Source organism: Columba livia, chromosome 7, assembly GCF_036013475.1.
Source record: "Columba livia isolate bColLiv1 breed racing homer chromosome 7, bColLiv1.pat.W.v2, whole genome shotgun sequence".
Classification (NCBI taxonomy): domain Eukaryota; kingdom Metazoa; phylum Chordata; class Aves; order Columbiformes; family Columbidae; genus Columba; species Columba livia.
In genome coordinates, this window is record NC_088608.1 from 6,403,821 (window position 1) to 6,955,994 (window position 552,174).

At 40.9% G+C, this 552,174-nt stretch overlaps 3 protein-coding genes across 13 annotated transcripts; 1 reads left to right on the top strand and 2 right to left on the bottom strand.

Annotated features, from left to right (window-relative positions):
• Nucleotides 1-2,433: 2,433 nt before the first annotated feature.
• Nucleotides 2,434-28,503, bottom strand: LOC102087172 (carnosine N-methyltransferase 2). Of its 8 annotated transcripts, XR_010473966.1 has the most exons (13): nucleotides 28,356-28,480; nucleotides 26,734-27,013; nucleotides 24,348-24,409; nucleotides 22,774-22,912; nucleotides 21,080-21,132; nucleotides 18,102-18,209; nucleotides 17,855-17,985; nucleotides 16,935-17,028; nucleotides 15,640-15,972; nucleotides 13,655-13,753; nucleotides 13,209-13,376; nucleotides 9,909-10,004; nucleotides 2,434-8,286 (listed from the first exon to the last, which is right to left on the bottom strand). XR_010473966.1 is itself a non-coding variant. In XM_065070323.1 (12 exons), exons 1-11 carry the CDS (start codon nucleotides 28,393-28,395, stop codon nucleotides 13,228-13,230), a joined length of 1,488 nt encoding a protein of 495 aa, XP_064926395.1. In that variant the 5' UTR covers nucleotides 28,396-28,480; the 3' UTR covers nucleotides 2,434-10,062; nucleotides 13,209-13,227. The 8 variants fall into 8 exon arrangements, 5 of the variants coding, with proteins under 5 accessions (XP_064926395.1, XP_064926396.1, XP_064926394.1 ...); XR_010473964.1 differs by having other exon boundaries at nucleotides 9,909-13,376; XR_010473965.1 differs by having other exon boundaries at nucleotides 2,434-3,650; nucleotides 8,006-13,376.
• Nucleotides 28,504-47,575: 19,072 nt separating this feature from the next.
• On the bottom strand, nucleotides 47,576-365,777 carry THSD7B (thrombospondin type 1 domain containing 7B). 4 transcript variants are annotated; one of them, XM_065070332.1, is made up of 30 exons: nucleotides 365,628-365,777; nucleotides 313,954-314,035; nucleotides 311,780-311,953; nucleotides 256,832-257,627; nucleotides 247,653-247,904; nucleotides 240,399-240,568; nucleotides 231,269-231,295; nucleotides 228,008-228,163; nucleotides 226,213-226,410; nucleotides 195,997-196,188; nucleotides 192,314-192,548; nucleotides 189,883-189,998; nucleotides 182,966-183,098; nucleotides 181,165-181,268; nucleotides 148,003-148,197; nucleotides 143,595-143,858; nucleotides 126,849-127,027; nucleotides 81,281-81,414; nucleotides 80,392-80,545; nucleotides 71,432-71,573; nucleotides 70,093-70,208; nucleotides 69,119-69,236; nucleotides 62,899-63,044; nucleotides 57,667-57,826; nucleotides 57,157-57,330; nucleotides 56,972-57,067; nucleotides 55,819-55,901; nucleotides 54,056-54,248; nucleotides 50,458-50,545; nucleotides 47,576-48,743 (listed from the first exon to the last, which is right to left on the bottom strand). In XM_065070332.1, exons 3-30 carry the CDS (start codon nucleotides 311,916-311,918, stop codon nucleotides 48,662-48,664), a joined length of 4,842 nt encoding a protein of 1,613 aa, XP_064926404.1. In that variant the 5' UTR covers nucleotides 311,919-311,953; nucleotides 313,954-314,035; nucleotides 365,628-365,777; the 3' UTR covers nucleotides 47,576-48,661. The 4 variants fall into 4 exon arrangements, with proteins under 4 accessions (XP_064926404.1, XP_064926403.1, XP_064926405.1 ...); XM_065070331.1 differs by having other exon boundaries at nucleotides 365,599-365,761; XM_065070333.1 differs by lacking the exon at nucleotides 231,269-231,295 and having other exon boundaries at nucleotides 365,599-365,758.
• Nucleotides 365,778-521,494: 155,717 nt separating this feature from the next.
• Nucleotides 521,495-525,079, top strand: CXCR4 (C-X-C motif chemokine receptor 4). Its single transcript, XM_005508951.3, has 2 exons — nucleotides 521,495-521,746; nucleotides 523,479-525,079. The coding sequence occupies exons 1-2, from the start codon at nucleotides 521,708-521,710 to the stop codon at nucleotides 524,538-524,540; spliced, it is 1,101 nt and encodes a 366-aa protein (XP_005509008.1). The 5' UTR covers nucleotides 521,495-521,707; the 3' UTR covers nucleotides 524,541-525,079.
• Nucleotides 525,080-552,174: the final 27,095 nt, after the last annotated feature.

Genomic DNA, 552,174 nt, shown 5'->3' on the forward strand with positions numbered 1-552,174 from the left:
TACTCTAGATGGACACAGGTGTCCCATGTGTCTCATGGCAGCACACTGAGGACCTCTCAGCTGTCCTCTGGGCAACTTGAACAACCTATGACATGTGCAAGGCCACCTCGCAGCCTCCCTTGCCACCTCCATTGCCAAGTGCAGCTGGTGGCTTGGTCACTTGCCCCTCAAGGAGCTGCTGTACCTCGAAGGCATGAATCACGTTTCATCACAATAAAAGAACAACATCTAACAAAAAGCATCTCTGCGATGTTTTGCTGGTCCCTGCAGGTGGGACGTGCAGTTGCCCATCAGCAGGGCAATGCTGACCTCTGCTGCCTGAAACCAAAATTATGAAAAACCACCTGCAACAGCACCAGCTCTTGACAGAGCAGCTGTAACACCACCCAGGTGTAACATCATTTCCATATCACCTCACCCAGGTGAGCACAGGTTTGTAGAGTGGCAAGCCAGATCCTGAGGAGATGGTACAGAAGCCAACCTGGTTACGAGTCAGGGCCAAACCCTTTCCCAATAGAGATGCTGGGAGCTTGGTTGCCTCCCACGGCAGGAAGGGCCAGGGCTGGTGTCCCCATGCCTGGAAGCTGATGCCAACATGCCCACCCCATCCAGCAAGGTGGGTTCTATGAGAGCCCCAGTGAGCAGGCACACAGCTCAGCCGCTTCCACCAACTTCAAGTTTTCAGTCCTCACCTTGGAGGAGGAGAGAGGCAAAAAGGTTCAGGGGAGGTAAAACTGGAGAAACTGCATTACAAACCAACTGCGATCCCGCCGAGCTCTTCTGTGTCTGCCACACTCTGATCACAGCTGCAATGAGGGCTTTTTGCTAGAAAAACTCTTTGCATTCACACAGAAAACTTTCACATTGCTGCCTGCTGGTGTGCAGGTGACACAGAAGAAGACCATGGCACACATTGTTCCTGAGCAGGCAGCATGTAAAGGGAAAGCTGAAGTGCAAACACAACACCCTTGTGGAGGTTTTTGCTACCAGCTGTGTCTCTTGGTATCTGCATAAGGTGCTTTATTACTGCTGTTAATCTGCAGATGGGCAAACAGAGACACAGAGGAGTCAAGTGACCGACTCACAGAGGGAAAAGAAACAGTCAGGGTCAGCAAGTGTTTGACAACCCCACGGCATATGAACAAACCAAACAGCACTGCACCCCGAGCGAGTTCTGGCTGGAGGATCCACCACACAACCTTCTGCTGCTCCTAATCAGAGGGAGAATTATGTCTGTTTGTGGTCAAGGTGGTCTATCCTGGGACGTGTATTTCTTAGTCATTGTCACAACTGCTAATTTATCTCTGGTAATTAGTTTCTGTGCCTTGGAGCAGTGAAGCGCAAATAAGCATTTAACATTGATCTATTGCAGCACTTCCCTGGGTAAATAGATGGCTTTGGTGTTGGCTGATGCTGATGCATCAGTGTCTTTTATGATCAGTGGAATTACTCAGGCATCAGCTCAGCGAAAGCCAAAAAGCATGTCTAAGTTTTTAAAACCAAGCTTGGGAAACATGTCTTCTCTGACCTGCTCATGCTCTGGAGGACAACAGTAGCACCTCCCTCCTCCTGCTCCCGGGCACAAGCCCAAAGCGCTCCTGAGGGAAGATCGTATCAACCACAGAGAAGCTTGAAGACCAGGGCAGCAGAAATGTCCTCTGCTCTCTCAAACCTCATGATTCCTTAGTTACAGGTTTTACAGGCACTACACAACTTGCATGGCCAGCTCAGAGCCGTAGTCTGCCCTAATTAAAGAGTTTTAAAGCAATTATACATTATTATATTTGTTTACTTTTTAGATGCAAGAATGTGACATCACAGGTCTAAGAGGAAGGATCTGTAATGAACCTGTCAAGTCATTGAAGAGGCAGAAATGGAGAACAGGGTGTGATACACCATGGGGTCCTCGGGCACAGCACAGGTCATGTCAGATGAGCTCTTCTTTGGGAAGATTATTTACTTACTTAGGCTGGAAAAATGCCACTGTTCCAATCTCTCCTGTCTTTAAATAAAGTGCCACATGAGGCATAGTTATGTCAACAGGAGAGCCATCCGGAGATGACAAAGTGGGTGAGGAAATGGCTAAAAGCACGACACTGCGTGGTGTTTTAAAAGGTAACTGTGAGACCAGAGAAGATCTACTGCAGAATGTCCATGGACTAAACACAGATAGTAATTCCATTATAAGTCTTAGCAAATACAACAAAAACATGACGTTTTTTTATGAGAAAAAGCTCCAGCTATACCGTACCAACATCGATAGGGATGCCGTAAAAAAAGAAAAACCCAAACAGCTGATTTTGAAGACTTTGGTAACAGGATCCACCAACAATTCATTGCAGCAGCAGCAATGGAGCACCCGCTCTCACCCAAGCTCAATGGGGCTGTCAGGAAAATCAATGCAGGTGTGCTGTTCTACCCCAGCATACAGAACAGGTGCAGACATACAATGTCTGGCAAAAATTAGCAAGGAAAAGTGTTTTTATTGGAAGGAAACTATATTAAAATGTTCATCGAAAAGAATGTATGTAACAGTTGCTAACCTACACAGGACAGAGCAGAAATGCCAATCAAAAAAGCATAATCAAACATTAAGTAGGATGGACTATAAAATACCAATTAATCTAGAAATAAATTACAGACACTAAAATCTGTCACAGCATGTATAGTTTTCTGCTTATAATAATAATTGTGTTATTATTGTTTGGTAGGGAAGTGTTTCATTCTGTAGATACCAAATTATTTATTTGAAAGAGTTGCACGTTCATCTTTATAACTGTGAAATTAAAAACAGGTCATAAGGTCTTGCTTTGATTGAAAGACTCTTCCAGAACATGGAAAGAAGTATCAGTTCAGTGCCCATCACCTGGATACACTGGCCCTTCTGCAACCGTATTTAACGAAGTGCAATTTAAAAACTCTTCCTTCAGGGGCTGAGAAGCATTAGCTGCTTGCAGCGCTCAAAAACGATCCCAGTTCTTCATGTGAGGTATGAAACGAGGCTGCACAAATTCAAAGTGGCTAATTTTATCATGACCCCAAAAATGTGTAGCAGTTGGAAAGTAATTTCTCCCCAGCTATTAGCTCCATTGTCCTCATTAAATATCTTTTCTTCTTCTAGTTAGACTGGAGATGGAGAATACCTATTCATGATCTGAATCACTTTATAGCAGTGGACAAGTTGCAGTGGACAACATTTAAAATTCGGGTATTTCAGTTTATCAAGTTAAGTCCTAATTTTTCCGGCATGTTTTCTTTTTCCAAGGCTGTAAAAATGCTCACCGGCATCTGTGAAAACCGTATCACTAGTATGAGTTCCTAAAATAGAGATAGGAATTAGGAAGCTGATTTTGAGTACTCTCATTTGGAGATGGTCTCACACTTTTGGCAGCCTAGAACCAGTTCTAATTAAAGTTCAACAGCAGCTCCCAGTTTCATATAAAGAACTAACACAATATGAATATATGATTAAAACAAAAAATGCTTCTCATCAGTCCTTTTGACCTTTTTTCTCCTCCTGGGTTTGTTTCAGTCTGTCAACTTCTGCTTTGAGTATTTCGGACAATTTTTTTCCTCTGACACTTTCTTTCTTGGGATCTCCAAAGCACAGGAAAAAGCATTAAAAACCTGTTGCGGTTGGACTTCCAAGCCTGTGTTGTATAAAGAAAGTCACAATTAGACAAAACCAATTGAGGGCCTGGTGATTTGATGAATAAAACATGCTTCGATAAAGGAATCCGCCTAAGTGCGAAGTATCATTATAACATCGCTTGGGTGGAAAAAGGCCTCTTTTCTCAGCCAAAGTTTCTCAGAGCCAGAAGAGGATTTTGAGACTACTGTTACTGAAACAACCATCAAGGTATTCAGGAAAGTAGTTATCCACCTTAAAAATGCAGGTTATCAAATAAAACTCTGTTTCCAAGTATTTCAAACATGGAATTTTCTCAGCTGCAAATTCAAAGGGAAGCTGATGCCTGGGAGCTTTATTATCTTTCGAGGAGTTATTAAAGAATAGGAAACATCAAGAGAGCATGCTAGCGGATCGGGTTGAAAAGTACAAATCACATTTTTTATTCCTGAAAAGTCAAATATCAAAACAAATTCACTTCAGGCACATTCACGTCCATTTTCATCAGCTTTCTTGCATGACTTTTATTGGCACAAATGATCACAGGAAGCAAACTTCACACTGAAAGTGCTCTACCCACCTCCAAAGGGTAAGTTCATTAGGAAGGATTAATTGGGTGAAGGGATTATCTCATTTGTGAGATCTTTTTCATGTTAGCACTTAATAATGTTCACTCTATTCAAGCTAACTCAGGAGTGCAACTTTCCACTGTCATTCTGAATAGGCACAACACTACTGTCTCGTGTCAACTATTTTTATTTCCATTGTAATGAAACAAACGCCCTTTACTCAACGATCAAAAGAAGATAGATGCCACAGTAGAGGACAGAAAATGAGGTACCAGAGGTTCAAAGGACACATTATATCTGCAGATGTGACCTGCTTTTGCTCAGTGAACTTATCTAAGAGCATCTTGACTGAGACATGGAGGGTGGGCTCCAGCCTTGTGCAATGCTTTGTGCTGGAGCTCTGCAGCAGCTGAGACCAACTTCTGCCTTTAACAAAGAGCTTTATTCACTTTTTTGGGCATTGTGAAGGCCCTCCGCACATTCATCACTGAATAATAGCCTGCAGGAGAGATGCATTAAAACACATTTTTAATGAGCATCTAAAAGCATTGCCTCCCGTTGAAGTCATCTGGTACCATCTCTACTTAGGACTGAGAAGATTTAGAGCACTTGCGTTTGTTGTTAAAGGAACACAAGAAAATAAAGTTTCCAACTCTTTAGAAAAGGAAGGGTTGGAGGCTGGTGCTGTGTTCCTGCTTGTTGTACAACCAGTCCTATAAAATCAGAACTTGCTGAGGGTTGGGTCTTACCGTTTTTAAGAGGAAAGACCTTGCAAAGGGCTTGTTTTGTATTTGTATAAGCACTTCAAGCACAATGGTTATCCTGTCCACAATGGCACCACCAGCTTACATTTTGTAGATGTTGCAGTGTCCTTCTCTTTCAGGTAAGATTTAACTGACACACAAAATATTGCAGGAAGAACAGATCATAGTTTTAACAAACTCCAGAATTTCTATTGCTATTTAGCAGGCTGCGTTTTGTAAGTCTTTTAAGTTACGTGATTACAACAACAGAAACATATCCCTTTTAGGGTATTCTGGCTGTTCCTATTCTAAATCTTGGCTTTCTGTGTTTAAGAGCTTTCCCCAAATTCTCATTTCTCAAGCTTGGTTTCATTCTGACAGCAAAGTCTCTGGAATGCATGAAAACAAAAAGCATAAGACTGTCTTTACACTTCATCTTTTACCAGAAAAAAGACCCCACACAAATACTCCCAGAACTTTTAATCACATGGCAAAAAAAGCACAAGAAATAATGGTTGTCACTGAGGAAAAGAGCTTTTCCTTGTTGTCAGAGGCACCCCAAAAAATCAATTTGGGCAAGCCATAATCTCCAAACAGACTTTATTCTGACCAGAACTGTTTAGTGGAGAACCAACTAGAAATGGGGTTTATTCATAATTATTCAGCACTCCAACAACATTATAAAACACAGGTTTGGATACCACTTAGGAGCTAATTACTACACAGCAGATTCAGACTCAAGGGATCCCAACACTCTAGAGTCACGATTCAAAATGTGAATCTTCCCACTCATAACAAGTGAAGACTCCCAAGGGCACCCAGATGGCTTACCAGCTTGGTGAAGTGTTTCAGTCCCTGCGGAACATTCCAATCTAAGCAGGAAGGACACCCCACTGCACACCCACTGCACCACACACACCAGCTCAAAGGAGCTGCCAGCATCTGTATTTATACCCTCATTGAACCTGAGCTGTGGCCATTAATGGGGGTGGTCCAGAAACTTCTCTCAACTAAGGCTTTTCATTGGCAAAGAGCCCTGTCTGTCAACCAAGGGGCAGGTACATAACCATAGTGGTCCATCAGCTAGTGCTTTTTTGGGGGGAAGAGGGATGGGGGGAAGAGCAACTGCTGCACTTGTTCTGCAGGAGACTGATGTTAAGTGGTGTGGTTATAGGAACCTTTGCAGATGAAACAAAGGCAAAATGGTTGGGGCAAGTGGTAGTATTTTCACCCTGGCTGAGGAAGACAATTTCCTTTGCAAGGTGCCACCAGAAGACCACAATGTGTGGAAAAAGAAGCCTGAGGTCTGGTAAGTGGCTCTGAGGGCCCAGCTGGAGAGGAGGGATGGTGCAGGAGCTTCTTAGGAGAAGAGATAATGGTAAGCTGGTCCGTGGGACATTTGAGGACAATTTGTGTCCCTTGTACAAAGTAAGAGAATGTGTGCCCTGATCCTGCAGGGTTTGCTTTTGGAGATTTTAGAATCATAGAATAATTTCAGTTGGAAGAGACCCTCAGGATCATCGAGTCCAACCATAACCTAACTCTGGCACTAAACCATGTCCCTAAGAACCTTGTCTAAACACCTTTTAAACCCCTCCAGGAATGGTGACTCCACTGCTTCCCTGGGCAGCCTGTTCTGATGTCTGACAACCCTTTCCAGGAATAATTTTTTCCTAATATCCAATCTTCTTCTTCTAATATCGTATCTTCTTTCCATGCAGCATTTCAATATTTAAAGTGTTTCTCCTCAGGTACATGTTAGCTAGAGGGCACATTTCCATCAGCAGACAGGGCTGAGAGAGGCACAGGAACCTCGTGGTCAGAGGGATGACACTTGCAGCATGTAGAGGCAGCAGGTGAGGGCAAACCAAAGGTGCTTTGGGGCAACCTCAGGGCTTCAGTGCTGAAGTCCCAGGGTGCTGTTATGGGCAGGTTATTTCAGAAGGGCTACTGGGGGGATTGATGCAGAAAGCCCCATGTGTCCGCATCCCCTTGGCTCGTGGGAAGCCTTTCATTTCACTGACCCACAGCCAAAGGGGGCTGAAAGAAATGTTGTTGAAAAATAGGAAGCTATGCTGAAAGCAAACACGTAGAAAAGCTTTTGGGACAAAGAAAGACTTGCCCTGCCTCTTGGAGGGGTTCTCCTCCACCTTTGCACCCCCGTAGGGTCATGTGAGCCCCGATGGGAGTGCTGGGGACTTGCACAGGTGAGAGGTTTCTCGCTGGGTCAATGCACTGAGGACATTTCAGCTGAAGAAAGGCCGTTCCTTTCTGAAGTGCAAGCATGTGAGCAAAAGGAAAACCTTCAGTCTGTTCTGCATTCAGTATCAGTCCACACACACTGCAAGTGCTTGAAATGCAATTAATAATGTCAGACCCTTTTACACTTTTAGAGAAGTTATTTATTATTACTTTTGTATTGTCATGACACTTATCACCTCAATAATAAAGTGTCTCACTTACTGTAATGGATCTAGCCTCAATGACCTGCCTGCAAGGAAAGGAAGATTTTAAAGATGGAAAATCAGGGCGCAGCAAGATGAAGTGATTATGGTCACACTGGGGAGGCCTGTGGCAGAGCCCTGTGCAAACCTCAGCTCTCCTAGGAACAGGGACAGCCCTTAATTACAAAAATGAACTTCCTTTTGCATGTTTGAATTAAATGTTTCTCTGTTGAATATCCAAGTGAGAAGATTTTAACAGCAGGTACTCTCTGATATGATTTCCAGGCTGATTTTGGAAGCAGAAGATGACAGACGGTTTTGCAGTCAGGGTGCACACAAATGTTAAAGGCAGGTCCAGGAGCAGAGTGACACGGCAGGAGGCACAGCAGCCTGACAAACCCACAGTGAGGGGTTTTGGAGGCAGGGATCACTGGGGAAAAGGGAAAAGTCCTACCCAAACCCAGCCCACCAAAAAGCAGCATCCCGCACCACAATGCTGGTGCTCTGCCTGCAGAGCAACTTCCATCTAATCATAAAATTACGATACCTGCTGGAAAACCATCATTAGCAGCCACTGACAGCTGATGGACAACCCCCAGGTTCTGCTTTGCCAACTGTTACCTGTCAGCTGGAAACATGCTCCATGTCACCATGATGAGCTCATGTTTTTCTCCCCAGAGGACTGAAAGGTGGGATGGAAAAACTTTTCCTCCATCTCTTCCCCTTGCAATGTTAAGGAGCATCTCCTAGTGCCAGGCTCTCGTCCCCTGGGCTGTCAGCGCTGGGGCTGGTAAGGGCTGGTTCTCCTTCTTGCTGGTTCCTTTCCCTGCACTTACCACCTCATGACACCAAGGAGGTGGTGACTCTATGGAGAAGCCAGTGCCATCCAGTCCGTAGCAGCCCTGAAATGAAAAGCTGAGCTGTCATATTTGCAGGGGCCAGATGGTCCTCATGTTAGAGGAAATAAATAAATAAATAAAATTTAAAAACATAATTTTAAAAAAGAGATGTCTTACAACCAAGATTAAAAGCAACTTCGAAGAGGCGCTTGAAATGGATTTATTTGTTGCCATTATTTGCAAAATGTCTGGAAAGAAATTAAGCAAATGAATGGGGAAAGGCAAGGAGGAGATAGGATTAGCTGGATGCAGCCTTTGGTGCAGGAGGCCCCTGACCAACAGGTGACCAAAAGGCAGGAGAAGATGGGGGAAGGAAAACTGAAGTGTCACAGAAGAAAGTCTATTTTCTCTATTCCCTACTTCTTTCCCTCCCTCCCTAGGCAGGTCATGATTCTCGTCAAAGTGGAGTTTTTGTCTGAGCCTGAGTGAAATTTCATATATTCTCACGTTTTCCAGGGACCGTTGTGACACATAAATAAACAAGACTCCAGTACCAGTATAAATGCTAATTACGTTCAAAAGCAATTTGTTGCTGAGTGATAGAATTGGAAAATTTATTTAAATTCCCACCAGAACCAGAATGAATTTGGGGACCATAGTTGCTGGGAGTGCTGCTCCTCTACACACATAGGGACCCTAAACAGAGTTCACCCATACAGAGGAGAAAGCAAGATGTTTACCCTCCCATTTATACCTTTACCTGGCTTTGTATTATAGGTTATATTAATGTCATTAGTTTAAAATCTAAAAAGCATCAGAAATATTAATAAACATTAAGCAGTGGCTCAGGAATAATTTATACGAAGTGCAATGGAAGAACGCTCTGGCAGCGCTGGTTGTTTTATGGCATTTGTAATCGGGTGAGACGCTCCCAGTAAAACACCCAGACGAGTGCAGGTCATTTGTTTCGTGTCACCTTAGGCTCTGAAGCAAAAAATCTGCATTAATGTTTGGCAGAAATTGCGAGTGAGTCACAATTGAGGTTGGTCATGACCCCACGTCCCCCAGATTTTCCTTAATTTGGCTGCTTTGAGATAAGGTGATGGGGGGCTGCTCTGCTGGAGAAGGGAGCTGGGAAGGGTGAGAGCTTGCAGGCAAGATGTAAAAATTAAGCAGGCACAGGAAGGCCATCTAGGCTGAAATTTGTATTTCCTATCATTGTTATTTTGAAGCTCATAGAAAAACAAGTCCCAGCATGAGTGGGTAAGGTTGGGTGAATAATTTTTAGACTGAAGGTTATTCACAGTTGGATTGTTTGATTCTCCGGTGTTAATTACTTCTGCTTTGAGTCACAGGGATTTCTTTGCATCCCAAAATGGATAAAAAATATCTGAAACTGAAGAATAACCTGTAGTTTATAGTAAATAATGGAGAAGGTCTATAAGTTAAATGTATTAAATCTGTAGAACTTTTATCTTTATTTCCTCAAATACCATCCCGTTTTCCTAAATAACAAGTGACACGATCTGCACAAGCACGACAAATCAAAGTCAACATTTATCTATGTGAAAACATCTACAAATCAAGATCTCTTGGACTGTTTGTTCAATGCTGGAAGTATATTAGCTCTTCTTGCAGAGATAATAAAATCAAAACATTTACTCTCTGAATAATCATGTACGTACCTTATAAAGTAAAACCACTCTGAGTCAGGAAAGCATTGTAAAGCATTCACAAAAGCAAGGGGCTTGGTCTTGTCAATGGCACCACAGAGTTAAAACCTAAAGAAAACAGCCACTGAAGCAATGAGCTGTAATCTTCCTTAATCCATAATATCAGCTGTTGACAGATACATACAGAGTGATTAATAGGATGCTAAAAAATGTTAACAAAGCAATAGGGACTTAGAGACTGCTCCGAAAATTTCTAAATTCACCAGAGGTACCATCATTACAGCGTACGACAAAATGTATGTTTTCTCTAGAAACTTGCTGGCAGGCCTAATCAAAAGTGCCTTCAGACTATCGGGGAGGGACTGGTGGAAATGAAGCTCCTGTTCTGCTCTTCCCTGTTCCTTCTCAGCAATGAGAAGAAAAGCCCGGCTGGGATCCAGCCATCTCACGTGTTCTACAAAGGATCCTCTTCAGACCCGAGATCTTTCCAGCTGCAGCTTGTACCCTTCAAACATTTATCTCGGAGAGATTTATTTTTTAACAAGAAATTGAAGGAGAATGGAGGATGGACAACACATTTCCTGCATTTCGTAGCCCCAGCTCCCATGCCCGGCTGATCACATGAATATATTTGTATTAGAGGTATAAGCTGTCAGGTCAGTTTATTTACTTTCCTGGTTTAGAACTGATTGCAAGGAACATTTGCATCGATAAGGGTGCTCTTAGAGACAGCAAAGGACTTAGAACTGGTGGCAGAAAGAGTTCTTTATTTGCTTTGTGATTTCTGAAGGGCTGTGCATCTACCGTTCAGCATTTCCAGCAGAGCTGGGCTGGCTGATCAAGGGAGCAGAGGCGGGGGGATCTGTGTTATTAGGGGTGTCTTTCTGGACCCCAAGGCACTTATCCCCCAGCCCGAAGTTCGTGTGACTGTCCCTGGGTGAGAAGAAGCCCAGAGGCCCCAAGGTGACTGTCTGTCCCCAACCAGCCTGGAGCTACTCTGCTGGGACAAGACAAGGGCATTCATGGCCCTGCCAGCGTGTTTACTACTACAACCCCCCTGTGTCCATACCAAAATAAGGATATTTCCAGGTTCTTGCTGTCTGGTGTCACAGAAGCTTGGCACATGGCAGAGTGACCATGCACTGGGCCATCGATGCCTTTGGAAACCCAACCACAACTCTCACCATCTAGTAAGATTTAAGTTTCTGTTGATACTTAAGCACTGGAGTTGAGCAAATCCTAGGAACGATAGTTAATAACTAAGATTTTTTCAACTTTTTTTTAGATTTTTGTTCTCAGTCTGGAGGATCTGACCTTCAAAAATATATCGTACTTTCAAAGACATGGTGAAAAACACCTTCTTAGAGTTATGACCTGAGCCAGAAGGTTAATAATCCTATGTAGGTATTCTTAAGCTCCAGGAAGGTTAAGGTGATCCTACCACAAGTACACGGTGATACAACCAGCAACTGGAGGGAGATTTGCCTGGCCTTTGCTGCCTTCTCTGCTGGTTACAGAGATGGTTCATGTTTTGGGTCAGCAGGACTTACTCCATGAAAAGGCTCTGCATGTTGAACTCACAGCTACTCCTGTCCTTCCCATCGTAAAGGCATTTAGAAAGGTCATTCCCTCAAGAAACTTCAATTATGTGCCTAGCAAGGACCCTGACAATATTTCTGAGGAAGTAACTCTAAACCATGCATGGTTTCAGGGCAGCTGGAGGTCTGTTTTCTGGGCAGAAGCATGCCCTGGGTTTTCCTGGGATTTCCAAAGTACAGCCTTGTGGGAACTGCTCTGCTCGTGACCGTCAAAGATCTCACCACGCCTTTATTGGATGTATTTACTTATGAAGAATGCACGGGGTACCCAAAGATTTTCTACATCCCTGATAGAAGCCTCAATGGATTTCTAGGGGCAAATATTGAAGGGGAGAAAAAAAATTCAGCATCTGTCTTATTATGTTTTGCTCCCTGATTGAGGTTAGTTTTAATCTTCTCAATATACACTCCAGTATTTTAGTGAGCTTGTCTTTTAATGGGATTATTCAGAAATAAGCTATTAGATTTTCCAGTTCCTAGGCTACCTTCTTTCTCCTGGTTATGTTCATGGATGGAGAAGCCTTGACATTGTTTACGAAGGCAAATCATTCAGCCCCTGAAAGCAGGCCCAGTAAAAAGCAAATTATCCTTCCTTGATATGATACAGACCTGCTTTCTGTAACTCCTTTTGAGGAGGCTGTGATACACGATCAGAGCAATGCCACGCCGTGAAAACGGACATATTGCTAACTTGAAATCAGGATAAAACCTGCAGCTGCTTCATTTAAAAATAATGCAGTTTGGGGTTTCTAGGCTTTACTTCTGCTCCAGAATACAAGCAGCAGCTTCCTACATGGTTATCCATGTATCCACAGTGTTCACTTTGGGCTGGAACACAAGCTGTGGCCGTGCCGGAGCACACAGATCCCTCGGGAGCCGGGGATCTGCCATGGAGCAATTTGCTGAGCCGGGCTCATCCTGGACTGAGATCAGCAAGGTTAATTCAGCTGAAAGCTAAAGCAGAAGCAACCTCAGGCTCCTGACATCCCCTTCCTTATGTTTTTCTCCCCGAGTCGGCGGCTGTGGCTGGTTAATTGTCTGTAGACCTGTGCTTGGGAGATAACTAAGCTGCAGCACTTCAGCCAGTGAGTGGGGGGAAAATAAAATAAACAACCCAAGAGCAGATTTTCTGCAGCTCTTGTTGTCGCCCATGCTGTGCAATCCCGGCACCAGGAACGTGACTCTGGGGTAAGGAAAAACGTCCCCAAGAGCTGATATTGGCAAAAAAAAAGTGGAGCAGAGCTGGTGCATCATTCACCCGCTCTGCTGCTTGCCTCTGTTTCCGCAGCTCAGCATCTCAAGTGTTTTGGGAGGCAGATTTGATCCGCTGGCTGCTGCAGCCCTCTCGTGGCCACACAGACACAGATTCTGTGTGGAAGGAGAGTGTATTTTGAAAAGCACAACAAATAGTTATTAAATAGCATATTCATCCAAGAATAAAGATATAAATAAACAGAACAGACACTTAGGATAGTATTTGTTCCAGGTGTGCAAGCAGAGTCATTGTTAAATGACTTGCTTTTCAAGAATCAAAAGAAAAATTACAGATAAAGCATTAAGCTGTCACGTTTTTAATGGGGTGCTGTGTTTCATCTCCCTTGGCTGTCACTAAACCGTCTGCTTTGAAGTGCTCCTTTCTTTTGAGCATTTGCACATTGATTTACAATGATGTGGGTAAATTTTGTGCTCACAGGTTTGCTGAGTATCTGCTTACTGGAAACTTGTCTGTCTGCTCAGGAACTCCAAGGAGGGGTGGAAGCCGAAGTGCTGCTTGTGTTGAGGAAGATCTGGTGGAACCCATGTTGTTCCAAATTTCTATAAAGGTTCTTTGGAGCTTCCAACGCAAGTCTGGCTCTTGGTATATTTTGGTTTTCATTTTTATCTGTGAGAGCGAGACAGAGACATCACTAGCATGTAGAAATAAATCACAGCAATTACTAGTGGAAGGACAATGTTGATGGGAGCAGGGCTGAGAGCCTGTCCTACAGCCCAGCTGCACACTCCCTGCCCAGTGCTGTCAGCAACCACTAAAGGAACCACTTGCAGAATAAAAACAGAAAATGGATCAAAGAGAAAAGCTTGTGCACAGGTATGGAGTGCTCTGCAGGAGGCTGTCCAGTTTTGATTGATGTTTCTGAGACTGACAGCGATAGTACTTACAGACCAGAGTGCCAGCATCCTGCCAGAGGGATGATGTTACGCTATCGTTTTCCCATTGCTTTCCTCTTTTTTCCATTACAGTCGTTTCAGAGGAATCATCTGCAGGAGAAATGTCTGTATTTCAAAAAGTTATTTAAAAAACCCAAACCAAAGTAAATAATAATAATTAAAAAATAGTACACAAAAACTCCAAACAAACAAACGGGAACGACAACAACAAAGCACAAAGTGGAGCTGCCAAGGCTCCCTGAGCTGACATTCCCCTTTCAGACGGGAGCGCTGCTGCCTCTGGCAGTAGCCACATCCAGGCAGAAAATAGATGGTGATTGAGGTGGGGTAGGTTTGGTGGGATCAGCAGGACTCTGGGTGACAATGACATCTAATATTTTGCAAGCCAGTGTGCCAACCTGTGTGTTCATGATGCTGCAACAAGCCTTTTGATCAAGCCACCAAAGGCAGTGGCATCTGCGGCCCCTTCATGTGCATGGGGGCACAGGCTTTCCAGCTTAAGCATGGAAAAATCAGCTTGTAGAGATAGTCTCTGCCTCTGCAGGTATTTTCCATCTGAGCCAGTGCTTTCTGCCCTGAGAGCTGTTTGCAATGAGGCTGCTGGGACTGCAGAGCCCTCTGCCCCCATGTGCCCAGCCTGAGGTCTGCACAGCACCATGGTCCTCAATGCAGCACAAAATCCCACCGGTCTCCATCCAGGATCTGCCTTTGGAGGGCAACAGCCCTCTGAACGACTCAGGATCCTGTAGAAATAGTCTTAACTTACCTATATTAACATCTTAACCACACACAATATATTTAAGCAGCATAGGTGCTGTGGTGATGCTGCAGCACGAGGACGAGCTGCAGGTCACTCCCAGCTCTGCCACAGCCTCCGGTTCATCTTTCTCACTTACAAGAAACCTTTAATGCTTCCATGAAACAGAGAAAAAACTCTTTGTTCTTCATTTTCTGTAAGCCCACACATACAGAACAAGATGTGACTTTTTTTGGCTTAAAGTTGCTTTTATTTTATATGGAGAAAAAACAGTAGTAAGAAAGTAACAAAATTAATATCTGCCTGAAAGAGCATAGGGCAAGTATCATTCTGGTATCCAAAAAATTCTCCAAGCGAAAAGGCTGACTGACTTTTAAGATGTCTATATTGTGAGATGCTGAGACACTTGGGGCAGTAAATACCTACACTGACAAAACCACGTGAAATAGCCAAGCACAGAGCCACTTGCTCAGGTCTGGGTGCGGTGAGCCCATTACTTGGGTGCAAAGCAGTAGGGACACCTTGCTGGTTTTGTCCTGCTGCAGCTGGAAGTGTCGGGTCTGTACGCAGCCAGCAGGGGGGCTGCAGCCTCCTCCTGGCTCTAAAGCAGCATCTGGTCATATAGACACGTCTAAACATGAGGAGAAACTTCTTTACTTTGAGGTGCCGGAGCCTGGAACAGGCTGCCCAGAGAGGCTGTGGAGTCTCCTTCCCCGGAGACATTCAAACCCACCTGGACACCTTCCTGTGTGATCTGCTCTGCTGAACCTGCTTTAGCAGGTGGGTTGGACTGGATGGTCTTCAGAGGTCCCTTCCAACCCCAACCATTCTGTGATTCAGTATGTAAACATGCTGGTTCTATAGAAAAGTGGGAATCCTAGCGTCAAAAGCACAGACAGGATGTTAAAAAAGCAAGTCCATTTAGGCTTTTAGTGAGATGGAGCTCTTTAATTTCTGGAAAACGTTCTTCTAGGGTTGGACTAAACAGCCAAGGTGAAATCTTGGCCCTGATGACCTCAGTGAGACAAAGAGCTCATCCCAGGTGCCTCAGGCAGCTCCACCACCCCTGGCTGGGAATGGGAGGCTGCAGCCGAACCCCACTTTCTTGCTTTCATACCTGCAAATTGCCTCTTTCTACCCTACACCCTTCTGCGACCACATCGCCCCTAACTCAACTTCTACAGTTGGTCTGGGCTCTAGGATTCAACCACAATCATACTCAAGTTGTTGCTGAAGATGATCCTCCCATCCTTTCTGCTGCTGCACTCGGGCTGGCACAGAGCCTCGTGCAGCCGCCGCCGCAGAGCCGGGGGGGCCGTGCCCAGAAAGTCTTTTGTCCCCGTCAGGAAATCCATCATGAGGCCTCCAACCGGGTCACCCTCGATAAAGCACTCGGTGATATCCCAGCCCGACGGGAACTCATGAACGCGGTACACAACACCCAGTCTCTTCAGAACATCCGTGATGCCGTTGGAGGTGACGTAGTGGCCGCTGTCGGTGGGAGGCAAGCAGTGTCTGTACTTCTTCCATAAGCTGGCCCATCCGCTGCTGTCTGCCAGAGCAGGAGGGAAGGTTATTTTTGCAAAGCCAAGGCAGCCAAACACCAGGTAATGCAACTTATAAATGGCTGTGAAATGCTTCTTTACTGCTGGCCCAGACTTTGCCAGGAGCGATAGAAAAGCTTTCCCCTTACTTGAGACCACTTACAAATGTCTGCGCCTGGAGAGGGGTAAAACTGTCATGTTCCTCAGGTCTCCTTACAAAACTCTGCTGTTTAAAGAACACTCCAAGAAGATAGTGTCTGGCACTGGATTTGCTCAAAATGAAGAGCACACGCAGACCTATCAGTGCCCTGAGCCTGCACATGCATGCTACCTGTCAACCATCCATTTGACAGAATAAGTGCAGATATTTTTACACATTGAACCTCAATTTCAAGCACACAACATAGAACATATCCCTGTAAAATCCAGTCCCAGCGAAGGAGGGTAACAGCCTACCAGCAATGCTGAATATGATGAAGTGCACTTTATCCAATGCACCACAAGCTAGAGAAGTTCACATGGTGAACATGGAGAAGTGCACTTTACCCAATGCACCACGAGCTAGAGACTGATGAATGGGGAACAGTCCTGAAGATGAGTCCTCCCAGAGATGAGCATGTACAGTGCTGATTTCACCATGAGGGACTGATCCTTATTCATGTGCAGCCACACTTCTCTCTAGGCAGTAATTTCACATCAGGAGGTCTCTTTGAGGTATGAAGCAATTAATCTACTTCATAAACAGGGAAGCAAAAGCATGAAGGCTACAGCTGAATGGTCCCATCAGACACGGTGGTCCAAGAGGCCAAGTCCAAGACTTCATGCTCCCTATGAAATGCAGTTTTTGTTTGATTTAATCACTATAGAATAAATGCTGCTGTAATACTGAGATTAATATTTGTGGCTTGCATGCCTCAAAGCTCTTCAAAACACCAGCAATGAAGCAAGAAAAATAAAAGATCCCTCTTACCTGATAAAATTATTATCAGGAGTTTACCATGATGGTTGAGGCAGCTGTGGAAAAACTTGATAGTATTGTGAATATCTTCCACACGGTATAGCATCTAGAAGTGACCGAGTTAAACACAGTCATTATTCCTCCTCCACAGTGCAATGGCCCATCAAAGGCTTAAAGCCTTTATCTATGGAGTTGTTGTTTTAAATAACTTCCTAGGTGTTTCCCAGTCTGTCCTGGCTCATCACACACATTTTGGGATGCCCCACAGGACCAAGCATCACCAGCTCTCCCCAGCACCAACAGCCTGGGGTCACTAGGGCAAAGCAGGGCTCGTTTAAAAGGCTGCCCTTGGAACTCATAACTTAGTGCTTGACGGGCCACCAAACCCCTGGAACACTTTCCAGTTGTGAAATAAGCTCTTAGGAAACGAAAGCAAAATGAAATAAAAGAAAAAAATAAATAAAAGCCATCAAAGCAAGAGAATAATACATTTTTTTACAAAATATAATTGGCACATACAACATCAGTGTCACCAGGATCAGAGACACAGCAGCATAATTTCTGACCCAAAACCTGACTTAAGTGCTCATGCACTAACCTTTCCCTTCAGTATCATTTAAACTACTCTGATTAAGCCAAAAAATTAAAGTTGTTTTTTTTTTGCTGAAGCAAAGCAAAATTGTCAGTCTCTGAATGATGTGTGATGGTCTGAGACTCATCCTGTTTTATTACCCACCATACATAGTAAAACTAGTGAAAAACAGAGACCAAAACCAGGGTGGATAGGGAATGAGGTTTGGTGTTTGTGGACCTACCGCAGAAGTTATTGCTCATGGGAGAACTGTGCTCAGCTCTGGTCCCCCTGACTTCACACATACAACAGAACTGAAGGGAGTAGCTAATACTCCTATATTAAAACCATACTTCATTACCTGGATCATATGGATGAAGTCAAATTTCTTATGCGTGCCTTTCTCTTTAACCTGTTGTTCATACTCAGAGGAAGTGAGCTGGTGCCAAATAAAGGAGACATTCTGCAGGTCTGGAGCTTGGTTCACCAACTCTGTTTTAGACAGTGGAAGAAAAACGTTAATTTCACAGACCAGCAGACAAACTCATCACTCAAATCATGAGTACTCAGTCTGCCCCAGGCAGGTGGAGATGGCCTGGGCACCTCACCTTTGTAAGCTGCCACGTGCTGTGGGTTGGGCTCTATGATTTCGTTGTCAATAAGGACCCCCGGGTGTGCAGCCTGCAGTATCCTGATCATTTTCAAATCCTGTTCACCTGTTCAATAAACACAAATTCATTACCTTAAAAAGTGTGTAAAATGGGATTAAAATCCCCCAAGTAGCAGTGAGGCACTTTTTGCCTTGTGGCACCTAATCCGGTGACAGTCTTACCACCATATCTTGCTGCTCAAGCTAACATATATTTACAGATGAGAGTAAGAACATGGAAGAGATAATCAGTGGCACAGAAACCCACTGATGGCGATACTCTAGGTCACAATAATCAAAGTTCAATATTTGAAAAAACAGGAAGCATTAGTTTTTAACAAAAAGGCGAAGTTTCCATGGGGAGATGGAAGGAGCCAGCAGAGTTGTGCAACTTCAGCGTGGCACAGGGTGATCCTTGCCTCTGGCACTGCCCTGGGGAGGTGGTGGCTGCTCTGCTGCTGGTGGGACACAGCTCAGACACCCCAGGAGCTGCATGGCAAGAGGAAAGGCCCATTGATGTGCAGTACCCTGGGTCTTTGCTCTTTGGGGACCGGCCACACGGTCACAGCTCTGGGTATCTACTAACTAGTTGTTATCTTGGAGTTGCAAATAGATACTCATATTGGTGTGCAGGTGCCCTTCAGACTTAGCTATTTGTGCTCCTCTGTTGTTGTCTGAGCTCTGGAGAAGCAAGTGGCAGTCTGTCCTTCTGTCCAAGAAAATTCCTAGCCTCTTTCAAGGTGGTGTAGGCCCCCCTTGTTTTCTCTCAGAAAGTCCACAAGTGTACAAAGTCCATCTGGTTCATCTGGGACTATGGAAATAAACAGCAGAGGTGTCCACCTCGAGTAGACCTTTGCAAGAATCCTGTCTGTAGCTTATGGTGTGACCTAAAAATAGTCTTGTCCTTACAAATGTCACACACGGAGGGCTTGATACGAGATACTGCATCATCCCCCAGCCTTTCAGCTGATGTACCAGCTGTGAGAAAAGTCGTCATCTTTGGCAGGTGCTGCAGTAAATAGAATTCAAGGAGGGAAATATCAGCCATGCCAGCACTACAGGGATATCCAAGGAAGGACGGATCTTTTGAAATTGGAGAAAAATACCCAAGACCCCTGAGGAATGCAGTGGCAGCAGCGCAGGGTTGGCCAGAGGCGGAAGGAAAGAGGCTGCAGCTTCATCTGTTGAAAGGCGGGTGCATGGGTCAGTGTTGTTGACACTGGCATTTCAAGGAAGATCCCTATAGGAAGAAGCTGAATCACTTTAGGCAGCCTGGATGCCAGTTCGTATTTGCCTGGTGTGAGGAGCACCAGCAATCAGGTGCTGACGTGGGCAGAGCATCACTACCCCATGCCCTGGAGCCACTGGCAGCGGCAAATGGGTAAATCAACGTCAAATGGGAATTTTAAAAGGTGTGGGGTTTTTATTTTTTAAAATTAATTTGTTTGTGGGTTTTTTTGTTTGTTTTGGTTTGGAGTTTATTTTGGTTGGTTGGTTCATTTGGTTTGGATTTTTGTTGTTGCTTTGGGTTTATCTGTTTGGTTTTTAATTCCACCACTGTAAAATGCTGTAGTGCAGTCTCTGCAAGAGCAGGTAATAACGTTCTCAACCAGGGTGTCTGCAAAAGCCCAGTAAAACACAGGATCTTCTCTGTTCCACCTTGAAACCCCTCTGCAAATAGCATCCACTCTGGCACTAACTGGGAGGTTACAGCTGAGATAGTTAAACCAGCCACAGGATGTTTACACGGGATGGAGGTGAATGAGAAAATGTGATCTGGACCAGCCAGCAGTCTTTTAGGATGTGGAGTAGGTCACTAATCCCCATTAATATTTTTGTCAACTAAACTAATTCTGGGGGCTCTGTGAAATCAGAGTCCAAGCCTGCAAAGGTCAGGGATCAGATATAACCTTTTGCTCAGTGCCATCCCAGCTCACTCCCTGCCCGGACACAGCTCTTACAGCCCTGGGCAAGCTGAGGGGGTACGAGCCTGCAAGGGGCAGAAACCCAGGAAACACAGGAAATTTTAAGGTTTTTATTTTTCCATTAAAATATCTTCTGAAGAAGAAATGAGGAAAAATGAGAACAGTGCAAAAAGTTCATTTTTCCCTTGTGTTTTCCTGGAGACAGAATTTTGGTTTTATACTACTTGATGAAAAGGGAGTGTAATTGAGAACTGAATCATTTCCTCCTCCTTGCTTTCTCATGTGCTCCAACATATTCCCAGTTGGGGAAAGTAATACAAGACTATTTTTCTCTTACTCAGGAAAACAAGGAAAAAAAAGACAACTTTAATTTGAAAGTATTAACACTTAAAATTCAGCTGAAAATACTTTAAAAGCAAAAGCAAACTCTGACAAATCAAACTGCCTCTTCTTTACCTTTTATTTTCTCCCAGCTTCCCTAGGAGCAAAGTTGGATGTTTCACCTTTTTTTTTTTTTCTTTTAACACAAATGCATTTAGAACACGTTTAAAGTTATTATTTCTGAAAGATTGTTTCTCTTTCGGGGGAAATAACATTTGCATTTGTACCTTACTTATCTCTGGGTAAAAACAGTGGTAACAAAGAAACACGTCTTGAAAAAGCTGAGAAGGCCCCATTGTGCCCAGTTGGTTTTGCACCACCTCGAGCAAAGCATTGCCCAGCTTTGGCCTCTGGGATCCCAAAAAGCAAAGCAAAAAGAGAAATCTCTTCAGATGGGACATTGTAAGACAGGACTTCGGGTTGAACCAACCTCTCGGATGTCTCTCATTCTCTCCAATGAGGCTTGAAGATGCTCTCGTACCTAACTCAGAGCAGGACACCTTGCTTTGAGACATCTAAAGTCAGGTGGGAGTCATCAAGAGGCAGACGGCTGAGTAGTTATCCCCATTGCCCAAAATTTCAGTTTCGCTTTCTGTTCCCCATAGGGACCCCCAGCCCCCAGCACCCTCACCTGTGCCGCTTCCAACTCCCAGAACATTTATGGTTGATTTTCCATTGCCGAGACTGAAAAGATAAGTACAGGTCACTTAACCACACTACACAACTTCATGTTTTAATTCTAATATCTTAGATGCCACATTGGCCTGGAAATTTAACTGAGTTTGGACACATGAATTGGGATAGAAATTCGAGCATCCCTTTGGAGCCCAGCTAAAACCAGCTGCATGGTGGTAGCCAGCCCCATATTAGCAAGCTCATGTTTCAAAGTACAGTAGGCATCAGGGTATAGTGTTTCTCATCCTTTGCCAGAGAGTTTTCTTCAAGCTGTAGCTGGCACCGTGCAAAAAGAGCTTGGGGAACCCCAGGGTGAAGGATTCCCTTTGGGGGTCGCAGGGCTGTGTCTGAATGGGATGGGAACCGCTCCCCAGCCATGGATGCAGGGACAAGGTGAACAGGGAGAAAACTCTGCACCCTCAGGGACAAGTTTGGGTTTCCAATAATGGGTATAAGTGCCCAGCAAAATTAAAACCTCAGGCTAACCAGATGACTGGAAATCATCTCCAACATTCATCTTGGTTTGAAATTGGAAGGAAAGGTCAAAACCTTCAATAATTTTTACCTTAGAAAAATTACTTCTGAAAAGATTAGAAAAACCCCAGCCCAACCTTGTGGTTCCTAGCAGAATATTTAATAACAGCCTGGCTCAAAGATGAGGAGCCCGGGCTCAAGGCACCTCACTGTTCTGATGTGCTTTATGGCCTTATTTTGCTGTGGGGCATGGACTGTGCAGAGGGATTGAGTTTCCCATGCAAAACCTCAGGAGACACTGCAGCAATGATTCAACAAGAGGGGAGCAAGTAGTAAATCCTGAACAGCATGAGCTAGTCAAGGAGCCCTAGTCCTAATGAGGGTCAAGACCCTTAGACAGACCCACAAACAACCAATATTTTACACTGTTTAAAATCCAAGTAAGTAAATTTTTTATTTAGAATTTCCCAATACAAATTACGTTTAATTATTATTTCTATTGCTTATATATAAATATATGGTCTGAAGTTGCCTGCCTAAATTTTTTTCTCAGTGGATAATACAGTGTCTGTAACATACAAAAATTGCCCAAACTTGAAAGATCTTGTGGTTTGGATCTAGGTTGCTCTAAAACTTCTCTACAGTCACCCAGGCTTATTACAGCAATGCTTCCCAAAACTGATTATCATTTGGTACTTAAGCAATGCAAATCAACTTAGGATAGAAATAAGGAGGTCTTAGGGGATTGAGAAAACCAAGAATTAGTCACTGGGAGAGAATTAGAGATGTGTTTCTGTTTGGGCTGATGCGTCATGAAGTTCCAATAGCAGGGAGAGAGCACGAGAAAGCATTTGAAACAAAACCAGCCAAACAACAAGAAATACATTAATCCTCAGAAAATCAGCTAATGAAAAGAGATGGAAGTGAAAATCAGGTCTTGATTCTTTCCTTAACATAAGCTGCGAGGCAGCACAGTGTATTAATTGAAAGAGCATGTATTCTGGAGTCATTGAACAGGATATACTAAAGACCACCATTAAGGGACTTAAAATAGAAAAGCATTAAAAGTTCATTCATGCCCCAGAATATCCTTAAACGTGTTTGCTGACCCTCATGCACAGGTTGCCCTCCCAAGATAACAGATGGCTTTCCCACCTTGGTGGCAGTGGTCCTTACCTAGCCATGATTTTGGGCATTTCTTCCTTGTTGAACTGGTCCATGCACTGGTGCTCTGTTGAATGATCCAAAAATGACTTGAAGGCCTCTACATACTCCTCAGCTGTGAGACTTCTCATGGAAGGGATCACATATAGCTCTTGAGAAACAAATACAAGTTGTGTGTTAGCAGCCTCAAGGCAAATGAAGGATCAAAACACCTACCTCGTGGAAGAAACCCAACCCAACAGAAGCCAGAGATTCAGGAAGATGGTACAGAGGATGCATGGCCCAGGAGCCATCCATGGAAGTGGTCTCATGTGAACACTTTCCAACCAGTTCACACTCAGCGTTTGAAAATTATTCTTAGATGATCTTTGACACCAGCGTATTTGTTAAATGCCTTGTTACTGCAGGTCATTCTGAGGAAAATGTCTCCAAAATGCTTAGCCACATACAGGGTACTCAGTTTGCAGAAAGGGAGGTAAGTGGAGCGTTTTTCTGGAAGACTCAAGGCAAGAAGGAGAAGGGTTTCCCACAGCAGGTCCAAAGCTGGAGGGGTCATCACTCTCGCACACGTTGGATAGTGTAACTGCAATCCCCAGCTCTTGGCACACTTGCTATTGGGGCTGACGCAACACAAAAACTGCTACCTGCACCTGAAGCAAAAATAGTCAACCTTGTGCACCTCATTCCCAACTCTCGCCGGTGTGGGACGATGGTGTTCTGTTGAGGAGGTGAATTCCCCACCAGAAACTGCAGTTTTTGGCCAGGATGGCAGCTGTTAACAAAAGAGTCTCATCTGAACGGGCTCATGCTCGAATGTGGGTGTCTGAGACCAGGATTTCTTGCTCTGAACCAATGCCCTGGGCTACTCAAGGGGCTGGAAACAATTATTGCAAAAACTCACTCTCCTGCTGTCTAATGACAGTGCTCTGGCCAGGGCATAAGCTTGGGTCAGCTGCCCAGGTCTGAGGAGCAGCTTAAGAGTAAGACTTGAGGCTCATGAGAAGATGCCATTCAGCCGAGTACTGGCTCTGTTGGTCTATCTCAGGCAGAGAGCTGCAGTGCCAGCCCCAGTGTGTGAGATCAGCATTAGAAAGGGGGTATTCCATAGAAAAAAATTGCCTTTTCCTCCTTAAAGAAATGAGGGTGAAGGACAGAACTCAGCAGAACACCTTTATCCTCATTTTTGCCTTTTGAGGAGCTGCTTATTTATCATCTGCTTGTAGTTCCCACTAATAAGAAAATGTATGTGTCTCATACAGGACTGTGCAATCTTAAACTGGATGTCTGTACTGTTTCCAAAACCACATGTCATCGGCAGATGTGTTTCTACTACGTATGTATGGAGACCCTATGTCCATCCTGTTGGAGGTAAAGTTGTCAACATCTCTCCTCAACACTTTGAACTAGACCCTAACATAAACCTGAAATCACCTGAATTGCAGTCAGTTTAGCATCCTCTTTCTTTCTTTTCTTTTTTAAAAATAATCCCTAACTTCAAAAGAATTAAACCATGTTTGCAATAATAGCAAACTGAGTGGGCATTTGATTTTAATTGCCTTTTTAAAGAAAAATGTTCTCCCAAATACCTGAATTATCGTGTGGAGCTGTCAGAATCTCTGCTTCAAAGTTCATGCTGGGGAACCTATTCCTGTAAGGAAAGTATAGCACTTCAGTTATTTGAAGAACCTGTATGCTTTTTTTGAAGCTGCATTGAAAATGCAGAACAAGAGGAAGATGCTCCAGGACAAATTTTCCTCACCTGGTAAGGAATACTGTCTGTTCTCTTTACTAGAATAAAGAAAGTCAAAACTTCTTGGTTAGCTGATCACCCACAAGCATCAGCAGGGGACTGACCGCCTGCACCCATGCTTGACTGAGGTGCATTGTAGAAGCTTTTCCTCCCTCTGAAGAATCGTTAACCAGTCAATACAGCAGAAGCTATTAGACTAACTGATATTACACACTTTGTGAAAGCTTTCATCATTAATGGAGTTGAAGAAATAGCAGTGAAATTAGGAAAAGTCTATGGTGAGCTTCAGCATCTGAAGTGATCTCTTAGATCTACTTGGCCTAATGTTTCCGGGACCTTTTTGCCTTCCTTTTATTTTTTTTAACTTCAGTTCTTCCCAGCTGCAAATATAACATAGGGTAACTTGTAGAAGGCACAGGACTCAAAGAGCAAAAGTCAAAGAGGTGATTTGACCATAAATGTTTTCATTCAGTCCTAAGTTTTAATTCTTAGTTTAGGGGGTTTTGTGAAGAATTCCAGCAATGAAGTCGCATCTTCATTTTCCTTTGACAATGTGTCTCATCTATAAAATAGGGGTGAGGTTCCACTAGCAAAAGGAAGGTGTGAAATTAAGCTGGAGCAAGGACCTCACTTCTGCAAAGTGTTGGGATAAGGCTATCTGTGCAAGGGGAATAGTCATTTTCTGGGTAACCACGTTTCAGTATCGAGATGCTCAGCAAGACTCGGGGTGCTATTCCTGTATAATCTGGGCTTAGACATGCTACTGCTCCCAAAGCTTTGCCATTAGAAAATGCTTCATGACAAGCAGCCTGCAATAGCAGTAAGCAGCCCCTGAGCCCCCTCTGCCAGGGAGAAAACTCCTGCACAAATAAGAAATGAGCCAGAAGATGTAAAAGAAAAATGGGAGTCTTGTAGTAGCACTTTGAGATACAAACAGGTGATGACTGTGCTGACAGGTAGCAAGGAAGTGGCTACAAGTGCAAATAGCACACAGCTTTGGTTGATGAAGGCACGACAAGACTAAGGTGAGCCAGAAGTCTCAGAGATGCTGGGGCACTGCCAGAGTCCTGCAAGACCAGTTGATTCCACCTGAGTTCACAGCCAAAGTCATGTACCTGGCTCCCACAAGGTACATCAAACGTCTTGGTTCCACCGCCTTAACTTCAGCCCCCTACCAGAAAAGACCTCACAGAAATCCAGCTTGAACTCAGCCCACCTCCACAAGCTCCAGCTTGGCTACAGGCCAGTCCCTCCAATTTCCACTCAACCCTTTGACCTCTCCCATCTCTGCCTGTCAAACCAGAGGACTATTTTGTCCTCTCAGCTGGCTGAACTGAGCTAAATAGTTTTCAGGATAAATCTCCCACCAAAATTCCAAGGGGTAGCATGGCTTTCCCTGCACAGAGAGGAACATCTCTCAGGGTCCAGGGACATGAACTCCATTTCTGACCGGTCAAACGTTTCTAGCCATCCCTGGAGACTTGCCAGGTGACCTGGACAGACTGCAGCACAAGTATTCACCAGGATGGACGACGCCAAGTTAACTTTTCCACCAAGACGCTTGCCATTTCTCCCTAGGCAGGGTTTCTAATATTGATTAATGCTGTTGCTGGGATGGTGAATCTCTGGGAGCGAACGGACTGCCTCTAAAATCTCACCTAAAATCTAGCCTAGATCTAAAAATTGAGTGCAGTACTTTGGGCTGATGCTGCCCATCCCAAGACCCAATGCCCAACAGCAGGAGTGAAGCAGTGGGATGCAGGGAGTAGGATGCTCATGGGCACAGCTCATTCTGCTGCGGCTCCTGGTTAAGCCGGAGCTTGCCCTTAGCAAGGTTAAACCTTTCCCCTCCATGAGCTGAGCAGGTTGCGTTACAGACTGAAGGCTCAGAGCATGGAGAGAATTCACAGCATCACTCTAAGTGATGCAGCATCTTTAAGTTGAGAAAGTCACTAAATTCAAGATGTCTTTAGCAGCATAAATTGCAGAACAGCTTTATACCTCATAATTTCATTACACCTAAACTTAGGCTGCTGAGGGCCTAAAGGTCTCCTCACAAAGGCTGGTTTAGCCCCCATCCCTCCCAGGACATGGACACATCTGCTCTTTTGCCCACCTCACACACGTCCACCTGTGACACAGGGACAGCAGGGGCTGGCTCTGCCACCCAGCCAGTCAGTGGGGAAACACACACCCCCACTCCCTTCCAAAAATCCACATACCTCTTCATCTCTGGGGCCGGGTCCATGGTCAGGGTGGGTGCCGTGTCGGGGCACGGTGGCTGGGCAAGGGATTCGGGGTTCACCGGGCTCCTGGCCCCTATGTTAGCATGTCCACCGCGGCGCTGGCGGTGACCCGGCGTGCGGCTCTGCAGCTCTGCGGCACCTGTCGGGACAGGCAGCGTCACTGGGGTGAGGAGGGGAAACCCGAGACCTGCGGGGAAGGAGCGAGGGGTGCGAGGCCTGACGTCTGCGGGGCTGTCCTCATCGCACCAGAGCTGCGCTGTTTGCAGGGGGACAAAAGAGAAAAAGGGACAGATTGAGACTTCAAAAATCTTTAAAACCTAAGTGGAAGTGGCAGGGAGGTGTCAGCCAGCACCCGGCAGACCTGGGGCCATTTCCATCCGCTTTTTAATTTGCTTTGAATGCTGCCTCTCCTACGTGTTTGCTGCCCTGGGTGGTAGGAGATGCTTTCCCACATCCTTGCCATCATCCTCACTTTGTCCAGAGAGGAGGGACTCGCTGGCTGCCCAGAGACCCATAAAAGTGATTTTTCCATCTCTGATTCAGGGGGAAACGGGGCATAAGAGCAACACATGCCAGCGGGCACTGCAGACCTGTGGGCAGCCTGACACATCCCTGCCCCATAAAGGTGACAGGGGGTCGGGCAGCCGGAGTAGGGAGGCAGCGAGCCCAGCTTGCTCTTGCTCTGCTTGCCAAACCACAGCAAAGAAACCTTTTTGGGGGAGAGCTGGAGGTGGCTGAAAGTCACCCAGGGTGGGATGGCAAGGCTGGAGGTGCAGTGATCACCATGACAAATACAAAAAATCCTGGGGGCTCCCTGCACCTGGATTCAGCCTTTTCTCCTACTAACACCGACAAGACCGTGCTCCTTTTGACTAAAATCTAATATCATAATGGTAAAAAGGAAACGTTTTAGAGACTATATATTTCCAAGTGAGGTCTGGTGGTGGGAAGTACAGCATTAGAATCCTCTCCACTCACTTTCACTGAAGGCAATGGGCAGAACAGATTTAGCAGATGACAAATAAAACCTCCTCCCTTGCTGAGATCACCCCCCCAAAACATGACCTGCCTCACGTGGCTCTCAAGGCCAGGGATCACACTCCCAGGTGGGGATGCTTCACCATCAAGTGCCCTGTCTTTGTTTATATCAGACGTAGTTTCCAAATGGATTTAAGTTGTCCCCAATGCAAGGCAGGTCCGCAGCAGCATGTTAAGCTAGAAATGGTCACATCACTGCTCTTCACCAAAATATTCAAATCAAAGGTGAGGAAAGACCAGAATCTCTTTGCCAGCTCTAAAATGCAGATTTGGCTCCCAATGCTGCTTGACTACCCAGGCAGTGATTTTTACACCAGCCATTTCATTCCCTAAGTATTTCCATCAGAGGTGTCAGCCCCCAGACACCATCCGTGCAGGGGTGGATGGCAGCTGGCGCTCCTCAGCCAAGCCCCACATGCTGCAGCCACATCTCATGTCCCCCAGCCACATCCACCTCGTCCCAGCTAAGCCACACAGCCTGCTCTGCCCCAGGCACCCTCCACCCCCTGCCTGCCACTATCAGGGACGGACACCCCGTGAGTCCCAGCAGAAAATCCTACCTCCCCGGAGCAACGTGAGCTGTAGAGAAACCTCCAGCATCCAGGAGCTGCACAGCCCTTGGAGACCTTGTACATGCACTGGGGACTGACAGCCCTCCCCGGCCTCCCCCGTGTCCTCCCCCTGGCTCCCACAGCCCACGTAGGCACATGCCACAGCTGAGCCCTGGCATTAGCCTACAACAACAGCCTTTGTTCCCCCGGCGCGGGACACAACAGCACATTGTGGGCAGCTGCCTGTGCCCACAGGACTTGGCGGCATGGCGGCTTTGGAGGATGTACCCTCTGCACGCCGCGCTCTTGGGCGTCCGGGCAAGCTCGTGATTCAATCCACTCTAAACTGTGGGGTTTTTTGTGCAAACTGGGGTGTTTTGATCTCCGAGGTGAGATGCTGGATAAAGCTACAGCTCGGCAGCAGTGCGAGAAAAACAAAGTGACAGTGTTTTACCCACGTGCTGTGGTGATCGGTTTGGGGCTGATCCTGCAGAAATAGGTCATTTGCTTTCCCCAGGGTGAGTCTGTTGGAACTGGTATCACCCATGACACTGAACCCCTCCATACTCCATCTCCATCAGCCCACCAAGGCAAGCCTTGGATAGTCTGGCTACCTGGAAATCAAATTTCAATGACTTTTTCTTCTAAATAGTGGGCAGCTTTTAGACAGATTAATGTCAAGAAGGCCCTTGGCATTTTTACAGATTTCTGTATTATTTCTATATTATTATTCTATATTCTATATTATTTCTATATTATTATTCTATATAGATTTCTATATTATTTCATGGCATTACTAGTTCATTTTTGAGACCTTCCCAGTTTCACTTAGAACACCTGATTAAGGTCCATGTAACATAACTGTGATTTTATTGTGAGCAGAGCTCTTCTGCAGCAGTGTTTCCTTCTTAATGAAAGTGTTCTCATCAGGTTTTTCAGCTTCCTGGATAAATCTTCTAAGGTACAAACAGCAGCTTCTGTACTCTCCAAAGTGAAATAATTGGTGCAATCATGTTTTTTTGCATTGGGCAGGTTCTGGTAGACAGGAAAATAAACAGCAATTTTGTATGACCCATTTTCCTTATAGTTAAAGACAAGATTTCTCATTAAAGAAAGCAATTTTGGTTTGCATTAATCCTATTAAATATTTAACAGCTCCTGGGCAGCAGTAGATCTTGGGGTTTAAGCAACAGTATTTGGTTTTATATGTGTGTACAGATTTTTTTTTTTCTCTAGGAAAAAAGATTGTGACTTCTGACAAGTACTGAAAAAGACAACATTGGAGAAGCAGAACCCATCCCTCCATCCCTCCCTGGAGGCAACAGCACTCACTGCTGCTGGGCCCGGCCGTTCTGGCAATGTTTTGATTCAATCTCTCCAAAAAATGAAGCATCTGGGTCTGGAGATCGATCTATCTATCTATATCTATCTATCTATCTATATATACATATATGTATTTTTTTTTAACACAGCCCTTCCTGCCTTTTCATTAGAGCCTGGCTGCTGGTGCAGTTCTTCCAGACCTTTTCAAACCACCCTTTTCAAACTATTTGACTAGAGGTCATATCTCATGTAGCTGTAATTATAGAGCTAAGGCAAGGCAGAGGCCAACACGACCGCCTTCAGAAAAGGCTCTTTGATTCAAGGTGAAGACCAGATTTTGCTCTACAGACCACGCAGGCTTCAAAAAAAATATACCTCTGAGAGCAAAGACAGGTATGGTAAAGTGTGCCTTTCACCCATCAAGAGCTCACAGGTCTTCAGCTGGGAAAATAAACTCAGAATTTAAATGTATCCAGCTGTACCCATGCTGCTGAAGATGGTGTGTGCATGATGACACACATCCCACAGGTACAGTGGGCCAAAACCAGGCCACTTGCAAACACCACCACACCAAAATGTGGAGAATTGCCAACAAAAGGGTTTTTTATCCCTAGCTCAAAGTCAGCAATGCAAATGAAAAGGCTGTGAAGAAGTTTTTCTGGTTCAAGAGCACTGATAAAGGGGGCGCAGGAGTTTTCAGTCAAGAAACAAGGTGGCAAAAAGGGTCCCTCACAGGGCTGGGGTGGCTGAGGCGGGGGCACATCCAGAGGAGGTTGGTACTGTGGGAGCTTTGCTTTATGTTGAGGTCTCTCAGCAGTGCTGGTGTGCTAAATTGATGCTGGTGTGCTAAACTGATGCTCCCGTGCTTCAGTGGAGCTCACCAACCAGTGTGGAACTGGGGGCAAGTACGTCTGTGGGTGCAGGAGCTGAAGCTGCGCGGTTTGGATTAACCACATTGCAAAGGGATGCAAACTGCTGCCAGACCCCGACACCCATGGGTGCTGAGCTGCCATAGGGGCCATAAAGAGTTCAGAGAGCAGGTAACACAAAAGTAGCATTGAATTATTAATATTAAATTATGACATTTCAATTGCACCTGGAACAAAGGATAAGATTGAAATTCTGTTTGCTTACCTCCTCTTAAAGCAAGGCTGAGCTCAGCTGTCACGGCACCTGTGGACCTGCACCAACTCCGAAGGGAAGAGACCTGAACACCCCAAGCACCCAAAGTACCCCAAGAGAAGCCACTCTGCCAGGCAAAAATCTGTTAAAAAAACTGTAATATTCATTTTTATTCCATTGATGGAAATAAGATGACAAATTGCCCTTTTCTGGATAAACAGAATGAGCAAAGAGTAGGAAAGCGGGTACGAGTCCAAAGGAGGATGCTCACCTTTCACAGAAGCTTTGGCTGATCTTCTGTGAATCTTTCTGGTTTGTCATGCTCTTAAAAAGAATTGCTATGAAAGTTGGGTTAATATTTCTTTCCCATTTGCGGTAAGTTCTGCCATCTCTTAAACCTGGTATTAGTCCCAGGCAGCAAACATGCCCATCAGTCCCCTGGAGAGTGGCACTGTGTGCTGCAGGGACTTCAGCTACAAAGTGAGCATAGGAAGAAAACCGCTTTGAAAGCCTGTAAAATTATTAAGGAATATTTCTTAAAAATTTCTAAAAAATTGAATCTGAATAAATACATCCAATCAGGAGGTTTAACTCAGCCCAGCATTTCTGATGCAAGTTTAGCAATGTTCTTCTCTATCATTCAGTAGATTGCACTAACAGGTAGAGGAGAAAATGTCCAAACTACAGATTTATTTTACCCAAAGCCACTAGGTGGGGATGCAAGGACACTTTTCTGCTCTTTCTCTTACACTTGGATCCCCACTTAGCACACTTTATCTGGCCTTTCCTGCTAACATAGGCCGTTGTCTTTGCTTTTTCTTTTTGGGAGCTGACAGAGGTCATTTGAACACTTATCACTCGCTGACTTTCCATCCCGTACGAATCAGGCCTTAGGCGGCGGTTACGATGTGATTACTGCTTGCCGAATATTATTCTCTGCATCAAGACTCAGCACAGGGAAGAGTGAAGGACTTGGCTTTCAGTTTGCGGATTAGTCTTCTTTCATAGGCTGTGGAAAGGAAAAGTACTTTATATTGAACACAGTGGGGAAAAAAATGCATTCAGCAAACTGGTAATCTCTGAAAATGGCCATATTTTGGAATGGTTATTGTGGGAAAAACGCCAGGAGATTCTCCTCAGGCTCAGTAGTCAAATCTCTGGGCAATTTTTTTTCTTCTCCATTGAAATCCATATAAGAGAGATAAAATCAGAAAGGTTGGTTCGGAAAAGCTGTAGGCAGGATCAACCCTGCTCTCTAGGGCAGAACCACTCCATAGATGTATATCATGAGCACATATGGGCTGCAGGAATCTATGCAATGCATAAGCGATGCTGTGCGGGGTATGGAGTGAGGAGGGCTCCAGCTGTACAGTGATTTTTCAGCTCTGACCTGCATTCACCTTGGGCTTCTGCATTGAGCACCCACTCTCACTATTTATCTTAAATGTCAGGATATTTGTTGCTTTTATTAATTCTCAGCTCCTGGAATCAGGTGAATGTGAAAAAAAAAAGCTCCTAGCAAACTTCCAACAGTAAAATTCCAGCTTCTGCGATATGGTGGGGTACCTGAGATGCACTCCAGGGTTCAAAACACAGAAGATGCTTTGAAAGAGGTCCAAAAATGGGTTCAGTGAAAAGCAATTTCATGAAAGCTGTCAGCAGTTGGGTGGTAGGGGGGTGAGGGAGTCAGGGTGTCTGGGAGAAAAGATTTTGGTAAATACCCTGAAAGCAAAATAATCTTATATTGTAGCAACAAATTCAGAAAACTGGGAGAACCATTCAAATATTTCAGTGCTGAAATGCCTTTCATCATGGTTAACATATGGAGCTAATGCTATCAGATCACAGCAAACCATGTTTTCAGGATTGAGGGACAAAAGCCAGGGTGTGGTTTTGTGTCTTAAGTTACACCTCTATGAATTGCTAAATATAAATTGTTATGTTTCGTTTCAAATAAACAGAAGGGCCATTGCTTTTCCTGGGCCAGAGGGCAGAAGGGTTGCAGGGCTGGAGGGGCATTGGGACAGCTTTGGTGGCTGTTGCCCCACTCGCTCAGGCTGTGGACACCACCGGCCCCTGCTTTGGGCCTTCAGCTGCTGCCCTTGCTCCTGCCGAGGTGTTTCCAGCAGCTCAAGCACGTCCTGCAGACTCCTTCTGTTTTTCCTCTGTATTATTTTCCCCCCACTGCTTAGTAGTCTCCTCATGGTGACAACGAAATGTCTGTTTTCCAGGAAACCATTTGAGCTTTATGGATTAGCCACGGTAGGCACTCGCAGACCTCCATAAAGCACGTTGACACGCTCTCCGGTGTATTACTAACTCGACTGAAAAATTGATCAAAACTGATAAGAGTTACAGGGCCCTGAGTCCCTTTACAATCTGCTGTTGTGCTGCTCGGCTCTTACAGAGGCAGCAGAGTCAAACCCGGTGAAAACTCTTGCCTGGAAAATACCCCTTCATCCTGCCCTTGGCTTTGCCCAAAGCAGATGATGTGCAGGACGTGCCCCTCCGTCTGTTCCTCCAGGGACCAAGCTCGCCCTGGTATCTGCAGGAATCCCCAAAACACAGCAGGGAGTGTCTGCAGGGCCCTGCCTTCCCATGGGGCTGTGACACCGGTGGTGACACCCTCAGGGCTGGAACATCCTCGCTCCGATGTGGCCATGGCCTCGGGTGCCTCCTGCACCCTCACTGCAGCCGTGCGTTCCCCATCCCACCTCCTCCAGCAGCAGTTCTTAAGAAGGAATGCTTAAATTACAGGAAATTCGAACAAGCTCATTAAATGTGGACATGAGTTTGCTGGAGAAGATGGGACATCATGCAGCAGAGGAGCTGCTGGTCTACCGCAAGACCTCAGCAGAGTCTTTTTTCCTTCTCTGCCTCCCAAAAGCTCTTGCTTTTGCTCACAGACAGTCTCTTGGAGCAGCATCTGTGCTTTATTTCATCCCAAAACCTCCTAGTCCTTGGGAAGGCAACCAGGTGTCGAGCGTGTAGTCTCTCCCCAAGCATCCTCTAGTGTCCCAGCTCTACAGAAACACCTCCTGCTTCCGTTTATTATTTACAGCTTAATTTTTGCTGGAATCCCAAATGAGGACTGAATAGCAAAGCCAATACCTGATTCAAAGAGTTTCCAAGTGAGAGGTCAGGATATGAAGGATACTAAAATAATCAACAAGGCATCAGCAATGGATGAGATAATGAAAGAGATAAGACACTTGCTTCCAGTCCTAAACACACAACCAGAGCCAAAATGCTCTTTGCCACACATTAAGCTGTGCCCATTCTTGTATGAGAGTGCTTGCTGTCAAATCCAGTTCAATAAAGCTGATCAATAAACATCCACAGATGAATGCAGTGACATGATACGCACACAGGGGAAGAAGCGCTGCCATGGAAAGGCATCGCTCGCACAAGTCCCTTTGTGCTGCCTTCAAGTCACGCACCACCAGTGGAAAAAGGACAGTGATGGAGATGCTCGGCTTCTCAGCTCTTTGGAGTCATGATAAATCTTATAGCCTCCAACAGCATTATTTCAACATGGCTTTGAAATTATGTCAAAATATTATCATATGATTTAATTAGACAAAAAAAACCCAAACATACAAGAATGACTAGTTTCAGCACAGCAAGCAAAGAGAGTTAATTTTAAAATTTTATATGTGCATGTGGATAGATATACAGGATATTCAAGGAAAAAATTATTTTACTGCAAACATCAAGCACAGACAATCTTCTATTGCCTTGCAAAATGCTGGAAGTTTTCCAGTTTGTAAGCTGTATGCCATTGTAACACCTCAATGGTTTATTTTTACCTGAATATATACAAAACCAAAAGGATGTTCTAGGAGCTCTTTGCACCCCTGCTGTTCCCTGCCATTGCCATTGCCAGCTCTGAACAATTTCTGCTGGGCTCCTCACCGAGTCCTGTACCCCAGCCAGATCTAGCTGGGATCGACACCCCATAATGCAGCACAGAGCAGAGCCACCCCTGCAAACCCCGTGCCGCCCTTGTGGGGTGACCCTGGCCAAGAGAGGGGTGCAGGATCCAGCCCAGCACCCCTTGGAGGCAGCCTGAGGTGCCTGCATAGGTAAAAATGTGCAGCATGAACTCGGAGCAACACTAGGTACTTATATCTTTCCAGACAATGATGCTATTTAAGTCATCCTTACAGCAGCTCTAACTATTATTCTAGCTAAGTCCTACCTGGCCACCAAGGTGATGACAGGCCCTGATGGCCGTGGCTCCCTCCCTCTGTCCTTGCTCTCCCATGTGGCCACAAAAATCTCATTTCCTTCCCCTCCCATCAGATTTAACTACTTACCTCAGAAAGGGTCCTATTGCTGAGCTGGGAGGTGACCCACAGCTCCAGGTAGACGTGAGGAGTCACCAAAGGACCAGCACCAAACGTCTCGGTAAACTCAATGCAGCAAGACCATAACTTCTTCAAAGATCCCAGGGAAGAAAAGCAAACGAAGCAGCTCCAGCATAACTTGTACATTTCTTCTTGGTCTGGGGATGGTGCCATTGGGCTTGTCTTTGTATAGCCCATGTCCATGGGGCAGATCTTCTGTGTTCCCAGGTATAGTGGCCAGGTGTTTTAAAATGAAAGCCCTTGATCACTTTTACTCATGTATTGCCTAAGGAGTGTATTCTAAAAATAAATAACATTGCAGGGGCTGCTGAAGGTACCTCCTGCAGTTTAATGCTTTTCGAAGAGCACTGGAGGGAAGCGGTTCGGTCAGCTCTGGCACATTCCCATCTGCAGATTTAATGTAATTCCCGAGCTGTTAGCACACCTAACCCAGAGCCATGGTTTTCATCTTTTTTTCCTTCCTCTGCTTAAATAATATATATGTGAGTGAGCTTTTCTAAAGCAGTGAAGTTTTGATCCCAATTACTAGTATCAGCTGGAGTGAGAAAATTGAAATTCAGGATTTGTTACCAACACTTTAATTATTCAGTGTTATCAAGTTGTCACAAGGCCTTTAATTATTTTTCAGTTTATACCTAATTTCCCACACTATGATTGCTTTAGTGATGTTAAGGTAGATCTGCAACTGTAATAGAACACGTCCAAGTCCTTTATGATGCTGGGGACTGGAAATGACAATGTTAATAAAATTCCCTCATCTCCTGTGCCACCAGCCATCATCAAGATAGTGTTCATTTGCAGTTGGCATGCTATTTAACTATGCTCTTCTGGTACTTTTGGTACCAATAAACACTTAATAATATGTTCAAAATGAGTAAACAGGGTGTAACAGTGTCTGTGCCTCTGCATCTATTCAAAGACTGGGCACAAGACCACAAAATCTCAGTGCCAAATCCTCCCAGTGGTGGACTCTGCATTTCAGCAAATGGCATGACACTGGCAAAGTTATTTATATACAAGGTACCTCCAACCAAAACATCGGTAGTATTCCGGAGATGCACAGAGGTTTCTCAGGTGATTAACACCAATTATGCAGCTAGTTACCTTTGTTTACAGAGAACGTTTGTTTTCACACACCAGGCGATTTCAGCTCAGCATGCAAAGAATGAAACCCTGGTTACAATGATGGAGCTGGTGCAGAAATGCTCACAAACCTCACCAGAGGCAGCAAAGAGGCAATTTGCCAAGTTTCTTGCCAAATCCAGGGCAGGAAAAGGGTGGGATTATATTACCTGCAGGGTGTGATTATCATACCTGCTGCTGATCCCCATCACTGGAGGAGTGTGCACTCAATAACCCTGCATATTTGAGGGCAGATACACAAAAGCTATTATCTCCTTTCTTCCCCTAGAAGGCTGTTACCAGCCAGGAGGTACTTTGTCTCTGACCCACAGGTGATGTCTGATGGACAGACTGATGGCCAAATGTCACTTCGCACCCATCCCCACCTGCCCTTCACCCCAGCCAGGCCCACAGCTCTAGCTGATGCACCTGCCCAAGAGGACCATGGGCATCCCTGGGCTGTACACACAGGTCCCACCAACGTCATGCAAGTCAAACAGTTAATTGGTGCAATGATGTGGGCGAGCAAACAGGACCACAAGATGCACACACAGCAGGCCCTGCCACTCTTCCAGGTATCACCCAGGAGCAAAACCAGCCAGCAGCAGCTCACCAGGACACTGGGGTGAGGGTCACCATTTTCTTTATACACAATCTTAAACTCCTTTGGCATATCTCATTACTTTCTGTCTTGGAAGGTTACTTTGAATTATTTGGAAGACCCCCCAAGCCCTAAAGCCCTTCCCAGCTGCTCTGCAGACCCCTCTCCTGCCACCCCAGCCTCGCTGCTTCCAGCTATTAGAACCTGGAAATTTCATCCCACTTATTTCTTTGCAACAGGGAAAACAGGCAAAGCCCCCTCAGTAACCTATAGAAACCCGGTCCCATAAACATGAACAGCAAAATAAAGAACTTGTATGTGACCCTACCCTGTTTCAACAGCGTTTGAGCGCATTGCAAGAAGAGCCTTGAGCAGGTGAGCATCTCCAGACTGGGGTCTCCCAGTCACCACTGTAATTTGCTCTTTCAGCTGGTGTGTAGGTGTGTAAGGCTCACAGGTGCCTGTGCCGGCCACTGCTCAAACACAACCATTTGGCACCATTTTCTTTCAGACTAGCTCGTGACACTTCTTGCCCAGAATTAATTAGCAGACGTACGAAATAACCTTTCTAACCAGCACCTCCATTTCTAGCTTGCAGCACCTTTTGCAAACAAATTTTACATGTTTTCAGATTTCAATTCGCGTTAAATCATTAGTGCTGATCTTCCAGAGACGAGGAAGCAAAGGTTGCTAACACAGTACCCAAGTGCACAAGATCGTTGCGTATTTTATACTGTTCCTCTCTCTGCTAATTAACTTAATGCCACACACAGCTGGGAGTGTATTTGCATCCCCGAAAGGACCGTGGCACTCTGAAGATGTGCTTTTTCACGTGCCAATATGACAGCTTGACTCACAACTGGCTCCCCCCACAAAAAATACCCATGACACGCAGATGTGGATGATTAGTGCCTGAACCAGAACTAACTTCTCAGAAAATTGTACTTATTGCAGGACAAATTGAGTCTGCTATGGCAGAAGCCAGAATAATTGCTCAGGGGAGCACGGGGCTTATCCAGCAGTTAATTCATTATTTGTACCTGCTCGGAGCCAGGATAGAAACAGCAGGCAAGGTGGCAGCAAACAAGGTACAAACTCCAGTATCTCAGGATCAATTTGTTCAGATAAAGGCTTATTGCCATCACAGCAAGGTTGCAAAACACTTCTTCGAGTGCTTATGGGTGGGAAAATAAGAGGAGGGAGCTGTTTAACTACTGTCCTTAAGTTTCGTGATAAGCTGTACAGATGCAAACAAAATTAATGCTGCTTTTTGGACTTTTCCATGTACCCCAAAGCCAGAGTTCAGAGGTGAAACACATCTCGAGTTGAGAGGGCAGATGCCATCTTTTCAACAGCGCCAGGATAAGGCAACCAGCACCTACCAGAAGCAGCTGGCATTTTTTAATACCAAATATACACAATTTTTAAAAATATCAAATATACACTATTTTGGCTAATGTTCATATAGATCATAATACTCACATTAGCTCAATCTGATATATTATTGCTTAATACTTTTACAGAGTTCAGGTGTTCACTAATACGGAATAGTAAGACTACTGCCAATTCTCTCTTTCCCATGAAACGACATGCGGAACCGCTACGGTGGTGGCTGGGGAGCTTTCCTGCCTGATATAGGCACGACATCGTTTTTTGTTTCAATTGAAAGAATGTGTTAGTTAAAATAATCTCAGGTAGATTTATGCTATTTGTTCTGTGCCATTACACAGCCATTTTTGCTAAAGCAAGCGATAGTTAATCTGGTTGTCCCCCTTATATTTATAGATAGTGCAAATATAGTCATTTTTCTATTCCCTAAAAATAAATACTTCCCATGTGGAAAAGCAGTTACCATAATTTAAGCGTGCTTGACTCAGTAAGGGTACTTGGATTGCAACCTATTAGCCCAGCCATCTTTCCATCAGTTCCCAAATGGAACAGAAGCCAATGCAGTATGAATTCATGCAATACACTGGTTGTAGAAATACCCAGAGAGAAAAGAATAATAAATCCAGTCTGCACCACACTGCTCAAGTAACCCCATCACCTTCATTACCAGCTGCAGCACAGAAAGGCCACTACAGACTCCTGCCACTCCCTTGAAATGACACCATCATCTTCAGTCATTTAATAATTGTACCACCGCTTGGACTGGACCTGCATTTGTCTTTGGAAAAAGCGTAACCCAGGGAAGGAAAAGCAACTGGAGGGAGTTAGTACGTCTGGGAGGCGAGCAGCAAAATCTATCCATGAGCTAAATGAGGAAGCAAAGAGCTGAAAAACGAGTTGCATTTCCCTTCTGAGCCTGCAAACACTTCAAAAAATGTTCACAGTTACACACGCAAAATCTCCACGCTAATTATTGACTAGCAAAGTGTTGGAGGAAAAAAAGAGTTAGAGAAACCTGCCAGTGAAGACCCATATACGATCTCAGCCCATGCACAGCAGGCCCTGCAGAGACTGGGGAGACATGGCCAGACATGAAATGGGCATCAATAAGTGATGCCAATACCTGTGCTGAACTGACACCAGTTCTGCACTGCAGGCATGGATTAGCGCCTGGTTTTCAGTCCATGCCGTGCTGCTGAGCCTCCAGATGAATTTATTTTGCTCCACTGTAACCTTGAAGACAAAACTGTTGTGTTAAAAATGTTAAAAAAAAAAGAAGTAAGTTGTTGGTAGACCTTGTGAATGTGAACACCAGCACTCCAGCCAGCACTAATGTGATGTGCTGCCTCGTGAGCAAGACGGGTTCCTGTCCTTCACCCCCGGCATGGTGGGGAGCCGAACACACCCACGAGGAATGGGAAAGTCCTTTGTCTCAGTGGCGGCTCTGGGTGGGAAGAGTGATTGAACACATTACAGGTTAGGGAAGGCAACACTTCCAGGACCGTCCTCCAAACACAGGAATGAGAAAGGAATTGATTTTACCTTGCCCTAATACTCCTTTATAGTAAGAAGGTGCCTGTTTGTCATCTTGGTAGCAGAAGAAACAATCCCAGCCAGCCCCTTTGCTTTCTGTAAGTGCTAATTGATGGGGGGACGCGGGCAGCAGGACAGCTGAGCTCTCCTGCAGCGGGGGAACAGCGCAGGTGACAGTCTCCAGCTCTGCTGCGGCCACCTCACCACCCACCTCCCTCCAGCACCCACAGCCCACCCTGCTCGGATCCCCACAGAAAGGGCTGAAGTTTCCAGCACAGCCCTGCAAAGAACCCACCGGTTCCTCCTCAGCTCATCTGCAGCTTTCTCCTTCGCCAGTAAGGGCTGGTGGGCACCGGCATCACTGTGCATCGGCCTCTGGATCTCTCCGAGGTATTTCATGCTCCAGGGCAGCTCTCTTTACTGATGCTCAGACCTTATCATAGAATCACAGAACAGTTTGGGTTGAAGGGCCCTTCCCAGCTCCCCCAGTGCCCCCCCTGCCATGAGCAGGGACATCTTCACCAGCTCAGGCTGCTCAGAGCCCCGTCCAGCCTGGCCTGGGATGTCTCCAGGGACGGTTCATCCACCACCTCTCTGGCCAACCTGGGCCAGGCTCTCACCACCCTCAGTGTAAAAAATGTCTTGCTCATGCCCAGCCCAGGCTGTGTGCTTTGGGGAGCTGCTGGCACAGTAAGGCTCTGATCCTTGTTCCCCGCTGAGATCAAAACAGCAAAACTGCCAGTCGCAGTAAAAGCAGCACATCATCCTTATAAATTAACCCACATTTTTTCACCTTACGCCTGCTGGAAGAGCCGCCCTGCGCCAGCACCGCGCTGTTCATGGGGTGGCAGAGGAGCAGAAATTTTGCAGCTAAGATCAGCTTTCAGCTGGGGAGCAAATGAACTCCATAGGAAAGCAGGATGTGCTCTCTCCGCAGAAGAGATTTCACACCAGCGTCCAGGTCCATTCACAGAAATTGGTCGTTTGATGAAGTAATTTGGGAGCTGGGCCCCGCACCCACGGCCGGACAACGCTGACATTTCGGTTCTCTCCCGGCTGCGCTGCAATAAATGGAGCTGTCAGGTCAGAGTGCACCGTTTCATTTTCATTCAAGCACCTATTTAATATTCATTATGCTATAGGGGGACGTTTTTATGTCAGGAAAAACACAAGTGCTCTCCCGAAATGACTCAAGGGCAATAAAGAATAAATTGTCTTTAAACCTGTATAAGAATGCTGAACTCACAAACAAGGCATAAAATAACATGGAGCTGGAAAGTGCTTTTTCTTTATTAGGTTTATCAAAGTAAAGCTAGGCTGGCAAGCTTGTTCTATCAAGCAAATGGATGTGGTAAAAAAAGGAAATGAAAATTCTGATCCATATTCATTGTTTCAGTGTCACCAAGGGGAAAAAAAAAAAAAAAAAGCTTATTTTTTTTTCTTCAGAAAGCTAATTTGAAGTTTTACCAAAAAACAAAGTAAGCCAAGCTAATAAGGAAGCAAAAGAAAATCAAAGATAATTAATAGAAACAAAGCAAGCAGCAGAAGAGCCCAGACAAAGTGTCTAATATTAAACAAAATGCAGAACATGCTTGAGTGCACCAAGCAGCAGCTCCAGGCACCGACAGCATCTTAAGAGGGAGATTTCATTCCCAGAGCTCCCAGCACTGGCCCTGGCCCGCGGCCACCGGCCCCTCATCGGCAACGGGGCCGGTCTCCAAACACACAACAGATTTTTCTTTGCTGTTTGAATTAGGTTTTAACACAGTCCTGGCGGCAGTTCCTGAACAGTTGCGCCCATGGACCTGTCATGCTCGCAAAACAAAGCCAGACTATTTCCCAGGTTAAAAGGAGGCTCATGCAGAAGTCTAAGGGACTAAATGGGGGTGGGTGTCTCAATGCGCGTATGTGCACCTGTATATTTTGCATTCCTACAGCCTTGATAAATAAACATGATTTTCTCTGTAAGACAACAGGGCAAACAAGTTTCCAGCAAGTCCCGTATCCCATGGCAAGACCTGGGGAGGAGCTGTTGTTAGTTGTATGGGTTTTTTTCCTGGTCAAAGATGATCCATGTGGCATGTACAGGAGTGACAAAGGAACATGAGTTGGATCCCTTCGGCCTTTCTACAGCCCGCTGAGACGCACAGATTCACACTCCTTTCCCTTACATCTGCATTTGGTCCCATGGGCTCACCAGTACAGATATTTGTGGAAAAAGCTTGATGAGATTGGGAAATTATGCCAGCCCCTGCTCCTCTATTAATAGAAAACACAGAATTACTGAGAGCAGTTTATGTAAATATGCTCTTTCCTCAGAGGAGGACAGTGGCTTTATTGACAAATTGAGTGACATCTCACCTGGCATGAAGCAAATAAAATAGTAAATATTTCAAGTTACCGGTTTGCAGTAATAGAGACTGCATTTCAAAATAATTGCTGTGGATCAGCCATATCATACAAAGGAATAGAGTGGCAATGCAACCGCCATGTGACACATCTATATTACAGCTTTTCATCTCAATTTAGCCCCTAACAGGCTGCACCAGCTGATTGCATTAAATATATTAAGGGATATTTTCCACCAGTCTGTCCTGGAGAAGCAGCAATCTCAAGGTGGTTCCCATCAACAAGAAACCTGCCTGAATGTCATTGTTGCCACCACAGAGTGCAGCAGTTGGTCACTGGGCACAGCTGGTACAGATGTTTGTCTCTGATGCTCCTCTACCCATCAGACAGATGCCATGGCAATAGAAACCAGAGCTAGGACTAGGGCTGAGATAAAAACCCCCATTTTCTCTGCATCAGAACTGTCAGACACTGGAAGATGAAGTGGTTTGCCCAGTTTAAAAAGTGGTATAGGGCTGTTATATAAAACAAGAGATCGCTGTAAATTGCTCTGGCATGACCTGTCTCTGCTGTGACTTTTCCTGGCTGTCCCTCAGCCCGTCTGTCACTGGGAGAGGTGGCTCAGACACACTCTCTGGGGTTCAGAGAACATGGTTCTTATACCTCTCGAGACAACCAGTTCACCCATAGCAGCTGCAACAGTCACTGGCACTTCAGCGGGGCTACAACCTCCACAAGTTCCACGTAGTGTTATGTTGGAAGAAAAAAACCCCTCTGCCATAGAGAAACCTCTTCTCAAAAGTCCTGCTTCCCATTGCTTATCTGAGGACAAGGCTTTTGTTTCATCAGGGAAGACTTAAAAAATTCACTACAAATAGCTAAAACACTGATGCTGACTGCCGCTGTAGCCTTTCTGTATGTTTTTTTTCTCAAAGCATGGGAGATAATAGATTAAATCTCTGTTGCATTCTGTCATTGAAACCATCCTGTAAGACCATCCTCAGGTCTACCCCAGCTCCTCCACTTAAATAAATCTGGACACACTGGGTCTACCCAACGCACACAAGCCAAGAAGCTCAACTCTTCTGCTGCAGAAAAGCAGCCCCAGAGCATGTTTCTCATGGTACACTTGGATATTTCACGGCTCTGACCCATCAGCTCATGGGATGCTCTTCTCTGATCCAGCCACTGAGCTAAGTGACTAACAGTGTAGAAGACAAAACCAAAATGTGCAATTAAATCACTTAATTTGCCACATGAGGTGTTTCAGGATCGACAACTTGACAACTTTGTATTTGTGAAGGGCGCTGAAGGTGGAAAACTCTAAAGAAGCAACAGATAATAACCTAAAAATAGTCTGATAATCTCTAAGTGAAGTCAACAGGCAACACTTACTGACCCTGGATCAGATCCATCTCTCCAAACGCGGTTTTGCCTGGTGCCACCCCAGTGTCCGAGGACTGCCACGACCCACATGTTAATTCCTACCAAACATGAGTTTCAGAAGGCAGCTACCAAAGGCCAGTTGCAACGGAGAGGAAACATCACACCGTCCCTTGGCCTGATCCTGCTGCTGTGCAGTGCTGTGATTACCAGGCACCGGCAGCAGCCTGGAAACACCATTTCTGGGCTTCATCCATCTGCTCAGACACTTCTGCAGCAAAGCTACTCAAAGCTCACTCACACAGGGGCAGGAGCCAGCTTGCACCCCCTCCAAAAAGAAAAATTACAACTGCCATCTTCCTTATCTGCAAAATTAATGCCTGGCGCTCCACTTCATCTGCACACCATTGAAAGATTCTTCACTGTTATTATGTTTGAAGAGGTTTTTTTTTTCCAAGTGTCATATTGGCATGTAACAACCACAATATTCATAACACTCAGGTGAACTTTCATAAAGCATGGGAGAAAATTAACGTTCTTCCCTATCAGAGGAAATGGAATCTGGTTTTTCATTCCATCAAAACAACTCTTCACAGACAGGATAAATCCCATAAATTGCTTTAACCCATGTATCCATCTAGAGCCCATTCTCTACAGTATTGTAAAAAAACATGTAATCAAAGTAAATGAGCATAATTACCAACGAGTGCAAATATGGGGTTTCTGGATTCTTTTTCTCAGACATTTCATATGTGACCATTTTACCATATGTTTACACAGAAAAATAAGAAAAAGCTGTACTAGATTGGAAGATAAAAGGATATGCATTAAAATTCATGCAGAAAGCCTCCTGTAGCCACGATTACAACTATTCACTCAAATCTGGTCTTTTCTCCCCAAATGTAAATGTAACCAAACCACAAATAATAACCCATTTCAAGGGGCAGTGGGGTCCTGTGCTATCAGACTTCACTGCGAGAATCTCCAGATTTATCTCTGCCAGGTATGAACAAGAAACGACTGCGCACAATTCCATTTACTGAATGGCAGTTCAGGTGAATTCCTTGTTTTCCACACTTGTGTTTCTATAGTCCTCGCTATCCCGAGGGGTCAGACCAACATCTTTAAGGCACTGTATAGATTTCTCAACTGGTTAGAAGCCCTTCACACATCACCTCCCCATCCGCACAGCTGCGCGGGGCAGGGGGGAGATGCCATTCCCTGCAGAAACACCCAGACCAGGTGGAATTACAGGCGACTTACTTCATCTTCCACGTCTGACAGGAGCAGGAGGCATGACCCATCATAAGCCTTACGAGTTGGGTCATGTCACATCACAGCGGCTTAATGGCACGGCCGGCGGCACAAGTCATGTCAGCAGTTAATTGACAGGAACAGAGTCACCTGTCGGGTCGTGGCTCCGGGAATCGAGTAAAACATGCATATTGATGGCAAGTAATAGTCTGCGCATAGATACATCTTCATAAAGATAATATAAATCAAGCTCCTGTCCAGGACAGGCGCATGTCACAGCTGTAAGATGTGGAAGTTAATTCATTTAAATTACGTTTTGAACCAGACAGAACTGTAATCTGTCCCGAGGCACATTAATACATCAAGTATCCTGATCCATCTTTCAAAAGGTCCTGAGTTAGATGATTTTTTTTCCACATTACTACCGCCCAATTGAAAACAAATCTTGAAATGATATTTAAACTACATCTCTCCTTCCATTCATAAGTGCAAATTAAGTTGCATATTTAGAAAAAATAAGTCTTTCAAGAAACCAGCTATGCCACGTTAGCAGCAAATGACCTATCTCTAATGATAACTTCATACTTATCAGGACTAATCCAAACTGGAAATGCTCAACTGATTTCTTCCCAAGATATTTTCTTCATTTCCTGATGAAACTGGCCATGAATGTAAGCGCACTTAAGCAAAGAAAACTACGCAATTAGGCTTTTCTTCAACACATATGAATACAAGCACAAGCTAATTTACAAGTCTTCAGCTATGTAGTCTTGTAGGAATTTTTACACTACTCTGCTTCAAGAGCCAGGAAAACAAGTATTTGCTCTTGACTGCAGCACCCAAAGTTTGAGTGTTCAGTGATACCTGAGGGGAATTCAGCTGGGATCTAGCCCCACCAGCGTGGAAGCTCCACAAGACTTGAGGATATTTCTGCGGGAAAGATGTAGTTTCATTTTACATGCAAAAGCCCACATGTTCAAAGTGATATGATATCCACAGATGTGGTACCTGTGAATGAAGACATCCCATTTCTGAGCACAAAGAAAATGACTGTAGGAATGATGGATTTCTCAGTAACAGGTTTTTGTGGAGTCTCCCGGCAGTTGCTGCTATTTTGTTTGACTGTTTTGCGTTGGAGGGTGTTTGAATGGAGGAGAGAAAATACCACAGAAGACAGATCTCAGGAAAAAAAACAATTTGCACATTTTACATCTGTAATACCAAAGTAGGAAACACCTGGCAGTGGACACTCAAATCAATAGCGTTGAAACAAAAGACCACAGAACACAGACTCATCTGGTTCCCGTAATAACTACCAAGACAGATTACCAGGACACTTGGCGAACTCTCCACCCCCAGATGCTTTTCCTCACAATCACATACGTGTCTCAATGGGATGAGGGTATGGGAATCACCTTCCTGACCTGGACCGAGACCTCTTGCCTGTCTTTGGCAGGGGTCAGCTCCAGCTACTTCACCATTCAGTTTAGAAACCTCAAATAGGCAAGAACTGGGAGTAACCCCTCTTCCGTGTCATGACTCCCAGTCAATTTCACAGCTTAATTCGATCCGAAATTATCAAATGCATGCAATTACATCGTGACATCTGAATCACCGCACTGTCTGAGCTGGACCACGGGTGGACAGGGGTTTCACGTGCGTGCCAGCAGCCATGGCACGTGGCTGGCAGTGCTGTCTCCCACAGCAGCCCATGAGCCTTCCCCTCTGTTTTATTTCACAAGTTGCTGTAGCGTGAGTGGGGACATGGGCTGCATGAAGGCCACCAAACAGGAGCACAACCCCAGATCCTGAAGCTCCTCACCCCCTGGAATGATGTCCCGCATCTCCCGTGCTGGACATCACAGTTTGGACTGTAATTTCCCCTGATGTTGAAGGCAATGACCGCATTTGTTATTATTCCACCAACTTTCCCACTCCAATGCCTTTTTTGAACAGCGTGCTTGAGTTTATTCTTTCCTTATTCAGAGTGTACCATTCTCCTCATATTGTATCTTGCAGACAAAATATATTAAGACCTGGTAGTTTAATTTCTGATCGTTTATCCCCATGTAACCTTCGCTCTATACATGTGTAACCCTTACTCTATACGTGTTACTCAAAGGTTCAGTTAAAACAAGATTTAAGCCCGCAATGTTACTGCTTTTTATACCATAAACAGGTATGGCTCTAAGGCAGAAAGTGGGACCAGCCGAACATCTTCAGGGCCAGCAAGTAAGTGAGACAATTTCCCCTGACAAATCCACCAGCCTTTTCTTTTAATGCAAGAAGATGAAAGCGCATTTCTGACCTTGCTTTGATGACACGAAATTGTCTCAATTTGATGCTGTGGGAGAAATGCTGCATGGGTGGGATCCTGACCTGGGGAAGGAAACCCACCTGCAACACCATCGTCTTTGCAACGAAACCGTAACATTCAAATCACTTCATGAAGCTGTGAATAGCAACCCAGCAAGGCGAGCGCTGCCTCCTGCCCCAGTTCCACCCTCCTCTTGTGATGATCCGCACTGAAGCAAACGTGGATCGAGAAGGACTGCACAGGTGCTGGGCTGGTAACAATTCCTTATTTTCCTCTTCTTTCTAATAATTGGAATAAGCAGCACCACTGAGCTAAAAATAAAACTAAGCGTTCTCCAGGTCTGCAATTATTCTCTCAACTTGTACTTGTCTACAACATTTCTTTTGCTAATCACTACTGCACAAAACATGCCAGAATTGTTTGAAATCTGAGCCCCATCTCAGACACAGAAAAGACTAATAACGAATGTTGTTTACACACATTTAATTCAACACACCAGAAGCAATTTTTCTCTCTCTTTAGCATTTTGCTTATAAATACAAGTCAATACCACAAGATGGCACTTTCTTACTTGCGACACACACTATTATAAACACCCTCTTCCAATGTTCCCAGATGTTTACGACATGTAACTTTTCAGTGGTTCTGAAACATTAAAAAAAGCAAGACCTTCTACAAACTGCATTTGTGTTTGATGTATATTAAATGAGGTCAGGTAATTAAATTCAAAAAAAGAATTTATAAATATTTCAGATAAGAAAATTGAAATACAAAAGCAGAGTTTGTATTAATTAAACTGAATAACAATTTAAACTGGTCATAATGTATCTACATGGTTTAATTTAATTTAAAATACTTTTAAAACAATCAAATCCTCCAGCCACTCATCAAAACACCTATCTACTCAACTCTTTAAAAAATATTCTCAGTTAAGAAACCACCTATGCTTTTTCAAAACAATCCTTCTGTCCTGTAGGTGGAAATGAAGGAAAATCATATTCCAGACTAGAAAACAGGATAAGAAGGAAGAAACTTTAAAAAACCTGGTAACTTCAGACACTTAACTCATTCTTCCTTGCATTTCTCAAAATACATGATCCAGTTTTAAAGTCTTTGAACGAAACGTAAACACTAGAAAACTCATTGCTGAAATATGTGAAGAATAAAGAACGCTGCACTAATATAGTGCATAATGATGCTGTGTCAAATTTGTCATTTACAATAAATGTCACATTTTCCTCGGGATTGTCATGCCTTTTTTTCCTCTAATTCCTTTTGACGTTTGCAGATTCTTTTGTTGTTTTTTTTAATTCCCATTGCTCAACAGGAAGAGATGAACCTCCTGGTCTCTTCAGGAAAATTTCATAAGATCCAAGTCTTTAATCCCTTTTTTTTTTTGTTTAATAAAGAGGTGGCAAAATGTTAAGCTTGCAATACTTCTGCCTGGTATATAACACATCAGGAGATTCCTCAAAAAACTGAGAAGTCTGAGAGTTCCAAAAAATAAAGCAGTTAAGGCAGTCGATGTCTACATTTGGATTTCTTTTTTATGTTACATATCAATGTCTCCATCGTAGGCTAAGGTTAGAGGCTTCTGCTGTGGAGGAGTGCTTTGATGCTGCTTTGTTTTTTTGCTGCAAGAAAAAGAAAGATATTTCAGGGGACAGAATTATAAGCTGTAATAAGCTCAAAAACATCATCAAAAAAACCCAACGTCAACCAAAAAATCAGTTTGCAACCAGGTGACACTGCAGTACGGCAACTGATTCCAAGAGAAACCAGCCGGACCTGCTGGAGCGCTATGGCGTGTGTGGCAGGGACACACAGCCTGCCGGAACAGGCGGCCAACTGTGCCCTTCATCTGGAGAGGAAATAAAGCATATTTGTCTCCCGTGTCTTCTCACAGCTGACAATACAAGGAATTCACAGAAAAAATGAAATATGAACTGTCTAGGAGTGGGATATTCTCATTTTTTCTTTGGCATGGTATTGAAGCAACAATAATTATTATTGAGAAATACACTTCCTCAGCAGCCTTTGAGTGATGGAGAACTGTATGATGTTTAAAAAATCCTCCGTATGCTCCCCTGTGAAGCCACACAGAAACAGTCGCTACATGGTATGGAAAATAAGGAAGCTGAAACTCCTCAGCAGAATCCAAAGGCTGTTATTTAAGCTTTTAATTGGGGGACTGAGAGAGAATAAAGTGACTTTGGATGAAAGAGGGCAAAGATGCTGCCAGGCCACGGCTGTGGCTGTCTGACCCAACAGGGCTCGGGCAGCTGCAGCGCTAGCGGTGGGAAGGCCAGGCCAGCTCTGTGGTCCGCAGGGACAGCCTGGGCGTTGCAGGACACACAGACACCGGTCACTGCTCCCTTCGGATCCTCCCAGACGCATCGATGGCAGCGCTTTTCCAGGTAATCAAACCAGAGAGTGCGACACGAGCTCTGTCACACCAGCTCTACCATCCCACCTGCTCCGGAGGAGAGCAGACATCTCCCCACCAGTGACACTGGTGTAGACCGGGGCTCCGGTACACCCAGCACCCTGTTTTTAACAGTGGTAACAGCAGCTTTAGACACAGGACGTGTTTTCACTCGATGTATCAACTGCAAAAACCTATTTAGGGATTTCCTGAGCTGGAGCACATATCCAGAAAACCACAATTAACACCAAGAGACCCAATCTCCCATGAACTGTTACACCATCTCTGAATCCATTTATCTTCCTGGCATGCATAGTTCTCACCAGTGGAAACCTCACAAGGTAATAATGCACTGTGTGAAAAATAAAATCTTTTGTTTATTTTAAGCGATCATTTCATCAGATGCCTCCTACCACTTATATTGTGGGAAATAAAAATTCCCTAGTGCCCTTTTCTACTCCATTCATGATTTCATAGATATCTATTTTATTCCCATGTGAAACACAATTTTCCAACTGAACGCCCCTATTCTATTTATTCCCTCCTTGAGCAGAAGCCAGTTCTTCGATCCAATCATCCTCCTTGCCTTTTTTCAGCTTTTTTTTTTAAAGAATACAATAAAAAGCCCTTTCTAATCTCAGCAGTCTGAATAAATATAAGGGCCTATTGATAATAAAGAATAATTCTTTCCCTGCATGGCCACCACACTTCTTCATGATTATGCTGGATAGCATTTACAATCTGGAGAGTTTTAAACTACTCTGAGGTTGTGGCCAAATGAAGGCAGCTAAGTAAACCAAGCTCCATCCTTTCCTAAAGCCTTGAGGATTAAATCTCTGAAACACAGTGTTGTGATATATTTCACATTGTTTAAATAAAAGAAAGTAGCTTTTATTTAAGGACAAAGTACTTGCTATACTCACCACATCAGGTAGGATGTAAAAATCAGGCAAACTATGATGAGGAACCCGCCAGCTGATACTCCATATACCCACACCTTCAGTTTACCATCTGTTGGAAGACAAAGTAAAAATGGCAGAGTTAGAAAAGGAAAGAATAAAAATCTTCATTTTAAAATACACAAATACTTAAGAGATTAAGTAAGGAGAAAAAACACAAGCAAAATTATTAACAGTAGCATCATTGATGGGAAACAAAGCAAAGACTGGCTGGCAGTAAACCATATACCCCACATTTTTGATAGCAAAAGAAAAAAAAAAGATTTCTGTAAAATCAATCACTTTAAAGACAAAATCTTAACTTTGGTAAGAGTGTAGATTTTCCTCAATGAAAACTGAAAATGAACTCTTTGCTTTGGTTTTCCAAAGCACCGCTATTTCATAACCTCCCCCCGGCTCAGCTCCCACGGTTCATTACGGGCAGCTCAGGATTTTGGTGCAGCACAAGAAACAACAACCTGGGCTGGGGAAAGGGCCTGGGGAAAGGAGCAGGGGCAGGAGATAATTGCAGCACAGTTGCTCAGGAGCCCCCGTGCCTGCTCTGGCAAAGGCAGTTCAATGCGGAGCCAGCCAGAAAGGCACGTAACACCTGATGTGTTTAGCCCAGAGAAAAGAGGACTGAGGAGGGATGGGATTGTTCTCCGTAAATACTTGGGGTCAATTGAGGTAAACACCGGGAAGCAGGAGTGAACAAGCTACTTAGAGCTAAAAAATGCTTGAGCAACAAATGGGAATAAATTCGGCTTAGAATAAAACCAAGAATGTGCTTTGTAACAGTAAGAGGGATAAAGTTGTGCAAGAGCTTTTGAGCTGTGCCCCGGGAGCAGGAGAGTTTAGGACACAGCAAAGCTCTAGACAGGGCTGTTTGGGTGGCAATGCCAGGGGCTCACCCTGTCACCCTCGCAGGAACCCCTCTGTGCACACGTGAGCTTCAGAGTGTTGAAACATTTCCATCTGACAGAAAGCGACAAAACATGGAATTTGGATGTCTTTAAGTTTTGCATTAAAAATAATAATTTAAAAAATATCAATATTTCCGTTTCTTGCTCTGTTCTGGCTGTACAGCTTTCCTCGTGAGGAGCAGCAATAGTATATTTTCCATGTAGCAGTGGTCTGAGCTGATTCACATCACCAGAGCTGTTAATACCTGCTGGAGGCAGGCACACGAGCCCACGCCGTGCCCACAGACACGGTTTGACAGAAGCCATTTCAAGCTCAGTCATGCGAGTGGGGAGTTACTTCACGGGACAATCACCGAGCCTATTTTACATTCATGTTTGAATGACGATTTCTTTTCAAAGGGAGACATTTAATCAGATCCCATTCTTTCTATCTCTCATGTGAGAACAGCTCTGTTTGTCAGATTTGTGACTGTTTTTGTGACTCTCAACTGGAGATGGCTACGAAACATTTAGCAGTCCAGCAAAGGGACTGTCATAGCCACAGAAAGGCATCCCGCCTTGTCTGCTATGAAGGCAGCTAAGCTTTCCATCCCCAACATAAAGGCATTGGACCATGTCATCCTGCAATTTAAAGAACACTATTTAAATTGCCTCTCAACTTGAAAAAAGTTTCTGTATGTGAACTCTGGCCTCCCAAAGTGTGGTAAAGAAAGGAGAAACACAGCCTGATTCAAAATCACTTCTGTTCACTCCTGCAGAGCATTTGAAAGAATAAAACCCATCAGTCTCATTAAACTGTAATAAAATTTGTGTTCCAAACTGTAACCGGGAAGGGAAACCACAAATTACCTGGAGAAAGGCACATATACTTTTACTGACATATGTAAGTCCTTAGACATATACAAATGTCAAGGACTGTGGTATTGAAGGGTGGTAAATGTTGTCCATACACGCAGCCTTCACCACAGACCTGCTATCAAGAGCGTAACTAGTAGGTAACTGCAGTTTTCTGGCTCAGCAAGCAGTAATTATTGCAAACCCCCAGACTAGTAAGCCTGGGAGCCTGTTCTAGGGGAGTAATTACATATTTTGTCAAGAAGTCAGACAAAGGGGAGTGATTTGAAGAGCACCAGCTCGAGCTGGGGCCTGAAGGTCACGTTCAGACTGAAGAGTTACCTGCAGGATGCCATGGGGTTGGTGACACACTTAGCACACACAGGAACACGTTTATTCCTTTCCCATATATTGTTTCCATAACATTCCTGCCCTAAAATTAAATAACGTTATGTTCTGTAAAAGCTCCTTAGTCCCTGTTTCTGTCTCGGAGTCCCTGGGGGAGAACTGGCTCACAGATGCTGCACTGAGGTCAAGCCCACCAGAAGCTTGCAGGGCTGCAGCCTCGAAAACTGATTTAAAAAGAGAGGATTGCAGCATCCACCTACACCTCTCTCCCTTTTTCTAACCCTGTAAAGGTGCCAGCTGAAGAGATGACACCTAAGTAAGACAGTCTACAGAGGGCCATGGATGCTAACAAAAAGGCAATTAACCCCAAACCTGTGGCTCAAACTGCTGGTGAACTGCGTGGGCTTCTGGATGATGGGTTTGATCAAAAACCAGCCAAATTTCAAAGGCTTCGGGCCAAGCTCTATTAGCTTGGAGACTGTCAACGCAAAGGTTAACTACTGTATGCAAATCAAATATGGAAATGTAACATTCAAAGTGTGATCACATATATCAGACAGAATTATGGCTCCCTGAATCCCGTAACAGAACCTTTTGTTATATGTTTTCTAAAGTCTCGTGTTCATTACAAACTAATAGAAAACAAATGCAACGTTTAGGTAAGAGAAGAGGGGGAAGACTGCACTGCCATGATTTTAAAATATGGGGAGAACTACTGCATTTCAGTAAAACTTGATGTGCCTGACACCTTTGCCTTCCATTTTAAAGTCCTATTTGCATTTCAGAAATTTATTTGGAATAAATTAATCTTGCAAAATAACAGTCAAAACAGTCATCAGCTACCACAGCTACAGCACCAGTCCTGTGGACCAGTCTGGACTCATCCACTATGCTGTTCCAACTGGGAAGCACTTATGGTGTGGAAGTCAAAGATCCACTTGCGATGCTCTGCATGGGCACAGCAGCTTGCCTGCTTTTTGTGGTTTGGGGTTTTTTTTAAATGTCTTAACTACAACAGTTTAAACTCTACACTTTCTACCCTGTTGGGTTTTTCTTTTCATATACTTTTGAAATCTGGCCAGAAACAACCAATGTTTTCTGTAATGAAATCTTAAGTACTTTCTGCTCCGAATCTTCTGAAGCGCTAGTGATCAATATCTTTCCCGGCCCAAATATATTACTTCTAGAAACATCATCAGATAATAGTTCTGAGCACCACCTCCCCCCCAAATCACACATGAGTATACTTTTGCAAAATAATATTGCTTTGTTCCGCCTTTGCTATCTCTCAACATAAGAGCTTGTGATTAGTCTGCATAGGCACAATGGAATGAAAGACGGCACACGAGTTAGAAACTGGAAGGCTGCTCTGCAGCTCCCAGGCACAATCTCTGGTGTTATGATCTACAAAGCTTGTACCTTTCTTCTACAGAAACGTTGTAAAGACAATTTATTCCATTCATATTTAAGTTTTTCACCTGGATTAAAAGGTTGAATAGACCATCCTTTGAAAATGTCATGCATTTTTGAGTTGACAGGTTTATTTTTTCCAGCAATGGTCTTAACATCAGCTTTCTTATCTTCTAAACCTGGTACCTTCATGCAGTAATCCAGGAAACCATTTGATCTCATTATTTCTGTATATCCTCGCTCACAACCGCAGACTCCTCTCTAGGTGATAAAAGGGAATTCGGTATTAAATCAAACAGTATGCTCTCGCAGAACAGTGCAAAATGTAGGCAAACCATGAAAAAACTGCAAGGTATATCCTGCACATGTAAGTTCACCACCAAACCAAACAAACTAGGGACTGGTGCCTGCAAACCCATTTCAGCTCAAAAAGCCAACATATATTTGGGGAACTGGGTGAAAAAAAGAGTCAGTAATGACAGAGAAGCCCAACATGGCAACATTTTCATCTTAACAGGCATCTGTGGCTTGATCCAAACTCCTCTTGTCAATAACAGTTTTCCCACTGACCCTGTAGGGCATTGGAAGAGACGAACACGGAACAATCCCGCTTCAGACCCAAACCCTCCCCTCCTGCTTCCACTCCGGTATTGCATAGGGCTCTCTGAAATGAAGCTTTCTCTCTCACAACCAAACATCCACTGTCCTGGATCAGTTTAAGCAGTTTCTTCAGGTTTCTTAGAAGTCTGTGGTTTCCTAAACAGATACTTCATTTTCTGGATTTCTACTTTAAAACAGCTTTTTTAGATTGCTTTTTGTTGCTAATCATAATTACAATGCCTGTTTGAGGGTCTGATACCCTCAGTTACCATCCAAACAGGCAACTGATTTACAATCTCTGCGATAAGAATTTGACTTTTGACATTGATTTTGTTGCTACGACATCCCCCACTTGTTGACAGTGATCCTGAGCTTTTTTTGACAAAAGGTGAAGTCTTGAGAGTTTTTATAGCTAATAAATTCATGATTACCAATCATTTTTATGTTCCTGTAGGCTCTGAGCACTCTCACAACTGTCCTTTCATCCACACTCAGCTGCCCATGAGCTAATTTACAATGGTAATTCCTCAGCGGAAGCTGAGAGCTGTAGAGGCTATTTTCAAAGTATAAATATCTAAACCCCATCTGCTCCAGGCTGCTTTAAGCATTGTGGTTTCATACTCTATCACAGTACTGACATGGATAAGGCATTTTGGGAAGCTCTAGCTCTGGAGTTGGGTACTGCAGGAAGGGATATTTGTAACCTCTGGGTTCAGGTCTGCTCAGAGGCAAAGAAGTGGCAGTGGCTCCAGGATTCAGCATGTGTTGCAGATGCTCAACATGTCAGCAAAACAGCTCAGTTCCAGGTTTTGCTTCAGAAGGCAGTATGGGGATGGTGGGATCATGTGCTACAGCTTCCCCATGCTCACAGGGGCTTCCTGTGCCCATGGAGGAGGAGAAGACATACTCTTTTATCTCCGCTTTTACGGAAGTTTTAAACAGTCCATTTTCTAAGGACAGTACAATAGCACTCAATAAAAAGTAACCCAAGAGGTTCCCAAACCCCTCCACAGAACAAACCCAAACCTGTAACACCACATAAACACTCCGCCACTCGTTCATGCAGGTTTATGGTTTCCTTTCAGAGCGAAATTCCCACAACGTCCTCAAGGTGGTACCATGGACACACTAAACTGTTTTCTGGGTCCTGGAATTCGTTTAAGGCACGGAAGCTAATTGAACACATTTTGCAGTGTTAATCTCTCAACCATATTCTGCAGCGACCAGCTACCTGTGTGCAGTAGGAGAACGGTTTGCTGCACGGCGGGCTGCAGTGCCGAACTTGTGCGGGTTTCGTCCGAAGAGCACACCCTCCTGTAAGAGAAAATACTTGGTGCCTTCAAGGGCATGTTTTAAAATATTTTTTACTTGCATCGCCATAGTGTAAGAAACGCTTGCTTGCTTATTTTATATAGTTAAATACTAGTCTATTGAGCACATTAGCATAATATCTGTAGGCATTGCATTAATTAATTTAACTTAACAAGGCAGGGAATTATTATGATAGCCATCTTGTTAATGGAGAACAGAGATATACAGATTTAAGCAATTTGCCACAGGCCACATAGAAAGCTGGGGACAGAATCGGGAATTAGATGCAGATCTTCTGTGTCCTCATTAATGTCTTATCTACATAAGAAGACATAATCCACATAACGCCTTTGCCCATTCTCACTTGGGGAAGCTTGTGCTTCTATAGGAATAAAAACATGTTAACGAGTTCTTAACTACTCAGTAACCTTTGCACATACAACTTTTGTTATTATCTTATCTAGTCATTATAAATAGAACTAGATAAGGACATCTGCATTTTCATTTCTACTCTCTCCTCATTCGCCCTGTGCCTATTGAGAGAGATGCTATGAATGTGCAAGCCCTACTGCCTTTGCTTCAAAGTGCTGACCATGAATTTCCCTTTTCATCCTGTGCAGGCAGAATTTGTAGGTCACGGCAGCAGCAGGAACCTCACAGTTGGAGTGATTTGAGATTCCTGTGTGTTGTACAGAAGAAAAGGTACAGAAGCTGGGCTCTCTACCACACGTGTGATGTTCTCTTCTGTTCTCCACGGTCACAGGAAGGTTGCACTAACAGCTGTGCAAGCCAGCCCAGGAGGCCTTTTTAGTGCATGTACACTCATTTCTTCCCATGACGAACCCAACAGTAGGGGTAACTCGCCCCAATAGTCACACGTAATACATGTGTGATGCTGACCTGACAGCAAGGCTGGGGAGCTCCCATCTGTCTTTCCTACACACAAATCTGAACTGAAATCCTGGAAGAGCTAGGAAGGATTTCCACCTTCCCTCTGAGCAACTGATGCAGAAGAAGAAAAACCCAGATGAGACTTTTCATTCATAATCATGCATGGCAATTTGTGGACATACCTGTGACATTTATTCCATCCGAGCGCTGACACCACACAGTGCGTATGTTGTCTCGCCAAAGGCTTGTTTTCCACAGGTAGTCATAACACTTCCCTCCTGCAATATCAATACTCATTAGTCTTCACCTTGCAACAAAGCCAGAATAAACTCTTGAGTGGGAGGAAGCAGAGCTCTGGCCACACTACCTGAGCAAGGCCGTGTTTGCATCGCTTGTCCAGAGCAGCTCTCCTGGTTCTCGGGAGACTGAACGATAAAGACCCTGGATCGGGACTGATGCCCCGTTGTCTCGAAGCTCCTGCCATTGATGCAGGTGAGCTCGCAGGAGCTCCACTCTGACCACTCTGTCAGGTGGCAGTCACCTGCACGTTGAAAGAATAAATCACAGGCTTTTGAAAGGAATCAGCCCTAAAGGATGACAATCTAAGCATACAGCAGCTTTAATAGTGCAATATCCTCAGTTTACCACCAGTGGTATGTACCATTCAGACTTTCTGCTTTGTGGGGAATCTCGTTTTCTCAAAAAGCAGACAAAGTCTTTTTCAGGTGATCTACAAACAGCAGACTGAGCTTTTTCCCGATCTGCTGAAGTACAAATTCTTACTACAACGGCTGACAGTGCTGAGAGCTACAGATGCATCTCCATCCCAGACACCTATCACAAGCAGAAACGCACCGTGACTTTCCAAAGACATTACCTGGGCAAGGCACAGAGCACGGTAACTGCAGCACACTCTCTTTCAATGGCAGCTCACCACATAACGCATTTTCTACTGGTTTGGATGTAGCAGAAACAGATGCATCATGTACTACACACGTGAGGCTGCGGACTTGCAATCCTTCTCCACACTGTCCACCCTACAAAATAATAGAAAGGAAGAGAGACACACATTGCTGATGTTAGCAGATGACAGAACACAGTCGATTCCAGCTAAAAATACTTGAAAGATATAAATTCATCCTTTGGACTGCAATACTATCCACAGTTACGGGAACACAGGAGATCTTCTCTGTAAACATCTCACAAGCTCACAGGCAGGGGCAGAGCCACACACAAAAGCGTACTGTAACCAAATCTGTAGAAGAGTTGGGTACCATTTGGGTCAGTCCTTCATGTCTTTTACTAGAACCAGTGAATTTACTGATTCCTCATTAGTTCCCAGTTACATGAATACAGAAATGTTTGGTTTCTCTAAAGAAGCCAAGGGTAGAGCCCGTCCCTAAGGAACAGACACTTCCACTCACCTCCTTTGAGGACACAGCCCAACAGGACCACTTCCATGGGTTAAACGCTGCAACAGCAAAAATCCTCCAGCACACTCAGTTGGGCTGCAAGGGTTATTGTGCACAAGGGTGCTTGTGCAGTTTCTTAAAGGGTTGTTCTGCAACCCTTTATTGGTTCTGCAGTGGACAGAGGTCACCAACTTGTGTCACATACTCTACCGAAACATCATCCCAAGTCAGGCACTGCCTGTTAGCACTGAATCCCATGTGAATAAACAACAAGAGGCATCACCTGAGCCACCCCATGCTTGTAAGCCCAGTTCTGAAACAGCCATACACCAAACTACTTGCTGAAGAAGACTTCCTTTACCAAAAAATCAATATTGTTTGGCTAAAGCAAGAATCGAGGGCTCAGAATGCTCTAAGAGTTGAAACACTGAGGCTATCGAGGCTATTGTTTCTTGGAGGCTGGAATTGTTTCATTCTCATCTGCAAAACAGAGCTGCAATGATGTCTGAGGTGCACACCTGAAACCTGCGTGATGCTTTACGAATGTGCGCTTGAAGCCTGGTGGAAATGGCACTTTACAAAATTCAGGAAATAAAACTCAAGAAGAAGGCTGAAACATTGCTTTCATATAACCAAGGGAAGTGCCCCTTCGGATCACTTGGCAGTGGATTCTCTTAAAACAATGGACTTCATCCGCAGAACAGAACAGCCCCTACCGGGTGCATCCATTCCACGATGTGTTTGCTGCAGGAACGGCTCCTGCACACACCCAGAAGCTTTTTCATTCCCTCCATCCCTTCTGTTGCAGATGCATGATGAAATGGAATTAAAAGCATAACTAGCTGGATTTAGACCAGTTGCTAACCAAAAGTGTCTGAGAGAAGTATTAGTGCAGATTTAATATATGCAGCCAGATTTCAAATTTTTAACAGGGTGTTTCGCTTTAGCCAGTATGAAACTTACTGTTCTAAATTACTGTTTCACCGCTGAAACCTCTATTGTGGTGTGAGATTAATGGTGTGTGAATAACTCATGTGGCTGTCAACTGGGTTAGAGCTCTTAGAGATGGCTGGTGGAAACAGAAGACGATGTGGAGAAAATTCTCAGAGGAAATGGGCACTAATCAGACTGCGGTGTATTTCCAGCTCAAAGCAGCTCAAGGAACCACTAAAGAATACTGAAAGGACAAAAAGTTGTTTTTAAAAATATACTTCTTCTTGCATAAATGTTAGTATTTATACCTATGTCACTAGAGAAATATTTATATGAATACAGAGACATAAATCATAGGTGAAAACACTACATTTTTTGGTACAGCAGTCACCACTATAAAAGTCCACACATTTCAAAGCAATTTCTTAATTCTCCTCTCATGTAATATTGGAAATACATTCATATTTTCCAGTGTTTAAAATGAAAAATAAACAGGAACTGTGGACTTTCAAACAATTGCAAAGATAAAGGTTCACTTTTTAACAGTGCCTTCCCTTCGCATGTTTTCTTTGAAGACCAGCAGTGTTTTTTTACAACCAATTGAACACATTTCATACATAAAATGTCATCCTGTCATTTACGGAGTGCAATAGTTTTTGGTATATTTGGCAAGGTCATAAGCAATGCAGGAGCACCGCATTAACTTCCTTATCATCTTAAAAATTATTCATATCCCCAAAATTATACATTTGAAGATGTAATTAATAGGTGCAGAATCAGTGGAAGTTCGCTGCAGGAATGGCACACTGAGGATGCAGGGAATAGCTGCTAATCAGAGGAGAACTGACAAGGAGATGATCACATATTCAAAGCTCAGGGGATCAAATCTGTATTGTAAATGCTCTTCCCTGGAAGATGTGATCATCTGAGGTTTGCCCAGGACCAGAATTTGCCTCTCGAGTCACGAGCTCCCGGCAGAAATCACGCAGGGATTTGACTTCCAGAGGGGATTCCCTCCATTTGGCTGCAAAAATCTCTACTCTGACCCTCTAGAGGATTCAGAACCCACCATGGGTGCCCTAAACAGAGCCTGGAGGTCCAGGCCCATCCAGGAGCACCAGCACAGAGCCTCTCACCCCAACCCACCACTTGTAAAATAAGCAGCAGGTTTACACCAGGACTTTGTTTTGCCAGCCAGGAATGCTTTGAATTGACCAACATGCCAACAGTATCTGCACAAACCTTCTCTCACGTCACCCTCTGATATTTTCCACATATAACACACTAACGATACAAAAGAAAACAGTCCTAATGAGATGCTTTGCCCAGACGTGCTTTCAAAAGTCTTCCCCTTTCAGCTTTTACTGGGGTTTATGTGTTTTCACAATGATTTTAGGTAAAGAGCTGATTGGGCAAAGCTTTCAGGAGCTGATGAGCACTTAATCAGGTAAAGTTTTCTTTAATGAGGAAGTGTTGTGTGATCACATTTAAGGGAGTTATTTTAAAACACTTTACTAAGGATGGGTCCTTAGTCTTCTTAAGAACGTTAGGCAGCTAGCACCTGATAATATCTAGCTTCTTCACTTATATTCCTTTAATGGAAAAATTATGAACAGTGTCAGCCACTGTTAATTTTTATTATTAATTTTTTTTCTAATCAGGGTAAAACACTTCAACTCCAGTAGGAAAATGATTAATGTAATGAAACCCTTTAAGATGAGGTGTATTGACCATTTTCCAAGTTCTGCATCCCCACGTCTGCCGGAGGTGTGCCTGTGACATGTGTAATTACCTGGAGAGCAACGCACAGATTTCTGTACCGTGAAAATCAGCAGCACAGAACACGTAGTGGGCTTTATTCCTAAACATGCAGACACTTCTAATTATTCACATGAAGTCAATTTAGCATAACATAGTCCTTCTACAATTAAGAAATTCAGCCTCAGTTATCTCATAATACAAGGCAAAATATTTCAGCCTTATAATTAATTGTCCTGTTTATATTAATACAGGAAGACACTTCCACAAAATGCATTTTGGTCACACCATAGCATGCATTTACCTTATTTCACAAAGCATCCTGTAAAACAGGACTTCTCCAAGCTTTCTTTAGAAAGTAAGCTTAAGCTTCTTTTCCAGTAAAGCACAGGAATAAATCATCCTGTATTTACAAACTACATTTAATTCCTAAGCACCTCATTAAAGAGAAGCAACCACAAATAAAATGGCTCCTCTCCAAAACAAAGCAAAGGGTAGAGAAAGTACATCACAGTAATTTACAGAGAGAAGCGGGCTCTATCTCACTGAAAGCACGGGATGATATCTGGGCTAGGGAAGGCATGATTACTTGCTCTGAGCTGAAATTTAGCTGGGTGCTGGATGCACACACTTTTAATCTGCACGATGTGTTATTTATCTGGAGTTTCCAGGACATTAATTCAGCTTCCCTACTAATTCTTTTATCAGCTCTGTTAGCTCCTACTGTTGAAGGTCTCTTCCCCAATGTTTAACAGAATCTGCTTATGTTAGCTCCACAAAATACCAGCTGATGTTATCGTTTTGTTATGTTTATCTTACACGTAAATAAATATTTAGCACAGTACATACAAGGACTATATTCCTCATTGCTGGGAGTCGTTGTTCATTATAGACAATTTTTTTATGTTTCTCTGATCTTGGACTGTCCAAAGACTATCACATTCCAGATTTCCTTTGTGAAAACCTGGGGAAATTCTGGGTATTTATCCTGCCACGTGCAGCATTCACTACACATCCATCTACCTCAGCTAGAAACCGAGTACGTATTCAAGGCATTTGCAGCGCGGTAGAGGGCAGAGCAGAAAACACAAGGGATGTGGCTTCACGCACATCATTGGCTTCAGTTTCCTAGATGGTACAATGTGCAGAAGCAGCCACAGATGTGAGCACAGGTCCTGTGCCCTGGGAGCACACAGGGCACGTTTCCACCCAGCCACACTTCTCCCACCTGTATCTCTGCAAATCCGGCCTTGAGCAGCACGAGTGGCCTCCACTCCGCCTGAGAAAGCTCAGTGTGAGAGTCACCTCTGCGTAAGCTGGGTTACCGACTAATACGTTTTAATATTGGAAATAGGATCTAACAGATAAGGGAAGAAGAAGTATAGGAGGGGAGAAAAAACAATCAATTGAAGCCTGCAAGTCACTGGCAGGGAGAAAATGACGGCTCCGGTGCCAGCAAGGCAGAGGTGCTGAATGTGGGTACAGCACAACACAACTGAATCCAGCCATTCTTAGATCATTAGAAAGATAACCGGGCTAAGGAGAAAGTAGAAACCAGCACTTCACGCAGCAACTCACACTATTGTACCAGAGACCTTGTGGGGAAAGACCTGTTATACAGCACTTTAAATTTAAAAAAAAAAAAAGGAAAAAAAAAAAAAGTACTCTTGAAATCTAGTATGTCTGTTTTCCTGTTATTTTATATAATTAAATTATAGGTCACAACGACTTTTCCTACTCAAGCACATTTACTCTGTAAATCTCCTTTAACACCTCTATACACTCATGGCGCTTGCACCCGTATCGTTATAAATCACTGCCCATGCCTGGAAGATGAGGTGCAGAGGTTTACCACTCCTGAACCAGCCCTGCGTTCTACAGATCGTACCAGCACCTGCCACTGAGACACCTGTGAGCCGCGAACAATCGATCCTGCCATAAAATACTGATTTGTTTTGTTGATGACCCGGCGGCAGGGACCCCCGGGGAGGGCAGGGGGACTGTACCTGGATTGTGCAGGGGCTCCATGGGCCCAGCAGCCAGCTGTAGCAGGGCTTCACCGGGCAGCTGCGGTGCTGGCTGAGCTGCTGCGGGCAGGCTCTGCCCTCGCCCGCTGCCTGCAGGACCACCGAGCGCACACGCACCATCTGGCCTAGGCAAGGAAGAAAGAAAAGCAAAGTTCCTGGTTTATCCTTATTCCTAGTTCACTTTCCACCACTAAAACCAGGAAAAAAAACCCAAACCAAACAATTAATTGGGAAGACTATTTGTATAATACAGATGCAATTATTAATTCTAAGGGATACTCTGATAGTTTTATACACTGTTTTTAAACACAGTTTCCCAAATAGACTATTTGTTTATGCAGCACATTTAAAAACTTGACTAAACCCTGATTATTAAATATGACAAGAAAATCATTCCTATGGCAGCATTGTTTCTAATGTTACACATTCAATATGCTTCCAGAGATTTTTAACAAATGAAACTTTCTTTTTATTACCAATTATGTGCATCTAATTTGAAAACCGCAAACATTCTAGTGGCTATTACCATCTATAACCGTTTCTGCCATTTCCATTAAAATCCTATTTATTATTGGTGAAAACTTCTTCAGCTTCTTCAGAATGGAAAAAGCAATTATGTTTCTACTTTTGAAATAATAAAACTGAATATATTCATTAAAGTTACAGCAATTCCATTTCTGTCTCCTTTGCTGCCCGTTTACATCCAGGAATGTTTTCACTCAAAATGTTTCAATTAGAGTCCTGGCTCCAATTAAAAAGAAAAGTGGAAGAAAAATAAAGCCCTTATGCAACGGGATGCAGAAGATTGTGCTGGGGATAAAACTTCTGCCTTGACTTCCGATAGGTGTGGATTTGAGAGGCAGTACAAAGAAAAACAGAAGGTGTGGGTAATGAGGGCACACACATGTAACAGAAGAGATGCAAGAGGTAATTGCAAAGTCACTGGAAAGCGATAACGAGTTGCGGTGGGATCTCCCGTTTGTATCACGGTTGTTCAGCTGCAATGGTGAGCAGAGGGGAGTTGGGAGGATTGAACACAAGGTGGGGAGCCCACGATATCCAGCCAGATCCGTCTCCCAGCTATTTCTGCACCCACTTTTGAATTAACGGTACTGCAGCTGGGTTTAAGGTACATTTTTAATAACTGCCACCCTGGCTGTCTACAGAGCAGGGGTTCCAAAAACATTTTAGCAAGTGAAAAATAAAAGCAGACACACCTGAAAAAGCCACTGAGAGATACCTTGGCAAGCTCTATTACCTTTACAATGCTATTCCATTGCTCTGACCCATTGAACTCCATTTATAAACCCATTTAAACCAATTTTAAAACTTCTTCCTTTTCCAATTCTAATCCCCTGGACCTGGGGAGTTTGTAACAGAAGTGATGATAAAAGCTCTTAGCCACATGACTGTGCATTCAGCCATCACGGAATCAGATTCATTAGAAGGTGGAAAAGAAATCCTACTGGCTGAGAGGAAAGGAAAGGCAAGAAACTCCTGCGGTTCACCAGGAGTCAGAGAAAGGGAGGAGAAACCCCCAACCCACCGCCAGCAAACCCCACCGCAAACCCAACAATCCCTCTTTCTTCCTCTTTGGCAGTGGACCAAATCTCCCAGATTCTTCTTAATTCCAGCTACGGAAAAGGAGATCTCCTGAGCTGAAAAGATCTGATTTCATTAGGAGGGGCTTGAAAGTCTGAAGCATTCATCACACTATTTTAATTAAAGAAATAATTTCCTTTCATACACCCTGTTTAACACTTTTCTAGCAAAATGTAAATGGGAAGATCATTGAACAGAAAACGCGATTTGCCTTTTAAGAGGAATTAACAACCATTCTGAATTTATTTACACTTTATTTTCCTACAGTTGGTTACCCAAACCATTTAAACTCACTACATTCAAAATGGTCAGCTGGTGCTTGCCTCATTTAGCCTATCACCTTCTTTTTATTCTGTGAATAAATCATTGAAGAAATAAATGTTGTTGAAATCTGTCTTTGCACAATCACTGCAGTGAGTTTCTTAAAGCTCTGATTTTTTTCTTTCCCCATAAACATTATGCAGGTGCTTGGTTACCACTCAAGCAGCAGAAGACCTCCCTGTCTTTACTTTTTAAATACCTTATCTTTTGCTGCCTACGGAGAATAGAATCTCACTGCATCTGAAATTAATTTTCTTCCAATACAAACTCTGGAAAAGTCAAAGGAATCCTAATTGTTTCTTTAATTTCCCAATCAATTTGCCACATCTGCTTCCTCTGCTCTGCAGTGTTGAATGTTATAAAAATTAAGGCAGAAAGTGTGCTGAAAATGTAAAATGAGTATTTGTTCATATCCTCAAATTTGTCACTAGTTTTGAAAGGGAGAAAAAAAGAGACCAGTCTTGTTAATGCTGGTCACTTAAAATCCTGTTCTGCACCAGCAGCGAAAATTTCATCTCAGAAACACAGGATCATATTTTCAAATCAGAAGAATAAGATCATTTTACCCCTAAAAAAATCTCACCGTTCCTTGCATTTAATCCTCACGCAGTGATGTGTCACGGCTGAGACCAAGATGATTAAAATTCCTGCTAGAGTTCATCCCAGTCAAAATTACGGACACGTTGTAATCTGTTTGATGAGGGTGAGCAGAGCATATAAAACAAAGCGCTGTCAAACAACCGCAAAACTAGAGCAGGGATGAAGTTCCTTAAATACAGGTCAGGCTGGATCAAGTCACATGCAAACGGGACTGGTGATAGATGGGGCTTTTAATCTACTTTGCAGTGCCAGTCCCACCAGCGGGCACTGGGGCGTCCACGGCTGCGGGAGAGGTTCTGGTGGCTCTTCTTCTACTTGGAGGAGCAAGCGCAGAAAAGTCACGAAAGCTTGTTCTTCAGGAGGCAAAAGCAAAATTGCCTTCCCAAATTGGTGAAGAAGCAGTAAAAAAGTAACTGCCAAGTTTTTCAGAGGTCTGCACATCCCTGTCCCACGGGTCAGGCTGGTGTGGGCTGCACTTCTCTGCAACCTGCTACAGGCTCTTCTGGGCTCCGAGGACACTGGGGAGCCCAGGTAAAGTCCCCTAATTTATCGGATAAAGTCAGCGTTAAAAGTGACAAAGCTTGGGTTTAGGTGTTTTTATACTATTTATCACTCCTTTTAGACAACTTGGGAGAAATCATACGGGATTAGAAGATGTTTACATAGAACAAATCAGCTTCCTCGTGTATTCATTTGCCTTAACAAAGGAAACACAATTAGCTGGGGATTATCCGTACCAAACAACTTTCCAGTAACTTTGATTCAGGCTGTGGGAGCATCATCATTAATGCAGTCCTATACATCTTTTCATAGCAGTACAGCAAATGATATGAGGAACCCTAATATATAACCAACATCAGCCTAAAGCCTGAACAGCTGCTGCCCAGAACTACGGCTGCAACAGGCAAATATCAGTTACACATCTCCGTAGGCTGGAAAGAGAGATCTACTTCACTCATCATCATTTATAAAAATCAATATATCCGCCTCTGGCTGCTGTGTACCAGAACCATATTAGCTGTCAGCGCCACATACACAGCAGCAGCACTTCATGTTTAAATGCATTGTTCCATAAAATAAAACCTGAGCAAGAGAAAGGTACTATCTATTAAAATGTATCATAGCAAATCAAGTTACTGGAAGAGATGGACAGAATAAAAATGTTAGCAACAATGCTTGTGTTAAGAAACACATAAAAACGTAAATCTAGCAACACTAAATTTTGATCTGAATTATATTTATATTATGTTTCTCTTTGAAGTCGTTTATGGTACTTCAGCAGGGCCTTAACACACTCTCCAAGAAAAGCCAGAAAATTATTGTGAGCAGAGCCAGTAACAGTGTGCACAACTCATTTTCTGTGAGTTATTACTCACTTATTACTACTTACTTAGCTTTATCAAATAGCAGGCAATTACTTATTTGGCAAAGGGAAGCTGAATCAGTGTTTACTACAGGTGATTCCTACAGCTTGTTTATTGTCATCCTTCACTTTTCCATGTCTAATTTGAGGCTTCACCTTATTTTCACAAATACCTGTAAGAAACTCGTGATGATTTCAAAGGTATTGCAGCCTATGAACCTCTGGGTAGGAAACCCTCACTATATTCATCTGTGAAGCGCTACCTGGAGCTGAGGACATAAGTAATGTCTTCTCTGTTAATACTATCATTAAGTAGTATTTATAACCAAGTGGAACTCAGTGAAGAAGCTGACATGATGGTGTTTCTGCTGTTGGGACCACACAAAGGCTGTGGCTGCAGGACTGGTGCTGAGGTCCCTCCATCACAGATGTTTGTTATCAGTGTAGCTCCACGCTCGACGGCTGCTGCAGCAGAACTCGGATCAGGACTGGGGCTGCAGTAAAATAAACCATGCGCTGGGAATAACTTGGAGGCAAAGTACTTGCTTCATTGATGCTCCTGCTTTGGGGTGGGATTCAGAAGGATCTTGGGTCCCTGGAAAGCTGTTCCAATGACTGAGAAGGACTGAGCAAAACTTGGCTTCCTTATGATACAATTTTTAGGAGAGCTTTCCCAGCTGCTTAGCTGCCATAGGTTCACAACACAGTATCTCCAGTGCCTATGTCCTGAGCTGTACGAGCCAGCTCCCTAGTTAGGAGTATAATGGAATTATGACCTTCAAGGACCAGAAGGTGACCCGTAGACTGAGCTGAGCTTGGGCTTGACTTTGCGGTTCAAGGACCCTTAGTGAGGTTTGGCATCTACATGCAGGATGCTCCTAGAAGAGCTGAGCTCTGCTTCAGCGGGGCATGGGTGTTTCCAGTTTTCCTCTGCAAGAGCCCAGCTCTGATTTAGGACATGAAGTAACCGTTTGCTCCTTGCATGCTCTGGGAACCACCAGCTCTTCAGGATTTGCATGAGCACTTCAGGATCAGGAGCAGAATACGAGACGTACCTTTACTCCAGTACATCTTCCAAACTATGCAATATAAGAGCTCAGGAGGAAAAAACCTTCACGCATTATATAGGGTGAGCAGCTCCTTTAGCATGCTAAAAGCTTCATAAAGGCGTTACATCCTGCTTTGGCACACAGAGCTTTGTTTATTTTAGTAAGTGACTGAACACTCAAAAAAAATATTAAGTCCATTCAGCAACATGAGCATTAACACTCCAAAATGGGTTTTGAAGAAAAAATAAAATTTGGAATTAATAGCATTCCTAGTGTGTTGTTGTTAAAACACTGTCCATGAATTATTCATTTCTGTTAAGAAAGCATTACTTCACAAAAGGGCTAAAAGCTCAGCAAAGAAAGAACACCACTAATCCAAATATTAAGCTTTTTCTGTAATATGCTTTGATCTCTGAAATCCATCTGAAGGAATCACTTTATGGAAGTTAAGAGTTTTTTTCTTTTTGACCTTAAGTGAATTTGATTCAAATATACATTATGGCTCTCGAATCTTAAAGACCATTAGCTGTACATCTAATGCATATCAGAAGCCTGGGAAATAATGTCACGAACTTATTTTGAATAAAAGCTTCAATGCATTTCCTCATCTTAACACTCTTAAGGGTGTTTTAAATCACATAAAGTTAAAAAATGTCCTAATCCTTTCACTTTTTGCATGCTGGTGAGCATTAGTGGCTATACAAAACCTCGTTGAAGTTATTGGAATCATACAATTATTAAGGGATACGTGTATACAAGATGAAGACAGAGGCATATACTAAATGATGAAAAATAGTCTTTTTTTTCTTCAGTGGGATGTAATTATGTTGCTACAAGTAACTTTACAAGAAGATATGTATTTAGTTACTTAATTCTTTCTTAAGAATCCTGTAACTCTCCCCAGCTCTTTGCTAGCCCTACGTACTCCCCCTGTCTCAGGGGTTAATGTTTCCTCTGACGGAATCTGAATTAATTAATTAAATAATCCTCCAGCCATCTGTCTATTTGCTTCTTAAGTTTCATTTTTCACTTTGGAGTAGTTTGAAAACCACCTGCTTTGTTCAAAAACCCCCAGCACCTCATGAACTTGAGAGTGCCCTAAAAAATCACCTGTGAAGTGTTCGCTGCAGCTCGGGGTGACCCCTGAGTTCTGCATCCCTGCTCGGGGGCTGCGTGAACCCCCGTGGGGCTGGGGGTCCCGTCCTAGGTCTCATCTCTGCTGCACTGCTGAGGTTTGGGGGGCAGGGGGCAGGAGGGGACTCACCGCCGGCACCACACGTCTGGGAGCACTGCGACCACGCCGACCACGGCGAGAGCCGGCAGTCCACCGCGCACCCCACCACGCACTGGCTGCTCGTCTCCAGGGGCTGCTCCAGGCGAAGCTGCAAGGTGACAAGGAAACACAAGCGTCAGCATCCCCAGGGCCCCCATCACCTCCTGCTGCGGCCGGGCACCGAGGCACGAAACCAAAAACTAGCAGCGACTCCAGTGTTGGCAGCGACTCCAGCCAATGTTGGTGCTTACAGGGAGTTTTCCCGAGTGTGCAATTGGTGAAAGCAACTTCAGCATTCACAGAATCACAGACCGGCTGGGGTTGGAAGGGACCTCTGGAGATCATCCAGTCCAACCCACCTGCTAAAGCAGGTTCACCAGAGCAGATCACACAAGAAGGTGTCCAGGTGGGTTTGAATGTCTCCAGAGAAGGAGACTCCACAGCCTCTCTGGGCAGCCTGGTCCAGGCTCTGGCACCTCACAGTGAAGAAGTTTCTCCTCATATTCAGACAGAACCTCCTGTGCTTCAGTCTGTGCCCATTGCCCCTCATCCTGTCATTGGGCACCACTGAAAAGAGTCTGGTGTTGAAGCATTTAATGTCTAAGAGGCCTTCAGTGTTTGGGTGCTATTTGGAGAGGACAGTCCCAAACTTCTAGCAGTGTATCATCTCCCTGTGGCCAGCTTTGTTGAAGCCATGGTGCAGGGTCTACAGCTGTGTCCCATGCGTGCGACTCCAACCCCCAAACCTCCCATATGAGTTGAGGAGTGATAGCACCCACTAACACCTCGGGGATGCTTTTATTCCCCAAAGCGCCCAACTGCTGCGCTCCCAGCACCAAACTTCTCCAAACTTCTCCACCATTTATTGCCGATGTCTTGGTGCGGTTCAGAAAATATTTGCTTTCTAGAAACAAAACGAAGCCCCGGCAGTTTCCCCGCCCGTGCCCACGCGTGTCCATCCTCACCCGCTGGCAGAGCTGTGTGCTCACGGTGGCCCCGTCACTGCGCTGGCAGCTGAGGAGCCGTCGCCGCTCTCCGTGCCCGCAGGTGGCATTGGCACCCAGCTGGCACCCGCTCCAGCCTGCGGACACAAAGTGAAGGACGCAGGGCTGCGGGTCATGGCTGTCACTCTGCTCTCACATATTTTTAACCCAACGTGTGGGTTCCCCTCCCCTAACGCAGCACATCCCAAACCCAACAACAACCCATATATAACAAATTTGCTCTTAAAACCAAGCAAGTCTGGGAGGACAAACTCCCGACTTTGCACTCAGACATCCCTTGAACGAAACCAGTACCTCAGGGTGCACAGAAAACTGTTAAACGCTGATAAAGTGTATCAGTTAAACCCAATTGGCGCATTTACAAGAGTGAATTGTCTGAAGTAAAATTTCACTTTGATAAAGTAGCTGGGGATGTTTCTGAAGGGTAACTCTTGTTTAACTTATTTCTCGTCTCAAGGCAAAGCTTTCCATTATTTAAAACTAAGCTCTAATGCTTGTGAAATAAAAACAGTATTTCTAATAGAAGAAAATTAATATCTTATTACTTGTCTGAATTTATGATGGTCAGTATACAACTAAACTAAAATAAACCTTAAAATACCATTTAAAATCTCTCGCCTTTCTCATTTATCAAGGCTAGTTAAAACAAAAGTAATTTTTCCTTTTTTGTTTGTTTGTTTGCAATGGATCTAATTGGTTCTAATGTCCTAAATAATGCATTTTGTTCTCAATATCCTATGCCCACCCATATAACCCATATTTGCCTCCAAACCAGACTTCTTTTGGTATTACTGGCTTCACTGCGGTCACAAAGATGATACTCTTCTAACTGGAATTTTGTAATTAATTGTGTTGATAACCCAGGGAAAAAAAGAGAACCCATTTAACATGTTTTATTTCCAAAGTACCTGCAATGACAAAGTAAAAATTGTGCATTTGTCCACTAACCTGTGGGCAAAAAAAATGCCAGCCTGTAATTAACTTCAGTTGAAACCAGTGCTGTCTATACACAACTCTTTTAATATCAAGGCTTCAACCAACACTACAAGCAAACGTAACTAAAACCACAACTGGATAAAGCCTTTAAGGAGCTGAATCTTTAAATGCAAGGGTATTTGGAAAAGCACAATGCCAAATTATAGATCATATTCCCTATGTTATATATTAATTATATATATTAATTATTATTATCTATTGTCTATTATCTATTATATATAGTATCTATTATATATATTATATATATATATATAGATAGATATATTAGCCTCCTCCTAAGAGTATATTGGAAAGCTTGACTTACCTGTTAGATTGTACTGGTATTGGAAGCAATTTTGGTTAAGAATACATGGCTTCATTTGTGACTCTTCAGGGCAGGGCTTTGTACTGACAGAAGACCTTAGCACTTGGCGAGTTCGGGTTTGCATAATATTCGGATCGCACACCTACATACAAAAGTGATGGACAGCACAGGAGACCCTGGTAAATCGTACACGCATCAACTGCCTGGGTTGTTTCATGCACATCCACGGCCGTACCAAGGTAAGAAATAATCACACTTCTGTTCTAAAGATACTTAAAAGCGTATGAAGGAAGATAAACGTGATTCAAAGGTAAGAATCCAATATGACTAAAAGTCATATTTTGTCCACCCTGATATGGCTATTTTAGGAATTCCTATATTACTTATTTCCATAACTTTTTTGAAGGATCCTTGGTGACACAGGGATAAAAACTGTGCCATTTTACTGCGCTCTGCTTTCCACCTCATTCCAAAATGCTTAGTAAAATGTCATTGTACTAAATAATGGGACAGGATTTCTGGCACAATTAATGCGTTTTTAAGTAAAAACTGATGCTACAGCAAAGCTTTCATTTCTGGGAAGGATGCTTGTAATTGCGTATCAGTTATGATGCTGACAAGAAGATGGGATGAATGTATGTGATACAAATACTGATGTACGATTGCCTATAAACCAGGATCTGCCTGTTTCCATTTTCACATAAATAGGTCAGTTTTCATTTGTGTTTGCACAAAAATAGTTTGTTTTTAGCAGCCCTCCCATTCTCACTTAGCACTGTGCCATGGGCCTGTTTTCCTTCCCGTTTTGCTGCAGACGTTGCAATAGTGACCGAACACTTTCAGCCTTGCAAGAAACGTCCCCTTTACGCAAAGTATTTGCTCGCCCCCATGAACCCCCTCCTGCAGCCTCTTGCGTAGCCCTCCGCTTGGGATGTCACCTGGAGGTGCCACCTGGCTCTGCCTACACATTTCTGAAGTTTTTTCCCTTGGTTTACCCAATTTGGGGCTGGGTCATGGAGTACACGGTGCCCCAACCCTGGCTGTCACATCCACCTCTCGTGCCAAGGGGAGAGGAAGGAGTCGCAGCACCAAAGATTACGCGCCTGTGACACCGGGCAAGGCTGATCGGTGCTGGAGAGCACTAAGGATTGCTGCTTTGTCTCATTAAACAAAATCACAAAAAAGTCTAATAAGCTTATTCTGAAGCCAGGGTGACTAGGGGAATATGTAATAGCCACTTTGGCTGCAAGGCTGGGATAGAAAAGCAGCCCCAAGGGTTGGGGTGCTGATCCGCTGAGACCCAGCAGAGTTTTACCGCAATCCAGTACAGCAAGAACGGGCGAGTTCAAGTGGTCTCAGCAAGCCTAATGGAAATAAATCCTTATTAAAGATATTTAGAGACATTTACTGAACAAGATGACCTATTTAATTCCTAACAATCTGTCATTAGGACCAAAGATTGCTCAGGAACAGCAAAGAAAACAAAAAAGAGCAATGCATGTAGAAATACATTTTTATAAACGCTTGGGCATTTAAAACGTTATTTTTCTATAGAGCACTTTAATTAAAAAAACCCACACCAACAGTTTTAAACCACCAGCTTATTATAATGCAACAAACTGCCTGCAAACACTGAACCCTGCACGGGTGAAAGTATGGATAATTTCTGTATTGTGAATATTAAAGAGCAATGTCATGGCACTGCAGCATAAATCTAGATCTCAGGCTGCTGTAAACTGGATTAGTTGCACAGATGACAGCATAACTAAACAGAATAAATATCAGGGGAAATTAAAAAAAAGGCTGGCCCAGTCTTAAAATACTATGTCAGGGCCTATTTTCCTTACGCTTACACTATGTGAAGTAAATTCTATTATTTTCTTATTGCTGACACACACCTCATCAAATCAGTTTAAATGGTAATCTTATTCGAATATCCATGGTCATCTAAAATAACCAATTGTTCTTAATTATCTGAAAATTAAACCTATGCTAAGTGTTTACCAATACTTTACTGACTTTTCCACAACTTGTTCATCCTCGCAACTAACAACAATAACTTAAATGATGTGCCAATAAAACGAAACAAATTGAAGAGATCAAAGTAGGTATCTCAACAGCTACTCCTAATTAATGTTTCTCTGCATTACGTTACCAAAGGGAAAACAAATCAATGAATGCTGTGAAAGAAGTTAAGCCTGTGCCATCTCAGAAATACCTGCTTTTGCTCCCTTCAAAATAAGAACCTGCAGCCAGAAAATACGCATCATTTTAGATAAGTGACTTTTTAAAAATAACAGCAGCAAAGCAGTTTAACAGACTAGTTGAACGGCCATAACTCAAACAGGTCAAAGTCTATCTTGTGTTTGGCAGGACCCAAATGAACGAGGGGTTTAGCGCAGCTCTGAGGCCGGTGTTCTCACCGCGCTGATGAGCCGTGTTGTTCAGGAGCCAGGGCTGATGCGATAAGCTCCCCACTTCCACTAGTTTTGAACAATAAAGAATCTCTGTAGGAAAAGCGTTCATTTAATCAAGCCGAGTACACAGGAAACATGCAAAAATTCAAAGTCGGCAAACTGTAACTAATATCCTGTAATGTTATTTGTTGGATTTCTCTTTACGTCAATTGAGAAGTCAATTTAGTTTTATAATTGATTTTCTGGCCTCACTCTTTCAAGTTAACTATGTAAAAAATTAAGTCAAATACATATGGAACTGAATAAGCGGCAGGAGGGAATGACTTGCAAAGAAAAAGATGAAAGCTGGGACTTTCAAAGGAGCGAGATGGAGCTGAGTATCCAGCTACCCTGGAATCTCAATGGGCTTGGGTGCACAACTCCAGCAGGACCGCTTCAAAATCCCAGGCTGGAAAAAATATTTACAAAGTGGTAAAGGTTGAGGCTTGGCAGACTCAAAGTCATTAGGGGATGTGAACCGTGAAAGTTAAAGCAGAAGGGTTGTTTCCAGTGGGGAGATGCTGAGGGTATTAATAGGCAATAACAAAGAGCGTGTCAGCTGCACAGCAGGAGGAAGATATTATGTCACCATTGTCACCACTGCCACCACCGATGGTATGTATCTAGTACTGAATTTGGATCTTAAAAAATACTGAAAGAAAACCACTCACCATCCATGGCAAACTACATTTTTAGCAGGTAGGAGAGAAACAGCAGAAACCAGAAGGCGCCCTATGTACCTTCCAGGTTAGGTGCCAACTCAACTTGGCTCTGAAGTTTTACAGACTACATCGTTTGTTGGATTTAGCCCAGATTCCTCCTTGCTGACTGTAAGTGACAGCATGTGTAATTCAGGCATGTGCTTCCTCCAGTATCAGTGACAGGAGCAGAATTAATTTCTGGATGGAAATACTAATAGGTACCTAAGTCAGGTCACACATTGATAGCCTACAGCAACACGACCTCATACACAGACACAGTAAGTTTCTTTATGTAACTATATACTGTCCCAGTCTACTTCGTTGTATTAAATCTCACCATTTCCATTATCCTTTTCTATGAAGTGTGAAAAAGTTGAGCTGGAGCCAAGGATCTATAGGCTAGATTACATAAACCACTAGAAAAAACAAAACACTCTGAAGCAACAAGAGCTACATAAAACGTTAAGGTAGGAATGAATCGGAGATTTTCCCAAAGGACCATTTAGAAATTATAAAAGCCGTCATCTTGATTCTATGGAGGAACTCTTGGCACTATTGCCTACTGCACCTTTTAATATTTCTTTCAGCCAACCACATTTTCAACCGTGACCACTTGTCGCTATTCTAAGCTAATGTAAAAAGTGAGTGACACAAACATTCGCAAAGGATGTACCCAGCCTTTGCTCCAGGCAATAACTGAACGGAGAAAGCACGGAAAGTTTGTTCTGGACGAGAAGGATATTACATAAAAAAACCTGCAAGGTTATGAATGCCAAGTTGCAGAGTAAGAGCTGTTAACATATCACACATTAATATACACTATTAGACCTTCTTTGTGATGGATTTTAAAAGCCATCCATTGATCTAGGCATCCACATGCATCGTAATTGTACAGCACAAAGGTTGTAACCCATTAGAGAGCCCTTTAAGCTGTTTAATTTATCAAACAGCTTGTATAATGCATATTACACTATAAATAGCCAGCCACGTTATATTTAACTGGCTATTCACAAGGAAATGTACAATCTCAAAGTGAGGTTAATGCCTCGGCAGCAACAGGGTTTGACTATTTTTAACAGTGCAAGAAACTGTTATATTGTTCATGCGGATGTGGACGTTTTGTAATAATTTAGTACGCCATTTACAATAACGTGAGCAGTCTTTTGAAATGAAAATGCATTTGCATGCATTTTCCTGAGATGCATCTACATTCTGAAACCTTATCTGCATCCATATATAACCACTACTTTTGTAAAAATGATTGTTAATAAAGATGAATAAAAATAAAACGATGATTCTAAAAAATACAGCGGTTACTAACTTTTTGATAAAGACATATAAAATAAATCAAGTCCCGGCTATGCATAAGGAGCAGTATGCGTTCTTCCAAAAAGCCTTGGACCAGTGTAATTCTCCTGCTTGACCTCAATAAATTATCTCTTGGGCTAGAAATACAACTCTGTGAGAGCTTCATGCTGCAGCTCAGCCTCCATCCTGCAGGTCCTCTGCCAAACCTGGGTCTGAAAGTACCGGCTGTGATGAAGACACGAGTCCACGATTTCTCTTTCCACTTGGCATTTCCAAACCCTAATGACTCTGGCTCTCACCCATGATGAAAGTCACTACGAAACCTGAGAGCTGGCTCTATGGCCTGGTGACACTTTGGTGACACTTTTAATATTGCAAAATGACACTCCCCCCCTGCAGACTCAAGAGAATAATGACTCAATTGTCACAAGTCCTGAGCGCTGCGCATCGCTATTGATCCATGCAGAAAATGCTCGCTGGAACAGAGACAGCTGTTCTCACTCGCGAGACATGTAACCTCCTATAATTAACCAACTTCAGGCCTCTCAGAATTAGCTGCTAGAAACGCCAACAGCTGAGGCAAACAAGGAGGCCACTCGGATGGGTTATGGGGGCTGCAACAGCTATCACACAGCAGCCGAGAGCTAACCAAATTAATTTGAGGTAATTATTTTAGGGACTTGTAGCACAACTCGCATATTAACTCTTTTCAAGAACACTTTGATGAATTCAACTGAAGTCAATTAATTACATTTCCAAGTCAGATGAATACAAAGTTGAGACACTGCAGGTAGCGCGTGTTATTCGACCGCTGAATATGTAACAGAGATGATAGGATTTCAGTTTCCAGATTGTTAAGCTGGTTCTTTGAGCAATCAAGTGATGATGTCTGACTGAACATGCTATTGTAGCTGGAACGAATACGAAATCTCTGAAGCAAAACGCAAGTCAATCTAATTTGCTCACGATTTTTTTCCTGACTAGCAAGCTTCAAACTGCTATTTTAAATGGCTTTAAAGCCTCGATATTTTAGTTACATGGATGTTACTTAGTGACAAAGACAAAACTTTATAAGCCAAAAAACAGTCTTCAGTCAGAGGGAAAACCACTTTGAATTTACTTCTCACAATAGACAATGTGAGAATAATAGGGAAGCTTTAAATCAGTAATTATGAGTTTCTCCAATCCAGTAAAAAGCCAAGTTGGAGATACTTGACAAAGTATCCTCCAAGTATTAAATCTCAGACAGTTGCATTTCTGGGTCATGGCAAAGTGCCATTAAAAGAAATATTAAAATTTAGCTTTGTGTAACAGTGTTAAGTAGCACTATAATCGAGATGCAGAAAATGCAATTCAGCTGGAAAATACATCTAAAAGAATTGTAGGGGCATTTGGAATTACAAAAGACCACCCTAGAAGCACAACTATTTAAAAGCAAAAGGGAAATGCAGCCAAAAAAAGTAGAACAAAGTAGAAAAACTTTTTAGCAGAAAGAAGTATTGAAGAAAATACGTCCTATTGGCAAAGCAGTTGCCACCTTTACGAGTCATTGATCTCAACATGATTCAAGATGATTTGCTAACCTGAAAGTGGTAAATTCACATGGGAAGAGTATTGCTACAAGATAAAACCAAGTAATACCCCAGAAAGTATCTAGAGTACAATGGCATATTGACAAAAGGTAAACTGGATAATCTAAAAGGCCTTTTTATATTCACCTGATAAGAGTTAGTTATTCTGCTATCAGGATGAATTTATTATCAACACTATAAAACATGAGTAGAACACCAAAGCGACTGTAAAAGAATTCTCACCTGACCAAAATCTTAGCTAAATATCTCAAATCAAAGAGCTACTTAGGAAAAGATGAGGCTGAAATTGTGGTTGTTCATTTCCTATGAGCTAGAATTTGTGAAGTTTCATAAATCCTCTTTATCTCCAGCAAGCCAAACATGACCAGAGTTGCAGGAAGATTTCCCAGAATGCTCTTTGGCAGCTGCATCACAAGGGTGTTAAGACTAAAAGAGTGCCAAGTATTTTTCTATGAAACATAAATGTGCTTGGAAAAGAGCAGCCAGGATGTACAGTTTTGCTTTTTCATTTCAGTATGATGTAATCCTTCAAATCTTTTTGATTCCTTAGGGAAGAGAAAGGAGCCATACTTAGAAAACGCATTTTCGGTGAATATTCAAAAAGCACTTTATATATCCTCGAAACACGGGCATTTACTTCCAGTTTGACATGAATCAGAAATGAAGCACGACTACACCAGCTACTGAGCAAAATTCCCTCAAACACAATTAAACAGAGCAAGAGGTTCTACAGAGGCCAACTTACTGATGTGTTTTTTGGGCTGTGTGGGAAGACGTTTGATGCAGGCTGGAGGCACAACAGGTCTGACCAAAAGACTAAATGTGAGATTCAGCTCCAGAAGCAGACTCATATATTTGGGTGTCTATATATGGGGTCTCCATGGGTCCAGACCCAAGCACTCACTTGCACCCAGTGGAGCTATTCAACTGACCACAGGAAGGTCTTCCCTTACAAATGAAACAGGATCCTCCGTAGACTCCCATTGTAACTCCATTGACCGTGTCCACCACCTTGTGGCCACCCTCAGTGACCACCTTTCCTAGTGGTGACTCAGGAGACAGAGGGTTGCATTAATCACCCTGCTGCTGGCAATGCCTCACTCCTGGCCACCACGTTTCCCTTAATCCCTGCCCCATCACACTGGTACCCCTACATATACTAAAGATGTACCACCATTATGTACAGCCATTCTGCACCTACAGCAAGCCCAGAGCTCGTCTTGGAGATGCTAAGCATGTGCAGACTGGGAGGAACTGTGCTGTGTGGTCCTCTCTCAAAACCAAACACAAATAACCAGAGTAGCTATAAAAGTGAGACAGCGCTGCTGTAAATTCTTCAAAGGGAGGGTTTTATCTGTCCATAAAACCTCAAGCTGTTTATTGCCTCGTATCTGGACAGAACTATTTAAACACATGCTCCATCCACACACAGCGATCTCAGTTTCACAACAAAGCGTTGCAGAACAGCTTGTGGAAACATATTGTTCAGTTAATTGCATTGGCATACAGATGCCCTCGCATTTATGAATTAACATCCACCATGGCAAAAGGGTGTACAAGGAGGCACAGGGACTGTGGCACTCGGCCCTGCGACTGCCAAGAGCTCCGCTGCCTGATGGAGCAGAGCCCACAAGCTCCGGGCATCCCATTCCTGCTTCAATGGACTACAGAGGCTTCACCGTTGCCAAAAAGGCAAAAAACCCAGAGTGTCTTAAGGATATGAGGGTGCTTAAAGCTTCAAGCATTCCTGGGTGACCAGGTGTTTGCCACCAAGGCACCTGAAAAATAGATTACTGCATGCTAAAATGAAGAAAAGCGCTCTCTGAAACAAAGAAAGTCAATGGCAAAGGAACAGCCCAACCACAGTGGGACTTTGAACCGTATCCAAGCATGTGTATTGGTTGCAAGAGTGTTATACTTCATCAAAGCTGTGCTGCTCAGGAGAAGGTGAATGCAGGAAATGAAACACAAGATTTTATTTGACATGTTCTTACCGAGTATATTGATATGCTACACAAAATATTATGGAAGGAAATTACCTGTGTCAGCAGTAGTATAAATGCCTGTCCAATAACCACTCAGAGTTTTGATAATGGCCCTGTTAACACAGGGGCAACGAATATATGTTTGTCACTTAAATACATCATGCAAGTCTATTACAAAACCCCCAAGATTAAACCTGGCACCTACTTCAACACTGATCAGGGGGACACAATGGGTTTGAAATGACATGTTTTGAGGCCAGAGAGTTTTTGCAAGACAGAATTTGCAGCTTCTTTCCATCTTGCACACTTAGGAAAACACAGAGGCTTGAATCCTGGCATAATTCACAAAGTTTTGAGTATTTTGTGACATGCCAAATTATTCAGGCATCTTGCTGCTATGCCTTCTGTAGCTGTTGCCTGAAATCTTCCCTTGAGGTTTTGAGGAGGACAGAAATAGTGTCTGTTGAGAAGAGAGAGCTGCCATTCCCTCACATCTAAGGCCTGTCCAGAGGTGCCACCACCCCGGTTTACCAGCAGGTTATTATGGCAGTTGTGCATCACTCACAGGGCCCTACCCTGCAAATATTTCCTTGGACAGCAATTCCTTACTGCAGCTAGAATTCTGGTCCCTTCACCTGCTGTATTAGTGTGGGTCCTCTCCCGCAGACCAAGTGTAAAGATGGGTTGAAGCAACTGTCACAGTAATATCTATGCGTTTTACTAAGTTTCTATAGCTCAGTCTTTATAGAAATATAAATATCTCCAGATTCAACCATTCTGGCAGGACCCATTAAGCCTCATTTCCCTCAGAAAATAATTTACTTCGCTAGAAAGCAACTATCTCATGAAATGTTTGAAGGACAGAGAAGATGGATGCATGAGGAACGGTGCCGCGGGAACACAAGCAGCAGAGCCTACCTGCGGACACTTGCTCCACTGTCCCCAGTCAGACACCGCGCACTCACTGGGACAGTACAGGCTACACTTCTGCATTGCATCCGGGATTTCAGCCTGGCTACACAGAGCGCTGGGCACCGTCTCCCCTCCGTGCTCCTCTGCAGCACTCACACACCTACACAGAAAACAGAAATCTTCATCAGAGGGTCATCAGAATAGCACACAAGCGACGGATATCAACAGGTCTGCTCGACCTAAATAGGACACTATATGTAACACAATAGCTATATGCTGGTCAAAATGGGGAATTAACAAGGTTAATACAAATCAAAACCAGCTACATGCACGACGTGCTTCTGTTAGTCAAAGATTTCAATAATACTTTAAATAAACATTTCAAACTTCATACAGAGGGATTTTAACTTTGATCGGCTGACAGATGAACCAAGAGAGAATAACAACCAGCAAGAACAAACCTTTATGTTCCTGCTAGAAACATCCAAACATTTGGAAATAACTCAGCATCTCCACATGCCAGGGGAATGAATACTTGCTAATAATGAACACCACTCTGGCGTGTGTAGTGCCATTACTTGGGGAATATGTTAGAAAATCAGAATATGGAGGCTTTGCACCTCAGGGGGCTTTATGCATACCTGGCATTTAGGTTGAAGAATTCTAATTTAAACATCATTCCTTCTTCCTGAAAGACATCTTGATCATAACACAAGGCTGCATCTCCGGGATAATTTTCCTGTAAACCACTGCACATAAATGCATGTTTCTTTTCAACTGACATACACTGGACTCAGCAATGTACTCACTGTCAGATGGCCAGATATTGCAGATTTATGCAGGTATGTATCAGCTCTTTTTAATGTGGAGTACCTGTGCTTTTGTCTTCACGCACCTGACTTTCCTCGTTTGTATTCCTTCTCCACAGTGGAGGGAGTTTCGTTCGCTGTTGATTTTGCACGGAGACCACGGTTCTACTACCCAAGAATACTGATGGCACTCGCTGTAGCATGGGACTGCCTCGTGCACCTGCCAGGAGAAAGAATCACAACTGTTCACTTGAAACACCCAGGTTAGCGTCTCTGCCAAAGCCAGGAAAGAGCACACTGAAAATTATCCTGGCTTACTCTCCTTCTGCTAACGGGGTTGTAATAGCTTTAAGTTCATTTATTCATTATTGACTTGCCAAGGGATTTTTAAGTATATAATAAAGAGTAGTATGCATGAAGCATCTTAGAAAACAGGATAAATAACAGCTATTTTCTGTAGCCAGAAGAGGAACTCCGTAAACATTTCATTTGCTCAGACTGCTCTCCCTATAATCTATCACGCATCATTTATCAAGACCGTATGTACTGAATCCTTTCACGTTTCAGAAGATACAAACTTAAAACCAGCACTCATTTACTTCTGCTTCTAGCATATCCTTGTAAGTCATTTACCATAAAAGAATGAAATTTCATGTGTTCTATAAATATTATTTTATACACAAAAACTAGAAATGCTTTTTTCCCCTGCAAGTGACTTATATCTAACACATCTCCTAATCAAACATGACTGTGTATTCACCTGTACTATGGTATCTCTGTAGAGAGAAAAAATATAGCCAAAAGCTTGATAAACATTTTGAAAAGATGCTGGATATTCAGGTTGTTAGAAGTAGCACATTAAGATACAGTACACTTCAGCAGAGTTTTAATTTTAAACAAATTAATGCATCAACAGTTCTATTACAGTAATAAATAAAAGATATTTATTTTGAATTCTGTTTGTCTGCAAAAGCCGATTTGAAGATACAGTGTCCTCTGTTGTTTTGTATGAAGCACAATGCGCTGCCCTGGAAAAACACAGTGTACCTAAAATGTCTTCTTCCACACACCAAAATCTTCTTCGCCTTGCTGCTGTGGAGCCATCCAGTTCTCACTATTAAAATAACTGTAAATCAATAGCCTTCATCCAACTCTCCCCCACCCCCAAAAAAACCCACAACAAAAACAAGTAATTCAGCCACAGGTTTAATTATTTATAGCTTCATTTTAAAATAGAACATTATGACTGTGCAAGTTGTGGCCACAACAATAAAGAAAACTTATTTGCAACATTTTGGAGATGGGGGCCAGGGAACCTGGCAAAACAAAACTGGTGCCCCATCAGAAAATTACCTTCACACCGAACGAAAGGAAGATAACTTGCCAAAGAAACCCCCCCAGGAACAGCAGATGTCAGACACTAATTTTAACTGTGGGTCTTTATAAAAGCAGTACATAGGTTTAGGAGAGAGGAGAGAGTAAGATAGGCTAAGAAGTGCAAAACAGATGAAGAAGAAGGAAGAGAGAACCATATAAGCTGGGACGGATGGGGGCAAACGGCATGAACTGGTAAGAGCATCACATTTCATGCAGGTGAAGGGGAAAGGAGGAGGACAATGGGGGCAAAGGCAGTAGTAAGATTAGTATGATTTTTCCCACGTATTATTAAGCACAAATCCTTTTTTGCAGTCTGTGCACAAATAACATGAGAGAATGTGCAAAATTTATTAGGACTACTACGGCAGGGCTCAAACACACAGAGCAGTAACGTTTGGTACAACAACCTCCTTGTACAAGCGAGTGGGGTGCAGGAGGTGTGAGACATTTCCAGCTTTTGCTGGGCCTGCGCGAAGGTCTGTGAAAGATCGCAGTGCACTGCAGTCACTTGATATGGGCTAGTGATTTATGCATGTGGTGATATTTGGCCTAACTATATGATACATGGGTATCTACGTATTGTATAAAGTGCATACAGAGGGTAGGTTTCCTAGGTTGAGCAAGTGCCACCATAGAATGCTTTGGTTTGGAAGAGATCCTCAAGTCAAGTGCAACCATTAGAATTGTTAGAAGTGGTCCTAATTAGCTGTGCAGCCATGGTCACTAACATAAACTGGTGTGCACAAGAGCAAAGAGAGAAAGTCCCCGCTGAGCAGGACCTGTGCTCAGCACCAGCACGGAGGGAACCCACAGGTGAGGGGGACACGGCACGAACAGACCCAGTGTGAAGTCACTGTTGTGCCCTGGCCAGCCTGTCACCCAGAGAGACTACTGGCTCCTGCAGCCGTTTACCAGGGAGAATAACAATCCTTCTTTTGGCACTGTGAAGCCTTCAAACTCCCCGAAGACAGGCAGGAGATGGATGTTGAGACAGAGAGTATTTATTAGCTTCCTTGCTCCATGGGGGGAAGGAAGAACTACACTCTGCCTATGTTGTCTGACAAAACATATTGCTGTCTGCAGGAGACGATCGGCTGAAGAGGGAAATGTGTGCTTTAGGCATGATCAGAGTTTCTCTTGTTGCAGACAGGAGGCAAAACCAAGAGAAGGCAAAGCGCAAACTTTCCAAGAACTGGCTGCCAGCGTGCAGGGAACATGCAGCCTGGGGAGATGTATCAATAGGCAATGTTAAGGGAGGTGAAACTTACTAATAAGTTTATTAAGAGCTGGGTGGGTGCCTGTTCCTGCTCTTCGGACTTTTGGAGGGGAAAATGAGGCTGGGAGAGCCCAGGAGGTGACAGAGCGGGTGCTGCCTGTGCCCCTCCACAAGCACAGGGCCCCAGCACAAGCTGTGGCTTTAAGGATTTAATATTTGTTTCCCTGCTCTAATTAATAGCAATTCCTCAGGGTTAGAGGGTACATCTGTGTATCCCGCAGGTCACGACGTGAGCGCTGCCAGCCCTTCAGCGCTCATCTCATGCCAGCAGGCCCTGCTCCTCATCTGCGTGACACCATGAGCTTGGGCATCCCGGGCCGGTGTCTCAGTGACCCTCATCGCTCCGCATTAAACTCTGTTAAACCTCAGACCTCTCTGAACCCGCAAAGCCTCTAGCAGTAGAGGCCTAACATCAGGAACTTACAACTGTGTTTCGGTGGTCAAAACCTCCTGCTGCGTTTACCTGGTGTGGTTTCTGTTTAAGAAAACCATCGGGTTTGGGCAGGGCTGGGATGCCACGTAAAATAAAATCTACCTGAGGAAACGTGTGAGGACAAAACAGAGATACCATACACAGTGACACAAATACGTGTGATGTGAAGTGATACTTCAAATGTGCTCTTTCAAGAGCAGGCACGACTGCAATAATGAAGCCATTAACAGAGCATTCGTATATGCTGCCTCATCGTGTCAGGCCGGTACGAAAACACATGAAGCCCGATCAGCTCTCTGACAGACAGACAAACAGACAGACATCCCCTCTATGCTGGAGGAGGGAAGGCACACAACACTGGCCATACCCTAATACTTGGGCAATCTGCTGCTGACCCATCTGGTACTTCCCATTCAGTCAGGATTCCAGGTGACACCTGTCACCGAAACTCAAAAATATAATTGTTACAAATAACCCATTTTTTTCAGTTATTGTGCTGGCACCAGTGCATGTCCCCTCTGTGAACAACCTCGCTGCTCTGCCCTGCATCCGTGCCAAGCAATTCCGTCTCCAGTAGCACCTCTGAGACACCGGGAAGGTGTAAATAACCATTGGGAGGGACAGATGTCTTCAGAGCAAGTCACAACATGTATCGGGTAGACTCTGTTATGCTTTTAAATAGGAGTCTCAATGAGATGCAAGATTTCCACGGGTGAAGCTCTGTGGGCTGGCATTTCAGAAGCTGTGAAGATAATTTGTGACTCTCTGCATTTAAAAAACCTCGATGACGTGGCATGTGTGCCTTTCCTCCAGAGGATTATGTTCTCGTCCTGTTTCTCTCTCCTGGCTTGCCATCATTGGCTTTCAATCACTACCAATTCCTCGTTTTTTGTAGTAAAAAAGAAAAAGTTTTAAAGCCTTTTGCTCCTATCTTTTGCTAACAGCTGTGGTACTTAACAAGGTCAAACAGATGATGCTCTTGATCTTGCATTTTCAAAGGATTTTGGCTAAGCCTTAGCTGTTCTTTGATCCTGCCAACCAGGGGACCTGGGAGCACTTCTGACCTCCTGTGCCCTGAACTGACGCTGGGATGGGATGCGGTGTCTTCACTCTTCACCCAACCCAGGGACCCAAAGTGAAGGGAGACGGCTGGGATGTGCCCCCATGTATTCCTGGCTGCAACACAGAGTAGTCCACGCTTCTCAGTATTCTGGCCCACGTCGCATCTGCTACTTCTGCTGTAGATACAGAAGTCTCTTGTCCAGCTACACCACTTCTCTTCCCAAAGAAAACAGTTCCTTTGAAAATAATCTGCTTAATGCTCACTCTTCCCCAAACTTACACAAACCCACTATGACAATGCATTTACAGAAAACTTCTGATGGAGCCACCCAACGCCCATATAGGTATGTGCTATCACAATCCGTCTCCTGAAGGACAGAAACTAACTGAAGTCCATGCAATGGCCACCGGGATCTGGTGTTCTGCTGGAAGCTACAGGCACCTGACCCATGCAGAGCTCAGCGCCCAAGGGACCAGCCTGGCTCCATCCCTTAGCACCTCGCCTTTAACCCTTCCAAGAAATAAACACAAAATACATTTGGCATTTTAGGAAATTAACTGCTTTCCTCAGTTTTTATTCATATTCACATGCTGGGTTTAGGGCTCAAATGAGCCAAGGGGTGAAATGATACCTCAAATAGGAGTTTTGCTGCTGACTTTCATTATTACTGTTTGTATCGCTCTTTGTAGCAATGATTAATCTGGAATACATGGTCACCTCAATCCTTAATCAAGGTGATAGGCACAATTCTAAATAAATTAAAGGGAAGAAGGGCAAAAGCTACTTTTTAAGAGATAAACCGCTATAGCTTTGCCCTAATAAAATAAGCCAGCTCCGACTCACTCCAGTGCAAACTCTGAGTCCTTGATAAAGTATCTTGAAGTCAACTGTTACTTCAACAAGATAAATAAATGTTAATACATTTATTTTGTCTTTCAAAAGCTGAAACTTGCATTTTAATGAGAAGTCCAAATATCTAACCATCAGAGAGATTTGGTGTGATTTATAATGTTCTGTAACTTATTTACTTACATGTAGGTCAGGAATAATACTGACCTTGGAAAGGACATACAGGGATGACTGTGCTTGCTCAACTGATATGATTCATTAACAGAAATTCATACCTATATTTCAGGTAGCTCTTCTGATGAGCACCTGCAGAGTAAACTAGAACGAGGTTCAACGCTTCTGAACATCATAGTGACTTCATATTTCAGTGAACATCAAGATTTATTGTCCCTCAAGGTAAATATTGACTCTGGTCTTGCCTCAGTCAATATTTTAGCTTTCATGACAGTAAATCTTGGTGTTCACCTCAACTAAAGTCAATATCTGCTTATTATATTAGAACAACCAAACTGATCACTGTAGCAGTTGCCTGAGACCCCGAGGACAACCTCTGTGCTATTCATTTCTAATAAAAATGGGCTAAATTCATTGCTAATGTAAGTTCATTTCACAACGCTACCCTTATATCAAGGTTACATTAGACCTAATACATTGAAAGAGCCAGAACTGAAGAAATAACAACCTACTTTTAAACTACTAAGAGCACCGTGAATAACATTAAAGCTAGAAATGACCTTATGTAGGAAGCAGAGTTGATTTGCTCCGGTTTGCAAAGACACTTGCTGGTAAGGAAATTCAAGCATAGATATTAAAACCACTCCTACTGAGACTGGCCAGCAATTTGCTCACTTTTAATACTTTTTGCGTATGCACGTTTCTGTTCCCTGCACATCCAGGCTGCAAGAGGCAGCAGTGGGACAACAGCCAGCGCTTCTCTTGCAACACACAGATCCAGAGAGCTGCAAAGACATTCACCCATTGCGATCACCTGCAAATCCGACTGCTACGTTGACTCCATCTAGTCCATCCAAATCTCTTTTCTGGCCGTAAGGTGTCCATACATTAACTGAATAATTATTGCAATGCTCTAATACTGCCTTCATGTTCCATTTAATCCAAACCAGATAATTTCTAATAATGAGTTTCTTCTATTTAATTCTTTGAAACTGAACTCAAAATGGAGTGCTTACTTTGTTAATTACTTAAGTGCATGTTTGATTTGGCAGATCTAAGCACGCATTTAAAAGCTTTACCAAATTAACTGTATATCTGAAGGACAAGTACTCACACATTAATAAGCACTACATCACAGAAATGACCTCATTAAAATTTCAGCATTAAATATTTCTCTTTAAAATAAAATTGATTTTATTTCATGCTAGTTTATGTATTGATCCCAATCGCCAGAAATATGCTAACCGCTCCCAGTATTAAAACTGATTGTACAATTAATTTTTAAGCATTTTGGATTTTGCAAAGCAGCTGTTTCAGCGATGAATACTTGTCTTTAGGTATGTGGATGCCACCAAAATTAAAAAACAGTGTTCAAGAATAACATACAGCACAAAAGTTTGAATAGATCAGCATGCGGTAAGACTTCTGAATTCACTGAATTTCCTGAATTTTTTATGCTTCTAGCAGATACCTGCACAAATCTTCACGAAGCAAATTCAGCACTTCTAGTTTTCATTTATATCCAAATCAAAGGCGTTAGTATCTTTTACTTCCTTTGTGGTGTGGAAAAAAGGAAATCAATTAGAACTTCTATAAAGTTACGAAAAGCCTTCACCGGCATTGAACCAAGTTTCTAGAGAACCTAGACCTGCCTAAAACTTCCCAGGTAGCAAAAGGATGGGGATCAATTTTATTCTAAGTACAAAATATGCATTGAGAGTCAGGGCAATGATTACTGTAACACAGACAGAAAGACGTCCCGATTTCCATCCTCTGCCCTGTGGACAGTGCGGAAGCTCCTACAGAAACAGACCCTTCACCACCACCCTAAGGGACTGGCCACGGCGATAGTCTTGTGAAACACTGCCGAAAAATGATGCTCACCAAGCAGGAAACAATTACCAATCCTCTGAAGTTTCCCCAGCTCTTGATTATCTATTTATAGCCCGAGCGCTCAACTTTAATCCTAATTTACACATGAGAAAACTGAGGATGGAGAATTAAGTGATTTATTAGAGGCTGGCGAGGGAGCCCTCAGGGAGCAGGGGACTGAATCTGGAAATGTCCTATTTCTTGCACTAACTGGATGATATCTCAGCTTAAAATCAGATACTGAAAAATTCAGAGAGAGACCTTTCAGGATGAATCCATCAAAACAAAGCAGCAACGTAAAATTCTGTAAAGTGAGGAAAAGAGGAAAAATACAGAAAGTAGGAGAGTATGCTGCTGTAGAGACACCTGGATGCTCCACATGCTCTCCCCATGGCCTTTACATGCTTTACTGTATCTGTTCTTTCACTGGACTTTAAAAAACACTTGCAATAAATCCCTTATTTTATTCTAATGGATGATTAAATATGCAAAGACAGACAGCGCTGTATTTCAAATTCTTAAGTGCAATGAATAGAAAATGCCTTGTTTAAAAAGTTAATTGAAGCAAACTCTGCTGAACTCATCATTACAGCTCACATTTATAGAACTAACATGTTGCTCAGCAAGGTTTATTAATTCATATTTACTAGTAATAAGTGGTTTTATTTTCTGTAAGATTGGTTGTGGCATTAAAAACACCAAGTTGTAATATGGTAAAGCATGAGTGCCCTTCCTGGAGATTAAAATACAAAGTTGGCATCATTCAGCGTGAGAAAATAAGGGAGAATGTGCAGGTCCTACAGCCCTGAACCTGCCTCCCTGGTTTTACTGTCACTACAGCTTTTGAGGAATAGAACACAGTCCGGAGTACAAACCTGCAGTCATCACACAGATAGGGGGTATTTATTTCTACCTGAAATACTCAGGCAAGACAATTTAGTCTCAGAGTTACACAAAAATTTGAGATGTTAAAGTGTGAATGGGGGAATGTTCCTGTTGCTCTGCTTTTATTTTTTTAATTATGTTTCTTCACTATCAAGAAAATAATGAATCTAGATGAGATATTAAGAAACGCCATTTTATTATGTTGTCAAATATGGGGGGTCTAAAACAAGGCAGAAACTCGTTAGTGAGAATTTGAGTGTATTTTTGCTGATTCCAGAAGGTGTAGGTGCTGTAGCTTCTGCTGTCTCCCTGTCACAAAGCCAGGCAAGCATAGCAAATTTAAGGAGATCTAAATAAATCAATGTCCCATGTCTTTGAAACAGCACATTTTGCTGCAGCTGAAGGATAGTTTCAGGGGTAACAAACAAATGTGGCACCTCTCTGGATGTATCTGTTATGCAGTAATAATGTTGGATTCTGTTTTAGAGAGAGGAAGGGAAAAAAAGCTGATTGATGAAGAACAACATCGAAGCCCCTTTTTACTAAATGAGAACAATAAGATAAGATGAAGACAGATTGCAACACCAACCTGAGCCTTTGTAGATGTCCATGTTAGCAGGGCATGACAAGCAGAAAGGAAAGAAAATTATATATTCATTAGTTTAGCTGCTGTATGATAATATTGCAAAGAAAAAAAAAAAAAGGCAGAAAATCTGCTTAAAATAAAATTGTATTCAATTCTTCAATTTCCCCATCTTTTAGAAAAAAATAAAAATCCCTCAAGCAGAAATCAGGCATTTATTTGTGAGTGAATGAAAAGCACGACTATGCTGAAGAATAAAGCAGAGTTCATACAGCTTCATCCAGCAACCCGCTGGATCTCGTCAGTGTGTCTCACGATTAAAACCTTAATAGAATAATAAAATTTAAAAAAAAAAATCTATGAAGCTTAACCTGAAATCTGGTAAGAAACCCCACAATTATGGAATATCAATCACAACGGATATGAAAGGCTTTGAGACACTTAAATCTTAATTGGGTGGCAGTGCCTGCAGATGACACGTGGGTGACATGCCAGGCGGCACGCAGCCAGCTGGCCTTTATCAGGTGGGACCCAAACTCCATGAACACCATCGGTAACTCAAAGTAGATTTCATTATTAAAAAAAAAAAAAGGATAAACATTCAGTGGCATGGGCATACAGCACTTGTACATCCTATAGGGAAGGCCATGCGGGGGTGGCTGACACCCAGATCTCCAGGGTTCTGGTGCCAAGGCAGGAGCTGCGCTGGCTGGGTCCATCTCACATCATCCTCTGCCCCACACCAAATCACAGCGTTTTGGGAGGTCAAATACCTGCCCCGGTGGGATATTAGCCAGTGATTACTAGATCCGGAAGCCAAACCATCTGTCTCACGAAATGAAATAAATGCCAGTACTAAACACAGACAGTCCCAAAGAAGCACTTTCTTTGTAGGCATCTGTACAAAAGGCAATTTAAAGAAAAGACCATCACAGCTTACTGATAAGTTAAAAATGACGCCTCAGAGACAAAGTTTCAGCCCTAGTCCTTCTTTTAAGAGATTTTAAATCATTTCAAGGTCTAAAAACCTCAAATTGATACTCTATCAGTTTATTTTCATGACTTAAGCAAGAATGAATTAGCGTGGCAGAGCAGTCACACGTCTGTCCTTACAGACTATGATCTTGACTTCGCGATTTTTCCACATGAGATTTAAAACCAGTTAGCTGACAAGAACAATTTGACTGATGGCACGATAGACAAGAAATAGAAGAGATCGGGAAGTGCCAGGCTGTTGGAAGTTATGTTTTCTGAGAGACACTTCGATGAGACTACACCAAAGGCTTGAAGCAGAGAGAACTGCAAACTGCTCCTGGGGCTTCCCGCAGTTACAGCAATAAACAGCCAGGTTTAGCTTCCTGCAAAAGCAGGAATAAAAATGCAAACAGCTCGTAAACTGATTGTTTCATTAGGATGTGACTGTCAGTCTCCCCGCAGTCCGCTCAGCAGCAGGTCTGATTCCTCCTCAGCAGCATCTGGGCAGGCCAGGATGCTCGTAGGGAGAGCAGGACGGACGCTGATGGACGCGTGACAGATCCCAGAGCTTCGGAGCTCAGAAAGATCACCCACAGCCTGATTAGTAACTAGAGCTGGGAAAAGCTCCTTAGAAGAGCACGTTACTGCAGAAGCCCAGATATTTGACAGCCTGTTGCATCGCGTATTTGTGGTAGCTGTCTTACTGCCAAGACAGGCAGATGTTAGTACTGCGTTTAGACGTGGCATTAACTTGAGCAATTTTCTCCGTATAATTACAGGTAACGCAGTCCTCCGAGAAGTGCTGCTGAGAGGCCAGCCTTGTGACAAGCCAGCTGAATTCACAGATTTGAAGGCAGCTACACTCCTGAAATTGTTACAATATGACAGTTTTTGTTGGTATTTCTTATAGGCGGACCCAGGCAGAAAAGACTTAGGCACAGAACAGACAAGTTTTCTTCCCCAAATGCATCTGTTCAAGAAAACTATGCGCTGCAGAGAGAAACCGTGCTTCTACCTGCAACTGCTCCCCAGCAAGAACATCCATATTTAATCAACTAAAAGCTCCCTTGAGCCAAAAGTTAAATTCTACCCAACCTACTTCAAACATCGGAGTGCACATGAACTGTCCCCGAGCCAAAAGATAAGAGAGAAGCGCTTGTGAGCCACTGCCCTGCGGGGTGGCTGCTGCCTCAGTAGTTCTGGGTACCTTCTGCATTTCCATTCCTTTCTATCAGAGCAGGGAATATATATATATATTTCAGATTCCTGCATTTCTACCATTGGCCCCTATTTTGAGGTTAAATGCTTTACATGGAGCTGTACAAATCCATGTGAATCAATGGGAAGCCTTCCCCTGATTTGCACTCTTTGGTCATGCTGTAGCAAGCAAGGAATGTCTGAACATTTATAGGCATATCAGTAAAATTTAGGAAAAAAAGAAGTATTGATCATGGTGAATTTTTGCTGAAGTGCCTATTTATTTAAAATGTACGTCAGTAGCGCCTATATATATATACTGCTGGATAATAAACACAAATAGATATTTGTGGAATAAATCTGACAAGAAATGACCACATCACTCTACATAAACATTTGCCCATGTTCCACAAAATACGCATATAGCACGTATTTCTGTCTTCTACATGCCATTTTTTTAAGGAGTTTGCAAGTGTCTGACTACTGGGAGGCCACCGAAAAGCCGAACTCCCTCTTGGTTCACATACCAGTGGGTAACATACCCCCTAATTGCCAGCACCAGAGCGCCAAGAACTGCTCTGAAATGCTGTGGCGTTCAGGAAGGGGATGTCAGGGCACGGGTGATTCAGTAGTTCTCACACCTCTGCCATTCCCCGGAGCACCCGTCTTCATGCCTCCACGGTTCTGGAAATAATGGAGTGAAAAAGGCTGCTTCTCAAACCAGCAAGCAAAAGCAAAAAGTGGAAGGTAAGTGCATATGGAGACTACACAATGCAGCTGCGCTTTGCAGGGTGTCCTACACACAAACCACTCCACCTGAAACCTTTTAGAGAATTAAATAATGCAACAGAGCAAATAGCATGTGGTACAAATTAGAGGACTTAAAGCTCATGCAAATGGTCTGAAAGTGTTCACTCAGACAGCCCATAGCCAAGAGGAGAGGAAAACTAAAAGGCAGGGAGAAGAAACTGAAGCTGGATGGTAGATCCGAGGGGAACTGCAGAGTCAAAGAAATAAAAGAAGGGAAACACCGCTACTCACTGCAGGAACCACGCAGAGAAAGCCCAACACTAAAAATAGTCCATTTACAATAGGGGGAATAGTAGGAAATGAAAGATCCCCATCAGGGTGAAGGGAAATAAAGGTAAGACAAACTTTTTATGATGGGCACTGGCTCAGAAAGTCTGGCCAACAAGGACGGAAAACTGGAAGAGACGCTTGAAATAACTCCTGGGTCAGCTACATTATTTAGGAATGATGGAGAAGACTGCACAGCATCCTTCAGAAGATGCAATATGAGAGAGCTGGACAAGGAAAAGGGGAGTGTGAGAGGAAACAGAGAACTGCATAACAGCCAGATAAATCTTTAGTCCTGGAAAAATATTTTTCTACAGATGTTATATATAAGCAGCAGAAAATAACCAGGAGATGAGCAGCAGGCAGCATGGGTTTGTCAAGAACAAACTGTGTGAAATTATACTGATGTTCTTCGGTAACAGGATAACAGATGCTGTGGATAGGGATGAAAAGGCAGGTATTATGTTGACTTTAGTAAGCCTTTCACACTAGCTATGGAAATATGGTCTGGATGAACCTAATACTCTGTGAGTACAATGTTGAAACATCATACCCTGAATAGTTAATAGTGTAAAATGGGCAAGAAATCTCACTCATGGCTCTGCAGAGCTTTATGTCCTGTATCCAGTTGTATTCTTTGTTTTCGTTGATTTGGGGCTGACTGACTGAAAGTGATTCTTATCGATTCTGCGGATGCTGTCAAGGTGAGAGGGACGGTGAGGCAACGGGAGGACAGGAAAAGAATTCAAAATGGGCTTTATGAATTGGAAAAATGGACTTAAAAAATGGGTTGAAAGAGAAATACAGAACTACAGCAATGAGAGACCGACCAGTCAACAGTGCCAACACAAGACGGGAGACAACCAGCCCCTTAGTGGTACCACTGCCCTGAAATCGTACACAACTATAAAGAGAATGTGATTCTATGATGTCGTTAAAAGAAAAGACAAATGTAGAGTCTGTAAAACACCGAAGCACCACGTCAGCTATGACACAGCTTTGGTTCAGGGAACCACGTCCAGACGTGTGCACTCGACTTTAGGGGAAAGTTGAAGGATTTCAACCAACTGCGAGCCAACAGATGACAGTAGGATTAATAAGACTAGAATCAAACTGTCAGGGTGAGTGGTGCCATTTCCACTGTTGCATTACAGGTAAATATTTAAAACACTGGTATAATTAGTGACAATCTATACGATGGCAGGTCTGTCAATGGACCATGGTATCATTGTCAGATAAAATAGCAATACTGAGTCATAAAAAGAAATAACTCTACTGTATCATACCAAATGCAGAGCAGCAGAAAGACACCTGAGAGAGCTTTAAAGAGATCTTCCAGCAGCTTGAAACTACCTATCTGTAGCATCACTGAACTCCGTTATCTTGAATAAATCAGACTGCATTTTGGAAACCAAGGACTCTCTTCTACCTCATTCAGAAATAGGGCAGTGGAATTACTATTATATTAAATATTAACTGCACTGTTAAAACACTGCCTACAGTCCTAGTTCCTCATTGTAAAAGTAACACGGTTAATGACAGAGTGGTTAAAGGAAACCCAGAAATAGAATCAGAGGTCTGAAAAACTTGTCTTACAGTAACAAATGGAAGGAACTTACCTCTTAGTTTCTGGTGAGAGGTGGGAAAAAGAGGATCAATCAGTTTGGGAATGTAAATAGAGGATTTATTTTAGAAAAGCTATTTTTAAGCTAGCAGATAAAGATATACATTCCCAAGGCTGAGAGTTGAAGTTAGACAAATTCATATCCAAGTTACGAAAAAAGAGAACTTTCTAAGCATGAAGGAAATTAATTATTGTATCGGTTTATCACAGTATCACAGTATGTTTGGGATTGGAAGGGACCTCAAAAGATCATCTAGTCCAATCCCCCTGCTGGAGCAGGAACGCCTAGGTAAGGTCGCACAGGAACATGTCCAGGGTAAATTCTTCAGATGAAGTGCGTGCAAAGGCGGGGTGCCATTCTACAAACTGGCTCCCAGTCCACAGGTAGGCAGGGATTTGCCTGCAAAGTCCAGTACTTATGCCATACAAGAGGTCAAAACAGACCATCATCATCATCATCATCATCATCATCATCATCATCATCATCATCATGGTCTGTGTCTGGCTTTGGGAGCTCTGAATGAGGAACAGCACAGCAGACTTCTAAATCACGGACTAATCATGAAGTGAGTACCACATTTATTAACTCACACTACATACTTAAAATATAAACTGTATGTTGAAGATGAAGGGAAGCAGTGTGCCTGCATGGATTTTACATGCATTTTGAGAAGTTGTTAAAAAAACCCCAACAGTCTACATTATAGATCAGAAGCTCCCTGGAGTTCAGCCAGACCATGTATCATCCCATAAACAATAATCTCACACAGAAGACAGTATTTTCTCTACTGTATTAGCTCTAGCTACTAAGCTGCAACCAAGAGAGGGGCTGGAATTGAGTAGAGAATAACCTTTTTAGTTGGGTCATGACGTTGCCAGTAGCATGCAGGATGGAGGAGGAAAACAAAATAAGCAATTAATTAAATAAAGCAAACACTCTCTTGGCTGCATCTGTTCATCAATGACTTCTGCCATTTCTCAGCTGTAACTCTAGTGTGGGTAAAATAGACAGCATACTTGGAAATGCAAGTTGGATTCTCCTGCCTCTGGATAGAGGCTTCCAGGTCTTTAGTCTGCTTCTCAGCCAACTCCTCCTGCTGGGTTTTATTACTAAGACCCCTTGTCTAGCAATGCCTCGGTGTCCCTCCTGTGGATCAGCATGTGGTACCTGGCACACAGACAAGTATATGCATATACGCATGGACATCCATAAGAATAAATGTGGGTGGATTGACAGGGAAGTGAAAAGGAGAAAATAGAGGGAACAACTCTAACTGTATGTGTGCAAAGAAGGGCAAATATTCACTGTACAGAAATGCATTTCAGTGAAAACAAGAAAAAGAGGAGAAATCTGGTAACAAGGAACACTGGCAGTGACACAGAAAGGGGTAAAGGCAAGGAAAAGACAAAGGAAAATACTGGAGAAAGAGGCTCGATGTGTTTTACAAACACTTGACGAAGTGCAACACGGAGCAAACAGCAGCTGAGGCAGGACAGAGGCAACGCCAAAGTTACTTTGCAATGGGAAATACACGGAGTCCGGCTGAGCTCTGCCTCATCTCAACCCCTTTGTGGTTTGCCGAGTCCTGCAACAGCTTCTGTTTGAATGAATACTTGGAAAAGAAGCAACGTTTAAAAGGCTAATGCTTTTATACCTATCAACTGACAGTTTAGTATTGACATTAGTGCCATCATTTGCTCTACATACGAACAACTGACAACGCTCCTTTTATTTTCAGCTTATTTTACACCGTCACTTTTGGAAATCTTTCCTTTGCAGGCATTAAGAGTCAAGCTCTGTCTGCTTTGTATCAAAGCCTCTCCCACCGTGCAGCCGAACACCAGGGACACACATTTCTGTGGTGGCTTTTGTACACAGCGAATCCTCCTTGCCCGTGTATGCTGAACTGAGAAACAATCCACATTTCACTGCCTTTTCATTTAGAATGATGAATAACTTAGAGACGAACACTAGACAGCAAAGAAAGTAATTGCTCACTCAAAGTTGCATTTAAAAATACTTAAGCACGGCATTAAATTCCTCTCGGTGTTTATCATATAGATATCAGACAGTTTGCAACTAACATTTTTAATTGCCAAATGTTGACAGGGCTAGACTGTGAAGGACCCACATGCAGAACATTGTTTCAGATGGGTATAGAGAAATACACCCTGGGTAGAGATCACTGAAAAATCCACTGCATTTGGTATAAATGTTAGGGTTGTTGTGTTTTGTTTTGTTTTCCAGCTGCCTTCTGTTACCTTCTATTATATCAACTGAAATTATCAGAGAGAAAAAGTGCTAAACAAATTCCCTTTTGTGCACCATGGAGATGAAAAAAAAAAACAATCAACTGAGTAACACTGGTATTTGTACTTGTGTATATTTAGACATGGAAACATTTTTCTTAATAAAACCAACAGACATTACAATTTGGAGGAAAACAGAAGCCTGAGGTAATGTGTTTCCCTTTTAATTACGGCGCATGATGCTTCTCAAGGACAATGCCTGACTTTCTAACTCAGGCAAATGCTGGACACAAATTAAACCAAACCAGATTCATCACCAGCATAGAGTCATAGAATCATTTTGGCTGGAAAAGACATTTAAGATCATTGAGTCCAACCGTTAATCCTAACACTGCCAAGTCCACCTCTAAACCATGTCCCTAAGAACCTCATCTACGCAGCTTTTAAACACCTCCAGGGATGGTGGCCCAACCACTTCCCTGGGCAGTCTGTTCCAATGCTTGATGCTGACTAGCAAAACTCAGGATATCGAAAATAAAACAAAAACAAACCACAAAATTTATGCCTCTCTGTTCCTTCCTGGCTTCCCCATGTGTTGGATGGATGGCTCTGGAGCGGGATGGTTGTTAAACACAATGAACATGAGCGGGCAGATGGGTCTCCATGAGCGTCTCCAAGGCAAGGCTTCCCACACAAAGGGAAAAGGGATTTCCCTCCCTTCCTCACTCATCCAAAGAAAACGATTGTGGCTGCACCTGAACACTGCAGCGTGAAAACAAAGCAACTAAGGAAAAAGCCTTACTGCAAACTCGGCAGGAGCTGCACGGTTTTACACAACACACAAAAGACGTCAGACATGTCCCCACTGCTGGCACTTGAGATTTCCACCCAAAAATGGGAACGTGTACTCAGAAATGTCATCTGTCCGTCATGGAAAGCCATCAGAGTCCCCTGTTACTGCCACTGCAGCCCCCTGGACCAGGCACAAAAGCAGCAGCAATTGGAAGCTGTTGGCATGTACAAAAGAGCGTGAGGAATCAAGGTGTTCACATGGTCATCCTGAGAGAAAGGGGCCTCGATTCTCCTTCGTGCCCACTGGAAAAGATGCTTTATTGCTTTCCAAAAATTACGGTCTTCGAGTTTTTTGTGCTCCTGGCATAAACACAACTCATCACCAGTGGGGAGGACCAAGGCAGGGAAAATACTGGTAACTGACACTGGGGCAGAGAAAACACCAATAACTGACACTGTTTTAATGGCTGTGCTTTTAAGAGCTTCTGGGGATGAGGTTAGGTGCCACAGCAGCTAAAATACCCCTTTCCTTGGGGAAAAATTATGGGAGGCTTAAAGAAAATTAGGTTAAGTACTGAAGGGAGACCCCAGTGGTCTCCAGCACAGGTGTAATGGCAGCTCCAGAACACAGAGAACAAACCAGGATACAGTAAGATAAGCTTATCTTAGCTGGGCGCAGTAATACATGCAGTCAGATTTCTTTACACAATATCTGTTTATAACAACTGACATTTTGAATAATTCTAATGATAAGAACGCTTATTTTTGCTGGGAATCAGCCCCCTTGGACTGAATGCCTATAGAAGTCTACCTTTCTCGGTTTTCCTAAAGCAATGTGATACTAAACATTCAGACTTTGCCACGTTGTCTCTTTTGGATTGTTTTCTTTGCGAAATTCTATTTACATTTGCTCTGGGTCCAGCAGGAATAAATGTACCCCAGGATACGTTGCAGGCAAGCGACCTCGGCATAGCAGTACCCACGTGGCATGGCACTGAATGCAGCCGCTGTGCCAAGAGGCAGAGGGCTTCATCCATGCAACCCTATTTTATCTCTATAGATGCTGTTGCATTGCAGCCCAAACATGTCAACGTGTTCATGCAACTCTGCAGGACATCACGCTGCAAAGCACAGACAGAGCAACAGCAGACAGGAACAAGCACGTCTCCAGCGAGGCTGCATTCTCCATCCGTCTGGCACGGCAACGGAGAGGCGAGCGCTTGTCTGACACGGCAGAGATAACAGGGCTATTCCCACACACACTTTACATCATGCACATGGTTCTTCTCCATAGCCCTGCTCCATCAGCAGAATTACACACAGTAGTAATCCAAACCCGGGCCTCTGATAGCATGTAACGAACTTGAGAAACTCTTGAAAGAAGAATTAGCTTGCTCCCATTTCAATTGCTCTTTCTGTCTGAAAAGGGCATTGTTGTGTAGGTTGATTAGCTAGGAAGATTTTTCCTTATAGTCCTCCTCTATCTTCACTCTTAATTCCACCCCATTACCCTAGCTACACCCCTGGGCCCCATCCTGTATAACTGCCGTCTTTCTTTTATATTTATGCCCTTTATGTGTTCAGGAACTGTTATGAACCCCAATAGACACTGCTCAGCTCCAGAAGCCTTTTCACACCAGTACTTCACTCCTCCCACTGCTCTGGCAGCCAGATGATACGGCTGGTGTTAAATCCAGCACAAATTCCCATTCAGAAACAGCCTGGGCAACACACCCCACACACACACCCTTGAAGCCCCTAATGTAAAGGACATTCAGGTTTATCCAGCCTTTGACAGAAAATGGGAACATACCATTCAAACATCACATTACTTTCTCTCCCCTGGCTTCTCTGGCCATTGACTGTGCTCTTCTCACACATTAAAGGGGCCGGCAAGCTCTCTATCTATGTTTATTACACCATTCGGTTTTATATCAGCATTTTTAATTTGTTTACACTGAACTCCGCTGCCTTAGCAAAGAACCACTGAGCTGAGTCTTATAGGATTAAATTCAATATTTCCCTTAATTGCACTGCACTGGCTCCTATAGGATGCTCCATGTTGCTTTTATCTGCATTTTCTCACAAACTGGAATAATGTATCTCTATATTGCGTAACTGTTTTTAACCTTCTCCGAGATAGCCCTAAAAAGATTAGATTGGTCATTTTCTCTCAGGTTCCTGCAGATTATCACCCACAACATCACCACCCCTGTGTACGCGTCCCCTATCTCCCTCCAACACGTACCAGTTTTGAATGGTTCTGATTATACGATAGGGCCTGAAAAATCGCCAGGGTCTCCCTCTGTGTTTTCCTCTTTCTAAAAACTCACTCATTTTCTCATTCTTTACTTTACTCATTCCTTCTTCAATACACCGTTTGGGACAATAATCTGAAAACATCTATTGCAGTTGACGTTTGATATACATGGCTGTTTTTCCAGAATTGCTTGGTATATAACTGTCGAGATGCATCGCAGCACTGGATTTCAGAAACCTGGAGGCAAAGAAACAACCAGTGTTTCCTGGAAGTCAGAAGAAATACAAGAACTAGACTGTACTGCCTGAGCTAGCTCCCCTTAGGCTGCAGAACATTTCTCTGTAGAGGTTATGATTATTTAATATGTACATTAAGAAAAATGTGAGGCTAAAATGCAAGTGCCCCAAGGCACCTTGGAAACTTTAATCACACTTTCAGATGCAACCGAGCAGCAGAAATGTAAGTGTTAATGAGACTTCACCCTGAGGACACCTTTGTGCCCAAAACACTGTCACCCTGCCTGGGCTCTCGCTTTCTTGTCCACATCAGGAAGGTCGGCTGGCTCATGGGCATGTTATTTGTGATAAATCTTTACTCCTGCAGGAGAAGCAGGTCAATGAGCTGGCCTTCAGTTCAGCAGGAGGTGACTGCAGAGAGCAGACACCACGATGCCAGGCAGGGACATTACAGCTGTCCCAGGACACCAAGAGCCAGCGATGGAGCCGCCAAGACCAGCCGGGGGGATCCAGCACAGTGGCAGCAGAGCTGGCAGGTGTCAATCCACATCAGCAGGCAACGGCTGGCGCTGTGGCCAATTCAGCCCAGGATCCCTGGTGACCAAGGGTCTTCCTGAATTATTTATTTGGTTCAACAAGTGATCTTTTGGTTTTAGATTATCTGATTCCACTCAGCTACCTCCCAGAACATATAATTGTTTCTTTTCTTCATCTTTTGACCCTCTTGCCCAGTGAAACTTAACTTTCTCTCTTCTTTTTTGTTCAGCCATATGCTGAATCCTGGATGACTGACCTTTCTTAGAGGAATATATGGGTGTCCATTTTCCCAATAGCAACATCTATTAAATTCACAGCTTAGAATCACAAATACTAGAGATAAAACATTCCTGAATAACATCGATATAACTTTCCAACTAGCTCAATACAGTATTAGTTTCAATATAATAAAGTCTCATTTTTGAACAGTTATTTATAGGGCTTTCATCAGGTTACCTGGGATATCATTCCATTCTGCGTAGCTCTTTTCTCCTTAATATTCAGCCTAAACCACCTCTGAAATCAGAGCTGAAAAACCTCCTGGTTAATCTGATGTTTCAAGTGTCAGTACAATTTCCAGAAACGACAAGAATTACAGAGGTTGAAAGAATCGCTCCAACTCACACCTCAGCGTTCATGCATAATGAGTTTGAAGATATCCTTTGAGGACAAAAATTTTCAACCCCAAGTTACAATATATGCAGCTTTGAATTTGAGTGGCCACCCACGATTACCTGAGCTCCTGATGGAACAGGTGAAGAACCGGCCATCAGTAAGTTACTGAATGCTGCTCTCTTGTAGGCAATACTTTGCTCCAAGCCATGGTGCTACAGACACTTTATGAAAACCCTTTCTTATTCCGCACTGCAACCAGAGGTGGACACACCACCCGCGATGCATCCCCAGGAGAACAGAGCTAAAAGCTGAAGGGTGGTGGGTCAGTAAACCCTCTCTAGATAGTCACATACAGCACGTCATTATTATGTTCTGAGTGCTGTAGCTTCAGAGGCAGAAGAAAAGGGAGCAATTTCAAAACTGGCGCAGGGGCTAAAAAGCACTTTCATCTCAATTTTCACTGTGGGAACACTTATTATGGAATAGCCGGTAATTACCAACTCGTATAAGACATCATTTGTTTTGCAACTGCTAACTTGTCACCTTGAGTGGACTTCAGTCTGTGCAGCCCTCCAAGAGACACCCACCGTAAGCTCTGCTAATTGGTCAGGTGCAAGAATTGCTGTCAAAAAGGTGCTTGGTAGGCACTTTCTTAAAAAATCTATCAGAATGTCAGCTAGAAGTTTAGTCCTCAGAGACCAAAAAAGAAACGGGAAAAGCATTTATGAGTTTGACAGGATTTTACTGTAAAAGTTAAGGGACGTGATGGCTGCAGATCCAGTATAATTAGATTGGGGTCAGCCACCGGCAAGGCACCTGTCTGAGGTGTAGCATTGCGCTAATGGAAGACACTGATTTCCTAGACATTAGTCTGACATATTTTAACACAGAAGAAAATGGCCGAGCTATATTTGGATACCTCTATGAGGATTTTTCTATTTCCTACAGACTTTCTATGAAAAACTAATTCAGACATATTCAAACACTTACTACCGTTGCAAAGTTTTGTAAGTTGCCAATAACTAAGAGTGGTGTTGGGGTGTGCAAATTTTTCCACCATGAGTATCTCCCTATCAAAAATACATGAAAAAAAGAAGAAAAAAGGGGTTTTGGCCACAAACATGACCGAACGCTTTAATACAGTAATCCACACTTGAGGACACATCTTCATGGAAGAGCTCACTGCACTGCAAACAAGTACTAAATATGCATAAAAAGGTTCATACATTAATGCAAGAAATTGCATTACAGAGACAAAACCACCTCTGCAAGAGAAGGAACATGCAGTCAAATGTCTTTCCAAAATCAGTTTAATGCTAAGCTGCAATCTCACTTACCTAAAAATAATGAATCAGAAAGGGAAAACCCACCCAAAATTATGATTAAAGTGAACAGAAAAGAACATTTACCAGATGTTCAAGCTCTTCACCTACCCTTTATTCTTCTTGACACCTTCTTTCATTTTAAAAGTGTATTAATAAAATAATAGATCATAACAATAAAACAAATGGTATTAAAACCCTCTAATTTAGGTTTCTAGTTCAGGCGTGCTACAGGCATTCACCTCCTTCCATTGACTATGGAAGGATGTCGGCCTCCCAGCTTCAAAGATTAATGGGAGTATCTCAACAGTGTCTTTTCTGCCCCCCTCCCAAATTTCCTTTAACCTCCAACTTACCCTACACTAGAAGCTAAGCCATTCCTATTTCTTCTTCCTTTGTCATGCTCAGCACTCCAGCCCCATACTTTAGCTAGTCCTGTACATTACTGCTCTCAGCGATGAGTTCAGCGAGGTTACTTCTATCAACACTGGAAGACGCACAAAGAAAATCACACGGGAAACAAACTATTCAGCTATCTCACTTTTCTCCATTTCATTCTTACCTGAGCAACACATCAGGGAAAGTCAGAAGCTGCTACACAGCTTCACCACAGGTAATTACCCACTTGAATAAACAATATTGCTGCCTGCCCTTTCCATCCGCTCCTTGGTCTCTCCTACAGGAACACACAGCCAGCCCTATGCCAGTGGCAAATTAGATGCTTAGTTTTTGTTTAACTCTTATTTAACTAGACACGGCATCCCTGGATTCATCCTGAAAAAGCAGGAAATGACACACCAGGAAGCTGATGGGGGTCATCGATCATTCATATTCAGCTTTACAGTAAATGAAAGAGAAAGGGGAGCAGAAAGAGGGACTGGTAGCTGAAGAACCCCCTATATATTCAGGGGAAGGACCTGTATTACTTGTGGTGCGGCAACCCATGGACAAGATCAGCTAAACCATCAGAAAAAAAACAACAGTGAAATAAGGAATTGTTAACACTTTTGCAGAATTGGAAGAATCACAAGATCACAACAGCCTTTGCCAAGCAGGACACAGGCAGAGGCAAGCAAGGAACATATATAAGAGAATGTAATGAAAGGACCTGACCAAAACCAGGACTCGTGATTTGTCAGCATAACATCAGAAGAAATATCATCTTAAAATGGTATTTAAGAGAAGTTAAGGGAATGCTTTAGGGAACTAGAAGGGAAGTTTTGTCCATGCATGGAGGCAGGCTGGGACACTGGACGAGACGCAGGGGAAAGAGGCTGCACAGCCCCAGGGCGCATCCAGAGCGACAACCCGGCTTCCCATGGGAAGGAGGTGGAGACAAGAACAAGTTCAAGGAGCTGGTGTAGCCGAACTTGTGAGGCTGCGAGGGAGAGCTGTAATTTGTGTGAGAGGCCACCGTACATAAAAAATTCTCTTAGACAAATTGCCAAACCCTCGCAGCACTTTCTGTGATTCTGAAGGCAGAGAGGCCGTTCTGCACCTTACGGTGGTCCCGCACGGGAGCTGGGGGGATCCTGCTTTTCAAGGGAAGGTTTGAGTTCACGCTCCTTTGACTCCTGACAGGGTTTACAAAACCTCAGTGGAGTATTTTTTCCCTGATATGGAGAACAGAAAGCAAGAGAATTACAAGCTGGGCAAGATAAAAGCTAACTACTGCATGCAAGATACCACCTCTGAGGCAGGAGAGGGGAAATATATGCAAACATTTCTTGCTTCTGCCAAGGATCAGCCAAATTTCTAGTGCTGGAGCTTACTCTCATTTTTATTGGTGGCTTTTTTGTTGTTATTGTGTGGGATTTTTTTTTGTTTGGTTGGGGTTTTTTTTGTAATTCTATTAGAAAATCACTCCTGACTTCCAATATTGTGAGATATTTCAGAATCAGATCTAAAATATGGTAATGTCATGAGAATAACGATTACAAATCTTGGAGGTACTTTGTATGCTGCACAGGTACCTCCTGGATTACAGGCTTCCTGAATCTGAATTTGTTTTCTGATTTTGATGCTTTTACTTGTGTTCTCTGGTACATATTCTGCTATACTTTTCACTGCAATTACTGCAGTAACTCCTTTAACAATTTTTAGTCTTTCAGCTTTGATTTATTTATATGGAAGACTTATTTTTTAATTAAAGTTCTTAAAACTTGCTGCCAAGGACTTTGAAATTTAAGGATTTGATTTAAGCTACCAGAAAAAGGCATTCACGATCATGTTGGGATCCTGGTTTCTTCTTTTCAACACCAAAGCACAATTGTATCTCTGTAATAGCTATACTGAATATTAAAGGGAGCAATTATTACAGGGCATTTTAACTATCTGAACATTAAAAACCTAAAAGCACTAATCATAATTCCTTTGCCATATTAAAACATCACATGAGCAGAGTACTAAAGCAATAGTCATTAATCAGTATTTAAAATAAGACTGTTGCCAAATTATCTCTTAGGCTTAATTTCCTTGAGCAGTATCATCCCACAGAGAGAAGTCTGGAGTATAACCCGACATATTACTGTTCTTCAAGAGATTAGTTCACCATTGGCAATTGTTCACCTGCATTAGCTGGCCCCCGCAACACTGCAGAACTTCTCCTCCAGCTTACAGAGGCACAAATGTCAAATTAAATACCCATCTGCCTTCCGAGTCAGCCCAAGGCTGCTCTAGTAACGTAGGCAAAATTGAATGAGTTATTTTGTCCTAATTCTACAGGCTGCAAAATAGAATTTGGTGGCAGTGGCAGAGCCGGATCCAAGAGAGGGCCCGGGGGACTGACAGTAGCCAGTGGGAGTTTCGGGAGGCAAGGGTGGAAGGAGGAGAACGACTGTATTTTAGAGGCTACCAATTTTGGGCAGCTGGAGGGAGTTATGCATTCCTCCATGCACCTCCTACAGCTGCAGCTTTGCCCATCAGCCTCATGTTTTCACTTCCCTCCATACCAATGAATAACCTGGCAAGAAAACACTTAATAAAAAATTAGTAATCTAACCATTCTAATAAGAAAAGCTTCATTGAGACTTAGAGGGTGCAACGCTATGAGGGAGAGCATACGGCTGTGCCAGGTGGGGTCAAACCCTCTCAAGTTATGAACTAAGTGCCAGTAGCAAATTTTCCCACCTGCTGGTGATGACAAACTTCACCCTCCCCTCCTCCTCCCAGCTGGAAATGTTCCCTGCAGAGGTACCTCCATCTGCAGAGGCAGAAGCCATGTGTCCCTGCCTGCTGTGGCACACGGGGACATCAGCAGCAAACACAAGCTGCCACCCGAAATTGCCGTCCCAGGCTGGCCAGACAGGCAAGAGCACGTGTACTCCACAGCATCTTGGTGCAGGGCTCCTGCCAGAGCACATCGCTGCTGGTGTGTGTTTGTTAAAAGCCTGAGGTTCAGACAAGAACAAAAAAGCTGGTCTCTAATCCAAAGTTGTTACATACTATTTTATATATATCTGCTGCATCAAGGAATAATTATATGGAGAAGAGGAGTTAGCTGTCCCTTTCCTATGCCTTTCATAAGTTTGCTCTCTCCACTTATCCTCCTTTTTACGGGGCACAGGAGAGCTATCCCTCAGCTCGCCTGCTTTTCTTTCTTCCTATCTTGTCCGTGGCTAATTTTATCTCCCCCATGGCTTCAAGTTCCATTTTCAACTAGCACTTACACTGTCATATCTGAAGTGCTCATCTCCAGCCAACACATTATTTTAGCCCATCTCACTCCAGTTGTCCCCACCTCGCTCCGTCAATGACACCAGCGAGGAGCGCTCACATCTGAACTTGTGTTATACCTCTCTTTATGCAGCCCTCTGGAATACTTAACTGGAATTAATATGAAATATCATCCCCTTCCCCAGCTTTCAGTACTTTCTGAAGATCCGCTCCTGCTGTAAGCCGCACTTCTTCCTAAAATCAGCCAGACAGGACATCTATGTTGAATGGCTCTCCGTAATACTGGATGCTATTTATTGTACTTGTTCTTTCAAAAAATAACATTGCAAAAATAGCATCACCATCCCATTACGTCTACTGTCAACCAGCATGACCAAATAATCTCAGCACTACCACTCTTTTCACTGCTCTTTGATCCTTCCCCATTGTTTTGTGATTTATTATTTTCTACATTTGGTTCAATACTGATAGGCAACCACTTCTGAAGAAACCTGTCTTCTGTGTATATACAGCAACAACATCAGTGAAGGCATTATCATAAAACTGATAAGAAATAGTGCTAAGAGCTAGTTCCCCTACTTTAATCCATTTATCCTACTGTGCCTTCCAGTAGTCAAAATGAAGATGTGTCCATGGGACTCAGCAAAGAATCAAATTTACATACCAAAATAAGACATGAAATAGTTACAAGTGCAATTGCTTAAGGATAATTGAGCCTATTATCCCCTTCTGTGTTACAGTGATGGGTCTGGGCTATTGCTAATAGTTGATGCACAGAAAAAAAAATGCATTTTATGTGACAAACAGAAGAATGCTTCACTAATTTGGAAGAGTCACAAAGAATAAAAGGAATTACAAATTAAAAAGAAAAAGAGAATGCAGTTGTTCAGGGGATTTGGATACTTGTGATATCTGTACTGGGACCAAAACAATGCTTCTTTTAATAAAGCTGTCATCATCACATATCATATAAATGGCCACTTTTCAGCCCAAAGCACCGTACAAACAATGAACCCAATCTGGCAGTCATTACTTAGTCTTCACGCTCATTAGTTTTTTATCTAAAGAGTCGGATCTGATCAGATTTTCTCATCTCTTGTTTAGGTAAGGATCTGAATGCCTTTCAGCAGGGTATATATGTTAGCTTTGCAAAATAGTTTAACGTCTCTGTAATACTTAGTATATGCAGCATTACAATACACAGAACCTCTCTGGTAAATAATGCGCCTATTTGTCCAAAATTGGCTTTTACCTGGTCACTGACACTTAAAGGAGAAATAATTCCTATGAAACACCTTGAAGGTGAGGAATAAAAGCAGTGTAACAGTTAGGTAGAACATCTATAGTTTAGAAAGCACCTTCATAACCATGGTCTCTCCTATTTCAAACTTGTTACCCGATCTGGAGCAGTCACTCCGGGCACGTCATGGCTCTTGAGCAGTGCAGCCCTGTCTGGTTGTATCTCCGCGTGTCCCCACTGAAACCCATCCCACACCAAATGGCTGGGCTGTCTAACCAGAAGCTGGGGTAGAAAACCAGAGGTGAAATGAATATGCAGACAGGACACCACTCCAGCTGTGGATAATTTGCCATTTTAGTGTATTGGAGACAGACAGACAGGTGAGACAGAACCGAGACACTTCCACTGACGTCCATTTTTGCACTATTCTGTGGCCACATACTCTCAAACCAAATTGGGGGCTAAGTGGGGAAAAAAATGACAAAGATATTTTACAACAGGAAAAAAGAGAGCTTTTTCCTAAGTTTGCACCATTTATAAATGATGACCTTTTTGAAAACTGTTTGTGTGGGTCTTTGTCTTAATTATTTTTGAACTCACAGCTAGCATCTGCAAAGTGAACATTTTCAGAGAACAAACAGGACAAACTAAAGGCTGAAAGTTCTTCTTAAACTTTTCTATGCTGTTACAAATCTGTATATTTTTAATTTGCAAGCTATAAAACACATACAGTAATAGCACCGAGGCCATCAACTTGTACAGTTCCTTTTTCCATAGAACCTCTTAGAAAATTTTTCTCTTAATTAATTTTCTCTCTGACCTCCTGGCCAGCATCCCACATTCTTATTTATTTTTCATGTGAACAAACATTCAGAGATTTTATTTCATCACAAGGTGAAAAACATTCCTCATCAAACACCAATTACTAACATCATTAACTAACATCCTGCATTTCCCAGGATGATAAGTGCACCTGAATTCTTAAACTTATGATTAATTTAAGGCTAAAGAGTGGCGAGGTTGAACACTGTGTGTCAGTGAGTGAATGACCAAATCCTCGGCCAAAGGGTAACACCAAACAGCTAGAGGAGGAAGGGACCTTCAGCTTCTACGAAGCTGCCCATTCAGTGAAATCAAACTGAACTGCTCAACTGGTTTCTACACATTTGATCAGGATTTAAGTCATCTCAGTTTCCTATGTGTGGGTTTCCTTTGAACTGATTATTGGGAGTTCTTTCTGAATTTATGATTATTTTTTTTTAATGAGGGTATTTAGAACAATCAAAATAAGTAAGCACGCAGTGTACTTTCAACATAGCTTATGCCTTCATTTTTTTCTCTGATTTTTGTTTCTGTGCATATCCATGTTCACCCTAATACCCACACACATATTAAGTCAAAACTTGTATTGAAATATTGCTTTAGTTGTATTAGTGAAAAGTCTAAACTCCCCCAGCAAATTACAATTCATGCATCGGGAAATAAATACAAACATTTGCATTACCTGCTGAAAAGGAGCAGAGCACAGCTCTGGAAGGCTCTAAATAATGATGACACTTAGCTAGCTTAAGTTTCTTCTTACAGACACATAAATCAGGAGGGACTTACCTCAAGTCATGGAGATTCACCAGAGTGAGAGGTAAATGAGACTCAGTGAGGTGAATTAAATTATTGAAGAAGTTTATCTAAACCAAGCTGAATTATCTGGGGAGCAGACAGGAACACTGTGATGGTTCCATTGTGACGATGCTGGAGGGCAACACACTACAGAACTTCAGAGCTGGATTTCAATATAAAAGCAGCATTATTAGAGAGCTATTTTTTAATAAGACTTCTCATTTATGGGAGAACAAATGCTGCTAATAATAATACTAGAACCAGATATTCCCAAAAGCAGTCGGTGACAGGTTAATTCAGCCATTGAAACAAGAAGGCGATACTATTCGAGATTTCTTTTTGATATGTAAAAGGAATAAAAGAACTGGTTATAAAAATAAATTGGGAGTATCCAATTATATGCCAATTCTAAATTAAAGTATTAACTGACATTAGCAGAACCCTTAGAAAAGGCAAGCTGGCATTTTCAGTCACAGTTCTTGGCATCAAAAGGGCAACTTCTGCACAGCAAGGGAACCAGGCAGGAAAGTCACTGATCATAAGGTTGAAAGATCTGCTTGGTGATGGAGACTGGAGTTTTTCCAAGTCAGATGCCACCAATCACAGGGATTCATTTCCCAAGAAGAAACAAACTCGAAGGCAGTGTGCCAAGTCCTCCCTTGTCAAATAGACCAATAGATAGAGCATGTCCCCTGGGGATAACTGAGTTCACCTGGAGTTGAAGGAAGGACCAAAGCAAAGCTGCACCTTGGAGCTCAGGAATGGCCAAGGAGCAGAGTGGAGGACACAGGTACCAAAGCCCAGCCCAGGGAGCTGCTTTGGAAGATACTAAAACAAGCAATGAAAGATTTGTTGGCTACGTAAAGAGATAACCTGCAAACTGCAGCTACTGCACAGTGAGGCTGGAGTACAGATTAAAGACAGTAACAAAGTAACTCCAAATTACATACATACGTGCTTCAAATGTCATTGAAGTCAATGATGGTAACAGCTGGGATGAACGTGTATCTCAAGAAACCAAATGTGCGAAAATGAGGAATTAAGTAATTTCCACCCAGACTAGTGAAAGAACAGGCATAGGAAATTCCACATGGGGTAGCAAGCTTAAATAATCAATCAAGACTAGAACAATATCTTGATTTATAATAATAAATGTCATATCTATATTTAAAGAGGAAAAATAATTAGCAGAGGAACTAAAAGCCCTTTCCTCTAAGCTCAGCAGCAGCAGAACTTGAGAACAATTTTTAAGGAAAGAACAATCAAAGCTAGGGAAGCTAAGATAATTTGGGGAAATACCACATGGGTTTAACACGGGTAAGGCACAGAAAACTAATCTGACATCTTTTTTAGAGCAGACAATGCACTTTCTGGAGAAAGGAAATCAAAGAGACCTCAGCTGTCTGATTTTGGTAAAGCTCTACTGCCACGTCACCTGGGAAGTTATTAGTTAAATTGAAGAAGATGGGGGATTAGTACAGAAGTTTTGAATTGGCCTGAAACTGCTAGAGTTAGGACAGTAACAGCAATGTTAAATGGGGAATGTCAGGCTGGGGGGAAGTTATTAGTGTCACTGGTCTTAGAGCCAGTCGTCTTTAATATTTCACCAATTACACTGGCACACAAATAGCTACAGTCCGGTTAAAAATTCTGCTGAAGACCAGAAGCCAAATTACATCTTTATACAGAGAGAAGTGGAACGGTGTGGAGCAAGAACCATGTGGCATGTGGACCGAAGTACCAGAAAGAGGTGGCAGTTCAGCAGTACAGAGAGCAGATCACATATTTGGAGACTAAAAAGAAAAAAACAGCCTTGGGAAACTACAAGGGGGGGGAATCACAAGATGAAACACCATATGATGTGGCTGTGAAATAAAACAGAGGAAAATACAGTCCAGGATGGTATTATGTTAGAATTTCCCTACAAGATGGGATGCAATTACCAGCGTTTCACAAAGCCTTGCTAAGACCCTCTTTGGTGTAGTGTGTAAAAATGTGGGCGCTTAGTTTGCAAACTCAAACAGCAACAAATGCAGCAGAGAAACATCAGGGTGGCTGTGAGACTGAAGCCCCTGTCTTGTGAGGAGAGGCTAAAAGGGCTCGATATGTGTGGAAACAGAGAGCTGCGAGGAATGGGTCTCTTATCATTACAGATGTTTTCTCCCTATAAAGTCTGCAATGCAAGAAAATACCAGGGAGCACAGTTTTTAGTACTAATGGAAATTTCAGCAAAGACAAGACAAAGAAAAAAATACCCATCCACTCAGTCTGGGAATGATGAGGTTTGTAAACAGGAGAGCATGGGCCAGCCTTTCCACCGGGGTCATGCCGATCACCTGCCTGGTGCCAAGGCAGAGTTTAATATTGTTTTCAACTGGCCAATAAAGTTACCTGCAATTTCGGTGACTATGCTGGAGAAATTAATCCTATGTTCACTAAGAATACCACAAGTGTTTCACGGGTGAACCTGGAAGAAGGTGGCGTAATACCTGCTGCACCTCCCCATGGCTGATCACACATTCCTTTTCTTGCAAACCTTCAACTGGAGGAGGGAACCAAACAGAGAGTTATCTTGATGAAACCATGAATTAAAGGCAAATTAAATTCAAGACCACTGAAAAAGTGATCTTTGACTTGAAGGAGGTAATGAATTGGATTTTATCTTTAGCATTTATTAACCGGGTTTAGGTAGTTCTGAGATATCAAAGAAAAGAGAAATTGACTCAAGCAATGACTAATTTAATGCCATTAAGATAAATTATTGGTTTTTACAGATTGTTACAAAATGTAATTATAAATAAACAAGTAAACCAACCACAACAACCTTGTTCTTAGTAACTACCTCTAGATGTCAAATGCTTCTTTTATTCCAGTCAGTGCTGTTTGCAACACTGAGTGCCAACAGCTTTGGTTTAGGAAGCAGGCAAGGCTGGTGTGGAAGCATCAAAAAGTGTCCCATTTTGGTTTCCATAGGAGTTTTAACCAATTGAATTTAATGGAAATAGGAAGAAGCTTATTATTTAACTGAAGACTTCCCATTCAGTTTCCTCACAAGGATTTAAAAACTATTAAAATGACCAGCTACCAAAAGAGGAAAGACAGATTACTTTTAATAATTTAGTTACCCTTATACACATCAAATACAACAACAAAAGCCAGCAACAATTTAACATGGTAAAACTCAAAAGTGAAGGTCTTCCCTAACAAACATCTATTTACACACTGCAAGTTATACACCATACTTAAACATTTTTTCCCCTCTCACAGAACTTAATGGAGGGGCAGTACCATAAATGAAGCTACAACTTAAACTGATGGAACATGAAGTACAGACGTCTGACAATACTTTCACTTTACTTTAAATAAAATTACATTATCTCAGGTTATTCTGACCTTACCTGGTTCTGCTGTAATTCCTTCCTGGGACGCATATTCCTTTCCCTTGGATGCTTGCAATACAATCCAGAGAGCACTTTACATTCGTGTGACTTTGAGACATACTCCAAACTTCTGTATTTTTCCCTTTGCAGTACACAAAACCTTTTTTAAGTAACAAATGTTTCCTATTTTACCATTTAAAAGATGCTCCAATAGCGTGGCAAATGCTATTGGACACATTTCAGGGAAGCATGTGGAGGAGACTGATTGTTCCTTTCATTATTAACTCCATTGATAAACATCGGTTCAAGCCAACAAATTATCTTTTTGCTTTTAGAGTCAAACTTCATCTGTTACCCAGTCTGCAAATGAGATCAGAATCCAGCATAAATACACAAACTTCTGGTATACAAAACAACTGACGATTCTATAGGGAGACCACTTTGTAGGGCTTTATGTATGACTTGGATCAAAGTTCTCACCTTCACCGAACAGACAGAAAAGAAATGTTGTGTAAATTAATACTACTCTAAAAAAGCAGATCCAGTTCTACGTCTCTTAAAAGTTCACTGGAATTTGCCTTTATTTAATTCAATGATGAGAGTTAAGCCAGAGACTACAGAGATAACATTTGTTTAGAATAACACAGTAGTTAGAAAAACGCTAGCTAGAAGACAGGACATAAAATCGGTGTTTGCATCTGCTGTCACATAATATGCCTTGGATTTATGGGCATGTTCCAGAAGCAAAAAGCTGCCACAAACCCCTCCTGGTCAGGCAGTGCATGTTCTGGCCCTCACAAAGTGCCCATCACCAGCTCAGGCACAGACTATTTGCTGTGAATTACAGAGGGGAAAGAAGAAATAAGCCATGTAGAGCCTGGATCTGTACTCAGATTTCTCACAATTAAGTTTTAAGCGCAGGCTTTTGATAGGGGGTGTTGTGAGAAGAGTGACTGTCTGACGTTGTTTGGCACAGCCGGACATTAAGATGAAGTAACTCCCTGAGCATCATTAGGAACTGAAAGAGAAGAGTCCCATCCTTGGTTTTAAACACAGGGCCATCACAAAAATCAACACCTGTCAGGCCCTGATTATTCTCTAGCTCTGATTGCAAATGAATTTTCATCCCTTTGTATAGAAATCAGGTGTACGGAATCAGTGCTGGGAGAGCTCTGCCTGATAGGTTTGGATTTTTCTAAGCTGTAGTATAGAGACAAAAAGAAATCTGTTTAAAATTAACATTTTACTTCAAATAAAGCAAACATTTTCGTGTTATCTGAAAGACTTAAGAAACCATTTGTGTTGCTTCCCCTTGCTAAGCTCTCGGGTACCAGGGTACACTACACATTACTATCACAGGGTGGAAACACGGAAATGAATTTTTAAAAATATGTACTCTTCCTCTGGCTGGGATTAATTCCTGAGGTTAGCGTGCAGATACGACCCAAATACAACTTGTACTTTGAATCTCCTATGTGGTAAGAACTATGGTTAAGATGCTGCTGTTCGCATACAGCTCCTGAGAGGACACTTATTATGCAAAAATGAAGACATGAGAATGCTGATGAAAATCTGCGAGTCATTTATCAAACACTGACCTGAAATGAATATTAAGAAAACCCTCTTTTATATGCAAATGTTTAATCTGATTGAGTTTAATCATCACTTTTCTTTGTCAGGACTGATGAGTTGTGTACATACTGTGCAGTGTAAGATACAATCTTCCGTGTCTCTTTCTCAAAAAAACCCAGTTGTTTTGTCAATGGCTGCTCTGGGAACACACAGAATAGAAAATTAATCTCTTCTTATTATTTTACTCACCTGTGAGACTATCCATAAAGCCTATTTTGTCTGCCCACCTGCTGATCACTCGAGTAATATCTGGTTTACACGGGCCGAGTACTTTCATTCTCTCAACAAGACAAACTCAAAGTATAATTGATTTCTCCGATGGATTTTCTAATGAATATCTATTGCTACTCTAGTTGCTAAAGTACTCACTGATGTTTGTGTTCCAACAAATATAAATCTGTTTATTTACCATCCAACTTTACAACCAGCTACTAGCTGGGGAAAAGCAATGCGAAAGAAAAACTTCAATGCCCACGCATTTAGAAACTTTAGGCTCCAAACCGGGTGTGCTGCCTCGCAGCCCTCACTGTGACCACCCCAAGGAGCGAAATCCTCCGTCCTGTAGCATTAGCAAGATCTGAGCCTTATTAAAAAGCAACATGGTTATATTCTGTAAATCAAACTCTAACTAAACTGCGTGCTGAACCAAAGAAGAATTGAAAGCGGGTAAAAATTTAGCATGCAAACAATCAGAGAATAGAATCGTAGAATGGTTTGGGATTGAAGGGGCCTTAAAGATCGAGGGACACCTTCCACTAGATCAGGTCACCCAAAGCCCCGTCCAAGCGGCCTTGGACACTTCCAGGGCCGGGGCATCCACAGCTGCTCTGGGCAGCCTGTGCCAGGGCCTCAGCACCCTCACGATGAAGAATGCACCTTTTGATCCAGGTCTGGCTCCTAGTTACAGAGGAATAATTCCTTAATAACGGGATTAACAGCAGCAAAGATAGTACCACTTAGCTGTCAAAAGAAAGATTTACATATACAAATATATGTTCCAGATGGCCACTTGAGAGTATGCTGAATTTAAATGACGGCAACGGATTGGGTTTAAGAAATTTTGAAAACTTGCACACTCATAAAGGACCAGATTGTGGGACTCAGTGACCACTAAGCATTGCCACCAAACCCCAAACCAGCCGAGGTGCCCCAGGAAAGTCCGGCCACTGCAGCTGTGTTGCCTGAAAGCACAGACCGAGGAGCACACATCTCATCCACTGAGAACTGAGCGAAACCCCAAACTCCATGTATTAAATAGAGCTCTGTGTAACAGCATTAACAAATGCACTTTCATTATTTTCACCAGTGAAATACATATATAATAAGACATTATAAAAGTGGCCTACGACTTCATTACTTTTCAAAGTCTTGCTTAGAAGAGAGTGCTGAATTTTACTATTTTTCAACATTACTCTTTTTACTCAGACTCTTCAGAACAAGCTGGAAAATGTCCTTATGCCTGGTAGTTAATTAGAAAGTTCATGAACCACATAATGTCAGTTACTCAAAAAAAGGAAAATTCTCATTTTTTTCAGCAAAGTCATAATTTAAAGCTGAAAGTCATAATTTAAGACTGAATTATAAGAGCATAAAGGACACTTAAACATAACAGATGTTGGAATAAATAGTTTAATGTAGACCCACCAGCAGAGCTGACAGATATTCCTTGGTTTAACATTTCTAATTGCCAAAGTTCATACTAATTAATAATAATTGTCCAAGTCTCAAACTCCTGCAGAATAAAAGTCTTTCTTAATATCGAAAAGACAGTTACAGGTTTTATCCAACGTGGCATGGAACATCTTCTACATGATTTTATAGCAAACAATTTTAATAAAGTAAAAATGAATTTCATTATTTCTACTAATGACTCTGAAATAATATTTTAAAGAAAAGGGTTTAAAAAAAAATCCAGGAACCAATTTTTGCTTCAGAAACACTTAAGACAGTGACAATTACATACAAAGTTCTGTAAGAAATCCAAAACCTAATGAGTTAAGAGAAGCGGAGCATTTCGCATGGTTACACCTGCATCGAGCAGGGGTGGAATAGTAGAAGGACCCCTCTGATTTCAAACACATGACCAGACTCATTCATTAAAGGCTCTTCCCATCCATCCCACCACAAGCCACAAAAAACACAAATGAAATCACAGCACAGCTGAACTAACCAACAGAGGGCAGCTGACTCTCAGCTATACGAAATTCTTATTCAGGCCAAAAGCCACAGCAAAGAGCCCTCGCCAACAATGACTTGAAAACTGACATCACATCTTTTTACCTGGAATCTCAAATGCCAGGATTGAACAAAGCTTTGCTAGTGGAACCAACACATGTTTTCAAACAATAAAGATAAATTTGAGCAAGGAGATAAACCCAAAGTTCAAGTTGGACAAATGCTCTGAAACATGCAACTCAAAACTGGAAATTCTCAAGCCATCTCTGCTATTCCGAGACAAAAGCTGAATTTTGCACACTGTATTTATTCTTCAACAGAAAGTCATGTGGAGAAATATCTGGTTTTACAATTCATGCTGGTTATAGCCCCAATTAAGGAAAAACCACAACAGTAGCCTACTAACCAAAAAAAATAATCACCCAATGACCAAACTAAACCAAAACATTAAAACTGGTTGTTCTGTTGTTTCGATAACAGCATGTGGTTGAGTACTAGAGCAAAATTAATTCTCCATTAAAATGTAAATAACCATTTAAAGCCTGTTTTTTAAATTATTAAAGTGTAGCTAACATCTGTTTATTGTCAAACCACAAATGAGTCTCATCCCTCTTAAAATTAATCTGTAACTCTAACAAACACATAAACTATATTTGCCATCAAACTATAATCGATGCAGGGTAAACTTTATTGAGTGCACTAATATATAATTATCTTTGGTTCTGAGTTTGAACTCTGAAGTCGATCTGGAACACCTGAGACACCGTTGTGTGCAGCATCTGTCAGTGCATATGAGGGCCCACAAAACAAGCCCTTCATAAAATAATGCATGTTCCCTACTTAAGTTACAATATGAGAAACAGTTGACTCAAAAATAATACAAATTATAGACAGATTAAAAGCCCTCATAACTTTTAATTAGGCAATAAATCACAACAGACTACACAGGAGTGCTGATTTATGCACTCCTCAAGTGAGAAGCAGTAAATAAAACTAGACAGGACATAATACACATCTTATTGAAGAAGAAGAATCTACCCTTTGGCGTTTCATTCATACACAAAAATCCACTTGCCTTTAGTTTTTTCTACTGGTGGCTATAGCCTGTAACACATTTATAACACAAAGATGTGTCATGATCTATAGGCACCAACGTAGGATTAGCTGAATTCATGCAAACTTGTATTTGCAACTCTTTTCTTAGTGTCCAAGCTAAAACAGGGATGGCAGGGAGGGCCCCAGACAGCTCTGCAGTGGGGACGGCTGTAATTTCTCCTTTCTTTCCCCAAACCCACTTGCATGTGACTAGAATGAATTTCAACTTCTGGAAAGCAGCCCTTGCAAAGGACAGACCTCCCTGACATAGGAGTTATCTTTGACAAACGCTCAGAAAGCTGTAATTGGGCCTTGAAGCCAAAAATCTCCAAGTGGTTTATATTCCAGCTAGAAATCTGGTAACGCTGACGATCCTGACGCTGTCACCTAAAAAAGATGCAACACTCATGTGTTCAACTTGCAGTTCAAACGCACACATTTAGCTGATGGGAAGCCTGGTGTAATCCATCCAGAGGAAAGGATTCCAGAGGAGAGATCAAGAGGAATACAGAAGGTCATGTGCGCTTTTTTTTCTGCTGTTTTGGAGGAGGAAACCAATTATACAACATAAAAAGAAAATAAAATCCATTCCTGATTCCATCAATCACGTACAGTGCATAAAACAAAGCAAGTTGAATAAGAAACGTCTGCAGCAGAAAAAATATTAATACTTGTTAAGTATTATTCAATGCTAACTGCTGTAGACGGAACAACACAGTGATATTAAATACTTAAAAAAGGCAAGACCAGGGTTATTTCAAGGACCATCACACAAGAGGTGCCTGAGTGTCCCTGGGCTTTTCAGTAGCTCTGACGGAAGAATTCACATAGCATACATATATCTCTGTGTCCATTCTCCTGTTTGAACAGCAGCTTCATTTCCAATTATTCTCTCTTATTTAAAAAGGAAAGTCAGAAAGTAGGAATTTTCCACTATGAATGCTCAGGATACATCCACAGCATGCAGGTGAGTCAGACCACCTTTAGCAAACTCTGCTCCTCTAACCATAAAGACACCACATGAATGTGGTCAACTTTAAACTGCGGACACACAGAATCTGATATATATTTAGGAGAAAATTCAGTCCTTCTAAAAGACACTGCTGTCCACTCGGAAAATTTAAAAAGTGACCAAAATTTTATAACTCAACTGGAGCCACATCCTAGCAGAGCCAACGCAGAAGAGCTCAGTGTAAAGGTCTGGATAAGAGACAGAGATATTTGGATGGCCAAAGGATGTATGAGATATTCTGCCCTGTAAACTCATTTCTTTACTGCAGTTTTCTCAACATCAGACAGACTGCCATGATGCCCTTTCTTAAAGCTTGTTGGCAGAATAGCCTCACCCTGGTTTCTGACAGTAGTCGATGCTAAATCAGGCCAATGACGGGACCTTATTTACCAACTCAACCCAACCCAACTAAGTCCAACCCAACCTTTGCTCAGGTTGGATGTGATTCGCGTTGCACACACAAACATCCCAGATTGGAGAGATCTGCTCAATGCACCCCCGTTCAACATCTTACCAATATCTACTTGCATTCACACTTCAAAAAGGTTTTGGAGTTATTATGTGGCAGGCTCTGTAGAACTATAAATTACTGTCATTGACTTCATTGCTTGACTTAGAATCTGTTTCAAAAGAAATTTCCACATTGTAATCAACAAGATAATATTTTGGAAACCAATTTTGTACAGAAGGGAATTACAAGAGAGAGTAAAGAGAAAGAAAACATGTCAAAATCTGCTTTTAACTTGCCAAAAGCAAGAAAAGAGATACTTCTGTGTAATTCACTCTTTCTGAAGATTAAGTCACATGCGATAAAATGCATCATGCCAAATAGCTCTTTTTCACATCTTCTACCACATGAAAAGGTGAAGACGTACCAACATTTTTTATTCTGAATATTCCTGGGTTTGTTCCAATTAGAACAGAAGCTAGGTCCCTATTTTAAGTGTTATGCAGCATTTCCCCTTCCTTAAACACCGTGAACCCAAAACTTAGAACTAATTATGGTGTAGAACTATGCAGAAACAGAAAACTTTCTAAAAAGAGGGAAGAGGGGGAAAAACAACACCCAAGATTAAATCTGCTACCAAGGAATAACCAAGGCATCAATCCTTTGTGTTCTCCTGCTCCTAAGACAGAGACAAGCAAGAGTAAGTTCAGTCTCGGTGTTAGACGCTGTCACACTGATTTATGACACGTAGTGTGTGCTGGTCCTTCAACATGACATATTGTCCACGAGAGATTCAGCACAAACCAAACTTCTTTCCTTAAAATATATTGCCCAAATCAATTTAACCTCAGTTCCTTAGGTGAAATACTAATACTTTCTCCACTGGGCCACCCAACCTTCTACGGCTGTTTTTTCCATTTAATTCTATCTCCTCTGCAGAGAAATAAACAGGACAAAGCACTTTTGGTATAACTCCTGTTATTCACTATACTTTGCAGTGTGCTATCATATCAAACAATAAATACTTTCTTCAGCAACAAACACAGGAGCTCTGTATTTAGATCAGACGTAATTACGGATAAATTTTCAGTTCAAGAGATGTAAATGTTTCACTTGCTTTTAGTGTTAAAAGTCCTCCTTTGATACATATTTTATGAAGAACTCAGTAGGGACTGCATTAGGCAGAAAGATGCAGTTTAATCAATTAGCACGAGGCTGCTAATTTTTGTGGATTCAGAGTCATAGGGAGACTGGCATTGTATAATATTTAATTTCACAAAGTGCAGATGTACTCTCACAATTACAGAAAATAGCATTACACCATATATCAATATGTATTATTATTATATAGAAGTTTAAAGGAGCTATATAGGAAAAAAAGCCAAGTGAAAAAATACTTTTGGAGGAAGTTGTTAAAACTCTTCCATTTTTGCAAGGCTAAAGATTTTCATGGGTGGCAATTGTGGAAATATGTTTATATGACTCTTTATTCAAGTCATATAAACATATTTCCACAATTGCCACCCATGAAAAACACAGAAAAAAAAACAGAAAACCTGCAGGAGAAATGAAAATCAATTGTGGATTGAAGCTGAAGCTGCACACAAATATAAAATATGCTGGGAACCAGAGTAGGTGCTACCGGGTTTATTATCCTGAAGGACAAACGGGAAATGTTTGTGTTTTCCTTAGGAAGCAAAGCCAGACCCACATACGGGGCAGACTCTCCAGACACTCACTTTGGGAAAATGAGATAGGGCTCAGGGTACACAGATCCAGCTCATTTAATGAACTAAATTACTGTTTCATATCAAAACCACCAGTCACAGCAAGAAAAGTATAAGGAAACCAGGTGGGTTTTGCTATTTTTGACACTGAAAATTCTCCCGCATTAGTGTAGCAGGCATAAAAACTTGTCATTTTTTATGATACTGTAAAACTGCACTAGAATCAGAGGACAAATGCTTGCCTCGCTGTAATTCCTTACTTTAAGGCTGAGTGGGAGGAAATCAGACCTTCTGAAGGTAAAACCGAGATTAAGGATAGGATTTTTGTTTCTAGAAGTTAAGTTGCACATGAAGCAAACGAGCGTTGACAGACAGAGCCAGAGGAAAATATAGGTCAGCCGTCTGCTGGCATGCCAGAGAATGGGATCTTCCACAGCCGATGCTGCGGGGACAGCAGCACAGGACTGGGCTCAGGAATGAACTCCTGGCAGCTCAAATGTGCGAGAGGAACAGATTTTATGAGCACCTCAAAAAACTTCAGTGACTTTCCTGACAATTAGAAATCTATATTGCAAAAGAAGTGATTTAAGCGGGAGCTATATATAGCTAATACATAATTACTGATATTCTTGAAGACTAATTTCTGATACTGAAAGGTGGAGGTTACACACGCAACTCACCATCCAGCAATTGGATGTGAGCTAATTCAGTGATAACAATGAGCAATGTTGGGTTCAAGCTCAGCTTCTAACGCAGGAGCCAAACACTTTTGAAAATGCTTCATACCCATCCACATACACTCACACACAGAATCACAGAATGTCAGGGATTGGAAGGGACCTCGAAAGCTCATACAGTCCAGTCGCCCACTGGAGCAGGAACACCCAGATGAGGTTACACAGGAAGGTGTCCAGGCGGGTTTGAATGTCTGCAGAGAAGGAGACTCCACAACCTCCCTGGGCAGCCTGTTTCAGTGTCTGTCACCCTCACTGAGAAGAAGTTTCTTCTCAAATTTAAGTGGAACCTCTTGTGTTCCAGTTTGAACCCATTGCCCCTTGTCCCACCATTGGTTGTCACTGAGAAGAGCCTGGCTCCATCCTCCTGACACTCACCCTTTATATATCTGTAAACATGAATGAGGTCACCCCTCAGTCTCCTCTTCTCCAAGCTATGTATGTGTAAAAGACGTATTTATGCAAAAGAAGAGAACAACCGAGTATTGCACCGAAACGAAGCATGAAAATAAAATCTTTTCTAGCCAGACACACTCAAGAGAATAACTACTATTTTAACAACTCACAGTCAGAGAGGGAACAAAGAGAAATGAAAGAGGTTGCAAATACTTTGTGTCAGCAGGTAAGGAGAGGAGTATAACTCGAAGGAAAACAGGAGAAATACTGCAGCGTTATACATTGCTTATTCAGAAACTTTATTGTACGCAAAATGATTGCTCTGAGAGCAGTCACCTACCTAAATAAGAATTGACTTTGTTTCACTAGAGAGTCCTGTGATAAGCCACGCTCCCTTGCTCTTCCTTAGGCAGAGTTTCTCTGATACAATCTAAAGGAATTTTTGGATGGTGGAAACTTTAGCTTAGTAAATGTGAACCAAAAATTGCCTTCAGAAATGGCTACTGAATGTGGGCAAGTCCAACTTTACTCTGCAAACCTCTGTGTTGGTTTTCCTTTCATTGTTTGGGGGGGAATTTAAAGTGTGAAAAGCCCTGGAAACATCTCACCAAAAAGCTTTTCCAGAACAGACCTTTCGTAACATTCCAAATTAGGAAAGAAGAAAGATATCACACATACATACACACATGCCATCCTGTAGCCCAAGCCCAGCTTTGCCTTGCAAAGAGACTGTGGCTTCTACAATTAACAGCAGTCTCTGAGACCATCCAATCTTCTACATTCTAATAGTGAGTTTTTAAAGCCTATAATTTTCTAAGATTTTCACTTTTGAAAAGAAATTTAATGCATTTTTAGCTGACCAAAAAAATGTGTTGTGTCTTAAGCACAAGTAGGACTAAACCAGTCACCTTCTATGGAAAGGTTACCAGAAATTCATACATCTTCACACCCGCTTCTCAGAAATCTGATGTGTAAATGTTCCACTGTCCTCCGTTTCCCTCTCGTTAAACTTTCGTATGCAATTTCAGGAAAAGTAATTGTAATGTGCAAGGTGTCCGCATTTCTCATATTCTAGAGTGAACATTGGAAAATGTCATTAAGAATAAAATATTCATTTTAAAGAGAGCAGTAAGTTTAAATTCCAAATATATTACATGTTTTTTCTGCTATGCCTGCTTTTAGAAATGCTCCCAACCCTTTAGAAATGTTTGCTGAAATGCATACAGTATATATAAAGGGAATAAACTACTTGCTATGATATTTGTCCTTTAGCAGGACCGAGTAAGAGAGAGGGGGGGAGGAAAGAGAAGGAGGGAAAATCTTGACAAGAATATATATTAGAGCAATCAATAAAAAGATAATCCTTTGAATTCGTGAGTCTTTAAAATAAGATGCATTTTCTTGTAGTGATCCTGAAAAACCTATAAAAGAATATTCAAGCAATAAACACCCCATAACTCATATTTAACCTTTCATCATGTAGAACTACATATTAAATAGCTTAGCAACGGCATGCTGTGTAAGTGCATTCAAATAAGAGCAGAAATAGAAAAATGTAAATGCTACACCTCTTTTAACATGCATTGCACTGCCAAGAACATCTGCCAGCTGACCCCATAATCCAATCTGCTGCTCAGAAGCAATCATATCCTTAGATAAGAGCTGCACAGCTTCTCCATGCAATGCCCAATTTCTTTAAAAGATGGAGCAAAATGTAGTTAGCCAACTCTTCAACAATTTCCAAACACTTAGAGGTACAAGAAGAACGTAATTCAACACATTACATGGATCTGCATTAAAATACTGTCATCTCTTCCCCCAAATACTGTAATTCATCTTTTAATTTCACAGGACAATAACGCAGAGGAAATTTAAGACTGTATCAAATCAAGTGATTATATCAAAATACCAAGTGCTTACAGCACATGTAAACTGTTTTTCACTTCTATTAGAAAATAACAACCTGGAATAAAATCCAGAAGGGTTCAACCTAGTCCTTCGACTACAATGAGAAGAAGAAATACATAAAAGTTGATTTAATTCTCCTGAGTGTACTTCTCGTGTCTACTGCAAAAGGAGTGGACTCCTTGAGAAGCTCTACAGGCCTGGGGGGATGAAGACATCCAAAAGAATGGCTTCGAGATACTCCAGAAGAGCCAAAACCTCTGTGGAATTAAGAGCATAAAACCCAGAGACTATCATGGAATAACAGGATGTGTCATTATCTCTGTATAAAATCAAACTTCTGCTAAAAGGTTCTGTCCTAAATACAGAAGCAAGCTGCACTGTGCTGATTGAACTGACTCTAGGACGAAAGTCTTTTATGAAACAGTTTATGTGACTCAAATAATTACTCATATTCATCAAATAAATTGTTCTGATCATGAAAATTGCCCGTCTCTCCAAGGCAGTAGCTTTGCTAAAGTACCTGTATTGGCAGGGCCCCGCACATGGTGGGAATGGTAAGAGAGAATTGCTGAAATAGTGTTGCAAATAACATTCTCTGTAGCTAAATTTATGTCAAATAACTGAAAAGTATTGGAAAAAAAGACATAGGGGGTCTGCCAAAAAGCCTAGAAAACACCCTTCACAAGATGAGGTTGAAAAGATTATTTCGCTTAACGAGAAAAAGACCCAGACTGACTGAGGGCTTTAATTATAAGACACTGGAAAATGGAGGGTTCTCCATAGTAATTGATTAAGCAATAACAAGACACAAGCTCAGAAGCAATAATTAAAGAATAATAAAAGAAAATACTGGAGGATATAATAAAGGAAATCCACTGGCACCTAGAGGAGTTTTATTATTGCTTCTGCGTTATCTAATGTCTTTATCAACTGCATAAAACACAATATAACACAGTAGTCAGTGAAAGATAGAGCAAATCTCAGCACCGAGGTGATCTGGCTTCCTCATGTCTGATACCAAAGAAAAGCAAGTATTTTACTTCAGGTATTTAACCTAAATTATACAAAAATAATGAGCACATCAAATACTTACATACAAAGAATCTATAGGGCTTTTCTCTAGGATTTAAACACTGCGCAGACCAGAGGAAATAGAAGACGATTTGCCTTGCAGTGGATTCATGGTATGTGCCCAGCTCAGCTAAACCACAGCACGAGCAGCTAATTGAGTTTACCATCTGGGTGGGTGACTTGTGCAGGCTGCAAGGTGCCGAAGGACCTCGGTGGGTATAAATCTTTGCTGGAGGCCCAAGTCCAGTGGGTGTAAAGCAAAACCCTTTCCAAACTGTGCTAAAGGCTGAGAAGTGCTTGGGAGGCAATGAATACACACAAGCACAACATGTGTATATGAGTGCATATCTAACTGTGCATATATATATACATATAAATATATTTTACTGATTAGCACGACAATTTCTTTTTATCCTAAAAGGTCTGAAATATATAGGATCTGATCCAATCTTATAAATCTAAACTGGAAAAAGGCAATTCATTTGTGCGCCAAAACACCTAGAAATAGATTCTGTTTCTATCTTAAAAAAAAACCAAAACGGGGAAAGAAATAAAAATAAACAAAAACCAACCAGACCAAAAAAAAAAATACCCCAAAAAACAAAAAGTCCCAAACCTAAAGGAACAGACCTTAATCCCATTCTGAGGTGTCACTACTAGAGCCCACAATAGAAAGCCCTCTGATGAATTCAATGGGTTTTAGATCAAGATGTGTGGTTCCCGGTGAAGACGTAAAAAGCACCAACCACATTTCTATTAATCCCAGCCATGGCACTTTGCAAGCACCGATAAACGGTACAAAGACGTGATTTCCAAGTTTAAACAACTTCTTTCCTTTAATATCTTCTGAAAGGCTTTTGAAATTAGCAAAGCTAATGTGGGTGGGAATAGGCAACACTTTATAGCAATAACTTTACTTTTAATGGAAGTAGTCTGCTGTGTCTATGGGTAACAAGCCGCAGTATCTTTTCATTACAAAGGAACTTATTGTAACCATACGACTTATGATGGGATTACATTTTGCCTCCTCGGTGATCTGTCTGATCTATTAAGAAAAGCACTGAGGTATGGACAACATGCACTTTATTGCAGTTTTACACTTCCATAGCTCCTGCTGCTTCTGTTAGGCTACTGCCTATGAATTTAAAATAGTAATAAGGAAAAAGGAAAAAAAAGTATTTACCAAGTTTCCCACAGTAAAAAAAAAATAACCAACAACACAAACCCAAAAAAAACCTGTGAAGAAAATGAAGCAATGTCATAATCAGGTGTTAGAACGATGCTGCACCCCAGGACATGACTGCTGCAGCAGTGGTTGCACAGAAAAACAAAGGGATGCACCAGCTCTAGCACCTACAAGCCACTACACAAGCAAATATTTGTATGAATACTATTAAAGACCTGCTACGCATACTATGCAACATATTTTTATATATATATTCATAAAATATATATATATATTAAGCCCTTCAGCATGACTGCTTCTGTCCTATTAATTTTCATAATTGAATCTGAAATAAAGGACAGGCAAAACGTAATAGTACTTTATCAGCGTTAATTAGTGCTGAGAATTAATCAGCAAATGTAGGAAATCACTATTAGTTTTGCAGAAATGCATACAGCAGTAAAGAGCATTTATATACATGCTGATCTTTTTTAGAGAGCAGCAATATAGAGATTACTTTCCTCTGATGGGATACTTCAATATTGAATATACAGAGATTAATATTCAAGGGAACTTGTGTTGTGTTCAAGGGAAATGTTGCTAAAAATAGCAATATATATTTAATGAATGTTTTTGCAGCAACCATAGTCTCAGAGAATTAAAGACTTTTAAAACATCCATGACATCTGAGCTCACTCATGCTTATACACTATCCAGGTGGGATTATTTATCTAAGGCTCCCTGTGCTCTGGGAGATAAACATTTCTTTATATTAGAAATACGGTGTTTCAGGTCGCTGTTACATGAGCATCTCCCCCTCTATCCTCAAGGAATTCAAGGATTGCCTACAAAATCTGACACGAAGCATGGTCCCAGAGATAACTCCTATTTTTAATTTCTTCACCAGAACATTAGCTTTTCATCACAATCAAAAATACAGTAAGCACAGAGAAATTTCTGTTGGCTATTTAACGCTGCTCACCTGGTTCCTGAGATCCAGCTTGGGGCAGGGACGACCTCCATTGTAAGGCTTCTCCTTAAGCCACTTGGATCGGACTTTCACCCCCGGTCCACAAGAAGAGCTGCAAGGGGACCAACTGGACCAATCGCTTAATTCGCAATCAAACGGGCAAGGGACCGTGCAAGATTCTTCAATGTAACCTAAACCAAAAATTTAAGAAAGGTTTTAATCACCGCGCCTAATCAGTTCCGATCCTCTGATGTCTCACTGCAATCTGTGTAATCAACACAAAATGAGAACTTCTTAAAGAGAAGATATTTGGCAGACTGACAATGCTCTCCCAACGTGAGATTATGATACTATGTGTAAAGAACAGGAGTGAGTAAAGATAATTTCTACTTGGTTTAGTCCAATGACCACTTGGAAGGCTGTGACTAATCTGACTGATGTAAAGGACACACATGGACAAAACTATTTGTAGTGAAGCTGCTGGTCACCAAGAGGTGGTGACTATCTTCCCTATGAGAATCTGGCCATAATATTTTCTGGAGAACTAAATGTAAAGCTCAATTTTGCACTTCTTTAGCATTATGCCAGCCATCCCCAGAGCTGGCATGGGCAGGGAGCTGTGGGTTCCTTCCCAGCAGCCAGAACCCGAGGATGGTGGAGGCACCAGAGCTCGCACAAGGGACCTGTGGGCAGCCAGGGTGGGATTTACCAACTGGAGCAGTGTGGGACTTGCTTTTGGGAGAATCAGGTAAAACCTGCTTCCCCCTTCTGTCTGGTTGTTCTCTTTATACATCGTTCCAAATATTTTGCCTATTCTGGGTTTCATAAAGAGCATTTTGAAGCTTTGCTTTAACTTGGCTTGACATAAAAGTCCTCCCAAGATCATCACCTCTTAACATCAGAATACTAGACAAGTACAGGATCAACGTATTGCTGAATTAAAAGCCAAGAGGGTTTTCTCAGGGAAAAAACAACATTTCTACATACAGGCACAACCTCATAGCCAGTTTAGGAACTGGCATGTGGGAAGAGAGACTTTGCAGAGCCCAGCACTGGCTGTGGAGCTCCTGGGGTGCAGAAAGGCAGTGGAGAATGGCCAAAACCTCGGGGTCTCCAGGGCATTACTGGCACCGATCTCGGGCTGGCAGTGTGGAATAGCTCCTGCACCTTCCTGCTTACCCTGCTGCATTCATTCTCCTCCACTTCCTATTACCTGCTTGTCATGTTTGTATGTCCTATTTTAATTTAAACAAAAAAGAGATTTCGTATTAGACCATGAAAGTCAGTGGCTGCTAAGATCAGCCTTTATTCCCGGCAGCTTTGGCCCTCTGACAGCACTAGTAATGATGGTCATGGAAATAACTGAATTTCATCCCTACCGTATTTCTGATGTTTCTCATTTTTATGCCCTTTCCTTCTGTTTGGTTTTCATTGCACTACAATTCCTCTGTATTCCTTATGTACAGAATACCAAATTAGCTCATTTGATTGCACTTTTAAGAAGGGCTTACCCACTTTCTGTAAAGGTGACAGTCACTGCAGCAGAGGGGAAAAAGACCTCCAAAAAACTAGAAGCAGCTTCCCTGCAAAACCCCCAGACAACGGCCCCCAACAACCAGGAAACACCGAGGCTGAGGCACAGAGAATATTCTGCTCTGGGGCTGGATTTACTGGCTCGGTGGTGTCTGAACCTGCTGCTGACTCCAAACCAGGACCGTGTTACATCCTGAGCATTGAACCACAGCAGCAATACGCTGCCTCCCTCCCGGCCTTCATGCTGAAGTCAATATCAAGACAAGTGTCAGAATTATTTAGGAATCCCCCACTGGAAAATATCCACCTCCTAGGAGTACAAGAAATACTGATGATGTTGTTGTAAACAGTGCCTTAAAAAAACGCTAGAAAAGCCAGCAGTTCTCTCCTTCATCTCAGTGATCACCTATTTCTTCTTCTTCCTTCGTGATGCTGCTGTTCCCTCTTCCTCACAGCGGCCACCCCGAAGCCTGACAGCTGTGATCATTTCTCCCCAGCACCTCCTGCTGTAACTCTTCCCTACAGCCGCAGCCTGTCCCTATACATTGTGCTCTCCTCACTCTGCTACCTCTCATCTCTTATCTTACATTGCGTTGCCTTTTTATTTGCAGTTCCAGGGCCACTGGAATTATGTATCTTAAGTATTTCCTACCCAATCCATTACAGCGGTGTCCACATGTTTGAGATATTTCAACTTTGCATGTTTTGAATTCTCATCTGAGATTACACCCATGCACATGCTAATACAAATATTTTCAAAATAGCCTTGCTTTCCCACCCCCCCCAAATGAAACTCTCAAGCATCCCACTAATATTCTATTCCACCTGCTTAGGTTGCCACTCAAGCAATTCATAACACATTATGATAAGTAGAAGAAATTTTCTCGGGATAGATTTATGAGAAGCATTTCTCAGGCAGTTCTCCAAAGAGTTCTGTTCCACTACCATATGAAATATCATTTTTCCTTGGGCTGCGTGACAGCCTAGGTAATTAACTCTCAACAGAAACAAAGAAAGTGCTGTGTTTCAAAGTAGGATTAGACAGAGGGGTTATCAACGTATCAGTGAAGGCAAAACGGGCTATGCCTTTTGGCAGTTCAAGAACTACCTCTATAAGAAATATAAGACAAAAAAAGAAATATAAGGCAAAAAAATAAAAGGAATATAAGGAAGAGGAGGGAAAAGTTATAACAAACAAAACTAAATAAATCTATTATATTCAATCCTCAGGAAGTGCTGTGGGGATCCTCAGTGAACCACAGGATTTCTAAAGGCATCCCGGTGCCAAGAGGTGAGCTCATGACCTTCTGAGTTTCCTCACCCAGATTTCTAAACTACATTAAGTAGAAACAAATAATGGCCAGCTAATAGAGCATTAAATTATCATACTGCCCAGAGGAAGCCGATTCTCCATACTGAACAACGCTACAGAAGCAAAATGGGAACATAACTTTCTCTCAAGCTCTCCTCACAGCCTGTCATTATGTCTTCTATCAATCACTGGAGGTTAATCCTGTGCCAAGACACCCACGGATCACAGATTTCATTCAACAAAAGATTTCCTCCAAAAATCTTAATGTGATGTATCCCCTTTGCTCAGAGAATGCTTTTATGGCTATCTTTTTATGAGAAACTAGTAAATAATGTTGTGTTCAGCTCATCAACTGCCTATGAGAATAGGGTATTTGTTTTTCCGTCTTGCCATTGTCAGGGGGTTGAAAATACTTCAGTTTGGACACCCACAATAATCCTAAGTATTGGCATTCCTATGAAATTGATAGCATTGGCATGGTGCATAATACCAAACAAACAAAAAAAGAGGGAGATATGCTATTAAAATCAGCTACTAATAACGAATTCTACACTCAGTCTATTATCCAGAGAAATACATCTTACCATTAAAAAAAATGAATAAAGGAAACGACATAAACACATTTCCGAGTTATTGTCGCTCAGCTTAGGGACACTAACTCAAGTTTGAGTTTACACAGCTGGTTTTATGAGTGTCATCCTTAAATGTATCACTCAACCATCACATTCCCCATTTTTCCTTTCATCTGCAAAGCCTAGTACCAAAAATTCCTGGAGGTTCCTCAATGCTGAGTTTCCTTCTCCTCAGCCCTGCTCGGTCTGCTTTCCATATGTTCTTATAATAATTCTTGAAGCTTCTTTAACCTATCTTTTTTTTTTTTTAATTCCTCAAAAATCTTCAATACCACTAAACTAAAGCAGATTTAATTTAGAAACAACAGATGAGAGCCTCTGTCCTACCTGAACCAATAGCAGGCTCCTGTGTGCCACAGATTTCGCAGGAGGTAGCGACTGAAACACTGGTGCATGGGATATTTAAATAGGCACTTTGAAACATACTGCTGGGAATAGTTCTGAATTGGCAGGAAAAATTCAGCTGGATGATCAAATAAGCCTTTTCTATGTTAAATTGCTATTGTTTTACTACTGAGACACTGCCAACGTAATGGGATGAACAAATGCATTTACCTAGGCTGCACAGCTCATTTTACTATTATTTATTCATTAAGAACAATGTGCTTGTCGCTCTACAAGCCACAAATGGAGTCTCTTCTCTAAAGTGTCTGTAATATACAAAGCACCCACAATTTTATGGTTGGACTCAACAATCCTAAAGTTCTTTCCCAACCTAAATGATCTACGATTACATGGGATGCACTGGGAAGCCCAAGAGACGAAGAAATAGCAGGTAGATGAATAAAGTGAGGATGATGGTCTGGTGAGTGTTGGAGGTGAGGGCTCGAATACATGGTGTGGAAACTGTTATTCTTGTCTCATTTTTGCGGTGCGACTCGAAAGAGCCAAGGCAGTAGGAGGCAGCAGGATGATGGGCCGGTGGTGTCAGTAGCACAGAAGCACCAAGAGGCTGTGGATGGTACCGCGGTGTCACGGGGAGTTTTGCAGTAGCCCAATTTCTTTCCCACCCACACAAGATTCTGTACGTACCACACCAGGGACAGCCAGCGAGGGGCTGGAACGTCCTTCCGTGTCCCTCTCTATATTCACAAAATGATTGTGGAGGGAGAAGCAAGCGATTAGGAGGTTTACAAGCTAACATAAGACAATGGCATCCACCTGATTGTTGCACTTCCAAATGATAAATTTGCTGCGGGTGTAAGGTCTGTACACAGCGTTAAACAAAAGTGCCAAGAGAATTCCAAAAGGCTGACTTAAAAGCGATTTGAAAATAAACATTTCTCCAGCAGCTCTGGAAACAGATGCACTTCTAATTGAATTGGCTTTGAACTCATTTGTATCCTCTCTAACACATTTCATCATTTCAATTAACAAACTTCTAGCCATTCTACCCTTGTTAGTAAACCTTGAGGTGCTTCATAAAACTCAAGGTCATTCCTATGACAGGGACAATTCTGTGCATCACCACAACTGCCACTGGTAATAAGACCACTAATTTCCCTTGGAGTCTATAGGATAAAAGAGATCGCCCTTTAACAAACAAGGCAGCAGCAGAGTGGACAGCAATACAGAAGAAATGTTTCTAATTACACAGACCAAAGGTAGGGGGATAAAATGGATTCATTTTGCAATTAATATTTACATTCATTTGGTTACAGACTGTGAAATATGGAGAATAAACCAGTAAATCCATGTGGTGCGAAAAGTCTAATAGCGAAAGGCTTTATAAAGGAAACCTGGTGGATCATGGCACTCGGTGGGACAGATTCTGCTCAGCTGAAAGCTTTGGGATCTCCCACAAAACAAACCTCATGTTTTAACTCGGGTTAAAACCCAGTATTGAGCACAGACTGCAGTGGAGAAACCAGCTCCACCAGCTGATCACAGCTCCATGGTTGGGCTTTCCCAGCGTGTGGCGGATAAGGCTTGTGAGCTACAAGGGGAGCACATCATCCTAAGCAATCCAGGTCCAAACATTTAAATCCTGCTTCAACAGAGAACATTATTAACTGAAGGAAACAAAGCAGAATAAGTTTGGGAGTCTTAAAGTTGCTACTAACTTTAGTTGCACTGAAAAGAATATAATATTGCCATGGAACAAATGTTTAATATTTTTTCTTTTTTAATATGCAAGGATTTGAGATATTCTATGCATTATTAGTTTGCTAGCTGGGAAATTTAAGAGATAATCTAATGAATGTATTCAGTAAATGCACAACCAAAAAAACCCAGCAAAAATAACTTTCACATCAAATATTTTGCAAAGCTCAGATAATGGACCCTTAGCTAATTTATTCCCACTTGCTCTTCTCCACAAAGAGGCACATGCTCTCGTTATTTCGTATCAGACTGATTATAGATTCTAAATAGACCAGAGAGGACTTGTAAAAAACTCTGGTAAGTTTAGCTCAACATTATTGTTATTGAAATTCATTCAAAGGTTGGTTTTATTGCTCAATTTCACAGTCTCTATAAATCCTCATGAGGCAGTTGGGTTGATGCTGACTTTGCATCGTGATTCCTAATTTCCTTTGATTTTGCATTAGTTTTCTTCCTTAAAGAACTTGCAAGCTTACACTTCGAGTTACATACAAACCGCAATAGTTGATGTATTTAATCTTTTAACTAAATAAGGCAATCTCCATTAATTAGCACATTCCTTTTAACAGATTGCAGAACAAGCTGAGAACTCTCCCGGAGAAGAGAGACTCGTCTGCTGCCTTCTGAGTGCAAATAAATAGTGCAAATAAATAGGACCTCACAGTGCACATTCATCTCGCAGGGAACTTTCGATGCAGACAGGCAGAAATCCACTGCACAGATCGGTCTGGGCTCCAGAACCAGCTGTGGGAACAATTCCCCATCCTCCTGGGGCTGCTGCCCCGCAGCCGAGGGCTGAGCCGGCTGCTTGGGAGCCCTGACGTCTTATGAAAGTCCTTACTCAAATAAACACTCATCCACTGGGATGGAGAGCAGTTAGGGGAGTAGCTCAGCTGTGGTTTTCTATATACTTTGCCCATGACCCTGCCACTGGGAAAATCATCTGCTTTGTCCAAACAAACCTGAGTAGTTATTTTCTTCCTCTATCAGTGTCGTCATCTTCCATATATAAGGAAAGAAACTCATCCCACTGTACGTTTTTGAATTGTTTAGCATATACATGCACTTCAGGCTACTCAGCTCACAGTAAAAGTAGATTTTTAAAATAAACTTGAGATCTTGTTTATTTTTCATTATTATTATGAGACTTGTATAATAAAGCAAGGCTTTTTTTAAAGGGTGATCACATTTCTGCAATACATCATGAAGACAAAATTAAATTGTCCACAGACCGTCAAATTCCCCTATTTCTCCAACATCTGACTCCTCTCAGAGGCCCAATTGCACAGTATCTCTGAAAATAGATGTATATTGCAGAGTGCTCTGAAGATCAATATAGACTTGGGCTATTTGGACCAGGCGGGAAGCATCTTCCAGAGCCAAGGGTCCATCACTGGGAGAAATGTTGCCGGAAAATGTCATCAAAAATATCTGCCCCCATTAGTAAATCATATATAGCCTGAAGGTCAATGGCTTCGGGCTCTGCTGGAGCACACTAAGAAACTCAATTTCAGAGTGTGGGGCCCTCTGCGGAGAGCATCTTCCTGCCAGTTTCCAACCACAACATCAGGCACTGTCAACACAATATGTCACCTCATTTCAGCTGCCAAGCTGCCACCCCAAGACACAGACAAGCCTCATTTAGACAACTTCCCTCAGACAGCAACATGATGGTTTCCATTTTACAAAATGGGAAATGCTAATGCTAGTCCCTCGACTCCTGGTAATTAGCAAGCACTGTGCATAACTAAAAGAGGGGAGACTAAGTCTAGAGGTGGGGAATAAAATTTTGCCCCTGAGGGTGGTGAGAGCCTGGCCCAGGTTGGGCAGAGAGGTGGTGAATGCTCCATCCCTGGAGACATCCCAGGCCAGACTGGACGGGGCTCTGAGCACCCTGAGCTGGTGAAGATGTCCCTGCTCATGGCAGGGGGGCACTGGGGGAGCTGGGAAGGGCCCTTCAACCAAACTGTTCTATGATTCCATGATTATAATACTGCTCTTATTTCAGACAAAATAAACCACCAGATGACTCTGCAGAAGAAAGGAACACAAAGCAATTAGATCCACGTGCAATTAATATTATCTAGAAGGTTCACAACAACATGAAAAAAACCTTACTTTCTATTTTCTTTTTTTTTTTCCTTTAAATGAACATTCATAGTACTTTAATTTACAACCACAAGAGGTATGAAAGAGTGCCAGTGCCTCTGTTCACGAGCAGGTCACACAGGTACTGAAAAGCCAGGGAGAAGCTTCTGAGCCCACAGAGACCTCCACAGCCATCACAGGAGGCGAGTGACACGGTGACCCCTCAGATCAATACGTTCACATCAATACACTGCCTTAATTCCTCCTCATCTCATCGGCACTAAATGAGAAACCTAACTACAGGCTTTAATTATACCAATGCTGCTTTAAAGATGCCACTAACCATTACCAGCATTCGGAAGATCTGTGGGCGCTTTTCCAAACACGAGGGAGCTGCTGTGAGGTCCAGCCTGCTCAGATGGGGAGTTTCACTCCCGCTATTAGAGGTCACCTTGCTACAGAAGCAGGGATACAAAGGCATGTGACCTCCTTAAATAAAGCTTTATTATAAAAAACATCTGATGGCAACGGGATTTTAAGAAAGGGAACGGTCCTGATTTTCCACAGCCTAAGTACGGGGAGAACAGTAGAACTCATTTAGATGATGGAAAACCTTGAGATGGAAATAAGACATTTTGGTGACGTCAGCAGGCCCCAGCACAGAGGACTGATGTACTGAATTCCTGATAGACTTTTGTTTCAATTTTGCAGAGTGACTTTGAGCACTCCGGTTGTGTAGTTCAATCTCCTCCGCTGGAGGACTTCAATGAATTCAGACAGAAGCAGAAAGCGATGCAATCTTGTTGAATAATACGATTTTTAATGGTCACTCCTCCATGTTACCAAATACAAATGAGATCCAAGATTTCACAGAGGGAGCCTCTGTCTGTTGTGAGGGATATTAGAGGTTTTGCAAACCAAGCTCTCAGTGATTTAATTTACACCACCCCCATTTGCAAGCTTTGGAGGACAGAAAGATTTCAAAGTATATCTCAGACCCCGGAACAGACTAAGGTAGGATAAATTCTCATTTACTCATAATATCATTATGATAATCCTCAGAGCAGACCGAGCTGAAGTTTAATTTTACACCCGCACTTCCTAATTCAGGCTCATTTCCTCAAATCATTTCCCAATTGCTGTTGCAATGTTTTTATGTTGGTCTCCCAAACTCTTTGATCAAGCAGATTACACCAGGCACCTTAAAAGAAACCCACCATGTACCCATCTCCACTTACCACGCTAACTTTGTTGCTGTGTGCAGTGCCCCAGCAGACTCACTGCTGCTCTGGCAGCCAGCTCGTTCTATTCAGACATTGGCCTATGTGCAAAAAGTGGAATTCTTCTTTTTGTAGGACTCCTGCTCCATACAAGCAGAAATACATGATGTTGCATCTGAAGACCTCCAGAATATGTCAGACATGAAATACCTTAACACTCACAAAAATCCACTAAAACACCTACTATGTCCAGTTGCCACAGGGCTCCACACCAGCAGTAAAGATATGAAATTGTCACCTTCCACTTAAAAATGATTTGTCATCTATTTATTTGCCTGCTCATCGGAGTTGTATAAAAGGCAATCAGGTTAAAAAACATTGAAAAAACTCCATGTAAGATATGAGAGGAATCCTGTGCACTTCCACCAGTGCATGTCGCTTCCCTGTACAGGTACACATGTCTCAAAGGGATCATGAAGCTTCCCATGAGCAGAAAAGTGTTGATGTCTTAACACCAGAGTACATAACTCACGAAAAGGGATAGGCTACAATGGTATTTCTTCATAATCCCCATATAACATATTAAATGGAATGACACGCTGGGAGAGCAAATGTTAATTCTAAAGCTATCTTTGTACAGTAACATTTTATTAGAGCCTTGGCTTCATAACAGGGTGTATTTGTGACAAATGCATTATTAAGGCCAAAGAGATGGGCCACATTTCAAAGTGATGCTCTCACTGTGGCCCTCTGCAGAAATCAGGGCAGTAGATCGCCCGGCGCATTAACTTGCTATCAAAGCTCTCCTAAACCTCCAATAGACTATTTCCACACCAAGTTACTACTTCTGCACTAAAAATATTCCCAACTCCCATGGAAGAGCTTTAATCAACCTGTCAAAAACAGAGAAAAATTCACTGAGCCTAATAATAGAAACGAAGAAATGGACGGAAGCCAGAGTGGGCAGAGGTGGTGGGGCAAGTGGAGAATGACAGTGATCATCAAACACAAGAAAGTCTGCTTGAGGTTAGTAAAAAAACCATTCCTTCAGGTAGTGTGGTATTGCTGCCTCTTCACAAGGGTCATTTTACAGAACGCAGCAAAAAGCAGCCAAAAAAAATCTGGGCAAAAAGACACGCTACAGAGATTTATATTTAGAGCCTAGAAGTAACAACAGACATCGTTGACTGAATGCCGCATCTACAGAGGATGCTGCTCAAATAGCTAATCCTCCAAATATTTCCTCGTAAGATGAAGGCTTGCATTCTGTAAGAAGATAAAGATCTCGAAGAATGTGTATTTCTATATACTAATGCCTCAGGGGAAATCTTACCTTACTTTAAACAAGCTTCTTAGATAGCCAGTTTGACCCATTCAGAAATAACATTTTTTGATTGGTTTTTACCTTTGATTATGTTGCCAGAAAACAACACAGAGAACAGCAATGTCTGAACAGTTGTCTTCATTTGATAATTCTTTTAACATCCAGGAAGGAAGAACTGTGGCCAAATTTTCTTACAGTGAACAGATTTAGGAAAAAAAGGAAAGGAAAAGATAGGGAATAAATCAATGTTCTTTGAGAACCGTTACGAGAGCAATATGTAAAAATCCTGTAGTCAAACAAGAAATGGAGGGCAGCTCCTTGATGGGCTCTGTTCCTGTGCTTACAGCTCCCCTGGCAGCCACAGCTGTAATTAAGTGTCACTGCGCACATCTCCGAGGAGATTTGTGGAAATGCTGGAGAGGGGTCCACAGGAGAACCCAGCCGAGGTCTCAGGGCTGAATTTAAGAGCTATTTAGCCTTGAGATAGCAGAAAAATAGTCAAGGGTAACAGTGGCTTTGAAGAGTCCTGAAGAGGGAACACGCGGGTCGAACAGCCCCATCTGCAGCCGGCAACACCTTTTGGCCACCCGTGATCAAACTCAGCCTTAATTCCCATGCCAGGGGGTGGAATGGGTGGAAGGTGAATTTTTAGCTGAAATCTTTTCCTCAGGCAGTCTTTGAAAAGCTTTGTCCTGCCAAGTTAAACAGTCATTTTTCTGCAATACAAAGGCCACAGAGAGATATACCACAGAGACACATAGGGGAAACCACAGAAACGGGAGTATTGTAATATCTAATTAAACCCAAATGCCAAAAGAAGGGTAGGATGGCCTGAACGTGGGGTGCCAAGACCATCTACTGCTCCCACACTTTTAGGGAGGAGGAGCACCCCAAGGTTGTCATATGCGGGGTCTGGAGCTGGGATGACCACAACCTCAGCAGGGTTCCCGTCTCCCTTGAGAAAGACATGGGGCTGTGAAGAATGAGGCCTCCAGATATGAGGTCCCATCCATAAGATGTTTGTAGGACACTGTCTATGGAAGCACAGACACCAATTAAAGCAAAAAGTTGTTGGATTCTGGAATGAATGGCTTGTGCTAAAAAATGAAATTTCATTATACAATTTCATTTAGACTAAGAACGAAATTAAATAGTTAGGAATAGTTTCAAAAACAGAGGTGAAATTTCTGTTCAGAAAAGTTTTAATTTGTGAAGACTTTAAAAACAGAACCAGGGATTTCTGCAACAATTTCATTCTTCCAGATATGGAAAAATATATACCGCAGAATAGATGCACTTGCACAAATGAACAGGCATTTATTCAATATAGCTTTTCCACCCTTTCCCGCCCCCCCCCCCCCCCCCCAAAATTGCTACCTTGTAGGAAAGGTAGTTTTGCTATCAGTCCAGGACAGACTTGGGTCACATTTCTTTAACCTATTGAGCTCTGTTTATGGTTTTTTCAGCTACACAAATATCATCTGGGGGAACAATTATTAAAATTTAGTGACTGAAAGCTACCTGAAAATAGTTCATTTTCTCCTAAAATGACAGTGAGGGGTTTCACACACCGCAGCGGTTCAGAGCAGGTCCCTGTGTTAACTCACAGGTAGGTCACGCAGTGTCTATCAAGCTGGTGGCTGGGATTTTCACCTAAGGGCCCGTAGACCCCAGAGGCCTGCCCCAGGTAGAGATACAGCACTGCTCTGGGCTGACCTTCTAGAAAACCAAATTTCGTGAGACTTGATACTACGTGGTTTTCAGCAGGAGGAGTTGAAATTCCTGATCCACGACTGTTGCATAGTCTCCTAAACCTCTCAAAGTGGGGGACACTGCCCATCAGGACAGAAGAGGCGCTGTCACTGCTGCCACACGCTGCCCTGATGTGCCTCGGAGCAGGGAACAGCCTCCAGCAACCACAAACGCTATGAGTTGTCACATCACCAAGTTTTTTTAACTCCTCCTGGTGCATCTGTTTGCCGATCCCACCCATTTGGGCCTAAAGCTGACATTCTCAAGGAGTGACCTTGCCAGCAGCAATCCCACCAGCAGTGTTATACTGGTCTGACCGGGAGGAACAGAGCGACACCCCCGCATCAGAGACTGGGGAGCCCTCTGAGCAACCCCACTTCTCTTTGATTTGTCCACCCACAACTAAACCACGTACAACAAAACACTGCGCTGTTGAGAATAAGGAGGTTTATGAGCATCCCTACCATGCCCTTCATAAATTTAGAGATAATCAAAGCTTTTTAAGGTGACTGTAGGTTGAAACTACCCACTCTGTGATTTAAAGCCAGGATCTATTTGTCTGTTGTGTCTTTCTTCCAGGTTCCTGTTGTTGCGAGCACAGCACAATTTGAATAGTATAAGCACTCTTCATAAATTCTTGCTTTCCATAAATTGCCCGCCGGATCAAAAGCAGAACCCCCGTGCAAGAGCACAGAAATCTCCAGCCTTTGATTTGGAACAGATGAGGCACCCTATGTTCTTCTAAGATTAAAAAAAATCCAAAACCCTGTTGGCACAGCACACACACAAAAAAAAAAAGAGGCAAAGAAGCTACATGAAATAATACAAAACAAAGGAGGTGGAAATTCAAAAACAGCACGAGCAACTCAGATGACAGATTGAGAAATGGATGAACTGTAACTAAGAGGACAATTCCATGTCCAAAGAGGATGCTCCAAACATCAGCCACAGAACAGAGACCCTCTGGACTAGCAGTGAGCTGAATGCAATATAAGTCACTCTTTTGATGGGAAGACAAATTGAGGCAAATTATCAATTATATTTTTGTAATATAGTTAGTCACCTCTATCCATAATTGCTTTTCCAAATTAAGGTAAGGAAAGGAAGAGTGAACCAACTTGGGGAAAAAATAATTAGCTCAATCTGGGAACTGCAGGTCACTAATTTCTTGTGCTTATTGAACGGGCCATCAAAACGATGGTATCACTAAAACAAAGCAGTACACTATTCACAAAAGCTAGTCATATTAAAAAAAAAAAAAGCTACAGTATGGTTTTTTTGGACATCAGAGAAATGGTTTGGTTCAGAAATGGATACAATTCTGAGAAGTCCAAGATTTGTACTTTTGAGTCACAGAATCGCAGAATCCCAGAATGTCAGGGACTGGAAGGGACCTCGAAAGCTCATCCAGTCCAATCCCCCCATGGAGCAGGAACACCCAGATGAGGTTACACAGGAAGGTGTCCAGGCGGGTTGGAATGTCTGCACAGAAGGAGACTCCACAACCCCCCTGGGCAGCCTGGGCCTGGCTCTGTCACCCTCACTGAGTCTGTCATATCCAACGATCATGAGCTAACGCACAATTAAACTGCAGCGAGGATGGGTAAATTAGTCAAGGTGTGACGTGTGTGGCCACCACAGCTGACCCGAAGTGTTCGCACAAGCTCGAGCAGAGGTTCCTCCAGCCCAGGACTCAGGTCCTGACAGAAGCAGCTGTAGACCACCAGGGAAGCTACTAGTGCATCTCCCTGAAGTCAAAGCTGGAATACTTTTGTCTTAATCGGTTTTCAACCTTGGGATACTCTGTACATGATAACTACAGCAATGGTGAGAAAAAACCATTTCCTGTTGAGAAGGTACACTAAAAGGGTTATTACATTTGCAGGCTTAGGAGAGTTGGAGTCTAGACTGCTGACAAACACAGATGAACAGACTTCAATGGGTTTTTTTGTTTGGTTTCTCCCTGCCCAAGTTGCTAATGCAGAATTTCTCACGAAATTCAGTGTAAAATCAGGGTCTCAGATCCTGAACCCCTCTGAGCAGTGATTAATTTCTACATTAGGCTCGAGCTCACAGTACATTCACTTGATAACTACGATACAGTCACATAGCAAGTCCCATTGACACAGGTGAACTAAATCCCCCTGAAGTGGTGAGTTCAACAGCCAGGTTTCAGTCAGGGAAGGTGAAAATCGCTGCAAGGAGGCAAGAGCCCAAAGTTCGCTCCCTAGAAAAACTACAAACTGACATATTCTATACAATTTTTAATGTCTTACACCTTCTACTCAAGGCATTATCAAGTCTGGGAGAAACTGAAACCTACTCCAAGGCAAGTTTGCATCCTTACATCTGTCTTTCTATACTTCGTAAAAGCTCTTAAAAAGGACCCAGCAAAAAAACAAGGTCTGAATCTTATAACTTCTGACTTTCGTCCTGGTTCAAGGGAAAGGAAAAGCACTGTCCTGCAATGGGGAAAAAGCAGGGAACAAAGAGAAGCCAGAAGACCTGAAAGATAGAGAAGGGGAACATGCTTACCCTCCGCAGCTCATAAAGCAAGAACAATGGCCAGACATCACAGTGATTGGCTTTCAATATGTAAGGCAGTGGCTTAATTAGCCATAAATATGGTCAGCTAGCAAATGTTAAAAGGTCACTTGATACTGACTGTGAAAAAGACAAACTGATCTGCTTAAAAAAAATCTGCCATGAATAATCTCTCAGGGGTTAGCAATTCTGCATGCTTCTGTAATTTGCTCTTCTCTGTTATGGTTGAATAACATTCTGCTAATTATTAATTGGATAATGATTTGTTTCTATCACTAATTCAATAATGTGTTCAGAAGTGCATTTTGAAAGCTCCCAGCTCTAGAGACCATAAATATCAGGCTTATCTTCACTTAGCTGCTCTGGTTGGAAGGCAGGTCCCAAGTGATGGAAGTGGAGCCTATGGAGCTTTCTGCCCACTTTCGTGCACTCTGCACCCCAAGCCACCAATTTCTGGTTGGAGATTAATAATTCACCCATAGGGGAACTCTCATGGGGTACGCAGAAGGTGGTTACATCTCACCCCACTTTCACTCCCACTTCCACACCTAAGGGTCTACTGAGCACTCTGTAAACAGAGTTTAGGAGGAAAGGCAGACATCAGGGCTCTCCATTCAGCATTGACTGTGCCTCCAGCCTGTGACACGGGTCTGGTGCCAGGCCGTATTGCAATCATTTCTGCTCTGATAAAAAGTAGAAGACAAGAAAGCCAACATCAATCCCCTTGAGCTACCACTCCCTGCTACCTCCCTAAAAGAAGCTGGAGCATTAAAAATGCCGCATAAATATCACTGACACAAAACAGGCTTCAAGGTGATTCAGAAAAGCCCCACGCACAGATAACCTCCTCTTTTTAATAAGTGATAAAACCCCTGAGTTTTCCAAAAGAGCAAGTCATGGCACAGGCGAACCCACCTTTCAAAACCCAACAGCTCCCTTTTTACAGAAGAAAAAGGTAATATTGTGAGGGAAAGGTATAACGTTCCTCCTTCATGGGCCACAGAGGCATAATCAATTGGTACAACAGCACATTGTTGAAACACAAACCACGGCAAGCTGCTTTATGAATCCGTGCAGCCAGCTGGAACAGCCATCAACAGCTGTGAGAGGAATTCACTCCAGGACTGAATCACTTCATTACGGTGGGATTTTTTTCTCCTTTTATGACATGCGGTTCCGACTGCTGAGCCTTGTCCAGAAGACCCTCAACAGAGCAGCCCCGCTTCTTTCTCTGCTCCCTTATATACCCTGGAACATTAATGGTTCCCGCTGGATTACTCCATCTCCTCCTGAGACATCATTTCTCCCTCTCTCAGCATACAGCTCACCAGCAGTCTTCAAACATACTACATCACAATGTTTGGTGTCCTAAGCTTTTTGAGTGTAAGTCAGAAAGCATCAGTGGTTTGGAGGCAACATGGGTACAGAATTTGCCCCTAAGATAAGAGCTTTTTTTCCATAAATCTGTTTAGGGCAATAATTGCAATGAAATCCAAATTGTGGGAACTGGGAGAAAATATCCATAGGGAATGACATTTCCTGCTTGTTCTATTTCTACTTCTGCCCTGTTTCTGTTTGATACAGGCTACTTTAGGTTGTGTGAAGTCAAACTGCTGCTAGGACAGAACCACAGACCAGAGCCCCAGCAAACAGTGACATCGCAATATATGCTGTGTATCAATTTGAGCTTTAGACTGGCACAAAATCACAAGGAGGGGATCACTGGCTGCTGAAGTCATGTACTTGGCATGAGTGACAGCAGGTGACATCACAGGGTTTTTGTAATTAGGTATGATTATCTCAAGAAAATTCCTGACTCCTTCACTGAAAACAACCATACGAACTTGCAAATTTAGTGAAAAAAATTATAAACAAGTAGGAAATATCTTCAAACAAAATGCTAATTGAAATGCAGCTCCTCCTTCTTCTAAGCTTATACTTTTATGGGATTTTAAGACAAATAAATGCCTCCAGTATTCTGATGCCATAGCAAACTTTAGCACTCTTCTTCTTCATTTCCATTGTAGCAATGCCAGTAGACCCTCATACTGAGGAAAACCTTAGCATTAAGAGCAATAAGAAGATATTAGAAGTAGAGTGTTCAACACTCATGGCGACCTTGTGAAAACTGCTGCAGCAGTTAAACAGTTTCACACCTATGACAGGCTCCGAAATGAACAGTTCAGTGGATGACTGTGCTCAGGACCTGGACTATTTACACGCATCGTACACTTTTTAAAATCTCCTTACCCGAACTGCTGCAGCGAGATGGTTCCACGAGTCTGCCGGTCTTGTCGTAACAGGCAATAGCCCGCAGCCGTACGCCCTCGCCACACTCCTTGGCATCCCTGTGGGATCGCGTTCCCAGCTGCCCCTCGGATGTACCCCCTCCGATAATGCAGTCGGACCAGTTTCCATGGGGCTGGGAGGTGAACACCTCACAGGGGCACGGCTCTGTTTCAACTTGAGGATAAACTTCTGTGTTCTGGCATTTGTCTCGCTTTCTGCTTCGCCCTGTTCCAACCACAGAAATCTGTTCGTTAGCTTAACATCTGCTACTTTTGATAACAACACGTCATATTATTTATACTTGCATGAACTCAACACATTAGAACCAAGACAGTCTGAATGTTAATATCCAGGGATGTTTCCGAAGCATCTATTAGCTGCTGCCAGTGCTCTGGAGTGCAAGGACAAGGTATTTATCTCCAGGGGCAACCGGAGAACTTGGAAATACTGTTTTGATGGGTAGGGCAAGGAGCTAAACACAAACTCTTCGTCTAGTAACGATCTGCCCAGAAAATGCTTTGTAATTTTATATAATATCATATTTCTCTAATTATCTGATGAAAATAAATTGATTGTTTTGTCTCTATGTGCTCGCAATCAATGGTTGCCAGGACAACTTCCAGAGGACTATAAATTAGCCACAACTTCTTTGAGCTACTTTATAAATTAGTTAAAGATGCATTCTGCACACAAACCATACTTTGAAGGAAACAGAAAAGATAATCCTCACTAAATTATCAGGGCAGGAAAGTACTTCAATAGTTACATTTGGTTTAATGTTTTCTTTTGCTCTATTCCTTCAACAGGTTTTAAAAGAAGGCTCTTCACACATCTCTCAGCAGCTTCAGGAAGCAGAGGCACTCAAATAAAGCTGTAGCACAGCTCTCTGCAACTTCTAGGCAAAAGAAGAGGTTCCCGGTACAAGGATAATGTAAAGAAAAGAATTCATGCACGCTGCAACCCTGCGGCTGCTCCGGGGAACAAAGGTTTACAAAGGGAACAAAGGTAAACAGCCTCTAAAGATAAAATCAATTCTTTTCTTGGCATGGGTTAGCCAACGTGACGCGGAGCTATCTTTATGCAGGCTGAGCTCAGGAATGTCTTTGCATTTGGTATCTGCACAGAAGGGGAGAATTCATCTTCACTAGCAAACCGCATCTGTATCCCGTCCTCAAACATGTTTCTTAGGGATCTTGGCCGCACTAAAAATACTTCTCCAAAAAGTTTTGAAAGCTTTGATCCCAAGAGAAATGTTCTCTCTTTGGTATTGCACACAAATAAGATACTAAAAACATAAAATAAGTTATATATAACCCCACGACCCTTTTTCTGGAACCAAGAGTCACAAGCTGGCTGTCATCAACACCTGTTTGCATAGAAATGTGCACTTCCAAAGAGAAGGGCACTGATTGCAGACCCTTAATATCAGTGTCCCTCAAGCCCCAGCTCTGTCAAAACTGTATTTCCAGAGTTCTGGAGAATGCAAAGTTTGCCAGCACAAAGATAAAATAAACACAAAGAAATCAAACACTGCTGGCATCTGTATATTTATATATTTATAAGCAAATTCAAGCAAGGTATAAGAGGTACAACTCCGCACACTTCAAGGGAAGTATTTTAAAAGGCTTTAAATAGATGGGGAGCTCTCTAGTGGCATTTCCAGCATTTTATGTTTGACGAGCTGACAGAAGGCACAAACTCAGTGTATACGTACAGCTGTATGCTCTGCAGTGTATTAGTAAACATGGGAATTTGGGACTTGCCCGTGTTTTGCCATTATAACATGAAGCACATCAGGCACAGGTAAGGATGCTAATAGTCTCAGACTTTTACACCACCTTTTTCCACCTTGCCTTACCATCTGTTTTGGAGGAATGTTCCCCCTAATGAAGTTGCTATGAAAGTCCTAATTTGAGGGTAAAAGTGACATTCTTCCCATACTCTTCACAAAGACATAGTTTTAGAATTAGTGATGATGATATTTTTATCATCTTCACAGACTGCTTTGGAAATTACTATTAAAAACACCACTGCCAAACTTTTCAAGGACATAAATGCTTCAATTAAGTAGTATTTTCTTCTTTTTAAATTAGATTTCTTAACACTAACAAATACTATATACATTAAATATTATCAGGTAGTATATACTGTACATAAAAATTAAATGAAACATTGAAAATACACCTTCCTATAGAAAATGCTTTGTATCCATAGTACTGTGAATTAACTGACTGTATTAATTAACTGAAGACTCACCTAAAAACTGTGTTTTCATTATAATGACTTTGAATTTTGGTATGGTCTGCAATAAGTCTTTAGCTTTAGTAATGACTAATTTTATATGCAGAGCCTATGATTACTTACAAAGTGAAATGAATAATACTATTAGAAACTGAGTGGGAGGCAAGCAAACTTAGCAAACAATTAGCAGATTCCCACTAAATGACATTGTTAATGAACTCTTATAATGAAGCTGAAGCATTCACTGGAGCACAGACACACACGGTGATGAACAAGGCGGTACAATTCACGCACGCTTACAGAAAGGTGAAATAGAAACGGATAAAGGAGTTTTAACAGCATGAAGGACTTCCAAAACAGCACTTTCCTGAAATCTTTGGACTGAGTTCACATGGATGAGGTTTCTTCAAGACCTTCGTCAGGCTCCAATTTTGATGAAGTTTTATGCAAAGACAAGCCAACACTAATCTCATCGAATTCTCCTTTTGAACTGTGGTCAAACCAAACCCAATGTCTGATTTGGCCCTTCCCGCCCAGCACCACCTGGGACACCCCGACATGTTCAACATTTGCTTTTCAGGATGTCTTCACTGGGAACAGGCTGAGACCACGAGCTCCTTCCCAGCGGGAGGAAGGGAACCCAGTAAGGTCTCATGAGAGAGCCTGGTGACGTTTGGTCACAAACGCAGTGTGGGTGAGGAGCCAGGCCATCAACACCTGAATATCAGAAACCATTTTGGGCCACTTACTTGGACAGATCTATGTCAGATGTAGAATGGAGTAAGAAAGGGGATAGAGAAGACCATACTGTTTTGTAACTTGCATTGATGTTCATAAAGAAAATTCAGATTTAAAGCGACCTAGAAATAAGTATTCACTTATTTCTATAAGTATTCACTTATTATTATTCTTACATATTTTCTGTAAGATCAGGTACCTATTAATCTGATAGGCTTTAGAGGATTTCTACTATTGTAAACATACAGGCATTGATAGAGAGAACATTTTAGAATACTCTTTTTGGCAGAAACAACAGAGCACTGTATAATAATGATTTGTATGTAAAAGAGAAATCTTTATCCTTTAATGAGCCGTACTCATAAATGGCAGCTTGAAGCCATTATGTCTCTATATTGTAATTGGTAGTTACTAAAAACTTGGATCGCTCCAGCAGTAACAAACTGAATAACGAGACAGCCCTGCAGCCAGGTACAAGGGAGTCTAGAAAAAGGAGCAGTGGTCGCCGCCACATTTTGCTGCCATGCAGTTCCCAGCCATTATCACAGCAGATATTTTCACAGCAATGTTAGTATTTTACTCCATAGTAGAAGTCTTTGAGTTTTCACCTCTATTAACGGAGCAAACTCAAGCCAGCTAGAGCACAGCTCTCAAACACAAGAATATGAAAAGATGTGAGTGTTCAGGATAACAATAACAGTAAATTTCTTGTAAACCTTCTGAAAACAGTATAATTCTTTTTGATTTAATTTAGCCGTGTGTGTAGGGAGCGGGGGAAGACAACTTCTAACAAAAAAACGGCTCCAAACTATTCATGTTACAGAGTTCTAAAGCTTTTTCGGTCAGCATTCAAATAACATAATAACAAACCACAACAGCAAGTATGGGAGACTGCTCCATGAAATAGTTTGAACTAGATTGTTTAATGAACATATATAAAAGACCAAACAAAACTGTCTTAATGATACTGATTTTTCTTTATTCATGGTATTAATTTGCTCTGTTGAACTACTGGATGCTGGTGAGCACAAAACTCCCAGCTTTAAACTTCATCTGGATTTCAACAGCCTTGAATAGAAAAATGCACTGACTTTTACTCTGGTATATACATTTGCTGCACACTTCCCAGATTAATGGGTCACATAAACTTGCACAATGCATAGTCCCTGTTTTATTTGGTTTATGACTAAAAGTGGCTTTCCACCACCAAGTTTTTCTACACTATTCTCAAACCGAGCGTTAGGCAGGCAGTAATCAGTATCAGATCAAAAACCAATTAAGGACAATCACTATTCCGTCCGGATTTTCCCAAACCCTAAACATAAGTCCACCATCTGAGAGGCATTATTCACAAGTGTCACCATCGGATAAATAATATAAAAGATTATACCTGTGAGGGACCGTCTCCTGCTTCTAGTTGATTCACAGTCGAAGGAGCAGGCTGTAAATTTAGACCAGGGGGTAAAGGTGCAGTCATCTTTGCAGGGAACGTGGCACTCCTGTACGACGGACGGCATGGTTCCTGCCCACCGCATGCACTCACCCGCATCGGCAGCCTCCTCCTGCTCTGACACGCACGTAACAGCTGGAAAGCAAAGGCATAGAAATCTTTATCTTCTTATATATATTGTATTGTAGTCCATGCAGTCAGTACTTGTGTTCTGTGCGAGATTCGCTCTTCTGGGTTAATGGGATAAAGCTGATTTAGTTTTAAGTCATTATTCATGCATCACTCAAAGATGTGCTAGAAGCTTCACAAAACCATAAAGACACAAAACCACAAAGACATTTCTAAATGGTGATATAATTCAATATTCTCAAGGAGGCAGCCATTGTAAGGGTTTGGGGCAACAGTTTAACCAATGATACACTGTATGACCAAACAAGAAAATATATAATATTATGTGGCTATGCGCCATAAAACATATTTGATCGAGGCTAGGATTCCCAAGCTGCGATGCACACACTACCCATGGGACTGAAACTGCTCCAAAGCGGAAAAAAAAAACAAAAAAATATAAAAGAAAGCTTCCTTCTCTGAAACTGTCATATTTTCTGTATTTCAGATGAAGGAAACGACCGTCTGAGCAGCCTTCCCACGCAGCGTAGCAAAGCCCCGGCACGTACTGAGCTTCACCTTCATAGGCAGTAGCCCACATTCAGACATGATGCATTTCTCTGGTTCCCAAAGCATGACCGGGTCTAAGACCAGACCATGGCAATAGGAACCAGCAGGACCAGGGCCTGCCTGGGGCTGAGGTCTCTCAGTTTGGAGGCAGATGCCTTCATGGCCAGGCAAGAGTCAAACGGAGTTTCCAAGAGCACAGCCCAGGATTTAGATGCACTGATTTCACCCTCAGTTTGATTTTAGGTCAATGCCCTTTTCCTTCAACACCTCTGTCATTTTTGGGGCTGTAATGTTTAATTTTTCAGGGTGGATAATAGCGCTGTATAGCCATGATGGAGGACAAAAGTAATAATGTATAAATCTGAGTCACCAGAAGCCTATAATAAAACTTGCTAAAGTTTCAGTGAATTAATAATGAGTAATTATCACAAATAAAAATAGCCTGCACATCATGGAGACTTTCAATTCATTAATAACAATTATTTCTCACAAAATCTCCAAGATTATAGGCTATTTATAACCTATATTGTAGGTTACCCAAAGCAAAAATAGGTCATGACTTGATTAAAGTAATAAAGTCAGGGGCAGAGTTAGGAATTGAATTTGGCCCCAAGAGTTTAGTCATGACAGGCTCTCTGATTTCAGGCAAGTCCACACATTGTATCATAAAGCTGAAGAAGATGAAATGATTTAATCCAGATTTTGTTATTTAACATCCTGTGATATTATTTTATGGAGATTCGTAAATAATTCAGGTTTTTGAGGCAGCATATATTTTTCCTTCTTACCAGCACTTAATTTAACCAGGAGTGCATGAAGAGAAAAGGAAAAATAATTCTCTGTATTCTTACAGTTAAAGGATTGATTGGGGTGTAACTTTGCAATGAATACACATGGTTTTGGGGTTTTAACTACAGTACTGTATGAGAGCAAGGGATGGGTTGGCAACCACCTGGAAATAGAAAAGGAAATCTTATGAAAATGTAATTAGATTTCTAAGGAAAAAAAAAATCAGCATTTTAAAGAGTGTGCAAAAGGTGAGCAATTGTTAGAAGTCTCTTTAGACTCAAGTGACAGTAAATCAGCATATTAATAGCTATCTCTAAATTGCTGATCCTTGCCTTTCACTTTCAATCCCTGTGACCTTTCCTATCTCTCAGCTCTGGCAATCAGAGACTGGGAGACATTCGCCTCCTCAATTACGAGGGCACAAGGACCGAGGTCACCTCTCTGTACGGGAACACGGGGTAATTGCCCTCTTCAGGAAGGTTAAACGAGTAACAGAGTCTGCTGCCTGAGGGCTCTGTAGCCTCATCACCTTCAGCAAGGTCACCAAAGATTTGGCAATGCCAACGTGGCCACACGAAGTACGGCCAAGTGTGTGCAAACCATCATCTCAGCATCGCTACAACCACTGGTGTCTGCAGGGAAGAGAACAACATCCTACGCTGCCAGACCCACAAAGCAATATTTGCAATCGCATAATAAACCAGCATGCTGCAATGTTTACTGCTACCTGAGAGAAGACCACAGTTCATTCCTGACGTTCATTAATAGCAATGCAAGTCATGGAACTTCTAAACAAAGATGTTAAACCAGACGCTCCATACTGCAATGAGTTATTATCTAACGGTCCGATCTTCTGCACAAATGTCCTTAATTTTAAGCACACAAATGATTCACCGAGTTCACTGAGGCTATTTAGATGCTAAAAGTAATGGATATACAAGGACACAGAGATCAGAGCAAATATTTGACAGAGATCATGGAGCTTAAAGAAATTAGTGGCAATAGTAAACATAGGTAGAGGAAAGTTAAACCAAAGCAACAAATAATATAGGGGATTATGCATGTATATAAGCAAAGAGACATGGAGCTGAAAAGAAGAAAATACAGTGGATAGTCTAGTAAGAGATATAGGACCTAAAGAAGGAGAGGAAGATGATCTCCTATGAGGTGTTTAGGGACAGGCAGGTAGCTGAAGATATAGAATTGTTTCTCTTTCCTACTTCAGGAATTTTTTAAGTGCAGATCCCGGTAACTCCATCAGGTCATTCCCGACAGAACAACAAAGCCTCAGTGTCAGCAAGGAGAGAAGGCAGCAGCCAAGAGCAAGGAATCCAAAAAGCTTTTTCTGATGCCTAAAATGCTACCTAAAGAGCAAACATCCTGCTTGCTTCCCACTCTCCCAGACTTTTGCACTTACCAAGGCCAACAGTGTTATTAAAAAGCTGGTGGGCCCAGATGAGCATCTCCATGGTGACTCAACTGTCAGCTGCATCACTTTGCTGGGAGAGCGGGCACATATCGGTGTACACACACAAAATAAAACACCGGCCCTGAACATCTGGTACCCACACACACCAAAACCCCACACCTCCTCGGACGGTCCTGAGCAGGACGATGAACTTCAGTCATGTTAGGAGACAACTCATTTCCATTGAAGAGTCCACAAGCATCTTCCACGACGATGTCAATGCCTGACTTCTTCAGTTTGCGCTGAATTATCTTCAGGATCCTGAGCTTAATGGGCCTGATCTTCACAGCACGTCAGTCATAAGAAATGGCAGATTTCTGCTACATGCTTGAGGTGAATGCTAAAATAAATTAAATAGTAAACTGATTGTCCATTAGGGCATATTAATGGATTGAAAAGAGCCAGAAAGGAAGCATCAGAGCTGCCAGATCCACTCCTGTGGTTTGGCCAGGAACTAGTCACCCCATTTCTGCCTGCTGCAAACTGATTTCCCAGTTAAGTTAGCTTTAACTCAGAAGAGAAAAACATTTTCACATACAGGCACTTCTGCAAACAGAATGAGACAAATTTGTTTCCAGTGGACCTTCAGGAAATTTAGTGAAATTATTTATCCTCAGTGGTTTCAAACTACTGATTGGTTTGGCTCATGTGTGGTTTATGTTGCATAAAAATTATTTCCCTGTAATCCTTAGTTCTGTCACAACGGCTTTAAATAAACTCAGACCACAAAGCCATTTCTGCTATGTCAACATCTCCTCTCTTTTTGTTTTTTAAGTGGGATACCACCAGAGGGAAACGCAGAAATGCAGTCCATTTACAGCCATATGCACTGCGAAAAATACAAAATCACATAGTAATGATAAATCCCTCCCAGACATAATGTGTGATTTCTACCATCTCTGCAGCATTTAAAATGTCCACAAACATGAATAGAAACAGCTAATAACAGGACACTGCCAGAAAAAGGGCTTAAAATTATAATATTGATTCCCACGAAGAGGGGAAATGCAGGATTTCCTTTTGAACTCCTGCTATTCTTTCTTATTACCACCAAACTGGAATTAAATACTTGGGGCCAAGCTGCAGGATGACAATTTAATGCAGTTTTGTTGATACAAAAAAATGGCTAGCACAAAAGAAAAAAAAAAAGGTACACCTTCTATTGTAACGATAAAAACAAGATCATGAAATAAACTGAAAGGTTTAAAATCCTAAAGGAAAGTATCTTTTTTTCAGTGCAGGGCTGGAGTTGTTTAACAGTGTGGATACACCCATTAAGGTGTCCACAAAAGTCAGGGATTGATATGAGCAATTAAAATAGCCGCAGATGCAACCACTTTGCTTCAAGGCACGAGTCCAGTGTTCAATGTATGGCTTGGGTAGGAAATCTCCCTTTTTGCTGGTATGGGGTCCTGCCGGGATACTGCACAGGGACTGCTAACAGGATACTCCATAGGACTGTCTCTGTCTTCTGGGTTTATATTTGCGCCCATAAGAACAGGTTCGTATGCCATCCTCTCAGCATATGGCACACAGAAGCAGATGGAAGATATATTCCTTAACTACGTTTATCTTAAATTAAAAGTAAATAGCAGACACTTCTATAAACTTTTACACAGTCAAATTAAATGTCTGTCTGCTGTCAAATTGCGTCCTCAGATGACATTACATCGACAACGAAGCGGCACGTCAGCATCAAACTGTGCAAACTCAGGTGCTCTCGGTAGGAACGTGCCTGACTTTAGAGCACTATGGATGGTCCCAACAAAGGGACTGTATCGAGAAAGAAATACCACAGGCATAGCATTGCATCCAATAAGGAAAGATAACAGAACTACAGTTCCACTTAAGTAAAAATCCAATTATAGACAGTCTCTTCATTTACCAAAGTTATAATCAATTCTCCTTTAAAAATTCATTTCAATAGTTTCCAAAGGGTAAAAAGCTGAAGGGTGAGAATATCAACTACCAACAGTAAAATTATATTGTACCATGGCACTTCAATTTGGGAAACCTAAATTAGTGGCTTCAAAACTCTGGAATTAAATGTCATTAGAACATCTGAAAACAATGACTGATAATTCTAGGAGGGTACATTCAAGCCAAACATTAAAACTAAAGCTATACAGTAATGTAAATGAAATGGCTGGAGTTCGTACATGAACAACGGGATGACCTGTGAGGCTAGAAAAGATGTAGATACGATAATGTAATAATCTTCTCTGGCTTCAAATTCTAAGAATGTGTGAAAAATCAAAGCCAGCATGTAAAGTCAATGGAATTATTTCAATGTACCTGTTTACCTTCTCACTCTTCAGAAAAATTCTCATTTGGTGTTGCATAATTATTCTCACAACCCTTCAATGTAACAAGATAACAAATTATTTCTTACATGTATCACTAATGATAAAGGAAAACGGAGTTTAGGGATAACACATTAGGAAAAAAGTAAGAAAATAATTTTAAGGATCCAGACTTGCTGCCCATAAGCACCACCTCATAACTCACGATGACCTCATATATTTTCTATATTGATGCTCCGTCATACTTAGAACTAGTTTCTCCAAAATCCCAGGTGGAACACTTATGTTATTCTTGGTACGTTAACGTAACCCCTAATTATAGCAGACCAGAAGCAGACATAAGAGAAGACATAAGTCTTTGCTGAGACTCAGGTTTAATTCTAAGGCTCTGTTTCTGCAAGGACCAACGTATACGCTTAAGTTCACCACTGTGACCTCTCCCTTGGGTGCAGCAGCACTCCCTGCTATGGACTCACAGAAACAAACCATAGGATAATAATTAAAAATACGTCTGAGGAAAAGAACAAATGACTCCAGGAGGGACATCGCAGACACAAATCTAGGAAATATAACCAAGGAAGAGCTGGAACAACTAGTCCTGAGATTGCCGGTTTCCCTTTTTGTAATTATGAATGATATTGACAGTAGAGCTAAAGGGCTAACAAATGCCACCAGGAAACCGAGTGCTGAATAAACACAGACCCCAACAAATGTGGTCTGTAAACAAACAAGTGGAGGCTGAGATTGGGCTGGGAAGCAATAAAGATGGTAAATATCAACTGAAAAGATAAAGGAAAGCAACTGAAATTATTTGCATGAAAAGGGGTCAGGGAAAAAATGGATAGAAAAGCTGCATTCGGAGCATTAGCATGGAGGAGAGACTGCAACAGGAGGCAAAGGGAGAACTTTGCGATAGAACTAGAAGGGGAAAAAGAAAACATGCCGAACTCTGAAGATTCTTCTCAACTTAAAGGTCCAGGTTTCACCTGCTCTGTGGGTTAGTTTCTCTCTGCAGCCCTCCCACAATGAGATGTGTGGGGGGAAAACGACAGGTTAATCCAGGTACAGGAGCCTCAGGAGGAGTCTCAGCTGCAGCTCCTGGGGGCCAGCGTGGTGGGAAGTCATCTCCAGCACAGGCACAGCCGTGTCCCCACCGGGACAGCCATCCCCATGTGCTCGTGTCTGACCCAACCGCAGAGTTCCCCTGTGGCTACACATCATTGGTATCCACCAGACGGGAAGGGATCAAGGGGTTGGTACACGAGGTCTGTGTCCCAGAGGTCCATGTGTCTCCCACATCACTCACTCCTCATGGCTCAGAGTCTCTCAGCCAACACCACAGTGCAAGCACGAGAACGGATCAGTCTCATCAGCCTCTCTGAAAGGGATTAAATATGTACAGGGCTGCATATTAAAAGGAGAAAAAGAAATGCAGCTGGCTTCTCTCATTTAATGCCTTAAACTGGACTCCCCTCTGTTCCATCTTAAAATAAGAGTACAATTTTTCTTGGATAGTTATGGATCAATAATTTGGTTGGGAATATATGGCTTAGGTCATTGAAAGAATTGAGCTGTACATGTCAATTTTCGCAAACTGTGTGACTTCGTGGTTTAATTCTTCCTCAGCTGTGAACCAAGACTGCCCAGTGTTTAAAGAGAAGTGGGAGAGAAATAATATTGCTATAAAGCCCATTCCTCCTCCCACTCACACACTGAATCCAGAACATGGGAATGATACATTGCTATCCAGCACCATTTTCATTTTAATACAAGTGTTTCTTATTGCAAGTGGTTCGCACGCTGCCTAGCTAGAAAAACAAAATAATATGATTTTTTAATGTTTCAAATTTACTTTGGCCAGAGAATAACAGCAATCTGAGTGCTTCCACATTATGCAATCAGTCTAAGGAACCTTTCACAATTTTTCCCTTTTTTTCTAACTTTATTATAGGTTTTGAATTGCTTTTACTTTCATTTTCTATTAAAAAGAAAATCAATGGAAGTGCATTAGATGATTAATGACAGAAATTTTGCTTCTGCTGCTTTCAGAGAACATAACAAAACACAAAAATATGCTTCCTTTATTTCCTCTTTCTGTGGCCCACAATTACTAAAATTACTTGAGTTCAATCCATTTGTAGCACCCATCATCAAGTTATATTTAAGATGAATTGTTTATTGCACAACTTGAAAATAAAACTAAGACATCCTGTTATATATACACACATTGAGACCACAGTAAATAAAGTGAATCAAACATGCCAAATAACACGAGAGAGAGAAAATGGAAAACAAGCACAACATTTACATTATTTCTAGTAACTCAAGTTGAAAAATCTTCTAGCTGACTAGGGAAACATTGACTTTCTTTTGAAAGCTCTGCCTCAGTTATATATTCACTGGCCAGGGTTAGTGATAGCTGGGTGAACTTAAAATCTTATGCCACCTGTTCTATTCCAGCTAGGTCCAACTTTTGGTAGCACCCCGTGGTCATCTTTCACAACAGCAGGAGAGAGCTCAACGCTAAGCCAACCCACATGGCAAACCCAGCCTTAGGAACGGCCCAGAAGACAGCCCTGTAAACCTGCCCAGCCACATGCCCATTTCAGGCTGAATGTTTTTGGTGTTGGGTTGGATAAAATTATCCACTTTTATCCTCTTTCAGATAACTGGACATAAGAAAACATTGCATTATGTTGGTTTAGGAAAATGCATCTGAAACTCTTGTTCTGGAAGGCAGGTACTCTGCCATTTCCACTTCATCTCTCCCCTTACGGTGAAGAACAGACACTAAATCCAGAACATAACACTATCACACTGACATATTTACAGCTCCCCCAACATTATATTTAAAATATTATGGTCCAAGGTAAAACCCAAAGATTTTAATCTATCCTTCCCCCCTCAGCTCCCCACTCCCCAGCTCCACCCCAGCATTGGCTCTTCTTATTTTAGCATTCAAAACTCCTTGCTGCTCTTGGCCACTCAGGGATCAGCAACTAAACCCCTGTGGACACTTTTCAACTCATCCTGATGCCTCCCGCTCCCACCTGCCCAATCTCCCCCTCCTCAAGTTAATTCTGTTGTCAGTGTCCCCGTCCCACCCTCTGAGGGGTGCTCCAAGCCCCAAGTACGACAGCACAAATTACCCCGCTGTTGCATAGGTCTCCTCATTACAAAAAGGGGTTGTGTGGCAGCCTGTTGTCCACTGGAGTGGATTCATCCTATTTTGTCACTGCCTGGCCACAGAGCTAATGTTTAATGACTATCTGAAATTATCAGTTCCTCCCTGGCAGTACTGCCGGTATAGTGCTGTTTATACCACTGAACACAAGTGAAGACACGTGGATTTGGACTGATGTAAAATAAGATCAGAACAGGGCCTCCTCTATTTATTTTTAATTAACCACGCTTTTCCAGAATTCAGACAATCCTGGTGTTTTACAGGACACAGACTTGTCATCTTCAGCAAAGTTCAAAACCACAGTTCTGAAAGTACTAACATGGAAATTTAGAAACCTCCTCATCACTTTTAATACTCTACGCATAGAAACTGCTGTTAAATTTTTCTAAAGCACCAATGGCTTTTGCAGATATGGCCCTGCCTAAAACTTTCCACTCCAACTATCACTTTTCAACAGTAAAGAAATTATAAGAATACGAAATGCTTTGAGGTCTGAAGTCTGGCCACTCATCTCCAGCCTGAAACTGGTGAAACAACTAAGTCTGCTCTTACCGAAGCTAATAAAAATGCAAACTCAAATAATTAATCTGGTCTAAATTAACTGTCTTCCAGCCATCATCCAATATTGTCTACCTCACAAGACGAAATAAAGATCTTGTCCTTGGTATTGAAGGGTCAGCACAGTCCATCTACAGTACAGACCCTGGACTTAGACTGAAGGTGAGAGAGACAGAAAGAGATTGTGATAAATTTCCCATGCACGAGCTTGAGAAATCAAATGTTTGGGGCCTTTCGGGAGATTTGCCCAGTGGGAAACATAAGTACGCAGACTGGAATCCCAGTAAGAGCAAAGTCACACTCTGACGTGTGGGACTTCCATACATATATACATAATGTATAAATTATACACACAGAAAGGCTTTTTATACTTCTTCCTAAACATTGCTAGTGTGTGGGGAAGAAATGTTTTACAGAAACGCTACCTCAGGGCATCCTTTCTTAGAGCAGGGAAAAAAACCTCTCCAGAAGAGACTAACAGTTCAAGATACTGAAGGATATATTTCTATATAGTGTATATAAAAGACACTGGTTCCCATAAGAACTGGTATTCCCCCTGGGTCATGTTAAATGAACTTTTTGTGTGAACAAAGGCATCCCAATAGGTTTGCCTCTTAAGAATAATAAAAGCAATTACACTCATCTTTGCTTTTGTTTGTTGTTCAGACCATTCTCACTGCTAGTACATGCCTTTTTACTTTTTTTTTGAAGCTAACAGATCTAAAGGGACTATTTGTTTTCCTCTTCTAGTCTCTTAAAAACAAGGTAAAAGATCAGAGAGGATGTAAACGGAGATATCTTGCAGTATGTTATATTTTTCATATGATGATCTTCTCTTTCTTCCTTGAAGGTGGAAAAAAAGAAGAAACAACATTTCTTCTTTAGCTGCCTCTCCTCTTGTTAAATTTGCACTAAATCGTTATAATTGAGTGGGGATTATAGAGCAGATTGTATTCCTGCCGCATCAGTGGGAAAACTCACATTTATTTCAACAGGAAAAGAACAGAACCTATTACACTTCCTTTTTAATATCTATGAATGAAGCATTTGTTTGCAAGCATTTGTTTCAAAAGCAATTACACAAACCAAACGCTGATTGATCACTATAAGATCGTTCATGTATAACAGATACAATATTTGGACACAAAATTTCTCTGTTGTAATTTCTTTACCATTGGTTCAGATAATATAAATTATAGTTTGTTTAACCAAAAAACACCCCACAATCAAATGCAATAAAAACAAATTAATACAAGAGAAAGTAAATTGCATCAGAACTGGAAATACTTTCCACCCTGCTGGAAGATTATTAGTACTTTTAGCTATTCTTCACATGCTTCATTCTATAACCCCGGGGTAGAGCTGACTGGAACACTGTGCTACATTTTCTTATATTACAGTCTTTCCAGTACAAACTATTTTAATCTTGGTTATAATAAATCCCAGGGTTGATTCTCATCTTATTCCCTCTTTTCACCTATGAAGTTTTGTTCATCTTTGCTGGAGCTCCGAGCAGTTTCTCCCACAAAATTGCTCTGTGTGTGAATCTTTCTTGATACAGAAGGTTTCTGTCAACTGCCATCACAAGATCAGACAACATCATGCTAAAAGTGAGAGCACTTAAAGCTGGAGAGGGTCACCTTTGGAAAGTAACTTGCAATACAATTTTACAGAAATGGTTTATGTTTATTTTTTCTGACTTCTTAAAAAATGTTCTTTAAAAACAAACAAACAACAACCACAGACTCACTGACTGGTTGGGGTTGAAGGGACCTCTGGAGATCATCCAGTCCAACCCACCTGCTAAAGCAGGTTCACCAGAGCAGATCACACAGGAAGGTGTCCAGGCGGGTTTGAATGTCTCCAGAGAAGGAGACTCCACAGCCTCTCTGGGCAGCCTGTTCCAGGCTCTGGCACCTCATAGGAAAGAAGTTTCTCCTCATATTCAGACGGAACCTCCTCTGCTTCAGTCTGTGCCCGTTGCCCCTCATCCTGTCATTGGGCACCACTGACAGGAGTCTGGTCCATCCTCTTGACACCCACCTTTGAGATATTTATAAACATTGATGAGATCCCCCTCTCAGCTTCTCCAGGCTGAAGAGACCCAGCTCTCTCAGTTTCTCCTAATAAGAAAGAGCCCCTAATAAGAAAGGCGCCTCATTTCAAAGTGGTTGAGTCACAAGTACCTATTGTCAGCTTCTTACTCCTCCAAGAGCAGAAATGTCCTCCACACCCTTGAGAAGTTCTTGGTGTCCTGGCAGAGCATGAGGACCTATGGTCACCTCTGGAGAGGCAGGTCCACGCTAGCCATGGAGGGCAGCACCAAGGAGCACATCAAGGACTCAGACCTGAGGCTGCCTCAGGGACATAAGATCCAGAGGAACATCTGAACCTTTATCCCCTGGAGAGGGAACAAAGACTACGGCCAATTATACCCAGCAGTACCAATTCCCTTAAAACCACGTAAACATAATCAGAGGGACTTCCAAAGTGGTAATTACTTCTTCCATTTTCGAATAAGTTCTTTAGGAAATAAAATTCAATGCAAAACCAACTCAATACTTTGAAAACCCATCAAGATTCACACCACATTTCCTTTTCAGAAGGGAGAACCGATATCTGGAATTTTAAGTGTGTATTTCAAAGAAACGGTAAATAGCAGCTTTTTAATTCATCAGAAACCCAAAGGAAAAGGAACTTTCCATACAAATGTGCTGTATTTGAGAAACTAACTCTTGTTGTTGCTACAATGAAAGTATAAATACAGCACACCACGAATTCGTAGTAATCTGTTTCTGTGAGCAAGTTTGACATGGCACGGCCAAATAAATTAAGATTGTACGGCTACACAGAACCGAGAGATTCTCTAAAATATCACATTGGTATTTTGCCTTTTATAAATCATTCATCGCGTCAGACCTTTTTCTCAATTTCTCTTTAAACCTTTGTCTTGTCCTATTTGAAGACCCACGCTCCAGGGTTATATCTTATCAGTTAATTAACTTTTAGAATGGAAATATAGCAAAAATGACTACATAAACTTTTGCTCATATATATCAAAGCCAATGTCAACCAATGTGGTTCCTGTGTACCTAATCCGGGAGACCTATAATAAAATCTCATCTTCCATTCGAAGCCTGAGGCAAAAGTAGGTCTTGCAGGGGGGTTTAGTAGAGCAATAATGTTGCTCAATAATTTAAAGACTGGTCTAGCTACTAAACTTTGTGCCATGAGGTTCTGGCATTACAGTTTTAAACACTAAGATTTCATCCATGGTTTTCACTTACTCAGACTAATTCAAAACTCATTTTGGAAAAAAAAAAATAATTAAAAATATTAAGTTATTTCACCACCCCCTTCAAAAAAAAAAAACCCTTGAAAGTAACACTCCTCTTCAGTAGATCAAGGCAACACTAATGGGGACATATGGCGTATGTGTATGCAATATATCAGTCCTTCACTGTACATTAATGAACAATTTAACAACAACATACTAGAAGCAACAAAAAGCATCACTTTCATTCAGGGTCTGTAAGGTCACAGCCAATGAGGAACAAATTAAGCCACCAATTAAGCTGGAGAATTCGGATCAACAGACAAGGGAGGATCCTCAGAAGCAACTCTGGGTTTTATTTTTCTGGTTCTTCACCCAACATCCTGTCATTTCGGAAAAGCCACAAGTAGTCCTTGAAAGGAACTGCACTAAAGGAACCAAGGTCAAGTATGAATTTTAGTTTGTATTTATCTCTGAAAAATAGGATAGCAGTGTTTTTAGTAACAGACAGAGAAAAATCTATACACAGCAGCCAAGTGCAACACCAGTCATCCCTATTAAAAAGTTCAATAAAAAGTAATGTGTCCTGTAGCTGAAACACTCCACAAAGGATTTCGGTTGCTGAGTGTACCAATCTCATCAGATGACAAGTGAGCAGAACTTTAAGCCATGTCAGGAATTAAGGCAGAAAACTCGTACCGCAACCACAGCTCCTGCAGATGATGTTGTGAACAGCTCCCTGTCCCCACGGCCTGTGAAGGTCCTTCCAGGTCCCCTCAAGATGTGTGCACAGCACCAAAGGATGTAAAGGTGGATGTAAACTTAAGGAAATTCCCCTGAAGGTGATGCCAACCCCATTTGGGACTTTTTCTCCAGCTCCACTACACAGCCCACAGTCTCACCTATTTCTACTGAGGCCAGGTGACCTTCAGTTCATAGAAAAGGGCTCAGTGCTGGCTCTTCTTCAAACAATGGTCTAAACATCATTATAATCCTGCTATATTCAAATTTTTTTATACCCAATAAGGAACAGGGCAGATTATTTATTGCTAGGCATGAGAAGCAAGTCCTTGTTAGGTTTTGGGGGGGAGTGAGGGTTGAATCTTTTTGAGTCGATCAGGTGCACCACCAAGCCAAAGTTATTCTCTGCACAACTCTGCGTGTCACACAACTGTTCAATACAGTGTTAAAAACCAATGCTCATTTTCACAGGACTTTCACAGGTAGATGTTCTATAAAAAAAAGTACACACAAATCCCCATTCTTAACCAGCCATGTGCAAATTTTCTCAAAAATTAATCTCCTCCAGGAGCAAATGGTCTGCGATTCTCTTGGCAACACAGAAATACTAAGAAAGCCTTAATAATCTGCACTAAAAATGACAGAGTCACAGACTGGTTGGGGTTGAAGGGACCTCTGGAGATCATCCAGTCCAACCCACCTGCTAAAAGCAGGTTCACCAAAGCAGCTCACACAGGAAGGTGTCCAGGTGGATTTGAATGTCTCCAGAGAAGGAGACTCCACAGCCTCTCTGGGCAGCCTGTTCCAAGCTCTGGCACCTCAAAGTAAAGAAGTTTCTCCTCATATTCAGATGGAACCTCCTGTGCTTCAACCTGTGACTGCTGCCCCTCATCCTGTTGTTGGGCACCACTGACAGGAGTCTGGTCCATCCTCTTGACACCCACCTTTGAGATATTTATAAACATTGATGAGATCCCCTCTCAGCTTCTCTTCTCCAGGCTGAACAGACCCAGCGCTCTCAAGTCTCTCTTCATAAGAAAGGTGCTCCAGGCCTGTGATCATCTTCACAGCTCACTGTTGGACTCTCTCCAGTAATTCCTTGTCCTTCTGAAACTGGAAAGCCCAGAAATGGACACGCAACTCCAGATGTGGCCTCACCAGGGCACAGTAGAGGCAGAGGAACAACCTCCCTCAACCTGCTGGTCACACTCCTCCTAATGCACTCCAGGTACTGTTGGATTTCTTGGCCACAAGGGCACATTGCTGGCTCATGGTCAACCTCTTGTCAACCAGAACTCCCAAGTCCTTCTCTGCAGAGCTGCTTTCCAGCAGGTCCAACCCTGACCTGTACTGGTGCCTGGGGTTATTCCTCCCCAGGTGCGGGACACTACACTTGCCCTTGTTAAACTTAATCAGGTTCTTCCCTGCCCAGTCCTCCAGCCTGTCCAGGTCTCACTGAATGGCAGTGCAGCCTTCTGGTGCGTCAGCCCTTCCTCCCAGTTTGGGATCATCAGCAAACTTGCTGAGGGTGCACTCAGCCTCTTCATCCAGGTCATTGATGAATCAGTTGAACAGGACTAGACCTAACACTGACCGCTGGGGAACCCCACTAACCACAGGCGTGCAGCCAGACTCGGCACCATTGATCACAACCCTCTGAGCTCGGCCATCCAGCCAGTTCATGACCCATCGCACCGTGCATTTATCCAGCCCGCACCTCCTGAGCTTGTCTGTGAGGCAAGGTCAGGAAAATAAACTTCAAAGTCTGAAATATAAACTTTAGGAAGTACTGAATGATTTCTAGCAGCAGGTCAAAAGTCAAATAAAGATTTCTCTTCAGAAGCATGAAAATAATAACTATATTCTTCAACTGCATCATGGAAAATTACAAGCAGAACCTGAAGTTACTGGAAATATTAAGAGGTTACAAAGACTGTAAATTTTGGCAACACTCAATAAAACAATTAAAACCTCATATATTCTAAAGATTTTTTTAATATACTAGCAATATGATACACAAGAATATCAAACCAAAATTACTTCACAAATTGAAACGGATTTCTGGGAAATTTCTCTCATTACATTATACATTAGCTACAGTTTGTATAATCAAAAGCAAAGATGTATTCCAGCCTCCTTTAATTGAATGAAAGCAAATGGCATCAGTCTTCCACATTAAGACAGTCCCTTTCCCGACATTTGTCCTACAATAAAATTATAAATCTGGAGGAGAAAAAAAGGTGGCTTTCTGACTGAACTAAACCCTTCTTCCCCAGACCTCTCCAAGGAACAGACCCTGCAACAAACACAAGGTATTTGTGCTGCCTTTCAGAAAACTTGAAGATCATTTACTTGGTTATTTTACATAGACATCACACTTCTACCTAAATACACACAAACACAATCCATTCCTTGTAGGTTTATATACATATACATATATATCTGGTATAATGTACCGCCATTCTGGTGTGGTGTTTGTTTGTTTGGGGTTTTTTTGTTTGGTTAGTTGGGATTTTTTAAGTGCAGGGTTAAATCTGTATCGGTTTATTAAGAAACTTTCCCAAAGAAGTTTTACTATGAACAGTTTTTAAAAGTCAATAAAACTTCTAATCTTTTAGTTTCAATAAAATGCAAGAGAACACACTGTAGATTTAGATTACCATATCAGTACGTTTGATTTACTCACATTTTCAAAGCGAAGACAGGCAATTCCCATATATAACTTGATTCCAAAGCTGTGACCTTGACTTCTACCAAAAGTTCAACAGCAGGGATATTGGTTTGGAGGCAAGATGAAGGAAGAAAGGAGTTCTCACAGATAAGATAATGAACTGTCAAATGCATCTCATGAAATACTACTGTTTCAAATAGACGCTCTGATTTAATACGTGTTGACAGCCGATTCAAGAATTATGACTAGGTCATTATGTAGCACACTGACTACAAAGCTTGAATTGCTTATTTGTTTATCTCATAAAGCATTAGGTGCACGAAACAAAGACATCCCCACAGTCTTCCACACAGGGACCAAAAGTAACACTTTGAATAATACTAAATTAAATGCCACATATTGAAGGTGCATGATTAACAATGTACACACAATTGGAATTTGTCAAACGGTAAAGAAATAAGTATTGAAAAATAATATTGGTAATATTACTGATTACACCAAGATTTAAGAAAAAAAAGTTGTTCTCCACTTGTTGAAAATAATAAAGGAATGCACCAAATGGCGATTTTAACTATTAACTCACTATCCTAATTACTCATACAACTGTAAAAATACAGTGAAAGCTTTAAAAAACCACCCCAAATTACAAGATTATCTCCTGGTTGTGATGAGAATTGTGCAACCATCCAAACTATAAACACATATATTTTTTTTCTCTACTCAGTAAATGCAGCAAGATTTTTCTAATAATAAAAAGAAAAGATGAGCTGCCAACCTGATGTGTCTGCTATCAATAAATGAGAAGTCTTGATGGGACTACAAGGTTTTCCATTACAGTAAATATGCAAAAAAAGAGCTGAGATTTATATGATGTTTTCCATAGATTCTTGTATTCTACATTGTCCAATATATCAGGAGCCCATTTCATGCTGCTACATAAGATTATTCTAGAAAAAAGAAGTGTACGCTGGAGGTAGGGACACAGGTCGCTTTAAAGTTAAAAGACACAAGATTGCCAGTCCTCTCTCCAAAGAATGAGCAGAGATTGTGAAGAAGTGAGAAAATGCTTAACTCTTTAATGTTTCAAATTATTATCTACCTTTCTATCATGTATGTTTAAAACTACGTTTAACATACTTTCCATTATGATTACAAGGGGAATCTTCAGTAACAATCCCAAACAAACGTGTTATACGTAATCACCTTCCAAAAACGGAATTATCCTTTATCAACAAGAAATCTGCTACATCTACAAAAACACTGAATAAACAGCAAACAGTAGTCACCTCTTACCAATATTCTGTTCTTTTCAGAGTAACTTACATAAGGAAATAAAGAACCAGGATGGCTTCCCAATGTCCCTTGTCCCAGCGCTGCCAGAGGCGATGCCCAGGGATGCACCCACATCTCTCTCCCCATCTGTGACTGCTGCTCCATCATCTCTACATTATCCTTCAGCTAAGACAACTTAGGTTGCACAATGAAGCTATATTTAGTCAACAAAGCGTTAAAAACCAGACTTTACATAGTTATATCCATTTTTGAATAAATTCCTGTTGTAGCCTGTATTTAAGAGGTGAATTCATGTGATTGGAACAGTAACATAAAGGGGTACGGTTCTTCTGGAAGGACATGCAAATAAAGGTGATATGTTTTATTTCATCTACAAATTACAGACCTTTTCACTCTCTGGGTTAGTCTGTAGAGAACACTGACCTACTGTATGCCCAGCTGATGCTTAAAAGGGAAAGGAAGAGGGCTAAGCTAGAAAAAGGACCTCAAATGAGGTGAGCTTGTGGAAAAAGTCTGAGGACATCATCCACACCCCTTCACATCTGGTGCTACAGGAATGCAGAACAGCTCAGGAAATATAGCCAGTTCATAGGCTGTTTTGGTGAACTGGGTAAAATTTGGTGTGTCAGGGTGGGGACAGAGTAAACTCTACTCATCTAGACCCTAAGCCACGAGGAGGAACCAATGGAGAACGTCAGGGTGGAGGGCACACTGAAAGAGAATGACCATTTTAAAAGGCATTTAGATGAGGTTCTTAGGGACATGGTTTAGTGCCAGAGCTATGCTATGGTTGGACTTGATGATTCTGAGGGTTTCTTTCAACTGAAGTGATTCTGTGATTACATTACACAGCTGGAATGGGCAAGTGGACTTCCACATTCATATAAATGCGTTAAAGTGAGGTGTCCTGGAAAGCTGGTCTGGTAAAGAAAAATGAAGTTGCTGGTGAGAAAAAGACAAAGGCCAATGTGAAAGCTCTGCTGTGAGGGAACAGGCACAGCCATGGCAGGGATCAGCTGCCATACCAGGGACCAGCTGAGCTCGGTCAGAAGCTATTCACTGCCCTCAAACAAACAAACAAGTGCGAACTAGGTCAGGTTCCTGCGGATTAGCAGAAGATTGCAGCACAAGCATGGAAAAATCAGAATTAGCAATGGGCATTAAAGGTAACAAAAGATCCTTCTGCGAATGTGATAAAAACCAGACACTCTCAGCCCAGTGCACTGAAAACTGGCCCAAGTTTGCAGCACCGGGTCCCTGAGCGGATCAGCTGCAGTCCCAGGAGGGTGACAATTAGCAGCTAAAGAAAAAGGCAAGAATCTCAGGCCTCATGGTCCTCTTTGGGGAAACTGTTGCCACGGAGAAGCCAGCTATTTTGAAATTGTCTGTCCTAATGAATTCTGTCTCCAGCAAACTTATAGAAACTGATCTTGATGTGCCCAGAATGAGCATTTTTGAGACCTCATGGAGGAGATGCAACTTACCAGCAAACGCTCTGCCTATCCTCATAACGGCTCTATTTATTTTTATTATTTAAGATGGTGCTTATGGAAACACAGGCCCATCAGCTTATTTTTGATTTGCATAGAAATATTGGAACAAATAATTATCCAGCAGATAACAACTGCCACAGATAACAAAACAAAAAGTCGAAATGCATGATCTTCCTTTCTGTAATAGATTGACGGACTCTGGGAAAGAAAACAAAGAACAGTAGCCTCATTTTACAATAACTTGTTTCCTTGAGGACAGAAATCCTAAAAATGCTCAGCACCGTGAATCCAAAATGACATTCAAATGACTTTCTTAATAATTAAATTATATTGCATCAAAAAGCACATGCCTTTAGCAGTTTGATTCGTATGTGCACACTCTAACTATGAGTAACTGGGTAAGCAAAGATTAGCTGGAGCTGCCATAAAACATATAGTATGCTTAGCACTGAAGAGAACCTCTGAAATGGAATAGAGCCTTTTGCTTTATGATTCTCTCTGGACCTGATTCACCACTGGTTTATTACTGACTTCTGTTATTGTATCTGAATACAATTTGATTTTATGAGCTCTTAAATATTACCTTTATAAACATTTCATGGGATGTTGACTCTCTATCTGCAAATTGCTTATTTGCTTATTTTATCTGTTCATTGATGCCATTGCAATAGCTTATTTTTGCATTAACTTCTTTGTTGAGTCTAGTTTATCTTCTGAGAAAATCCTGGGATGGATTTTTTAATAAGAAACACTTAAAAAAATATATAACTGTAACTGGTAAAGACATTTTCCCTTACAGTGCTCTGTTTGCAGTATAATTCAATCAGGGAGTTCATGCCAGTCACTGTGAGATTTCAAGAAAAGTACTTTGTTTAGCATTTAATCAATATGATTTGAGCAACCCAGAAAAGATTTTTAAATACTAGGCTAAATTCTGTACACACTTCCTGCAACTTTAGCCGAGTTTCAGACTTTTGCTCAATAAACGCCCTCCACGCATCATTTCTTTTGCTTCCACCATTCTTAGTGTGCAAACTCAACACCAATAAAAACCTGTGGCTGACCTTCACCTATACAATGAATATTAACTTGTTCTCAAGTAATGCACGAAGAAAATTACTGCACTGGGAGAAAATACAACTGGATCATTAGGCTCCTCTGATCAACCTACTTCACAGGTTAGTGCTAATTGACAGCTGTATTTGTACATCCATCACTTCTACTGCAAACCTGAAAGCTCACATTCCACAAAGCACGTACTCAAATTTTACAGGACTAAAGCCTGAGAATTAAGTACATTTAACTTCTGGAAACACATCAGATGATTATTTCTCTCATAGTAAATATTTAATACTTGCAAAACCAAGTGCAAATTGATAATGTTTCATTATTATTAAGTTTGCCCCTTGGAAACACCAGCCCTCAGGGTCAAATGAAATTTCATAATCCTTCTAAAGTTCTTTCATGGTTACTTGCAATATTTACATTTACCTGTGAAACTGATCTCACTAGGAAAGAAAGACAGGCATCTTTCAAAGTCTGGAGATAAGACAATTTAAGCTGAGACATATTTTGCCCTGTTCTTCATCAAAGCACTTAAAATCGGAAAGTTTATGCTTTCATAACGGATTTGCAGAGTATTTACATTTAAATAAGCTTTAAAAAAGGCAAGATACATGATCTAAAAACAAAAATGAATAAAAAGCAGCCATTTTCCTATAAATACTACAATTAATCATTATGATGAACAGATAGAAAGCAATCCATCTTATCATACCATAGAGCTGATGTAGCTCTTCCTTTCATACACCACAGAAGTTAATTATTATGAGCAGATGTGCTTAGATTACATGAAAATTTATACTCCATGAAACTAGGCACTGAAGATACTTATTTATTTTAAAGCACAAATGTACTCCCCGTTTGTCTGGAGATTTGCTCACATGCAACTTCACCAGCAATGTCACCCGCGCAAAACCCATCCATCTCACAGGCAGGGACTTTTATGGGTTCTACTAACAAGTCATTTTATAGTAGTCCTGAAAAAGCACATGCTGGTCAAAGTAACTTGTCACAAACACTGTGTCTGATTTGCCCTACAAATTCCCCCATGTACTGCAAACAACATCTGTCATGGCCAGATCACATGCTCTGGGGGTTAGAATAAAACAGAGCAACTAAATCAGAATCACAGGATGGCTGGGGTTGAAGGGACCTCTGGAGATCATCCAGTCCAACCCACCTGCTAAAGCAGGTTCACCAGAGCAGATCACACAGGAAGGTGTCCAGGTGGGTTTGAATGTCTCCAGAGATGTGTGGGAATGGCAGGATGTGCGGTTCCAGCTAAACGGCCTTGGACAGGTTATTCAGAAGTATGTTTTTTGTGAGTGTAAGGAGTGATAGCACAGGCCGGTGAGAATGATACCTTGGGCTAGAAAACCACTGCCATATGTATGATGTGTGAATGTTGGGCCTGGGCATGTGAATGAGTGGGTCAGAACACAGCCCACAAGATATGCATGGGAACGCGACTGAAAACAGACACTAGTGTGGTGTGTTTGGAATAACAATTATTGAAAAAACATCCTGTCTAACCTCTTGGCCCAGGCCCGCATCTGGAAACCTATAAATTGAGAACTGTTAATAAAAGTCAGCTCAGGTCTGCCTGGCTCTGCTCTCGTCGCTAACAAGAACTTTGTGTCCGTGTATCTGCCTGCATCTGTATGCGTCGTTCCTCATCGCCGCAGAGGAGACTCCACAGCCTCTCTGGGCAGCCTGTTCCGGGCTCTGGCACCTCAAAGTAAAGAAGTTTCTCCTCATATTCAAATGGAACCTTCTGTGCTTCAGTCTGTGCCCGTTGCCCCTCATCCTGTCATTGGGCACCACTGACAGGAGTCTGGTCCATCCTCTCAACACCCACCCTTGAGCTCTCTGAGTCTTTCCTCAAGACTTCACACCTGCATGTAGCTCAGTTCTAACAAACCAATTTCCACTTGATTTTCTCCAATACCATTAATGACCTATCAGAAAGCAGTGTAGGGGAAAGGGACCTGGGGGTCCTGGGGGACAGCAGGATGACCATGAGCCAGCACTGGGCCCTTGTGGCCAGGAAGGCAAATGGTACCTGGGGTGGGTTAGAAGGGGGTGGTCAGTAGGTCAGAGAGGTTCTCCTGCCCCTCTACTCTGCCCTGGTGAGACCACACCTGGAATATTGTGTCCAGTTGTGGCCCCTCAGTTCCAGCAGGACAGGGAACTGCTGGAGAGAGTCCAGCACAGGGCAACAAAGATGCTGAAGGGAGTGGAGCATCTCCCGTGTGAGGAAAGGCTGAGGGAGCTGGGGTTATTTAGCTTGGAGAAGAGGAGGCTAAGGGGGGACCTTATTAATGTCCATAAATATATAAAAGATGAGTGCCATGAGGATGGAGCCAGGCTCTTCTCGGTGGCAAACAATGATAGGACAAGGGGTAATGGGACAAAGCTGGAACACAAGAGGTTCCACCTAAATTTGAGAAGAAACTTCTTCTCAGTGAGGGTGACAGACACTGGCCCAGGCTGCCCAGGGAGGTTGTGGAGTCTCCTTCTCTGCAGACATTCAAACCCGCCTGGACATGTTCCTGTGTGACCTCACCTAGGCGTTCATGCTCTGGCAGGGGGATTGGACTAGATGATCTTCTGAGGTCCCTTTCAATCCCAAACATACTGTGATACTGTGATCATTAAGATGCCCCTCCCAGAGCACAAGGGATGCAATAGGGCAGCAGCGAAGGCTGGTGGGCAGCAAGGGCAGAGGCTGTGGAAGCCCATGGATTCCTACCACACGGCGGTGGTGGGGAGTGCTGCCCTCTCCCACCACACATCCCCTGAGGACCTGCTGATCTACTTCAGCTTGAATTAAACAAATGCTGAAGTCAATGGCCCTCGATGAGCCTATCACATTTAAACAGGTCGGTTAGGTCCCCTCATACTGCGTACCTCTAGGTCAGGCGTTTCCTTTGCCCACACAAAGACCACGATAAAAACAAGATACAGAAAGTCAATATCCAAAAGACAGTAGAAAAGAGATAACTTGAAAAAATTTCACTCACCCTGAGGCACACACCAAATAAAACATAAACGATTGCAGAACTGAAACTACAGTGAACTGACAAGTAGGAACAATAGTACTGACCAGAAAAAGTGGTAAAAAGTAACATTACCCACAAGGCTTCACATCCAAGATCCAAATTTGACATTACAAAATATCCTACTTTGGGAAAACTCTGTCAAATATCAGAATATATTATTTGAAACTCTCCTTATTTCACAAAGCCAATATCAGCGATCCTTTAATAAATGATGCATGCACCAGGCAAAACCAGCGGCTGTCAGGAAAAAAATTGACTTTAGAAAAATCTTTGTTAGAAGGTGACATTTTTTTCATTTCTATCTATTGCCATCAAAGCACAGAGATGGCTTTTTCTTGTGTAGTAATTTTATTCCAGTGGAATTCCAATTTTTTGGATGAAGTTTCTCTTGATTTATTATAATATAAAGAAGACGGAATCTTCTCCTGAGTCTTTTGAGTAGCAAATCAATGACAATACTGCTAATGAAAAGGGAGAAGGGGTGTTTCCAACAGGAAAAATGCTCGGAAGTATTACTGCTGCAATCATCAGACCGGTTAGAAAGCAGCAAACACACTGCTCAGTACTTCTGAACATATTTAGAAATGGTGCCAACAGAAAAGAGCAGCACTGGACAGTAAAGCAAATGTAATATTGACCATTTCACAGTTACCTGATGTAGTCTCTCAAGTGCAAGCACTTCATAAGTATCCCCGTCACTTCCAGTTACTCTACTGTCACTTTACTGCACCCGTTTGAAAGAAAGATGCTGGGAATTTTGAAAGGTAGTGTGAGTCAAGGTTATTCATTTATTCTGAAATTGAAAACTCATGTCTAAAACCTCTACTGCAGAGATAAAGCTATTTGAGCAACATAAATATACAAATTCAGATTCAACGAACATGACATCAGGATTCCTCCTGCACCTTTGTGGTTTGTCACATTTAACAAATCTTGTGCCTGAAGCTTTCTGGTAAGCCACCCTGATGAGCTCTGCCATTTAGGATGCAAATATTCATGTTGAGTATTAGTACTTAATTATTCAAAGAAACCTGGTTCATAATTTCCAGCAAGAAGTTCTTTCTAACTAGCGCAGAATAAGGGAAAATTCAAACTGCAACATTTACCAAGCTCCTCTGGTGGAAATTCCCCAGGCAATCCAAACCTCAGCAGTCTGAACATGAACAATACCTGCTATAAATCAGACTCCGCATTCCTTTCAACATCTCCCTTTTACCTTTGCTGGGTGAGGGCTGGGAGTTGCGGTCCAAAAAACTGATGGAGTCCTTTAATATTTCATTGATTTAAGCAGGATCAGCATTTCAACCGGAACTGTCCATTTCTTCAGGTAGGTAAAATAAATATCAAACTAAGACCCTTTGGTACTACTGTACTGTAAGAACAAACGACTGGTATTTATCCTTTCAGTTAATGACTCTGGAATTTCTCATAATGTGGTATTCTGCTTAACTCTGATCATTATGGCCAAAGCAGAGGTTATTCTGGTAAAGAAAAACGTCTCCCGTGTTTTCCTGATAACTAATAGTATAAAAGCTTTTAAATAAACTTATTTTTAGTCCTGCTTCAAGGTTTCCTTCTTGCAGTGTCTATTTGAAGCAAAGTTCTCCTTAAGGCTATTTTCCAGAGAACCTGGATCTTATCCTGCTCAGCACAGATGAATTTTTAACGATTTTCCCTGTGAAGCACAGCAGCTTTGGCATGAATTGTCTTTGGATTTGTAAACAGCACAACCGTGGCAAGGAGGAAATTAAAATTTTATGAAAGCAAAAGTAGATCTAAATCAGTACTGAACGGGACTGCCTGCAACATGGGACATGAAAGCGTTATATAAAGTGGCAAACAAAAAAGGAGAGCAAACGGGCCTCAAATGTCTCAAGAACAAAGGATGATTCAATTAAATTGAAAATCATCGAGAAACTAAAATAGTTTGCTCACTGCAGGGTTAACCCATCAAACTAAAGGTATGGTAGACACAGACAGAGACCAAAAGATTGGAAGGAACATGAAAAAATCAGATATTTTTATAGCTAGTTACAGTGACAGTTACATGAGCTCATATAAAATATTAAGGATTATAAACCCTCATGTTTCAAGGTTCTAAGTCAACGAAACACAGAGTTTTAGGATTAAATGGCTCCTCTATTTCTGATAAGGAGCACAAGAGGCTGTGTGATCAGTTCTGCTTACAACCCATCCGTGGCCACAGAAAAGATTTCTTGTTATAGTTTATAACATCCTCTGCACAAACCATGAAGCATGACCACCCAGGCCTGCTGTTCACATAATAAACATTTCCCGAGATTTGTACAAAAAGCCTGAATCAACTGTTCATAACTGGGATTTAAAATCACAGGAAGCTGGTGCTAAAAACAAGTCATAATTGGAAGGGCCTGTCTCCAGTTTGAGGGAGAGATTGCTCTTCATTATGTCCCTCATTATGTCTTTCATCCTCTTGAGTAAGTCTCAGCACAGTTTGGTTCTTCTTGGACTTCTTTCATCTACTATACTCTGTTTAATGACAATCCATCATTTAAAAAAAGACCCCAAAAACGACTTTCACCAACGAGAGTAGCTTAGATCATACAGACTACACACTAGATGAAAGAAATCTTAGGAGGACCAAAGAGAGCTGAACTTAATCAGAGGGATGAAAGACAAAATGAAAATCTATCTACCCTTACATTTAAAAAGGAATTTCCTTCAGATAAGATGATCTCAACTCTCCCTCTGTACCTGTTAAATATGGTGCGAGTACCGTCAGATCACTTGGGACTTTTATGATTGAGATGCTCTAGCAACTCCTGTAAATTGTACACATTTGGATGGTGCTGTCTTTGACTTTGAGGTGATCAGGCCATTTCCTATTGATCTAAAACCTCCTTTCCCCACTTCTTCCCTCCTTCCTCCTAATCAAGGCAGAAATACATAGCCTGGAAAGCTTTGATGTCACTCTGCTTTACTTTTCATTATTTTGATCTTTTAACAATCCCTCTATTGGTACATGCTTGTAGTATACATTTTCAGTGTTTATGCCTTCTGGCTTCAAAAGACTTTTCTACTTGATCAAGGCTTTATTTTTCCCACAAAACAAATGCTGTGTGTAGTACTACGATGCTGATATTTGTTTTATTTATCAGATAGAAACAGTATTTAGTTAAGCTAGAAAACCTGTTTATTTCCTTATACAGGGTGGAATATACTGTCGTGTTTTTGAAGGAAATCAAATATATGGAATTTATCTGATGCAGTCTTCATCATCTTTATTTTACGGCAAGTGTACAGATTACCGAGTTGCCTTTGGACAAAATGTTGTGCTGTAGATTGCTGTCAGGACAAATTCTCTAAGAGTCCCTTCAATTTTTATGTTGCTGGCATAAGGCTACAGTGACAGAAGTGAGTTGGAGTCTCTCTTGCTGTTAGTTAGTGTCTATAAAGTAACGTCACGCCAATTCTCCTATCACCTATGAAACACTCTTACAGCAGCTATACCTGAGGTGGAAGCCGGGCCAGACCCGGTCTGAAATACAGTAGCACTGTTCGAAGCATCTTGTGATGCCTGCTGACATCTCCTGTGAAAAAAGGAGGGCAGCCCACCATCACTCTTTTCTGAACAACCTGTCACGGCACAATCGGTATCAATCTTTCTTCCCCTTGTCCTATCAACTAAGACCTAAGGAAAGAAAAATGGGTCTGTAGGAACACATTACCTGGAGATCAGCGGGATGTAATACAATATGAGGACGAATTTCCATTCCCCGAAACAGCACCCAGCAGCAGACTCCAGTACAGCCATGCGCATATTTACATAGACAACTCAGGTTTTAAGAAATAGGCCCAGGATTATTTCTATGCGAGCTGGTGATTTTATTTCTCATAAATTAAACGGCAGAAATCTCTCAGGCAGACATGAAGTGCTCAGAAAGATTGATCCATCACTTCTCACATAGCCTCCATCTATCCTTTCCCCTCTCCTCCTGCTCCCAGTCAATTGTAATGTTCCAAAACTGAAATAAATCCCATGGAAAGTCCATCTGGGAGAAGATATCTTCCTCATGCCACTAGAGCAGGAAAGGGTAAGAACGCAGCTTTCCCAAAAGGAGATGAGTTTTGTATTATTGTCTCCTCCTCCTTAATTTTTCTTTGTTTTCCCCTTTGTGAAATATTGTGACACATTTTTGCATGAAGCTAATCTACTAGCAAATCCAATCCACAATTAAACCCAGGCTTTGGGAAACAATTTAATGATCAAAGCCTATAGGTAAACTGCTGGAAATCAGATACAAACAATACAGACTCGGGTAATAAAACATCCATACTGTGATGATAAATCTCTCAAATCAAAAACTCCCGTGTGCAGATATACATAGCTCACCAAGACTGAAGATAAGTTTACTATGTAAAATCAGAGGTAAATTTCCATGAAGTTAAAGAAATTTTCATTTAGGAGCTTAGACTCCTAAATATTTCATTTGTTTCTGTAATAAATCTGGGTATTTTGAGACAAGATTCCTAATCTATTCTGAATTTGTAGGCAAACCAGGAATTGGAATTACAAGAAAGTTTTGACATTTTTGTTTGACCTTAATTGTTTGTAATGATTTACAGTGGCAGAAAGTATTATGGAACAAAAAAGGGAACATTACCTGTTAAAAATATATTTGAGGAAGCAAATTTCAGGAACTCAGAGATCAGAAGAAATATGTAAAATATATTATTTTACCATGCACGTTTTTTACAACAGTGTAATGCTGCTAACATGTAGTCCGTAACTCTTCATTCCAGGGTTACCTCTTCAATAACGCTGCCCATCTTTCCACATATGTGAGTGCTGCACATTTTTGTCTTTAACAAAAATTTCACGTTTCTGATTTCAGAGAACGCTTGAATCTATCTATATTGTGGTTTTGGCCCACCCTTCAAAGTACTCGCAATTACCTAGAGGTGTTACAGATGTACTCTCCAGTTCATTATACCCACTGTCAGTGAAAATACAGAAGACAGTTAAAAGCACGTGTGCCCCACGGGCAGCAATCTGAAACAGCCTTCCTGCTTGACAGCAGACAACCGAGAGCAGAGCTTTGAGGTTTTTTCAACAAGTTGCACAATCACCTCATTCTGCATTTCTCTAGGTCACACTTCCTTATTGCACATGGGAGAATGTCACGTTGGACTGGACTCGATGTCCTCCTAAAGTCAAGGGAATATTATCTGTGCTGCTTTCTGCTCACCTTATTGCCTAACCTCCCGCCCACTGCCTCGTCAAGGAAAGAAATCAGATTACCAAGAACAAATAATAGTAAATCAATTCTGGTTCGGTTGTTTCTTATCACCGTATTACTCTCCATGTGTTTATGAGCTAAAATTCACATTATCAGTGACAAGAAAATAACAACACAAATAACAGGTACTTTATGAATTTGCAATATGATGTAGAATGGTTACACGCGTAAAGTGTTGGCGAAGCCCCAGGCAGACATGGCTGATAACAGACTCAAGCTCTCCATCCTGGAAAGCCAAACCCCAGCACCTCAATTCTCATCCTAGACAGATTTTGCTTCGCAAACTTTATTTTCAAAGGTAACACAAACAAGACTCAGCTCCTGTCCTCACTCTGGTAATTATTTTTCCCTCACTTATTTGCTATCAATGCCACCAGCTGCCAGGCAAGTGCCTTCCAGACCATGATGCCGGCTGGGACCACCCAAGTTCAGCTCCCTGTGCTCCCATTTGTGTCCCTGCAACCACCCATTTTCCTAGACGAATATAATCAGAAAAAAACACTGACAAACCTAATGGACCCCCAGCATCACTCAGAATAAGGCTCAACGGTGCCAGTGTCCTACCAGGCAAAGTTAATCTTGGAGGGAGCTCCTGATGACAGGTAAGCTGCTATCGGCTGCACAGATTTATACATTGGACTGTGCTGCAGAGCATTGCTCATAAAACATCAACATTGAACTGAAGCAGTCCGTGCCTTCACCATGTTTACTCTCATAAATGTATTCATTGTAAACTTTAGGCTAGCACATTGCCTCTAGCCTGTAAATTATAACAAGATTCTAATACGTATGTCCTGAAATTGGTACTTCAGGGCAAAAGCATTCTGCAACTCAAATTACGACAAATGCATCTGTTAATTTAGCTAATCAGCAGTTATATTAACTACTTACAAAACAGAGGATAAGAACTGTTGCGTGACTATGTTATGAGCAAAAAAAAAAGGTAACGCTGATGCTTTTTTGATGGCATGGCTCATCATAAAAAGGTTACCATAAAATAATTCCAGCAGAAACAACAGTAATGTATATTGCAGTTGCTGTGTTATAGATTGATAATACACTAGATAACACAGCTAAAGGATGCCTGTTTGAAAAATTTGTGTAGATGCAATGTTAACAGATAATACCAAAATTCATCCTTTCATCTTCATACGTAAAATGTTAACTTAGTCATTAACTTATTGCAAATTGTTAGTAATCACAGCTCTGCCTATATTTTAGAAGAGACTTTACTGGAACTATCACTGCATTTAGACACACTCAGAAAGCCTAGGTAGCAGATCATTACAATTTTTGCTCCCATAACGATAAGTTTTTCATCTGCATCTCAGTCTAAAACCAATTTTGTCTGCAATACTCCTATAGCTTTCACAGAAGCTCCAGAGCAAAAGCCAGAAACCTGCAACGGAGGAGACAGGAATCTTAAACTCCTCAAGTCTGGCGCTGCCTGCCTTCTACTTTTTCAATGTCAATTCATACATCAACTTTTCAACTGAAACGGATTATATTTAACACCAACCATCTTCGCAAGGCCCTCGTGGTGTGAATTTACAACACAGTTGCAGAAGGAAAGGAATACATCATATGTGGTCTGATAGTAGAGCATACCAAAAGAAATATCCTACTGAGATGCTCAATGAGGATAGCGAGTATCGATCCACCCCATGACCGCAGGTGTGCCAAGGAGGATGCACTTCTTCAAAGCAGAGCAGTGGTTTCTCATTACTACATTGGTGGGTTTGTTGTTTTCCTGTACATAAACCAAGAAATTATTCTCTAAGAATATTTGATGATCTGTGTCACAGCATTTCTGTATTCTTGCAATGGGGAGCTACAGCTCTGAGATGGACTTGCTGGGGGGGAGATAGGGTCAAATCACAGTTACGAAGTGTCAGGAGCAGGAAAAATAAGATATGACACGTTCCATTGCTGCAGCTTCTCCTTGCTTTTGGAAAGTAACTACTTTTTTCATAACTATGTTGTCAGTGTATTTCCAAGACTAGTTTTTAAAGCAGAGTGTCATTACATCACCCTGGTCTTTAATACACATCTATTTACTTTATCAGTGGCTTTTGAAGCAGCCTTCAAAGACACTTGCTTAAAACAGGCTTTCCATCCACTAATTAAACCTTAACAATCCCTTGTAATGAGCAACACATTTTTTCCCCCAAAATGTAAATGTCTAAGGTGGCTGCTCATGTCAGCACTGAAGGGAGAGGTCATTTCTGAAGGATCCTCCATCACAAACATCAGAGAACAGTAAAGCCACTGAAGGGCATCCAAAGCAGAAGCAATTTTCTCACAGTCTTGACACCTTCTAGTAAATTAGTCACTTGTCGAGGAAAATGACAGCTATATAGCAATAGAAAAGCTTGTAAAGCTCTTCATTTACTGTTAGAAATGTTGTCTGTGTCACTGTCAAGCAACAGTAACATCCCCATCCTGTTTTACTCGAGTGTCCTATCTCAGAGGCTTTTTGCAAATCACATCTTAATGAAGTTTAAGTAAAAACCATATTTCTTAGGTCTAAATGCTACTTTTCTCTTACCTCCATGACTGTTTTCTAAGTCAGCCCACTAAAGCTGATATCCAAAATGAAAGGCTACTGTAATTAGTGTAATATCATTCCAGGATAAAGCCATGAAAACTGAAGTTTCAGGCAGCTGTCATATCTTTGGCTATTCTGCTTGTTATTCACATGCAAATTCTGATATCTACTGCACATCACATAGTACATTTACGTGCAATTTCAGTGAAAACACTCATGGAACAAGATCTGTAAGTGTCTCAGAATCAAATCTAGAGAAAGAATAAAGCTTGAAAGTAATTTCAGACCCAATTTTCCTCCCTCAACACAGTCATCATTCTTATAGGTACACACAAACATGTGCTTGCTTTCTTTAGAAATAATTTATATGAATTCAGTGTTCTTATATAATTGGCTAGATATGCCAGTCACTGAAAACTGAAGTCCTCTTATTTACGTGACAGTCAGGATATGGAGAGCAAAAGACAAAAAACACTAAAACCAGACGTTCTAAGGAAGACAAGACTGATTATCTTCAGTGGTAAAAGGGTAATTGCTGTTACATGTTAAAATAGAAATCAGGCAAATACATAATAAATACTCTTTGGAGAATAAGCACTTACTGGATAAAGACACTCACACATTACGCAAGCCAATCACTGTGTGGAGGGTGGTGATACCTCGAATGCAAACCCATTTGTAGGATGCCTGAACATTGTAGGAAAACATCAATCTATAACATCTGGTGTTCTTCCACTGATGGCACGGATTCCCCTGAAAAGATCCACGGACTCACAGAGTCATACAATACAACTTAGAACGGAAGGGATCTCCGAAGTTCCAATGCCTACTCTAAGTGGGATTGACCACAAGTTAGAAACTGCTCAAGACCTTATTCCATTGAGTTTTCAGTATCTCCAAGGAATCTACAGTCTGTCTGGGTGATCTGGGAACTTCCCTCACCACAGCCTATGACTGTTATCTTCTGTTATTTCACTGTGCACCTCTGAGAAGAGTGTGGCTCATCTTCTCTGTGAACCCCACTCCCATTAGACACTTCTCCAGGCTGAAGAAGCCCAAATTCTCAGCCCCACCTTACCTATTATCTCAAAAATATCTCCAAAGACCCCCCTCTATGGTGAAGAACGAGAGGAATTGTCGAGGTTTACAAGGTGAAGAGACCCCGCAAGGTCTTTGAACACACACACACCACCCTTGGCTGACCTGACAATACCCAGCACCTTTTCACACTTGCTGCTGCTGCTCTTGAAGAGCTCAAGTAGAGCAAAGTGAGGTATCAACAGCAGCTTTTTGAAAGCTTCCCTTACTAAACACTTCTATAGGTAAGACACAGACTCACTGAAAATCCAGCAGTGTGTTTTTCAGAAGTGACACGGTCAGGTAGCAGCTCAGTTTCAGCTGCCCTTTCCGTGCAGGTCACTCCACTTGTTCACTGGAAATACCTTGAAAATCATCTTCTATGGGTTTCATCTGAGAACTCATTTTCCTGAAACCCCTCTCATCCCCAATAATAGGTAGCAGACTGCTTCTATCAACTATATGTAATTAAGAAAACCAAAGCTGTTACAAAACCCACAGCTAATTACAAAAAGTGAACATGGCACTGAAACAGATTTTGCTTAAACACATCAGACTAACAGATTCCTTTTCCATGATTACTCCAGAACAGCACATACCCTATGTAATTGTTGGAGGACTCTCCACAGAGTAAAAATAAGCATTGTACTCTTCTATTATCCTTTGAATTCTGTCAGAGTAAGATTAATAGAAAGTTCATGCACCTACTGGAGCATAAAGATTACCATCCTTCCACACAGAGACTGAGGAATACATTTTAGGACATCTCAATTTACAGAATTCTCTTTGAAAACCTCGTGGAAAGGCTTGTGGTCAAAACCTAGTTAAAGATATTTATTCCTTTGAGCTTTAGTTTAAAAAACATTTCTTCTTTCAGACACAGCCCACATACTGTCAGGATTCTTCTTTCTTTTCCTTTGTTTCCAGGTTATATAAGAAATGCACTTCATCTTTAAAGAATAGTTTCTACCTTTGTGAAGGAATAAATTATTATGTCAAGTTCCTTCGGTTAACATACCTGTATAGTAATTCTTTTTTCAATAAAAATAACCTTTTGTTAAAGGTTTCATTAGATTTCCCAGGAGACTGGTAACAGCCAAATCTCCAGCCATCTACAGGAGCCACTACAGACGCTGATCACATACTCTAAACAGTGAAATTCGCTGTAATTTCAAGCGCTTAATCACGCCAAGGGCAGGAGCCCAAAGCTTTTACCCACACTGAATTTTGCCAATAGTCTTAGTGAAAATTTGGCTTCAGGCAAATTATTACTAAAATTTAAAATTCCATTTTTAGCAGCAAGAAAGGGTTCCTTCACAGAGGCCTATAGATAGATTCTTTTAAAGCCCACATGCTTCACCTTTAGGCAGAAGAGCAGGTTATTGTAAAGACACTTGAATACCAAGCATAAATCCCCTACTATACTCCAAGCATACTATCATGCTACTAGTACTTTAACCTCCAGCACAGGCACAAAACTGTACAGTGGGTCCACTTCTCAAACACTTTAGGTGCTTCAGTCACTTGATTTCCAAACTAGCTACTGTAAAAGAGTGAAGATCCTACTTAAATGCCACATTCCAACATCTTAAATATTCGGAGGCTGTATGGAGAAGGCTTACCCCTCGACTGCAGCCCCTGTCCACACGCCTCATTCTGTCCCGGCACACCCTGTCTCACCGAATCCGGCACCAGCACACAGTGAGCCCAGCGGTGGGTCCTCCACCTGCCAGAGAAAAGGTTAACAATTCAGTGGTTAAAACTGGAAAACAGTCCACAGAAGCAAAAACTTTAGTTACAAATTATGATTTGACAGCTGGTTGAACGTGAGCCAGCAGTGTACCTAGGTGGCCAAAAAGGTCACCAGCATCCTGGATGTATCAGGAATAGTGTGGCCAGCATGACTAGAGAAGTGATTGTGCCAGTGTACTCGGCACTGGTGACGCCCCTCCTTGAATCCTGTGTTCAGTTTTGGGCCCCTCATCTAAGGAGGACATTGAAATACTGGAAAGAGTGCAGAGGAGGCGACAAAGCTGGTGAGGGGCTGGAGCACAAGTGTGATGAGGAGCGGTTGAGGGAACTGGGGGGTTCAGCCTGGAGAACAGGAGCTGAGGGGAGACCTTATCACTGTCTACAAGCACCTGAAAGGAGGTTGGAGCATGGGAGGTGTTGGTCTCTTCTCCCAAGTAACAAGTGATAGGACAAGAAGAAATGGCCTCAAGTTGTGCCACGGGAGTTTTAGATTGGATATTAGGAAAAATTCTTCACAGAAAGGGTTGTCAGATGTTGGAACAGGCTGCCCAGGGCAGTGGTGGGGTCACCATCACTGGAGGGGTTTAAAAGGCATTTAGGCGAGGTTCTTAGGGACATAGTTTAGTGCTAGAGTTAGGTTATGATTGGACTTGACAATCCTGAGGGTCTCTTCCAACTGAAATTATTCTATTCTATTCTATTCTACTCTACTCTATTCTATTCTACTCTACTCTACTCTATTCTACTCTACTCTACTCTACTCTACTCTACTCTACTCTATTCTACTCTACTCTACTCTACTCTATTTTATATAATGTGGAGACTTAAGGAGAAATAGAGGGGAAAGGTTTTAATTATTCCTGAAATAAGCATTGTGAACTGAAATGCAGATGCAAGGTTCACCTTCTGGAAAGCCATACCACCCTCCAATGAAGTTTCCCTTTCTCATTTTTTGTAGGGCATGGTTCAAAGTCACCGAAAATACACAAGAAACATCTTCAGTGGGCTTTGAACAGGAGAACACAGCTTTCCATGGCACCATGTGGGACGGAGCCTGGCAGAGCCGAGCAGTGTGACTCCTGCTTTGGCATCACCACATCCTACAGAATGCACAGGCTGGAGATTTATATGCAAAGATATAATGCTTTTCTGTTTACTAATATTGTATAACAGATGGGTCACAGAATTTTAATGAAGAGCAGTGAGTAATCACCCTGCTGTACTATTTGTCTAATCAGAATTTTTTAAAGTGCATATTATTCACTGGAGTGAGAGCATCAGGGGAAAAGACAAGAGTTTCTGCAATAAGCATACAATTATGATGAAGGCAGTTGAGTGCTTGTGGTCCCAAAATAGCTTACATTGATTTTTAGAGACACTGAGCGGGGAGTTCCCAGTAATAGCTTCCTTAAACACATCGAACCCTGAGGTTACTATTTCTAGGAGCTGTGTCTACTGGTGTTTTTTAGGATAATGCCAGATCTACTGAAATTTCCAATTTGAACTCTACTTTTACACATTGTGCAAGGTACATTATTTCTTTATAACACTGCATTTTCCAATATTATGTTGTTTTCTGGTGAAAATTGTGTAGGATAATCACACAAGAGCCATTTCTGGACAAGTGGATACCCACTAGCAAGAGACTGATTCCAGGCTAACACTTTTTACCTATAAACTGGACAGATGGGAATATCTTCGCAGTCTCTTTCCTCATACAAGGTGTCTGGGCACGCCTGTCCCCCATTGGCAGCATCCTGAACGATAATCCTGTACCGGGACTGCTTAACTGCAGTAGCATTGCCTGTAAAATAAAGAAAAAATATCTGCATTCCATACACATACACATTCCATACCCTGAGTTACATGATCTAGCTGTCTTGGTTAAAAACATGCTTTGTCTTTCATTTATATTTTGAAATTATGAGCACTCTGGCACTACACAAAGAAGGGAAGGAATGGTATGTTGGATCGAAAGCTACCATTACTTGCTTTAAAATGACCAGTAGTTCAGCAGAACAGCACCTGGAAGGTTGATAAATCAAAGCCTAAGAGATGCATCAAAAAATGTCTGTTTAACAGAACATCAAGTCAGACAAGAAAATAAGTATAAGCAAATTCTCAAACACCTGAACAGGTGGACAAAAAAATAAAGGAAAAACAAACAAACCCAAAAAACAAACAAACAAAACCAACAACAACAAAACACAAAAAACCCAACCAAACTAACCAAAACAAAAAAGCCCCCACCAAACTGCCATAATGGAAACTTTTGTTTCTGAAGACACATTTTGATGGTCTCAGGCTGCTACCAGTAACCCACCTTAAGGGTCTAAAAATTACAGATGATAACCTGCTGACAGCAAAACCACTGCAACAAGAGAGGCTAACTCTCTACTTAACCCAAGTCAATGCAAGATCAATCTATCTAGAAACACGGGTCACGAAATCTACAGTACAGAATGCAGCATGAAAGACAAGGGTAAGATTTATCTATATATCTCTATAGCCAAAGCAAACACAATTCTTGGCCGGGTAAGTGGTAAGTACAAACTGAGAGCTGGTTTAACTGCTGTGTATGGCATTAGTACTTCGCCAAGTACTGTATTCACACTTCAGAAAGACATGACAGAAAATGGAAAAGGGATCTCAGCAGAACTCCATAAATGAATCCAGACCAGGCAAACATCTTTTAACAGTGGGCTTCAGCAAATCTGTCCAAGAGAGAAAAGCGGTGTGTAAATTTGCCCACTTACGAGTATTATTTTTCCAGCTCAAGATAAAGCTGCAGTATCAAGATTAAAGCGCATTAGAGTAGAAGGAAAAAATCAGGACAAGTCACACTGTCAACACAAAGTACAAGTACAGATCCAGTAAAAATGGTTGGCTCTAAAAATATCAACTTCTCTAAGCCTTCAGTTGTACATGTGCCACCACTGTGAGATCCCCACAAAGGAACTTTGGACCAGGCAGGAGGCTGCTCACCCCAGGTGTGACCCCGAGGCAGGACAGGGGTGTCCAGGGCGATCCCCCTTCTGCTCCCAGCTGAGGCAGCTCCACAGCTTCCCACTGTCTCCTTTCAGACACCTGATCCAGCTCCTGTAAAGCCTCACAGAGAGCCCTTTCTTACAATCTAGCCCACGTCATTGCTGCTGTAAATTAAACTAAACCTTTTTCAATCTTCTGTCCACTAGATATTTAAAAAAAAAAATCCCTATCATCTGGTGCATAACCTTTATGAAATTTCAAGTGCTTGTATCCATTCTAAGCCTTCCCCTTTCTAAACTAAGCAAACACAGTTCTTCATAGGTCCTGTTCCATTGCATCTTGCTGCCCATTTTCTTACAACGCTCTGCCCAAGGAATCCCAACCTGCATAGGACGGTAACACCTTTGGTCTTTTACACACAACGTGCCCGTGAGTTTGACAAGCCCAATATGAGTTTTGGCATTTCAAACTGCTGACTTCCATTCTGTTTGTAGTCCATTGTATCTTCAGAGGTTCCTGAGAGAGTACTGAGTTCTTTATATCCCATTCTGTCTTCATGCAATTGATTCTTTCTTCCTGAGTCACATTCGGAGTATTTTTTCAATTATTTCAATATCATTTAATATATTGCCCATTGTGTTCGCTGCCTCTTTCAGCTCTGCACCATCCACTAATGTTATTATTCAAGCATGCAAGCTGTTCAGACAAATAGCACATAGAACTGCAGCAAGGAGTTTTCTGTAGGGCTCCCTTTGTCTCATGTCCCTGTTTGATTGTGAATAATGGACATGTGTCACCCAACTGACTGGAAGCAGCATTGCAGAGAAGGATATGGGTGTCCTGATGGACAAGCTGACCACAAGGCAGCAATGTGCTCCTGCAGCAAAGAAGGGCCACAGCATCCTGGGCTGCATTAGGAAGAGCCTCACCAGCAGGTCCAGGGAGATAATCCTTTCCTCTGCTCAGCACTGGTGAGACAACTGGATGTCATGTCCAATTCTGGACTTCCCAGGAGAAGAAGGACACGGGCACACTGGAGTCAGTCCAGTGAACAGCCACAAAGACTATTCAGGGACTGGAGCATCACAGAATCACAGAATGTCAGGGACTGGAAGGGACCTCGAAAGCTCATCAAGTGCAATCCCCCCATGGAGCAGGAACACCCAGATGAGGTTACACAGGAAGGTGTCCAGGCGGGTTGGAATGTCTGCAGAGAAGGAGACTCCACAACCTCCCTGGGCAGCCTGGGCCAGGCTCTGGCACCCTCACTGAGAAGAACTTTCTTCTCAAATTTAAGTGGAACCTCTTGTGTTCCAGTTTGTACCCATTACCCCTTGTCCTATCACTGGTTGTCACCGAGAAGAGCCTGGCTCCATCCTCCTGACACTTATAAACATTAATGAGGTCACCTCTCAGTCTCCTCTTCTCCAAGCTCAAGAGCCCCAGCTCCCTCAGCCTTTCCTCATAAGGGAGATGCTCCACATCCTTAATCATCTTTGTGGCTCTAACATCTGACACACCAGGAAAGCTGCAACTCTTCAGTCAGGAGAGGAGAAGGCTCATGGCATCTTATCAATGTGCATCAATACCTGATGGTAGGCAGTAAAGGAGATGCACTGTTTTCACAGTGATATCCACTGTGTGATTTTTCAAGCAGTTGAGTACTCATTTAACAGTGATTTAATTCAAGTCACTGTTCCTCAGCTTCCTGATAAAAGTTTAATGTGTCAAAAATCTACCACTTCCCTTAATTAGAGTAGCTATGCTGTCAGAAAAAAGAGATTAAATTTATTGGGCGTGATTTGTTCACAATAAATCCATACTGGCCGGTGTATTAGAATCTGATTCTTGAAATATTTGTATCTTGAGTAATAACTTGTTCTTGTGTTTTTATACATAAAGAAGATAGGATAAGAAATGTACAATTTCCTTGACCATTCTTGGCGGGGAGGGATGGGGTGAGGGGCCGGGTGTTGGTTGGTTTGTTTTGGTATTAGAGAGTTTTAGCTAGTTCCTCAGGATTTAGCAATTCCTCACTCCAGAAGGCAGTTATTAGATGATCTGGCATTACTTTATTACTTCCTTCTCTATCCACACCCCTCACTGACATGGGAATAACTCATTTATGGAAATGTCTATTCCTCTCCTGGCTGAAGACAGGAAACAACAGCAGCAATTGTACAGTCCCCATGTTGTGTTTCCCTCATTTCTCAGTAAGTAATGAACATAACATTTCACTCAGTATCTCCTAACTTTTAATCCATTTATGTAGTTCTTCTTACCTAATATCCTCCTATAGCTTAATTTGCACTCTCAGTTTCTCGCTTCTAATTTTTGTGAAACAATTTGGCAATCAAAAAGAAGCAAGATTCTGAACAACTCTGATGATGAGAAAAGACCAAAAAAAGGCTTCTCTAGCTCTGTTTGGTATTTTCTCTTCATGGCCTGAAGCTTGAACGTGCAATCACATACAGACCTACACATGCCATGCTCCCCTGTGCTACTGGATTGCTATTAGAATAGTTTCAGGATAAAAAGTTCAGCAGGGCTTCAGCCCTTCGTGCAGTCTTGGTAGCTTCCAGGTCTTCTGTCTGCATAGAACACGTTCCCAGGAGGTGTAGCTACCAATTCCCTCAGTTTGTTGAAGTCTGCCTTTTTCTAAAATGTCTTGCTGATATTGCCATCCTTCACTTCTCCTAAGAATCGTGAACTCTATCACTTTGTGATGATTTTCATTCAAATTATCTACCACCATTAGAATCTTAGCCACTTCCTTCCTATTCATCAGTACCAAATCTAAACGAGCTTCCCACAGTAATTTTCTCCACCTCAAGAAACTAAATTATCCTCAACATTTATTGCACATTACTCAAACCCCATTTTCAAAATTGAATTTCCACATTGGCTTTTCTACAGCATTCCTTACAAATGTTAATGAACATAATTTTTAAATTGCTATAGCCTGATTTTCCAGAGTATTAGCATTATGTAGAACTTTCTCTTTAAAGCCAAACTTTGGCCGATTTCAAGCATGACTATTCTTGCCCCATCAAACTTCAGGATCTCAAGACCATCTTAAATTCTATGTCCTTGTCTTTAGAACTTAAACAATGTTTGAGACTTTCAGGGGTGCTTTATCTCAACTTCCAGTTGCACCTCCCTGTCCCACCAGCCTCCACTGTCCTCTCCATTTGCACAGAGTCATTGGACTCCTATCAAACCACTCTTCCCATTCCTCTATTGCTTTTGCATCTTTCCTTCCACTGCATTTGATATCCAGAGCTTCCTCGACACCCTGCCCAGGGCTTGGAAAGGTGCATCACCATCCTCAGGTGAGGGACGATATCCTCGTTCACCGCTGTAAGGTGTGGAATATCTGGTCCAGCTTTTACAGGAAACATGTGGCTTCATCCCCTTTACTCATGACCAGAAGGAACGGTAGAGTCTGGTCAACGCAGGCTCTGAACACACAAATAACAAGCACAGTCTCTCCAAAATTTTTGTCGCCAAAATCAGAGCTGTCTTCAGTATCTTTGTACAAACAAGAGCTTTTGAAGGGATAGGTCTTCAGCTTTGACCAGCTCTGCTTGGGTGTTCGTTTATGAGAGATGAAAGTGGCAGATCCTTGATAGAAACTGCCTGACACAAGGTAGAGGTCACTAGAATTTCTTATCATGACACGCCATGAATTTCATCAGCCACTTACTCCATCTTGTTTCAAATCTGATTTAAGGCATGGGGAAATAAATACGACAGTTACTACCTAATGTTTCATGTAAACTTGTTTAGAGACGTAAACAACAATGAAATTTCTAACCTTCTCACCAGACAACCAATGCCCAGAAGTGAAGAGGTACTTACAGGTACCATCCACTTTCAGGAGACAGATGAAAAATGTTCTTTATCGTCAGGTGTTTGGTTTTGGTTTTTTTTTACTCTCATCATTTTAAATCTATGCTGACAGAGCAGGGAGCACATCAGCCATGCTGAAAATAGGTACCTCCCAGGACACCTTCAGTACCAGGTATGGAGGTGACAGAGGAAAATCTAAATGCTGCTCATCCAAACCATTTCATAGCCTGAAACCTCCATATTGATTCTTTGATTCTTGTTTGTCTTCATCCTCAAAGACCCATTAAAACAGATATATTATAGGAGACTGCAGTAGACAGTTGTCACCTTTCAGTATCTAAAATGGCAGAGAATCAATAACGTGCAAAAACCTCCCTGTTCCTGCCTCACCAACAGGTGTTTGGGTTCAGTTGCACTTCTTTTGTGAATTATGTTGTCTGTCCATCTGTTCTTGCCCTGAGTTCACTGCTGTCTACACTTCTGAGGTATGAGATAATCCTTCACCAGAAGACAGCCTGTTGTCTGATGACATTTAAATGTAGGGAAAATGTCATCTTTTTTATTGTTAGATGGTAAAGTTGGGTGCGTTTTCTCAGATAAACTACAAAAAGCTTAACTGGTAAAGTTCTGTGTAAACCTGATTTAGTGACTGAATGTTTGCATAAGCTCTGATCTTATGCCAGTACACATTTAATTTTAAATCTGCCAGGCAATACCTGTTCCTGCTTGATCTGCTTAGTAATGCACCATCTGTATATTGTTTTCATTAAATACAACTTTTCTACAAAAAAACCCAAACCCCCAAACTACTCACATATGTACAGCGGTTTTGAAATTTCATTATCATGCTGAGGTTTTAATTGTGCAATGTAAATTAAAAAGAAAACCTTGCAATGCAGCCATATCAATAACAGATCTAGCAAAAAGCAAACTCCCTCATCTAAGAAGTTTTAATTTAGAATTATATTAAAATGATAACACTGCCAAGGAATTTAAATAATTAATTTCTTCTCATTTTAATTGTAGACTATTATTTAATAAACAAAGTAATTTACCAGGTAATTTATTCTCCTTCTTCATAGGCAGCTCATTTAAAGTCTAAAAATAAATTACTAATTAAAACAGGATTCACTGTTTTAGAAAGCAACTCATTTTCTTGTAAAATCTAACAAGGACTATGCCAGAGCATCCACTGAGAATCTTTGAAGGGCAAGGAAGCCACCAACAAAAATGAAATATTCTGATAACTGAGAAGGCTTTCATCTGAACAATTATGACACACACAAATTGTCACAAAAACCAACACTAGATCATTAGAAAGAAACTTTGCTAAACACCTAGTGTGCAAAAGCTACCCAACTAGATCAAAGAAATTATGGTCCTTGAAAAACCACAAAGCACAGGAGTTATTTGCACAACTCTTACATACATCTAGGTTGGTCAAAAGAAATGTCATATAATAGAGCAATTCCACATCCAGCCATATCACACTGGGGCCTTGGACTTTTGACTTTGAATGTAGAAGCCCAGAGGAATTTATTCCAGGTGAACAGACCTCACATCTCCAAATCTGCTCAGGAGGGTCCCATCTCCCTTAAAAACACCAGTCTCAACAAACTCCCAAATCCAAAACTCACTCAGATGAGTGCCTTAAAAATTATTAGACTGACACAAACTACAGCTTCCACATGTTTCTAGGCCAGTTCTCTACTTTTGCCCCAAATTTCGTCCTCCTCGTGAAGGCTCACCAGGCTGACACGTTGTTGGGCAGTGAGTCCACTCGCTGAAGGGCGTAACGATGCAATCCTTCTTGCAGGGCAGGAGACACGGCCTCGCCGTCTCAGGTCTGATGGACTCTGGACATCTATCAATCCAAACACAAAGATAAAATACAACAAAATGTAAAAGTATAACCAGAAATTCAAACTGTGGGGAAATATTTCACTCCTAAGACTCAAAGGTAAGACTGTTGCTCACAGTAAGCTTTATTTTTCTTCACCTTTGCACTCATGTAACCCAACTGCATTTAGTACACTTGGGGCAGTGTGAAAGGACTGATGTGATCACCAATCTTTGACTGAGGCCTCGATTGTTATCTGAAAAGTTGTACAACCTATTGTAGTAAAAAAAGCTCTGTGAATTTTAAAAATTTACTTTTAACTCCTAAATGAAAAAATACTCTAACAAAAGTTTCAGACGTAGATAGTAAATATATGAAAACCTGAAGGGTGGAAAAGGGACAATTTTCTGGGATCAAGCACATCTTGCATTTCAAGTGGGAGAGCACAAAGGGAATTACTCTTTTTTAATTTTTATTAATTTATAGTAGAAAGATCAGTCAAAAATACTGAGTAATATACACAACACAAAATTATTCCATTTGAAAGAGGAACATGCCACTAAACCCTACTAGTAAAGAAAAACAAATCTTAACGTCATTATTCTGTTACCAAGATAGAAATAAGACCCTTAGAGGTATAAATTAAAAGAAACTAAAGAGACCTGTCTTTTCATTAAGTATGATTTATCTTACAGGGCAGATTCCTGTTTGCTAACAGAAAACATTGAAATATTTTTGTGCAAAAATTTGAGTATCCGTGCCTTGTACCTTCTTCAGGTAGGGTGTAATTTTCCTTCATGAAATGAGGAAAAATGCAGAATACAAAAAAATACAGTATGCCAACATGCAAATGTTATTTATTTATGTAACATCTCTCATTTCTGAAGCCATATTAATGGGAGACTTTCACCACAGCAGTTCTAAACCCAACGTGAATTTGGGTCAGTTTTCATCACCTCCAACATATATATAAATATGTAATATATGAAGTATAAAATATAAAATAGCCACAGTTGGTGCCTTTGGCAGAAGGGCTTCCCTCCCCTCCAGCACCAGGCCGTTCCAGACCCGCCTGGGCAGTAACAAGGTATTAATAATATTTAATTCTGAAACACAAAGGTTTTATTCCTTCACTTAGAACCGCTCTCCTAAAGACTTCTAAGAGGTCTAAGTTGTTTATTCATAGTGTGATTATCACCATAAGAACAACACGCAGTGAAGCAACAAAAGAAACAATTTCAGTGAGAAGCTCTTTTAAGGACTCGGACTTTTTGATCCAGCCACTTCCATGACACGAAGATCACCATGGCACTGAAACTGCCGCATCAAAGCCAAGGAGAGACCCATTCTGAAGTCCTCAGTACATAAATCTCTTCTTTTGGCAGCATTTTTCCATCACTGAAACTCTGTTTTCCCTTCACATACTTCACTTAAGCATTTATTTACCCCCTTCAGCTCCATTTCCCTTTACACCATCTCAAAGTTGGAGCGGGCAAACAACTGTTTTAGACATTATATAGCTCTATAACAATATGGTTTATTAGGTAAAGTTGCAGCATATCAATGGATTCTAGATATAAATGAATGCTAGATTTCTTTCCTTTTATTTAATTTATCTCATTAACCTCAAGAATTTTAATTAACTTTACTGAAATCAACACAGTCTGCTTATATGAACAGGATTGTTTGGAGAGCTACAATAAGAAATGAAACTCAGTTGCAAGTCTCTAGACTCATTAACACTGCAAAAATAATTAACAATGTCTTGATTTTTTGATATTAGGGAAAACATCTGTGCTACATATTCTCCTCATTTAGGAAAGCAAAGCAAAACTCAGAATATTTGTGCTGCAGAATACATAATTCAGTCATTTTGGTGTGACATTACAGAAGCTATATAAATCAAGTGAATGCTATAGATCACATGTATGGTTCTGTCTAAATATAATGCAAACTCTATTTACTTTTTCTATTTTATTAGAGCATTATTAATAATGTACTGATGAACGTTACATTCAGATGTACTTTATATTTTCCTCACATCTGTCCTTCAGGAAAAATATCTGCAGAAAATTGTAAATTAGAAATACAGCAAAAAAATCTACACCACTAAAAACATGCATTTCCCTTGGATTTACAAAGAAAATTAAAAACGGGCTAGCTATTTATTTTTCTTACATGTTAGAACCCATTTCATAGTAGTGATGGAGTAGTAGCTGAGGAATTAGTCCTGAAATTAAATTATTTTCAGCGTTGCAGATTCCATACACCAGCTGGAAACACCTTCATATGTCATATATTGTAACTACAAATCATCACCGACAACCTTTATTTAATACCTTTTAGGTGTGACCTGCCCAGAACTGCCCTTCATGCACAAGACCTTCCTTGTCTGGACACCCACTCCACACGCGGCTTCTCCGCTCCAGCTCATGGTCGCGTTGAGCCCCGTTCCCATCGCGTCTCCAGAGCAGGAACCCCAGGGAGAAGCTTCCCAGAAGAAATGCACGCACGGGTGGTCATTACAAGCACGGTGCTCCTGCAGGGCTCGGTCAGGAGGACACGCTTTTCCACCTGGGAAGAGTCAAGACAACACCGTATTTTATCTTACAGCACATGACAAAAGGAAGATGTAGAAACATAAATAAAATCGTTACGTGTGCTTAATGTCTGGGGTCTCTTTCCCCGTTTTAAATAAATAAATAAATAAATAGATTAAGCTCGAATAAAGCTGCTGACCTTTACGGCTGCAATAACAACCTTCTAAAATATTGTTTCCCCATTAAACTAGCCTTGCATAAAATTGTATTCCAACTCATAATGGAAACAGAAACAGGCAAAGTATATTCCTGAGTTACCTTATTGATACTCCTACACCCAGCCAAGTTGATTCCATTTAAATGCCTGTATCGCTCAGCAAGCATGCAATTACGTTTAAAGACAAATTAAGCATTATTTTTATGTTCATTCTCCTTGCTAATTTCCCAAGGAGGAACACCTCTTTCTAATATCTGGACTGTATTCACATGTTGCCTTAAAGAGTTGACCTGTACAGGGTGCTGAACAGTCCTGATGTATCAAATCACACCCAGACCTGCAAACCAAGGGGGGAAAACTGGAAAGTCAGGATTTGAATATGAAGCCTTTACTTTTCTGAAGCAGCATCCGTCAAATTGGTGTCCAAAGATTCTGCTAAGCTACTGCACTTTGTCAACAACTTGCAATAAATCCACAAAGGACAGGACTTCGAACAGTCTCCCAGAAGCTTTAACACTCCAGCCAGAAGCCTGAATTTATCCCATAAAAGCAGCAGATGTTTGCAGCTCAAAAGCTCAGGAGTAATGCGGTGAAATTGTAACAGTAAGCACTGCCATTTTAGGAAGAAAAAAGTAAAAATGACTAAAATCAAAGCCTATCTCTTCCAGGAGGGAGAATCTAGCAACATGTGATGTGGCAAAACTGCTACAGGTTTTGAAAGAATTGAAGTGTTGGGGACAGATACCACAAGGTTCAGAGCATCTTTACGCCCCAGAGGACAAAGGCAAATTGCAACTTAAAGGGACGGCTACCGCCTCACAGGTCTGAGCCCCCCCAGATGAGGTAGGACACCAAACAGCCACAATCAACAACGCTGAGAAAAGAGAAAGAGGGATAGAAATTTCTTAGCCCACTGATTTGGATAATCATGTCACATTACCGTTTATCTTTTCATGAAAATGGACTGTTGCATGTAGTGTCCCATCTCAGACATGTTTAGAATGATGCTGGAGTAGAAAATATCCCAGGTAACTTTTAATACTTTCCTGAAGATTTCTACTTGGTAGGAAAAATGCAGACCAGTTATTGCTCTTGTGTGTTTGAGCACACGTGAAAAAAAACAACATAGCAAGCAAAAGGCAAAATGCCTGGTCGATCACAAAAATATAAAAATACCTAACTTTCCCAGTGAAAAAATAAGGTTTATTTTCAAGAATACCCATGGTAAGGTAGTTCTCCTAAATGAAGGAGCGTAATAACGAAGCAGTTTTAACTTAAGAACGTAAGAAATGCCACGTGGTCCATCCAAGCAGCCTATCTGCAGAACTGCAAGCAGGAGATGCAGTTTAGCAGAAGCACAAGAGCCTGGCCACTTTCTGAAGTTCGTTGACAAGTTTTGCCCAAGGAAAGCAGGACAACACACCACTGCCTAGTCTTTTTAGTCAGCATTTATGATTTTCACAGACCTGTTGCTTATCAGTTCCTCTAATCTGTGTTAAACAGAGACTCCCTGCCTCCACAATCTCCTCGTGGACCAAGCTTCAGAAGTTTGCTGTGTAAAGAAATCTCTTCTCAAGCCTAATTTAAACCAAGCCCTTTTAGTTTTATCAGGTTATTATATTCTGGCATCTGGTGAACAGCTTGGAGAAAAGGAGCCGAGGGTTTGAAGCGAAGTCAGCCCGTGGGATGGCATCCACAAGCCCTCAGACAGCAGAGACACAGCTGGGGTTGCCTCAGCTGATGAGGGACAGATGAAATGTCACTTGCAAAGGTACCAGAGCTCTGCAGAAGTTGGTGTCTCGGCTGTGAGCTGAGCATGGAAAAGTCAGAGAAAGCAGGTAATATAACATTGCCTTAGTATCGCAGTGATAATGGTATTAAATCCACTTCTAATCTCCAGAAATTCAAATCAATCACTATTTATCTGTACACAGATGTGCGACTCTGCAAAGCAAACCATTATACTCATCGCTAAAGATGCACAGAAAAAGTTGAGGCACTTGATTTTAATGGTTAATTATTTCTTCCTGAGAAACTTAAAGTATTCAGTTCAAAGCACAGCATTTTTAGTTTAGTGTGTTTCAAGCTGAGATGACTGAGCTTATGTACTTCCAGAATTCACTTCTTCAACATTTCACTGTCATAATTCCACATTTATCTGTTGTTTGCATTTTGCTACTTCCATGGAAAATATTAACCCAACTGTATTTTTCATTTTAATTCTTCTCTACCTCATAGACTTTTTTAGTAGTAGATATTGTCATTCAATCAACAATTATATAGCAGTTTTCCTCCTGCAGGATCCCAATTTTCTTTGCAAGTGCTTATAAGGATGTTTATTTGAATACAGACCACTCACATGAGTAAGAGTTTGCAAGATCAAGTCCCTACATTGCCCCAGAAACAGTGGGTGGCTTTAATGATAATTTACAAAATAGCACTAAACAGAGCTTGTCCTAGACTAGATTTGCATCTAAAAGTGGTTTGCTGCTGCATTAGCTGCACATAGCACTGACAATAGTGGATGGTTTTGTTGTGTCAACAAGGCTTCAGTCTATTAGACCTGTTCACATCTTATGAATTTTTATGCACTTGTGATACCTCTCAAATCCTGTGTGATAAACCAACATATAAATGAATTATCATATTTGTAACTGTAGTTATAAGACTGCACTCCTAATATGAAATAGTTTGTATAAATAATCGCACCACTGACGTTGATATGTACAAATACGGATACATTATGTGTCCATAAAGATCCAGAGGAAATTACATATATTCATCAAGAGCTAGTTACTTGTGACAACAGAAAAACAAGAAGGTCAATACACTCTAGGTCATTAATAAAATAAACAGGTCCTTTTCTATTTCCTCATTTTTCACAGCTCACTGTTCTTTTCTAAATCGGTACTAATATGTTCCTATATAAAGACACTCACATGATGAGTTTGTGTCATGCAGCAATTTCATTAGGATGTAGCTCTCTTCAAGTAAATTCACACACAGACTGGCCCTCAATACACAGTAACTCATAGACTGTAGTACATAATTTGGAACTGTGACAGAATTTCTCTGCCACATGCATTAACTCAAGCCCATAAAGATCTTTTAGTCACTAGGCATGAAGTACAGACAAATATTAAATATTAGTCCTTATTGTTATAGTATTAATATTAGCTCTGATCTAAACACAGTTTGGCTTAGGAATGCAAGTCAACTCATTAAACAAAGAACTAGTGATTAATCCAAAATGTTTACCACTCACCCTCGGCTGGAAGGGCCAAGATGGATCTCCTCCTGCTTTGACTGCCCTCAGCATTTTTACTGGAGCACGAATGGGAACACGGGGACCACGGGGACCAGTCGCTGATGACACAGTCCGTCGCACAAGGGATTTCACAAGCCACAACTTCAGGACGGGGAAGCTCAGAGCAGAGGTGATGTGCTACCTCCTCACCTGCAGCAAACAAAGCAAGACAGATGGGGAGGAAGGCTCAGCTTGGTTCAACATCCACAGTCTGTGTCAAACAGGCTCACCATATGTCCAATGTCCACCGGCTTGTGGAGGAACACACTCCAAAAGAGCACACGGTTCAGCTTCGGGCTTGAAAGTGTAATACTTGAACAGGTAACCCGAGTGTTTCTTCAGAAAAGCAAAAAAGAAAACTATGTGTTTGAAGTTTTTGTGTGTGACACCTTGGCGGCAGTCCACTTTATAAAGCAGGCAAGCATGAGTAATGAGATAATTCGGTAAACAGAAAGCTGTAAGATCAATTATCAACAGAATTGACGATAATTGCCACATATTTTCCAGCAATCTCCACGTACAGAAGCTATTTTCCACAACAAAAATTGTGCAGGTCCCCACAGAAGGCAGTTTGCTTTTGCCTGTAAGCTAGAGAAGTGCCCAATAGATGTTTTGGCCCTTCTCCTGCAGCCTCACCAGAATGAACCGCTATTATTTCTGACCCTGATTCTCATCTAGAAACCAGGAGATCCAAAACTGTTGGACCAACCCCATCCAAGGGAGAAATACTTTCTGTGGGAGATGAATCAAGAGACCTGGACCAAAACGTACCTCCTGATAAGAAGCATCTTCCAAAATCTCTTTCAACAAGAAGGTCATTGCAGACTGGTGGGGAAAAACCTACCAAGCAATAGAACTGCTGGCAGAAGGAGAAGCAAAACAAAGCACGTGACGGGTGTCATGTGGAGTCCAACACATGGAACTATTGTTTTTATAAAGCAAAATAAAACATAATTTTATTTTTATAATAAAAAAGGAAATGTCCAGTCATTTTAGTAATTACATAGAATTTATAAGGACACGATAAAAATTCATAAAACGTAAGTCTTTTAGTACCAAATTATACCTAATGTCTTACAAATATAAGCTAAGCAATGAACAGCATGACTGACTTTGTTACGCTGTTCTATTGTTTAGTGTTTCTGGACCCTCATGAATTTTCAGCCACATATCCAAAATTTCTGGAAGCTCAAATCTACCCGTTCATAAACAACAAAGCTCACACTGAACGTTACCTCCTCTTTTCCCCTTATAATAAGTTACAAAGCTCACTTTTGAGGTTTCTTTAATTATGAACCTAGAAAAAAACCATAATGACTATCCAGGCTCAATTATACCTAGGAAAAAACAATTATAACGGCAACAACTGGCTCTTTCACCTCATGCTACAGGAACAGGCTCCATGAGAAGGAGGCCCAGGCTGCAATTATAACGAGGAGGGTAGAAAACTGCACGGCTTTTGCAAGGCAACACATGTACGAGTGAGTAAATAAGAGAGGCTGCCGGGGAGAGCACATAAAGCTGTCAACAGCGCAGTGGTATCATCTGCAGCCGCATGCCTAAATGAAGACAGGCTCGTCGCCCTCCAGGCACAAATAAAACTTTCCAAGCATATTATGAGAAGTAACGGAGAATCTAGCAGGCAATCAGACTGCAAGTATGTTTAAAAATACTCTGTTTTCATATTCCCTTTCCCTCGCACGTGCCTAGGATCATTGAGGAAGGCTCAATGTGCACAATCTTTGCACTACTACTTGGAGTCTACTCGGTAAGAAAAGAGAGATCACCACCCTCCCTACAGACAGCCCCCATCCTTCAGTACTATGTTTGGCACCCCTGCGAACCAACCCTCATCCATCATTCGCTTCAACCAGCCCATTATGACCATTGCTGCTTTGAATGCTCATGTAATTCTGAGAACTATCTTTAAGAAAAAAAAAAAATAACAATGTAAACCCACCAAACAAATCTGTAAGCCTTATTCCAGCTGTCTTCCCAAGTCATTTTAGCGTCAAAATCCCTGCTAACATTTTGACAGCTTGTCTGAGCTGCGGCACATAACGTGAGGGCATCCTGGGCAGGTGTGATTGTAGGAGTCAATGGTATGGTAGCATCAAGAGATTATATGCTTTAGTGAAGGAGGGTAAAACATCTCTCCTCCTCTCCCATCACTGACACAGGGAAGCACACAAACAGTCAGTAACAGGCTTCTGAACAAAAAGGGATGAGTTGGGACACTGGCCCGCCAAGCATGTCCCCATGTCCCTTCCATCCATGCAAGAGGTTATCTTCATTATATATGGAATTTAAAGCACAGGAGTGCCATGAAGTTCACTGAATTTGGGGATTCAGCCCAATTCTTCCATCAATCAAATTGTGCTAGAGGTGTAAGCACCAGAGAAAACCCTACTGTTGAAAGACAGGAGAGCCTTTCCACTGATTTAATCTGACTTTACAAAGTCCAAGTCACTCCACCCAGAAGACAGGTCTCCTTTTCACAGAATCACAGAATGTCAGGGATTGGAAGGGACCTCGAAAGCTCATCCAGTCCAATCCCCCGCCGGAGCAGGAACACCCAGATGCGGTTACACAGGAAGGTGTCCAGGTGGGTTTGAATGTCTGCAGAGTAGGAGACTCCACAACCTCTCTGGGCAGCCTGGGCCAGGCTCTGTCACCCTCACTGAGAAGAAGTTTCTTCTCAAATTTAAGTGGAACCTCTTGGGTTCCAGTTTGAACCCACTGCCCCTTGTCCTACCATTGGTTATCACCGAGAAGAGCCTGGCTCCATCCTCCTGACACTCACCCTTTATGTATCTGTAAACATTAATGAGGTCACCCCTCAGTCACCTCCAAGCTCCAGAGCCCCAGCTCCCTCAGCCTTTCCTCACACGGGAGATGCTCCACTCCCTTCAGCATCTTTGTTGCCCTGCGCTGGACTCCCTCCAGCAGTTCCCTGTCCTGCTGGAACTGAGGGGCCACAGCTGGACACAATATTCCAGGTGTGGTCTCACCAGGGCAGAGTAGAGGGGCAGGAGAACCTCTCTGACCTACTGACCACCCCCCTTCTAATCCACCCCCGGTACCATTGGCCTTCCTGGCCACAAGGGCACAGTGCTGGCTCATGGTCATCCTGCTGTCCCCCTGGACCCCCAGGTCCCTTTCCCCAATGCTGCTCTCCAATAGGTCATTCCCCAACTTATACTGGAACCTGGGGTTGTTCCTACCCAGATGCAGGACTCTACACTTGCCCTTGTTATATTTCATTAAATTTTTCCCCACCCAACTCTCCAGCCTGTCCAGGTCTCTGGATGGCAGCACAGCCTCCCAGCTTGGTGCCAGCAGCAAACTTGCTGATAGTACACTCTATTCCCTCCACCCACAAGCCAGGTGCCACAGATTTTCAAGTGACCACCTTGTGTGGAAGGGAGGTAAAGGAGCAAAATGTTCTTCCACTTCTTCCCTCCATTATTTCTTTTCACACTGGATTTACAGCAGGTTACAGCAACAGTAATGCTGCAATTCATGGCTCCTCAGCAAAGAAAGGAAGCTTTTGAGTTTTGTTATAAAGAGTTTACCACCTGGTGCATGAAGGTACAATTCAACACTTTCTTTGATTTACTTTATAGCTCTAGTCGCTGTGTTCAGGTTTAATTACTGGCTTGTATTAGTGCAGAAGGGAAACGTTCTTCTGTACCAGCTGCCTGGCAGAGAATTCTCAGAAAACTACCATATATTACAAAGGGAGGTAATAATCTTTCATTTTCCACGAAAAACACTAGTACAAGATACATCTAAAGTGTGCTTTACGCATTGTCACAGATTTACAGGGAATATTAAATTCTCCAGAGCTTCCAAATTGTCCACCCAGTACCTTGAAGGTGTAATTCTCATCTCAGATGTTCTGAACAAACTTTCTAGATGAAGTTTTCTCCCTCTCTAAATAAGACTAACGCCTTTAAGTACCTAAATTACGCATCTGAATGCAATATGAATTTCTCTCCAAGTATGTGTATAGATGTCAAGACTCAGCATCTGAAATCAGCCCTGGAGAGCAGCAGGGTGGCGAAAGGCAACAGAAGGATGCCAGCCTTGGTGAAAGCCACTTTTCCTTCAGGAGAAACAGGGAAAAGGACAACACTGACCACGACAGCTACAACTGTGGTCCCCATTTGAACTTTCTTGATGAGAAACTGTGAAATTGCTCTGAAGTTCATTCTTGTGGTCACCAGGAATGAAACCCAGATGGCAGGGCAGGTACCCAGTCTCTCCTGGCCAGAGCAGCTCTCTCTTGACGGGAAACTGGGTCCTATTTGCAACTTGCTGTGACGCTGGAATAAACTGAGAGCATCGTTCATCAGTAAACTGAGCCATCCAAGGCAAAAGGACAGAAGACATTTTCAAAGAAAGAAGAAAAGCAAAAAAAAATGTCTTAGGTTTTGTGGAATCCTCTAGTTAGTTTGGACCAGATCCAGCCCATCTAATCCAACCTATCCCAGAGGTTACCACCGCTGTGTTGTGGCTCTCTTCAGACATGACTTGATCATTTCATCTCATCTCCTTTTCTCTTCCTTGACACTGTCCAGTTGCCCAGAATTAGTCTCAAGTTGTTACTGAGATGTAGGTGGACACCTGGTCAGGACGGTGATTGAGCAATTGAACAGTTTCATCCTAATGTTGAAGACACATGGTGAAAACTAAGCAGGGCTCAGATTGGGTTGAACCTTGGGAAATGCTTTGTATCCTTAGGGGAACCATAAACTACTGCTAATACAATCGTATATGGAAAGCACTAGCTGTAAAGCAGAACTTATACCTACATTTTACAAAGAGTTACACCTATTAAACATTTTATCAAATGTTTAAGGTTCCAAAGCTTTCAAAATTTTAGACTGTGTATTAGGGCAATATCCAAATGTTTAAAAACCATATTTAAAAGAAGAGGAGGCAAAATAGAGCAAGAGCGTAACCAGGTATGGTTGGTTTTAAGCCATCACCTGTGAGGCGCAACACACAAGGTTCAAGCTCTGATCTACAACAGGTATAAGAATCAAAGCAACATCTCCAGCACTCCAAGAGCCACAGAGTTCCCTCTCACATGCTCTTTGTTTCATGTTTTAAGCAGAGTTTTTGTTCCCAGCCTTACCGAATGTGTGCTTTCCTAACCAAAAAACAAAAGTTTCCGTTAAGAAAACTGTTAGTTTTCTAAACATTTCATTGCTAATATCCTGATCACCTCCAATGTCTTTTTTTAGCTGATTGCCTTGTACTTGTATAGTATAGTGACTGAAGATAAATACACAAAATATACTCAACAGATAATATTTTCAATATAGGAAAGATTGAATCCACTTTCTCCCAAAGTCAGGGTGTAACAATTACAGAAGGGAAGATGAGCGTGGCATTTTTGTAAATGTATTTGCTAATAAAGTTGATCCTTATCTAATGTACCAATCCCTAATTTGAATTCTTTAGCCACGTAGCAAAGAAGCTACATGGGTAGTACAATTCTGAGTGGAATTTTTGATTCAGCTTAAAAGCAAATTAAATTCTTCCCAAGAAGGGAAACAAAACAAAGGATGACATAGGACCTTACTTGAACTAACGAGCTTGTTTTTTCAGCAATTTAATATCTTCCTTGTCTTTTCCATCCTAGGAGATGCCAGTCCCACAGTCCTGAATAACATGGTGAGTGACTGAATCAACAAGAACATTTCATTCTGGATCAGTTCAATATGAAACTGCATCTATTTTAAATAAGACCTTGCAGCTCTGGTGCATTAGTGTCATTCTCTCCAGTGACACAGTTTAATGACTCCTGCCACAGACGTCGCCCCGGCTCACGAAAAAGGGAACGTCCCCTGGACAGGATACAACTAAAGCAGCAAAAATACAAATCTCATCAGCAGGAATCGAAAGATCAACCCAGTAAGAAACTGAGTATCCTCCTTTGGCCATTCATCACCATACCATCTTCAGTTTAATGTGAAGAATTCAGGTTTACACATGTGGAGCCTTGACCAACCTGCATGGTGGGGAAAGGCTCGAGACGAAGGAATTGCATTTCAGATGGTGCTGCACTGCTGCCTACAAGTTCAGAAAATGTATTTTTTTGCACAAGTGACTGCTGCAAAAATGCTGCATATTTAATGACAATTACCAGTTTGACATCAATATTTCTCCTTGTAGCATCTCAAATTATTCAGTGGGAATAATGAAGCTGTCATCTAAAATACTATACGTATCGTAAAATTTTATGTCCCACTTAAATCTCAGAAAAAGAATGACAATAAACTTTGATTAAATACTTGCCTGTAACAGAATAAGATGTCAACAGACAGCAGTAAATTCAGAAGAATTCGTATTGACTGTATGCCAGTTTGCTAAAGGCAAATACGCTCAGAGAAAGCTGTCTGCTGGCAATATCTCGGCCTAGGCATCCCATCAACCAGTGACAACGTTACATTTAAAAGCAATAACAATCAAACTACAACGATAGGAGAATTTTTTTTTAATCATTTCAAACGTGTTCATCCCATCACAACATCATGGGTGGTTTGTTTTTCCATAACGCACGACCAGCTTTAGCGATACCTTAAAGCATCCAGGGCTCGCCGTGCTCATCGTCACCAAGAGACCAATGTCACGCTTCACCAAAAGCTCCTGGTTGACTTTGCTTAACGCCAGTCAACAGGTAAGAACATCGGAGAAGAGCGGTGTCAGTTTGTCAAGGAAAGCAGTGGCGTATGGAATAAATTTAATTGCAGTGGTCCATCACTATTATCAGAGCCCCACAGCAGAGAGGAGGAATGCGGTAGCAATGAAGACGAATGGAGGTGAAGATCTATCACGTAAAAAAGATGAAGCGGCAAAGAAGAACAAGCCATTCACAGTGGAAAAGAGGAAATAAACACAAATACAACCAGGATCATTTGCACCAAACAAAAAAAAAAAGAAAGATATAATCATCAAGTGTTTCAGTCAAAAGATATCATTAAAATGCAACTATGAAAAGCAACGCATTGGATGAAGGAAAAAACATTTTCAATCACATAATACACAATGAAGCACAAAGACAATAACTCAGGAGAACCACAAAAAACGTGAGATGAAAAAGCATGAAAAACAGAGGGACTGAGCATAAATGTGAAAAAAAAACAGCGTGTCTGGAAATATGTTCTGAAATCACCACAAAATCAGCAGTCTTGCCCAAATCTCTGCATCACTGGCCGTTTTCCTGTCCCTTACCTTTGTCCAAGAGAACATGACAGAAGTTATTAGAAAAAGATGACGACAAGTATGGAAAAAGCGGTATTTGTTCTTCTTGCCTATACATCCTCTAGTGGACTTTGGACTGTTTACCCGTGACTGTTTTTCCATGTCTTTTTATATAGATGCACATTACGGAAGCTCCAAGAAGGTGAGCACAGGGCAGCAAGTCAGCGCGCAGCCCGGGATACCCCAACAGAGCATTATACAGCAGCTACCAGTCTAAGGTTAATACAAAAAATACAGATGCATGAGTTTCCCTACCTAAGAGATTAGCTTCGATGTATTTCCTATCCCATGCAGAAAGACAAGGAGTCATTTAAAGGAATTTGCTGCACATTCACCTGCTGGGCTTGGGCATAAAAGCAGAATTAATTCTACTTTGTGGCTTTTTGCACAATCCCTCCTGAATTAAGAGAAATTGCTCACGTGGCAGCTGAAAGTAAACATGGGTTCACTGTATTCCTGGAGAAGAGCACAGAAATTCAGGCTGCTGTTCCTAATAATTAACATAGCACAGCAATCTGAAAACATAAAGTCTAAGAACTAAACATAATCCATATTAGTGTTCCGGGGTTTTTTCCCCTCTCTCTTTGCACTATTTTATTTTTTCTCCATTATCCCTCCTCATTGTAAATGAGGGGATCTACACAGGTGGGTTGATCAAGACTGATTGCAATTAAGATTTATTGTTGAAATTGGTGCTGTAGTATAATTGAAACAGGTGTCCCTCTATTTTCTTCTCTGTACTGCTTTGTTCCAAATGCTAATCAACACAAAATATTGTAGAAACCAATTATACAACTAAGTCAAATGTATTAAAATATTATAAAATATACATCTTTCCAAAACTTTAAGAGAAAAAAATAATGAGTACCCTGTTTATTCTAATAGTGTATAGAGGCCATTTCAAGTCATACATCTGTGTAATGGGGCAGAACTACATTAATAATGTTCTCACACATTAAGTGACCCCAAAAGGAAAAGCTGTGTGTGCATGCATGGAAAAGTGTGATGCTTTTACACCTACTGGTTTGATTATTATGACTTTTGTTCTGACTACGCTACTCTTAAGAACGCCGTACCTGGCTGGCTTGCTCATGGCCATCAAAAGGCTATGAATGACTGTTAGCCAAGCGATACTCACGAAATAAGTTAGTGATTTGCCATATATTGGGAATAACAGACTCTTTTTCTCTTCTAGCCCCAGAAATCACTCCAAGAGTGAGTTTGTATTAACGTAAGACACTGAAAAACTGTAAACAATAGCGCAGCAGATGAGGTTTATCTAAGTTGGCAAAAGGCTTGCTTTCAGATACAGTGAATGCTAATGATAATAAATAATTGCAAATACCATCTGGAGTCTTTGAAAAATAACTTTCTCCAAGACTGCAATTGAATCTCTACAAAAAGAGGATCAATGCAAAAGAAAATGAAAACAGTAAATTAAAATTAGATTTATGCCAACTACTTAAAACTAAGTGCTCATTTAGAAGCAGTTAACACAAAAATGCGTTCTAGTTCAGATGCAGAGTCTGGCCTAATCCCATAAAGCAACTCTGAGACTTTCCACAGTCTATCAAGAAATGTTTAGAATTTGCAGGACTGAATACTAGGCTATCTTTATTTTTATTACTCCTACTAACAGTAGTAGTTTCTTTTCCAATTTTGTCTCTAATTGATCCACAAAACTCAGAACAGAGCGGTACTAAGACGTCCTATTCAATAGCTTTTAAAAGATTGCAATAAAGATGAAAAATCTCCCAGTACCACACATGATCATCAGCCGAGGGTCTAAATGAATGGCTGGAATCTGTTCTTCACAAAAGCAATACAAATTGCAAGCCATGATCTTCAGTTATTGAGTAAAACCTCTTAATGTACTGTCCTGGTTTTGTTAAAAACAAGTTTCTCTTTCAGTGAATTTTGCCTGTCAGCTAAAGCCTTCATATTAACTGCATTTTCCTGGAGAACTAGACACATGTTTTGGTAAACCTAGCAATGGAATGCAAACTTATTGATAAGCACGGATGGACATCTCGCGAGAGGGGCGACGAGAAACAAGTGACCAAGAAACTGACCAACTGTGTATAACATTCCATTCACGTGAATACTTCATATAAAAGTGGGAGATCACAAGGATCTCGCCCTTTTTCCCTTTTGCCTTTTCCCTTCTGCTTATGGCCGACATTAGGAGAGGACCTTGCTAGTCGTCCCTGCAAACTGAGGCCTAGTGAGAGACTGAATCCAGCTCTGATTGGCTGCAGAGTCTAATCCAGGACTTTGGGTGCTGGCTCTGCAGTTGCTGAGACTTTCAAGATTGGTTTTGTATATTTTGTATTATTTTCTCTATTCTTATTAGTAGCATTAGTAAAACATTCTCAATTTTTCCAACTCTCTTCTCTCTCTCCTTCTTTCCCTCCCGATCGCCTGTCCTGAGTGGGAAGGGGGGAGAGGGAGGGGCAAAAAGGGGGAAGTGAGGGGGGGAAGAGGGGGTTAACAATACATCTGCCAGGGTTTTATTGTCACCCCGCAATCTTAACCCTCGACATGTACACACCGATTTGGCCAAATATCAACTATGCATCGAAACTGCAGAAGACATTTTTCAGATGGGTTAAGTTACTTCTGGCTAATGTACCTTGACCTATGCTTGAACCATTTTTGCATAATAAAGTTGTGAATTTTAGAAAGGGTGTTTAATTTCCACTGTATTTTGCATAGATCATTTAGTACTTAAAATGGGGATAAATCAAATGTAGGAAACACAATATTAATAATATTTTCCGTGTGTTTCCACTTCGCCCAGGAGGTAGAAGTTTAATTACATCATTAATAACCATGCCTACATTTTCAGCTGCTAGTGCATCATTCCTCTAGTGCCATTTAAAGTGCATTTGGTCTCTAAACTGCTCCACCCTCTGGAACTGGTTCACTGATTATATTGTAACAGCAGCCTCAGCCTGCTCACAACTCAGTTGCAATGGCATCAACACAAGAATTTAAAGGCAGAAATTGCCCATTATGACCTAAAATGTAGAAGGTTTATTTAGAAAAGTTTCCTGCTATTTCTGTATCCAGAAAGTTTACACAGATTTAAAGCTGACGGTTGGTCTTTGGGTAAAAAAAAAAAACCCTGTTGTTCAGAATCCAAATTCTGGCACAACCTGAGCTAGATCGTTGTCATTAAACACGACTCCGAAAATAAGGTGCATGCACACCTACAGCTTCCACGTGTTTTTTCCAAATGGAGTGGTGAAGCTAAAACGTGACGACAGTATTAAAAAGACTAAGAAAGTTTATCGCCCATGCTCTGGTAATGTCCTCTGGGTACGCCCTGGGCTCACAGAAACACAAGAGAGGAAGATGACAGAGGACAAAGTAAGTGGAGAAAACACAGGATAAGGGATTATCTTCGATACCAAAATTTCATCAAGCCGGGGCTTTCTCGGAGATGCTGAAGATCATGTGCTGATCATGTGCAGTTCAGACAAATGTTGTTTGCGGGTTCAGAGGCAGCAGCAGCTGCCCCCCCACCCTCACCTCCTCCTGCCTTTCTCCAAAGCAGAAAAGAACATGATGTATGAATCGTAAAGGGCCCAGATAGACACCAACCGGTCATTCCCTACCAGTTTTTTCAGCTCCTGTTGGACAACTACTCTTTTAACTTTGCTACTATTTTAACTTGGCAAGTAGATTAAAGGAAAACACAGAATCAGAAAATGAAATCGAATGAACGTGTTCCCCCCCCCCCTCCTCCTGCCCCCTTTTTAAACACCCTGAAGTGTCAAGGCCGTCAGGAGGCATTTAGACACGCTTTTCAAATATAAGAACTGAAACAGAAAAACTGGAGAGTATCTGGATAAAATTTGGTTTTCTACCACTAAATTTCTTTGTGTGAAAAAAGCAATAACCTCTCCGCAACTTAGAAAATATTTCTGTTCTGATTATTCAGCTATTAAAATGGGAAAGTGTCATTTTATGACAATTGCTTTCGGCAGGAGATACTTTACACTTATATTCTCAAGGAATATGCACATAAGGAAGAACAATATTAAAACCTTCAGCGTTAATCTGTATTTTCAAAGCTAAGCACATTTTGACAAACTTTCTAATAGACACTGTTCAAAATTCATAACATATATGAGTGTGATTACATTACTTTAATTTATTTTTTCTCCTCTCATGCGCAGCAATAAAATTTTACCTTTGAACTTGTATTTATTGCAACTTTTACTCTACGGAGGGCATGCAGGCACAGAAATACAACAAAGCTCTGCTAATTCCATACATTATTGAAAACCTAACACTGCAAGTGGTGTCTTACTGTCTTCATGCATACTTAAAATTTCGATTCAAAACCCATTTCATTACAAGGGCTGGTTAAGCAATAGCACATGCTTATTTTAAGTTTGTGGATTAACGTAGCTAAATTATATTTTATACATTCAGAAAAAAAGTGGGTAATAGTAGTGTTTGTTTAGGTGTCGTAAGCAAGAGCTTGATAGATGCTAAATAATTGAGTGCTCCATCCCTCATATTCCTAAGCACTGTAAAATCATAGAGAAGGGAAGCGCTGGAGAATAACCTTTGCTTACCCACAGGCTAAACTGATTCCAGGTGGTAAAAATCCCATTGACTTCACAGGGAAGTGTACAGCTCTGCAGGAACAGCATCAAACTAAATGAAGCACAAACAGGTGAGAGCACAGAAGGAATTTAGATCATGAAGATCAGGGGCCATCACATAACACTAATGATAGACAAGGTTCTTAGGGATGTGGTTTAGTGCTAGAGTTAGGTTATGGTTGGACTCGATGATCCTGAGGGTCTCTTCCAACCGAAATGATTCTACGATTCTACAATACCTGGTCAATGAAAACATCATGACTGACAAACCAGACAAATTTTGGGCATCTCTGAACTTGGCCGATACAATACTAAATGATACAGCAATGTAAGTAAGGGAGCAGCTAATGCAATGAAATACATGACAAAGTGCAAAAGTTGACTGCAACTGCAAGTATAATATCGGCACAACCTCCCCTCTCTTCACAAAGGTCACTTCGCACATTAGCTCCAGCTTCATTGATCAGCAGCCGAGATAAGGGCCACTCACTCACACGCACCTCAGAGCCATCGGCAAAAGAGACAAGGGGATGACTTTCTGGGTACGATGTCCTCATCACACTCCTGGTAATTGTTCAGTCATAGATAAGGCACAAAAAGGGAAAAAGCAGCAGAACAGACTACTCTGCAAACGTAACAGAAACACTCTAACAACCTTTACATTTGGCACTGAGGCTTTAAAAATGATAGCTATTATTACTCCTGTAATTACATGGCTGGGACTCTGAAGAATTGCATTTGGCTTCCCTGGAAACAGGGCCACGTGATGTTTGATGGCTCCTAAAGCTGTACAAAGAGAACTCCCCATCACGGCCAGTTTGCAGAACACTCGCAGGACCAAACACTTCAACATTTTAAGACATGCTGCCAGATGTGGTCCAAACAGAGCTCCCAAACCCACCACAGGGTCCGTCACCCCGTCCTCCTGAAGGCAGATTGTGCCAGCTTGACTTCCACAGGCATCAATACCATCACACCTTTGAGTTTTGAAAACTCAAGAGCCAGGACCATTGTCAGCCCCTGACTTGGGCTTCTCTAGTCACCAGCCTCTGAGGTTCACCAACATCGTCATCCTTGCAGAGTGTTACTCTGTTCCCACTACATCCATGTCCATACACAGGACACCACTGAGGATCAAGCCTGACACTTTCATATCTAAAACCTCGTCAAATAAACTACAGTAAAAATCCTCTGCCTGCGAGTCAGCAGTGGTCAGGTTCAGCCTCCTGAGCCAGCTGCAAGAGAGAAATGCAAGGGAATAAATACACTGAGCCAATTAAGTTTTTTGACCACAAGTCACCACACCAGGCTGCAGAACACACAAGGGCTATATTTTAACTCCAGCATGCAGGCATAATGAAGTTGCCACACTAGAGGATTTCCCAGAGCTTAATAGGACAATCCCAAGCTCTCACAGGCTCAGTTGATCATATTCAGGCTACTCAGCTATTCTGTGCCAGGGCAGATGGGACAAGGCAAACAGCACGACTTCCCAGCCACAAGCAGCAAGGCAGGGAGCAGTTCCCTGTAGCAAACTATGAGGTTGTCTCCTACATTAAGGTGGTCTTCAGAGATCAGCTATCCCAGCTGCAGAACCAGAATTTAACACAACTCCTTCAGAAATCTCGTCTCAACCACATTTGGTATGCAGAGGAATACTCAATTGTTAAAAAGCAAGGGGAAATGTTTTTCTTTGAAACTTGGTAAGGAGAGCAAGATTGTTACCGGCTCTCAAGCACTTAGTTGAAATGTATTCTGCTACAGACCCTGAAGTCACCTCACTGGCAACATAACCTCCCAACATATTGAAAACCAGCAGGAAGTGTTGAATTAAAACATATATGCTAACAAGCACTCCTACAACCATGAATGTTTAATCTGGTTTTTCACTAGCTGACACTGCGCCCCATGGCTGCTACGTGGTTCTGAAGCCTTGAGACAGGTGAAGAACTAGACGGAAACAGCTGTAGAACAGTGAGCCACAGGAAAGCAGCGAGAGGGAAAAGTCTCTGGAGAAAGCCAGGAGCTGAACACGATCAGCAAAAGAGGTGAGGCTGATAACGTAACATCTGGACTGGGATGGAGCGGGGAGAGAAGGGAGCTAACGTGAGCACCAGGGAAGTCTGCTTCTAGATTCTGTAATCGCGATGCTACGTGTCTATGATGTGTAAAACTTCCCAGCAATATTTAACATGTTACCGCTTATGTGCTGTGTATACAAAGAGATGCAAACAAAATGAGTTTTCAGAGAGCGTGTAATACCGGCTGACTGCAGCGGGTAAGTTATCATGTACCAAACTGCTGGAAAAAGGAACTTTTACACACCTTTGGGGTCTTACCCATATATCTTAATGTTCTGGACCATGACAAATGATTGGATAACAACTCTTACTCCCCTTGTCATCATCCATCTTCTCAGGAGGCTTATTTCTTCAAATCCTGATGATGAACCTCTGTAGTCACCTATCTGAGCAGCGAAAATTTATTGCCTTTACTAGAAAATGAAATTCTCCTCCAGGAGAACTGCAGTGGACACAAAAGGGCAAATTTCCACCCTGGAGTATGTAGATGCATTTTCTTCCTCTTTAGTGAGAACTATATACATTTATCCCATGTCAGAATTTGGACCAAAGGTTATCTCCTGTGTTAATAAGAATGGCTAATTTCCAATTAAGTAAACTTACAGATCATAGAGATGACCTATTGAGGAAAAAAAAGAGGTCCCATAGCAATCCTGCTTTCAGTGCACATATTTAACAGGGCTGCCAAAGCAGAGTCTCCAAAATGCTCACTAATTACATTGGACTGCCTCCAGCCGCTGTCACTGGCAGAGAACAGGCAAAGTTTGCAAGGGACTGACCCACCAAGGGTTCAAAGATTGTATGATTATTTTGGGAAAGCCTTGAAGGACTCAAGAGAGAAGAGAACTGTGGAACAAAGTACTGCGAGGCTGATTTGGACAGAAAATATTGCCATAGTTTGTGGACTTCATGAGCAGCTGTATAAAAATACCCTGGCACAGCTGGGAACAGCCCCCAACCTGATGAAACGCAAATTGCAGACTAGAATTAACTCCATGGTATTCACATTGGACTTAAACACATGGTATCTCCAGCAGCTACTGGAACCTGTAGTAGAGACTAGAGTACAAACACAAGACAAGCTGTAGGGCAGAAGACTATAAACAGAGCTGAAAGAAAAGCGCCTTGGTTTTTTGTGTGTGTTCAACGGTGGTTGTGCCAAGTACAGGGAGAGCCCAAATTAACGCCAAAGGATGAGTGAGGGATCCAAACGTACATCCCTGAAGAAAACTGACTTCTTATTTTTTGCCTGAGAACCAGCTAATCTGTGCAAGTTGCCTGTGCCCCTGAGAAGAAACAGTACTAAGAACGGTCTTTCCAGACTTCGTATCAAGTTGCACAGTTTGCCATTAATTAGCTTGGAGTTAAAAAGCTCCATTCCAGTTCCACCGTACAGGAAGGGTTGAAAGAACTGCAGGTGCCCAGAGTGACACCATAAATATTGATCACGGTGCTTGTTCCACTTCATTAGCCACAAAGTGAGCAATGGTCCTCCAGGGAGAGGAGAAGGCAGATCCAATTTTAATCAAACAGCCGTACTAAAATGCAGACCTCATGGAATATTATTTTAATTACTGCTCTTTACTCTTGCCAATTGCAGTCTATATTAAAAAACACGTATGTGTCTGGACAGAGTCAAAGCCTCCAGCTGCCAGGAAGGTGTATCTCCATGACATGAAGCAGCTCTACACGACGATACCCAAGTGAGCTCTGCAACCAGAAAAGCAGTTTTCCAGCCCAGCACCTCACGCTGGGCTCGTTAGAACCACAGTTCATTAACCAGCCAAACCTTTGTGCTACCGCAGCTTTAGTTTCTGAGCCGCAATCCAGTCTCCGGTAATGAAGGGGCCGTATGGACTTATTAGCTTATTCAGACCCACCTACATAGTATAGTACATAAATCCTCAACCATTTAACCTTCAAAATATATGCCTGGGAATACTGCCTGTGAATATTTGAAAAGGATTACGGGAAATGTATTAGTTGTCACTGAAAATGAAAATATGGATTTCAATTGAAAGTCCATATAAGGGGCTGTTTTCCCCCCAAAATCCATTAGTCTAGTAGCCATGCTGAACAAAGGGAAAACTGTACCGTTAGCTCAGACGATGCAGGGCAAGCTGATATACTATTAAAGGCACATTTTTATCTACTGAAATAAAACATTTTACTTTTTTATTTTTCTACTTTAATCAGAATATAACCTCATTAAATGACAGTGTGTGAAAAGAACATATAAACTAGAAAGAAAATATAAAAACTTTCTGAATAAATTAATGTTTATTCCTTCTAGACTTTGATATTCTGGTCTTTACTACTTAAATGCAGTTTAAATGTATTACTTGCCACGGCCTTTACGTTAAACCCAGTAAGTCTGCAATTTGCGATAAAATTCCTTATCTCTCTCTTTCTGAACCTACGCAAAGATCCAAGGTTAATTTGCAGATAATATTACTTCATGAAATAATTATCTTAGCCTATATTACTTAAAATAGCTACATTCAAGAAAAGAATTTTTTAAAAAATGAAGCTGGCACAGCTGCAGGACGGAGGCTGCTCCCCCCACATTGGCAGCATCTTCCGTGGGGTGCAGGGTCTGGGTGCCCCAAACCCAGAGCAGCCACCCGCACGTCCTGCTGGCCCAGGGGTCAGGACCAGGATGCTCCATAGTGATGCGGGTACCCAGCGCACAGACGTCCCTGTGGTGGGGAGGGAACGGGACCCGGCTCTGTGCAACCTCACCCCCTAAGCCCCCTAACGCCAACAGCAAGGCTGCTGCCGTCACCTCCGCAACCCCAGCACTTGCTGAAAAATTACTCTCTCGAGCCATTCGTTCTCATCCTGCTAATTTTTCCAAACATCTTCCTATTAAACTATACAAATATATTCATTTAGTAAACATCCCATTAACCAGGTCAGCGTACAGTATTCACAACTTATTAGAGAGCAGCACCAAATCAGTCACAGAAGCAATTATGCAATTGTGGAGCAGACAACTCACTTTAATCTTAATATGGGGCTGGGGATGTACATGCCAATGTTCATTCCCATGACTCATTCATTTCCAAGGATTGTACGCCATTTGTTTCACCCACAGTCACACAGTGCTCTCATGTATTTTGATTTGTAAGCTTTGTGGACTGTCAGAAAGTATGAGATCAGTGCTTCACCCTTCACATTAAGGGACTCTGTTATTGAATTTAAGGATGTTCTGTCACCCTTTAGCTGGGCTAAATATTCCGATTCAAGACCTAAACAGGTGTTTATCTCACACAAGAAAAAAATAATAATCCTTCCAGCACTATTTAAAATGATGATTGTAGAGAAATCAGAACTAAGATTATGGGATGCTATAGTTACACCAGGGAAAAAAAAAATAAGGCGGGTGAAAAAGTGACTTTTAAAATAACAGCTGTATTTGAAGGCATTCATTTATTTGAGCATCTTGGGAAAACAGGCTGCCATATAATATTAAGAAACAAGAACAAGCTCTGTCAACCGCAAGCAGCACCACAGACATTTTGAAGAACTAAATAAATAATGTATTAGAACACCTAGCCCTACTCTGAATTAATACAGACTCTTATGATATAAATGAACAGCAGTAGTGGAACTATTTTCCTGGGATTCAAGTCATATATAGCATTAAAAGTAAAGGCCTTACTGATAGGCAAGAAACTGCTGTCTCTAGATCTCTGCAGGGAGAAATTTGGTAAATTTACAGTCTCAGACACATTCCAAGAGAGTTACCAAATGAGTCGGCTTTATTTGTCAACACCACAAAAGAGAACAAACCACCCTCTTGGCTCCAGTCTACTTTGCCACAGCACTAAGCACAGAACAAAGCACTGACTTTGTATGAAACTTGGGAAACGTGGTGAAATGGGGCGTGGGGGGGACACAACTATTGCTTTATTTAATGGAAACTTTGCATCTGGTAACAAAAAAAGAAACTTGAACTTAAGGAATCATCTTGGTTTCTACAATGTCTCACAAGCAGCCAAGACCCATCTCCCACCTGCTTCAAGCACTGATGGAGCCATTTCTACAGAACGGCCCAACAGCCGATCACTAAGTTCACGAGGACTTCCCAGTCCTGCTGGGTCATCGCATTTTCACTACAAAAAAAAGACTTGGTATTTTATATCTCACGCACATTGGCCAGTAACAAATGGAAACAACCCCCAGATCGGGGCAGACTCGAGTGCAATGCCACAGATGTGGAAAGGGAGCAGAAGTGGAGCTCACACTGCCTAGAGGTGACTTTGTCCATCCAGCAAAGCACCCTGGGTTCATCCAGTCCCAGCAAACAGCCCATTTGCTTGCTGGGGGCAGATGGATGTGTTGACTCATTCACCTTGTTTCTCCTTTTTTCTCTTTCTGGGCTTGGTAATTACTGGGCCAATGGCAGGGATTGTTGGTAGCAACACCATCATGCAACTGATGGCAAAATATAGACCACAGGTCCCAGAAAGGCACTGAACAAATTCAGGCTTACAGTCTAATTCGCACAGTCCAACAGGAATTTTTAAATAATGCATTTGTTTTAAGAACCATGACAAAAGGATATGTTAAAATAATACAGTATGGGAGGACTGCGCTTCAGAATTGGAAAATGCATCCCAACAATACTGGATGACTCAGTCTCTAAAAAAACTCCATCTCATATACACGTTCTCTTCAATAGCTTTGCTCTGACATTTGCAAACTGCCTAGAGATAAAAACAGAACAGGCTGTTTATTTGAAAAGGAACTATGAAATATCTTGTCCTGTTATTTGTTTAACTCTTCTAAACAAAGACAGTACCTAATTTGAGACAATTACAGATGTGCTTCACACAGACAGAAAGAAAAACACCGAACAATGGAATTTTAAATAGTTCTCAGTCTCCTGGAAGAGCTGATTTTTCTCGATTCACTAATTTACATTTACTCTGGCACTTCACAAAAGCGACCTTTTATTAAATAAGAGATTCAATTCACAGATAAACAAATGTGATAATGTAATCTACACTTAAAATAATAGCTTTGCTTCAAAGTTTTGGAGGAATTAGGAGTTCTCCCTTTTTGTGGCTGCCCTTAGCCTATTATTTCTTGTCACAGCTTCAGAGCTCAAGTCCCGTAAGTGAGATCCACTGAAACATGCCAGGATCTGCGTGAGGATGGAATCCCATCCCACAGAGAGCGCTGGATTCCCTGGGGAATCTGCCAGCATCAGCAGGACATTAAAGAGCATTTAGCAGCCGCATCCCGTGGCCGTTTTCCCCGCTCTGCAATTTCTCTACCGTTTCATCTCATGTTCTTCTCTTTCCATTACAACCACCTGACTAATCACAAATTGCTGCCTAATGAAGAGTCCTGGCATTACAATACTCAATTAGAATTAAGAGGAAGATTTACTTTTAAAAATGACAAACCAATGTGCTCCAGAGCAAATCTCAGTAGTGCAGCACTAGCCCCAAGTTTCCAAGTCCTGAATTCTTAATTAAAAGTTTGTTCAAAACTTCTTATTTTAAGGGGGGAAGCCTTCCCTTCCGGCATTCACAAACCTCAAAACAAGTGACTAAATTTGTTTTTAATCAGCTCTACTTCGTAACAGCTTAATAAAAATAAATTCAAAGAAAGTGCAACACACATCTTTCATTTCCACTCGGCAGCATTCAGAACTACTGTATATAGGTGGGTCTCACAACCGTTCCTGTCCAACACATAACATGCAGCACCAAAGGAATTCTAGCTACAGAAAAAGCCTCCTGCAGGGCCACCCAGCAGGAAAGGATTAAATTACACAAAAAACACTCCTCTTTTTTCCTCCGCTAAAAGGCTGTGGTCAGAGATCAATGTGAGAAGCTGCCTATTGAAGTTAGACTCAAATTATTCCCTTATATAAACCTGGGGAGGAACTACCTGCTGTCCCAGACCCTGGGGCAGCTCCTTCCCCCGGTGTGCGGAGCAGGGAGCACAGGAGAGCTCCTGCCTGCTCCCAGCCTTTGCTCCCCACCTCTCCTCTCCCCGCACCCCAAATCCTCTGCAGACCAAGGCAGGGAAGCCCCCGGCCCCACATGCTGCGAATTGCTAGATATTCACCGCCAGGTCTCAGCATCCTGTCCGCAGGATCGGGTTTAGTTTATTTCTTTTCACACCATCTGATGAAAATTAATTTCTAGATACTACCTGATACAGAACTTAATTGGCTTATTTTGAAACAGTTTTTTCTTCTACAAGTTATATCGTATGAGTTGGATTCCAGCCCACTAAACCTCACAGACTGCAATAAAATACAGCCAGTCATTTCCTTACCCTAATGATCTTCTGTTTAATTTGAAGCCTTTATAATGTTTTGTCTATTTCTCTTGGAAGAAAAGTCTTGGCTAAAACAATTTTGAACTGAGAATTGGGCAATTTTCTGTCTATTAAGAACCTGAAAAATACCAAATGCATTAAAAACTGTCTTCTGGCTTCTTTTAGCCTGCCATCCTAAGGAAATCAGGAGATGCCATTATGCTGTTTATCCATCTGCTGAACACCAGAAAATTTATTAATGAAAATGAAATTTGACAGAGGGGCTGGTCCCTTAAAGATTTAAATGCCTACTTGAACAACCAGCCAAGTGTTGGAGAAAATCAGAAACCATTGTCACCACCAAGGGGAAGTTGTCCCTCTGGACACGGGCTGGTCAAGCACCGGTGCCCAGAAGGGGGCAAAAAATGCTTCAAGTATGTATAACACGAAACTTTTCCCATTCACTCACTTTTTTATTTTAATTAAGTATTTTGTGAACATCTCTGCAAACCATCAGCCATCTCTGCAACATGACAAGTTCACAAGGGCTGCTTAAATGAAGGGCTCATGATCGCACAATCCGTGCTGGGCTTTCTTTCAGTTTACCTACAGGATCCTTCCGAAAAGTTGTGTGAACGGTGTCATATACACATGCTGGAATATCTGGTTGAATACAAATTACTTAAGGATGGTATTAATACAAAAAGGTTTGAATTCATGTATTTCAGGGGGATATTATGAGTAGGAAACTGAAGTCCAAGGAAGTTTTGAGGTCACAACTGTGTAAAGAGGCTCTAAAAGCATCATGTCAAATCATGACTGATGTGCATGGTATGAGTAGCCACTGGTTACCTTCAGAGAGCCCCTCTGAACACATCAAAACCAGCAAGGGTGGGACTAAAGCATAAAATGCCTTAGAGACTCTGCTTGGGATGAGGAAGACAAAAAGATGTCACGGAGCATCCCCATTTCTTTTATTCCTCAAGACCGTGTGCCCGGTGCTGTTTGAGAGACTTAACACAAACGTTACCAAATCATGTACAAGGAGTGAGGAAAATATCTAGGTATGTTAAACAATTCCTTTGCTAATAGAAAAGCAGTGAAATCGTTAACCACTTTTGGAACCCGTTTAATCCCAAAAAGCAGAATCCTTATGAACAAGATGAACCCTCACTATAACATCCTCCATCTGCTCCTCCTAGTAACTTCAGTCACCTTTGTGTCACAGATCCAGAATCCTGTCATTTTCAAATCGAACCTTTTAGCCTCCATCCTCTTCTATCCACATAAAGTAATTCTAGAACTTTTCATCTACTTACCTTTCAAACACACTTCAAGAAGGATCCTATTTTGCTCACATCTCCCCTTTGTTGAATCAGTGCTCCCTAAGAAATAAAATAACTCTCTAAAAAGAGTATGAAGTCACATGTATGTGAAGTTATGCTTAGTTTAAAGAAAACAGCCAAACAGGTATTTTATGCTGCATGCTCCATTTCACTGAGAAAACAGGAATTGCCATTGGCACTTCTAGGTATTCTTCTTGTTTCTTACTGAAACAGTCTGGGACTTTTGTCTATAATATATTGTGAGGGGCAAAACCAAATAAATCTATTTTAAGATTTCTTTTCCAGACTTAAAAAATTGATTAAAAATACTTTCGCAGTTATAAAATACAACACAGGAACCTTATTTCAGTCTCATTACTGAAACATTAGAAAGCATCATACTCAATAAAGAGTCCCTAGACATTAAAAACCAGTTTATAAATAGCTTAAAATCATACACTTGCACTAGCCACTATACAAGTATTAATCCTTCTGTACAGTTTCTTCAAAACTCTTGCACCAATGTAACAGGCTACAGGTCACACACACATACCATGCTCTTTAGGTAACCTTTACCACAAACTCAGATCAACTTATGTCAGACTTATTCTATAACACTTAAAACATAAAAGGGCAATACAGATCTTGCCATAAGTGTTGTTTATCGTTTTCTTAATGTTATAATACCCATTTCTGAAAGGGCTACCTTGAACCTTCATTCCAAATCTACAGGTGTTTCAAGCTCAGGTTCATTAAAAACAAAATCAGCGCCTGCTGCTCCATCTCGTTAGTGCAAGTGGGCACTGGATCTTTGAAAATCCATCTCTCTGCTCAAAGAGCCATAGGGAAGAAATGGCCTTTGCCCTCAGCGTTTTAACACTGCTCTGAAGTCTAGAAAAACATCTTTCAGAGACATTAGGTACCAAAAAGGAACACTAGATACTGAAAATAATCATGGTTTTGCATAGAAACTTACGTGAGGGCATTCTGCATCAACCACAATCTCACACTTAGCTCAGCTGGCACAGAAAACTGTTTTCACAGGTAGCTGTAATACCTTATATTGACAAGCATAGGGAGGATGAAAGCTGGCTACATCCCTCATCAACTCCACTGGTATCCCTGTGTGCCAACCACACAGAGCCAACACCTCCACTGGATACTGATTAGAGCTGCCTTCTGGATGACGGGCACAAATCACGGCAGCAGCTCTCGCAAAAGCACAGCCACACTTGAGATGGAAATCATGCAACGTATCTGCATTGAAAGATAAAGAAAATGAATCAAAGCACGTTCGAGTTTTTCCTCTGTATTCAAACCCACAACTTTCCAGCTTTCCAGCATTAGATATTTCAGCCTGTACTTTAGCACAATATGCCTGACTCTAAGACACAGATATTTATGCAAATGTAGCTACTACAAGAGTTGCTTATAGACTTTTGAGTTTCTATTCTCCTTGGTTTGTGGGCCATATGTTTGCTATGATCTTGAATGAATTAAAACTGTTAAAGCGTGACTAAGCAAAGAAAGCTCATACTTTTCAGCAACTAACCCTAACATTAACCTAAAGCTGATTTTCTATTTCTTCAATTTCAGTAGAGGATGCAATGACAATAAATTCTCTTGAATTCATGATGGTGTCTGTCCTCAGACTGTCACTGCACCACTCCCAGAGCAGCTCACAATCTGCATTTTGTCTTTCTAAATGTTTGCAGCAGGAAACATCAAATATTTGGCATGGTCCCAGCTGCTGTGAGGAGAGGTTTGATGGCAGCCAGTCTGCTCAAAGAGCACACCTATCTTTATGACTACAAAAAAAAGGATCTCAAATCTATTGAATGAACCACACACAATGCTTCAGTATTCCTGAAACGCTCATAATGCGCATCAGTCTTGCTACTACAGTGCAACATGCTTCCGCCAAGTGAGATGTACAGATCCTATCTCATTGCTAGAAGGTTCTGCATGCTGCGTTTTAGGATTTGTGTTCTAACAGTGAGGAAAACATACTGGTTTGGGATCAGCCGCTCCAATGACGGGGTACGGTGGGGTACGCTCATGCACTAAGAGGAGGAATGAGGAATGTGGTGCAGAAGCCTGAGCCCCACAACAGTAATCGAACCTCCAGGCTTAGAAGAGCTGGAACCTGTTTCATTTAATTGATTGTATCTGCAAGTGTGTCTAACAACTGGATAATTTTACTGTTCCCTACAAAACAGTTCCAAATCTTGCAGCTGTAAAGTTGTCTCACTTCCTGTCTGCATTTACACGAACAGTGCATAATGTATATGTATTAATCACAGCCTCATAAGGCAAAACTCCCGTTGCGAGTTCTGTCCTGCTGATGCTGACAGCACACAAATGTGACCACAGCAGTGTACAGGTCTGTCTTTTTGAACATCAATGATTTCACAGAAGCTGAGACAAAACAGTCCCTCATCCACTGACTGAGCTATTAACTTCTAGCTATTCCTCATTCTCTCATTTACTTTGTATACATAGAAGCGCACGCTCCACTTGCCCCTCTCAGCAAGCCCAAGCCCTCACAGGTACGCTCTGTGCACAGGAAAAAGCATCACTGAGAAAAACTGATTTTCATTACTCCTTGCATTAAGGTCAGATTAAAGATAGGTGCATGTTCATGCTAACTTGAAAACAAGTATTTTAATTTTACAAACAAAACTGCTTCTGTTTCTAAAAGTTGCAAAGAATTATCATCATCAAAGCTTACGCTATTCTCAAAGGAGAAACAAAATCTAGAAGTACCATTAGACGTGTGTTGTGGTTTAACCCATTTTCAGTCAAACCAGCACAACATGGTGTTGTGTCACCGGACACAACGCATCAATGGAGATTTAAGAGCTTATTCTGATGTGTCAAAAATAACTTAGTTAAAACTTACTTTCAATAAACTGAATGCAGTAAAACTTTTCTCCGAGAAATTAAACAGCCCCCGCAAATTCATTCTATATCATTAATCCATTACAAGATGAAAAATCAAAAATCGTCCCCCGGTAAAGACTTTGCCGAGATTTCTGTTAGAAAGGAACGTGTCAGAAAGCTGCTCGCTTCGTGGCCTCGAGCAGGAATAAATGCAGACATCCCCTCTCCTCACAGCCCCTTCCTCCCAGAGCTGCTGGGGACGCTCCTGCCGAGCGGAGCTCCCGCCACCAGCTGCATCTGCAGGCAACCACAGGACACGGCGTGATGGACCTGGAGCACCGTCAGGTACCGGAGCACACCCTTATTAATATTCTACCCCCAAAGAGTCTTCAGCTTCCCTAAGTGCAGAGTGTCACTGTCAAGCGCTGGCAGAACATAATATTGGATCTTAAAATAACACTGCTTTGATTACCTTACTTCCCTTTACTCTTCACTTGAATTCCAACAGGATTGCAGTGTCTGCTCTGTCAATAGAGCTGTGTGAATAATGGATTTCTGTTTGGGCACCGAACCAAAAAAAAAAAAAGGAAGGTAAAAAAATCTGTAACTGTTTTAAGTAGAATGAGGAGAGATTGCGAGAGGATTTAAGAAGAAAGTAATTTCAGGATAAGCCAAAATGTGTAATCTAAAGAGAATTAACTTCATTTTAGGCTTGATCTCGTTCATTTACCAAAAAAAGCAAACATTAAACATTTAAACTTAAGAAAAAAAAAGCTGAGAGAAAACATTTTGATTGTCTGAAATATCATCCTCTGGTTTCACAAATAAAACCGTCAATTGGAACAGAAATTTGGAAATAGAGGTATTTCACCCCACACTTATTAACGCTTAAAACCAAAATCCTTCTTGGCAAGCATCACATTGTAGATACTGACTGTCCAGAACCAGAGATGACACAGAAAACAGAACAAATCTGTTGTGCTGAAATGACTCTTACCAGTCCTGACAGAACTGCGGGGATAGTATAAAGGTGTTCTGCTAAAAAGCAAAAGAAGCAACAGGCCTAACAGTTTGGTGAACAGCCTTATTTTGTGGATTTCTTCTAGTCACCACCCCCTGCAATTATACCCTGTTCGTTTGATGGTTTGTGGGTTTTGTTTCTGTGGGGTTTGGGATTTAGATTTTTGCTGTTGTCTGTTTGTTTGGGGGGGTGGAACGTGTGGGCTTTTTTGATGTTAGTACCAGGAACTAAAAGGGAGAAGGAAAAAGAAAAGCATAGGTTTAATCATCTGGTGTAACGCTGCAGAAATGATGACAATGGATTTTTTTACCCGCATTTCTTAGTAAAACCAACTGACTCCAGCAAAATCCCATTACCTTTGCGTTAAACCTTGTTGCCAGTCTAATAATTTCTGATTAAAACAATGAAGCCCTTAGGTATCAATTATTTCATACCTTTGATTATTTAGACACTGATGTTCACTATCACAGAGAAATCATCTTTGTTACTAATAGTTCTTCCGGTAGGAATCAGAACAAGCAGAAGTAAATTAATAAATGATGACATGGGAATTACAACAAAATAGACTGATGGACTTGCGGGTATGATTCTGAATAATAACATTTTACAGTCTATTCAAGAGCATTGCTAAGAGGTGAGATTTAGTTTTTACAGTATTGTCAGAAACATTTATAAAAGGCCTGAAAAATGAATTGCTACTTCTATGAGTCATCCTTGTGATCTCATTAATTTGTTGTTGTAGTTCCTTTTACACATGTTCTCAGTGCAACCAGGTTGCACTCCCCATCATAACCGCTGCTCCGTTCACAAGCTATAATGTATGTAATTTCTAAAAGCCACAGTTCGGTTCAACATTTGTCTTGTTTCAATCTATTTTCCTATTATTTATACAGCCCAAAAGAGAGGTGGAAAATAATTTTTAAAAGGGCTCCCAAATTCCTCCATCAGACTGAACGCAACAACATTTATATGTTAATTCCAGCTGTCTGTCTTAGCATCTAAACCAAAGGACTGTGAAAGTACCTATGAAGACACACGAGCTCCTGTTTGGACAGAAATTCACGTACCGACCCCGAGCCACGTGCTGCTCTCTGAGGGGATCAGCAGTTTTCTGTAGCTACTACAACGTTCAGTTCCCTTTGTGTCACCATCCCCGAAGTGCCTGCACAAAGGCATAAGAGGCAGAGCACACAAAAGATGATTTAGGTCCTCGTACTCAAAAAATGAAATGCAATACATTTTGGTTCGTGTCCAATTACATATTAAAAATGCGCAAGTTTTGACCATGGCCGTAGTTTTGTACCTGCTGAGCAGCAACATTTAAGGAGAGCAAGTGAACTGGCGAATTACTTTCATCTGGTCAATGCACAGTAACGTTTGTCAGTTCTAAACAAGACTGCCCAAATTCAAATGTCAACTACTTGCAACTATCTGATCAAGGACAGATTACAAACAGGAGGTAATTCAATTCCTTGTTGAACAACCTAAAGTAACGACTCTGAGAAAAATCACAATTCTTGGGTTGTCTGTGGATATAAAAAAAAATATATATATACCTATATATATATTTCAACTAAATTATTTGATCTGAATTATAGATCCATGTACCCAATGATACAGTTACGTAATCCAATTTTCAGTATCGTCATCCATTTTCCTGGCCTCACAGAAAGCCCCAAAAATATCTGCTGTCCTTCACTAGCTAAATAAAAAACACTTTGCTGAAAAATCTTGTTTGGAAGAAGGATGCAAGATAGGCCTTTTCTCATTCTATGGATCACTTCATTGCATCTTTACACATTAATTTCAATTGATTTATTACACTTCTGTCGTCTGATGCTACAAATGAGGTACAGTGAAAGGATATGGACCAGACACCGAGAGTTTCTCGGAAGTATCATATACATGTTCAATAACTTATTAACAGAGATTAGAGATGCCGCTAAGTGGGAGCAAACAGCTAACAATGACGAAGTAATGAGATGATTGTGGTTTTCTCATTGCTCCTCATCTACACCAACTGCAGCAAATCACAAACTACAGATTCCAGTTACTCCATGAAAAAAATGCCTAAAGAGGCCCCTTCATTATGGACACCCTACATCAACTTATTTAAGAAACAAAAAGTCATTTCTCTACCTCTAGAATGAGTAGGAGTGCTACATCACTGAAATTCACACCAGCCCTTACAAAGAGATGTTACTTTGACATGGGAGTCTTCAAAGAAACCCTGCAAAACAGTTAGACCCAGGTCTGACTCAGGCCCAAGTTGTTCAAGCTCCAGCTCAGGCCAGTAGCAGTTTGTTACCTGGGTCAGTACCACAAAACCTTCTCAACAGAAAGGATGGCTTTCTAAATCACAAAGAAAAGACATTACAAGGGGTTCCAAAGGTGAGGTTTCAGTTGGAGAAAGAAGTCCTCTCTGCTATGGAAGACTGAGAAACATGGCCAGTTCCCTTCCTCTGCAGTCAGCGTAATTAAGGATTATACACAATCAACATACTCCATGCCCAAATGAACTGTTAAGATGATGATACATTGGATTTTTGTCCATAAGAATTATTTTTTTAACCCTTTAAGTGCTCAGTGGTAATACTGAGCAACAATGCCAGGCACGGATGATAGAATAACTGGACAAAAGAGTGGATCTTAGTATATGGAGCTGAATTCTGCAAGAGGTGCTTAAGTAAATGAAAAAAACAGCACATAATGCAACTACCCTAAATGCTTTCAGCAGGATAGCTACTTGCACGGGATTTTCAACTTCTATGTAATGTGAAGCATTAGCATACGCCTTGAGCTATTTTACCCGTAATTGATACGTCTCACAGTTTCACACGACTCCCTGCTGGTTTCTCACTACCAACTAACCAACTATTCCAGGTAAAACCATATGCATCTCTGTCACTTACTCCAGGTTTTATCCAAGCTAACAGACCACTTATTGCAATGGGAATCTATGTAAGAGAACATTACAAAGGAAAAAACGTTGACAACAAAGCAACTAGTATTACAGGATTGACAGAAGAAAATAGAATTTTTATTTTTATTTTTTTTCCAAGTTCTACTTTAAGGAAACCGCCGGTCCTGTCCTACTGGATCAAAAATTCAGACAAGCTTATAAGTAGTATTAGCCAGTGATTCTAACCTGCGTAGTGACCTGGATATTTGCTTGTGAAACCTTCTCAATTAGAACTGGACAAAGATCACATCTAGTGACATTTGTCTGAGGGTGTTCGGGTAGGAAAAAAATGTTCTGACTTTTTATTTTGTAATAGCACATGCATAGAGTAATCGAAATGAAAAGGCTACTGTGAGACTTCCAGTAACTTGTTGAACAATTAAGAGGAGACACTTCAAAGGTGTGGAGGCTTAAGGATCACAGCCACAGAGAACAGTTTGATCAGAGATCAGTGAGCATCTGCCATGTTAGATGCTTTCCTTCCGAGTCACAAATCGGCGCATGGAAATGAATGTTGGCAGAGCTTTAACAGTGTGAAGTCCACGGTGCTCCTCGGCAACACAAGTCTCCATCTGCAGATGTCCCTGCAGGACTGGACCTACAGCTATGAGAACACAGCGGAAGACTCAAGACAAAATTCAGAGGCAGTTCTTTCCACTCCACTGTATTCCAGCTATGTCATTTTGTAACAGTTGATGATTATTTTTTCCCCATTTTCACAAACTTACAAGAAGAACACATAAATTTTAAACGTATTTGAGGAGAATCTGTGCTCTTCAGACAGAGCAGCCACCACTTTATTCTGTCAGATTCTAATACCTCATGAATGACACACTATTTTTAACTACTTGCCAATTAACCCCTCTTGTTATCAACTTGAAATTGTTTCAGCACCATGGAAAAGAAGAATTCTCCGTTTCAGATATATTTCAGGCTCTAGAGTTCCACAATTCTGCCACTTTTGCGATGATAGCACAGTCTCACTGTGACTAAGGACTGCAAAACCATGCTCCATGTAATTGAATCTAAAGACCTGACAACAGTGACCTTATCAAGAAATGAAACTTTTGGCTGAGGTTCAAACCATGCACAAGCAATAAGCTCTTGCTGGTTGTTTGTAAACGTCATATAAAAATGTACTTATTCATTATTAACAACTTGTAAACCGAACACACTGCAGGTCTCAAACTGCTGCCTAATAAAGTATTACTTAGTGTGATCATTTCATTTACATCTAGTTCTTGTATTAACTTTGGCAGCACAACCGAGCATTCCTTCTCATGATGGTTATTGTAACGAGATAAGCATTTGGACCGCACACTGAAAACTGAGGAGAGAAGACACGCTAGGGGCCAGATTAATTTTCTGAATGCCCGTAGTGTTGCTGGCCTTGGTGACAGCCCTATTTCAGTACAAGTTGTGCAAAAAAGGGATTTTAGAGAGAACCAGGCCATTGGTATCCCACTTTGGTAGTGATAAGGCCAGCAGTGACAACACATGACCTGGACCGGTGAGAGATCTCTGAGGATAAAACAGAACAGAAGGCTCCAAGTGAAATCCCAAGCCATATCAGCACCAGGCTTTTGTGAGCACCACGGGCAACGCAAAAATCTGAAAGCTTCACAAAAATTCAGAAAGGAACAATCATAATTAATCACGGTTGCTTTGCAGCAGAATGTCATTTAAAAGAATGCCATGGGTCTTTTAAGACTGTACTGTTACGTACCTTTCTTGTTCTTGCATATGGCTTTCACGAGGCGGTTTCCAGGTCCACATTTTCCATGGTGAGTCACACATATTCCTTCTGAAAGGATCCACTCGTAACACAGCGGGTCTTCACAAGGAATAGATTCAATTAAATGAGGACAACCTGTCAGGGTGCCTACAGGATCTACGATCACTTGCCTGTGTCTCATTCTAAAGCCTGGAAAAAGAGAAACTGCATTAACTGGACAACAGCAAAAAGCATTTGTACAAATAATCTAATAGCAAGAGAACTATATAGGGCATCTGGAATGGGGAGATATGAAGACAAACATGAGCACAACACTTACAAACTGAATTGATTGGGATGGCACTCGGCTGGATGTGTCCACATTCCGGGCAAGCAAAATCCAACAGTGTGTAAAGAATTCCAACAAACCATATTTTTCCCATTTCTTTTTCCCTTTCATCAAAATTAGATAGAAATATACATGTCCAAATATAGAAATTTGCTATTGATGCATTTATTAATGCAACAACAAGATTAAGATAAAAAGAGAGAAACAGTTAAGGAACTGAAGATACAAAGGACATCTATATTCTGTCTGGGAATCCACTAATGAAAAGACTTGTTTTGAGATACAGCAGAGCAGTTTACTAAGAAATTAGTATTCTGCCTTATGAAGGTGTAAGGATCCCTGATACATAATGCATATCAGACCTCTTTGAAATGACATCCTATTAAATTGGAAGATTCAAATGTAAAGTGGAAGAAAAAGGTTACAGAAATAATGAAAGAATTGATTACATAATCTACCTCCTTCTGAATAAAACCAAAAGTCATGTTGCTGTATAAAATGCAGAACTAACACGCACGTATCTTTCGGCGTGTTTTGTTATGTAAATGACACAGAATTCTAAGAAAGCCAGGGAAAAATAAAATACATGTTGGTCTTTCCCACAACAGTCTCAGACAAGGGGCAAATATAGAGCATTAGTGGAGGCCACACAGAAATGACTTGGCCATGAAACAGAGAATGAAAAAGAAAACATTTTAGGGAATGTATCAGACCAAACCTCCACCATTCTCAAAACAGCAAAAAGAAATGATTCAACATTATATTTAACCATATATTTTTATTATTTCTTTTTAATTTGAAAAATTCCAACTGGCTCCAATCACTTCAAAAACTTGTGTTGTTTTCAGAGAAGTGCAACATCCCAGCGATAATATTCATTCCCCGACATGAACTCCAGCAATCGCCTTTTCAACTTCGAGCCTTAGCAAAGGCTCTGCAATGGATCTCAAAGTGTTGCAGCAACAAACATGTACAATAGTCAATTCAGATCCAGGGGGTTAAATTGTATTTGCACACTCTTCTTCCAGGAATTTAAACCAAACCCAGAACAAAGAAGACAATCTCTCAGGTGAGCCTAAACACCAAGAGGGCAGGAGGGATACAGCTCAGTCCTGACACCCTCCAACCTCACCCATTATTTGTCCCAAATCCAGGTGTGCAGCGGTACTGCCACGGGGATCAGGCTTTTTCCTTTTTGACAAGATCCATGTAGGATAAGATCTGAATCAGCCTTTCCTTCTCCCAAGAATAACTGCAAAAAGCCTTTAAAGGTCATATTCCACTCCGGTACGCACATCTAAGAGCCTCATCCTATGTTAGATTAATTTTTTTTTAAAAATACATTAAACTCCCAATGTCGAATTTGACACCACCGCTTTTGCAATCTTTTCATAATACTCCATTACCTGCTCGAGATCCCCCGATGCTGCAAAAGCGCTATATACAAATAGCCATTACCTCTTCTTCCGTGGGGGTCCTGGCAGTTCTCGGGGAGGCAGGGACCCCACACCGCCCAGGCAGACACCACGCACTGCGAAGGGCACGGCACGTTACACAGCTGGGAGGTGGAGGGAGCAGGACCCAGGCAAAGCTTCCCATCAACTGGTCTAGGAACTGAGAGGAAAAAAAAACGGGGGGGGGGGAAACAAAAGCAAGGCTGTAACTTTGCCCTGACCGATGCACAGAGCTCAGGAGTTTACTGCTGGCTTCAGATTTCCTGAACGCACCAAAATCCAGCGCTTTTTTAGAGTTTTATCTCCCAGAGCAAAAAGTTAATCCTCTGTTCAGCAAGCCACGTAAAGTATTATCTAAATGATTCATATTCAGCGGGCCAATTAAGAGTATGCTTAATGGTAAATGGGTGCTTTAATAATAAATTCAGTGCTGATTTTCTACAATGCTGGAGCCACAAACTGGAATCTAATCCCCTGCATTTATGGCCAAGAAGACCTCTTTATGCCATACCGAAGAGGAAGATGTATAAGAAGGAAATCCAAAAGACTCACGCTGCAATTTGGAGCCAGGAAGGGGCATGTCACAGAAGCCTGAGCACAGGAGAATTGCCCCATAGAATGGTTTGGGTTGAAGGGCCCTTCCCAGCTCCCCCAGTGCCCCCCCTGCCATGAGCAGGGACATCTTCACCAGCTCAGGTTGCTCAGAGCCCCGTCCAGCCTGGCCTGGGATGTCTCCAGGGATGGTTCATCTACCACCTCTCTGGCCAACCTGGGACAGGGCTCCTGTTCCACACCTGCTGCCACCTCTAGATGACAGATGCAGAGTCCAGACCTTTCAAATTTCATCTACTTTCACTAAAATTGAGCAGAGCTCTCGTTTTTTTCTCCAGAGACACATGCAGAAAGCACCTTTCCTGCCTGGGAGGCGAGACAGGTACTTGAGTTTGCTGTACCCGAGGCAGGCATGGATCTCCAAACTTCTTCTTCCAAGAGACCAGCCGAGCCCAAACCCTGCCAATTACCAGTTTAATTGATACCGACAATAAATTCAGAAAGCTGATTCCCTTTGTATTTTCATTTATCATAACAGATTTCTACTTTCAATTAATTTCTCTTGCCTTTCTATTCGGGGCAGAGGGAGAAAGGAAAAGAAGGGGAAAGACTCTTAAATCTGTCTTCTGAGTCATTATATGATATTGCATTTTAATTACATTATGGGCTGAATTTGGCTGTCTCTTTAGATAAATCAATATCAAAGCAGTCTTTCAAAAGGCAAAGGCCTGTTTGAGTTTACTCTGCCATGGTATTACCAAGAATTCATTAATTTTCATAGCTACTGAGTTTGCTTTATGCTCATTTTTATTTTTAATGTCTATTTTCCTTTGCTTCCATGCATGGAATCAACTTGAAAAGAATTTATAAAAATATGCCCAATATATGAGTAATCTTTTCTTTTTCTGATACTTCACCATTTTCTTTAAAATGAATCATTTGAAGAAAAGCACTTTTTCTTTTTAAGCAGAAGACTTCAGTGCTCAAAATCTCAGTAAATTTTGATTCGCGCATCCTGAAACTGAGACTTGAGACCAATATCAGCGCTTATGGTTCCAGCTCATCGGAATAACAGGATTAAACAACAGCTGTGATTTAATCCTAGCCTGAAAGATCATATGTTAGTAACAAAGACCACTCTGAGGCACCATAAGGCCTCTGACATGTTCACTTAGAGATTACAGCAGGGTGGAATAAATCCAGTTCACCTGAACGGTAAAATAAACAGACCTTTTCTAGAGACCTTGCAAGTGAAATGACAGAATGAGATAAATATTTGAGTTTTAAGGATAAGAGTATGTATTTTAGCCAGAAGGCTCATGCACGGCTTACCCTGCCTTTCAGCATCAAGCTTTGCAGAACTGTATCATTTCTGGAGATTTCACTTGAAGGAATGAAAGGAAATAAACTTGGGTCCATATGGTCAACTCGGGGAATAAAGTCCAGTCCTACTCCGCTCTAACTCAAGGCATCATCATTAGCAATGGCTCTTTCTTCCTCACTGATTTGTAGATTGTTTCGATATTGCAACTGACTCATTTAAATCTGGATCAATCTCAATAAAGCAGGTTGGTTCTCCTGCCTTGAAAACAAACCAGCTATGAGCAGTGGTGCCAAGTGTACTTTAAGCTCAGTTTGGATAAAAGAAAAACAAGAAAAATGTGTTACGAAGCGTTAAAGGAGCAGGGTTTTGTTGGTAGGCTGAGCTTACCAGCCATCCTGGACTCACAGAAGATTCCTTCCTACTCTGGAGGGAATCCCTGCCTTCCCCTCCCTGCCAACAACCTTCCTGCTCCTCTTCCTCCCTTGGGCTGATGCCCCAATTAATTCCAGCATTAGGAGCTTTTTTCCCCCAGGACCAAATTCCTACTTGTCTCTGGAACAAGACTGCTTGGTTACTCACTTTCTTAAGTAATCCTATATACTCTGGAAAATGTAGATCAGAAAATACACAGACCACTTTAATCAAATATCCCAATATATTCTAGGTCTGTGTCACTTTATACTCTCTCTATATTGACTACGGTCCTCCAGTGAAAGTCTTCAGGAATAAGACAAGAACAAAAAAAGGCAAGCTGCATTAATAAATGCATATGTAATAGCATCCCTTTCCATAACCAGGCAGGTATAAAGAGTCACAACTTCCAGCACGATCACCAGAGGGACTGGGTGGACCAGCAGGTTCCTCTATAAAAGAGTTTCATCCCTTCTTCAGACATTTGATTGACAGCTCTGATTTCCATCAGTTTTATTTAAAAGCTTGATGTGATTTTCTATTGCTATTCTTTCATACTCTAATAAATACCTCTCTTTTTTTTTTTTTTTCCCCATGAACAATAAGGTGGGTTTTTCCTGCAAATCTTTTAAATGCCAAAATTCTCACACACTTCAGCATCCAAAAAGGTGCAGAAAGCTTGGCTGGGGATGCCTTGTTCAGGAAAAAATCCTCACATTATGTCTGTGATAAACAAACACAGCTGCTAGGACCGTCTTTATGTACTGGACAGCCTTCCCGTTTTGCTCAATAATTGCCTTTGTAATAGCATTTGCCTACACTCATATAGAAAAAGTGCTTTTTGTGTAATTATTTTCCTTGGAAAAAAATGTTATCCACTTTTTGGGGGGAAAGGGAAAGGCAGACATTAGGGAAGAGTGAGGGGGGAGGCAATATCTCTGATTCAAGTAGCAGCTTATTTATTACACTTGTTCATACCTTTTAAAATCCTGTGTTCTTCCCAATCTATAGAACAAACGAGAAAAAGCAATCAAGTACTAATCTGAGAGCCTCTGAAACATTGCACATTTCTATAGCTGTTATATTGGATCTATCCTTTATAAATGCGACTACAGCTGTTCCCAGCACCAGTGTCTGCCGCAAGTTTGAATTTTACTATTTGCTGTTATTTTCAGATTATTGCTACCAGCAGGAGATAATAAATTGGGTTCTAAAGTATCTTGTTTCCTTATATATTTTGACTGAGGTAGTGATTTGGCGGAAGAGTGGAAGAGGAAATCGGCTCTGATATGATTATTTCCATAAGGCAATTTTAAGCCAATAAATGTATGACTGCAGTCATACAGACACATACTTGCAGGCAAACATACCAACACTATGTTAAAAAGCAATGATGACCAGACAGAGGGAGAAACGTATAGGATGGTATTTTGGTTGCAGCAATTCCTTTCAAATTTAGTTTTCCACTCCTCAGGAGGTAAATAACACCTTTTTTTCCTGGACCTTAACTTCACTTCCCTTTGACAATGAACATTTCTGATGTTAATACCTGAATAAGACATTTCTAAATATCACTAACAAATCTGGAATACACACAAAGAATATCAGGACTGCCTCTTATATACTGGTGCAGACACATTTTAGCTAATATATAATTCTCAAGGTGATAAATACAGTTGTTTACCATACATTTTGGCAAAACTAAGCCAAATTAATAATTGCCAAGGTAAAAGAAAGGGATGGTATATCTTTGTAAAAGTTCTTACTTTTGCCTTTGCCAGGACTTAAAAACCAAAGACACTTGGATCAATACTAAGGGAAATTACCTGAGAAAATCACAAAGGAATGAGTTGTGTTCTAAAAACACCTACATGTGTAAAACATAATACAGATAAACCAGCACAACATTTGTAAGTAATTTCTCTAACCTGAAGGACTTGTTTTTGTAGCAAAAACAAAAGACTAGACAAAGGAGAAGTGGTGAATGTAATTTTACCAGCCCGGAAATGGCACCGACCTTAGTCCAGTCCCTTTCTCCATTAAAAAGCTTCAAGCGCCCCATGCCTGGTGGAAAAGGTGTCTTTATGCTTCTAAGAAGAATCAATTAGCTTTGAAGCCACAAGGCACAAAGTTGGAGTCCTATTTTCAATTAAAATCTATTTAATAGACAAGAAACAAAGTATGAATAGAAGGCTAATCACAGCATGAAAGAGGGTTAATAGCGGACTGCCAAGAGCAACAATGGTTTAATGTATTCCAGGACAATAAAGAACCTCACAATTTTATTAAAGTGGCACAGGCTATTAGCACTTCATGGAATAGGAAGTTTTCCTGTGTCCATATCCTGTGCTGGGGAATTGGATCCTGATCCCAAGTGGGATGTTGTGTTGTTACACCACAGCAGAATTGGTAAAGATTATCGATAGAAACTGCAGACTAAGTTGGACTTAACGACCCTTCAAATCGAGATATTCTATGATCTGACAAACAGAGTGAGCACGGGTGTCCCACTGGCACACGACTGAGCAGACCAGAGGTGACAAGTCGTTAAGAGCGTCCAGGAAAAAACACAGAGGCAAGAGGGATGTTGGGACGCCAGCAAACGCAATGATGGGGGAATAAAAAGAGAGGATTCTCCAGCATGTTTGAACTTTGCTGGCTGTTGTCCAGAAAAGGCCAGCAGATGTTGGACATCACTGGGACAGACCACCAGAGAGGCTGAGAAAAGCCACAAGGAAAACAGGGAAGAAACCCCATAGGTGGCCACATCTGGAGTTCTGTGTCCAGTTCTGGGCTCCCCAGTTTAAGAAGGACAAGGGATTAATGGAGGCAGTCCAGCGGTGAGATACAAAGATGATGTGGGGCCTGGAGCACCTTTCTTATGAGAAGAGACTGAGAGCACTGGGTCTGTCCAGCCTGGAGAAGAGACGCTGAGAGGGGATCTCATCAATGTTTATAAATATCTTGAGGATGGGTGTCAAGAGGATGGACCAGACTCCTGTCAGTGGTGCCCAACGACAGGATGAGGGGCAACAGGCATAGACTGAAGCACAGGAGGTTCCATCTGAATATGAGGAGAAACTTCTTTCCTGTGAGGTGCCAGAGCCTGGAACAGGCTGCCCAAAGAGGCTGTGGAGTCTCCTTCTCTGGAGACATTCAAACCCGCCTGGACACCTTCCTGTGTGATCTGCTCTGGTGAACCTGCTTTAGCAGGTGGGTTGGACTGGATGATCTCCAGAGGTCCCTTCAACCCCAACTAGTCTGTGACTCTGTGATATACTTCACGGATGTCTCGTAAGAGGTTGAACTTTGCCTGTCGCTAAGTCTAGCATTCACTCAACAGAAGGTGCACCAAGAAGCAGAAATGAATGCCACACCACTGCAGGAATCCTGGTACCAAGAGAAAAGCACCACGATGGATGTGTCTGTGATACCGGGACGTGGCACAGGTGGCCCCAAGTGAAGCCAATGACACGCTAAACTTATCCCCTCATGGCATGGCCACGACAGTTCAGATCCTGAAAGCAGCAGGGCTGCTCCTTGCAGAGCTGGCCCAAGTTAACAAGCTCAATTTATCCCAAATGCCTCCTGTTCCAGGACCAGCCCAGCCACCACTGGCTTCGTTATCTCTCCCCAGTGTCCCAGTTTGTGGTGTAGCCTCATACATACAAATCCTTTTAGTTTTCATCTGACTCAACATAATTGTTTGAACACAATGCAGCTCCCCAATCCCATAACAACAGGACAACAGGACAAAATTACTCAGAGCAAACCGTCACTCTTTTGAATAAAATTAATTCAGTTCCACTGGCAGGAAATAATGACAAAAACACAAATGCAATTAAAATCTTAACTTTCAAAGATAAAACCTTGAACTAAATCCTAGCATCTCATGTGAACTGACTGGGCAGCATATTATTTACTGCATACCAAAGCCAGATATATAAACAAAATTATTTATAAAGGGATAAATATTTCATGTTCATATCAAATAGCTTGTTGACAAAAAGGGCATATTCTTTATAAGGCACCTTTTAGAAGGCACGCTTCCTTCACTGTCAAAGTCTTTTTATATATTATTCTCTTCATTTTACTTTAATTAGTTTCTAGACATGAGAGAACTTAATATTACACCTCTAAAAGATATTAGGGTAAATGTTTTTTTTTTCTCTAATGGATTCAAACTAAAATTTTTGAAGCAGACATTTACACACTATTGTCAAGCACCGCAACAATCTGAATAACATCATTTCCTCTCTTGCTTCTAAAGGGTTTCCCCCCGAAGAAGCCAGCTGTTACATATTTATTTTTCCATTATGTGAGTTGTATCTTGTAAATTCTGGCCAGCATTTGGTGAGCTTACAGATCAATAACTCAGCATCCAAGCAATATAAATCTGATGCAGACTTGCCTGAATATATTTTACATTTCAGAGGTGTATTTCTCATCTTTTCAATCCAGTTGGGTCATCCCAATGATAAATAACTAGTTTGGCATGACAGGGATCCTTAGGGGGGATTTCTTCCATCTGAGAACATGGTTTCTATGATTCCGGTCAACTGAGCCCCAGGCTGGATGCTCGTGTTGCTGGACCACGAGCCAGTCGAACAAAGCTTTTTTCACACCACTCCTGACCATCGGTTCTCTCCCCGTTATGGTCCTAGTCAAGTTTTCTCATTACTAATATATTCTAACCTATTCCTTTTCGATTTCATAAACCAGAACAGGACAACAGGATTTAAACATCAAAGTCCCTAAATTCTAATTTCCGTAGAGTAAATCAATCTTCTCATTCCTGCAGCTTCACCAGCATAAATTTGAAAAGAAAAAAACCAGCACGCGTTCAATATTGGGCTTGTACTCCACACAGGGTTCATATCCATTCCAACAGTGCATATCCCACACTAACTCCTACAGGCAGCTTATCTCCATCACCACAGTCTCTTCCCAATAAATACGCAGGATGGGAACAGCCACAAACAACAACAACCTGCACAACCACTTACTGTTGCTAAAGAGCGGGTGGCTCACAAGACCAAGGAGACGGTGGCACCTTCCAACAGGACTCTTCGTTGGTGCTTTTCTCTTCCTGCAAATACTTCCATAGTTTATTGAACAGCTGCCACATGTACCAATTTGAAACATTAATCCCCCAGAAGACACGTGCTGGAAGATCATGATTCAGACCAGAACAAAGAATTTGCAGGGGAAAAGATGTGGTACCCTCATTAGGAAGCAGAGAGTACAGAGCAAAGAAAGCAAACCTGCATATTTTAGAGCTAAAAAAGACAAAAGGGCAGAAAGAAAGGGATGAGAAAAAATAGAGAAGAACACAAGATATGAATTAAAGGAGTCCTCAAATTCATCTTGATGCAACTCCAAAGAGGCACTAATTTCTGGAAAATAAAATGCGGTGCCAAAACATCTCCCGTATGGGAATCAAGAACAGTCTGAAAAGTTCACTCATCAGATAAGAAAGGATTAGACATTTTTGTCTATCAGAAGTAAGGAGACAGCTCAACACTTTGTGGAAAACAAGAAAGGATAATGACCACAAAAATATCATTTTGAGACCCGTATAAATAGGACATAGATGAAGGCGTAGGGGAAAACTCTCACTTCAGACCATTTGGGGATTCTGTCAGTAAAGTGGCTTGTGAAACAAAAATACATAGGGGAATACACAGAGGGAGGGATCAGAAAAGAACCATTAGACCTGAAAAGATATTTGAGTATTTACTGAGTCTTGAATGGTAAACAGATTAACAGAGTTTTTGCTGCTACAGCTGGTGATACACAAGTTTATAAGAAGTCTGATGTAAGGTGAATCAGGTGGAATTGCATCCTGAAAATAAAGAAAAATGGGTACTGACTGGTGAACTACAGTGGATTAAGTAAGACAAAAAGTATGTTTACTAATAGGTGAGTGTTGAATATCTCTCAAAGGAAAGAGGGGTTTAAAAGTAATGAAGACTTCTGTAAGAAATTGTCTTGCAGGGTAACACTAAAAGGTCTCTAAGAATATCAAAGGTACAACTGTTTCACATACCTGCTACTGAAATACAGGATCAAATAAAAATAAACATATAGAGACAAATATGATGGAGACACTCGCTAAGGAAAAAAAGTAAACAAAACTTTAGAACCTTGTGCAGGTATGAGAATTTAATGGATTTTCAGAGGGAAAATAACCAAGATTAAGAAGATAGGAAACTGCAATGACTTGCTGGTGAGATGGTAATAAGAGATAGATTTTATTAGCTAAGTTTAACTATGCTGGATAAACAATAAAGAGTCAAGGAAGAACAGCATTTCACAAAGGTCTTTTCAGTCCTATAATTAAAACTTAAGCAGACAGGCTCCAAAAAACATTATAAGAAAACTCTGAAAGCGAGAGGTAAATTGGATCTCATTCAAACGAGTAAAAAAGAAAAAACGTCAAGATATATAAGGCACAAACTTTCCGGAAGAATGACAGGGCAGGCAGATCCCTAGTTAGAAAGCTACAGAAAATAGGGAGAGAACAGCAATTCCCAGTCACTGAGGACAGTAGGGAACTGGTTCAGAGAAGAGAGCAGAAGCTTCTGGAGAATTGTATAAAGGATGCCATCCCCATAATACACATAAAGAGTTACAGTCTCTAGATAAATCCGAAAGGCAAAAGTTAATTAGAAAACAAAAGGACACTCCCTGACCTTTAGGAGAGAAGGTAAAAAGGAAGAAGATTAAATGTAGAAACATCATTTATTAATTGTTTGAACATAAACACAGATACCATTCCTAGACTCTACAAGGAATTTAATTGCCATATTATTGGACTTATTAATTGTGACTGAGAGGACACTTGTACTGCCAAACAAGAAGAGAGATTTCATAAACTGATCATCACACAATGTTCTTCCATACTTTTACCAAATGTCTTTTTTCTTGGTACACTGGGGGTTGTTAGTGAGCAATGTTTGCTCAGATTAATTAAAATTTATTGTGGGAAAACACATTTCAAATAATATTTTATAAAATCAACAGTCACAAAAATCTTCTCTCAATCCAGAAAAACCCACTTCCAAGTGAGAAGAAAATACATGTGTCCCATGTTAGCAGTGTCTGGCTTTGAAAATAAATTGAGGATCTGCATTTCTGCTTTATTTAAGAGAGTTTCTAAATAAGTGAACAGATTTACAATAAAAAAGAGGTATGAAGACAGGTAACCACCACCATGTCTACAGTTTGTTCCAGACACGGGATGTCTGGAACAGGGATCAAGGAGCATTCAGAGATGAAGGGCAGAAAGGGCAGATGGGCACTAATAGCTCACTTGCACATTCTATGCTATTGTGCAAAATTTGTCTCCTCCTTAAAAGCAACATAATTTCAAACATGTAGATTTGCTGCTTCCATCTATGGATATCAAAAGAATAATGACAAACTTGAAGTATTAGATGACCACCTCTCTGTGAAAATTAAGCGTTATAAATTTAAATGTATTAAAATTCAATGAGACGCTTAAAGGAAAAACACAAGGATCTATTTAACGCTAATTATGTTAAAGTTCAGTCTAAATTAGTAAAAGCCTCACCACTGAGTAGAGATGTAGATTCCTAGGACAGAATAGCTTATGTTAAAAATAGCACAGTCTCTAAACTTGGGTGTCTATACAGTGGTTTGGCTACATATATAGAAGTACAGATACCTGAATGACACAACACTTTACACATTTACCAAATGTTCCCTGACAGCTTCATCTAGATGTAAGAGTATCAGAGTGCAAGAATATCACAAAGGACTTCAAGGATCAGAATACCACCTGCTTCCAAATACTCATCACCCATGTTAAAGGTATGAACTTCCTCCTTAAGGTCTAAAAAAAAAATATATATAACTTGGATCAAGACAGGGATTCTTAGCTAGGTCACCTCTTATGTGAAAAAGATATGAAATCTTACCTATGTGTTTTGGAAAGTAATACCTGAGTGAAAGTTTTCTGTTTCTTCAAGCTGGAACTTTAAAATCAAAATATAGAAAGATTTCAGCAGACTTAACCTTCTGAATAACTGATATATAGGGACTCAGGAAAACAGGGGCTCCCTTTCTAAATATACACATTTTAATAAAAGAAGAAATAGATGGGAAGACTGAGCAAATGAAAAATGGGAGAGATATCCTTGGGGGATAAAATAGATTTGAGCAATATGTGTAAATACATCACAGATGGTACCTGTCTCCAACTAGGATTCAACATATTTCATCCAAGAATGCTGCTGGAGGGACCACAGGACAAAATCTTCCTTCACGTATGTCATTGGGCCTAGGTCCAAATTCTCGTTGGAAGGAACCAGAAGAATAACAACTGTGATGGATGGTCATATCCTATTAGACTCGCTTATTTCATTCCTGAATGATCCCTTTAAAGACACTCGAGAGGTGAAGACAGAAAAACTACTGTACTTTTGATGGCAGCAATTAGGATTGCTTATACATAGAAGGATTAACTTCCCTACCTTCTCCCCATCGTCGAAAAAAATACCAGATGCCCTAGTGATGAATAAAAGTATTTTATCAGTTCAGATTGCCAGAAGTGAGGCCAGAAAAGATGTCATTCCTTATTTATTCAAAGAACAAAAATTGATGAGCTAGTAAATGAGACACACTGAATGTTACTGGATAAGGAGGGATAACAGGGAAATCTTTCCCTCTTTATATCTGCATGTGACTACATGGACATCTGTAGATGGAGTTCTCACTTTCTAAGGACAACTGCAAATCTGCATTACTGCCTGGGAACAGCACTAATAATTTATACCTTGCACAACTGCTCTAAACATTTGGGGTTTTAGTTGCCTATATGAAAATTCCTTCATTTAAAAAACTGCAGAGTTAGAAGCATGAAAACAAGGAAGAGGTATCCCAGTGCTTTCTTTTTGTTGAGGGAGGAAGGGCTTGTAATTTTTAAGAATTTTGAACAACAGAAAACCTGCAAGAGATCACACAGTGAATGTATAGCACCAATTCTGTTACAAATTCTGCTAGCATAAGGGTTTCGAATGCACTCCTCTAACCTTCTTGAGTAATTCGCAACACTGAAAAAGAATAAAGAAGTGTGAATGAAGTCAGCTACAGCTTGCTGCTCCCCAACTTGCTGTACAACGGCTGCATGGACCACAGAAGTGGTCAGAAGGATTAAGACTGTCCAGAAATACTACACACCTCCCATCAACAGCACTTTTCTTACTTCGAAAGTCATATGCATCACATATTTGTGCAGAACAACAGAGCGGGGGTTGTGTCGGGAGAGCAAGGTAGTGCCAGATGTTTGGGAGAGGTGAAGCAGAAACTATACATGGACTCAGTAAAAATTAAAAAGGGCCTAGTTTTCTGTAATCTCATAGTCTGTGTGGGATGCCAGGACACACCGGGTGTCCAGGAAACATTAGCTTTGCCTCTGTAAGTAAATAAATCTAAGATATGATATTGTGTTCTTATTATCTTACATCTCTGCTCAAAAACATATTCTGCAAGAGCACTACACAGAGTAAATAAAACAGCCTAAGATGAATTATTCATCATGTATCTGTATCTACTCATTATTCCTATAAAAGAAAAATAACTCACTTCCAGTCCAAAAACTGTCTGTCTGCTCATAAGTTGTGACAATATTATTTTTGCTTTCCCCTTCAAATCACAAGAAAGATTGTGTATCAATCTGCAGCAGAGGCTAGAGCCATATCAGGAATGGAGTGTGACATCTTTTTTATACTCTAAACCAGGACCAAAACCACAGATAAATGGATTCAGCTACCAAGGGGCTGGACTACCTTACATACGAAAGAAGAAAACTCAACTCCAAGCAAAATTTATCTCCTTTATCCCTTGAAATCCTGCCATACAAGCACACCTACAGAACTGACAGCAGTTCACCGCAGAAGCTTGTGGCTCCTGGCAGGTCCTCAGGGCCCTGAGGACCATGATCTCCTGCCCCTGCCATGCTAACACCTCCCTGTGTAAGCACGGCTACCATGAGGGCATTGCTAGCAAAGCCTACTGATGACTCCTACATTTCTTTTACGCAGATCTCCTTCGGCCAACCAATTCAGAAAGACCCTACACAAACCTTCCTTCAGCCGGTGCATCCCGAATTCTACGGTGATTTGGGCGCAGTAGACCTCCCGGATTTGAACACCACCTCCACAAAGGCCAACATGCGTGTGATGGCGAGGGTCCTGCTGGTCAAGGAGGAGAGACACCTGGCAAGCTTTCCATTCAGAAGTTCTCCAGGCAAACCTTTGGAAACAAAAGAGACCAGGTAAAGCAAGTTTTTGAAAAGACTATGAGTGAGAGAGTGGTACTTGATTAGATGACAAAATACAATTGGTTTCATCTTTATAGCATCGCTTCCCAGTTCAAAACAGGGAATATGTTCTGAAACGTTTTGAATGTTAAATTTACAAAGGTTAAGTATTTGTTATTTGTCTGGAGTACTTGTGTAAAATTTTTCACCCAGCACTAATCTCCGAAGCATTCCGAAACACTAAATCATCCTGACAAACCCTTTGTGCCGGGTGCAAAGAGGGAATGAAGATTAAGAGGTTCGATTAAGTGCAAAAACTAGTTTTCAAACATGTGGCTCAAACCACTAAACCGCCTCTCTCTGCCAAGAGCTGAACACCTCACTCTGAAATGCACTTAATAGCTAAAGCCCCACATACATCACCAGAGCTCCAAGCACTGGGCAGCTCTTCTCCAGGTGACAGCTTTATAAACGCCCAGGGTGCTACCGACTCCTACAAGGGACTGGCTGAAGTAACTGAGTTCTCTCATTTTGGTTTCCAGAAGCTGTGATACAAAGCAAGCTATAGATAAAAATATTTTCATTGTATATTCGCTTCACACCTACAGAGCATTAATGATTTTCAGGGAAGGATAACACAGATATGGGAATGCTGCACAGACAGTAGTCATTGGTATGAACCAGCTTAGATGCCGGGAAGTTCTTAAAACTATAGGGAAAATGGTACTGTGTATCAGCGCAAAGCAAATATTACTTGCCCATAATGTCTGAAAATGCAGAGCATGTTTCTAATTCAACAGTTTTCACAGGCATAATTCATTTTGATTCACAGGTCATAGTATCAGTGCAGTAAGTAAGAAATGGAAGTCTTACTCCAGCATCCCGAACACAAACCTTAGGCAACATTGCTTTTATAACCAATCTGTTCAAACTTCTGCTGCTTTATTCCTTTGCTCCTCTCAATTTCATAGTTTACTTTTTCCATACAATTTTGGTTAGTTTTGTGTAATGTAAACGATGTAAAGTAATTTCCTTCTTTTACCCTCAAGATAAACGCTCTCTCCTCTTAGGGCAGATTCACGGTTGTTAAAGCTACTTACGTTTGTTAACCTGCCGACTGATCACTGTCTGCTCAAAAGCAATGGGGCACCTCAGCAGAAAACACTTCCACATTGTAATTCTGCGTATTCTCCATAGCAAGTACCTGCTCCTGACTACAGCTGTGGCACAGAAATATGCATCTCAAAATTATATGGCAAATAAATACGTTACCTTGCCTGAGCACACATCAATGTCCTCTTAACTTCTTACATTGTAAATATGTGCATAAGAATGATTTCTAGCCACAAAGCACTTATGAATTTTGTAACGTGCTTGTGGGAAATGTTTGTGAGTACTGCCAATTACCTTTAATTTACGGGTACTTTTCAGGTGAGCTGTCGTGCTCTCTTAAATAATATACAGTATCATGTGCAAATGTGGATTCACTCACAGGGTTTATTACCAACAGAGAAAACAATAAAGAACACACCTTTCACATGACAAGCATGAAATACCTGTACTCACACAACATATAAAGCACAGCCATGAATTTTTTCTTCTAGTACTTCATTCTGGCAATTCCTAATTGCATTTCTTGGCCCTGCAGTGTTAAATGCAGCCTTGCTCTTATAATAAAGGCAATGAAAATTGCTCTTCATCAAACATCAGGTGAAGAGCATTCCTCCTCCTCACCACTTCAGGACATTGTGCTCTTCAGGTATACACTTTCAAAACTAGAAGCTTAAATATAGAACACACACACACCTTTCTGTAGCCACGGAAACAGTCGGTTTAGGGAAGTATTTCTTAAAAGAATAAACGGCTAAAGAAAAAGTCATCGTCAGTATCTGGCTTAGGTAGTCAGCCATGACCTCTGGATCCTAAAGAGTCATTTGCAGAGGTGTGAGAGCAGCTGCTTCTCCTATTCAGCGTGAGCTGTGGGAGTTAACACCTATGAAAACTGGGCTAGCGGTGATTAAAATTATGCAAAATAACTAAATCTGAGCTCAGAGATAATTAAATTTCATCAGTCCCTGAATCTTTAAAAAAAAAAAAATCACTTTAGATATGTAAAGTGGATACTGTGCTATGTGGCAGATCAGTCTTTAACGAGCAGCTCTCGGGTGCTCCGGCCAGCGTCTGTGAGCAGCTTAAAGCCATCAGCCCATTTTGCTCTTTCCCAGCTGGACGTGCTCTCAGCTGTCCAGAGTTTTCTGGTAACAAACCCTGACCCCTGAGCATTAGTTGTTTGAAAGTGCACATTTTCACAGCCATTAACAAGCCCGCTGCAGCAGGAGCGTATCCAAGGGATTGCTGTCCCACCGAGCGGGAAACCTCACGTGAGACCTTTCCAGTGGACGCCGTGACCGCCAGCAGCTTCGAGCCAGACTCTCTGCGGGGTTTTAAGCAGCGCGGCCGATACTGGGTATTAGTTTGCCCATCTATGGTCTACACTAAAGACAAGGAGAATTAGCATTACTTAAAGAAGAGAAACTAACTGTATAATCTCTACTTAAATTTAATCAGAAGCTTGTTAATAGCCATAGAGAGACAACTGGCTGGCAAACACCTGAGGGTTTTTTTGTTGCTTTGGCAGCCTCAAGCCAATATTTGCATTATTAACAATATCCACAGTGGTTGTACCACACAATTGTGATTTCTCCAACTGAATAAAGATGACCAAAGCCACTTTGGATGTTCTGTTGCTAGAGCAGACCATACCAGAGATTCACCGTACCAGCGTTAAAGGGGTCCATGCCACCCAGCCGCCTTGTTCTCTGTTCCCAAAAGGTAGTGAGTGTGATAATTCAGCAGTTGGAAGGAACATTATACGTTTGGATCAAAGTTCGTCAGCTCCAGTGTACTCTTAAGATACCTATGCCAAAACCTGCTGCTGACAACAATTTCAAATGCCAATAGATTTAACATCTCATTTTAACTCCTACAAATATCTAGTTAGATTGACACAAATTCAACATAATTACAGTCCTAGCTGTGACCCATGCTTATCTACAGACGTATTTCTATAGCTAAAAAAAATCTCAGCCTTCCCCTTTGGTTTCCTAATAGGTTTGTTACAGTTTTTGATAATAATGTTTGTGTAAGAGGAGGTCTAGTTACTTCCAAAGGCTGACAGACCCCATTGCCAATGGCTAGAGGGCTGGCTAGATCATGTCCCAAATGAGGACCTCCAGAATTCAGAGAGTTAAATCAGTCTGCTTAAGGAAACAGGCAAGCAAAAACTACTACTTTAGAAACATTAAAGTAAGCGCTTGGTGTATCCCAAGTGCAGTCACGGGAGAAGCGTCCACCATGGAGCTGCAGAACCAAAGCTTCGCCATGGATGGAGCTGAGGGGAGGCAATAAAGCTGCCCAGCAGTTCCAAGGCCATTGTTGTGTGCTCAAGATCAGTGAAGGTCAAAGGGCCGAAGAGTAGAGTTGCTACAACTCCCAAAGCGTCACTCCAGCCACCTACCAGCACGGCTCACTGAATTTCCTTTCAAGTCTCTTCTACTTCGCACTAATGCTTGATCTTTAATTGGGACACATAATGGGCCTCATTTACAAAGTGATACCATCACACCCGTATCTCAGCAGTAACCTCAAACCTTTTGAAAAAATCAGGTCTTAAAACTTTCTCATTTTCCATCATTTAACTTCTGAAAAGCTTTGAATTTCCAACAAAGCAAAGAGGGGTTTTTTCTTCTAAATCCCTGTCTTGTAACATAGCAACCACAACCAAAATGAAAGATTTAAAGACATAATCATAATTCTGGAAAATCTATCTATTCCCAGTGAACATGAAAGCTACACATCAAGGATAAAAATGATATAATACATTGTTTTAAAACTGATGACTCAGTGACAGCTATGCAGCAAATAAGCACTCAATATCTTTCCAATTTATAGTAACCTCTTGGTCTCTTTAGTCTATAGGACTTAGGCTCTTAGCGCTTACACGAGTTTTATACCTGTATATACCCACTGACTTTAACTGAACTAAACCAAATTTATATCACAATAAAGTAGAATCACCTCCTATGTATTTAAGCTTTTTAAGAGCTTAATCTAATCCCTTCAGAACAACCAACCAAAAGTAAAACAAAGCACAAAGCTCTGGAGTCCTACATGCAGTTAAACTGTTTTATTTTCTTGCATTTAAAATATTGATCAAAGAAGTTATTGTAAACTTCAGCCATAAAATTAAAAAGACTTCCCATTTAACAGAAAATTTGCACTAAATGCCATGTACCCATGATGGGACCTCCAACTTGTAGCCTCATAGTGGCTACACTGGACCCTTTTGAGGTTGATGCTATTTTTTCCCCCCCTCTGGATCCTTTTAGGAGGCTGGAATATAACTTCACCCATCTTGCCATGCTGCATAGAGCTCTGCAAGTGCTGCCTCTTGAGCTGCTGCTTTTGTGTGTCGGTGGATGCGCCTTCATTCAGTTATGGGGTGCTCGCTGTCCCTGCATTAAAAAACAACCTCTACGGAACCCTCTTCCTTCCTCTGCTCAGATACTTGCCCTCTTTCTGGTCTGTGTCCTCACCCGTTCTCTTTGCCCTGCCTGGAACATGCTTTGGAAAATTCTTGCCTGAAGAACAAAGCTAAAAGAAAGGCTACTTGTCTTAAATCAACAAAAAAAACAGCAAAGAGCATATTTCCAGGAACTGGGAAAGTAAAGAGGACTCTCATCTTAAAATATGCTAAGACTAATCTGATTAGGCAAACACAAGTCAGAACAAACCAACAGTTTGTGTTGAGACCTAACAAATGAAGGAGAGAGACGGTTATTGCTGATAGTGAAATCTCATTAAATTCATCATCTTCTTGTAAGGGGAAGAAAGAAAAGATAACTGTATGGTAAGCCTCAGAAAAGCCACAGATGAGGTAGCAAATATATAACGGGAAAAGGACATAATCTTTCTAGGTATTACACTGTAGAGAGAACAAACTCAAATAAGGAGAAGAGGAGCATCAAAGACTTCTTACATTGTTTCATAAAGATTAACACTACATTCCTCTATGGCTGAGAGCTACTGCTTTCCAGTCTGAGGTACATCCAGTATCTTGGTCATCAATTCCCAAACACCACCACCAAACCACCATCCTGTAAACGATAACACGGACTGATAACACCCTTCACTAGCTGCTGATGCTTAAATAACATACTTAACAATATTTGACTTCTGTACGTTAATACAAAATTCTGGTCCGCACAGCCTTACGCCCAGCAGACCCACAGCACATACTGCAACGCTACAGCTTTTCGCTCCTGCTCGCTTCTGCAGTATTGAATGGTCAAATCAAAATCTATTAACCAGGTGCTACTGTAAAATTCTCCTCAACACTGCATAGTGTGAGTAGGTCATAGCCCACCTCCTGCATTTTGAGTTATTACATCCCTAAAATAACTAAGTACTAGAGTTTTGGTGTTGGTTTTTTTTTGGTGGTTGGTTTGTTTTGATCTGGTGTGTTTGCATATTTTTTTTTTCCCAGTATTTTCAGTGGCTCTATTAGTCTGTAAATCTAATGTTATTTTTCTGTCTCAGTCTATTAGGCAGTTTATCCCAGCTCACACTGAAGGAGTGCAGGTATGGCAGAATGGGGAAAGTTAAGATTTCACAGGCTCATGAAACATGGCTATACACCATAAGGACAAGTTTCTTTCTATAGCAAGAGTGACACCTCCAGAAAATGATCAGTATTATGCAGGTTCTCACGTTGCAGGCTCTCCTGGCTCTACACCAAGCCCCTACAACCCTTTGCACTTTAATACAGCGCAATGTCAAAAAGTAGAAGTGAGAAACTAGGGACAGACACATGTCTGTTCTCTCTCTGATTAACCACCAGCCGGTCTAACCCCCGTCAGGTGTCACCTGCACCCACGCTCCCGTACAAAATCAGCGAGACAATGTGTTAATCTATTGTCTTTAAAATTGATGTGCATTTGGGCAGGAGCAAAAAATCACTCTGTAAGAGCGTTTTTGTAGGATGTAATCAAGCAATAGAATTTTTTTTATATCCTTTCTCTCTTCTGCTAGCAGGGTGCATAAAAATGATCAGCATTTGATTTTGAATGAACTCAGCGATACAGAGACACTTTTACAGGTTACGCCTTCCTAAGAAATGTATCTTGCAAAGACTTTATCAAAGGTTTTGGCAGTATCTGGCAAAGCCCCAGAAACTCATGACTTGAGCACTGAGCAGACCTCCTATTTAACAAACGTATTCACAGACTGGGAGATTTGTCTGCATGCATATAAAATTTTATCAATCTTGAAGCATTTTGCAGTCAATCTCAGAACATGTCACATGAAAAATTAAGCAGTATTTTCTTTTTCTTTGCCAAGCAAACTAGCAACCCCCTGCGCTAGCCTGGCCAAGCAGAACGGCGTGGATTTGAAGACCAGAAAGGCAAGATCCTGACCTTCCGTCAGAACAGTTTCCCATAAACCAAGTGAGCACTCAGGGACTGTAAAGTTTCCCACTTCAGGAAACACCTGTAGGGAAGCTGAGTCCAAGCAATCACCTCTGATCAGTTCCCATCTTCCTCAAGGAGGACTGGAATTTTTTTTATGGGGAGATGAAGTGGAATCACTAAATCTTATGTAAAAATTACAGTTTCTAAACCAATAAAAGCACAAGCATGGAGACCTGTCCAGTCTCTGTGCAGCTGAGGAAATTCTCCAAAATAGCAATCAGTACAAAAGCCCACCTGGAGGAAAAGAATATCTGCTCTTGATTTTTAAAATATAAACTGTAGCGGGTGTAATTTAAAATTATTTCAGTGTAATTATTGTAATAGCAATAACAATAATAGCAATTACAAGAATATTACTAACCATAAATAATACCACTAATCATAGTTAAGAATGATCAAATCAATGATCATTTAGATTCAGAGAGAAAGCATGACATGCAACCTGGTCCACACACAGGCACTGTGAGGAGAAGCTTGACTCTACACACCAGGCGTCAAACCGGGGCTTCTTCACATCGCAAAAGCAGGCTAAAAGCACCGGCTGTACCTGGGACAAGGCTGCAGCAGCTCCTTCCCTCCGGCACTGCACGCTTCCCTCTCCTCCAGCTCCGGGCACGGCTTCCCGGCCCCCACGGCCACGCTCCGCACGCCACGGCGCCGGCTCCGAAACCCTGGGGAGAGGTGTCCCCAGCCACAGGTCTGCGAGCAGGGGCTCCATGAGGACCACTCCGTCGTCTCGCAGTCTTCAGCGATGACACAGGACCTGAAGGTCAACGGCACGGGGTCTTGCACGCAGAGGCTGCAATAAGAATACAGGAAAACAGCTGAGCTGAGGAGGTCTTGCTTAAGAAACTTCTTTGTTTTCAAACCAAAGGCCCAAAATCACAGAATCACAGAATGTCAGGGATTGGAAGGGACCTCAAAAGCTCATCCAGTCCAATCCCCCCGCCGGAGCAGGAACACCCAGATGAGGCTACACAGGAAGGTGTCCAGGCAGGTCTTGAATGCCTCCAGAGTCAGAGACTCCACAACCTCCCTGGGCAGCCTGGGCCAGTGTCTGTCACCCTCGCTGAGAAGAAGTTTCTTCTCAGATTTAAGTGGAACCTTTTGTGGTCCAGTTTGAACCCATTAACCCTTGTCCTACCATTGTTTATCACCGAGAAGAGCCTGGCTCCATCCTCCTGACACTCATCCTTTATATATCTGTAAACGTTAATGAGGTCACCCTTCAGTCTCCTCCAGCTCCAGAGCCCCAGCTCCCTCAGCCTTTCCTCACACGGGAGATGCTCCACTCCCTTCAGCATCTTTGTTGCCCTGTGCTGGACTCTCTCCAGCAGTTCCCTGTCCTGCTGGAACTGAGGGGCCCAGAACTGGACACAATATTCCAGATGTGGTCTCACTGGGGCAGAGTGGAGGGGAAGGAGAACCTCTCTCAACCTACTGACCACCCCCCTTCTGATACACCCGAGGATGCCATTGGCCTTCCTGGCCACAAGGGCACAGTGCTGGCTCATGGTCACCGTAAGTCAGGGTCTAGCCTCAGACTAGAAGAAATCCACAGTCACTTGGGGTAAATCAGATCTGCATCAACACCAGCACAATGAAAGGAAGAGGAGCTGTAACGCAGTGCACGTAATGCATTTCCAGGGAATTTTGGGTGCAATCTTCCATGCCAAGCAGTTTGCAAATAATATACATCATTTATTTCAAGTCAAAGCAGATGGAAAAGGCTCCTGTGAAGTTAGAATTTTACAGTTTATCCAGGATGGAAAATAAAAGCCAAACCCAGGAGAAATGTTGCCACCGGGAACCATTCCCATTACCCCGTGCACAGGACTTGCTGCCCACCATCCATCCAGGTGTGAGCATGTCCTGCAGAGCAACTCGGCTCTTTGTAAAAATAAGTAGTCTCACAGTCATAAACAAATGCTGTCAAGCAAGATTCAGAGGGTTTCCAAACCTGACAAACCATCAAAGACTGTGGAATGCGGAGAAGAAACCTTCCTCATCTCTCAAAAACCCTGGAGAGCTGAGGTAGCAGCGCGGGAAAGGATATACCCTAAGGTACTGAGGCACCTACGAGCAGAGACATCACTGGAGCACCATAAAGGATGGGACGGGGCAAAGAAAAAAGGATGAAACCCATTAAAAAAAAAAGGGTCACCAGGAGAAAAGGAATGAAGAATTTCCATCTGGTGTCATACTGATTGTGCAAACTGGTCTCTGAAATTAAGACCATATATGAACTCAGTGTGAACCCTCCCTAAATTTGTCTTCTCCAGCCTCCAGTTGCTCATGGTCAGGCTTTTGCCAACTGTAAGGAGTAAATGCATGTAACACTTAAAAGGTGTGAAATCCAGAGCTGCTGCCAGGGAACCAGCCATTACCTCACCTGGTGTTACTTACAGAGCAGTTTGACTAACCTGACTTTCTCTAAATAAAATAGATCAGGGCAATCATTTCAGGATTGCAGGACAGTCTCATAGGGGGAGCAGAGAAGATAAAGAACACTTACTCACTTCTCCTCCAGTCTAGAAATTGGTCCTGTTTTCACAAAGGTCAATAGGAATATTCCCACTGATCAAGTTTGACTAGACCCTCAAGTACCAGCAAAATACAGCATTTAGTGGCTTAATTTTATACTTCAAACTAAAAAAAGTGTAACAACTTTTTGCCTTAGCTTCTTCACCTAGAAGAAAACTCAATCTCACAGGTGCCGTGACTATGAATGTACTGAATTTAACAGATTTATAAAGTAGAAACAGCTTGTGATATAGCCCCCTCGAAATAAAATTATTCTTGCTTAAAACTCAAAAAGATTTCTCATTCTCTATTATATGTCAAATGCAACTGATTGCAAAGCTGTGTCTGGTACAATGTATCAATAATACTGAACTAAAGTAATAATCATCATATCTGTACTTACTAGCCCCGGTATTGTGAGTCTTGTTTGGAACATTTGGTTAGGTCACATGAATGGTAACTTTATTTCCCTTTTAATACTTGTTCAACAGTTATCAGATGAGCCACCCTTGCCACAATATTAACAAGAATTGCTGATTTTTAGTAGATAAAATAGCAGCACATACAAATCACCATCCTAACTGATTGTGCAAGAACACTAGAGTTTGTCTAAGAATGCAGCACAGAGAGTAACCAATCTCACATGATGAAGAGTGAGCAAGACTTCAGACACCAGTACAAAAACCCATTTTTGGGTTTGCACCACTGCAAAGGAGGCTTAAGTCTGGCCTGATCTTTACCGAAATACCAAACAAAACAAAGCCTTTAAAAATCCGGTTTGGGGTCGTCTTTAAAATTAATATTGCTAGACCCAGTTCTCAGTGAGACAACACCTACCATAGCTCTCTTAATGGATTCAAAGCTATGCCAACACTCTGGCCACAACAGATATTGCTGCCCTCCAATCTCCCTTGTTATTTGCAGAAGCCTTTCAAGTATGCAAGGACGGAATAGCTGTTTCTTTCCCTGAAAATTTCTCCACTGTTCCTACTGCATAAGGCGAAAGAGATAACTTTGTTGACCTTAAGGTGAATGAGAAGCAGAGCTGGTAATTTCCACCCTTCTGCTCGCATAGATGTTTTTGAGGGAGAATTACATGCAGTCGCCTAACAGAAAGCAAACGTAATTAACTTGTACCTACTCATTCAGAGCATCAGAGTCGAATTAATTGTGACACTGAGCAACACAAAGACAAATGTAAAAACACGCTTTTGCATGAAATCCAGACAGAGTCTTTCATGTCGCAGATGTATTTAGGACAATCTAATACAGATAAAGCCCAGACATACAAGACACACACTGATCTGAGGCTGCAAACCAGACGTGCGTTTGAGCTGCTGCGGCTGCAAGTGAACCAGCAGGGAGAGGAAGGAGGTCTGGGGACGGGAGATACTACACAAACCCTGGTTTTAAACTGACTTTCCATGTATTCTCGCATCAGTTTAAATACTCCTCTTAGGAGTCAATCACATCACTTTGACTTAGCAGGGTATTTATGTGATTGATGCATTTTTCCTATGTTACATGCTTGGACTGACAGTGTAAAACTACAGGAATTGTTTCACAACCTATATTACGTTGCCTGCGGTATAAGATGGATCAGCTAGTTAGCTAGCAGACTCAAAAAAAAACCAATAACCCACACTAAACCAAAAGAAACCTACTCATGCCTCTTTTACTTACATAGTCCTAGAGCTACAAGCAGAAAAACAAGAAGTGGAAGAAAAGCTGCCCCATGTCCAGCTCCTACTGTGACAGAGTAACTTCAGGCTGCTGCCAATGGAGCAGAGCTGCTCTTCTCCATCGCCAGCCACACTCTCCACGATGAGATACAGGAATTGTGGAGCTCCAAGCTGAACCACATCACCTTTCTGTTCTGGATAAAAAGGAACTCACCAAAAAAGTAGTAAATTTTCCAACAGCTCAGTTACATCCATGCTACATGCTGTACAGTTACATAGCCATCACATCCACTGCCAGGAAACGAGTGGAAATACGTCTAATCGGCAAGAAAAAGGAGCAATACCATCAGGGAGAAGTGCATCATGAGAGCGGGTTGGGCACAGCACAGAAAAGATCCCTGATTTTCTTTTCCATTTCTCAGGGTTTAAAATAAAAGGTGGATGCATTTTCTTCTTAGAGGACAGGTAGTTATTGTTGAATCTCTTACGCTGAAAGAATCTCCAAAAGAATTTCAGACACATGACGAGGATTTCACCAAGCGTAGGCTGCTGGTACGGACGGCATCACCAGGAGGACACGGCACCGCTGCAGCAGCCTGAGAAGTGCCAAAGCTGCCCAGGGAACACATGCTCGAATCCACGCTGTGCAATGCAAGAAAATCCTGAAGCGAGATAAGCTACACCAGCAACAACACATTTTCACTTTTTCCCTTTTTCTAAAGTCGTCTCCTACACTGTTATCAATGACCCAACCTTACAGGCTGCTGGAATCAACACTACCTAGTAATATTAAAGTCTAATGATGGATACAGTCTTGCCATGTTTCTAACAGCATCCAAACACTTTTTCCCCTTCGGAAACTGGCAATCGGTGCTAACAGGCATATTTTCAAGGATTCATAACGGATTTTACAGCCCTCGAGGGCTGCCAGGGCTATTTTGGATACTGGCAATACCGTATATTCATCCTGTGCAGCGGAGGCTTCTTGGGCAGCAGGAACACCAGCCCCTTCTGCACCAGGATGGAGAGGAAGATGAGGAACATTTGCCTCCCATACAGCCGACCAAAGGGAGAGGGAGCTAGGAGTCCTATGAGCAAAATAAATACAGGGATTTAATGCCAAGGATGTCTACATTTTGGTGTCTCCAAAACTTAATGCACCAGATCTTCTCTTTCTAAAAGTGTTACTCTTATGGAAATCACTGTTCATCTGTATTTTCTATAAAAGTAAAATAAATGAGAGACAAAACTAAAAAAACCCACACACAAAAATAAAATCTCCTTCTTGTCCAACAGCTGAGGGATTTGTTTTCAAGCCTGAGCACCAAGGCTTGATTCCTGTATTCGCTGAACACACATCTCCTCTTCCAGATCACAGTCATAGCCATCAAATAGCATATTACAGCATAGCATTACTGCAAACTTCTATATTCATCCAGAAAACAGGAGAATGTCAACACTAGAAACTGCAAATAATTTTTTCTAAAAACATACAACAGCACAGTGGCCAAGTGCAATCCACTAGGAAACGGATAATGGAAATTCAAATTACAGAGGCAAACAGAAGAGCTGAATGCTGCTCTACCTCAGCCTTGATGGATGGGTTATCCCTTGACTGAGCTCGACCTGAATTTTCACTTACAAAGGGAAAGTAAACAGAAACCCAAATCCAACTCTATCGTATCATTGTTGTCATCTTACATGTAGAATGAAGAGTTTAAGAATTATGTACCTAAAAAGACTCCTAATCCAAATAATAATAGTAATTAAAAAACAAAGCCTGAAAGTGTTTGCTCCTGACTTTGAATTCTCAGTATACTTAGTAAGCACGCTCATCAGGTTAGAAAATCAGGTTAAATTTATTTAGGATTTCAGCACATAGCTATGGGCACTCATGCCACTAAACTACAATTTAATGTCTAACCTAAATAATTTTTGTCTAAAAAAAAAAGGAATACGAGTGCCTTTGTCTCACTATTCAATAGATTTTTAATAACTATAACACGACAGAAAAACAAAAGGAGAAGTTCTAGCAGACAGAGATCTGGCAACTTCTTCAGAGGTTTGTTTTTCTTTTTTATGTATAGAAATGCTTATGTTTGGATTTGTTACTGGATATGGATTTTAAGCAAAATCAAAACTTTTTCATGAAATAGAGTGAAATCTGAGTACTATCTGAAACTGAAACAGAATGACAAAAAAAATCCAGCTTTTTACAAGTCTTTAAAAGCTTCAAATCAGATCCATAAAATCATTCTATATTGATGCTATTCCTTCTATTATCACAAATATGATGAAGTTTCTACACCAAAATTGTTTCTGAGCAGAAAGGAAGCCGTCTCAAGGTCTATTGATGTTCTGCTGTACAATTGTCTTCAAGTGTTTTCAGAAAGGCCTGTCCCTCCCTTTCCTCTTCCTTTCTCCCTTTTCCTTTTACTTTGACAAATGTAGAACCTCAAAACCGAAAAATATTTCATCAAAAAGATTCCCCAGCTCCATCTCCCTGAGAGAACACGTCCAATCTTCCACATGCTTGAACTCCTCTCTAAGTAATTTCTGTTTACTATTTTCACCTTCAAATATCGCTGGCATTTTCGCTTGCACATTTAAGTCTGGTACAGACACACAGTTCCTCATAGGACCAATTATTTACATTAAAAAATATTTCCCTTATAATGCAAACAATTCTGCAGGGTCACTGTAAAACCAGAGGATCCTTTTGTCAGGGTTCCACAGCAGAACTCAAGCACCAGTGAAAAACTGGAAACAAATATCAGGCACATTTCCCGCTGCTTCTCCCCATTTCACAAGAGAAAGGACGCCCCACCTGCCATTCCCATCAATCGCAAACTCGTTAGTGTAGAGGCCAAAATGAACATCCTGCCAGTAATCCAGCATCTGTAAGAAGTGAATGCATTCAATCTTTTAGTCTTTACAAAACAGACTGCACCCAAGCGCACCAAAATCCAATTTTTGGCAAAAGATGGTGCCCAACATCCCCTCCCATCAGTGCAAGCAATGTCTGCTGCTCACCAGCTGCTCCACGGCCCTGAGATTATACACCAGTAAATTAAACAACTCTGGTAATAAATTAGGCGTCCTTGCCATCCCTTTATAAACGAGGAGGCAAGATGAGCACATGGTTCCTCTCCTCACACGGCCTTCAAGTGGCGGTGGCGGGAGAAGCGTGGCAGCAAGGCCCCACCATTGAAGCCCGTCTGGGGATATTCCTCTCTCTTGCCTCTTTTTTCCAGAAATTTAATTCGTATCTTACATCGGTACTTACTCCAAAATAAGAAACGTCAGCCAGGAAAATGAAAAAATCAGAAATAAGGCGCTACTTCCCAGTTTTACAGCAGAGGCCTGGCTGCCTGCCAAACCCAGCTACAGGGTTATGCAAATGCATTTACTCTTCTTTATCAGGAGACAAAATATCTTCAGTCTTGTAAAGCGACATCTGCAAGATCGGGTCAATTCTCCGTAAGAGTGGCAGCAAATACGTTGCACAACAGAATGGAAGGACATTACCGGGGGATGCTTAAAGGGAGTTGTTGTCAGGGGTGTTTGGTACCAGTGACGCTGCAGCCCTGGAATTAAACACAGGCTGGATTTTAGGCTGGGTTTTTAGGTTTGGATTTTGGGTTTCCCAATTAAAGCTGAATTGTTACAATTAATAACAAGGTTTAAAATAATGGAGAAAGTAACAGCATGTGGCTATTGGGACACTGTAAAATGACATGACCTTTTGTCCTCTATGCAATCAATGGGCTTTCCTCTTGCATTTGGAGTGAGAGTAAGGGATGGGTCAGCCTCGGGTCTTTGCAGTAAATCTGAGACACAGTCTCAGCAGAAAAAGTCTGCCAGGAGGTGGCTAATGGAGTCGTACAGTCTGAAAAATAGGGCTAGATCAGGGAAAAATAAAAAGGCACCAAAAACACAGAAAAGAGCAAGGAAAAAGACAGCTCGATCAGGGGTAGAGTTACTAAAACTAAAGCTCCTGGGATCCTCTGCATTGTCATCAAAAATTTCCATGTATAACTCACACAGTAGCACAAGCAAGAGAAAATATTTATAAAAACAATGGCTTCCACTCCCCCTTCTTACAGCGAATATAGCAGTGAATGAGAGAAATTTTAACAAAGTCAGGATCCCCGTCGCAGAGCCTCTGATAAGGAATGAGATACAAGAGGCAGAACAGCTAACAAGTGTTAGCAGACATAAACCTGCTGCTGGTCACACAGCAGCATAAATCACAAGTGACTCCATTAAAGTCAAGCAGCTACATGAGCATAAAATCTGTATGTTTAGAATCAGCATATATTTAGAGACAGCTAATAAAGTCAAGATGTTAGAAACTGCTGGAACAGTTCACAAAGCTTGACTTCTTTCCAACCACTAAAAAAAACCCCATACATTGTTAAAGGTGTAATAGGAGGGGGTAAGAAAAAGGCCAGAATGTATATTTTCACCTCAGTGTGTGTGCAAAACCACTGCAGATATAACCAGGGATAGAGAATTGGACATAAAATAACCCCTTCTCTCTGCCATTTGAGTCTGTGCAGGTGCCAGGAGCTATAGATTACCAAGAAACAAATTGATTTCTGCAGAATTCAGGAGCAGGATTTTTCAAGAACTTCTAATATCCTTGAAAAACAGAACACAAGAAGTTCTCCAGAAATCTTGACTTTCTTAGAGCTCAATCAGTTTCTCAGTCTTCTACAGCTCCTGGCACCTGCCCAAACCCAACTTGAAGTCAAATGGCACAGCCTAGATAGCTTAAATTTAAATGCGAGAAACTGAGATAACCTATCTTTCCACTATTTGCTGCACATTACCGTAACCTTCACATTTGAATTACAGCAAAATGATCTATACAGACTAAGAGAGATTGTTACATAAAACCCATGAGGACAAGAAAGAAAAGCAAGTCGCATATCTAGTATCAGCATCCAAGAGTTACACGCAGATGGGAAGGCTCCTCAATAAGCAAGAGGACAATCACTGAGCTATCATTCTAATAAATACCTCCTAGTAAATTCACAAAGCCCAGCTTTTCAGGCTTATTTTATTCAGTGTTGATTTGTAAGAATGAAGGAGTTTAAGCTGGTGCAATTTTAGCCTCTTCTGACAAATATATGCAGTACATGACTGAGAATGAAACCTCCCTCTCCCACAGCCAGGGCCCAGCACCAATGCAAAGTGATATATAATTCTATTCCCTCGATGTTTCCCCAAAACAACAACAACAAAAAATAGAAGAGAATTATTAAAAACATAAAATGAATTAAACAGTCACAAATCGTAGAAGTATGCAAAACATTCAGCATATGCTAGCTGTACAGGAAGGGAATTAAATCAAAACAAACAAACAAACAAACAAAAAAGACCATAAAGAAAACATATAAAAATTTGCATTTAAAACTCAAGAACGGGAGCGCATTTGCCGTGGTGCTGCCACACAGAGCGAGTGCTCCATCAAACAAACCCACTGGAGACGAAATAGAAGTCGAAGCACCCTTACCTCAGCGCTGCGTTTTTTCCATCGCTCCTTACACACCTGACCTGCCTGGTTTGGTACCCGATCTCCACCTCCCTGGGACGCTGGTGGGGTTTCTGGCCTTGAAGCCCAGATGTGCTTCGCTCTCCAGAGTCCGAACCCAAATCCGGCATAGTCCTCCCCGCCAAGTCGACGTCTTTAGGATGGGGCAGCCGGCATTCGCCCCAAGCGCCGACTCGGAGGCTGTAGGTGTGCTCCTCCTCCCCGAGAGGACACGGGACAGTGCCACAGGCTCTGGATTCAGTCAAATTCGGGCACGGGGCACCACCGTAGAGAGGAGGAGCGATGACCGCCCGCGTCCGGTGCTGCAAGCTCTTGGTGCAGCCCGCGCCGCACGGGGACCAGCTGGAGAACTCGGACACAACACAGTCCCGCGGGCAGGGCACCAGGCAGGCTTGCTCAGCAGGCGGCTGCGGCGTGAAATACTCACATATTTCGTTGGCGACGATGGTTCTGTTCAGTTTCTGGAGGCAGCGGACACTCCGGTGCTGCAGCCCGTGCTGCGCGGTGACACAGTCCCCGGCTGCCACCTCAGCACCAGCAGAGGGGACGAGCCCACACCTGTCCCATCCCGAAACCTCCCACTCGAACAGCTCCAGGTGCCAGTCACAGACTTTAAAGCACCTCCTCTGGCTCTCAGGTTTGTCCTTGTGGTCGCAGTTGGCGTGGTACGTTGTCCAGCCCTCGGCGTGGGTGCACCAGACGGCCCGACTCCGAACGCCCCCCGAGCCACAGTCACCTACGCACCGGCCCCAGTGACCTGCAAAAGAGAGGGTATTGAGAAACATCACATAATACCCCTGCCACCGATCTGTCCTGACTCCCAGTAGCATCCAAACCATACCATGTATTAGAAGTTAAATAACTACCAGCTGGTCCGTAAAATTGGTTAAAAGCTTCCTAAAGGCTGCAGGTCATTGCTCCTCCCAGTGTATTCCCATCACCACTCGGAGAAACTTGGGGGTAAAAAACAGTACTTTCCAATGCCCCACAAATTCTCAAATTAAAGGCAGGTCAGGCACATTTCTGTAGCAGTAAAATCCATCCCAAAGCCTGAGGAAATATGAATACTTAATTTAGCTTGTACAAATGAATATAAAAATGATCATAAAGGAACAATAATCTAGTAGGAAAAGAAAGTCAAGTTAGATAAGAGGAAAACAGTCTTAATAGAGTAATTAGTCCATGGAATAAACTGCACCGGGAAGCAGCTGAATCATCATCCACGGTGATAAAATGGTGAGGATAAATACTACGAAAATAAGAACATGTTCTTAATAGGTTCAAAATGGAGGAACCGCCTGGCTCTGACGGTGCATTTACAGCAAGAGAGGTCCCGCAGGTCTGAGAGCAGATCTCGACCGCCGAGAAGGAACCGCGCGTGCACCGACTTCTGAATTACCCTGGGGTGTCCATCCAGCAAGTCACTTCCATCTGCAGCATGTGGCACTATACAAGGTGGTAGAGCCAGTCACGCGGGAAGGGGAATTAAACCAAAATTAAATCCAGTTGTGTCATTTTTAGTTCTGGAGCACATAGATGTATATATGATATTGTATGAAAATGGACCAGACAGTCTCCAGAGGTCCCTTCCAACCCCAGCCATGCTGTGATAATCAGTCAAGGCAAAATAGAAAGATTTTTCTGTGACAGGATTAGTCCAGAAAAGTCCACCAAGACAAAAAAAATAATACGAGGGCTATAAAGTACAAAATTGCTTACAAACTGAAATGGAAAGGTAGAGAAAAACACTTGGGCTGAATCTTAACATATTAAAAGGATTCTGATGATCATGTCTCAAGAGGGTCTCATGTAGTTTCTAAGTTTAAAAACTTTCGATTACCTCGTAACAGAGCCATTTCATTCGATAAGAACATTGCATATATAATTCTCACTTGAAAATACACTGCAAATACCCAATCTTTTGTATTTTTCCAAGGCAGAGAATGAACTTATAATAAATAGGTCGATTTATATTAAGAAATGCTACTCCTGTCAAGTTTTTTAAATTGATTTTAAACCTACTGGAAAATGAAGAACAGCCCCATAATGGCTGCAATTATAATGCCAGGTATTTCATCCAGCTGATGGGAGTTTTGTTGGTAATCCCACTGGTCTTCCTTCATGCATAGAGGAGTTAATCCTCTGCAGCCAGGGCTTGACATTGCATAATAAAAATAAATAAATAAAAATGCCTGTTCTTTTTTAATTGATAATAAAAGAGGAGAAGTAAATAGGAATTGCATATAGCTGAGCATCTCCTCCACCACATCCTGCGCTCTTGCCATGTCCCTTCGGCGGGCACTTCTCCTCCCACATCCTCCAGGCCAGGGTTGCGACCCTGCCCATGGTCCAGGGTTTCCAGAGCCGCCAAGGGTGACACAGTTCCAGCTTCTGTCCAGCCTTTCAGGCTGTGTGAAAAATCTTTGTCCCTTTTTTGCCTCCATTTCAAACCAAAAGATACCAGCACCAAGTAAGGACTCAGCGGTGAGACGTGGATGGGGAAACGCAGCAACACACTGTACTGTGCTCTACAAGCTGCACTGCACTAACTATAGGCTCCCAACAGAATTCAGGCTGCTTAAAAACTGAATATTAAAAAAATGAATCTTTAAGTATGCTTTTAAACGTCAATTACATGAAGAGTTCATTGACAATTTCAATGTTCATCCTCGATACTTCACCTTCACTCAAAAGAATACCCGTATACAAATGCCAACAAGATTCAAAACCAGACACAGGATTATGAATATGCTGTCATCTTACTAAAACTAACAGTCAAAATTCAAACCTCGAGTACTAGGTGGCTTTTTATTGACACAGAACAGTAAGTAGCACAAAGACTAAGCACCACAACACAATTGTATCATGAGCTTATTTCAGTACTTATTCCTCTGACGCGGTTCAGCAAAGGAAGTTCAGTTTGTTGAGATGTGGAAGTTTCAGTACAGCAGAAGTTTGGTTTTCATTAGTTTGTTTTTAAAGCAAAAATTCAATAGTAATATTTTTCACAGAATCCCAGAATGTCAGGGATTGGAAGGGACCTCAAAAGCTCATCCAGTCCAAACCCCCACTGGAGCAGGAACACCCAGATGAGGTTACACAGGAAGGTGTCCAGGCGGGTTTGAATGTCTGCAGAGTAGGAGACTCCACAACCTCCCTGGGCAGCCTGGGCCAGGCTCTGCCACCCTCACTGAGAAGAAGTTTCTTCTCAAATTTAAGTGGAAACTCTTGTGTTCCAGTTTGAACCCATTACCCCTTGTCCTACCATTGGTTATCACCGAGAAGAGCCTGGCTCCATCCTCCTGACACTCACCCTTTATGTATCTGTAAACATTAATGAGGTCCCCCCTCAGTCTCCTCTTCTCCAGCTCCAGAGCCCCAGCTCCCTCAGCCTTTCCTCACACGGGAGATGCTCCACTCCCTTCAGCATCTTTGTTGCCCTGCGCTGGACTCCCTCCAGCAGTTCCCTGTCCTGCTGGAACTGAGGGGCCACAACTGGACACAATATTCCAGGTATGGTCTCACCAGGGCAGAGTAGAGGGGCAGGAGAACCTCTCTGACCTACTGACCACCCCCCTTCTAACCCACCCCAGGTACCATTGGCCTTCCTGGCCACAAGGGCCCAGTGCTGGCTCATGGTCATCCTGCGTCCCCAGGACCCCCAGGTCCTTTTCCCCTACGCTGCTCTCCAATAGGTCATTCCCCAACTTATACTGGAACCTGGGGCTGTTCCTACCCAGATGCAAGACTCTTTCCCTTCACTTCAGCATATAGCATAACAGTATTTTACTCATCAATGGGAGTTTGAAACACATTACACCAATTAAGGACTTACTATCTATTTCTTAGGATAGTAAATAGTATTAAGAATGCCATTAAAAAAACCCAAAGCACTTATAGCAGAGGAATGGCCAAATTCCACTCACCAAACCTACCACTGCTCTTGCACTGCTGCACAGAACTTGCCTTGTTAGTACTTTTTACACATTTCCAGGTGCTGCTCATGAACTACTCCAAATAATAGCTGCAGATTCACTAATCTCTACATAAACAGAATAGAGAGAGATACAGCAGAAGCCTTAGCAAGAAGTGGCCACTATTTAATGTCTGATGTGGATTTAGAATGAAAAATTAGCCAAAAAAGAGTAAGCAAGGACTCAGAAGTAATTACACTATCATTAGACACATCACAATTTGCAATTATTCTTTGGCACACATGCTAAAAATGTAGCCTGCTCTTGGCATACCAAGAAAAGAAGCATGAAAAACAAGGTTAAAAATCAGACGCAAATCCCATTACTATAGATTTTTTTTTCACTTCCTGATGCTCTCCTCAGGACGCGGCAGTAAACTTATCCACAATGTTTCACTGCCTAGTTAAATATCCCGTTTAGTAGCTTAAATGAGGAGAGGGATGTAAATACTTCCTAGTCAATAGGCTGCTTTGTAATTAGAATTTAATTATTTTTAGAAGAATCATGTTAAATTTACACTTTCCTTGAAATAAATCTGAGTCAATTAAAAGCAACATCTCACCACAATGTGAATAATAATATTAACTGCATTTTATTGAAAACCCCCTGGAATTCAGGCATCAAAAGCAGAACTTCAGAAAGATGCTTTACAACTCCCAATCTGCAATGGGAAGCCATTGGTAATTTAAAGCAGAAGACTAAACAAAATAAAATGTATTTCACAATGGTTTGTCTATAGACATTATACGTTGAAACAGCTGGGAGTTCCCGGCTGGATATTAGGAAAAACATTGTCACTATGAGGATAACCCTTGGGACAGCAGAATCTCATCCTTGGAGGTTTTCAAGATGTGACTGAACAAAGCTCTGGGTTCCCTGGTGTGAATGCAGCGCTGACCCTGCTCTGAGCAGGAGGTCAACCAGATGACCTCCCATGGTCTTTTCTGACCTGAAGGAGCATCTAAATGAAAGCAAGGCCTTGGCCACTGGGACTTATGACCATGCCATGAAACACCACCACTGAGATCTGCAAAGTACTAAGGAACCTGCAGTAGCACAAATAAACCCGTTAGTCAAGCAAAGCAAAGAGAAATTAAATCAAATCACTATTTCCAAAATAAGGAGTAGAGTAAAACTTGCTTGACTTGTGCTAAAATTGTGAGACGGTGGGATCTCTTTGTTCAAGGAAAACTGTAAATAAAGACATCTTATAGTCTCTTACAAGACATCTATAACACTGCAGATAAGAACGGCATTAAAGTAATTAGTAAATCAAGCCAATCTAAAAAAGAAAAACCACACGTTGTTCCATTTGCTGTTTTTATCAGATAGAAATTGTACCGTGCTACCATCCCATACAGCTGCTCCAATCCCATAAAAAGCATGCAATAACACTGCAATTGTAGTTTGATGTAGTGTGCCCTGATTTGCTCTTCCTGCCTGTAAGACCCACCTACAATTATGCAATAATTATTATATGTCTGAGAGGATACGGTGACATCTGCTCTTTGACACACAGGTCACACAAGCATAAGGCAAGCAGGCTATTCAGATAATAATTACATATTACAGATAAACCAAAACACCACTAAACAACAAACCTAAAATAGGAATCCCAGTAAGAGCTGCTTAATAAGTATGTTATTGCTTAATAAGGATTGCTACAACAATAATGCTCTGTTAATGTGACATTTAGCTTAATTGCAACCATTTCACCAGCTGAAAATTCATTCAACAATAAGCATCTTCCACAATTATTCTGTTCCTGTAACTGTGTATTAATTTGCAAACTTAGGACAAGATTAGCAATCAGTTAAATAGAGCATTGTGTTTGCAATTTACTTCAAACAGGTAATAGATACTGTCCAAGACAAATCAGATATATAAAAGAGTGAAAGAACACTGAATAGATGAATAGACAATCGCTGGAATGGCCCTCCACTTTTTCTTTAAGTACCAAATTTAGAGGCAATTGTTCTAGACTTTAACAATTTGTTTTTCAACAGAATGTACTTATTTTTAGGCAAAGATCCCAAAATATAACAGAGACGTATGACTTCATTAGCACCTGGCTGAGCAATAACTCCACTAGACATGACCATAACTCCAGAAGATCACGGCAGCGTCCACTTAATTGAATCCTTCTGCTCAAAGCGTCATATAACCACGCTGGATGTCACTCCAGCATCCTTCCCCCAGACCGAGCTGGTATGAAATGGAAAGCTGCAACCCACTGCATGACTTCTGAGATAACAACTGATTCAAACAACTCAGGACCTTAATCCCTAATGGCATTACAACAAATTAATTCTAACTATAATGCTGGTAAAAAATAAAATTCCACTGAAAAGGCATTCCCAGAATTAGTTATCAGCAACACTACCTATCATATGAGACATTTTTATGAGATTTATGTAATTCTTATGTAATTTTATGAGAACGATGTAATTTTTTATGAGATTTGGATGTATATTTATATATTTATTATGAACGAAATTGACAAAGATCATTTACACTACCACATATTCTCTCACCACTAAATCTCTTTTTCAGCACGATGCAAGGACATTCAATATAATGCCAAGATAAATATTTCTAATCATCCAGACAAATATCTTACTATGCTCATGAAAGTCGTATTATTTGAGTATCATGCTCTCTCCATGTCAATGTACTCAGTCACACCTTTTCTTGCAGATTAAACAGACTAAAATCTTTAGGACCAACTCTGTACAGAGTCTAGGATGTCAGAGCTGATACGTTTAGTTATTTATATCACAATGTAGTATTAGTTTAGCTGCTGTTAGTGTAACTGTCTGCTCCTCTGCTTTCTGGAAGATCCCTCCCTGCACCTACTGCCACTTCTCAGCCAAAATACAGCTTTTCTCCCTTGCCTGTACTTAGCCATCTCAATTATTTTGCTATTTATTATTAACCGCAATTCAGTAAATGACTTTCCACTATAATTTGTATGAAAGATGCCATACAAAATAAAAGACTATTGTGCTATTTGCAACGCGTCACACAGGGCTTGTGAAATTCCTCTGATTCCTGGGATTAATTTTAAATACCCGCAGCACATTTTTAAACTTTCATGACCTACACAAACAAGCAATTCAGCAACTTAGTTATTCATCCTATTTTAGATCTGAACAAAAGTGAAGTTTAGTGACTTAGAGCCATGCAGCAGTTTGTTCCAATTCTACATTTCAGGTTTTCGCCTTATTATCCACACATGGTAACACTCAAGACACACTCCAGCAAGAAAGACATTCTGCAGCAAAATGTAATGAACACTGCCATTTATGAAAATTCAGTGATTTACTAACCCCTTGACACCTGAAGGCAGGACTTGTCAATATTAAGCACTAATGTAAACTGCATTAGCTGAGCTACTCAATCATGTGTCCACACCTCAGAGACAGCCCAGGGAACAAATATTCTGCCAACTCTCGGTAAAAAAAGAAATCAAATTAATAAAAAACCAACCCACAAATTCCAAAACATCTCTGTATTACTCATCTGCCATATATTGAGGTTTCACGAGAGTTTCTTACCTTGATAGAAGCCATTAGGAGAGAAGGTCATGATGTATATAAATTTATTTATACTATAAAAACAAGAAGTATAAATAGATGCTATCAGCAGATTACAACTATGAGTAGTTTACTGCATATGAGATTAAAAACATATCAGTACTGGATTATAGATAGTTATAATCAAACCCTGACCTTTTTAAAATTCCAAACATCTATGAAAACAGATTCCTTTTAAAACATTACAGCCTTTATAAGGTGTTTGTAAATGTAACCTTAATAGAAAATGCAGCTGAAAAATGTCTCCTCAGTCACTGCACCTTGATCTTGGGGCTTACATTCCGCAACGGGAATCATCATTTCCCCATGAAAAACACCCAGAATCAATACAACATTAGTTATGCAGCATCTCCTGCAACACAAACTGCCCAGATGATGGGTGGGGGAACCAGAGAAAACACATGGGCGTTGCTGGACACCATCTCCACGATACCTCAACAGCCACCTCCACGATACCTCAACACCCACCTCCATGATACCTTCTCCTGATCCCCCACCTCCTATTTATGTTGAAAAATCTTCTCTCCAGCCATAAGAAAGCTCAGATCCCTTCAAGTACAAACAATCATGAGGTCAAGGAGGTCTATTCTGCTATTTGCAGAGAAGGAGAAGGGACCTTGATATACTTATGAATGGTATTATTTTGTATTTGTAGGTATGGGGTGATTCAGAATGCCCACTCCAGTTTTAGACAGGTCCTTACATTGCTGGTTGAACACCAGCAAGCTTTGCACAAGGCTTTTTTGTGCTTTTCCATACATTGGTTCCCCTCACCGCCCTTCACATCAGAAATCACTCCAAGTCATTTTTCCAGCCCAGGTTTCACTCCAGGTTCCTGCTAACTGCCCAGCACTGGGCAGGATCCCTGCAGGGATGATGGAAGAGACCTCCTCGTCCTTATACCCACAATGAACCTCACCAAACAAGGTCAAGATCGGCACTAACGAACTCCTGAAGGAACCGCATCGGGAAATGTGCTGTCAAAGCTTCGCTGCTCTGAGAGGGGGCCTTGGTGGGACAGCTCGGGGGAAGCACTGGCAGAGGTTCAACATCTGCTTGGTATTCAAGCACCAAGGCACAAAGAGAATTCTTTTGAGTTCTGCAGTAATTCGTTACCTGGCAAACACCAAAGATACTGCCATCGCTTCTTCCAAATCGTGACACCTGCGGTTTCTAATTTTCTTACTCTTTCATGAAGCTTAAATTATATTTCTTCATTGAAATAATAGCAATGTTCCGTTCTTCGAAACTTGAAAAATTTAAATAATTCTTTTTTCCACAAAGAAGATTGTTTCACAGGAAAAGCTGGGTAATAGTACAGCAATCTGCACACCTGCAAAACCTTTCTAAGGTATCAGAATTTACTTCACATGCACACAATCACAGAAACGTCTGCATCCCTCTCCAGACATCATTTTAAGAGAGAGCTAGATTTTTTTCTGCTCAGCTTCATGCCGTTCCCAGCTAACATACTTTATAACCCACAACAGCCCACAAGCCAGCATACATTTCCAGATACTACAGCCATCAATAAGTCATGGTAAAGGAATCGCAAGCCAGAATGGAACATTGAGGTGTTCCCAAGATTGGCTGGGGGTAAATGCTGAACTGCAGTAACTCCTCAGTGCCCTGCAGAGCTGATGTCTCCTTCCAGGGGGCCATTCTCTGCCCCTGGGTACCCCCCAGAGCAGAACTGGGGATGCCCCAAGTCCTCGGAACAGAAAAGGCAGATGGGAAAATAGAGACACCATGTACAGATACAGAACCTTCTCAGTCCTATAGGCAGGGCAGTCATTATTCTTCATAAGCATTACAGATGAGCTATAGGATGGGGAGGATTTCCCACAGTGCCCAAACTACTGCTGATGAGTATTTCTGTATAGATGGAGAACACCGATGATAACTATTCCCTGGCAACAGACTGCATCATTAATTCATGTGAAAAGTGCTATTTCTAAATATGTGCACAATCAATTTTATAAAAACTGGACAGAGGCTATTGTACACCTATACAAACTGCTTTCACTGGGCATTTTCTCTTCTTTTTTCTTTTTAATTTACAGTCCATACTTAAATATCCACTTTTAATTATTTATAACTAAATTTCCATTTACTCTAGACACTCCTTAAATGCTCCAAATTCAAGAGGAAAAATATTTTGGAAAAGCACAATTCTCTTCAATACTTGGAAATAGCTGTGCAGAAATAAACAAGACGAGCAGCTATGCCAAAGTTTGGAATGATAAGTGTTCTCCAGCAGTAAATCAATCTGCTCGTCTAGTGGATGCTGTGAGCACAGGCTGCTGACAGGAGGGACGGCTGAGCATTGAGCAGTGGCTAATCGATCTAAGAGGGCCAAAGAGCTTACGTTTTCAGACAGTGTAAATCAGGATGAAGGGCTTTAAGATGTAAGTGGTTTTTACTTCAGGGAAGAGTGACAGGCATACAGCAAATTCAAAAAAAAATAATGTAAAACTAACTACAACAACCAAAAATAAAATTCCAAACCAAACCACCAAACTCTAAATCAAATCCACAATAATTCAATGAAGTGGATGGAATTAATATAAAAAGGAAGGCAATGACAAATATATTAATTTCCAAATTGAAATAATCTCCCATCGCATCATAAATTCAGCTTCTTGATCGCAAAGTCCAAAAGAACGGAGTAAGTAAAATAGTTGAGTTTGCACTCAGAGAACATGGTCACGTTTCCTCATTCAGAATTGCAGGTGTTAAGATTTGAAAAATGTTGGGAATCTTGTGAGAAGAATTATACAATATAAGTAAGCATAGCATATCTAGACAGGTATGTGAAGCAAGAAGTATCTCCACCCCATCTGCAGGCAGCTTTTGCCAGGCATCGCTCCAAATTACTATATATGCAAGTGAGTGAAATCAAAATATTGTCAGATTAAGGTCTGTGCATCAGGCCAGACAGAGACCCAGGGATCTGATGAAGAGGTTGTATTAAAACTAGCATATTAGACACATTTAGTTGCTGGAGAGCAGGACGTGGCACTCAACTTACACGCCACCCAGAGAAACAGCCCCTCTGCAAACCCACCTCCCCAATGGCAGCAAACAAACCTAGAACCAGGGCAAGAAAGCTATATAACATAAAGAACATATTTCTACTCATTTTACTTTTTGATTTAGTTTTTCCTTTTTCCAGCTGAGTTAGATTCCTTGGAGCGAAAGCCAGTAACGCTCTAAGGATAAACAGAGAAGAGAGTACCGGAGTCTTGGCCATAAATCTGTGTCAGTCCATTAAGACGAGCCCAAGAGCTGCGAGTCCTGCAGCGGGCAGAGGGCCAGCCCCTGGGCCTGGGGGGAACGAGCGGTGTAAGGGAAGAGACAGGGTTTGTTTGGGTTGTTTTTATCTTATTCTTTTCAATACCTACACTGCTGCAGTGAAGAAAACTGAAAATAGAACTTCTGTCCCAACAATTTAAAGTTAGAAGTATCCAACCGTCAAACTGTGCCCTAAAATTATTCAGAGGTCAGCCATACAATACTGGTAGATTTTCACTTCCTTTTCAGCAGATGTTTTGCTCACTTATTATTCTGAATTCCCAATGGTTATGATTTTCCAAATAGTCTTCAGCTGCCACTGAAATCCTAACAGACGGGCACCTTTACATACATTTTCACAAGCTTCAGCACAAGGGATAAAACCACGTCCTTCAAGATATTTAAAGGGCTGAGAATACGTGTCCTGAGGATGCCTTCGCTAGCAAAGACCCACGTTTCTTTAGAAAACCACTAAGAGACGTGGCAGAGTGCAGAGACCATCCAGGTATCCTTTTGGGGCTGTTTGCTGAGCAGGGATGAACAATTTTTAACTTGGAAACCCGGCCACTGTTGCCATAAAAGTTACCATGCTATTATTTTTTTCTAAAGTAAAAGAATGGTGACTTGGAAAAATATTAATTATAGATGCACAACTATTGCACACTTATTTTACATCCAAACTTACACATCATCTTTTACAATGTTTTGCAACTGAAGACTTTTGGAAAAAAAGCATTCTTACACATAAGTAATCATTTAACAAGGCCTAAGAAAATGTAGCCCTTAATAGATTTAATTAACAGGTTAATGATGTGCGTAGCGTGCCTGCTCTCAAAAGTAAAGATTTTCACATTAAGCTTGTTTCGGTTTCACAGAAGCAGCTTTCTGTAGAATATCTGTGCTAATGTAATTACACATCTGGTACTTCTGCTGCTTTCAATTGCTGAGATATTTATAAACAGAGCTACTAATTTACACAAGTGTACCTAGCTGTTCTAATGGTATAACTACAAATAAAGATATTTGCATAAAAATCCAACTGGAAAGAGTTCTCTTTTGTAGCCCTGAGTGGTTCTAGTGAATATATAAAATGATCATTTAGCCTGAAAAATGAATTAACACTTAGACTATTGTCATGACTGTCAGTGAAACCTGCATAAACAAAGCATGCCTTGACTTCACCTTGATATAACGAGATCAAATACACATTTTCAGACAGTTTTAAATCAAACATCAGCACTGGTAGCCATCTGTGCTCCACTGTGTCACCACCACAGCTCACCTAATGTTTTAAAATACCATTTCTTGGCAATGCTCATTCTTCATCCTCATTGTAACCAGGAAATTATAACAACAGCCCAGAATAATGGAAATCCCACATTATCTTCACCGCTATTGTCAAGAAAATGCAGTACTTATTAAGTTAAATATGCTTCAAAGAACAATCACAACTTCAAACACAATTCAAGAGGACAAAAAGGCATTCCTGCCTCAAGCTGCCTTCAGTTCAATTTAGGTCACATAGAGGTGCATCACGATAGCGCCTGAAATCCCACAACTTACTAAATATTGACAGAAGATGCTGCTGTCCCAAGTGTTTCATCAAAGGAGCAGATGAGTCCCAAGTCCTGCTGAGGAGTTATTGAAAGGAGACGTTACCCAAGTCACCTTTGCACACCTGCCTGCTCATGCTCAGGAATGTCTGCATGGGACAAAAGCCAAGGCAAATACCTCTTTTTGCTTTGTATTTTAAGTTACAATCAATTAATTAAAAAAATATGCTATTTAATAAAAGAAAAAGAATATCTGTGTGAATGTGCATAATTTGCTGTCACATAGATATACATACATACATGCTGTGAGATGTTTATATCCAAATTATAATATCCCGTTTCACTCACATTTTTTTAATTCAGTCTGTACCCAACACAACAGAAGTATATGTATATAAATATATTTTTATATATATATAGAATGTATATATTTATAAAGTGTTGTGATTTCCTTGTCTTGGCTTCTGAAATACTGGAGCCAGCTCCCAATCCTTCTCTGAGGAGACACCTGCAGTGCCTTGGAGGTCACGATGGAGGCTGTGGATCATTTTGAAGATGACACGCAATGGACAAACCCTGAAATCTTCTCATCTAGTTACTCCAAATCTCCAGACAGTGAGCTGGACAGAAAGAATGAGGAGGGATTTTTGGGGACAGGGGAATAAAAACAGTTAGCTAATACTCCTGAACCACAGATTTCACAAGGCTTTTAGTTTTGCTGCTTTTATATGCGTAAACTCTTTCCGTATGAACCAGCTGGATCATTAACCAGTACATAAAGATTCAGTATCACCATAAGAAAACAATGAAGTGCTACAAAAGGAGCTTTCTGGAGAAACGGAGTGGGCTACCTGGCCTCTTCCACCAGGAGATCCACCTCTCACTCTTCTCCCCAAGCAGGTTTAAAGAATTACAAAGTTCACAGCAAAGTTGGCGTATCCATCCATGAACTACAGCATTAAAAGTCTGTCTACATCCTCAACTGATGGACAACACTGAGTTGTAGATAAATCAACCTGGTAGTTCCTATGAAATAAGAAGAATCAGTTCATCCACTAAGGATATGGAAACAACTGCTCTTGATTGAGTTTTCATTCCAGTGGGCATTCTTTAATTCAATCAAGCCACTCAGAAATAGTTTTCTATTGGAAATGTCTATTCCTTTCTTATGATTCCCATAATAGACATTACTCAGAATTTTCTGAAGTAAATAAAGCCAATTTGATTTGAGATCCTTTTAACAGTAAACCATATATTTTATATATACAAATAGAAATGACTGGTCAAATGGCAAAAATCAATAAAGAAAAGGGAGCTAGGAAAATGTAATCTATAATAATTAAATGTTAAAAACATTTACAGTCTGTCCTATCTGAGGTTTAGAAATTCAAGATAGTCTTTGCAAATTGACCTTAAATGACTCAAATTCTTCCTCAGGTTACAAAGAAAGATTTTTAGTTTACATCAAATCTTGATATTACTGCAAATACAGAAAGTGGGTTCCAAAAAGTATGAATAATATGTATAATAATGCTACATATTGTGCATAATCTAATGCTAATAATGTGCATAATCTTCAGGTGTTTTTAAAACAAACAAACAAAAATTGATTTAAAAAGTATTTACTGTTCTCAGGATGTGGGTTTAAAAAAAATAAACAGATAAATTCTTTCTTACACTAGAACGGGTATGTTAAATTTAAACTGTTTCTACTTTACTCCCTTAAGGAAAAAAGGGGATTAAAACATCTCCATGAATGCTGAGTTTAGTCACTAAGAAGGTAATGCAGGCAGGTTTGTCACAGATTCTTCTGCTTAAAGGTCCCAAGCAGCTCCATCAGTTACACCAGTTGGGTTTATTGTCCCGTCACTCTAACCATTTCACTGCACCATCTTCCCATTCTCATAAGTATTCTAACTTAAACCAGTAAAATAATCTTGGCAGGTAAACCAAGCAGCTAAATACTTCCCTACATTAAGTTTTACACGTGCAAATACACATTATTAATGATTACTCAGCCAACATTTCCATTCATCTAAGTTGTCTGGTTACAATAGTCACTGCCCAAAGAATTTCCCCCTGATAATGACAGATGTGTGATCACACACCATATCCATGCGACAGCCTTATTTATTTCCACATGCAATTGGTTTCCACCAGACTAAGAAAGCAGAACCTTCCCACCATGTGTCCAGATGGCCTCGCATCAACCTCTGCAGCAAAGTGAGGGACTTTGATAACGTACATTTCTCCAACAGCATGGGTTTGAGGACTTTTTTTCTGGATCACATCTTGTATCAGGACAGCTGCCCACAAGATCCTAGTTTCCTAAACAAGCTAAAAATCCATGCTCCAGACATTAAGGAAGTACCTTTAATCCACTATGTGCCACCTTCTCTTCCCATAGGATCTGAAACTCCAGCACCCCATGGACCAGCTCCACTCCCTGTGGCCAAGGCTACGGATAACTATGTTCCTAATCGGTTCTGCTGTATCCGTGACTATCCCACCTAGCAGATCACCACCTTAGCTGGCCTGTCCAGCACCTGCATACGAAGGATGCAGTGTAGAGGAGTAGAAGCTGAGAATGACACCTGATGGGATGCAGGCAGCACTGGAGCCCCCATTGCTACTGCTAGCCCACTGGAGGCCAGTTACAGAAATGCACATGGACAGAACTGGTTAGGGAAGGTGTAAAACTGTTAGGAAATCAACAAAACCCCATGTGTTTCCACAGTGAGGAAGGAGCACCCAACAACATGAACCTCATGTTCCTCCTGGGAAAAGACTCAAAATGCTGAGAATCCACCACCACCAGGATGAAACCACCAACCTTAGGACGCGGAAGAGCAAGGTGAGAATAACACCAGGAAAGCCGCAGAAGCTGGGAATTGTGTGTATAATAGTTTTAACTACATTCTCTTCCTTCTTTTTCTGTAACAACTAAATCCGGACTAATAATGATTAGAGTCTTAGGATTTGGTTATACTAACAATAATTAGTGGCTACCTCTAAGGTTTGCTTCTTCCTTGCCTAAGAACAAGAAAATATGAATTTCCCTTAAGGCACACATGCTTAGATTTGTATGAGAGCTGGACTCTCAGTCCATACAGATCTTTGGATCTTCATTCCTGCACCTGAAGTGCCAAGTCCCACCCCTACCGCAGTTAAACAAGATACAGGATCATGTGCTCCCAAACCAGGCTGAACAGCCCTCTGCCACAACGCTGGTCAAAACACAGGTGCCTGCTGTAACACAACATAGCCAAATGGCTTAAACGTGGGAATAAATCACCTTCAGATGTGTATAAGTAGAAATGAAGAGGCTTTGCTTGAGCCCTCTTAGAAAGACCCTTCCCCCGTATTAGGTGCTGCAAAGTTTTAGAAAAACAAGTTCGTTACAGCTCTCTAAGTGCAAAGTTCCGAATCTCAGGTACTGTAACAGACCTTAATCTTTTCAAATAATTAATTTCATTTCAAATGTAATAACTGAAGAACATTATGCATGACAAAGACACTTATGATAACAGCTGCTTTTAATTTTTCTCAATACCAACTATTCAAAGCATTTTATAAACTCTTCTCAGATTAAGGCCGTACTAAAGCTCTTCTCAAGTTTCCTGTGTGAATAAACCCATTCATAACAAGTCTGTAGGGTTTCTTACATTCATAATTCATGGCCAAACAGATTTTCCCCATTGAAACTTCAGCAAGGCTCATAAATACCTTTTAATGGCCACCTTAGACTCCTAAGTAACGCAATTACAATGAAACTGCTTATATAAGCTACATTAAAATATTAATTCAGCATCAAGTATATACATAAATGGTGCAGAGCAGTAACAACAGCAAATGTCATCTGACCCACAAGGATTTCAGGGTTCAACAGCTGGACCGTTAGAACAAGTCACTGTGTACCAATCACACTGATAAAGGACAAAGGAATTTACTGATCATGACTCACATCCTTTGCCCCAGGGATGAAGAACAGCTGCTACTTCCCATAAAATCCTTCTTATTTCCTCTCCCTAGGGAATTCAAGCCCCAGATAAATGAATTGGTTGGACAGGCAGGAGAATTCATTAGTTTTTTCTAATCTATAGTATTATGTATGCGTTTGCTAGCTCAAGGAGAAAAATGCTTTTACAAGAAGGCCAAACACCTTCCCGTAGTACATCCATGTTCTCTGCTCAGGGGTTACGAGTGCAAGGACACAGCATCACCGTCCAAAGGAGAAGACAGACAGAGGGCCAAACTCCGGTATCCATCACACCAGCATCAATTCCAGGTGAGCAGACCGAGTCCATATTCCTACTTTGTTCCCCATCTATCTCTGTCCTACATTCTGGGTGTCCGGCTAATTGTTAAATTTCATTGATGAACCTCCATTTGCCAAGAAACATTTTAAGCAATGTCTTTGAATTTCCAAATGGATATCAGACCGTTAAATAATTTCTTTTAAGATGTCACAGGAAAGAAGCCAGTATCGACTCGGACTCACTTCCAACTGATGTTTAATCCATATTACAATAATAATGTAAATTACCACTCAGGAGTGGCTAGCCGTTGTGGTCGGATCCCATGGCAGGCGGGTGAGCTCAACCAGTGAGAAAACTGTGAGGGAGAATGGTGAATGTGCTGATTATGTAAATGTAACTGTTTGAAGTCAAAGATGCGGGCCTGTATTTCACTGATAAAATGTGTAAAATAGAAAGAGACACTGCGTAAGCAATTAATTTTAACTTTTTAATCAATATAAGGGAAACTGGGACCTAAATTCACTTTATAGGATTTAGGAATCAAAGTCTTCCTGCAACTCAAAGACAGCTGTGATGCCCATTTAACTAGAGGGGAACTTATCATAAGACAAAAATGTCACATTCTGTCTTGATACCACATACAAGAGTCTCATCTATCATTAGATCAAACTATGGTGGTAACAATGCTCCTGATCTTTAGTTCTGGTTGGCATTCTTTGTAAATAAATCTGTGTTTGCGACAGATTTGACAGCAGCATCTCACAAGACTCTGACAGGTGAGCCCACCTGTCCTTGTTAACACTTTGGATTTGCTTTTTGTAGGGTCCGCTGTTTCTCTAAGGATTCCAGAAACAGGGAGCATAATGCACCTTTAAACTTGCACTTCATTCCTAAAACCCACACATGGCACAACTTGGGATGGTACCAAGGTGTCCACAGCTGCAAAGCATCAATTCTTCCACCTTGTCCATGAGGAGGCAACCCGAGCTATATCATCACACACAGGGGCCCAACATGGAGTCACAGAATCATTTTGATTTCCCTACTGTCTGCAAATACAGAGTCCAGCTAATTTTTCTTTCCTCACGGACACATTTCTCTATGTTGCCACTCAAATATGGGACAACCTGCTACTAAACATCAACTTCTCTTGACAGAACTCCTCCAAGAAGTCAATGGTTTCTACAAGTGCTGTTTATGTCAAGCTTCTTCCACTGTCCTTACACACAACTCTATGTGAACTCCCGCTTGGTATTTTAACTTTCAAGGACTGCAGCCATACCCATTTATCTGGTTTCTAAAGTAATGTGCAGTGTTAGTGTCATATTAAAACAATGAAATATCTTTACTAATGTTGCCACATACGAAAAGCAATGGAGAATATGTATGTAGCAGATAGGATATGCATATAAACACATGTTCAGAGGTATTTACTGATCCAAGAATAACAGAGAAATAAATGTACTACATATAGTCAAGACTGCGATGGCCAGACTTTATTCTAAGAAGCACAAAACGACTACCGTCTGCAATGCCTTTGATAGTTCACTAATTAATGATCAAGAATGCATTTGCTTCAGCATAATTTTATGCTTTTATATGGATATCTTATTTGATTATAATTATCACAGACTGTAGAAGTTTATTAGGGCCAATCATTTCTTAATGAAATTAAAATCCCAAGGGAACAGTATGAAGTAATTTTTACTGGTTAAAATGATGAGAGCTTATAACCAAAAGGGAGCCTACTCATCTACCGCAATTATTCCAAAATATCAAATTAAAACAAACTGCATGAATTTTTCAATAAACTTTCCTGAATACCTGAGTTAAAACAATCAGTAGGTGTCAGAAGTTGTAGCATGAGCTGATCTTTAGACTTCTTCCAGCTCCTCCAGCATTCACCTCCTTGGGGAAGGGGATTCTGCAGCCTTTTTCTCCTCCTGGATGAAATTACCCACTCCCAAAACAGGTCTCGGGGCTATTGCCTCTGCTTCCCAACCCTGTTAACACAACACCTCTAATTCTTTCTCTTTCACAACACTGTGACACTTCCTATTAAAATAAGTCTAAAAGCCATTTCTTTACAACACAAATAATTATTTGTTCTTTTACCCAACGGTATTAACATGAAGATTGGAGGGTAAAAACAATAAGAAGTCTCTAGGAATGGATTCGATGTACATACATCTTATGCTGTTCTTTTATACATTTTTAGAATACCTCCACCTCAGAGCTGGTAAAACAAATTATTCTCTTTCCCGTTCTGTCACTCTCTCTCTATTGTCATCCTAAAGTTGTTCCTTTTCTTTCTCTAGCCAGACAAGAGCTTTTCAGGTTTTAGTGTGCTCTTTACCCCAAAACCTGCTTAAGAAAAGTAATACATAGCACGCAGATGGGTGCCAGAATGTGATTTATTTCCCATTTCAGAGTTTCCCCACAGTTTCCCCTGAGAACCCAAGTAATCACTGTGAGAACATCTCATCACCGCCACTGTTTTAGTCCCATTTGCTCCCCCTTAAGAGCGCCTCTTGATTCAACATCTTGCATTTAACCAAGGTAATATTATAGTGTTCTGAAATTTTGAGAAATAAATCTTCGGCGAGTCAATCTCCATCGGACGGCTGCTTCCGAACAACACAGACAAACTTCTACTACTGCTTACACCATTTTCTCATCTATTCAAGCATTTTGTAGTTCCACGGACTAAGACCCAGGATCTGATATGCCAGACAAAACCTGGAGAGAAACTAACTCAAAAAAAACCAACATAAACCCAACAGCTCTAAAGAAGATATGAAGATATCTTCTATTTCCTTAACACACACAGACCTAAGAAAATTGTCTGCACAGGAAGAAAAGGCAGATGAGGAGAACACCAACCAACACTATATAAAGCGAACAGCCTTTATCTCCAGACATCTCCACCAAGCGCAGAACGCAGCAAGCTGCTCAGATCGGTCCAGGGACCCGAGCAGGAAAATCTTTGGAGAGGCAGCGTGGAAAAAGGTTGACTTTGAGATAAATCGGCTTCCTCTGATTGTTCCTATGAATTACATGAGAGAAATATCATAACAGTAAAGCGTGACTGGCAGTGAACTATTTTCCTAAGTACACTTAATAGCACAGAATATACTCATTTCTTCTTGTGTCAATATTCCACTGCGACAGCTTTTCTCCTGGGGCTTAGAGAAATCCTTCCTCCTCTAATCCTGTTTTCCAGTGACAACTTAAGAACTGAAATGGCAATAATTTCCCGTTTCCAGTGCTAATTCACAAATTGCCAAGTTTTTCTCCCTGCTGTTCTACTGTTCAGCAGCGCTCAGGATCCTCCTGGAATACGAGTCTGAACTGCTGAGGCCGGTGGCTCTTGGAGGGGCAGCACAGAGGATGGGGAACCACTTTGCTTTAAATTGTATATTTGCTGATTGTTATTTATCTTATTTGAAAAGAATATTAGAGTCATCTCAGATCAAGTCAGTAACGCTTAATCTCTCCAGCCCCGCTGGACGCCCAAGACTGTGCACCTTAATTTTACAGAATACCAGTTTACAGTATACAGAATAGCTATTAAATTCAAATCTTCTGTTTGTCAAAAAACAAAATACTTCCACTAATAAATCAGCATTGCCTGCCAATTTATTTGTGACAGCTAGTCAGCCCACCAAGCCTGTGCATCCGCAACGGCATCTGGAACAACCACTGTTGTGTTGTTAATTACAACACTTGCCAATTATGAACCGCAGCAAATTATAATGCTATTTAACAATTTAAATATTTCAGCACTAATAAATTAGCAACATATATGTATGAAGAGATCTAGGAACGGGATAAACACTTGCTTCCAACTTCATGCATCTAGTAATTCTGTATGACAGACTTTTCAATGGCAGGTTTTTGGGGTTTTTTTAATGACTTGGGCCATTTCCAAACCAGAATACTATTTCATCCCCAAATGGAACGCTATGCAGCCTGAGTCAATGCCTGAGAAAGTCACTGGAACGCTTAAATCTATTTGTTCTGTATTTTTAGGATAAAAAAAAGAAACTCCTATGCCAGCAGTATGACTCAATGTCAATTAAACATTAACACCTCAGGCATTTTCCTTCTGGTTTGATGCTCAGCTCCACAAATGTAAGTTCAAAGGGAAGAGTTTTTTCAAGCCCACATTTGGGCATATAACGTGTTTCCTATGAAATGGAAATCACTTGATCACCTTGTATTAATGGCTAGTGCAGAAACCAAAATTAACTAGTGCTTCCAAAAGGCAAAATATTACATTTAAATGTCCTACAGAGATATTCAAGAATTTGCATCCTACTATTACCCTGCAATTTCACAGTACTTATTTCACATATTTTCTGTGAACTGGCTTATGGGAGAGCCCAGATACATATGGAGGAGGAATCACGCGTAACTAATTTTTATTGGTTGGATGTCAGGACCTAAAGACAAATCTATAATACACACTTGTGATATGTCTGCAAGAGCAAAACGCTGCTGCTAGAGGACGGAGCGAGTATCCACATACACCAACCGGCCATGCAGGGCCCTAAAGGGATGAGTCCCCTCCCATTAACGAAGAGCAAAAGGTTCCTCCAGCAGCAAAGTGGGAGCACCCAGGGCATGGCCACACATGGACCTTCTCCCCAGAGAAGCTCCTTTCACCAACGCAGACACAGACGAGGTTAAAGCAAGTCTTCCTGAATACACCTGAATTTTCCAGCTGTTCCAGTATTTGTACATTTAAGTTAGTCGTAATTTAGGCAATAATTTAAAAAAAAGCAATATTGTAGGCATTAAGCATATAAATCCTTGCTTTTAAGAAGGTATATTCAATTAATTATCTTTTTTAAGACTCTAGCCATCCATGAGAGGCAAATGTTGAAATGGTCTGTTGAGCCACAGAATGCTGAATACTGGGAAGGTTCATGGGGATAGACAGAAAAAGACTTAATTCAGTACAAGACAGTAAATCACGTTGTAAAGGAAAAGGAAAAGCACGCACATATCTTCCACTGTGAACACTTTTCCCAGCAGAAACCCAAATATCAGATCACCTTGAATCCAGGTTTCAAATGTGATTTTCACCTCTGCAATCTCTCCACTATTCATCCACACCATATCTCAAGTTTCTAATTAACCACCACAGATTTCATCCATAGTCCCACCGTGGCAGTGCCATTCTCAGCCTCTCTTTGCCCCTCAAAAAAAATACACTAAAATTCAAGTGTTTTCTAAATATTACTGTTCCAATATTGCAAGAAATATTATAACAAGAGAAATCAACTGGGTGCACCAGAACAACAAAATCCTTGTCTCGCTGGCTTAAATTGATTCTTTTCCCCTTTGTACATATAATCTCTTAAACCCTACTTTCAATATTTTTGCACACCCTGTAAAGTGTTCATACGACATACACAGCAACTCCTACTCCATTCCCTGCTCTTCCCCATCTTTCGTTTTTCTACACCCACTTCCCTTAGCTGAAATAAAAGTACATAGCATTTTCTCCAGCCCTTGCTCGCTGCCAACACCATGCATGCTCTTGGTTTCCTCTGAGTAAATGGTTGCTGTAAACTCAATAACACTGCGTTGAGTTTCTCACTGGCTTTGGTGGAAGGTGGCACAAGCACAGGTCATCTCACCCACCGAGGTGAAGAACAGAGCTATGAGGGGCTCTCCTTTCCCTACCAAGGGAAAAAGAATTCCTAAGGGACAAAGAATTTGCTGTAGGTTATGGGGATGCAATTCCTAAAAGAACAAACCCAGACTGAATCCATAACATATGCCAGTCACCTAACGCAAGACAGAAATTCCTTGAAAATATTTATGGTGAAGTAATGGTTGCATTGCTCAACTAAATTTATAATATACTAAGAAATCACACAATATTTAGTGACTACATTCTTCAGATTGCTGCTCAGCCTTTTCTGAATGCAAGAGATGACCAAAGTCCCTTTTAGCCAAAGAAGTACATGGCAGGAAATAACTCCATCCCCAAAGGGGGTTAATACGCTTTTTTAAAGCACACTTTCCTGTGATTTCACTTGATTCCAAATTCTCTTGCAACGACAGGTGTCACAACAGAAAATAAGAACTTTTCTTTTTTTAATTGGCCCACTCATGCTAGAAGCAATTTTCAAAGTGCAGAGAGTTTTCTCAGACAGCATTATTACATATTATACTTTCAACATTTAAGAAGGTCTGGAATGTCGTGAGGATCATTATTACATGACGAAGAGCGTTAGGCAAAGCTTTTTATCTTGCTTGCTATTTAAAGTCCTTTTATTGCTGTATCAATCAACTAAATGATTTCCAAAGTCTGGTGTAAAATACCACGTTGGTAGAGTGGGCAAAGCTGACAGTAAGTAAAACTGTAATCTGTTCACATCTTTGGACTCGATGGCTTATCTTGCTGGTGAGGCACTTTCTAAAGCTCTCATTATTGTAGTGACTGGAAGACAAAATAAAAATGAGTAAGAGGTTGCCTGGTGCGGATACAATTTCTTGAATATTTTGAAAACCAAACTGCAACAGTGCAAAAATAGGGCCCATAAAAACAGTACTAAAGAACTTTTATATGTCTTAACCGTAGATACGGGAAAGCATCAGAGACCAGAATAACTTAGGAACTAAATGGAGCAAAACTGTGATGATGCTGAAGGGAGGGAACCAACAAGAAGGTGGAAGGAGGATTCTCCATACAGTTTTAGTAAATCAGATGAAAAAAAAAATGTATTTTGAGTTAACAGCTTCAAACTCCAAATTCAACAAATGTAATTATGGCTTTTTCACACTAATCCCATGGCACAAATTTGCTTCCATTTAAGCAGTTCGGCACTTCTGTCACTGACTTCAAGCTGAAGCACAATCAGCTCCTTTTTAGACGTGGTTGCTTTCGTTCCCAAAAACTGAACGTTCAGCAAAAAGTAATCAAATGCCATTTATTAACACACTCCACAAAACGTTACAGTGCAGAGAAAACAACAACAACAAAGAGTCAGGTGCATTTCTTTAACAAACTGCATTATGCAAAACACTGAATTTATAAATGTGCAAGCAAAGCAGCAATTTGAAACAGATGGGTCACTGCTCATAAAAGTTTGCTACAGATGGAAAATTAGCACAAATTCTCTGCCACATCACACTTCGATCAAAACTCCACATAAAATACAAATAATTTTGTATTGCTATATTGCTCCATTCTTTAAAAAAGACATTTTTGCAATTATTTTGCAGCGTCAGAGAAGTTTAATTCTCTAAAGGAATGCCCTGCATATACTAAAAATACACACCTCTCTTCAAAGCTTCAATTTCCATGACGGGAAGAACCTCCAGGATCTTCCATTCCATACTCTGCCCGTTGTGTCCAGATGGATAAGATCACATACCTGACCTGTAGGAGCACAAGCCCTCCCATAAAGCAATAGATTGTGGTGGCTTAAACCAGCTGTTAGAGCATAAATACTACTAATCTCCTCCTGTTGGAGGACTCACCTGGTCCTACAACCGGTATTCCACTCATGCGGTGGTAGCGGTGTGGAGAGCTGGTGACGTCTGTGAAGGGTTCACCACCAGTCCCATGGCTGAACCAAGGTCCTGCTGGTGGGGTAAGTGCATCTCAGAAGGGGGAACATCTGTGTGATGGAGCTGGAGTTCTCCAAAAACTGTTCCCTTCATCTCCAGCTCTGAGAAAGGTAATTAGGAAGCCTGAAGCGTGCAAAGCCCAGTTGTTCCTCACAACGCAGAAAAAACCCTCTTTAGGCTATTTCACAAGCTATTATTTTTTTAATCTCTTTCCTTCCTATATATCACAGACTACATGTTGGTTTTCATCAAGTGCTTTCTATTAAGCCTATCACCGCTCTTATCAGTAAATTTTGCTGTATTTAAAAGTTTCCTGTACTTCACCGTACACTTATCTTGTATTTGATTTTATCTTTGACTAGATAGGCTGTCAAGAAATTTCAGATGGGGCACCTGCTTTATAAATGAATTAACAAATAGCAATAGCTTTGGAAGATCACAGGTAAAACAGTAAAATATGAGACTCAGAGGTCCAGAGTTATTTTACTCCTCCTAAAGGCAACTCATACTCTTCAGGCAGCGGTTCAACAGACTGTTCATACATCTTTGAAGTATGGAGGACTAAATGCTTGCCTTTATTTCCTGGGATTAAATGTCATGGGAACAGAGACAGAAATGATGGTGTGTGCTTTCATTACAAAATTCTTGCAAAATTTCTGAACTGCAGGTTTTATCAAACGAAACTGCACTCCAGCGGGCAGCATCCTGCTGTAGCCATTTCCATCACTTCCTCGCGCTCCTGATAAAACAGTTTTACAAGAGCTTGTCACGCAATAATATCTGTATTAAAACATCTCACCACTACACAAAAGCACACGTTACTCTCTCAAAAGTCAAAAACTCAAGGCCAAATTTTACTATCCATTAACTCCGAATTATTCCGCCAACTGAAAGAGCGCAGCCTGAGCAGATTCAGAGATTCAGCAGAAGCATTAAAGATGTGAAAAAGTGAGCAGTTATTTCCACATCAGCATCACTCGGGAGGGAGCAGCCAAGTTGCACTGACTGCTTCACAGGGCAAGTATGAGAATACAGTGAGACGGGGATTTTATTGAGTTCCTCCAGGACCAGAGGCTCCTCTCCCACAAAGGTACATAAGAGATGGGCATTCCCACCCAACCACTCTGCCAGAAACTACTTTTTCACTGTAATATACAAACATATAACACTAATGGCAGTAAATCAGCAAACATTATTTAAATTGCCCAGCTCTAACACCCTTCATCCCCTAGAAATGTACTTCAAAGCCACATTTGCACAAATTAACAAGGGCAAGGGCATGATGATGCATCAGTGAACCTGCACTGGGATGAGTAAACATGGTAAGAGCTTAAATTAGAAAATACTTTCCATAACACTGTTTGAATTACAGGGTAATTAGGATTGTGGGTGGTTTTTTAATACACCTTGTCAAACTTTAGGTTCAGGTTAACACACAGCAGTGACCTTGGTAAAAATAATACATTCACTATAGACTGTAGTTTAAAATGAGGAGGAGTCTGTAAAGTTTCAGCCTTATAATGGATTTGTAATTTTTGTATACTGCACACATATATATAAATATTTTAGCACTTCAACCACGAGAATATGATTAATTTGAAGTTTGAAAATGAATGATACGAGGCAGACTATGGCTGGTGCCTCAGGGCTACCCTTAGAAAGCATTTCTTTTGCAGAGAGGGCTATTGAGATCTGCTGGGGTGAAACACAGATTGGATTTTAGAGCCTGCAGTGTACTCACACAGCTGCATGAAACAACTGAGAGACTCCTTTAAAAATATAGTTGTGAGGCTGGACTATTACAAAACTAGGACTCTAACAAAAAATTCTTAAAGTCCCTGCGCTGTAAGCATAACTTTTATTTGTTTTATGGAATAAAGGTAGCACAGAAATTCTGAAATACATAACTGCACAGCTCTCAGCTTCTAGGTAGTGAAACGCTTTGGGTCATAAAAGGCAGTTTTGGGCAATGCTAGTGAAGGCTTCCCCAAAACAACACGCTAAGAACACACTGGGCACCTCACTCTGCCTGACCAGGGAAGTTTGTTGGATAAAACTGCTAACAGATGGCAATGCTTTACTTTAGAAGATTGATCCCAGTAATAAAGAATGCAAATTGCACCTCTTCACTCCTGTTGATGCAAATCCATTAGAAAATCTGACAGAAAAAAGCAGCACACTTCTTGTAACAATTTAAGTGTGACTGCTCAAAATTTGACACAGAGATAACGTGTTATCTGGGCTTCTTCTAACCTCAATCAGATTTGCTCAAAGAATTAGCAATACTTCAGCTTACATTGGTGCTCTCATTTAAATAAAAACTTACGAGATTCAGGAAAACAGGAAGTTTATATTACACCACTGTATATTGTTCTCCATTAAGAGGATATGAACTGCTCTAAGGGTATAACATGCTTAGTTAACCAGCACACACGTGTGAGCACAGTATCATATTGGTTTCTTAAATATACACGCTTTAAATGGTAACTTGACATTTCTGTGTATTCTGTGACATACAATACACAACAAAAATATTTTCTTCATTACAGTAGTGCTATACATCAGTCAAAATTTATTAACTAGTATTTTCTGACAATTCAGTCAGTCAGTTTCAATTATTTATTATTCAGATGCTTTTCACTTTTTTCCGAGATCATATTTTTCCTGCATTGTCAATAGGAAGTCATATTTGCTATTCAATTTACATAATGTGTAGGCTCTCCTGAGTCATCAAAATAAGCTGAAGTAGTAGAGAAGTGACTTACATGAATATCAACGACTCCTATTTTTCACTCTGGGTGACATCCATATGAAGCCAAGGCATGCCCAAAGAGTTGGAAAATAATACGAAAAAGGACATGGAAAGAGAGGCAAAAGGGCAGCCAGTGTGACAGGAGAAACATCTGGCCATCAGCAAAACACAGCAAGAAAACAGTAACTAATACAAGGGGGGTTTCCCATGGAGCAAACACATGGGTACGCGGACAGAGGGTTTCGTAAAGACAATTTGGACCACAGTGCACCTCTGCTGATCAGCAAAGGAATGATATCCCAGGTCTAAACAGCTGTAATGAAGAACAGATGGTTGTAGCCACAGTACCAGAAGAGCTTAAACACCAACTTGCCAAAGCGTTGGGTGTGCAGTAGCTGAAACAGATGACTCAGCCCAAAGAGGAGTCCCTTCAATCATCATAGAATGGATGGGGTTGAAGGGCCCGTTCCCAACTCCCACAGTGCCACCCCTGCCATGAGCAGGGACATCTTCACCAGCTCAGGTTGCTCAGAGCCCCGTCCAGCCTGGCCTGGGATGTCTCCAGGGATGGTTCATCCACCTCTCTGGGCAACCTGGGCCAGGATCTCACCACCCTCAGTGTAAAAAATGTTTCCTTCCTGTCTAGCCTGAACCACCACCACCCCTTGTCCTGTCGCAACAGGCCCTCCTAACAAGTCTGTCCCGGTAGGCCCCTTTTAAGCACAGAAAGGCTGCAATAAGGTCTCCCCAGAGCTTCTCTTGTCCAGCTGAACACCCCAGCTCTCTCAGCCTGTCCTCCCAGCAGAGCTGTTCCAACCTCAGATCATTTCTGTGGCTCCTCTGGCCCCTCTCCAGCAGGTCCATGTGTGTCCTGTGCTGGTGACCCCAGAGCTGGACGCAGGACTCCAGGTGGGGTCTCACCAGAGCAGAGGAGGGTCACTAACGCCCTGCGGAAATCACGCCAGTGATCACCATGGGAAAAGCCAAGGAATCAAGAGTGACTTTTTCAACCACTTCTCTGAATAATATGCTCAACCTCATCATTCTTGCCCGAAATTTTTCTTATAAGAAATATATTTTCACACAGAAAAGTTAAATCCTTCTGGGAGAGAGAATAAAAATATCTGTTTCTCAAAATTTATCAGGAAATATTTTTTTTACATAATGATAAAAAAAAAGCACGGTTATCCATGCTTAAGTCTGAAGCAATCACGGGCATAAACAAATCTTCATCAGCAATGGGAGTGTGTTCCACTTTTCTGCACAACTCATTACTGACAATACCATGAGAAAATCTTTATAAGGTTCTGTTTCTCATTTCACGAATTTTTACAGCTAATGTGTTCTCAGTCAAGAATAATACAGTGATTAGAACAGAGCTCGGTAAGAATATTTGGCAATGTAATACCTATAGAATTTAATGAATATCTCTCTGACTAGAAGAAAATTATTGATCACCAATTTTTTTCATGCTTTAGATCAATTTTTACATCATTTAGAATAAAGTTTCTAGAGTTAATTCATGAGAAGATACAGATAACAAGCTTTGAAGGTAACGAGATATTGATTTGTGCAACTTTCTAGGCTAATTTTAAGATCTGATCAGAGCTAATTTAATTTGACTAGTGCTTTTTATACTTTTAGATACCTACAAAATAACTTGAAGATTCCCTTAGACAACAAGTTCAGGAGACTTCGTCAGAAAATAAGACTGGGAAAACTTATGTGGTTTTGTATTCACTTGTGCACATCCACTTATGCATGAATACACACACACCAGCTTGTTTAGTGACAAAATATTACGTGGAATAATCAGACAAGAAAGGAAGCAAGAAAGGTCTCAGTGTGCAGCTACCTTTCAATTAGGAGTCTCCACTTAAAGATTAATTAAAAAAAAACTCAACAGTAGAAGACGCAATTTTGCTTCGGTCATGTTTAACGTTATCTCAGTATCATTTTGTGTATTAAGCATTTTGCGCTAAATTATTGCAATTTCCAGATTCGAATAGGATGAGCCGTGATTTTCCACATTGGAGCTTCCACACGCCTTGGCAAGATCGCTCTGCTCCCGGGACACCGCAGGAGCAGACGACACTCTCGGACCGGGATTTGTTAAAAGCCCAATCCCGGATCCTGGGTAATAAGCGTTCGGCAGCCAAATTAAGTAAAATCTAGAAACCATCTGTTTTAGAAACTTAAATGATTAATTTTAGGAAGATGTTCTACAAATGAGGTTATTTTTGGCATAGCATTTATTTATAAGACATATCACTAGCAATCCAGCATTTTTCATACTAGGCTTATAACTACATTTTCCAGTTATCCATCTGGGCCCTTTTCAATTCAGTGGTTTAATTAAAACTCAATGGTATTATCAATCTGTTGCATTTTTCATTTTGATGGTTATTACATTTACAGTACAGCAGGAGTACAAATTAGAGTAAGAAGATAAATCTCATCTTAAAATTTCATTTCTGTATCTTTAGTAACTTTCGTTGTCATAATATTTTCCAGCTCATTCACGTTTATAAAACAGTTCTAATGATCTATTTTTTATGATTACGATAAAGAGAAAGAGGAAGAAACTATTTTTCCATAGCTTTACACATCTTACAGGACATCTCTCATCCTTCACTCCATCAGTCTGGTCAACAGATGGGAATTACACAGCAAGGCTGGGAAAAGGTCCATGAGGGAGCTGATATTAAGAGTTTTCTTTTCACCTCTTAAACATGTAATTTGGCAGTAAATAGCCAAGTACATATCTGAGAGAATCAGAGAGAGACGTAGGACAAAAAATAGCAGATTCCCCAAATAAGAGAATGGTGAGATGAAAATTGTGATGTTGCAAGTTACAAGCCGTTTTAATTAATATTGGAGAGCAAAGCTGTGCCTTCAGACTACCTAAACAGTCTTGGAGGGCTCTAGCTTTAGTTTGCAGCATCCAAACGAGCCTTAAATTTCAGGTCAACATTTTGGCTTAAGTTTTTACTGGTGGAGATTATTTCAGACATTTTTTTTTAGTGGCACATAACAACAAAACCAGTCCATACTCAGTTTGCTTACAATTCCAAAGTTAATTAGAGCAAGCTTTATATGGCCAAAAGCAGAAGGGGAAAAAGACCTCATAGCTCTTGAGTAAACTTCCTAGAAAAGTGGAAACAACAACCTCGGCTACTCTTTCACCTCTTACTACTACTACAGAAACAGGTGTAATTTACCTGGACTACACAGCTGCCCATGTGTGCTCCTAGTGAGGTCGTCAAAGCTTTGCAAAGCTTATGGGACCTCGAGAAACACAAAAACCAGTTTGATACAGGGTTGCCTGTTTTTCTAGCAGTTTCTTCATAGCCGTAAACACCCTAAAATTCTAATTATAATCAAGAGAAGACAGCACTGTAGATATCAGAAATTAGAAGAGACACATCAAGTCCCCCAGCCTGTGACCAAGACATTAAGGAGCTTATTTACCATCACTTTCCCAGCTCTTTATGCAGCATTCCAAGTGTTCATTGTTTCCCTGGGGAGACAATTCCTCTCTTCATTTTCCAGCTCCAAGTCTTGCAGCAGAGTTTCTCCCATGCCAGGGCTGCCTGGCTGGCTCCGAAAATGGCAGAGCATTTGGAGCAACACTGGTGAAGACTTATTAAACGAAGCTTCAGAGCTGGTTTTGCTGCTCTTGTTTGCAATGCCGGCTAAAAAAAAGGGAAAAAAAATAAACCTCTCTGGGTGACACATTCAGTGCCACTGAATGCTTCAGGTTTTCAGGAAGAAACATTTCAACTACTCCCTATAGAAACAGCAAAACAAGGTTAACTCCAGCAGGCATTAACAAAAGTACAGGAAAAACCTTACTTCTTTTTATTAAACAGTAAGCAGAACTGTTTGCAAACACTGTTGTTTTCTTTCAAAATCACAAAGACAGATATTTGATAGCAGTGGGCATAGCAAAAGTGAATGGATGTGCAATGCCAGCTCCCCGTAGAAGCTTTATCAGGATGCACTGTATGGGAATAAAGAGCATTAGAGGCTTGTGCTGCCCAAAAGCAGACAGACACACGCTTACCTACCTGCTCCTCTCCCTGTCCCTTGATTTGAGGAATCAGCAGTGAGGGAGAAAGGGACCTTGGGGTCCTGGTGGACAGCAGGATGACCATGAGCCAGCACTGTGCCCTTGTGGCCAGGGAGGCCAATGGCATCCTCGGGTGTATTACAAGGGGAGTGGTTAGTAGGTTGAGAGAGGTCCTCCTTCCCCTCTACTCTGCCCTGGTGAGACCACATATGGAATATTGTGTCCAGTTGTGGCCCCTCAGTTCCAGAAGGACAGGGAACTGCTGGAGAGAGTCCAGCGCAGGGCAACAAAGATGCTGAAGGGAGTGGAGCATCTCCCGTGTGAGGAAAGGCTGAGGGAGCTGGGGCTCTGGAGCTGGACAAGAGGAGACTGAGGGGTGACCTCATTAATGTTTACAGATATATAAAGGGTGGGTGTCACGAGGATGGAGCCAGGCTCTTCTCAGTGATAACCAATGGTAGGACAAGGGACAATGGGTTCAAACTGGAACACAAGAGTTTCCACTTAAATTTGAGAAGAAACTTCTTCTCAGTGAGGGTGGCAGAGCCTGGACCAGGCTGGACCAGGCTGCCCAGGGAGGTTGTGGAGTCTCCTCTGCAGACATTCAAACCCACCTGGACACCTTCCTGTGTAACCTCATCTGGGTGTTCCTGCTCCAGTGGGGGATTGGACTGGATGAGCTTTTGAGGTCCCTTTCAGCCCCTGACATTCTGTGAATCCATGACCTAACCAATGTACAACCTTCCACTTGCATCTTCAGTTCATTGCAAAGCCAAGAGGACCACAACTTAAATATTTACACTGGTAAAAGTTATAAGATCAATTTAATAGATAGATACACATAACTACAATAGGAATGAGTCAACACAGATTTTATGAAAAAAAAAATCCACATTTCAAATATAGAGCTCTTTGGAGGAACCAGAAAGCCCATAGGTAAAAATGTAGCTATTGACTACATGAAGCAGGATGTTACCAAATTCCAGCAGCAGTCTCATTCCTTTGACCAGAGAAGACACCACCTCAATTATACATAAAATTATACATAACTGGTAACGGGCTCCATAACTAGTAACATTTCAGACAAAGATTGTGGAGTCATTTGAAGAGTGCTAAGAAAATACAGAATGTTCAGTTCCAAGGAGACACCAGAATATCAAGGAACACTGGAGAACCAAGCATCCCTGCGCAGGACATGGTACAAGGGATAGCGCGGTCCCATTTGGGAAACTGCACGTAGTGTTAGTCCTCATTTCAGAACAGGACAGTAAAATTAGGGAAAGCCCAGAGAAGGGTAACAAAGATTGTTAAGGTTTTCTTTCAAAAGGGGATTATATAGCCCGACTCATCAAACTGAAAAGAAAAAAAAAAAACACTAACATTTATATGATGTGAAATGGATGCAATATGGAAATCAGCAAGACAAAAGAAAAAAAGGAAAAGAATATTCACCATTCCTTATACCATTAGTTGATGGGCAGCAATCTTAAGCCCTTACAAAAATATAAGGCATCATTCAGTTAGATGACAAGAACTTTGAGGAAAAGGAATGTAATTTATTAGACCAAAGGAGGCAGTTAACAAAAGCAAACACACTTTCAGCATACACCATTGCAGGTCTATGAAGAACTACATTGTGGAACTTGTTGCTCTAGGATGCTTGGATGCCAGAAGTACAAATTGTTTCAAAAAGTAATTTAGATAGATGCTTGAAGAAACATCCATCACAGTATCACACAGTATCACAGTATGTTTGGGATTGGAAGGGACCTCAGAAGATCACCTAGTCCAATCCCTCTGCCAGAGCAGGAACGCCTAGGTGAGGTCACACAGGAACATGTCCAGGTGGGTTTTGGGGCTATTAAGGTTATTATCCCTAAGGTGCAGGCACCATCTCCAGCTCCAGGCTGCCACAAGTGGAAGGGGATGCAAGAAAGTCTCTATATTTGCCCTTTTCTTTCACAATTTCCCCAGCAAGGCCTGGGGTTGCTCACTGTACCTACTCTAATCGTCTTATTTGAAGCAAGTGGAAATCAAGGTTTGCAGAAGGTCACTGAGAAACATACATTTATTCTCACACACGTCATCTTCTGGCCTCACATCAAAGAAGAAACAACTAAGAAGCATTTATCTGATTAATGTTTTCCAGCGATCAACCCGTCCGCTGGGACACCATTCGTCAGAAGCTGTGTCTGGATCTGTGGTGTTCATCATTTTTTTTCTGCAGACCTCACACAAAGTCAGTGGAAATTCCTGCTGACTCAAACACTGGATCGGAGCCAGAGTTTCCACCAAAAATAAGTGGTTATACAGCTTAACAGATGAAAAATTATTTAACTGCTTGGTAAAATGAGATTCCAGCTTAGGTGCTCATCTTGATTACTGAAGAAGAATGAAGAACAACACAGTAAACCCTGACAGGCATCAGGAAGAAAATCACGACGTTCAAAAAATAGTCTGTAGCATTACAGGCAACGTCATCTATAATAGACTGATGGCTAAGGCTTGATGTCTGGCTTTTCCTTTTATTGTCAGCAGAGGGTTCCTTCAGCTAAATAATTATAACACTATTTTTAAAAAAATAAAGTTTAGATAACAGTATTTTAAAAAAATATGCAAGTACTAATTATGCAGTTGATCAGTTTTGACACGCCTGGCTATCAAGATGTTCAGCCTTCTATGAAAAGCCTGTAGTTAGAGAGAGGAGCCTACCATGAGTATCTCTTCAAGTTGACATCCCCAATCATTTTTGAAGTACTGGTACTTATGGTACCTGACACCCCCAGCCAACACCCACGAGAGACACATCTTACTCCACACACACAAAAGTGTCACTCACTTCAGCCAACTCACGTACATTTAACTTCGAAAAAATGCTAAAAAAAAAAAAATAATAACAATATTAAATGTACACATAACTTTACTGGGTCTTATGGTGGGAGCAGTAACTAATTATCCTTCTGAACAAGATACGTGGAAGCGCGAGCCGGGCTTGGCACTCAACTTGCATTAACTTTTTATATGAGTCAGACACCCAATTATCCTTTGTGCTGTTGAAAAATCCACCCTCGTCTCTTAATTCTTCTATTTCCATAAGAGTTGACATCTACTAAAACATCATTAGGTATGCAGTCAAAACAACATAACACTTCAAAAAATTACTGGTAGTCATACTTAATTGTCTGTAAAATATTTCTTTAAAAACTCAATAATTGGAGTCAATATTTCAGATATCTCTTCCATATGTCTTGGGGCTGGACATTTACTGGAATAGTATCAGCTACTGGTATTCACATCAGAAAGAATAAACGAAAATTAAAACATAGTAGTAGCCTATGCTTTAAGAGTAGTTCTGACTTAATTGCAAGATTATAATTAAAAGGACTGAAGTACCTACCAATTCCAAATATATTTCCGTTAAAAGGGTGATGTCTATGCTCTTGAAACAATTTTGAGCCCAAATCAAATTGAAGAAAATTGGTACAAGAGATGTAAATGATCGCGGCAAAGTACATAAAGAAAAAGCTAGAAAGAAGCACAAGCTTGTCAAAAACAATCACATAAACCCAAAAATGCAATTTATAAAATTATACAAAGTAATAAAAATGAATACAGATTGAATACAGATCTGCCTCTAGAATTCAATTTAAAATGTAAAGAAAAAAGATACGAAAGCTAGTTAGCATGAACACTAAGAATAATATGAGGTTTCAAGAATATTAGAAGCAAAAGGAATCACGCCAAAAAGATGATTAACTGCCCCATGGGTCCTACTGAAGTCCTCATTAGATAACCTCATCCCAGCCCTCTTGGAGGCTGAACAACCCCTTCCTTGACCTGAGTTAACACTTGAGTTTTACCGAGCACCCAACAGACACCCGTGGGACCAGCACCCACGCAGAAATCAGCATTTCCCACGGGTCCCTGGTTTCTGCCCACATTCCAGACACATTTCTCGCTGGGAAACCCCAGGCAGCCCTACACACCAAACACTTTCTTAAAGCGTGTTTTTCCCTACCCTCATTTCTGATGTGGTCACGTTTCACACCATCTCATCAATGTGCAATGTGCAGCATTGGTAACATACTCTGAGAATTTAGGTAGCAGTGCTTCCTTCCCATCAGAAGCATCCTGCGTCTTGAACGTGGAGGATAAAAGGAAGAAAAACATGTAAATTGGAAACAGATCCATTACCTGCAAAGAAAATATCTTCAATTTGTCAGAAATACAAACTGATATCCAGAATAATATTTTGGCTTGAAACAGAGAGGTCTGAGATGGGGCCTGTCAGATTACACCAACTGCAAAATACCAAAAATTTATCTGTGTGATATATTGCTCCAAAATTACTGCACACAACTGACTATTTGCCCAGAGGAAACCAGCTATGAACACAAATTAATATTTCTTCTTTGTTAAAATGAAAATAGCATATCCTCTCTTAAGGCGAGGTGTAATAAAGCAAAAACTGCAAGTGTCTTCTCATCTATCCCTGTATCTCTTTTCAAATGGAAAGGCCACTTAGCGCATAACAGAAATGATGCAGCTGCAAAGGGGATGGAGATAAGTGGGGACATGCACAGCCACGGCTGTATCACACTGCTTGGGAGGGCGAAAACAGAGTCTGTCACCTCAATGTAATTCCATGGCTGAGATTTAAAGAGCATCTCCAGAAAAAGCAGTTCCATGAACCACTCCTAGGTGTAGTTTATCAGAGTTTTGTAGGGTAATGAGGACACCCAGAACTGCCCCAGTGGTGCCTGCCCAAAGGTGGTCCATGCTACAGAGGATGCGCACAACCCACCAGCAAGACTCAACAGCAACCAGCACAGAGACTTTGGAAACAGAGAAAGAAATCAGCTTGAAAAGCAGGAAAAGCATGATTATTTTCTTATAGGACCGGGAAGCAAGGAGCAGCATGGAACTCACCCCAGGGAAGTAGATCTCACAGGGCAGATGGGTGATTAATTACGGAAAGGTGTTTATAAATTTATACTAAGCATCTCGTACTGTAGCTCATCGGGTGCATTGCTGATACTGGTCTTGAATGTATAGTTCACTGATTGCTGGTTTATTATGTCCCATTATTAAATCAATGAAGCTCTTCGATCCTGATTTGATTTATATGGGATGACGTGAGCAGGTTCTCCATGCAGCAAGCAGGTGTCACCGCTTTGCCCGCCCGGCTTGCTGAAAAACTGAGAAACTTCATACAGTCCATAAAATGTTAATCGCAAATATTTTATCACTAATTCAGCCACTTGAAGGAAATTACTGACGGCTTCAAGAACTGATCAGCGAGAAAAGGATCTCCCATGATTTTAGAGGGAATAAAACACCTTTGCTTGAAAAAAAAGTCATTTTGACTTTAAGCAAGCCTGGACACTCTAAAAATGCATAAGAGGCCATTATGGCTTTGGGTAGCTAATGAGTTTTAATAAAAAGTTTATTAGTTCTTCAGTTAAAAACCTTACATTAGAATAAAGAGAGGCCTGACAAAACTATTAAACCACAGACATTCTCTGCTGTCTCGGTCTGTTCACTCAGCTATTTTTCCCCCAAAGCAGACAGTCACTTACAACAGCTCACAAAACAACCAGCAGGCCATGGAGCCGTCAGTGTCTCACATTTCTTATACTGGATTTTATTATTATTTTTCTGCTGTAAATTCTGCTTTTCTGCAATTGCATTAAGCTTAGGTGAACTATACACCATGCACCAGAGTTTAACTCTCTGCTGACCACTCCTCAGAACAGCGTTTGTTACCAAAGCTGTGAACTTAGAGAAAAGGCAGGAAGGGGAGAAATCTAAGGATACTTTAGAAGTATCACAAGATGAGGTGGTTTCTTTAAAATTAGGAAAAATTAGGATGGCCACCAGCCCTCACTAGTGAGCGGTATCCTTTGAAGGAGCCACTAAAGCCATTTGGGAACCGTCTGTTTCTAGCAACAACATTCACGGAGCAGTTTGTACGCTTGAGATGGTGGAACCCGACCTGAATGGAGGAAAGTTGACTGGCAAAAGATTCCCTGGAAGGTAAATGTATTTATTCATTCTATAGCCTTTCTGCCTTACATTAAATTTATGAGCTTTTATGTTCTATTTCCAGCTCGGAAAACCACAGTCATAGCACAGAACAAAAAAAAAAATCCCACAAAGTCAAAAAGCGTAAAAAGAGATTTAACTGTCTCCTCTTACATTCTTTCTTCTCTTTGGGATAAATCTGTGGCTCGGGCTGTACGGCTCAGCTGTTCTTGGGTGGGAGCAGGGAAATCCAGAGCTCAGAAACAGGGACGGGGTCTGTTCCCTGTCCACCCCACAGAAAGAGGGTTTCTCCGGAGCCTCTGCCATCCACAAATGCCAACGTGAGATCGGTACCAAAACCACATCAGCTCCATTTGATCCGTCCTCGATAGCTGCAAAATGCTGAGCCCTAATATATGACAGTACAATCGACAAAATTATTCCATTTTCAAGCTATCACACACATACAAAAAAAGTTTTTGATGAGGTCAGGTAGGTCTGCCAAACAAAATCTCTGCCTAAAAAAATCTTCTCAAATTACAAAAAACCCTCTACTTTATTTAGCTTTGGTTGTTCCCTTTCTCTCCAAAAGCTGTGAGCTATAAATCCCTCCAGAATGGAGCCCATTAACGTAATCTCTAACAACCTGTAACACCGGCGGTACCAGCCAGCTGTCACCACCGTGCCTATTCAGGCTTTATATATTGTTCTTGGAAAAAAGCAGGGACACAGTACCTGGGTTTTTGTTTTTGTATCGGAAGAATGTGAGGCTAGAACATAATTATTGCATTTAGAAAAATGATACACGAGTTTCACAGTGGATGTTTTCTCTATCATCCCACCTGGTTCCTAACTGAGGGAAATCAGCTTCAAGAAAAAGGCTCCAGAAGGGTTACAATAAACTGAACAGGACAAAATGAAGCTCTGAAAATTAAGCTTTAGAAATTTGTAAGCTTCATCTTGATACAGGGAATTGACAACTGATTTATTAACACTTAATAACTAACACTTAAAGAACTAACCCTACCCCACATGACTAAAGACACTTAGAGAGCTAACCCTTTAACCCACATCACCATTGCCTAGCCTTGCTTAGCTCTGTGTAACTTATTGTACAAAAAACAGGACTTCACTGACGCCTTGCAAAAATAATAATCCTTGGGTGCATCCTTGATGCATCCTTGGGTGAACTAGATAACAGAAACTTGGGCACAGGACAGGAGATAGGCCAGTTTTAACCAACTCAGCAGTCTGAGACCTAACCAACTCATCACACTGGCCCAAAGGTGACCGTGTACAGAGAAAGAGGACCCGGGGTTGCGATCCCTGCGCAGGCGCAACCAGGAGGAGCCAGAAGTGGAGACTATGGAAGTGGTCTCCCAGAACTCATTGTAATACGAACCGCCTTCTCGGGGACAGGTTATGAATATGTACAGGTGTTCCTAAAACTTTAATGAATATGTAACACTTTACTGCATTTAACCAAACTCACAGCTACTGTAATTTTACACACGCATTAGATGAAATGATTCCCCGTGTGTCTGGCATCGTAAATAAATGCATACCTTCCTTATAACTTCAAGGGTTGTAAGGTCATCCCGCGCCTCAGTCTACAAGACTAAACTTCATCCGTCCTTACTGCCACGATTTTATTCTAAGCAGCTGTGATATTTGGAACAACTTACACACCAGAAGCCATGCACATTCTAAGAAAATATGTTTCTCTGTTTCTGTTATATATGTAGAATATAAGCACATAGAGAATATATATTTTACTTAGGTTTGAGGAGAAATCAGAAGACAGTGTCAATGTTTAATTTGACTGTCACAAAGGGAAGTTCTCTTTCAGACAGCGTTTCAGAAACTCGACTCCTGCTCTTTGAGAGGGGGAAGTCGGCAGCATCAAAACTTGGAAAAGGAGTTTGAACTTCCAAAACTCCGTTGTTCTCCACTTCACCGCCTGAACACAGAATAATTTCATTTGGTTTTGTTGTACAAAAAATGCTGCTACCCTCATTTCTGAACAGAATCACTAAAATAACGATTAGCCCTAATGTTTTACATTGAAACCATGATTTAAACAAGACAGAGTATGTACAAGAGGAACTCAAGAGACTAGATTTCTTTTCTATTTTCCTATTTAACATCTATGTCTTGTCTATTCCACAAGAATGTTTCAGATTATGGACGTCTCCTCTCAGTGCCGTGTCCAGTCCAGCTTTTGTCAGAGGATGTAAACCTGGTGCTGAAGGTGCAACTGAACAGCACAGACGGACTGTGAACAACATTGGGCCAAGAGCATCCCAGGCACATGGTGCTGACGCCATGAGGTCTTCACTGCTGTGAAGAAAACGTGAAACAACATTTTGGGGCACATTTGAACGTTCCTGACTCTCATGATGTCACCCAGCAAGAGGGACAACGCCACGAAATGCGCAGTCCTCGAGGTTGGCAGAACAGATGGAGCCTTAACCTTTACTGGAGACTCCGGTTACACAGCTTCTGCATCTTAAATAATTCATACCATCTGATCATATGGGAGCTTCAGCTGCAGAAACAGATGATGCTGAAAAAAGATCTGATCCAATCTGTTCACTCGCCACTACTCAAAAATTGGGAAAGGTGAACAGGTCATGCAGCAGCCCACAACCCTTAAAGGCACGGACGGGACTTCCAGCCCCAAACATTTATTACTGTTCATTACATTTACTACAATTTAGTGTAGGTTTGCGCTGTACCTCCAACTAATCAACTTTAACCCAATTTTGCTCTAAACCCAAGAAAAATACTTCCCCAAATTGCAGTAGAGATCATCTGCAGATGGATAAAATATAGGTAATTGCTGTGCACATTACCATACAAATATCTCAGTAACAAATAGTAGTTTGCTCTTCAAAATAAGATCAAATATTTGCAAATCAGTAACAGCACTTCTGCAGGACAAATAAGACCCCAAATTTTAAAACACTGACAAGAAACTTTGGGCTTAGAGCAGCATTTGTGCTGACCCTCAGGAGGGGCATATTACAGTAAAGCAGTCCCCGTTCAACTTCCTTTAATATTCCAGGGTAAACACTGTTTTATAAAAGCTGATTCACGAACAGACCAAATATTGCTGCTCCGGGATGCACAACAAAGAGCGGGGCAGATGGTCAGGGGTGGCAGCAGCTTCGCTCATCTGATTTTAATCCATCACCACAATTCTGTCAGAGCCCTCAGCCACGTGCCTTCCACTTCCTCACTTGTTCGGTTCATGCAAGGCATCCAAAAAAAGCCCGCTGCTCAAGATGTACAGCTCAGATTTACTATTCAACCCTGGCAGCACTCCTGGGTTTTTTTTGTTTGGTTTATTTTTTGAAACATGCTTGGAGAAATCAATTTGCTTTTGGCTGAGAGAATCTCTGCCAGGTTTTCCATCCTAAGTGCATTTTAATCGGATCGCCGCGAAAACTTTTCAAAAAAACAGTATTTAATGAAAACAAACAGATGTCTAACTACCAAATGTCACTGTAAGCCTGTCAACATGTGTCATCACCAAGTTTTAGTAGCAAAACTAAAAAAAAATAATGAGAGATATGAGGAGCGAGCGGCTCCCACGCACAGAGCGAGCGGGTGCCCGTGTCAGCGTGTGGGTCCGCGCTCCCCACACAGCCGCCCCCTGCCCTCCCACCGCTCACCCTCAGCATCCTCACCGCAACTCCTGCAGGAGGGGGCACGTCTCAGGCAGCTGATTCAACAGAAAACCCTTAAAAATGTCAAGGAATAAAAAAGTATAGCTTGATGTGACAACAGAATCGAGTCACGCGGCAGGGTCACCCACCCTGACCCACTGAGCAGTGGGGTTGTGGGTGGAAACCTCTGCCCAGGAGAGGACACAACTGCCTCGGGTGGCAGCTCTGCAAGTCCACGCTGTAACCTCCTGCATAAACACACACGCTTAAATGAGACCCGAGTTATCAGCCGAGGCAGCTTCTCCGGAGGATAATTCCACTTACAGCAGGTGATGCTCATACAAATGAAAAGGAAGAGGAGAATTTGGAAATACACACTGGGGATGCAGCCAAAGAGAGCGCAGACGCCAGGCTCTTTCACCCAGCTGCATTCACGCTTCAAAACACTCGCATCAAGATTATGACTCCTATTTCTAAGAATAAGGCTGAATAAAATGATCAATGGTTTCTCCCTCTACTTTCCATAGGAAAAGCCAAGAGCCTGTCTAAACTTTCCTTCCTTAATGAAACTCTTATTGATTTTTCATCCTTGTGAATCATTGCCTTGGAGCAATTCCTTTTAGCCGCAGGTTCTCACATTTAATTTGTATGTATGCTTAAGGGAAAGTTTATCAATAGAGTCTCCAGAGAGATACTAAAAGAGGTTTATGAGAAAGTTATGAAATTTTACATATGGCATCTACCAACCTACTTAAAAAAAGTCAGCCTAGAATAATTCATGACATTAACAATCACCAGTTTAATGTAACATCCTATGCTACCTCCGAGCAGCTGTCAGTGCATAAAGACAACAGACATCAGACTGAATAGATTTGTGTTGATAAAGGGTGAAAATAAAAACATCAAAACACAAATTCTTTCAGGTGTATGTGTCTTCCACATGCTAAAAGCGACCTAAAGACAGGCAGAGCAGAACCTGTGTGTGTTTGTCCATAGGATACCAGGGCAGGTACTGGCATCAAAATGCATATTCAGGTGAGGTATGAGAAAAAAACTAATCAGAACTACATTAACATACAGCTTTGCCAATACTGTCAAAGACATAAAAAGAAACAAATCTCTGATAATTTATTCTTAAGCTAAAATTCCCCAGCTGCTTCAAATGCCATTTAGATAGGAAAAAATTTAAAAAGCCTTTTAGCTCTCATTCATGCAAAATATGCTGATTAAAATATGCTGATTTTACCAGCCAATGGAGGAAGCAAGTTTATGGGCCATCATCCAAGATACAGTAATTCCACTACCTGTTAGCCAGGTTCATACCTAAAAAAAGGAGACATTATTTTGCTTAAAAGTCAATATTTTGGATTGTGATGAATATTGTCTAAATGGCACTGCACACAAGTAAAAAGGATTGGCTAGGATTTTGTGTCAGAAAAGCTGAAAACAAGGATGTTTCACAAAGAATCGGCTTCTGAGGAGGAGACGAAAACAAAAACAGGCCCTATAAAACTTTTACAGAAGACGTTGAATGCGATCTGCCGTTTTATCAGTCAGCCACTCATCTACCTATTGTCCTTGAGAGGTGAAGCAGGAAGAAAGCTGGATGGAAATCATCTTTTTCCCATTTGTCTGTCTTCTTGTTAAACTATCAGCTTATTAGAACTACCCTAATGGTGATCATACAATTGCCCTCAACCGTTTGCCAAATTACCTGATTAAGGAAGGAATTAAACAAAGGCGGGGAGGGAAACCGCTGTGGGTCACGGGGATGGGACTGAAGAACGGGCTGTGCAAGCGGGTCAGACTCACATCTGAGTGTGCCAAAGCAAGGACAGTCCTCGACCTGCACAAGAACAAGCGCTGCACAAAGCTGAATGACAATACTAATGTAGGATGCTTGTCCCACCACAAAGAAAAGTGGCAGCACCAGCACAAGGAGCAAAAATGACAGGTCTTCTACTCCAAAAAAGCATAAGAACTGTAAGAAATCATACTGGGATGAGAAAAAAAATCACCACAAAATCAGCAATACCAAACTACTGAGATTAAAAGAAAGAACATTTATAAAATCCTACATGAAGCAAGCATGAAAAGGTTGCTCAGTTGCAAGATAAGTGAGTAATGTAACCTTTCAAAGCAGCAACAAAAAGCGATTAGACCATGCCTTGGATTGAAAATGATTGATTATTACTGCTAATATTGGAATTGAAGTTGACTGTAATGCTTTTTATGTAATTGCTTTATTGACTGCAGCATAGTTTTATTTGGTAATATATTCAGAACACTGAGTTTACCATTTCTGTAGCCCGACACGCTAAGACACACAGACATATCGTTACAATATATTTAACCCAATGACATTGTATTAAACAGCACATACTAAGGCTGGCTCCTGACTTTTCAATAAGGTCTATGGGGAACCTTCTGCCTGCACAATCATCGAGTAGATGCAAGTTCCAGCAACTCTCTGCATCTGTTCACCAGTTTATTCCATAAACTCTATCAAAATACCTTAAATGTGATTTGGGGCCCTGTGTGCTGTAATAATTAAATCATTTTGAGGACCTTGAAAGCTGACTCATCCATTTAAAAAAAAAAAAAAATCAAATCAATCAAGGACAAGTAAATCATAGTGAAGAATATGAATAGGTAAAACTTTTTAATATATCAAAGTATATTAAAATTTTGAAATATCTGTAGGCAAAGCAGGGATTTTATTGGTTTATCACCTTTGTTTTCTATTTATTTGATTTTCCATCCCCTCGTGTCACTCCCTGTCTTTTTTTGATGGAGTCCTAGCGCAGGTCGCTGGTTAATTAGCCATCAATAATTACCTAAAATGAGGGTGAAAATTTTAGGCTGCTTGAGCTCCCATTACTAAACCAAGCAACATGTTTGAAAGTTCATAACAAAAAGCATAAGGTATTTTAGAGTGTTCCAAACATAAATATAATGTTAGCTTTAAAGAAGTAAGTATGAAAAATATCAAAGCAGGTGTGTAATACCAAGCTTTATCATCTACTGCACACGTATATTGACTTAACTGAGACACGCTCACTTATCTACAAAGCAAAAATTGGGTTTTAAGTACCGTCCTTCGCAAGACCCCGAGGGCACAATAACATTACTGTCATCATTTACTCCAACTTCCCTGTCTCTCATTCAATCCTTCTCCACGTCTTCAAAACACTGAGTTACATTTCTATTTCTGCCGCTACACCAGTGTCCTTGGGTAGATGGCAACACAAGTATACACAGTCAACATATAAAAACACAGAAAAAGTAATGTATAAACATACACACACAGGTACTAAAATATAAGTGACACATGGAACACGCAGGCTCACCATATAACTTTCATCTCAGTGCTACACGTACAAGGATATACTTGGCTCTTTTTCTTGCACACTTTTTCATGTTTGGAGCCAATTCTAGAAGTACAGTTTTCTTAGTACTTTGCAGAGGAATGCTGAACATAGAGGATTGATATTTCCTTAAGAGAAAAGTATGATCGATAACAGTTAAAAGTTTGGATAAACCCTCATTATTGGATTTCTACAACTTCAAAACGAATACATGTCGGCTGCCTGGTAAGCACAGACACAACTTCACATATTACGAGCTCACCGCTGACAGCGAATAAAGCTAAATTGGGCAATACACATCTGCAGAGTCACGAATTTCCACATGAACAATGGTTGAAATCAAGATACAACTATACTTGGGTAACGAAATATTTAATGCCAGTTGAAAAACAGAGGTCCTGAATTAGTTTAACTGGAAATATTGAAAGCTCAGCTAAATTGTCTTATGCTAGTAATCCAGGGTATGCGTTTAACACACAGAACTGCCAACAACTTACTGAAGTTCAATTTTACTTCCACACAAATGCAACCTTAAGTACACCACATTTAATAAAAGAACTTCTGAAAAGTTCCTGGGGTTTTATCATCACAGTTTCCATTTAATCCTTGTTTGTAAAAACTCCAATTCTGTACTCCATCCAGGAAGCTGCTTCAAAACTACACACCTAATACACATCAGAATTGACTAAATGTACAGAAACATTTGTTCTATATCCAGTGTCTCCACTATGAAGATTTTCAAAAGCTATGAGGACAGTGCTTATTTTGCTGAAGAAGCAACTGGGTGATATAAATTAATTTAACTAATGGGTCAAAAGATCTTAAAGATGTCATGAGCACTGAATTTATTTTAGTCTTCAGCAGCTTCAGACTTGTGAAATTTATGGTTATAAATGTCATGCTGCAGAGAAGTAAAACACACCTCATACATAGGTGGGTATTTTTAAACTATTGATATTTGAAGGTCTTTGGATCTCGGGGGTGATGGAATAAAACCCAGAGGACACCGATCAGTGAAAAAGTTCAGCTGATACCACAATAAACACCAGATATCCCCTTGCCCTGTATTAAATCATGTGGCTGGCACCACCAGTCATGTTTCATACTTCTGTTGACCTATTCAATAGGTCAATAAAGTCCTAATAAAGGCTTATTAAAGTACCTACCTTACACATTTAATTTTTTAAGCATATTGAAATTTTAATACTTTAAATGTCAGGATTTTTCACGAAGTTGTTCGGTGGGAACTATTATTGCAAATAAAGCGTAGGAACACTTTTAAAGTTGCTGTTAACTATGCTGGAGAATACGAATCCTTTAATTATCAATTCGTTCTGTACGGGGTATAAACATCACTCTGAACTGGTGGCAATAGCCCCTTCTCAATGTCTTCTGAAAGTCTGACAGCACTGCTTTATAAAGAGACATAAACACCTTTTAAAACCTGATCCCATGGAATACAGTGAAGGGAAAAAAATGGTACATCAATGAGGGGGCAAAACCAAGCAGCAAATACATCAGCTTAAGAGAAATAATGGTGGTTTACTGGTGTTTTCCCCGGGAACAGCTGGGTACCAGCTCACGACGCGGGCTGCGCGGCCGAGGCGTCGGGCTGGCTCCTCTTTGAACATGTGTCCTTTCAACTGGAATTAATCACTCTCTTTATCACTCCTGCAGCATCTGGAGCCATAATCATTACCCAACTGCTGAGAAAGAAATGAAACCACTAACCGCACAGGGAGCGGAGCTTAGCGTTCGGAGCAGGAAAGTTTTTATTAAGATTTCATTGGAAAAGTGATTTTTCACGGCCAGCCTTCCAGGACATGCCACACAAAAGCTGGATGTACTTCAGCAGCTGCCTACAACTCATCCTCCTGTATACAGAACCAATATTTTTAGAACCGCTATAATGAGGTTTTAACATACTTTTCCAAATTTAGCTCTATAATCCTAAATCTCTGTTACACACAATATGGCACAGAGATACATTTAACCATAAAGGTCTCTAGAAGATGGAAGTGCAGAGGTCTACAAGGCGGTAGACACCGGGCAACAGTAAGGACCAGATTCTGCCTCTGGATTCACACTCCAGACTCCTACTGATCTTAGCAGGAATTCTCTATGTAAACTGCAGCTCATCTATTCAGAACTCCTAGACAGAATGAAATGCCCAGCTGAGCGTGATCAAAATAAACCAGAACATTATGTCAATAATGTGCATTACCACTAAATATCCCCCAACCCTTCCAACTTGTGTTCCTGGTTTTTGCTGTTCTTTTTTTAAAAAAATGAAAATATTAAGTGGGTTACAGCAGAACTACTCACAAACATACCAGGAAAAAAAGCTATCTAGGGAAATGCAGGTATCAGTGGTCACACTACCCAAAACTCACATCCCTAGAAAGAGTCAGCTGCATTTTCTGCATGCTGAGAACAACAATGTGCATCTTAGGGATTTTAATACAATTTTCTGCATTTTCACCCACAGTTATTCCTCTCTACACAGGAGCTGAATGAGGAAGTGATTACCCTTATATATTGAAATCATTCCATTAAGCGGCAAAGTGAAACTCTTACTCCAGGGGGATTGGACTGGATGATCTTTCGAGGTCCCTTCCAATCCCTAACATTCTGTGATTCTGTAACTAACTTACGATATAATTAATAATAATAATAATAATAAAAAAAACACTGCAGGGTTCTGAACAAGGGCAGCAGAATAATTAAATCTACTTCTCCACTGAAACAGGCTGAAAATGTGATCATCCATTTTTAATGCTCCACCTATACGTAACAACAGAAATCTTTCCAACAGCTGCATTCAATTAAAAAAATATTAACCCCAAGGAAAAAGTACAAAAACATCCCCATCTGTTTTTCTTGCCACTCACTGTGCTGCTTTTGTGAGTGAAATATGTACAACAATACAATCCAACAAAGTTGAATGAAAAGTACCACAATCCCAATAATAAGCTATCTTTATTTTTTTTTTCTAAATGAACAATTTAAAAGGAACCACTTTTGCAGATTTTCCCCCGTGACCCACAGCTCTGTTCCCATAGTAACTATTGAGGAAAGAAAAGGATAAGACGCCTAACTTATACTTTTCCCAATACCAACAAAAACCAGAAAAAAGCACCTTATTCTCAAAAACTATTATTCTCAGGAAGGGAAGAGGGACATTAAAAGATTAGTGTGAATCTCCTGTGTAATCTAGTTTAAACCACCACCTACTGAACATTTGATGTCAGTTAGAAAAAGATATTTGTTAAAGCGTGTAGTCTTTGTGTGAAAGAACTGCTGAAATAGTTTTGCAAGCCCAACAATAACAAAATTACCAGGCACACGGGGTAACAGCTTCCACCCGGACCCAGCCGAGCTGTCGGTGCGCGGCCTGCGCTGAGGAACCAGCACCTCCCTGTCATCCACAAGCACATAAAGCGTTAATTTTAATATATGTTTCAGTGTCAATTCAGTTCCCACTTTGCTTGCCTTTTTAATTTGATTGATACTCTATTGTTCCCATATTGCTCGCGGCAGTGCACTTTTTTAGGAAAAACTACAGAAGCCAACGATTCTTTCTTTAAGCGGTGCCACCAAGAACCTTCCACTGGTGTCTTCAAGTCCCTACAGGAAAGCAGAGCTCATCACAGGATCATTTTGGTTGGAAGAAACGCTCAAGATTGAGTCCAACCATTAACTCCAGCACTAAACCATGTTCCTAGGAACCTCATCTTTATGTCTTTTAAACCCCTTCAGGGATGGTGACTCCACCACTGTCCTGGGCAGCCTGTTCCAATGCTTCACAACGCTTTCCATGCATAAATTTTTCCTAATATCCAATCTAAGCCTCCCTGGTGCAACTTGAGGACATTTCCTCCCATCCTGTCCTAATAAGAACATCCCAAGTTTTACAGACAAGGGAAAAGGGCACCAGTTCAAGCATTTCTGCATCTCTGAGCTTGCCTTCCAAACCAGAACTCCTGCAGAAACAATCCTGATGTCTCTGGCACGGACGTTCTCTGGGCCAATAGGGCAGGTTCTCCAGCCATGACCCATAGGCTTAGCTTTCCGCCCTGTGAATTAAGATTAAATCCAGAAGCTCTGGTGGACAGAACCCAGGTGGGTCTGCAAAGCACTACGATGGCACATCGACCCAACACAGCAGCAGAGCTCCAGCACCTGGAGGCCAGGCCAGGCCAGAAGATGAGTTTCCAGCATAAGAAAGGTTCTCCAGGAGAGGGATGGAGCTCCTCTCATGTACATTTATCCAGCTTTCAGACAAACTCACCAACATTTACTGCCTGAGGACACAGGGTCTCCAGCAACTTCTAAATGTCTCATCCACCTACATATGATCTGAACCACCACTGGACTAAGGCAACAGATGCATCTCCACAACTTCAAGACAAGTCGGGATTCAACTGTTGAGGAAACAATACCAGATGAGGAGACCTGATCAGAACTGGGATGATGAGGGTGAAAGAGCAGAACCACACGTAATAAAATCTCAAGGTGTATGGAACACAGAGGTGAAAGTGTGGATAGGAAAGGTAAGGAATAATGAGGAAAGAAAAATAATTATTTAGCAATGTGAAACAATTGCACTCCTGTCTACGGAAATACAAGATTATTAAAGAGTGGCCACAAAGCTCTTCTAAAATATCAGTGACCGATATCAGCCAGCACATTAAGTTTTGCTGCTAAGAAAATTTCGCCAAACAACTTTCTTTGCAAAGTTTCAAGTGTTATTGGGTTTTTTTAATATTTGCAGAAGTAAAATTATAATTTATATTGTCCCATAAAATAATCTTTGTAGAGAATTATTTTAGACAAATTTAGAACTCATTTTAAAGTACTATTTTTATAATCACTTTTTTAATGGCTACTTAATGAAACTATACTAACAAATTCAAAAAAACTTATCTTACTTACTTAACTACTTCAAACTGTTTATTACAAAATATTGAAAAAGAGCACCACACATGTGAGTCTGAGATATTTTAATCCAGGCACTTCAAATTAAAATTGTAAAATATCAATGGGTGAAATCTTATCTGGCATTTAATATAATTCCGAGGAGCAATGTTTAGAAAAGATTTAGTTTGACAAACCAGTTCAAAGAGGATATGTTTACTACTAGGAACTGAGACTAGCTCGGTATCCTTAATTCACAAACACATCAGAAGTAACTACCAAAAGAGTTATTTAAATTAAATAATCTGGCTCAAATACAATGATATAAGCTGATCATTAATAAAGTTAAAGGTGCTACTAAGAAGGTTTATCATTCTAGAACAACTTTTCAATCATCAAGTTTATGGCAACCATGTGAGCAGTTTTACAATGGAACTTAATAGGTCTTTTAAAAATTATTTACTGTTGCTGCTGTCAGTATCACAAGATCGTGACCTATAACCCAAGATAATCGCTGCAGTCCTGAACTCTCAGTATGGTGAAGAACCTTAGAGTCGTTTAAAATTTGATTAAATCAAGGATAAATTTCTAGTTTAGAGTTCAAATATTTAAAATTCTACCCTCCAAGATAGCATAAGAATAACCTACCATTAGAATACTTGCAACAAAATAAGAAGTTTGGAAGCATCGGACAGTCCAAGAAATATTATAAAGCTTCCACATGCCACTGAAACATCACTGAAGAGACACTTGCCCTTCATTCATGAACTGATTTCCTATCTAATGGAACAAAAACTTAATCTAGGATAGATTATCATTCCTCATCGTGTAGAGCTTTAAGGAAAACATGACTTGCTGCAGAGTTCTCTTTTAACCTCATTGCCAGTAGGTTTGAGCTCTGCTGTCCTTTGAAGACCCAGACGCCTTTTAACATTTGGTGTACATAGGTAAAAGTTTGTCTTTTAAGACATAAGGTCAAAGGCACTTCCAAACCAGCACTTGGCCTTCTTGAAATTAAGCTCTTGAGAAAGGGCATTTCTGGCAGTATTATCTGAGAGCAGAGAACAAAAGATCTTTTTCATCTTACCCGTAACTGGCTCACCCACCTTCACGAGTAGTTCAAAGGTTCTTCCACCTTAGAAGCTGTTCTCTGCAAAGTTCATTTCGTACCCTTTTCCATTACGGACTGTTTCTGAAGAAAGGCTAATGATCAAAATCCATTTGCTAACCTTATTTTAAGAATGACTTTCAAATATGGGTAATAACTCTGAATTAAAGTTCTCTAGTGTTCACTTGGGGCAAGAAAACTTATGGCTCACCGCACCAAGCTTCCAGGAGCCCACAAACACCAGAAGATTAATGGTTTCCTCCTCAGGTAAAAATCTCTTGACTGTGATCAGCTGTATTACAAATCCATTTCCCGGTCTGATACCTCACTTTTAGTGCTCTTCCATTTGTCCCTGCTGGGCTAAATCCCCATCCTGGTTCATTTTCTAGAGAGAATTACAGATGAAGAACTCACTGGGACACCACGTCGGGGTTTTTTACAGTCCTGCTGTAGTACACTGAATATTATTTCCATGTCAAATAGCATTTTACCAAAATTAGAGAACAATTTTCCTAAAACCAGAACATTTTTATTAGAGAAAAAAAAATAATTAAGATAGTCTGGTTATTAAGAAAAAGCTACATCACTGTTTTAGCTCTGAGAGTCAGGTTTTATAGGGTATGGCTCTTATACCCAGCATGTGCGCAGTTATTGAGGTGTGCTGGATGGAGGAGCTGAAGACACCAGCAGTGATGCTGAAACTCCAACCTGCCCATGTGGTGATTGTGGGTGTCTCTGGGAAGGGCTGATTTTCAGCACTTTGTCATCCTAATTATCAGGCCCCCTCCTGTAAATCACCCGAGATATTTCCTGTGTGGCACATATTTTAGACTCAATTTAGACTTCAGAACTATATTTTACAGTTTTGCCAAAAAGTAGGCCAACTAGCATCATGCTGTGGATTCATGTGTGTATCCATACCCTATTTACAGTTTTAAAAGCTTGGATGGCTATCATTAAAACACATTTGCACTACACAAATTCCAGGCACTTTCAGGACCATTCAAGAGTTGAAGAAAGTCAACGCAAATTGCTAATTGGCTATTGCATTAAACACCATTCATTTACAAGGATTTAGATCCAATTAAATTTTCTCAAGATTGTGTCGCTAAAACTGCTTTGTTATTTAGCAAGTGTCAGAAAATTATTCAGCTATTTGAAGTTGCTGAGTAATTTAATTGGTATAATTATTGCTTTCATGTTTAGGCTGGTGGCCACAAAATAAGTATCTGACAAGAAATGTCTTGAAGCCAGAAGATAAAGTGCACAGATACTTAGATATTAATATATCATCTCTAGAAACCATAAGCTAAAATAAATGGGTTTAAAACAGGCCACAAATAAGCAAAATGCAAGTGCCAGCTTTTGAATAGCTGAGGGAAGAGTATGTATAACCTTCCTCACACTGCCAAGTTCTCAAATGTTCGCAATACAGAGCCTGGGTTTTTTGGAGATGCAGTGATTTTAACACATATGCTTTCACCTATACCAAGACCACCAAGCTCAGCATGAAAATGTACGAGTCTGCATTAGATAAAGCCAAGGATTTAGCTGGGAAAAAGCCTGCTTTAGAAACTTCAGTGCTTATATACTTATTTTTCCCCATCCATATTAAGGATGCATCTCTGGACTTCTACGTGCAGGAAAATTTACTTTAGTACTTAGAAATTCATTTTCTTAAAGTCAGAGCTTTCCGAAGTATAATCTCATTTAATTACAAAGCATGGCATTTCAATAAGAAGTTGAATTTCTCTACAGCAGGTAAGTAAGCTGACATGCTTGCAACAGACAATTCAAAATTCACAAACAAAACGCATCATCTCTTTTCCTATTTGGGATTGCTCATTTCTCATTAGACTGTTTCCTTACAAAACAGACAACAGCTGCAGGTTTTCTTTCTATCAGAATGGATCTGCTCAGTTCTGACATTAAGAGCTAATTCATTTTAGGTTCACTGTGTAGTGCTTTTATTTAATTTCTGTTATCTTTTTGTATTGGGCACAGAAGTGTCAAACTATGGGATGATATTATCATTATCATCATCATCATTATTCTTATTATCATCATTATGACAAGGAACTGCTGGAGAGAGTCCAGCGCAGGGCAACAAAGATGCCGAAGGGAGTGGAGCATCTTCTGTGTGAGGAAAGGCTGAGGGAGCTGGGGCTCTGGAGCTGGAGAAGAGGAGACTGAGGGGTGACCTCATTAATGTTTACAGATATATAAAGGGTGAGTGTCAGGAGGATAGAGCCAGGCTCTTCTCGGTGACAACCAGTGATAGGACAAGGGGCAGTGGGTGCAAACTGGACCACAAAAGGTTCCACTTAAATCTGAGAAGAAACTTCTTCTCAGTGAGGGTGACAGAGCCTGGCCCAGGCTGCCCAGGGGGGTTGTGGGGTCTCCTCTGCAGACATTCAAACCCGCCTGGACACCTTCCTGTGTAACCTCATCTGGGTGTTCCTGCTCCAGCAGGGGGATTGGACTGGATGAGCTTTCGAGGTCCCTTCCAATACCTGACATTCTGTGATTATTATTATTATCATTATTATTATCATTATTATTCAAACCATTAGGTCAAGATCTCCATGATCTACACCCCAAAAGTTATTTTCCTATTAATATCCTGCTGTGACAGGTTATGTTAACCCCTCTACCTGTCTGGATCCACCTGCTCTGTTCAAGTTACCAACCCTCTCTTCCCAAAACATTTCCCGTAGCCTTCTGAAAGACAGACACACCTTTGTGATTAATTGTACCCAAAACGATTTCAAGAGAAAAAGCTCAGCCCATTGTGCCATTTCTTAGGTCAACTGCAAAAGACCAAGATTCAGGATCTAGAAATGCTGCTGCTTCACTACCGCTGCAGAGAAAGGAGAGGCTTCACAAATTATACTTTGTTTCTTAGCAATACAAGGTGTTTGGGGAGAACGTTATATTAATTTCCACTTAAAACTGAAAGTTTTGGGTTTTGATATAACTTTTTCCTAATTTTCAACAAAATACTCTAATGAAAAAATTAAAATTTTGTTTACAAATATAAAAAATATTTAACTGGAGAGAAAAACATAAATCTTTGTTTTTGTCAAACGGACAATGAATTTGGCTCAAGCTCACCAGTTCTTTTCATTTGGAAAACATTTCACTCAAAGTTGTTTTCTATCTCTCATCACTACATAAACAGAGAAAGTGCATCAAAATCCTCCTGGGATTTAAGGCTTTTAGAACAATTCGAGAGCTCAGATATTTCTAATTCAGTGTATGAGTCACAAAAACTGACAATTTTCTGCATCTGGGAGACAGACCTTTGCAACGAGCTCATCAGGAGGCTTTCAGGGCAAGGTACCCCTCGTCCATGCACACCTCTGCATCACCTTGTTTCGCTTCTAAATACATCTACCTCAGATGCCTTTGAAGCATCAGGATCTCTTTATTGTCAGCTGGAATAATCAAGTGAAATTACATTTTTATGATTTCCAATGCACACCTCTAAAGACCGATGGTACAACACACTGTAGAACTGAAGAGAACGACAGCACTGAGGGGGTCTAATTTGTCTTAAAAAACACTACCTTCCAAAGCTTATTCAAGAATCATGTAAATAACAGCGAATTCGAGAAAAACAGTTTATGCTGTTGTTTACTTCCTCTTCATTTTACATGCAAGACATTGTAAAATCCAGTTCTTTAGAAATATCAGATTGTATTTAACCAGCACTCCCATCCCAGCGGGTGTGGTGAGAAGCTTGCATTGGCTCCACCAGAGGGACAGCAGTCCTCCCAGAATAATTGCTTCACTATTCATCTAATTCAGTCTCTTACCCTCTACAGAACTACAATTAAAAAACAAATAACCAAACCAGCAAAGAACCTCTTCAAAAAGAGGGGGGGTGGGAATTATTTTTCCATCAAATTTAAACGCTCTGTTGCTCAGTCATAAAAGAAGAAACCTCAAAGGGATCGTGGGCAATGAAACCTCTGGTTCAGCTGCATATTTTTGATGAAGTACTTTGAGTAAACATCTCCCAAATTTGCCAATCTTTCCACTTCATTGAGCATGCTTTGTTGTTGTGTTGTGCTACAAAATAAACATCCAATGTGTCATGCTTAGTTTGATGCGTCTGTATCACACCACCTCCCGTCCACCTCCTCCCTGTCACTAAGAATCGCTCTGCTATCAATGTGTATTCACAACAGTTTCCAAACCTGGTGTGTGCCCGATTTTGAACATTCAAACACTGCATGTATCCAAGCCGACTGACAGAAATATTTCACAAAAAGTACCAATGAAATCTTAATTATAAATAGAACAACCAAGAGCATGGACTTCTGGCTCAGTCCATCCTGAAAAACGCTGGTGTGGCCTTTGCCTTCAAACACGAAAAGAAAGCGATTAAATATTTCAAATGAATCAATATGAGGATGACGATATCAGGATCCAGGAAATTTTTACTGTTGGATTAAAAGCACTGAAGAGTCCAGAATGAAACTCTAGAGTCAACTCTGGTGCACAACTGCAACAGACACGAAGATTACTAATTTAAAATAGAGATTAAATACCCCTATTTCACAAAAAAAAAAAAAAAAAAAAAAAAAAAAAAAAAAAAAAAAAAAGACGACATTATCAGATTTTTAAAATTTATTATTGAGCTAAAACAGAATGGAGAAAGGGCAATCCCTCCATCCTCAAATGCAGGAATTACCTATTAGAAAAGCCAACGTATCTTTTTCCTACCTGTTTTCCAGACAAACTGGTGACCTCTCCTGGCTTCCAGGTCAGCTGTTTGCAGCATTAAGAAACCAAACAAAAGGAAGGACTTCCCCAGGCTCTGCCATGCCCAATGAGGAAAAACCCAGCTCTGTTGTAGAAGCATAATTCAGATAATTTGGTGTCTTGTTTTCTTTGATCCTAGAATTAACAAAACAAGAAAAAGCTTGCTAAAAGACTTGAACCACCAAGGGAGCAGGCTCAGCCTAAGGGTAACTTGGTGGTCACTGCATTTCATAGTCCCTGTGTGCCAGATTTATTGAGGGCAAATCTGTTGCAGAGGTTTATTGGACAGGGCAAAAAGAGAGGAGAGAACCAGCTCCTGGGGGACCTGCAGCCCCATCTTACAAACACAGACATTGTAAATGATTCTTGCAGATTCTTAAGAAAATTGCCAGTGCAAATAAATGGCAAGGGATCTGATAACAGTCTATGATGTGTCTCTTCTCTAATTTATCTTTAGCATGAATATTATCATGCTATAGGCAGGCTAAACTTAAGCTGAGACTAGATTACAGGTGGAAAATCCAGTTCTGAAGACAGACCCCACATCCTACATTTAAGACCCCTGACAACTGAAGTACCAGATCTGGAATTGTTTCAGCTCCGTACCATGTGTAAACATGGGATACACAAAAGGAACATCAGAAATACCACAGGAGAAGCAGGGGTTGCTTATCAGTACATGATGAACCAGCTTGGAGGGGACAATCAGGCATTTCTCGGGCGCTTCTCTGGAATTCAGGACTCTCGTTAAAGTCCCTGATCTTTGAGCTCCACCGGCAACCGGTTGCTCCGGAGAGGTGTCTCTGACAAAGGGATTTTAATGAAGCCCTCCAACACTTGAGATGAATACCAGAGCCACATCGGCATCGAGACAGGAATGGACCAAGTCCTGTTGCCGGAGCAGTTTTACACCATACAACTCATTAAAATTATCACTGTGCAGCGTTGGAAGCGAGAAATGTCCGTCTCTGTCTCCCATACAAAGCAGGAGCCCAATTTCTAAATGCCTGCTGCAGCAAACCTCCACACTGGTTACACACCATGGAAAAGCTCCAGAACAAGAGAGATTAAGACAAAAGAACAAAATCTGAACATTTATGATTCAGCCCAGTAATTCAAATTTCTCTTCTCTCGTCCCACAAAATGACCAGGCAGCCACTTATTTACACAGATTTTACATGAGTTTCAAGATATTTTGGATTCATCCACATTCAAGTGGGAAGAGTTCTGAAGTCTCAAAAAGTGTTAATGGTATGGGCCACATCAGAAAAGAGCTGGTTTCCGATGTTAGTGTACATGCTATGTTTTTTCTTACATAATAGCTTTTGTATTTATACCATGTTTAAATTCTCAACGTATTTATACTTATTAGTGACTCACCCTATTTTCACAGGTAAAAACTGTCACATCTGTATTAACATAAAGAGAGTGATAACACCTGTCTTCAGGACTTGTTTTCACTGGTATAATCTTGGTGATTTTCATTAAAATTATCAGTTATTAGCAGTTTGGTCCACAAAATTCCATTACATTCTCAACCTTACAAGAAGCAACATTGTCATAATAGATAATACACAGCATCGGTCTTGATAAGAAACTGAAGATAAACCTGAAAATAGTACATATTGAATATACAGTAAAACTTTTAATTTCAGGCTGTATTTAAATTACTTTGAAACAGTTTCTATCATGATAAATTCATGCAATTATATTTAATCAGATATTGACTAACTAGGGTGGAAGATACAATGTAATATCTGTTCTCTGGTTTAGTTCATTCTTGCATTTCAGATGAAAAACATTTCAGGTAAGACCTGAAAAGAATCATCAAGCTGACCAAATGCAGTAATGCAGGCAAAGGACCAGATTTATCGCTTTGCTCATGTCTTCTGGGTTAATTTAATTCAGAATTCACATTTAATTCAGAATGCAACCCGCTGAGTCCCAACACCCGGACAGTGTAACACAGACCACAAGTGGCCTTAGATGAAAATCCCAAGCGAAGCTCAGCAACCTTGAGCATCCTTCAGAAATGAGATGGAGAGGAACTCAATGCAAATACAGTTCTCGGGGAGAAAAGGGGGGGCCCTCAGGTCTGCAATTAACTATTTTTGCCTGTCTAGATGGTTGCTCACCTCACACAGAAGAGCTGAGGAGGAACGACTCGCCCAGTGTCTCCAGCATTGCAGTTACCATTGACAGCAGTCAGAAAACTTTCTGTCGAGGGAAACAGAAGGTATTAGTGACATGGGCTCCAACACTGTTCTCACCCAAAAATACAGAACAAGGAAAGAAATCACTCAGGTGCTCGGACTGAAGGACTAGAGCCAGCCCCACACACACAGTGCTCATCCAAGCCCAGAAGAATGCCCTAAAAACAACACGTCTTGAACAGGCAAACCCAAGGAAACCCCAGAAAACAGCTGATAAAAATGCCGAGATTTTGAATGAAGTACAGTAGTCCTGATCATCAGCTGCTTTCTCAACACATCGCCCTCATCTCAGCATTCACAGGGTCAGTAAATAGCAATAAATCCTTGGGAGAAGCCACCTCCTGCCCAAAACAAGGGGTTTCGCATACATTCATTCCTTGGGCAGGACTACAAAGGTAACTGGCTGCTTCTCCCCATGGAGCAAGAACAGAGATTACATTAAATCAGAAAAAACAGAAATAAATTAGACACCATGAGACTGATTCTAATCTCCCCCACCCCAGCCGAGCTCAGTAGAGTCCACTGATTTACACCACACCAAAGCACAATACAAACTTGTCTGTATATCTAGATTTGTGTAACGCAATTCGGAACAGTAGCTGTTCTGTCCTGATGCGATAAAAAATTATTGCACAGGCAACATATGCTATCTACAGAAACATGAATAAATTACATTATGAAGGCCACCAACACTTCACATCAAATTTAGCTACAGTATATCTCAGCTCCCAAATGTGTCAGCATGGTTAGCTATAAACTGGCAAATAGAGAAGAAAAATGAAGAAAAAATAATGACATTTTAATAATTGACTTCACTAAAACTAGTTATCATTAAATTCGTGCAATTGCTTAAATACGTTCAAGATATGTGTTTTACTCTGAAAAATATCTCACTGTCCCAAAACTGATTATCTGGATTTATTCAACACTCTTCATAATACTGGCCTGGCCAATTAATAGTCTGCACTAATAGATTCTCATTAAATTAAATAATGAGGTGTTGGTTTCGTATATTTGAAGGATTAGGCACAAGCATCCTTTTAGTTTTGTTTGTTTCGTATCGAATCTTGTTCAGAAAAACAAAGTTCTCATACATTAGCTGTAAAGGCTGGGAATACACAGGCAGCCTTGAAAAAGTCACATGCAAGTTTTCTAATGATCATAACAATGCATTTACATTATCTAATCCACTGCTAATTCTCTTAATGACAGGATTGAATAAAACTAGTTTGGAATAACAGACTTAATTTAGAAACCCGCATTTCTGCTGAAAACACGGCATTCAAGTATAGTGTCAAAATGTTGTAAATAAATAAATATGCATCCAGCTGACAAATAAATGTCTTATTTCTGAAGTGTTCCAAACTTATTTTCATTTTCAATGTCAATGAAATATCCAGCAGCCAAATGCAGGTTTAATCCCTACAGGGCTAGGGAAGGGAAAAAGGCTCTGGGAAGCTTTTCCCACTTTCCAGCTGCTGCTTGGACACCTACAAGATACAGATGTGCACCCAGAGGCAGATGTTCCCAAGTGACAGGCACTGTGTCCAAGACATATCAGAGTCCTTAAAAGCATCCAATGCCGAAAGACAAGAGATTGATGGTCCAGTTTTGACTCCTCACTCTACACATTCCACACTGGTAGAGAAAGGACCAGTTGCTCCTTCTGCAAGTTTCCACGGGACAAGAGTTTTCTTTAGTCGTTCTGCACCATTTCTGTGGCTTAGTAAAGCTCCATCTGACCCTGCTCAAACAGGGATTTATACGGTATTTATTCATGAACTTAGAAAAAGATCAGCTTAAACTGATCTAAACCTGAGACATGATTTCAGCCTTGTCATACATGAATTAAATTCCCCCTGAGTTCACCGGGAGTTGTGACCTTCCTCATCATGGGTAAATGTGACCTGCTTTTTTGGTATGAGAAGGGAATGCTGACAAGGACACCTGGGTAGCACTCTCCATTTAAAATACGTGATGCAATTAGAATAATCCCAAACACTTTAAATAGCAACCAAAAAAAAAGGCAATTGCAGATCATATGCGTGGCTATAAATCATTTGGCAGGTGTCTAGCACAAAGATAAGCATCATTAATCATGAATAAATTTTCTTAATGCAAACGTAATCAGTAATAATGCAACTGTTTGCCTACTACACACAGCATAAACCCATTGCCTGTGATATTCCAAGATAATCTAGATGTTTATAGCAAGCACACTCTTAATCCTCAGTCACCAGTAAAATCTGCCTTGCCTTCTCACAAAGCTGTTATCCAAAAAACTAATTCTATAAATAAAAGTTTTTGCACAGTCACATACGTTAAACTAGGAACAGACCTTATGACTTAAGCGCATGTGTGCCCACAACACAGCTGTATGTGCATACTGCCCAATTTCGTATTTAATTAACACAGTTACACTAAATTGCCTTTACTTCCATACGGAAAACAAACACTATACATTCTTCCACTTACACATTTGGAGAGAGACAGTCTTCTGGGTAAAGCAGGGGCACCCTAAAGTCTTTCCACTTCCAGCTCAGAAAATTCCTATGCAAAAAGTCACTTGAGGTCACACTCCGACACTGATGCTGGATTCTGCAAGCGCTCCCCTTGATTTCACTGGAGCGACTTTGCATATACAAGAACAGTAGCTTGATTTTCTGTACCTCTGCTCCTCCATCACCAAACCTCAGTTAAGAATATTCACTCTTCTTCCACGTGTGTTTTAAAAAAATAGTGGATAAATACATACAGCACCAATGAGCTAAATGTATACATCGGGTTGACAACTGCCTGACAGTATTTTTGTCCTAAGTGGTCACTCACCAGGCATCAAAATATTAAGCTCCAGAATTCTTGGGTAATTTGCTACAATAAGAGTAAATAATGCCTGAAAGAGCACCTGGTTTAGCACATCTGCATGGGGAAGATAAATCCAAACAACCAGCCAAGGATCTAAACCCGCCTGCTTTGGGCTGGGAGGGAGCCTGCACCACCTCCTGATCCATTTTCATTTATAAACCTTAAACAACCTTCCTCACTACTCAGTCGCTGGAAAGCTCAGCAGGTATCGCCACCTCTACCAGTTCTATTTGCAAGTTCAGGTATTTTGGTGATGTCTATAGTGAAATACTAAGAACCTATTAATTATTTAATCTTTTTTCTTCTATTCCATCATATCTGTTTCTTGTCCCAAAGCTATGAAAGATCTTGCAGATTAAAAGCAAGAATGTGAAATTACTGTACTGCCAATGAATTGCTTCTTAACTTACATGAATTTGTTTGGGGTAAAAATCATGAATCCTAAGTTTTCCTGCTTCAGTTTTTATATATCTGAAAAACGTAACAAAACCAAGTTTGAATTTAGAAGTTTAATTATAAATTTAGCTAAGTGGATTATAATGAAAGATGTTCCAGCATGGGAGCTCAGACTGATGCATTATGACTACATTAAAGAAAACACCAGAGAATAGACTTTCCATCAGTAGAATGACTTTAATTAAAGCGGTGATAGAGCAGAACTGTTCTGCAAAACGATGCTGCTGTTACGTCTCCTTCACTCTGAGTACTTCAATGGACTCCATGGGAACACACTTGACTTTCAATAATAAAAGTATATGTGATTTCAGACTTTTCCAAGGAAGCCAGTGCAGAAGATCACTTGCTTCATTTGTACCCAAACACGTACGGTTTACAGGGAGATCTCAAAGTCAAGGATTCAGGAGTCTATGAAAAGCACCACCCTGATGAACAAAGCACCCCAACATTTCCTTCTACAAAAATCATGCAGTATGGCTCAGTATGCAAGTACCCAAGTGTTATCCCAGCTGTGGACTTCTCAACGGTATTTAACAGCCATGGACCTTTTGGGTGCCCTCCTTGTTGTATCTTAGCACCTGAAGTAGGCTAATTTACCTTCACAAATGTTCTTCAAGCTATTATCATACTCCTCGCAGCAGGAACAAGTACAGAGCAATTAAGATCAAAATGCTCAAGACTGTCAATAGGTTTCTCTTGTGAACTCAGGCATTGATTTTTTTTTCCTGAGCAGCAGAACATAGAAAGTGTCCAGTAACTTTTAAGTCACCTTTTCACACCGCTTGTGCACTTTCAAATATTTAATTAAATACAAGAAGGGCTGTAGCAATTCACCCCAAACAGCTGCAATGTCCCGGATCCTGCCTCCAACAGGAGACTGATGCCAAATGCCCAGGGTGCAGTATAAGAACGAAGCGCGCATAAATAACATTTCATGTTATATTTTCCAGCCTCCAACAAAATGTGGCTCCCACACCTCCTGAGTCAGAAGACCTTTGTGTCTGACAGCCCTCTTATAAACTTACAGAGGCACATTCTGAACCTATATAGGTTTGGAGGTATTTTTATATACGTTATGCATATAACCTATCTACACCTACGCCTGGATGCCTCCTCTGTGTCAGCCAACACAGCAGAATACAGCCCAGAAAACACTCAGTGACGCCTTCCCGCTACAGAACATCCTTTCTGGAAGAACAAAACTTTACAGCTTTGAGGGAAAAAAAAGTTGCTTTTTGTTTATTTTTCAATGGATACAGAAAAGTTTGAATCTGTTATCAACATACCGTTCTGCTGCAGCTTTTATCATTAGCACTGGATGAATCAAAGGTCCTTCAAACTCAGCTACATCCAAGAATTGCTGTCACAGTTGCACAGACGTTGGATTACTGTTAAATCGCAATTAAGCAGACAAAGGGAATGGGAGCTGGCACTGCTTCCAATGCCATTTCAGTAAAAGCTATTGCAAGTTGTTGTTCAAAGAGGATTACTCTCACTTCACTGGCAAAACATTGCATACAATGCACATTCAGCAGTACAGTATCATTTAAAAACTAGTATTTGAAATTATTTTCCTTTAAGAGGCAAACCTGGAAACCAGAGTCAGTGGAAAGCAAACTCCTTACTTGAGCAGCATGACCGTTCACACTGAAAACAACAGAAAGCTTCAAAGTCACCAATTACAAGGCAGCAGAGTTTCGAGAAAAGAAAAACCCAGCTCATAACCTCTGCTGCAGGAACAACGGCAGATTTTCCTCGCACGCCCATTAAAGTGCTTTCAGTTCACAGAAATTAAATTGCTTTACCGCAGCGATTTTATTCTGCATTCCGATATTACTTTATATTATTTGACATTAATACAGCATTGTAGGCTGGAGGTCATGGGTTTTTTCTCCTCGCTGGAACGTGGCCACCACGCAGAGTTTATCAATCTTAAATACAAGGTCAAAATAATACGATCAAGTACCACCAAGCATATGAGCTCAGCAAAGACTCAGGCTCTGCTTAGCAGGGGAAGGACCGTCTGCCTCCTTGCCACAGGATTGGCATATCTGAAGTTCATCTCCAATGCAAATTGTTATATTCTACACTTCTTCAGAACAACCAGAGCAACCAAGTGCCTGCACACACCGAGCATCTGACCGAATAAATTAACAACAGGCAGGAAAATGTGACAGTTTTAACTTGTTGTTCAGTTCTGGGGAGTGTATGTGGGGTTTGGTTTTCAACCTCTAAATATTGGCAACTATGGCTAAAATAATCCCACTCTTGCACACACAAGTATGCAGAGGCCAACTTCAATGTCTTGAATGTATGAAGTTTTCCTTCTGTTGTAAAACTTACATTAAGAATAATTTCTTTTCCGCAATATTTGTACCTCTATTTGTATGTAGGCATTACGATTTTGCCATTTGCACCACCCAGCTCTAGTCTATACCCAAATGAGCTAATACAAAGAGAGACACACACATCTACAAGATAAATTCCATTTCAAAAAACTCATTTCCGAAGTGCTGAAATAAACATTTATTCCAATGCATCCCCTGTCATCAGCTGTTTATTTCAGTGCACCAAAGTACAAACTCATAGGAAAGGAGAAAATATGGAACACAACGCAATGCAAACACTTCACCACCCCAAACAGACACGGGCTCTACAGAGGAGCCCAGTTCATCAAACACTGACACTGTAGTTCTTCATTTCCCACCAAGCATTACCAGTGAATTCTTGTGATGAAGTCTCCTACAACCATGGCTTCATTATTTCTACAGAATAAAACCCTGTATAAGTCAGGTTCTATGCAAAAATATGTGCTTTATTATAGCTAGAGTTGTCAAAATAAATTGATCAAATATATTTTGAGATGCCTTACTGTTGATTCATTCATCTTCCTTCCATTCACTTTGGAATGGATGCCCCAGTCATTGATGCCAATTGGCCCAGGCAGACAGTGTAGGAAAGGGTTAAGAAAATATGATATTACTCAAAAAAAGACACAGTAAAGGCTGAACACCCATCTAAAGAACAGGAGCGACACTGGGATAAAGAACTTCTAAAAGCTGTTCCTGAACACACACACACACACACAGATGCCAACGTGCACATGCTGTGCTCTGAATCCAGTTTTTGCTAACTGCCGTGCAGACGCACTCCAACATACCACGAGCAACACCGTGTAATGATACACGGCTTGCACTATAAAAAGTAGCGTTTGGTTTTTAAATTGAATTTATTTTCAGAAACGCGCAAGCTATTGCTCACACCAAACTTCCTCAGGCCACCCAATGGTCCTGAGGGAATGTTCACAGACCTCGCCCCCCCAGCAGCAGCGGCTCCAGGAAAACCTGTCTCCACAGCACGCACTCTGCAGCCAAGACCTCCCATCATCACTCCGCATCACATCGCTTCCTTCGGAGCAGGAAAACACCAGGCACATGCTCCAGCTCAGAGCCCAGCATCTGATACTCAGGCATTCCCAGGCACTTTGCAAGAGGCACAGAACCAGGTGTAGGAATATGTTTTTCATATCAAAACCCATTAATAACATCTGCACATTTAGTTAAAAATGGACTTGCTTTCATTCCAAGATTAACTATGCATGACAAAAACAAAAATACCAAATTGCCATAAGGGCAGTTAGAAAGAATGATACCACCCTTAAAGCAGTTGGAACAACCAGTTCAGTAGAGCCATATATCTATTTTTAAATTTTGTCATTGTTACCTTTTTCATTCCCATTTCTTTTCCCCTGTAGCTGGTTACAGTCACTCACTGTATCTTTTCACATTAGAAAGTCTAATCTCTTTAAGGTGAGAAATATATTTGCCCTGAACACAATGAAATATGATTCACACAGGGGCCCCTGACACTATTGCAGTATTGATACGAAAAAATAATCGTAACAATATCAACTGATAAAAGCCCTCAGTATAATATTGTTTAAGCAAGGTCAATCACCCGTGCAGGTGGTTCTTACCAGGGTTCACGTTACATCACCACTCCCATCATCCTGACCTTCCCTGCTGTCATCCCCATTACAGTTCAATTAACAGAGGAGCCCCGCAGTGGCTTGATGAGCATCTGCTGCCTCTACCAGGCAGTAATTCAATAAGGATACGCCGTAGGAAGAGATAATGAGAAGTCAGCCCAGTTGTTCTGTCTCCCCCCAGGGGGAGCAGGTGAGTTTGGTTTATGGAAAAGAGTGTGACCTACGAAAACTATCAGTTAATTTCCTATTTCAGAGCTTCAACACGCTACTGGTAACTTAAAGTGTTCCCTCATTTCTCTGACGGTGCCGCCCACAAGGATCCAGAATCGTTTTTCCTGGTGGGTCCCTGATTAACTACCCTTCCCAGCCTGAAAGGATCCATCTCCCTGAAAGCATTTTGTCTTTGTCAGTTCCACCAACGGAACAGTTTCTACTCGTGCATTCAGCAGTGGTATGTCTGAATTACAAAATTAAACACCTGAGCACAGAAAACAGGCCAAAACTACTACCAAAGCAATTCAGACAGAATGAAATTCACACTCACATCACACCTGGCTGAAACACTTTCACAAACCCAAAATCTCCTAGGTCCTCCCATGCTGCAGATAGTTTTCTCTTCCTGCCCCACAGAACAGAGTTATCTGTGTTATCAAAATTATCTATGTAAAGTGAAGTGACCAGCTCTCCTCCTCACTGGTGCCCAAATCCCTGGTCTCTCCTTTGGCACCTTTCCTGCAAAGCCCTCTGTTACTCCCACCCCCCCTCTCCAGCTCTGCTGTTGCTTTAGAACACCCACTCCATTGCTACAAGCCCAGAGCCACCTCCGGTCCCTTCAGCTCCTGCTGCACTGCTGGTTGTCACAGTGACTGTTTGACAGACGTGGCTCTGCACTGTCTCCTGCAGAGCTCTCTCTTTCTCTCACTGCTATGGATCAAACAGCGCTGGAAATGCTGAACTTCTCTGCCACCGCTCTCAAGATTTCCAATTTCTTCCACTATTTTCCACATGTCTCCTCTTCCAAATACTGAAGACGACTACAATGTGCTTTCTACACAGCTTCTCGTGATGTTCAAACTTTGACCAACTCCTCTGCCACCCAGTTTCCTTTGGCTGACTCCTCCTAAGCCCCACATTTACTCCCACCAACCACAGCTTGCAGGGTAGAATGTATTTTGCTTTGTGATTGTAGTGTGCTCACCAGTTTTGCAGCCCACTTGCATTCCTATTTCAATAATCTTATCCACTGAAACAGGTATTTTCAATTCCTCTTAATATCATTAAAGTGCAGATTTACTAAAGAATAGGATGGGCATGAGAGAAGAAAATAAAGAAGATACACTTGCTCCCTAAGCTCTGCTTCTGTAACATGGTCAATGAAACACAGAGAATTTACAAGGCTGCACAGTCCCATATCTCCACATTCACAGCTTATTTTCTCTCAAGATGAGCTTTGCTTGAGATGCACCCTTTCCCATCACACAATTATTTGCGTTGCACTGAGGACTGGCCTACCTGCTCTGATGGTTCTTTTCTATGAGTACAATCACCAGGTCTGCTCATTCCCCCTCCACAGGATAATCCAGGTTGGCAGGTCCCCTCAGAAGGTCTCTAGTCCAACCGTTTGTTCAAAGTAGGATGGGACAGTTATGATTCTCACAAGATATTCTACATTATCATAGAATCATAGCTTCATATAATCACAGAACAGTTTGTGCTGAAGGGCCCTTCCCAGCTCCCCCAGTGCCCCCCCTGCCATGAGCAGGGACATCTTCACCAGCTCAGGTTGCTCAGAGCCCCGTCCAGCCTGGCCTGGGATGTCTCCAGGGATGGTTCATCCACCACCTCTCTGCCCAACCTGGGCCAGGCTCTCACCACCCTCAGTGTAAAAAATGTTCTCTTCATGTCTAGCCTGAATCTCCCCTCTTTTCATTTAAAACCATCACCCCTGGTCCTGTCACAACAGGCCCTCCTAACAAGTCTGTTCCCATCTTTCCTGTAGGCCCTCTTTTAAGCACAGAAAGGCTGCAATGAGGTCTCCCCAGAGCTTCTCTTCTCCAGCTGAACACCCCAGCTCTCTCAGCCTGTCCTCCCAGCAGAGCTGTTCCAACCTCAGATCATTTCTGTGGCTCCTCTGGCCCCTCTCCAGCAGGTCCATGTGTGTCCTGTGCTGGTGACCCCAGAGCTGGACGCAGGACTCCAGGTGGGGTCTCACCAGAGCAGAGGAGGGTCACTAACGCCCTGCGGAAATCACGCCAGTGATCACCATGGGAAAAGCAAAGGAATCAAGAGTGACTTTTTCAACCACTTCTCTGAATAATATGCTCAACCTCATCATTCTCCCTCAGCCTGTCCTCACAGGAGAGTTATTCCAGTCCTCTGAGCATCTTGGTGGCCTCCTCTGGCCCCTCTCCACCAGGTCCATGTGTGTCCTGTGCTGAGGGTTCCAGAGCTGGATGCAGCACTGCAGGGGAGTCTCACCAGAATGGAACAGAGGGGCAGAATCACCCCCCTTGACCTGCTGGCCACGCTCCTTTTGATGCAGTCCCCAACATGTTTTTATTTTGCTTCTACTTGCCACCAGAAAGCTTAGCCTACCAAGCTCACACCGCCTGACATCAGATCGCAAGTTGTGGTTCACCTCCTGCAACTCCTACAGCCAGGGAGCTTTCCCCCATTTCAATTTAATTCTCATTTCTTTATTCAGTTCTGCCACCTCTTTCTGCTCTTCAGTTTAATCACGTGCCGAACATCTGCTCCCGGTCACCTTTTCCTCAATCCTCAAACCCTTTCCATCCTCTGCCTCTAAGGCTTTCCCACAGTAAACTAGCCAATTTCTCTCAAAACAGATATAATCTTATTACATTCACCACCTTTACTCAGCTTGGTTTCTTATCCCTTTTCTCACCCTACAATATTTTGTTCGTCTTCCTAACTGGCCCTTTGTTCACTTGCATCTCCCCACTCCTATTTTCTCATTCCCTGAGGCCACTTTCGTGCCTCCCACATTTTCTCCACTATTGTTTTCTCCCTTTTTATTCCCACCCCTTGCCCCCCGCCCCGGAAAGACTTAGGGAGTGTCACAGAGGCACCCCGAGGTTAGTTTAAGGGACAACAGGGTTCAAAACAACTTCTATTAAACTGGTGAGAAACAGGGTTTTAGCACTCCAAAAGTGACTTAAATATAGGTTCGGGTATCAGTTGAGTAAATTATTAAGGGGCAGCAACTAATACGACAGGAGGTCCACAGAGTGCATGCACATGGCTTCACCCAAAACAATGCCAGAGCCGGCCCTGAGTCCCGGAGTAGTACACACTTGCCTGAACACGGTGTGGGGTTATTTTAAAGAGATACACGTACTCGTAGTGCGTACGGGAAGTGTACACTCGCGATTCTGCGAGGGTAAATTTATCATACATTTGCAATCCTGCGAGGGTTAATTTACTTACACGTGCAAATGTGCACAGAATATTACATGTGCTTATGTGGAAGCACGGGAGGAAAATACACTTGCTATTGTGCGAGGAAATAATTTATACACGTGCTCATATTGAGCACGGAAAGTTACATGTGCAAATGTGCACGGAAAGTACATGTGCTTATGTGGAAGCACGGGAGGAAAATACACCTGCGATTATGCGAGGATTAATTTTACACATGCTCATATTGAGCACGGAAAGTTACACGCGCAAATGTGCACGGAAAGTAAATTCACTCGCAATCCTGCGAGGGTTAATTTTACTCACACTCGTGGCGGCGAGGCAAGTGGATTCTCCATCCCGGGGGAGCTCTCGGCAGCAGCATCTCACTCGTGCTTGGAGAGACCCGTGACAATGGGCAGAGTCTCGACGAGAGTCCCATTTTTATAGGCTGATCAGATCTGACTGTGGACATTCCAGAAGCTTCTCTGCACCCCCACCCTGGCTGTGGGTGCCTCTGAAGACTCCAAACATCCCCCACACTGGCCGCAGGCGCCCAGCGGCTCAGTGGCACCTCGGCACTCCCTTCTCCTAATGGCCCTGGCCAGGGGCTCTGGGGCCAAACAAAAGCAGCTGTCAGCCTCAAACAGCAGAGAGAGAAGGAGATGTGCCCACTCCTTCCATACTGAAGGAGAGAGGGGGAGAAAGGGGGTTTGCATCCTGCCACAGGGAGAAAACACTACAGACATGCTACATTATATCCAAAACAGGACACTAATTTTAAAGGTGCAAATAATCAGCATTTAAGAAATGGTAGTATTAAGGTTGCCTTGCAGGAATGTATTAATATAGTCAGGTTTCATGATTACATCTATTTTTACCATATTACTAAAGTCTATATTAAAAAAGCAATTTAAATCTATCTTTGACTTCTTTTGATTTTATCTATTCATCACACTTGCTTTCAACCCTCTCCAAGCCTTACTCATTCTCCTCTCTGAAACAAGGAGAAAGTGCCAGTAAATAGCCAACAACTGCAATTGCAGAAAACGTTATTTACTTCACTCTTAAGAGTTATATGTATCATTAAAAATACTTTAACTTCATTCGGTTAAATAACTTAAAGTTTGATAAAAACACTATGGACTAGTTTCCATTTGGTTAAAGAATAGACTCTATGCGACAAACGCTACCAAATCAGTTAGTGATGTTCACCGGCTACTTTGGTTTTCAAGCTGTGTCTCACTATTAATAGTCAAGTAAAATATATATATTTAATCATGCTGGGCACAACAGTAAGATGCAAGCAAGGAATATAAAGCACTTTTTCAGGGGAAGGACCAAGAACAGCCCCATTTTGGAACTTTGTGAGTTAACAGGAGGATTTTAAGAACATGAAAGTCAACAGGAGGCTGCCCAGCTCCCATTTCCAATTGCCCATAATGGACCTGCATTGTGTCCACTGGAGTTTGTGATGATTACAGTATGCTAAAACTTTTTTTTTTTAAAAAAAAGACACAGAAAAACACACTTTTCACATTAGTCAAGGTAAACTCAATAGACTTTTGCAGGTTGATATATTTTACTGCCCATTTTTCCCCCCCTACATACCTCACTTCTCCGAGTTCAGTGAATTAATAAGTCAACCAATGCAAAAAGGCTTTTGTAAAAGCATACACAGATGGATGTTTCCCAGACTTTAGCCTGATTCTCTGTGTTTCAGAATTTAAATAAAAACTGAGTCAACCTTCGGGGGAAATCTGTGCTGGCAGAAGTTCTCTGTGTGGATTTACACTTAGAGAGATTAGCAGCTTCTGCAGTGAACCGGCTGCACTTTAAACTACATAAAATCTCTGCTGATACCTGAATCTGATACCTTCTCGCTTGCTGAAAGTATTCGGGACTGCTACTATAAACAATTTCATTATGAAAATCTGCATCCATTCCCAGGCTTGTATTCCTCATTATTCGAACTATTTTACCCACCTCCAGCGTTTTCTTCCTTCAGAAAAATGAGAATCTGAATTAAACATAGGACGTGATAGTCGCAGTAATACGATATATCTGATTACACAAACAAATCTAAAATAAAATTATATTTTAAATGGCAGAAGTAAATACATTGCAAGCCCTGGGCATTTCTTTAAAAATTGATCTACCAGACAATATTTGGCAGAGGCAGCACGAGACCTGGATCATAATTTTGCGTATATTATTTCTTTTCCCTTATGTGGTGAAACTGGTGGGGAATTGGGTTACTACTAGAGTTAGGACTCCATTTACTATGTAATTTTTCTTCAGTACCTGAGTCTTTTTTTAAAGAACAGCAATTGCTTTGAGTTATACAAAAAGATTGATCTGTACAAAGTGGAAAATGTCTCCTGTCCTACTTTCGCGATTGGGATTTTGTCATGCCAGCAATTGTTTTGTAGGATCATTCCATCTCTAAGATAAAGGAAAAAAACAAAGAATTCCTTTTCCTGTGGGAAGAATCTCCCCTGACTTACAGGAAAATGTACATTTGCAAATATGAATACGCTTAAAATCACAGGCTCTGCTTTTCTGTATTGGTTACTTTTCCTGCTAGACCAAATTAGCAGTGATTTGGACTCAGTGCTAATGAACGTTAAAAGTAACTTGGCGTTCTCTTGCCAAGGACCCCCATAAACTGCCATTCAGCAAAATAAGACAATCTTCTTATCATGTGTAGGAGCTCAATTAAATCATCATTTTAATGTAATCTTGTTTAGTAGCTCTCACGTTTTCTGTTGTGATGCTAGTGATGTTAATGTCTAAAAACACAGTAAAAACAGAGGTAGAAGGGAAGGACAACAGACAGGAAAATGCAGCTTCTGTTTCATTGAGGATCATTTGATGAGGGGGAAAAAAAAACCCAAAACCAAAGAACACAAGAGCCAGAAGCATGGAAACCGCCTACAGAAGAACATAAAACCCAGTTTTTCCTGGACCCCAAGACATCCTGACAACCACAATATGAATTCTGAATTGAGAAAGATTGCTCAACTCTCCAGGCTTATTTCTAGCCTAAGAGCTGCAAGTAATTTTGAGAAGTTTGCCTGTTTCTAACTGCAATACTTAGGGGTAAACACCTTGCTAAAGAACTCAATTATTATTGTGACAAACATGCGAAAAAAAAAACACATAAAGAGGCTACAGGAACACCCTTCAAATGTACACAGTTCTTTGTACCTCCCAAAGTACTATGCAAATTCGCTAAGCTTAAAAGTTGCCTTTAAAATCATCCTCAATATCCATTACAAAAGAAAGGCACCTACCCACTGATAAAACTACCCACTGATAAATTAGCAATTTTAATAAGACACCATGAATGCTAAGGGCAAATTGATTGTTGTTCTTACTTTTCCCTCTATTTTAATCCAAAACTCTCCAAATTGCAAGAAATAAAAGTAGTGGCAAGAGGGTGAACAAAAAGCTTGACTGCCACATAAAACATCTAAAAATAGTGTTTCAGTATATTTCCATACACTGGAAGGAGCAGTGAATATCATCTATATAAATCTATACCTAGCAGAGATTTTCAGCGGCATCCAAGAGTTGAGAATCAATTGTAAATTTGTATTTTAGAATAATCAATAAGAAAAAGCACAAGGCACAGTTAGACAATGTGCAGCACTTAGCAGGAAGATACAGCCATGCATCGCCTTGTACAAAATATATAGAGATATTATTTTAAGCTGCATATTTTTAATCTTATGGAATTTATTTGAGAAGAGCTTGAAAAACTGCTTTGATAATATCGCTTTATTTTAACAGTGGGTCCAGAATGCATACGGCTGATCTGGCTGGTCCTGATGCCTCCATGGGCACCTCCACAGGCAAAAGTTTATCCCCCAGACCACTGTGATGTGCAAACACCTTCAGCAGGTGAAAAGCAGCTTTGAAATATCGACGCATAACCTACCTCCAGATGAAGAACGAGTCAAAAAGGCAGGTTTGCAACTATACTATCCTTTGCCAAGACCTTGGGAGAAGGTCATCTTGCCCAAGGCACAAGGACCCTACAAACTCAGCTCAATATCATCAGTGCTCACTGAAGAGGCTGCCACAGCTTCAACACTTGATAGCCCCTGGACCCCATGGGAATAAGTGACAGATGTGACATCCCCCAAGAGTGAAGAGATAACAGCAAATACCTGGGAAGGGACGGAGCTGATGGCCAACTCAGAAGTGCTTCTTTCGCTTGCTACCTATGGTATCAACTGGGAAAAAAAGCTTTAAAACCATGAGGGAATGTTATGCAGACACTGATTGACTATTTTAGACCAAGAAAAGAAAGGAGAATGGAGTTTTTCTCCTCCTCCATTTCTGGGTTAGGCAAATTACTATCAGGTATTTGAATGATGATGCTCAGAAATGATTGCATCTCTAACAAAACTTGTACCGGCATCAGAACCAGGCGGAGCAAAATCATCTCATTCCACTGCCAGTTTGTCTTCCAGATAATCAAAGCAGCACTGCACTCAGGCAGCAACTTTTCCAAACAATTCCCCCCGCAAACTGCGGCTGAGACCCAAATTACTGCGTAGTCACAAAGAAGGTGAATACGAGATGAAATATGAGCAGGAACCTGCCACAAGGAGACACAGTCAATTATTTCAGGAAAGCGCCTAAAAGTACCCATGAAGCTCACTGGGGAGAGCCTATGTAATATGGAATCACACCCAATTAGGCACAGAGAAGAATCTGGTTAAATAAGAAAGGAAAGAATAATTAGAAATTGTTGAAGTGGTACCTCAGGCTGAAAAAAAAAACCAACCAACCAACCACAAACTTTTTTCAGTAAAACCCTATAATAGCCACCAAGGAAGCCCCAAAACCTCATGAGGCCTCTCAGTGACAGATAAACAGCCATGTAGCAGCTCCAGTAAATCCACTCAACACTTACCTGCATCATTTTTTAATTTCTTAGCACCCCAGCACATGCTAGACATACCACAAACACTTCACCACAAACCAGTGAACCTTATCGGTGGCTTCATCAGGAACAAAGGCTTCCATTTGAGTGATATTTGAGCGGATGCTGTACGCGCTCAAAGTGACATACGAACACTGGAACCCAGGAAGAACACTGTTCATTTTCCACACTTCACATATTTGTTGTATTAATATCATTGCTTATTAATGCAAAACGACCTGCAGAAGGAAATAAGTCCAAAGTACTGACTTTCTGTTTTCTCTCCTCCCGTGATCTGCCAGCTTTTTGCTCTCACACACCATTTCTCATCAGAGAAGAATCAGGAGGTGCTTGCAGAGCTAAAAATAAACATAGTATTCTACGACCACAGGCTCATTAGGAATGAGGTTACAGTACAGCGGTATCATTCTTTCTGCTTTTGTACCTATACACCTATACCCTCATCCAAGTCTGCACCTTAACTTGTCTTCAAACCAACCCACCAGAAGCTACTTCACATGTTCCCATTTCAACGCAGAAAATTGTCTGTGAATTCATCATCCGTTCAAAATTGCTCACTACTGTTTTATTAATTTCTGAATAAATTAACAGATACCTGTTTTCCTGCAAAATTTTTACAATTTTATTTTCTTTAATAAAGACTGACATCATTTAAGTCGGTCACAGCCTGTCTAATTTCCTGCATTACACAGGCCAAAGACAACTTCTGTAGCCAGGCTGTAACTTCTACTTAAGCTATGATAACATACTTTAAATATGGGTATGACCTTTGTTTCAAAGTGTCAAGAGTTGAAAAAAATGTTTTATATTTATATAAGTTCTTGTAGTTAACCATCATTTAAAGCTGTAAATTTGAATCTTCAAGTACTAAGCTGTCCCTTCTCTACCTTTCCATTCCAATACAACCGTAAAAGTCTGACTGCTGAAAAAAAAAAAAATCGCTGTTAAAAATAAAAAATAAAATAAAATAAATCACTGTAACCTCTCAAATAATACCCTCAAATGCGAGCAGTGATTTCAGGTGCCCCTTACAGGACACAGTAAATGGGCTGGGATTGCAGGAAGCGGGTGATGAGAATCCCCAGAAAGCAGCCTCTTTTACAGGCATCTCAGAGGAACGAAACAGAAATGTATCCAAAATTATTCACATTACATACGCTACTGCAAGTTCCCTTCTGATTGCCTTAGGGGGGTTAAAACAGCAGCCTGTGAAAAATAAGTGTCCATCAGGCTCGTTGTGATTTCCAGGCACACTTAAAAAAAAAGGTTATGCTTATATATAATCCTGACGTGTCAAGTGTTAGTTGAGGATTTAAAAAGACATTGTAAGTCTCTTAATAAAAGCTATTATGTATTGCTATAGGATATGAAAAATATTAAGACAGATTAAGAATGTTTTAAAACCCCAGCTTGTGCAAGGGCATAAGCTGCTGTAAAGAAGTGACTCCATTCTGAAAGAACCCAGTTCAAAAAGATTGTACTAGAGGAAAAAGAGGCAATATTAACAAAAGAAAAACCATACAAAAATTATGTCTAGATAAATCTAACACATCAGCTTCTTCATTGGTGCAGTATATATGAATTTTTCATGATGAAAATTTCAATTTCTTTCAAAAAGAAAGATCAGTGTGAATTAAAAGCTCTCCTTAAATCTTTATTTGAAAGACTACAAGGAGCACTAGATAAACCGCATATAAAAGGAAGTTACCCCATTTGATGGAAGCGTTACAATACTGGACCTGATTCGGTTGTGACTGAACTCAAATGGAAGTTGTCAGCAATTTAATCCACTTCAAAAACAAACTCCTTGGTTAAAATTCTTTTTACTTTATTTCCAAAAAGAAAATTGTATTTCTGGATAAAGGCCTGGAACACGTAATTTATGCAGATGAGCAGTCCTACATATAAAATACACTAATTAATGTAATTATTAAATGTGTTCACTAATAGCATTCCATCTACTGTAGCCTCTTAAAAATACCGTGGCAGAGAAAACACATGTATATTCAAACAAATTGAATAGATTTTAAAAAAACCAAAACCATAAGTGCATTTTTTTCCCAGGTTCTGAAATAAACCAAGAATCTCAGGGAAATCAAAGTTTTTTCCAAGAACCGCAGCTGCAAAGACCAACGTGCGGACAGCACAAACCAACAGAGATAATAACTGTGGGTCTATCCTGGAACTGCAGTCACCTTGCAGGAAGAAGTATAACCCGGACCATAAAGATGCATTTACCTTTTAGGCTCTGCTCCAAATCACAGCAGATTCCCAGGATCAGACACAAATTAAGCCCCATCCACACTAGAAAATAGCAACTCCTTGTCCTCACATACACCCTTTTCTCAAATCAAGCCGCTCGGTTGCTCAGCACGACTCCTCATCGTTTCAGTGCCTTGAACACAAGAGTGGCCTTTTATATGTCTGAAGTTGGGTTTCTAACATAAAACACAATGTAACCTAAACAGTGGTCACCTGTTCTTCTTGCTAGAAGTTACGGCCTCATTTTTAAAGCAATTAATTCAAATAAAATTCAGTCAGGAAAAAAAGAAATTGCTTATTTCTTTTACTGTTTTACCTAATTAAGAAGGTGTTCCATGCTTGGATTTGTACAGATGCTCCCTAGAAGCCCAGTTTCCCCTCCAGTTTCTTACACAACCTCAGCTGTCTCATCATCCCACCATTGTCCCCAATCCCATCTCATACCCCCAGCTCTCCTCGTCCTTCTGTAGGTCCTGCAGCACCTGCAGTTTCAACCAGCCGAGCGAGAGGCAACATCTCCTGCACCCCGTTCCAAATCACACACGTGGGTTTTGCCAACAGACGGGATGCTCCCCACACGTGCTGCAGCCTTCCCTGCTCTAGGAACACGCATTTTGGCATTACATATACAGAAATATGATTGACATCTACCCCTCTAAGAAATTCTGTTTAGACTGTGCAGCAGACTTAACAGGAGCACTCACAATCCAGGCTAAAAATTAAATTTAATAATACATTATACACGAGCTCACAATCAATTAGCATACATAATATGACCACACATTCTATACTATTCGATATGAAATTGATTGTCTGTAACTGGCATGGTACGAGATCTGCAACTAAAAACAGGCACCCTTGCTACAACAGGGAAAAAAATGCCTCAAATATTCCTCGCACAGTCCACTAGTACTTTGTTTCTTTTCCTTAAGGACCAGATCTATACATCATGCTATCATATGAGAATCTCCTTTATCTCAGAACAGGAAGTTTTCTGTCTTTCATGGTTACAACATAAAATCTGCAAACGTTATCTTGAATTCGTCCTAAGGGATGCTCAGAAACCCAACAGAAAATTGTAAGCACCTCAACACATCTTACTGCTTGAAGTAAGTAACATCCTTGAGGGGCAACCACTGGCCATTTTTACATTAAAAAAAGTCAGTACCAAAGTGACTCTTGCAATGGGAACCCCCGCACCTGAGGGTCCCTCAACAAGGGTCAAGCCCCACAGAGCTGTCCAAGCACGATGGTTTGAGGTGACATCCACTTCTTTACCTCTTGCTCCAGGTGAAGCGCAACAGAGAAGCAGTCAAACAAACCGGGCAGTACAGGGAGGCAGCAGCAAGTGCCCCGTCCTTGTCAGAGCACAGATGTCCCTTAGCTGTCACCAAGCTGCTCCACGTGTGAGTGAAGCCCAGGTTTTCTCTCCGCCGTGCCCAGACCGGCACTCCTGGAGCAGCCCAGCATATGACCCGCTCTGCAGCAGCTCTCCTGGGTGGCCTCGCAAAATCACTTTTTCTTTCTCCTCACAGCAGTTAAGCAGCTCACAGAAAATTGAATCATAAGGGTAGACAAATAATACATCACAGATTGTGCTGCTAGGAAATCTTCCTGTCTTTTGAAGGAAACTTACTGCTGAAGCCTTAATTTGTGGGAACTGAAAGCCTCATAACAATTTATGTTGGATTAGGGTTCCTGCCCAGTTAAATGCCAGTACTGACAGTCCTAGATGAGTTCCCATCTTATGAACAACCACCAGCCACATGCTTGCAGGCAACATGCCAGAGCTCACTGCACTTTATCTGCCTTCCCTCACTGCAGATCCTGCTCCTCTGGGGATGCAAAAATCTCACAATTCAACTACATCGGCTGAGAGCTACAATGAACCTCCCCAGCGCCTCCAGCAGCTGACGGGCATCTCCACACCCCTCAAAGACTGAGCACTTTGATTTGTTCGACTTGCAAACAACATGCAGAGAGAAAATTCAGACGTCTTTCTGTGGTAACTCTTGACACGGGTGGTTGAGTCATTGGCCACCTTCCCAACAACCACCCCAACCAGCTGTTGGAAGGGCAGTGGCTCACAGCAGAACAGGCATCATCCAGTCTCATCTATCCCCCCAAGTTGGGAGAAAAGGTGTTCCCACTTAGGAGAGCCCACAACCACAGTGTGAGATGGGATTCTCTGTGAGGGATTCTCTGAGGCCACCCAGCTCCCTGAGCGATGAGACGTCCCTTGGCGCTGGCTCAGCCCACGGCCGCTCCACGTGCAGCCTCCAGCAGGGACAGAAGCATCAGGCTGACACCAGCAAAGGTTATCTGTTTAACAGCCAAATTGGAAACACATCACAAAGGGAAAATATCAAAGCGTACCTGAAATATTAGTCCATCTTTAGCTGCTGATTCCTTTCAGAGCATCCCTGAGCTACCAGCTGTGATGACGAATTCAGCGGCGTTTCTGCCCTGCGGTGTTACCAAACCGACCCCTTCCCACCACCATCCTGTCACACACCACGTCTGAACCGGAGACCAGGACGCCGGGCAGTGTCAGAGGCTGGACAGCTGATGTCTCTCACAGGGACAGAGCCGCTGAGAACAGTTGTGTCTGTTATCTCCGCTGCCTCTCTCCTCCTCCTCACCTGAGCCTGCTGCCCTCATCAGTAATTCCTCCTCTCCCCAGTTCTCAGAGCTGGATTACAGGAATGCAAATGTAATACAAGGAACATCCCCTTCTCATGTACTCTCGCAAATACAGGTATCTCTCCTTTCCCTTATAGCCTTCTCGATTTCCATTTTATTTTTAATTTGCATATTCCTTCCAGCCTAGCTGGTTTGAGCCCACTTACCACACTATGAAAGATTTATAAAGTTTAACAGCAATCATGTATCATCTTCAACATACATATGTTTTACTAGACTCACAGCATACAGCTTGTTTTAGCTACTCAAAACCATTATTTGCTATATAACAACACAAATGATTCACTTGGTATCAGCATTTCTGGCAATGTATTTTCCGCATTGAGAGCAAGGAACCACAAGACAGATCTGAAGGAAGATTCGGAAGCTCTCAGTGATTACTCAGTGCTTCATATTCTTGCAGAAGTCCTGATTTATTCCGTGTCCAATCTCTGTGACACCTCTCAGATGTTGTGCCTGAGAAAGCCCTGATGGGCAGAGTGTCCTTGAGAGTCTTTACCTCGTCCTCTTTTCAGTAACTAAACAATATAGACCACCCAAATAGACACAGCCAAACTAAATTTGCCACCAATAATCAGTTAGTCCTTGAGGTGACTCAGGCTGCTCCTGAGATGGACGCAAGTCCAGTACAAATATCAGCATCACGGGAAACAAATTAATTTGTCTAGGTTGTGCTGTGTCCTGAAGCCTTAACATCCTTCATTTCGAGCTATCAGGAGTCACAGAGAGCTTATGAAACATCAAGAGCCACCACCTGCACTATTGGAATCCACATGCGTTATCACCTCTGTGATATCACCCCAGCATGGAGCAGCAATCTCCTGTGACCTTGAAGTTACCTCCTTCTCCTGAGAGACATACAGCATCGCTTTGACAAAGTGCCAGTAACTCTGGAACCCCAAATCATATTGATTTTCTTATTGTTTTGCCCTGTCTGTCTCTTTCTATGTATGTGATCCCCAATGACCCCAACACCAGTATCAGACAGCATAAGCATTCGTCTTTCAGATTTCTCGGGGGGAAATCGCCAGCAGCTGACAACCCCTGCTACGCTGGCATCTCTCTGCAATTTCACGTTACTAAACAGGATCTGATTCTGAAGCTTTCTCAGCTGGCACTTTTTCATTTGCCACCTTTTTCATCAGTTTATTGGATTAGAAATAACGGTGGCTACCAATGACATGTCCAAAGTTACACTTCTCTGCAAAGTCCTTAAGCTCATCTCTAAAACTGGGGCTTACCTCTAGGTGTTACAGTGCTGGCAACACAACCTAAAGATCAGATGCTTTTTTTCCCAGACAATCCGCTGTTCAGCTACAGTAGAACCAAACAAAGCTGTCTCAGGGAAAGGAATGGAACAGTACGAACTGAGTACAAAGCCTTCCCAGCCTTTTCATGACTACTTTGCTTAAGGGGACCAACATCTCCAGTATCATTAATAGCGCTCTTGCCATTACCCGACCTGTATTTCTCACATCTGCAAAAGCACTGACAGGCTCTGCGGTGCCACTGAGCATCTGAGGCAGTATAAAACACTTACAAATTTTCCTTTTGCATTCTGGGCCCTTCACTGATGATCCTGCCACATAATATATGTACACTGATAACAAGAACTTGGTAGCCCTATGCTCTCCTATTTTTGGCAGAATCTCTTTCCGACCTTCGGCTGTATCTGTCACCACTCGTTTCCCTGGCACGGCTCATAGATGCTTTCTCCCAACTTTCTAAACCATTATTTACCAAATCCCGAACAGGACTTGCCGATAGTTAGAACAGAGGAACCCCATTATTTAAATTACAATACAGCATCATCACAGCAACATTGCAAAGTGGCATTTTGTAATGTGCAGATTTGGTAGAACAAAATCAAGCTTAGAAAATATTTTGCACTAAGACAGCATCAAACATCTGACTTAAGTAGTAGCCACTGCTACGTATGCAGGTGAACAACCACTTCCAACAGGAGAATAAACTGACCAGCATACAACCAGAAGCATAAGGTAAACATAAAGAAAAAGACACATCCTTTTCCTTTTTTATTCTTGTTTGATGGCTGTCATTTACTGTTCCTCAAAATCCCATTCATAAAGACTTAAATTCTGCTGCACAGCTTCCTTTTATTAATCTCAGTATAACTATTACAGCTTATTTGGTATCTTCTACTCTCTTCTTTCTTAATTTCTTTGTAAAAATATTGGCAAATTTTCTGGGAAGAGGAATAACTATAAGAACTGGACTGTAAACTGACACGTTCCCACCTATTAGAATCAAACTATGTTTGACCCTCATGTGATGGGTTGATGTAGTTAAGATTAATGAGTCAATTATTTCTAGATGAGGTACAAGGCACCCAATTGTTTCACTATTTCAATACTAACCACCATATTCCTTCTGCAGCATTTGATACCCGTAAAATAATCGTGAACCATTTTTCAGTAAGACACCAGTATTAGGCTTATTCTAAAAAAATATGAAAAATCACCGAGATGAAAAGGAAATGGGATAAGTGTACAGTTAGCGCAATCCTCCAAAGCCATTGGCCTTAAAGCTTTTCCCTCGACAAATCTAAATTCCCCCAAGACGCTGTGCAATACAGCACAATGAATTGCCTGCCGTTGCACTGATGTCCCATGGGGACCGGGGCTCAGAGCTGCCAACACCATCACGTAAGGCACTGACAGTCCCCACTCACCCTGATGGGGAGAGAAAACCTAAACACATACGCACAGTTTTATACAACAAACTCTTCCAAGCTTCCTAAGTTGTCTGTTTAGGGTTTAGTTTCTCTATATAGGGTGCCAGAGCCTGGAACAGGCTGCCCAGAGAGGCTGTGGAGTCTCCTTGTCTGGAGACATTCAAACCCACCTGGACACCTTCCTGTGTGATCTGCTCTGCTGAACCTGCTTTAGCAGGTGGGTTGGACTGGATGACCTCCAGAGGTCCCTTCAACCCCAGCCAGTCTGTGATTCTATTTCAACAGACTTCTCATAGCGCAGCATGGTATTTCTTAATATTGAATGCAGACATGACTATGTTAGAGCCGGGGCAGCCTCAGATGTGTACAGTGAGACATGAGGTGAGTTTGTGGTGATGCTCTGCTCTGTCACTGCTGACAAGTGCCTCACAACTGGTCAGCAAGGTCTGCGCTCCTAACAGCTACACCGAGCAGGAGCAGGAATGCAAAAGTAGTGGTAAAGCCCAGCTAACGGAATCCACCCGTCCCCTTTGAGTTAAACCACATTTTAAAACACATTCAAAGTGGAGACAGTGTTGAGTTTCTCTGAGTAATGAGCATCCAAGGAAACTTTATGTGAAAACTCCTAATATCTTGGGATAGACAAGATATCTACAATGACATCTGCCTACAATGACATCTGCAAGGACGAGACGACATAGGTGGGCACATTTTTCATATCTCTACCTCCTGAAGACCCACAGCACAATCTCACTTTCAGACCTGGCCCAAATTCATACTAAAAAAAACAACAACCTTTTAAGTTCTCAATATATAAGCTTATATAAGTTGGGCTTTAAATCAGCAGCTTTTAAAATAGGCACTTGAATACACCAGAGGCAATCAGGAGACTTTTTTAACAAAGGTCATTATAAACCCTTTTAAATACGACCTACATTTGAACTTCCATATGTTATATGGCAAGGATTTGCTTCAATTATTTTCTTAATCCCAATGAAGAGAATGGATAAGTCATAAAGACCTCCAAAACAGGTAATCAGAGCGAGTGCCTTAAAATCAAGTAGACCTGCAGAAGTTAAACTTAAGGCTGTGCTCTGATTTGAGAAAGTTAGTTTTGCGGTTATTTTCATTTTACAGTGAAAATGTAAGAAGCAGAAGCCTGACTTGCTCTAGTTCTGGTCTCCAATAGACCAAAGCACTTCTCGCAATCCTCTCCCCTGCTTTTGGGAAGGGAGACCTGCATTTCAATACACCAGCAATCAAAGCAAGTGTCACCTGCCCCAACTACAAATCCTGCTGCATTCTGGAAAGGCTTTGCTGATGTCTTCAACAACAGCAGGATCAATCCCACTGGGTGTTAACTCCCCGGTATATTGGTAACCACAAGGTGACCACAAAGTTCCACAAAGCACTTCTCAGTAATCAAATTGTGAAAATCAAGAAAAATACTTCTGAAAGTCCACAATTTTCTTTTTACAGCAGTCTTCAAAAACGCTTTGATTATTTTTTAAACATTAAAAGTCAATCAGATAGATTAAGAGAAGAAAATATTTGGGTTTTAGTTATCAAATTTCCTTGATGGAAAGAGCTGGAGTTTTTAATATGAACTTATCTCTTGCTTTAAGCACTGAATTCAGGATTCAAACAGAAAATAAAATGCCAGTTCCTCATTACTTCCATGGACCCTTTAGTTAAAAGAAGCTATCTTTAATATTTAACAGAATATAAAACTAGCTAAGCTAGCTATACACACACCTTGCCAGTGCTTTAGCAAGTGGTAGTTTCCTTCATTAAGCGCAGTAATGACATATTTGCCACTAAGTATGTGGCAAGTTAATGAGATGCTTTGCCAAGGGCTCAGCCTGTGTCTGCAGCGCTGCTCCTGCATACAAAACGTGGCTGATGCCGATCTCGTCACCTCACCCATTTTTGCAGAAACATCTATCAGGGAAACAGAAGGGACAATGTCTTAAAACTTTCCACAACCACCTTCAGATATCAGGAATAAGACAGGAGACGGTGCATCGGAGTTTGCAAACAAACTATTCTGCAGGTCACTTATTTAATCATTCAGAAAGTGCATTTCTTGTGATTGGCAGACCTGTCTGTACAATGTTTTGCCAACTAGCAAGGAAGAGTCTTTAGGAAAACTTCCATAAGGTCTACCCTCTTGCTTGGAGTAACCAAAAGTGTGCATTTATCCGTACTTTTGGCTCAAAGACAGAAAAGTCACAAATAAAACAGACATGAACCACAGCTGTGGAAGGCGGGATGGCCCCAAGTGCACAGAAGATGCTGCACGACGCCGAGGGAACACAGACACCGAACAGGCTGCGGGTCCTGCGCTCCAGGCTGTCACCCCGGTCACAAGCAACAAATGCAATTAAAATTCCTACATCAATGAAGATTTAAGCATATTTGCATCCATTCATAACCTGTTATCTGCAAAATCTACTGCTGGTGTTTAACTTGCTCCACTATTTATATCACTGCTTAATTAGGCCCCAAGGGTGACTTTTCATCTAATTTACACCAAATAAATCCTAAACCACCAGCACTCGCTCACATTTACTCCAGTGTAAACAAGGTGAGAAGCTGCATAAAATGCCTAACACAAACATTTTTGTTTCCCTTGTATGTAGTTGCCAAAATCTTCCACCAATTTCTTTCAAAAGAGAAGTTTTAAATCACTTTTTCCCTACAGACTCCTGATTTGCCACTTTGCGGTGCAGTCTCTAACCTGCTGCTTTAACCCAGAAAAACTGCAGGTACCAGGCGCTGCTGCTCTGCAATCGCAGAACTCCCAAAAAGAGGGAAATATTAACCCATGCTGAGTGCCACACTGCTAACGGTTTAAAGTTGGCTGAGTTTAAAGTTTGTGCAGTTGTTTGAGTGCAGCAAACCAAGGCTGGTCCCCAGCCTCCCCTCCTGGTGTGCAGGGCAGGAGCATCCTCTGCTGAGGCTGCATCCAATGAATCAGTTCTTGCCTGATCTGAGCTCACTTAGGAACCATTCCCAGCTGCAAGGAAGATCAGGGCCCCAGTTTCCCTCTTTCTGTGTTTTGCTTGAGATGGATAAACTCTGCTACAGGGAACACATGGGGAGACACCACCTCCCTTCATCCTTGAGGCTCCTCCACATGACACGTGAGCAAAGCAGGACCCTCTCCGGTCCTGCTGCCCGCGACTCCATCTATCGCCTGGAAAAACAAGAGAGGGTGTTTGACACCCTCTGCGCCCAAGAGAAATGTATTACCTGCCCAATAAACCTGGTTATCTATTGAACAGACAAGCTGGAGTCCTGTGAGCCTCCTCGAAATCAGGTTGGATACGTACCGGCAATCGCATTACACAACACTCCCCGATTTATCTTTTTATTCAAAACCAGTCTTTGCAGAAGACAAATGGAAAGCTGAAATAACAGAATTCCTCACTGCTTCCAGCGGCCTTCAATGCTAGCAAAACCTGTTCCAGTAACAGCCAAAGACAAATGAGATTATTTCAGGAGTGCAGGCATAAATTACGAATAGAAATGCTGCCGAATAGGTTACTTCACACTGCCCCTCCTAACATGCGGTCAGGGAAGCAAACGGGATAAACGGGATAAAACCAAACAGCATTTTAAGTCTTGCCCTCAGAAGTTAGCATTCAGTGTGTGTGTGTATATACATATATATGCATTGCTTTTAAATGTGCCCAGAAAAATCCCTGCTTTCCACTCAAATTTGTCCTCATTTCTCAACACCTGGACAATTAAAATGAAAGCAGTGGATCACTTTACAGCCCTGGAGCCCCACATTTTTCGAAAAGTTTGCTGTGTAAAGCCTGAAACACACAGCTCTCCGAGGTTTTTTTCCCCGTTATCATTTTTCAAAGCTTGCCTCCGGGTTTGGTTTGGGGGGGTTATCTGTCTCTTAATTTCTACACTAAATTGCCGAGAGGCACAATAAGAATAGGCGCGCGCTGTTAATATTGCGACTTCTCTGTGGATTTATTTGAAAAACAGTAGAGGGGATAAAATGAGTAAAGACTGTCGTTTTCCTCTTCATTAAACTTCTCCTCATCCATGCATAAACACCTAATTCTCCACTGAGCTTCCCAGAGTATTAAAGTTATTTGAGAAAGAAACCCAGACAGCATCTTACTTACATATGGCTTTATAAAGACACGGGGATGTTTGTGCAGCAGGGACAGGAGTCGGGGTTTCCCTGCTCAGAAAAGAAGGTTATTCAGCTGCAAACTGGGCTGGAGGTGCTGCCAGCAGAGAAGAAGAATGACACAAAACCTTCTCCTGAGGAATCCAACCATCACCCCTGCACCTACACCAAGAAAAACACCAGGGCAAGTACATAAATTAATAAATCCTTGTTAGGATGGCCTGCAACAACCCTGTTTAAGCTCCAATTTTTACCTTTTTTTGTTGTTTTGTTTGCTTGTTTCTTAATCTTCCAAATTGTTAATTTTATTCCCCGTAGACCTGCTGTAAAGCTTTTCTCTCTTCTACAGACAAGCAGCAAAATCACAGAAGTTAAAACCAGCTGTAGCTCACTTGGGAACCCACACGCTATTTCAGTTCTCACAACCATGGTAAGTGTAACTTTCTGGATTTAACAATATATTTAGCAAGATACCACAACAGCGTAGCATCACACCTAATTCGCTGACCCTTTAATTCAAGGCTGACTGCACAAAGCAGTAAGGAACATGTGGCTATGGAAAAAAACAATTATGCATTGAAAAATATAGGAAAAAAGTAGTGCTTTCAATAAAATATTATTTCTGAAATTAGCTGCATTGACTATACAGCCACACAAATTAAATTAATATTTAATTATTAATAATCTAATTAAATAGTGTGGGGTTTGATTGCTTTGTTCTAATGGCAGCCACAATTTACCTGTTAAGCATCTTCAGCTTAAGGAAACATTCACCCATATGATTTTTACCACGTCATTTGCAAAGAAATTAAAAACTAACACAGAAACAACTCTACAAAAAATATATTCTAAAAAAAAGTACATTTGAAAATTTTGTCTTTTATGTGATAGTTTTGAAGGGAAGTGACAGTATATTTACCCTGCTCCTGGATCCCAGCCTTGCTGCTCCTCAGATAAAAGGATCCCTGCTACTACATTAAACACGGGCCATCATTTGAGATAAACCAATAAAAGCCAATTAAGGCCACACCATATCACACAGGGTTTATACACAGCATTTCTTTGATAGCTACACACAAACGTAAGCTGTTAGCTTTAGCAATTAGCAGTTTTTGGGCTGTGTGAAGATAAGGGCACTAATCTGGAGAGGGGAAGGTAATTCCTGGAGAGGATCCCACAAAACCCATCGCAGCCATGCACATCCAGGGACACTGTTTTGCGTTAAGTCTAAGGAACAGCCAGCATATTTGAAATGATGAGGTTAAACGCCCCTTCCAGCTTTCATTAACTACACCAACTACTCAAGCTTTGCTCTCACAGTGTATGGTACTACCCTCTTGTCTTGTTAAACTTACAGCTCTGTAACCCTGAGTTGCCTGTTTACCCAACTTTAATGATTCCAGCGCAGGTTCTGTCACATAAGTTTCGCTGTAGTTTCAGAGCGAAAGTTAAAAGCAATGAAATTCCAACAGTCTCAGTCTTGTGCTCAGATCTATATTTAAATTGTGGGACTTCAATTTCTTCCCTCTCCCAAGGACCAGTCATTAACCTTATCCCCAACAGTTCAGCATTCGCTCAGCATGGCTACTCTATAAGATATTAACAGTCATGGTAGCTTTGCGTTAAAGGTTAATCACTTCAAAGAGAAAGATCGGCTGGACTGCTCATTGAACCTCTCTCAAAACAGAGGCAAGATTGCTGAGAAAAATCTTTGGTTAATCACCCGGAGGAACAAAAAAGCAGGGAATTTAGCATTGTTAATGAAAATCTAAGCAATTAGATAAGTAATAGCCTCCTTCCATTGCATAATACAGCTAAAGTTGCTTATGAGGCTTCCTGACAGACCACATTTCAAGCCAAATTAAAGCAGCTTTCCCAGTTATGAATAGTCTCGTCTTAGGCACTTGGGAGTTGCAAGTTGATCCATGACTGTCATTAAAACCGAACCGGAGTGGTTTACTTCATCCCGTAGCTTTTTAATATTCTGCCTAATAATGAGGCTTATCTTTCTCACATATATTTTACATCAAGAGAGATACACGTCACTGCAGTTCCGTATTCAAAATACTCCACTGAATGTCAGAACATTAATCCAAGTCCTAGATCTGAATGAAGGCATGAGGAGTTGATCTGAACGCAGGCATCCCTCATCCTACACAAATCTCCACCCCCATCCTACTGGATATGGACTCCAGTGAATTACCAGAAATTCCACTGTGAACATGAAGAAACTCTTTTAAGAACTTCAGTCAAGCCCAGAATATTTCATTAAGCTGTCTCTGTTGCAATCGGAGTTTTCTGGTAAAAAATATTTTGTGTAAGCACGTTGGAAAAAGTTTTAGACATTCAAACAATAGAATCTGTCCCTATGGATGTTTATAGGCAATCCAGAAACCTGTAGGAAAGATACACGGGCCATCTGTTGTAAATTCAGAGGAAGAAATGCAGCTCACTCTGCAATACAAATTACCTTCACAAAGCAACAGATCTCTCAACACAGTAGTATGAAAATAAATACAAGTCTTGGGTGACCTTTCCCACTTGGCGGACTTCAGTTTCCCATATGACAACTGAGCATAATGAGTTTCAATTCAATGTCTTAAGTATTTCCCTTTCTATCCTGCCTATGACAGTCTTCAATGACTACTTTTGAGTCCGTGCTATGGGCCCCATACAGCTTTGTTCATTATATGTACGGATATAATTTCAAACATAAAAACAATTATGACATGCACACACTGATAATGTTCATGAAAAGAAAATACTTGATGCCTGGTGAAAAAAAAAAAGGGTGTGCAAATCCAGCATATGAAGTGCACTGAAACTCACTGTCTTAAAGAGACAGCATTTTATGTAGCTCTCATTGACACTCTTTGCTCCGAAATCGCCAGCAAACGGAATAATAAAACTATTAAATGTCAGGATGTGGTGCAGTGGCTTAATTTATAGTATGCTAGCATACTTGCACAGCGTAATGTCCATTTTTTGTAAGCCTTGCTGCTTTTTACACTAATTCACACCTTTTAAAAGGTGCAGCTTTGTTACATCCCAATGAAATCAGGAATTCTTTTTACATTTCATTAATTCAGCCACAAAAATTACTACAGAAGTAATAAATAGCAGCTCCGCCAATATATTCAAGGAACATAACAGGGGAAGAACTCCCTGCCTCACTCCGCTCAGCCCCCACAGCCACTGAAAGGTGGGGCTGAACTTCAATCTGCAAGTCTATCAAACCTCCATTCTGCCAACTTCAAACATCCAGTGACAAACCTGAGTAAATATCTGCCTCAAAGTACTCTGTAAAATTGACAAAAATTGTATCTAACCTGAACCATTTCAATTTGTGCCACCCCTCAGGACCAGTGGTGCTGGCAACACACCAGAGGTTTATTTAAGCCACTTCCTTCCAAATCATTCACCAACAGGTCACTCGACTGCCCTAGAAATGCTCTTTAAGTGCAAATGCTTTATCACTTCTCCACTACTCAATTGCAGTACAGCTGGACAATTAAATATTTAATACAAAAGCCCTCAATATTTACTCAGGGACAAATAGCATTCTTTGGCACCTTCCCTGAATTTGAAAAGAACCTTTCCCACCGTACCTATACATTAACATTTAATATGACAAAGATGTATTTAAAGTTATTTGGAGCTCATTAATAACAATATCACAATGATTTAATGTCTTGTCAGTGACTGCTGCACATTAGTCTTATTGCTATATCCAAGAAATGATTAAAATAATCATGTTGCTTGCCTTAATCAAGTAATAAGGAAAATACACTTGACTATTCAGGAAAATCTTGAAGAACTTTGAAACAAAATGTAGAAAGTGTAACTTCATCATCATAGCACATTTATAGTCAAACGTAACATCTAAAATACTTTAAATACTTATTTAATAATCAAACTTTCATATAAATTTGGTGATGTCATGGCTAGTAATTACTATTTTGAGATTCCTACTGATTGTGATGAGTGTCCACTGATGACAGTATTCTAGAAAATTGGACTCTACCATTCTACAAGCTAAGGTGAGAATAGTCAAATATTCAGATGAAAGACCTTCCAGGGGAGAGAGAAAACAACAACAAAAAAGCCTGGAGAAACACAGAAGCACAATTTGTTCATCATGCTCCTAACACATCACTGAGCCTACACAGACCAAGCAATTTCTGATCGAGTTCAACTTTCCTTTCAGATGCAGAAAACCAAAAGCGACAGTCTAGAGCCCGGACCTTAGCTCAGAGTTCTTCATCGCGTCTGGACTCTCAAGAGTTATCCGGTTTTAGTTTCCAGAGTCCTTTTCTACTGAATTTGCAGTTGCCAGAGTAATCAACATATCACTGAATTTCATCAGTGACTTTCTAACTGCATTCCTATGTGTCCAGTACTGTACCAGATGACAAATTCCACCATAACCAAGGTAATCTCCACCACATAAAGCTTTAATGTCACAGATGGAAGCTGTTAGTGACAGAATTCTTTGCCAAGGGGCAAACTAACTTCAAAAATGTTGCTTATGCAACTAACACAAGCAGTCAAGAATCCATGATATTTGTACCCAGAATCAGAGGACGGAGGAGCCATTTCACCACCCTGAAACACGTTTCTGAGGATGAGTACCTGAACCTTCACTGGCTTCTGTAAAATAAATTTTAAGAATAAATCCTGGAAGCAACACTTTTAAATTCTAAAACAATAATCCTACACATTAGAAAAAACAACATTATCTATTTTTCCCACGTATATTTTAATAATTGACATAGTCTAAATGAACAAAGATGATACAAACACACTTGCAACTTTAAGGAATCCTTGACCTTTTCGTTTAAAGGATAAAACTCTCAAATCTCTCAGTTTTTGCTGTCTACACGTGTTCAGGTGACATTTCCCATTTTGGTACTTTAGCCACCATGCTAAGGGTCTGATCTGCCTCTAGAACAGCAGCCAGGACACAATCACAGCCCGAACTACCAAATCACTGCCGAGAACTTCGAAGACATCTTTTCAGCTCAAGAATCTTCTCTGAATTCAACCTTCACAACATCAAAGACGACATTAATTTTAACATAAAAGAAACGTCAAACAGCATTAGTGAATCCATCATCATCATCAAGCAATGTATTACCCTCACTCAATGTCAGGTTGTTTTGAGGTAAGGAACCCTGTTTGAGATTACTGAGATGGAGCTGCGACAGACTAATAAGGGACTTAAGGAACACTTGAAGGTTGCCCTAGGTCCTCTCCAGCAGCTCTTGTGGTTGCTTCTCCCCAGCATGAACTCTGTATTCAAGAAGAAACTGGACAACACCCTTGGACACATGGTGTGAACTGTGGGGTTGTCCTGTGCAGGGACAGGAGTTGAACTCAATGATCCTTGTGGGTCCCGTCCAACTCAGGACCTTTTATAATTTTATGAACACCTGAGGAGCCAAGAAAAGCAGGTGTGACAGCAGCCAGACACGGCCAGAAGAAACCACGGCGGCAGCAGCTCCCCTCCAAAGCCCCAGGAGAAGGATGTGCTCCCATACGTGCTCCTGCAGGTGTCCAGCATGGTGGTCACCCAAGACACCACCACCAGTACTGAGCCCCAACTCCTCATGCTCAACTGCTCTTCTTGGCTATGCTACCTCTGTTTTTGTTTCTACTATTTACTACATTATTTCAAACAAGAACAACCTTGAAACAATTGTTAATAAAAGCAAACAGCTTAAATCTGATCAAGCGACACGATCTATGCTAAACACATTGACCGTATTGCCCTCAGTGGGCACGGGGTGATGGGACACGAGACAAGAGTTCCTGAGTCAGAGCTGTGGGTTCACCTGTCCTTAGTTACTGCTTCATAAGCAAAGTAGGGTTTGGTTCATTTGTTTTCAGCTTGGGTGGGTTATTTTTCTGTTTGGGGGCTTGGTTTGGGGTTTGTTTTTGGTTGGCTGGTTGGGTTGTTTGATATGGTTTTGTTTACACATACAAACTAGAAAACTTGCTTATAATTACAGCTTAATGACTGTATAGAAATAAGAAATGATTGCCTTATAAGCCAACATATTGTTTATACTGGTATTTGATTAACCTTTTCTTCCCCTTTCCCCTCTTAACATGCGGAAACTACAGCAAGAAAAACATTGACTTTAATAAGTGTTAACATTTACACAGGGATTTCTGGCTTCTGCCTATGACCACCTGCCTTGCTGGATTTGAAGACCAATCTTCTACACCGCTGAGTAGCTCTCATTTTCTTCTATATAATCAAAGAACATCATTTAATCTCCAAAGTCCTATCATACAACCATTGTTGCTTCTTATTGAAGAAAGCAAGGCCGAACAAATATTCCCAATACTTGGTGGAGAGGTTTCCAATAATCCTGAGCTCCCCAAGGGAACTATTCTAGGGGTAGCTCACTAAAACACTGCGTCGCCCACACCAATAAATCTCTTCCAGAAGATACTCCAGTTCTCAAGTTCAAAGTCACACGGATTTTTAAATTCTGTTTACTACCTCAAAGGGTTCCTCTAAACAATTTCATAACCAGCTTCAAAATCTGTTAAGGATCCAGATGGCATTTAGCCCATTCTGGACATTTACAGCAATTTTCCACTTAGCTTTAAACAGACTAACATTATCTGTTCCTACAACATACTCTGCAACTCTTGTTGCCAAGTACTTGTACGTGCAAATGCTTCTGTGGAGCTGAAATTTCTTTCCTGTAAATACGCTATACATTATTTAATAGTATATATTGATATCAAAGTACCTATATATAGTATCCTTATAAATATATTATTAACTCGCTGCTTTACAAGCACTGGCTTCAGTTCATTCTCATCTTTCCAGCTGCTGCTGTTCCAGCATTTCTGTGGTCAAACTCTAAACTGTACCAAGGAGCAACCAGAAAGGAGAAGACAGAGTGGAAGCCTCAGTAGACACGTGCTTGAGTCAGTCAGCCAACTCCTCACAGAGGGCAGTAAGTCTTTGTAGAACAAGAATCTACAAGACCAGACCCCAATTTTTGCATCTGAAACAATAGTCACACAGGGCAAATGATGACAAATTAAACTAAACACAGTAACAATTTGTATCTGTTAAGCAGAATATGCAAATTCAGTCGTACATAATGTTATCACAGCTCATTTGCTTTAGTTTCTTCAAATATTCAAGTTTTAATGGAATAATTAGTCAGAATTTTTGTCATATATATTCATATACATATATATATATATGTATATATATATATATACAGGCATGTATTTTGAGATGTTAAAGATGCATAGAAACAACCTTTTTGGGCTAATCTTCAGCTTGCCACAGTTGCCACTTATTATGAGAGCCGAGGCCGTGGCTGCCTGTGCCAGGTCAGTTCAAAGGGCAAAGCTCCTCCATGGAGCACCGATGCATCACATCAGACACTCGTCACACCGGCAGCAAGCCCAACACAGAACACTAATAATTACTTTTCAGCAAACACAGACTATTGAGACACAAAAGAGCTAAGGAAGCGAGAGACGCTCTGTTGAACACCACGCACCGAGGGCAGCCTGCCTTGCAGGATCCTGATCTGTTCGCTACCCAGAGCATCCCTCGCCGCGCTGGAATTGCTCCAAGTGTATTCCGCACATCAGACAGAGTATTGCGTTTTTTTCCTAATCAGAAAAACAGAAATATGTCCTCCTTGTTGTTTCCAGAGAACAGAATTTCAGAGTCATTCTGATAAGCAAAAAATACAGCATACTGTCAGAAAATGTATTTCTTTGATTTCCTTGCTTGCCCACTCTGTGAAGCCAGCTGCATTTTTGAAAATGGAACTACTACTGAAAAAACCCTTTCAAGGCTAGCCAGATGAAACACCTTTCTAATGTAAAAACATTTCCCTCATAGCAACAATAAACTTCAGACCAGCCTAACTGGGGCAATTTCAAAGTAAGCAGGAGAATACCACAGTTGAAGACCCACAGACAGCAAGAGGGGGAAAAAAAGAGCATAAAAGCCCATTCCTATTTTCTTTTGATTTGCTACCAGTGATCCTTGTAGTTTCATCTGCCTCAGGAAAACAGATTTAATGTGATATTACTTATAAAGCATACTTCAGTTTGAAACAATTATAAAAGTCTGAACTTTGTTCCATTTTAAAAGTGGATGTTTAAGGGATTTTTTCCCTTTTTACTAATAAGCTGAAATGTTTGGCACCTTCAAACTAGCAGTGCTTTCTTATTCACTGAGACTATTGAACAGTTACATAACATATATATGAGCTAATTTTAAACGCAGGGAGGGTATACACACAGAGGTCTTCTGTTCGCAGGAACACCATTACGGGAGAAAGCAGATCTGATGGAGTATGAGGCACAAAAATAAGTACCGCACATCAGAGGACTCAGTCACTCCCAAGTGCTTTTTAATACTAACACACAGAGTTCATTCCCATCACGATGCACTTGTTATTCGCCATTCAGTACCGCAAAGGATTTGAGTGTTTCCAATCTGTGGGGTAGACAGGACATGGCATGGGATGAAGGCTTTCCATACCTTCAAAAGAAAATCAATTTTCTATTAAACTTCTGAAGAGATCTTAAAGGTCCATTTGGTCTTATTTTCAATTATTTTGCAGAGGTGTCAAAGGCCTTTGCAAACATACCATTTTTTTTTAAACCTCCATTAACACGTTTATCTCCATCCGAGAGACATCAGGGTGCGCGATTTTCCATCTCTCAGTACTTCCAGATACTAGGGAAGCTGAACAACTCTGAATGTGGTGTCGGATACCAGGGCCTTAAAGAACTCAGGTTTACCACAGGAAGAAAATGACTTGGAGGGGAGGGATGGAGGAGAAAGACTCCAGCACAACAAATATTTCTACATTGTAAATGTAAAATTATTTGCCCAAGCCCATGCTGCAAACCAATAATACCAGTCTTGGCTCCTGAACTCTTGAGCTCCTGTGCTCAACCTTTTTAGGCCACATTAACTCAGTTTACAACTAGAAAAGGCTGCCTTGAAGTGCTGCAAAATTGAATCAATCACTGATTGACTAGTAAGAGGGTTCAGATTTATAGTGTGCCTGAACTGACCTGAAGTAAGTGACAGCTCTGACTAAGAGAGAGGATCAGCCAAGCCAAAGATTAAACCCTGTTTCAACAGGAACAGCCTACCAGATACTTCCACAAAGCGAGCAGATCTTTTAAAAGCTGAGGCTGTGATGCTATGAATTACTGAAGAAAAAAATAATATCCAAAACGCAGAATATCAAATAATAATATTAAAAGCTGGGAGCAGACTCTACTCAAGCATTTTTATTGTTGCTTAATTTCTTTAACACAACACTCATGTTACAAACGCTTTCTGCTTTTCTCTTCATTTTTCTTTTCCAAACTTTCCAGCATCTTAAACTTATTTTCTTAGTACTGCTCTATGACTAACAAATGAGAATTGAAGTCTTCCATAAAACCACACAAATTATTCTATAAAAATGCAAAAAAAAAAAAAGCCTAAAAAAAATAAAAACAATAACATCTTCTCACAGTCGTTCTTAGTTCAACCAATTCAACCTTTACTTCATGCAAGAAAATTCCACCTGGAGAAGTCTGAATACTCCCCTTCTGCACCGATGGAATCTACAGGGAGATACACCTGGTATAATGCATTACTGTAGCACATCTATCTGGGGTTGACTTTAATAAGCTACCTGGAGTCCAAGAAAACACGTGCTCAAGTGCAAGAGCTTTTTTGCTGAACTATCACGTAAAGCAAATCCAGATTAAAAACAAACAAAAAAAAACCCACCACACAATGAAAATCAAGATCATGAATTTACAAAGTAATCATAATACAGAAGCCAGAAATGAGTATCTTTCATTCCAGTAGAATAAGCAAGTACATATTTTATAAACATTTCTAAATCTACTACAGTTTCACTCATTACTATCAATTATGACTTGGAAGGGAAACTGAAGTTTATTTTCTAGAGTGCCTTTTCTTGACCTCAGAGTGGCTCACAAACGTGGCTTTATTAGAAGAAATTTGGGTTTAACCTCACATTAGATAAAACCTTTCTCTATTTCTCTCTGTACAGAAATATTTGCACAATTTTCCTATAAAGACAAAAAGAGCATGGTCAAATAATAATAGTGCTGTCCCAGCAAAAATAAGAAATTCATTATGAAGTGCAAAGACCTCTTGTGGCACTTGGTGCTTAAACCCAGAAGGATTTTTTCATTTATTAACACCCTGTTCTTGTGCAACAGCATACTAATGAAGTTAATCTAAAGGCTAAATTTCAATTATGAATCACAGAACCACATCTCTGCTCCCTGATTGCTCAGATAATCCCAATCAAGCCTTCTCCTGTACCAAAGCACAATGGTTGACTGCAGATAAAAGTTCCCGAAACATCAAAAATATGCAGTCCAGAAGGTAAAATCCGACAAACACCTGTTTTCACATCCATTCAATAACTCTGTGGCAAAGTAATGATTTCTAATAACTTGACAGACTGCTCGCTCACTTAAAATATGCTGCACAGGTTTGAACAATAAAAGGAACAGCAAATGTTTAAACCTCCCAGGCTTGCAGCCAAGACAAAGTCTTCAGCCGGAGTGAAAAAGGGATTCTATTTGCTAAAATAATTTAGGAGAAAATGTTTTCCTCTCAAGCACCTACAATGCATTTGTCCTGGAACAAAACCTGAGAGAACCGCCAAGGGAAAACCAAAACGCGCAAGAGACAGAGCATCACCTGGCAATTAATATGGGCGATGACAGACCGAGATGTGGTGTTTCATGATGTGTCAACGCAGCTCAAATGAGGAGCTGAAGCCACAGAACTGGAAAAAAAAACCCACAAAATATGAGTAAAAACAACAACCTGGGTCATTTGCTTCCCATTGCGTCTGCAAACACAAGAATGATGAACGCTCACAGAACGCCGAACCTTGCTGCTACCACATCTGACACACAGACGTGAAGGAAATGGTGCATCTGCTTTTTAACAAGACAATAAGGAGAAGATAAAGAGCCTTTTCTTTTCAGCAGAGAGGCCAAGGTATAGATGTACCGCTCGTTTTGGACGGAGTCATGAGTTTCAACTGGTTGTAAACCTGGGTCAAAGAAGCCAAAGCCTTGCAAATGATCTCTCCCAAGTGTCTCCACCAGCCAGGACATTTCCAGATAATATGACATCTTCAGGGTCAATTCCTCCACTTCTCATGGAGAACACAAGACCTATGGGGAGAGGCTGAGGGAGCTGGGCTTGTTTAGTCTGGAGAAGAGGAGGCTTAGAGGTGAGCTCAGCACTCTCTAGAACTACCTGAAGGGCAGTTCTAGCCAGGTGGGGATTGGTCTCTTCTCCCAGGCAGTCAGCAATAGGACAAGGGGCCATGGGCTTCAACTCTGCCAGGGGAAATTTAGGCTGGAGATTAGAAAGCAATTCTTTGCAGAGAGAGTGGTCAGGCATTGGAATGGCTGCCCAGGGAGGTGCTGGACTCACTGTCCCTGGAGGTTTTTAAACTGAGATTGGACATGGCACTCAGTGCCATGATCTAGTCAATGGACTGGAGTTGGACCAAGGGTTGGACTTGATGATCTCTGAGGTCTTTTCCCACCCAGTCGATTCTGTGATTCTGAGAAGGAAATCCAGGAAGAGTAAATGCACCATAACCAACCACTAACTGACCTTCTCCGGGAATAAAGCCTTTGGAGGAGGGTTTCTTCCAAACCAAAGACAAGACAGTGATTAATTTCTGCTTTACACACATCCATCAGTTCAAGCTCCCAGATAAAGAGAGAAGCCTCCCAGGACTTGCTGCCATCCCAAAGCATTCAAACACAGGTCAGCTATATTCGACTACTTTTTAATTGAACAGTAAAAATTCCCTCCTCCCACCCCTCTTTCCAGTTAGACAAAGGCAAACATAGACATCGATGGCTTCACAGCAGCCACTGCAAAACTAAAGGGTTCTACTGTCCTAAAAAAATATTAATTCCCTCAATCATTCAAATCTAGTTCTTCAGGATATAAGCACAAATAGTGCAATTTTTCTACCTCCAGCCCCAGTTTACCAGTAGCCCTTTTCACTGCCTTTATCCTTCATGCACAATCACATCAGTACCCTGAGGATCCTCAAACTTTTTAATAAAATTAAGGAAAAAAGCACCACAAAGAACCAAGTCCTGAAAAATAACTGATCATAATTTTTTTTAATTATATTTTTTCCAGATTGCCAATATATTAATAATGTTATCTGATTTGGCAATATTGACTGCTACAACACTGATACATATATGCAAAACCATTTGGCAATTACATCCTTCCAAAGCACAAAATTGTCATCGGCAAACACCAAAATGGGCACTTAGCTTTTGTGTGTGACTGAATGCTACGGAAGTTTTTTGCCGTGCTTTAAATAAGTCCTTAAATAAGCTGTTTCTCAGCAACATGCTCCTATTTGTCAGACTGAGCAACAGGCACACACGTATATGCCTAGGAATATGCTTGGTGGAAGCAGCGCAGTTGTCTTTCATAGTTTTTACCGGAATACATCTTAATTGAGTAGCAGCATTACACCACAAATGAGCCAGAAAAAAGGCCAACAATAATGACAGACCGCTGGAAATAATCTGTTGTCTTCTGGGTAAACTGTTCAATCCTAAAACTTATTATCTGCAAAAGCACCTTTTGAATCACTTTTGTTTTGCCCTGTGGAATACCTTAATGTTTCTATTGGTAATAAAATTTCTGGCTTGCAATACCGCTGTCGTCTATAGACTGCAAGAGAAGGGAAAAGATGAAAACAGGGAAACGCAGAACCGCTGTTATTATTAAACCTTTAAGTTACAAAGTTAATTCCAGCTAAACATTTTTATCTGTTGCACTGTTTATATGAAGCAAATTCTTTTTTTCCAGCGAGGAAATCTAATTGTTGCACTTGAGTGTCGAACAACTCCATGGTCATCTGTATCTGCGCCGACTGTACTCCAGCTCCCAGTAACCTGTTCACAGCACATCCCCAGCTGGGGAGTGTAATTAGGGTGCAAACTGCCATACAAGCCCCTCGCCAGACTGATGAAGGAGACCTCTTACAAGGTGATCCAGAAGGCAGCGGTGAGACCATTAATCATTTACCCGTCGAGGAGAATACAAAAAGCTCTGCCACTGAGAGCATTACACCGGAAAAATATCTTGACAAAACTAACACCTGAAAAAGCAGTGAAGTTTTTTACATTAGTCATTGTATTATTTTTACAAGTTCTAGGTAAGCTCACGCAAGAGATATTCAGATTTCAGGCAGAATTTGTCATTCGTACTTTGCTACTCCTTTTAAAAGCTTGATGACGATCAGCTCAGAGGTTTTTCAGCTCTGCTAGCAGCACCCCCAGACAGCAAACAAATGTAATAGTAATCTACGGAGCAAACTTAAATACACTGCCTGGCTGCCACTATTTCAACCTGCAGTGATTTATTTGTGGGGATCTGAATCCACAGAAAATGCAAGTATTTTCTGTAATGTGTAATTGAGGATATTGTTAATACCAAAGGCAGCTTACAGTGAGAACACCAAATCTTCAACATCTGCCTAATGGGGTCTTCACTGTCCATCCTGAGCACGTTAAGTCTTGACGCTGCCAAACATCAGCTAAACTTTTTAAAATATGGTTGCTATCACGAAATACATCAAGTGTTTAAAGTTGAGTTCAAGCTTAAGTGTTTCCCTTCTTCATTCTTACTCAGTCCAATAAGCAAGCCCACACTGTCCTTACAGAACTCATGAAGCTACTAAGAGATAAAAATGCAAAAATCAGGATTATTTACGTAGTCTAAGAGTGTATTGCTAGAGTTTTAAGTATTTTTCTTTTGAAACAGGTTTTTAACGTTCTTTTGTATGCAACCTCATGTTTTACTCACCACACCCCGTCCAAGATTATCAGCATCAAAAGGTTCTTACCTATATCTATCAGCTTCACATACATTTCACCTGAGCCCAGCCCAAGGGGAGGAGGAGTGTTCCCTGCCTTCCTTCCTCAAATTACCTGGAATTCCGTAGAATTGCTTAGGAGACGCCTACTGCTTCAAAATCAAACACAATCTATGCTATACAACTGTCTACCAGACTAAGAGAAAATACATTTTCCTGGAGAATTTGCAATAGGGAGGAAACTTAGAGCAAATACATCATCACTACATAGTCCAACAGGATTTGCTGACAAACAACTAGCCCAGGGAAGGCAAGCTCCTAGGAACCCAGCTTACATAGCAGCCAGCAGGCAAGTACTTTCTTGTTTTGTTTAACTGAAAAAGCCAAGTCTAAATCATTCTCCGCAGATCATCAGCGAGTGCATCTGAAATCAAGAGAAGAAAAATAAACCTGCAACCTGTGGCTATGAAGTTAAACCAATTAAAATACTTACAAAACATTCTCGTTTGCAAATTATGATACTTCCCCACAACTCTCCTCATTCCCCAGAGACAAGAGGAATTTTTCCAAAGGACCCAGCGAGGCTTCTTTTGCAACCATCACACAACAAAGCTTTTTGTTTCTGCAACACTGGGAAACTTCTGATTTCCAAAACCCTTGTGTGCATGAATAAGCACGCAGGTAATCTTCTGAATATGCTAGGGAGTGAAGGAAAGCAGAAATAGCTTCATTATCATTATACAGAATCTTACCAGCAGCTGTGAAAATCAGAGTTTCTTAAAAATTATTGCCACAATGAAAAACCATAATCCATTTCAACAGCAAGCTCTATCATATATCACCGATTGCCTCAATATTTACATTTTTCCAATATAGCCTGAACTAACGATAAGAGCTCACAACATAGGAGGAGAATGAACAGGATAATTCACATACTCTAAGCCACCATATGTTTTTAATAGGAGGCAGTAACATTAAAACATCACCCAAGAGAACGGAGCATCACTTGCAAACACAAAGATGCAAACTGGAGATGACAAAGATGGAAAATCAAGTGTGGCATCATTTGCTGAAAGGCTGTGACCATGATCTAGCAGAGACTTTTTTAAAGATTTTAAAATTAAAAGAAAAATCTTCTCCAAGCTGGATGGTCCAAGGGAACCCAGTATACCCCGCAACATCTAATGCTGCTGTTAATATAGCTTGAAGTTCAATCCTGCACAATGGCAAGTATTAAATACTGCACACGACTGAAGTAATGCCACCATTCTTCAGATAGTTAACACCCAAGTCACTAGTATGTTGATCTGATTTTGGAGTAACAAGGGAAAAACAATATCTGCCCCTCACCTTTCTGAGTCTTGCTGTATCATCACTTACCAGCATTAACATTGCTCTCATCCTTGGGTGAGCCCTTAAAGACTCTGATCCTTTATATCCTTTAAAGGGAGCAATTAATGCTGCTATTCAAAGTTTCTGACCTTTACCTCTCAGTCCCAGTAGTGTTATTCAAATTTTTCCTTTCAAGCTTAGCAGAAAATAGCAACTATTTGTGCCTTCCCAAAGGCAGACATGCATTAATCCTAACCTCAAATTGGAGTCAGTTTTGGAAAAGTCATTCCCAATGTTTTCACCTCCAAATGTGCTCCTCTGCAGGATCAGATGCTTCCCAAATCCTGCCTGCCCTTCCAGATCACTTCAGCTTAGATGTTCTGCCCTCCAGAAGTATTTTGGCAAATCACTTTGAAAATGCTTTCATGGCTGCATAAAGTTGTGCATCCCATACTGCATTCCCCCTCATCTTCCTCTGCAAGACCGTGACTATTGCTATGACTATTTTCAGTGAAACCCCAGCAATAAGTTCCATTCTCTTTATTCCTTCTAACACCAAACCCCACTCAGCCTCCCTGCCCCTCTTCCTCCTCCACAAAATTATTTACTCAGCTTCCCTGTTGCCTCTTTCAGAATATTCCTTAAGGAGCATCCCAGAATCAAAACAATATACTTATTATTTGTTCTCTTCATCTAATTGGTGTTTTCAAACTGCCAAACACAGAGGCTGATACCTGGAAAGCCAAGAAAGCAGGGCATTTTCAGAACTGACACACAAAGGCATCTTGCACTTTGTTTTCAAAGTATGATGAATGCATGCTATCTTTTACAATGTGCCAAATACCTTGCACACCCCCGAAAACAAAATATATATATATAAATACATCATATGCCTCCAAATCTGCCTCGCAAAAAAAAAAAAAAAAAAAAGTCAAATCTGATAATTCTAGCCCATCAATACCTTTCTGCGTTAAACCCTTCCTGATGTGGAGATCATTACAGCTCATCTGGAAGACTGACAAGCTAATATTCCTCTAGACCAGAGAAAGGGTATTCCACTGCCAAAACTCTTGCGAACAGTCAGGGTAAAAGTCAGAGCCATTTAAAGAGAGCGCGAGCGGGGCTCAGCTAAGTGCTGCGAAGGGAAGAGGCAATCAACTTGACAGTAAATGTAATTAGTGTTATACTTCCTGCCAAAATTAGACATGATATAAGCAGATATATCAAACAAATTTGACATGATATATTACCACTGATGTGCCTAAATATATAAAATGGGGGGGGGAAGGGAAGGCTTGGCAAGGGTAGAAATAGGGGTTTTTATCTTTTAAGGCAAAAAAAAAATCTTGACATGTCTCCATCATTTCTGTCTCCATCTTGTTTGTTCATTAAAGTTTCTTCTGTCCCTTCTAGTTCCTATTTCCATCACGGTCAGAGTGACACAAAACATCCTCTTTTTGTCGCAGCTCACTAAAATCGAAGCTGCATCATGTATCTTTTTCATGTCTTTTCTTCCCTCCTTGTCACTCAGAGGCTTCAATCTATTTGCTTTCTGAACACATTTGCCATCTGAACCTGTTTCTCGACACCAGCTCGCTTGTTTGCCTCTTTCTCGCTTGCGCTCACCGAAACTCCTTCCCATCATATTGTGCCTCCAAACTGCCACCAGCTCCCGGCTGTCACTCACCCATCTCCTTTTCCTCAGTCCCAATACCCAATTTCCATCATCTTTGCAAATTTCCTACTACGAGCAATTTTCTATTATTTTAAATACATTCTACTGTTTGCCTTCCCACTAACCACACATTTATCTCGCTGCTCCCTGCCAACTTGTTAAGCTTCTCTATATCTACCGGCTCTTCCACCAGGTCAGCTACAGTGCCATGCACTGTCCCCATTGCACTTTTCTTGATGATTTCAGTACACGGAGCAAACACCTGAGATTCATTTCACATCTCACTGTGTTTAGCGAAACAAGACAAAATAATAAGATACTGCAGCGACCTCTACAAATAAATCCCTCCCTACCAAACTCCAGCCTCAAGTTCTGCAGATACAAAAACCAAATCAGAGCACCATCTAGAACTGAGAAGTGTTAACAAAAGCCTCAGAAAACAACTTAATTGAGAGCTACTCTTTCAAATGTATGGTTCTAATTCCTAACCTAGATACTGGAGAAGAAGAAGAATCATTCCCAGCTCAACAGCAAAGCAAAAGTAACCGGAAGATGGGAATTCTCAATGCTCCCAGAGTCGGACCTGGAGATTAACACACTTTTCTGTTCAATGGAAAAATATATATACAATATATATACAATATATACAACACCTTCCCAAAAGAAAAAATAATTGAACTAGAACAGAATGGTTATTTTCTTGCTTGCTCTTGCTAGAAAGCAATGCTAAAGCTTTCACTGAGAGGCAGCCAAGTTGTACTCCAAGTTCCATTATTATTTTAACTATTTGCTTATCTTTTTTCCAATTTCCATTTTGAAGTTTTACTTAAAAATATTATAACGAAATCCTGCAACGTTTAGACAAAAGTTAGCAAGTTCCCAAGTCATTATACCTGTAAAAGGGTGACCTTCCCCTAATAATACGCTGCCCATGGACCAAGCTGCGTCCTCCTCATAGGGAAGGCCTGAGCTGCCCTGTTTTGTGCAGCACCTGAACTTGCCACTAAAGTACTTGAGGTGGAAAAAATGTAGGCCAAGCACAGGTATTTATGACTTTTTTTTTTTTGATGGGAAGTTTAAAAATTACTTTGCCCCAAAAAATAAGTCTTTAACTGGACTTGTCTTTGCTGTTCCAGCAAACACGGAGCATATTGCGGTTCATCTCCTGACAAATTACTCTCCAGGAGAATACAAATCATCCGTGCTGAGCTTCAGAACGGCTCTGGAAGGAAGCTCTGTATCAACACACCGGAGACAATAAGACGGCAACAAAACAGGCTCCATCCCAGCGGAAAGCCTCCCTCGCTCATAAACAGGAGTTTTAATCCCATTCATTAACAGCTGAATTGTGCTCACCTTTACTGGGATACATCCTCAGGTCGCTCTTCCATCCATTACATTTTTTGCTATGGGCGTATCCTCTCTTTTATTAACAACTGTAATATAATTGAACACGCATTCCTACACAGGACAGGTTATTCTCCTGACTGTTTCAAAACATTTCACAAGATGGAGCACAGCTGAATTTTTAAATAGCAAAACAAGACAAAAAAACAAGAAATTCTACTGTGTTTCTGTTGGGATGGCTTTGCAAAACACAGATTAGATCTATTGTCAAGGCTCCCACCACTCAAGTTTCTCTTTCATGAATATCACATGCTAAAAACTGATGCTACATAAATTGTACATCATCACTGGATATAGTTGCGATCACAGAGTCTGCTGCTCTCACCACTACTAAAGCTGTATAGCGTATTTAATACAGATAGCTGAAATTAACTACAGAATCTTAAATATTTGCAGCCTACAGCTTTCTAAGTATCTTGGAAGGCAAATGTTAGTGCCCAGGAGTCATTACCCCTGTACTGCAGCAGCCTCAGCCTCACTGCTCTGCTCTCCACTACAATGCAATGAAAACCCAGCAACTCAGTAATAATGGGTGCCTAAGCAAAGAAAAAAACTTATATCTAGAGACAGAATATCACTTTACTGTTATGTATGTACAAAAAAATATACAATATATTTATTTTAATATATTTATATATCCTACAAACTCTACTATGGCGAGTTCCGCCCTCCGCAGCCTCCTGTTGGAAATACAGCAGACACAAACCCACGCTGTTCTCACCACGCCAATATAAATTACAAGCCACTGTGGGAGATGGGTCAGAAATGGCCATAATTACACCTAACAGCTGAAGGGATGGTTTAATCTGATCTCTCCTTTGGAAGGCTAAACCAGTCTGAAGGAGCCAAGGGGCACATAGCACTGTTCTGTCCATTGTGGACAGCCTGAAGACAGACAAGGAGTCGCCCCTCACCCTGAGCAAGGCTGGGACCAGGAGCTGGCCACATTAATTTTACACCATCACCAACCTTTCAAAAATACCCAGTAACCATTACCAGAAAATCCCTTTTCTGTAGAAACATTCACACTTTCTATCCCAGCAACTGATGCAGGAGGGTGACTATTTCTCTGTTTTCTAATAGTTTTTAAGTAGTTTTAAATGTTTGTTTCTTTGATAAAACCATTTGTTTTCTTTCTCTCCTCATTCATTCTGCCCTTTCAGGTCACGTCACCTCAGCTAAAACACTTTTCACACTTTACTGCACTGGAACTGCCTTTGTCACTGGGCACCCTGCATCACCCAGGGACATCGGAGCCGCTGCGGGAACCAGCAGATTCTCCCACCTGTTCTCCATCTCCGCCAGCATCATCCCAGCGCATGTATGGATACCATACATCACAAACACATCACCACAGAGAGCTGGTTTCCAGCCCTAAGCAAAGGGGACAGGGCTGGAACAGGCAGGCAAGGACAGGGAGGCACAATCCACCGGATAAGATGAAGACGGCTTAGGCAGGCAAAATGTATTACATAGTTAATACAGTTTTTAGTTTGCTTTCTCCGTAGTCCCTGAATCTCCTCCCTCACCCATTTCATATACTTTCTCAAAATAGCTGCTTGCTATGTAAGTGCAGGTAAAAAGAAAAGGGGGCAAACCAACCTCCTTTAAAAGTAGCTACATTATTGTCAGACCCAAACGATAAGCATTAGCTACATGGCACTCAACAGAAACGAGAGAGAAGCAATCGAAAAGCTTTTCCAAAAAAATTAGCAGAAAATGTTGTTTCAGCCAGAATAAAAGTTAACAAATAAAAATTATAATAGAAAGGAAGCGCAACTAAAAGCATTCCCAGGAAAAATGATGCAGTGTGTCCTTAATACTCAAGTGTTCCATCTAAATGCAGCAGAAGTACAAAGGAATGCCTAAAGATGAGTCAATAAGAAGGTATTCGAAGCAGAAATGGCATTACCAGCACGTTTATGGTAAGCTCGCTGGTCCAAAGCACAGTATTTCTTGGTTCTTGTGTTCAAAACGAGACTGCAGCCACGGAGCACTCGTGCTCGGACACAGAAGGGAGGCAGGAGTGTTCATCAGTGGCTGAGGCTGGACCTCTGCAGACTCGCAGAGCGAGCACAGAAACCTGCCTTCCTTGCTGAGTTCCGGGTTTTAAACGACCCACGCAACTTTTTTACCGTCTGCGGTGCTTCATCTGGTTTCCCTACCGAAGTACCCGCTTCATCCCCATTCTGGAAGCAGCCTGGGATGTGGTGGGATTCACGGCTTGCAGCAGTAGCACCAAAGGGTTCAGCATCCATCGGCACCGTCCTGGCCTCGCCTGGCAGTCACACCTCCATTGCACAGCACACCCTCCCGCCTGCTTCACTTTACATGATCTTGGGGCAAAAAAACAGAAAAGGCACCTTTACCAACATCTGAAATGCTATCTCAGTAATAAACTAAGCTTTTTGAAGCTCAGGCAAGGAGCTGGAGTGAAGCGTGGGCAAAACCTCATGGCACAGGAGCACCCAGAACACACCGAGCAACACACCATGGTGGCACAAAGTTTTCTGGCCAGAAGTCTGATTCTGTCATATCACAAAACTCAGTTATAATGAGGCAAAACAGCCCATCCATAGCACCTAAACATCGCTGGTTTGCAGGAAAACCACACAAGCCCTCACCATTAAACAATCCTGTGAAGTGCAGTCAGGACAAGTCAAAGTTTCATTTTCTATGTGTTAATAAACAACAAAGCAGCTATGTTTAGTGAAAACAATGTTTTTGTCTCACTACACTGAAACATAAACCCCTGAGATTCAAGAAAGTTCCTAACAATTGACAACCTGGACACGTCCTTTTGACTACACCTTGAGGCAGCCTGGTAGGATGGTTTCCCTCACCTACAAAATGCCCTGAGAAGTTCCCCAGAACCACCTTCACACCAGGCAGCTCCAGCAGACGGGTTTCTGCTTTCCCCCATCCAGCCCAGCGCAGCACACACCATTAACGCACAGCGGACACCTCTAAGGGAGAATGGAGAACTCACCTCCCCGAGCAGCAGCCTGGAGGCACTTCCACCACCTCTTCAATCTGCAACAGCACCCCCGTTGCTCAGCTTTCAGAATCTCTTTTGGTTAAGGTACGGGTGTGCAAGCAGCATTGCAGGGCAGGGAAGCAGAACAGACACAGGTATTCACAGTGTCGGTGCAGCACTGTCAACTCGGGATTTTATTTTTCATTTTTTCATCCCATTCTTTGCTCACCACCAGCGCAGCCACCCAAGCTTAGTTGCCTTGGACACCTGGATAGGACCACGAACATCACAGCGCGTCTTCCACCACGACCCCCCTGCCCACCTACCAACAGCAACAGAGAATCAAAACCTTCCAAAGCGCGACCACTACCTGGTTTTTCCACTCCCCCAAACCACTCGCGCTTCACTACCTTTGTGCTGCTATTGAGCAGCGAGCTTGGCACAGGGTATTGCAGCACCTGGCACATCTCACCTGCTCCAGCTTGGGCTCCTCACGTACTCTGCTCTGTTACCAGCCGCTGGGATAGTTGCTGCCATGCCCAAATACTAAAGGAGCAAGTGACTAAAACAGGCATGAGAACTCTGCTCACCTGTCTGAGGGCAAGACAAAATACTGGTTAGGGAAAAAAATCTATACATATGTTGAAGTGCAAGGAGACCCGTGGGAATCCCCACTTCTTCCTCGCAAACCCCAGAACTTTGTTGCCATCAAAGGCAGCTAAAAGCAGCAGCAGGAGTGTCTCCTACCAGAGCAGCGTGTCAGCAAACACGCGTCAGTGCGATCCTTATCTGTGAGGCTTTCGAGTGAATAGACGTCCCTAGAAAGCAGTCACTATAAATACAGTTTTCCTGAATATCATTACTGATCCAGAAGTAATGAAATAGCAGATAATATGGCCCCAGGGTACAAATCAACCACCTACCCTAATGCATACAGATGGAGCTCAACAGCTCTTCTGCTCTCCCATTACCAGAGTGAAATGGGATCTCTGAGACACCATCATGGCAAAGCAGAAGGGAAGCTTACTAATGAGTGGTGTTTATTTCTGATTCTTCAGAAAAGGCTTTAAATTCCGCAATCAGAGAAAAAAAAAAATCTCTATTTTTATGCATGAAGATGAGTAGATGCAGCTTCCCCTCACAGAACCAAGATAAAAAAGCAGAATGAACAATCTCCTGCTCTGCCTTGATTTTGCAGAAAAGCCTTTGCTGAGAACAGTGTCTAGCTGCTTTTTGTAATAATCAGCTATGAAACTTTACCCAGTCCCTCCAAAGAAAGCAGCAAAACTGCCGTGACTTACAGCAGGATCATGCTCCTCTTGTTGATGTTCACATCAGTTCAAGCAGTAACTTCCACAATGCTCTAAAACCGACTCGACAAATGCAGAAGGTACAGCAGGCACAGAATCTCCCCGCTTCCATGCTTAGGAAAATTTAGCCCTCGATACCAGGAGCTACTCCCTCACGATACCAGGAGCTACTCCCTCAACGACGTGACATTTTGCATTGCGAGCCGGTCACATCCCCGCACACCAGCCCTGCCAAGGCACAGCACTGCACACCCGACAGATCCACACCTGCCTGCTTGGAGAAGCATCTCTGTACTCAAGCATGTTACTTCAATGCCACCTCTCTCATATTCACCATGACATTACTTAAACTCCACTGAAATCTTTCGAGAAACTAAAGAGTTCAGCACTTTTTTCACCAGTTCGCTGAAAGTTTGAAGATTTTATGATGCACGCTGACACCCACACAAGGCACCTGCGTGACACAAGGCACAAGAAACGGCAGCTCTTGCAGTCACCACGTCCTCTCACGCACTTTCAGTGACACCTGGTTCTAACAGGTACGTGATCCCACTCACACAACAGACATCTCCCGCATGGCTTCTTTCAGAAATTACGTTCTCAGGAAATCAATTCTTTAAGCTGATTTTTTTGTTGTTGTTTTCATTAGAGGAATTAAACAACGTATTTCAATTATAGGAAAGAGCTGAAGGCAGCGGTCAGCGAGTACTTTTTATGACCCTCATCTATTCTTTTAAAAGGCTTCTCCAGAAACACTCAGACAGGCACATGAGTGGGAGGGAGGGAGTGGGGAGGAGGGAAGGAACATGTCCACAGCCAGTCCTCATTCATACCTTCATACAATAAAGTGCAAACTCCATAAGCTTTGACCTTGAATGAATTACACCACACAAAATAAATAAAACACCAAGCACTACAAATTAAGCAGAAACGTTCACAATACCGACTGGATAAGGAAGAAGCGTATTAGAGTTGCCTTACTTAAAATCTCTGATTGAAGAATCGATAGAGGGAAAAAGACAACTCGACCACATTTCGGTACTGTGACTGAGGGTGGGTGGGTGACAAAGTATGATTCTATAAGCCATCCCGCATGACAAAAAAGCACAAACCCCCGAAGAGGCAGCTCTGCCAGCAGAAGCTGCGCTACTTTCCAAAGCTCTCGGGCAGCTGGGAGTTCACAGCAGTTCCGTACCGAGCCGGAGCGGTTAATATCTATTCAAACTTCACCTGTTTCACGGAGAGGACGGCGCTCCGCGACCACCCGCCCGCACCCCCCGCGGGATCCGGGGCGTCCCGCAGGCGCCGGGTGCGAGCGGCCGGGGCTCCCCGCTGCGGGGCGAGCCGAGGAATCCCAGCCGGAGCGCTCCCAAAAACACACCGCAACTTCTCCCGCGCGTCGCGACCCGCCGGACCCGTGTCCCCCCCCACCCCCAGATCCCCAGACCCACCCGCTCCCCCGACACCGGGGCGGCCGCACCTCCACGCAGCCCGGGGCGCGACATCCAGCAGCGGTGGCGGGAGCTCTGCGGTGCCGGCGCCGCGGGCGAGCCCGGGCGGGCGGACGGGTGGCGGGGGCGGCGCCGGGCGCTCCGCGGGCGGGGTTCGCGCAGCGCGGCGGGGCCGCGGGCGGAGCGAAGATGAGGAGGAGGCGGCGGCGGCCGCGCTCCCGTCCCGGCACGGCCGCCAGCGCTCCCGACAGCTCCGCAAGGGCTCCGCTCCGGCGGCGGAACCGGCGCCGCCTGGCGCCCTCTGCCGGGCTGAGCGGGCGGCGCCGCCAAGGGGCGGAGGGACCAGCCGCCCCGCCCCAGGAGCCCGGCGGGAGAGCCGGGGTGCGGGTTCGGGGTGCGACTGAATGCGGAGAGAGTTCCCCCGGCCCGGCCGCCGCCGCGGTGCCGGCGCCCCCGCCCCCGTAACGGTCCCTCCGGCTGCACCTGCGAACCATTGGCGCCTGCAGCTCATCCATCTGCAGCTGCGAACCTCGTGGAGCTTTAACCAACCCCGGGAAGTTGTTTCTTCGGCTGTTAGATAAAGAGAGACGGAGTTTTCCACTTATCTTATTAAATACACAGTAGCTCTACAAAATTAGGCAATATGGGGTTTAATTTTATGTTTAACCCACCCTAAATTCCCAATATTGGGTTTTTCACTCAACCCCCTCATCCCTTTGGCTGTGCAGTGTTGAGGATACTTCCAGGGATCCATAACGAGATAGAATATCATAGAATCATGCCGGTTGGAAGACACCCTCAGGATCATCGAGTCCAGCCATAACTGCTCTCTAGCATTAAACCGTGTCCCTAAGAACCTCGTCTAAATGCCTTTTAAACCCCTCCAGAGATGGTGACTCCACCACTGCCTTGGGCAGCCTGTTCTAGGGCTTCACAACCCTTTCTGTGAAGAAATGTTTCCTAATATCCAATCTAAACCTTCCCTGGCGCAGCTTGAGATCATCACTAATACATTCTCTACCAGCTTTGCCCGAGGAACATTACTCCCATTGACTTTCAAAGTCATCTAAGTCATATTTTCAGGAATTTAATTAGTGTAAGAGATCACCAAACTGGCTGAAGCCCTTGATTAAGGAGGGAATATTTATCGATCGCAGGAAGAGGAGGCAGGGTGGGTACTGAATCCATCACTTTTTAAATACCTGCAGTGAATTATTTCAGTTTAGTTTATCTGCGCTGTTTAAAAATTCAACTAGGCATTATTCAGTGCAACCAATACTTTTTTATACAACCAGTCAGTAATTTTAGGTGTTATTCAGGACAAATTAATGCACATACCCAGCTTTGCAAGTACTAGGTGACTGTACACACAATGACATTACTACAACATTTATTCCAGCTTTCACACAGTTCTTATTTCTGCATTGTTAAAGCAGGTTCATCCTCACACTGTGCAGTGTGTGAAACTAATTACGACTACTGAGAATGAAAAATAACTCCACTGACATGAGCTGGTATAAATGAGTGACAATAGAGCCCTTTAATACATGACCTTTGCGCTAACACTATACCCCAGGGATAACCTATTCAGGCTCCGAAAATTAGCTCAGCAGATGTTTTCCATTCAACAAGAACAATGTCTATAATGTTTTAATGGATATAGTTGTGTCACTAGTGTTTCTCATTTTTCTTTGCAGAAATATTTAATATTGGGAAATCCTAATGCAAGGATTGTTCATATCACTGTAGCATCTACAGGCTCCAAATGAAAACAGGACTTTGTTGTGTTACATTGTGCATAACAAACAAGTGTTGCTGCCTCAGAGAGCTTACATCTTACAAAGGCAAGAAACAGCAGAGAAAAAATTATAGAATCATAGAATAGTTCAGGTTGGAAGGGACCTTCAAAGGTCATCTAGTCCAACCCCCCTGCTGCGAGCAGGGACATCTTCAGCAACCTTCAAATGAAGGCAGAGATGTGGTGATATTTATCACAAGCTGTAAAAAGCGGATCAGAAGTTGAAACACAAGTTTTCTGCCTCCAGGTTCAGTTCTGCCCATTTCTCTCATCAGTTATTAGGCATTGTCCTGGAAGTTTACTGGGGAAGGAAAGTCCACCAGAGATTGCATCCCAGCTAGTGAGGAATGCTCCAAACTAAGTTGTGTGAGAAAAGTTGTATTTGCGCAAAAGAGTATGTTTTGAAAGGGTTTTCTCTCGGGTGTTTCTCAGGTCAGAGAGCCCCACCACAAATGCCCAACATGAGGAGCAGAGGGCACCCACCAGGGCTGCACCAGCCCCAGCTTCACTTCTCTGCTCCCTGCTTTGTTTTTCCATTGAAAGTTTTTAAAGGTCTCATTTTTGTCTGTCACAGAATAGAAAACACCTCTTGAAATGTCAGGAGTTCTTCACAAGCGACACTTCTCTTTTTCCTGACTGGCCCTGGACTCTGGGCAGTTACAGTCTGTCTCCCTTCCTACAGCCCTCGTGTTGTCATCTGCTGGAATAGCTGCATTTTGTACCCCATGGTTAACCTGGAGTTGAAGCAGCTGGGAAACTGCACCACTGCAGTTCTTGGCTTAATTTGCCAATGTAGAGTTTGCAGAAGCCCCAAGAGCAGCAACGAAGAGTCCTCGCTGTCCTACAGCCAGCTGAGCGCTGGCTCCCTTCAGCGCACAGTTTGGCTTTAATTCTCTTCCTTGAGACTTCCATTTTCCACAAAATCTTGATGGAGGACCTAAAAGATGTGTAAGAAATGAGTATGGAGTGAATATGTAAGAAATACATGAAACAAACTGCTTTTCTCAACTTGAGTAGAAAAGCTGAAGTAAGAGACCAGGAAGCAGCAACAGGGGAATAAAAGCGCAAATGTCGAGAGTGAAGAAGATTGGAACTCGAAGTAACTTGTTAGGCTGTTTTTCAGCCCAGATCACTTGTTTCTCCTTGTTCCTACTATTTGTGATCCTCTTGTTACATGGCTCTCACCTGCTTTGTGGGGCTCAAAGACAGAAAACTGGTACCCAGGTACTGTGAGTACTGGAAGCATTAATCCAGCTCTTGCTCATGGACGACTAGCTCAGCCTAAGAAGGGAATAACAAAGCCACTTGAATGACAGCTTGGATCAAGTTCATAATGACCTGGTTTGTACAGGCCAGGTGTTATGTAGATTGGAGCTTGTTATTGTGCAAAATTTTGGCAAGCTTTGCGATGCAACAGCCAGTTCCAGCAGAGCTGGGCAGAAAGCCACCGACTACAGGCAGGTCTATCTTCGGCAAGATGGGCAAAGCAGCCGTCTTTTTCTGTACTCGGTACCTTGGGGATGTGAACCTACCTGCCTGCACGGCATCTGGAATAAAGCTTATAAAGGAACAGAGAACAGTTTCAAAACACGGAATTCCAGGCTTCAAAACAAAGAGGAAAGCTCGCATAAAAATACATCACCAAGTTTACTGTCTGTTTCTTAGGAAGCAAAAATTCAGAGCAAAATGGTACAAGATAACAAGCCTCCCACTACAGCGTTAATGGAAAGTGAGCAAACCGTGTTACAAAATGTCCCTATCGATACATTCCGCATTTGTTAGGAAGTCTTCTGTATCAACTTTTATGTTGGCTAAAAGAAGTTAATAGAGTAATGCAGATGAAGAGCTGCTGAAACTAGGGCTCACCTGGGATTTTTCTTACTCTACCATTAATATGCACATACTATGATTTGTTACTTAAGATAGTTGGGCTTAAATTTTGTTCTTTCTTTAGGTGGCCATTTTTTAAAAAGAGGAAGATATCAAAAAACTAAACCAAGGAAAATAACTTAGGTGCCATTTTTGTAATAATAATTAATCTCGAACGTTTGGGAAATCTGAATGCTTTTCACCAACACTCAGCATTTATTCCTGTGCCCAAAGTTAATAAAAGAGACTTTACAAATCGGATCAAAGCCAGTTAGATGAATTGATCAGGTTTCCCGGTTTTGTTACAATGAAGACTTTGTAGGCGTGGTGGTAGTGATGGTTTTACACCATACCACAAAAGCTAGTACAACTCAGGAGGAACAAAAAAAAGAGGAGAAAAGAAACTCGTGAACTATGTCATCTTCACCAAGACATTATAACTACAAATAACAGCTTTTTCCATATATGAAGTATGACATTTTACTGTAGCAGTATCAGCTTTCATGTTGAAGTCAATGGCACCAGAGAAAAGAAGCAGAAAGCCAAACAGCTAATGAATGCCCGCCCCAGTGGATCTGCAGCCTAAAGGCACAGCTCTACACAAGTGGTACATACAGGAGGAGGTGTGGTTAGTTGGGCTTTAATGCTTCATGGAAAGGCGGGTTACAAGTTTCTTGAATCTCTCATTGTTCCAGAATTTACACCAAGGTTTAGGAGTTATTTTTAATAGTCTATTAAAAGCTGGGATTATAAGAACCTGAGAAAAAAGAAATTATCCCCTCATCCTTAGGGGCAGTGCCTCAGCAATCGATGCTAATGAACAGACTGCAGCATACGGAAGCTTGCATTTCCCCCGCTGCACCAATTTTGTGCATTCACCAGGGACGCTGCAAGTGCCATCATGTGTAATTAGAAACAGGGAGGGGGGAAAAAAGAATATCATTCATTCACACTTCTCGCGGTGTCATTTCTTTGTGGCAGACTTAACAGCGATTAAACAGGCATTCAGTTTAATACTAGTCCTATTAAGGACCAAACATAATTTATTTTTAATTATGGAGTTATCAAGACACCAGTGTAATTGATGGCAGTCCTGTTGTGAACATATCCTTAGATGATGACTTCTTTAATAATGGAAGAAATGCATACAGGCAGGATATTTATCTTTACTAACATTCTGGTTAGAGCATACGTCTGAGAATAGCAAGTCTTGATGTTGCTTTAAGTCCAAGCCCATGACCCATTAGTGAGTACAATACCCCAAATCCCAGCATGCAGCCCTGCCCGAACCTGACATAGCTGCTGAACCAGGGTTTGAAATCCATCCTCCCTGTGGTGCAGACTTTGCTGGACATGCAGATCAGCACAGCAGCCCCCTCTTCTCCACCCACCAGCTGTCCCTTCTTCTTCTTCTCCGCCCAAGTTCTGCTCTTCGCGTCCCACAAACGCCAGCATTTCCTAAGGGATGCACAACCACTCTTCTCCATTACTTTATCACACACCACAGTTCAAGGCACAGGTAGCGGAGGGTGTGAATTGCACATCTGGGCTAATTAGCAGTGGAGATTTAACCCCATTGCATCACCCAGTGGCTCCCTACCCACTGCACGGAGACTCGCTCCTGCTCATCCCTCCTGCTCTCACCCCCCACCGTGCACCGTACCACAGGGGATTACAGCTGTTGAATACACAGGGAAAGAAAAAAAAGCCAAACCACGCACTAACCTAGAGCAATCAAAGAGCTTTTCTGATCATGGGAGCGAAAGTAGAACATTTCCGCCGTGACTGGTCTTGGCCAGCTTCTTTTGCAGACACGTCAGCAATTCAAGTGTTTGAGGAAGACCGAGGTTCCCTTTCTGTACCCAGCAAGCTCTATGACAAACAACAGCCATGTGGCCAGAGCTGTCTCTTACCGTTCTACACATGGAAAACCTTTCCGAGAGCAAGTTAACTTCTGCAAAAAACATCTGCACATTTACATTATCCACACTCCAGAGAGTGGGTTTGTGTAGAAGATCACTGGTTGTTACAATATAATTATAATACATTGTCATTTAGACTTAAGATCCGATGTCCCACATTCCCTCCACCAAAAGAGAGAATTACCTACTTGTACTCTAGAACCTTTTGGGATGCGCCGTCTGTCTGTATGTCTGCCAACACAACTAGATCCATACTGGTGCATGAAGATCAGAAAACACTACCTGCTCTCATACAGACTTGATCTATACAAGGGCTTTTTTCCTTGTCACCAATCCCAAAATCATTTGCCCTGTCCAAATCTCAAAATCACCTTGAGTGTTATTTTTGAGAGTGTAGGATCAGACCTTCTGATGAATGATGGCTTGAAGATGGAGGAATATTTACCAAATACATAATCACTATGAATTGTAGCACAGACCGGGCCTACTGCAAAAGGCCAATTATCTTACTAGCTCGAGCACCTGGAGTTTAAACATGTGATACCCTTGTTGATGTTCAAGGAAACAAGATACGTTTATTAGCGTGTAAGAGAAAGCCCTTTGTAAGTACAATGGAGTGCTGGTTAAAGAAAAACAGGAGTAGGGTGCAGGCTGAAGCAGCACATCTGCCACCCATTCACCAGCCACAGCAGGGCAGGGATTCCAGCTGCCACGCCGGACAAGGAAAGCTCCAGTGGAGACACTTCACGAGCTCTGAACCTTCCCTGATTCCTTTACAGAAAGAGCAGCAAGTGTCTGCTCGAACAAGGGCTTTCCTGCAAATAGTCACTGCAATAATTTAGCAGCTGGGGCACCTGTCAAGTATTAAGGTTTTTGCGCCCTGAGACACTACTTGTTTAGTAACAAAGGTGATAATAAGAGATGAAGAAGGCTCATGCTAGTGACTGATTACTAGATTTTAAATCTATCAATGACTATGGGGCAGAAAACTAAAATTCAATATATTTTCTTATAATTTCAGTTTTGCTTTGGGGTTTTTTTTCCTCTTTTTTAGTTCTTCTCTTGCACTGCTTTAATTAAGTGTTGAATACAATGTAAGGGATTTGCTCAACACAATCAATAATAGCATTCTGATGCTGATGTTAAATTGACTTGCTATTTTTAACATGCTGGTTAGTTATTGTCCGTCATCCTCAGTCACAACTTGGGGCTCTGCAGATACGCACCATCATAGGAGATTCCCAAGAAGGGCTTTGCCTCAGGGAGCTTGGATCCTCTCACATACATCTGAGCATCCAAGCAACAGACAAAGGGTAACTCCAAACACATGAGTGATGATAAGAAGTTTTTGCATGTAGACTCTGCAGAAATCTGGCGTGACTCAGCCACACTCATAATGAACAGCTTTCACTTACTACCATACTTTACTTTTATCCTGTGAGTATTTTACAAAGCCACTAAGCATTGCTAACACTAGAAAAAAAATCCACCTTAATAATACTACAGAATACCTTGCTACAACTTATTATTTAAATGAACTGTGATTAAATTCCCTGTCAACATGAAACAGGAAAGTGTTCACACTATAGATGGCTGCAATTTTGAACACAAAAAAATGCACAATTCTAGAACAGAAACAGGATGTAAGAACGAGCAGAAATTCAGTCAACAGCTTATTATTCAGCCACATTTTTCAGAATATTTCTCTGATTTCTCTTGTACTACAAAGCAGTCATCACTTTCTGCCTAAGGAAGCAAAGATGAGAGGGATGTTCAACCCAGCCAAGAGCATTCCCTTCGTACCAGGTCTCTCTCCTTCTCCTTGTTTAGTGCCTACACATCACAGCACTCTTCAGAATTTGTACGCACCTTGTGTACCTTTGCAAATGCCTGAGTATGTCTGTCCATACACACAAACAAAATAAACGCATTATACACACTTTTCCATCACCTTACCAAGCTTTTCATAACTTCCTGAAATTGCCCTTTTCTGCATCTTTGAATATCAAATAACATAGTAAATTTAACCAATTTCCAATAGTAAGGATTCAATTCAAACATGATTCCTATCTATGTAAATGGGATATATGTAGAAAAGAGCTAAACTAAAATTCAAGAGCAGGAACAAAACAAGTTTGAAATGCTTTTTGTTGCATTTTAAAACAAGATTTCAACATTTTAAAATCATCCCCTAGTTTTTTCTTATGGTGTATTTAAGGGTGATAGTGAATCTGTCTCAGGTTCCAGCCAAGCCAGGTGTGTAGGGTCATGGCTCCTAAAGTCACATCTCATTCCTACCCAGGCTGTCCTGCCAGAGGAATATATCCCAGCCATGCACTTGTATTTGCAGCCTCCTTACAATATGCAGGAATTAGTTTGGTGTATCTGCTCCTCTCTTCTCTGCCACGTTTCTCCCGTTAAGGCTCCAGGTCGGTGCCGTTTCCCAAATTAAGTAATCCGTGAAGCAAGTCATGGACAGGTCCTCCCACTTTAATAATCCACAACACCGTCTCGCACAGCAGACCCAGGAGTAATGGGGCAGCAACAGACCCAAACCTTTCTAAAGGCAACGACCGTGGGCTGTAGTGTGTCTTAATATTACCGACAGATTAAGGGAATGGTTACTGGCTTTAAAAATGTTTTCCTCCCTCTGAAATCTTCATCTAGTTATTTCTTTCTCTGCTCTTCAATGATTTATTTTCCACTCTGGATGCATATAAAACATGCTAAAACAGTTGACTTGAACCATGGTCTTACTAAGTTTCATGTTTGAGTGACATATCTAGATTTTTTAAAGGATACTTTGTAGTCCTAGAACCTATACACATATACTAAAATACCCCTTCTTTGACTATAGCCTTGGTTTTGCCACTGTATCGGATGTATGTTCTAAGCAATGTGGTGGTTTTTTCAGATGCCCAGAAACAATACAACTATTTAAGGCAAAATAACATTGCTTCTTAAGGACATAACTGACTGCTGGTGGAACTCTCTGAACTTTATATTAGTCTGTGTTGAAGCACTGCAGGATTAGTTATAATTAACTGTCATCATGTCATTTTTCTCCCAGCCACTCAGTATTAAAAAAAAGGCCGCCAAAAAACCATAGCAGCAACCATGATTAAATGTCTCAATTTGTTTCCTATCCCAAACTTTATTTTTAACTCATAGAGTTCACAAGCTCTTCTCCACACACCCCTCAGCTTTCACACAGATACTTGTGCCTTGTCTACCACACAGAAAAACAAGCGTTTCTAACAGCAGCTAAAGAGTTAGATGTACAGAAGGTGTAAGAGGCTTAAGACAAATATTTAATATTAAATAAGTGCTTTCTTTCTAAACCATTTACACTCTCTGGTTTAATAGTTTTGTGGATACCTACTGCTGGTTTATTCATTTGTATTACTACAAGGAGCCTGTTAGAGCTTGTAGGCACACACTCAAAAATAATTTAAAAGGACATGGATTCATCAGTGAGGCAATGACGACTAATGGTAATTCACTAGTTGAACCTGTGCCAAGTAAAAATAACATAAACCTACTTACAACTGGGGTTTTTCCCAGCATTTTAAAGAAGGAGCACCTAGAACCTGCCTTCTATGCTCACACCAAAGCTGTAAAAAGTTTCACCTATGGATAGAGGGAGAACAATGGGGTCAATACTACCATTCACTCAGCCATGAACAAGAGAAACTTTACTATAGAATTAAATCTCAGTAGCAAGTGATGAGGAATTTCATACCTAGGATAAAATAATTGCTCATAAAAGTCACCAAAGGAAAAATGACGTGGTGGATTGTTGCCAGCTGCTGGGGAGAAGCAATGGCTTTCTTTACCATGTCAGGCATTTTCTGTAGATGACTTCATGTCCCCATGCTGTCCCTGGACTTATGCCTGACCTTCAGAAATCCTTCAAAAACCAACTTTGTATGTTTGGGGGTATTGATTCAGTTTAAAATGTGTTTGTTCCTTGATAACTACATTTCCCATCCAACACTTCAGGTTACCGGCAGTCATAGGAAGCTCCAAACTTGGTTTTGTACCTTCAAACATTCCCAGTTGCCAGATGAGTTCTAGGGCAGCCTCCCCCTTTCTGTGTCTCCTGTCGATCATCTTTGAAGCCCCATAACCAGCTGTGGGATCCTGGGGGTCTGACAGCAAGAGTGAACGAGACACTATACTATTGCACTTTGAAGCAGGCGAATGAATCACAACAAGCCACCAATTTCTCTTCTCTTCTCTTCTCTTCTCTTCTCTTCTCTTCTCTTCTCTTCTCTTCTCTTCTCTTCTCTTCTCTTCTCTTCTCTTCTCTTCTCTTCTCTTCTCTTCTCTTCTCTTCTCTTCTCTTCCACTTTGCATTATTTCTGGATATAATACAGGAGCGTCTAATGAATTGAAAACTTTTTTCTTGTTCATTTAGTATCTAGAATTACATGAGCCAAAATGAAAATAAATGAGAGGAAACTCAGTGCTTCTCTGACTCCTAAAAAGGACAGACAGCCTGGCTTGAATGGATTGAAGTTTTAGTGGAAATCTTAGCGACTCACGTGCAGATTTCATTCTGTCATTCTCCAGAGAAAACACGGTGAGGAGAAAGCGAATGGGAAGAGGAACTCCCAAGCTATTCAGTTTAACTTAATCCCCAGACACGAGCAAGAGTTTCATTTGTAGAGCACCAAAAGAGAATTTTTCTCCTGGGTCATTGAATGTTAATCTAAATTCGTTCATGCTCCTCTCAGCAGGCAGATCAAGTCCATATGACTGCCAGCAAGTGCCCGTAATTTGATTGATGTCTTCTCACCCATCTAGAAATCTGAAAAGAATCCTTAAAAATGATTAAATATTTGATTCTTAGAAGCAAAAGGAAAGAAAAAAAAAACCCTACATGGGTATATAAATGGCAAGCCCACTGTGTTAGGTCCTGAGGTAGCTGGAAGTCCGCTGCCTTTGCTGAGCAAAGCAGAGCAGAAGTAGTTTTAAAGTTTCATTTGCGCCCACAACCACGGTGGCGGTGAGAAGGCAATTCGACCTGGGCACAGTAAATTATTTCCCCATCTGACAAGCACCAGAGAACATTTCCCAGGCTGGGATCGCTGGAGGCTGCAGCTGCCAGGCTGGCACCTCTGCACGCCCAGCAACAAACACCACGGGTACCAGGGGAGGGAGAAAGGAACCTTAATATGGGGCAGGAATGGATCTCTCCACTTAGAAACAAGGATTTCAGAGTGATATTCATAGTGAAAGCTAAATTTTTAACCATAGCAATGTGGCCATTCGCTCATTTTGAGGGGTTAGTTGCACCCACGAATTTGAATAGAAGGATGATGGTTACTTAACACAGAGTCTTTTTAAAAGGCAATCAAGAAAAGAAGGGAAAAAATGAAGACTAATGAGACAACCTCAGAAGACCACTTTTTCTATAAATGATTTATTAGAAACGAAATAACCTGGAAACCAGGATTCACAATCTCCCAACCAATCATGCATTTCCTGTAAAGTTGCTGTCTTAACCTGCCAAAAGAAATCAAGTGTAAAAATGTAATGAAAGAAATGGCACCTTCCTCTTGGACTTAAAGATAGTGTTTAGCTGTAAAAGTATAATCTAAAAATAAGCACTGCTGCTCACTAGTCTCATTGTATGCTCAGAGCCATTCTTCTTCATTTAATAGGAAATTGATCTAATATCCATTTGGCATCCAGTAAATCTGCTAGCCAGTTGAAATACACTATTTTAATATTTGTAAAAAATATTTCTTTGCAATAAGGAAGGAAGAGACATCTGGCAATTAACTAATATGCACAATCCATGTCTTCTTAGACTGGCCTTATTTCTAGCTTATCAGCACTGCATATGTCAAACGACCTCAGTTGGAGGCAAAAGCAATTGTTAACATGAAACTGTGAAATAATGTATACATATAGGAACAGGCAACTTCAACTAATGTGCCAAAAAAGATGAGATGATTAATGGTCTAATTATAGCATATTTATAAACGTTGCAGTAAATCCCATTTCCCTGTGTGAGTGATGCCTTGGAAGTGAAGGTGCCTCAGTTATCTGCTCTGTGAGCAGTGGTTGCCCAAGGCTTTTAGTTGTAATGTACATGGAAGGTAAACAGTGACCATCCTCTCAAATAGTAAATGCCAGATATTTATTGGTCTGAATAGTAGTAATTCTGAGAACCTTTCCTTGAATTGTATTCAACAGCATCTGAGGACTTCCCTACAATAAATAATAGCTACTACAGGCTCAACACAGCTATAATATTCAGCAACCTTCCTTCCCTCTGTGAAAATGTTTGGATGCATGCACTTGCTCCAGAGTTTAAAGTTGAACTGCCAAGCATTTAAGGACCTAAAGCAGAAGAAGATTGCATAGTGCTGGTTGAGTCATATGTGTACAAAAATGTTACTAATAGAAAACATATGCTATTAGAAATTTGTAGGTTGAAAGGAAAAAAATCTCCACGTTTTGACAGTGATATTATTACTGTGCCAAAGGTGCTCAGACGTGTACGCTGATCCTCAGAAAGCCACCTCTCCTCTTGGCATTCACTTCATAAATAACCCTGCAGAACAACCAGGCACATCTTGTCCCATAAAAACAAAGATGATCCTTTGCATTTAGATCTTTCCAGGCAGGAAAGAAAGGAGAGAGGAAACTTCCTTTGGATCAAGGTGGCTTCTCTGCTACTCCTAACTTAGGCATGCATTGCTCACTTGAAACATAGAATTGTTTTGGTTGGAAAAGACCTTTAAGATCATTGAGTCCAATGGTTATATGTAGGGACACAAACACAAGGTAAGGCTAAAAATGTACAGCAAACCTTGCTGCCTGGGAAACTCTCCACAAAAGACTAAATCTGTACTAGGCTGCCTGCATCCTGCACTCTGGGTATAAAGAGAGAAAAAAGAATCATCTCCTGCCCTTCAGACAGTTCTGGAAATGGTTGTGGGTCATATGAAAGAGCTCGACTTCTCAGCTCTCTGACAGAGTGCAAATTCAGCTGCTGCCTTCGCAGTGGAACAGGGAGGAGGAGATAATGCCACAGCAGGATGTTCTTGAGAGAGAAACTTCTTTTTGCTCCTGTGATTGCACAGATTCCGCTGCTAGGCGGCAAAAAACTAACTACAGTGATCAACAAGAGCCAATAATTAACCAAGGCCTATCATCCCAAAAGTACATTCACACTAAGTAAAAGGTTGACTGGAAAATATAGAGCATACTGTGGCCCAAAAATTCCTTATAGTTAATCAGTTTGTTACATTTCAGACTGTACCACGACAGTCCACAAATCAAGTGAAGGCCAAGGAGACTGAAAATCACTCTGACCTGATTGCAGCGGCAAAAACTCCGCAGTCACATCCCGATAAAACAAAAGCAGCACTGGCCAGAAATCCCAGCTTGAAGCCTGTCTTATGATCACATCCAAGAGAAAACATTAGATATAATGATAATTTACTTCTATTCATGCTTTCCTAAAGGGAATTTCCATTTCAGCACTTTACTTGCATGTGAAGTCACATTGGGGATGAGAACATTTTTCTCTGAAGCATCTCTCTTATAAAGTGAGTTTTACAAGTGAGTTCAGACACTAAATATTTGTCTACAGGAAAGAAAGGCTTTCCACCATAGCAGAACTACCACACAGTATAGTCTTCATCCCGTAAAAACGTATTAGATCAAACGGTTCTTGATGTTCTGGCAGCAAACTGAATTTGGTATCATAGCTAGAAATAAACCAAAAGAAAATTTTTCATAGGATCAAATGACATATAAATAATGTCTGCACCTACTTGAAAGACCGAGCTTAAATACTGTTTAAAGTAAAAACAAATTGTTGAGACATGTTTAAGCGCTCTAGCCAGATGAATCACAGTATGCCCGGAACTCCCACTAAATCTATTTTATCCAAAGAGCTGCATGGATAAAACTGACAGAAAAATATGCTGCTAAAACTGATCACATCAGTTGTTTCCCAACAGTGATCACTCCTCCTCACTGCATCTTAAAGACATAACTCAGACCACTAAATTCCTCTTCAATACTTGCCTTCAAGCACCTTCCCTACTTCAGAACTAGCTGCATGTTATTTTTAAACGAAATAAAAGGATAATTCAGGCAAGAATTTTGTCTAGTTCTGTGAAGTTCCTGTGGACTTCATCAGGAATGCTAAACGCTTGAATTCCTGGACCCAGGGTGGGTTTTGCCATCACCCATCAGCAGCTGGTGACTGTCACCCTGGCCTGGGGGTCACGGATCCGCTGCCCCAGGGCAGCAGCTTTGCCGGCAAAAGGGGCTGCAGGGTCGTGCCAGAGAGGGAAAACACAAACCCCCGAAGGCACAACATTCATTTTGCAAAGCAGAATTGCTTATTCTACCTTCCAGCTAATTTGGGGAAAGAGCGACTGTGACGAGAGTATTTAAGGATGAAAAGAAGCGCTTGTGGTTGTTGTCCAGCTTCTGGCACCTTAAGGGGGTATGAAAAGAGTCTGTGTGCCTGCAGCAGGGCACACTGCAACCCCAGCTGCAATTAATGATATCAGGGTTTATTCCTTCATAGATAGACATAAAATAATAATGAGTATGGGGTTTGCACACTAATTGCAGCAGGAAAACTTCCAAGGTGCAAGAGGTGACCATGAATACTTGCAGTGCATGTGCATGAAGGAAGAGAATTAACCTTGCCCGCACTGCCTTGCTTTTGACATCACCTGAACTTTGAGCAGCTCATTTGCCATTCATCTAAGTGGTCTTTCATCACCATTTTCTAGCACAGAATTTTATAATTATTTCCAATTACTGTCTATGATATATGCAACTTTCTGCACTGCAGTTATATTTAAAATGCACTGTATCTTAATTTAAAATATACTCTGCCAACTGTATGACACAGCTACTCTAAGACAGCTGTCAAATAAAATTCAAGCCTAAATATTTACCTCATTAGTAACAATAAAAAGATTGTAGTTAGCTAGGGACAATAAACACTATCTTGAATCCTGTCAGCATCCGTCTGCTTCCAAATAACTCAATCTTGCAATAATTTTAGAGCTACGTGCAAAAATACATGGAGCTGAACTTATACAGAATAACTCTTTTTCTGCATAGTCCTGCAATAGCTCTTCAGGATTTGCAGTGATCAGTGAAAGGCATTTCAGCAGCACAGCTTGCCAAAAATATGTTTATTTACCACTGAACAGCCCAAAATGTTAGGTCCGCAATGGACCTGTTTACTCAGGCTGTGCTCTGTGTTATAATTATGATCATCAGCCCAAAGGACTGCTAAATTAGCAGAGCCAATAAAATCGATAAGATCAGGGGTACAAAGAGACTGGGGAAGGAAAGGATCTGCAAAGAAAACTATTTAGTATGACACAGCCGCCCTCTGCTTCTCTACTTTGTTGACTCAGCAGCTGTGGTTGAACGTTGCTGACGGAGTGTTTGGTGTACACCTCCAACATGAAGCAATGGGCGATATTAAATGGAAAAGCTCTTGTCTTAGAATGAGACACGGCAAATCTTGTAAGGTTTAAAGTATTTCATGGCCTTGAATATATAATGAATCCATATGAGAGTTTAGAAAAGGTAGAAGTGGCATTGTTTGTATAGTAGAAGGGCAGAAAAATGTCCCAAGACATGATGTTTAAACGTGGTAATTAAAACCAGACAACTGAAGTCCAGGAGTTCACCTTTTATAAGTTGGTGTATGTTGGTCTTAGGCAACGTGCTCTAAAACTTTTCTTCATAATTAAAAAAAGAAAAAAAACAACAAAACCAAGCAAAAAACCTCAGCCTAAAACTGGGACTAGACTGAAAATTTCTTGCCCAGAAGAGAACAACTGCTTTGCTCTTCATTTCTGTAGCGGGCGAGCTTCTCCTCACAGCCAGCCTGTAACAGCAAGGAGAAAGGGTGGCGTGTTTCCAGGAAAAGGGCACCATGGTTTCTCACCTCCATATACACTCATTAACTCTGATTTCCCACTCTCCAGGAAGCAAAAGACCAGGCTGTAGTTAAAGAAACTTTTCTGCCAAAGGTCAGCGAAAATTTAGTTCCAAGGAAACAGCTCAAAATGCCCCTATCACTCTTCAATTCTCTCACCTTTAAATGACGGACAGAAACGTTAAGGGTTGCGGGGACAGAGTTTAGACACTTCTCACAGCACAGCCACTAAAACTAGGTCAATATCTGCTATTAAAAATACCAACAGTATAATGCAGGGTGGAGCTATTAAGCTTTATCTATCTAGTAGAAATCAGTGGCTCACATGCACCTACCTGTACATGGCTTCTTATGCTGTCAATTTGGCGACTTCAGGCTATTTTGCTTTTTATTCTATACATGCTTAAAAAACACTACCTAAACACTAGATCCAAGAAAAATTGCTTGGTGTAACACAGACTGAAATCAGTTAGAAGCTTTTACGTTTTTTGATTTATCCATATTTAAATGAATTGTTGCATTTTTACGTCTTTGGGGAAATCATGCACAATAAACTGCAGTGATCAAAATCAGCATTTAGTTAATTATGTCAATAAATAAGCCTCTTGTAAAAGGAGTCTAAAATCATAAGCAATCTTTCAGGTACCATTTCAGCTCCCCTCGGGACGTGGCTGGAGGCCGGCATCTAGATATTGCTGACCTTCGGTTGTGACTTGGTTTATCTGGATTAGCATTGTTATTTGCTAGAACCTTAAAAAAACAAAGGGCTAATCAATACAAGGTCAAAACAAAAGTCTCACAGATGGCTCTGACCATTCCAAAAAGGTGACATCTGTCACCAAGAGTTACTGCGGGAGCTGGCACGATGCTCCAGCCGCTAACACTGAGGACTTTTCCATGGGCAAGTTCCGCAGGCAACATCCACAAGCCATTGCTCAGGCATATTTCATGCCCAGTAGTGGGTTGCGTGAACTGGCAGGTCAGATTGATCAACAGAATGAAAAATATGTTCAAAAAAAAAGGAGAAAAAAAATCAGCAGAGCAAGGAACAGAGGCTGCAATGCTGGAGAGTTTTGTGAAGGAGTTTAACCCCTTGATACTCTGTGCTCATTTACTCCAGCAGCTCATCCTCACTCCAGACACCATAACTGACGCCAGAGACAGGATAAGGATGAGGTTTCAGCTGTGTACTGACTCACGTCTCAAGTAGTTTATTCATGTGGTAACGTTCACTTACAATCTAGACACTCTGACACAAAACTTCACCTGCAAATGAAGTGCTCTTGTAGTAGACAAGAAGCACACGATACATTTCCTAGATAAAACTGCTAGAAAAATGAAGATCAGTATAATGGTTCACAGTGGATATTTTATTTTATCCCCAAGCCATGGGGACCATCATTTTTATATTTGTTCCATGAAGCCTTGTTATGAGCATAAATGGTCTCGCTCATGCTCTTCCAGGGCTGGGTTCAGAGTCAAGACATGAGCTCAGGTCACCCTGCAGCCCCCACAGCATCAGAAGGGGACACAACCCACAGTTTGGGGAGCAGTAAGATTTGTCAGCACACAAAACTCAGAGCAGGCTGTGGACGCTGAGTATCTTACCACCGAGAAGTATGTTCCCAAAGAAAGCCTTGAGGTACAACAGCATTTGAACCTGAAATTCAAACTCACCCTGCGATGTTCTCAAGAGGACATCCGAGACATTCAGAAAGCATTATATTTTATAAGTACTGTTAAGCCACATCTGTTTATTGCAGAACCATTATGCAGATAAGGATTCAGGCTGAACTTGACTGCCTTGGGCAAGGTCAGTCCCAGACTCAGATCCTTGCGTTCTGCACAAGGGGTTGTAGGCCAAAAAAAAGTTATCGGGTATTTGTTCAGGGAAGAAAGGAAATTGGAATGTTAGTCTATGTTCTGCTCCACCTTCTCACTCTGGGCATTTAGTAGCTAATGGAAGCTTTAGTTATCTACTTTGCACATTATATGTATTTGGCGATAAGATCTGCCCAATTGTTAAAATATTCTGCAGACAAAGAATCAGTCTATGAATTTCTGCTCTCAGAAAATGCTTCATAAAGCCTTTGGTTTTCATTTTTGTCATGGGGCAGGTAGGGAAAAATATGCTAATTAAAGACCCTAGAACTACAGCTTCTATAATTGGCAGCTCAGTATTCTCTTGTAGCCTTAATTTATGCGTACTATTAAAAGGTTAAAGTTGGTCACAGGTCTCCTGTGACTGTCATCTGTGAAATAATGCTGTTGGAAACGCAGTTTTGGCTCTACCTCATTCCCGCCTGCAAATAAAACCACGCATATTCTGCACATCTTTCCCCCTGAACATTGACACCTCCAGCGACATAAAATCCAGCAAGCGATGTGACAGCTGCCAAGGTCAATAAGAGTTATACCGAACTGCTGAGTAAGTGCTGGTCACACAAATCAAAGCTGTATAAGGGCAGCTTAACATACACAAACCTGCAACTTATTCAAACTACTTTTTGGACTGTGACACTTTTATCATTTTTCTCTTCCACAAAATGTTATATGATGAAATGTGATGAAGTCAAAGGTATTTCGTGAAATCTTAGCATTGTGTCCTTTGTGTCAAAATACAGATAGCAAAGTGTGTTGAAAAATACATTTAACATTTTTGAGAAAGTTAACACTCAAAGGAGGGCAATAATATGAATAAGAAGGTAAAAATAATGTAGCAGGAAATTTTAAAGCCACATTGGGCAATGCTGTCCAATGATGACCTGGATTCAGCTATTCAGATGAATTCCTAAAAAAGTAATCCTGCATTGAGCATTTTCAGGGGTACTTTAATCCTTCTGCCTTTGCTATACTTACCAAAATTGTTTCAGTATTCATTCATGGCTGCATGTTAACTTCTAACTATCAAAACACTAGCATTTCCCAAGATGTTACCAATTGATTGGTAGGGATAATAAGGTATTTCTGGCAGACCCAAGGGTTAGACTGGATTTTATATCTGAACTCTTCACTCAAAGTTGTAGATGTAGGAAGTGCTGTGTCAGATCATCAAAACCTGTTGTGCAGCCGTGAAACACAGGGATTTAGAACAATTGCATATAAAAATCATTCTGAGCCCCATGCCTTGAGCAAGGCCTTGTGAGCCAAACTGTGTGTGTTAGCAAGTATTTACAGCTGAGTTGAAAGCCCTGGAAATAGAAATTGTTAACAGAAGCACTGTTGCAACTCTAACCGGATTGCTGTGACCAGTAACACTCCCATAATTACAGTGCAGCGAGTGTTAAAAGGGGAATGAGGAGGGAAAGCTCTCTGTCATCTGTCAGGCACTTGCTTACTCCTGGGTTTTCCTCTGAGGAGGACGACCAGCAGAAGGGCTCTGCAAGGGCTTCTGTCTTCCTTTATTCTATTTTCAGGCTGCTAATTGATCCTCTGAGGGAAGGTTTAGTCCTTTTAATGCCGTCTCTCCATGATCAGGGAGTCGGTGCAAGGGAGGCTGGAGGTGCGTGGGTGTGGGAGCCGTGCAACCTTTCACGCCGGTCTTCTCCAGGATGACTCACAAGGCAGGAAAGTTTGAGAACCTTCCTCACACGGTGAGAAACGGAGCCCCGTTCCCTGCAAACAGCGTGGGGGTTGTTACTGAAGCACACTGCTCCATTTGTTTTGCCTGAAAGGAGCCCGGCTGACCTAAATTTTCCAGGTGTGGGTATGACAGCAGGTCAAGGAATAAGGGGACAGCGAGACGGAGAGACCAGATTGTGTTGGAATAGTCATTATCTTGACTGACACATTCAACCATGTTTGCAGAAACACAGCTAGCGGTTGCTCTGCTTCACAGTAGGACATTTTGATTCAGATAAGCAAAATAAATACCAGGAAAGGCATCCCTTGTGAGATATTACCTTTGCAGCGGCATAAAAACAATGTTGCAATCGCTAACTTTCTCTCATAATAGGGAAGAGTAGGAGCACAAGAAGCGTTGAGCCTGGTGCAGTCAACTGGTGCCGCCAGCCCCAGTGCCGCACAGGAGACCGACAGCCTGCGCTGGGCTGAATAATGGGTTAATTTTATTGAAGCACTACCAGGCTAAAGAATAGTTTTATCTCATGTTTCACTGTTTAAAAAGCAAGGCAGCTTTGCCAAGCAAAATGGCCCATGGTAAAGAAAGAAGTGTTTGTTTACTCGTTCCCTGAGTAAAGCATAGTTTAATTTAGGTCTAAGGCACTATCTAGGAGACATTTCCATTCTTCTTACTCAAGGATCCTGTAGTTACACCTACAAATACTACTATCTTATGAAATGGAAAGAAGCTTTTTTCCTCTTTCATCCATGACTCTTTTTTACTTATCCGTTCCCTCTGCCACCAGCCAGAAAGCAATGCCTGGGTACTTTCAGTTATGTACAGACCCTTTTGGTCAAGTGTCGGTTCTAACAGAAACCCGTGGAAAGATTTCTACTCTGTTTCCATGTGAAGTCAAAGCTTTGATCTGAGTCGAGTAAGACGCTTGGTTTTTAAGCACGCAATCTCTTTTTCTATAAGAATTTCATGTAGAATTTTCTATCATGACTTATTACTGTATCTCCGGACCTTTTTGCAACTCAACGCACAGATGGGCAGTGACAGGAAGAAGACTGAACATAACGAGCTCTCACTGGGGCCATAATACATCACCCTCAGTATTTAGCAGGGAAAAAAGCTGGTTTCAAGTAATAATCTCAGTCACCCAGTCATGTCTTAAGTCTAGTCAAGATTTAGCTTTATTTTGATCATTTTTATACATTTGAGGAACACTCCAGTAAGTTCTTAGTATGAGGACCACCCAAAATTAAGAAAAAATCTCCAATCTCTGGAAATCCTCTTTATTTTCTTCTTTGGCCTTTGGTGGTGGTTGATTTTTGTTTTGGTTCGGTTTTTTATATAAGCTAAACAACCAATAAATACCTATTTTTGCACTAATTATATGTAAATTTCTGATAAACCAAATAATTAGATAATTCTCTTAGAATACATCCAGTTTTCATTCAGCATAAGGCTGAACTTTCAAATGGATTTTTTTATGGAATGTAGACAAATTTCAGTCTGAAGCGAAATATTAAGGGGCTCAGATTTTCTGTCATTCTCTTCAAATACCGTACGCAGTCCAGCACCAACATAAGACTCATGTACAAGCACAAGGAATAGGAACCCCAGAAACAAATTGAAAAGACAACTAAAAGACTACAGCGTGTGACCAAATGCAGAAGTTTTCAATTTACAACCTACAGAGCCGCAGTGGTCAACAGAATAACTGCAGAGGGCTGGATTGGATTGAATTTCTTTTCCTCCAAAATGCAGAAAGGGGTTGTTTCACTGTCTCAAAGCGATTTGTAGGTATTCCTGGAGCTCCCACAGAGGACTACTGATATGAAAATGATGGCCGGCAAACAGGAGCCACTCCTGGGGCACTAGAACAATTAGTGGGATTAACTCCATGTCTCTCAATCAAGTAACTACAGGCCAAATTCTTTCCCAACCCCAACCCACCGCGTTACAGGTCAGAAGTTGCTCCAAATGAGCACGATGTCCCATAACTCCACCTTTCTCAATCAATAACTTGTTACGGGCCAAATCGTGACCATGCTCACACCAGTTTACAGATACCGCAGCCACACTGGGATAGTGAATCACGTCTCTGATTTCAGAGAAATAAAGAAACTACCATATTAAGGGATTCATCTTTTTTTCCCAGACACCCCCAATGAGAAGCCATCTGTCTCATGGTCTTTGGCAAGGATTTGTTTGAAACAAGATTTTATCCCTGGATTTCCTCTATCAGACAAACCTGAGCAGCAGCGGTAGGTTAGTGTTTAACTGCTGCAGAACTAAATTTAAGCAGCAGTTTCTAGACACAGAGTGGTACTCATGTCTTTGGACTGGATCCTTTTTAACTTTTGCCCTGATTTTTTTTGCAATTGTTTTGATTTTTATCAAAAAATCTCAAGTTTGCCTAGAATAGAGCCAAAAGAGCTTATTCTTGACCCTTTCCATGCAGTTCTCTGGGATTTTGTTAATAAACGACCTCACAAAGAGAGTACACACACACTTGCACTTGCAGCATGAGCCAGGCAAGAGTTATTGGCCGGGGGGCTGGGGGCTGCCTGAGGCGTTATGAGCATTTGTGGCTTTAGGTTTTGGTTGGTATATTCAGGCACACATAATAAAATAGAGCTTTTATTTTAAAAATCAATAAAATGACTGATCTTAAGTCAGAAAACCATTTTGTTTTACTTTTATGATCACTGGGTTTTTATTGCATCCCACATTTTGTTTTTTCCTCATCCTTTTCTTGCCAGACAATCAGTCTCGATTCCTTTTGAGATTCAGCTTTCTACAGCACCTTCTTTTTCTGAGGTAGTTCCTCCTCTCCTGTTGGTGTTGCTGGGTTTGTATCTCTCCCACCCAGGTTTTCCTACCACTTCTCCATCAGGCTGTTAAAGCTGTTTAATACATGAGCAACACTGTGGTGAACAATTATGCCATTTAGAGACAAACTGCTATTTTTTTTTCACTGACATACATGGACCAATAAAATAGGAAACTAGGTGAGGCAATGAAAGATGAGTTACATAGTTAGTTCATGTGCTACTAATTATTATTATTAATTATTATTATGCCAGGCCTGGATACACCAAGACTACGCCAAAATTAATCTATGAAGAACTTACTCTTCCACCCTGCTCTCAATTGTTCATTCCCATCTCTATCTCAATTTTCCACCTCCCAGGGGTGCCACCCCTGTGGTGCCACAGTGCAGATCAATACAGTTATCCAGGCTAAAACCCACTTCACCCAGGTAATTTTATTGCTCTAATTTATGCTGCCAGCTCAAACAATTGCACAACGAACCACAGCACAGGTGGGAATTCACCGAGCGAGAGGAGGGGAGGCAGCTGGGTGCTGCTCAAGCTGGTGGAGCTCTTACACATCTAGTGTTGCAAATCTAGTGTAAATAATTGTTTTCTCATTCGCCTGGCTTCTTTCACCGTAGCTCATTAGTAAAGAGTACTAAATAGCTCAATAGGAAAGGCAGCAATATTCCTCCCAAACATTATTTCCTATATCATCTTGTGACTTCCAAGAAGAAAAAAAGAAGAAAAAAAATATTCCTGAATTCTTTGATATCTTGCAAAAAATAGTGAGTCTGACTACTTGTTACACTTCTACATTGTTAATACCAATAAATGTTAAAGATACAAAGATCAGTCCCTGTATAAACCTTGGCTCAAGGATGACGGGCAAGCAGCTAGAAAATGTTTCTTCATGTCTTTTTCCCCTAATGTAGAAAAATGATAAGGATAAATGGTACCTATCCAACTGATTCCATTATAGAAGGTGGTTTGTCCACGACAGACAATTCACTATTTATAGTGTCTTCAGTGCATGCTTCACAGTATACTCTCAGTCAATCTCAAAGACATGTTATTTAGTGTACTCATATTCTATGAAAGAGAGAAACTTCTACAGACAAAGAAAAGAACATCTTGGGGGGTGAAATCTTCTTCTACATCTACAGCCACTCAAAACCTACACAGAGCTCAAGTTCAACAGAACAAGAACAGTAATATAAAGCCAGAACACCCCTTCTGACTTTGGGGAACTCCAAGATGGTTTGAGAGGAGCATCTAGCAAAGCTGCTGTTTCCCTCTAGAAACATTTAGACACTCCCAGCCGGAGCCAAAAAGCCAACAAAGCCAACTCCAAGCACGGAGGACGTACCCACAGTGATGTTAAGCCTAGCAGTATCAAGAATCGGTGTAAGTGTAGCATTGCAGCTCCAGAAATGTGTGGTATTAGCATAGCCTGAGCGTGCAACAGCTGGAAAGCTGCTATCCAATCTATCTCACTGATACACGGGGGTACAACCACTATTTTAGTCACCCAAAAATGACTGTTTCTTCTTCCCCATTTCAAAGAAAAATGCAATGTTAATAATGCAATCATTCTCACTCAAAAACGTCTCCAACCCCTACAGGAAGCGTGTACCTTTTTTTTTCCTAAGCATTGTTATTATACTACATAAACTGTAAAAATGGAAACAATGAAATATTTTCAAAGCAGTTTGGATAATAAAAAAATAAAGTGCCCCATTCTGAAAAAATATCACAATGGGAGTTTTCAATATCAAAGCATTTGTCCATAAAATACACAGAGCTATCACAGAACACTGCAGCCCTTTTATTTTTCTTGTTTAACATTTCCAAGTCACCGTCCCCAACCACTACAAATAGAGGCTACAATACTTTACTCTCCTTTTTTTCTTTTCACCTTTTTTTAAAGCCTTCACAGAGCGATATTCCTCTTCAAAACACCCTTCGAAATACTGAGATAAACCATCATAAAGAAACATCTAAATTACTTTTGTGGCCTCGTTTTCCAGAAAATACAAAAGCATTTAAAAATGTATTAACCAGAACATTTCGGATCAGGAGTAAACCCGTTTTATGTTTAATACTCTGTATGAACGATAGATTGAAAAACTACGTAAGTGATGTCTGCTGGTTAAATGTGGGATCTTTTTCTAGCAGCGCATTTACGAAAACTTGAAGAAAAAAGATGGACTGAAATGTACATTACAGGTAAGTAAAATACGTGAGTTAGATTGGCACAGCACCTGCAAATCCCGAGAACACTGCCTTTTAGCAATTATTAGCAAAGGGCAGTTAGAATTTCCCAGGGGACAGTGACATTTTTCCAGCAATAAGTGCAAAATCTTCTCTTGTTGATTCTTACCGGTGCCTCGGTTCCTCGACAACCTCAGTTAATAGATCTGGTGATCTCACACGTGTGCTCTTCATCCTGGGTTCGCTTTCACAGATCTCTCGCTGCAATAAGCTGTTTTCTGGGAGTGATTCATTGCAGATACAGCTTCTCACATCATTTCTTCCTACTCTTTCCTCAAGGTAAAGAGGGGTCTTGACAGTATTTTCACTTCAGTTCCTTTCAAATAATATTAGAGCTCCAAGGATGGGGATGGTTATGCATATGAAAGCTAATGTAATGGGCGAACACCTGACTGCGCCGGAGGTCGGGCAGGAACAGATACCGGGACTTCACTGTCACTCAGGCAGCGGTTCATTAAACCTTCCTGTCCTAGCGAGAGTCCCCAAATAGCAGCTTTCCTCTGACTCCAGACATCTGGGCAATTAGCTTTTTTTATTTTTAAATCTTACTGTGACGACTGGACTGCCTCCGAGTGCAGAAGAGATCCAGCAAACTTTTCACTGCAAGCAGAGCAAAAATCGTCCATATTTTCCTCTCATTCTAGCTGGAGGTGGGGATTTGATTTTCTTCCTCTTCCGTGATAACTTTGTAAGCTTGGTTTCTCCTAGAGCATCAGTACCAGCCCACTTCCACTGAACTGTGCCTTAAGCACTGGGCATTAGTCTGTCCCTAAAAAAATCCAATGTTTCCCACCAAGGGGTGGGAGGGACAACAGGGTGTTTAGACTCGGTGAAAAAGATTTCGTGAAGACTTGGTGAAAAATCAAATACTCATGAGAGAAGCGAAAAAAAAACAGGAGTGAAGAGGGCAAATAGCCACAAGGAAGACATAAGGATCCTGTGGCAATCAGACAGTCCTGCATCTCCCAGAGATGTCCCAACGGCAGCAACGCTGAAGGGCCAGAGACACGATCCTCCATCCTGCAGTCCATCTCCAGCACCTGCTCCCCACAGGCAGAGCCGGCACAGCAGGAACCCTCTCCCCATCTTCAGACACTCTTCTGCCAAAACATTACCCTGAGGAATCGTTTTGAGAGGGAGAAGATTTTTAAGAATCCAGGATGGGAGCAGGGAGGGTCAATTTTGTTGAGGATGTGGGGACAGGATCCAAATCTTCAGGCTGCAGTGGGAGAGGAGGAGAAATGATGTGACTTGACAGCTCAGATGAGGATAGAAGGGAAGGGGAAAATGGCACTCTTGAGTATTGGTGGAGGAACAGGACATCTATACGGGGAATAAGTGGGATTCTGCTCTGACTCCTGAAGCTGAAGGCTTTCTTCCCAGGGGGTCTGGTGAAAGTCCCTGGACAGAAATGCTGGCTCCTGTAGTGATGAGCAGACCAAGCTACACAGAAGGGGCCAAAGCTGAAGCTGTGGCTCTCGAGTTTTGGCTCCTGCTACACGTAAAGTTAAAGCTTTATCAACCAGGTACCCACAAGCGCGATGAAGACGCCAGCAGTGGCATCACAATTGTCTCTGTAGTGGCTCCCTCCTCCCCATAGCATCAGGATCCAGCAAAGGATCCAGACGCGCGGTGTTGCCCTGGAGTAGAGATCATCTTTTAGTCCTGCCTGTAGCAAGGCAAGACTCCAAGGTGTTCTAACTAAGCCCAGTTGCTCTGAGTTTTATGACACTTTCACCCTTCACAGCCTCCCCTGCACGCTGCCAAGCTCTCTGCACTCCAGACCATGGTTTGTTCAATGGTGTGTGAAAATACAGGATCAGCACCATTCGCCGCAACAATTAGTGAGGGTTTTCACTGGTGTCATCAACAGAATAATTTGGCTATTATCTTCCTATTCCACAAAGTAATAAAATGCAGAAGTGAATGAACCGGGCGAATTGGCAGTCAATCATTAATCTAGCATACGTTTGATGTGAAGATCTTTTACTGATAAAAATGTTTTAATATAAAAAAAATTCACAACTCAGAACAAGAGTTTTATAATTGGCAATGAATCCTCAAGTGAGTTTTATAGATCAGTTAATGTCTGGATGAGTTAAGGGTGAAAGGTAAACTTGACATTAAACGCTTAGTTAAGAGTGCCAGAGGATTCATCATTGCCACTAAAGGGATACTGAAGTGAAACTACACCACTTTTTGCCTTGTTGAAAAAATAGGTTTATAAGAACATTTGCCATCTTTGGAGTCCAAGGAAAAGAGTGCAAATACTAGGGATCCAGCACTCAGACTATTAAAACAGGTTAGAGAGAGAAAATCTAAAGATTTAGCTCTGTATTTGAGCTGATATACTCTCCTATACCTTGTTGACCCTGTTCCACACCAGCTCCCTATGCAAGACTTGGGTTTCTTGTATTCTAGATAAAAAAACTGCTATTGAAGTAAAATTGTTTCTGTCTTTCAGCAGAATGGTTTAGTTTTCCAAAATACACAATTGATATTTTGGCTTTAGCTACTTGGCACCTTTCCTTCATCTTAGAGGAAGATGCCAAGTAAGGCAAACCACACAAAGGGGGAAATAGCAAGTCTTCGTGAATTGAACCTTGTACAAAGCTAATTCCCTCGACCTCTGTGCACACCAGCAGCTAACAGGAGCTGCATTCATTTGCACTCGGACATCTTTCCTGCTTTCAATTCTAGAGCAAAGTCACTCAGAGTGTAATTTCCCACAGTATTATTGCAATAACAACAGGCAACGTACCCAAGTCACAAGTCAGGCTGTCCTTCACGTCACAAGAACTGGAATTTCAGGGGGTTTTATTTGCCTTCCAGACTTTGAGACTTCAGGCTGTGCTTTTTCAAGTCTGTCGACACAACTTCCACTGCTAGAATTCATCTCCTAAGCATTGCCTTCACAGGAGAAGTGCCACATTGGCAAAGCTATTCAGAGAGACTTCTACAATTAGTAGATGCAACTAAAAATCATTTGGTAATAAAGTGTGAGTGACACAATCAATATTGTCATAGACTGGGGAAAAATTCTGAGGCAAGAAGAAAAAAAGAGACGTTAACTGAAAGGAAGAGCAATTTTTAGACTGATAAAAAATACAAAATACACTTAAATGCCTCATGAAGACTAAAGAACCTCACTGCCAGGGCGTAAACTGGGATACGACATACTTGCCTATGAAACGTAGTATATATAACAGCTAAGAAGTTATAAACATTACAAGTCATTTTAGGTATCGATATGCATGCCACACCTGTTCAAGTACATATTTAATCATACTTTAGATCTACATAGGAATAAGAAATTTAGTATGGCACCAGTATCAGAAATTCATAAAAACGTGACATTAAGAAAATGAAATAGAACCCTGTTATAATATAGATTTCTGATTCAAAATATCTGACACAAAAGCATATGAGAGATGATCTATAGACTACAGAACTGAATAGTCACTATTGGGACCTTATAAATATAAATGTTCACGGAAATTTTAATAAGGCACAATAGGAGGATTTGGGGAACATGAAGAACCTGGTCAGCTTATAAAATCTAAACTCTGCTACAGAGTAAAGTGAAAAGGAAAAAGTTCATTTGTGGGTTGCTTGTTAAGAGAACATACAGTGTAATACACTAATGTGCTCACTTGCCATTGGGCTCTGTGCTGCTGGCACTCATTTTCCTTTGTGCTCTTAGAAGAGCACCTTTGGCTCAAAGATGGACCAAATGAGGAAAAACTGGCATTGATCTTCAGAGGGTGAAGCACTGCGTGGGTCTGGGATAAATACGAACTAAGTCTAGACAGCTGGGGCTTTTATTTCCCTTGCTCTCCTGAACTGATGAGTTCTCCGCTCATTGGTAATTTGTAAGTTGTGAAGAGTGACTAGTGATTTTGGGGTGCCTGACCTGAGACAGCAGTGCCACTGTTTTCAGTAACCACAAGTCCAGCTCTTCTGTGACACACGAACGAGGATCTTGGTACAGAAGGAGGTGCTGGACACCCAGAAACGCAGTTGCTCCTTTATAACATGGAAATAGGCAGCACTATTTTGTTTTAAGCAATTAGCCAGCAAAGATGCTTATCACTGACCACAGATCAGCTCCCCAGCGGTGCCGTCAGTCAATTCTCCTGCCTCCCATTTGTCCCCAGGCCCCAGAGCCTGGGCACTTCCCACCCAGCCATGGCAGTAGGTCCTTTGTCTTGTGCATCCTTCTGCTCAGAGCAACCCCCTCCCCTCCTGTTCTCCAGCCCAGAGTGCCCTTTGTAAGCATTTGATTGCGCCTTTCTAACCATCGCTATTTGCCACTTCTTAGTTTTTCTCCTCGTCAGCATCACTTCATCATTCCTTCCAGAGCACCTTCCCTCCCCTTTTCCAGGCGGAAGCTCCTTCGGAAGAAACATTTCTAATTAGCCACTTACAGAAGGTAGAAGCCATCCTTGACTAACCCTTCCCAAGCCACCAGTGGCCATGTGAATGAATCAAACCCAAAGCCACCCTTGCTCAGCTGAGTTCTTTGCTGCTACATCGCACTCACCCAACGAGCAGGGGGTTTCAAGGTGTTTTCTTCATGCATTAGTAGTTAATAGTCTGTGCAGGAATCCCAGCTCCGCTGAACAACATAAACCAAGTGGCAGCTTCAGAACCCTCTAGAAGGGATGGAACAACTCCACTTGACCTTTCCTATGGACATCAGCAGCAGCATCACCAGTGTTGCGCTGGTTGTTTTCTTATCTGCATAATAAACCTAAACTCAGTCATAACTTTATGTCTAAAATACCTCCCCTCTGCCGTATTTCCTTGTACTTCCCCTCAGTGAAAGCCAGAACACTGCATGCACTGGTAATCTTTACTTAGTTATGTGAAGTTATAGCAAAATTAAGGATGCCTATTACAAAAAAAAAAAATAAAAAAGAATTCATACATTAAATTATTGTTCCCTTAATGTATAGCGAGAGGCTTCATGACTTCCAAGACCTGGCAGCTTTTCAAAGCAGACCTGTGAGCCTTGATATGCAGACGGCTCCTGATCTGAGACTTTTTGCCAAAAGGCAAACTCGGCAGAACAATAAATGGAACAAATCCAGACAGTCTGTGGAGATCAGCCAGCTCTGCATGAATGGCACCGCTTGCAAAGACAGGCAAGTGAAGCATCGACAAACCAGCAAGCCAATAAACACTGAAATCTCTCTGTTGTATTTGTTATATATTCACAGCTCTTTCTGAACTTAGATAAGAACCAATAATAATCCATTCGATACCCTGAATCTGACGCCTGGCAAAAAACAAACAAAACCAAAAGCAAACAAACAAAACCACAACAAACCGCAGACACACAAACAGATTTGTTTCTGTTCTTGTTGTATAAACTTTTCCCTCTAACATGATTTGAAAATCAAATCACCCCTGTTGTTTACTTCCTTTTGAAGAATTTGAATTTTTCTTCAATGATACATCTCCCACTTTCAAATCTTTATCCCAGAGGTGTGCTTGGAGACTCTCACTCCACAAACACTGTTAAAACTATGGTATAAACACCCAGTTAGCACTGTCTAATACACTAGCTCAGAATTTAAAAGTGAGCCTGACTGGAAATGATCTAAGAAATAAAAAATCCCATGGATTTAAGGTCTATACACACTATAGGTAAACGTGGGGCAGCAGCCATAGCAGGTGCACTCGCCAGGACACCAAATCTGCAGCAGCACCTTGCAGAGACAGGGAGAAACACCTCGGCAGCTCACAGCACGGCTAAAACACCACGTGAAACACAAAACCTTAGATCAGACACGTCAAGCCAAGTTAGTCACACAGTCTGTAGCATAAAAAGTCTTTAATATGTGTGATTATGTCTGTCCCTGGTAACTGGATTGGAGATTTATATCTTGCCCCAGAAGCATGAGATTTGGGGTCCACTTCCCGCTGCAGTATCTTCTATACTCCATTTAAAACTCCAGATGCTCGAGACTGAAACTCCACCTGAAGCTCTTTGCTTGCAGTTGCAGAAAGCAAGCTTGGTTTGCAGTCACCTCAAAAAAACAGGACTTTGGGACAACATGAACCATGGGCTCAATAGCCAAAAACACACAGTGATTTCAGCCGCACTGACACAGAGCAAAAGCTCCGAGGGAGACTCAGGTCAGGAAGAAGCAGTGATCAAAGTGCCACCAAGAGCTGCAGTCACAGCTGTGCCCACCCTCACCAGTGTGAAGAAGGGAAGATCTTCCCCTGGGCACCCTCCTCCTTCCCACTACCATGTTTCCTCCCTCCTGCTATACCAGCTCAGTATATTTAACACTCTGCTCCTGGAGCACATTGACCCCCACCATGGGTAACTCCAGAGACTGTGCAGGCTGCAGGGCCAGGGATGGAAGGGGACACCAGGACCAGTCTCACCTGAGACACAGGAGGAAAACCCACCAGATTCAGCCTGGCCAGTGGTGGACCTGTAGTACCTGGCCCAGTATTGTTTCTGAAGGCAGTAGGAAGAGCAGTTTGAAGAGGAGGAATGAGATATGCAGCACCATCGGAACAGACAGCACCTTGTCTGCAGTGTGAGCAGCACACATTTTTACCCTGAGACACTAACCCAGGTTGCCCAGAGAGGTGGTGGATGTCCCATCCCTGGAGACATCCTGGGCCAGGCTGGATGGGGCTCTGAGCAAAACCCAGTGTAAGCTCTGAGTACATCATTATACTTATTTTAAAAATATAGACATGAGAAAATACATTGAGATTTTTCATTTTCCCTTGGACAGCACCCAATAAAATCTTAAGTCCTGCAACGAAAAATTACTAGTGTTGCTCTCACCACAGCAACCTCACAAATCACCCTTTAATTCTAGGAAATGAGACAAGATCAGCTCAGAACTGAAGTCTCCCAACAGTATTTCATCTAATAATGGCCATCAAAAACCTGATGCATTTCAACTCTGGAAAAACATCACTTCGGCTGTGGAAACTCTTACCAAGAAATATATTTTTGCTTCCTTTTAGCAGCAGTTTCAGATGGATTGATCAGCTATACTCCAAAAAATTCCACCTTACTAGCTCTAATGACTTCTTTGGACCAGTTATCAGAACTTATCAGCTCTCACTGAGCTCTTCTGCGCAGACGCTGTCGCGGTGCGAGGGTGAAGCCCATAACAATTGGCAGAATATTTCATTTGAGTTAGTGATTGGATTGCACTTTATATGCCTGAGCGGCACTTTGCAATGCATGTTCTGTCATTTTGGTTTACTTGGAATATGACTTTTTATTTCTACAGTGGTGTCTTTCCGAAGCGACAGAAGTTAGCACATTTTGCATCTTGCCTCTGCTTAGATTTTGAGGATTTTATAAGCAATTGGAAAGCTGTGTTGGCAACTGTCCATGGCAAAGTCCCACGGGCGACTCAGAGCCAGGCAAACCTGTCCAGCTTAACCCGGGGCTCTGCTCTCACCTTCCAATTCTCTTTCTTGGAAAGTGCATAGACCAACTGACTCCCGCATAAACTTTATTTAAATCTGACAACTGCATTGTTTTTGTCTTTTAAAACCAATATTCTTATGAACAATGTACACATTCATACAAAATACTTTAAAATATTAGAAAATGCTAATGCTTTAAATGGTATTTAATGTAGCTGTTATTGTCCAGAGATTTGCTTTTGTTAGACCCCAACCTTGTGAACACCTGATGTCACTCCAATTAGTTTCATAAGAGCTCAAGTTCCATTTAGTGGAACTGTGTAAAAAATACATATCCATAGGTTGTATATGAAGAATGGAGTTATATGCAGTACAAGCCTGCAAAAAAATTAATGCTGTTGGCATAATGGCATGCTTGAAGAATCGAGCTCAACATTACCTACAGCTTCTAGATCTGTTCTGCTGTTGCATGTTTTAAATTTTAATTCAGAAAACACGGAGAAAGGTTCAATTTTCTTTTATGGTATAGTCATATTGATATAAAAGCTTTGCTTCTGCATTATGATAACTGTTAAGAGTCTACAAATTGTACTGCAGATTTACAACATCACAGACAGTTTGAAAAACCCTCCAGGCTTAAGGTGAGAAGTGGAAGTTATTTTTCAGAACAAGTTCTCCTGAAAGCACACATTAAAAAAATACATATAATCCAGCAGCCCCAGTGATTCAGTCTGTAGCACTTGGCAACCTGAGCTCAACACCAAGCACCTATTCCACGAGGATACCCTGTGTTCCCATCCACTGCCCAAAAATGCTGAAACACAACTATGTGACAAACCAGAGGATGCCGGAATGACAGTGAATAGGAACGCTTAGAAGGTTCCTTTTTTAAAAGAAGGACAAAAAAATCTTTCCCTCAATTTCAGTGTATTTTGGGGAAGACAAAGACAACTGCTCATGCAATGAGGAAAAACAGGCAGGCAAGTGTCTTAAGGTAAGGCTGTTCATTTCATGCTTTATTAGCACAATCCTATTATTTTTTCCCTTCATTTTAATTAACAGAACTCTAATATAATGGAGCAATCCTGAAGGCCTCATAGTTAAAAGCTGTAACTTCTATTACAAACTCTATTTTTAGTGATATACAATTTTGGGTAGGGAATTAAGAAACAGCTTAGACTGAAAACCGTCAGGTTTATCTTGAAAACAAACAGAAAAGAGAGCGAGGTCTACAATTTGAAGTCAATCTGGCAGTGCTGTGTTACAGGTCACTCGCATTGCCTTAATTTGAAATGTTAACCCTCCTCCCACAAAACTCTCATATCTGAACACTGCAGTACTTCATTTATTCGTGTGCAGAGAATGCAAAGTTTGTATGTAGACTTAAAGATCTTAAAGAAGTGGTCTCAAGTTGCACCAGGGAACATTCAGATTGGATATAAATTTCTTCTCAGAAAGGGCTGTGGAACAATGGAACAGGCTGCCCAGCAAAGTGGTGGAGTCACCATCCCTGGAGGGGTTTAAAAGATGCATAGATGAGGTTCTTAGGGACATGGGTTAGGTGCTGGAGTTAGGTTATGGTTGGACTCGATGATCTTATGGGTCTCTTCCAACTGAAATGATTCCATGATTCTAAAACCCAGAGGTCACTCAGCCCAGCATATGAAAAAGAGAAGGTGCTGTCCTCAGGGCACCAGCAGCCCTTGGCTTGGGTCTAGGACGCCCAGCATCCAGATAGGTCCTCCAACAATCAGCTGCCCAGAGACAGCCCCTGCAAAGCAGCTCTTACTGCACCCAGGGACACATCTCAGCTGTGCCTCATCTCAGTCCCACCAGCTGCCCATCATGTCCTGGGGATGATCCTTACCACCTGCGAGTTTTCATGTGCACCACGACACTTTTATTTTCTCCCCATGGCCTTAAGGACTCAAATGCGTACACAAGTCGCACTTCCCAGCTCCCAAAGGACCAGGGCTCTTCACCAACCTAACAGGAAGGTGCTGCGTAGGCACATGTAGCATTCAGGTGGCACCACAACCAGGCTAGAAGGTTCTGCAGACCCAGACAGCACAGCTGGAGTGAAAAGCCCCATGGATCTGGGCAGAACACAGCTGATACTCCTAGCCCTGACTCTGGAAATAAAGCTCTCGCCTTGTTTGATGTTCAAGACAAGGTTGTATTTCACTCTTCCTAGATACCCACACACTGTTTAAGGAGTCCATAACATCTGGCCATTGCAGCAATCTACCTCAGAGCTCTATCTATATTAAAGCACTATGATTTCCATCCGAACTCTTTGGGACTGATGAGAAATTAAAACAAGAAACATTTATTTAACAGCAAATGCCTTAACTCCAGTTGTATTACTCTTCCAAAAAAATAACCCGTATGATGGCACAGATATTTCTAAAAATGTTATGAGCCTCGTACACAGATTTTCTCTGAATGAAAATAAGAGTCTGCATCAGAAGGGTGGACTTTAATGCTCAGCAAAGCAAAACTTATTTTGCATGAACCTGATATTTACTTTTTATGAAGTCTACATCTAGCTAAGAGAGGCAGTTAGCATGGATTGGATGGGGATATGATCGCAGTGTTGCCTCAGGAAAGCACAGCAAGGCTTTGAATTGGATACAAGGAGATTATTAAATGAGGAGATTCTGTTTTCTGCCTCATCACAGGCCGATATATAGCTGAAGTTGCATTTTCTGGAGTGTATAATGGAGAACAAAATGATGTACATCTTCCTCTTTTCTGTAGGGGTACATTTCATAAAGGTAATGACAACCCTGGACTCCCTAGGCAGCAGAGGTGAGATGGTATCCCTAGCCAATAATCTGTTACGCTGATTTGGGAGCCATAAAAGACGGGAAGAAAGGCCTAAAGGTCCTTGTTTCATTTTCCAAAACAACAAAGGGACAAGACGATTAAAGCTTTTAACCTTCACTTAGCAAAATAGTATGGATTATTTTTTTTGTCATTGACTTCAATAGCAGAGGACCATGCCTTAAGAAATGTGATATTTTGGCCCTGTAACTTTTGTGGGGGTGTGACAACAAGCAATTTGCCCTCTCTTTGTCTTAAATTTCACACTTTTAAACACTTTTTGCTTCTTTTAACTGTAGCGTTCTCCTTATAGGTACATATCCACATCACACTTTTATTAAACATTACATTTAAAGTTTAACATCATATTAAAGAGTTGCTTTTTTATTATATGATGTATGTGTACCATACCATAAAATGTCAGTCCGCCTAACACTGTAATCAACATAGGAAGACTTAGTGGAGAAAATTAGCCTGAGAAATACACTTATAAAAAGAGCAACCTAAGCAACCGGTGTGGTTCCTGTGTGACAATCAGTCCCAGGATCACTTTATCCAGCCGTACACACTCACAAATCAGTGTCCTTGCATAATGTATAGGATATGAGGGCTAACGAGTACTTTAAAGTGGTTCCTGAACTAGTGGAATCATCTATAGATGCTTTACAGCGTGCAGAGGACAGTGAGCAAGGCAGGTGACAGCAGCAGGACAGTGACACAGTGATACTACAGAGCAGCAGCCGCACTGCACCAGGTCCATCACACATCGCATTTCTCGCACACAATCCATTTGCCATTTCCAGGTGTTTGTTATCTCACCATCAATGAATCAATGGAATTACAAGCTTATTATGCACAGTCAGGCTTGGATTCTACCACATATTAAGACAACATATGAGGCTTTTTAATACTGATACGATGTTTCCTTGTTTAATTTTTAAACACCTACTGCTACCAGAGCACAAATCCTATTATCAGCTTTTTAAGTTATTACCTCAAGGTCATCTTCAACAGCATTTACCATTATATTACCAGTATCAAGAAACTGTCTTTAGAATGGTTTTATATATTTACCAATTGCAAGTTTGGACCTTAAATCAGTCGAGTTACTTGATTTTGATGCAAACTGGGGAGAAATTTATGAATTAATTTCAGTAGAGATGAAAATTACTCACCAGTATCTCTACTTGGGGAAGCACGGTAATCTGTTGTGGTGGTATTGGCAGCAGGACAAGACACATTACACTTGCAATGCATCAGAGGAAGGAAAGGCTGCAGGCTTGCCCATGAGGGATGGCAAAACCAAGTTAAGTTGTCAGCCCACTTCTCCATCCCGCAAGAGGCTGAGGATGACAGCGTTATTTTGGTTTATTATTTGGTCAGCATTCTTTGGCGCCTGGTCCTGTATGAGAGAGGAAGGACAAAGAAAGCAACCAGGAAAAATGAAAATGAAAGTAGCCACAGCAGATGTAACCCACAGTGTTACAAAACGCAGGGGTGACGCTTCAGAAGTTGAGCATCTTCCGTGGTGGCTCCAGACCGGTATGCTCTGTTGCCCCCTAATCAATATTCAACAAACAAGAGGTGGCCTTCCTCTCTCAGGAACTAATGAGTGGCTAATGACCCTAATCTGGTGTATAACAGATTGTTAATACTGGTACAAGAAAAGCCCTAGTGAGACAAGCAGTTGCTGGCAGAACAGGAGGGCAAAAGAGTCATTTGATTTAAACTGATCACAAGCTGCACTTCTCTCCGGAAAGTTATGATAGTTATTTGTTATGATAGTTATTTGTTATGCAGCTCTGCCTTATACAAGCAGAACAAAAATTAAAGGATTGTGATATTTTCAATATTACATTTATGAAGATGATTACCCAGCTGCTGTTTAATTTCCATCTGTGTTCTGCTGTGTTTATACCATTAGTGCCACACTGTGGTTAGACAGACAGGCTCATATTTTGGAAAAAAAAAAGTGTGGCTGACAATTACCATTTAACTTTGTGGAGCAGCAACAAATGGGCTTTCTGTACACTGTTACCTATAAGTCATAATGACTGCTTTCTTTTCGCCGGCTTTTCAAAAGCAAGCAAGAAACAGAGAGACTCAAGCAAAACCCAGCAGCTCTCTGCTACATGGAAAGAAGTTGCCTCCGTGCTAAATTTGCACAGCTTAAGCTTCGACAGACTAAATTAATTCCCTCCAGCAAGCAGTACACAATATTTTTCATATTAGGAAGACATTGCAATACATCTAATATCTATTTGCTTCCTTTTTTAAGAAAAAAAAAAAAAGCAAAACAAAAACTATTTTTAGATAATTCTACATTCATGCACCATAGAAATGGTCTTCATCTGTATGTTACCCTACCCCAATAATACACTACTGCTTTCCATATGGCACATTAAATCATGTTTTCTAGTGAGTCATAAAACAGGGGTTTTACAGGATACTCTCAACGTGCTTTGGAAAGGAAGAGGAACCTTGTGGCCATCCTGAATAGCCATCTATCATCATGGGTCCCAGCCAGGGCAGCAATTCCCTGCTTGGAAGATTCCTAGGCTGTCTCCAGATGACCTTCTATTTCCTCAGTGAAAAGCAAAATAGGATCTACAACCTGACTGCAAAGACACTGAGGGTCCTCCCTGTTCTCCTGCATCTTTTGAGCGTCCTGGCCAAGGCTCTTGAGCCGCCTCTTCAAGCTCTCGTAAGGGAAAACCCAAAGGCCTCGGGTACTGGTGAGCCTTTCTCAGAGAGCCGCCCACGATTAAAGGTTTCATTAGCTACCCAAAGGGATGTGACCTGCGGAGCAGAGCCCACAGAACCAGTACTTGCACCCCCACGAGCCTTCTTCTTGTGCCCATGGGAGGTCCCCTCGTCCCTCACCAGAGAAGCACCTCACCGTGCTCACAGCTCATGTTTTAGTCACCTGCCTCTCAGATCTACTCTGATAGCTCCTACTATTTCCTCAGGCCAATACACTTAAAAATTCATATCTCTTCTGATCTTGGATATTGATTTGGAGAGGCTGCGGTTGATCCAGGTTGTTCTGACCCAGGCAGGAGCTATTTCCCTATTGCTGCACATTTTACCATTGCCTCGCTCCCTCTGAAAACCCCTCTACAGCCACCTTTGATTTCACTCTCGTGCTGCTGCAGGGCAATATCATACAGGCAACCCCAAAGCAGAGAACATTTTTGGTGCTTTTTATTTTTCTTTTAATGCTACATATTACCTGTTTTTGACAGCAGGCTAGTCAAACTCCACCAGAAGCTTGTATCCCAGCATTTCTTACAGAGAATCAGAAATTAGTACCTCTGCTGTTACTCCTTTTCTTTACAAATAATTGCACCAGGCTGATTTTTCTAGAATGAGCCACAGCTGTTTTCAAACTGTCACTAAACCTCAACCTCTCCAGCCTGAAAACAAGCAGCAACTTTTCTCCCATATGTGACACCTTTGATTGACAATTTTTTCTTCATAGCTGGTTCTTCACACTTAGAAGAGCTATAAAAGGTAAAGAAGGTGCACACAAGCCTTGTTTTCTGAAGAGCGGAGGAGAATTGAGAGGACTTGCTTTTCCTACTGGGCATTAGCTTTCAGAGATGCTGACCATCCATATTTTCTATTGATTACAACATTAGTTTGGGGTATTCCTTAGATATAGAAATCAGGCCTATTACCTTCATGCTTCGGTTCTAAAAATACATTGTTCCAAACACAGACTTTGTGCTGCCTTGGGCAACTATCCATAAATCTCTACAAGCACTAAAACTCAAGGACTTAAGCTCTTCAAGAAACAGTTATCTTTACATATCAAGCTGGCTTTCTGGATGTGACAAATATGCTATTATTTATACATCTAATAGAGACCGGCATTCCATCCCCATTCACTGTGGTAAACTTATCACAGTAAATTCAGAGTAACTACACTGTTGCCAAACACTCAAAGTGTGTACGGTCACACAACACTAATGAGAAGGGGGTTGCTGGCTTGCTCTCCTTCTGTTTGAATGCTCTGGAATCCTTTTATGGAAAATTAGAGCAATGTGGATTTAAGAGTATTTATTTATTGTACCACTGGTCAAAACGTTGCAAAATCATACAACTGAGAGAAGAGAAACCACAGGGAATACCAGGAACTTGTCCTTTTGATATTGAAAGGCTCCTCTTCAGTTAATTAAAGGCTGTATTACCCTGAACTGAAAATCAACAATTCTCATGGGTTTCAAATGCACAACGCCTTCTTCCTCCCTAAGAAATAGCATTTTTTCCTGACTTAACTTTCCTCTTCTCAAAGACAGAGAAAAAATGCAGCAGCAAGTCTATCTTGGAAATAATAAGTTACCCACTATATTGGAATAGTATTTAGGTGACAACAAGGCAGTCCACAGAAGTGCAACATTATTTGTTCAGTCAATCTCTTTTTGAGTGATAAAACAATTCAAGGCCCAAGCCATTAAAATGCTGAGGAAAGAAGCGAGGAAGAAACCTGGGGAAGAAACAGCACAGCAATATAAAATATTCAGAGTACTTATCCATGATATAGTTTCAGAGACAGTGGCCGCAAAATAGGAAAACAATTGTAGTGTTTGAAAACTAGAGCTGGGCAAATCAATGATTGCTAGTCATCAACCATGCCTCATACACATCATTTATTCAATCAGAATCTTTCCTTTATCCTCCTTGACAGAAACAATAAAAAACTACTCTATGCAGTTAAGCCTCAATCTGTATATCTGAGCAAGACAGGAATCAGATAATTCATTTTAAGAGGGAAATTCTTGTTCTAATTTTCCTCCTAGGTAGCAGTTTTCCAACACTATACAGTGTCCTACCATCTGATTCTCAATCACAGTTATTGCAAAAGCATTCACATGGAAATAGTGGTGGTAACAGCTTGGTTCAGGGGCCCCTTCTGCCAAATTAAACCTAAAAGCATTGAGTATTGACGACCATGGAGGTCATCATCTAACCGAGAGGGAAAAGTGGGAGTTATTACACATATCAAGAAATACATGACTAAAATACAAGGAAAAACTTCTTCAATATATTTTTTTCATCTATTTTATCATGTCTATTAACATGGTGGAAAAGCCCTTGTCCTGGGAGGTTATCACATTCTCCTACACCCTTTACAAATAGCAAAAAGATGACTTTAGCCCCAAAATCAAAGAGGACCTTACATGGAGGGAGTCAGAAAAGGAATAGGAGGAGACAGGACCATCAGGATGACAGGCTGTGGTCTCCACACACCAGGAGCCTCGCATGTTTGTTATCTATCGAGCATGAATCTTAAGGAGCAATGGGAAGGAAAGCAACAAAGGCCTTTCCAAGACCTGTTTTCAGGCCGTGAAGGCAACTTGAGACAAGACACTATGTTTGTAAATGCAACAAAGCCAGGGTGGTGTCACAGGATGATCTGTCACTTCTCAGCGAGAGATGATCCATCGGGACAGGCTGTGACCAAGGGGATGGGGACAAACGTTAGCATTTGGCATGGCTACAATTAGTCAAGGTCAGAGAAGAGGATGCTGTGGTGACCAAGGCACAAGTAATTAAAATCTAGACAAGATTATTAAGGACTTCTTGTTAGGTCCCTAATCAAAGATGACTCTTGAGGTCTGAAGTGTGACTGTGTCCCAGTCACTAGCGACTGTGCCCTTTCTCTCTTCCCCATCCAGCTCTCCCGTTGTGCCAACTCTTCCACCTTTTGCCTTCTCTTCCTTTGTTCTCAATTAAACCCAGGCTAAAAACAACAGACGAAGCAGCTTCTGTCATAACTGGCACCACACAGTAAGCACTGTATTAGCTAATGCATTAGACACTGAAAAACAAGGAAAGGGATAAATTATACCCTTGTCTGTTTATTCAGCTGCTGTGCCCTGTCAGATGCGTGTTGTGGTGTTTGTTTGTTAAACCTCCCATGCAAAGAGCGATAGATATCTAGAGAGCTCTGGTGCTGGCAGTGCCCAGGCAATGGTCTTCCTGTCCCATGCAATTCCCCCTTCCCTTCAAAGGTCTGTCACCTCTGCCTTCTGATCTTTGTATTTCAGGAGGAAATGTTCACACTCGTGGAATTGGTTTATTGATCTGGAGCAAGCACAGAATGAAGATGGTCAAAAACAGGAGCCACGTGTAGGACGGTATGTGAAATTCAGAAATACATGAAGAAATCAGGCAAGTTCTGTCCCCAAGCTGTAGGAAAAGGAAAGAGATACTTCAGTTTTAGCTGTCACTTACAGGACAAGCATCTTTTACCAGCTTTTTCCATCCTAAGGACAGATATAGGGAACAATATAGGCTTTGAACTAGTATTGCAAAGGAAGATGAAATATTTTTGCAACTTCTTTTTCCAGCTGATTGATGTGTTTATTGCAAGTCTTCTCATTCACAGATCACAATTATGAGCACCAACCTATACCCTTACACAAAATCACCTGTAAAGCATTCCAGCTAATCATCTACAAAGTCCTGAAGAGATCCCTTGACATTGTGCCCCATTTGTACCAGTTGAGTTCTGACAAGTCCATAAAGACGGATGTGCAAAAACAGGGCAGGAATGCAGAAAAAAGAATAAAAAATAAAGCAGTGAATTTTCATCAATGTCACTGGAGATTCTTAAGGACTTAAAATAAAAAATGTCTATTTTTTAACAATAGATGTAGCAGCAATTGCAGTTGTTCAAGCCTAGAGTCACATGGGCAAGAATTCATTTCAAAATGGATATTGGCCATTCTGCTTAACTCATGGAATTTATTCTTTTCGCTGGATCTATCTGCAAAGTACACTTATTCAAGGAAACTTGCCAGGATACACTAAATTTAAGGATTATACTGAGGATTAAGCTCATAAGCATTATACAGCGCTCTTTACAATAGTACTTGGATATTTGAATTTTTCAAAATCACTTACGCAAGGCAACCTGGAGTGGGGGATTCTTAGACTAGGAGCATTGCAAATACAAATCCAGAAACTCATCTCAACTTGCTTTTGTTCCCAAAATAGTAGAAATTTCATGGGGTATAAACCATCTGAAAACACTCAGCCTAAACTATGGGATGAAGGCCCAAATAATGGGACTCTGGGGGATGAATGACAACCACTGACCCTGCCTTCTGACAGCTCCTGTTGTTGCAATATAGTTCCTCCCTTTCTAAATGTAAACAGCACAGTCTCTATAAATCAACACCCTCCGAGACTTCAAAGCTACTGGGATATCCCTATCAATATATCACTCAAGCCAGAAATTAGATTTAACATGCTATATGATCAGTAAACAGTCAGAGTTAGTAGTCGGAGAGCAAAGGAGTTTGATGGGTTCAGTCAGTGATTATTTTCCTGATAAAATAATATCTCCAGAACATCTCTTACTTGTGTATATGAAGCTAATACAGAGACATGCTTTAAACCATGACCCTCAGATGCCATAAATTTCAAGAATCTGCACCAGAATGCTCACTCACTTCAGACACTTTGAAACTATAAAGCTTCAAAGGAGACAGAACAAACATTAGTTTAAGTCATCTAAAAGAACATCTGCATCTGTTCCAGCCACATGTGGAGACAAACAGCATGAGCTGCTCTCTCCAGCTGGGCTAAGTGACCTTAGCTTAAATCTTCCTGAATTGCAACTAATGACCCCGAACATCCATTGCAACAATTAAAGCAAATAAACAAACACCTTGACATCTTCTGACAGCGTCTGAATCTTCTCTTTCTCTGTGCTTGGTATCTTTACAGATCATCTTGATATTAGTCATGAAAAACAGTTGCCAGGATCTGTGAGAGCTCTTGAAATCCCAAGCTATGGGCCACAGTTGGCCAGAGGGCCACCTTAGCTCTGGCGTCACGGTGACAGCTGCCCAGGAGGTCGACAGCACACCAACTGAAAGAATCACACACATCATGCCAGTCCAGTCAAACTGGGTAGCTTTTTGCCCTTGGATGAAGGAAATGCAGCACATTTCAGAGGATTTAAGCCTATCAAGTGTGCAAGAAAATGGATAACAAACTAGTAGCTCTTTCCCTGGCAGTACAGACGAGAAGGCTCCAAACTCCCCACCACTGCTGGCATGAAGGAGGACAGGCATCTACAGCTCAAGACCAGTGCTATCTAGGAGAAACCGAGGCACAGTTCTCCTGAGATGCAGTATCACAGCCACAAAGGCCAGCTTCTCATGAGCAGGGTCAGAGAAGGGCCCTGATGGTCCTTCTGCTGCCAGGTTAACCCCGTTTGGATGACGCTCCCCAGGGGCAGAGGGGACAGTCCTGGTGTGGCACGGGCCGGCCTGCAGCTGCATCCCCGCTCCTGACACGAGGTCACTGTTCCACAAACGCTCAGGACCAGGCAGGGAACCTGCTCCATAGCCCAAAAGAAAGGAGATTCAGGCAGGAGCAATGTCCTGGGGTCTGGTCCCTGCTTCCTGCATCCACTCTGCCTTTTGCAGTAGAGAATAAATTGGATAAAGTGCATAAACAACACCAAGGGTCATTCAAAGCCTGCACAGCACAGCAAGGACATGACTTCGTCTGTGTCCTCACCATTTGTTCCATCAGTTCAAATTGTCCACACCAGCTTAATGTTCAGTTTGAACATCTTTTTAGTGAAGCTTCGTTTCTGTTAAGTTCCTGCAAAAAGCTGTATTTAGTTATGATCTTATGATAGAATTATTATAATCACATTTAACAATTACTAAGCTGTATGTAAATGGCCTAGTTCATGTAAAAACACATAGTCATTTTGCCAGAATGTGAAATATTTGGTTCTGTACTGCAAGTAATGGTGGCATAATAGTACAAGGAAATTATAATATGGCTTGTCTGACACAGGCTTCTCTTCTGAAAACAAAACAAAACAGTTACATTTCAGCTGCAGTTACATTTCGACAAGTTCCTGATTAAACACACCAGGAGAATGGGAAGATTTTCCTCTTCCCAACAAAGCCTTCACCTTGCAAAGTCAGACCGAACTAAAAAAATCCTGCTTTCGGTTGATTCCCAGCCCCCCTCCCCCCCCCCAGCCTTCTCTTTTCTATGGTGGCTATATATTTTGTCCCAAAATCTCTGCTTTCATTTAAAAAGAAGTCTCTAGCCCCTTTGATCACAAAGAAAACCTTTGAAATGTGAAATGAGTTTAAACCAACTCAGCACTGTGTGCTCAAGTCTTTAGACACCTGTAATAACAGTAGCTGGATGTGTGAACTGTCCTTTTCACATCAGCAGAGTGCAAATCCTCAAGCCAAGTTAAACAGAGGACACATGGTCCAGTGATTAGACCATTATTTTGGCATTTGTGATTGTTCAGGTTTAGTTTTCTGCTGATCCACAGAGTTACGGGAATTTGAACGAGTCACTTGGCAGAAGGTTGGAAGCGTCTCTGGGGACACGGAGCCCGGCTGGTGCCAGAGGGTCAGAGCTCTGCATCCCCTCTCCCCTGCTCCATCTATGCTGAGATTTGCACAGGATCACAGCGTTTTGTCCTCAGACTGGAAATCAGTTCAAAATACGTGCAAATTACCAGGGTCTCAGAGTTCGTTAACTCCACGAATGATGAGAGGATGCAACATCGCATTTATAAGGAAAACATACAAAAAATTGAAAGCAGCACGACAACAAAGCTGAACAGTGAAAGGAAAAAGAGACTTATCCTCTAACCACAGTGCTGTGACTTGGGCTCTGATAGAGTTTCTGTATGGCATCTTAAAAGAGGAATTTAATGATGTTTAAACGTTTCTTTTTCTGACAGCAGATGAAACAGAAAGTTAATGGAGTAACTACTGCCAAAGATTAGTCTGGCTCTCCTAAAAAACACAGTAACATGACAGGGAGGGACGTGTATGCGTGCGTATAAAATTAATATAGTTGTATGTATCGTTTCCCAATTCAGTGTGTGTGTGTATTTGGATCAGCAACCCTGCAGAAACAAACACAGAGGAATTCACTGTTTGCTCTGACCACAGTTATCATAGATTCACAATGCCCATGACATTTTGTGAGATTACACATTAAAATAGCTCTGGCCACAAGTTATACTTTTTATTTCCTAAAAACATTTGCTGTGTTAAAGCCCAGAAAATCCATAAATTTATGAACGCAGACTGTTCTGTTGACTTCAAGAGGACTGTGAGGAGGAAGGAAGGTCTGCACCCAGGTATGCTTTGGAGAAATTTGGCCCTACACCACATTTATTCTGGCCAAATAGAGTCATATCCAACTATATGAATCATCCATAGTTTAAAAATGTTTAAAATACTGCCACTAAAAACCATCGCATGGATCAAACCTGGAGCAGACTAAAAATTGTGTCCAAGAATCAAATCTTCCCTCCCATTCCTCAGCCCATTGATGAAAGCAAGAAGGGAACTTTTCCCTTCAAGCCAGCCTTTCATAGAAAGTGAGGCCATCCTATTTTCTGCCAAGCTTCAGGTAGCTTACAAGGCTAAGGTCATATCTTTTAAGATGTACCATTAGCTTCCTTACTGCTGGAGAAAATTAAAAAGGGAAATTGCCTGTCACACCCAGAGAGCTAAGCTGATGATGAAGGCTGAAGTCTGCTCAGATTTTCATTCCCGGGCTTAGACTTTAAGGTTACCTTATTTATTTATTTTCACACACCTCAAGTGCTGTTCGAAATACAAAACCTACCGAGCATTTGCTTTCTTGCAAAAATGATAAATTGGGCTGGATTTTCAATGTGCTGCATATACACAACCCCAACTTTTTGGTGATCTGGAAGGGTCTCAGGTAATTTTATCTTTTTGATGGCATGTAATCTTCAGTGCTAGAATGAGACACATTTTGTCTCTGTTTTCCCCTCACCATCTAACTCATGGCTGGGCTGACGATGCCAGGATTGATGTGCCTAGGAAGAGATACTTGCTATTTTTTATTGCTTATACGTTATCTTTTAGTTTTACTATTATTTTTTCTGCACACTGTTTGGAGAGCAGTAGACCTATCACACTGCATCTCTTTCCAAGTGTCAGATTACTCATCCAAGCAATGACCTTACTTTACTTCGGGAAGCCTAAAGATGTGTTTGTTAAAATAGGCAATTGCACACATTGAGATAGCCTGCCGGGCACGGGAACTTCGGCCATATGAAAGATGCTACAGAAACTCATGTATTCTGAAGCATCCTTTTGCCTGGATAGCTGATAGCTGACTCCTTCAGCATCGCTCCCGTTTCACTGATATGTCTCAGGGTCATTTTTTAAGCCTTCAAGATATAAAGAAAAATGATACATTAAAGTAGCCATAAAAGTCTGTTTTATACTAACAGAAGCAAACAGTGTTGTTTGTTTGTAGCATCTACTCATGCCTAGGTACAACAGACCTTGAGGGTCTTTTCTGTCGGAGAGATACATAAACTATGCTTCTGTTAATAATAGTAACAATGATAAAAATAATAATGATTATAAGAAGGATAATAAGAAGAAAAAACATTACAGCATGCTCAAATTATGACCTGACCTCACTTTGTGAGCCATGTAAGACCATTAAGTCCACAGAGAGATGCTCTGCCTGCCAGAGGAGGCCGGCTTACCGCGGAGCACAGTCCAGAGCACCACTGGACACCAGGCAAAGTGTCTTTCTTCTTCAACAGATCACAAAAAGCGCTTTGACTGCAACAAGTTCTACTCTCTAGTCACTAAAAACAGGTTTATCTTCTGGCCCGTATCTACAGGGAGGAAGAACATCCAACACGTCACATTTAAAGCAGTGATGACGATGCCTCACCTAACGCCTGAGGGGGGCCAGAAGTCATCAGACTGTGGGGTGCAAATCGGCAAGTACAGTGCAAAAGAATCTCTCAGAGAAAAAAGAGAGTTCTCTTGACCTTAGATAGACACCTCGTATTGCTGCCTCCCCATCTGGCCATTCCTTCAAGCTCTGTGGACTCGCTCAGTGCTCCTCATGGGCTTTACAATCCATCTTCGAGACACTTGTACACATTGGAGCACATCCAGCAGCCGAGCCCGCTCCCTACAAAACCTGCTCGAAAGGAGCCACATTCCAAAATCCTGTCCACAACAGCAACAGCCATCCACCAGCTTTGAAGACAGTCTTTGTTAACAACAGCCTTTTGTCAATGTCTGAGTAAAGGCGATCAGTGTATAAGAACCTCAAGGCAACGATGCAAGGACAGAAAGAACCATGGGGTACGCTTCTCCGTTACCATGTACATCACCTTACACATAAAGGTTCCTGGTGGACAAATCACCTTCCAGGAAAGGATTTACAGCAATAAGCCACATCCTGTGGCCAGTCTGTCATGTACACAGACTCCCTGCAAGACTTCAACAAACTGGCAGCTTGATGCAAAACCACAAGCTCCGAAAAGTAAAATAGAAATTCAGATTTATGCAGCAAACTGCACACTTGAAACCAAGAGGATTCCTTGAAGCAAATGCCAATCAGCTTTACATTCTTAGGCCATTTCCTCTCCCCTTCTACCATTCAATCCACTTCTTATTTTTGTACAAACTACAAACTACGGGCCAAAAAATGGATTTTTCTTTAGATCATCATGGAATGTAGAGAGCGTTTAATTTACAGACCAAAACAATCAACAATACGGAAATAGTATTTATCAACAAGTTCAGGTTTTATTCATAAATGCAGAATACTGCTATGCATAAAACATGATGTGAAACATAGCTTTATGTATTTTTACTAGGCAAACTTAAACATTGATTTACGTCCATTTCACTAAAACTTTATTGCTTCCTCGTCAGATAGGACAGATTCCTTTCTGTATCTTAGATGGTAAATATAGTTAATGTGCTGAGGCTGCAATGGATCAGCAGTGAAGCTGTTTAATAGTGACATAAATTATTTCCGTGACTTTTCTTGCAAGTGAGAGATGACTCCATGTGCCATAAACTAATACCAAAGGAATGATGCTCTTTCATGCTAGCAAAGTGCCTGAGCTATATTGTTTTTGTATCCTGTTGGGGATGCTACAAATGCAGCATGTATTACAACTATATGCACTTAGGCCATTTTTCTTTGCTGTTTTTAATGCTCTCCTGCACTGAAAATTGAGCGAAGGTGTCTGAACGAAGGCAAAGCCAATTACTCTCTTTGAAACCTCTCTTTAAAGCCTGCAAATCCCAACAGATTTTTAAATACCTTTCCATTAGCTTAAAAATATATTTTAAAATAATTATGCCTGTAGAAACCATGAAGTGTGATGCATGAATGCAGCTGGATGGCTGGGGAAAGCCACGTGCCTTCATGTCCCTCCCCACGCCACAGAGGCTGCTCAGTGATTCTCCATCTCCGTCTCCATCAGCTGCCCCTCTTTCCTGAGACAGTGGTAGAGCTTCCAGAGCATCCAACTTGCAGTTCAAGTTCACTTCTACTAGGAAAACAGGGGTTTTTTGTCCTCAAACTGGTCACTTATAAAAGATCTTACATGCTCACTGTGATTCCTCAATAGAAACCAGAGGAATTCAGGGGAGCAGAGCAGGTGTTTATCACAGAGCCTCAAAAAATGTGCCATCAGACACTTAACTGATGGAGAAGTTCATCCTGTGAGAGCTTTCACCTATTCAGTGCAGCCATATTTGTCCTTGCCCCCATAGTAATTAATCCTCTTTCCTCCCCTGTACATGTTCTTACAAACTTCATTGCAGCTTCCCTCTTCCTGTACCACCAAGACGACTTTGGCAGTCACACACATGTTCCCTTTGATGTTTGGTTTCATCCCTCCACGTTGTATGGGACATCAGGACCTCATACAGGACATCGATACTTCATATAGGACAACAAGACCTCATACAGGACATCAATTCCCACTTTTCCTTTCTTCCCCTCTTTCTCCTCCCACTCCTTCCAGCTGTTTCTCCCTCCTCTCCATCTATCTATCTGCATCTATCCTTCACCAACCCTTAATGAATGTAATTTTTGGAGAGGAAGGGGATCGGCAGCATCCCTTATGGCTGACTTCTCATGGAATATCAAGCTAATAAAAGCACCAGTTTAGCAGTTATTTTCTCATTGTTCATCCCACTTTCCAGTTACAGAATGTACAAATAGGCAAGCACTGAACAAAACACCAAGAGCTGTGCTGGCAACATCGTAACTGAACTATAACCATAAGGAACTCAGATTATATGAAATGTAAATATTGAGATAAATGTATTGCACTTCAGAGTATTTCTTCTCAAGTTTTCCCAGAAAAGTCCTCAGATATCTCCCAGAGTCTAAACTGGCTCCCTAGAGAGGAGATTCTGTAAGTTATCAGTCTTTTTGTGGAGGCTAAAAACTACCTTAAGACATAAAAGAGAGCACTTAATCTAAGAGATCTCCATCATTTTTGACATTATTTTATTGAAAACTATGATGAAAACTCAAGTTATCTGCATAGAAAAACCTCCAGGATGGTCTCAGGACAGCCCTGCATATTGTGGCTGAAGCAGGAACGTCTCTTAAGGGAATGTTCAAAATGCATCATAATATAAACCACACCAGAAAATTCAGGTTTTACCTGCAGTTCTGAGGGAGCCAGCACACTAATTTTGGTTACTGATGATGAGCTTTAGGGTTTCCAGTTCCTTCAATGTAAAAGTAAGACACTCTTCAACACACGCTTTGAGACCTCCCTAGATCTTGAACCAACCCCTGGAGCAAATTCTGCTTTCCAGAACTGACAACAGCTTGTGTCTCGCTTGTCCCACTGCCCCGGTCACCTCCAGAAGATTAAATTCCCAGTGAGCCAACAGTGACCCCAGTTTCAAGTAACCTGCACCCCATTGCCAACATCTGGATTATTGTAAGAACTCTAAGGTTGTGCTTGCAATTTTTGAGAATTACACAATCATTTGAATTAGATTGCTGCTGCAACATTGACCCTTCTCCGCTTGAATGGATCATCTGTACAGTTTGCTGATTTTCCAGGATGCTTTAGCATTCTTCTCATCTTCCTTTCCTCAGCACATGAACCATCAGCCTGGCAGTCCCAGTCCTCCAGGAACGCCAGGACACGAACCCCTCAATTCACAGAGGTGCTCTCATTGCAAAGGTTATTGCTATGATTTATGACATGGTTTAGTGCCAGAGTTAGGTTATGGTTGGACTCTATGATCCTGATGGTCTCTTCCAACCAAAATGATTCTATGATTTCCTTGTCTCTTGAACCACTCAGAGATTTCCACAGACATCAGTGGACTGAAATTCCTATAGCTGAGAAAGAAATTGTCCGTGTGCTCCCAGCAATTGCAGGAAGGTACCAGTGGGTTTAGGTGGCCGGTGGGTGCAGAGCTGCCGACCCCCGGGCTCAAACAACAGCTCCAAGAATTCTCCTTCCCCCACCCGCTCCTCCCGATGAAGTTTTCTTATTACACAGACTCTTCCAGTCCTGTCACTTCCCATGTAAAAACAATGTCAAGGTGGAGGAGGCAGCTGGAAACCTCACTTCAAACGCTAACATTATTTAATATTTTTCTGATGTTTCTTTCACCTGGAATGGTCTGGAAATGCGCAGTTATTTACGGTGACTTATTACTTCTGTTAGTAGATATGATAACCACAGAGAATAGACTGACATAATTCAAAATCCACAGAAAATGACAATAAACATCCCTGTGATGCCAGGTTGGCTTTTGCCTCACTAGAAAGGCCTTTTTCATCCTGGAAGGCTTTGCTGAGCCGTGAATGTAATGGCGGGGGTGGGTGCCAGGAGAATTAGGCCGTTTGTCCGTGATGACGGTACCACATTAACCCAGAAACACTGGTAAAAGCAGAAGAATTCATTCAGATGTTTCTTTTATTCTGTCTGGATAAATAAAACTAATTTTGGGAAAAATCACCCAAGGAATTTCTGAGCAATGAAGTATTATCCTAAAAATGCCAATTCATGTAAGGGAGGCTGAAGCTGACTGGCAAAATTACTGACAAAATCCAAACGATTTCTGAAGTCTAGACTTACAAACATTTTGGTTTTCAACTCCTGTCGCCCATTATTATTTCTTCTCTTTTTAATTGAGGACACATTCAGAGAACCAACATTTTTAAAAGCACAGGAGAAGGATGCGAACAGATACAAGGGCTTTTTTCATGTACAGACAAGTTGTAAGTACGGGTAAAACTGAGAGATGAGCCAGTCAGAGGTCTGTAGTTCATCTTGTCTCTCATTTTCCCCTGTGATTTTTTCTTCTTTGGTTATCAAGGAAATCAATAAGGTTATGTCCAGTGATGTCTGGGACTTGTCTATCAACTCTGCATGCATGAAAAGTGATCGATTTCAATAATGCTACCAAAAAAATAGGCTGCCATCATTTTTACAACCCAGGCTCTATATTTAAACTTGAGGTAATCAGCCTCTAATCAAATGCTTACTGCCTCTTTCAGACATTCAAACCAGTGGACCTCATTTCGGTGTTTAGCCCCAGAATAGAAGAAAACAGTATTTCCACTTTTTCAACTCCCAGTTGGTTTATCAGTTTTGAAACAGCCATTTGACTACAACAGTTGATAAAGTTGATAAATGAAAAAGAAATTCTCTGTACTGCTGTCAGCAGCTCCAGTTCCCATAGTAAACCAACGGCTTCCACCCGCTCAGGGACCTGGCTCTCTTGAACCCTTCATTTGTGCACTATTTTACTTCTCACACTATTTTAACACCTGTAAGTCTTGCACGCAGCACAGCTACAGCCCCTGCTTCATTCAAGGTCTCCTGGCAAAGCCAATGCAGCTTTCTTTTCTTCTTTTCAGTGAGAGCAGAAAGAATTGATAAAAAGACAACTTTCTTTTATTACAATTAGGAATTCATCCGTATTTTTTCAGTATCCAAATTACGACTGTCACTAGTGGTGGTAGAAAGGTGAGTTAATTTGCAGCGCAGTTTTCATTATGTTTCCAGGATCAAGTTTTTGTTAGGAAAAAGCTGCAGTTCCAAATTTATCATGAAAATACGCATGTTAGTTAGTCCTCACACTTCAGCATTATAATTTGGTAAGAAATTTGATCCTCATACAACAGGGTGTTCATACATGTCATGAGCTCTGCATTAATGAGTCCTAAAGTGTATCACAGGACAGAACACTCTGATTGAAACAACAAAAAAAGGCATCTTTCTACTAAATTCATCTGTAACTATTTCACAAATAGTTTACATTAGACAGCGAACGACTGTACTCTTGGAAGTCAAGTGAGAAAACAGTTTGGGTTTTCTGGCTGCTACATTTTCAGTCAAATCATTTTTCCATTTTGTTCACATTTGCTCCACCTTTTCAAAGAAAGCACTTCACCTGCTCAGAGTAGGCTTTCATTTCTGTTATATTACCCATCCATTCAGAAACCATCTGCCCCAGCAACATTTCATCAGCAAATCTCTCTGTTGTGCATGTTCAGCTTCAAGTGGCATCACTAATTTTTTCAAAATACAACTTTTTTTCTAGTAATTTCTGTACCTTTAGACTTGAATATGCATTTTTATATTGCTTAAAATATTGCAGAAGAGCACGCACATACTAGAAATAGAGGTCTCCTTCCTTTCTGCATTGCAGTTCTGTCAGTCATTCATATCTGTGCAAAATAAGTCCAGCATATACAAAGCGCCAGGTCTGATTTGACATCAACCGTACGATGCATAAATAAGGTGCAAAGCAAGGAATGACTGACCACAGAAACTTTATAGGAGGTTGCTGGGTAGGTACAGAAGTATGGAAATTCTGGGCGCCAATAACTTCATGTAAATAGCTTATGTAGAAATACAAGGCTGTATTTCCTACAGGTGTACAGTATTTCTAGTATACATGTTGTGGCTTCCCTAATACATTATCTCTCTGAACATATGAAATTGATGCCTTTGCACCATCTGTACTGAGATGATGTACAGGATAGCAGAAGCTACAATGTCTGATATAAAAAAATAGAAGTATTGAAAAAAAGAAGCCATTACCTAAAATCCAATCAAAGCAGATTTCTAGGCGAAAAAGAAACGGAATATCTCAGCATATTTACTCCTGAAAATATTCCTACTGGGGAGACCGACTGTGTTAACCCTAACTTAACATTTATGCACAATCCCTGCACCAGTGACAACAGCAACACTCGCTTTGTATCTGCACTCCATCTGCTCACACACTCTATGTCTAAGGAAATATTTACCTTTATTTTTCTTATCTTACTTTCATTTACTTAATTCTGGAATAAAAGATGCACTTTCTAAAGAAGCAGCATGTTCCAGTGGGATCAGGACCAGCACAGCAGCAAATGAAGATTCAGGTTTGAAGGCTGTGCCTGACTTGTACAATCTGGTTACTCACCTTCTGTTTATCAACTTAACAGCACATGAAAAACATGCATTAGTAGAATTCTCTCCAATCTAAACAAGTATTAAGCACTACTTTAAAACATGAGATATGGTATAAAAGCACACAAGAGACAATGCGTTTTTACTGAACATCTAACCTGCTTCATCGAGCTGTGCTGCTTCTGCCTTGTCGAAGCACAAGAAGGCTCATTATCCATCCCTCGTTACGCCTGGGTGCGGGGGCCGCTTGTTTGACTCACTCCCTGTCTGATCAGGTGGGCTTCTCCAGTTCTTTAACTAACCGGTATGTCCTCACTCGCAGAACTCTGTGCCACCCACCGAATCGCTGGAAAAGATAAAATAGGTACAAACTGGTGGGCTAAGATGAAATTTAAAAAGTGGAGACATGTCAAAAGACTTTAGGTTGCCCTCCCCAGCACTACCAGCTCTGAGACCCTCCCACCACACCAAGGGGGACGAGGGGGGCTCGAAGCCACCTCACCAGCTGGCCGGGGACAACTGCCCCACAGGGACCTCTGTTCAAGGGTCCTGCCTTTCCCCTCTTTGTGATATTTCCATGAGTGTTTAACATATAGCTGGGGTTGAGAGCTGAGGGTCACAAAATGCTACTCAAAGGAGCATGAGAAAGGTCCTCAACAACTACAGCTGCGTAACTCAGGATTATAACACGTATCTGACCAATGGTATTTAACCTCCTCTGGACCAGTAACAGAAATAAGAGCTCACTGTGGTAGCCAGAAATTGCACCTTTTCACACAAGAAGCAGAGAAGGTACCAGGGCATGGAAAGGATATGCAGGTGAAAACTTCGGTATTAAAGGGGCCATAAAGCTTTCTTGAGTTTAACTTCCATTAGAATATGAGTGCTGAACAACTTAACAGAGCTCAGAGAAATAAAATGGCAGGTGAGTGGGAATTTTGCTGCATCCAGCAGAGAAACCATGAGTGAACATTTGTCTCTCTTAGATAATCAATTCTCTACACGTGCACAGACTGCACTCTGCACTTTAAAATATTGAACATTGTTTTCATTAAGAACCATTGTAGGGTCTACTAAGGAAACATATTTTGTTAGATTTACCTGCGTAATGGATTTGCTCTATTCTGATATTAGCATACTAAATTCTACCTAGACTTGCAGCTTAATGGAGTTTACGGAGCAAATGCATAAATAAGAAGTTCTCATCCATCATCTCTCTGGCACGCAAGCTAAAGTCACTTTTAATCTCCGCATAATAAACGGGATTAAGCATACCTAATATATGGTTTTATCATGAGTTTACAAGAGCCCAGTGGACAAATTCTCCTAACTGACAATCTCCCTTTTTCCACTTGTTTGGGTACCCGGTTTAATACCTCATGCAAGTACTCGTTCAGTGAGCCAGATACCTGACAGTCTACAAGCAGCTCTGCTGCAGAGGTTCTCTCTGATGGGGTTCATGGGCCACCATTACTAGCAAAGCTTTTGATTTCCAGGAAATAGTAGAAGGGCAACTGATACAGAAAATGAAAAGCAGGTTAAACACCTAGTTAGAAAGAACCAAAAAGTACAAGTAAAAGGAGGGCGGATAGACTTTTAGGAGGGTGCCGAATAAAGGCTCTTTTTCCCTGAACCTTGTTGAACTCCTGGTTCAACTGCAGGGTCTCTTTGACATCTACATTTCCTCCCAGTTCTTCATCTGTACAAAATGGGAAATATTTCCTTACTTTGCGTATTGTGACCATGGTAGGTACTCACCGCAATGAGTGCCAGCACACATGGTGAACAGCAAATGCTAAAAATGGGTTCGGAAACTCTCAGCACACTGGGATTTTTTTGTCTCCTGTCCTTTTGTTTCCTATTGTTCCCCCGCTAAATCTGTACGATGCAAATGTCATTAGGTGAACACTTTGCACCAGAAGGAATGTAAAAGTGGTCAGCGTATAAGGCCAGTAAATAAGTACTTGGGACAGATCAAGTTCAAGACCAAAGTAAGGAAATAAAACACCATGCTTAATTTTCTCCATCCCTTTATTTTCTCAGCCTTCACCCGCAGCCCCAAAAATGCTTTTCATCAGATGCGTTAGCTGTTCACCGCCTGCTGATCAGCACATATCTCACATGCTTTTCACAACGCTGATGGGGACATGAAAGCAAGCCCTGTTTCACTGCCCAGAGGAACATTGAGTAAGGGTCCAAAGGAGATTTGTATTTAGTCTTCTATGTATGTGTGGCTTTTGTTTTGCCTTATTCTTAAAAGAAGACAAAATTGAGTCTAAATCATATACAATCAAATTTTCAGAATCCCCCAAATAATTCAGCAAAAGAAATCCCTTCCAATAGGCTCCATGCTTCTGCCCATGTAGAATAGTCCTTATAATGTCTCAGGTAAACCTAAGTTAAAAGTATATTTTCAATTATCCACAACAGTAGCATTTTATGAATAAATTGGCAAAAAGCCCAAAGTTAAAACTGTGAATTCAAATTTATGTCAGCTCACTGGAGACAGAGAAAAGATCTGAACACATTTCCATGTTTCTTCTTCTTTGGGAAAAGTAATTTCAGTCATGCACACAATACCATTGACATTTCAAGATTTTAAACTGTTCTCCATCAGTACGGTATTTTTGTTCAATCTCTGTAATAAGAACAAATTCAATACCGCCATACAATTTACCTTTTCCTTCTTTTTTTCACCCATGATTTACTGCTCAAGTTCCCAAACAAACGAAAGATCTGAAAACAGGGAGAAAGAGATACATCTGGCATAATGTCTTCATCTGGGCAACCACCTACAACACTGTCAAGATAGAAATGGTATTTTCAAAGTGATGAAGGTGTCGCCGTAAGCAGACATGAGCCTCAAAGCTCAGACCCCGAAAGACTCTTAATGCACAGAAGTGCTGGACGCTGGTCTCTGCTGTAGATGTGATCACGAGAAACAGTCTGATTTTGTAAAGGGCTTTGGTAAGGTTCTTCATTCCTCTCTTTTTTCTTTTTTTAATAGGAAGCGTGATGATTTTTACTAAACTCAGTAAAACATTTTGAGATTGATAGATGAAAAGGTTGATAAATGCATTTAGAAATATTCCTGGGTATTTTGCAGCAGACGGCCGTGTGCCTGAAAGCCAAATGCCCCATTTCTTATTCTACAATTTAGAACGAGCCAGTGAATGCTGCAGGATCATGATTAAACTTTTAAATGTCACATCTACTAAACAGCAATATCAGTCAGTCATTGAGACAGTGTTAGATGAACTGAACTCACATCAGTGAATGAATTATACAACTCTTTTCCCATAATTTGTTTCAATAGGATATGTACACCTCACAGCCACAGTCCATCACCGTGTTCCTCACTTAAGGAGTGTGAAAAATAAACAGTTTTTATTCAGCCCCACTTCAGGAAAAAAGAAATTGCACATATTTTATACACTGAACAGCACAAGGTATTATCTCTATACACATCAGCTCCTTGGAATTTCAGGCCCACAAAAATCAATAACAATGATGTCAGACTGAGTCTTGACCTATTTGCACCACAGGAATTGTCTCCTACAAACTCTATACAAGGCCAGGAAATGATGAGCTGCTAATTATGAGACAAAGACAAGTGATGCAAGACTATTTTGTTATATCCTAACTTTTTCTTATTATTATTTCTTTTTTACTTCTTTATAAATCTGTTTGTCTGTTAATGCCTTCGTTATCACACAGGACTTGTATTCAGATTTGGGCAGACAAAGCCATAGGATACAGCTCATAACATCTTATCTGCAGCATCGCAGCATTTGTAAATATCAAAAATCAATCAAAAGAGAAGTCAGCTGTCTTGATGGGCTCAGTCACAGATCAGAGCCTTTGCCTGATCTCTGGAAACAACCACAAAAATCTGTCTTAGAGCAAGGACAAAAGGCACTGTAACTTTCTACACGTCTCCATGCCGCAGTACACGCTCACTCCCGTGGCAGAGATGGGCATTTTTCTACAGCTGTGTTCACTGATAGTTGTCAGCCGTTGAAGCCGAATAATCAGAAATAATTCAGATTCAAAGTATCCTAAATTAACTGCATCGTAACCCATCTCTGCCTTTCTCTAGCCACCATCGCTCCTTCTTAGGCAGAGCTGGGGAGCTACAAAACCTTTACCAGGAGAACTTGTCTTTGCTCCCACCACTACAGCTTAACTCCAGGTTGCCGACTTGTTTGCCACACCAATGACAAATGAAGTAACATCCCATAAATAAATAAATCAAACCCAACGAAGGCAGGTTCTCCTTATGGAAAGGCTGTACTCTAAATACCTGCTGACACATCATTCACAAATGGAAAAAAAAATAGAGGTATCTCGAGGCTTTAAGCATCTTTTCCAAAGACTTAAATGTTGAATAAGAAAGTGATAAAACACACCAGGAAAGTTCTAGTTAGTAGAAGTAGTACATGTCCTCTTCTGAACCTTCAAGGAGCAAAAATAATATGTGTTAGTTTTGTCTCAAAACACACCAAATTGTTTTCTTTCTTTCTTTTAAATTCATTTGATGACAATAACAAACCTCCAGGGATTACTCTAAGATGTTCCTTGGGTAAAATCCACAAGCCAGTGTATTCAGAGCTACTGCACAACAGAACAGGAACAGAAAAGTCTCTCCTGGCTTCTTCCAGAAGTCAAATTCAGACTTTGATTTGGGGCAGGTGCATTTACATGTCAGGAACAATTTTTACTTCTGTACACAAGATTAGCAGCAAGGAAAGCCTTAGAAGTTCAGACAAAAAGAACGTGCCCAACCTTGAGAGCTAAAGGTCACTGGAACTCTGCTGGACTGCAAAGCTTTCATCTTAGGATAGGGAGGGCCACAAATGGAAGATAGTGCCAAAATCTGCTTTCAGCCATGAAAAGATCTGAGCAATTCCTTTCACATCTCAGTGTAAAAGCAGAATTTGGAGCAGTGACCTTCAGCCTTCTTGTCCAGCCACACACCATACCCCTCCACAAGGTGCCTCCATCAGCAGAGCTCCCTGAACCTCCTTTGGGCTTCACCAGCTTCCCTCCCGCTGCTCCCTAATTGTGTTTTTAAAGGAAGGGCACCAACAGCTCGGACATTTCTGATTAAAGGCATAAACAACTTCAAACTGCTGTTAGCTTTGTCTCGTCTTTTGTTTTTAAAGCACCACATGAAGGGTTAAAATGCACAGACCTAACTAATAATGGGAGCTACACGACTACATTTCTGTGCCTGTTCCTCAGCAGTAATTTCTGTCTGACTGACAAGGTCCTTCTCTCTCTGAGTAGCAGGGTCACAGAAGCCATCAGTCAATTACCCTTCCCCTCTCACACGACTGCCTTTTCACCTCGCTGACTGAAAGGACTTAACAGTGTTATTCACACTTCCACGAGTGTAAAGCACTTCATGACTTTTATGGATAAGAGATATTGTCAGATAAAAGCTGGAATCCTCACGATGTACTGCTTTATTTTGGCACCCTTGCACTGCTCTGTCATAGCACAGGTGGAGCTACAAAGTCACCAGATGTCCGTTCATTCTTATTTCTTCCTTGGCCTCTTTTATTTCCCTCTTTCGCAGTGGCCTCGTAGACTTGAGTAATGGAGAGAAGGCAAAAAGCACTCAGCAGGATCTGCCTGCCTGGCTCCATTCTCTTTATTGGAATTACACGAGGGATGAATTTAGGCATAGACTCTTTTCATTAGTTGTACAGTAAGTAGAGATGCTAAACAACATTGGTCCAAAGATATTAAATTTAAAAGGCACAGCTCGTCACAGTAGCACTGTACGTGGTTATGTTACATCTCTAAAGAGTGGAATGGGAAATAAAATAGATGTATGAAGCCAGAGCTCTTAACCAAAGGATAATGGTAAGAACTGAGCTATGGGTGGCAGGTACTTAATTATCATCTTTATTCCAATACTGTGCGCTTCACTAAGTTTTTCAAAGTTATATCTTCAAAACTTGATCACCAGGTCAGCTAACAAAATCCTCACTTCCAGTCAGGCTTCCTGTACAGAAGAATGGAGAGAATGGAGATCAGTAGTTAATTACTGACTGTATTTGATGGTGGAAAGGAGTTTTGTATTCAGCTGCTGCTACAGGCGTATCACTGGCAGATCCAAATTGCTCAGAGAAGCGTGACAGTTCTCCTAAGTGTCATGAAAGGAAAATGTCCGTGACTTGTTCATTTGAGAAGGTAACTCTTGCCGTGCATAATCACCTTCCTCTTTGTTGCACACACGTTGTTCTGGCATCACTGGTCTGAGAGGCAGCCAATATTTTGAACTGCTCTATACATATGGTTTCAACGATGTGGAATGGCTATCTCATTTACATGAAGGTCAAAAGCAGAGATACGCAAAGAGTTGCAAATACAGAGTCGACTGGGCTGTCTGTTTCTATTTTCTTTGAAAGGCAAGACTCTTTCCAGACAGAAGCAATGCTGAGCACCTACTTGCCCTACGTGGTATTAACAATTTCTTCCACAATAATAGACTAAGTTTAATCACAGTTGCAGTTCTACTACCATCAGTAGCATTAACCCAACACTGATTTTGACTCTGCTCAGAGTAACTGGAGTAACTAGTTGATCACTCAGGTTTACAAAACAAGTTGTTGTAATATGTTCAAACTTTCAATTCAGATTGTCTGTAAGAGAGCTAAGAATTAAAATAGCTGGTCACTAAAGACATAATATCACAAAGTGTAAAGAAAACAGAGAGACCACTTATACGCACCGATCAAGACATCCTTTGGCCTCATTTTGCTGTGAAGCTGTATTTGACTTCATATCAGTCAACATAAAATGTGAGGTTTTCCAGAGATTTATATGCATGAGCTCCATGAAAAAAGGCCAGTAAAACTAATACACTGCTCACTCTCCTTGGTCTAAACTTTGAAGAGCAGTCTAACCTAAAGAACACACCCTGACTCAATCCTCATCAGGAGCTTTATTTTTGTAATCTATAAACATGTCTATTACCAAAGACATTAGAAAAAATTTGAAAATAAATAAATTCATGCATACAAGGCTGCTAAGATGTGAGTTCAAAGAGCTCTCTTTAAGAGCTGCTAAGAGAAAGCAAAGTCCCATTCTTGGGTCCATTTTCTTCCTCAAAACCGAAAAGACTAATTTAACCATTTTTAAATCTTCCAATTTACTTGTACATCCATTATTTAAAACACATAGTGGGCTGCAGAAGATAGTGAACTCTGCTGATATCTTGGATACGGTCCAAAAGAAAGTGAAGTGGCACCAAATATGATATCTGCTGAGATGATTCATAAAGTGATTTTTCAGAGGAAAATATTTAAAGATACGACAGATCTCTCAGATTTTGTTACAAAGACAGCGTATTCTGTATGAGGCCTGACTATAAAGCAGATAAGAAGTTAAAGATTCAGGCTTTCGTGAACAATTAAAAAGTAGGTAGAAAAAGACTATTAACCACAGTTTGATGTGGAGAGGTCAAGAATTATGACTGTGGCTGTCACGCAGAAGCCTGCAGAGGCTGCAGACAAAGTAGGCAGATTGTAGAGGTTTGCACTGGAGATTTTTAACATCCTTGAGGGTGCTCTGAAGCCAAAGAAGTGTGACACACAACTGTCAGGAGCTCCAAAGAGAAGGACCTTGCCATTTCATGGGCACACAGCATCTTGATCACCAAGGCAATAACTACAGTCTGTTAACATTTATTGCCTTGAACACTACGAATCTTCACTGTAAGTAACTTCCTAACCATGTTTCACTGACCTCATTTTCAAAGCTTTTACTTTTACAGGTCACTATAATCCAATTTATTTTCTTCTCTCCATAAAGGAACATATGTGTATAAAGATGCTCCTAGGTCCTGGAGCACTTCCAAATTGTGCTACATATTCTGCCAATGGCATGTCACACTGCCCCTTGAAATAGTGACACAAAGGCAGAGGAGAGGGGAAGAACTAAAGCAGGTCTGCTAAGTGCCAGGTGTACAAAACGATGGGCTCTCTGGCACTGACCCACAGTACCTGTGTCCAGGTGAACTCCAGCTGACAGCGTCAATAAGTCATCAAACCTCAGGGTGGGGAAGAGGCCATGGTCATGCTGATGAACCCCTTATTGGTCACATTACTATTAAATACGTTGCATTTAATTACATTAAACACATTGCATTTCCATCCTTTACTGTCATTTTTCTCCCCAGCATCACCACAAGAGCAGAAAGAAAGAGGATAGAGAGATTTTCTTGCTCTGGCTAAGGAGAAAGTGAGAATATCACTAATCAGAGCCACAAAGATGCTTCAAATTCCTGCCCAGTATTAGTCAACCTGCAGACAGTCACATCAGCGAGGTGTGACTCCCTCCACATTGGTAAGAAGCTCATCCTTCAGCAGAAGTAGATTAGCAGGGAACTTTGCTACTCCTTGTAAGCCTTGAGAGTTTATGCACATAGCAGGTGACCTATTCCTCATCACAGGCATGCAAATGCCAGACATCAAAGAACACTTCTAACTGATTTCTCAGGATAATGAAATTTCACTAGAAAGTGTTTTAACCTTTTTATCCATCTAAGCTAATAGATAGTAATGGCCTTCATTATTGCAACATGAGAACAGCTCCCCATCTTTTAACATATGAAGGCCTGTCACCACTTTTTGTGAGGTAAGGAGGCACCAACCACCCTCTTGCACAGAGGTGAAGCGCCAGGCAAATGCCAACTAAAGAAACTTTTCAGTTTCATAGATGAAACTGCACCTGATAAGGCCACATCTTTTTCTCCCCAGAGAATAGTTTCACGTGTCTGAGGGGTAAGGTTCCACCGTTTATCTCAGCTGTCACTCCAGCACGTGGCCCCAGCACCATCACCGTTGGTGCAAAACCAGCCAATCTCCCAGCTCTGCCAGCAGCATCTCAGCTTCATTCCACTCAGCCCATGTGCTCAGTTGCTCAACACACTGGGAGTGAAATGTGCTGCTCCTTCTCTAAACAGACATTTTCTTCCACAGAAATAAATTTTGCAAGCCTAAGGCTGCCATTTCACACAAAACATTGCTTATCTGTTCACCACCTACATGGGAAAGATGCTCGCTCGGGGAGCTGAGAAAAGCCAGAAAGACCCATTAGTCCCTTACAGAGATCCACAGTTCACACGGTGCTAAAAGTCAATTGCAGTCTGGCAGGATCACACAGAATCACAGAATGTCAGGGATTGGAAGGGACCTCAAAAGCTCATCCAGTGCAATCCCCCCATGGAGCAGGAACACCCAGATGAGGTTACACAGGAAGGTGTCCAGGCAGGTTTGAATGTCTGCAGAGTAGGAGACTCCACAACCCCCCTGGGCAGCCTGGGCCAGGCTCTGTCACTCTCACCGTGAAGAAGCTTCTTCTCATATTTAAGTGGAACCTCCTGTGTTCCAATTTACACCCACTGCCCCTTGTCCTACCATTGGTTGTCACCGAGAAGAGCCTGGCTCCATCCTCCTGACACTCACCCTTTAGATATCTGTAAACATTAATGAGGTCACCCCTCAGTCTCCTCTTGTCCAGCTCCAGAGCCCCAGCTCCCTCAGCCTTTCCTCACACGGGAGATGCTCCACTCCCTTCAGCATCTTTGTTGCCCTGCGCTGGACTCTCTCCAGCAGTTCCCTGTCCTGCTGGAACTGAGGGGCCCAGAACTGGACACAATATTCCAGGTGTGGTCTCACCAGGGCAGAGTAGAGGGGCAGGAGAACCTCTCTGACCTACTGACCACCCCCCTTCTAATACACCCCAGGATGCCATTGGCCTTCCTGGCCAAAAGGGCACAGTGCTGGCTCATGGTCACCCTGCTGTCCAACAGGACCACCAGGTCCTAAAATGGTCTTGAACCAAAACTCCAGATCTAAACATTCCATTTGGCCTGATGAGTCAGTGACTGGAATTCAAAATAGTATTCAAATCCAAGTTTACAAGTTTGATAGTTGGTGTAATGAAGCAAATCAGTGCCTCCAACTCGAATTTCCTGAGAGCCCCAGTCTGAACTTCCCCGCTGTGCTGGGCGGCCCCGGTACAGCACAGACGTTGCAGACATTCATTGATCCCCTTTGTCAGAAAAAGGCAAAAGAAGTTTCCATAATGCGAGGCAGCACTCAGCAGTCATCTGTTCTCTACATCTTTTACTTTCAAGAGAGAAAAATTCACTGGAGTAATTCAAAATTAGGAGAAGTTGTAAAGGGTCAAGTGAAAAAAGCCCACGCAGTATCACACCTCTAATTTCTTTAGTGAATCACAATGCATAAGGGGATTTCTGTTGTCTTCCAAGTCTGACAGCAGAGATTGGATTTATGCAAATTATAAGGTTAAAATAATTAGAGATAGGTCAAAGGTATAAATCAAACAACCAAAGCTGACACGTCTAAAATTCTGCATGCCAAACAATCAAGGTGTTTAAAGTCAAAACATTTACTGGTGCTTATTTGTATAAAGCAAAATTTAAGGAAGGATTTGCCAAACTAACTGGTGGTTGAAATAATTTTTTGTTTGTATATTTTACAGGTCTCACAAGGGAAGACAAAGTCCTACTCTCATCTGTATTTCTACAGCGCAATTAACATTTATGGAGTTGTGGATGAAAACTTCAGTCCCCTTCCCCATCTTTAATTTAAACAGAGCAAGCAGAAATATTTGGGAACAAAATGCTTCAGCAAGAGTAAAGTTGAAAAACAAACCCTCAAAAAACTAAAAGTATATGTAATCCATTTATTCATATGCTGTGTTGCTTGCATTTTGTCACCCTGTTGTGGCTGAAATGCTACTTTGGCAGCCCACGACATGTAAAACAACGGTAGGAGTTGAGTGTACAGAGACCACGCCGAAAACCACTCAAGCAATGGATTATCACAACTCTGCAAAACAGAACATCCATAATCCAGCAACGCGGCCCCCAAGTGTTGGAGAGGAGGGTGGAAGTAAAGTTCTTATTTAAGCAGGTGGAAAAAAAAATGACAACTCTTCATTTAAAAAACAACAAGTGGTGTTTGTTTTCTGTGGAAAAGTCACAGAATCACAGCATCACAGAATGTCAGGGATTGGAAGGGACCTCGAAAGCTCATCCAGTCCAATCCCCCCATGGAGCAGGAACACCCAGATGAGGTTACACAAGTCACTGTTTCCTGGAAGACAAAAAAACAACCAACCAGCCAACCAAATTTTGTCTTGAAAATCAAAATAGTTTCGTCCAAAGCGCCCTTGCAGCAGAATGTCCCACCCCAAAGCTCTTCAGAATGGCTGGATCTGTCCTGCCTTAACCTGGGGATTTCAGAACAAAAGGAGAAGGTCCAAACAGCAAGTGTACAGGGCAAGCGAAGAGCTTGAATAGCCAAAGTACAAATTCCAGGAAACTTTACAACTCGAGTTGTAATTTTTCAGGTTTGGATTCAGACATTTCATGAAAGAAAAAACTATTTTGTAGGTAGCTGTAGAGAAAAATCATTTGTCGTGGAGTAAACTTGGTGATAACTTGCTTACATCTGAGTCCCTGGTTTATTTCATAATTGTTTGATCAATGTCCGACAGACAGAGTGGATGTAAGAGACGCACACTTCAAGTATGCGTTTGTGTTACCTGAAATTACACACATCGTGGTCAATATGAAATAATTAATATCCCTCTTGGTTAGTTTATGGGTAGAGATTCATATAACAGTTGATATTACACGGCAGAAAACAGATCCCTGCACGTTTCACGGTGAAATAAATTACCAAATATAACTGTCTATTGACTTTTGCTAGTAAACAACTCAATAGACAAATGCATCTTTTAGCAATCTGAAGTTTTTGTCCCTGAACTTATCAGGTGAAGAGAGGAGGGAAAATAGAGCCTGAATTTACTTTAAGACTTTTTTTGCCCATGTTGTACCTGAAAGATCAATGAGTGACAATGGCCTGCATTTCTCTGCCCTCTCCTTCTACTTAAAAAGTTATTTATTTGGATCCATAGTTCATTAAAATGTTCCCTGCTTCAAAACCCCTTTAAAATAACATATTACACATATTTACTGCTCCTTGTGTTAGGTTATTTTAAGGCGCTATTCGTCTTACAGTTTCCAAGTGACCTCCAGTTTCCAGTCTCAGCTGACTTGCCCTACGACTAGAGTCCATTTAATGCAATATGCACACATAGCAATTTAGGGAAATTACAGAAAAATTCTTGCAAATGCTCCATATCAATGCTGGAGCATTGGGAAGGTGATCTGTGTTTATTAGAAATATCCTTTTCTTTTGTTTTCCTGCTATTTTAAGAATTTGGTTAGAACTGAGCCAGGCAAATGGTTCCCAATGAATGGTTTACTTGATTACTGTAATCGTTTTCTGTTTGAATTATTTGAAACAATTTGCAATTTTCTCATTAATTATTTGAAATGATTTGCTAAATAATTTCATGATCCACCCATGTGCATAAGCCAAGCTTTACAAACACCAGCTTTCTGTTTGGCATTAACAACTCTAAGCACATTTGAGCCTTTGGGGGACATTATTTTATAATTACAGCCATTATTATAAGGAAGCAAAGGTCCACTTAAAAGAAAATATTTCAAAAACATACAAATTAACTCAGTTCAGAGAATCTTAATTTATATTTAGTACAAAAATTAAGTATTTGATTTAGACATACAAAATTCATACAATCAAATTTAATTATACCCTGAAAAAATCTATACATCATTGATGAGGTAGAGGCACACGTGTTTAGAAGAACTATTGTTCCTTTTTCCAGCTGAAGAAAGGCAGTTGAGAAGAAATATCATATAAGATACTTCAGGGATGCCATTCTTAAAATATTAAAGATACTCTATTTACAACAGCAACATCCTTCACAGCACTATAATAAAAGCTCTGTGTTTCCATTCTTTACCCTAACTTCAACAATTTTATGTATAGCACTCATTAAAATGTACTGTGGTTTAAAATTTAGCTTGGAAATGAAACGTAAGAGAGAAAAAAGTTTTTGGGTTTTGATTTGGGTTTTTTTTTTTACTTTTCAGGTACTACAAGGCAGTTATTCAGAAAATATTTACAGATGTATGGGGAGAGCCTGCACCTCCCTCCTGCAGAGAAAGGCCATTCTTGTCTTCTTGCTTCCTTCAATCAACAGTTGCCCAGTGATCTCCAAAGCCGCAGCTTTTAAACATACGATTGAGAAGTCATCAGTCTGATATAAGGTACATATAAAATACGTATAAAATACGTTTGTGGGGTTTTTTTTCACAAAGAGATTTGAGTCCTTGAGGATTTTCAGAACTTGACAGGACAAAATCCCGCACAATCCTTGGTCTGATGTTTGTCCTGCTTGGGGGAGGAGGCTGGACCAGATGGTCACCAAAGGTGCCCTGTTTTTCTAAGATGCTGCGAGTTCACAAACTCCATGGGAATGATTTGCATTTTGAAAGGGCTCAAGCTTTGATTCCAAAGGTAAGCTATTTTATTTATATATATATATATATATATATATATATATACATATATATGGAGGTAGGCAGTATCTCTCTAATGAGAGAACTTAGCTGCCATTTTTCTTCTGCAAAAGTGCCATTTTGGTGGCAATATTTCTGGCGCTCCCGTAATAAACTCCTAATAAAGACTTGGTTTTGTTGCTTTGGGTTTTTTTTTGTTTTGTTTTGTTTTTAACTTAAATAGGCTGTAGAGTACAGTTTACACAAGAACTAAAAGCTTTGAGTAGTTTGATTGAAAGAATTAATAACTGTTATTTCCTGAATGGAGACCTTTGATTTTGAATGCTTGTAAAGCACTTTGCTTTTCTGAGGCACCTAAAATCGAAGACTCTAAAAGCCTTTGCTGACATTTATTTTTCTCTTCAAATACTTCTGTAAGAAGGGTGAGAAGTGAGGTTAAGAGAGACTCAAAATACACCAGTGAGAGACTCCATGACATTTCCGACCTCCTATTCTCCTGCTCTAGCCACTGGAATTATTCCCACACTCAGGTTCAACACCTGCACTGGCATGATAAACCTTTGGAGCTATTGCCGTCCATCACATTAATGACACACATTTTCGACGGTCCTTTTAACTAAAGCCACCAACACTATCAAGGAGCAGTCAGTCTACAGATGCAACAATTCAGGCAGCTTTATAAGGTCCCTAAATGTATATTTACATGATAAATGGTAATAGACTCGTCACACACCCATCACGGGGAAAGAAAAAGCAACAGCACAGACTCAGACTCAGTGCAACCCCATTGTGTTCAGCAGCACTAGTTGCAGACAGGCCATTTTTGCCACTAAGCCGACCTTGATGCTCGGTCTGTGCCAATAAATCCCATCTCTCTTAATGCTGTTGCGCATTAGCACAGCGTCTGAGCCAGCTCTGTCTCCCAGGCACACCAGATCAGATCGGATCACTCGTAACGTCACTCCACGCTATCGCCCGTTGCCCACAGCTTTGTTGGAGAACTGTCAGGCAATAGATAAAACCCAAACATATTAATAGATAAGGTGAAACGGCAGCACAGGAATTCCCGCGGTGTTATTGTACCACCAGGCAGTTCTGTAAAGGAGTTACGCTTTGCTTGACTGTTTATTTAATCTCTTGGCAGTTTCTCAGTGAGATGCGAGTCCGAGTTCCTCAACTCCACAGCATGCTCAGAACTGCTGGGAAACACTCCATCCTTTGCCAGGCTGCTTCCTAAGAAGTTCCATGTGTCTGTAGAAGTCTTTTGGGAAGAATGAACCAAGTCTAGAGCCAATACGAGGGATGACAGAATGTTTTCACTTTGGTTTCAATAAGTTCTTTAACTGGAAGAGCTGCTAGAATAGTCTTCAAGTGTTTTCATGCCACAAGGAAATTCATTGTAAAACATCCAAAACAACTTGGAATGACCAACTTACAAAACTTCCACTCAAGCTTCCCTACTTTCTTCCTTCCTCGACTTATTACAGTATATTTGCCTTATTATGGCCTCAAACATTTCACACGCTGAGGATCTTGGACATTCAAACTTCATTTGCAACTCTCTCCTGCACCAGGGTTCACTTCTTCATACATTCATTGCTGTTTTCTTATCCATTTGAAAGCCACCTCAACACCGTCCACTCTAATGCCATCTCAGCGGTACTCAAAGCAAGACACTACCTCTGAAACAGCCGCGGGTCTTGTAGAGATTCTAGAGGCAACAAACATATCAGAACATCTATATTGTTGTCAGTACCAGCACTAATATACTCGAGGCCCACAAAAAAGTGTCTTCCAGACATGCCCATGAAGTGTATCACATTTAAAGAGGGTACTACGGGACAAAAAGAACAGTTTTCATCTGGATAAATGATCATACGAAGCAGAAGGCATGTACTACAACCAAAATCCTTGAGGTAAAGACTAAAGCTAAATGTACTTTCTGGAATACCAGCCTTCTTCTCAGGTCAAAAATAATTAGTACGGAAATAAAAACTAAGGATTCTCCCCTTGGTGTCAGGCAGCAGAGTGACTATCACATCACAACAGACTTAAAAGCAAAAAGAAGCTATGCAAACATGCAGAAGGGCTCTGTTTTCTTTCCAGCATGGTGCCCAAACGATCTCAACACACCAGCTTACAATTCCATCCGACTGGCTACATCCAACCTAATGATTCAAAGACTAATTATAACATTTACTTTATGGCCCATTTGCTGCAGTAACACTGAAACATTATCTAGATAGAGTTCTTCCTGCAGGGCCCAGGAAGGATATACTGTTGAAAGAATTTTAAATGAAAGGAAAAATGAAAATTGCATTAAACCTTCCATAAGCAGATCAGCTTGCATTCATTCCTATAAAGGCTCAGTACTCTTGCCCTGATCCAGCAAAATACTAAGCACATCCTAAAGATTAAGTGTAAGTGGTCTCAGCATTGGCAGCTTTTACAGTGTTCACATTTTTAAAGTTAAGCACATACTTAAATAAATTCAGAACAGCCTGGTAGCGCCGTCTGTGACTCATGCAGTTTGAACGCTATCCATTAGTGTGTATTCAGAGAAGAAAGGAAAAAGAAGCTAATTGCATTGCAATTTATGTTCCTTCTTTCCTCTTGCGTTGTTGACACAATTCCTTATTGTGTCTAATTACCTGGAGAAAGGAGAAAACTCGAAGCCTTAGGCTGTCTGACATAACCTGTCAGTTCCTGTCATAGCTGAATTTTGTAAATGCAAACAGACTCACACAAATTCAGAAGATGCTGGAATATGTAGATTTTACTATCACTTTTTAAACTAGATAACCAGCTTTAACAGTCCTCTCTTTTTGACTACTGTATCACTAAGAGATTTACTGTACCAGAGAAGAGGTCCGGCACCCAAAACCGGACTCCGCTTCTGTATCTGTCATTCCCTAATGGTTGCTTTGATTTCTCTCTGGATGAGATAGTCTTGTTAACCTCCCCAGATCTTCACTTCTCTTCTACATTGCCATTGTGGAATAAGCACATGGTACCAGCTGCATTTTTTTCCCCACATTTGGTTGGCCAAATAGCCCCGCAAATGCTTGTTTTGGCCCAGCCGAAGAGGTACTATGGAAGGGGAAGGAGGAGCTGGAGGGTGGAAGTCAGCACCTCCTTAAATCAGAGCTGCTGCTACAGAAGACAGTAAATGAAATCTTAGTGCTAACCTTTAGAAAATAGGCAGACTGCAAACAAGAATAATTTTTATGGGCCAGACTCTGCTGGTTTTACTCACGTTGGAAGTCCTGTCGCCATTAAATGTAACTGTATGTGTGAATTAAGAAAGCAGTATTTGGACTTTTATTTATGTCTCCTGTGCAATAACCCTGAATGGAAATGCATGTGTTTGTTTTTAAATGCACTCCAAGTTTTACCGTTACAAGAGCGGCACTGCCTTCACACTGCTTTTCTGCAAAATAAATATACTGTCTTCCATAACCAGACCATCTTTCATTTCAAATCCTTACTACTAAATCTTCAGATTTTTTAATCTGTGATGCAAATAGGCAGGTTAGTGGTCATCACACTCTGTGTTTCTCTATCTTCCTGAGCTTAATTTAAAACAGACGCAATGCTGTCTTGTGAATACATTGGTTTTTGATGTTCTAAATAGATTTTTAGTGTACATACTTGTTCAGACTCCATTATTTTCCCTTTCACCCTAAATAAAGTTTTCCCAGATCACTGTTGCTACTGCAGAGAAATACATTTTCTGTTTTGCCTTGAAAGAAACGTGAAAAAGGAAAATGCTGATGGCACGAGAAGCAATTTGAATCCCATGATAGAAAACGTAGCCTTAGCAGACAATGCACAGTAATAAATAATAGTATAGGAACACTTTACTTTTTTTTTTTGTTATCAGAAGAGAAATGCAAGGTACACATTTTTAAACAAATAAATGTTTCCTTTTGCCCTTTTTTTAGCAGCAAAATAAAGGTGGTAGGAGGCAAGAAAATAGATCTGAAAAATACACACCCTGTCTATCATTCAGTAGCTACAGAATTGGTTTTGTTTTTTAATAATGTGTATTGGTTCCACTATTGTACAGACTACAAATAGAGGACGGACAAGGGATGGAGGTCAGGCGCTATCACAAGGAGTCATTTTCCTCAGGGTGTTGTGGTCCCCTCCGCTGCTGTTTTCATTGTCATTATCCTGTGTGCAGAAGAGCAAAGGAAGCTGTACATCTTACTACTGCAAATGTGTTGGGCTGTTTGTTTTGGGCTTTGCTACAAGTAAATCAGATTTAGTAGGAGTGATTCATCAGGTACATATTCTTCCTTAAGTGCAAGAGCACTCCACAGGACTGTGGAGTTTCAGGGATGACAAAGCATACATTAAGTGTTCTCCGAGAGGATAGTTCATGTCCTGTGTGACTACTGGAGCTTATTACATTGCTCTTGATGTAACAGGATTAATTTAAAACTTCGTGGAGTGCTGCCTTGTGACTAGCAAACTACTTCTGACAGGAAGCCGAAAGTTGCTGCTGTTTAATGGCTCTTTGGTGACCTTTCCGAAGAGAAAGGATGGCCTTGGTCCAAGCCATAGCGCACAGACATCCGTATCACTACCGCGAGCAGCTTCTGCTCTGGAGGAGAATGAGTTCAATCATTCTTGTGGGTCGGGATTTCCCAATCAGAGCCCATCTCTCAGAGTCCCTAATCACAGCGCAGCTATATTTCCTCATTTCTTTCCTTGGTATTACAACTGAGAACGTCAGCTCCGTGGCTAATGATGATTAGATGCACGGATGATGATGATGATGTACAGATCACTGGGCAATACTATTTTTCTCATCTAACTTCTTATGCAAATGGTCCTAGAGAAAAATCAGCTATTATTGCTTATGAGTATTATTGCCACCAAAGTACAGCAGAAAGTGAACACAAACAAATAAATGGCCTCATCTGAAACAGATTCACAATTTGGCTTAATCAGGCCTTTTGAAAACGTCGCATTACTGAAGCAGCTTCATTAGGAGTTGATTTTTAAGTCACACCATTTCTGTGCTGCAGACAGGCCAGTTAAATGTCAATAGATAGGAATACTAGAAGTTTACACTTGTGTGACACAAAGTAGATATCTTCTTTGGCTGTCGTTGGCTGCCATATGTGAAATTACCTTTGTGGGCCGGAATGCAGCCACTGAGCCTTTACCCACGAAACCCACAGACAAGAAAGATCTCTTCCCCATCCCTGGCTAGTCTGCTAACAGAAATGGTTGCCGTATCTTTGGCTGTAAGAAAATTTTTGGTTTCTTTTGAATTCCTCTGTGAGTTTCCGCAGACATTTTCCCAGATTTAGCTGATAAGCTCTAAGCTATTCAACTGTCACCTTCCCCAGGTGGGCGCTACATTTCCACAATACATTAGGCAGGGACTGCAAAGCAACTCTGTTCTGTATAATAGAAGCTATTATACCTATTAATATTTTTAATGCATAGTTAATTGTAGAACACTGGGATATGCTTACAGCTCATGTCTAATCACCACCGTCGCAACCCATTTTACAATGGGTATACACACCAGCTCTTTTGTTTCTGGTTATCACCACCTATTTGCCGCACCAGAAAGAGGCCATCTGAAACAAAAATAAATTATAACCAACAGAAATCAGCTCTCATACTGCTGAGTTTATTTGTTTCAGCATGAACAGGAAGGAATGTGGAGGAGTGACACAAGAGCAGAAGAGCTTATACATGCTTTTTTAATGGAGTCAGTATCCAGTGTATATAGACTGGAAAATATGCAAAGGCACGCAATGCAGAGAACTGTCAGCTAACAAATCACTGGCCAGCAGTGACCATTAGGTCATCGTATTAAAGATGAAAAATGGCCTGGTGTTGAAATAAAAGCCAGTTGCACCCTATTTAATATCTTGCTGCAGCTGCAGGAACATAGAAGCAAAATACAAAAGCTAGAATACAACTCTAAATACACAGGGAAACAGCAACATGAAAATACTTGCTAAGTACGTTAGCAATAAGTAGACAGAGTTACTCCAGGGAAGAAAGTCAAGTAACAGAAACATTTTGTGCTGTTTTGGTTCACACCCAGATCCATTAGTGACTGAGCTTTGAAATCAGAGTGGCAGGCGAGGGTCTAACAACTGAAAAAGGCAAAGCCAGCGGCAATGGCCAAAGGGCAGCAGAGGAAATCCCAGGCTGTTTGGAGTTGGGCTGACTCCTCCATAATTATGAAAACAATCGAAAACATTCAACGCCTATAAAACAACCGACTTCCTAAAAGTCAGCCTGATTTCTTTCTAGGACAGGTTAATAGGCTTCTGAGCTCAGGATTAGTTCTAGATTAACCTCAGAAAAGGTTTTGACATGATCTCTTCTGATATTGTCAAAAATGAGCTAAGGTGGTACAAGCTCGACAAAGTTATTGTACAACTACTAAAAAACATTTTGGAAAACCATCGGTTTACTGCCAAAAAGAAAGGATGCATTGAGTAAAGCTCCTGCAAGAGCCTAAGCTGAGCTGAGCGCTATTCAGCATTTTTATGAATGATTTGAATGACGGAATAAAATACACAGTAATTAAATTTGCAGATAATATCAAGCTGGAAGGATGCACAAGGACTGTGGCGGACAGCATTAAAATTCCAAACTTACCTAAATGCATTGAAGATACAAATAGGATGCAATTCAGTGAAGACAAGCATGATATACTGTATTTATGCAGAAATCATCAGTTGCCCAAATACAACATGGGGAACACCTAATTACATAACAATTAATTAGAAAAAATGACGTAGAGGCTAAAGGATGACAAACAGAATACAAGTCAGTATTTTTTGTAACAAAATTACCATCTGAGTAGGGCGGGCAATGGAGATGTCACACGTAGGACACATGCAGCACCCTCAACAGGTCACAGCCCAGGGCTCGAACACTGGCTGGAGTTTAATACACCAAACACCAAGAAAAATGTGAGGCAGCTGGACCGCTGAGAGCAGCAAGAACCATCAAAGGTTTGAAACCACATTCTGTGAGGAAGGGGTGAGAGAACTGGGATGGTTTAACTCAGCCCAGACTCAAGGAGGCATAACAACTGTCTTCAACTAACAGGGAAGTTTTGCAAGAAGTTACTCTTACTGCCCGCTCTGCTAATATGTTTAAATTGCAGACAGGGGTATTTAAGGACAAATTAGGCAAACATTAGTCAGGAATGACCGGGCATAATTAATCCCATCTTGAGTAGGCTGAGGAATCTCTCAGAGTATCTTCCGATCCTATAATCTGCTGCCCTTGTCTTCTCAACGTCATTTTTTAAACTCACATTAAAAGTATGCGCCTTCTACCCATGAAAAATCTAAGAAAAACAATTAAAATATCATTATGATTGCTTATTTTTAAATTTATATTAAAGACTAAAAATTCCAGAGTTATTTTAGGTGAACTTCAGAAAACACCAAGTTACTCTTAAGTTACACAACATCAGTTGTCATTTTTTAGGCTAACCAATGGTACACAGATCTAAAAAGGGAGATTATTGCAACTATGTGCAATTGAAGCAATGACACATTTGAGACAGTGACAGATTCTAGATATTCTGATCATTGTATTGTCATCTATCTGCCCATTTTAAAAGTCTACACAAAATATCAAAGGTACATGATGGAGGGAACTGAGACTAGAGCTTGTCCGGATAAAGCATTAACCTAACAGATGGCACTGATAATGAAGCTAGATAATGAGAGTGCTTTAAACAATGAAAGGTAATTAACCTGCTAAAGCATTCATGGCAGGATCCATGATACAACATGCAAGAACCTGAAGGTAGAAAGGTAGAAACGAGTGGCGGTTCGAATTATTTGGATGTAAGATGCCAGAAAGCTGGACAGTACCATGTGCTGTTGCACTCAGAATACTGAGGGCTCATCCAGTCTGTCAGCAGCTGGACAAGGTGCAATTATGATTCTCGTCCTGAAAAACAGGATCCAAACCCGATCCTGGAGTGGCCAGCAATGGCTCTTTGGTGACCATTGCGCCTGGGGTGCAAGAGCCCTGCAAAGCCCAGTAAGAGCAGCTGCCAACTCTGCAAATCTTCCCCAAGAATGCTTCTCTCAGCAAAGTGTTAACAATGAAAACACTCAGTTCAGCAGAGTGTTCAGTTTGCTTTAGTCATTATTTTGAGTCTGCCGCCTTTTAACTGCACTTAAGCAAAGCTAACAGAAGCATCCCTTCCACTTCATTTTATGGCAGACAAAATGGGAGGACTGACTTCACCTCGCTGTCATTCATCTATTATGTTGTCCCATATTAATTTCCCCTTAGCAGTTTCTTAAATATCCTCATGCTTACTTCTCCAGGAATTGTCTTTGTATTTCTTCATCAGTTCAGTTGCTCTCTTTAGGACCTCTTCTATTATTCCATATGCCTTTTGAGATGGAATGGCTGAGATTGAACACTTTAATACAGGCAAAGGTGTACTATAAATTCCTGTAATGATACTCGTTTTGTCTTAATACAATCGAACATCTCAATTTCTTTCTAGACTGCACTGAACTGCAGCTTTCTCTACGCTGTTCCCTGCAATGACCAAGTCTTTTTCTCAGAGTTGTTACAGCTAATTTAGAACCTATCAGGTAGTATGATTAGTTCCAATTGTCCCTTCAGAATCAGTTACCATCAGCTGTCTACCCTGAAGCTCACCTGTCATTTATTGCTGAATGCTTGATCACAGTTTGATCCTTCTGCATTCATTTTATCTCCTCATAGCTAAGAAGCCCCATGTAATTTCACCTTCCCAACAAAAAAATAAAGTACTATTTATTCCTTGTCCAGATAGTTTTCACAAGTTTCATTATGGGTCCTTACATTACTCAACTATTAATCTTTTCCTCAAGCCCTTATTCCTACCTTAGAGCTCCCTAATTCACAAGAGAACTTTCTTCTTATGCTGAGATCATTTTTGAGAGTGGCTTCATCCACATAAACTGTATTTACTGTTGTAGCTACAAGATTTCCTCTCTTCAAGTAATGAAAGAATTCCAATAGGCTGCAAAGATGATGTTTTCCTTAACAGGAACTATTCTGATTCATTCCTTGATAACAGTTTTATCAAAATGTTTCATACAACTCCACACCAGCATGATCTCTACATTTCTTGAAGGTACTAGTCACAAGGCTGAGATTCACTCACTCAAACCATTTGTACTCCCTACATCTTCCCCTCTTCCCTTTATCTGTTTGCTTTATCTTTATGTTTGCTTTTCACTTAGATTTTCAGCTATTTGAGGATGGCTTTTACTCTTTTTTATATTTGGACAGCGTAGAGCACAGTAGGACTGGAGCCCACACATACAAGAATTCCCTTAAAAAGACAATAGTGACTTATTGCATGGAAAACGTTTCAAATAAAGTGATTTACTGCTTATCAAGTGCAAACAGACATTTCTCTCTCTTCTGCTCAGGTGCTTCTCTGCTCAGTCCTGCTACTAATAAAAATAATTCTTTTCATTCCTGGTGATTTTCTAACATCCACACCGCACTGATCCAAAATAATGCTATTCTTAGATTAACTCTACTGGATATACAAGAAAATAACCTGGAGACCTCTGCCTATGCAGTTACCATCCTTAGACTTAAGATGGTATCAATTCAGACAATGATTTTTCTTATCTCCACTTTGGAGTAAGTTTTCTCCTGTTCCCAAGAAGCAATTCAGTATAAAAAGTTAGAAAATTCCGTCATAATGGTACACATCTCTCTACTGTCAATAAAGGGAACTGCTTGTTTGCAGAAATAAATGATGTTTTAAACATTTAACTGAATAAAACAAGATTTACGCAGATTACTAAACACCCTTAGCTGATCAGTTATTAACACTAACCACTCATAAGGATCACACCTGCCCACAGAGCTACCTCAGACCACTCTGTTGCACATGAGCAACAACTACGACAATTAGTTCACAAAATTACTATTTAGTGGTAAATAATCAGCTATGCTAAATCACTACAATCCCATGTAACTGTTGTGGTAGTAGAAAGAGTAAAGAAGAATGCAAGAGAGCAGATGTCCAGGACATACCTGGAAGATGACAAGGAGATGAGTCGTTATCAAGGATCCCATTTCCACTTCCACAACTTCATTTGTCAAAGGCAAGAGTATGAAGTCAAAGACCAGCAAATTAAGAGGGATATCTCATAGGAAGAGAGGATGGAGGTCAGCTTGCTGATGGAGAACAGATTCCAGGAGAGTTTCCAAATGAGCTATATCTTCCTCAGGTTCAGGGAATGGTATGACTAAAGGAAAAACCTAAAGCAAGCTATGTATGTCACCACTGGTTGAAAAGATGCTTTCATTGAAATTAACACTATGCTTTAAAGAAGCTGTACAGTCACTGTTCTCAGAGAACGCAGAACTGCAAGGTCTGAGATTAAGACAGATTGCCCATCTTCACTGCAGAAGAGAAAGGGTGAAAACTGTATGTTTATTCCTCAAGAGAAAAGGCAGATAGAGGCTGTCTCAGATGATGGCAGATTAGAGACTGGCTTCAACGTACTGGTAACTATCATAAGCAAGCGCAGTCATTCTGTCAGTATCTGCCTTGCTGTGTAAGTGCAAATCACAGCTGCCCATCATCGACCCAGCCTGCTGCTTACTTCACCATCAGACTCAGGAACACTTCAGCAGAGGCAGCCTAAGCATCCTCTGCCTTAGCAAGAGGTCTGAGTTCACACTTGTGTGAGCCAAGCAGGTCAGGCCTGGAAAGGACTAAGTGCTTGCATACCCAGCTATTAACAGCAGCTATCGAGCTTTCCTCTTCAAAAACACTCCCTGGATTAATTAAGAATGTCTGGAAGTCTGATGGGGAGCGGCTGAGGGAACCGGGGCTGTTCAGCCTGGAGAAAAAGAGGCTGAGGGGAGACCTGATCACTGTTTACAAGCACCTGAAAGGAGGTTGTAGCATGGAGGGGGTTGGTCTCTTCTCCCAAGTAGCAAGTGATAGGACAAGAGAAAATGGGCTCAAGTTGTGCCAGGGGAGGTTCAGATTGGATATTCGGAAAAAATTATTCACGGAAAGGGTTGTCAGGCATTGGAACAGGCTGCCCAGGGCAGTGGTGGAGTCACCATCCCTGGAGGGGTTTAAAAGGTGTTTAGACAAGGTTCTTAGTGACATGGTTTAGTGCTAGAGTTATGTTATGGTTGGACTCGATGACCCTGAGGGTCTCTTCCAACTGAAATGATTCTATGATTCTATAAAATATTCTTGTCTCTGTACAAAGGCTACACTGGAAACAGAAACAGCAAATACGACTCATAAAACTCCAATAGTTTAAAATCCTTTGCTCGCTTCAGATGCTGTTCTGTGGTGCTATGAACAAAACACCCCCAGTCCGAGCTCGCAGTCGTTTCCCCTACAGGGGACCGGGGGCCGGTAGGGCGGTGGGCTGGAATCGTGTGAGGAGCAGGCAGGGAGCTCCGCTCAGCAGCGACAGCCACCAAATCTCTTGTTCATTCCACAGACTGAATCAGCACCAAGGTGAATCACTCTGCTTTTCATCTTACTGTCTGCAGAACTTTTAAGTTTTATACATCTGGTTATTGTGAAACAAAAAAAAATAGCACTCAAGAATAAATGAAATAATGTCTAATAAAATGAGGCCATCTCAGCATAGCGAGAGGTTCCAGTAAGTACAACACTCAGTGTAATCTTAAGGTCTAGACCACTCTTACCTACAGGCTTATTAGAAAACGTGAGAATAACTGGGTTCAAATAAAGAGAGACACTGGGATTGTAGGTAACCAGTTCTACCAAAGATCCCTAAAAGCTTTGAACATGATAGTTTCTTGTAAGAATGTCAGTACTAAATTAATTTAAGAAAATTAACCCAAACAAGCAGAAAACAAAGATAGAAATACACATCATCATATCAATCAGCATGTGAGTGACTGACAGATCGTTTATGATCATACCATAAACACACAGAATCTGGTTCTGGAAATGACCTTGAGAGATTGTCAGGCCACACCTATTCCTATACAATACCAATGTGCAACACTTTGCATTAACGGGTTCAGAAAAACTTAGCCATTGTTTACGAAAACACAGGTTTTCACACAAGTATTTCATATACTTTTCAGAATATCTTGTACTTCAGTATCTGATGAAACATCATATTATTCTCCTACACATAAAACTACTGGGAAATTGGCAATAACAGCTTAACAAGGTAAACGTTTATGCAGTCTCCACTAAGTAAAGCTTACAACTCATAATTCACGTAAAACCAAAAAGCTCTCTCAAATAATTTCCATACAATCTTCATTTTAAATGAAGGATAAATGTATGCCAGCTCTGTTCTTACACGTATTGTTTGTTTCACAAAAGGGTAAGTTAAAAGAGACTGGAAACGCTGATGAGATGCCAGAGTCAAAACTGACATGGCATTTTCTTTCTAAGCCTCTGTTTTCAGAAATAGGAGCTTTGAACTTCACCTTCTGGGGAAAATTTCTCATGCTTATTTTCAACATAGAGATAAATGATTCTTGAGGGAAAATTTCGAGAAAAGCCATGACCATATGTTTTAGTTAGTAAGTGTAGAAAGCGCATCGGGTGCTTAACAACGTACTTGTATGTACCCATCAGAGCTACGACCCAAGCTCCTGCAGCCGCCCTTCCTCTCACCCTCACCTATGCCCAAGGCAGGCAGGGAGCCACAAATGCAGTTTACAATCCCTTCTCAAGACATGATACCAGCTTTTTAAGCCAATGATGTAACCTTGAAATTATGTACACGCTGTGTATTTTCCATAAATTTGAGCTAGAGCTGAGGCTGCGGGCTGCACTTGACACGCAGCGTGCACATACTGTGTCTCAGCTGGACAGAGGAAGATCAAACAGGATCTTATATTAAAGCTCTGAAAGAGATATCCATAGCTCACCTTACTCTTAGTACCTATGCATTTAAACAGCAATAATATTCACCTTTTATGCAGAGCTTTCACTGGTAGATTTCAAACACTTAGCAAAGGAAGTCAACTATATTATCACCATTTTACAGTTGTGAAATCTGAAGTAAACGGAGGCAAAGGGCTTTGTCAAGAGTCACCCAGAAAAGAGCGGACTGAAGGCAAAGTGCATTAAGTCTGGCACATGGAGAGTGTGAGGAGGACAGAACACTACAAATGCAGTTTCTGGAAAAGAGGTGAAAAAGAGGTGCTAAAAGAAGACAAGACCTTGAAAGAGCAAATGAAAGGTAACTGTAGTGACAAGGATGATATATAAGCAACAACTTAACAAGGAGATCAGGAGCAGTGCAGGAGATACGAGCAGAGGCAAAAGGAATTATCAGAGACAGAGAAAGGGGTGGCAAGAGGAGTGTGGGAACAGAAAACATAAAAAGGAGCTCTTTGGTGTGCACCATCGAGGGTCCTGAAAGGCCAGAAAAGAAGAGGCCACAGCAGTCCAGATAAAACCAACCACAGGTGTTGGGAAGAGAGGGTTGAAGTTGTTCTCAGGTGCTTTCTGACCTGTGTGAGCCAAGGCTGTGGAATTTTTAACTTCAAGCTGATACTGATGCTGCAATCCACACCGAGGCTTTGCTAAGTGTAAAACAAAGGAGTCGATTTGCTTTTCATGTTTCTCTTCTGCTCTAGTCAGATTTTTCTCCAGGGTAGTTTTCTCTTTTGCACTGATTTATTCTCTCTCCCATCACGTCTCTTCCCCTATGCTGCTCTTCAGTATCAAGTTCAATGTTCCTTCTCAGATTTTGTGAGAGTCCCTCCCTCCCTGGACAGTACAAGGTTTTCTCATTTAAATCGATTTAAGCTTTAGTTTTGCAGTAAGAGATTTTTCTTCCCTTCTGCATCACCATGACCAACACTTTTGCCCTTTACCTCAATCAACAGGATAATGGCATTTGTGCTGCTACGCACAAACCATCTAGCCTTTATGTCAGAATATTTTGTGGAGAAAAATGGTGACAGAGAATTCATCCATTTTAGATGCAAAAATATCGGGAAATTGTCTTACTCTCTATCACTGAACATGCCTGTGCATTCCATATACCGATCTATATTGGTTTAGAAATGAACACAGTATGGGAGTAATGCCCTTGCGTTGCAGCAGGTTTATTCATATTTGGGCATTTCTTCACTGCTGGAAAGCAACACGCAGATATAAGATCCTGTAATTGCAATTGCAGCGGAGTGCAGTAATTTACCTATAAAAGCTCGTGTGCTTGTATGTATGTGGTACACACCTTTAATCAGCACAAAATCACAAGAATTTTAGACCTTAATACTATGTATAAACACGAGTCCAAAACTCTGAATCATTTGTGATTCGGAATTATCAAAATCCTGTCCCCCGTGCTTGAAACAACAAACACTGGTTTTCCCACAGTCACCTTCAGAGGATACGAAATACGAGCGTCACCATTTTCTCCTTCTTCTCTCCTGTCCGTGTGCAGATAACCAAAAGATTGTTGATTGATGGTGCAAAGTACATTTAACGCACATGGCACATTTAATGTGTTGACTGGTGCCGAGCCCGGGTGTCTCAGTGAGTGTCTCTTCTTACCTGTTAAAAGTTTAAGGTGTTTTGAAAACAGCTTTTCTAAGCCACAGGCCTCTGGGTTTCCTTCCATGCACCCTTGAGGAACCAGAAGCCAAAGCTAGTAAGACACTATATTTGTTTTTAGAGTATTTAATATTTCCGATCTATCCCATTTAGAAGCTTGGCCTGACTGCAATTTAGGAATACAGTCACAAAATTAAGTACTGCTGGTATGCAAAAACAGCATGTTCTTGAGAACTTTCTGTGTCTTCTGCTGTTTCTTAAGCACTATTGATATCTCTCTGCTTAGTATCCCCTGAAACCTTCTCAATACTTCTAGAACCATTTTCCATCTTGCATATGTATAAGTATTAGGCAACTACTCTACTTCCTTTTTGGTGCCACAGAGTATTTTTTCTAATGATCATCCACATATCCTGCATTTTTGTCTTTGTTTTCATCCCAAATGAATTAAAGCTATTGTAAATTGATACTGATAGCCCTTTGCAACTTTGCAAACGGCCTTTCTTCAGAAAAAAAAACAATCATAAAAGGAAAATCTTTACACCCTTCTACAACAGCTTCATGGATGAAAAGCCACTGAGAACTTTACTAAAGGTGTCTGTCACCAGACACAGGGGTAGCTGAGACATACACAGACACCAAAACATTTTTGCACATACTTCCTTGAGTAAAAGCTCGAAGAACCATCACTGCCCATCAAGATACTGTTCTAAAAGGCTGGGCTTGGCTTTGTAAGTAAGAAATAAAAGCCGAGCAGGATTCTGTTCGTAGCTGCACAGTAGAATTGTTATATGACTTTGGGCAATCTACATACAATCGTATTTTCATCCAATCTCATAAATACTCGCTTTAATTGTTATATTTAACTTGAGACATCTTGCGTCTGTTTTTCACGTTAGCGATGAACTGGCATTGCTGCTAAGCTCCCGAAGAGCTCCAGGTTTGCTACAGTGCAGCTCAGGTGAGCTGCTTCGCTACTGAAATCTCTGCAAACCTTTCAGCATCACATTTTGCATCATCTGCCTGACATGTCTCTTCAAGTGCTGAGTCAGTACTTAACGGTGGTGAAGCACAAAGGTCTTTGGGTAGAGTTTTCTCTATAAAGGGAAAATATTATTCAAACCCTGGGAAAATTATTCCTTCTACTATATGCTAGAAGATAAGTTAATGAATCAGAGAAAATAAAAATTAAAACAAAACAAAACAAAAATAAAACAAAACCCACAATGTAACGATACTATTCAGGAGCCAATCACAGACAAAACTTAGGACAGTTTCACTAAGACATCGTTCTCATCTCCTGGGACTGCTTCACGTTACTACAGGCATTCTGAGGAGTTGTCTCTGAGTCAAGTCACCTTCTTCACTTCAGAGGGTCTGTATTTTAATGAAAGTAAATAACCTTTTCTCCTGCAGCTCGTGCTATGTAACTCTTTTATGGATGAGAAAGCAAAGAGTAGCCTTTGTAAAATGTAAAAATAAAGTAGAAAACCAAATCAGATGAAGTACATCCTCAAATATGTAATACTAATATTTTTTAAAATATATCAATATGGGTGAGTGATTGAAGTGGAATATTAAATAACAAATTCCTACATATAGATATTTGATTTGCAAAGAACTGCAACATCAAAATCAGATCCTGTTTAACTCAGTTGTTGAAATGGTCCATTGTGGGGTGGTTTTTCTTCCCAAAAGTCCTTGAGCTCTTTTCATACGAAGCTTTTTGGATCAAATAAAAATATAAAGACTTAAACAAATGTTTTCACAGCACCTGGATCTTCTGAGCTCCCCAGGTACAAAAAGAAATTAAACAAAATACAATATAATTTGATAATTAAATCAATTATTTGACTTAGACTGTGAAAAAATACCAATACTTTTGACAAGGATGTGACAAAATCAAGAACCTTTTTATTTTTAATTTATATGCAGAAAACAATAGCAAGGCATTGCCAAAAACTGTCACTTGCAATTTCTTCTATCGAGTCCTCAAGAATGGGCATCCAAACAATATTAGCCTAAAGGTATTGAGCAGGAATGAATAACACAACTTCTAAAATACTGCTCTGCCTTTACAGCTGGCTGTGCATTCGCTTTTCACCAGCACCACCCATTTCTGACCTACACATAAATAACCGTTAAGGAAGCTTAATAAATGGTGCAGCACGGACTGCTTTCCTTTGTGCATATTTCACTACAACTCACCAAAAGGAGATCAGAAATTGAGCTTTACTTATATAATGATTTCATTTAAGAGCAAGTTATGGAAGATTGCCCGCTACACCTGCTCATTAACAGGCTAAAACAGCCTCCTTTGGCTATCACTGCCTTTTCTTTCAAGAAATCCCAGGAGGTAATTCTTACTGTGTTTGTTTTCTACTTCATTTGTACGTCTCCCTCCATTATAAAATCATTGTGCAACATGCATGGATATTTGCCATACATTATTACAAGTATTTCCAGATCTTATTCTCCAACTTAGTGAAGTAATTAGTGAAGCTCAAAATAATGCACACAAGAACACATCCATTCAGTTGTACAGTTCGAAAAAATAGGAAGAATCTCTATTTAATAAAACTTGTCAATGAAAGCTTGTCTGCTTAGTGCATTGTTTTAATATTGAAAACAACATTTTTACGAAAAGAGCTCGTGGAGGTCTAAAAATGAATCTATATAGAGGAGTTAAGAGTATGTCTCACTGAGTCTGCAGTGAATAAGAAAGCACGAGGAGAATCATGTGTATTGTAACTCTGTGCAAACCCAGGATACCTAAAATCACTCCATTATGGAATCAGTTCAACTGATTCATTTGAAAAAAGTCTCTTTCTAAAATAACTCACGTTTTTTAAAAAGGATTTTTCTGCAGTTAATCTCTAGTTCTATGTTCCTTCTTTAGGCACTAAGATCCCATATTTAGAGGCAATCAATGACATATAAAACTTCTTAAAAGAAACAGAAAAGGTCTTAAGAAAAATGCTTATGTTTCTTATTTAGGAAATCAAAGATACCGACTGAAGACACAAAATGATTGCAAAACTTCTCTTTTATATACAGAAAAGTAAAATTAAGACGTTCATTCATCTATAGTATTAATACTTACCTCTAAGCCTAAAAGAACTCACATTATGTCTCTCAAAATCCTTTAAATTATTTTTTTCAAGTCTTCAAATACTGTGCAGTGGATTTAAATCCATTAAAGGAAGATTTCACTTCAGATCATGGAACCATGAGCAGGGACATCTTCACCAGCTCAGGTTGCTCAGAGCCCCGTCCAGCCTGGCCTGGGATGTCTGCAAGGATGGTTCATCTACCACCTCTCTGGGCACCCTGGGCCAGGCTCTCACTACCCTCAGTGTAAATGAGGGTCTTAAAACCTCAGATCCACAATATTATATCTAAGTCATCCAGTGATATTTAAGAATTCGTATCTGTAGTACTTTCGAAACTTATTAATTTAATGCCATTTGAGATAATACACACCAACTGTTTGGAACTACCTGTCTACATCAGTGTCACATCAAACTAGTCTTTCTTCCTACATCAAGATTCTGGGGCTTTCAATGGGAATCACTGGGTTGTTTATATCATTCACGTTTTTTGGGTTGTGCTGTTATTCACCATTTAAGCTAATGAACAAATAATAGATGTTTTCCCTATTTTTTTCAAATTAAACTTTATGTCAGCTGGTCCTTGGCTGTTCTTTCAGTTCCACTGAGAGGAAAAGGGATTCACAAGTGAGTATGTTTTCTGAATTTAAATTTGGCAATAAGTCTGTGACTCCTCCTAAGCAAATGAATGTATTATGCCAACACCAGCACTACAAGGAACCAAAAGCAGAAGCTGTTTGACTTCTGTATTTGTCCCAGCTCAAGCCTATTTCATGGCTACAAAGGAAATACTCCAATCCACAGGATCAGAGAGACGCTAAAAAGTCAGAATCCCACAAGCGCCAACTCCATGGCAAATCTTCACATTTTATTTGTTCTTTCAGCTGTAAATTCTCTTGCCTCAGGACAAGTGCCAGTTAGTCATCCAAAGAGACCGGGAAGGAGCAGGGCCTGTGTGTACCTCCCAGCTTCCCAAATCCCTGCGTATGTACATAACCTGATTCTCTCCAGCCTGCCAAGAGGGAGCCTGATGGGGGGTACCTGCATATTTGCTTCCTTGTCCTACTGGAGACACCAACAATAATAAAATGGAAATATGAGAGATGGAAGGGTAAAGTGTCATGTAGAAGCAGAACTATGAGTTCTACCTCCCATTATCCCATGAGCTTTGCAGGACCCATCAGCCAGGGTGACTACACCGAGACAGGCACTGCTAAACTGCCACCATCAGAGAACTTGTCCCAAAAATGTAACTGCTCTTTACCAAGCACTTACAGTAGGTTAATGGAGTTACAGTAGGTGTCTACATACAGATTCTCTAAGTGACAGGTAACGTTCGCTGTTCTTGAGGAGCTGAGATTTCTGGGCCCATGTGACTCAACAGCCACACGCCTACAAAAGCCTGTAGACAAGGTACTGTGTTACTCAAGCCATGCTTCGTTCTCTCATTTTTCAGAATATTCTTCCCACTTGCACAAAATTCTAAAACAAAATAAATTTATCAAAACCTACATAATTTCTTTTTCCCATGCAAAAAGACTGATATTCACCAAGAGAAGTAAGCCATTTTCCCGTCTAGTACATATAGGAACACCCTGTCCAGAGCATGTTCTTTTCCAAGGCTTCTTGGGAAGGCTCTTTCACCCATCTATGCTATTGCTGTCTGTTTCTTCCATCTAAACTCAACAATCAAATACCTGCTAAAGCTCTATTCCCTTCCACAGAAAACAGAATAATCCCTGTGAGAAGCGGAAAAACTCTTCAAACTGGATAGGCAAAACCAATCCAAATTAGCCGAAAACACCGTCAGAGAGGGTACAGATCACGAGAAAAAGTCCTTGCCCTGCAATCTGCAAGAGGAAACCTCTTCCTTGCTCTATTAATAAAAAGACTTGCTAGTGCTGCAACTTATTAGTTATACCTTTATCTGAGATTAATCATGCAATTCTGTATTTCATCCAGGTTCTATGATTAGACTGAATATTTCCAGGGTCTACCTGGACCTTCCTTCCGTGAGTTCAGCTCCAAACACTGTGTTGATTTCTCTGGGTGCACGTAGAAACTCCTGCGGCTGAAACACCACAGGCCAGCACTTGGAATCCCAGCTGGAGCCTGCACAGCTTTTGATGCAATTTAGCCATGTCCAGTCTTTCATTTTTAGAAAACATTGTGAGGATGGTTGTGACAGGACAGCTTTGTCATGTAGGAGCTTACAGACCTCCTCCCTGCCTCCCCATCTGGCTTTTGGGTTGCCTTGCAGAATAGCAGAGAGCTGTCATCTCTTTGCCAAGCCCCTATAGTCATGAACACGGGAAATCGCTGTTCATCTTATCAGCACCCTATAGTGGCGGTGATACTGAATTATTTTGATACTGATTTTTTAAAATTCATCTTCTTGTTTGCTGAATGTCTTATAGCTATATCTGAATATTTAAACTATATACAACACTTCCAAGTCACAAAAGACCTTGCAACACAAGAGCGAAATGCAAACTTTACTTACATACTCCTAGTTAGCATAACTATGTATAGAAGCTAATGACAGGCAACAGGAAAAAAATTGATTTTACCTGTGCGTGGAACAGAAAATAAACTATTGGGAAATTTAGCTTTTTAGACAGCATGGAAAATATATGAGGTGTTACAACCTAAATGGCTACTAATAAATTACACAGGAACTTAAGAAACCCTAACAACGAATGTTAAGGGACTTTGCAACTTAATCCATTCCTAGGATTTAAGTTCTAGGATGGATCCCAACTAGAAATGGGTATTTCACAGTATAAACAGAAATATGTCCTTTTCCTGGACTTGCTCGCCTCCTACGACTTGTCACATTTAGGGCCAAAATCTTCCAAGAACACCACATTAGAATCACACTCCATCCATGTTAAGCCACAGGCTTTATGTTCATCCTCAAATCTTTCTGCTCTGCTCCTAAACCTAATCTGGATTTAAATTTTCACAAAAGATGTTAAGGGATAGGCTGCTCTATCCCTGTTGAATATTGTATATTTGTATACTTTATAGGATTTTATTTTAGTCTTCCAATTACAGAAACCATGAAAGCATGCACATTTGATAGCTACTTTTAAAGCTATATCCTCCACAAAGTATTACTCAATACAGTAAAGATCAGACAAAACACACCTAAGGGATATCATAAAGCATTTTCATAGAAGATCTTCCTTTGACACCTTCCTGAATCGTAATGAAACCAACTTCCCCTTTCACTAAACTTGTCACACGATTAGTTTTCTCCTAAAGCAATTCACAGATGGCTGATTCGATCAGCTGCTGTGTTCAGCACTACAGAAAGATTTACCTCCTCTTTCCATTCCGTGCTCCAGCACGAGCTGCAGAAGTGGCACCTGTGCCATCTCTGACCTGCACCAGCATCCTCCGGACGAGAGGAATCTTGCTCACCACAGTGTCGGTGGCATCGCTGCCTGGTCACAAAGCCTGGATGGGGGAGATCATCCTTCAGAAACCGAGCCTTTTCCTCTGCTGCTGGTCAGAGCAAGAAGCACTTCAAACAGCAAAATCTAAATAAGTGCTCTCCCTACTACAAGGTAGTAATTTTTTCCTAGAACAGATTTTTGCTCCTCTGAAAGGATTTTATTCACCTTCCTCTGCTTATTTAGTGAAATTCTCTCTTAGATGTGTAAATTACAGTCACACAGGCACAGGATAACAGTTCAAAGGCAAGAGAGTGTCAGCAAATAAATATTAGTGCTTTTAGAGGCTTTCATGGGGTTTTTGCTTTGACATTTCTATGTAATCTGGGGTTAATACATCTGGCATTACACCCAAATGTGTAATGCCAAACACTAGGGAGCAGCTAGTTTTTCTTTTACCCTTTTCCTTTCAGCTTTAGCATTACATCCCATTTTCCATCACAGCCTTTTAGTGGCAGTGTTCATCTCTTTACCTGTATGCACCACGGGGCCGCAGCTGTTTGCTCAGAGGTGTGTTACTACACACAGCACGATAACAGAACCATACCCACCATTCGCTGTTGTTTTGAGGAAAATGGTAGGATTAAAGATTTGAATTTTTCCTAAAGTGAGACCAAAGAGCAGCTCGCTGGCATTTAATGACACCCGTTCCCATGCCACTGTGTGTGCTAATTGCAGTTTTGCCTGCAAAAAAACATGGGTAGATTTAAAAGTTTGCAACAGGTGTTTTCATGGAAGTGTTTTCCATGGAGCCTTTCACCTCTGGGGTGGCTGGAGAGTGGCGGTTTCGGGTACAGCAACCAATTTCTGCAGCAGAGAACGGCTGGCCCGTTAACCACACAAATGGCATCACCTGCATGCGCGGGTTTGGTCTCTCGGTCTTGCTCCTACCTCAGTCACTAGATCGGGCGGCACAACTAACAACTTCTGCTCACGCACCGGCCCGGCCTGGAAACGCGGGGACGTTACCGGTGGCGACGGAGTTACAGATACCGCGAGTGCTTGAAAACGCGGGCGGGAGCTCACACCGACCCACGCAGCTGGCGACAATTGGCGACAGGAAAAGAGCCAGCGCCCGGGAAAATGCAGAGCCGAACCGAGCCGAGTCGCTCCGAATTGAGCCGAGCCACTCCGAACCGAGCCGCTCCGAACCGATCCGAGTCGCTCCGAATTGAGCCGAGCCGCTCCGAACCGAGCCGAGCCGCCTCGAGCCGAACCGAGCCCGCGGCTCAGCGCGGGGCGCAGGCTGCCCCCTGGCGGCGGCCGGCGGCGTGGCGCCGTACTCGGTTCCTCGGTGTGTCGGAGCCTGTTCCCGGTTCTCTCCGCTCCTCCGGTGGACAAAGCCCGTCCTGCAGCCGCCTGAAGTGCCGTCAGGGGCCGCAGAGCTGTTGGGGAGCAGAGGCTGCGAAGGGAGCCCGAAAGCAGTCAGGAAATCTGCCTGTGAGCCAGGCAGGCTCCCACAGCCCTCCCCTTTCTCAGTCTTTACACACACCTCGCAGTCTAGGGAGGGGAATCAGAGAAGGGTTGTATGTTCCTTTGTCATCTCTTCTAGTCAGTTTCCGTCAGTTTTGAAATCAAAATCTAAACGGCTTGCTGCCCTAAGTGCCTGTGTCCCTGTGAGGATGGTGGTGATGACATTTGCAGCAAAGTCTTGTGTCTGCCTGTGATTTCTCAGGGGACGGTTTTGGGGCTGTTTCCTCAGTATTAGGAAGTAATAATTGCATTCAGGTTCTACATACTATGAAAAAATAACATCCTTTAGTTATTACACCAAGACAGAATGGAAAATACTTTATGTTTATTTTCAGAGAAGATGGTTACTATCAGGCTAAAGTCAACGCAGCTATCAGCGTTCAGAGAAGAAAATTAAGTGCCACTTTCAGAAGTCACCTGCCTCTGTTTGATTTGAAATGCCCCTCAAAACTAGGGGACTGTTAGTAATTTGTCACTGTTTATTTAACGAGCAAACCCACTTGCAGTCAGGAAAGCCACAACTGGGACAGTGGTTAGAACCGGGGGGCTGGAGGAGGTTTGTCCCTGTCTGTGCTCAAACCCACTCAGATCATAGGAATGAGTCACCTGGAACTGAGGATCATTCCTTTGTAACAATGATTTGAGTTTCTGGGTGAGCTGGTGCCTGTGTGTGTGCAAACACCGGGGGGGATGGGAAAAGCAGCACAGTGACAGCTCTGGCTTTTGGCGGTGCCCTGGCCGACAGTGCACATGGAGTCACAGCCAACCTGTGAATAGGCATGAGGCCAACACATCTTGCTTTCTGTGTCTGGTAAAGCTCTTATTTTCCTTCAAACTGAGAATACTACGGTTGTTCTCCAACACAATTACGTGGAAGATCGGTTCATCGTTAAGAAGACAGTGGCTGGAGGAGCTCCAAAGTGTGACACGAGTATCTTGCAACCTCTGCAAAAGGCTGGTGTTTTGCAGGAGGTGATCTAATGCCATGTCTGCTCTACAGATCTCAGGACAGAGATGTCTCATAAGAATATCTCAGAGGTTGTTTCAACTCTGCTGAGCTCCAAACATCCACCTTGGCTGTCTCATAACATGTTTTGGTACAGAAAACTATCCGGTGCCATGCCAGGTCTTCCTAACATCACTGTTAACCAGACAAAGCACACTTGCTGTCCAAAGTGGGAAGGATCAGCCAGTTTGCAAAGGAAACTAACGGTGTCAATTATACTATGTCTATGCAAAGTAGGAGGGAAAGCGTGCCCTGCACAGCGCTGCTATGATTAAAAACCATCTCACAAAAAATATGGGAATAGGAATACAGTTATCGCATAGAGAAGACTTGTGTACACATCACCACAAACCTGGATGCCAAAATTACACGCACTACCGTAAGCAGCTACCACAAAGAGTCTGACACGAATCATCAGCTGTTTAACAATTAGATTATTAGATCAGATTTAACCTAACCCAGGTTAAGGGTTTAGAACTGGAAGATTAAAACCTTCTCTTGTTGGAGATTTTTTTTTAATAAAGAGCTTGTAGATGAATGGTAAATAAGGTTTAGACCTGTTAGAAGATTAAGTGTTCTGCTCTGTTCCTAAGCTTATACTTAAGGCAATTAATAGTTCTCAAGGTCTGAGCAGTAGGGATATGCACGAATTTTCTTAATTCCACTAGCTGAGTGAGATCTGAATGACTTTTGCCTCACATTGTCACACAAACTCTGGTAGGGCTTGCAGTGAGGTAAATCAGCAGCAGTACAAAATTATCCACCAGTGATCCATTAGATTACAGCAGATTAAAACTGTGTAAAAAAAAATCATAGTAAGAATGAGGTCTGTCTGGATTTTTTTCTTAATTTAATTTGTCCTCTTATTTAAATTTACAGTTAAAATGGATTACGTTTATGAAGAATTAAGTTTATAAAGAATGAAGAATTTACAAACCAGCCAATTTACTGCACATCTACATTATGTTTGTTGCTCCTCAGAAAAATGAGGCTTATTGTGCATGGGGTATATGGTGTGACACGTATAGAGACATATATTTCCATGCTGGGACCACAGGCATAAGCATAGACACAACCTCAGTTTTCCCAGGTCAGGATGCTGAGACCATTTGTCCTGACTTCCTCCTCTCCAAACCAAGACTTTAATCCCGTGCTTTCCTTTTTTCATTGCATATATTCATTACATCACCCTGTGCTCCCACATCCTGAACAAGGAGTACAAATCAAGCAGTGTTATCAGGTTGATATCGTGGCAAGATGTCACGAGCTGGATAACTCTGTGTCGTACCTTTTTTGGAAGTCCGCTTTAGCAGAATCCAGTGTTAATTTGGTGTTCCCGGAGCACAACACTGACATGTTTCATGGACCAGCAATGTGTCACAGAGCAGAGCACAGCTTAGGAGGTTCTGGATCACATTGTGGTAATGGCCGTTTTTGTCTCCCAAATAGTGAACCACAGAGCAATAGCAAATACAGAAAGTGATCATTACCAACTGGCCTAATTAGGTGTGCCATCTGCTTCTTTAGTGTTACAAATCACTTCACCAATAGGCATTATATCTTGTATAAAGTTCCTACTTCATGTAGTAATTATAGTCTAAAAACCCCATCCAGCCTATTCACCTCAAGAAAACAGAATTACATTCTTAGCTTTGCAGCTTGAATTGAAACCCTTAAGTTCTACCATACAGAGAACACACATCCTCTGGTGAAAGTGTCCTTTATCTAGACCCTTAAAGACCCATAGGCAACAAACTACCTGCAGCCAAATTAATGATTTTTCTTGAAAGTGTTTCACCTTTTTAGTTTTTATAATAAGCCATAATTTAACTTCCTACTCATTTGAAATACTGCAAAGAATATTGCTAGTTTCTGCAAATACAGAAATTCCCCCTGCCTGGTTGCTATTCACGCTTCACTTGAAAGGTCTACTAGTCGTTCTGCTATTGTCTCTGAGTGATGTACACAAGGGGAACTGGTTTTTAGTTAAATTCTACTTAAATGTATAACACTTATGATTTCTAGATAACTGTGTTCTGCAAGCTCCTCAAATGAGCATGCAAGCCACTTTATTGTGAAGACATGTTTTCATTGCTCTTCAAAACACTTGTGCCTTCAGGAGCACAGATTTACCTGGTGAATGGCTCACAAGTTTAAAAAAAAAATGGATACCTGCACATTATCCACCAGATTCTTCTCCGGAATGTGTTAGTCAATGCCTCTCATTTGTAGTTTTACAGTCATGTCCCATATTATCAAGAGATTCTGATTAAATTCTCATTAATTTCGGCATCATAGAAAAGGAGCTTCAACATTTCAAGTGGGTGTTAAGTTGCATTAAGTCTTGTGTACTCGTTCCGCCTGAATTATTATTCATGCACAAAGAGCTGTAAGAGCTTTTTTAAAAGAAGTAGGATGTTGCAGCCCTCACTGTAGAACTTCTTGGTGTGTATTTTGTTCTCCCCAAGGTGTACATAAGAAAAACACACCCAGCATCATACCGAGGCGGGTTTCTCAGTTCATCCAAAGATTGTCATCAATAGCTTGTCTGCTTGAAGACTCACTCTAAGCACATTTTTGCACATTTTTTCGTGGGCACAGTTCTGTGCGGTATCTGGAAATAAGTTTTGCTGTAAAGTATGTTTTCCCTGGACCAGGAACACAGACAACATGTATTTACATTTCTAGGATTATTTTTTAAAATTGTGTTCTTAATAAACCTTATTGACTTTGTGTTCTATTTTCCTGTTTAGCTCAGGTTTCTATTTTCTTCTGTCTTCTGCAAAGTGTACTTATATTCCATGGGAAATTAATAAGACAATTTCAGAATTTGGTTCCTTTTTGTAACCTCTGTTGTAAAGGGTAGGAAATAGCACCCTTCTATCCCAAATGCTTACCAACAATGCTGTCATCTTATCTTTTAGGCTACGTGACCCACAACCAAAGAATCAAGATGATAGATGTGTAATAATATGATATCTTTACTCACCTGCATACAAAAAATGAACCATTTAAACAGTTTCACTGCTGATTTCAGGATAAGATTGTAATGGGAAGCACTTTTTCTCCTCGATTTCCTGATGGTTCATAAGAACAAACCTGCAAAGAAGAGTGAGAGTGTAAAGACAGCATACTGCTTTGCCAATAATAATACTATATTTATTTACTTTATTTATGCTTTTCTTAATTGTAGTGTAAAAACAGAGTGACTTCTAGTTTACCTGAATCCAAAAATGGTGCACACATCTGGTAGAAATGTAACTGTCTCTACAGTACTTTAATTTTGTGCCAGAGTTTGTTTCTCTAGAACATCTTGATAAGTTGCTTGATTGTGTCATAAAACACTTAAAACTTGTAACACAACAATCTCTGCAACACAAAAATATGTAACCAAAAGATGTTGAGATTTTAATGTTTGTACATGGCAGAAAAATCTTACTAATCTGTATCAGTCATGTTATTTGCAAATTCTCTTAAAACTAACCCATAGACACACTTCTTTTCTTTTATTGAATATGCTAAAAAAAAGGCTGTGTATTAATTTTTCAAATCAATATTGACTTGGAAAAATGTAATCCATTTCTGTTTGGGAATTGTTACCAAGCAAGCTGATGTTCTACTGGATGCTGTTAAAGCTTTTCAGTGCAGTAAATATTGCTGATGTAATTTCACTGACATATAGATCAGAATAACATAGATAGTTCATAGCCAATTGTTTGAAATACATTTGTGTACGAGCATCTAAGAGAAGTGGGAAATAAAACAAAAGCTTGTAAAACGTGCTGTCAGTGTCTAGATCAGTAAAGAAAGAGGTGATTGAAAACATACCAGAGTTTTATAGCACAGAAAGAATTGCTCTTTTATACAAGGTCAAACACGTAGAAGAAAAATTATCATGCTCTGTTTGAATAAAATATAGATATTGATTAGATTTAACATAAGAGCCTGGAAATAAAATAATTTCTAAAAATATGGGATTATCTATTTAATATTCACCCAAGAATCAGAATAAGAAGGTGACCAAGAAACAGCCTAGTATGTAAACTGGAACAAACAAAGAATTACAAGCAGCCTCCTTGCAGTGTAATCGATCAAAGACAGTTGCACTTAAAGTTCTGTGTGAGAACGCGGGCTGACAGGGTCCATTACCAGCACAAATCCAAAAAATGAAATAGCCATTTCCCAGTAAACTGCAACCTTTGCAGCTGGTTTTGCCCTCTCAGATGGGAGCTGTCTCGTTCACTCTCTGATTGCAGCCCCCCAAAACTCCAGGTCGTGGAGAAGGAACCCTATCCTTATTCACCAGCGATGCTCAGAACGTGCACACTGTTGCTGTCACATCCAATAAGTTCTTTTTGTCCTCCTAATCATAATAGCAGTTAACTACTCACGTGTGGTGCTCTCTAAACGCCTGTGACTGACAAAGATGATTCCTGACCAGAATCAAAAGCTAAGCATTTTATTTCTGGAGAAGTGAAAACTTGTTAGCACCCCTGATTAAATTAGTCAGTATATTTTTTAAGGGAAGGCATTTTCCAAACTGCATGAAGTGTCCTTATGTGGGTGAAGGCAGCACAAGAGCTATCCTCACATGGAGGTGGAAAGTATGACAAGAAATACCTGTAAGTTATTCACAAACACATTAATTGCAGTTAAGGCAGTAGAGCAAGCATGAAAATTACAGCTCACTTGGCAGCGTGGAACTGGTGAAAACAATTCCCTGAGAGGTCATGTAATCAGCAGGGCAGGTAATTGTATTGTTATCCTACAGGCGTTATAAGGAATCCCTCAAAATTGACATACAACACGTGAACTTCCATAGACACTAAATAAAGCCATGAAACAAAACTTTGCTGCCTGATTTGCACCAACCTTTCTGGTTCAGCCTCACCAATTTACCTATTTTTACTTGCAGAAAAGAACTTCATTTCTGTTGTAGTGTTGTAGTTGGCGTCTCAGAATAATGAGACCATGCAGACATAACTACCCTGCCTCCAAAATGCTGCTCTGACCCAAACGGTGCTCCAAAAGAAATGCCCAAGATTCTGATATATAGTGAGGAGTGACATTGTCCGGAGCTGCTGGCAATGCAAGATGAGATTCTCCTTTGGGAAGGAAATCCAGGATGTGTAACAGGAGTTTCAAGGTTAAACAGCAGTTTCAGGGTGGCTGTCTTGGTAAGGGATAACACCTTGGTGTTCTAACACCGTGGTTTGAAAGGTGGTGTCCAGAATGGCCATCTAAATACACAGAAGAGCATCAATGGAGAAATGGTACCTTTCTAACAACAAGTACGAATTTGGAAGCCCCTTCTACCCCTCCAGATTGTTTGAACTGCTGCACCGCTGGTGGAGTGGACAGGGAGGGAAAGGTATTTCCAGTACAGACCTACTGCACCTCTCATGTACAGATAACAGCTGTTAAGAACAGACTCCTTTCCCAAGTTTTACGAAACACGTCCTTAGGCAGTAGTTGCAAAACCGCTTCTTCGTTTTGAATTTTAAGTCTCAAGAAAATGTTTAATTTCCTCCATGAATATTTGATCCTTACCCACACAAAACAGGAAAATTACAAGAGTTTTGCAGTCTTTAACTCTTTTTCACCCACTTAACAAGGAGTTTGGTGAGTATGATGTTACCAGAAACTGAATCAACCAATTAGTGAGATTATTTATCTTGTGCTTCTACTGAAGGAGTAACATGAGAAATTTAGGAATACTGAAAGAGCAGTAGAGTATGCAAACTGTCAAGGTGTTTTGTGGACTGCAGCAGCTTTTGAGATAGAACACAAGGATTAAAAAAAAAAATCTAATTTAATTACTTCGTCTCCCACCATTGCTGTCACCTTCTATAAACAAATGAGTAAAGAACAATGAACTAGGAAAAGTAAACTAAAGCTTAATTAAGAAAGGATTTTTCTTTCTTTCCTACTCAGGCTCATGCAAGTACCTTGTCCCTAGGATCCAGCAGATATGCCATTTCCTTCCTCTGGTAATTAGAGACACCATATTCGCTGAACAGAATGCTGAAGGCATATTCTCAACCACTCATTTTCAAAACAGAGTGACAGGCACGTTTATAACCTAGAAGTAACTTATATTCATGTAAACACAGCCTATTTGCACGTAGCCACCTCAATCAAATTGATGTTTCACAGCTTTGCAAAACTAGAACCATTCCAAAAAAGTCAACACTGAAAGCCTTGGAAATGGCACCAAAAGAGTTGTAGTAGGTGGAGCTGAGCCAAGAACATTTTTTAGGCTACCACAGAAAGCCTATGGAGGCCTGAAAGACATGAGATCTTATTATTACATATATGAATACAACTGAAACAGCGGAGTGACTGATAAGCAAGTAGAAAATAGACTATTAAGCAGAATATTTGTGAAGTATCAAAGGACTAACGAAAATCTACCCAACATATCTATGGCATGATATGAGGATGTAAACACCAGGAAATACCTGAGTATTCAAAGATGTCGACCACAAACTGAATAAATAGTGCTGCCAATAAGTGGAATTTTCTCAATGTTTATGCATTGATAAATTAATAAAGTTCTGTTATAGAAGATAATAGAATCATAGAATCATAGAATGCTAGGGATTGGAAGGGACCTCAAAAGCTCATCCAGTCCAATCCCCCCATGGAGCAGGAACACCCAGATGAGGTTACACAGGAAGGTGTCCAGGCGGGTTTGAATGTCTGCAGAGTAGGAGACTCCACAACCCCCTGGGCAGCCTGGGCCAGGCTCTGTTACCCTCACTGAGAAGAAGCTTCTTCTCAAGTTTAAGTGGAATCTCAGAATTCATAAGATAACATATAAGGACCCAGCATATAGAAGGGATGTGTAGCTTTCCCCCTTTGGATCCAGGCTGTTAAAGCTCAGTGTGTATTGCTTAATCAGCACATAGTGTCATCTGTATCTATCATATGAAGAAGAGTGTTGTAGCTTTATAAGGCTGAGTCAGCCTTTTAGTAGGCAATAAGTGCCAGTAAGTGAGAAGCTGCATGTTGAAATACCGTGAGTGGGTTGAGTCTGGAGTATTGGGGCACCAGCAGCTCCACAGGGACAAATTTGCCTGAGATTCTGATTAAATTCTCATTATTTTCAGCATTACAGAAAAGGTACTTTAACATTTTAAGTGGATGGTAAGTTGCTTTCATCTGATGACCCGTCACTGACCATAGCCCTGGGGCCTCTGATGTCATCCCATGCCCACACTTCCAAGGTGTCTGCTGCCATCCCCTGCCTGAACTTTTCTGTGTTGTGTTTTATTGTAGGGTCACAGATAATTCACTCTACACTAAGGAATACTTGCCATAACTACCTGTTAGTTACAGACATACACGTAACTGTAATCTCTAGCATACAACTGCATGCATCTGGACAGAAGCTAGCTGGTTGTTAGTCAGCTAATGCTGTTACAACCTGGCAAACTAAACCAGAACTCCAGTCCAGGCACAGCCTGACAAGTCTTGAGGCTGGTGGCCTCAGCTTAGCACAAGGTCTGTGTCCTGCTACACGCAGTGGCAGCACCATCTGTACTGGCTTACAATGCTACACATAGTAGTAGTAGATGCGCGGTCTCTCCTTGACACCACCGGCTACAGAACAGGGCTCCACAGGCTTAGGTGTCTGAACAGCATTTTAATGGTTTTGCCGCTTCTAAACCAGCTTCTCAACAGCAGCCAACCTCTCCATCTTTCATAGGAAGGACAAACTCGATGTCTTTCAAATATCACTAATAACCTTGCTGCAGACATTAAACAGAAAATGTCTGTAAATACGTTGAATATTAGAGCTGAATATCACCCTTCACGTAAAAAATAGAGTAAAGCTATTTAGGAAGGGCATTTTCGTCTAAGAAAAGTGCTTGATATCTTGCAACGTATAATTTGCATAACCAAAAGATGGCAGCACTCCATCAACCATTTGCCTGAAGCATTTATTTGAAAATGATTATGCATCTGTGCACATGATACCTCAGTGTATGAACAACACCGTGAGACTAAAAACAATGGAATAACAATGGAGCAACACCAGTGATTATTATTCTATTCCTTTACAAATGTCTGTAAAGATTAAATTCATTCACCAGTAACTTGAATTACTCAGCTTATACTAAGACATAGCAAGTTGTGGGGTTTTATTGTTTGGCTTGTTTGTTTGGTTGTTTTAATTTGGTTGTCTCATAGGTGCATCTTCTCAAAACATGTTTCATAAAGTAACTAAATTACCTAACTCCCTTTTCACCAAATCTTAAGAATATATATATCAAATATACACTTCCATTTAAAGCACCCTTTCGGCCTTTTCACAGCAGCTGGAAAAGTTCCCTGGTAATAATCTTATGGATCGAGGCACCTCTAAAAATTCAATTATGTTTGTAATATATATACTGCTGATTGTCTCCTGCAGACTGATGCTGGCAGAAATTGGAGGAGTTTTGCATTTCCCAACAGCCTCCAGTGTCCCATATAATCAGGCTCACAAGGGGTTTGTTAGCAATGATAATTAACCTCTTTTAGTCCATTTTACATTAAGACTCTATGAATAGCATACGGACTTCAGCAACAGTCTTCAAACAATGCTACATGGGAAATTAGCCGTAAAACTATAAGGATACTATGAGGTGATTAGGAAACCGGGTAAAAGGCAGATGACAATGAACTGGACTGAAAAGGAAATTGTTGAACTGAGACGATGTGGTTGGATGAGTTTTGAGAACAGCATTATTTAACGTAATGAGGAGGTTCACAACTGAGTAAAGCCAACACTGGTTCCCACCTCTGTTCCTTATCGCTAGAACTCATTTTTCTAAGAAAAAGGCCAGGTTCAAACAACATGAGCATATTTCAGAAAAACATGTCACAAACAAGCTGCATAAGGATCTTACAATTTCTTGCATTATTATTCTTACTTTAAAATGTCTGGATTGATTTTCTCCTATTGCAACCCATTTTAGTTTAGTGTCTCTCTAACTTCACTGATGTTACACTTAGTTTAATCCAATACCCAAGGAGAATCTGTTTTTTTTCACAGAAAATACTGGACATAACTTTTTGGGAGGGTTGCTTTGGGTTTCTGTTTTTTTAAATGTGACCTTGTTCTTCCATGTTATCTGTCTCTACTGAAAATGTCCACCACTATTGCATTCATTCCTGATACTTCTAATTATACAGAAGATTATCATTCTTAGAAGACCAGTTTTGTTTAACAGTTTAAGAAATACTATGCAGGAATATAACTCAAAAAACTATTCTGAGTTTCATCAAAGATACTAAGTCTAGGCACTATGTAGAAACTGGAATAGCAGGTATCACAGAATCACAGAATCGACTGGGTTGGAAAAGACCTCAGAGATCATCGAGTCCAACCCTTGGTCCAACTCCAGTCCATTGACTAGATCATGGCACTAAGTGCCATGTCCAATCTCAGTTTAAAAACCTCCAGGGACGGTGAGTCCAGCACCTCCCTGGGCAGCCATTCCAATGCCTGACCACTCTCTCTGTAAAGAATTGCTTTCTAATCTCCAGCCTAAATTTCCCCTGGCAGAGTTTAAGCCCACGTCCCCTTGTCCTATTGCTGACTGCCTGGGAGAAGAGACCAATCCCCACCTGGCTACAACTGCCCTTCAGGTAGTTCTAGAGAGTGCTGAGCTCACCTCTAAGCCTCCTCTTCTCCAGACTAAACAAGCCCAGCTCCCTCAGCCTCTCCCCATAGGCCTGGTACGTTTTCATTCTATCTTTTATTCTAATATAATGTGTGCATCTTAAATTACACCAATCAGCCTACATGAGATTACAGCTATGAGAACAAGTCTGTAACTGATCATCTTGGGTTTTTTTTTCCTGAAGCAAGAGGCTGCAGCACCAGCTTTCTCCTCTTTCTCACACAAATTAATCTTGCTGCCTATAATGAGCTGCTGTGTCACTGGAGGAATATCCATGGCATTGTACATACCAGCTAGATCAAAACACTTCAAGCAACTGAACAAGTTCACCAAAATACAGATTGCAATCTAAGTTTTTTTGACTCGTAACTGCTTCTATTGATGGGCCTGAAGTCCCCATTCATTATTAGCTCAATACATTTTCAGAGGGTGACAAATGAAATCTCAAGAACATATATTGCAAAGAATTTATAACAGCATGTTTCTTGAATTATGATTAACTCAACAGAACTCCTGTCTTATATAAATATGCTTTAAAAGACCGAACAAAATTAAATATCATTGCTGGGGGTAAAAATATATCTTTTTTTCTCTCTGAGATGATCAATTCTTCCCGAACTCCTCTTCCACCCACACTGTGATGTGGTTGTATCAGAATCAATAATCTATTTCTAGATAAAAGGACAATTTTTTACTCAGCAGTTAGTAGATTTCTACTGCTTGCTGTTGTATTTAGTATTTCTTTTAAGTTGTTGGGGTTTTTTCCTCCAGATAGAAAACTTCGGATAACTACTTTGAAGATAATTCCCATATCAAGCTGAAAGCACAAAAGATAGCGGAAGTTCAAAACTTTTCAAGTTGTGACTTAGGGAAGATCGGACAGCTCACTTCTTCTGTTTGTTCCCAATACAGGGAGCTCAGGGCTGCTCTGAAACACTGCTATTTACCTCATTTTCTTTCTCCAGTTTCATACTTTCGACTCTGTAACTTTGCTTTGCATTCCTGTACCTGGTTCACAGCCGCAGGATGCGCCACCAATCTGCTGCCCAACCAATAACCAGTTTCTTCTTTTTCTAAGTTCTGTGACAAAAACTTTATTAAGTTCTCCACTCCCAATACAACCACTTGTAACATGTTCCTGTAAGATGTGCTCTAAATGCTCTATTGCCTACATGACTTAGGAATTGCTGTTATGAATATTTATGAAGAAAATACATTAAAAAATGCCACAGTGAAATTTCGTACAACCTGTTTACAACTAAGTTGATGGCACCTCATAGGTTGTATTCCTACAATTTTATTCAAAAGAGCAAAATCACTCAATTCAAAAATGCCTAAAGGCAAAGGGCAGGACCACATCAGAGTTCAGATAGAAGCTTTCCAGCAGTATGAGTTTAGATTTAATTGGGTTGAACCCTCCAAGGTGCTCATGTCACATCGTGCTGGTGTTATTATTTGGCCTATTTGAAGGTAGATAATGCTTTGATGTCTCTGAAGTTACTTTTGCTTTAAAATGTAAAGACCATCATGAGTTTCAGGGCATCATCTGATGAAATTTAAGACCAATGTAAATTCAAATCAGGTAGAAATACCCGTGCTTAATGCTGAGCATAGGTACACACTTTTGCCTGCTGAAGAACTAAGTGAATGGATAAGAAAGATGTTTTGATTGTGTTTCATGTAGAAAACATGTTTTCATGATTCTTATCCATGCTAAGGTAATAGTTTGCTGAAAGAGATTTAAGCAGAAATTCCAAATTTTGAGCTCATTCACCAGAAAGCAAATGTACAGGATATGTCTAGAGTAAAACTGGATGATATTTTAAGTGAATGCAAGCTAATAAATAGCATCATGTGGGAATTTTGAGATATGGTGGCAGAACTCAGAGGGGCAGAACTCAGCTGTGGTAGCCTATCTCACATCAAAGCTAAGCTGAAGGAAATTTAGGCAAGCTCCATTTATATTTGTCAAATTATCTTCAAGCAAAAATTTGCTTTTATAATTATAAAAGCTATGATGCTGTGCCATGGGAGAGAGCCATGGTTCATTCAGTTCCCAAACCAAGGCAGATTAAATAGGCGACTGCCTATATACATTCTTGAGAAGTTTTTCTGATCACCTGCAAAGTGATTTCTCACTTCCACAGAGATAACCATGTTTAGAATTTAATGTTTCAGCATTAGCACCTAGCTCTCAGCTCCTCTGCCTTACTTCCAAGACAATCGACTAGGAATTGTAAATTTGCACCACTATCTCCTATTTAAACATTGCACTCGTTAACCGGTAGTGCCATGTTTGCTTTAACTTTCAAAGGCCGGAGCTACCTGCGGGCAGACACCTCCACAATGCCAGTCTTATCAATGAAAAATGCGGCTTATTAAAAAGGTATACACCTTTTATTATTATTATTATTTTCAGATAAAAGGCACCGGTTTCAGTATCTTTATACAGGAAGCTACCGCCCACAAGCCCCTTATAGAGCATCCTTGCACTTGTGTGATGCCTGCGCCTGTTACACCACAGTGAAACCTGCTCTGTTCACTGAAAAAGAGCACAGTAGGATGTATCTCGGAACAGACTCACACGTCAGTTATTGTTGGTCGCGATAAACAATCCTCTCCTGCCTAACAAAGCACACACCGAGTCCTCTGGCTCACTTTCTGCGTGATTTAACATTTCAGAGATGAACTCAACAGCCCCACTCTACCCTGAGTAATGAGTCAGACCTTCCTAAACACTTCATTGAAGTTTGTTTACAGCGATGTCGTTTTCTACAGCAGGGGGAGGAGGTGTCTCTGTTTCCTTTATATATATATATATACATATATATATATACTTTTTTTTAAGCAAACACAACTGACAAAACTGTCAACTCTTTTTATTGTTTTCAACTTATCCAAACAGAATTAGGCTGCAGGGAGTCTATTAATAAGGGCCTACACAACGAAACCTTTCACAATCTTCAAGGCAGGTTTTAATCTCCCAGAAAAAATCAATTTTATTTAGAATAAACTAGTAGAGAATGGAGATTACTCCAGGGAATTAGTCTTTAAAGTATGATGGAGAAATATAGATTTTCTTCTCTACAGGAGTATGATGTTGCAGTGCATATTAAATGTGCCATAACAATTACACAAAGACTTCTTTAAAAATTCCGGGCTTATTAACCCTATAGCTTTTTAGAAATAAGTACTTCTGATAAAAACAAGAAAAGGCATAATTAGAGAGAAAAATACCTGGAAGAAAAAGCTTAGAGCCTTGAATAAGTTCCACTGCACTAATGAACCACTCCACCAAATCCCAGGAGGTTAAAATATATTCTGTGTGTCGACTCCAATGCAGAAGAACTAACCTTGTGCCCTTGCTTTCCATATCTATGGTATCTCCAAACTGTCACAAAGGGATGAACACAGAGGGCGAAGTTATATTAATACAAGTTAAATGACCGCCTGGAATACAGCTGCCAAGACCTTCACTCACAGATGGTGACACTTTGTCTTGGAGGTTGAACCTTTTCAAACAACCCAAAGAACATAAATTCTGCATTGGGTTGTACCTGCAGCCGCCTGCAGCTCAGTGTGTCTTCATCAGCTGCAGTAGAGAGAATGAAGCTGTTTTTATTGAACACAGGATTGGATGCATTTTCCCTGCAATGTAGACACCACTGGGTTTTTAACATTCGTAGCTTGGAGAAATCAGAATGAGTTCAAGTCCTGACACTGTACATTTACTTGTTAACAGGGTCAGTATTTTGCTTTTTACCTCTGCTTTATACTTCTCTTAGCCAGATAAGTGAGACCTACACTCTGTGCCTGTTATTGTCACTGCAAAAATGTAAAGAACCTTTTGATTCACTGAGACACAAACAGCATGAAGGCTGAACTACTTGCAAAACCACTTCTTAGCTCTTCACACACTTCAACTGCCTGTGCTCCAAATGAAGCTGATGTAAATGAGGCTTACATGGTTTGAAACCCAATTCACACAGGTGTCGCAAATCTGCACAGGAGGGTTTGATCTGGTGCAACCATCACTGTGTGGGGAGAAAAAAACTTGCATGTTTTTCATCAAAAGATACATCTGGGTGCATACATACAGATTTGGGTGGCAGTTAACGCTTCTTCCATACACCTACACTTCTGAATGAAGTTGGTAGCTACGCAACAGCTCTGCTCGTAACCACACATCAGGGTCTCTGCTTACATTGTCGCTGCAGCTTTTCAACACCGGCTGCCTTCCGTCCTCCTCCTTCATCCCAACTCCCCTATTCTTTGTTGTAGGAAATAACAACCCAGACAACGGCAATGTCTCTTTTCCTTATTGGTAAACATTCTCTGGGCACATCTGCTGTGATGATGATAAGGCAGAGGTCCGCTCTCAAATGGGAAAACCAGAATGTCAGTTTACATAATGACCAGAAAACAAGAAAAAGAACCTACGCGCTCGAGCAGCAAGCCTGTTTCTATCTTGCTTCATTGTCTTAACAGGATTCTTATTGTGTTTATATTTAGAGACATGGGAAACTGTGCTAGCCATGCTACCCATTGTTACTTAACCTCAAACAACCTATATACTATGCTGTCCATTAAGGAACCTGAATATAGACTCTAATCAAGGTGGCTAAACAAGATATAGGAAAATAAAGCTCAGTGTTTCCTCCTTGTTTGGGAAAAAACAAACAGGAAGGCTCCCTCTTACACTCACCTCAGCCAAAAAGAGTGGGGGATTTGGGGTTGTTTTCACAGGCTCACAGAAGATTTTAGCTCTCCTTTGTGCACCTGTTTGGCTTTTTCATCATTCATGCACAAACTCAAATCCTTTAAAGGTTTAAATTGGCAAATTAATATAGACAGCTTTCACCTCTTTCTGTGGTGTTTCTTCTTGTCATAATCATAGCATTCGAGATTCCTAAATAAGTATTGAGGTTTCCTATAGAAATGTTCAAACTTTGGCTATCTAATTTAACATAAAGTAATAACAGTCCCAGCAGAGAGAGAGGGGTTGCCATCACAAAGCATAGCAGTTCTTTTTCTTTGAATTATTTGGCCCTGATGTATGTAAGGCTGTGAAGATGACCTACTAGATATGCCCCAGGCTATGGGACCTCACACCAGAAGAGTGTCTCTCTTAATAGATAAGAGATTGAAGGCAAGGTTGCTCCATTGCTATCCTTAGCAAACATATTTCCTTGGTGAACACACTTCTTCCTATCTTGTCTTGTCACTCAGTCATCAAACCACATAAGACTGATGTAAACATACGGAGACTGAAAAGGCTGTAGTTCTTTCTTACCTCTCCTTTCATTTTCCAATACCTCTGGAATCCTCCTACACAAAGATCAACAGAAAAGCAGGAGGCACGTAAAAGGAGCATCAGTCTCCAGGAGGAGCTCAGGGAAAATGTGATCCTACATTGCACCTTCCTAATCCACATGCAAGGAGAGAACCCTTTCCTGTCATAGTTTCCTCTCTCTGCTGCTCGGTTTCATGTGTGTATCATACCCAGTGTGTCTTGGATTTAGTGCTGGAGAAGAAAGCAAACTGATTTCTAGTAGAAAGGCCAAAGGCTAGCCTCGCTAGGAATGGCTGCAGTAGGATTTCAGTTAGATTCTAAAGTGCGACCTTTACTATGATTTCATTTAATTATCCTCCCTGCTTTCTCCCCCACCCTTGGAGTGTCCCTTTCCTTCAGGTGGTGGCACTGCTGCACCATTTGTGGTACTCAGGACAGATTCCTTTGCCAGATTTCAGAGTGTCTCTTAACAAGTAATTAGAGCAGTTTTCACTAGCTCCTGCTGTCGGCTTTCCAGCTCCTGCATGATCCAAATGGCTCTCAGGGGATGTTACATTATGGTTGGTTTGTTATTGTTTGTTCCAGGCCAGTGCCACTAGACAAAAGCCTTATAAAACTGGTGAGTGGTATTAATCGCAATGTCTTAGGTGTCTATATCTGCACTGTCCCTGTTCTCACTTTCCCATTTTTTTGTTTAGCTTTCATTTCATTCTGAAAGAAGAATAAGGACATGATGTACAGAGTACTTCACCATATAAAAGTTCAGGAATAGGCTGAAATATCTGTAAGCTTACATTTTAGAAGTCTGAGAGAAAAATAAGCATTGCATTTCAATGACTCCATCCCTTTATTAGGAACAACTGGATTAGTATCTGAGAGCTTCCTTGCAAACAGCAAAACTCCCACCAGCTTTGAGTATTTCAAGCCCTTAAATTCAACTGAAGCTTAACTACTTACCTATTGTGTGCCTCCACATCTAACTTGACTTCAGCATACAATGCAGAATGTCCCCTGCTGCGCATCCCCAAAACAAGCCCCTTTGAAAATGGTGTTTATTTCAATTCAGTTAATCCTTATCATAGTTTTGAAATTCACTGAGATGTACCTTTGTTCCTGTGTTAAGAGACAGGTATTCAGTCCTAGAGGGGGAGGAGAATAAACAGAGTATATAAACTAATTTATTCCACTTCCGATCTTATTGATTCCAGGTCCAGTGGGCTTTTAAACCTGTTAATTGAGGCAATAATAAGTAATAATAACTTTAGCCTGTCTGCCTCCTGGGTCTCTTCAGCACAATGAAGTGGCTATTCAGTACTCTCAAGAAAAAGAAGCCCTCCAACTGAAAATCCACCAACACAACTGAAGGTCCTCTGAAAATATGAGAAAGAAGGAAGAAACGACCACTTGAATGGAATTGCTGAAAGCAACTCGACAGTTGTTAAATATGTTTTACAAATAGGACTATGAGCCTGGTAGATTATTGACTAATGTAGCAATAATAATAAGGCTGCATTTACATGGTGCTTTACATCTTCAAAGTGCTGTGTAAACATTAACTAATTGATCTAGTCAGAAAAACAACTGCTTCCAGTGTTGTATTTAGTCACAAGAGAACAAATTAGTAACTAAAGGAAGCAATTTATTTGAAACTCTATTATCATAAATTATACTGATCTTTTATCCTCCTTTTTAAAGTTTTTCCCTCTTCAATCTGATTAATGCCTGCATTAATTTGTTCATGATTTCTGGAAACTTAGTAAGTGCAAACCTAATAGGAAGCTGATAGAAATGTCAGAGGTAATTGATGCTTTAATGAGCATGAAACCTGAAAAAGTACCCAAACGGAATAGATTCACAAAGGTCTTTGTTAAAGCACACGGGTAGATGCTGAGAATATCAGGCTCGCTTCCTTAGACAACTTGTGTAAATTGTGTACCGTGAATATTCTCTGCTTCCTAAATGAAGAGGGACAAAAGATCTATCAAGCCAATATAGCATTTCTCTGATTAACTCCACATATTATATTATTGCCTACCTCTTTTTTATCAACATTTTTAAATTGCTGCATTTTCAACTGAATGGTTGCATAGAAGATTTTATTTTTTTAATGATAATAAGTAGTTTGTATCGTGCCACATCAGGACAAAAGTATTATAGAAGCTGGGGCCATTCTATTTATTTTTGTTTCCCTACTTGGATAGACTGAAGTTTCTGTTCCCATTCATAATTTGTCTGTTCTTTTAAACAAGGCCTGATCTGATCTCTGAATCAGGTAAATCCTATTATTCCGTTTCACTCATGAATACAAAGGAAACATCCCATAATCTGTCCACAGGAATCTCATCCAGGTCTGTTTCTTAATGGAATACACAAACAACGATAATGCACATATTGTGTTTTATCAGGAGGCAAAAAATATCTTAATCTGTGGATGTTCCTTGGTGTAAATGCTCTGTTTATCACTGCAGTGTGTTTGAAAGCCTTTTTTTCCTAAGGAGAAATAAAGTTGGAAAAACACCAGTGAATCTCAGTTTACCACAACAGACTATAAGGCTCCTGTCTGCCAAGTCCCTGCTGTATATTTAAAGTCAGCTCTCAAGTTCCTTTCCCTCTGTTAATGCCATGAAGTTCTGGCTGCTGCACTCGCACTACCCATCCTCACATTAGCTCTTGAAGTAGCCGGTAAGTAAAAACCATTGTAATGCTGTCTGGCTTGTAAATGAGAAGAACAATAAGGAAAGTCTAAGCCTGACAGCCAGCAGTCCATGGTGATTAGAGAGAAAAGGGACCGCATTTTTCACTCACTTTTTGTTATTGTTATTAAGGTCAGTGTCATCCATCAAGATGCGGAGTTATTTCTGACACAGTTTCAAAGGTCAATTGGTCATGTGCAACGACAAAAGCGATTCATGGAATAATGTACCCAAAAACTGCGGAATGTGCCTTTTCACTTTCTATTGTCACGCCACTGCTCATATTTCAAGGCCAGAAATCAACAAAAAGAGACATTTGAAAATACCAGTTGAGCAAACAATGAGAAGAAACCACAAGTAACTCATTTATGTACAGTTTGAAAACCATGGAAATTCTCCGTCTAAGTTACTGTTCCCTTTGTTCCAAACACTTAGTCATTTTTTAGCCAGGAGAAATATTTCATTGGCCTCCCCATGCTACAAAGTGTCAGCCTTAAAAAGGCTCCTGGTCCGACTCCAATGAAAGTTTAACAGCAAAACTCCGAGTATAACCTCTCATGCTATGATTCACTTGGCTGGCATACTGCTGGCTTTGTCCTTCCAGTTGTTTGCAGATGAATCTTTTCACGAGTTTTAATTCAGGGGAAGTCTTGAGCAAAGTCCGCGGAGGTTTCATCACCATACCTGCCACATTTCGACAGTAAGAATTGCTGAAATCGGTAATAAATGGGTGAAGACTGAATCCAACAACCAGCAGGACACCAAATAAGAAATTCCACTTTTACCCTCTACTGTGCAATGGCTGCACAAAGACAAAGCTGCAATACCTTGTGCCACCCTCATCCATCTCTCCTTGATAGCAGAGCAGGAATATCAGTGCTTCCCATGTACTGAAGCCAGGCGGAGGAGAATTCTCTGCTGGGCAGGCAAAGCCTGTACAAGAGGCCCCAACTGCTGTGCTCCACTCCTTTGTGACAAAGAAACTCTCTGGCTGTGAGTTTCTCAGTGAGTAACTTTGGAAACCAGGACTCCTTCTAATGAGTTACTAAGCTGAATTCTCTGGGAATACAAACAGCACAATTCAGAGCTACAATCTGTTTCTCTTTGGAACTGATCTATCTATGCCACATATTATACCGGCTTCTCAGCCTACAGGCCCATACAACACTTGTGATAAATGAAATAGTAGCATTATCTTTCTGAATGTCTAGACAGAAATAAGTGTGTAGCCAGGCTGTACAACAACTGCATTTCCCACCTGTGGTGTGGATCGGTACCTTCAGTGTTTCCTGTGCAGTTTAGCTCATTACATTTGATAACAGCTTATTTGGAGGCCACAGATATAATGGAAGTGCTCAAGGCACTCATAGTCACTATTGATCACTTAATTGCAAGGTAGTACCATAGAATGGTGTGGAAATTATATGGCAAATAATTGTCAAGTAAACAGTTGCATTTGTTTCATTTCATCTTGCAGCTTTACAAAATTTGCCATGTAGTAGCTCATAATTTAGGCTTAAATACGTCCTGTGAGTGGTAACGAAGTGTTTAGTATAAAACACTGCAGTGAATTGCTTCTCACTTCTCATGTTTGCTGTATAAAAAACAGAAAACATATATTCAAGGATGCATTATACCACTAAATTTGGAGTACAACAACCAAGAAAAGAAATAAGTTCATATGGAAAGATTTACTTGGAAGTGGATCTTGGAGGCACAAGACAGTTGTAACCCGCCTATTTGTGCTAAAGCCCTGGTTTACTAAACCAGAATAAATAGGAAGCTGATATTTTGAATCGATAATATTATTCAGTTAGACACATTCAGTTTAACAGGAATCAGTGATATATGCATTAGGTCAGCTGTTAACAGCCTGTTGAGTCCCACTTTAGAGTCAATGATATACTGACAGGCATACATATTGACAAAACAGCTCCCAAAAGTGAAAACATTAATTATTTAACTGTAGAATCAAAGCAGTGGTTTAAAAAAAATCAGATTCTGAAAAGCTGGAAACCTTTCTGTTTTATCTTTGTCAAAGGCTCACTCCATTGCCCATTAGGATGGGTAGGCCTTACTTTTTCAAACATTGCCCATGTCAGCCTGTCTCCCCCAACAAAGCACTAACCTCTCTTTTGAGTAAGAATGCCACTTAAGCACCCAGAGTCACAAGGGGGTTATTCTTCTGTATTCTCAGGGTTTGCCCTTCCTAGATAAAACCAGTACTGTAAACTCAGCAGGAGATTAAGACAAAGTTCTCAAAACCAATGGCTCAACTATTGTTCCTCAATAGCTCTCAAGTGTGGGCTCCAGATAAGGCACTTCTCAGCAGCAATTTCTTTTTTTCCTGCTTCTTCATCCTCCCACTGCCTTTCAGACAAACCTACAGGGTTAATGCATTCAATAGCCAATAACATACAGGTTAACAGACAATATACAAAAATTACTAAAAAGCAGCTTCAAATTCTGCCATCTATTTTCAAAGCTTTGGCAGTGCTCACATATTAGAGGTACAAAAATTTAAAACGCTGTTATAGACTTTCCAGTTATTCTTTCAGCTCCCCTGCAACATTGTGATTCCTCCTATGAATAACATTTAGGATATTACTCAAATGATTACTTATTTTTCCCTCTGCAAAAAGAGAGACAGTCTGCACAACTCAGACACATTGAGCAACCCAGGTGCACAATTAATTTTTTTAACTCCCTGCATTTTTGTCTCATAGACAAAGCTCTTCAGCGAAAGGGCTCTCTTTTCTAAAATGCTGGGGATCTGGGGACACTAGTATGTCTTAATGGCCCTGACCTACCTCACCTGGGCCCCACTCCCCTGCCCCTGGGGCTCCATTTAAGCCCAGGCTTTCAGTCCTTGTCTATTTTGTATGTTTGTTTGCCTCCAGGTTTACCTCCTGGATGGACCCTGGACCCACACAGCGGGCAGCTTGTTGGCTGCATGTGTGCTTTAGATGTGTGTTCTAGCTTGTCTCTAGCCCTCTGGTTGGCCTTCAGAGCCTTGCCTCCACTCCTGCCCCTGTCCCTGTCTCCTTTCATCCCTGACTGGGCTCCTTAGATGGACCCTGGGCCTGGTTTATCACTTGCCTTGTCTGGGACTGTTGCTGGACCCTGTTACCAGCTCCTGGCTCTGGCACCATGGTCAGACCCTGTAGGACTGTGCCAGGATCAGTGGGAACGCTGCCACCACGGGGTCAGCCTTGGCACCAGGCTCACCTTCCCTTAAGTGGTAGCAGGCTACAATCTGTAAATACGCTCTAATAGCAGCAATAATTCTTCAATATTCAATCTTGGAGAAAAATAAACAAGAAATATGTGGAACTTGGTTTTCCCCTTTATGCAACTGATGGTTAAAATCAATTGTTCTGAAGTCCTGCTCAACAAAGTGCCTTCTGTTACAAGTGATTAAAACAGATTCACTCCCATAAACATGATTCTATATGATGTGTTGTAATTATCATAAGCCATAAGTTTAACTAATTTATTTCCAAAAAAAGGACACCAGTCAGTTATAGCGTTGAAGTTTCCATCCACTAATTGTTAATTCTCCTCCAGATGAAAATAAAGAGCTGGAAATCTTCAAGCCCCAAAACTTTCATCAAATGTAGATGTTCACTGAAAAAAAATCACTGTGAAAAACAATCAGGCATTCAGGATGAAATTCTGAAACGTGTTGTATGTCTCCCGTTACATGGGGTCCTTGGCTTTCTTCTCTGGTCATGCAAGTTGAGAATGGCTGGCAGTCATATCCAAAGTTTACTTATCATAGAAAAATAACACTCATTTTAACTAAGGTACGCACATGAACACCCATTGGAGTTGACTCTATTGACATGTGTAGGAAAGCACATATGTTATTAAGGGCAGAAGCAAACTTTCATGATTGGAAAAGGAGTTAATTTTACCTGTTTGAAACGTGCCAACCATCACAAGTCAGCACGATGCTGACAGAGATTTCTCCCAGGAATTGTTTCTTTTCTCCAAAACAGCATATTTATGCTGCACAGAGCACCCTGGTGTATGAGGATTTGCATTGACGTATACAATTTGGAGGAGACAAAGGAGAATCAGGTGTCAAATTTTCAGCAAGCAATGTTGTATAGATCACAATTTTTATCATTTATTAGAAGAATGATTACTCCCTAAACTAACTCAATATATCAGTATATATAATCAATTAATATGTGTTGATATGCAGATAGGCTGGTTAGACATTTCTGTGAGCAAAAATGATAGGCTTCTACCCACCAGTGAAAATCTAAACTCCACTCATGTCAATAGTCTGTGTCACCCAACTGTTCAACCCCAGGGGAAGAGGCTCTTCCCGGAAAAGTCACATCCTGCCCCATTATGCGCTGGTGTAAAGTTAGTCACCCCATGGATTTTAATGACGTTATTTTTTCATTACATGACCACCCGAGAGCAGAATTTGCCACTGTGTGACCTCAGTGTTTCACCCCGTATTGACAGAGCTACACCGACTGTTTGCCAAACATGAAATGGATTTTTTAACATCGTTTTAAAGGCCTATGAGGTTGTGCATAATTTCATAAGTTGTCTATTAAACTGAATTGCTGAGTCTAAGCTACTAATATCATTCAGTTCTGATCTATTGACCATACAAAAAATGCAGGCTAAAAGTCTGTGCAACACTTGCTATAAATTTCTATATACCAGACACAAAATGCACTGCTGGTCAAGGTTATGAAAGCTAAATGAACATACTTGTTTCAGTCTAAAGATCTCTATTCCTGATAACTTCATCCTCACAGGAAATGACCATTTTGTATCATAGAAACACAGTTGTGTTTCAATTTATTTTATTTTAGTTGAAAGCACTTCAGAATGCATTTGTATATGTGATCCCTTGTACATCTGAGTGATGAATTATGATTAATTACGTCACATTGATAAATTGTTTTCTTTGCAAGATACAGCATAGCTTTTACAGACTGATACCAGTTTAGGTTAAAAAGCACCTACATTTCAACTTAGAAGAGAAAATAGAGATATTCTGAAAGTTCACTAGCTAATCCCTGTAGTATTTTGCTGTCATTTTGGTAATGACATACATACATGGTAAAGATGACCATAAATTCATATTCATAAATACTACCATTTTACAATGATTGCCATTGTATTGTGACCCAAAGACCACAAATAGCATTAGAGCATTCCAGACCAGTACAGAATTCACTGAAATTACAGGCAAGATTAGCAGAATAAACACTTCCAGCCTTTCCAGGCTCTCTTGCTGAGTTTGTTTAAAGAAGAGAGAAGATGGAGACACTAAAAACAAATGGAGAAGTCACAAGCCTGGCAGAAGCCCCTGAACTGGACACTCCCTAGACTCCCCCAATGGCCATGCAAATTTGCCTAAGCATCAGTAGACGCCTGTTGTTTGGTTGATCTTTTGGACTAGAGGTTCTCAGTTTACCATCCCTTATCAGCAACAGGCCCAGGAATCCCCAGCCTGTTTGTTTCAAGTAAGTCTGTTCTCTCCCCCAGGTTTCCCAAAAGCAATTGCCATTTGCAATTCTACACAAAAAAACACAAAATACTTGCATTTTTAAGCTCAGTGTTTTCATGTCTCTTGAATCTTCCTTAGAATTCACTCTGCGTCTTCAAGGGATCTCTTCACTCTCAGTTTTGACTGGTGATCAAGTGCCCATGGTCAGTGAAGGCTCAGGCCCATGCCCATGCCCATCATCAGTGCTCAGCCACGTCCTGTAATTCATCTGTGTTCCTCCCTTCCCTGTGTTTCATCTTTCTGAGTTCTCCTTTGCTCAATAACTCCTTAATAAATCTCAAGAGGTGATTTGTACCCCCAGCTTAGACTAATTTAAAATATTTCTGATATCGGTCTTCATGCTTTGGTACAAACATTCCACTGTACCTGCTTGAGCTTAGGAACTGTTCTCATCCTTACCCATGGTTTGGATGGCTGCAGGCAGTCAGTACCAGGGAGAGGGGAGCCAAGCTCTGCTTTCTGCTGTTGCTGAGTGTGTCATCAGGCAGAGCAACACTGCAGTACCAGTACTGCACACTGGGCCAAACTGGTGCCAGCCCTTGGCCGGCAACCCCAGCCCAGAACTGCACTGGGGAGCAAGCAGGCGGCACCTCCCATCACTGTGACTAGTCCCGAGAACGGCCAGATGAATGTCAGATCCAACCCACCCAAAACAGAGATGTCTGGGTAGCCAGAAAGAACTTCCTATATTTTTACTGTTGTTTTTCTTTTTCTTTTCTTACTGATTATTTCCTCTAACCTCCCTCGCTTTCTCTACACCTCAGCTTTGGTTCTCATCCATAGCTGTTAAAATACCCTTCCTTTATTTGTCTCCCTTGCACAGTTCTTTTTCCTTTCCACCGTGCCAACTCCTGCTTCTAATGGAGCACACCTACTTTTTCCTCCTCAAAAAATCCATCTTTTTTTCTTGCCCTCAAGTTATTCCTTGCAGAACACCTGCCTCATGTCTGTCTTACCTACTTGCTTTGTATGGTCCTTGGAGCATTTGAACTATGGTTGTGAGCATGAGTATCATAATAAAAAGCATAAAAATAATACTAAACCACATTTTAATTGCTTATGGTAAAGAATTATTCCAACAGAGCAAATGAAATGCTATCATCCTATGGTTGTGTTTTACTCCTAAGGAAGACCAGAGCATGGACAATGTGGATAAATTCAGACCCAGTCTGCAATTACAAAAAAAAGTTGTCAATAACCCTCCACAACTGTCACTTTTATTACCCGACTCCCCTTCCCATAACACTACCTCATTTGTAGCCATGGTAAGATGCCAAATTGCTTTATTTCCAAAGTGTATGACTACATTTTAAAAAAGCCTTTGTGTGCAATATATTTCACAGTGCTTAGTCTCATTAGTATTGCCTCAGCATGCATGGATTCATGACTAGCATCCTTATTTCATACAGAGGCATCCTTTAAAGAAATTGAATGCTAGAGGGTCTATACATCAATGTTATGATGCTGTATTTTTCATGAAATCTGTAAATAAGTTTAACAGGCTGGGGATATTCCAGATGACAGAATCCCTAATAGTTTTTGAGGAGCAGCCTGTTTCCCTCTAAAAAGTCAATTTGCTTTTGACCCATGCCTATTAAAAAGTGTACTTTGTATAGCAGAGGCAAAGCACAATTCCAGCAGTTTTCATGGCTTTGGGTGAATATTGTTCAGATGATGTATGCAAGAGTAGCTGCCCATAGCTCCAGAAGGACAGTAATGAGGACTCTGGATCATTGTAAGTGGCATTGTTTGACTCTGTATTTGAGGGTCTCAAGCACAATGAATTCATAACTAAAATAGCATGGCAAGAGAGAATAAACAGCAGTGTTGGCCTTGTGAAAGCTATAATTTGGAGAGCCAAGAATGACATTTTTGTTGCTACACAGGAAAACGTAAATAGCTTAAGCTTCTTCCAAGACTTTGGACCCAATCCTGATTCCCTGGGAATCACTGACTTCAGTGAATGGAAGGTCAGACTCTGTTTCACAATAGAAGGATTTGTAGTTTCTCCTCCCAGCCCCTGTCAGCAGCTAATCAGAGCTCATTCCAGCAAGAGACATTGAGCCCAGGTCAAAGGTATGAATGGGATCCAGCTCATTTGTGATTGAAAGTCACTACAACTGGGCAATGGAGAAGTAAATTAGGGGGTGAAACTAGCTCCTGGTGGACAGCTGTCCCCTGTACAGAAACCACCACCAGAATGGGAGTCGCAGAAAAGGGGAGAAACAAAAACTAATTGGAAAAGAATACAGAGGTGTGAAATAGAGAAGCAGACATATAAGAAATTGAATGAGGCAAGCAAAACCAGGGCAAAAAGCTAATATAATACATTTTAGTTTATGACACAGTAGGGTTCTTGTTTATCTGTAACTCCAGCATTCAACAGCAAGCATATCAGATATTCAGAGTGACATAATTCTTTGTGTTAGCTAGAATACATAAAACAAGAAGAGGAAAAGTAAATTAACATTAACAAAAGTGAACAGAATTCAAGTGAGTAGAACATGAGATTATTTGTAACAAGAAAGACACAGTTCCACAGTTCATCGCACACCTGGTTTGTGTCCCATTCTTATAAAGTTCCCTGCCTTCTGTCACTGATGGACTTAGATCCTGCATCTGTCCCCAAAGCACAGGACATTGGAACAACAGGCTCACAAAAATGGGTCAGCATTAGTAACAAGAAAGATTTGTGTTTCTGTTAATGAATTCTCATTGTACTGATCAGTTGGCCCACAGCAACTTGAGAAGTCGTTTCTTTCAAGAGACAAATGACCAGGCAGTGGACACTGAATCTTTAAATTATCTCAATCTACTTTTATTTACAGTTCCTTTTGACAATTCTCAGTTTTCCTTTTTTTTTTTTTTTTTCCCATCCTAGTCCAAAGCCTCTTCCTCCTTAAAACTGAATTTAAGCCTTGTCTTTTTCTTTCAAGATGTTATCTCACGGCTCAGACTCTGTCTGTGAGCCCATCCTTTTGTTCTGAGGTGCAGCCACATGTCCCAGGGACCATTCAGGTGGGGAACCCACCTGCTGGGGCTTGGAGCCACTTTGACTGGCATTGCCTTTCAACACCAAAGCAGCCACATAATCACTTTGTCACTTTCATGGCACCTATTTTACTGCAAAGGACTTTCCCTTTTAGAGAAACCCCCTAATTCCTTAATTGCTGTCTACTAAAGACCACTTGTTTTGCAGTACTGATTAGCTTTGGAGTTTTTATAACCCTTCGGCAGAGGCAGATTTTTATATGAAATGGGTAGAATTTGATTTACAAGGTAGATCTCTCCCCTATATCTTTGGCAGCAATATCTCATACCTGTCGGTGCAGTCAGCTGAGTCTATCACCACCAAGACCAGCAATGCCTATGGTAGCCTAAGCTCAGTCACCAGTACATGGTAGTGGATAAAGTCACAGAGAATAATTGACCTACAGAGAAACTATTAGTGGCATTAGCAGAAGTTAGACACATTAGTGGCACCATTAAATCCCTCTGCTTTCTGCGGAGTTCAGGATTCCCGCTGTGACTTGACTATACACCCATCCCTTGTTCCTAAGGATCTTGTACACATCTGAGGTTTTCATCCGTACCTACCATACGCTAATGAAGTCTTATAATCTTAGCCAGTCTGCTAAGTACTTTTGCAAAAGAGGCATCATCCCACTTTTATTCTTGTATGATTTTTACACCAAATTGTGCAATTTTCCTCCATAACCTTTTCCTACCTAATCTTTCCACTGTGTGGGATATAATGTAGCCTCATATCCAAGAAAGCCATAAAAATGACTGACGCTTGAACCCACCTCCGTGGGCACACACTGCATTTTAGCAATGTCATGTAGTATCTCATTCACCTCGTGGTAGTTTATGTTTATTAGAGGAATATTGGGATTTGTCCTATTTAGGATTCTACTTCCTGGACAGTTAAACAAGTGCCGGGCTGTTATCTGGCAGCCTTTCCAGCTTTCATCATCTCCTGGGAGAGATTAACCAGAGACACAATGAGAAAGAATAGTCTGTAACTTGTTAATGCTTTTGTTCATTCATAAGTATCAATAGCAAAACAACGTTGGAAAATACAAGTTTAATCTTGTAAGAATTTTTGCTGAAGTTAATATTCCCATGGAGTATAGGAGTAATGAAACAGTATCATCCAAAGTTACCGTGCTGAACAGAATCAGGAGTCTTGAATTCTACTATCATCTCTTCTGCCATATTTTTGATCATTTTCTTGAATAAAGCAAAATAAAATCACTTCCCTACCTTTCAGTGTGTATTTAACAATCCTTCAGCACCTTTTAAAGTTCAGGTGCATCTGCAGTTAGGGAGTACTAACACTTCTATTATAAGCTGACTGGAGCAAACATGTCTGAGTGTCAAACTCCCAAGCTTAATTTTAAACAAGCCTTTGGATAAAAACTTGTTACACAATTTCTAAAGTCAAGCAGAATTATTTCAAAAAGCTTAATGTCTCATTGAGATGAGTGGGTATTCAGGATTTAATCTATAATCCAGTAAAACTAAAAAAAAAATGATTTAGTTTGTATGCCCTAACAAAAAAATATTTAAAAGTTTTACCCTGATAGTAGCTCAGTCTTTGTTGGCATTTGGCATTAGATCTCCTAATGTATCTGTTGGAGCCCTTCCAAAGAGGAAAAGAAGGGTGAAGAGAAAAAGAGAGAGAGAAGAAGTGGGAGAGAGAGAAGAAGGAGAGAAAGAAAATTTGATTTATGCTACTTTTTTGTTTTAATCACTTCTCCCTACAATAACACACAATGAACTACAGGATTTTAGTGGAAAATGCTGAAATATTATAAGCAGTTCAAATGGCTGTGCATTCTTCCCATCTGTCATGGGCTGCAACTGAGCATTATAACAGAAAAGTGATATTAGTTTCAAACTAAAAATAAATCATCAAGCCAAGTCTGTATCTCTAATCCTACCTACAGTGCCCTATCACTGACCTTCCCATGGCTGGGACAAATCATATTCTATAGGGAATTTGTAAACTCATTCTTCATGCTGGCTCATTTCGGGTCTCCTCACGGGGAAAAAAAATATCTCAGATACCTCATAGTGAACCAGCCACATTAATGTTTCAGACATCGGCAACATTAAGCTCCTCTCCATCACAGTCTAGCCAGACCTGCTTTCATGTTTAAGATCTCGGATCTTGTCTACTAGGAGTTGATAAGGGCTAAGACATTAGTAGCTAATGCCTGTCCCTGAAGCATTCATGTAAACGGAGGGGAAAATAATGGAATGTCACTCCAGACATGGATACCAAACAGGGACATATCCTTTCACAGGTTAAAGAGTAAGGGCAAAGACAACTTCTGCGTGCGTTTAGCATCCTCTTCAAAGGTCTATGCTGGTGCACTTAGAGGAATGGTAAAATTCACTGAATACTGTTACATAAGGCAAAATCAAAGCTGCTTCTCCTTTTCACACAATTGATTCAGGCCAAGCTAAGTTAATTTTTGAAGTTAGATTCATCCTGCTCTACTCTTTGTGTCAAATGATATCCATTTGTATAGTCTTCATTCACAAATGTAAATGATCTGATTCGTTCTTATGCTACTTGTTAGAGAAAGACAGTACTAAACGAGCCTAACAAATGGAACATATTGGTAGAAGAAAACAACTTCTTTCTTAATTTTAAGAAAATCTCATCAATGGTCCAGAAAAGGGAAGTTAAAAAATGTTCCACACAGTGGGCTATTAAATGAAAACAAAGTATTTATGCTACATTGCCTTGCTTTAAGACATGATTTTTAGAGTGAGAAACAACTAACCTCTCTCACAGACAGAAACTAAAATCACAGATACACAGAATATCTGAAAAGAATGGGCTTAAGGTACCTATTGTGCCTGAAAACACAAGTTCTCAAAAGTACGGGCCTTTTAGAAAAAATTCTTTATGTGACAAGGTCCAAGGCCAAACAACATGTTTGTATTTGAATCTGGGAAAGAACTCGGGCTTCCCAGATCCACATCTTAAACAAATGATTTGCCTTTGTTTGCTTCTTCTGAAAATGCTAATTTGCACATGCAAATGACTAGTGTGCACCTATGTCCATATGTATTTGTGGGAGCAAATTTAGAGATCGCTTTCCCAAAGCTAACTCAGGAATCCAAACTTATAAAAAACCCTCCACACAAAAGATATCTTTCTGAATATAAAGAATCACAATTTCTAATCAGTTTCATTGATGTTCAGAGTTTCAGGTTACCATAGTAACCAGCACACACAATAAATGGTGTTTTGTTTAATCAGTCATGAGAAAGAAGTCTGGGCATGATGAATCAGCCTGAACCAGAAACAGTTTCCTTTACTACCTTAATCAAAATAACTTCAGTGTAACTATAGGACAATTCAAATCAGCAAGACAGGATCAGGCCATGAAATTCAGATCTCAGTCCTGTTTTCAAACACTCCTCTCAGAAGCTCAGATGAAAGTTTTACTTCTGTTTCAAAGACAGGAGTTTATGTAGGATAGGATTTAGTTCAAGGTTCAGATTTTATCTTGCCCATACTGTAGGTAGTTCACATCAGGCTGAAGTCCATGTGAGACAATAGATGTTCAGAGCCAAAAACCTCAAAATAATCTCAGCCTCACATAATAACAGGAACAAATACATCAGAAAATATGATAATTCTTCAATAACAGGGAAAATTCCCCAAACCTAATGCAAATAACATTTCTTTACTCCCAGTTAATGCTTTAAAACATTGATTGCTGGAGTCTGCTTTGCATCTGTGGGAAATAAATATAATTAATATGTAGATGAAAACAAAACTCTTGTAAAGGGCATTGAGGAAGAGGGGCTTTTCTGACATAGTCCTTCTCAGAAAACAAGTATAAAAGTGGCATTCAGGTGGCTGGACCTAAACCAATTGTAGACTTGAAAAGGATTACCTTTGATGTATAAAGATCAAAAAACGCATTTTTTTCAGGTAATAAGATCTCTCTCAGATGGATTTCAGTAATATGAACATGTTTTCCATCGCATGGTAATAAAAATAAAACAAAGCAATAAAACTACAACTGGGACTAAGTCAGTCACTCTTGAATTCTTAGTGGAAGGTCAAACAAACATACAATTGGTGTTTACAGTTTTTAATATAACAGTTATAAATAATGAAAAATTATAAAAGCAATGTGAATAATAAGACCTGAAATGATGTTGTGGCTGTGGTGACATCATAACAGGCTTGATCAAGTGACCTGTGGTGTAACCAGAACTGTAACAATTTTTTCCAGAAAGTCAGTTTTTAAAGGAGCTTTGGGAATGTGGGTGGAGAAGGAATATAACGTAAAACTTTTCTTTTTATCTGTTTTCAATTCCTGCTCAGGCTGTACCATGTACTTTATTCCCTTCTCTTTTAAATTGCACCCTGTCTTTCTCTGATCTTCCCTCCTGAAGGCACTAGAAACCCAGACTGAACATAATCACAGCCATTGCTCTCATCACACTTTTTCAAGTGACCAAATATTTTTTGAAACAAAAAAAAACACCTTTTTTTTTTTTAATTGGGTATTTGATCTCAGGATTTCCAAGTATTGCTAATTTCAATACATTAATTCATGTCTCACTACAAAGATTTTATAGCTAGTTAAGATAAAAACAAAGGCCCAGTGTGACACAGTGGTAAAGTAGGAGTAAGACGCTGTTATTGTGGCAGTGAGAACCCTTTCTACCCACAAATTCCAAAATTTCTAGAATGTTCTGTAGCAGTTTATTAACTTCTAGGGCTCTTCTGCTCAAGGCAGGACAAGTGGAAGCGAGTGCTACCAAACGCTGTGCCAAAGCCGAGGAACAAGGAGAAATATAAGAGCAAAAAAAAAAGACTGTGCCTATCAAAGTCACGTTCCTCGTGGATGGCACCTTAGTAATCACAGCATGTTGAACTGCTTATTTTAACATGATTGTAATGGGTTGTTTCCAGTCAGAAGCTACACATAAGGAAAGAAAAACACTAGAAAAAACACTGAATAATTGCTGTTTTCTGTCTTTTGTTTAAATGCTGCTATGAGTCCCTTTGGTATCAATCATGTAAGTGCAGGGAAACACCTGTACATTTACTCATTTCATTTCATCTATCCAGTTCAGTTACAGAACCAAATTTCCACTGCAGTCTTTGCTTTTTACCTAATTTTCCATCCGAGCTGGCAGAAGATCAAGAAGGTCAAATGATTTGCTTGGGGTCACATAATGAGTCAGAATCTTGAGCTCAGATTAAATCCAGGATACTCCCCAGCTCCAGCACACGGGACTTGTCTACTCAGTAAACTGCACGAGTTCCAGCTGCTTTCCCTCCTCACATGAACCGAATATGAGGAAGTTTGTAGAAAATCTGTCTTAAGTAGAAATTCAGCAGGCTTTCTGCACTCAAGCACTGGATTTAAAGTGGGCTTAAATTAATATCCAGAACGGGGTGCTACCTAGTACCGTTCTTTTAATTTCTTATCCCCTTCAGTTATCTGTCCCTTTGCTTTCCTGTGGTTATCCAAGAAATAAGGAAAGGTTTTTAAAAACCTTTGTTAGCACATGTAACCTCTGAAGACAGAAACAAACAAACAAACAATATTTAACCACAGAACATTTCCTGCAGCCACCAGAGCTCACACTTCTATTCATTCGGTACACGGAGAAGCTGTGTCACTAGTAGGTAAGATCACAACATAGGAGAAGTCTAATCTAGCTGAATTACAAGCAAGACCTGGTGTTTCAAATAATCACCACAGATACAAATGAAACTTCATGGCAGATTTAGATGGTTTATGCAGGTTACTGAGAGTTCCTGAAGAGAAAATTAAAGGTATATACAATTTCTACTGTAGTAAGGTGGGAGCATTAGGAATTAGCACTGCAGCTTGGAGGTCCCAATTTCTTGAACATCTTGTCTGAGTTAATAAATTTGAGCTTTAATTAGGTAAAAGCTGAAACTTAAATTGCATGGGAGACCACTACAGTACCAAAATAAAAGGAAGATGAGGAATCCAGTGCTACTTTACCATCAAAACAAGTTCTGCAGCAAGTCTAGAGAACTAAGGTATACCTTACATAATTAATCAATTACAGAGTCAATATAAATTAAATGTTATTCCTAGTATGAATGCTGCTGAACACCTTGAAGAAAACCATATATGTGGCAAGAGAATAGATGAGGGACTCCTAATTTGTTCATCAGTGGTGTCAGCCTAGGGAAGCATTTGAATGCTACACTGGTCAAACCTCTATTATTTAATGTCTTCCATGGCAATAGGACCAGGTGACCATGGAGGTTACAAACTTTCCCATCTGAGAACAACAATTACTATTGTGGGATACAATAATTATGTGGATCCCGTAACAAAATGTAAGTTTCACCAAGTCCTACCCACTAAAAAGAGACAGATGTTTGAGCCAGTCTAGCTCTTATCACCTTGACCCTGTCAGACCCTCACCTTTGATCCTGACAAGCATTTGGTAAATTCTTCTTAAAAAGCCATCCAAATGCAAAGACCTGGGAACAGTTCGGTACCTGCCTGTAAGCTGGACAGTAGTCGGCCCCATATTTATCAATCCTATGACACCATGAAGTTCCTGGTACTAACCAAGTCCCACATGCAGAAAGCAAACTGGTGGGGGCCCATCCTGAGAGAAGGTTAACTTCCCTCTTGAGAAAGTACCTTGTATCTGTATTGTAAGCTTTGCTCTCTGCATGATGCTAGGTGTGCAACGTAACCTTGGTTTCCTTCAGTTGTGAAACTGCTTCCTGCACACCGGTAGTGCAGAGACTAGACTGCACCACTGGAGTAGACAGAAAACCCACAGTTGAAAATAATGCCTTCAGTGCACTAAAAATAGATACACCCTATGCGATCCCCCCCAGGATCAGCCCAAGAGGCTGCTCTTTGTCACCTACCAAGTAGATTATAACAAAGCAGTACATTGAGTATGAAGTGGGTGACCCTCAGGAAATGCTAACAATTCAAAATATAGCAACACATGTTCTCTGAAAGACAAGCTGTCATGAATGTATTAAACATGTCCTACCTTGATAACCCGGCAAATGATGAATAAAGTTCAAGACCATGTATTTCAATCATATGGTGCTCCCCAGTATGCTAGCAAGATGTATAAATTATTTTATACACCTTTAGGTTAAAGACTGTGGTTGATAACTTCACAGCTTAGAAACCTCAGAACTTGATCATAATGAGGACACTTATTCACCTGTACTGGAGCAAGAATACTCTGAATTGCTGACACAGGCCTCCAGAATGAATTCCCTGAATAACGAAAATGTACTCTATTCTCCATGGTTAGGGTGCACTTGTTGACTTTTTTTTCTCTAAAACAAAGAAAGGTCACTGTGCACACCTATGTATGTCTGCGTATCTCTTTGTGTTTGTGTATGTGTATGGATATATGTATATGTTTGCATCTTAAAAGCTTGACAGATTATTTCACTGTGTGGCACTTTGGGCCTTGCACAGCACACAAGGCACCCACCTTCATGCCCAGCAACAAGTGCCTCCAGGGATGCACGAAATACCCGAGTCTCTCTAGAACAAACCATCACCACCTCCCCTCATGGAGAATTCTGACATGGTGATATCTTACACCTGCCACCAACAAACGCTCTTTTAAAAGTTACAAGATGAAGTTTGACTTTATAATGTCTTACGAGTTCACACAAACAAAATAAACTCACAGGAAAGCTGTTGGAAGTTAAAAGTTATGAATATTAAAAAATACCAGATTTGAGGCTGACAATGGCCAACTCAAAGATGTATAAAGCTCTCAATCATATAAAATTATTTTGAAGTTAAAGCAAATGTTAATTTACTGATTCCCCTCATGGTCAACTGTGACCCAACTATTTCCATTAGTACTACTCACACTCTCAGTGCAACATTTGCTTTAACAATCTGAATTTGTCTGAGCTGAAACTCACATCAGATATCTATCAGATAAATGCATCTTTAAAAGCAACAAGAGAGATAAGTACACCGATTAGGAGGTACTTTGAACGGACAGCGATTATCTCAGGTATGAAGAAGGTAGGCACGTCTTGCTGAGGCAAAATAGTTGGCTTGTTTGCCAAACATGGACAGGTCCTTAGCTCTGATCAAAAACCCTAAATGGACAGAAATTCAGTGGAAATTATTCTTATTACATTGCTGGAGCTTAAATGTAGTTTCAACGCACCTAACGGCCATTTGACATTGTTAGAGATCTGCAAAGGTTCCTTAATTGCAAATAAAAGTGACACCTAAATGTTCCAAATGCTTTTTCTTTTTAACCTAGTAATCATCTCTTCTGGATAACTAATTAATTAAGCAACACAAAACATGAATAAGTGCTTTCTTTTGCTGCAAAATAAATACTCTCCAGATTTAACAAAAGTCATTAGAAATTAATGCTGAATCAGGAAAGGAAGAGCAAGCCAGTTTTGATTGCACTCCGTCTGCTACAGCATTGCTAATTCTCAGGATTTTATTGCACCCAACATAGAGCTTCATGTTTTCCTTCAGGCCCCTGCTGATGTAATCGTGGGTCAGCGTGTGACCTTTCTGGAGGAAAGTTTGCCAGTGTGACTTGGGTGTATCCTGAAGACACAAAAACAAGAAGTCAAATAAAAAGAACTTCGTAAGTATGGCAGCTTCAAATTCTCATGATTTAAGCAAATCTCATGATGCTTTGCAGGCTGACTTATGGGCAAGGGAGGAGAAGCTTACACTTGCGGTTGGCAATGCTGTTGTTATGTTAGAAATGACAACATCAGAAAGCTGCCTTGAGAAAATGTAACACTCACAGCTGTGAAGAGGCAAATTGCTTGGCCTTCCAGGACCCTCAGAATGCACCAAGTGAACAAATCTCCAGATGAATCCCTTTGGGGACCCTTTCTCTAAAATGCCATCTGACCTGGCATTTCCACTCTTGCAGAAACGGACCTGGGGAGCTCACACTGACCCATCAGAGTCATCCTTACAGAAACTATGGAGTTTCCTTTTTAGAGTCAGGACACAGCATTTTCCCATTTCCTAACAAAATCCCTCCTGGAAACCTTAGATTTCAGGATTGTGTGGACCCAGTCGCTCCACTCTCCCTCTTCCAGATAGAGGGCATAATACCCGCAGACAGATGGACATCCTTATTTGCACATAGAGAGTATGTATTAACAATTAGACCCAAATGATTACTATTTTACCCAAGATTTTACACACAGAATACCCTTTGCCTCCAAATGAAACCTTTGCTATTAGTTACTTTTTGCATAAGGCTCACAAAATCCAGAAGAGGTTTTGTCTGAAAGAAGTTTTCAGTTGTCCTCTAAGTGAAATCATGCAAGTATTTTTAAGTGGCCGAGTTGCGCATCAAGAAACAAGAATTGTAAATAAGGAAGTACTTTGACTAGAGCAGAAGATTGATACAGCACCTGACAGCTTTCATTACGTAAATCTAATTTATTTCAGCAAACAAGTGACTGGAATCATGCATCATTTCTGAACGAGCTGACCCTCAGGTTTACATGGTTGGCTGATATGGGTTTGAAAACAGGAAGCTCCAGCTGTAACATGAGTGACCCAGACAGCAAAGAGTGAGACACCAACCTAAATTGGAAGGCAGGAAGTCAAAGTTCATGCTCATACCACAAACAATACAAAAATAATAAAGTTCCTCTGAGATACATTTGGCAAAGCCAAATGTCATTGTGAGGCATAAAGTATAAAAGAACTGATACTATAAATGTTTATAGAGAAACAGAGCAAAGAATTGTTGAAAAATTACCAAGAGTGTCCCGAAGAGCAAATCCATCTGCGTGCATTTCCATAAACACTATAAACGGAACACCAACTCTAACAAGATGCCTGACTCCCTGAGGTTCTGTTAACTAGTCCATTCAAAAGCCCTGGGGTTTGATTCTCTTTATTCTCTGGTTTCCTAAACATTAATTTCAGCTCCCTCTCAGCTCCCAGGATACTGCAGAGTCCCTGCTCCATTAGGCACTTTCTTCTGGTCCCCTGACACTCTCTTGTAAAACACTTTTTACTTCTCCAGGGATCTGCTTTGGGGCATATTTGATCTCTCCACTCTTCCACTGGCTCACAGAAAGAGCCTTCACATCCAGAAACACAGCACATCCTGTTTGCATCAGAGCTCCCCAACGATTCCCCCAGCAACTCTACTTGGTCTATTGCTGTTACCTTCTGGGGACCACATTTCTACACAAACTGTACATACACAAGTATATCTGCCTACAGCTGGGTGATGTTTTCATTTTAGGGACAGAATAAGCCAGTACAGAAGAAAGTTTAACACCCAACAGGGGTGCTGGCTCTGCAAGTCAGGAATAAGGCTGCTGAAACACAGCCCTGTGAGATTTACATCTGAGCAGCTGGTGGTTGCCAGAGCCATGATCTAGATGTGTTGATACACAGATCCCTAGAAGCAGAAGCTTGATTCTGCATCAGGATTGCAGCAGTTACACCCACATTTCCCTAATTCCACTCTGCAGGAAATAATGGAAGTTTTTAATTTAACTTCACGTACATTTCGTTTCTCTGGGAATATAATTCATTCTTAGACTCCCGACAAGCTAATCTGCCTCATCACCAGCTATAAATTCCAGCTTCATCCTATGACTCCTCTGCATCCCTGTGCTCTGAAATCAACTTCCATTTGCTACGATCTGTTCCACAGCCTTATGCTGAAAAACTTGAAGGGTAATTTCTGCCTCTCTCTCTCCAAGGATAACTATTAGCACCATTACATCTATAGAGAATATCGACTGTACCCTATATATCCTATATAAAATACTTTTTCTCTGCAGAACTAAAGGCACTATAGACTGCAGACACAGAAGGCAAGATTTGCATTGTCAAACATCCGCAATAGCTCACAGCTGATCTAATATAATATTTTATTTTACCACACAAACAACATTGGTATTTTCCACAAATCTTGCTCAGAGGACTTTTTTGCTGAAGTTCCTTTTTCATCTTGTTTGCCTTTTTGCTTTCCAACTTCTCTTGTTTATTCCCTTGTGTTCTTTATTGCAATGAAGCTCAAAAAATGTTATACCCTGCGAAAAGAGCGGCAATCTTTTTGAAATTCTGTACCGAGTCAACGCTCAGCTTACACGCGCACTAATGACCTACTGAAGCCACGGGGGCTTCAGCGCATACAGACACAGTGTGTCCTGTTGAATTCATTTCTCTTTCAGCCTGTGGATAAATTCTTTAAAATTGTAACATAAGAGAAAAGGAAAACTTAAACAGGAAAGACTGAAATAAAATACAGGAGTTTTAAAAACGTTTCCTTTTTATTGAATACCTCTTATTTTTGGCAATTTCTGTATTAAAAGAAAAAAAGTTTGAACATTTGAAATCCTAGAAAAGTACTGTTAATTCACCTGACAGCTACCAATACTGCAAACCACTTGAATCCAGAAACCTTCCAGAAGTTTTCTTTCTGCTGATGGTTACTGGACTACACAGAAGCTATTAACACGTTACCATCATTATTAACGATTTTATCCACAAGAGATGTCAAAGCATGTAAAGGAAATGAAAAACTGCAATAGTAATGAGTGAAGTTCCCTTTGTCATCAGTATTCTGGAAATGCAAAATTAAGAGGCCCATAGGATAGAGTCTTCACTTTGAAGATAAATCTAGCATTTTGCATTCTGGAAGTTTGCATACTAATCTTAAGGTGACGGGCCTATTCTTCAAAGGCAATTTTACTGCCACTATTTACTATTAATGTTGCCAGGACAACTACTGAACCACAGTGTTCTGTGGTGCAATAGCATGGCGGAGAAACACAAGGCAGTAGGGAGCCAGACAAAAGTGTGAGATAAACTCGTACCTGCATGTACATTGATCTGGAGGGAAAATACAGATGTGCAAATATCTGAAAAAAACCCACATTATTCTTAAATTGGATATTCGCAGACTAGCAATCGTTTTAAAGCTCCAAGTGCTCAGGCTGAGATTAAAATGTGAAACAAATCAAAGACCTAGGGACAGGATTTTGTTCTCCCAGACTATCACTACACCTGTTACACAGTATTAAGGCAAATGAACGTGCTGGGAAATATCTCAGTAAAGTATTCAGTGCAACTTAGTTTATCCTAATTAAATGCTAGCTTTGTATTCTTCAGCAAATGTAATTAGAAGGGTTTCTATAGTTTCTGTAAAACTTTTCTGATATATTTACAGTGCTTTAAACCTTTCTTCTACACAATTCCCCTTAAGGTAGAAATGCCTACAGTCTTGGGGAAAAAAAAAAGAAAAGAATTGTCTAAATGGATAAATGGATTTAATGACAGGTTTATTTTTACTTCTGTTTGGTGTTTTTACGTTTTGCAACCTTAATTGTGACACAGCTTCAATTTGTTTCCTCACTCAAGTAATTTAAGTTGCAATACTGCTTCCTGACTTTGCAATTTCAATTTTCTCATTCTTCTCCACAGGCTCATCTTGCCTCTTCATAGTGAAGGTTTACAGAATCAGCCAAAGATGCCTTATATCTGTCCCAGATTAGATCAGCGAGACTTTAAATACAGAATGTTCTGCACCTTGTATGGTTTGGCAGAAAGAGATTAGAGGTCTTTAGGAAGGGAATATAATTATTATCCTCTGTGTTTAATTGTGATGATAGGTAACTAAATATCACTCCAGAGAAAAAAGCTTTTTGCTAGAGAAATTAAAAAATTATAATTCTATTCTAGTATTTTCAGCAGTTTCTAATAACAATTGTGTAATTCCAGAGATCTGTGCACACTAAGTGCATAGGACATACACCTCAAAGGTGGATGTTGCATCAACATTCTACTGCTTGTCTTGGTTCAGTACTGATAGGTACACAGACAGCGGATTCCAGATGTATTTGTTATTAAAGTTGTCTTAGAGGTTTGCAGTCATTGCATACTGTACTCTATATGGATATAAATGTTTCATTTCCTCTCATACGTGAGCAGGATGGCTTAAATATAATTCAATATTATTGTACACGTATATACGTGCACACAAAGATACCACATACAGATAGTTACATCATATAGTATGATTCATTATTTATCCTCAAGCATGCACATACAGTATGGTTGATTATTTATCCATATATATCCATATATATATACATGTACATCTTCAAACTACAAAAACATGCCTGTCCATCCCTTGACCCAATGGAGCAATTCAATAACTAGCAGATGTGCAAACAAGCTCTTAGTGCATTTTACTGATATGTTCCCCAGTCTCTCAAAATGCTGCTCTCCATGAACTAGGATCAGAGCAGTTCTGCTACATGTAGCCTGAAGAACAGTCTCAAGCAAAATGTAAATCCTTATAGTAGAAAAAAATGACTTACAAGAGGCCAGATATAGATTTGCCTACTCCAAATAATGGGAAATGTTACTTTTCCATGCATTGAACAATAACAGTTCAAGTTTTAGATATGCGTCTGTATAAACCATGATGAAAATACAATCTGATGGAATTTTTAATTAGTTGAGCAGCTTCGTCCAACTTTTTCCCTTATATAAAATGAATAAACATCCACGTGCATATATGCAAGCGCTGATTTTGTTAAGGTTTTTACCTCAAACACTCTTCCTTATTTTATTTCTCTCTGTATCCTTCCCCATAATGAAATAGTGTAAACATTCAAAGATTAGTCTCTGTTAACTACAGACAACAGCAAAGGTCTTGCTTCTGCAGTTGTGTCTGAAGCAGAATGGACTATTCCTGGGCCCATGTACAGCACCAAGCACACTTCACAGCCGCCTCCAAATCCCAGTGAAGACCACGCAGAAAATAGAGAGAATAAGCAGAAGTGTGAAGTGCTCAGTACTTAGCAACAACACTTAGACAACAGCAGTTCGTTATTTTGCTCTAATCTGAAACTGAAATGTTTTAAGAAGACAGAGTTTGAAGCTGCTCTTTTTCAAGGACAGAGAGAAGAGCTAAACTAAGCTCCCCAGGCATACAGGACAAGATCAGGATGTGTCCAACAACTCTTCACATGTGCTGTATCCATCAAAGGAAGAGGAGGCCCAACCTGCCAAGCAAATGTTTTATATGGAGCTGGAGGGTTCCAAATGTCTCACAACAGTGTCAGATAAACAAAAGGAGACACGAGGTGACAGGGAAGCTCTCACTCAAGTGTTGCTTCTGTTTTGAAGATGAGTGACAGACAAAGAATTTTCCCCCATTTAACATCAAAAAGAAATCTCAGACTACTCAAGCTAGACATCTATGTGAAATGTCAATGTTGTGCAAAATCTTTTCTAAGATTAACTATACAAACAGATTTGGGGTATAAAGAGAAACCAAATCAAAATGGCATAAATTATGCTTTCAATGGTAACTTTCAACAAGAAAACTAATGCCATGCTAAGAACATTTCAATAATTTCATTAAATATTAAACTTTACTGACCACAAAGATTGCCCACTTCTCAAATTAATTTCTTTTCTGCTAGAAATGGTTGCATCAAATGGTTATTGATTGGCCAATAGTAATTTGAGGCACATTTAATAAATGTAATAAACATATATTTAGTTTCATACAAAATTACTATGAATATAGATCTCCCTAGAAGAAGCGTGGGATGGCAAAATTAAAAAATGAGGGACAAGCAGCAGAATATCCAATTTTTTCTATGATCAATACTGATTTATGACGCAGTTGAATAGCTGAAACCACTGCCTGCTTTATAAGAGTCAAAACTACTCACAAGCACCAGCCAGGGCCTGTCTCAGCACCCCCATGAGAGAGCAGGACAGGCTGGGGGGCAGCTGGGGACACCCCAGAGCACCAGCTGAGTGTGTGGTGGCAGCAGGGACTGAGGTCATGCTGGGACATGAGCCCACCAGTGGCCCTGGCTCGGCTGGGACTGGAGACTGGGACCTTACGGCATCACCAGCGCGAGGACTGATGGCCCCAGGGGGCTGAAATGGGGCCCTGTACCACGGATGGGGTGACAGAGGTCCGGTGGAGGCTGGTAAGGGACATTAAGGGCTATTTGCGTTCCCTATAGCCTGATGGTCAGTAAGACCTAGCTGCTAAAATGAAAAATACAGCAACGTTCACTTCCAACAACAAATTTCCATGGCAAAGAGAGACAGAAATAACAGTTATGAGAAGATCTGTTTTGATAGATCTACAGACTGGCATTGGGAAAGTTGCTACACACATTTCCAACTTGGTTTTTTAAATGATTTTTTAAAGTAAATAGATTACGGGAGAAGTCAGCCTGGGCAGATCCTGCAGCCCCACCAGAACCTGGCTATAAATGAGAAGCTGTAAAGGCTGAAACAAAAGGAGTCAAAAAGCTGTTTCATATATCATCGAAAAAAACACCTTGTTTCTTTTGACGGGTGTAACAATTTTCCTAATTTTGAAAATATTCCTAGCACTTTCCTACTATTTTAAGTCTACTGACTTCAATAAAGTTACTGTAAATTTGAACCCATTTAAGACAGAAATCAGACATCAGTACTTGCTCTGTAAATCAGCAAATTTCCCCCTTTCCGAAAAGTGAGATTTCACAGTCAATTTAAGCTGATCTAAGACTGCGCTGCTCCCGACCAGGGCAATCCAACTTCCTTTTATCTCCAGCTGTGTGTTCCCACCACTTCCCTTGTGCGGGCTCTAGAGATCATACAGCCAAAGGATAAACAAGATCAGCTCACTGATCCTACTGAAAACTAACACTGAAAATACTTCATTTTGAGCCATTTTCTAAAGACATTAAAACATTCCTTTGAGGGACAATCTTTCGCCTAAGTGTGAAACCTCAGCATTAGACAGAAAGCAAATTGGAAAAAACCAAAATGTATTAATACCTAAGCAAGAGGTGAGATGACACAAAAATCCTGGCAGTCTGTTGCAGGCAATTACAGTATTTTAAAAGAACAATTTTAATCCAGTTTAGAAAACCTCCTAGTCCACAGAGATCCTAATGCACAAGAAGCGAACAGTTAAAATGAAACTAATGACAGCAAAACACTCATTTCATTTCAAACCTACAAATACTTAGCTCACATGAGAAACATGATCCAAGGAAAAAAATCATCATTAAAATGTTGTGATTTTCCTTTTAATTTTTCTTCACTATTTTTCTTACTGGATAGATTTAAATTTTTATGCATATTTGCCCTGGCATTGGAGTTTTTATTTTGTAAGTTTTCTATCAGGTATTTTTTGCTAACCCTGCTTGCAAAGCAATTAGGAAGATGTTCTTTCCCCTTTTCCACTCTTCCATGTTTGTTAGATTTTATCTACGTGGTATAGTGATAATAAGCATACTGTTCCTTTCTGATGTTTATTTCTTGCTGATTCTGGTTTTATCTATCATCTAATGTGTGTTGTAACAGGAGAAAGTGTATCTTCTATGGCAGCTGCAGATACAGGAATAGAATAATATGTAACAAATAGGTTGCTCTAATTAACTTATACCATTACCAAGAGGTTTACTGTTTACACTAGGGAACAGACAGGTAATATGGATAATTAACATCATCTCAGATTTTAAAAAACATAGTCAATAACATCAAAATACTTAGCTGAGTTCTGAACTTCCAAAAATCACCAAGCTCAGAAGTGTAATCACTGGCTTTGGCCCTGTTCTGATGCTGGCATTTTATAATCACACATCTTTTTAGTTTAAGTATAGGACTTGTAAGGATGAGAACATATCTGACGAGGTCTATAGGTGGGTGAAATCATCCAGAAAGAGTTACTAAGAGTTCTCAAGTCTCCACATGCAGTCAACAGTAAATTAAGGGCACCTATGAAGTCTGCTAAAAGGAGGTTTTTATTGTAGTCATAACTTTCATGATACAGGCATACAAATCAAGACAAGTAAATGTCTTTAATGTAAGTCTTGTGAAACACAATCAAAGAGTAACATTTGGTTGATACAGACCTAAACTTGGTTTGAATCGGGGACTTAAAGGCCTTAGACAATCTGTCCTATTACAAATCTCTCTAATATTTGATTTCTTACTATGTTATTCTTTTGTAGTGTTATTATTAACTGGATTATTAACAATTGCTTGTATGTATAGCTTTACCACTGTGCACTGATTTGTATTTTGAATGCATTAGCACCCATTCACACATCTAAAAAATCACCCAGTATGATTCTATAGATTATAGAAGTTCTATACAGAGAGCAGCAGGTAGGAGAGGTTCACCATCAGTAGGAGTTGTTGGCCCAAACCCTATTTAAACATTAGGTTTTGCATGGTACCCTCCAAAATCAACAGCTGGGGAAAAAGTCAAGAATTTCTTAAGAATGGGCAATACTCATCTGCACACAAACAGGTAAAATTCTTAAAAATGGGATGAGCCTTCTTTTAGGTTGATTATGGCCAGACTGGGGTTCTCGGAGTTACTCCCTGACTCAATAAACTCACCAAAAGTGACAAGATGTTAAAACACTAATGGTTTCTATTCTGACCTTTTCTATGCTTTATCTTTTTGTCTGTTTTTTTTACCATGTAACCTCTTAGGGAAGGAAATATTGCCTTCTTTTATGTTGGGAAATTGCCCAGAACATTGCAGACACTACCCAAACAAAGAGTAACTATAATAATAACAAAAATAGGAGGAGGAGGAGGAGGAGGAAGAGGTGGTTTGCTTGACCCCATACCAGCTGTCCACTGAAGACTCCTATCAAACTCAATGGAATTGTAACCTGGCTTATTGCTTAAGTAAAACTGCCCATTGTTAATTGCACCAATATAATTAATGCTATCAAAATTTATGACAGAAAAGAAGTGTTGCTATGCAATCAGGAGATAACTGAACTTATTTTTGTAGAGAGTCATATTTGATAGTTAATGTAGCCACTTAGAAATATATAAATAGGTACCTTGTGTGTTGTCCTGAGATGGAGTTAAAGAGATCCAGAGTTTCCACTCGGTTCTGCTCCTGACTTCAAAATCTTCAATACGGCACTGTCAGATAGCTCTCTATGCCTCCATCTCATAATCTATAAAACCAAGATAATGGTTTTCTTCTCAGAGCGTTCAGATGTATACAAATAGAATGCTACATAAGAGTTCAATGCCATTAATACACTTTTTCTCCACTGACTCAAGGGAAACCCTTTCCCTTTGATCTTGTTTGCTGCAACATGCCCTCTGCCACTCCTCAACAACACATTTTAAGCAGTGTATGATAAAAAGGTCCATGTAATGAAATGAACTCTGCAAACACCTCGTTTTCCCTAGATTTAATTAGGATGAATCTTCTCTACCGTGATAACATTCTTTAACCTTTTCAATTTTACAAAGTGCTTGTACCAGATTCTGTTAGTCCCCCACATTTCATGCTATGTAGTTCATTTATCTCGCATCTATGAAATATAGAGCTAGCATGACATTTCATATTTTAGAAACTTGCAGTATTACACAAGGAATACTGCCTTCCTGTGTCATTAATACCAACATTATGATTCAGACCCATGGCTTATAAGTCTCTCTTTTAGGTTAATTTACTGCAGTAATAAACCATTTTCTTTGCTTACTTCTAGTATTTTATATAACAGTGTAAAGATTTGAGAAGTATAATATCAAGACTTCAGTTATCCTTAAAATTCTGTTATTACTTCCATGTGATTTTGCCATCAGTCATGAAAACATCAGCCTTATGACAACTGATGGAGCACCCCACTGGGGTTTGTTTAACTTTGGTGCTTCTCATGGGTATTTGGTACATCAGATAATAAAACAATCTATTTTTTATAGTTATCAGAATCTCTTCTCCTTAATTAAGATGGATCTTACTATATGTTAGGTAGAAAATGCATATTATAAAAGAACATAGTCTCTTGCAGAAAAGATAAAGAAGCTGCAAGTATATATATATAAAGAGAGAATATTAAATAAGTAACTGCTATGGAAAGCACTGTCATAAAGCAGCAAGTAGACGCAATGGTATCTTTGGCCAAGGCCCTATTTGCAGCTCTGTTTGTGGTCCGTGAATCTGTCTCACCTCCCGCTACCCAGAGAACTCCTTTTGGGGAAAATAATCTTCATAGCTCAGAATTTGGGTGTGTTTTTGTTCCAGGGAAAAAGTGATTTGAGTCCCCATGAATGTTTTCCCCATGAGCCAGATTTCAGTTTCATTTCTCACCCTGGGCAGGACCAGTAACTAAATTTTTAAAACTGACATAAACTGAGGGAAAGTTCATTTGTTATTTTTGATAGTTTTCTCACTGAAAAATGCTAAAATTTCAAGCATGTTGCAGATAATCTAATACTAACAATTCTAAATGCTCATATGCAGAAAATTTGAGAACAAGTTTTTTGCATCAGATCAAAATCACCAAAAGCTTCTCCTTTTAATTTGGCGCTGATTCAGATGAGGTTATGAATGGATTTGAGCTTTTGAAATATCATTCGTTACAAATTCTGACCTTAGAGGACAATCAAGACTGTTAGCATTAATGATAATTAATTAATGATAATACTAAATACAATTCTGAAGCCTTTAGTTAAGAAAATATATTTGAAGCCAGAATTACTCACTTTGTCTTGAGCATGTTTAGTAGCAATTTTGCTTTACAAAAGCTATCAAAAGTGGCTTAAAAAACTGATTTTAAAAACTGAGGAAATTGGGGGAGTTTTATTCCCCCAAAAAATACTTTTAAAATAGGTTTGATGAAGTGAAAGTTGGGCAAAGACTGCAAAAAATAGCTTTCAAGAAAATAGTGAGTCCATACTGAAAGACCATGGTAAGATCCTGAGAAATTTAACCTGTGGCAAAGTCAGACAAAGGCCTATGGATCGTTCAGGGTTTCTCAATCACTCCAGCAGCACAGAAAACAGGAACAAAACCACTCATGGAGACGTTTGAAAGGCACTCAGACTTCTTCTTTACCATTAAGCTGGAGCATTATTGTTTTGTTCGACAAACATTCCAGAACACGTGTTTGACCCGTGATTTCTAAGACAAGAAATAAAAGCGTTTGGTGTACAGTGTACAGGCCATTTGGCTACCAGGGACTTGTGCTGCTTTTCTTGATAGCCTATTTGGCTCGATGCATCAGCAATTTAAGGACTGTTTGTGATTGTGCATCTGTGGACACAATCCAAATTGCTCTTTGAGAAAAGTTTCTGGGAAAATGTCCTGGCAAAAAGATGGCAGGACTGCTTTAGAAATGAAATTTTAAAATGCAGATCAAGAGCTGGAAACAGGTTTCTAAACTGAATGATTCTTTAGCACCGTGAAATTTATATTAAAGGATATTTACAAGCACAATACAATGCAAATACAAATAATGCATTTCTATTAAAACAAAGCTGTTCCACAAATACAAATATAAAAGCACATTCCCTTAAAAAAACAGCTGCAATTCCATGGACTTCAGTCCCCAAGGCACAGTCTCTTTGAACACAGTTAATGTATAGGAGACTGTAACCCTTTGCATTGCTTAATGTTTCAGGTCGTTGCAAACAAGCAGATTAAATATATTTGCATCAAAAATGTGTTTAAAAAATTCTGAGTTTGTAAATCCAAGCATTCAAAATTCACAAAATGCCAGAAAATGGAAGAAATCTAGAAAGTAAAGATTACTTGTCATTGTGGATTTTTTTCTAATCTCATCCTCTCAGCCATTGTACTCTGTATTCAGAGGGGAAAAAAAGAATCAAAAATTTATGGGAAGATCTATAACCTTAAGGTCATCATACAGAAATGCCATTATGCGGAACCTTGTAAAAATGTTGTCGGCAGCACCTCTGCTGTACACTGTAGCTGGCATCTCAGCCTGTCCCTTCTGCAATTAATAGTCACAGTAATAAGATTTTGAAGTTTAAATCACTTTAAAGGAGAAAAGCTGCTTTTTCATCCCTTTCTCAGAGCACACAATATAATTGGCAAAGTATCAGGAATAATAAGACAACCGGTTGACGTAAACCCCAGGAGAAACAGAGCAGCTTTTGTTCTGAGCTCTCATCAAAATCTTGGAAATCTTGCGATAGGAAATGTTGCTGGAATGTACTGAGAGTTCTTACATGTTAGGCCTGTGATATTTGAAATCACTTACCTGCTTCTATAACTATTGTATACTGTCCCATTTGCTGCCTGTAGCTGAAACAGTGATACAGTTAACTATCTGAAATTTTCTTGACACAAAAAATATATATTTCATTCTCTATCAACACACCATTATTCTTCCATCTCTGGAGGTACTAGCTATTCTGGTTGTTAATGCAATAATTGCTACAAAGCATGCAATAAATGATGCAATAATCAATACTATAGCTCATAGAGCACACGCTTTAAAAAGAAAGTGCAGCTTCAAGCACTGTACACATGAAGACCATACTTCCTAGATTTTATGTTAAATTAAATGTTAAATGCAAAAAAGCCTTGTGTAGGTTAAAAACTGGTGTTGTAAAGTCAACATTACCAAGTTAGAAAACAGAAAACTTATGGTTCAAAAAGCTCTACTATATCCACCACATAGACAAGCTGAGTTTAAAACGTATGGTAATGACTTCACAAGAACAGAAACAGAATAGAAAACTGTACCATCCGTCTGAAAGCCCTGAGCATTTGGTGCAAACATAAGGCTTTTGTAGGTATACAGATGCTTTGTAAAACTCAATTTTTTAAAAAAGTTCTCAGTTGTGTAAGGATCGGTGTCACCTCTTGAATTTAATTTATTCCTTTTTAAGTAAAAGAGGAAAAAAAAAAAGAAAGAATTGCTTGTGGAGCTTGCATTAATTGTATACTTTGCTGTGCAAGTTTTCTCACCAAACCTGTTTTTAAGAGTGCACTGTCATGTAATTAAAGGTCTCCGTACCTGAGTTACTTCCTTCTAAACAATCTTGTAGCCTAAAGGAGAGCACTCACTCCATAAAAACTACTTGAACTACTCTGCTCTTATTCACATGGCAACCGCTTGTGTGTGATGCTGAGATCTCTGGGGACTTATCTCACAGATATGGAATCAGGTGGTTTGTGTGAGATTGTGTGTGCTGCTTACAACCACACTGAAGGAACTCTAATAAAGTACCAATCCATTCAGGTTGCAAGCAAAGTTAATGAAATCACTAGTTATTATTCCAGTTAGCTTTGCAATATTTCTTAATCAATGCAAGTCTGCAGAAACCCAAGCAATGGATCAATTAAGCCATTCAGCTCTCCTGTAGTCTCCATGAAAGTAAAGAAGAGGCTAGAGCTCAAAATATTGGCTGTGACCATATAGACATGTCATGTGGTTCAAAGCATTCCTAGGTAAGAGTGTGGCAGGAAGGCGTTACACAGTGAGGAGGAGGAGCTGGATGTGTTCCCAGAAGGAAGCAGATTGGTTTTGACTAGATGCCTCTTATATCTCAGAAAAACAGACGCAAAAAAGGAGCTTTTTGGAAAGAGGAAAAGTTATTTTAACAAGGATTTGTCTGACAGAGAACTGATTGCATGAATTTGTTTCTTCTATTGTTCAGATTAAATAAATATATATATTTTTAATATAAATTACACCAAAAAATACTCAGCTCAAGGGGTAGGTCCAAATAATTTTTCATATAAAGTCAAAAACCAAACACAAGAAAACCTTGAGGTAAGAACCAGAAAAAGTACCAGACTAATGTGCAGCAGGTTTGGGATCAATTGACGTCACCAACCACCTTTTGATTATGTCAGTGAACAACAGTGACTCACCATGAACCAGAGAAACCTGGGTGCCATCTGTGGCAGGTTAACGGAATTTTCTCCTCTGCTGTGATGCCATATTAAGGTTTTAGTTTTAGAAGTGAGCAAGGCCTGTGGGTCTGCAATTGTTAAGGGTAGGAAAGTAGAACCTGGCCACGGCAGCTCTATCTCCCGTTCAAATCTCTGCTCTCAAGAATGCAACAGACCTCCTTTTAGCAAGACAACAGACTAAAGTTACATTAAAGATCAGATTTATTAGTGTGTATGTTTATAAAATCCAATGTCTATGTTCTTGTAACATGTTACTCATTTTTTTTCCCCCATTTTAACTTTGTTCTCTCATTTCCAATCTGAGTTACAATCTCTCAAGTTAGAAATGTAAGATATGAGCCATCCCTCCTGACCAGTCATTTGCTGTGTTCAAGTTGCAGAGTGTCCACAAAATGGTCACCAGTCACATGTGGTGTGAGCTTTCAAATCAAGTAACTCTCCATTACAAAAGATGCTTATAAACATCACACTCTGGTGTGTTCTTACAAATCCCTGAGAGATACAACATGCGAACATCACAAAGGAAAACATTGGTGGGTCCGAGTTCTACAAAAAAATCCATTGAACAATATAGAAACATTTGCTAATTACTTGACATTTAGAAAACATTTTGGTATAATGTGTAGTTCCTTCTGCTTTCAGAATGAAATGTGAAGTTGGAGGGGATTTTTCAGGATGGAGGACTGTGGGAGAGGAACAAGGGGAGGAACAGGGGGTTTTATTGTGGAGCTGCAGTGTTGAGAAGTCAGTGGTAGGTGGATGCTGCTTTGCAAAGAAATCAGGCCAGCTATAGCAAGAGGAGAAGGAAAATTACTCAAAAACTCGATTTCACTTCTTTGTTTCCATTCTATTCGCCCATACTTGTACCTGCAACACCGACTCAATGATATCAGCTTTCTAGTTATTTTAGAAGCCTACAGTGATGCCAATCTCTATAGCCAAGAGCTTTCAGTTAGACAGAGAGAGGAACATTGTATAAATAAAAGGCAGTTAAACAGCTCCCCAAATTAACTGGTGCTGTGTAGCCCAAGGCTATAAAAAATCTTGCCTGGGCCAGCAAAGCTTCAAGGCTGCATCCTGCCCATCTTCCTGCCCCAGGGAGCCTTTGGACAAGGCTCATTGTTACACAGAGCAGCTAATTCAGCAAAGGAACCACTTGGGGAATTTAAGGCTTATTTGAGGGGATTACCAAAAGTCATTGTTTTGATGTTTCTTAATTTTCAGAGTTTAAGAGAAGAGATAGAACCGCAGAATCATAGATGCTAATCCCTGGTCTGGTTCATTAAACTATATTCTGAAATCGTTGCTATTCCTGTCACGATAATTTACCGTAAACTGTAAAACAGAGTTTTACAGAGTAAATTAATTCAGGCATTGAAAGTTTCCCAAGATCATGTACCCTCTGTTTAAATATAATACCTTCAGTATATAGTAGTCACTAAGCATTCTAAATATCACCATAAATACCTAAAGATTTGAATATTATTTGATATTCAATATTTATTTAAAGTATTTTGATACCCTGTACTTAACTAATCACAATATATCAGAACTAGTTGAAATTTTCAGGTCAGCGAATGAGAAGTCAAGATTTCTTACTGCTTTTCCTGATTGCTCACTGCTTTTGGGAAATAAGCGTTAAATTTATGCAGAGCAGTTTTTCCTGGATGACTGACATACACTCCTACATTTCTGTGTCAACTTATGCCAGTTGAAAATCCTCACTCTGCAAAGCCCTGCTCTGTTTCTTGGTCCTCATTATTTTTAATTTATTTATATTTTTGAGGGAATATCCCATGTTTCTTTTCAATGAGGAACCTTAGAAGTTTTCCATGACCAACTGATAAGTCACTGCCTTCACAGACAACTGCAGATGGGCACTATTAATACCGAAGTCATTTAGTTTGGACATATACGGCAAAAAAAGGGATTCTGCCTAAGTTACAGATTTATTCCCCCACAGCTTGTTAACACAGTCCAGGCCAACATGCCTTCTAACCCCAGATAATGACATCTCGATCTGGGTTGCAGAGATTCTATGCTAAAACCAAAATACAAACCAAAGTAAAAGGTGTAGCATGTCCTATTGATGAATTCATGGCTAGTAAAACCTTTTCTACCTGGATCAGGAAAAGAACTGTTCTTCACAAATTGATTAGAAATTTACTACAGATATTCATAGACTAATGATCTGAGGAGTCCAGTTTTCTGTGCCTATATGTGTAATCGATGTTCAGAAGCATATTTCATTATATCTTCAAACCAGTGCAAACCACTGGAAGACTGTCATCATCTGCACGTTCAGTTATCCTCGTTCTTCTCATCGGAGGCATTCAGTTAGGTTAAATTATTTGTTCTCCATGTCCAAAACTCTCCTTCTGTGTCTTTTAAATGAGGGGCCATTTCATGCTGTGTGATCTCAACTTCCCCTGATGACAGCTCTATCCTACCGAAACTATGAAACTGTCAACATCAAGAGCAAAATTTAGGTGTGCAGAAGACAGAAATGGCTCAGCAGCTATCCCACAAACCCTTTCAATAGAGGTCAACAACCCCAGCATCTAGGGGGAAAACTGCAAAACTCTATATTTCCGTCAAACAGCCCAAAATAATGTAGCTAAAAGTTTCTTGCCAGTTGAAAGTAAAAGAAAAATATTTTATACACATTACAGTTTCAGAAAATGAGTAGACGATACCATGACAGACATGGAATAAGACACTGGATCACCTTGATTTAGTACAGGTAACAGGTGTGCATGGTCAGCCCTCGGGGAATAATCATTGATTTTTTTTTTTAAACCCTAACAACCTAACTTAAGAAACATTAACTTATCACGTATATTTCCTAACCTGACCCACATGATATGAGGTCATCTAATATTCAAGGTTTTCTTGGATTCAAGTACCCTCGCTGTTATCTTCTTTTTTAAAAGCATTAAGCTGAGGCAGTGGCGGTTAAATGGTTTGCCTGGAGTCATCCAGTGCATGAAAGGTAGAGCCATTAATAAAAACCCTGGAGTCTCAACTGACAAGTTCTATGTAGCAAGGATTGGAGTGTAGCTCCTCTCTAGGTAAATTAAAATGTTGTGGTTTATGTCAATAGAAATATGGGAATTTCCACACGGCATTAGACGTTAATAGATATTACACAGTAACCTTCACTTGATGGTGGCCAGCAATAAAAAATGCAACTCCCCCCTCCACCCAGTTGACAAATGTTTTGCTTTTCCCCCCTTCCAGCTGGTATATTTTCCAAAGAACTCTAAAAATACCTTTTCACATTACTGGTAAGAAGATCTAATGGGCTGCCCCACTAATGTCAGTCTTAATCCTAGCCATATAATCCCACCACTTCCCTTCCCTCGTATGGGCTCCAATTCCACAATGAACCAATTTAGGGAACTAAAACATCAGAAAATTAACCCTAAAAAAAAAATTAAAAAAAAAAAAAAGAGAGAGAGAGAAATAAGTGAATTGTCATCTATCCTCTTTCTGCCTGGAACACGTTACTGTGGAAGCAGGTATTACTGATTGAAACAGTTCTGGATATACACACTATTCACATAAGCATCTTCTTTCTGGAATCTTGGTACATTTTTAGCTCCAGTGATGTGAAAATTGGAGCAGCACAAGCAACGCGTCTGGCCAGTGACCTCCCCCTGCTACCGGTACTCAGGCACACCAGCTGCGTGGCTTCCTTGGCCAAAGGAGCAATAGGTCACCACTATTTTAAGTTCATTGACTGTCCCCTTACTTTAGTCTTGTAAAATTACATGATAATAAGCTCCTCCTCTGTTTTCTCTAGGCCATCCGTTGTTTTATAGTTTATCCCCCTGTTATTGAGGTTTGCTCAACATATAACAGTGTCAGTCATTTTTGCCCATGCCCTTGCCCTAAACAGTCTCATCATTCAGTCCTGGGCACCTCCCATGACAGAGACAACCAAAGAAATATTTTGCTGATTTTAAAATGCACTGCATTTACTCTTAGCATTTTCACTCATTTTCATAAATTCAAATATGCACTCCAAGAGTTTGATTCTGTATCACTTTCCTATTCATTAGTTCATTTAGTTTAATGCAAAGTTGATACAAAACATAACTATTTTTACTAAGAAGTGTTTTATAATTGTTCTTTACCGATATAAACGACAGTATCACTAAACTGGAAAAGAAAAACCAATCCAGAGCCATATTAATTAAAACATATTGTCTGTCCCTTATTAAATTATACATTTCTTTTAGAAGCATGACTTTTCAAATAACTCAGGGGATTTGCAGTTGCCTACCAAGCTTTTCATTTCTAGGTCACTTGTTAAATCTACTCCAGGTCAGCACTGACTGAAAATTATTACTGTCTGGCAGCTGGTTTGTAGTCTACATAAAATGAATTAGTGGTTTCATTCCACTTCCTAATGGACAAGTGGCCCCATCTTACACTTCGACCTAAATGACACGCTGTTGACTACTGCGGGGAAAGAACTAAATAAACTCTTTTTATTCTGTAGGTGGGTCCTCATGGTTAGGAATGAGACTGGTGGGACCCTCGGGGCTATTATAGCACTACTTTACAAAAAATAGAGTCCTCCATCTATGGAATTCCTGTAATCAGACCAGATAAAATGCTATTTTGGTGAGCTCTTGTGGTGATTATTTTGCTCCTTGGAAGATCTTTATCATGTGGTTCAGTGGGGAATACATTACAGGTTGTCCACTGATACAGTTAAAAAGAGATCTGTCCCCTCTGCACTATTTCAGAGTTCAAAGGGCAGAGAATGTGTGTATGTATGTATGTATGTATGTACGTGTAATTGCACACGCTTACAAGAAACCAGAGGAATAACCCACAAAGGTTTCCTGTTTAATAGTAGTAGAACGAAAATTGCTGTTTGATAGAGATAAAATACATGTTAAATGTTTAATAATAACATGGTGGACAAAAAAGAGATTTGCTAATTAACAGCGAGAGATAGAGATTATAATATGATCCATATTTGACTTCTACTCATTGTGCTCTACTTGAAAGCCCCCCCAGTCTTACACTTTCACAAGCATTACATTCCTTTCTTTTTAGAGCAGGCACAGGCACAAATGCACCAACATGTATTATTAAAGAACTTTTTGTCTGTCTATTTGTATTCAATATATTTCTCACAGAAATAAAGTTTGAGTAAGTCCATTATTTTCTCTGCTTTCTCTTGTCTTTTTTCCTTGGATGACAAATAAGCCTCTGTGAATCTGGTGCTATCACTGTCCTTCCTGAGCTAGGACAAATTTCCCCTAAGGCCCCCATTTTCCTCTGTGTCTCCATTTGTCATTCTGCTCAGCCTGCAGCAATTCAAACAGACCTGCTCCTTGACTGAGAAATCTTCACCTCTTCCTATCCACCAGGATGAGGTTGCTTTTCTATGTTTTTGTGACAACTAAAAATAAAAAAGAGGGACTATCAACTTCATCTGTCAACATCTTTTCATGCTCTTGTCCCTCAATGGCCCTACTGTCTCTGTTCCTATTTGTTTGCTTCTTCTAACTTATTGTTCATCTTTCCTGCTTTGCTACTCCCCACTCTCTTCACTGTTTGACCTAACTTTTCCCAAAGCAGCCTTCATTCCACAAATACAAAGCCGTTAACTTGAAGGTGATTTCTCCACCCTGAGAACAACACCAGGATCCAGCCTGTGCTCGGCTTCCTGCTCCTTCCGTAATTCACTGCACTACTTTTTTGAAAAGCCAGATGCGTAATCAGACCAGCTCCTACAGACATTACATTTCTGTTACTAGGACTTGCAAGTAAATAATTGAGCTGATATTGATCCTTCTGTCATTTCATGTATGTTATTTTCTGTTGGACAAGTTATACTGGGATGATTGTACATAGGAATTTATTTCATTACTACATGTACAAGCACTGTATATACAGTCTTACATTTACATACTTCCCTTTTATCCTTTACCACTAAGTTAACTGCCTTTTCGGTTTTATTCTGTGGGCCTTGCTCACAAGCTATCTCTCTGAGAAGGAATTTACCTGTATGGAAAGTAGTTTCAAGGTAATGAATATTACAAAGAATCACAGGCAGACTTACCAGTGTTTTGTTACCTAGAACTAAGAGTCTTTTCAGGGACTTCAGAACAAAGAATGGGCATGAGGCCAGTTAAACACTCACTGCTGTTTCTTGTCCATCTGTCCCTGACTGGAATGTAAGAAGTTGCACAAGTTTTGCTTTGAAATCAACTAGACATTATCTAGAAGTAGAGACAACCTGCTGTTCTTTATTACATTACTTCTATTTAATTGTGTACATCTGATTTATAAAAGCAGACATAAATGCACACTCAAATTCTACAAAGAATTTAATATAAAAAGACATATTCTGACACCATCCAAGCTACCATTCCAATAATTAACAGAACCAACTTTCCAATGGATTTGTGGTTTTTGTTGTATTCCCTAATATCTAACACAATGCACCCAAAGTATTTGCTGCTTAGGCTGAAGCCTTTCCCTCAGTGGGGTACTAACTTAAAAATCGAAGTCTAAGAACACAATTAAACTTGGCTTTTATCATGTCAGGCACCGACCTCCTCTCAAACACTAGATTCTGGCTCTGGATCTTTACATTTTGCTTTTATTTGCCTCTTCTTGACCTTGATTGCTACCGTTCTTATAGGAAACCACCTTTCGCTGGCAATAAGACAGACAGATGATGAAAAGGCTCTTTTGTCTCTTTGTTCATAAGATTTGAACTGTTTGTGTTTAACTGTTATTCAAAGACTGACACTTTGGTTATGACTGGCTGTTCTTGAATCTTCTCTACAACAGTGGTTCTTACATAGTCAGGATCTACTGAATTAATTATTATGATTGTGGTTTTGTGATAAACAGCAGTACAGAACATGACTGATTTTATATGCTACTCTAAGATCTATATTTCAGGGTACACATACTTACACTTGATACAAGCAGTACAGTTGTATTGGTCAACAGAGATTTGCTCACTAGCTCAGGCATAGATTAATGGCTTGGGCACTAAAACCTGCATTTGTGGCTGAAAATTGCTTCTCTCCTGGACTAAAATCAGCATTTTATGAAGTACTCAATACTACTTTGTCCTTAGGCACCAGAAGAGTACTTTCTCAGCAGTTATTTCCATCTCACATAAAACCGATCTTGCTACCCTAATAGCAACTGAAATCCTAAAGAAAGGGACATAAACTCTTTTAAATTTAACAAAAATGCATAGCATAAAAGTTACACAAATGCTTAGATTCTGTTTAACTTTCACAGACATTGCAGCTATCAAAGGAACAGAATTTCAGTTCAGAACCTAGGATAGGGAGACTCAACTGGGGTTGACAAGTCCCAACAAATCTGTCAAAGCAGTCAATTGCTTAAAATTCTCTGACAGTTATTTTTTTTTATTTTTTATGATGTGTATTTATCATGTTATTACATCCAGTTGTTTGTGTGCTAGTACTGGTCCAAGTATTTCTTTCTTGAAGGAGCAGTTCTCCATTCCACACTTCACCCCAATCATCTGTTTCTGCACCTATTCCATTTGAATTCATTTCTCTTGTTAAGAATTGTAAAAATTATTTCAGAAGACACCTTTCCAATGCTCAGTATGGCAGCAGTAGTACTTCTTTCTCCCTTCAGTATACCCTACTTGATACATTCAGCAAGCAAGGACATCTCTTTCTCAGCTGTATTTGAGAAATTCAGACTCATCCTGCAACTGGCTAATATATTTATGTTTTTCTCTGATATCCCATGTCCAAGGATATCCTGGTTTCAACAGTGACACCTCATTTTCTACTAGTAGTGAATTTCAGTAGATCACTACTTTCTGTCAGAAATCTAATGCAAAATAGTAAGTGTAACTGGTTCCAACAATGAACATTGAAGAGCTCTACTGGTTGCCTTCCTGCAGCCTACTATTTCCCTTTCAGTGTCATCATTGTTATTTCCCTTTACAAACTTCCTCATTCACATTAGATATATTGTATTAATTCCCACAGAGTATAGCTCAACAAACTAAGCTCATCAACGCTCAAATGGCATCATATGCACTGCTTTACTAAAGTCCAGACAAGTGGAATCAACTCAAATTTATTTGCCTAAAAAATTAATTCTCAATGAATGCTGTTAAGTAGTCCTACTACAATATACCTTCATAAATTCAACTTCCTTTTTGCTCTGTTTTCAATTTATTTCCACACTTTTAATTATTCTTCCCACTAGAGGTTGTTCTAAAGCTTTGCATACTAATAAGACAACTAAAGTGACAGTAGCGTATATTTTTCATTTTAAATGTAGGCTGTGCATTTGCCATTCAATAGTCACCTGACTTTGTCCTGGTTTTGACAGATTTATTAAAAACAAACTGTTTCAAGACTTCTCATTTCTCATCCTTCTTTCAGAATCTGATGGAGCTGATATGGTTCTGATCTGATCACATGGCATTTCTTGAGCTTTGCTTCCACAGGCAATAGGGCAGTTTCCATTTCTCTATACTCATTCATACTCATTCATATTAGGTATGTTCACCTTTGTCTACTTATTCAACATCTCAAATGTTTTTGAAAGGTGAGAAAAATCTGTAATTAGTTTCTCCCCTCAGCTGAATTACACTGCTGCTTCAGCTAGACTCAGATCCTTTGTAGATCTATATCAAAGCAGCAGAGGAAGATTGACAGGCTACTTCATGGAAAATAAGCATTCCATTTCTCACTAAGATACATTTTGAAATCTTTCTGAGACTTACTTATAAGATACCTGTTAAAAACGGATCAAGTATTTTCTAAATATTAAATGCATTTTGACAAATTCCAGGAATGGAATAGCCTCTTTCCCAATTCAGTAAAATGTTACATATTTTGCATTGAACGTGATGCTAAAGTGGTTTCGTAGATTGGTTTCAGTTTTAAACCACACAACAATCAATCCTTCCCAAAAGACTTCATTTGGGTGGAATAATCATTATCAAGCAACTTTGCTTTAACATCTTCTTTGCTTAGAAAAGAAGAGGGAATAAAAAACACAGCTTTCAAACCACAGAGCAACCGTTGAAAACTTAAAACCACAATACCCAAGAACAGAGTGAGCCTATGATTACCTAACACAAAATGTGGTTTAAACTGGGCATCTTACCAAGTTTTTCACAGAAACCCAAGGGGAGAATGGAGTAGAAGTATCCATGGTTACAGTGACCCTTGCTTGACACTTGAAGAGATCTTTCTAGAAAAAGACAGGTAGAGACATTTTTCAGGGTCCTCAGAAGCAGCAAGGCTTCTTCCTGTTTTTATAAGTTTAAAAAAAAAAGATAAAATAACACTTTGTACAGACTGTCCTGAACGCAGACTGTAACCTAGAAATATTTTTAGAATTCCCCTCTTGTATGTTTTTCACAGTATTCACTCAGTACTGAAAAATAACCTCAGAAATATAGATCCATCTACTTAAAATAATGGTAAATTCCTAGAATAACAAATTCATTTCTAAAGTGAGTATTTCAAGACTAAAATCTTTCTTCCCATGTTCAGTTTCACTAAACTCATGAATGAAGGAACAGGATCGTAGGCTACAATTTTTCATGGAAAAAGCTTCAAGTGTAAATTAAGCTAAATTGGAACCATCACTGCTCAGTATTGAAGCTTCTCCACTCCCCGTACTTCTGTTCAGCTATAGCTTGCATGGTCACGATAGAGTTAAACACAGATGACAGTTTGCTTGAATGGTACTTTTCCTTACTTCTTCACTCACCTGTTCCCTGTTTATGTGTATGTTTGGGGAAGATTTTATTTAAATGTATGCTGATGCATAACCAGGTATACTGAAGCGTGAAAAAACATGCGCACATGGCAAATATTCATGACAGCTAATTTTCTAGATGTTTCTCATACGTGTGCAATAATCTGGTGAGACAGTGAAAAAATAAAAGTGAACTGAATTTGGCTGGCAAGTTCCTCTCTCCCTGACGGGGAGGAACATAGCTATTTCTTAAGGTCCTTGTACAAGCCAAATGCAGCTCTCCTTCTTGTGCAAAGGAAAAAGCAGGCAGAGATTTTTAATGCTCTTTATTTTCCAGGATGCTCATCTTCTATTCTTTATGCTCCTTAAGGATTCTGCCTCATCTTCTCTTGTAGAGGTGAGGGCTCCACAGTTCCTCATAACAGATGGCTGCTGAATCACCCAGCTGTGCAGATCTGCTCCGGATCAGGCATTAGCCCGCTGTCACTTCTCTGCCAAATCAGCCAGAGCACATGCCATGAGGTTTGTAAAATCTTCATTCTGGCCATTATGGAAATGATATGGATGATGCCTGATTCAGCATAAAGCTTGCCCAAAGTTGCCTGGTCAACTTTCTAAAAATAAATTTGAACCAGCAAGTTGAAGTTTAGCAAGTTCAGCTATAAAGTATTACCTCTTCATATCACATGGCTGGAGCACTCTTTATGCAGCAAGAGACACACTGAAAATTGGATTTACCTCCCCATTAGGTCAGAAACAGAAGTTCAACATCCCAATCATTTCATCAAGCAGTTCTGCTTTTGTAGAGCTTGGTCACCTAATGACTGAGAAGAAATCATACCATGTGACCTCAGTGATTATTTACAAAGATTAGGCCCCAAATCCTACCTACCATATTTTCAAATAAGCAAAAGCAAATGTCTCTATTCATAACCAATCAGCTCAAAATAATAAGTGTGCAATATAATTATAATTTCACTGGCAATTAATGAACAGAGAAACAAACATACCTGCCATAAAAATTCCTACAGCTCTTTATCTACATCCATTTATTTAACTATAAATAAATGGATATAGCAGGCTGCATGCATGTAATTTACTCATGGTATTTAAGCAAGTACTGTATATAGAGGGTTTGATTGCAGCACTGAAAATCTGGCAACATTTAATGGAGATTTTTTGTCGTTTTAGAAATGTTGGATCATGTTTTCAACAGGCATCAAACTGATGGACAGTTACTGAGTAAATGCCGTCAATTTTATTACCCAAGTAGGAAGCACTGACTCAAAAAACATAAACCCAGCCTTACTCCTGCACCTCCTGATAGAAAAAAGGCCATATCTCAATGGCATATGGCAAACCTGGCTGCCAGCACTAAAAATGTTTGGAATTCTAAAGTGAATTTTCAAGGAAACAGTGGGACGAGAGATCCAAAAGAAATAAATGACGGGAATGCATCACTGAATTTGGGTGACCTCCCTACTTGCTGAACAACAGATCCAGTCACCAGTTTTGAGAGGAAGCAGAGACAGGAGCAATCCCTGGCATGCAGATTCAAAAACAAGTATACAAGCTGAGGCTCAGCACCCGTATGTACAGACTTTACTTCAAAGCTGCTGCAATAAAACTAAAACATTTGTGAGCTCCAGGCTGCTAAACTGAGCTAAACAGGAAGAGCTGTTGCTCCTACTCTGTTTTTAGTGCCACTTTTTAGACACAAAACAAGTAGGAAAATGACCTAAAGAAATTATTTCAGCAAGCTCAGAAGCTCACAACATATGAAAAATCAATACCTACTACCACATCCCAAGAAAGGAATTAGAAGAAATGTGTGAAAACAATAAAGAAAACATGACACGTGCTAGAATACTTTGCTACATCCCAAGCACACAGTTCCACGGACATAATTTCAACACAAGATTGATCAAAAACTGGCAGGGCAGAAACACAGCATCAAAATGCACTTTCCATTGTGTAGAGCAAACAGGCTTAATGTACATAAACGTAAGTGGATGTATTTTGATCCGGGTAACTCTGGGCATTGCTGGTAGCAGAGGTATGAGCACATGGTCTGGTGGACCTATTTTGAGTCACAGAATAACTCAGGTTGGAAGGAACCTCTGGATTCAAAGCCAGACCAGGTCACTCAGGGCCCTGTTTGGTCTAGTAGTGTCCAAGTAGCTATGTTGTGTTTACACCAGTAGGAGAAGCAATGCACAGTCCCACATATAACTGTATCTCTACAGCGATACGAACTCATGAGATTGTGAAACTGCACACACATATACGTGAATATCTGAACTAGAGTGTCTGACTTTATCCCTATGCTGACAGGAATACAGCATACTGTTAGTATGGTACACAGAAGCAAATCCTGTCCTTAGTAATCCAAACTGAACTGCAATACTTTGTAATGGAATTTTACAGCATAAAAAACCATTGTAAGGAACACATCTCCTAACTAAACAGAAATTTATTTGAATGCTATGAAAGCCAAAATACTACCAGGTTGTAGTAAAGAAATTACTTGTGATAAGTTAGGTAGGTTTTTGTTTGTTTTCATAATTCTGATCTGACTGCAACTCTGGAAAACAAAAAACACTTCAGCATGTCTCCAGAAGTATTCTGCTATATAACCATCAAAGATAAAACCTTCAGCTTTAGTGATATGCAAATGAAGACATGTTTGTTGAAAGGATTAACAAAGTTGTTCAAAGCATCTTTTTAGTCTACTCTGCTTCCAAACAAACAATAAACGGTCCACATGCAGTGAGATTTGCTAACCCATAAACATAGCCAAATGGAGGAAGAAGATCAGAACCTTAATGAGTTTGGTCCCCTTTGAATTTTAGCTGATCAGTGTCACCAATAATTTCGACAGGCTCTAAAATAAGCACTTTCTGTCTTCAAAGTGCCTTGCAAACATCAACCAATTAATCCCTACAAGTCTCCTCTGAGGTAGGTAAGTAGGTATTGTTATCCCCATTTTACAGTTGGGTGAACACAGTCAGAAGGGTTAAGTGATTTGCTGCAGGCCACAGATGGAGGTGGGATTAAAACACAAGAGTGACTATGATTCCTTTTAGAAGACAGCACTTTTTTTTCCTGCTGACTTTTCTGTGCTGACTTTAGACATCTTGGCCTTGTGACGAGACTTAAAGGAAACAATATAAATTCTCCTTGTTAAAAGCAAGCAACCATAAAGAAATCTGTCTTTCATAACAGTACTGATAACGTTTTTGTTGCCTTGTGCTGATGTAAGGCTTTTCCTTTAATTTTGTTCTGATATTCAAATATCATTCCTTATATAGAGAGACTTGTTCCTGTAGTAATGCAACGTGCTACCAATTGAAAGATATGTCCTGCTCCTTTGCAGATTTTGTCTTTCTGCTTTCACATGAGTAACTTCAGGTGGCACCCTGCCCATAAGGTGGGCAGACACGCTCCTTCCAGGATCAGGGTAACAGTTGGTAGCTTGTTCCGCTGCAGCACAGACAGAAAGAAATGGAGACAGAGAGCTTTGAGAACCAAGAGCAAAGCCATTAACTGAAACCCAACTCCACAAACCGCTTGTAACCATTCTAACAGGCGTAAGATTGATACCTTCCCCACTTCAACAGAAAGATAAGATGGAAAAGGCAGACTATATCCTTCTCCTCTCTATACATACAACTTCGGGGCATTTGAAGACCCGTTTGTCATGAAGTCAATCCTATGTATGGTAATGAACGTTTGAGTTTTATGAGGAAAACACTTTTCATCTAGTGGCAAGCAAGTCCACAACAGCAGATCCCTGGAATTTATTTTTGGAATAGAAAAATTCACTACTCAAAGTTAATGTTTTCCAAACCTTGAGCACAGTTTCTATTATTTTTTCAGAAGATAGTGCCCCCACTTTCAGAAGCCTTCCAGTACAGGGATTGCCATATAGAGAGAAAATCAGTGAATATTTGAAAATTGTTCACTCCCTATTATATAGTACAGTAATTTCAGTCATATTGCTGTTTTTTTGTTTTTAAGACACAATCATTGACGTGTACTGAAAAGATAGCTCCATTAATGCTGAAAAATAAGGAATAGTTTATTAATACATCATTGGAATGAATACATTACAATGGTATTAATAGATTACATAAGCCAGGGCTCATATCTCCTTTATGTTGGCTGTTGCCCACAGACAAAGGTGCCATCAAACTTTTATCAGCTAGAAGTTTACTTTGTTAAAGACACTTGTGAAGCCTTGAGATTAAGTCTGTCATTCAACATAGTTAAATAAAAGGCAATTTCTTTTTCTGCTTCTGTGGTAGAAGTGTATTTTTCCCATTAGAAAGGTTTATTAGAAATTACTTTGCTCTTGAATGACCAGCACTTATGTCTCTTTTTAGAAGACAAAACTAGGTTAATGATTCACAACCCGAGGGATTGTATTGTTAGCATAACTGTTTAACAACATATAGGATTTTGAATCTCAGAGGACAAGTTTTTCGTAACAAAAACGTGTATTACATGGATCAGGAAGAGTCTGATTTTCACAATAATTCTGTGACCAGGAGAACACGTAATGCAAAACATAAGCTTGGAAATTGCCTTTTGCTAGCTCTGTCTTAAGAAGATTTGTAGCTAACTCTGAATTACATGCTCTGCAGAAACAGCTCCCTTCTTTTATCACTTTGGAAATCATTAACTTGCCCTCGATGGTCCTCAGTGCAACAAAGGAAGTTTTCACATGGCTTTTCTGATAGAGGAAACAAAAGAGATCATAGATAACAAAACAGCAGTGTGAATGATAGTTTTAGAGGACCTCCAGCCAAACACGTCTCAGTGACATCTCATCAGATAGGGTATCAATCCCCAAATTTCTCTCCACTCAGCACTACTATGCTTCAGGGCTAATCCATGGAACTAGACCATTCCTCAGTTCCAAATTTCATATGTTATCTGGTAACACAAATAACTGAGTACCTGTCCCATATCCCACTAATTAACAAAATCAGTTCTCACATGATGTGCTTTACTATCACAGGTCTATCCACACAGTAAAACAGAAGCGTGATAGCATTTGCCTACTTGGGCTGTAATTATCCTTGCATTTCCGTGCGTTAATACCCCACATGTCAATGCACTCCACACTATCCACCCCAATAAATAACCACCAACTCTCAAACTTGTCAAATAGCTCCAGAGTTCATGTACATATATATATATTATTTTGCTCATCTGCAGCCATTGCCGCAACCCACCTGCACTACAAGAATATTTTAATGTCCTGCACTGCATGCATAGAGAAAGAGCAATGATTAATCTTCTATGCCACTCTGAGATGAGAATATGTTCTCCATAAAAATACATCTGCCACCCATATGAATTTCTGGCAAGGAAGGATCCAATTTTCCCTGAGGGTTCATCTCCCCTATATGGAGCTCCCTGTCCTGATTAGTTTTTTAGCACCTGTTCAATATGCATATTTCTGAAAATTCAGTTTGCATGTTTGCAAGTTCAGTAGGCTGGGGAGCCTTCCAAGCAGCGTCCATTGCTGCAAACTGCACAGCAACTGCTGGTGCCATGAGCTGGGCATCCTCCATAAGTGACAGAGTGAAAAATGATTATATGCACATGATCCTACTCATCCACATATAAAATTCCCTCATCTGTTCATTTATCTGCCCGGTCATCTAATGATGGGCTGCAGTTTACTTGGGGCATGTATTTTCCTGTTTGTATGTCTAGAAAGTAGTGAACATATCACAGGTTCCATGGAAAATACGGAATGAATAGCAATAATTACAATTTTGTCACACTTGCTTTTAAAGCAGTGCAGCAGAGTAGAATGATGGCAATGTATGGCTCGTCTTACTGTCTAAAAATGGGGATTCAGTAGAAGATTTTTATTTCTCTAGAATTCTAGCATGGTATCCCTCTCATTTTTTTTTTTATATAAACTCAAAGCAGAACTGAATTTTCTGAAGACTGCTAATTCCTGAGTTATTATTGCTTAAAGCTGGATTTTAATGCAACTTCTATGTGATAGTCTAGACCTGCTGACAAAATATGAATTACAATGAAATTACAATGTCAAGTACACAATCACATATCTTACATGCCATGTTTTTAACAAAAAGGAAGATAATCAGTGTTATTAATCATAACTAAACTCACACTCACCATAGGGCATGAGAAGAAGTTCTAGAGTTTTTAGGGGAAGAGAGTGACTGTTATCAAATACCTGGAAATATTTGTATCTAAAACTGGCGGCAAACTTGAAGCACGTAAAGTGGTAATACGGCCATTTAAGAATAGAACTTCAGTCAGACTTTCATTGTATTCATCCCTTGAGGCTACCAGGGTAATTTGAACATATTTTTATTACATAAAGAATGCCCTTCTCCCCTCTTCTGCTTTCCTGTTCAAATTCCAACTGTAAGGAGTAAATCCATATAACTAGATAAATTATTCCCAACGTAGTTACTCACTATGGTGTGAGTAGCGAGACTGGGGGGGAATGACAACGTGCTATTCTAATAAAAATCTGTTCTGCAAGTCAACTGCATATCAACGGTACTGCAACCCCAGAGACAACTTGAAAGAAAATCCATTATTCTGAAGTTTGGTTTGGTTTGGTTGGTTGGTTGATTGTTTTTGTTTTTTACTTTATATTTGTTCTGGTTTTCCCTTGCAAACCTATTTTACGATTGCTATTTTTATCCTAGATATACTATTTCCTTGTGTTTTTTTTTTTCTTCAGATTATCCAACTACTGGAAACAGATCATTACCAAAGATATTCACCCTTAAGACTAAAGAAAAAGCCAAGCAGCATTCCTGATATTAATGGGCAAATAAAGACCTCACTGTCTGCTATTTTTAGATTACAAGATACTAAGCATGAAAACCCATGGTTTTAAATGAAGTTTGCAGCACTATTATTATGACAATGTTTTCTTTTCTTCCCGATTTCTATTGTTTCCTTGCAATGTTCCAAAGCTTTTTGGAACCATCATCATATCTCAGACATGCTGGCAAAGCACCTGCAGCTCCTTGTTAGACTTCTCACCCAGACCACAGACAGCAGAGGAGTTCAGCAGGCAACTGGCAGCCCGCTCGGTTGGGTCTGCAGAACCTCTCATCCCTCAGGAAGGACCATGCCCTTAATTCTTGCATCTCAGGAAACTCTCTTCTCAGTAGGGTTGGGAGACAACTCCAGGGACTGAGTTGACTGTATGTTGAAGGGTATGCAGGACCTCTCCTCTTCCTCGTCCATCACGATTCTTGGACCAGTGACTTCACCCGGAGCTCGCCTGGGGTACCCACGGCAACACGGGGCCCGACAACACACTTCAAAGAATTTTTGAGGGGAAATTCAAAAACCCAATTGTATGAACACATCAATCAGAGGGTGGCAAATACCCCTGTGAGGAGCAACGCCCCCGCGGGCGCTTGGGGCAAGTGCAGTTCCCAAGCCCTGGCGCTACAGACAAAGAGCGGTCCGAGGCGCCCGCCCGGGGCCGCGGTGACACCCGCCGGGGAGGAGCCATTCGCGGGCTGCCCCGGGGGCGGGGGGGCAGCGGGGGAACTTATAAGAGCCGCGTCCCGCCAGAAGAGCTGGGGCGGGTGTTTGGTGCAGCTGCGAGTGACGGTGCTGGCAGAGGCGCGGCGGCAACAACAACTTGAGAGCCCGGGACCGTTAGATGGCTCAGAGCATGGACAACAGCCTTGACGGCCTGGATGTAAGTGCCGGGAGCTGCGCCGGCGGCGGGGCCGCGCTAGCTGCTCGACGCCGCTGCTCCGCGGCAGGGGCACGACAGCCCCGGCTCCCCGCAGTGGTCGCCCATGTGCGCGCTGTTTGCAAACAAAGATGCCCTCGGCGGAAAGAGCGGGTGTCGGAGGGGAGGGATCGCCCCGAGCTGCGGGGAGAGCGGGGCCGGGACAAGGCGGGGGTCGCGGAGCCGAGCGCCGCGCTGCCTCCGGCTTCCCAGCCCGCGTAACTGCGGGGTTATGCGGGGCGCAAACGGGCAGGGCTCAGCCCTGGCCTCTTGCTGCTGCTGTGCCTGGCTGCAGCGCTACGGACCCTGCTAGAGCTGCAGCCGCTGCTGGACTCCTGCTTCTTTCCTCGGGTTTTGCTGCTTAGCCGTCAGTTGCAGTGACATGTGGCGCCTTTGTGGACTGAAAAACGCCGGTAGAGCAGTTAGAGACACGGGAATGATGAGGGGGGACACAAGCGAAGAAGTTTTGGAGTGATGTGACGCCAGGGCATCCCTGAGCCCCGGCGCCCCCTCTCACCCAGGGCTATCGGTGTGCCGGGGAGCGGCGGCAGCGCCCAGCCGGCCTCTCCGGCCGAGCGGTGTCCCCATGCAGAGCCCGCTCTTCTGCCACGGGCTTTTGAGAGTAGTGAGGAGCAAACTGGAGATCTCTGGCAAGTTCTAACTTTAATCCGCAGTCAATGCCCTCCTGGGGCTGGTGCATCCCTGTGTGAAGTGCTGCGGAATCCTCGGGGCGCATCCCGCGCGAGGGTCAGGGGTTCATGGTACACGGGTCATGAAAACTAAAATCTGAAAACCCGAGGAGCTGTACAAGGCCAGGTGGCACTCGCCCGCCTGCATTGCTTTGCAGCGTGGTGGGCAAAACCGTTGGTGGTTTCCTGATGTGCTTTCATGCCCTCACCAGAATTTCGCTTCCTTTTTCCACTGCTGCACTTGGTTCGCAGTCTGGCTCAGCCCAGCACCAGCCCGCGTCACCCCTGCCCCGCCACCGCAACGGGTGGGGAACAAAGGCAGGGAACGTGGCTGGTCGTGGTGACCCTCCATGGGGTATGAGTTCCTCTGCTTAAGGTCACCTCTTCCTTTCTTTTCTTTATGGGCTTTACGGTTTTTGCCCCCTGTCTCTGTGTGTGGAGCTGTCAGTTGCTTCTCAGCAGGGAATTCTTGCTATTATTTATCCTTTATTACATCAGCCGAGGGTACCTTCTCCATTTCTCCTTGACCCCATCCAGCTAATGAGAAGGGACTCTGAGGCAGCAGTATTACCATCTAAGCTTTTTTTTTTTTTTTTTTTTTATAATAGCTCTCTGTTGTAAGAGTTAAATGTCATGGGTAACATTCTGTGCAGACTAACCTCTTGCATCCAGCACTTCGGGGCTCCTCCATCTGTAGTACGCATCTAAATTAGAGCAGTGCAGTGTCCAGAACCAACAATATTTCTGGGAGTAGCCATTATTGTTCTTTTCCCTTTCATCCCCTGGCCTTCCTTACAAGACCTTAGTCCTTAAAGACAAAGGAAGTTTTAAAACTTGTTCTTATTTGCTGTATCATATATATATTTTTAAATTGTATTTCTTCATCTGGTTTTCAAAACGTTTGCCTATTAATGATGATGGAGACTGTTCAGGCAACTCTTAACATACTGACATATTGAGTGAGTTTTTGCAGCAAAGCTAACCTCTAAATTTTTTTTTCCTTTTAGCTCTCCTCTGGGTTCACCATTGAATTTTCTGACAATGGCACAGATGAGGTTGGTTCAGGTGACTATGGAGACTACGGAGAGCCATGCTTTCAGCATGAGAACGCTGATTTCAACAGGATCTTCTTGCCCACAATCTACTCCATCATCTTCCTGACGGGAATAATCGGCAATGGATTGGTTATTGTTGTTATGGGCTACCAGAAGAAACAAAGGAGCATGACAGATAAATACAGGCTGCACCTCTCTGTGGCTGACCTCCTTTTCGTCATCACCTTGCCATTCTGGTCTGTGGATGCGGCCATAAGCTGGTACTTTGGGAATGTTCTGTGTAAGGCAGTTCATGTCATTTACACAGTCAACCTCTATAGCAGTGTCTTGATTTTGGCCTTTATAAGTTTAGATCGCTACCTGGCAATAGTCCATGCCACCAACAGCCAGCGACCACGAAAGCTGTTGGCTGAGAAGGTGGTGTATGTGGGCGTGTGGCTACCAGCTGTGCTTCTGACAGTGCCTGACATAATTTTTGCCAGTACTAGTGAAGTGGAAGGAAAGTATCTATGCGATCGCATGTATCCTCATGAGAACTGGCTGATTTCTTTCAGATTTCAGCATATCTTGGTAGGACTTGTCCTGCCTGGTCTAATAATCCTGACTTGCTACTGTATTATAATATCTAAGCTGTCGCATTCCAAAGGCCACCAGAAGCGCAAAGCCTTGAAGACAACGGTTATCCTCATCCTCGCCTTCTTTGCCTGCTGGCTGCCATATTATATCGGCATCAGCATCGACACATTCATCTTGCTAGGAGTCATCAGACATCGTTGCAGCTTGGAAACAATTGTGCATAAGTGGATCTCCATCACTGAAGCCCTGGCATTCTTCCACTGTTGCCTGAATCCAATTCTGTATGCCTTCCTGGGCGCCAAATTCAAAACATCAGCACAAAATGCCTTGACATCAGTTAGCAGAGGATCAAGCCTCAAGATTCTTTCAAAAAGCAAACGTGGGGGACATTCTTCTGTTTCTACAGAGTCCGAGTCTTCAAGTTTCCATTCCAGCTAACGCTGCTCCTTGCCATCATTTTATAAATAGACACTTTAAAGTCGGGCAAGATTTCAGAAAAACAAGACTGACCATAATGTACAGATTTATTTACAGTTGGAATTTTATATTGGTTCTTTTAGTTTTTGTGAAGTTTAATTGACTTATTTATATAAAAAAACTTTCGTATTGATGACAAACTGTCTAGGCGGGTCCTGTGGACAAGTGGTTAGTTCGCAAAAGTTTTAGTGCTTGTATGTATAGATATGTGAACTAAACACTTCTGGATTGTAGCAAGTGACTGTTAAAAGTTTAGAAAATATTCCTCTGTTGTTTATATGTAAATGTTTTCAGTGTTGCTGTTAAATTCTTAAAACTTTTGGCTGGAGTTTTTTACCTTACTACAAGATGTTTGGTTTACAATAGCTTAACTCTGCTGTAGAAATGGCACTTATAACCAAAGCCTCCTCTGTTACATCCTAGGGATTTTTTCCCCATTCTCAGTAACTGATGGTTTGCAAAAAATTCTGTTCAAGGTAAATAAAAGTATAAGACAAAAAGTTATTTTGAGTGGTATTTTCATTTCTGGTTATTTTTTTTTCTCAGTGCTTTTGTTTACAATTCTCAATGCACAATAATTTCTTTGAAAATTGCAGGGCTCGTGTATGAAAAGCAGGAAAATGACTTTCAGTACTAGTGATTATTCAGTTGACACCTGTGGGTCTCAAGTCATTTGTTTTTTTCACCAGAATACATTCATTTCAGTTAACATCTTTAAAATGACTTAAACCATCACTTTAAACAAACTTTCACAGGGCAATATATCTGCAAATTAAAACCAATCTATTTAAGCAATTGCTAAAAGTTTACAGCCTCTTTATAAAGTCAATCCTACATTTCTTCTGCCTTTTGCTGCTCTTCTAAATTTCGTTTCACATGGTAATAGTAATTAAGTAGTTGAATCAAAGCCATTTTGCTATTTGACTTTGCATTTGAACGAGAAATAGTTACTGGTGTATCTATGGAAGGTAAGTGCCTTTTCTCTGGAGTTTACTCTATCCTGTCTACATCCACATTTTCTTAAGGTAATACAATCTTCTTAACATTCTTTTTAAAAATCCAGAATGTGTACCAATTCTCTTTAAAAATATGTTTTTAATAGAAACCAGCCAGACTACAGAATTTCCAACAATTAAAGTTGAAATTCTATTTGTCTCAGTCACATCTTCATGTTAGTGGAGTACATTCAAAAGTAATGAACACCCAGGAGGACAGAGCTATTGTGAATATTTGTATGTTCCTACACTGAAAAAAAACAAACATAACTGTTACTGTCCTATAAATATTTAACAGTTTGGAAGGCAAAAAAAGTAAAAACCAATACCTATTAGACACACAGAACTGAAATAAGCAACATGGATATTTCAATATTGCCCAGAAAGAAGGTGTTTTCACATCACCCTAGTGATTCTGTGAAGCATGTACCACTATGTTAAACTACACATTTAATTGCATGGTTTGTTATAGCTATAAATGCAACTTCCCTACTCCAGTCAGGAGGCTGCAACCTTGGCTGCATCCTGCATGCTTTCTCACTTGCAAGGGTGGGAGAAATCATCTGATTCTATGCTGAGCTGATTCAGTTTGCTGAACCAGCACAAAACTAACCCAGCAGAAAAAGAAAATAATTTCCCAGCAATTTAGTGAACTGAATGAGCTCAGTGAGGAATCCAACAAGCACCACAAAAGTGCAAGAGCCTGTAACCTGGAGCCAGGCACGGGGAGAGAAAAGTGAGCAAAGAAGAGGAAGGTCTCCCCTTTCAGGAATTCAACTTTTAGGTCAGTTCAACGTTCAACCTTAATGTCTTATCTTCACTCAACGTAACATAAATGAACAATAGAAAAAGATGCATTGTCAAGAAACAAAAGGTCTCACTTTCATCAAGTTGTTCCTTGTTAGGAGAGTTGAGAAATGAGGAAAACGTGGTATAGGAGCAGATCTTCTTAAATGGTTTATTTTTGTTGCTCATTTGTGTGTTTTCTTAATTTAGTGAGGGTTTCCCCGTGAAGAATTTGTTGTTCTAAATGATGCTGATTTCCACCCCGGCCCAATCAATCACTGTGATTTAACTGCACTTATACTTATTGGCTATCAACACACTGTTCCTTATTTGCTGAGAAAATATTTAGAGCCCTCTGGCATTAACTTCGATTATTCCCATTATACTTTACCATCAGCCAACTGTTACCTCAAGCAGAGAGTAAGCAGGAAAGAGGGTGCACGACAGAATAAACTCAGCAGTCCATGTTACTGCCAAAGACCACTATAAAAGGACACTTTAAACAAACAACAGAAAGCATTTGTGTAGAAAATAAATTAGCAAAACTAAAACATAACCCAAGCCCCAGAGGAATGAGACCTTCATTAGTTTTATAAAACTGTAATTGTTTTCAGTAGAATTAGTGAAACTATGGGGAAAAGAATGTATTGAAAAGAGGTTGCAAGATTATTAGGGTTTTGTTTCAGCAAGAAAAATTAGTAAAAAGCCACATGTATTTCTTTTTAAATAGCTTTATATATCTATAAATAAGAACATAACATATTTTTACTGTTTACAGAGCAAATATTTGCAAAAATAATTAAGTTGCCATGGGGAAACATAGTAAGAAATTATGAAGCCTGTTCTGTCCTTTTACATCTGAGTGACAGCAAATTGGGCAAATTTCTCTCAGTCACTCAGCTATTCCAAATACAACCTGTAAAAAATCGGAATTTATTTCCCTTCAAAATAAAATCACCTTTAAGCTGATTTTTGTTGAGGCTCTGACTTTTCACATCTTTGTGAATGAAAAGTAGTCCCAGTAAATGCTTTCGTCAGTGTAAATTCAGTGACAAAGGTGAATAGACCTAATTTCTAATCTATCCACTGAACAAGTCCACATACATCAAGAACTTTTCAAAGATTCAAAGAGATTTTCCAAGTCTTTTTCCAAATCGTTCGTCTCTAGTATATAGAATAATCAAAATGAAACTCTTCAAGATATACACAACGCATGGTTTCAGCATTTTCTTGATGTCACAAAATGATGGCTGTGCTCAAGTAATTTTAAACATGCAACTCAAGATCCAGAAAACAAACGGGAGTACTGGTGAGTATTGGTTACAAAGCAGTTTAAAAAGTTATATGGTAATTAAAATGTTTATAATGTATTTACAAAGAAATACATTACGATGTATTTACGAACACTCTTTGCACAGAATTCAGTCTCGAAGTATTTCGCCATGGTTGTTACAGTGTGCTAACAGCAATAAGGGACTAAAACATGGATATTCACCTAATACTATAATGCACACATTTTGAGTGCTTAAGATTAGTTAGAAATCCTTTGGATCACACAAGGCTAAACCAAGAACAGAATGTGTACATAAACTTACTTTTGCTTCCTCTGAAAGGCTGTTTGGAAGTCAAGCTAGAATACTTCAAGCAGTGGGATAAAATTATGCTATAATCCATTATTTGTATTGCGTATTTTTACTCTAATCGGGTTGTACAGAGTCCACATTAGAGGAGCATGTGAAACGAGGAGCAGTGGTAGTGAGGTGTCAGGGCTAATGTATGCAGGCTATAGAGAGCAGCCAGCAAGGTGGAGTTTCTTGTTGTTTCTTGGCTAGTCTTATGACACAATCATTATACAGGGGGTTCGACTTCTATGCATTTACATAAATCAAAACAAAATCACCATGAAACTAAAAAGGAAGTTGCAGTAATAACATGGAGCCATTCATACAAATGAATGGTTTATCTTGTGATGGTTGAGCTCTAGTTGGACAATGTACAAAGTGACCACCTCTAGATGTTTGGTTGAAAAGGCCATTTTTTATATTGTTTGGGAAAGGAAACAGCATGACGAGGAAGTACTTCCTTGATCAGGCATGCCTCCAAAATCCCCTAACAATGGGGTATTCTCATATTCTCATAGTGCTGAAACTTAGGAAACACTTAAGCAGATAGGGCAGCAGAGTTTTTGCTCAAAGGACGCCACTCCCTCACTTTATGTTTTGAAAGAGCTATACAGGCTCTTTTTCACAGCCATAAATCACATGTCAATTGAAATTATATGAGCACTGGGAATATTTCTTATAAAGAAGGCAAAAATTTCTTAAAATCTTTTATTTTTAGGCAAAAAAAATTCTGCCACTTTTAATTTTCTCTGAAAATCTTTAATCTTTAACAGGATGAAGTTTAAAGATCATTTATTTTAACATCAACCCTATTACTATCTTCCCACAATCCTAGTTCTAACAGGACATAGAGTAAAATAATGCTACATTTATTGGGTTTCAAACATATTTTAATAGCACTTGATTTTAAGTATACTTTGTGCTTATTTTTATATATATATATATTTAACATATCTACATGTCAATAATTATGTAGATTATAAGCACCATTTTCAGTTGTTGATGCCAATCATCCAGGCTCCACTGACTTCAGAGGAGTCAGGAGTCGTTACAGATGTAGTAGGTATTGATTAAAATTACTATTTTCTTAAAAGGACAGACAGTTTCAGTGACAAACTCCCACTGAATTCAGAGACAGCAAGGTACCTAAAGAATTATGCTTCCTAAAGTGTATAAACTTATAGCCAAATCAATTACAAATGCAGATTACGAGTTCCTCTGATTTCAGCTACAGTAAGAGATCTATAAGAAATAAAATCTTTCAGTACGGAGCAGGTGGAACTGCTCTGCTGAACACAACAGAAATAAATTTCCAGCAAAATGGTTTTCTCTTACTGGAGGCATGCGAGCTTTGCATACCCAGTTATCAACAGCCTGACAGTAATTTGTCTTCAGTGGCACAGTGTTTGAAAGAAATAGGTCAACATTTAAAATATCCTTATCTTTTGGAACTCACACCAGGAGCATATTCTCACCACACAAACATGTCAAACTGAACAGAAATTATGAGAGTTTTTTGAAAGGGTTACATTGTGAAGAGTTCTTTGGCTTCTGGTTTGGTTTGGTTTGGGCATTTTTGCTGTTGATGTTGCCTTTTGTTTCTACTGTCCTCTTCTTACAGCTTCTATTCTACTTGACTTTTCCTTTAAAAATATATCCTTATAGAATTTTTAATAGCTCTGTTCTGTTAAGACTACACACAATATCCTGGACAAGTAAGAAAAAGTAAAGAGAGACTGTTCAAAGAAAAATTACAGCCTTCAGAAGAGTTTCTATACCTTTTCATGTGCATTTCTCTTCCAACATCTGCTTTTCTTTAGCAGAAAGATAAATTACTTCTATATCATATGAAAAGTTTAAACTCACAGGCTGGTTTTATTCTCGAGTTTCTTAAAGTGCAATTGCAGCACAGATTTGTTTACTGTTTTGGTGGTTTCCTATTCAGCACACTGTAATCAGCCAGATCTCCTGAAGTGAGGTCTGGATAAGAAAGGCTGAGAGGGGCCCTTACCTGCTTGTCAGTGTCACCCCTGATGCCAACACAGCTACAACACCAGCTGGCCCTCAATTTGCTCTCACTACTGATGCGCTCTGCAAGGCTATAGTAAGAACAGACAGCAATACTGGTAATATTCCTAAAGTGTCACCTTGCCAAAGACATAATACAAAATAAACCCAAGAAGTTCAAATAGAATATCTTTCCTTAACTCTCATAACTACTCAACCTCTTATTGGACAACCCACTTGTCACCTTTCTTGCGGTTTCACCTTTTTAGTATTGTCCCCTCTTAGGCTTTCTTCCCCTTTGGGAAAATATCTAACTATTGTCCCCTCTTAGGCTTTCTTCCCCTTTGGGAAAACGTCTAACATTTAAAATATCTTTAAAAGCACTCATTCTGCTAAGTCTGTCTGCATGAGTTCACCAAAGAAAGAAACGTTGGTATGCTTGGGAGTAGAAAATGAAATTGGGACCTCTGTTTCCACAGGTCAACTCTATCTCTGTAATCTGTGAAAAGTAAGAGAATAATCCTGTTTTTTTAAGGATGTGTTTTAATTTGACAGAAATAGACGTGTCTTGTCAACATTAGGCTCACTGAAAGCCTGAAATCTATTATCCCTGCTCTTTGGAGAGGTATTACATCTGATCTGCAAGTGCACTGTTGGAACTCACAACAGGACTGCATTGGTAAGAGAAGCTAGAGTCTCTAACATGAATAAAATGGAAGAAGGGATTATTGTACAAGCACATGGTTTCATGTTAGATATAAGTTGATGGCAAAGTAGATTTAATGAGTTCCTGCCCCCTCCTTACATAGTGTTTACTACTTTCCTTTCCATGGCCTTTCATGTGATGCACCCCATCCCCTTTGCTTGCTCTCTTTTTCCCCAGCTGCACTGAGGTGGCTCTTTCACAGTGTTCTCCTGTGTGGCACTGGCACTCACAATGCACTGACACAAGGCAGCTGAGCTGATCTGCTCACCAGTAGGACCAAAAAGGACAGTCTCACACTTCTCAGCCCCCTTCCTTTTCTCCTTTACTCTGAACTATGGATGCCCTCAACTTCTGCTCCTCAGGCGACTCCTTGGGCAAGCCAGTTCAGCTCTTGGAGACTGGAGTTTCAGCGGAATTTGAAGCAATCTAACTTCCTCTGCTGGGAAGGTCTTCAGCCTCCCTCCCCTCCCCGTCCTCTTCTAATCCTTTCATTTGATATCTTCAATACTCTCCAGTTCTTAGTCCTGGGGACCTGTCTCCTGCTGTGCATGGTCTGTTGAATCAGTCACACTTTCTTTTGAACACTTAACTGACTAAATAGATAGACAGTATCTATATTTTTTCTAATTTATTTTACACCATTTAAATTAAGTTAGTTAGCTCAGAAAGATTGCTGAATACATCCAAGATTTAAAAAGAAAAAAAAGACAGTCAGGCGCATGGCTCAACAAAGAAAGGTTATAACAGAGGGTTTTTTCACTTTTTCTTTCAGCAGCAATTAGTTCTTAATTTGACTCCCTGTATTTGGGAAGCTCACACACCACAGAAAATGTAACAACAAAATAATGCAAATAGATTTCAGCCAGCATAGTGAAGTGAATTGGGTTACTAAGAAGTCAAAAGCTGGAGCAACTGCAAGAGCGAGGTTGAAATCATGCACCTGGGAGCTGTGCGGGGAGCAAAGAAGTGGGACCCCATCTTTTGAGGCAGCAAACTGTTAAACCAGCTAAACTATCTTGTCAAAACTTCCTTGACTAAACAGCCAAATTGCTAAACAAACATAAACCAGTTCTCAGGTAGAGGGTAAGAGTTGAAAAGTTATGAAGAGAATAGATACCCCTCTATAAGGGAAGTGAGCTCTGCTTCCTCCATAACCAAATTATGATTACATGACCATGGTCCTGCAGAGGACTTTTCAATGAAATAAGGCTCAAGAAATAGGCATTGAATAGCAGTATTTTAAACTAAAGAGATCTGTCATAGTATGATTAGTCATGTTCTTGATTATAACCTATATTATTAATCAGATTTAATGTAGTTATTTGTTAAGACGCACTGTAAATCTACATTCATATATATACTCCACAGGGCTTTTTGAATGTGATGGATGTTTCTACGCTTTTTAAAACCAGAATCCTTGAAAAGCAGAGAGCAGGTTTTTTCCTATTTAGCAACCACTAAATTTTAACAGGGCTTCCTATTAAAAAAAAGGAAAGCATTTAGTTTAAGTATTATGTTGTAACTCTCTCCTTCTTATAATTAACCTATCAATTAAGAAAAAAAAAAGAAATTGCCTCTTGGTATGAAATCTGCTTATGAAAAAGCATTAGATCCCTGCCTCAAATGCACGCTTAGTTCCACGGAAGAAATGTGGTCAGCCCAGTTATATTGAAGCCAAACTAAATATACTCAGATTGTACAGTCCGAACATGTGGAGTTTTATGGCTCTCCTAATACTCTGCAATGAAGGGAGAGGGCCTGGCAACTGCATGAATATTCAGTGTAGTGCACACCAATCCCACCGCCTAGCCATACTGCAGTCCACAGAGCCACAATTCCTTCAATCTACTCACTCTTGCCTTTTCCCACAAGCTAATAGGGAGGGATTATTAGGAAACTTTATCACCTCATCAAGCACCTTGTGGGCACTCTGTAATAAAAACTGTGACAGATGAAGGATACAGGATCCTTTGTCTGTGATATTTAAAAACCACTCTGCTACTCAGGTGTTTGAAAGAGATCCTGTTCCTTCATTCACCAGTTTCAGTAACAATTAAAAATCAGAACAAATGATTTTGTATCCCTTTAGAACACTTTCAGTTTCTAAAGGTAATCTATTTTAAAATCCTCAGTTTTTAGTACCACACACTACATGTACTCTTCCGGTTGCAGGCCAAACTGGGGCCCACTGTGCCCTCTATAAACCAAGTTCTGCAAGGAAAATGAAGGTACATCTCCCCGAACTGGACCATGGTATTGAAATGCTGAGATTATAGCTGATAGTGGTACCGTTTGGTGATATTAACCGACTTGACTTCAGAAATCAATGCAGCCAGAGGAGCAGCTGTGATTACCTGTCCCTTTATCCATCTTGACTGTCCTGATCACTGGGCTATCGAATTAATCTCTCTCTGACTCAGTGAATATTTATTTATGCAAAGTTAAACATTTTCAAAAGGACTCACAAGACAAAAGCACCTCACCAGATACAACAGCATGGCGATTAAGCACCCTCCCAGGAGAGAGTGCCAGGAAACCCGAGCTTCTGCACCAATGTCCCTTGACACGGGACATTGTTTTTGTAAGAGGGCTCCTCCTCCTGCTCGTCAATGTTTTGTATAGGATTAAGTGTGCGTTAAAAAAAGCACCTATAGGAGTAAGCACTGTCCTTTGAAAAAAAGCTGAGAAGTGCTTTGTTTATGATGGGTTAGGCGGATGTACTTTCTCATTTGGCACTATCAAGTCTGAAATGGTTCTGTACATTAGCAGCAGTAGATATTTAGGTACTTAGATCTGCTAGAAATCGACAAAAGCTTTTTAGGATTTGTGTTTAGATTTAAAGGTCCATATCATTTGGAGAAATGTAAATTTGTCTTATAAATCTAGCACAAAGTGGAATCTGTGACACTACAGAACTCTTCCCCACATTAACAGAGCTGTAAATGATATTCATACACAGTAATTCAAGTTCTACACCAGAAATAACACAGCTACAACATGTTTTCCTCGTTATTCCTTTCACAAACTCCATAAACAAATGGACAGCTCATCCTAATGAGCTCTTCAGCCACCGAGCTACACTTAATCCTGAATCAGCAAAACCTGATAATAACTCTCAGCTGCTTGAAATGGAATTATTTTCTGATGACTGGACTTAATCCAACCAAAGGTCAGTAGAAATAAAAAATACTGTCAGCTCAGGACTTAATGATATATTCTTACCTCTGTAGGCCTATTTCTTTAGATACCTAAGAGGTCATGTCAATCCTAATGTCTCCCAGTTTTATGAATGCAACCATGAGCCCCTTTTAAATCAGATTACAAATGATTATTATAACTCTAACTCAAGGGAAAGGCCCACCATTTTCCCTAATTGGAAAGACTAATTTAATTATAATTGTTTTCTTTCCAGATGCTTTGTATTTGTTCCATTATGCTACAATAGATAGGATTTATGGAAAAGAAACAGTTAATTGTTTATGACTTGGAAAGGATGAGAAATTAGTTCACATTTGCTGGTGTAGCCACACCAGCCACACTGTTGGTTTTGAACTGCAGGTATCTTCATATACAGTTCATGATGACTTCATTTCTAATTTAAAGTAGCTGAGAAGACTGCATAACTGGATAGCCTGTGCTGTTCAAACATTTTTTAAAGATCTTATTCCATCTAAAATGGGCGGTTGATAAAACCATCAGAAGAAAAAACCTAAGAATTTGTTACAAATCTGTGGGCACAAAGTGGAAAATGCTTAATGTATTCAATATCCTAGTGTGATTCTGCACTGGATTAACATAAATTGACATAGCCTGCAAAGTGAATCTTGTCAACAAATTCACCTTGCCTTATTAAAATCATTGCTGTATCTAAATTGTTTTTGTTTGTGAAAAATAAGTAGCTTTTCAAATATTAAATAGACCAAATCTATATTCTGTGTAGCTTTGCTGAATCCAATGTTTAATTATTTATTAGATATCAAATGTATAGCATCTGTGTAAGAAGGCTGACATATGTTAGGACCTTTGACTTCGATATACAAAAACTGTCTGCTGAGTTAGGAATCCCTCTATAAGTTAATTAGATAAACATGAATATAGCATGTATATTCTTCCAAATCTTTGCTTCCCTAGAGATGAGGATAATGCTTATACAAAGGACACAAGACTGAATGTATGAATGGATCCCTTTTGTCTTTGAATTAACAAGGTTACACTTTATGCCTTCTTAACTTTGTAGTGGATGGCTTTCACAGTCTAAAGGTTAATTCCTTGCTCGTTTCTTAAGCTGTTTCCGAGACTCTGTCAATATTACAGAAAATGACACCAGTATAACTACCTAGATTTTGTCTCATTGGTATAAGTTTTGTAGGCAAAGTCTCACATAAGAATATTCTTCTGGAAAGATACACTGTTTGTCTTCTTCATTCTACATGCCAGCACACGGGCACACACACACACAAATCCAACTGATTATACTTTGGGTCATAATATTATATTTTGATCGGAAAACTTCAGTTTCATTTATCTCCATGGCTGTACTTTTGAGTTGGAACCCTTCTAAACTTTGCTTGTGCAGCTGCTTGTCATTCCACTATATAATAAAAAATCATTTTGCCTAACACTCCCTAGAAAGCAGAGCCTACTGCCTATACAAGGTATTTCCTTTTTCTCAGCTAGATACAAAATGTAGTGTCTTATCAAGATAAGGAAAGGGTCACAGCTGATCTTCTAGTGAAAGAGCAGAGCCTTCTCTCCAAAATATCTTTTTTCCTCTAGAGATCCTTCAGTAGAGATTCAGTTTTGATCTATGATTTAAGTTACAACTTTGCAACAGAAAAGGAGTAGTTTATAGGCAAGTAAGCAAGGTCGTAAATTGTGCCCATTGTCACTACTGAAAAGGTATCATCTTCTTCCAAATAAGGCTGCATATAGCAGCATATCCAAGGAAATTAGAGAAGCAGACATGTGCCAAGAGCATCAAATAACGTTCTTTGCCTGAGTAGGGTCCATAGTGACATGCATGCAAAAGAACTCTTGCTTTTTCAAAAAGCAATCCTGAATAAAAACTCTTCTCATTCAAGATAGAGGCCTTAAGGAACATCCTGCATGTTAACAAACATCTTCAGATAATGCCGAGTTTGATGCTCATTTCCTAGTTATTCACAGACTCTCTTAAAAGGAGCTCTTTCACGTCTGCAGCTTAGCCTAAGGAAATCCTGCAAGAACAATGTGTGACTGAAATACACACAGGTTTCCCAAATGGTAGCAAGACCCATTGATGCTGCTTCAGATAGTACCAAGACAGCAAGTTATAATACAAGCTAAACAAGAAAGGGTCTTGTTTGTATAGGACTGATTTGGGTTCAAGCTTTTTCCCTTTCCATTTGTAGTACATTATGTAAAGTGTCCTTCAGTGAAGAATATATTCAGCTGCCAAATCACATTACCTTTCCTCAAGTATTTTAGTAGACAGAATTTCAAAACCACCTATGCAATTGCATTCCCATTTACTCTTCTTAGTAAAGGAGCCTGGAATCTCCTTGCAGATGCTGAAGGTCTGGTAAAAGAAAGAGATGCCTTAAATATACTAATTCTAAAATTAGATACCATGGCAATGACACAGTTTTATTAATTAAGGTTGATTTATTTCTATAGAAGATACCTGGTTTGATGCTCCTGGATTCTGTACAACCTGTACATATTTACAGAAAAACTGCAGCACTGAGGACATTCCAACTTTCCTGGGATTACCTCTGTAAACAAGGGGAAATCCTTAGGACCTCAAGATTATCCAGCTTATCAATAGAGCATAACTGATTCCAGTATATGGACATCTTTCCATTGTACAATAGATTTAAAACATTAATTTATTTCAAGTCAGTTAACATTTGATGGATGGCTTCCAACTATATCCAGGGTTGGGCCCAGTTAGTACTTGGATGGGAGACCGCCTGGGACTACCAGCTGCTGTAGGCTTTCTGGGCTGCCGTGCGCTATGCTGAGCGGGCGTCCGTGCTAAGGCTGGCATCAATATGGTGAGTCCCGGGGAGCCAGAGGACACGAGGTTGACTACAGGAAGGGGTGGTGGGAGGTAAAGGGGGTAACGGGGAGCATCTGCCATGGTTTATTGCCACCTTGCCTTAAACCTTGACACCAAGACAGATTACTTTTGGATCTCAAAGAGAAACAGCTCTTTATCCCATTACAAAATTTCTAAGCCGATTTTCCTTCTCCTTCATCTTTATTTCTATAGCATTATCTAGTGTCTTCCCCAATTACAGTCTGGTTAAAGTTGTTGCTAGTACTTTTTCTAGTCAGAGCATCCCTAATAAGTTCTTATGCTATTGCTTTTCTTGTTTTGTTATTGCCGTTACTGCACAGTTCCCTCAACAAAGAGGGCACACAATATTTTTGTATTCACAGCAGTTATTACACATCACACAGTACTACATATGTGTTAGTGGATATACCTGATAATCTGTCTTTCCCAGAAGATCATATTGATCACCCAAACTCCTAAAATACCTTAAAGTCTAGATATCTTTTTCTGTTTTATTAAATCACACAGTTCTAGGAAAGTTGTATTTTGACTGAAAGAAAGACAGGAAGCAGAATGTGCCTCGTATGTACACAAAAGAGACAAGTAAATGAAAATATATTAAATTCAAAAAAATATGTAGGACACTGGCCATGGAGAAATGAAAAATAGTAGTCCATCCAATAAGTGATTTCAGGGGGTTTATATACAGGCAAATACAGGTATCAATTCAGATACAATATACCATTTAGAAGTAAAAGCAAGGTATAAAGAAGATTATATGCATAAAATGGATCCTATTATAACTTTTATTTTACTGAAATCATTAATAATCAAGCGTTTGAGACAGAACAAAATAGTCCAATGAAAGTAGCACTTTCCTGCAATCCTACAAAAAAAAAGGCAGAACTAAGGTAAAATGTTTCTCTAGCAAATCTTACAATACCCAGTCATCCCAGTTACCATACTCATCCTCTTCAATAGAAAAGAAGAACATTAGACTAGAACTTTATTCAAACACCTGCTAAAATCAGTGGAGAATCTCACTGGATTGATATGCTTTGGAGTGGGACACTAATGCAGGGTCTCTCGCCCATTGGATTTCTCCATTCTTTTCTACTGCCACCACAGCTACCTAAGTAATTCTGACTAATTTTTGTGTCAGAGAGCTGGGGCTTTTCAGGAGAGTCATTACAGTGAGTCCTGTGTGGTGAGCAAGAGTGAGATACTGCAATGAAGTATCAGTCTGGAAAGCTAAAACAATGAGTTACTCACAAAACAGTTGGAATACACCGTGTTTGTTCTTTGCCTTTTTATACATAAAAATGCTTTTGACTGTATCTGTTCAAACACTAAAATGTATCTAAATATAAACTTGACTTCAAAATCTCACATCTCCAGTTATAAGCCAGCTACTTTTACAAAAAAAGCAATGCTCATTTACCCATCAGGCACTTCTAAGCACATCTTTGGATGTTGTTGCTGTTAGTTTTTTATATAGTTGAGCTATTTGTCTTAAGTAAAAAAAGTGGCATCTGTATGTAATTTCCATGCTCACTTGGCACCACTACCTCCTTTTGATGACAGTCTGTACTGTTTCCCTTTCTTCTTCTAGTCACTCCAGCTGCAGGGCCCAGATGTCAAACTCAGGAGTGTATTTTTTCCCAGCAGAGATATCTGATTCTGTTGTTGGCACCTCCACTGGTGGCTGTTCCGAAGCTGCCTGTGTGCAGCTTCATAAGCTTAAACTGCAGACAGTGGTTTTTTATTTATATGCTAAAACCTTTTCAGCTGCCTTCATTACAGGAACTGCATATTATATATTCATCAAATACACAAACATACAGATTCCATTATTTACTCTACTGGTTTCATGACAAATATCATGCTTCTGTAACCAGAAACTGCTAATGAGACAGTATAAGTAGTTGCTCACTTTTAATAACTGATACAAACAAACAAACAAACAAGGTACATTTAAAGCAATCAAAGGCTGAATGACAAGAATAAAGAGGAAAAGGTGAAAAAAGAAATGTATTAAAAAGGAATGAGCAACAAAGAGATGAGGGGAGAATAAAATATGTTAGCATTGTCTAAAAACATCCTGCCACATGTCTCTAAAAAGTGAAGTTCTTCAAAAAAGAATGAAGGGACAACTTCTTTCCAATTAATAGCTTTCTGTAATTTTCTCTTTTTCTTTCTCCTAGCTTCATGTTTTCATTTTGGGAACTTTTTGCTGCAGTATTTGATTCTCCATCACATAGACAAGTTATTTGTCTCCGAGAGGCTTTGCTTAGTCACAAAGAGTGACTAGTCTAGAGCACTGAATGAGTCAAGCAGCTTGCATCCTCCCACAGGCAGCGGATAGCACCTGTGTGCTTACTCTGCCACAGCGTACGTGACAAATTAATTTTCTACAGATCCCTTAAAGAAAGTGCAATCCCTTCCCCCTGCATTAGTTCTCCTGTGTAATAAACATACTTTTGAGACAGCTTCTGTCTTACATAAATATTACTAGTTGCTTTACACTGATGCACATATAGGCACAAGAACAGCTTGCGAAGACATAAGAATGGCTTATTAACAAACTGCTTAGGTCAAGAAACTAACAAGTGTTAGGCTAAAAAAGCTAACAGGCTGGCTAAGAGAAGGGATGGTAGTGGGTGAATCTATTAATGAGATAGAGGAATGGTAAGTGGTGAGTAACCCCAGTCAGGTAGATACACTGGGAAGTTCAGAGGTAAGAAAATATTAACACTTAGCAGCATTTGTGTTATCTTGAGAGCCCACTTGATTTCTATCTCAATATATCTCAATATATTATACTTACCTGAAAAATATTTTAGTTCAACAGCATGAACATTTCTAATTATTGTTATAGTTCTTCCTACAAACAAATTTATGGAGATTAGGTGCTGTTTGGAGTTTGTGATCCAAGTGTTAGAAACAATCAGTAACACTTGTAAGCGTGAAAACTGGAGATGTTAGCATACAAATGGAAGGAGGAAAACGTCTTTAATTAGCTAGTCAAAACTGTGACATCTTATCACAAGATTAGACATAGCACAGAAACAAAGACAATGCATTTAGAAGTGCTAAGAACATTATCACATTCTTCTATTTACTATCATTTTTTGATACAGGAAGATCTTATACAAATGGGAAATACAAAAGAAAAACAAGTTTGCCTGTATGTAAATAAGCAGGCCAACTCATCTATGAACTTGGCCTCCAGCACCTCTGCCCCTATTAAGTGAATTTATTTCCTTCTACATTTACTGCCCAACTACTTCTTCAAATTGTTTGTGTAAACACCAGGTGTTCCAAACAGGGAAGGTCTTTTTTGTCTCCATAATTCCAGGAGAACATGTTTGCCCTAATTACAGCTTTCTGTGCACACACAGGCACAAAAGTGCAAACTGTACTCTCCATCCTTCAGTTGCTTTCAGCTCCAACATTTTAAAGGGGATCCAAGAGATGACAACTTTTTGTCTGTTTAAACAAAAAGGTGGCATTCAAAGTCTACAGCTGGAAGGAGTCCCTCAGCTCTTTAAAACTATACTTCCAGAGGAAAGTGAGGCAAAACAAGTATTACAAATTTCATAAACCTATACGTAGACTGATATCCTCAGGATGACCTAGACAGTGATCAAAAATAACAAAACATTCTCTTGCTAACACTGTGTGGGTTTTCCCACTATTTAATGAAACATTTGACTCCTAGAGACTTTGTGTTCATCACATCCACTGGAGGTGCACAAGTTCAAAGTCATATTTATATGCTCTGAATGAAAACTTTCAAGGGAAGGGAATGGTTCCCAAAGCTAAGTAGGTCTTCTCTGACACGACAGAACAAGCCTCCACCTTTTGAAGAATAGATCCCAACGTTTGGAATTGATTCCAGGCACATGAGATCTGGTATAAATAAAATCAAGATGGGTTGGTACATATACATCATGCTGCATTTTAGAGGAGACTGCTACGTATTGACCGTGAGACATAAAGGCTTAGGAAGTGCAAAACAGACTGTGGAGTTTGTAAACATTTCACCTGCCCGCTACCAAGATAAAGATAGGAAATAACTTGGGATGAGCAGCTGCCACTGCAGGAATCTTTGATATTGTCTCTCAAGGTAACAGAAAGATTCAACTGTGCAATCCTGTACAAACAGTGGTACTGGGGTGCAACAAAGTAAAGAAATTTCCTATTATATGGATTATAACACGGAAATAAATTCAGATTAAGATAGAGAAGTGAGCTTACCCTTTGAAATAATGGTATTATTACCATCATTATCATCATGAGCTTGAATTTGACAATAAAAGTATTCAACCGAAGTCTGAGATGGCTCCCTAGCTGCCTTTCTTCTTTGGATACTAGAAAATAAATACTATAAAGTTCCTTTTCTCTGATATAAAAGAGAAAACAATCTGTGGCTCCTAGATTATATAAGCAACTTTATTTGGCAGGTCTGTGGTGAAGACAACAGATGTAGAGGATACAGATTCAAGTAAATATAGTGGAAAAATGGGCTGCATTTTAAGTATCTTACATGATACACTGGAAGAAGCCTAAAACTTCCCGGATCAGACTCCAAATGTATCCTTTCAAAATTCCATAAAGGTATATTTTAGAATTTGATCTGTCATGGGATTGTCCTAATAAAAGCCATTTGGCGTGGGAATCTTTGAGTGGGTAGAGCAAAAAGGAGAAGACAGAAAATGAAATATTGTAGCACAAAGCTACAATTAAAAAAAAAATGGAAACAACTGGAAGTGCCTAAAAGGGAAACACCACTATCACAGCAAACAGGATACAGACAAAAGAAATCCAGTATTGCTGTTTTTTTCTTTTTTTCTTTCTTTTTTTTTAAATTATAATTATGCTTTTGGAAAAGATTACCCAAGCACTTTTTCTGCTGACTGTCAAGCAAGATATAATTAGACATAGTCAAGTAAATTTGATATGTGAAAATATGAGATTTTCTTCCTCTTTCAGCAACTTCTTCCAGCCAATTGAATACCCACATTGAGGAAGGAATACTGCATAATGCTAATATGCACAGATTTCACGTCTGAGTGTCTATTTCAGTCCCTAACTTAGAACTGTGAGGAGACTTACATTTCTTCAACTCAAAAACTGGACTTATCATGTTATGTGATTCCTAACATGTTATTTGCTTTGGTTTGGTTTGTGTTGTTTTTGTTGTTGTTGTTGGTTGGATTTGTTTTCCTGTAGTAGATGTTAAAAGGTATAATTAAAAATAAAAGCAGAGCCAATTAGCTGATAATTTGCTTTACACAGCTTTCAAAGTCATCAGTATACCAGAATTCTACAAAATAGAAATAAAAAATTATCATACAAGTAATTATCGGCTGTTATCAGCTGCTAAGTATCCAGCAAATGAAGGAATATTCTTTATTATCTGTATTCACAATTGAAGTATTCTTGCAACATTTTTATGACGATAGTCTTTCGCCAATGTTAGAGACACAATTATTGTTGGTTCACAGTATCTTCAGGACACTATGACCTAGCAATGAGTTGAACTTGGCAAAATATACAACTGATAGAGAACTACGAAAAATGAGCACTTCTTAGCTTGAGAGAAATTTTAGATTTCTAGCTAAATTAGCAGGTCAAATATATCATTATGGAAACCACAAAGTGATTTGTGTTCACTAAGATCTTTTATAGTCTATCGTTCATAGCTGAGACTAACTCAGGTTTTCTAGACTTTTTTGTCAATGAAAACAACGTCTGTAGGACAGATGTCTGGTGGGAATAGAGACAAAAGCAGTGATAGAAATTATCATGCCAGATGTCCAGAGCAAGCAATTATTCAAAGTAAAATTAATTGATAGGACATCCAGATCTGAAGGCAGTGGTTACCCTAAAACACTCAGACCCTAGCAATACTGACAGAGGTCAGACCAGTATGAATTTTGAAAGTAAAACCTTCTATGTAGGTCAGTAACTTTCCTCTCATAAAGAGTACGTTACAGCAGTCTCTCAAAAGGTTGCTATTATTGAGTGCCAGCTGACCAAAAAACAGTTTTGCACGGAAATTTTCAGATTTTTCCTCAAAAGGAAAAAAAATAATTTAATGCTCAGAATCCAGTATTATATAAGGCAGTGTAGGAAAAATAAATTAACCATTCCTTATCAAAAATGCAGTGAAGTTGGTAAAAAAAATGGAACAGGCTGCACAGGGAAATTTGGAAGGCTCCATCCGTGGAGATGTTCAAAACCCAAATGGACCCAGCCCTGGGCATCCTGTTTTAGTTGACCATGTTTTGAGCAAGGACTTTGGACCGGACAATCTCCAGAGGTCCCATCCGGCACCAGCCATTCTGTGATTCTGTGAATGTGGAAAATACCAGTGTTTAGGAGTTTTCTTTAATTTCCATTTATCATCAATTCCTTTTCAAGTTCTTCCATCCCTGTGAAGTTTCCAGAGAACAGAAATATTCTAATTTACAATATCTTTAATATTTTATCTTCCAAATTGCAAAGAGAGTTTTTTTCACCAATCTTTTTGTAACACTTCACTACATATTTTATCACAAGCACTTTTCTGTGCTCTCCTTTAAAAATGCAGTTGCTTACAGAAATGTATGTTTCACTGTTTAGAATCACAGACAACGACTTTAGTATCTTTTATTCCTTTTTTAAAACTGTTATTGTTATGGAACTGGTAGTTCATGCATCACCTGATCAGTTTGTTCAGAATAAATTATTTTTTAAACATGCACACAAAAATCTTAGCTCTTCCATCCTCGAATGTCTACTGTAAACTAAGTACATTCATATGAAAGGTTATGAGTCAATTAAATATAACAACCCTTTTATTTTCAAAGAAACCCTTTTCACATAAAAGCTTAATGAATTAACACTGCACAATTCTTACTGTCCTCACCTCCTGCTGGTATTAGAAACACTGAGGAATTGTCCTCTCGAATTCTCCACTTCCATATTTACATATTAAACCTCTTTGCAGGTACAGATATGATTAGAATACATAAATTTCTGGTTTGGCATATGCAAGTATGCTGTGTTCAACTGCTAGCATTCATAAATGATTACTGGTGCCATTGGAAAACTAGTTTAGGTATTTGGTTCTTTGTTATGATATACATTTGCAAATAAGACCAATATTTGTCATTGCATTGGTATCATAATAAAAATATATAGTATTAGTAATGTGAGATATAATTTCTTAGAGGCAGATTTTCATTGGGATTTCTGCAGTAGCACGTGACCAATGCTAACCATTTGTCTTGTTCTCTGCTTCACAGCAGAACCGTATTCCATTTCAGCAGGACGCTTTATGGGCAAAAAGAGAAGCTTTGTAAACATCTACATTCATCACTACTAAAAATAAAATGTATACAATAACAAAGGCATTTAATAATCAACACTTGTTTGAGAACCATATTGTTACACAAAACGCTTCAGTAGGACTCCAACCATGACTTCTTTTGAAATTTGATAAGATATCTTCCTTTGAAAGTATTTCAGACAAATTTGTTATGGAAGAAGTATTGATAATACCAAACAAAAGTTTTCTACAAAGTTCACATAACTGACTTTTTTAAAAAATAGAGCATGTACCTTCCATGGGATATGAGAGTCACTGCATTTTTTGGATAATTTTGTAAATGCAATCAAAGCATGTTTAGCTTCATTTTGGTTTGTTAGAACTACAAAAGAAGGAAGAAACAGCAATTTGCAAGGAGATGGAAAACAAGGCCACATAAATAGAAAAAATAGTTACACTTAATGAGATTTGTTTTCATTGGAACTGCTGCTGGGTTTCACTTTCAAACTACAGAGATATCTACTTTCATTTGATTAGAGACAATGCTATGCAATCTGAGTCGCTTTGATTCTCTCACCAAATAAAAGAACAAGTGTGTCACACTTAAAGAGAGAAAACATTCAATTTAAGGAAATGAAAGAACAAAGAAAGAACCTAGTTACTTTAAATACAAATGTGAAGACATTTACATTAAAGATAGTAAATCACACTCTGGCAAGGATGCTGGTGGAGAAATTCTGTCCTGACACAAACCCACAAGGAACTACTAAAATTTACATAATTACTTTGGAAGAGCATAGATGTGGTTTTGTTTATACTAAACTCTCTATCTCCATAGATTAGTTATTTTCTTTTTAGTAGTTGCTTCTGAACTTTATTGTAGTTTTCCATCATCATTCTTCAGTCTCCCAGCGACTAATGACTTTTCCATCTCTCCCTGTGCTGCAGCAGTGCTTGCCACCTTTTTCCTTCAAACTGGTGAACATAATTAAGTAATTTAAATTAAAGTAATTTAAATTCCTAAATGGAATACGGTTTGACATTTGCTGCTTCTACTTCATGCCTCTTTCTGTGTTGCATTCTCAACAGCTTATCAATTTCTTCAGCTGAAAACGGATTTAATAAGGTTTTGCCTTTTCCTGGAAGTCCAGCCCACTTTCAGACCCCCACAGCTACAGCACTACTACTAATTATGGATGTGCTTGTACCATCTATATATTGCATCATGTTAGTACATCCTTAAACATGCATTCCCACACCACCTAATTATTAATACCTATGTCTTAGAAAATCTTCTACCTCCAATTCAAAAGTCGTACATATTATGTATTATAAAATAATATCTGTATTTACATGACAGAGTTACATTGTTTTAAATATCTTAGTAAGCAATGACAAAATCTAAAGCACCCCTAGATAGTGAACTGGAATGCAACACCTGTACAGCCAGCATGTTCCCACTAGGCTTCATGATTCAGCACAACTGCTCATGCAGCCTAAATGAGGGAGTCAGTTCAGTGTCTGAAAAGACTGCCTTAGATATTTACAGAAATAAAACTTAAGAACTTACTAAGGGCTTCAGAACAGGGTTCAAAATACCAATTTTTAATTACAACTGGTGTTTTCCCTGTGTGAAGACTACAAAACGGGACTTAAAACTATCTCAAGTTATCAAGGGTTCAACCTTGGAGGATAAATGTTTGGCTGTGGACTACAGCAGCAGAGTCTTCAGGAACAGAATCCAGCAAACACTGTGGCCACGAATTTGGAACATATCTAATGGAACTTCATGGTAATTCCATGCAAACTACATCTAAGGATCTCTGTCTCAAAGAATATCACTGCTAACTGGGATTGTATGGTATGTGGTGCTACTATTGACTCTGCACTTTTTGTATATCAAAGTTCCCTCACAGAAAGCATAGGAATCGCTTTGGAAAGTAGAATGGAGGGTAAATAGGGAAAAAACCCCTTCTTTTCAGAAATATATTATGTTTCCAGTTGCAATGATGCTACAACTATGATGGTGTGTGCACATAAATGATTTAAGCTGCATATGGATAGATAATATTTTTACTAGACAAAACAATATATTTGGTAGCTCCTCTACTTCAGGCCTAAATAAGAGCTTATACCCCCAAAAGTCCAGCTGCTATTTCACTTAAGTCATTTGTCTAGTAAAAGATATTATTTCTTCAGACAGGCCTTGACTTACTTTATGTTCTTTCATTTGCTGTTTCCAACAGTTGTAAATTAACAGAGTCCACATGCGAAGTGTGTGGTTACTTTTAATGCACTAAAAGACAGGTTGTTGACTTCATCTTTTGTTTTACTTTTGAATACATTATTTTTTACTGTACCTTTTGCTTTTTCAGTACTTCTGATACTTAAATACTTCAAGCTCTTTCCTTTGCCTACAAAGCAAGCCTACTGTCAGTAGTAACATGTTAATTCGAATAACACGTTTTAACAGGATTCCCAGGCCCTAATAACCATTACTTCCTGCATTTATCATAAAACCAGTGTGAGATGGCTATGTTCTCACATATCAAACAAAATATCAGGACAGCCCAGTTAAATGATTTGCCAACATACAATTTGATACAGCATTAGCAATTTTCCAAGTCTTTCTCAATTCTACACATAGCTGTTCAGTACACACCAGGTTAAACGCTAATCAGCACTACTGAAGTGTTTGATTTAAATCACTCATTCCATATTTTGAAATAACGTTTTTAATTTTAAAATAAGAGGTTGAATGATACAAAGTATTTTTTTAAACAGTTTGCCAAACTTTAATGTGTTTCTTTACAATAACATATGGTATAGTCATTACTTAAAGGCAGGTCCTCGGCAGTACACATCTTTCACTGTAGGGATTGAAACTGGGGACCCATCTGCTCATATCTATTAAATTCTCAATACAATTTCAAACATTTGCTGAGCTGATGATACTTTCAAATGTAGTAGGATTTTTATGACATAGGTGAATAACGGGAACATGATTTCACATTAAGCAAAATAATCTTAAATTGTTGTCAGAGAAAATAAAAGAGGGAATAAACAGCTGCAGTACTGAATCACGTTAAACACACTGACAGGGCTGTGTAATACAGGCTCCATGTTATAAAGCTTTCTTTTTTTCCTTTAAACTAAGGAATGTACAAATGGTAATCACACTAGCTCAACAGAAAAGCACTTTACTGCACACCCAAAAATGTGGAGGTGATCTCTTTTATTGGGGCAACTAAAAATATATAGAAGAAGTCTTTGGGAAATTTTATTTTAATTTGTTTTATCAGACCTTGTAAGCAGTAAAAAAGAAAATCAAAGGCTTGCCCTGTGTGGTGCCTCTTGGTAAAATAAGCAGCTTTGAAGTTATTCTTTGGATAACACAAGACACTGGGTTAAGTAAGGGGCACATCCTTAGGATTTACTCCCATTTGACACAGCACTTGCAAACATATGTAAATTTTATGCCAAGCTAAATGTGAAAACATGTATTATACTAAACAACCCTATAAACACACTGTTCGTTCCCTAAATAACCATATAGCTGAAAAGAAAAAGATAGGAAAACACAGCAGAGTAAAATAAAGGAAAATCTGGGGGGGGGGAGGTGGAAAAACAAAATTACAGAAAAAAATGAACCATTGATCCATCGATATTCCAACACTGGCCACTCCCCAGCTGGAGTAATATATCACAGTTCAACAAGTCATAAGCTACGGCAACTTAGTCAACAAAGGATCTGTACCTATATGCAGTATAAATTACATCAGATTTGTTCTTAGTCTGATACCCATCATATTTTGACAGTTAATTATGTTCATTTAAAGAAATGTGTCTCAATTCATGATAACTAAAATGCTCACTATGACTCAAAATCTGTTCATCTTTTACCTCGAATGTTTTTTCTGCTAATTCACTGATTCTGTTGGAAACAGAAGGACAAAAAGGAAAAAAGGAAAAAAAAAAGATGAAAGAGAAAGAAACAGAAAGAAACAGAAAAAATACAGAGCTCCTCATAGCAGCAATATCTTCAATACAGGATTACAAACATACATACAACGTCAGACCTTTCTACAGAATTTTTGAACTGAATACATTCTACCTTGTACCATAGATTTCCATAGCAACTTACAATAAAAACCTACATATACTAGAATAGCGTCTTCATAAAAGCTGATGCCTTGCCTAGACTTGCTCATACAAATAAGATAAATGCTTGAAGTAGAACAATTACTTCAAAAATTCCAAAAAAATTAACCCTCTATGTACGGACATTCTTATTCCAGAATAAAACCATCCCAGAGTGATGGGAGCAAGAAAATCCTTAATAGTTTGTCTTTAATATGTGTTAGCCTTCCGAAAAAAAGATCACAGCTCCTCCTACACTGTTCAGACAGCTCAATGAACACAACATATTTTGGTTTATTGTTCATTTGAAGGCACAGAACATCTGCAAAAAGCTCAACTTTCTGATGCTGGTATGGCCATTATATTTTATTTTCCTCCTGGTACATCCATACAACCTCATTATTGGAATTAGCAGACTGTAGATTTTGCCTGACATATATTTATTAACAGTTAACTCTATTTCATCATCATGATATACTTACTGGCCAATGATATATATTTTATAGATATATAATTTGTATATTCTTAACATATACTATTATACGTATATATTATATACATGCTTGATAGCAAATACCACAGGAAAAAAAATTGAAAATTATTATTCACATTTCTGATAATATTTTGCCACTGGAATATGCTATAGTAATTCAAACACTCTGTGGTTTCCAGTGAAGTTGTCTCAGACAAGACAGTGTGAAATTTCTCAAATTAATCCAGCTTATTGATAAATATTATGTAGGAAAGACACTATGCAGAAATGAAAGTAAGGATAAGAGGGACTCAATAAAGAAAAAATCTAGGTGTCAAATCATATTTGTGGAATCTATGGAAACCTCATAAAAGTGAATAAGATTTGTATCAAGGGCCTTTTTTGTGATGCCCAGGTGAAATTGAGTAAATGTCCTTGGAAATCTATGTCTGGACAAAACTAAATAGCTCGATGTGGGTCTGTAAAAGCTAGACTAACTATTGACAGCACAGCCTTCAAATCAGGCACTCAAGCTGTCATTTCAGAGCTCAAAATACAGAACAGGTTGATCAGAGGAGGTTTGTAAAAGGCGGAGAATTTCAGAATTGAACACGAGTTCTCAGATTTCAGTGTTGCCTCCAGACAAGAAAAAAACTACCGATGCATAAAAATATACAGCAGTAAGTATTGCAACTCATCTGCTGCAATAACTTTTCATTCATTTTGATACTTATGGGATTATCAAACTGGAGCAGACCACTGAAGAATTATTTTATACAACAAACATCATACACAGCAGTAAAAACGTTAGGATACCTTCAGCCCTCAACCACAGTCCTTTCATTTTTTGAGAACATTCTGCTTGTTGAGTGAAGATTTTAATGAAAACAGTATTTCAGAACTTCCTTCCTTTGTGAGTATATGTCCTCACCTTAACCTTATTTTAACATTGTTTTTTGTGTGGGCGTTTATTGTATTGCAGAGTATGGCAAATCTGATAAGAGAAAAGCAAAGACTAAGACCAGTCTTAGTCTATCAGAATGGCTGAAATAATCACACATCCTGGAAAACCTGGGAATTTCGGATCCTACTTTCAGACACATAATGGATATACAGTTTTTGATTACAGAAAATTCTCTTGCAGTCAAACACAAAGCTAAACTTCAGTTGTAATCTCTGATGAACAATCAACATGGCTCATTTCCTAGGCTTTGGGAGAAAAACTGTTTCTGCACAACCCAGTGAACTGAGAATAACAGGAATTATATGCTTGATGACAGCAGCAACATAGAACCTAAAAAATATCCCAGAAGACTGCATTTTTGAATTGAAATATGAATGTCATAGGGACAGCACATAGGATGTTTGATCCCAAAAGATTTGTTTTTTTCAATGCCCTATAAGCTACACCTGTAACTGTTACAACCATCCATTATGTGGATAGTGAATTCTCCCCAGACATTCTATTTTGCTTCTAAAAATATTGAAACAGTTATTAAAAGACAATTTAAAAACCCCAGTAATTTACATTTTGGTTACCAAAGGAAACCAAATAATTTCCTTTAGCTACATTTTATTTTATTATAGCTTCTTTTCATACCTCATGATGCAAAAAAGTGTAATTGTCTGGGTTTGTTACCTCACAGGACAAATATAATGGAAATATTATTCCCAGTTCTTCGGGTATTTTTTGCTAAGGAGTTTCATGATCTCTGCTCTCACCATAGAACACCAACCAACGAGAAAAGAGCCATGCTGCTTCCACCCAAGCCTGTCAGTGTCATTCCTGAAATTCAAAAGTGGTTGACTGCTGCAGAACAGTGGCCTTCACACAACAGCATAGCATGACACCATATCCATATTCTTGGAGGGTATATTCAATCCCTAACATCTCATCAGTCTCATGTACACTAATGAATGTCCAATTAATTTGAATACATTAAGCACATTCCTACTACTAGCTGGATTCCTATACATACCTTGTGGAAAATCAAAGAACATTGAACAATTTAGTGTGAACAGAGCTCCTGGCAGCACACACCACAGAACTTGTTCACCACAGAAAAATAATTCAAACTTAAAATTGATGCATATGTCTGTAAGGACTTACAGCTCTTCTGGAGTTCTTACAATGACCAATCATATTGACATATATTTTCTTTAATCTTTACATTAAAAAAAAATAATCCTACCATCAATATATTACAGTTTTAAAGAAACTCCCTTTAGAGGCAACCCTTACCAAAATTATTCCTAATATACTTTCCTGTACTTCTGGTAACTGTCAAAAATGGGCTTCATATCAGACAGAATATTGGTCTGATTTAATATAGCATTTCCTTTTTGGATTTTTAACTAATTCCAGTATTTTCTCCAGGGCTTGAGTTTTTCACTAAGAAAGCCTCCAGTGAAGGCTGTTTCAGTGCTCATTTCCTGAATCTGATGTTGACTTCTGAGAGGATTAACCATTTAGTTCAGTGAGCTGCTAACTCTTAAAGTGCTTAAGATGTCCATATTCACAACTATATAATTAACAATTCTGACAACAGAATTTAGTTGGACTCATTTGAAAGCTCGTTTCATAAGAGCAAGGACTCAAATTTTCCAAACTGTTAATTACTCATAAAGATTTCTGCATCTAAAAATGAATACTTCATATCTTAAATGAGGGGGGAAAGAGACTTGGACAACAAACAATAAATTTAAGCTCCTATGGAAACAGCAAGTCTTCTCAGGACTCAGCTCATTAATTTTCCCTGGGAGATATGCAATTGAAATTCAGTGAGAGTTAAACACTTGACTCCCTTAAGTTCTTTAAAATCCCAAATGAAGTGATATTTAACTAATTCCCACACTAATAGAAATTAGTCACTTGGCTCAATGATGCAATCTAATTGTTGGTCACTATAATAGATTCAGTCCCTGGCACAGCATTTAATGACGTCAGTATGGGAGCTCACATGTCCTGTCCCGCTGGGCTAACAGCAGCTGAGTGTACTGGCCTGAGAGCCCCACCACCCAAAGTGTGATATAAGCAGGTAGGTGCATTGGAGGATGCCGTTCATCACCTGAGGGTTGCATATGTGCATTCAGCTTTCAACAAGCACTTTTTTGCTTTTCAGAAGCATGCATATTCTACATATTTGAAGTAATATATTCTTTGGATGTGACCATCCTCACATATTCTACAAAATCAGTGAAATTAGATCCCTTATTTCATGCATGAAATAAAATTAGACGTCTCTGGAGAGATTTACTCTTAAGTAGCAAGAGTTTTTCTCCCCATTCCCACTTTGTTTTCCCTCTTTCATTCTTAGTGTCCTCACTTTGCTGCCAGAAATTTCTAAACGGGTGAGCTCACTCTCCCCCCTCCTCCTTCCTTCCTTTCTCTCTCCCTTCCCTCTGCCCGTCGCTGGGTTTCAATGGGCTCCTGCAGTTACTCAGGCGGACAGCATTGCGTTACCAGGCAACTCCCTGAAAAGAAGCACATGCTGCTGCTGCCCAGACAG

Excerpts from the sequence above, each read along its gene's own strand:
- CXCR4 (XM_005508951.3), top strand. The coding sequence starts at position 521,708 with ATGGCTCAGAGCATGGACAACAGCCTTGACGGCCTGGAT. Across the intron at positions 521,747-523,478 it reads ACAGCCTTGACGGCCTGGAT|CTCTCCTCTGGGTTCACCAT; the intron begins GTAAGTGCCGGG and ends TTTTCCTTTTAG.
- LOC102087172 (XM_065070323.1), bottom strand. The coding sequence starts at position 28,395 with ATGCTGGAGGTTTCTCTACAGCTCACGTTGCTCCGGGGAG. Across the intron at positions 27,014-28,355 it reads GCTCACGTTGCTCCGGGGAG|CGCAGCTCTGGTGCGATGAG; the intron begins GTAGGATTTTCT and ends CCCTGCAAACAG. Across the intron at positions 17,029-17,854 it reads ACTTCATCCATATGATCCAG|ATGCTATACCGTGTGGAAGA; the intron begins GTAATGAAGTAT and ends GGTCACTTCTAG.
- THSD7B (XM_065070332.1), bottom strand. The coding sequence starts at position 311,918 with ATGCTTCTACAACAGAGCTGGGTTTTTCCTCATTGGGCATGGCAGAGC. Across the intron at positions 226,411-228,007 it reads GGACCCCCACGGAAGAAGAG|GCTTTAGAATGAGACACAGG; the intron begins GTAATGGCTATT and ends CTCTTTTTCCAG. Across the intron at positions 181,269-182,965 it reads CCCATCTGTCCAGTTTATAG|GTGGAGGACCCACCGCTGGG; the intron begins GTAAAAAGTGTT and ends TTTCTCTGGCAG.